This window comes from Xiphophorus couchianus, chromosome 8 (assembly GCF_001444195.1).
Source record: "Xiphophorus couchianus chromosome 8, X_couchianus-1.0, whole genome shotgun sequence".
Taxonomy (NCBI): domain Eukaryota; kingdom Metazoa; phylum Chordata; class Actinopteri; order Cyprinodontiformes; family Poeciliidae; genus Xiphophorus; species Xiphophorus couchianus.
This window is the reverse complement of record NC_040235.1, coordinates 12,532,663-13,095,567: the sequence shown is the minus strand read 5'-3', so window position 1 is coordinate 13,095,567 and position 562,905 is coordinate 12,532,663. Positions and strand designations below refer to the sequence as shown.

The following is a 562,905-nucleotide window of genomic DNA, read 5'->3' as shown; positions in this document are numbered from 1 at the left end:
AACTCTGATAATGTTGAGATGCCAAACTCCAAGAGCTGCTTTACCCAGCTGTGAGAAAGGTTAGAGCTTTATTTGAATAAACCTTTTGCTTGGAGGAGGAATGACTGACTCAGTGTGAATGAAGACCAATTAACCATATGTAGAGTCATATGTAGCCGTCCTTGTGACGCATTTTGACAAAAACATTTTGAAGACAGAGAAGTAATGAGGACACAAAATTATCTGAAGTTAGACCAAAAAGACTTATTTATGAGGGAAAAGCAAGGCAAAGCAATGAAAGGAAAGGCAAGGAAAAACCTGAAATAAGGTCCAGATGTTGAGGAGGTGAAAAGTGAGGCGGCATAGGAGGAAGTGGGAGAGGGAGAGACTGAGCTGCAGTTTATGTCGAAAAGAAGAGGGATGACCGGTCCAAGGCCAAACTCCTTGCTGCCTTGTCCAAACAGTTTACACTGGGCATCCCCAATCTGCATACACACATAGACGCATACACGCACGCACACAAGCCAGTACATGCGAACACACAGAGAGTGCACTGAATCCATGAAGCTTTCACAGGCACACCCATGCAGTGACAAAACATGTTGGCAAAGATGTAAAAAAACAGGACGTTATGCAAGACATCTCATTTATTTGTGCATAGTTATGCAAACAGAAATTAAATTTACAAAGACATTGAATTGCACAGTCTTTTATTACCAAAGGCCGCCCTTACAATCCCTCTTGTGGAGAAAAATATCACTGCACCAGGCGCATGTTAAAATGCTGGCCTTGTGTGTTTTCTGAAGGAATGCTTGTGGATTAATAAATAAGGACATCTGAAATAATTTCTTAATGACTAAAAGAGCTTTTTTCACAAAGTTGTATTTTTGAGATGTACCTGCATGCATTCAGTAAAATACTTCTACTTTAATAATTCTGTCTTTTCCACTTTTCCTTCTCTAATGTTCCCTACCACTTAGTTAATTAAGAAAACAGACAAATATATGGTAAACTGCTCTAATATTCCCTAGGTAAACATGCCATGATCTGCATACTGAAGAGCATATAAAGTTCTCAATTAACTACTATTCTATTGTCTTTCTCTGCAAAGAAAATATCATAAAGCATAACTTATTTTAAATGCTTTATGTGAATAGCTGCACATTTAATATGCATGTCTTAATAGTCTTAACTGTGACATTTGCTAAGCATTGCTTGAGGAAACAATGATAGGTTTCCCTCTGCTGCCACTAACCCCCAAGCAGCCTGGTGCCAGCAACCCCCAAGTTTCCCTCTCTTAAAATACGGGTTGAGTCTTTAATACCATGTAAACATTGGTTTTAATTTATCATTTGACATTAATACCAGGGGAGAGCAAGAAAGCCTAAATCTTATTGGTCAGTTTACTTTTGTTTATTTCACGGGTTGGCGTTTTTCTGCACGCTAAAAATGAATGAGTGGAGTTTGAACCTCCCGTGGTTCTAAGAGCTCACCTAAGCTTTTTACAGTGTGTGCGGTTCTGGTGGGCCGCCGGTTTATTAGCCTTTTTGTGGTTTCGCATTCTGAACAGCTGACTGGTCACCCCCTGGCTGACACCAGCAGATGCCGAAAAAAAATAAGGTCCGACAGATCGGAGGGTAGCGCAAAACTATTACTGCACCTGACCTGCAAGAGCACAACCACCTCCCCAATGCGCAAAATTCAACACAAACCTAAACCACAAGAGACTTTTTTTTTTCAGACAATGCTAAATAATAAAGACATGCAAGCGAAGCTCATGGAAAGAGGAGAGTGTTGATCGCAGGTCCAGGTGGTGTCAGACGTTCAGAGGACGAGAAGGTGAAGCAACAATATTTGCTTAATTTCTACTCTACTTTGGCTAGATTAAATTCGACTAGATTAAATTGTTTAACGCTCTTCTTAGCGCAACGCTCAGAAGAGCGGCAGATGTCAGCCGATAGGTGACCAATCAGCTCTCCAGTTCGGGAAACATCAAAGAAGCTCATAAACCGACGACCCGCCAGAACCGCAGAACCCTCCGCCGGGATCCAAACCACCGCTCTTAGAACTACGAGAGGTTCAAACTACTGTCATTCATTTTTACCAGAAAAAGCACCAAGCCGCCAAATAAACAAAAGTAAACTGACCAAAAAGATTTAGGCTTTGGGTGCTCACCCCCAGAGACTGTCAAATCCTGTGGACATTTGATTATTATTTTCCAAAGTTAAAGGAGGGGAACCAAATTCTTTAGCCACCTGATATAATCCGTTCCCACTCTATAACATGGGAATACATTTTTACCAGAAAGTCTTTAACTGTGCTTTGGAAACATTTGCTCTTCATTTCACAAAGGTAAGGGGCCTTGGGATTTAAACTATCTTTCCATAGCTACCTTATATTAAAGTCCTGTAAGGATAAATATCCAACATAGTTTTCAAAATGTAATTTATTAACCATTATACATAAACCAACACACCACAGCGAACACAGGAACCTAAGGCAAACACGCAAAGCACTGAAAGGTTTTTTAAAAAAAATAAAGATTTGCCTAATAGATGATATTGTTGTTTGTTTATTTGCCCCTGTTTTATTTATTTTTCTGCAGGCTGAGGTTGATGCTGCTGTCCAGCTGCTACTGAAGCTGAAAATGGACTACAAACAGATGACTGGCCAGGACTACAAAGCATCATGTCCACCGTCAGTGAACGACGCTGCGCCGAACAACGGCCCGGCAGCAGATTTCGCCAGTGAGGACGACACGGTGGATCCATGGACCATTTCAACCACCAACGCCAAGGGAGTCGATTATAACAAATTAATAGGTGAGAGTCCAGTTAGCTTTAAGTCTGAGGGGAGGGAAAATCCACCATGGCGGACTGATAAACAATGCTTTCTCTTATTTATTTATTTTTTTTATTTAGTGAGGTTTGGGAGCAGTAAAATCGACCAGTAGCTGGTGGATAGAATAGAGAAGGTTTATGGACAGAAGCCCCATCGCTTTCTACGAAGAGGAGTTATCTTTTCACACAGGTGTTTGTTCTTCCAACTGACAGATTAATCATCCATCCATCCATCCATCTTCTTCCGCTTATCCGAGGTCGGGTCGCGGGGGTAGCAGCTTCAGAAGGGAGGCCCAGACTTCCCTCTCCCCGGCCACTTCTTCCAGCTCTTCCGGGGGAATCCCGAGGCGTTCCCAGGCCAGCCGAGAGACATAGTCTCTCCAGCGTGTCCTGGGTCTTCCCCGGGGCCTCCTCCCGGTGGGACGTGCCCGGAACACCTCACCAGGGAGGCGTCCAGGAGGCATCCTGACCAGATGCCCAAGCCACCTCAACTGGCTCCTCTCGATGTGAAGGAGCAGCGGCTCTACTCTGAGTCCCTCCGGGATGACTGAGCTTCTCACCCTATCTCTAAGGGAGAGCCCAGCCACCCTACGGAGAAAACCCATTTCGGCCGCTTGTATCCGCGATCTCGTTCTTTCGGTCATGACCCAAAGCTCATGACCATAGATGAGGGTGGGAACGTAGATCGACCGGTAAATCGAGAGCTTCGCTTTTTGGCTCAGCTCTCTCTTCACCACGACGGACCGGTACAGCGCCCGCTTGACAGCAGACGCTGCGCCAATCCGCCTGTCGATCTCCCGCTCCCTTCTTCCCCCATTCGTGAACAAGATCCCGAGATACTTAAACTCCTCCACTTGGGGCAGGACACCCCCCCTGACCCGGAGAGGGCACTCTACCCTTTTCCGGCTCAAGACCATGGCCTCGGATTTGGAGGCACTGATCCCCATCCCGGCCGCTTCACACTCGGCTGCGAACCGCTCCAGCGAGAGCTGCAGATCACGATCTGATGAAGCCAAAAGGACCACATCGTCTGCGAAAAGCAGAGATGAGATCCTAAGGCCACCAAATCGGATCCCCTCAACACCTTGGCTGCGCCTAGAAATTCTGTCCATAAAAGTGATGAACAGAATCGGTGACAAAGGGCAGCCCTGGCGGAGTCCAACTCTCACCGGAAATGAGCCCGACTTACTGCCGGCAATGTGGACCAGACTCTGACACCGGTCATACAGGGACCTGACAGCCCGTATCAAAGGGCCCGGTACCCCATACTCCCGGAGAACCCCCCACAGGGCTCCCCGAGGGACACGGTCGAACGCCTTCTCCAAGTCCACAAAACACATGTAGACTGGTTGGGCGAACTCCCATGCACCCTCCAGGACCCTGCCGTGGGTGTAGAGCTGGTCCAGTGTTCCACGACCAGGACGAAAACCACACTGCTCTTCCAGAATCCGAGGTTCGACTATCCGACGGACCCTCCTCTCCAGGACCCCTGAATAGACCTTGCCAGGGAGGCTTAAGAGTGTGACCCCTCTATAATTGGAGCACACCCTCCGGTCCCCCTTTTTGAACAGGGGGACCACCACCCCAGTCTGCCAATCCAGGGGAACTGCCCCCGATGTCCATGCGATATTGCAGAGTCGCGTCAACCAACACAACCCTACATCATCCAGAGCCTTAAGGAACTCCGGGCGGATCTCATCCACCCCCGGGGCCCTGCCACCGAGGAGCTTTTTAACCACCTCGGCGACCTCGCCCCCAGAGATTGGAGAGCCCAACCCAGAGTCCCCAAGCTCCGCTTCCTCAGTGGAAGGCATGTTGGTGGGATTGAGGAGGTCTTCGAAGTACTCTGCCCACCGGCCCACAACGTCCCGAGTAGAGGTCAGCAGCACACCATCCCCACTATAAACAGTGTTTGTGCTGCACCGCTTCCCCCCCCTGAGACGCCGGATGGTGGACCAGAATCGCCTCGAAGCCGTGCGGAAGTCTTTCTCCATGGCCTCTCCAAACTCCTCCCACGCCCGAGTTTTTGCCTCAGCAACCGCCCGAGCCGCATGCCGCTTCGCCCGCTGCCCATCAGCTGCTTCCGGAGTCCCACAGGCCAAAAAGGCCCGATAGGACTCCTTCTTCAGCCTGACGGCATCCCTCACCGAAGGTGTCCACCAACGGGTTCGAGGGTTGCCGCCGCGACAGGCACCGACAACCTTGCGGCCACAGCTCCGATCGGCCGCCTCGACAATGGAGGCACGGAACACGGTCCACTCAGACTCCATGTCCCCCACCTCCCCCGGGACGTGTTCGAAGTTTTGCCGGAGATGGGAGTTAAAGCTCCGTCTCACAGGGGATTCCGCCAGACGTTCCCAGCAGACCCTCACAACACGTTTGGGCCTGCCAGGTCTGACCGGCTTTCGCCCCCACCACCGGAGCCAACTCACCACCAGGTAGTGGTCAGTGGACAGCTCCGCACCTCTCTTCACCCGAGTGTCCAAGACATACGGCCGCAGATCCGATGAAACGATGACAAAGTCGATCATCGAACTGCGGCCTAGGGTGTCCTGGTGCCAAGTGCACATATGGACACCCTTATGCTTGAACATGGTGTTTGTTATGGACAATCCATGGCGAGCACAGAAGTCCAGCAACAGAACACCGCTCGAGTTCAGGTCGGGCGGGCCGTTCCTCCCAACCACGCCCCTCCAGGTCTCACTGTCGTTGCCCACGTGAGCGTTGAAGTCCCCCAGCAGAACAAGGGAGTCCCCAGGAGGAGCACTCTCCAGTACCCCCTCTAAGGACTCCAAAAAGGGTGGGTAATCTGAACTGTCGTTCGGCCCGTAAGCACAAACGACAGTCAGAACCCGTCCCCCCACCCGTAGGCGGAGGGATGCTACCCTCTCGTTCACCGGGGTGAACCCCAACGTACAGGCGCCGAGATGGGGAGCAACAAGTATGCCCACTCCTGCCCGACGTCTCTCTCCCTGGGCAACTCCAGAGTGGAAGTATGTCCACTCTGGAGTGGACATACTCCTTAATCATATTAATGCAAAACTTTTCACATTGTAGCTATGAACTTCAGTAGGCTCTATTAGCATAATTTTTCACATCTTTTGGAAATAAAAATGATTTCCGATTGTTTTCAGCTCCCTCACTGCAAAAACACAAAATCTCACCAAGTAGTTTTAGTCCAGTTTATTGTGCAAACATCTTAGTACACTTAAGATAAGACACAACTAACTTATGAGTAACTTTTCAGGAAGATATAGGAGCTTGTTTTAAGTCAGTGATTCCTTAATATTGATGGAAAAAATACTAGTTTCATTGGCAGATTATCAATCAATCAATCAACCAATGTTTTTTTTTTTTTTTTTTTTTTTTCTAAGCAATTCTGAGGAATGGAGGTGAAACCAGAAACTGCTGCTGTGCAAGTGACTCAACAGGCTGTTGCTAGGTAACCAAAGAATGAGTGAGTTGCTAGGTAACCAAAGAGTGAGAACATTATTTGATTCCACCAACCTTGCTTTGCTAGAGAGAGGTTGAGTTGGCATCAGCTGGGTCAACAGGCCCGCCCGTTTCTCCCTTTTTCTGTTTTCGGACACAATGTTTCCTTTTGACCATTGGTCCTCGCACCCTGCCGTGCCAGTCCATTGTCCTCAAGAGCCGCTGACTCCCAAGTGCGGATTTCAGCCTTGGTGATATATTACCAGTCCTACCAGCAGGCCTTCTGACAAACAGATTAAAACTAAAAAATCAAAATAACATTTTTTTGAAAAAAAAAAAAAAAAACTCAAAAAGGGCACTAGGGGCATCAAGGATAAAAAGGGCAGGGGCTCAGGCCCCCTTCGCCCCCCGCCCCCCTCCTTGCACGTTCAATACATACAAGATGTTTTGGCACAAAAGATCTTTTCTTCTCCACAATTGTTTTAATAGTAAAGAGGGTTAAATAATAAAAATTCCAGAAATTATTTTCTTTTTTTTTTTTACTTAAAGGAAGATCTCAAGGTACACAGAGTATGTGCAGCTGTACAGCTGCAGCCGCTGCTGCCCTCCGATAATATCCTGCAGGCATCTGAGCATAGTTCTCAACTTCAATCGTAGGAAAGAGTTTTATACATAAAGCAATTTATTTTAAACGCTTTTTATCATTTCCTTTTTTTTAAACTCTAAATATAAATAAATGCTATTACTTCAATGTAAAAACACTAAATTAAATAATTTCTTTGGCAGTGCTCCCTAATGACAATGGCTATTTTTAGAACTTGCTCCGCAGGCGACTGACAAGGTCCCCTCGGGCGACCGGGGGCCCGCGGGGACCGTGTTGGTAACCCCTGTACTAAATGATACATGGAATATTTGTTTATTCATAGGCAATACAGACATACACATATGTACTGTATATTATTTCATAGAAATCAAAAAATACAAAAATAAATAATGAACTGAAAACAGTTTACAAAGTGCCACTAATAAAAATAGCACACCACAAATAAAAAGAAATTAAGCGTGTCTGTTTTACTGGATGCATTTGGAACTGAAAATTTTGAATAATTTCTTTTAAATTATGTGAATCTCTAATTTATTCAATCTTTCCACAATGTATGTAAGAAAAAAATTTTAAAATGTCGTATGCAAAGTCTTGTCAGTTCGATATGAACTAAACTTTTTCTTAAAAAACAGAAAAACATTCAACCTCCATAAAAGCAAATTCAGTTGCCCCCTTCAGACAAATGTTGGCTTATTCTTAGTCAACTCATTTTTAAGGAACCTAAATTAATGGATCTTGCCAAGTGGTTTTGCAGAACAACCATTAAACAAGTATTGAGACATTTTATGAACAAAACTCACTGAATTTTGTTTTTCCTGCAAACTTGAAAGACCATCAAAAACCAACAATGAAAACAAACAACCTCATAAAAATGCCTCAAACTGGAATAAAAATGTATATACTTTAACGATCAGTGTCAATTAAAAGTGATTGTGTGCCACTGTGGAATAAACTGTTTCTTTCATAGCAATGTTCTTTAAAAAGGTAGCATTATGTTCTCGAGCTACTGCCCTTTGTCCATTAAATGACATTATCTGTTTTATGCTTCAAAATTCAGAGCAGAGAAAAAAAAACAGTTAAAAACCAAACTAATAAAAAACAAGATTTAAACAACTCTTGTTGAAATTACTAAAAATGTCCATACTTTTATGATTCAAGTCTTTATAGTACATGACAAGGGAATACAACTAAGGACATGGTATTATATAAGAACTATTAAAAAACCACAAACATACATTTCCCAAACGCTGTAAAAAAAAAAAAACTAACAAAAAAGGTTAATTCAGCTGAATTCAGAGCTTGACTTTTTTTCATCCCATGCAGATAACCTCCTAGCCCTTTTAAAATAGTTATTGGAAATATACTAACTAAATTGGGAATAATTACTGTAGCTTAAATATAAATAAAGTAATAAAGTATTTGATTGTTGTTTCTATTAATGCTTTTTTTTAAAATGATCTGTGGAGTACTTGATGAAACGAGAGTAGACGGATGCTGCTTGTGTAATACATGGGGGTCGGTGAGTCACATCCCCAGTGTGGGATCCACAGTACTGACTGGTGTGAATCCCTCGATGTGACCTACTCTGCACAGTGCTCAGATATTCTCAGATAGCTCTTGGTGTAGAAGAGAGCAGCTGAAACATTAGTCATTCAAGTTTCTAATGATCAAGGCACCAAGTTTTAGAATCAAGAGAAAAACTTTTCTTAAAAAATAGATTTTGCGCATGTAGAAATAAGTTACAAGCTGAAAAATATCAGTCACATCAGAAAGGAAGGGTTGGCTAACATGCTAACTTTAGAAAGCCTTGTCAACAGGAGCAAATGTCAGTTTATTAAAGACTGTAGCAGTAGTATGTCCGGGGGAAAAAAACAAATGATAAAGCTAGACACAATTTGACAATGTTTGATCAGACCATTGGATGTAGTATTCAAGTTCATCATTTTCTTTTGAAAAGCAGTTCAGAAGACTTGTTTATTTTTATATCTATATATCTTCATGAAACCACTGTGGAGTAGCTCAGTTTATCCTGTAAATTGTCACTGGGAGGAATGATAGTTTTGTGTTTTGTCATCAGAAAAGTGCAAGCAGATGCTGCTGCATTGTCTTCCAATCAGATTGGTCTTTGATCTGCTTTGTAACACACAAATGTATATGGGTGTGGACATCCTGTGTGGACATCCTGTGATGTCATCCTGCAATATTTTCAACTCAGATAAGTATCTGTATCTGCTCTCCATCTCAGAAATAACTCCAGTCCTGGGGGTTTATATGTCCCACCACTACTTAAAAAAAAAAAAAAACATGATCCATCTCTTAAGCTTTACACCCAGTTGTGAAACTGTCTGCTAATATGCAATTAATTCAAATCAGGTGGATCAAGCAGAAAGAAATTTTCTTATTTTAATATTTATCCTATCTTTGAGATTTTCCTATATAAGGCTGGAACATTTATGATTTCAGGCTCCAAAAATTGCTTGACTTGAAGAAAAGTCAAGCAAAATAGAATGAATAAAACATAGTTTGTCATTAAAACAGGATAGGGGTTAAACATATGATACCCACAGAAGAAAAAATAGGGCTAGCAAAGTCAACATTATCAAGTGTTACATTTATCCTTGTTCTCAGTGACAAATTATAACTGCAATCCCAGTTTCCTTGATGCTTTCCCTCATGCAAGAATCACTTAAATAAAAATTACGAGTCAGCTTCAGGCTCTGCATTTGCACTCAGGCTGTTTAGATGCATTCGCTCCAGTATCCGATGTATGCTGCTAAAGCTCGGCCTGTCTGATGGGTGCGTGCTCCAGCAAAGACGCATCAGATTATACAGCTCCAGGGGACAGTCCTCAGGACAGGAAAGGATGTGACCATCCCTCACGTAGTAAATAACCTCCTCGTGACCCATTCCGTAATATGGCTGCATCCCGTGGGAGAAAATCTCCCATAACACCACACCGTAGGCCCATACATCTGATTCAGTTGTGTAGCGATTGTAGAAAATCGACTCCGGGGGCATCCAGCGGATGGGGATTGCATCATTCTCGTTGGCTTTGTAGTAATCAGCTGAATAGATATTTCTGGAGAGGCCAAAGTCTGCAATCTTCACAATCATTTCTTCTCCAACCAGGCAGTTGCGTGTTGCAAGGTCCCGGTGGACAAACTTGCGCTCTGACAGATAGGCCATTCCCGCGGCGATCTGCTTAGAAACAGAGAGCTGTTCCGGACAGGTGAGAGACGCTGCTTCCCCGTCGGAGGAGAAACTGCGAGCTGATAGGCTAGCTCGGCTGATGGTGCGCACGGACTGGGTTGGAGATCGACGACGTAGGAACTCATTGAGGTCCCCTTGGGCCATGTATTCAAACAACAGACACATCGGCTTACCCACAGCACAGACACCTGAGGAGAGAACAAACAACATCTTTATAATCAGAAAATAAGCATAGCGAAACCAAATATCAGCAAAATAAACTTTTAACATAAAAAACACTTCATGTTATATTTAGTATTTGGAATCTGGTATTTAAGAGGGCAACATGCAAATTGATATTTTATTTCTGTTGTGCTGTTGAACCAGATTTGTCCTAAAGAGGGTTGAAAATACCCAACAGGGCCTTGAACTGCAGTTCTTTTTTCGCTGGTCTGTACTCAGTTTAAGATGTTCCATAAACTAATAGTTTGTAGGTTGTTGCCTTAAAGTGAACTGTGTCAAGAGTATCTATGAATGATTATGTTTCTGTTTTTGCTTTTGAAATCAAAGGCTCAATGACCTGCTGGTAGCAAAGTTATTTGAAATGCTTTCAAATGTTGTTTTAACCCACAAAGGTTTACTTTAATTTCTTGTTGAGATTCCAAAGTCCTTCAGAATAAAATAATATCAGGCAGGAATCCACTGAGGTGACCGGGTTTAGATGAGCAAAATGGTGTGGACTGAATTTGTGAGTGTAAAAAAGTATTTCTGCTTTTATTTTAAGCTATGATTGCACATTTGATGTAGTATGTGAGTCATGGATAAAGATGGATGAAGTTCTTTGCATTATCTAGTTATCTAATCAACAGAACAAGTGAAAGAATCACATTTTATTGGCTCTTCAGATACCTACTTTCAGTTCAGAGCCACTATTGTAAACACGCTGTAAGAAAGCTTTGCATAAACCAAAGTCTTTAAAACTATAAATTAAAGGAGCCAACAGGAGTGTGAAAAACTCAGGACGAAAAAAAACCAGGGTCATATAGAGGCCCTCAAACTTAATTATTTCCTGTTCAGGATAGTTATACATACTAAATTATCTTTATCTGAAATTTTGTCTTTTGTATATAAACAAAATATTCCAAAAGTCACCTCTATTATATTTAACATGTGCCATTACATCTCAGCTTTGTTCTGATACATTATTTACTTGATTACATCTCATACCAAGGTTTACTGATTTTGTTGACAAAGCCACAATTTCCATGTGTTGTTGCAGCACATATGGAAAGGATCCACAGCACTTCACTTTTTCGTGTGGCAGCCTTATTTTAAATGTTATTAAGTCAATTCTTATCCTCAAAATTATACACAGAAGTACCCCTTTGCAAAACAATGTTTTTATGCTAGGGAGGGTGACAGTAGTAGACCGTATGGCTGAAATAATTCCTCAAATGATTTGCGTACCTCAATTATTAAAATTCCTCGATGAAAATGTACCTGCCTCGAAGGTTCATTAATTTAGGTTTTATATTTTCGCGCATCGTGTTCCGGCCGGAACATTATTTGCGTTGCACGGAGCTCTCACTTCCGCCTCTGAGTTGTTGCCGAAAGCTAAGTGTTAGCAGCATAGTCCAGTTTTCAAGTCCGGCACGTGGGGGTTTTATTGATTGATGATAATTCCCGGGTTTTTATCGTTTTTGGAGGACTAATAGAAATCCTTAAAAAGAATGGCGTGATGTCTGGAGTACGGCAGCGTTTCTCCTCCGGGCGCTGCTGGTTGAAAGCGAACCGCGGGAAGAGCAGCTGCAGGAGTATTTATTCAGGTGAGCGGATAGACTGAACACGGCGGGCGGCTGAGTTGTTGATGGTTACAGTGTAAGTGGATTCTTACGGACGAATCGCACAATACATTTCATATCTTCCCGGACTCAACAAACGGGTGGCGGAAATCATCGTGCGGTACATGGCAGGTAGATGAGTTTCTGAGTGTGACGAACGAAGGTACCGTAAATATCACGTGTGCACCCACCGGTCCTACGTTCCTGGTCTACGGGTCGTCTCCCCCACATTAGGTTTGTTCGTTCGTCTTTCCACCCCGGTCTTACTTTCGTCTGTCCTCTTGTCTATTTCATCCCCCCATCTTACTTCGTTACTCCCCAGTTCACGCGACATTTCCCGTGTTCTCAAACCCAAAGCTTGACAGGTATGGGGCAAGGTGAGAATTCAGCTATTAAACTCACCAAGATGAATGCATAAACTAAAAGCTGGAGCATAGACATTTTTTATAAGCGTATTTGTGAGCCTGCCTCTGTATTATTATGTTGATTATAATTTCAGATCTTTGTATAACTTTTCTTCAGGTTAACTTAGAAAGTGAGCTATTATTGTTACAGGTTAGTTTTCCAAACTACAAAAAAGTAACTGTCAGGGATGCTCAAAAATGGAAAAAATTGGACTGATATTGATATCCGATAGTAACACCGGTGTTATGCCAGATTTACCAATATTTCTATACATTTTTTAATCCGATTACTCGATTGATTAATCGTAAGAATAAGTGATAGATTACTTGATTATTAAAATATTTGTTTTCAACAGCCCTAGTAGACAGTAGTAATCTTAGTTGAATGTCAGCTTAAATGCTTCACTAAATATATGAAACTTAAACTGCACACCTTCATGCGTCAAAGCAAAGACATGCCATCATATGTCGTCTCTAAATTTGAGTCGTTCATCTTATGGAGACATATTTTTACACAACAGTTGCGGTGTATTATTAGCATTGAGGGTAGTTGGAGGTTAAGGAAATAATCTAGTCATCGGGATTCTAATTTCTTGCTTAATCTATGGGAGACCTAATGAACATAAATCAGTCAGTCAAAGCTGAAGACAAAGAACACATCAAACACTGTAGGTCTCTGACATGGGGGGTGAATGTGAATGTTGTTTTAAAAATATTTCACAACCAGAGGAACTGTGGAACCTACTTTGAGCAGTCAATGACCGATGGCTCTGTTTATCTTCTGCAAGTACCAAAATGAGCATGCTGTGCCTCTAAATGTCTTCCTGAAAGTATGTTTGGATTTGAGCTGTTTGTCTTAGATAAGATAGACTGAATTAGTGGAGATAATGTTTAATGGAGGCCATTTGTTTTACGCAGGTCAATAAAAGCACATTAGTTGTCTAGCTGCTTCATGGCAAACATGAAGCAGCTGTCTGAAGTGCATTTATGCCGAAGTGCTAACAATGTGGAAAAAGTTACTTAATTCAAAAGAATTACTGTATCTGAGAGGATGCTGGAAACTAAACCAGCTTGAAGTGTTTCTAATCTTTTAGACAGTATCAATTTTTTATTTTTTTTAAATAGGGCTTGGGTTGATATTATTGCCTGGTTAGTATTCGAATTTGAATTGGTATCAAATAATTTTTCCTGAATAGTTTAAAGTCTGTTCTTAAAACGGTTAAAAAGTACCTTGCTGTCTAGGTGTATTGGCACTTTTGTGCTGAAGTAAGTGGTATAACTAGCCATATTTCTCAGTTCTAATGAAATAACCATTTGAGAAGAGTACTAGTCCTCATAACAGAAACATTTTCTTTTTTCTGAGCACACAGTAGCCGTGTGTACAAAAATGTAAGTATTTTATTTAACCTGTCATGTTCTTGTACTTGTTCTTTTATTTGCTTCATTCTTACTGTCTCTTCTCTGTCCAACTGTTTCTGCTTCTCCGTTTCATTGTTTTTATATTTGTGCCGTGTTTTTACTTGAAGCATGCCCACTGCTTTAACAGATATCCAATGTAAACTCCAGCTGTGACTGCAGTATGTTTGGAACACACTCTTCCCATCTCACTATTTTCCACAGAGACTGACTCACCCAACAGTCGAACGATGTTTGAATGGTCGAATTCGGCCATGAGCGCCGCCTCCCTCTGGAAGTCGTTCTGCATGTCAGCTGAGGCTTCCTCTTTCAGCATCTTCACAGCCACCATTGTGAAAGGCTCTGTCGGCAGGAGGCCCGGTGCTCTGCAAGTATTGGAATGCATTCATTAATGATTCATAGAGAATGTTACAGAATTTAGTGTTTTCTGTTTCTGCAAAATAAATGACCTCATTTATGCCCATTTTGCCTAACACTATGTTCTGTTTTAACATTTTTACATTTGCAAAAACTGCTCTAGGCACAGACAGAACTACTCTACAAATTAGCTTGAAAAAACCTAATTCACTGTTTCATCAGTCCTTACCTGCATATGATTCCTTTGTTTAATAACCACACATTTTTACCTTCTCTTAATATACTTAAAATAAATATTTGAGTGCTAAAATCATACTTTTAATTTAATATATTGCAAGGATTCATGATACAACCTATTTGAATTAACTGTATTTCTCATACCCGTTTTCGGCAATTGACCGGTTCACCTTATGACCCCTGATTAAATCAACAGACTGACCTGCTCATTACTCACTTCTGACAGACTTGATCACCAGGTTTGCTCTTTCATCTGATTTATGAATCCAGATCAGAAAAGAAGAAAAATTGTTCCAAAAAATAAAGTTAATTGCACCACTTTGTGAAATCTTCCTATGGGTAAATTACAGAATTGGAAACACATTTGCTGTGATGCTTACAATCACTAACACTGAAAACTGCATTTTTAGGCTCTTGGCCCAGTGTATATACTGTACACACTCTATCTACTCTATTTAATTTCCAGTGTGGGTGTTGAGGTGGTTCTCCAATCCTCTGTATGTAAAAAAATATATATAATGAAACATTAGAGTTATCAAGTTTCAGAGAAAGGATGTGGTTTTCGATTAAAGACATTTTAGGCCATTTCCATTTCCTGGCAGGGGTTTTGGATTGCTATGACGCATGTTTGGTTTTGTTTTGTTTCAACACAGCCGAATCATATGATTGAATGACCTCTTTAGCAAGTCTGGCATAGGCATTGAGTTTGTAAAAGGAGTTTGCAATAAGCCATTCATTTGATTCAGGTATGTTGGAGCAGAATGCATCTAAAACCCGCAGGACAGTAGCTCACAAGCACTGAATTTAGAAACTCCAGTGCTTAAGGGGGCTTTATAGGTAGGAGGGGTTTTTTCAGTTATATTTTGCATTTAAATCTATGTTAAACAGGTTTAATTTCCAGCCACTCTGCTTCACTAATTTAGTTTTCAAAGATGAGTTTCTATAGAGTAATGAAGATGGCATCCACTGCTCTGCAAGGACAGAAACGCAGCTAAATATATTTCAGGTTTTAAATACACCCAGGTACAGCTTGAACATTGTTGACAAATCAGTTGTTGACAGATTTATGATACTGTAGGAATAAAACTGCCTTCTGACTCAGGTTTGCTTTTTGGTTTGATGAAGGAGATCAGTGTGAGACTATATGGTATCCTGCTGTGGGTTCAAGGTAAAGTGAAGGTGACTCCTATAACGGCTCCCCTTGTGACTTTGTGAATCACGCATTGGTTCTCAAAATGACCAGTAGCCTGGCTGAGCTAAGATAACCTCTCATCTGTTTTAATCTTCACTCTTTCCTCTGTGTGAAAAATGTAAACATTATCACGTAGAGCCCTTTTCTGCTGTCTGAATATTGCTTTATTACATTCTTGTCCACTTGAACAGACATTGTAGAAAGTACATGTTGCCCTCTTTATTGTTTTGATCATTCTGTCTTACCTGGCCTGAAAAACACGTCCAAACGCTCCCTCCCCAATGTCCCTGACATATTGGATATTGTTGCGGGGATACTCGAGGGCCAGCAGCTTTGAATTCAGGAGCAAAGGAACCCTCTGGTACATGGGATTAGGATGGAGTCGATCCAACAAGAGCTCAGATGGAAGAGCGCTCAGTGTTGGGGTCCCAATCTCTCTTCTGACAGCAAGGGCATATGGGGAAAAAAAATCAGACAACATAACAGCATATTTTAAGTTTCTTGTCTCTTCTTTTATTTTCTCTTACCTTTTTCTGTTCCTCCACTGCTTTCTCCTCCTATGACAGCCAAGGATGATAATTGTAAGGAAGACCGCAATTGCCATTGAGGTTAGGACAATAACGATGACAGTCATGGAGTAGGCTGGGGATGATGATGTCGAGGTGGGAGGGGGACGAGGAACCTGATCAGGTGCTGTCAGCTCTGGCTTCCTCACTATAGAAAACAGTAGAAGGAAAGTCACCAGTCTATTGATGCACACAGAAGAAGCTCATTCAAAACCCTTAGCAGGACTTAAAGAGGACATTATGTGCAAAGGCTTGTGAAGATTACCTATTCAATCATGGCATGCTAAGATTAACAAAAAGGGGATGACAGACAAATCCAGATGTATGAAACAATATCTACACATAAATCCATGCAGATTTTCTTTGCACTTGATAATTAGCATGGAAATGAGTCCAATTAGGTCCTATTAGGACTCAAGGTATTCAGAAATACCAGTCGCCTCTATTAACATGTCCACATTTAAGTGAATAAATATAAAAGATATTGTGAATAAGTAGTTTGCTTTTATAATAATCAAAAATGATGTCTATGTTACAAGAATGGGTACAATCAGCAGACAAATTGTCGCTGTGCCAAGTGCCGTATACCAAGACCAGCCACAGATGTTAGCATGGTTCTGAAATGATTGTTCTTTGGAACCGAAGGTGGCTGAACAGAGAGTCACAATGTTGGACCTTTCAATCGTTAAATTCACATTCTTTTTTCCCTCTGTGCAATTTGAAATACCTTCCAGGAGGGTCAGAGTCATCGTTGTTAAAGGTATTTTCTACATTTTCCCAGTGTTGACTCATATAAATAACATTTCTTCATCATGGGTTAATGGTGAATAAAAATTGCTTTCCCATCAGGAACAGTTTCTTAGCATAAGTTTTATATGCCAGCCAGTATTTCTGGAAATGTGTTTGCGCCAGTCAGTAAGATAGCATAGGAGTTCAGACATTTTAGGGTTAACTCGTTATTGCTAAATCCTAAGATTGGAGTGGAAAATAAAATATGCAATATTTATGTGCCAATTAATCCCCTAGTGTGATATAAAGGGAACGGTAAGAGAAGGTTAGAATATCAACTAATTAAGCAAATCACAATTAAAGACAAAAGAACCTGGCGCTGTGATTATTTCCCCACACTGAGGCACTGCGCAGTATTCCCAGCGTATATTAGGATCTGAGGTGTAACACCAAGGCTTGTCGCTGATTCCTCCAGGATTCCTACAGTGGTTATTTGAATTCATCAGCTCTGGAATGACATCCACCGATAGGCGGTGCTGGTGGGGAACCTACAGAAAAAAACAAACACATTTTATACGTAGAAAAAGATAGAACTAATGACATATTCGTAAACTTTCCAGTGTAATACAGATGATAAAATCTAGTCTTTTTCAGAAAATAGCACATTCTGGGGGAAATGCTTAATGTGCAATATAGTTATAGTTCAACAACCACATGGCATAATGTTTTTTGTTGAGGATTTTGGGAGCTTCTTAATTGAGCCTGCAGTTTGGTCTGCCAAAAACTCTCTGTGCAATAATCATCAGAAAGCAACAGTCAAATCAAAGTCTGACTTGTCCCATTAGATTGTGTAGAGCAAACCCCCGAGGCAAAGTATCAATATGGCAGTGACTCCTAGTAGAGAATTGAATTCGGTTTTCATCCTCTGAATACATCCACGTCTAACCATCTTTACACTCCAGATGTCTTGCAGCACTTTAGGAAACTTAAAACTTTCTTAAGGTGAACTATTTTTGATATGAAATGATTTCCACTGAGCACAGCAGGTGGCTTTTCAGAGAAATAAAAGTGATAGTACAGTGATTTATCAGATTTTTCTGCACAGGTTAGTTTAATCATGCACCATGATGTCATGAACAACTTTAGAAGGTGGCGTAATCTCACTACATTAGCCAGCTTGTATTACCTCATAATAGCTGTAACTTAATCTGCTGAATCATTTTGAACACTTAAACTGTTCATCTTGTGCAAAATGAGAAATGTGCAGCTGAATGCATCAGTCTCTTTGAAGATGCAATTAGTGACCGTCCACCGCATTTTATTGGCTTCTTGAGTGCAGCAAAGGTCTGGATGACTCATTAGATCTAACAGCAGAATGAGGAGAAATTTGTCAGATTTTCCACTTCTGCGCAGTGACATAGATTCGACCCCATGCCAGTTTTTAACTTTATTATTCAGGCCAAAAATATTGTATCCCACTGTACATGAAACACATGCCTCAATAGGAGCCAATTTTTACTTGCTTTTACTTTGGAGGGTAAGAACTGTCCCTTGGTACAATAGCATGTTGGATGGTGTTTATGTGTGGAATTTGCTTGGTGCAAGATAGATTAATGAAAAGGCTAACACACAATGTAAAACTAAATGAAAACAAAGGCTGACATGATTCAAATGTACAAGATTGGCATATGGGATACTGTAGCAATCGCACAAACTCAGCTGGATGGACAAACAGTTTTTTTAACCTCTCAAGGAAATTCTATATCACTGATATAAAATGAGGAGCGAGCATGAGGTTGGCATTTTCTGTTTCAAATTAGCAAGAACGGGAAATCGGAGCATACTCTATTCATGCTGTTTTACAACCTACATACACCCAGCAGAAAAAGCCAGTCTTTTCTTTTCAGCATGACAAAGTTCTAATCTTTGCTCAGTTAAAACAAATGAAATGAAAGAGAGAATTAACTATTAATTTAATTCAAATTCAGTTTTTTAATAAAGTACAAAATATTCAATCCTCTAACCCATTCATTCCTCCATCCATGCAGCCAGCTGCACTGTTGTTTTTATTATGCTTTTTTTTTTTTCACATCTCCCAGTTATATCCTGCAGGTGTTGTTTTGCACACTTGGATTACTCTGGCAGGTTGACATACAAGAAAATAAATAAGTGGTTTAGAGCTAAACAGTAATGAGATATTTCTTTTGTTTGTCTGTGTTGTTTGCAATTACATGTAGTACTTCATATATGGTAAAATTAAAGAGCACAAAATAGGGATTAAGGAATGATCGGATCAATCAATACCCTTTGGAAAACTATTCCAGTAAAAATCAGCCCTCTGATGAGATTACAATGCTTTTAAGGAGGAAATAAAAGGTTGGTGCTTGCCAAAAATGTAGGGTTTGTCATTAATATGCATCAGTCAAGTTTTAAAGTCTTTGTTTTCATTAATGCTTAGCTACAATATCACAACATATAAGTAAAAGTAGTTTTTCCTAAGCTGGAGAGCCTCAAACATTTACTCACAAAATGGGTCATTTCATTGAAAAAACTGTTATTGCATTAGGTTATTCCCAGATCATTTTAAGCAGAAAACAACTCATTGTAACTGGGCTGACTTCAGTTGTCTACAGGAGATTATTTATTTATTTTAAATTAAAAATAAATTATTGCCTATTTTAATCATGTCACATTTATGTGCTCAAAATGAGTTTTGCAATTTAGTGACGCATCAAAGCTATTTTTGCTTTCATTTTACGTCACACTTGGCATTTTGAAAACTTTTCCCAAAAGTAAAATTTTGGTTCTTTATGACCAGATCACTGTGTCCCACATGCTTGCTGTGCTTGACCTGTTGCAAACAGAAACTTTCAGCACTCTTTCATAAAAGCCAGAGTTTTATAGTATATTGCTAACAGAGATTAATTTTAATTCACTACATCCCTCTTGTGTTGAATCTATACATAAAAAAGTTTTAGGTGTGTGTAAAGGAAATAAATATTTAGTAATATGTGAACACTGGTTCAAAGCAACAAAAGGTTACAGAGAATACAACAACATCTGGGTCATATTAGACAGCAATTGTTTCCTCAATTGAGCAAACGTATATAAGCATAATGTTCTCTGCTGTGTGTGTGTGTGTGTGTGGGTGTGTGTGTAGGAGAGAGATGTTGTCCTGGAGTCTGTTTAACATATGCGTGTGAAAGCTAATTGCTTCCAGAGGCAGGATGTGACATGAGAAGCTCCTCCCTCTCTGCTGACCTGGCACCAACACACACTCCCTCACACACAATAGCGCACAGGAGAGTAGTAACAGCTCACCCAAAAAGACCCTGTAAGTGAGGAAAGCCATAAAAACATAAAGAGACTTTTGGGCAGCAGAGTGTGTGTTTGTGTTTAACCCGTCCATGCCTATTCATATGTTTGCACTTGTCAGCGTTTTGTGTCCTTGTCAGTTTTTGGGTAGATATCTTCGATGATTGATAAAAAAAACTGATCAAAGCATCTGGGAAAATCTTTTGGCTTTGGAATCTTGGAATCTCGGATATCATTGATCCCAAGAGTTTAGCCACGCTCTTGTGAAAGCACCCAGCAGGTTTGGAGATTTTGAGAGGTTTAACACTAGAATTCTAGTGTTAACACTAGAATTCTAGTGTTAAGAGTTACCCAAATAAGAAGGGAAGGGGACAAGCTAAAAGTTGTTTTTTATTCTTGTGCTTTTCTGAGGTAAAATATAATTTAGCTAACTTAGATGTCGCTGACCAGCTTCCTTTCCCACATATCAACTTATATCTGAGCAATACCAACTATATTTGTTGTATTTTCGAAATGTTAAGCTACAACTTTGTCATAGAATGACTTGAGTATTTTTCAACAACTGCATGTTTGCTCTATGGTCCAAAACGATTCAGTTTAAGAGATGCAGATGTCCTGAGGGGGTGATTGTCCAGTGACATATGTTTTGTGGATCTTGAGGAAGCTTGCAACCTTTTCTCCCAAGGTATTTTGTAACTGTGAGAGCAAGGAATGCTGGGAATGCTCCTAAAGTGTTGGTTCAGATTTTGTGGCGTTTGTGAAGTTAATATTTAATGAAAACATGTCATATCAGTAGGAGTTTGTTAAAAGTGAAAATAAACCATAAGAGTTGGAAGCTAGCAGATTTTCAAAAATAGACTGCTTTCACTGATTAGCATATTAAAACAATTTAAACAGAAACTGTACATATCAGTTATATATAAGACTTTGTTAGCAAATACTATACGTCCAACATTTCACAAGGAATAATTATTACATAATGCTGCTGTTTTGTTTATCTGAACAACCATGTTCCTGTATGGAGTTACCCTGGGTGTGTCCAAACTCTTTTGACCAATCCGACTGAAGCAGTAAATGTAGGCCGCGGCCGTCATGGACATCAAAGTGAGAAGCTAATAATTGACTGATCTAGCCTTCACATTTATTACCACCCATACCCCACATATATATCCTGTCACCTAACAACCATAACAGCACTAAACATAAGCTGCTGAAAATCAAGCTTGAAGTCTGACTGAGTGGTTTTATTACTTGTTAAGTCCTTTTAATTATTTGAATGATTAATTAAATTAATGTGTCCTTTGAAAGCATCCTTTGAATTTGGTCACAGCCCTTGATTAGGCCCTTCTGAGCACCCTTTCTGGCTTTTTGAAAACCTTAAACATGAGCACACATTGATAATAATACCAGAGCCGCCGATTGCTATGACAGCAGATTTGCTAAGTTGTTCATGTTTGCATACCTGTTTGTTCCACAGTTGACACTGTATTCCAGATCTTGTGATATTCACACTGCCTTGGTAGAAGCGACCCCTGCCATCATAACATGTTGCTGTTGACAACAAAGAAAACACTGGGATTAGGAAACTTGGTGTTTTATTGCTGAGCTTCTCTCTTCTGGTTTGTTTTTTCATACTTACTTGTTATCTGATCTTTTTGGAGATCTGAAATTAAATGGAAAAAAAAAAATTGAACGTCAAGAGGAAACGGCACTGGTAAACTCATTTTGACAACATAAACAATTATATTAAATTGTGATATGACACTAAGTGGAAGAAAACCAGAAATAGAATAGGATGTTGGAAATGATCTGCTTGAAATAGTTTTGGGTTTTTTTTTTAAAGCTATATGAAAAGGACATCTATGCTTAAGCTGTATTATCTATTACTATTATATGCAGATGAAACTAAAATGCATATGTAAAACTCACAGCCTATACCAAACTGGCCTTTTAGAAATTTAAATCTACCCACAATTACAACCATTACGAATATACTTACCGGTACATATAGAAAAACTATTAACTATCCTTTCAGCTGAAGTGTCACTAAGGAACACTCATCACAATTTTGAGATGTCATATCTTACCTACAAAGGGGATATATGTACAACCATATGGGTCAGTGTGAAGACTTGGTAAGGCCTGACAGTTGGGTAGCAGTGAAGTGAAAATTTGGGACCTGGTGACTGAGCTTAAGAGTCCAGCCTGAACTGAACCAGTCCCCTCCAGTGTCAACCACTCCTTATGGCAATAGAGCTCCTTCACTGCCAGGCAGTGCTCTCTGTTCCAAAAGTGAAAAAATGAATTTAGATGATTACATGGTCTAAATGTATTTACTGCTCTCCGCTTCTAATTTAGAAACAGCCCAAAGGGAAATGTAGACCACACAGTACCTGCAGACCGGTTTAGGGGCCGAGCCACCTGATGGGTTGCAGTCAGGGAAGGCAGAGTGGCAGAGCAGTGAGAGTGCAGCTGGGTTACAGAGTCCGCTGAGGCCTTCCAGCTCAGCCAACCAGCTCTGAACCAGGTATTCCTGCATCCCTTCAGGGTCCGAGAGGGAGGAGTTGAAGAAAACCAGAGAATCGTCTCGAAGATTCGTTCGACACGCATCTCCACGATATGCACTGCAGTAGCCTGTGATGCCTTTATGACTGCCTGGTGTCTGTTGTTGCTGATGATGTCTGTTGGAAAGAGACAAACAGTGTGTGAACACGTATTTGTTCTCTTGTGTCTCTTTTTCAGTTTTTTTCTTATTGTTTTTGGACAGTTTATGAGTTGTAAGATAATCATCAACATTTCATTGGTTTTAAGTTTGCACTTTAACTAGACCACTCCTAACAAATAGTGTTTGTTTTAACTTTATAGAGGTAGTCTTTTTGTTGTATCAGATTGTTGTTCAAGTACTAATGTCCCAATTTATAGTGTAGCATTCTTCTTAGGGTTTTCTATTGGCAACACATTTTTTACATTCTCCAGCTCACCTAATGATGAACAAAAAAACTTAAATAAAAAATAAAAAAACTGGCAGTCCCTCTTTTACTGCTTTGCTAGACAGTTAGTGAAAATATTAGATGTTTTTCACCTGAAATATCTCAACATGATCCAGATGTTAATGGTGAGAGTAGCTGTAGAAGGTTTACATGGATTGCATGCTGTCTGCTGGACTTCCTCGCTGCCTCGTGAATGAACATCTGTCACATTTTATGTAAAAACCCGCCTGTGTGCCAGACTCCCTCTATTCCTGTTTTTCTCCTGGTTTGATGTTTGCTTTTACTTCTCCATTGCCTGTCATACCTTTAGGCATGGAAATACGTTCATCCCTGTGTGTCATTTTGACTCCTCTAAATGCCTACATCTAGAGCAGGGGTCTCAAACTCCAGTCCTCGAGGGCCGCAGTCCTGCAACTTTTAGATGTGCCTCTGCTGCACCACACCTGAACAGAATAATTAGGTCATTAAGGCTCTGGAAAACTGATCTACACAAGGAAGAGGTCATTAAGTCATTTCATTCCAGTGCTTTGTACCTGTGGCACATCTAAAAACTGCAGGACTGCGGCCCTCGAGGCCTGGAGTTTGAGACCCCTGATCTAGAGCTAATGGCTTATTTTCAGACCCAGGATTTTTGTTGTCATTTTGTTTTACCGCATTTACAAATTCCAGATATCACCTCAGGGGAAGATTGATGCTTGTGCAAAGTTAAAATCAAAGTCCATTTATCCTTGTGTTTTTCCTTTTTGATCTTCAATTTCTATGTTCAGATGTGGTGATAAGATGTTAAATCACAGCGAAATGTTACCGTTTACCCTGTCTATGGCCTGCAGTCTAATGCCTCTTATGCCCTCCACTTTTGTCTTCAAGCACTCACTTTCTAATGCATTTTTTTCTTACCTACTAAGTCTGTGACTTTTTTTTATGTGTATTAGTACAGCTAGTACAGTTACGGTCTCCGCAGTAACGTATTTAAACTCCAAAAAGTTAAACGTTTTGCATGGGGGTTCATAAAATAAAGTAAAGACTGTTTGGCACAGTCAAAAAAAAAAGCAGTGAGGTGGAAATCCCAATTTAAGAATGAGCAAACTAAAACTAACCTAACAATAAAAATAATTTACTGTGCCCTCAACATTTACTGACCCCCTCCTGGAAAAATGTATAAAAGTGTATAAGATATATAAGTAATGAAATGGCTACCCACAGTTCAAAATGGGAAAGAAAAGAGAACACATGATCCAAGTGAGGATGATCTTGCTTGCATGGATTCTTGATCTTAATAAGTTAGAAAATAGCAACATGAACCAAATTACTTACTCAACCTTTCACATACTTTGTCAGAGGAATCATTAAAAGTTCAAAAACAACTGCAACAGTGAAAGGCAAGTCTAGACGAAGACTTTATATGAATTTGGTCAAATTTGATGAAACGTATCTGAACTATAACTGGAATGTCAACTGATCTTAAAATTGGCTGTAGCATAAGACAAGAACTAAATATGTAGAAAAGCACCTTACTCGCACACTTCGGCAGTTGGTGGATCTGTGGTGCTGTTGGCCCCAGTGCATGGCATCATGAACTATTTAAAACACCAGATGGTCTTAAAAATCAGTTGTACTGCACGAGTGAACTTAAAATGGGTTCTCATTGTTCCTCAGAACCAAAATCAACCTTTTTTCCCCTTTTTATGACTTGCATCTCAACCCTCAGAATTAAATTAGGACACATACTGGCCACTTTACTAGGTGCATCTGTTCAATTTGCATATTTACAAAAAAAAAAAGCAAATCAGCAAATCACCCAGGTGCAGCTCAATGCATTTAGTCATCTAAACGTGGGGTAGACATGCGTAAGTTCAACACAAAGTGAAAAGTTACTAAGTTCTAATGAGTTGTACCCAAAATTAAAGGTTTTTATTTATTTATTTTAATGTTCAGTCCAAAAATAGCTTATAAAGTCTTTTAAAAAGCTTATTAAACATCTCTAGTAGGGGTGTCGGACACATATACAAGGCTGTGTACATAAACATTCAACACATTATGAAAAGACCATAAAATCAAAGATAAAAAAGGCATCTTTCTTACCTCCAGTCTATAGGAAAGAGGCAACGTCCAGAAGACACCAGTTGAATGAACCCGAGTTGAACAGTGAGAACAAAGACACAAGACAAATGGAAAAGACAAAGTTGATTCGTATGTTTCAGTCTGGGAGAGCGAAAAGCAGCCATGGTGCTTTTCTCTTCAAGTCATAGTAATCTGTGAGGGGACTGAAGGACAACCAGGTGGGAGCGGAGTGTGTATGCAGGTGTGGTCACTGTCATTTGAGGATGACTGTGAGCAGGGTGTGTTTAAAGCAAGAAACAGCTGAAGCAACTTAAAGCACAACCATCTGGCAGCTAGAACAACACAAATAAGCAGCTGGTCACAACAACCACTCATCAATAAAACAGTTCAAACTTCTAACTAATAAAAAGACTTCAAGTCTTTCGATGGGAGTTTGATGGCAATGAAAACTATTTTCTCTACATTACCTGTAACAGTGACTCTGGCACTTTTTTTAACATTGTTCGCTCCGCCGCTGTGTCTGTTGGAGGCCACACATGTGTATAATGCTGACTTAGTCACCGTTACTTTAAGAACGGAGAGTATTACATTTCCCTCCAAAGTCTCCTCCACCGAGGCACCTGACACCTGGAAATAAAATCATAGATGAGAGAAAGGTGTATTGGATACAGATCAGATAAGAAGTTTACATCATGTCATAAATGTTCTTTTTCAGTTTTTAGTAATTCATGTGAATAACATTTTAAAGTGATTTATTACTTATTTTTTTTATCAAAACATGAGTATGTAAGTGGATTCTCATTTTCATATAAAAGATGACATGTAACGACCTGCAATGTGGGAATGTGTGAACGAATGAGGCTAGGCTAGCTGCTGACATGTGGCTGTGTCTATGTTTGAAGTTGCTTTTCACACTGTCTGTTTTGGGACCCGGCATCTCTGATATTAATGGCCTTAACAAGCTGCCAGAAAATCACCTCCCAAAGTCATTTTAATCAGGACGCACAGACACACAAACAGACTTAGTATTTACAGCTATCAAGGGCCTATAATCATGTTGTAACATCCTGGGCTATAAAAGACCCAGACGGTATGTGATGTAAGTCATACGCTTAATAGTTTGCATGAGGAAAGTATTGTGTCCTTGTTAAAAATATCACCTATTTAACATTCTGCTTTAATTATAGTCAAAAACTTAGAGATTTCTTAGGCTGTGATTCTAGCATTTACTTTGAAACACTTAGAGCCAATCATGAAACAAAATTCTCACATTGCTCTCTTTTAATAAGACCAACATTATTATCTAACCTGATAATAATGGGTATTATTAGACAACTGCGATGCAATCTCTTTAAACCTTTGTCGCCATGATGAGAACTCCCTGCTGTTTATATCCCTGATCCCATGGCCCGTCTGAAAGCTCACTAACTGCTGAATCTGTGTGAATGCAAGTGTAAAAAGCAGATATCAAAAGCAACAAATGAAAGTGTGATTTCTGTTAAGAGTTATTAAAGGTAAGGGATTCAACGTCTGTGTTTCTACAATCTCACAACTGCTCATTCTGTTTTAGTTCTGACACAAATACGTGAGCCCTTTTTTCTGCACCTTCAAAAGAAAAATATAAATGCCAGAACATATTACAGGTTGCATCAATCTCAATTTGTATTTTAATGAATGCTTACTGCAGATTTACCCGCTTCATGCCAATGATTGGCCCAATAAATACAATTAATGTCCCTCATAAAATGTGATACCTATGTAACATGAAAATGATTAGAAGGTATTCACCACCAGAGATCAACTTCAAACAGTAAATGTTTTAGGTACAAGTCATACAGGACTCCTCCTGTCAAGCATTGTGGAGCTTGAGAGAAACTGCCATTGCCTGTGTTAATAGCTCTTTCTTTTTGCAATTTAAAGAAACACTGCTGCTGTAGTTAGGGGACACGACTGTACTGTTAACGCTGTGGAAATGCTTTGCTGAAGTAGTTTGGCTCTAGGGTCACTGAAAATTGACTACCTTTTTTTGAATGAACATCTATATATCATAAGATTTTTATTTTTTCTTGAGATCATGAGCTATCAGGGGAAATGTGGCGTCCTAATTGTGGAGAACCAGAAGCTTACTGTGACCTAAAACCAACACTAGAAGAAAGGAAAACAAAATAAAATGTGCTTTTTAACCCCACTAAGGTTTTCAGTGATTGTGAGATTTTATAAAAGTTTTGCAACAGCAGCACCATGACAAGAGCATCATTCCCCTTCAAACAGTACAGAGGTCAACAAAGTTATTTACGCAATACCATTACTGAAATTACAATGCCATTACTGAAAATATACCTCTTGTTAATAATATTTTTAAAAATACAATTTAAATCATTCATTCAACCACATATGGAAGCTCCACATAGAAGCATTGAAGAGTCTATTATTTTTCAAAAATGATTTGTAGTTTTTTTGTTTGGTTAATTAAATGTCATTGAGTGGCAAAAATCACTTTACATTCAAAATTATTTAAATACAAAATAACAACTAATAGATAAAAATAAGAATTATCTACATACTTTACTAGATGTGTAAATATGTTTCGAGAACATTACTTAAAGTAATAACACAACTGTATACTCCACAATTTATTGTCTGCCGTTGTAAGAGGACAATTACATAATTGTGCAGACAATAAGAATGAATTTTATTAAGAAAATGAAAAACAGAACAATTCATTTTAAATGTCTTCATGTTTACATGCATATGCACGTAAATTAAGTCCAACCACTCACAGTATTCCCATTTTCCAGCCAGGTGATGGTGGGAGTAGGATTTCCAGTGGCATTGCACTCCAGGGTTATCTGGCTACCATAATCTGCTCTCTTCTCTTTTGGAACTCGCAGGAGTCGTGCTGGAGCTGAGCAGATACACAAACACAGTGTCATTTTTAACATACCAATAGAAAAAAATCATAAATTCAGCCTGCTTGAAGTACGTTTAACCATGCAAGCATAAAAAGTAAACATCATACTTTGTACTTCAATGGTGACGGGCTTTGAAAAGGCCAAACCAAAGCTGTTCCTGGCCACACAGCGGTACATCCCAGCATCCTCCGTCTGGATCCTATGAATTTTTAGTGCCCCATAATCAAGAATGGTGACGCGGTCGCTGATCTGGAAGAAATTTGTTTGAAGTGTTAAAAGTTTGTTTAAACTTTTCAGTATTCCAAGATCATATATGAGTCGGGAAAACCATTATAACCATTCAAAGGTTAAGTGAACACCAAAGCTTCCTTTATTATAAGCCCTGAGTGGGTGAGATGTATTAGGCTGCAAGGATTTTGCTGTCAAAGTTGATGTATTATTATGAGGAAATAAATGCGAAACAAAAATATTTTGAGTTTAACAAGCATATTGGCTGCATAGTAAAGCCGTCACGGTAAAAGCAGTCTTGGTTGTGGTCTTTTTTACGATTAAAATGCAAAACAGCGAGCATGATTGAGGATTTGAGAATAACAACAACTTGTGGTGTTTACTTGCTTACCCAAATTTTTCTAATTTAATTGAGTATCTTTGGGATGCACATCAACCAACAAGTCCGATCTGTGAACATCTCACACTTTACAGCATTTATAAGATCTGCTGCTAACATCTTGGTGCAAGACCCCAAAGCACGTCCTTAGATTTCTAGAGGAGTCCATGTTTCTTCAGTTTTGGGCTGTTTTAGCAGTAGAAGCAGGGCCCAACATCCTATCGATCAGGTGGTCATAATGTAACGTGTCATTGGCCAAGCAAAATATAACAAATTAATGGGTGAAAACTCTTGCTAGTCTTCACATAATTTCTCCCTTTTGAACAATTCTTCACTTCATTTCTAAAAGACACATTGGCCCACCATCCACTTTGACAGATATCGTGTTAAAGATATACTAAAGGTGCTTACCTTGATAAGCTCATCGTCTTTGAGCCAGGTGACATCTGGTTTGGGATGCCCAAGGGTAACACAGGGCAGCACTGCTTTAGATTCTATCAGTAAAGTTACGTTGGTAGGCTGACGCTTGATCTGGGGCTCTGGTTTAGGGAAAACGTACTATTTTAGGGTTCACAAAGTTTTTACTTATAGTCTTTATTCTAAAACTATAAACTTTTAGAATAAAGCTTACTCATCTTCAGCTGGAGAGCTCCACAACTCTTTGCAGCTTCTCCTATGCCGTTGCTAGCAATGCAGCAGTACTCTCCGTTGTCTGAATCTTTCACATGAGGGATGGTCAACATCTGGCCCTGCTCCTTGGTAAGATATCGGTTGTCATAGTACCTGAGAGAGCAAAAGGGAGTGTGGTGATGAAGTAACCAATTTAGATTCTGTTACAACTTCTGAATTTTCTATTTTTACATTTTACAGACCCAATGCATCACAGAAGAACAGGTTGCAACTGCATTATTTTGACAAAAAGAATCTCGCATAAAGAACATTTATGCGAGTCTTACTTTTAGTACGTAGTCACATTAAACTTTAAACCTAGCATCCGAGATTAAATTGCTATGATATAACTAAGCATCTGTGGCCTTTTACTAATTATTTAATTCTCCTAAATTAAAAGTAGTAGAGGCCTACGTTCATATTTCAGGTCTTAAATCTCTGTTGCAATGTTTTGCTAAAATCCCATTTTTCATATGATTGTTCACACTATAATTTTAATGTGATCAGCATCAGATTCCAATGTGAAAAGTCTGTGGCCCTTCAGTGACCTGCATCTGCAGGAGAACATGTGGAATCTCATGCAGTATTTTGTGTTTATAAAAGTTAATATGGATGTCAGCATGGTTGTCCAAGTGCAAGCTGACAAAATTATGACTAGCTCCATTAATGCTGTCTGCTGTAAGGTTCATAAATGCTGCTGTGGTACAATTTATTTTGGAGGAAACCAACTCTAGTAATAAGACACAGCATCTCGATTTGATTAGCTTGAAGCACAACTGTTCTGCACAGACTGTAAATAATGAGATGCAGCTGAAAACCTGCAAATCCAAAAGCAACAGCATGTAGTTATTAATGAAGTCAAAATATCCTGGAAAATGGACTTGTGCTGTTCATGTTGTCATGAAAAAATATGGGTCACATCTGTGTAAAACAGCTGGAACGTATTCACTGTTCACTCCAGCTTGCAGGACATCACCTGGGATAATGAGTTGTGATTTTGGATTTTTATATTGTAGCATTTTATTGCTTTCCTGTAAATTATCAATACTAACTAGTTCTGTCTCTTCTTTCTTTTTTTTATATATACATCATATAACATGTATATGATGTCGCCATCGAAATGTGGTTACTTTTAGAAGAGAATGCCTAAAATGATCAAGAAACTGTAAACTTACATGATTGGCTGATTGTTTTTGGTCCATGTAATAGAAGCACTGGGACTTGACTCCACCTCACAGATGAAGGTGGCATTGTGATCAAGAAGAACATCCACTGTTTCTAGTAAAGTGATGATACGAGGTGCTAGCCAATAAGGAAAAAACAAAAATAGAAAGCATTCTGTTACACAACGATCTAAATTCATTAGAACAGGAGATTCACACATTTGTTGAAGCAGCTGAAATAAGTTGCTTGTTTTCCACAGACTGGCAAAGTTTTATTTGGTACTTTTGCTTAGTCTGTTTTAATATGTCATTTTAACCTAATCACAGTCATATCTAACTTCAATGTAGGATTTGAAAAGTACAGATGATAATGCCACATGGCAGTAAAGTGCTTGTAATCACTGATATGTGTGGGATATGCATCAATCCTGCATTATGCCACCATGACTGAATCTCAAGTAGACATTAAGTATATTTTAACTACAAAATCAGAAGATGGAAAGCCATGCGTCGAGTCCATCCATTGTAAAAAGTATGTGCTCTACATTCTGTTGTCAGACTGCCAAAATGTGAAATTTTAGTTTGATTCAACAAAGAATAATCTCTGTACCTCAAACCATTTTTTTTTCTTCACTAAACCAAAACCAGAAACGTTTGATCTTATATTATTTTTTTTTTGGCTCTGTTACATGAAGTATGAAACAGCAGGAAACTTCTTAGAAAACGATCGCTTGAAGACAATGGTCTTCAAGAGGTAATAGTAACTGTTTACAGTTGGCCAAAGATCAGACACATTCGGATTTCCTTTCAACTTAGAAAAATCTAATACACCAACAGTTCAGAAAACAAGAGAGGAAGTGCACTGGGAGCAGCAGCAACAAGAAAACATGAGAGAAAAGAATAACAGTATAAGGACATTGTTTTGTCTCTTGAAATAAAAATTAATAAATGACTTAAATGAAAGAATTCAGCTCTCACTTTGAGGGTTTGGGTGATGCTTGACTACTTGGTGCTTAAAAAAAAGTTAGTGCCAAAGATTCTTCAATGAGCTGAAATGTTGGCTTTAAAGATTACTACCATCTCAGCTTCCCTAGCTGCATTTTCTTTTGAATATCCTAAATATGCCCTGCAGAAAAAAGGAGAGAAATCTGCAAAAAGGCAGGTTTTGCATGAATAATTTGGATGGAGTTACATTCCACAGAAAAAACCAGGAATAGGTCAACCTACAAATGGTAAGTCTTAAATAGGTGAATGTCCACTGTGTATTTTGTTTAGGTTTTTTTTTTAATATAACCTATGAAGGATATCACCATTTCAATCCTTTTGGACAATTTTACCAAAAGGTGTTGAAGAAATTATGGTGCAAGATATGATGCCATTTATTTAATGCCTTTTCTGACTAATGATTAATGTTGTTTGTATTCATGTGAATAGTAATTTAAAACAGAGGCTGTTTTTATTTCTAAGACAAATATGCAATCCATCTTTAGGTGAACTCTCATTTTTTATTTATTTATTTTTTATGTAGTGTCCGTGCTATCAGACAATCCCAAAACCTCCACCATATCACTTATTGCACAGAAGCTCCTGAGGCTCTCTGTGGACAGAAAGGCCACCTGTTGCTCTCTGCAGTTTGCGTAGGTGCTCCACACTTTCTAAGCATGTCTGCCTGCAGGCTCATGAACTGTTTGTGCTAGCATTTGATATGGTGTTCATATCACATGTCCGTAATCCAGCGCTTCACTCACTGCTTCAGCAAGAGGATCTAACCATGTTAGCTGTGATGCAGTTGCCTTGTATACAGCTGAAGTGCTGTATATTAGAATGTGTGACACACCTGAGGCTTTCAATTTCCTCTGTCACAAATTACAGACAGGGTATCCCAAGTTGTAGGGAGGAAACGAAGTTAATCAAATTTTGGCTAAGTTGGCCTTTAGACACCAGCTCGTTTTTCATGCTGTGTATGAAGGTTATCGCTGTAGTTCACTGTAATTATACTAATATTTTTGGACAGTTGCAGGAAACACTATTATCTTTAGGAAAAGACAAAAACACAGTCAAGCAACTGGGATCACTGAAGAGTTTCTGACTTACCTCTCTGTGTGCTGTAAGCTGAAGTGACCAGAATCATATGAAAGGCAAATATTTGCTCCAAAGTCTTCATTTTGGCTCCAAAACGATTAAACTGAGTAAAACATGTGGTCGAGGAAGCAAAATAACAAACTGACAGCTAATGTCCCACAGCAGATAAGGAGGTGATCTTGTTGCTTCACTCTGTGCCGGGGACGACCATGAGCTCTCTCTGGGACAGCTCTGTTACTCTGCGTGTGTTTTAACTGGGTGATGGACAGTGGCAGCTGCTTAAGTACAGTCACTGGGATTTTGCAGCTATGCTCTGAGCTCAGATGGCTCCTAACACAGCAGGCGCAGTGGTCAACAACACTGGCAGGACACTTTATATTTATTCAAAATAAATCACAGTGGGATGTTTTTGTTCCCTGTCAGGAATCTAGCAGAAGCACAACAAATTTATTGAAGGATATAAATTCAATCATATCACAATTGTGCCTAATCATCGCTATCAAACTATTTGACATCCATACCATTGATATTTTCTACAAACATGTATTCACAGAAGATTGTTATGCAGCTCACCACTTAACAATCTGATAAGCACACATCCAGGATACACAGAATCCAGGAGACAGCCTTTGTGTCCACCTGTTGCCTGTCTGCCTGAACTTTCTGTTTTATTTTAAGAAAGGAATGGCATTTCACTTCATTCACTGCTCATCCGTCCAGCATCGACGGCACTTAGCTATTGTACTCCCACAGGAAGTCTGTGTCTTTAAGTCATCATTAAGGTGTTTTGTTTTTTGGGGGGCGTGGGGGGGAATGTTAACTTATGATTTGTGATTTCAAGAATATGTCAAACAGTGGCAAAAATTACTTTTCTGATATTTCAGCATGCAATACTGTAATTGCATGCAGTATGTGCAGCAAGCAGATGTGAATAGAATAGAATAGAGTAGAAGTTTGTCTTGGCCAGTGGAAACCATAAAAATGATTTAAATAGAAGGGGTATGCATATAAATATTTTTCAGTTAAACAAGGATCTATTTACAATAAAAAGGAAAGTAAATGTGTTTACATATTTGGGCAATATTTATTTGCTTAGTAAATAACTCGTGCTAAGATCAGAGAAAAGTTATTAAAAATTGTTATTTGGTGCAATACCTCCCATTTGGTGAAAACAATTTAAAGTAAACCTGTTTGTTCTTTTTATTGTCCACTAGGTGATGCTGTCTGCTAAGCCATAGCATAGCTTCTTTTTCGGTTATTCTACAAGAAGCCAACAAAGGGAGGCGGGAGGGACACTAACATATCTCATATCATATTAAATATGACAGCACTGGAACTAAATAAACAGAATAGAAACATACACAGTGACAAAGTAACTGACCTCTCTAAACGCCCCGGCTTTAGAAATCATGAGAATGTCTAGAGATCCTCTGGCTCCCTCTGCTGACCGAACAGCGGTCACATATAAAACCAATACTTTTTTATGTATATTGTACAAAATTCTAACACAGTCTTTAGGGAGTCAAAAGTCCTTTTTTTATGGTACATGCTGTGCTGTTAAATAAAAGACTTTTCCAGGCCTTCTGAAGATCCTTTAAAGATTTTGTTTGGAACTTGGACTGTGATTGATTTTAGCACAATTGTTCTACTTAAAAGGTTTTAGAGGAATTGATTTTCTGTTAAAGCAACACAATACTGCAGAGAAATAAGGAGCACCCAAGCTGAGGAATGTAACCTTGAGAGGCCCAGGCCCTTTGTACAGACAACTTATCAAACAACACAAACTTTGTCATAATCTATGTCTGTCAGGTCTTCAGGTGTTTTTGCAGCAACTAGATGATTACCAAAAAGCTACTTGCCAAAACTTGCCTAACACTTGCAGATGGATCTGTTCAAGGGAGACTCAGCATTCAGTTCCAAGTCAGATCTGTCCTGGACGTTTTTTAAAAGTATAAAAAGACACTTATTTCAAATACTGTCCAAATAAAAAAGGAGATAATTGTATATCCACAAATGTTCATCCAATTTCATAAAGACTCAATGAGAAAGAAGGAAAAATGCCCAGAAGAGTTGTAAAACAAGTTAAAAAGCTAAGAAATACCAAGACAAAACAGCTTATCATATTCTCAAGCTTACTGGTTGCTCGAGAATATGATAAAACTTTGAGACTTCATAAAACTTCAAGACTTCTTTCTAAAACGTGGCACATGATGACTGCTCAGTTAAGGAAATGTACCTGGTACATTCTGGAAAACTTACCAATAAGTTTGCGAAGAGTACTTGATAAGTTCTGGCAGAGAGACTTTTTATGTTTTATGAAGGTTCCAAGAAAGTGTCTTGCAAGTTCTGGAAAGTCCCTTCTAGATTCTGGAAGCAGTCTGTAAGTTGTGGAAAAATACCTGGACCCACAAAGAAATCTTGGACTATTAGTAACACCTGGTGACTTCATTTTAAGAAAAGTCTTACATATTAAAAGCCCCTTAGACCTTAGGAGAGCTCCTATAGTGACACGTCGTCGGAGCAGTGAGAAGAACTTTTAGCAAACCTAACAGTGTCTTAAGAAGGGAAGACGAGAAAGATATTCTGTAAAATGGATATAGCTCTGCCAGCTGTTGCCTTTGTGCTGGTTTCACATCCTTTACTTCCCCATTTTATGTTACTTGCTTTGTCAGATCAAACAACTTTTTACAAGCAGGCAAACACAATAAATTACTGACAGCTGAATGTCCACATTAATATCAAGTAGATGGCTTAGTAAAATGGCGAGAAGTTCTGGAAAATCAAAAGTAAGGACAAGGATGAAAATAATCTGTGATCAAACATGTTGATGTTGCGTGGCAAATAATTAGATATTGCATAGCTTCATCATTGTGACACACTTTTCTTAATCCTGTCAATGTAGGATCAGTTAACTTCTATCAATTGCCTAGTGAGGGCGTGTTTTTTTATGTTATTTTTGAGCATCAACCAATCACAGTCCCTGGAGGATAGCATTATGCATAGCAACAGTCAATCACACATCCTCACTAAGACAGCAGTTTCTGTTGTCTCCTTGCTCAAAGTTTCTTTCTGCAGCTGGCCGAATAAATTATTCTTTGACTGAGAATTCAGACTCTGGTAAGTTGGGAGAAAGTGAACTGTACATTCTGCAAGGTTTGCAAAGACGTTTCAAAAGTGCACCTGGTAAGTTTCAGAAAGTACCTTAATCATTGCTGTACATTCTAAACTTTGCTGTATAGAAATACAAATTGCCAGTTTAAACTGAGTACTCGCTAAATTCTCTGCAGACATAATTGTTATACCGTAATGTTGTACACTACCTACTAACAAAGGAATGGCGAAAAAAGGGAAGTGTCTTTGAAATATAATAGAAAGGTTGTTTTAAAGCAACTATTCCAAAGAAGCCATGCCTCTAGCATGGCACAAGCCAGGGGTGTCAAACTCCAGTCCTCAAGGGCCGCTGTCCTACAGCTTTTAGATGTGCCGCAGGTACAAAACACTGGAATGAAATGGCTTAATTACCTCCTCCTTGTGTAGATCAGTTCTCCAGAGCCGTGCTAATGACCTAATTATTCTATTCAGGTGTGGTGCAGCAGAGGCTCATTTAAACGTTGCAGGACACCGGTCCTTGAGGTCTGGAGTTTGACACCTGTGGCATAAGCAGTTGATCGGACCTTCAGAGTTGTGATGTATTGATGAAGAATCTGCTTTGCATGTTTTAACATATGCTTGGTAAAGCAGTTTGAATTAAGCTGCTGAACTTAGCAGCAAGAAAGGCTTAGCTACTAGGAAGCTTAATCGGATTCAAAGATTTGAAAATCCTCGAGTCTCATTTCGTTTGTACACGCGGTTTCTCTCTCGCCATCTCTCTGCTTCCACCTCTCTCTCTCTCCCTCTCTCTCCTTCTCTTTCTATCAAGTTTTCTCTCTCATACATGCTCACATTCTAAAGTCAAGTCAGATCTAGTGTCAGTCAGCCACTCCCTCTGAGGATTGTCTCAACGTGTTCTGTAATAATTAACCAGCTGCTGTGGGGTTGCTACACAGCCTCACCTCCTGCAGCACCAACTGTACTTCAGACCTTTGAACGCAAACAAATGCACAAACATTCGACTTCTAAACATGTAGTGGAAATCTACATCATTGTTTAGAAGATCAGACGAAAGACTGGCCAGGTAGGGAGAACTTGTTTTTGATCTTTCATAGAGAACGGTTTTGATGTGGCTTTCCACAGAACCAAACACTGAAAAGATGTAGGATTGGTACTGTTTGTGTTATGTGAGTGAATTGGCAGTTTTGTTCCTTATTATCTTATTAAGGGATATAATTATTGAGGGTTTCAAACAGAATTATTGTGATTAACATTGTGTTAGCAAAACAAAGGCTTTGAATTACTATCTATTGGAAGCTAATTATAAGAGGGAATAGGCACATGCACGACTTACAGGAAGACAATAAGATGAGTAACTGGGTGTGCACTGTGGCTTTTCACCCACCGGCCATCACTTTTTCTGATCAAAAGTGAATAATATAAAAGGCATTTAAACTGGTTTTTAACCAGTTTAAATGAAATATGTGCATTGGGCTTTTGTGAATTGAGGGAAGTTGCCATGACATAATTGGAAAACTGAAAAAATACTATTTATGTGTTTATGTGTTAACAGAAAGCTTCTTTCTGTTTTAGGCACTAAAATTATTTTTATGTAACATAGAATTTTCTTGCTGGTGAACATAATCATGTAGTTCAAATAGGTTGCTTATTGATGTACAACATCTTGGGTTTTGACCTGTTTTCATGGGGAAATGATCTATAATCAATGTATCCACAAAATGCAATAAGATTTTTTTTTTACTAAATATACATTTGAGAATATGATTCTTTGGCAAAGTGAAATTGTACCGTTAAAGTGTTTTATTCTTTCAATCATTTTTAAGCTTTAATCATTTCTAAAAATAAAAAAAGATGTCATGTTGTGGTGAGACATGGGGGTGGTATGCAAGTGTCATGCTGGTGGCGATGCTTCTTTTTTTTTTTTTTTTCCAGAAACAAGCAAGCTGGTCTGGTTTGGAGAGAACCATTGAGCTAAATGGATCTGCTGAAATCCTGAAAAAAAAAAAAAAACTTGGAAGATTCAAAATTGTTGCAGGGACTCACCTTCTATACTTATACTTCAATGATACTTAAAATTGAAATAAATAAATCCCCTTGAAACTAGAATAAATGTGCATGTCTAACAACATTGGAGGCCATTTAAAAAGTGCCCCCATCTTCATTAAATTTAACACAAACAAATGACAACAAAGCAAGTTCTGGGAGCTGTGTAAAACTTTATTGGGTTGCGCCGGGCTCTGAGCACTTCTTTTGTTCAACTGTCAACCAGACATGAACGGCGCAGACATTTCCTTCACCACAACAAACAGGTTGGGGCAGATGAAAATTCTAAAAACAAAATGTCAATTAAATGAACCACTGCTGCTGTTACTTTTACACTGTCAAAGAAAAACGGAGGAAATAAAAGAAGAGTAGGAGCAAAGATACTCCAGGAGTCGCTGGTTCCAGTGGGAGGCTTCAGCGTCTGTGGTCAAAATATAAACAAATGGTTGGCCCTACGCTGTCATCACTGGTTACTGGGTGGAGCACTGTCATTAAAGCTCCTGGAAACATGCAGGAAAAAAAAGAAAGTGAAAGAGTAAAGGGACGGTTAGGGAGAACAGGATAAATATAACTTCAGACAGAGAAAGAAAGAGCTGGAAATCTTTTTTTAAAAGCACAGAAAGAAGAAATCGACTGGGACAAAGACAAAATCAAGAGGTTATCTCAGATTTTCAATGTCGGAGCGGGTAAGACTTTTATTTTCTAGTAGCATTTTGAAAGGATTGACACTACGATGGTTGTACGAGTGCAGGAAGACCAGTTTTAGCATTGTCGTTCCACAGGTTTTGTGTTGTATACTGCTTGACGCTTTAGGATTCAGCATGACTGCTCTGTATTTGTACTGACAAGTGATCACAGTTGATCCTGTTGTTTTTTTTCTCTGCAGTAGCTGAACAGAGATGAACAAAGCTCCTCTGCCTGCAGTGATCCAAGCAGGCAGCGGGAGGGCGCTGTCTAGGTGATTCAGGGCTTTCTCTTTTATTTTTTTGTTTTGTCTATGTTTCTGATATTTTTCTGGAAAACATCGTAATTCCACAAAAAAAAAAAACTCACTAAAAACATTTCCCGTTTACAGTCTCTTGTAAAAGTATTCAGATCCCTTGACCAAGATTTTCACATTTCGTCAGATGCATCTTGAAGTGTTGGAAGGGAAAAAAGTGTTTATAAACAAACAAATCTGAGAAGTGTGGCATGTATTTGATTGCAACATGTAGAAATGTGGGGGAAAAAAAGTCAATGGACATGAATACTTTCGCAAGGATGTTGCATTTCTCTGTTCTTTATTTTTCTGTGCAACATATTTCATTTATTTGTTCATTTCAGAGCAGGGTTTTTGTCACTTTTGAACACCTACAACTGTTACCTGAAGGACCAGACTCAGCTGCATCTCACCTATTCTCAGGTGCGAGGCACAGCGTTTTAAATTGCTTCTGGTTTGTGAGAATAGTTGAAGGATAACTAAATGAGCCCTACAGAAGGATGTGAGCAACATCACATGTGTCTGTAACAGGGGCATGGTGGGCAGGTGATAGTGGAGGGCTTTCTGAACATCTCCTGGGGAGTACGACGACCAATCAGACTGAAGATACAGGATGACAAACAGATTCTTCCCCTTCAGTCTCCAACTTCAGTTGATCCCACCAGTCAAAACAGCCCTCTTGGGAGCAAAAGGTTTTGGGTTTTTTTTAAACTTTGATCATTTTCACATGGAAAGGTAAAAACCTTTGTATGACTGTGGACTGATGTCATTTCCTGGATGTGTTTCTGTGTAGTACTATGTCACGATGGGGAGAATGCAGTGAGGTTCACCAGATAAAGGAGCCAGAGGCAGCACAGGAAACAATCTTCACAGATCTTCTACCAGGTTAATTCTTGATCTTTTACACACCAGCACCATGTTTTCCCACTTTCTTCTTTCTTTCTAAATAAAAGCACCCTTACAGATTTCTCCTGTTCTTTTCTTTTTTCTTTTCAAATGTTTTAGATCCCGTCAGCCCAATCAGCCCTCTGGGGAGCAAAAGGTTCAGAGCTTTTAATAATTTTTTTTTAACACAAATATTCATTTAAAACTGTGAAAGCCTGAGGTTTATAAGGCAAGTAATGTTTACATGAAAAGGCAAAAAACTTTTACAGGACTCTGTTATTAGTGATGTCATTTCCTGGGCCTGTCTCTTTGCAGCACTATGTCACGATGGGGAGAATACAGTGAGCTTCACCAAATAGATGAGATGGCAGAGACAGAGGCAGCACAGGAAACAGTCGTCAAAGATCCTTTGCCAGGTTGGGTTTTACGTTTCTATGGTAACACTTTATTTGAAGAGGTGTGCACTGTCATAAACGTGACATATCAAATGAAGTCTTCATGAACATTTATTTTGGTTATCATTGAGTGTCATTCGATAAATAATGACACTTTAAATGCAAAACGGACACTTTTAATGTAAATTTAGATTACAAGTGCCATTATTTACCAAATTACAATAATGGAAGTATTTGGTGCACCAAGTAGATTTTGGAGCCAACATCACAAATGTGTGTTGTCACCTGACATATCACCACCACCAAACCTACAGAGTCATAGAATACAAAAGAACTGGCTGCTGCACACAGGTCTTTTTGGGCCATGAGTGTGCAGATGTTTCTTATAAAACTGGCAAAATTATTATGCCTGGTTTGCAAAAGGCAACAGAATGGTCAAAACATTGCACCAGTAACGAATAAAACTAAAAGTAAAATAAGAGACCTTTGTTGTCAGCTGCCCGATTTGAGGATTTAATCGTTTATATGAGAAATTTTGGTTCACCGCTTATTAAACTGTGTTACCTATGTGGTCATTTCAAAGGATTAAATTTCCAAACAACATGCACCGTTAAAATGTGCCTTTCTTTTAGCATTTAGGGTTACCTTCGTGGACACATAGCAGACTGTGTTAAGCAATGGTTGCCAAAGTTTTCCAAAGTCCAATCTGGCTATTTTAGTCATTGTGGGTTCACAAGTTTTCATACAGCTTGGGGGCCTTCTTTGCTCTTTTACTGACTTTTTGCAACAGAAAAGAAAAAATAACTTTCTCTGCACTTAAATGGTGCTTGAAGAAAACCTTTTTTTTGTAGGATTGAAAAAGATGCTTTTACGTTCCACAGGGCCTCCTGTTTATGAGACTGTCACCCTGCGTCCTATGAGGCACAGGAGCCCTGAGCTGGAGCCAGAGTCCAACCTTGTTCGCTGCATGAGCGATGTCTCGTTGGTGAAGAGGAGGAAGGGCAGGGGCAAGTCAGCAGCACAAAGAGAGAAAGAAAAACAGCATCGCTTTTCTATCAACGGACATTTTTACAACTACAAAGTAAGTAACGGGGCTTGAATGAAGCCTTTTTTACTTTAACACTATGTCCACTGGTTTCTCACACCCCTTATTCATTGATGGGATTTTTCAATGTGTTTTAGTGATGTTATGTTAATTTGCCTGTTAATATTTTATGTTTAATATAAAACTCTGTTTGTGTCGTTATTTTGTAGATTTCCAAAATGTTGGTGGTTTTAGCAGAAATGTTGCCTAGGGATAGCCTTACTCCTCCCCTTCATCTTTAGTTAAACAGTGGACAGTTAAACATTACATACAGAGGCAGATGGATATATATATTGATCAAGGAAAATAAGTAAAATGAATGGAAACTAAGTGAAGTGAGATAATTCCTTTACTATCCTTGAAAAAAACTACAAAATCAAAATGTTACAACAGGACAAACTGAAAAAGTAATACACAGACAGCTAACTGAGCTTCCAATCTTATCCCGCATGAAATCCTGAGCTACCTCTTTTTTTTTTTCATTGACTTTTGTAGACCTCTATATTCACTCCATCATTTGACACTTCACCTAAAGTTCGCATCTCTAGCAGGATGACCACAGACCAAGTCATCGAACAGCTGCTAAACAAGTTCAAGGCAAGTGTAGAATACTTGCTCTTACAGCACATTTTTGTTTTTGCTCAGTTGGGAAAATAGCGAACAGACCACATGTTAAATTATCTAATGTTTATCTTTTGATTTGTTTGTAATGCAGATAGAAAATGATCCCCAGGAGTTTGCATTGTACTGTGTTCACCAGAGTGGAGGTAAGGCTGAGCTGTTCAACCTGAAACCAATGAATAAATGAAAAAGAGTAAAGATGATCCAATGTCCTTGTTGTTTTTCCTAGAAAAACGAAAGCTGAGTCACAGAGATCATCCACTGTGGGAACGAATCCTGCAGGGTCCCTCTGATGACATCATGAAGGTATTCCTGATGGACATGCATGAAGAAGAAGTCAGCAATGACGTGAGTTACAGCTATGGCCAATGAGATTTAATGTTGATCTTTCGTTAAATAAAAACTGCTTCATGACTGTGATCCATTATTTTCTTATTAGTGTTTTATGTTGATCACAGTTTGCTACCATCCATTTGCTTTATGAAAATTTAATACAGGTTGTCAATTAGTTCCAGATTTGGGAATCTAAAATTTAGTAACCCTATAAGACAGGATATTCTTGCATTCTCTTCTCTGTTCAATAAATTTCCTAGATGTCCCAAAAATCTGAATGGGAATTCTTTAGACAAAAGATAAATTTATTAACGTAAAAAAACAAACAAATTTGTCTGAACTTCCCTCTAGCACAAAGTAGTGGACGTTTTCTAGTCTGCTGACTGCAAATCTTGCAAAACAGTTCATCAAAGTCCACCTTTGGGTCACAGATTTACAGACTTGTCTTACCTTTTTTAACTCTTAGTGTATTAATTATTGTAAAATATTTTACATTTTATTCAATATTAAAGCTATATTTGAGTGAAAGTCAGTCATATTTTTCTTTAAACATCAAGTTTCCTCTTTCCTGTGTTCAGGTTGCTCAGTATCTGAACTTGGAGCTACCCATTTTGGATCAGTTTCTGCTCAAACTCAGAGAGGAGGAAAACAGAGAGATTCAAAGGGTCATCAACAAGTAAGAGGGCGATTTTATTCACAAAAAGGATTTTATGTTGCCACTGGGGTATTATCTTTAAAAATCCTGAACTTTACAAGTGCTGCATCGACACTGCATTAATATTTTCATCTGTCTGTCACAGATGTGCTTAAAAGTGCAGTTACATTGGTTGGCCTCTTGGTGGGGCCAGGCATCATTTTAACTTGCATGTTTTTTGATTCTCTTAATTTTTACTGATAACTTTCCTACATTTGTGTTTGTATCAGGTACCAACACCAGCACAGACTGCTGTCTCATATGCTGAGCTTTAAGACGTCCCCTCACATTGAGACCAGTGTCTGACCACTTCTGAACTCAGTGAAAGGAAGAAAAAGTATCTCTGAGGAACTCTAAACATCTGAAAAACCTTTTCTTATTCATAACATTTAGGCCATGAAAAGGAGTTTGGGAAAAAAAACATAAAAAAACACATATGATACTGTACAGAATTCTGTTTTGTCCTAAAGAACAATTAAAATTTACAGCTCTTTTTCATAAACTTGAGTTTTTTTTAAGAAAAACTGTGAAGTATTCAGTCATACATTATGTTGCAAATGTGTTTATTTCTGAGACTTACTGAATTAAAAAAGTGACAAATATAACCTTTGTGTTGTTACTTCTGTAAGTTTAAATACAGATTGCACACCACATCTCGTTGCTTGTACTTGTGACAGAACAATGACAATAAAGTTGAATTCTATTCTATTCTATATTAGAATCGGTCAGTATTTATCAGGTAGAACAGATGAAGATTAGGTGTCAAAAATTTCATTAAAAATTTGTGTGGAATTTAGAAGGTTTCACATCTCTGTCTGGTAAAATAAAATATATGATTCATTTCATGTATTATGTATTTGTGTTTCACAAGCTTAGAGGCCATTAAAAGTCAACGGTAAAACAAGTAGAGTAGATAAATGCTGAAATGAGGTAAACATTGTCAGTGTAAGACTGTAACGTACCAAACATCACAAATCTGTTTGTGTATTTTGTTGTAATGAAAACATTTGCTGATTTGTATTTGTTCAAAGTATTTTTACTTCCACAATGCCTTAACATTTTCATAGATACCGCAGCACTTCCTTCTGTCCACATCGTTAATCTTGCATTAACATCTGTGGAACATTTACAGGTTTAATCACATCACAGTAACAAACTACAGTGTGACGTTGGGAGTTTAAGCAATTTATTCACAAAGTAGCAAAAGTGGAAAGAAAACAGATATGGTCTTCCAGGACTTTTAAAATAGAAATCTGAAAAGTATCCATTGAGCAACAAAGAGAAACAATTTTAAAACTGCCTGCCCGACAACCTCATGTTATAAAACAGTGAGGATCATTTTCCCCCAACATTTTAACCAATATGAATTATATTTAGTCACCATAAAACCAGATAGATATTTAAACATGGAATCAGGAGCTCACTCTTCTGTGAGAAATGGAAAAATACAGTGTGGCTTTACGTTCTGGTAAAGATCCAGAGACGCTGATTTAGGTGATGAACATCTGAAAAGAATCTCCATGACTAAAATCATATTTTTCCTGTTTCTTGTGCTGTCCTTTTGTTTTTGATCTTAGAAACAACAGAAGACGTTCAATATGCATGAATTTCATTACAGACAATTGATAGACAATATTAATTTTATTGTGCCTAATTGAAGTTGGGGTAACTTAAAAAAGTTTAAAAAACTGCCTCCAACACAACATCAGTGATCTCTAAATGCAGTAACACGTTTTACATCATTTCAAGTTCATTATGAAAATCACATCTATAACCTCTCTAGCTTCTGATTTAGCAGTCATTTATATTATGATAAACGTGCTTTATTAAAAAACAGAATCATATATTATTCTTATTATTTGAAACTAAAGTTACAGTTGTTCATTTACTCAATTTGATAAAAGTGTATTATTTAAAACTTTCTTGCATTGAAATAAGGAATAGTCTCACACATATTTCTATAAATCTGCAGGCTAGAAACTTTCTTCGTCTTATCAGAAAGCCTGCTGTTCCTGTTTCATGGCTTGGCAACTATCTCCCTCTCTGCCTGACTATGATTTCTTATGATTAAATTAAAAAAGAAATAGAATTTAAAAGTAAAGTTTGCATGAGACAAAAGAAACACACAACCTCACTGATTTTATTGAAGTTTGATTTTACCCCTAGTTATAGATGCTACTTTGTGTAATTAATTATAAATGTAACTTCATGTATTGTGACTGTTAACCTAAAATCTTCAGCATGGAAGTAATGGGACGATCTCAGGTTATCTTGACACTGTAAAAAAGAATTAAGCCTTCTTTGTAACTTCGTGGCATTTCTTGGATTTCAGGTCATATTTGCTCTTGCGGGGGTTCAAAGACACAACAAACTGGCACTTTAGTTGCTGTGAAAGAGAAGACGACAATATGTGTTGAATGAAAATTGAAACTTTTCCTTAATGGTTACATGAAGAACAGAGGGTGAACAGATTTACCTGTTTTTCCAAAATGCAGCTTTTCACATCATGGTTTTTCCACTTAGGACATTTGGTTCTTTCGAAGACTGCGTCGATTTTATACTTGATCTTACTGCTTTCCTGCAGAAATAACCAGACAAAACAGTGATTGGAAGTATGTTTAGATACGGTACATTAATTTGTTTTAAGAAAGATCAGTCCAACCTGGGATTTAGCACTGTTAATTGAGACCAGCTTGAACAACATCTTGCCCTTTGCTTTTTTGTTGAACATTTCCACAGCAAATTCAACGGCCTTCTGAACATCTTCTGACTCAGTAGGTTTTTCAGACCAATGCTCTAAAAGATGCACTTTTATCAGTAAACATTTAAACAAAATTACAGAATAGTGACAAAAACTGTTCACCTAGAATCAGTTTGTATTGTCAAAGAAAAGGCAAGAAGGAGTCTTATCATTCTGCCCATTCTGATCAGCAGTACAGTGGCTTTATTTCACATCACAGAACCTCTTTTACACAATGAAACAGGAAATTTAAAACCGTCACCTTACAGCAGGACAACAACCATAAACAAACTATCGGAGCTACAGGAGAATTGTAAACTTTCTAATAGAGTGTTTTGATTGTTTCCGATGAGTATTTTTCCAGTTATTTTACCCCTTTTTTTTACTGTGGCCCAGAGGTGCAAACCACTTCAACAAATTAAAAAACACAACAACATTAAGAAAGCACAATTACAAATAAAAACATAACAACATTAACGGCGTACAATTACAAATTCAAAAACACCACATTAACAAAACGAACAGGGTATGTCCAAGTTGGAGACCTGAAATATCGTTGATTGGACGACAGTTGTCAGCCCGTTGTTGTAATACCCTATAGCGTCCGCCATATTGAAAGCTAATACAACTAAATGGGCCGAACTCTCTAAAGTGCTGTTCTGCAAAGTATTTTAAGTTAATGAATATCACTGACACAACCGATTGTGTCAGTGACACTATTATATTTAGGAATAAAAAAAACAAACAACCAAGAACAACATTTAAAACTTTTTGATGTGATTATTTAATTGTTTTGGGGTACAATAATTACATTTGATACAGCTGATTCTGATAAATTGTTTTAATTGATGAACACACACACACACCTTTACAGTGGTGTATTCATGAACATATTAACACAATTCCATAAATCAATGTGCATTTGCAAATTCAAGATATGAATAAAAAAACGCAACTTCATTAACATTTTTAAGCATTTTATTGAAAAGACAAACTTTGATAGTAGTTGTCAATCTTTAGCTACATATTTTTACTTTTAAAAAAATATATTTATTACAGTGTAATATGTCAACTGTGCTCTAGTCAGTAGTGTGAACAAAATCTAACAGACTAAATTATTTTTAATTTCTTAAACTGTCATAATACTGGCGACCTGTCCAGGGTGTACCCCGCCTCTCGCCCAGAACGTTAGCTGAAGTTAAGCACCAGCACTCCTCCTGATCCCGCTAGGGACAAGGGTGTTGGTTGGTTGGTTCAAATTGAGATATTTCACTTAAAATACACAAAAAATGAAAGAAAGAAGTCTACAGTGCATTACAAATTTATTTATATTGTACATGCAGGGGTTCAGTCTGCTGGTCAAGCTGGGAGCAGTTCGGTGACTGGGCCTTCTGAGACATCTGGCCAGCCACAGGTTAAGGCGAATGATAAAAATGATTTAACAGTGTAATAGAAAATACATCCCTGATTCATTCACATTCGGACAAAAAAAATATATCATCACCATATCGGGGCATTCATTGACTTAGCATCTAAACACAGACATTGTGGAGATGAACTGTGAGACAGAAGTCTGAAGAAAAACAGCTAAAGCTCTGATCTTTATGGACCTGTCCTGACGAAATCCCCGGGTCTCCGCACTGCTCTCTGGATTAATGAACTTTCAGGTTCGCTCTTATAGCAAACCAATTATTTTAATCTACATAAATTATAAGAAACATCTTACAGACAACTGACGTACTGTGGTGGATACAATGTAAATATTTCACACCCGAATGTATACTCTTATTATGAAGGGGAGGATGTGAGGTGAGAAGACACCAACGGTTGTCCTACATTCTATTTTTGGTTTTGATTGGAAGACATTGATAAGAAAACAAGACTCAAATTAGTTTTTCGTCTTTTTCTGCTGACTTTCACAGTACCTTAAAGTAACCATGTTTGACCACAGACAAACCGCAACTTGTCTTGCAAGCTTCTACTTAACCATGGCAACAATACACAAATGGCAAAAGCGCTCGTTGTAGATTTCTAATTGCCTCTCTCTTTAGAAAAACAACACAGTATAAAAAAAAGTTAGCTAAACTAAAAATAAAAAAATCAGAGTAGGTAACTGGGGCAACTTAGTTACAAAGGAAATATTTCTCTGTTGTTTAGAAGTTTGTTTCACCACGGAAATGCACAGTACGAGCCATAAAGTCAAGAAATTATGCTCGTAAATTTACGTTACTATTATCTTTAATTCTTACCGGCGAAGGATAAAGGCAGTGGGTACACTTTGTACTGTAAAATGGTTGAAACTAGTCCACACAGCACGTTCTCTCCACTGCCACTTTCAAGATGGCGGCGACGTAAGTAGGACTCAGCGTATACGTATTCCTACCTGTTGTCCAATCAGCGATTTCTCAAGTCTCACTGGGATATACCTCTTCCGTTTTGTTAATGTTGTAGCGTTTTTTGTAATTTGTAATTGTGCTTTGTTAATGTTCATGGCTGAACAGTTAAAACTCATCAAACTCTAAACTTAGTTTTGAAATGCTTACATTTCATCACTTTATTGTGTTACATAACTAAACAGGTCTATTCAGGACACATTGCATCTATATCTCTACTTACGTTTTGTAAGGAATCTCTTCTCAGGCTGAGCTCCCAAACACAGCTGGAAGACTGACAGACATATCAGCAAGGACAATGGCAGAGACATATTTGCTTTCCAACAACTTGTCAGCTACAGACGTTCCCAGGACATTTGCAAGATTCTGATGAGTCCAGGTCCATTTTAAAGGAATGAAACATAAATAAAATAAACTATTAAATACAACAGAACAGAAGAAAAACAGTTAGATATTGATTACTAACTGTAAAATGTCCAACACCAACCTTATCGATAGATGTTGCTTCAGCTGGGGGGAAATGCAAAGGAAGAGTGAAACAGCTTTTGTGTTCTCTGAGTGAATGTGTGTGTGTGTGTCAGCATTCAGACTTTATTATGTTCAACCAGTCAGTGAAGACCACACCCACCTACTGCCTAGGAGTGACACCATGCATACTTCTAAGCCATGAGCAGCCTTGGTGAGCATTGGAGGCAAACTGCAGAGTGGATGTCTGGTGATGTTTCCCTGCTGCAGTTATTCAGGAAACTTCATGTTGTATATGCGGGCATGTCTGGGCATGTCATGAGCAATGGGTATTGTCCAAAAGCACAAAGTTGTGGAGGCAAGTGGCAAAAACGCATTTCATGTGTGTAGAAAACCTATTGTTGCCATTGCCAAAAAGTCTGAATGGGAATTCTTTAGACAAAAGGTACATTTATAAACGCTAAAGAACAAACACATCTGTCTTAACTTCTCTCTAGGACAAAGTAGTGGGAATGTACTAGCGTACTGACAGTAGAAAGCCTGCAGATCAAAGTCCACCTTTGTAGCACAGTTATAACTTTTTTCAATAGTAGTTGAGATCACATTTGCTGGGTGTGGATTGTTTTGCTCAAAACCAAGAATTGACATGTCGGGTCATCTTGATTAAACATTCAAATGCCGGGAAACCATCTAAAATTAAGTAGAATGAAATTTAATGGGCGCTACGTTAAAAATCCTTAACTTTACAAGTGCTGCATCGACACTGCATTAATATTTTCATCTGTCTGTCACAGATGTGCTTAAAGGTGCAATTAGATTTGTTGGCCTCTTGGTGGGGCCAGACATCATTTTAACCTACATTTGAAAGGAAGAAAAAGTATCTCTGAGGAACTCTAAACATCTGAAAAACTTTTTCTTATTCATAACATTTAGGCCATGAAAAGGAGTTTGGGAAAAAAAACATAAAAAAACACATATGATACTGTACAGAATTCTGTTTTGTCCTAAAGAACAATTAAAATTTACAGCTCTTTTCCATAAACTTGAGTTTTATTTTAAGAAAAACTGTGAAGTATTCAGTCACACATTTTGTTGCAAATGTGTTTATTTCAGAGACTTGCTGAATTAAAAAAGTGACAAATATAACCTTTGTGTTGTTACTTCTGTAAGTTTAAATACAGATTGCACACCACATCTCGTTGCTTGTACTTGTGACAGAACAATGACAATAAAGTTGAATTCTATTCTATTCTATATTAGAATCGGTCAGTATTTATCAGGTAGAACAGATGAAGATTAGGTGTCAAAAATTTCATTAAAAATTTGTGTGGAATTTAGAAGGTTTCACATCTCTGTCTGGTAAAATAAAATATATGATTCATTTTATGTATTATGTATTTGTGTTTCACAAGCTTAGAGGCCATTAAAAGTCAACGGTAAAACAAGTAGAGTAGATAAATGCTGAAATGAGGTAAACATTGTCAGTGTAAGACTGTAACGTACCAAACATCACAAATCTGTTTGTGTATTTTGTTGTAATGAAAACATTTGCTGATTTGTATTTGTTCAAAGTATTTTTACTTCCACAATGCCTTAACATTTTCATAGATACCGCAGCACTTCCTTCTGTCCACATCGTTAATCTTGCATTAACATCTGTGGAACATTTACAGGTTTAATCACATCACAGTAACAAACTACAGTGTGACGTTGGGAGTTTAAGCAATTTATTCACAAAGTAGCAAAAGTGGAAAGAAAACAGATATGGTCTTCCAGGACTTTTAAAATAGAAATCTGAAAAGTATCCATTGAGCAACAAAGAGAAACAATTTTAAAACTGCCTGCCCGACAACCTCATGTTATAAAACAGTGAGGATCATTTTCCCCCAACATTTTAACCAATATGAATTATATTTAGTCACCATAAAACCAGATAGATATTTAAACATGGAATCAGGAGCTCACTCTTCTGTGAGAAATGGAAAAATACAGTGTGGCTTTACGTTCTGGTAAAGATCCAGAGACGCTGATTTAGGTGATGAACATCTGAAAAGAATCTCCATGACTAAAATCATATTTTTCCTGTTTCTTGTGCTGTCCTTTTGTTTTTGATCTTAGAAACAACAGAAGAAGTTCACTATGAATAAGATTTATTGCAGACCTTTGGACTGAAATATTAATTTTATTGCGCCTAATTGAAGTTGGGGTAATAATTCCAGAAATTTTGAAAATGTAAAAGCCCAAGACAAATCTGGGGCCCTTTATTGGTGGTTCAGATTGGCTTGAAGGATGAACACTGCCTTGGAGATGTTTAACTTTCTTTTCAAATATCCACTTTGTATCATTTCACAACCACAGTTGTACCAGTTCTGAGATTTCATCACACACAGCTGTTACTGTTTGATATGTTGAAATATTTCAGATCTTGATATTCTCAGAAGCTGCCAGTCTCGATCCCTTTTATCTAGGATTTTGTTGTTGTTGGTGTTATTTGGTTGGGGGAGTATTATTGCACCATCAATGGGTTAGGGTAGTGTTAAAATAAACACTACAATTGTACAAAAAAGTCACAAAAACCAGATAAAGGTTAGATCAACATTTATTTAATCCTTATTTACCAACAGTTATAAAAGCTAAATGTATGAGCTTTTGATTGTTCTCCCAAAAAAATTATCTGCACCCAGTTTTACTATTTCCATTTAATTAGGTGCAACATGTTAGGGTGTGTCTTAAAGGTTTCTTAAAACCAATCACAAATCAAAATCTGCTGGATACTTCCCTTTCCAGAACTGAGGTAAAATCTGTTTAAGCTGGCCTGTCGAGAAAGACTCACCTGGTTCCTGACGACCTCCATCCAGGTGCCTCACCTTTTGTCCCCCTGTGAGTTAGTCAGACTGAGCAGCCTGCAGACAGCTAGTTTCACAGACCACACATGTTAACTGTCATTCTTTCTCTTTGTTACAACCTGCACTTGTTACTGAATCAGGTTGGGTTTAGTGACTTCGGCGAGTCCCAAGGGTGCTGTTTTACATATAGTTTTGGACTAAAAGCAATCTATGAAATGTTTTCCACCTTTTTCTTTCAACAGTTTGAGTTGCAACAATCAAAATCCAAATCAGCTAACTCTGAGGTGTTGGTCATCTCTGCTCTTCTTTTATTTCCTATTTTCCCTAATACCTTCACCTACTATCTACCTCCAACACAACATCAGTGATCTCTAATTTCAGTTACACATTTTACATCATTTAAAGTTCATTATCAAAATCACATCTATAACCTCTCTAGCTTCTGATTTAGCAGTCATTTATAATATTATGTTAACCATGCTTTATTAGTTACTTTTATTATAATCATCATGTGAGTAATTATAGGTGTTCTTCTGACAAGAAAACAGGAATCATCCACTATTCTTATTGTTTGAAACTAAAGTTACAGTTGTTCATTCTTTCAAGAGAAAACATTATCAGTATAAGTAATTTTGCTTTGAGTTTTATTCAAATACTCAATTTGTTTAGACTTTTTTCTTTAAAACTTTCTTGCATTTGTGGCCTATGCGGTTCTGGTGGCTTCTCTTGGTGCAGAAATGAACGACAAGGAGCTCAATCTGGCATCAGTTGTTTAATTTAATTCTCCACCTGCATTTCACACATGGGCACCGAGGTAAAGTCAGTCTCTGGCATGAAAGACTCCTCGACAGTGATCCTCATGGCTCTCAGGATTACCCATCATACAGTAACCAAAATAAAATAATTGAAAATTACAGTGATTGTATAGTGGATTTGGTTTACATCAAAGGAACAACCAGTGAGTGTCCTTTTTAAAGAAAGTAACACAATTAATTAAAACGCTCTGAAAAATAAAATAAAATGCTGACATTTTATTTACTAGATGCCATTTTTATATTTTAGCTTATACAAACTTGCATCTTGGAACAATGCAAAAACATTAACCATATCTATATAAAACTATTAATATAAAACTGCCTTATATTAGCCATCTGCTACAGAGATTTAGTAAAACATACCTGCATTTCACACATGGGCACCGAGGTAAAGTCAGTCTCTGGCATGAAAGACTCCTGCAAGGAGGAGCCATAATGTTACCGTGTGGGAAAATCCCGCCACACTTTCTCACGAACTAAACATTTCCATAACGCAACAAAAACAATATAATAGCAAAGCTAGCATAACATGGATTAAGCATATTTCAATAATATGCAAAAACAGAAACCATACACATATTTTATAAATAATATTTCTTTATCACATCGCAGAGACACATTACCTCGACAGTGATCCTCATGGCTCTGAGGATTACCCATAATACCCCGCTCTTTCTAGGGTGAATGTAATACCCCGTTTTACCAGCAGATGGTGCATTTTAGCAGGATTTAACCTGAACCATTTTAACTATGTTACACATTGAAATAAGGAATAGTCTCACACATATTTCTATAAATCTTCAGGCTGGAAACTTTCTTCATCTTATCAGAAAGCCTGCTGTTCCTGTGTCATGGCTTGGCAACTATCTCTCTCTCTGCCTGACTATGATTTATTTTGATTAAATACAAACAGAAATATAATTTAAAAGTGAAGTTTGAATGACACAAAGGAAACACACAAACCTCACTGATTTTATTGAAGTTTGATTTTACCCCTAGTTATAGATGCTACTTTGTGTAATTAATTATAAATGTAACTTCATGTATTGTGACTGTTAACCTAAAATCTCCAGCATGGAAATAATGGGATGATCTCACGTTATCTTGACACTGTAAAAAAGAATTAAGCCTTCTTTGCAACTTTGTGGCATTTCTTGGTTTTCAGCTCATGTTCCTCGTTGCCGGGGTCTAAAGTCACAACAAACTGGCACTGTAGTTGCTGTGAAAGAGAAGACGACAATACGTGTTGAATGGAAATTGATACATTTTCTTAATGGTTCTATAAAGAACAGAGGGTGAACAGATTTACCTCTTCATCCAAAATGCAGCTTTTCAAGTCAAGGTTTTCCATCATAGGACATTTGGTACCTCCGAGGACTGCGTCGATTTTAAAGTTGATCCTATTGGTTACCTGCAGATAGAACCAGATAAAACAGTGATTATAAGTATGTTTTAATAGGGTACATTATATTGTTTTAAGGAAAATCAGTCCAACCTGGGATTTAGCACTGTTAATTGAGACCAGCTTGAACAACACCTCGTCCTCTGAATTTTTGTTGAACATTTCTACAGCATATTGAGCTGCCTTCTGAACATCTTTCGACTCAGGAAGTCTTTCTGTCCAAGCCCCTAAAAGATGCACTTTTTCTGAAAGACAAAGGTATGTCGACTGTAACATAAAGCATACGAGTAAAAATGCAAAAAAAAAAAAAAAAAAAAAAAATCACAGAAGAGAGACAAAAACTATCAAGTTTGAATCAGTTTGTAAGGTCAAAGAAAGGCCAAGAAGGATTCTCAGCATTCTGCCCATTTTGACCAGCAATGCAGTGGCTTTATTTCACATCATAGAATCTCTTTTACACAATGAAATAGGAAATTTAAAATGATCTCCTTACAGCAGGACAACAACCATAAACAAACCATCAGAGCTACAGGAGAATTGTAAACTTTCTAGTGGAGTGTTTTGATTTGATCCTGTGAGTCTTTTTTCCATTTACTTTACCACTTTTTTTATTCATGTTGTGAATTCTCTCACACATATAACTGGTGTTGTCATGATTATTTCAAATTCACACAATTCTTGTGACTTCCACCTTCTTAAAGGTGGAAGGACTTGTTTGTACTGACAGCTAGCAGCTCTTGTATGTTCCATCCCCACCCAGTCCAAAACAAATTCTCATGACTAATGGCAATCTGAAGAACTGGGTGTTGATCACATCCAACTTTGTACTTCTTTATTCAGCACTTTTGCTAATCAGAACTTTGGAACAAAGAAGCAAACAAGACATTTCATAAAGCTTTATTTTGGATTTGAATTTGATTAACCGCACAAATCATATGTGATTCCACTAAAGTAAAATCCCAAACCTATTAAGACATGGTAAGGTATTAGACTACCAAAAAGGAACCCTTTATACATACAATTTAAAGTCCTGCTAATTAGCTGCACCATCTTATTTCTTTTTTCCAAAACTAGCGTCCCATCTGCCAAAATACACAGCACTTTGACAATGATAAATTAATCTGATTTGTAGCTGAGGCAAAACGTCTGACTCACTGTACTCAACCGTACTGCAGTGAGGAGTCATCAGCTGTGGAATAAGTCCACAAACACACAATGTATTTGACCATTAAGTCAGCAAGCCACACAGTTTTAGAACAACAGGTACTTTCTTTTTGCAGAATCATATTATTGTCTTTAAATTTAAAGACAATTGTGTTACCATTAACTTAGATTCTCTGTGATCACGAAAGGGTTTCACAAACTGATGGAAACAAACTAGCTTCTTTGTTATCTAATACAGTTTGTTCTTCTAAAAAAAAGAAAGAGAAAACATGATTTAGTAAGTTAGCTCTTACATTTGACGATGTGTCAGAATGTTTACATGAAACCACAAAGTTACCTTTTGATGTTTGATTTGTTTCTCGACTGTTGGCAATGATTTTGTGTTCATGGCTGAACAGTTGAAACTCATCAAACTCTAAACTTTGTTTTGATATGTTTACATTTTTCACACTATATTATGTTTCAAAATTAAACATGTCTATTCAGGACACATTGCATCCATATCTCTTCTTACTTTCTGTAATGACTTCCTCCACAGGCGGAGCTCCCAAACACAGCTGGAAGACTGACAGACATATCAGCAAGGACAATGGCAGAGACATATTTGCTTTCCAACAACTTGTCAGCTACAGACGATCCCAAGAACTTCGCAAGATACTGAAAAGTCCACGTCCATTTTAAAGGAACAAAACATAAAAAAGAAACTATTAAATACAACAGAACAGAAGAAAAACAGTTAAATATTGATTACTAACTGTAAAATGTCCAACACCAACCTTATAGGTGTTTCTTCAGATGGGGGAAAATGGAGCAGAGGAAGAGTGAAACGGCTTCTGTGTTCTCTGAGTGAATGTGTGTGTCAGCATTCAGACTTTATTATGTTCAACCAGTCAGTGAAGACCACACCCACCTACTGCGTGGGAGTGACACGATTGGAGGCAAACTGCAGAGTGGGTGTCTGGTGATGTTTCCCTGCAGTTATTCAGGAAACTTCATGTTGTATATGTGGGCATGTCATCTGTTAGTGCCATATCTGTGGGGGTGTGCCTACAATTAGCTTTTTTATTGTTGTTGTACACAGTGAGTGAATGGAGAACGAAAGGCATTTGTTTTAGTGTATTTGGAGTGCAGTGCTTGTTGGGGCAGACAATATTCTTTGAGTTTTGATTTGCCTCCTGAAAAACTAAAATTCTTCAAAAATTCTCTTTTTCTTGGATTTCTATTGGCTCTCTGATCCCTTATATTTTTACTCATCAGGCCAGGAATTTACTCTTCTAACAGCTTTAAGTCTGTTTTTGCTGTTCAAGACTGATATAGGCTATATATTGAGACAGTTAAAGTATTATATACGAACTGTATTATATACAAACTGTAAACAAACCCTTTTTGTAAATAGATTTTCTGTTGCTTATCCAACTTCTAGGCTGGAAATAGTTTATTGAGTATAAAGACTGAACTTCAGTTTACTGCTGTTAGAGCCATTAGGAACTGTTAGCTCTTTCTGGCAGTTTGTTCGTCTTATTCTCCGTACAGCTAAAGGTAAAGCTTAAACTATAATATATTTTTACTTTATTAAGTTTATATTATTGAAGTTAAAACATAAAAATATGCCTTATTACACTATCTAGTGCCCCACGCATCCGGACTGAGAGCCACTATACTGTTGTCCCAAACGTGTTGCATTTAGATCGGTGAGCATATTCTGAGCCTTTCATTTGGGTTTTTGTTCTATTTATCACATTGTTGTTAAAAAATAGCCTTTATTTGATTTATTTAATTATTCAAATGTAAATCTTTGCTGGGTTTGGGTAAAATGTAATGTTTTATTATTGTGTTTGAAAAAGGATTAAAGCTAGAACAGCTTAATAAAAATCCTATATTTTTGCTGGTCCCGTCTGTTGACAGGTCAGGTTTTTTTTTTATTTTGCTGGATTGTTCCTGAGGTGGATTCCTCCGATGACCTTGATTTCGAGCCTTCCCACTTGGACTTAGAGAAAAACCGGATTTCTTCTTTCCTATTTGGAGTCCTGCTGCACCCTGCGGTGTGGTAGGCGTGTAACACTCACATCTTCACACAGTTTAATTCCCAGTTTAGTAAGTAACATTCTAAACAAAACATAATTTGCTGTCTTACTATAAATCTTGTTAAAGAAATAACTGAATTAGGCATTTCTAAGGCCCTTTTTCTTCTCTTTTATACAAGCAGACAACACATAAACTCAACAACACAAAAACTTTATATTTATTACAAAGTATTGATCTAAGAATCGATTTCTTCCTGTAATGGAAATTATTTCTGATTAAGTTTTCTGTTTTCATGCTTTCATGGATTGTTCTTCTTTTTTCCCTTTTCTACAGGTTTTCATGTTAAATTGCACTTTTTTGTTAAGTTTGTTAAACTATCATGAATCCATTATTCTAAATAAAAACTAACAGAAAGATCACACCGTAACTTTTATTTTTGATAAAACCTGTTTTATTCTTATAACAAACAAACCAGACATAACAAGTTTGGGCTTCTTTATGGTCCGGAGAATTAAATTATGATTACAATTATCATCTAATATTATGTACAGATTTAATTCTAATCTTAATTTAACATCCTGGAACCTGAAGAAATCCAAACTTGTTAAATCAGCTTTTTTATGTTTGGTATAAAAAGAAAAACAGTATTTATCAAAGAAAAAAAGGTGAATGGACTGAACTTGTGTAGAGCCTTGCTAGTCATGTTGAAAGCGCTTCACACTACAGTCACACACACACACACACACACACAGACCGACATACAGGTCGGAGGGCAACTTGCCTCTAAGTGCCCTGCCCATGGGAACCTCAACATGTGGCTGAGGAAGCTGGAATCGAACTTACAACCTTCTGGTCACAAGACAACCACTCTACCCACTGAGCCACAGTCGCACTAAAAAAGCCACTGCATTATCCTTTTGCTAATCTTCTTTAAAATACAGATTTAAACAGTTTAAAAGCTACAATTCAGTGCAATTTAATATAGAAAGTGAGTAGAAACGGTAAACTAAAGGACAAACCATAAAAGCACAAGTACAGTGAAAATAAACAGAAATCATTACAATTAAAAGAAGAAATTTTAACTCTTAAATCAATACGTTGCTAAAAAAATTGAGCCCAGTGTTCCTACGGCACTTACAGCGAAGGGAAAAGGGCTAACGTACGGCTAATTCAATTCATTTTACAAGTTTAACAATAAAGCTGCACATGTGTTTGGGGTTTCTTCAACTGTTTTGGGGACAATTTGCAGTGACCAACTGACCTGACCTACATGTTTTAGGAGATGTGGGGGGAACCGGAGCACCCGGAGAAAACCCACGCAAACACGGGGAGAACATGCAAACTCCACACAGATGGTCTCTGTGAAGACGCAGCGCTAACCGCTGCACCACCGTGCTGCCCACGATTTTTCCAATTGAGTTGGAAGGGATCTATTTTCTAGTTTGTCAATGGGGGATAAAACTTTAATGTTTTACATTTTAAATTTGACGGAGTGTGGCCTGGCGCCCCATACACAGAGGCTACAACCTCCATGCGTTTGATTCCTCTTTTCCTCTCTTGCTTGTCTTTCTCCTTCTCTAAATATCATAATCAAGAACATTATACATGTTCTTGATTATCTTCACTCTTTTCTTGTTTTTTTTTTGGTTTCTTCCATCGAAGAGTCTTTCGTACTCTTTTCCAAAATGAAATCTTACATTTTTTCTTATTGCCATCCTGCATGGTTTTAGTATCCAGACTGTCCAAATCCTCCAGGGTGGTTTCTCTAGCGATCTCGGTCTCTTCTGTGGATTCCGGATCCGTTGAACAACCTGATAAAGGTTCTCCTGATAGTTTCTCCTCTGAAGAAACCTCTTGACTTAATACTTCAACCAGGTCCACTTGGCTCTGTGAGTCTTCCTCCTTCTCTTGAGAAACTGGGATGTATTTTTGTTGTAAATCTTCTTTCTCAGCTCTCAGAGTGTTGAGCAGCAGTAGATCCTCTTTCGCTCTTTCCAAATCATTTTTCACACACTTGATCTCCTGCTGGTATTGCTCTGCTGCTTGCTCCAGATGCGCTTTTCTTTCCTGCTTTATCTGCTGCTGGTATGTTTCAAATCTACTTTTTAGCTCCTCGTGTGAAACATGAACCTCATCCAATTCCTTTAGCATCTCCTTCTCCCTCTTTTGCAGAATTGTGATTTCTGCCGCCATTTTATGGAACAGCTCCTCCTTCTCAGCTCTCAGCTTGTCCAGAAGCGCCTTGTCCTCCTCTGATGTCTCCAGGTGAGCTTTTCTATCCTGTTTAATCTGATGCTGAAGTTTTTCGACTTGTTGTTGCAGCGCAGATTGGTTTCTTTCACGGATAAGCTTCTCGTGTGAAAGAGCAATTTCCTCCTGCTTTATCTGCTGTTGGTAGGTTTGAACCTGCTGCTGTAAATCCATTATGTCTATGTCATATCTACTTTTTAGCTCCTCGTGTGAAAAGTGAATCTGATCCAGTTCATGGAGCATCTGCTTCTCCCTCTTTCGCAGAATAATGATTTCTCTTCCCATTTTTCGGAAGAGCTCCTCCTTTTCAGCTCTCAGAGTCTGCAGGAGCCGTTGTTCCTCGCCCAGTCTTGCTTCATAAAACTCTTGCGTCTTGGCCTCCTGCCTCACCAGAGCAACGTCTGCTTCATACTTGGAGCGCAGCTCCTCGTAGGAAGTCTGGAGTTGGTCCAGTTCTTCTTGTAGAGCCTCACTTTTATTTCTCTCAGCCTGTATTCCAGCTACAAATGCTTCCCGGCTGAGGAGGTGGGCCACCTTTAACTCCTCAAACTCTTGTTGCAAGGGCTTCTTCTTCATGTTTTTCACATTCTCGTGAAATTTGGAAGCAATGTCTGCAGTGTTACGGTCTGCTGGATCACTGAACGTCTCTTCTCTCTCTAGTTCCCTCTTTGCCTCTTTGACCTCGTTGACAAGCCTTTCTCTGAGCGCTTCTTGCTTTTTTAGCCGGAGTTCCATCTCTTCCAGCTCAGCCTCCAGGTCGGCCATGTTTAAGTTGTCTTCTAGCCTGGCGCTGTCCATTTCCAGACTGGAGTCCAGTCTTTGTGTTTCCTCGTCTAGGATATCCAGGTTTTGCTGGACTCCCGTTCTCGCATGGGGTCCCATCATTTTGTTGCAGTACTTCTGATATAGGTGAAACATTTCTCCTAAATACAATCACTAAAATCGTCGATTGGTAAACTACCTGAAAGAGCTTTGCGCACTTCTGAACTGGTCAGTGATATTGCAAGCAATGAAAAATATGCAGAATTGTGTCACATACAATTCTGCAGTTGATGACATCACAAACTGCATCGCCAGTGGCATCACAGAGTCTTCCTTTGCTGGCAGTGTGACATCATTCCACCACCAAATATCTCACTCTTTATTCTTGTTTACATTCAAAATAGTCCATGATTCACTCGTTCTTATCCAAACTCATTTCCGTTTTGGGCCAGAACAAAAATCTGAATGTTCATAAAAGGCCTGTTGTGCCAGAACATATCGATAAAAACCAATTAAATTGTTAAAATATCAATAAATAAGTGTTTCAGCATTCAATAAGTGTTTCTTAAAATAACATAATATTGAACATCTTTTCACACTAATCAGTCCATCCAGGATTTTCTTTGTAGTTTTCTGAAATCCACATCACAGATTTTGTGGTGCTAATTTAGAAATATTTGTAAGGAATTTTTTTTACAATATTTGTGCTAATATATGTTAAATGTGATCTTTTATTAATCACTCTGTCGGTCATGGACTACAACTTGACATCAGGTCAGGCTGAGACAGCAGTCACTTGAACCCAAATGTTTTTGGCCAATTTTGAGAAAAAATGTTGATAAACTCAGAAAACATGTGGGGATCTGTTGATGTTTGTGTGAATTTTGCAGTTATTTGTGAAAAACTGGAGGGGCCTATTGCTATGATTTGGAGTCTAGAGGGCCACATAAAAAGCTATACCGGGCCAGATTTGGCCCTCGGGCCTTGAGTTTGACACACGTGCCATATATGATAATCTCGAGAACTTTTTTCAATATCTACACATTGGGAAGTTAATTTTGCTTGTTTAGTCAAACATTTATTTTCTTTAGTATAGTGAAAAAAGAGAGTGGGAAAGAAAATTTAGAATAAATCGATGTAAACAACATGAAAAGTAAACGACAAAAACTAAAACTATTGATTTATAAATCTTGTTGAAAGTTGGTTAGGATTGATTAAGCCTCATTGTTAATATCAGGCTTAAGACTCAAAATTGTAAATGAGTAAAAGTTGTAATGTACTAGTATTGTTGTGGTTTGTTTATGTTGTCATAGCAACTGGCTAGCAACATGGCTGTCAGTTAAAACAATGAACGTTGCAATCTATATTTTCAGTATGTTTTTGTTAGCTTTTTAAAGGCACAATGTAGTTCTTATTATAAATAGTTTCTAGTAAGAAAATAAATGTGTGTATATTTCATCTGGCTTCTTCTGTAAATAACCTTTTCCAAATTTTAATCTTCTAATCAAAGTAAAATTACACGCTATCACAAAACTGTTCAGTTTAAATATCAATAACTAAAAGCAAAGTTTAGTGCTTTAATGATTAAACACAAATTTAAAGCACCACTTTCACATTTTTCTATTGTGAAAACCGCAAATTCTCATGACGACCAAGCAAGAATTCTACAGTATGAACTTACGTTTTGCGGAGGTGTTTAATTTAAAGTTAAAAAGAATTAAGCCTTCGTCGCAACTTTGTGGCATTTCTTGGTTTTCAGCTCATGCTCCTCGTTGCCGGGGTCTAAAGTCACAACAAACTGGCACTGTAGTTGCTGTGAAAGAGAAGACGACAATACGTGTTGAATGGAAATTGATACATTTTCTTAATGGTTCTATAAAGAACAGAGGGTGAACAGATTTACCTCTTCATCCAAAATGCAGCTTTTCAAGTCAAGGTTTTCCATCATAGGACATTTGGTACCTCCGAGGACTGCGTCGATTTTAAAGTTGATCCTATTGGTTACCTGCAGATAGAACCAGATAAAACAGTGATTATAAGTATGTTTTAATAGGGTACATTATATTGTTTTAAGGAAAATCAGTCCATCCTGGGATTTAGCACTGTTAATTGAGACCAGCTTGAACAACACCTCGTCCTCTGAATTTTTGTTGAACATTTCTACAGCATATTGAGCTGCCTTCTGAACATCTTTTGACTCAGGAAGTCTCTCTGTCCAAGCCCCTAAAAGATGCACTTTTTATGAAAGACAAAGGTATGTCGACTGTAACATAAAGCATACGAGTAAAAATGCAAAAAAAAAAAAAAAAACAGATCACAGAAGAGAGACAAAAACTATCAAGCTTGAATCAGTTTGTAGGGTCAAAGAAAGGGCAAGAAGGATTCTCAGCATTCTGCCCATTTTGACCAGCAGTGCAGTGGCTTTATTTCACATCATAGAATCTCTTTTACACAATGAAATAGGAAATTTAAAATGATCTCCTTACAGCAGGACAACAACCATAAACAAACCATCAGAGCTACAGGAGAATTGTAAACTTTCTAGTGGAGTGTTTTGATTTGATCCTGTGAGTCTTTTTTCCATTTACTTTACCACTTTTTTTATTCATGTTGTGAATTCTCTCATACATATAACTGGTGTTGTCATGATTATTTCAAATTCACACAATTCTTGTGACTTCCACCTTCTCAAAGTTGGAAGGACTTGTTTGTACTGACAGCTAGCAGCTCTTGTATGTTCCATCCCCACCCAGTCCAAAACAAATTCTCATGACTAATGGCAATCTGAAGAACTGGGTGTTGATCACATCCAATTTTGTACTTCTTTATTCAACACTTTTGCTAATCAGAACTTTGGAACAGAGAAGCAAACAAGACATTTCATAAAGCTTTATTTTGGATTTGAATTTGATTAACTGCACAAATCATATATTATTCCATATGGGAAACTGGGATGTGTTTTGGTTGGAAATCTTCTTCCTCATCTCTCAGCGTGTTGGGCAGCAGTAGATCCTCTCTTGCTCTTTTCAAGTCATTTTTCACACAACTGATCTCCTCTGCCTGGTATTTCTCTGCTTGCTGTTTCAAAGCAGTGACTTCAGTTTCAAACCGACAGTTTAGCTCCAGGTACAAACCGTTGACCTTCTCCAGCTCAGCCTGGGCACTGCTTTCCTTGTCTAGCAGGATTTGAATCTCTGTTGTGTTTTGTTGGAGGACGGCATATTCAGCTCTCAGCTTGTCCAGAAGCGCCTTGTCCTCCTGCGATGTCTCCAGGTGAGCTTTTCTCTCCTGCTTTATCTCCAGCTGAAGTTGTTCAACTTGTTGTTGCAGAGCAGATTGGTTTCTTTCACAGATAAGCTTCTCTTTCTTTTCTCTGTTAGAAAGAGCAATTTCCTCCTGCTTTATCTGCTGCTGGTAGGTTTCAACCTGCTGATGTAAATCCATAGTGTCTGTTTTATATCTACATTTTAGCTCCTCGTGTGAAAAGTAAACCTGATCCAGTTCATTTCGCATCTCCTTCTCCCTCTTTCGCAGAATTATGATTTCTCTTGCCATTTTTTGGAAGAGCTCCTCCTTCTCAGCTCTCAGGTTGTTGATGAGCTGCAGATTCTCTTTCTCTCTTTCTAAGTTGGCATCTTTCTCACGTGTCGCCTCCAGCCGATATCTCTCCATGTCTTGCTTTAGTCCAGAAACATCCCTTTCATATTTGCAGTTGAGGTCACTGTATGAACGTTTGAGCTGAGTCAATTCTTCCTGCAAAAGTTTCTCATTGTCTTGCAGGAATGCGATCTTTTGGGACATTTCTTGAAACATGCCGTCCTTTTCAGCTCTCAGGTTCTCCAGCCGTTGTTCCTCGCTCAGCCTCGCTTCATAAAACTCTTATGTCTTGGCCTCCTGCCTCACCAGAGCAATGTCTGCTTCATACTTGGAGCGCAGCTCCTCGTAGGAAGTCTGGAGTTGGTTCAGTTCTTCTTGGAGGGCCTGACTTTTCTTTCTCTCAGCCTGTATTCCAGCTATAAATGCTTCCCGGCTGAGGAGGTGGGCCACCTTTAACTCCTCAAACTCTTGCTGCAAGGGCTTCTTCTTCATGTTTTTCACATTGTATAATTTGGAAGCAGTGACTGCAGGGTTAAAGACACCTGGATCACTGAACGTCTGTACTCTCTCTAGTTCCCTCTTTGCCTCTTCAGTCTCGTTGATAAACCTTTCTCTCAGAGCTTCCTGCTTTTTTAGCCGGAGTTCCATCTCTTCCAGCTCTGCCTCCAGGTCGGCCAGGTTTTGGTTGTCTTCTAACCTTCCCTTGCAACAAGACTTCAACTCCTCAAAGTCTTGCTGCAAGGGCTTCTCCTTCATGTATTTCACTTCGCTGTGAACCTTTGAAGCAGTGACTGCAGGGTTAAGGACTCCTAGATCACTGAACTTCTCTACTCTCTCTACTCTCTCTAGTTCCCTCTTTACCTCGTTGACCTCGTTGATAATCCTTTCTCTGAGTGCTTCTTGCTTTTTTAGCCGGAGTTCCATCTCTTCCAGCTCGGCCTCCAGGTCGGCCATGTTTTGGTTGTCTTCTAACCTGGCGCTCTCCATTTCCAGACTGGAGTCATGTCTTTGGGTTTCCTCGTCTAAGATATCCAGATGTGCAGGAGGGAAGTTGCCTCGGGGCAATCAGTCCATCCAGGGGTTTTTTTTGTAGTTTTCTGAAATCCACATCACAGATTTTGTGGCGCTAATTTAGAAATATTTGTAAGGAATTTTTTTTACAATATTTGCGCTAATATATGATGTTAAATGTGATCTTTTATTAATCACTCTATCGGTCATGGACTACAACTTGACATCAGGTCAGGCTGAGACAGCAGTCACTTGAACCCAAATGTTTTTGGGTTCAAGCATAGCTAACATCTTGTATTCCACATATGTAAAGATTTTAATTTTTAGATAAGAAATATGTAGAAAATTATATCTTTGTCAGTTTTATTTTCTACAACATAGTATTAGGTCCACACTAAGAAAAACATATAAAAATGAAATTACAAAATAAGTGCATCTGTTGTCAGGTGTGTGACATAATCTTGGTGAGCCAGACTTAAATAAGAGATAATAAGAGATAAAATAAGCATTCTGAGACAACCTACCTAAAAACCAAACCTAAATATGAGAAGAAAGTCGACATGGAGTAAGTACTGGATGAGATCATTGGGGAACCCAGAGCTCATCAAAATGTCCCACTATCTAAAGTGCAATGAACCAGCAGGTCAAGGATTCAATGGACAGACCTGCATCCCATAACATAATGCATATACATTATTATTATTACATAATAATATATACACCACAAAATGAGTTATTATAGGCTTTGTACATTGTCAATGATCTTCTGATTCAACTAAATAATACAATTTTAAAGTAAGCACTGTAAGTACATAGTAAAATTTCCAGATTAAAATTTACTCAATTTGAAAACAATTTTACGCTAAAAAAAAGACATTTGGCCCCAGTCTAAATAGAGTAAAATTTACTCTCATGGAAGAGTTGAAATTACAGATTAAAATCAACTCCATTTAGTGCAAATATTTGAATCAATGCCAAGAGAATTTACTCCCAAGTTTTTTAAAAGAAAAAATACTCTACCGTATTTTAACTCCAAGTGAAATATAATTTACTCTAAAGAGAATTGCATTCTATTCTAAGTAGAGATAAATTTTAGTCTAACTAAAAAGGAATTTTACACGAAATAGAATAACATTTTATTCCATATAGTGTCAAACTGTATTCTTAACAGTATAAAATTTTACTCTTAATTTAATGTAATTTTATTCCGTATTGTGCAGTTTTAATTAAATTCTAAAATACTACCAGATTTAACTTTATTTCACAACTTTGTAAGAGTACAATGCATAGACTAGAAATCAGTATTTGAACAGCCATTTTTATTGTTCACAGGAAACAGTATGGAACAATATAAACATTTGCATCTTCATGACAGTATGACACCTGTAAATCAACAGCTCTGAAACAGTAAAGCTCTTCTACATAAATAACATGAGGTCCGTCTCTTGTACACAAAACTTGGAAAGCACTGAAATGCTCATTCAGACACACTGTTTGCAGAGCAAATGTAACAAACAGTAACCTCTCAACTTTAACAACATTGTAGATCTTGTGGAAAACTGGCATTTCACTTCAACTTTTCAACTGTTTTTTAAAGAAGATGACCATAAAAATCTCATCAAAACAGGCAAGAGAACCTTGTGATTTACAAGGAATGGCATGTTTGTCAATCACAATGAAGTACTTGTGAATCACGCTCCTCTGAGTCCCTACTGCAAGCAGGGATGGTTGACGGCTTTCTGCGATGCCATCAAGGTGCTCCTGGATGCTGGTTCCTGTCTGTGGCAAAAACAGAATAAAACATGATTAGTCTTGGGTTTCAAAGAAGATGGGGTTCTAATAGATAAGGCAAATTACTTTGCAGGACCTCTTAAATGTCACTTTAAATGAAATTCAAGACCAACTTCACAAGAAATACAAATAAATAATTAAATAAATATATATATAAAAAGGGAAGAATAGAGAATAAGAGAATTTTGATCAACATAAATGTTCCCTTTACTGTAACCTTACCTTGACAAACTTCACAAGATGTTCACTGGTTTGTCTGGCTGAGAGCTTTCCTGGTCTCTTGTGCCCATGAGATGACGGTAGCAGGAGGTGCACTAGGATCAAAATGGATGACATGTCACTGTCCCATCCTAAAAGAAAAAGTAAAATAAACATAAGCTACCAAAACTTCTTATTTGCAACCGTATTAATACTTCCAGAGTAAGCTTACCAAACACTGACGGCAGGAGGAGGTGCACTTATATTGAACCAATTAATATAAGATGTTAGGATGTTTCCACATGTGTGAAATGGTACAAAGGTGAATGCTTTGATGATCTCATCCTAGATTGGTGATATCGAATGGACATCAACATGTCTATACTGCTCTGGAAAGCAATTTCTATCCCTATTATCCAGTCAAACCCATAGGAATGACCAAAAATAGTTCACAAAAATAACCAAATGACACTTAAAAAAAACTTACCTTCTGGATTGAGATTTTGTGCTTCACAAATCTCTAGCACACCAAGGTTCAGACCTTTCAAAGGGAGCTCAAAAACATCCTCATCCACTTCAGTCTTTGAGTCATCAAAGACTTTTAAGTCTAAGGTGGGGATGCTGAACTTTTTCAGCTGTGAACAGAGCAAATTATTTATTTATTATATATTTGAACATATGTAGATAAAAATTAAAATAAGACATAAAAAGTAAAATTAATTAAAAACAAAATAATACATCTGAAAAGTTGGTATAAAGCACCCATTATGGCACCACACCCAAAACGTTTTTGAGGAACACAATACAGTGAACCCTCGTTTTTCGTGGGGGTTACGTTAAAAAAAAAACCGTGACAGGCGAAATCCGTGAAGTAGTAACCTTTATTTTTTTACAATGTAACACTCCATAATACATTGAAACCAAAGAACAAAACCTTTTTACAGGCCCAAATATTTGTTTAACAAATAAAAAGTAATGTATAAACTTTTTTTGTTGTTGTTTTTACAAATAACTACTGTACTGTAAAATAATCATTTTAAGATGAACTGAAGGCGGATTCCCGTGCCCAAATTGCGGAGATCAGCAACCCCCCCACCGCGACCTGAGTCATTGAATTAGAACGGGAGAAAATAAAAAATGATTATGAAAAAAAAAAAAAACAAAGTACAGTAGGGCAAATAGTGACTCACCTGTATTTCACTGCTCTTCTGACTGAGCCGCTGCATCCTGACTCCGCTCTGTAGCGGGTTTTTTTTCTTCTAAAATAAAATAAAAATTAAAATAAGACATAAAAAGTAAAATTAATTAAAAACAAAATAATACATCTGAAAAGTTGGTATAAAGCACCCATTATGGCACCACACCCAAAACGTTTTTGAGGAACACAATACCCTCGTTTTTCGTGGGGGTTACGTTAAAAAAAAAACCGTGACAGGCGAAATCCGTGAAGTAGTAACCTTTATTTTTTTACAATGTAACACTCCATAATACATTGAGGTGTGTTTTTTCGAGAGAAGAACATAGTTATCGGTAGTTGTTGTCGCTCTCTTCTCTTCTGGGCAAAAAAATAAACTTATAAACTGACATGCTACCATCAATTATGTTAAATTTGGGTAGAGAAGAAGCGGAGAGACTGTTTAGCCAATCAGAATGCAGAACACAATGCACGATGCAAATCCGTGAAAGGTGAACCGCGATATAGAAGGGGTTCATTCACTGTATATGAAAATGCTGGAAACTTGTTTTGTTAGCACTCACCACATTCCAAAAACGAACTGTAAGTCAGTTGGCCTTCAAAACAGATGTATTTCTGTCGATCTCTGTATTTGACACTCACAGCTTGCATCCTTCATGATATGAAAATAATATTTTTTTTCTATAATCATATAAACATACTTATCAAAGTGAATAAAAAATTAAGATAAAAGGTTGAAACCATCATGAGAAAGAAGCACTAGGTGGCTAACAGCTATCCATAATGGGCGAGGCTCTTTACTTGAATTTAGCCAATTACCGCAACTAAAACGAAAAAAAAAACAACATATCAGCTCCATACAACTCGATGTAAACGGGGTTTATGGACAAAATAGTAAATCAAAAATGTTTTACTGACAACTTACACAGTTTGCATACAAAGCACAACTTTAATTCTTTTTTTTTAACCGTTGCTCTAAGTTCAAGAGAAGTTACTAGCATAGTCCTCCCGCGCCATTTTCTGGGCGGAATACTGACTCCACATGCTAGCAGAGCTAGCTCCGATAGTACAGCTCGCTCCTCTTTTAAACTCCGTTTCTCAGCTTAAAAATAGCGACAGCCTTGACTTGTGAAAATAAAATAATGGACGCAGCATTGTACAACACTGATGTTTTCTTCTGCTTACATTGTTGTAAACTGTTAAATTAAGTTAGCTGAAGCACACATGCCAACTAGTGAGCCAACCATGTTAATTCCTCGCTGCACCCCTCTTTCCCCCACGACCATACAGCAGCACGTCATCATAATTAGTCTTAATAATAAAAAAAATCATAAAACCCCAGGTAAAATATATCTACAACCCATTTGAGAACTTGCCTGGCACACAGCTAACTGTCGCCTCCGTTTCCACTGCGGGATAACAAGATGGTGGAAGAAACGAAACTTAAGGAACTTCAGCGGCCGTGTGCTTGTTTTACTCCGATATGATTTCCTCTATTTATTTACTCCGATTCTATTGACCAATTGAAATGATTTCACTTTCTAATGTATAAACATGCCTCTTTTTAGATGAAAATCATGTTAACTTCAAAAAAATTACTCTCCTATTTTTCCTGTGTAGTATTTTACCCCTCCATGGGTTGCGGTCACTACAGTGGACAGCTATTTTCTTATATGTATATATGTTTTTTGTTATAAATGCACACAGTCCACTAAAGTGAACATTAGTGCATCATACATTAAACTGCATTAAATTGCCAACTACTGGCCATCCACCCAAAGTACAAGAAAATTGAGTTAAATCCAACTATGGCAGACAAAAGTGACAGTTTGAAGATGGTTGAATGTGAGCTGCTTTGTTGTCATGAATCAGATGAAAAACACACTTACACTTCCTCAGACCTGGTGTCAAGAATTGGACTCCAGCAGGCTCCACCCTGAAAGGAGGAGGGGGGTCAGACCATCGGTCTCTTTCAGCAGCAAACATGGAAATATTAGCTAATATTTAGCTTCAAACTAAATGTTTCCTAGCAGACTGACTAAAGACATTTCTCCCTCTTCCTCCTCTATCAGACCTTCTCTGCTCCTACCGCAGGTTCCTCCATACCCGAGAGCTTCCAGTCTCCAGTGTGGATCCTTCAGTCCAGCCGACAGCAGCTTCACTCCTGAGTCTCCTGGATGATTGTAGCTCAGGTCCAACTCTTTCAGATGGGAGGGGTTGGAGGTCAGAGCTGAGGCCAGAGAAGCAGAACATGCATTAATCAGCTAGCCGCTCTCAGGCAGTTTGGATTTAGTAATTTAGGATTATTTATTTTGATGTAATCTGCATTTGACTTTGAAGGAATGTTTCTTCTTTTACTAGACATTATTTGATATAATAAGTGCTGTGAGACTTATTTGACTCATGTATAATTTATGGTACAGAGAACGTTACTGTTAAATGTTTAACTGGTTGCAGGTTTTTCAGTTGTTCTTTCGACTGAGTAGCTGCTGTATTGTACCTGTAAGTATGTTGCATGTTTATGTTAATTAGGTGAATTTATTACCAGATAATCTTTTCATTTTGCCAGATCACATAATATCATTTATAACTAATGCAAAATTAAACAATCAATTCAGGTGATCGGCAGAGATCGACCTCATGGGTGATCGGTATCGGTATCGGAATCGGAATCGGCAGCAATAAACCTGATCGGAGCATCCGTAGAATTAATACATTTTATTATGTTTATGTTAGTGAAAATGTTGGTTTTATACTGAGCAACAATTGTTGCTGATGGAAAACTGCATAGTCTGAATTACACAAATAGCCTATCTTTGCAGAGTAAAGAAATAGTGGAAATTTCAAGGAGGTGAGAATTTTGGAGGTGAAGTGGTTAATTATTTTTATTTAAGAATCTTGTGAGCGATCATCTCAAAGTATTCAGATGTCAGATGTTTTTCCTCTTGCTGGCTCCATTTCAATCAAGTTTATTTGTGTAGCAAATTCCAGCAACAATGCAGTTTCAAAGTGCTTTACATAATAAAAACACACAAATATAAAATCATAAAATATACCATAATCAAAAATTGAGATAACCGGTAACAAACATTACATTTTGAAGAGTGCCATCATCAAAACTAATAATACACATGAACTATGTTGGTCAAGGTTCCTTTTATTTCGGCCACTGCTGAAAACAAATACTCCTCTGACGCGCGATCAAATACCACAACCCATGAAGTTGCACGGCTCATCATGCTTTTATTTTGAAAACCGACACTCAAACTGAAGCAGTCACGTGACCCATGCAATGCGAGGCATAGTTTGTTGTCAGTCACGCGGTTTTCAGCAAGACGAGACAAGCAGCTTCATCTGACACCATCTGACACGCCCCCTTTTTACTCGGTACACGCCTAGAAGTCTGACGTCAGATGGCCATCACTTCCTGGAACGTCACCTGGATTCTGTCACAGCTGATTGTGGTTAAGTACGGCCCACTCTCTTTGGAAAGGTAACTTGTTTGCTGATTTTGTGCGTGTTCTGGCACTTTAAAATGACGGTGAAATTGATCAGAACGGAATGTAGCTACACTTTTAAGTTTGATATTGCGCAGTATATTTATTTTTTTAATTTATTTTTGTTTTTTTCTCTCGCTCTACTTGAGTATTTGACAATTAATTTATTTTATTTTTCTTGATTGATATTTTGAAAGTGCACTTTAACTTTTGAATGATAACTTTAAATTGATAAGCTTGATATATGATTGATTGATACACTTTTTGTTTTACTTTATTTAAATTATGGTTAATTTGTAACCTGATTATTGAAATGTTTGATCTTGTCAAAATTATTATAAATTTAATAATTGAATTTGCATTTAACATGCATAAACCAAATGTCCAAATTTTATATTTATTTCCTTTTGTATGTTTGTACATAATTGTTTGTGTTTTAATAAAACACTTAATGGATTTTTCTGACCTTTTAGGTCGGGGTTTTTTTCTCCTGTTGGGCCAGATCCTCATCTGGATCTGAAGACGTCGAGCTAGCAAAAGGACAATGGACTTTATGATTTTGGAATTAATTCATTCTTGTCTCTCATTGTGCTACTTTAATTGTCTGTTTTTATTCAAATCACTAGTGTATATACCCCAAAATTAAAAGCACTGCCTCCTGTTTTTCATTCACAGCTCGGGCTCTTATTTTAAAGAACAATCTTCTGGTGCTGCTTTTGTAGCCACAGTTAGCTGCCTAGCCCCATAACTGTTATATTACCAAGTATTTTTGGTCTAGATTCTAGTGCAAATATCTTAGCACACTTGAAATAAAACAAAACTAACTTAAAAGTAACTTTTTAGCAAGATACAGAGGGTTGTTTGTTTTTCTTCTCAATAGTAATTATTCCTTAATATTGATGAAAAAGTACTTGTTCCATTGGCAAATGATTTTACTCATAACAAGATATGTTTCCCATGTTACGAGCAATGGGTACTATAGATTTCCTAGATGTCGCAAAAAAATCCAAATGGGAATTCTTTAGATAAAAAAAGATACATTTATTAACGCTAAAGAACAAACACATTTGTCTTAACTTCCCTGTAGGACAAAGTAGACATTTTCTAGTCTACTGACTGTTTTGCAGTTCATCAAAGTCCACGTTTGGTGCACAGATTTGCCTTTTGCAATAGTAGTTGAGATCACATTTGCAGGGTGTGGATTGTTTGGCTCAAAGACCAAGAATTGACATGTTGGGGGCAACTGCTCTACCAGCTGCACCACTGTGCAGCCCTTTTTGTAGAATATTTTGTATTTATTCAATATTAAAGCTATATTTGAGTGAAAGTCAGTCATATTTTTCTTAAAACACCACGTTTCCCTTTCCTGTGTTCAGGTTGCTCAGTATCTGAACTTGGAGCTACCCATCTTGGATCAGTTTCTGCTCAAACTCAGAGAGGAGGAAAACAGAGAGATTCAAAGGGTCATCAACAAGTAAGAGGGCGATTTTATTCACAAAAAGGATTTTATGTTGCCACTGGGGCAAAAATCTTTTTTAACTTTATAAGTGCTGCATCGACACTGTATTAATATTTTCAGTATATCTCTCACAGATGTGCTTAAAGGTGCAGTTACATTGGTTGGTCTCTTGGTGGAGCCAGACATCATTTTAACCTACATGTTTTTTGATTCTCTTAATTTTTACTGATAACTTCCTTGGATTTGTGTTTGTATCAGGTACCAACACTAGATGTTAATATTCTTGCAAAAGTATTAGCATCTGTGGAACATTTACAGGTTTAATTACATTACAGTAAACAAACTTCAGTGTGACGTTGGGAGATTAAGCAATTTATTCACAAAGTGGCAAAAGTGAAACGATAAAGTGGAAAGAAAACAGATATAGTCTTCCAGAACTTTTAAAATAGAAATTTAAAAAGTATCTATTTAGCAACAAAGAGAAACAATTTTAAAACTGCCTGCCCGACAACCTCATGTTATAAAACAGTGAGGATAAATTTCCCCTAATGTTGTAACCAATATGAATTACATTTAGTCACCATAAAAGCAGATAGATTTTCCAAATAGAATCTGGATGGAGTTTAGTCTTCTGTCAGAAAATTGGTTGGAGTGTATTATTGCACCATCACTGGGCTAGGGTAGTGTTAAAACAAACACTACAAATGTCCATAATGTCACAAAAAAACAGATAAAGCTTACATCAACGTTTATTGGTCTGAATTTAGATGATGAGAGAAGTCCATTTTGAGGCCACATGTTGCAAGGTAGGTTTTCGGCTCTCTGTGGCCCTGGATCTTCTTCAGCTGCAGAATTCTTTGTCCATCTCAATTGTGGCTCAAAGCCGCCTAGAGAATCCAACCAAAGGTTCCTCTTTTGCATTGACATTTTATAGTGTTTTTATAGCATTTCTCCACCCTATATATAAACTTGCATTGGTTGGCACTGTTGTCATGCTTGTTTTGCTGGCTGTCTGCTTGGATAGATGATCTCATATCCATCATTGTCTTAGAGACAATGATGTCTGTGTTCATGTCCTGGTGTTCAAAAGTCACCCTAAACCCTTTACCTGCACAATCTTTTTCTTTCAACAGTTTGAGTTACAATAATCTGTTTCCAAATCAGCTAACTCTGAGGTGTTGGTCATCTCTGCTCTCCTTTCAGTTCCTCTTTTCCCTAATCCTTCACCTACTATCTACCTCCAACACAACATCAATGATCTTTAATTGCAGTTACACATTTTACGTCATTTCAAGTTCATTATCAAAATCACATCTATAACCTCTCTAGCTTCTGATTTAGCAGTCATTTATAATATTATGTTAACCATGCTTTATTAGTTACTTTTATTATAATCATCATGTGAGTAATTATAGGTGTTCTTCTGACAAGAAAACAGGAATCATCCACTATTCTTATTTTTTGAAACCAAAGTTGTTCATTCTTTCAAGAGAAAACATTATCAATATAAGTATTTTGCTTTAAGTTTTATTAAATTACTCAATTTGTTTAGACTTCAGCCTTTAAAACTTTCTTGCATTGAAATAAGGAATAGTCTCACACATATTTCTATAAATCTGCAGGCTAGAAACTTTCTTCGTCTTATCAGAAAGCCTGCTGTTCCTGTTTCATGGCTTGGCAACTATCTCCCTCTCTGCCTGACTATGATTTCTTATGATTAAATTAAAAAAGAAATAGAATTTAAAGGTAAAGTTTGCATGAGACAAAAGAAACACACAACCTCAGAGATTTTATTGAAGTTTGATTATACCCTTGGTTATAGATGCTACTTTGTGTAATTAATTATAAATGTAACTTCATGTATTGTGACTGTTTACCTAAAAAATTCAGCATGGAAGTAATGGGACGATCTCAGGTTATCTTGACACTGTAAAAAAGAATTAACCCTTCTTTGCAACTTTGTGACATTTCTTGGATTTCAGGTAATATTTGCTGTTGCCGGGGTCTAAAGTCACAACAAACTGGCACTTTAGTTGCTGTGAAAGAGAAGACAACAATATGTGTTGAATGGAAATTGACACATTTTCTTAATGGTTCTATAAAGAACAGAGGGTGAACAGATTTACCTCTTTGCCCAAAATGCAGTTTCTCAAGTCAATGGTTTTCATCTTAGGACATATGGTACTTCTGAGGATTGCAATGATTTTAAAGTTGATCCTATTGGTTACCTGCAGATAGAACCAGATAAAACAGTGATTATAAGTATGTTTTAATAGGGTACATTATATTGTTTTAAGGAAAATCAGTCCAACCTTGGATTTAGCACTGGTAATTGAGATCAGCTTGAAGAACACCTTGTTCTTTGCTTTTTTGTTGAACATTTCTACAGCATATTGAGCTGCCTTCTGAACATCTTTTGACTCAGGACGTTTTTCAGTCCAACCCTCTAAAAGATGAAAAATTGACAAAGGTATGTTGACTGTAACATAAAGTATATCAGTAAAAATAAAAAAAAATTTTTAAAAAGATCACAGAATAGAAACAAAAATTATCAAGCTTGAATCAGTTTGTAGGGTCAAAGAAAGGCCAAGAAGGATTCCCAGCATTCTGCCCATTGTGACCAGCAGTGCAGTGGCTTTATTTCACATCATAGAATCTCTTTTACACAATAAAATAAAAAATTTAAAATGATCTCCTTACAGCAGGACAACAACCATAAACAAACCATCAGAGCTACAGGAGAATTGTAAACTTTCTAGTGGAGTGTTTTGATTTGATCCTGTGAGTATTTTTTCCATTGACTTTACCACTTTTTTTATTCATGTTGTGAATTCTCTCATATATATAACTGGTGTTGACATGATTATTTCAAATTCACACAATTCTTGTGACTTCCACCTTCTTAAAGGTGGAAGGACTTGTTTGTACTGACAGCTAGCAGCTCTTGTATGTTCCATCCCCACCCAGTCCAAAACAAATTCTCATGACTAATGGCAATCTGAAGAACTGGGTGTTGATCACATCCAACTTTGTACTTCTTTATTCAGCACTTTTGCTAATCAGAACTTTGGAACACAGAAGCAAACAAGACATTTCATAAAGCTTTATTTTGGATTTGAATTTGATTAACCGCACAAATCATATATTATTCCACTAAAGTAAAATCTCAAACCTATTAAGACATGGTAAGGTATTAGACTACCAAAAGGGCTTTTTCTTCAAGTTTTTCTTTGGATTTGAATTTGTTTAACTGCACAAATTAACATCACCACATGTATGATTTCATTAAAGTAAAACCTCAAAGGAATTGGTCCCATTTTATTGTATTAGTAATACCTTATTGTGTTACTAATAAAATAAGGTATTAGTAATCTAATACCTTATTGTGTCTACATAATAAGGTATTAGATTACTAAAAACTTTATCCTTTTTACACTCAATTTAAAGTCCTGCTAATTAGCTGCACCATCTTATTTCTTTTTTCCAAAACTAGCGTTCCATCTGCCAAAATACACAGCACTTTGACAATGATAAATTAATCTGATTTGTAGCTGAGGCAAAACGTCTGACTCACTGTACTCAATCGTACTGCAGTGAGGAGTCATCAGCTGTGGAATAAGTCCACAAACACACAATGTATTTGACCATTAAGTCAGCAAGCCACACAGTTTTAGAACAACAGGTACTTTCTTTTTGCAGAATCATATTATTGTCTTTAAATTTAAAGACAATTTTGCTACCTATCTTACATTAACTTAGATTCTCTGTGATCACTAAAGGGTTTCACAGACTGATGGAAACAAACTAGCTGCTTTGTTATCTAATACAGTTTGTTCTTTTACAAAAGAAAAAAAAACATAATTTAATATTTTATCTCTTACATTTGAAAATGTGTCAGAATGTTTACATGAAAACACAAAGCTATGTTTTGATGATGTTTGACTTGTTTCCCAACTGATAGTCATGATTTTGTGTTCATGGCGGAAGAGTTGAAACTCATCAAACTCTAAATTTAGCTTACATTTTAACCATTTTATTGTGTTACGAAACTAAACAGGTCTATTCAGGATACAATGAATCCATATTTCTACTTACGTTCTTTAATGTGTCTCTTCTCAGGCGGAGCTCCCAAACACAGCTGGAAGACTGACAGACATATCAGCAAGGACAATGGCAGAGACATATTTGCTTTCCAACAACTTGTCAGCTACAGACGATCCCAGGACGTTTGTAAGATTCTGATAAGTCCAGGTCCATTTTAACAGAACGAAACATAAAAAAGAAACTATTAAATACAACAGAACAGAAGAAAAACAGTTAAATATTGATTACTAACTGTAAAACGTCCAACACCAACCTTATCGATAGATGTTGCTTCAGCTGGGGGAAAATGGAGCAGAAGAAGCAGCTTCTGTGTTCTCTGAGTGAATGTGTTTGTGTCAGCATTCAGACTTTATTATGTTCAACCAGTCAGTGAAGACCACACCCACCTACTGCCTAGGAGTGACACCATGCATACTTCTAAGCCATCAGCAGCCTTGGTGAGCATTGGAGGGAAACTGCAGAGTGGATGTCTGGTGATGTTTCCCTGCAGTTATTCAGGAAACTTCATGTCGTATATGTGGGCATGTCATCTGTTAGTGCCATGACTGTAAGGGTGTGCCTACACGGCTCTGCAGAATACGGGTATCAGGATTCCTGGCCTCATATACATTTTAAAGATTATTTTTTCAACACTGTACATAATTTATTACCTAACTCTAAGAAGAAAGGAAAGGTTTATTACATTTACATAGTCATATGTCTTATTTTAGCTAATAAATGCAGAGGGATGCTTTTTCATTGTAGTTGAGCAAAAACCTGTTGCTGTACACACATTGAATCAATGGAGAAAGATTGATTCACATAGTAATTAAGAGAACTTAGATTTTACCTATCAATTGGTGGATTGGTGTGGCGTCTGCAGTGATGTGAAAGCTACCGGTCTGTTATGGTTCAGAGAGAGCTCACTGCAAAAACACAAAATCTTACCAAGAATTTTTGATCTAGTTTCTATTGCAAATATCTTAGCACACTTGAAATAAAACAAAACTAACTTAACACTTTTCAGGAAGATACAGAGGCTTGTTTTTCTTCTCAATAATAATTCCTTCATATTGATGAAAAAGTACTTGTTCCATTGGCAGATTATTTTACATATTTCACATGTTGTAAGCAATGGGTACTGTCCAAAAGCACAATGTCGTGGAGACAAGTGGCAAAAACAAATTTCCTACACACAGTGTTTGGAGTGAGACACCCCCAGATGACTCCCTCATCTGGGAGGGACTCAAGTTACAGCTGCTACTCCCCCACACTTAAAGTAACCAGTTGATGTGGCTCAGGCAGTCAGGAAACCTTGTGGATGCCACGGTGATGAAGTCTTCTCAGATTTTTGCTCTAGGAGCAAAACAAGAAGAAAGTCCAGGACATGCTGGAGGGACACAACGGAATTGTGTCCTTTATGGAAGAGTACTGTGAAGAAATGGCTTGTTGAAGCAGTCTTAAAAGTCCTGTAAATCTGCAAAGATTAAAAAATGTTCAGGTAACTGGTCATAAAGAATAATAAGCATTTTCCTTCCACTGCACAATTATAATCTACTTGTTTGGTATTCAACATTTCAATGAAATTCACAAGTTCTATAAGAGCATTTTTATTATAGATACATCTGGACCTTAAAGGTAAAAATATTTTTCCCTCATTGGGATTCCAATACCATGTTGTAATAGCAATGAAGGGCCACCATTGTGATAATGGTGACATTACCTGCATTTATATTGAAAAAAAACAAAAAAAAACACCATTACATTTAACAGCTTACCCGGATTGATTGTAAGCCTGTTGTCCAAGTTTCACTTGAATTGGAATTCAAAACATATTTAGGCCAAGCAGAGACAAATACAGAATGAGTCATTGTGGTTTGTGCAAAGTTGGCCTCAATGTTATTATTTCTGATAAGAATGTCTGGACATCTAACCCACGTGTTTATACCACAAATAGAACCAACCTCCCGACTGCTGGAAGAATTTCAGAAAAACCTGTTTTCTTACCAAAAGCTGCTTGCATACAATGGCATGACACAGAAAAGAAAATAGAACTCTACATTTTACAAAACCGGGGACAGAAAATTTATCTTGGAAACACTTTTTAATTGTTTTGAACTAAGCAATAACTATAGCACTTTTAGTATAGTGCTATACTAAAAGCACTATACTAACATTTAGTATCTTGTTCAACCCCATTTTGCAAATAGGACAACATCTACTAAAACACCATAAAGTTGGAGCATGGAGAGGAATATTTGTCCATTCTTGTTTTCATGATCCATGTTTTTATTTTATTTTTTAAGAATTTCTGTTGATGTGATCTAGTGATAGAATCAAAATCCTGCTGAAAACCCAGGGATAACCTAGTTTCACTTTTCTCACAGAGTCAACCTAATTTATTTATTTATTTTTTAAATTTTATGGTAAAAGTTGTAAAGAGCTGCACCCTTTGCAATGCATCAGGACCACAGATTCTTTTCCCTTTGGTGATTTTTCACGTTTGTCCTGCATGTCCAAAACTTGCCATCAGGTTTAGTATCATCTGACCTGCTGAATTTAGCAAACTCTCCATTTAAGTTTGTAACGGTCATGCAGAACGGGCATTTTTCTGGCATGCCTATCAGTTGGTATGTCAATAGCCAGTAATTAGTTGTTATGGAGATGAAGCACATCTGTTTTACAGCAACAGTAAAAGGAAAAAAACAACTCATTCACTGAACAGCTTGTTTGGATCGTTAGTAGCTTAGACAAGTTCTGGTCTGAGAATGTTCATAAACCAGTAAACAAAACACATATCATAGGCATCAGATGAATAAATTCAAAAGATACCTAATTGAAAAAGAATATTGCCACAAAAGTCTAGATGTCAACTTGACTCTTTGTCAAGGTTTCTTTGTTGCTGTTCCAGTTTTGGCTAAGTCACTTATGGCTAAGTTTATGAGAGTTGCTGCTCCTTTTTAGCCATTTTGTCACCAACAAAGACCACACATCACATATTTGTCTTATGTGAATGCCAAATTCTACTGTCTTTTTGAAAAAATAAAATTAACATTACAAAATATATGCATTTATACCAATAGTACCAATTTTTATGATTGTAACACCTTCAGTATAGTTTTTCTCCAACTTATTAAATCCAATTGCAGTAAAAAGGTTATTTTTTTTTTTTCAAGGTTTAGACAATGCAAGTGCATGAATTTAATCTACTAAATTTATGACTCTTTGCCAGAGGTGCCAAGAAGTGTGGTACATGCTATGAAAATGTAATTGAATCCGCAAACATAAAATCACGTCAAACCTGTGTGTAAACACTCAATATGTCCAGCAGAGGGCAGACAAAGACAGACGTTCACAGTCAAAACTCAATTTAAACTAGTGTCTGTATGAACAGAAACATTTTCTTTTATATAATCGCATATCCCACTGGCCCAAGGAATGTGGCTGAAGCAAGAAGAATCTTGAAATTGCATTTCTATTTTGTTATCTCTTGCATTCATATATTCTGCTATTTAAATGAGTCTTACTTAGCAACAATCATCGTCCCAATTTAAATTTTGTGTATATTTGGTACAAGTAAAATTGAGCGATTTAAAGTCTATGCTTAGCAGATTCCTCGGCATTTATTAGCTAAAATAAGACATATGATCATGCAAATGTAATAAACTTTTCCTTTCTTCTTTGAGTTAAGTAATAAATTATGTACAAAGATTTTGACTGGACAGGATAAAAAAAAAGAAGAGGCAGGAATGACTGCAGAGTCAGCCAGATGGGAACTGACTGACCGTTGCGATGTCTCATCTGTAGATGTACAAACAGAAAGATTCAGTGCTCAAACTCAAATTGAAAGACAAAGGTCCTTTAGATGGTCGAGTGGTGAGAAAACAAGAAGCACCTGCAGGGCATGCTGTCCAACAATAACACAAACTGATGCAGTGTACAGAACAAAGGCATTTTTTTATAATTGGTGCATAATTTGACACATGTAAAAATTAAATCTGAACTACATAAGAACCGCTTATTGTAAGCTAATGTACCAAAATAAGTTAAATAGACAGCAAGTCATTTCCCCTTTATGCATGGTTACTCATCGCTGAACTCATGCTCTTAACGAGATACTTTACTGAAACACTTCTGTGCCACTGCATGACGGTCAGGCTCAACCTCGGGGTCTTTGTGAATTGGCTGGACACTGGAAATCCCCTCTTCAGTGCAATAATTGATGTCAGTCTAGTTTGCCCCGTGAATTGACTGAAATCCATTCACCATGTTGAGTCTGTTAATCATAAAACTGGGTCAGTTAGGGGACCAGTCCCTCGCTATTGCTCCCAAAGAAATTTAGGTAAAAGGTTATTTAGGAAGAGGTGACAAAATCAAAGCACGGATTCTGCTGCTGCAGCATGCCTTAGTAGTTGCATTTTGTCACATTAATGATTCATAATCCTTAATGAATTGTATTAATAATGTGATAAGTCATCATTATAACTATTATAAAGTCAAAACCTTATAGAAGTAACTTTTGCTGAAATTGCTGCAAATCTCTCAGATGTGTCTATCAGATTTGTACTTGCCGAGTCTGAGTTTTTTTCCCCCCATTTTTCTTTGTGAAATAGGTCTAACTCTGTCAGCTCTGTGAACATTAATAAACACGGATTAATAATTGGATCATTTGAAAGCAAACCTCTGATCCAGGCTCAAGAATTCTGCATCCACTAACTGGTTTTCCTCCTGCACTCTCCTTGATTTGACTCCATTACCTTTTGAGTCAATTCATGACAAAATGTGAAAAAGTATGAGGCCATAAAAACTTTCGCAAAGCACTGTTGTTGCAGGATTTATTTATTTTTTTACATATTGCTATTGCCATCATGTTCAAATTAAGCGATGCTATTCCAAACAATCATATCATTTACATGAATCTGAAATTATATTAATGCCCGAAAGGAAATAGGACCTTTTGATGGAATCTTATATGACATCTTCACAATTAACAATAACTAACAGAAGATAGTGGGATTTTATTAGTTTACTTGCTGATGACAAATGTGTTTTTCCATCTCCACCTACATTTATCACGGAAGATAAAAGGTCACTGACTCAGATAATGAGATGCGACTGTCATTCTGTTTATTATCCACCAGAGCATAGAATGATGGAAGCGCTAATGGATTTTATTAGTGTGTGTACCCAGTGAGTAACAGGTGAGCCAGATAAATGAAGCATAACAAGGTGCCATCTCACAGAAGAGGGTCAACATTTTGACCGGATTCTAGGAAAACATGGAAAAGCTGTTTGTGTTTCCATTCATGAAAAGACGGAAACAGAGTGTTCTACATCAGTGGTTTTCAATCCAGAGCACCACCTGAGCTGTCACCGGCACTCGCAACTGGATTACCTCTTCTTTTGTCTGTCCTGTCTTGAGAAAAATTGTGCCACATTTCCTCACAGTTTAAGAAGACGATCCTACAAAGACTTCACTGGGGCTGCTCTTAGTTGATCGTTATTCACTTTAGTTTCCACAGATGACCTTAAAATAGTTTCCTCTGCACTTCTCCTTCCGGTAGTCTCTGCCTGGCGTCAAGAAACGGAAAAGGCTCAAACTGCTCATATTTTTTGGCGATGTCTCCTTTTAACTTTTCACCACCATTCAGAATGTGATATTGAATAAGGTCATTTAAATTGTAAGTAATCAACACAATTTGTACCACTGGAGAAAGTGCAAGCCTGTTAAAGGGTAGTAGTAGCACAAGAACCATGCACCTATACTAAATTTGCATTTGCTCAGTTATGTCTTCATTGTCTCCCTGATTCATGGAAATAAATCTTAAACTGTTGAAAAGCCTTTTTATTTCCTCTTATGTCGTACCACAATGTTAAGGAAAAGCCATCTGCAGGTTGAGCAGCAGTGCTGAGCACATAGGTTCTATACACAAAAAACCTTGGAAAATCCTGCCAAACAACTTTTTGGCTTTTGGTCATTGGAGGCTAACTCAATGCATGTAGTGATATCAAAATGAGTATCTGCACTCAGAGGGAACTGAGTACAACCCTCTTGAACAAGTGTGATCAGCTTCGGCATGCTGCTCACGCCAAACTGAATAATACAAACAATTTGGCAGACTTGCAACAAATATTGGTTGTAGAATGGTCCGCTCTGTGTGACACATGAGGAGGAGTTCCCTTACTACTGTACCTACGATTCTCACACACTACTTAGTCTCCTTGTATGTTGACCGAAAAAACTAGTAAATTGCCATCATGTCTTGTGTCTCCAAACTTCATCCATTCATTCCAGTAGCTGGTACAAACCAAGTAGCATAAGCTTTTGGCATTGGCAATGTATATTTTTAAGTCATTTCTTGAAAATTTTCCCAGCTACAAAATAAAAGTGTTTTGTAGAAAACAAGAACACTGCTAACAGTCTATCTGCCCAGGAGTACTAGTGTCTAATTATTAGCAATAAGTATTGTTACAATAAAGAAATAACCAACCCCAAAAAATTAAATTATCATTTGTGCAAAAAAAAAAAAATAAATAAATGTTCCAACTAGGTAGGATAACGGTTGGTATCTTTATATAGTCAGTTGGGATTTAACTGTGAGGTTTACCTGCAGGAAGACAGTATTTGTGCATTAGTGATTTAAGTACATTATTAGTCACTATTAGCTGATGTACAGTTCAATAAGGCAAAGGATGGGATTTTGGGAAGAAGCTTAGTCTTCCAATTCTGATGTTTGTTTGGATGTTTAAACAGAAACACCCAATTGTTTACAAGTTTCAACTGCTATCTATTGATTCTGCAAAAGTGAAGAATTTGAACATAGTACTCTACCTTCAATCTGCACCCACTTTATGTAATACTCCAAAACCGCGGGCAGTGAAATAACCTTACAGCATGTTGCTACAATCACCATGCCTGGCAGTATGTGCAGTATTCTAATATTTGAAATCAGAAGTTGTATTTATTGGTTTTCAAGAGATTCAACTAAACATTGAATCACTGCATAAATGGTTATAATTTTGGCACCTAAGGTGCAACAATAAAATTAGTTCAAATACACATCAAAACTTGTCTTAGAATGGGTACAGCACTAACATTAAGCTTCCTGAATGGCCCAAACCCCAACCCTATTGAAAATTTATGGACCATGTATAAAAGCCTGATCAGTTTCAAGAAATCCAGCAGTTTAAGCTCTACTATTTCTGATAAGAAATGCAAATGGTCAAACAAAAGTATACCAGATTTTGGATTATAGTCACAAAATGGGTGTAGTAGGGTCACAACGTGGCTAAGGGACATTTAAACAAATGGGGTTTACGTTCATGTTATTTACTCTTTTTAGTATTTGAACCCAGATCTTGCTTTCCGTTTTTAAATATTTTCTGAGGTTATATATTGCATGGTTATTCCACAAATTATAGTTTAATAAACCATCAACTTATTAACTAATTACAGTTATTGTATTTTTTTTTTTTATAAAGGTCATTGCCATTTTTAAAAAAATATATTTTTATACAAAATGAAGCTGACATTGTGTCACCAAGTTTAATTTCAAAACATGTATTTGCTAAAACTAAACAAAAATCTTGAAACTATTATGTTTTTTTTCTCTCTCTCTCCCAGCAGCCAGCTTGTTTTCCCATTCCACTGAACTTCTGAATTAGGATCAGTCTCGATAATCCCTTTACAGTTAGGACTCGCCCACTCTTTCGGGTGATTTACAACCAGCTCCTCCAATGAGACAGCAGGATCCCGCTGACCTCGTTTTTGCCCTCCTCCTCCAACTCTTTCTCATCCCGTCTCATCGCGTGTGTCGCTCTTGAACCAACTAGTCCGACTGTAATCTCTCTCTCTCTCTCTTCGGAGAACTGCCCGCCGAAGTCACAGCCATGGAAGAAGACAACATAATAATGCCCGTTTGACCCACGGAGCTTGTCCAAGGTGAGTTTGCCGGGGGTTGTGAATCAGGAGAGAACGGGATTAGCGGCTATGAAGCTGTGGCTGTGTGGAGGGGGGGAGGCGAAAAGTTTTATCCGCCTCTCTCCGCCGGACAGGAGGGAAATGTGTTGCTCTGTGGGGCGGTATGTCATGATGCTAGCTTGTGTTGGCTCGCTTTTTGTTTAGGGTTTTAGACAATGAATAATTCCCTTTATTTGAAAGTTTTTAGCTTCTACATTATAATGCACAACAAGCCAACTTCTAAAAATATATTTTTTATGTGTTTTATTCAAGTGTTTATTTAGAGTGTAAACTGTTTATTTCTTATTGGATTTTACTTTAAACGTAAAAAAACGCTTTTAGTTAATAAAACATTTATTAAAAATAAACAACTTCTGGTTGAAAAACGTAACTTTTTAATGTTTATTAGTACAAGTTATGAAAAAAACCCCCTAATTATTCAGTCTTTGATGACAATAAAATAATTCAATCAAACCCAGATAATGTTTAGGTTAAAAAAACAAAACAACAACAACAAAAAACAGATAAATGATAATAAGAGCTATATTCTTTGTAAAAGGTGAGTGATTTGTATTCTTAAATGCAATTTGAAAACTGAAAATTTGTAAAACAAAACCATTAAATATTAAATAATTAAATAATTTATTTCAAATGTATTTTTGTATACATTGCCAATAAACTTTGAGCAGTTGGTCTTTGAGTAAAGTTTTATCTTTTTACATGTCAGATTAACTTACAGCTTTCTTTTTATTCACCCATAACAATGATTGTTACAGTACAGTTATATTCAACAATAAAAAATAGATAATCTTTTAAAGTAAATATTATAATTATAATTATATGTTTCTAAACCGTCCACATTAATAATTCTTTAATTGAATTTGGACCTTGCATGGATTAATTAAGTATCTACTTATCTATCAAACTAGGTATTGTTATTTATCTAAATACTAAAAAAAAAAACTATTGGGCCATTTTAAAACTCTACTTGACTTTAGGTAAATAAAACGTAGTTTTATTGGACCAAAAGATAAACAACGAGCCGTGACTATGTCTGGAACAAGAATGAAACAAAATGATAATGGATAATATGATACAATGAATGGATGTTCTTGAAACTCCTAGCGTTAGACTTGCCAATAATTAAAAACGTCATTTTTCCTTAAGGTTGTCTTAATGTTGTATTGTCACGCTGACCTATGCACAACCACTGCTTTTTCTCATTTACTTTCTTGGTTTCCAGCTCTCAAGTGCAGATGCTCTCTTGTCAGAGTATAAATGAGACTCTTAAATCAACCAAATGCACTTGTTGATGCAACAAACAAGATTACTCTCCATTCAGCTCTTTTCTGGTTGTATATTTATTCTTTTGTGTGGCCAGAGCTCCTGCAGGGCTACTGCACGGGAGTTGCAAACTCTATATGCAACTAGACACAAATACTGTGAGAATGATAGACACAATGGCATGGGGGTCTTGCTGCAGATGTGCATTCCTTGTGCCAGTGCAGAGATCCAGTCTTTAAATAGAGTACGGCAGGAATGCAAGCACAAAAAAAGCAGACAGATGAACCCTGGGGGCGTCCTGGGAGTAAGAGCAGGAAGGTAAGTCATAAAAAGAATAGGACAAACTGCTGGAAGATATATTCTTTTGATTTAGATTGATTTATGGCACTTTCTTCAATGTTTTCTAATGAATATGAGCATATAGGTCAAAGTTCATGGTGTAGAATTACTCCTCTAAAGGGTAATGTTGTTAGGAAAGTTCTAGCTGCAATAAAGGCGTACGATTTCAATGTGGAACTGGACCCATCAGTGATAAAATTAGATTTTGACCAACAGATCTTGCTATGTGACGTCAGAACGCTTGTGTTTATACAGCAGGCGCGTCTGCATTGCCTCAAAGAAATGATACAGCTTGAAATTGAGTCAGAGGGTTCTTTATTTGCTAAGTGTGTATACACAAATACGGTAACCGGGTCCGGTTTCTGGTACTGTTCAATGTATGGTCGGGAACAATGTGCTTGCAATATACAGTGATGTGTTCTCAATAAATTAGCTTCAGATTTGAATTCCAAGTTCTTGAATTATGTCTTTCATTTTCTTTCTGTTGTGCACATACAATAAATTCAAGATTGGTGAATTTGAGTTTTCCCAGGGTTACCCAGCTGTTTTTATAATCCATATAAATAATTTTTCACTTGTCTCAGACTGCGGGCTTAATTTTTGAAAGATGAGAGAAAAGAGGCAACACCCTGGAAGTAATTTGTAGCTGACATTCGATCACTTGTAACTCATTTTGGTGATGAACGTCTTTGTCGTAGTAAAACACAAAAAGGCACAGTCAATAAAAAGCTATGAAGCTTAACAATGATCATTTCATTACAAACTATTTGTCAAAAAAAAGCTAGATATTTGGTCAGACCCTGAAATCTGTAGTTTAAGTTTTATGTCAGCTGTAGAAAAGTTAATCAGCCCATTTACACCTGTTGTCTTGAAGCTGCTTATACCGTTTGAGATGGGGTTGTGGCAGTGACCTAAACCCAGTGACACTATCCAGATATTTCTTGTGGACCCAAGGTGCTTACTGGCTAGAAGAGATACTCACCCCTGGAAGTTTGGGTTTTGGGTCTCCTCCCAACAAAACATGCCAGGAAATTATCCAAAGAGAGGTGCTCCACAATAATCCTGATCAAATTCCCTTACCACATCCACTGACTGAAAAGCAGCAGCTCCACTTCGGCGCGCCTCACCATTTGAGAAAGCTTATTTCATCCAAATGTGCCTGCTTTTTTTGCTGAAGTTCTTTCTTCTGCCTGGAAGGCTGAAGGAATCCCTGCATCCTGCAGACGAGGCTATATGTCATTGAATAAGACACTCAGAAACTTGAATTGCTTAACACGGGAGAGACTGATCTGGATGGAGGAATCTTGTGAGTCAGAGGAGATGAATCCATAGAGCATATCTAGGGAACTTTATCACATCCAAGAAAACTTTGGTCAGTCAATTGATACGTTTGTGTGTGTGCTGGCTACGGCTGGAAAAACAGTTATTCCATTGTTCCTTTCCTTAAGTCCTTCTTTATTCCGGTGCTCCGACTGAGATGGAAAGCTGTAGCAGAAAAATTCTGTGTTTCGTTACATTTTAGAATTTGGACGATGGAATTAAGATGATTTCTATGTGGAACGTCCTTCAACAGAATCTAATCTTAAACATGCTGGACTGTAAAAATAAATGTTTGCCTTTGGCTAAGAGGTTGGTTCTAAAGTAAGAAACATTTAGGGTATTTTTACATGCAAACACTGAGGCTAAAAGGAAAAACAAAACTTTGGAAGTAGTTAAAATAAGAATATTAGTTACAAGTACAGGCTTTATAAGAGTCCTCAAAAAAGAAAAGAATTTGAAAGGGTTTTCTAACCAGGCCTGCATCCAAATTCAGAGGCTGCATCCTTTGAAGGCCACATTTGAAGAGTCTGGTGTATCTTCAACAGCCCACCTTATTCTGAGTATCATTGGTAGATGTTTGTTTGTTGACAATGGCATTACAAGACATGGCTGTAGAAAAATGAAGAGCTTCAAGCAATTTTAATATCTTTTTTTTCATTTCTGTAAACATGTATTTTAACAAAAAAATTTTATATTGTATAAATAAAAAAATGTTTTATTCATTAAAATCTTTTTTATTATTATTATTTCAATTTTTGAGGTAAGGGTAGGAGTAAATCTGAAGGCTTGACCGTTCATTTTCTTACACCATTTTTAAAGATGATAGTTTAATTAGTTAAACCAAAACAAAACAAACCTACACCCTCCAACACCCAAACAAAGAAAAAAAAATATCAAGAGATCTTGAGACTAAAACTAAAACTAAAGTTTGATTTTGCAAAATCCAGTTTTGTATCAGGGAGGGATTCTGAACTTGTTCAGCTAAAATTACTGAGTCACCTTCTGAATTTACAGTAATTCATTGGAAGACTTTCATCAAAAGAATTCTCTCTGGTTACTTGTTACGGTACTTTTTAAGATAAACTCTCAAAATGGGCAAAATAAATGAAACAAATCAGTAAGAACACAGGAGGCACAGAAAAGGATTAAACGTAATATGCACTTCTCTGTAAAAACAATGAGTTTCCTCTCTTTCTCTGACATTGGTCTTAAACAAATAGTGTGATTTGGACAGCACAAGGACACTATCTGACTTATTTACCTTAGTTAAAGTTTGGAACAACTTGCTTCATTGAAACTTACCTCCAGATAATTTATTCTGGATTTAGCAACGTAATTATTCAGCTTTGCCTTTCGCTTTCCCTGCAGACTGCTCTGAGTCTTTGCACTAGCTCTGGCCAAAAACCACATATGCACAGGAAAAAAAACACTCTGGCTCCACATAGACCTTGATAGAAGCTCCACACAAGCACGTACAGTATACATGTAAAGACACAAACTCAGACTGGCCAGTGGCTTTGTGCCTGCACACTCGTATAATCAAATGCACACAGCCCTAAACGACGTCCAAGCCTCCATACTCGCTCCACACTCATATTTCACTAGTCACTCACAGAGGGCTCACAGCAATCAACTCCAAATTAGAGAGAAATCTGCTCCAAGAACTTGAGAGCAGCGTGCCAGGTCTGAGGCCATACTGCACTTGGTGTGTATGTGAGAGATGGAGAAACAAAAGAGCCAGCCCTTGATATTAAACCAACTTTAAGGGGCCTTGAATGGGGTCTGTATCCCTCTGTGCTGCTGCTCATGCAGTTTCTACTTCAGTCAAACCTTAAGGAATCTCTGTTAACTCATGAAACGATCTTAACAAAGAGTTCCTCGTTATTTTTGTTTGTTGACCTTATTATTTTGGAGAGCTTTTTATAAGCCACAGAGTCAAGTCGCTTCTGGGTTTTCTGAGCTGTTTTATAACAACTCTTGTTGTGTTCACCACACTACTTGTAGTAGTATATTACTCCTTCTAAGGATGATACTTTAATAAATTGGACTTTTCAGTCATTTTATGGCAATATTTTGGCTGTGGTTGGCCTTTCCATTACTTTTATACTTTTATATGATCAGTAAAGTCTTCATCGTAAGTGCTACCAACTTCCAACTTGTTACTGAGTAAAGTACAAAATTTTCAGTCTTCATAATTGTTCAGAAAGTCAGAGAAAGTACTGAGCTACTAAAGGCTGTTTAAAAGGAAATTATATTTTCTTCAATTCAGTGAGAAATGTTTGTAGTTTATGCAGGCTGCTAGAGAGCAAGGCACAGCAGATAACAGGAAGGATAACTAGAGTAGCAGAGTTGTTCTGCCATTTTCCTTTGGGCGTTAAAGCTCTCTGGATTTGGAAATTTTGACTGTTTTCTGAAAATCTAAGTAAAGGTAGGAATTTCCATTATCAAGGAAATGCATCTGTACTAATTGATAATTTTGTAACATTTGCTTCTAGAATAGATTGTCAAGTCTCGCAAGCTTGCTGCAGCCTCACTTTACATGTATATAAGTATTCAGGACTTGTTTCTCAAAGCTCGTTTTTTTTGCATTTTGATGAACTTAAATTAACTTAAAATATAAGATTTTAAAAGTATTAAAATTAAATAAAAACACTGGCGGCATGAGGGGGATGGGCTGGTGCTGTAAAAAAGCCAGTCCCTCTTTTACAGTCCAGATAAATGACATGAAATAAGGTTTTTTATTTTCTTTTTAAAACCTTGGGATACATTGGTTTTGCTAACAGGACCAAGGCTATTCTCAAATAGTGTATTTAGCTTTTTTCTTTCTATTCTAAAAATTCTACACTGGCTTGAATGATGTGGTGTTTATGCCGTTAGTGATCTGATTCTCAAAGCCCAAAGTAATGTCAACATCAAGACCCCAAATCTAGACAAGTTGAACAAGGACTGTCTGGGATATAGGACTGATTCAAAGTGGAGAGCATAGAGGAAGAATTGTAAATAATTTATCCCTAAAAATAGTCTTTGGTAATGTGTTGAAGATGTTTTAGTCAGTTAAAGTTAACAAAAGATACAATTTCAAGTACAAATGAAATTTTGGATAAATGCAAGAAATTTTAATAAAACATCTAATAGCAATAACTTTCAAGGGCTAGAAGAGACGAGTCTTCTCTTTATAGTGAGGTTTATGGTATTCAAAGCTATTCTGAAGACACCAAAGCACTTTATACTAAGATGTTTTTCCATTTTTCAATGTTGGCTTGGTTTAACCCTACTGATTCCACTTCTATCAGGAGGTATTTTCACACCTTTAGTTTCATTTTTCAAAGTTCAATTGTTGCCAGGGTACGAACAACACACATTTCCAAAATATTCACAGCGTTGTTCGAACTCTTACTTTTTATTGGCTTGCTTTCTGTATTTACGTTTAAATTAATATGTGACTGAAGCAGCTGGAAGATATGAAAATGTTGGAGTGTTACATTCTAGGTTTAGGTAAACACCTGTTTCTATAGTGGAAGAGTTCAGATTTTTTTTTTCAGGATTTGAATATACAGATCTCAATAGTTTGTGGGGGGAAACTCTTATAAATAACCATAATTGGCATCTTGTGTAAAATGCATTGCAACTCTGTAACATAAAAGCAAAATCAATTGCTTCCCATGACTTAGCCACACACACCAGGACACATTAGATACACAAAGGTTCATCTAACTAACTTCAGTTGATAAGTTAGCTACATAATAAGATATTGCATAAGGAAGAAATTAGGTTGACTTACATTTCATAATTCATGTAGTTCTTACAAAGCACACTGATCTGATAAAAGGTCTTAAATTGAACTAATGGAAAATTTCATAAACTATGTTTATATTATGTCTGTGTGGCTTTATGTTTTAAGTGAATGAAGGAAGGTTTTCTCTGTAAATAAATATGCATTTATTTCACGTCGACGGAAATAAGTTACTTAACGGCCTCCACTCAGGAAGCAGTTTTTTTTTTTTTTTTTAATATAGTCGAAAAACCCTGAAATCCAGACAGTCCCTGATTTATTTTATCACCTTTTAAAACAAAAAGGGCTTTTGTGAGATTTCCCTGTCTGTTGCCTTGAAACAGAATTACTAGAAAAGATAAGCACTTTCCAAAGTAAGACAGTTTCCCGGAGAGGTTTTACACACACACACACACATATATATATATATATATATATATATATATATATATATATATATATATATATATATTAGAACTAATGAAAATAGATCCAAGTTGATAGATTATTCAAGATATGTACAGTAGATAGCAGAGGTGTGACCAAGTCACTGTGTTGCAAGTCTCAAGTAAGTCTCAAGTCTTTGTCCTCAAGTCCGAGTCAAGTCTCAAGTAAAGACAGGCAAAAGTCGAGTCAAGTCTCAAGTCAGGAACCTTTAATTTCAAGTCATTTCGAGTCGTTTTTATTATTATTTTTTTTTATAATTTGCAATTATACATAAAATTCAAATAATAGACCATTTGTTCGTTTTAAAATATGTATTTATCTCAAATGATAGAACATGTGTAGCTGAACACAAAGTATAAAAACATTTTTAAATTGGACCACTTTATTGCGCAGTTCTGTTAAACTTGATATTCAATAAAAAAAGACGAAAATGCTGACATTTCCACAGCACAATACAAAGAACCATAACAGCAGTTTTTTCCTCTTTTCTCTGACCTGTCAAAACAATATATTGTCAATATAATTTCCCAACGTAGATGTCTTCAAATACACCAACCATCCTTAGATGATACTAGACCCGGCTCATCATCATGATGGGACAGAGAGACTCTGTTCCCTGTGTTCAGGTCCAGAATCTGCTTTCTGTTACGGAGCCCCGCTCACTATCCACCGGCTTCCTGAGCTAACACGGTGCACATTATTTGTGGAGGCATTTGAAGGACCGGATTTATGGTAAATAATCACCAATTTAACCCGGAGTACACATGCTAACACGAAGTTAGCTAAAGTCAGCTATCTTACAGCAAAAGAAAAGTGCCACCTACCGATCTTTGTGAAGCTTCAAATGCCGGACAAAGTTGGACGTCGTGGCATCTCCATCCGATATTCTCTTCTTGCATGTTTTACAAGTTGCAGTTCGTTTTTTAGTCGAAAGTTCATAACCTACGTAGCCAAAAGAAATTACTCGCGGAAGCATATTCGAGCGGTTATTTCGTATTTCGTTCCCTGAGCTCTGTAGCTTTGTCGCGTTTTTTTAAATGTCCAAATCCTGTTAATTTGATTGGTTGTGCTGCAGCTACGTACACATACATACATAAGGAGAGAGGAAAACCATAGTGACGGTCTGCGCATATTGATACGGAATGAGTGACATTAATTAATGACGCCACTTTATAAATAATGTGTTTTAAATTTTAAGACTGAGTAAAAAATATCAAGTCTTTTCAAGTAAACAGCTTCAAGTCGAGTCAAGTCCCAAGTCAATGGCATGAAAGTCAAAGTCAAGTCCGAGTCTTTGAGCATTTTTTCAAGTCAAGTCTCAAGTCGTGATTTTAACGACTCGAGTCCAAGTCATGTGACTCGAGTCCCCACCTCTGGTAGATAGTCTTTAATGTAAAAACTCTGTCGAGGGTGTTGGTTTCAAATTTTGTTCACTGTTATTTACCAGACCAGCTTAAAGCAAACACAGGATTGTTTTTCTAAACAGTCAGGCAAAAATGCAACAGATTTGTTCAGTTTGTTGGTATTGACTTTCATCCTGCAGGTGGTCTTGCTTACTATTACTGTCATTTCTGAAATTTTCTATTTTAAAAACTTTTTTTCAGGCTTGTCATTGAAGACTTCTTACTCTTGTATATTTTCAGACGGAGGCTGTGGACCTTTGAGCTAACAGGACAAGTCAAAGCTAGAGCTTTTTTTATTCATCTTTGTGTTGTGGTTTCAAGTCTCTCATTAGCATTTCCTGTAGTGACATTTGTACTTGTCCCACGCTAAAATTTTCATTTCATAGTTTTGGTTGTTATGTAACATAATAGCAACTGGAAACCCTATTCTCACGGGTGGAAAGTTCATTTTTATTTAGAAAGTATGATGTATGCTTTACTATTTCGATACACTACAAAATAAGGCTGTACTTTCAATTGCTATTTTAGTTCAAAGATAAATTTTCATCTCGTGGGAATTGTAGGCATGTTTCTACACACGTAAGCTTGTGTGTGTCTTTGCAACATTTGTCCCAACTGTGCAGAAGAGGAAGTGTGTTTTGCATATTCAAGTCTATAAAGACCATAACATATCTATCTATTTTTATTGCTTTTTCGGTGGGATTCCTGTTGTTTTTTTTGTTTGTTTTGTTTTTTCTGGAAACTATTTTTCATTTCAGAGCAACAGTAAAACTACATTTCATTGAAACTAAGACTCCAAAAATTGTAAAACATTTGATATTAGTATTTTTGCTAAGTAAGACAATGCTGAAATTGGTTGTCATAAATGCAAATTTTCTTCTCTCATCTCTTAAATTTTGTATCAGTATGCTACCATCTGCTCTGTGAGCTTTATTTTGACCACTGCCCTCATTGCCATGCTAATTTTATTTTTAAGACAGAAAATTGGCAATTATTCATACTATAAAAATCTAATAAAAATCTGCCAAATTAATTATTATGGTAACATGTTTATTTTGAATTTTTACTATTTTGATACAAAGACTGCACCAATTCTCTCTAAATATAGTAATTTCAAGTTCTTATGCTGAGCTGTACAACTTCTTTTTTTCCCATTCCTTAATGAATGACACATGAATCAGGCTGATATTAGCAGTATGATTAGTTGGGCTATCTGCTCAGGTAGCAGACGGCCTTAGCTATCTGCTATAGTTGGTTGCCTAAAACTTATGAGTGACGCTTCTTTAGTTTGGACACAGTCTTTTTTTAATAACAGGAATATTGTTAAGTTGTAAAGTTATTGTTGATGTTGTACTACAATACAAACTTAATTTGATTTATTGTAAAATATGCTGGCTTTTCTTTTCATTGATATAGTGCCAGACCCACAACATTTTGGGCCTTTTTCCTCTCAGTCTTTCTCCACCACACTTCATTTATTGAAACATTGTGTGAGCACAGTTACTGTGAAAAGAAACAAGTGACTGCATGAAAAACCATAACTTCTGAATAGTATATAGATTTATGAAAAACACCAAGCTTGTTTTCTTGAGCACCTTTCGAAAAATTGTTTCAATCCGACTTTAAATTGTGTAAAATACTTGGTGAGAAACTATTGTGCTTTTAAAACTGTAAATTTAAAACTGTATCTCAATGCTGACAGAAAGCAAGCCTTCATTCATATACTGATTCAGATGGGACTTTGAAAACTATTATGCCAACATTGTAAAACCTAAATTTTCCTGTGTTGAATTAATCTCATTTATTGTCGCTATAAAGATTGTACTATGTTACTGGAGTGATTAAAAAGAAAACAAATCAGATTCACAATAAAAGCAAAGCTGTAGTATGTGAATTGAGAACAGGCAAACTTCACACAATTTCTGAAAGAAAGAAAAACCCCATATAGATTCTCTGCTAATAATCTTGATTATATGTGCATGCTTCTTTTACAGAGAGTGTTATTTTAGTGCCTAATAGTGAATAGATAACAGATATAGTAGTTCCCTAAGAAGTAACCATATTTCCTTCATGTGTCCTTCTTGTGAGGAAGTGACTGTTTTCACTCTGGTGGTGATGTATATTTGATGGACTTGTCTGTTTAAGTTATGTGACAGTCAGTTGGATTTTGCTAGCATGTCTAAAGGTGGAAAATGTGTGCTGTGATTCAGCATACAGTACATTAGTATGTGCATGATACTCCAGTGGTACTTCCCCTTTTCCTAGTTATATTTTATTGTCTTTTTGTCTTATTCTGTTTTCTTACATTTGCTCTCTCTCTCCTCTGTCGTTCTCGCCCTCTTTCCCTCTTAGCACTGAGCATCTGTCTACTCCCTCTCTTTTAGCTCTGTCTGTGTTTGTTGTCTTTATGGAGCATTGACACACTTAAAGGATAAATGAATGCTATCGAGCATGATGATCATATCTGCTTTGGCAGACAGGTGACAAAAACAAATGAGTATAAAGTTACGGCTGCACCGGTGTTGCTTTGTTGTAGAATTACGGCTCTATTTGTTCAAATAATTTTTGCAAACAAATAAACCGGTTTTGTTTTTACAGGTTGGGGATGATGGATGTTTGCAAAATATGTATGCTTTTTAGGTTTTGTCAGCTATTTTAGGTGGTAGTCAATGGTTTATCTGGAAGAATTTCATTAAAATGCAGCTAGACATTATTTAAACATAACGCTGGTGTGATATTTTGGTGTTCAGATTGACGGGTGTTCGTTAACTTGCTGCACTCTGATGCTTTTCAGATGACTCATGTCAGGTGTTATTATGTACTTTAGGAGGTGTGGGTGCACTCTTTATTCTCTGACCTTCCAAGTTTAAGAAGATTCGAACTAAACTCTGTCAATAGTTATTTTTCTGCAGTATCACAATAGTGGATTCTCTGTCCTCACTGAGCTACATATGCGACACTTTTATTGCATTATATAACCGATGAGGTACATTATGTAAATTGACATGTCTACTGTATCCTCTCTCTTGCTGAACAGATAATTATTAGAAAGCTTTTGATCTGAACTTGGTGGTAGATTTCTGATTTTTAGTTTTTAGAAAGCTTTGACTTGACTAATGTTAATCAATTACAATTTGTTATATTACCTGTTGCCACAGTTAGCGTTGCAATAACAGATGTTTAACAGAAAACAGGTAAAATTAAATTTCCAAAACCATCATTATTCAAGGCAACAATTGAAAGCTCAAAAAACAATTGTGTTGTACTCTGTTCAGCTTTTCTGTCATCTTGATTTCCTCTGACGTCTCTGTGCCTCTTCTTGCTTCATGTTGGAACACCTCACCAATACTAAAAATAGCAAACTGTCAGTATTCTCATCATCACTCAGCCACAGGTTGCAATATGAAGAGTTTTGTTGATATGGTAGCACGGTAGAATTACTAATTGGAAACAGATCATCTTTGGTTTCTGACCCACCAGTCACAAGTCGACCAATTTGAATTTCATTCACCATCCAGTCTTTCTCTATAATAAACAACTAAGTTCATAATTTTTTTTTTCTCATTAAGAATTGATGTACGCGTTACAACTTTTTTTTTTTCCTTTTTACGCTTCATGGCAGGTTGTAATCTCTTGAGTCTCACTTTTGTTTGATTTTCCAAACTTGCAGTAAATCAGAAATGACTAACTGAGTGCTGTTTTACTCCAGATGTCAAAAACCAGCGACAGCTTTGTTGGCTTGATGTATGATGGCCTCTGCATTTTCAGCCGACAATATTTTGTTAGATGTATGTTTTTTCAGACAAAGAGAAGGCCCTGCTGATGACAGCTTTGCAGCAGATGTTAAGGTTGTTTGTCAAACAGAAATCAGATCATTTCAGCAACAGTGTTAGGAAAAACTGCATTTGGCAAGACAGCTTCAGTAGGATCTTTACTGTAGCCAGTAAAGCAATCAGATTAACATTTGTTTTAGATTGTGGTGAGGAATCATCTAGCCTGAAAAAATGCATTCTTTTCATACCACATCTACAGTACATTCATTCTTTTCATATCACATCTACACTCAGATGTTTTTAATGAATATTAAACATAATTTAAAAAGCCGTCCCCTAGAGTTTCTAAATGGCTACATAAGACTATACTTTAAGGGAACATGTTTAAAAAGGCTGCACAGTGGCGCAGTTGGTAGCACTGTTGCCTTGCAGCAAGAAGGTCCTGGGTTCGATTCCCGGCCGGGGTCTTTCTGCATGGAGTTTGCATGTTCTCCCTGTGCATGCGTGGGTTCTCTCCGGGTACTCCGGCTTCCTGTCCTGTATGTCTCTGTGTTGCCCTGCGACAGACTGGCGACCTGTCCAGGGTGTACCCCGCCTCTCGCCCGGAACGTAGCTGGAGATGGGCACCAGCAACCCTCCCGACCCCATTAGGGACAAGGGTGAACAGAAAATGGATGGATGTTTAAAATGTTGAAAAATTAATTGTAAATCACTTTAAACATCCACAAATTATCACAGAAGAGAAGCGTTCCTCTCTGGTTGATGATAAACGTATTTGATGACCATATGACCTCCTTTTTGTTTCTTGTTAAATAGTCTATTCCTTGTGTCAACATTTGCCTTAAGATTTAGATAAAGTTAAAGTGGGCGATGGTACTGAGCTCACCTGTGTTCAGTCTTGTGCTAAAAAATAAAATAAATTAGAATCAAGCCCAGCTTCTATCAATTTACATTCATGTAATTCTTCATTTTTAAAACTGTTGTAGTTTTAAAAGAGTTTTTAAAGAAATATATAAATTAGAACTTATCTTTGCAGGTGCAAACACGTTGCAGTGTATTCTTACTGAAGTAAAAATTCTGCAGATTTGCCTGGAACCTGACTTCTGAACTCGAAGTCAGATTAATACCTCAAACTAGTGTGGTCATGTAGAGGGTTCTCTGGTTAAACTCCACCCTCCATCTGCTTCTGCCTTTGATCATGAACAGTCCTTTTAATCTTTCTCTTGGATCCCATCAACACACAAGCACATACACGCGCTCACCCCCGCTTGTATGCACGTACACAAACAAACACCAAGCATCTTAAAGTCAACAAGCTTCAACCAAATCATGGAGGTGCTCTGTAAATCAGCCTTTCTATCTCCTGTGCCATCTCAGGCTTGGATAATCTGCTCCCTGTGAAGCCAGCGCTATTCTTGGAGCCATGCAGTCTGATGAGGGGTAATTGGACATTTGTTCATGCTGAAAGAAACATCATTGCAAATTGTGTTGCATCTGCTTTCTACGAGCCATCTAAGAACTCTGTGAGGTTGTTGATTTTGTTTCTGTAAAATGAATATATGCAGCAAGAATTTAAAGTTTCTTTGTATTAGTTCAAATGTGACATGTTTGCTCTGCTGACTTGGTTTCACTGAAAAGTCAGAAAGTCTCCTGAGATTTCACTTCAGCTTGACATTTTTAGGATCCGTTAGCCCCAAAGTCTGCCTTAATTGTAGTCTCACTTTAGATTCTACAGGGGTTCAACTATGTGATTTTGTCTGTAAGTGTGTTATTTAGATTTAGTGAGATGTTGAGTCTGTGACGGTTGTTCACTGTGTGATTCTTTAGCCTGATCTGTGCTTCAGAAAGCTTTCTGCCACTCAGACTTACACTTGTCTACAAAAAACTTTTTTTTTTCAGATTTATTTTGAATGTCACTTGAAACCATTAAAACAGGAAAAAGAAATATTTCAGGACACTGTTTTTCGTACAAAAGTTGAGTCACAGTAATTGTCTCCAATGTCCTCCATAAATGAACAAGATACAACATCGACACCTTGGCTGTGTTTAAATAATTTAAAAAGAGTTGCCAGTGCTCATTCGCCAGACATAAAATATACCACCTTGTGTTTACAGCCATGGGGAGAAAACAAAGATAGTGAGCAGGTGTTGAGACCATTCACAGCTGACTGGAGCTGAATGGGAAGGGTCAACCTGCATAAAGCCTGAGGGCCAAATGATATTTCAGCTAACATTTTGAAAGATTCTACTGCTGCTGACTTGGAGGTAGATTTTTACAGGGAAATCCTAGTTGTCTGTAGCACAACAAAGGTTACAAAAAGGGCAATAAAAACCTACTTTTTCTAGATAGAGGGAAAGCTTAAAGAGTGTCTGTAAAGAATATTCCTAAACAATATACAAAAACATATGGATATATTTAGATATCATAACAAGGAATAGAATATGCACAGTTTTGAGCTGATGTTATATCAAGCTGTCCATATTGCTATGAAAACCACAGTCAGCTATTTTAATGGAGTGCAGTGGATCCTTTTAATGAGATCGTTCCTCACACTACATCATGTTACTGGATGCCATGTGCAGTATTTTATCACTCCAGGAGAAAATGGACATTGGTGCCAAGATTTTGTTCCCAGTAGCTGAAAGTGAAACCTTGTCTGTTCAGACAGGATTTTGGATGTCTTTTTCAAAAAACTAAATGACTGTGTGTTTCAGAAAACTAAGCAGTGGAGTCCCACAGGGATATGTACTCAGCCACTGATTATTTTACAGATTCAGGAAAAGTAGGTCATTGAGTATTTATCATAGTTCAGCCAGAGTGATACTATTCATAAATGAGGATGAACTACAGAGAAGACGTGGAACAGTTCATGAGTTGGTCTGTGGACAATACTCAGTCCCACATTGTCGAAACGCTACTGAACTTATTTTGGATCTGTACATCAGTGTACATCCCTGTGGGGACGGTCAGCAAAACCAAATTTGTGGGAATTTCTCTAGATATCCCCTTGTGTCTTAATACAGTACATGCGGCCAAGAAATCTAAACTGAAAATACATTTCCAAGGGAAGATAAAGTGAAATGCATTCTTTTTACCGAGGCTTCTCGGCATCATTCTGAATGCCACTTGAGAACTTGAGGTGTGATATGGTTAGCTGAGAAAGCTATTGGTGTCTCATTACCCCGTTTGAAGACCGTCTTTTAGGAAAGATGCCAGCAGAACTCCTCAGTTATGCATAATTTCTTTCACCTCTTGGATGTTTAACCTACCACCATTTAATTCATTTTAAACCAATAAACATCTACTTATAGAATTGCTTAAATCTAGCGTCTGTTATGCAGAAGAACTGCTATTATTTAAACTAAATGTAGATTTCATTACAACCATTCTCTACCACCATCTGTGTATTTTTCTTCTTCCAATTGTATTTATGAGCGAGCAGTCATCTGCCAGTGAAGAAAGTGCAACTCTCTCATATTTATTTTCGCCTGGGATTTACATTTTTGTTCCACTTACTAGGTCTACATTCCTTTGCGAAGCATATTGAACCAATCTAAAGAGGGAGAAAAAAGCAACCTCTAGAAAACAATAGTATGATACAAAGAGAAGAGGCTGCATAGTCCTGCCGGAGGATGGCGCTATAGCTAATGCTGCTCTTACTTTTAATCCAAGAGAGGATTTATAAGTTTATAAGTTTTATAAGTTTAAATAAAAATAAAACTTCCATTCCCTCAAGGCTTTGTCAATCTTTAAATGCAACAATGGAAACCAAGATGTTTTTACCCCAGTTCACATCCGACTTCCTGAGATAAAATACAGTAAAACTCCGCCTTGTCTCTTCTCCTCTTATCTTTCTAAATACTTTATTTCATTTTTTCTCATTACTTCCTTTTGTCTTTTATTCCTCTTTTTGCCTATTTCCATCATTGTCTTTCTGTTAGCGGCTAAACTCTACCTGTCTTCCTCAACATGTCAGGACAGTCAGTCATCCAGTCTGTAGTAATGGGGAAAGCATGGAGTTCCCAGCAGAGTGACTCATGGTTCTAGCAAGCAGGGGTCGTGCAAGTGTGTGTGTATATGTGTGTGTGGGACAGCTGAAATATGTGTGGGTGTTGGGGGGGAGGGATAGCTATATCACGTGTGGGTCTGTGTGGGTGTGTGCCCAAACATGTTTATGTAATTTGGGTGTATGTTTGCCATGTTTTCCTTCCTGCTCGGCTCATGGTGAGAGATTTGTCGGTACTGTAAAGGTCATTTGGTAGTCAGGAGTGAAGCACACATATATCAGGACTCAAATTAAAATGAGCCCAAGGAGGAAAAATAAACTTGTTTTCTTTTCCCATACATATGGATATTTTTATCTCCCAATAAACATGTCAATCTTTGCATCTTGGACATATTTATCTATGACTTTCCAGTTTTGATTATTTCCTGTTTTGTGGGCACTGTATTGTGAATTGACCTGGTAGATAGAGAAAACCCAAAGTATGTGTCTGTCTTTAGGTATGCAAATATGTTCTTTATTTGAACATAGTGATGTTGCTAAAGCTGGTCATTAATATTTATGTAATAATTCTTATCAGTTATGTGAAAGGAATTTGTGATTGTGAAAGGATGAGCGGGAATGAATGGATGATAACTTTCATATCTATTTGTAAACAAACTGTTTCTCATTGCTTTACTTCAGCATCATAACTGCATAGTTTGACAATCTTAGGACTGTTATCTGCAGGTTCTATTTTTTGTAGCTGTAATGCCATGAGTGTAAAATGCCTGCCAAATTACAAATTTGCCCAATGATCTGATTCTTTGTCAGATGATTGTACAAGCAATTTTCCACCAGTTTCATGTGTGATTTAAGTGCCTCAAAGGCAAATATTTTAGATTAGAAATGGGATGCTGATAAGAAAAGGGAAAATATGCACAGCATCCAGTTTAATTCTTGGCTTTATTTTAGAAATGTTCACTTTTATAAATAAAATTCCTGTGAAATATAATCAAAGAAAAAATTTTAAAATAACAAATGTCGGGATTTTTTTTCAATCAGCAGAGGAGCACCATTAGTTGTGAAATTTGAATCAGTTACTATCGTACTTTACCACAAATTTGGAACAAACTTCCAGAAAACTGTAAAACAGCTGAAACACTAACTTCCTTTAAATCTCGACTAAAAACCCACCTGTTTAGGATTGTATTTGAAACGTAATCAATTACAAATTTATTGATGGAACCTGACTTAATGTCATGTTTTGATTGTTGATTCTACGTTGCATTGTGTTTCTGTGTTTGATATGATGTAGAGCACTTTGAAATGCCTTGCTGCTGAAATGTGCTATACAAATAAAATTTGATTTGATTTACTCAGTAACACTGTGCATATAGTGTTACATAATATATTGCATAAGTTTATGTTGTAGAGCTGTTGACTCAAAAATCTTAAGTAAAACTGTTATTACAATCTGAATTTTTTGCCCCCTACCAATCCAAGTATTTTCAGATAGCAGATCACAAATATTACAATAAAACATAATAAAATAAAAGCATTTAGAATGCTTGACACCCCTACAGCTCTACACTGTAGGGAATAACCTGTTTATCTTGTTCTCTGTTGTTTTCCCATAGTAACAAATGATCAAAATATCTATGGTGTCTCATGTTTGTATTTGAAATTACTTTTTTTTACATTGGTGATATGAAATGCAGTTCTATGCCACCTTCAGCACCACTTACATTTTAGAAATGACCATTGAAATGGTCAGATTTTCTAATTAAAACTGTATCTGTAGACATGTTGGCATGTGACAACTTTTAATGGATTCTGTAATACAGTGCAACTAATATAAAATTGAGGTTCAGGAGTTGGGTGTATTCAGAGATTTCCATACCAATTACTTGATTCACTCTGAAAACTGAGGTAGGATTGGGACATTCCTAATTGTTGAGAGTTATCTTTTGAATGTGTTCTCATGAGTGTACATGTACCCAAGGGTGACATTAGGTTTTTCACTCACTCGAGGCACACTTTAACCCAGAAATGTTTGGATTTGAAATGCACCATTGAAGGGACTCGCATCAGCAGCTAGTTTGACCTTCCAGATGTTGTGACGTCAGCTCTGACACCTATCCAACTTTGTAATTAAAATACAGTGTAAGCAAAACACTCTTGATTATGTGAAACAGTGTGTGACTTTCATTAGCTGACCAATGTAGAATATTGAATATTTTATGTAAGCTTTACTTTTGGTTAGAGATTAGTCATTGTAATCTTTTCCAATTGACTCTGCAGTGGCAGAAGCAGACAATGGAAGCCACCAAACTAAGGTTGCCTTGATGTAAATTTGAAAAATGGCTCATCTTACTCCATTCTCACCTATAAGAGTTGCTTAGCATCACATTAAATCCTCAAAAGGGTCATTTAAAATTATGCACAAAACCATCTTTGTGTCATGTTCTGTGTTTTCTGTGTATTTATTTAGAGTTTTCTGTGTCCCTGAGTCTTTGTGTTGTCCTGTCTTCCCCTTGATTGTTTCCCACGTGTGTCTCGTTTCTGTGATTACCCTCCCGTGTATTTAATGTCACCTGTGTCTCTGCATCTCTGTCGGGTCCTCGTCTAATGTGCGTTCTGTCTTTCGTGTTGTCCAGTCGTGTTAACGGTTGCTACCGGCGTCGAGCCCTGGCTTCCGCTCGGCCGTGCTGCCCGTTGCTGGACTGTGTTTTTTCATCATTAAAATTCATTATTCATCTTACCTGGGTCCGCTGCGTCTGCCTCACCACCCCTCACCGCACCGCTTCATGACACTTTGTTACTGTTGGGCAAAGGTCATAGTCCAGCATTAGGTACATTTTCATTTCTAAGGTAGTGGTTGACATAATATGGAAACCAGAGAGCACACAGTGTTGCAGTTTAGGCATTATGACAAAAACTTGGCATCTGACATGTCGGGGCTTAGACAGCTCAACATTTTTGTTTTGTTGGGTAAAACCTCAGAACAATTCTGTCATCACAGTTTTTACACTAATAATATAGTGTCAATGGAAGTAATACCTAATTTTTCCGAAGTGGAAACAATGCAGTTTATAATATTATGTGTACATGTTTATGCACATGAGAGCGTCTCAGTGTTGGATCAAACAGCAATCTTCAACTATCTGCTTTATGTCTTTATAATTACTTCCAGCAGTAGAGAGGCGCCAGTCTATGGTGCTAGTATGCACACCCGGGCACAGGCACACACATAGATTCAGACACTCACAGCTTACCCAGCAGATCATTGTTGGAGCATGGCAGAGCAGAACTGATCCAAGCTAACTAACCTTATTGCCTTTGAGTTTAACATCAGGCAAGATTAGCAAGCAATATGTGTGAGCTTTTCTGAGCATGTCTGTTCATGCATTTCATACATTTTCAGATATAGGCAAACAGATATTTTGTTTGCTTACTATTAAATACAAAGAAAAGGTTTTTTTTATTTAAATATTTTTAGATTTCATTGTCAAACCTGTAGCTGATGGTGATGATCACAAATCATATTGTGCTGTATATGTGCCTCTGTGTGCAACTTTTTTGGGGGGATAACAGAGAGCAGATGTGGAGGAGTAGTGTTTAAAGACCCTGTCATTGGCTCACGCAGAGCAGACGTGTGTTGGACCATCACCTTCCTTTTGGCCAGTAGCTGCTCTGAGTCAAACGGTTCTGCTGCGTTTCACACGCTGAACAAGCAGCATAAACAAACCTCACAATATAAGGAGACAGAAAGCCAATTTATGCTAATAGATGCTGTTGTGAGAGCTGGGATTTGTCAGAGCAGAGAGAGGTTGACTTTTGGGTCAATGTGCGTATGGCTGGAAGTCTCTTCACCCCCAGTACACCATTGCTATGGTATTTTCCTAAACACTAATAAAATGTGGTTTACGGTAAAATTCTAATACTCCCAGCTGATTTCCGTTGAATGAACTTCAGGCAATTAATCACGGGTAAAACGGATAAAGTTAAGCAAGAACGATAAAATCACATCTTCTGGCGATTTATGGTTTCAATTTCTCTTGTGGAAACTCCTCCTTTCTCGCTTTTTTCTATTGTATTTATTTGCTGATGTGTGATGGTTCCTTTTCAAAAGAGTATGAAGACATGTTCAGTTAAAGTTTACCTTTTGGTATTTGGTAAGTGAAACATTTTTTCACTTTTTTTTTTTTTTTAGGTGATCAAAGTGTGTAGGTAATATATGGATTAATGCGTATTTGAAAGCCTTACGACGATTAGTAATCCATGCCTTTCTGTTTGGCAAATTCTACCCTATATAAGATAGGGTAGAATTTGTTCAGCTAAGTACACCCAAAAAGTCTTAATGCATACCGATTGTATAAAAAATCTATATAATTTGTTTTTATTGTGACTAAATATTACTAAAGTCAGACTACATGCTGAAACAGTTGAAGAGATTTTCACTTTATGTGCTTTGTGAAATGATCCTAACATGATGGATTTATGTTTAGGAAAATTCATTGGTTATTTTCTATTTTTTATATATAAATACTGTGATTATCTTCTGGTAGATTTTATGTGTGATGGCTTACCATGGCATGTGAATGTAATACTTAGTTCCCGAGTATATGTGCCAACAGGCCTTTGAGATTCAACGCCCAGGGACACCTGAGGGTGTTAATCCTTCTTTGTTCCTCAAATTGGGAAAGATGAGAGAATTAGACATTGATGTAAAGCAGATGTGTGTTGATCTTAAGTCAGTAAAATGGCCTCAGAAAATGAACAATTACTCACCTAAATTTGCTCGAAAGCTTAAACAACTGGAAGTGTGACAAATAAGGCTGGGCAAAGACTCAACTTTATCTTTCCAAGACCAACAGTGAGGAGAACGGGAAACAGTTTTTATTGTAAAGCATTTTCTTTACTAGACATGCGTCTACATGTGAATAGTGTTGTGCACATACAGACTGCATTTACCATGACGATGGAGCAAAAAGTATAGAGCTGGAGCATAGATGCACCACAAAAACTGTGGGTTGTATGGAACAATAGATGCACTGTTAAAACCCAAGAAGAGGGCTTTCTTCTTTTTGGCAGTCAAGAAGCTTCCATTGGACAACATCTGCTTGGCAACTCAGTTTGTGGTCATTTGGTTTTCTGGGCATAAAGGCTTCAGCCTTGCTAAACTGGAGCAACGTGTGCTAACTTTCCTGAGTGAAAAAATGAAAACTAAAGCTAAAGACCCATTTACAGGAGTGCTTAGTCTAACTTTAACTTTTTGTGGATTATCATTAATCAGTAGACCTTGCTAAGTTTCTGTACTTCCGTGTTTTTTTTTTTTTTTTGGTTGTTTTTAGTAATATGTGGTCAGCCAGGCAGTGCTGCTGTTCTGTATGTATGAGACCTTCATAGATTGGTAATAAATACCACAGAAGTTAGAGATGAGCTGATAATTTTGGGTTTTTTTTCAAAGTCTGACTTGCTAATTCTGATTTTGACAGATATTTTTTGACCAGTCAGAGTGTATCAAAGGACAACTGGCTATTCCAAATCTGGTTCATCTTGACTAAAAATTAGACTAATTTGTACTGTGGAACAATTTAAACATGTTTAAGGAAATAAATGTCATTTAGAGTCCCCACAACATTTTCACCCTAATTTTATTTCAGTACTAAACTATAATATTATAAATACTACCCTACCCTATTCACATCTCAGTGAAATGCATGGCTTCACTGAGTTTCTTCCTTAATATCTAACTGAAATAGGTCAACAATTAATGGCATAGAGGCTTTCCCCCCCTTTGAGGATGAGCCAGTTGGTTTTATCCTTTTTAATGCTTCCTTGTTTTGGTTACTTGTCTGAATCAAATCCTGGATTTAACACCTTTCAGTTCAAACAAATTACCCAATCAACACGTAAAAAGAAAAGTAGGACATATGTTTTGGGAGTTCCAGGTTAAACTTGTATATTTTTTAGTTTGGATGTCTTGGGTTCATCATTAGATTGTAAAATCTTGCAGTAGATATTTATGCAACTAATTCATTGCATGGCAGGAAATTGTCACAGGAGGTTTATTCGCTGACAGTGTGAATATGTACGTCTTTAATTTGTTGTAGCTGAGTAGTTGTCTTGAGTCGTGTGTTTCTAATTCTTTAGACGTGTACTTCTTTGATGAGAAACACCAATGCAGAGTCTAAAGAGAAGCATTTGTATGCAGATGTACTTCTGCTAAATCCAAACTCCCAACCATCCATCCATCCATCCATTTTCTGTTCACCCTTTGTCCCTAATGGGGTCGGGAGGGTTGCTGGTGCCTATCTCCAGCTACGTTCCGGGTGGGAGGCGGGGTACACCCTGGACAGGTCGCCAGTCTGTCGCAGGGCAACACAGAGACATACAGGACAAACAACCATGCACACACACACACACTCACCTCTAGGGAGAATTTAGATAGACCAATTAACCTAACAGTCATGTTTTTGGACTGTGGGAGGAAGCCGGAGTACCCGGAGAGAACCCACGCATGCACAGGGAGAACATGCAAACTCCATGCAGAAAGACCCCGGCCGGGAATCGAACCCAGGACCTTCTTGCTGCAAGGCAACAGTGCTACCAACTGCGCCACTGTGCAGCCCCCAAACTCCCAACCCCCACTCCAAATGATGCTGTTCAGTACGTGTTTATTTATATGTTACATTGGCTTCGGTATTACAAACTTGAGTGCTCACAGGACTGCGGTCTTTGTGTGTGTGTGTGTGTTGGGGTGTGTGTGCAAATAGCTGGCATATGGTAGCCATCTTGCCCTGGCGACAGAGATGGAGGAAATTCCAGCGTTATAGTGCTGAAGCCAAGATATCCTTACTGCCACAGACACTCACTCGCTCTCTCTCACTCACATACACACACACACATGCACCGATTGTGCCAAACCCACACACACAAAGTAATATTTTTACGTCTAAAAGTATTGAAAAGTTAACGGAAAATTCTCAGATAGGAGCCAAAAGCTGTTTTGTATTTAAAGTTTCCACTCTTTCTGCCTAATGTCCCCCCCTCTCCCTTTTTGTTTCACATATACATGTGTCTGCATGCTCAAGGCCTAATCTGTAAATTGTCTTGGTGTTATCTCAGTGCACAGATGGAGCCTTTACTTTTTATGTTCTAAGGCTTGGGAAAAAGAATGAAACAAGTTGAGAAACCTGTTAGCTGAATGTTTCTGGCAAGGAATAGTTCTTTTACAGTTCTTTTTTTTCATTAACAGCATATTCCTAGATAGAGTTGTTTGTGCTCTTAACATTCTATGTTGATTGTTTTTATGGTTTTATCATTTGTATTATCATCATCATAGTCTTAAGCTTTTGTAAGCATGAGGTGCATTTAAAGAGTGAAAACATAATACATAATTATTATGTCAATAATAATTAACATAATTAGTATGACTTAATTATGTTAATTATTTCATTAACATAATGGTATTGATGCATAATACTTAATTACTATGTTAATAATAATTAAGTATTGGAAAAATAATAAAGGCATTGTATTTGCTAGGTGAAATAAATTTTCACTTTATCATCTACTCCTAAAGTAAATATGAACTTTACAAAAAATAAACACAAATAAGACTTTTAGTATTTTGAAATGGCACTGAAAAGACCTTACTTGCAATTTTGAACTGTGTTTTGCATCTTAAATTAGTAATTAGCAGTTAGTGCATGTAGCATTATAAAATTAGCAGTGTCTCCATTCTAGTGAATAGAAATCTTAGTTTTAATTAGAGATTCTCAAAAGCTTGTCCGTTTACAAATCCAGCATGTTCTATGATATGAAACAAATATGTTTAGCCTTTCTGGGCCTGTCCCAATCACCCGTAAATCAATTTATTGCATGATAAATTAAAACGAATTCAATAATTTCCATTTGTATGATTTGTCGTTTTTCTTTTTGAAAGACAATTTAGTTTACAGAGACTTCATAATTTATTTAATTTGATGTTTCTGTTTTGTGTATTTTTGGGGGGATATTTAAAATGCCTTGCAATTCCTGTATTAAACGTTCATTAGAAAGTAAAGTTTATTGATTTTAGAGAATATGTTCTTTTTTTTTTAATTATTATTTGAAACTGGTCTTCACAGAACTACAATTTTATTGTTTATCGCTATAACTTCTGGGACAATTTACCATCCAGAAAAAATTGCTATCATGGCAGGCCTAAGCCTTTCTATTATCTACTAAAGGCCCTGCACTCTCTGAGTCTACTACTGACTGACTGGGCCACAGAAATGTCATTCAAGACATTTTCCTTTTGACTAGTTGTTTACATTTTTGCACTTCCTCTAAAATCTCTTTGAAAATTTTACCTGAACTTTACTTTCCCTTAGCAACAGGGCCCACTAAGAAGAGCTAAAAAATCCTTTGCTTTGGTTCTGGTCACCTAATTTCTTGTTACAAAACTGAGCCATAGCTGTGATGTCTTAATTGACAGACAAAAAACAGAAAGTAAATTTTCTTTGATTCTAAAGTTTTGCAAATAACATGATTAAGAACTATCAGATTTCTTTGGTTCCCTAAGCTAGAAAATGCAAGCAAAAAGATCATTACTATTGGCACCAGAGAAGAATTATGAGGCTATTTGGAAACCTTTCTATATTTAATGGTTTTTCTGTGAGGATTATTCACTAGTGGAAATCATTACAGACATCTTCTATGTTCCCAAGAGTAGATGTGCTTGGAAGTTCATCCTAGAACGAGATTGTGCAATGGTCGGTGAAGCTGCGAACACCAAAGAGCTATGTCTTGAACAACACACATTTTGGTTAGTGTGTACAACATTCCCTCTGTTAACATCCACAATGTAGTTGGAACAAAGTTCAAACAATAACCTTTAGCTTGGAAGTTTGCCACAAATCAAAATATCTTCCTAAAAAAAAAAAAAACATGTGGAGGATGCAACTTGAACCACCAAACATCCTAAGCAAAGTCCTTTAGACGGACATAGCTGAGGTTGAGATGTTTAGTGAAAACCAACCACGGCGTATCAATACAAACATCTCATGCCAACTGGCAGCTGAAGCTTAGCAGAAACTGGGCCAAAGCACAAGACAATGATCTCAGGCACAGTAAAAGCTTGAACAAAATACCTTTAAAGGAAAAACAATAAAGGCATTGTATTTGCTAAGTGAAATTCTAGACCACCACCTGACTTGCTTGAAGTGCTGTAGCGGGACCTTCACCAAGCTAAGAATGCACAAATGTGACAGATATTAATGAACATAAATCATGTTATAAAGATGAGCGAGCCAAAATTCCTTCACAATGACGTAAAACTGATTAAGTCATACGGAAGACAATTACTTCAAATTGGAAGGTGCCAATTTAATAATGAAGCAGTTCACTTTGACCTACTTCACATTCCCGTCTGTCAGCCCCCTTTTTTGTTAACATATTTACAACGCTGCTTGCCCACTCCTGTTTCTGCCAAGACCTTGACCTCTCATTCCTCCCTACCACCTTGTTGTTTATCTCTCTCGGTGCTCGAGAGCTGTCAGCAGGTAATGTTGGCTTTGATGCCAAGCAGAAACTTATTTGTTTTCCTCTTTTATTTAAATTAGATTAAAGTGGTGTAAAAAAATAATTTGGGTAAATGTTAATTTTGAATGTAGATTTAGGGTGCATTCAGACCGGATAGTCCGGTAGACTTGGTTTGATAGGGGACTAAAATTGCAACATTTGTTACATTTTGTAGTTTGCATTCACACTGCACTGTGTCAAGCGACTAACTGTCAAACTAACTGAAAAACCTGTTCCCCCCGTCGCCTGTGGTGGCGCTGCACCAAGATTTACTGAAGAAATCGACACAAAATCTCTTAAGAAGACCAGCGCAATTTCCTCCTTCACAAAAAGTAAACAAAAACGGAGTGGTGTCAGATTTTAGCGGTTGTAGGATTTCTTCATTCATATACATTACTGATTTGGACATCACCTGTTAGCCGCTAACGCTAGTGACGCTCCTACAGACACCATTACTACGCGGTGAGTCTGTCCACTAAACCAGGCTGTTCCAATGCGGGAGGAGCAGGAGTCACAAAATGACCACAGCGCCTTCATTTCTTACCAGATTTCTATAAATATGGCTCAAATTAAAGCTGAGAAAATTGCTGATGTTTGTAAGCATTCTCCCTTGATATAAATCTATAAACAGTTTGGTTTCTATCAAGATGCAAGAGAGGACTAAGCAAATTGCTCTTTTGTATTGGTGAATAATTACATAATTGCTGCTGTTAATTTTATTAGTTTGTCAAAATGTAACAAACCATGTCTCATATACTTTATATATGGGACATATGAAATATGTCATTATTTTGATGATTAAATGTTCAACCGAGGCAATTAGTCTCTTTTTATTAAAGATTTAAAGATCTTTAATATTTATTAAAGATTTAAAAATTACAGCAGCTGCAGCAATGGGGATTTAATCTGATAAACAGTAAAACAACTTTATACCATTTATATTCTGGTTTTCCTCGCTTTATGTGTCAGCACGCAGACCCATTGCCATGATAACTGACACAACATCTTCGCCAACCCGCAGAGCAGAGACTAAAATATTGACCAGAATATCCTGCACTGTTGCTAACGTTTTGTTTTGGAACGGTCTCTAGTCAGGTTGCGTTCAGACAGGTTTTCTATCGTTTTAGAGTTCACTACAACCTGACCGAGACCAAGGTTTTTAGGCAGATTAGAGTTTGCTTTTTAACTCTGTTTTGGAATTCAATTTTGCATTCTGACCTCCCCCAAAAATTGGACTTTCTAGACAAATGGATTAGAGTTTGATTCAGGACTCTAATCCTGGGTTGGTCTGAATGCACCCTTACATTACATATACATATATGTGTCCTGTCTAGAGCAGAGATGTTGGTATTTGTGTTACTGCTAAGACAGTTTCCACTGTGTGTATTAATGCAAATTTATATATTTGGTGTGCAAACTATTAAAATGTGAGAGCCCCCTCTATTTTTAGTGGGGCTTCAAGTATTTGCGGATTTTAGCCTTTCACAGGTGGTTGTGGTCACAAACCTCCTTAAATACTGGTGATCCACTGAATGCTAATATTTAGGATTTTTGTTTACCTTTTGCAAGAGATACAAAGGGAAAATAAGGTTGACACTTTAAATTGATCTATGTACAGTACATGCACAACACATATTCCATTGATTTTTTGGCCAGTGTCTGGCCTGCAGTGAATACTTTTGTTTTTGCTTCAAACTTATCTTCTCCCTTTTCTTGTTCCATTAGCTCATTCACACCTAGACCCCAACCAGCAAAGCAAGAAATTCACTGGCACTCATTTAAAGACGGCTGTAGTCTGTGTGTCAAAAACGAAAGCCCTGCGCTTTGTCCACTGACGCTCTTTGAGCTGCTCCACATATGGAAATATACACCGACACACACGGATGTCAGTCAGCGGTGCTCTTATCGCCTGGAAAGGTCAGGAAGACAGGGTGTGCAGGGATTGCCATGGTGACCTGGGTAAACACCAGCTCCATTGTAGTTCTCCCCCACCATCTTGGCTTAGCATCGATGCGTTGTTGGTTTAGTGCACATACACGCACACACAGAGTGTAATTTTTCACTCCGTCTCATTCACATTCACACACAATGCACAGTTAAGTCATTTAAAACCCTACAGTTTGTCATCATTTTACTCTCGGGAAATAGATGTGAGACACAAACAAGTAAACACACTTTGACTATTGTTGTGGAGGCTGTAGGGTTATTGAAACATCAGTCTTTGTTAATTTCTAATTTATGACATGTACTCTAATGACCTGTCCTCCTGAACAGGACATCCTGCAATGATTTGTTATGTCACTGGCCAGCAAAGCAGAGTGTACCTGACTGAACAGTCATTTTTCTTTTTCAAAATGCAAATATTCCAGTACTGTATTGTTGGTGTATTTACGGTTTTTCCTTACAACACCTAAGATCTGCGATATGTCTATCAGCTAACTTTAAACAAGATTCACCAAATTCACTTCACCTCCTACTGAACCCCCCAGGCCTGGCTTTTTTCCCCCCTCCCTTACTTTTATTCTCTGTGTCTGTCCTTTCAGTGTCTTGTTTCTTTTCTTGTAAAGCTGCCTGAATGTGCAGTGGCATGCCAAAAACAGTGACTCACCACGTGGGATTGTGCTGCCATGGAGAACACTGGTTAATAAAAAGCCTTTTTAAATGCGATCTTTCTCTGTCTCTGTCTCATTTTGTCATCGCGACTTGAGAACCAATAAAGACATCTTCAACTAACCCCTCAGCACATAGGTGTTGCTTGAGTTTTGTCTTAATACATTGACTTTCACTTTTTACTATGTTTGAATTGGGCGGAACATTTTTCACCGAGAAAGTTTCTATGTCCCAGTTTAGCAATTACTTTTTATCACTTTGTAGTTAAAAGCTCTGAGAACACTTTCAGCTTTATTACTGGCTAACTTGTGCTTTGTGGTGGATTTACAACTTTTGTTGTTTTTCTGCTTTTACGAATTGTGAGTACTTTCTTTAAAGATGCATCCTAGTGACAATGACCACATTCCCATGTCTTTAGAGAGGTTTGGTTTAGTATTCACAGTAGAAGGGTGACTGGAGGGTGTGACTCAGGCTATTGGCTTGTGATTACACACTCTGACAGAGACACAAACATGAAACCTGAAAGGGAGCACGGCGAACACAGTCAATCTCTCTGTGACGCTTGATGTTGTCCATATGCTTTTCGTATTTAACATGTACAATTTCAGACTAGTTTTGCACAGATAATTAGATTTTGTTGTCTAGCAGAGAGTTAAAAAATGAAAAAAGAACTCTAGATGAATGCATTCACATAAAAAGTAAGTGGAGACTTGGAGACTAGTACTAAAGATCAGTACTGATTAGAAGCCTGGAAAGCAGTGTTAATCACCAGATCTTCATCTTCATCAGCCTACATTTAACTTTATGTAGAATCCCTGGACACAGGTAAAGACACAAATTTAAATGTTGGATTGGTAAAGCCAGTATTCAGTCAAGGCAGGCATTTATTTTTTGCCAAAGTCTAAATATAAATTTTCAAAACATTGTATAAGTAAGATTACTGTAGCTGTAGTAATCTGTTAAAAGCATCTCATCTTTAATCAGTGATGCAATTAAACAACATACTACAAACATAATATAACTATTTTCCAATTCTGCTCTTAATAGAGCTACTTTACTGAGTAATGGGTGTTTCTTTTGTTTCCATACACTGACTGGTCATATTTTTCACATTTGAAAATATTTTTACACAGCTGAATTGATTCTACTTTGTAGGCAAGGAAAAAGTATAATTTTTTTGTTTTGTTTTGTGTTTTTTTTACTCAGTGGACTTCTGCTCATAATCTGACACAATTTTTTTTTTTGTGAAATGTGAATTCAAATAAGTGAAGATCAAAAAGGCACTGCTTTTCCCTTTTTCTTTGCTTTAAAACTGTATGTATTCCTGCTGACCATTAGTATTGGCTGAACAATGTATGCCAGTGTTGCCACGTGTGGTTTAAGGAGAATCAAATGGTTTCAGAAAATGTATTTACTGAACTCTGTTCTGGCAGGGATTAGATTTTAGGAAAACTCAGTCAGACTGGGAGAAAGAGCAGGAGCTTTACAACTCATCAGGGTCAGATACAGATAAGAACCAGCCGTCTGGAACTGATAGAACAGAAGAATTATTTTTCATTGGGGTTATATACAAAAAATATATGAATAAATGTGAGCTGCATATTTCATTTTTTAAGATGATCGAACAGCCAAGCTATACAAATAGAGCAATAGAAATCTTGGTGCTTAACTTTGAACATTTTGACATATGAGTGATGAAAAGCCATCAAGTAGATGAGGTGGTGAAAGTGTCAAGGTCTAAAAAAAGAAAGCAACAGGCTGAAAGTGGAGGATAGCAGAAACCGTGTCTGTGAGGTTTAACATCAGACTAAGTGTTGCTGACAAGCTCCTACATTAATATTCCATTTGCACATTTTAACCCATTGGCACAAATGTTTCCTTTTAACTATCAGAATTTCCTTTTTATATCAAAATGTAAAAAATACATTAAGATAACACTTCCATTACACTGGAAACATTTAGTCATCTGAAAAAAAAGCTTTTTTTTATGCTACTGGAAAAAAAAATGATGTAGATCAGAATGTAGGTCTTTTGCTTCTGAGCACAATGAACAAAGTGAACTGTCAAAACCTTTCCTTAAAGATTAGTTGGTTTTGCTGGTCAAACTTTTTAAATAAATGAAAATAAAAATCATATTTAAAAAACATTGCCTGAGTGAATCATCCCAGTCAACCTGACCATCTTGTGAATAAGTAATTGTGCTTTGCTTAGCTATGCTTATGTCACTGTGGAGGTGTTTTGACCTGCTCTTTGCAGATATTTTTTTAGGCCACATTGGAAGGATTTTCCTTGAACAAACTGTTTAAAATTATGATGCCATCTCAATTAGATTTATATCAGGATTTTATTAGACCACTAAGGAGAAAAAAAAGCACTTTTTAACCATAAAGAGGTGGACCTTCTAGTGTGCTTTGGATCACTGTTTTGCAGCATAACCCATGTGTAATTGAGGTTAGGGTCACACACTAATGGCCAGACATTCAATTACCTTTTCTCATCACTGTGTAGCTTATGAATACCATCCAGAGTTCCCACTGGGTTTTGTTCATGGAATGTTTCTCAGCAGCTTAACAGTAAAAAGGGGGAATGTAAGCAAGTGAGTGAGAAAGCTGTGAGATTTAAATTTGCCCTATACTCTGAGGTGGTGGTGGTGAATGTAACACGGCTGTGCTACCTCCTAGCATGGTAGGCACAAGGGGGCTGACAGACATCAAGAATGTTTTTGAAACAGTTTATGTAGAAACCACTCAATTTTCCCATTTTGGTTAATTGCATGAATTATTTGGAGAAGGAGGTAGTCTGCTATTGTAAACTTTTATAACACAACGAACCTGTAATTAAATTGATGATTACAAAATGGATGTCTGGAAAGCAAGGCTGCAGAGATTTCCAACAGCTTATTGTGACTGAACCCATGATGCGCGAGACTCGTCACGGGTCGGTGTTTATTTAATGGCGGTCAAACTGCATAAATGTGAGCTGTAATATAGTCAAGTTGTGCCAATGTGTTTAGTTTATTTAACATTTAAAGCTGCTGGTCATATTAAAATGTGTTTTGAGGCAAGTTGTATGGAGAAAACAATGAAACACTGACAGTTTTATTTCTGTTCGTCCATATGTTTCTGTCACGTTATCTTAAGAGTCCTCTTTATAATATATTGTAAATAACCCTTTAAGAAACACTATTAATCAGTCACTAAGTTGTAACACATTGCTTAGACGCTGGCAGCCTCAAACATAACACCTCATTCTCCTATTTACTTTAAGGTTTATATAACAGATGATCTGTTTGGCTGAGATGCTGTGAACCACATGTTGGAGTGTTATTCTCACTAAACCACAATGATCGCAGTTCAAGCACCCATAAATAAACCTTCAGAATTCAGATTGTCTTTGCAGATGGCATGAGAGGAAAATCTGGTTTTGCAGTGGTCAGTAGTATTCATACAATAGACATTGGGTTACTACCTATTAGGGAAGAACTGTTACAAAATTCTCATGTGATAACGGGAAAGAATATCCAGTTGACAGCGTTAGCTCAAAGATTTCAAACATAAATGTTACTGTTGCAAAAATAATCCAGATTACTACAGCTACAGTAATCTTATTTATACAATGTTTTGAAAATGTATATTTAGACTTTGGCAAAAAATAAATGCCTGCCTTGACTGAATACTGGCTTTACCAATCCAATATTTAAATTTTTAAGAGCTCGTTGTGCAGAAAAAAATATATATATTTGGTGGGTTTTTTTTTTATATGCATAAGCACATGTTTAAATTGTTAGTAGCTAGTTAATTAGATGGCTCTCTGCACAGATAACAAGCCTGCAGTCTGCTGCCTAGCATACATGTGTTTTGTTGTTTTCCAACTGTTGTGTTACTTTGATAAGAGTTGTAAATGGTGCCCTAGTAGTTTCCACGCTCTCACTATCCTTCAATTTTGGGTTTGGAAACATTGTCAAACGAATGACAGAAAAGTTCAGCCGCCATTTTTCTGCCTCCTGACCAGCAGTGGGAAGCAACAGATGTGGGAGTAGGAGAGACATCTCACTCTGATGACTCTCAAGGTTTGTCTAGGGACAGAGCCTCTGGCAGTTTCTGCATCTTCTCATTAAAAAGGAGTTTAAACCTTAGGAGTGGTGTGATGGAATACGTTTGAGTTTTTAATAACCATAGCCTTTGTTGAAAGCCTTGCTATACCTTGACTCCGATAACTGACTGTTACCTATGTGGCTGAAATCTTGGCAGAAGGTGTTTAGCTTTGCAAAGTTCCTGTTGCATTTTTAAAGTCTTTCAAAGTATTGATCTTTATTTTAGATTTTTAGAAAGTTTTATGTACATCCACATCTCCCTTATTAGATCTTAAATAGTTTCTTTTGTCATATTAATTTTCTGTGTTAATTGATGAACACGAGTTTGGATTGTTTTCATACATCATTCACTTGTTCATGTGTGACAAAAACTGCAGAGGCAGAAGTTGAGTGTTAAATTTTTAACGTATAATGGTATATGGATGTATCATTTAGCAATACAGTAACATTGCTTAATCTTTGTGGCATAGTAAAGCAATCCATTTGTAGGTATAAGCAGTGAGGTTTTGACCAAACAGCGTTAGAATATTATGTTCATGATACTTTTTAAAAATCTTTTTAATGCCAATGCAAGTTTTACATATATCACCTCCTAATGTAAGACTAACCAGTGGTACTGACCTGATTGTAGATGCACGTCTGTTTTAGGGTGTGCTCTTAAGGCACTTTAATGCCTCATTCATAATAGACAGCAAATTAATTTGTCTGTTTTAATCAGCCTGTGGGACAATTTAACAGTGCTTATAAAAACTTTAAGAAGGTTTGCTTAATTTGACTTTATTAACAATATATAACTCTGGTTAGACAGTACAAATAGTGCTGAATAAAAAGTAATATGGATTAGCTGTGACGTATTACGAAGGTTCAGACTATGGTACTGCAGGTTAAGAAATGTTTCTGTTCCAAACATGTCTGGTACGATTAAACAGAGTGAAAATAATGGTAATGAATATGTATGTTTTGATACTTTTATTATTCGTTTCAAGGTGTAAATATGTTTTCTGAACTAAATGTCTGTCGCTCATTATTTGCTCATACTTTGTCTCCTCTTTTGCTCGTGGTGAATGTTTGACATTGAAAGAAATGGTGTTTGTGTTCAAATAAAACGAGTGGGTTTTTTATGCTTCGTGCGTCGTGCCAGTCAACCCACGGAAGATGTCTCATTAGGTTTCGGCATTGAGCAGCTTCATGAAAAGCAAGACTGCTGAATTGATGTATATAAGCATATGTTTTAAATACATTTACATGCTAAACTCTTTCCAGACCTTCAGGATTTATCTCTCCACTAATACAATGCAGTTTTCTGTACTTATCTTATAGTCATTTTGTATATAAATTGTTATGAAAAGTCTGCTATTTGACGTTGAAAAGTTCTTTCACTGAAGCTTCTGCTGCTCGATTACAGCCGTTTCCTGTTTGAGGCCTTAAACCCCGTGAAAGAGAACTACGAGCCATCAGTTGCCGTATTTATCTTTTTTTCGGAAGCATAACCAGGAAATGGTTACTTTTGATTAAATTTTAAATAACCGCCTCCTCCATCTGTGTCCCTCTGTCTTTCTAGATGCCAGGCCTTCTGTCCAGTACTGTTTGTCTCACAGTCATCTGGTTTTTGTCTTGGTCACTGCCTCCCAGCCGTGCTGAGATTTGGAGTGATGAAGGTAACACATGCGCACACCCCCACACGCCTTAACACACTTTTGTCGCAAACAAAACTGACAGTTACATTTTTATGAAAATATATGTGGCTGCACATTTGTCTGGGCACATACCTTCGCATCAACCCAACAACAACACACGCCGACGCACATCCTGTCAAGAGTCCGACGAGGAGTCCTCTGGATCCTTTACACTTGATGGCTTTATGTACATATAGAGCTTAGTGTAAGAATGAAAGAAAGTGTAAAATGTCATTTTTTTATTGACAACTTCAGTGCTTGTCTTTCATTTTTTGTGAAAGCAATTTCATAAGGTCAGAGCTCGTAATGTATGCTGTAACGGCTATAAACTCCCACACTAGGTAACAAATTTAGTTGCAAAGAAATCTGAGAGATGTGTCATGGTGACCTATAGGAAAGATTAATTAAATGAATAACAGTACTTCTCACCTTTCCTGCCATGATTTTCCACAGATGATTACCTGAAACTCCAGCTTTTGTTTTAAACTTGATTAAAGTTATTACAGCACAACACCTTCAGTAATAACTCTAGGTCATGAGACAAAAACCTGTGCAAACAGACTTTAATTAAACCCGATAAGCTGTTATGGTTTAAGGATGACGTAATTGCGTTGGATATGATTTTTTAAATTATTTACTTTTTGCCTTTGTAAAATTCCAACTATAGTGACAGAGAGTCATGGATAACAGAGCCATTGTTCAGGATTTCAGCAGGTGTTAGAGTGAAACGTGTAATTATTTAAATGTGTTTGCAGTTTAGGCAGAACGTCCTAACTCAAACAGGTGATTTTTCAGGTGTGCAGAAATGACTTGTGGTTGCCTCTTAGCCATCAAACGCAGGTGCACATAGCAACCTGACCAACAGAGCAAATGGAGCAACAGTTTGTTTTTCAAAGCGGGATAGCAAACTTATGCTTTTTTTTTTTTTTTGCCTCACTTCATTATGATCACTCCCTGCAGTCTGAAGCATAGCTCTCTACGGTGTGTGCCATGGCTGCATTAATAGTTAACTAAGATGTTATTTCACGAGCTGTTGTGATTAAGTGATTTAAGCTAATTGTCACCCATTTTATAACACAATCAGGTGCCTAACCTCATGCATATCTGCACATTCAAGTATGCGAATGTCAGCAAAGCAGTGCAAATATTTTATTTTCGTAACAACCCGATGTGTCATCCCTTTTTCAGGAATTACAAGTCAGATTATTCTTAGAAAATTTGTTTTACTGTGACAATAAACTGTCTAAATGAAAGTCAGCCTTTTTTTTTCTTAGTTCTGGGTGCAATGTTTTTTCTGATAGCCACCAGCAGGAAAATAAGACAAATTTCCTCATTCATATGTAATTTATCAAAGCATATTGCAAATCACAGCAGCAACCTGTGAGTATCGTTCTCTGCCTTTCACTCATTTGATTACAATGGCTATGTGAAATTTAACCCCACTGATCCACACATCCATTCATCCACTTGTCCTTCTGACAGTGTTAGTTTTTTTTTGTGTAGTTTTGTAATTAAAGCATAGCCTTGATAGACAGAGCTACAATAAATTATTATGGACTTCTGTATTTAAACTTTATGAAATAAGAAGGACTTAAAACCTTGCTAAATTATGTCTGAAGAAGTTTTATTTGCCTCTGAAAATCAAATCTTTCTTCCTTTCTTGCTTGCTTCCTTTCCTTTTTTCCATCTTTTTTCTTTCTTTCTTTTTCCCTTCTTACTTTCTCCTTTCCATTCTTTCTTTTTTTTCCCCATATTAATTGGTGAACAAACTGACCTTCATATGAGGCCGTCCGTTCCACCCTGAGGCTCCTTTCTATTGTTTTGAAAGTACTGAGTTTCATCCAGCTTGCAGTTTCTGTGTCTGCTTTGCCATCTGATTTTAATGTCAAGACAAACCTGAAGCCTTTCTGTGCACATCGTTATGTGGATGTGTGTGTGTGTGTGAGTGTGTGTACATAAACGCATGTTTGTGTATGAATGGATGTGCTGTTTTATGTCGGCGTGCGGGGGGGTGTGTAGGTGTGTGCGCACATGTCGGGGTGCTCCTGCCAGAGGCAGAATCAGATATGAGTGGAACGCTGCGGGTTTGGGGAATAATGTACTTCACTGCCAATAAAACATGAATACACACATTCAGACCAGCCAACTCTTTGTGCTACACCAGGGCCCCAGGTACACGCACTCACACACACACATATGCAGAAAAAAAGGGATGGAGTGTGGTGAAAGGAAAAAAGAAAATGTAGTTAAAATTGTTGAGAGAGGCTCTGTATAAAATGACTGATTAAATGGAAAGACTGATGAGGAAAGTGAGACAATAAGAAAGAACAATGGTCTATTATAGGACAAACAAAACCACTTGTAAACTTTAGTAATCGAGATGTTATAGACGGTGTAAGTCTAGATTTGTTCTGGACTCTTTCTTACCATGTGACATAACCTTGTTACATATTGTTCAAACCAAGAGACTATTACATTGTTGTATCGTCACAAGTTTCAGTTTCAGCCTCCAGTCTTCTTTAGTTGGAGTCTATCGGCAGGATTATGACGGGTCTCTTGTCCCCAGCCTCCTGGTGCGTCTAGTGAAACCACGCGTGCTCTCATGGAAAATTTTCTTTAGGGCGTTGAATATTTTTGAGATTGCATAAGTCATGAACAATAAAGTTTAATTGTGAATTTGGTTAAAATAGTTGCGGTGTTAGTCCTACTTAGCATTTTGGCCTCTTCTGGTTCAGGTTGTTTATTGCAAATCTGAACAGTTTTGCGTTTTCACAAAAAAATATAGCTTGCAGTAGAGGTTGGATAATTTTAGGTGCGACTGTATGCTTGCCGTAATGATTAGAAAACCACTGAATGCTATATTCCCTTTACTACGGAGTAAAACTGAGATTTTCCAGATAATTTTTTAGTTTCATGCAAGTGAAATAATATGTGTAAAATACTTTGCTTCCAGTTTGTGTCGTTATCTGTACATTCATGTGCATGATCCTTTTTTATCTTTCTTAATGTATTAATGTTTTCTTATCTGAACTTCAAACCTACTGACTGAAACTTGGCTAATGTTACTCATTTTGAGAATTTTTTATTCACTTAGAAATACAGGAATCCAATAATTGCTCAAGCTCAATTAGTCAATTTTCAGCTTGACTGGTTTGACCCGTGGATGGCAGTTGCAGGACTCATGGATCAACTCACAATATTAATAGCAGTTTTTTTCTGTCAAAATTCTTGTGTTCTTTCTTTGTTAAGGTAACTTTTGAGTTTTCAGGCAAAGAGACATTCCATTTATCGAAGTAGTAACCCTCCCACAACATCCGTCTTGAAATGAAAATTTATTGACCATGCCCTTTGTCATATGTGATTAGTTATGTCGTACATTCCACAGCATTATTAACAACTTTATTTCACTTTAGAAGGTCTCAATAGATTTCAGTGTTCTCCTCCCCTTTCACCATTCGTCTCTCACTCTTAGAAATCTAAATGCAAGCACAAAGTCCCTGAGAAACTCATTTCCAGCTGTTTCAGTCCATGCAGCCACCATCAGCAGAAAAAATTACAACCCCCCCCCCCAAAAAATGCTTAATACAAGCTGCCAGTGAAAACCAAGTTTGTTACAAATCCGCAGCAAACATTCATGAAATATTGGTTTATTTCAGACAGAGCAGATCCATAAACCGTCTTAGGTAGTACTATTAATTAAAAAAACCTTTTCTGCAGTTCAGCAGTTTTTCTTTAAAATAGATTAGATAAAAACATAAAACTAAGGGTAGATTGTTTGCTGCTATGGTAGGAGAGGCCAGCAGGGAGTATGCATGCCTCAGTGGCTGAGGTTGTGAATTAATGAAGCTGTTTGCGTGGCACACTGGCAGCCCAAACTATGCTGTTTTTTTTTTCTTTCCTTTTTTCACCCCAGATCTCTCGTAAATGCCAGCTTTCACGTTACGAAGCCAAGCTAAACATGTGCCCAAATGCTCTCACACACACTAGATAGAATATCTTCTTTGCAAATTACTACAGCCACCACAAATATTTGCTCGAGTAAACACTACACTTGCTATACTTTAAATCAACATCACCCTTCAGTTTTGTTTGAGTTGGCAAGTATTGACATTGAAGATTTCTCCACATGTTAGTGATAGAAATCATCAAACTTTTGCAGTAGAGCTACATCTGGCATTTTCTGTTTATTCAGCTTTGGTACCATTAACAGTTTGATATTAATCCTGAAGTGATATAAAGACGTTGGATTACTTACGAAGGTGTTATCTGGTCCACTCTAATCCAAAAGGTGCATTTAATCTATACAGCACTGACCATAATTAGTAGTGCTACTAGTAAAGATGTCTGAAGCTCATCACTGCAAGCCTGAGCTAAACTGCTTCCCATAGTCACGTTTATGTTGTATTGTGGGATACATGGAGTAAACAAACTAACTAATGGTTGTTTGTCTTATGATCAGGCCTTCTCCAAGTTCCAAAAAGTAAATTTTCTTTTGGCATACATTTCATATAAGTTTGAACAAGACAGTATCGAGAAACAAACTAATTAAAGGATTAAATTCTCATTGTTTTCTATGAGCTCAGAGCACATCTGCTTCTTGTCTCGATCCAATAATAATATCAGATATCGGTCCGCATATTCTCTTTGTTTTTCCGCATAGCTACATAAATATCTGTATCTAAATCATGCTTCTTTTAACATACATAACAAGTACACACAGTATATTGTAGTTGGGGTACTGCTTCTGATTTTTTATTTACTTACTTATTTTATAGCCTTTAAGTAATAATACTTAATCCAGACACAAGACAGAGTATATTGTAGTCTATTCCTTTTGACTATTTGAGTTCTAAAGTGTAGCTTACTTTATTGGTCCCAGCGGGGCTCTACTTTTAAAACAGTTTCAAAGTGGATTTATTTGAAAGTCAGTAATATTTCAAAAGTGACTACAACCAGCTTTAAAAGATAAAACACAAACACTCTGCAGCAGCTTTACGATGCGTGCCAAAGACTCCTCAGTTTGCCGGATCCCGAACCGTGTATGGTCATGTTATTGTAGCCCTGCTGACTGGACTGTTAGTGATGGTGCTTGAATCACATTAACGTAGACAGTACAGACACATTGTATGTCAGACTGCTCGGTGTGCACATTCTGGAAGCAAGCACGAAAAGCTCTTTAATGTTTTATACGATGTCTGTGTTTGCAGTGTCGGACGTGCAGTTTGGGCGTTTGGAGTCGAACGTGACACTGGCATGTAGGAAGTCACAAATCAGGTAGGAAGACCAGCATACTACAAGCACTAAGAAGAAGTTTCATCTTCATGAGTATTGTGGCAAAAATGACAAAGAACACAGTTAGTATGAAAGATTCCCCAACATCAGTTACTATCATAAAAATGAGTAAAGTACCTTCCTCTGTCTAGTTTCCCTGTGGTGTGGCGTCACAACCACAGCTCTGTGTTGTCGTGGCACCAAGTGACATCCAACGGAAGCTTAGTCCTGTTTCTCGTCGACCTATCAGCCCAGGGCAACTACAGCTGCTATGACGACAGCGGGCTCCTCCTCCACTCGGTCATACTCCGACTGGGCTGTAAGTGATGCTTTGACTTCTTCAGAAATGCGAAGGTTTAGGAGTTAAAAGGTAGTACTAGACATATACAATGTCTTCTTGCAAAAGTACTCATACCACTTAAACGTCAATGTGTTTGAGAACATTGGTGCACAAATCATGAAGACCAAATGCAGCACACCAGACAGGTCAGCAATAATGTTTATCATAAAACTGCAGTATGAAACTTTTATAAAAAATATTCTTTTATAAAAAAAAGATATATTTTTTTATACTGCTGTTGAAACTGTCATTGTTATGACAGCATAGTATGAGACTTGGTGATAGTTTGAACAAATATGTAAAAACATATATTTTTTTATAAAAGTTACATGCTGCAGCTTTATGTCATGCAGGGGACAGAACAAAATCATGGAAGGTGTTCTGCTTAGATGAAAGAGAAATTGGATGCATCCATCTCCCTGAACATTGCAGTCAGAATAAAACATGGTGGTGGTGTGACCAAACTGTAGGCATGTTTTTATTCAGAAGGGACAAGAAAAGATAATCAAAGTGGACGGGGAAGTGGCTGGAGATGCATACATGACAAAGTTAAGGTTAATTTTCTGGCATTTTCTGACCTGCTAGAACAGTATAGTTTAAAGCACATTCATAATTCATGTTAGAATGGCTCAGTTAGTGCATACCAATAGATAATTAATAAATGCGTTTGAACATTTTTAAATTAAATAAACAAAATGAGCAATGGGCAAAAATGTCCATGTCTGGGTGTGCAAAGCTAAAAGAGGTACAGTATAAACTGAAAAACTTGAAAGTGTAATTCCACTTCCAGTGAAAGGTTGTTGTAGTATTATGAATGTTTTTCTGTTTATAGTAAGATTACTTATAAAATCAGTGATAAATGGAACAGAGCTATTAGTCTTCAGAAGAAACTGGCCTTATCAGCCATCACAAAGCCATCCACATCCTGCCACTGTCTCAAACAGGAAGGGGCTTCCAACTGAGCTTCCTTCTAAGGAACTGGGAGTTTTGCCTTCTGCTGGTCAAAGCCCTCCTGATTGTTTTGGTTCATAATGGGGACACTCTTGTTTGTCAGATCCCCCTGGGCTGCTAAGCATTTCCTGTCGTGTACCCAATCACACACTTGTTCGCTGCTCCTGGAGGGACTCTGTGAAAACCTTCCTGCCATCCAAGTACAACACCTCCTTCAGGTACAACACAGTTACTGCATCGGAACGGTCATATTCAGAACGTTGTCTTTTTTTTAATAATAATAATAATAATTAAACACTTTTGATCTTGTTTTCAAGAGGGAAGGAAGAGAAGGAGCCAACCAAATTGTGCATCGTGGACTCCACCAACAGGCACTGTGTTGTACAAGATCCCGCATTCTGGCAGACTATCCACACATTTGGAGTCACAGAGACAAACGCTCTTGGATCCCAGACATCTTACCGCAAAATCAGACTAAATGAGCTTTGTAAGGCCACATAAGAAATCAGTGATTTTTGTAAATTTTTTGATTTTAAAGGGGAGCTATAACAGTGTCTCATAAACAAAAACAGAGTTGTCTTGATTTAATGCTAGGAAACACTGCCTGGTTCTAAATTACACTTTCTTTGTCCATTAAAGCTGAAACACTATTACATTTTTTAAAGAAAAGATTTTTCTTTCTTCTGTAAAAATGAAAAAAAAAACCCAAAAAACTATTTGTTCAGTTATTCACTTTCTAACTTTCTACTTGTTTATGCTTTTACAGTGAAACCAGACCCTCCACGGTCTGTGTTCATACAGGAAGTGGAAGGTTATCCATCAAAGTTATGGGTTTCATGGAAGAATCCATCGTCTTGGCCAGAGGACCGTTTCTTTCCCCTGAAATTTCATATTCGATACAGACCACAGGGATCCATGCATTGGTCAGAGGTAAGTCAATCAAACCCTCGCCCACATTATTGGCTCTTAATGCTGAACGGGTTCACCACCCCTGCTCTGTACAGTGTTCTGATTGTCCCATGAGTAGCATCTTTTTTGTCTCTCCAAAAACAGATGATGACAGAAAAGTATTCAATTGAAATACCCGATGCCACACCACACCACTCCAACCAGGTTCAGGTTCGAACCCGCGACGACGTCAACCCGGAGAGCCAGTGGAGTGAATGGAGCCCCCTGAGTTTCCATACGCCCTGGCAAGGTGGAACACTAAACCCACAAGGAAGATTTTTTGTTTTTCTTTTACATTAATGGATATTTCATGGATATTTTTGGTGTCAAATTAAAATATATGGGTTGACTGAAATGATTGAATTAGACATAAATAGGTCAAAATAATGAGTGAGACCTCCTATACATCTACAGTACGTTGATATTGTAATTTTTTGAGAAACTATGAGAAAAATGTTCATTAGATCAAATCTACTAGAGAGTTGGACTCAAGACGACATTGTTTGGATAGAAAACTGGGACGCAATAAAACTGGATGAATGGTGAAGGGCTAGAAATGAGCCGGTTCTAATTACTTGTGTCTAATGCACAGCCAGAAACACGTACAGATTTCATTAAGTATAATTAACTTTGACGGTAGTTTCTTTTGTGGTTTGAGTCACGAGATTTGGTACATTGACGGCAAAGTTTGCATCTGTTTGTTTGCACTGCAGCCGACACCACCACTCACCCTTCAGATGACCCAGACGATATCGATCTCTTCAGCACACCATCTGAAACTTTCACCTCCAAAATCGACGGTAAGACTCGCTTGTCTCTTTAAAATATCAGACCCCTGGCACTCTTGTTCCTCAGCAACAAACCAGGTGTAATAAAATGCCAGTTGTCGTCACGTTTATACAATTCCCTCATTACCGGTCCTACTTATCCTTAAAAGTATTTTAAATATAGAGCTAGCACACTGCCTTTACTCTTCCTGTGTTTTCCACATGCTTTTTTAATTAGGTGAATCACATTTCCTGCTATTTAAACTCTTTCTAAAATTATGTAGGCAGTGCAAGGAATTCCTACAAAAAAGCCTCTAGGATAATGGTGTCTTGGAAAAGTATTTACATAATTGTAAAGAGGACGGAAAATTGTACATAATTTTGTTAACTATTTTTAAAAATAGAAGTCTGAAAACTTTGCTGATTATTTGTATTTAGTGCCAATATGTATCTAGTTCTGTCTATGAATAAATGCAGCTATTCTGTAAAGGCCTTGGAGATTTGCTAAGGAATGTTAGTGAGCAAATAGCATCATGATTTGGCCCAGGATCACGTTGCATGCCTCTGGACTAACTTTTTGCACTGGCTGGTGTGCCTAGCTTTTTCTCACCAGCACAAAATTGAATTGCACCCAAATGTTCAACTGCATCACATTAAACATTGCAGTTTTACAAGTTTGCTTTTTCTGAATCACTGTTCAATACGGCAATATTTACTGATGAAAGATTAACAATTTAGCAAACATAAAGTGACTGAAAAAGGGTTCGAAGTGGTGCAGTGAGCTAAAATCTAAGCAAGGACTTCTCAAGATAAAATGAATGAAGCGGTGAGATGCAAGAACTTTTAAAATGTAAGTTCAAATGTTTTAAAGGCTGAAAGTCTTATGAATATTTACAATAAGTGCAGTGGGAAGGATTGGGAGGGTGATTGATCACACAGATACATGCGCTCAGAATAGTCTTGTGCTCTTAGGTTGGGGGAAAAATCTAACACTATTATTATCATCAGTGGGTTGATGATAATCAACCCACCCTTTGATGTTTTGGTTTTGCAATGCAGAGAGACCAGTGGGTTGATGATAATCAACCCACTGGTCTCTCTGCATTGCAAAACCAACAAACCTGTTTTTATTAAAACTCAGCTACACCCACTGGCTTTTCTTATCCTTTTGTTGTCCCAAATAATCAACCCACTGGTCTCTCTGCATTGCAAAACCAAAACATCAAGATTTTAAACACCTACAACCTCCACAGCTCCGACAGACAAATCCTGAGATGTTATGATGATGATTTTTAGATGACTCAGGCCTTACCTTTCCTACAACCTCTCTGTTTATCTGACTAGCCTAGCCTGCTCACCTCTGGTCCACTGCAATACACAACATTGACACGGTCTACCACAGCCAATCAGAGGGTGGGGGCTCACCCCATGTTATCTCTGATTGGTTTAGACAATGATGTGGGACTAATGCATGTCTGCTGTTGAACTACAGGGAGACTTTCAGTGTCAGGTACTTCTTTTTTTGAACGTCTGATAGTGTGAGATGTTCACAGATTGAATATAAATGTGTGCTTTTCAGATTATTTTGTGGAACATTTTCTAAACTAAATCCACTTTTCTTTCCACTTCACATTGGGCAATAACATTTTTCAATCTCCCTGCATAATCACCAGACAATATGCTACAGTATTTAATTGTAGAAATGTTCCAGGGTGGAAGGGCTCAAGGGTTGTGAATTACTTCAAAAGTTACTTTTGTACTTTGTAGCTTTGTTTTAGTTTTCTTATAATGTGTGTGTGTGTGTATCTCTCCAAGCTTTTTGATGTCACTACGTTTTCTTTTTGGTTGAACTGTTAATTATGTGTGACTGTATTTCATGAACTGTGTTTATCTAGGTAGAGGATGTGCACAACTTGTGCCATTTCTCCTCATTCTTGTTTTGGATCTTGCGCTCTTAACTATTTATTGGCCTGATATCAAATAAAACTGCAGGATAATCTGCTTCATAGCTCTCCTGTTTGTTTTGGCAGCATATAAATGTCTAATCAGTCATTAATGCAGCTGAAAGCTCAGAGGGCATTATTTACAGTCATTACAGTCTAGATAAGATCAAACATGTACCTTTTGTTTGGTCCTATCCTCCATTACATATAATTGTAGTACATTGCTCCTACAGCTTGCCTTGTTCTTCCATGTGATTTTTGGATTCTGGATGAAAATTTAAGTAGATAGTAGCACCCATATATCTGGGTAAAACAGAGTTGAAAGCAACCTGCAGTTGCAATTATCCCTTCTAAACTGTACACATGCAGGAAACCTGCAAGTGTACACAAACACCCACATGTAAGGGACCAGGGAGTATGAAAGTGAGTGGAACTAAAAGATGAGCTGAAAACTGCTTTTCTGCAGGGGTTTTTTTCAGTCTGCATATAAAATGTTGATGATGTATTTCAAACTGATTATTTTCAGTTCATTTGCGTCCATAAAAGAGTTTTGTTCCCCCATAAAAGTGTAATCAATGAATGTTTTTTGTTAAATCTGGAACAGCAATCCTCAGATTGACTTTTAACCCAGGAGTAATTACATCCAGCAACGCATCGTCAGTGTTTTGGCAGTCTGTTTAGTTCGTAAACAACAATCTCTGTGAAATCTCTTCTGTTTTTATTAAAACTCAGCTACACCCACTGGCTTTTCTTATCCTTTTGTTGTCCCAATTTTCCTTCTGCTACTTTCTGCTGCTTTGCATCTTCCACCCTGGTATACCCCAATACCCTGTGTTGCTTACATCTCCTGTTTCCTCCCCCCCGCTTTCTTCCCACATTAGGTGTCGTACAAGGGGATGATGGTAATTTGGGTCTGGTGATCCTCTTGGTTTTGTTCTCCATCTTCATACTTACCACCGTCCTTTCCCTTATTTTTGTCATATGGTAAGACACAAAGACACACACACATCGCAGAACAGATCACAGCTATATGTTTGACTGAGACCTTACGTATTAGTATTTTAAAAAAATTATTATTCTTATTTCTAGGATGAGACAGAAACGGCGGGAACATGCAACCAAACAAGAACTCGCCTCTATGGTCAAGATGAAATCTATGCCAATCTAATGAGACACTTACCTGGCCGCATTTAATGTGTCAAGGTAAGCTTTCTTTTCTTTTTTTCTTTAAGGAAATATTTAAACTTTTTACACCTGGGTACGCAGACAAAGACCAGACCTAAATCCAGTCAAATTCGATTTTTATAGTAGCATGGTGTGACAAAAAAGTGAAGAAGTTCAAGGCGTGTGAAAATCTTTGTGAACCGTTTTATATTGGAAAGACAGTGGAGGTCACAACCATTTGTTTTTATTTAGTTTGTTTACCAGATTCATCTCCAAGTTTTGAAAAAAAAAAAGCCTACATGTTTGAATCCAATTAAAATCCTATTTTGGATGCTTTTTACTGTGATTTAAATAGCTCCACTGATGATCATCAAAAGCATGCTTAGCCAATGAAAAGACTTTTGTGGGTTTTTTCTGCTTTACTACGATGCAATATGGTTCAAAGAGTTGCTATAAACATCTTTGAGACAACCCTTCAGATAGCCTGCCAACTTTTGATTATAAGGCTGGCACACAAACACACACACACCCGCACCCCAACACACACAAGCACACGCAAACGCAGATTATAACTACGTACTCCTGCATATCTTCCATTTATCTCTGCTTTTTAAATACATGCTTTCAAACAAATTATGCTATGATTTATATGTTTTCTGCAGCTGCATTTTTCTCCCTTCTTCACCCTGTTTTCTTTTTTTTATATGTGTGTTTTTCTTCTCAGGTTTGTTTGAAGTGTCCACAACCTGTCAGCTTCAGCAGTGAGTAAACGTCTACTCCACACCACTGTGACATGCTGACCATCCACATTTCAGCTGAAATTATGAACAGAGCATTACTCCATCCAACTTCCAGGACAACTGGGGACAAGAGTGGAACGGAGACGTTTTCGGTATTTACCACATGACTGCAGGGGAACGTTTTGGAAGCCTCGCTGGACTTATTCGGCGGCATCCAATTAACTGCACTACCCATAATGCATTAGAGAGTCATCAGGAGAAACCTGAGACCAAACTCTGCGTACTTAAGCCGCGATAACTCCTCGGAGGAACGAAAAATAACACAGCACCACAACAATTCTACTTTCACAACCAATGCTGCTTCAGGTGGACTGACTCTTTGTGCCTTTTGAACTTTTTTTTTTTTTTTTTTTTTTACCAACAAAATAGGACAAGAAATTCAGCCAAACACAAAGAGATAAGATTTTATTGTGGAACCGCTTGGCTCTTTCTCCCCAACCAGAACATTTCCATTTCATTCATTTATTTTATGAGTCTCTCTGTGTGAATAAACACAATCATTCTTACGTTGACTGACTCAATGCTGTGAAGGAAGCAGAAGCTCTGCCAGTCTGTGTGAGTGTGTCTGATGCCAAAGCAGCAACAATGGGCATTACAGCCTCTGCTGGAGGGGGGTGGGTGGGAGGTGAAGGGGAGATTAGAAAACAATCTTTAACCTGCTTTGGACCTGAGGGACATTATGGGTTTTGAAGAATGAGGGCCAAGGAGGAAATGTTGGGTAATAAGGACTTTATCTGGTTTATAATGGACGATTTTATGTTGCATGATACCATGATATGTTGCATGAATGGTTTTACATTGCATGACCCCATTATGTTGTCTGTCACTTAAAGTACATGTATTTTCTTGTTCATTTATGTCTTTTATCCATGGACAATTTGTATTTATGTGACTGAAAGACTGAGAAGGAAAAGAGGAGAGACTGGCCTTTCACAAATCACCAGCATTAAGACGTCACTTACTTAGTCATATATAAAAGATCTCAGAAAGTTTTCAATACACAATTAAATTCCATCACAAGTTGAACCCATTGAAATTGAATTGAAAAAAATCAATGGAAAACTACATTAAAACGTACAGAAATATTCGCTTTTTGCAGACAATTTGCAAATAAAGCAAGAAACGTATAGTGTAATAAATATCAAGTCTTTTTAGGGCCCTTTTAAACTGTACTAAAACCAGAACATGATGTTAAAATGGTCTTTGCAGTGTGAGAGTTTCTCAACTGTTTGGTTCATTGTCATGGTGGCAGCCTGTTTCAGTGTTGCATGAAAGAGTCCTGCATTGGTTACCTTGTTCATGATATGTGGGGATTATGCACCACAGTTTGGTCATCGGAATTTGAGACACTGGCCTACAACCTAATTCTACTCAAACTCAAGAATTCAAGTAATTTATTACTTTGCAGACCAGCTGCTATTCACACGAGGCTCTCCAGGCTGCAACCAATAGGATCTTACCGAGCAGCTTAAACAAACACTCCATGCTAATAAATACACTCCCTCCTTGAACATAGATATAGTTTTGTACTGGCCGTCAAACAAGGTTCCACAGATGTGGAGAAGTGCACACAACTCCAAATTGTGCATATACAACTTGTGCAAAAAGTTTTATTATTCTTCCTGCAGTTCAGAATTAAAAAAATAAAATAAATAAATACCCATCAGGCTACCAGAAGCCGCTTCATAGTTGCATAAAAGTAATTGCAAGCATGAACACTCAGTACCAATTACTTTAATTTCTCTCATTTCATACAAATTGATCTGTTGAGATCTCAAGGCATGCGTGCTTTCAGAGCATTAGCCAAAGGGGCGTGGTTTACAACACCAGGCATTTTTCTCATTATGAATCTGATGAATCTTAAGAGGAAATTCCTGCTAACCTTTGTGTCACGTTTCTTATTCAGACTGCAATTGTAATACAGGCAAAGTTGCTGCTCACTATCCTCAGTGTTATGAACTATGTCATATTCTGCTGACCAGCGTATTTTTCAGATTGTGCAAAGACTGAAAGAAGATTATATGATGGATCAGGAGGTGGATCGATTTACCACCTTTGAGAAAGCATATTGACCACCAAAGAAAAGTTTGATTCGAAAGAGGCTGGCGATGAGTAGGGGGAAGGAGGAAGACTAAGCAGAAGCCACTAAGGTTAATACAAAATTGTGGTGCCACTTTCTCTGCAGGCTGAAACTGAAGGTTGAGGTGCAGAAGCCTCACATATAGAGTGGTGAAAGAGACAGAGATTAAACAAATTGTCAGAAGAGTAATAAAATAACTGGCCTCACAATGAAATGTAAAATCTGGGTAGCATTTGGCAGGACCCAGTCTGAATGATCATGAGGGTTTTAGAGACCATGAGATGGTTTTAACCCAGTCTAAAGGGGCCTTACAAAATCCTGGGAGTTGGTATTAAAGACTTTATTAAAGAAAAAGATCATCTAAAGAAAAAGGTTACAGTTATCACCGTCATGTAGAAAGAGAAGAAAGTTTAAAGTCCTATGTGAAGTTACATTTTTTGGTTCTGTATGTTAAGGTAGTTGATTACAAAATGAAATTATTAGACATATAATGTCCAAGAGAAGAAGAGAAGATCAAAGCATTTCATTTTCCAGTAAAACTGAGATGAAAGCATCTTCCTTAGAAGTCTACTAAAGAGCTATGTCAAAGTCTGACACATATAGTCATAGTTTCTGCTGTTTAACCCCTTCTTTCAACACCAGAGGATGCAGAAAGTTTGCATATAGCAGATCATATTAGTAGGATCCAAATATTTGCATTGCAACTTATTTCTATTTTCAACATGGGGCTCCTTTTTCTTCAGGGAGGTGGCTTGTGGACAGTTGCGACGGATGTTAGCATGTGGTTTTGAACACCGTAAATGAATGGGTTTTGGTATGCTGAAGACATTGAGCACTTTTTGAGGAACACAGTAAAGGCTGGGATCGGGTGAGAAGATTCACTTCAACTGCATTAATGAAACCTATGGTTGTTTTTTGAGGATTGCACAGCTTTGTCACATTGATAAACTCTGATATTGTGTTAATTAACTGTCAACTTGTCAGTGAAAGTTTATATACTGTAACTGTATGTGCACAAGATAAACTGACAAGGGTCGCTTTCACTCTACACACCAACTCACAAAAATGTTAACGTTCTGAAATACCTCTTCTACAGCTTTTTCCTTTACTTCCTCCTTCAGTGCTTTTCTTTCTTTTATCCTTTGATTTTATTTTGCAAATGTAAAGGTTTTTTTTGTTTAATTCTAGTTTTAGAAACACAAGGGTGCATCTAAGTCAAATTGTTCCAGTTTGACGACTATATGTTTTCTAAAGCTAATTTCATATATATTTTTTGCATGGATTCCAGCAAAGCTTACCTGTATATTATCACTGTATATCACAGATAATGGATGTTAAAGTGTATGTGGTGTTTATAAACCTGTTCATAGGGGTAGGTTTGCAGACATGGTTTGCTCAGTCACAAATTAACAAATATTTTAGAGAATTAGTGAAAAGATTTTGATTGTGACGTTTGAACTCTCAAAAGGGAATCCTGTTGGTACAGTGCCTTGCAAGAGTATTTTCATATAATCATTCGAACACATGGATACGCTTTCAATTTACCTTCAATTAAATGTCGCCCTAACTCAAATCATCCAAGTATCTTCAAAGAGTCTTCAGTAGCAGCTATTATTGCAATGAATCTGAAAAGACCTCTGACTGAAGACTGTCTCTGTATGACAGTCATGACATGTGGATTAATATTTGGGCAGCAGAGGCAATATTCCACAGTACCATGTGAAATATCTGTTGTTGACAAGAGCTGCTAATCCACCTCATTCACTTTTACTGCTCCAGGATTGTCCAGTATATAGTTCCATCCATCTTGCTTCTGTATGCTTCGTTGTCCTTGCGGATAAAATAAACAAGCATCCCCACGTCATGCTTCTGCCATCACCATGTCTCTCCATGGGGCGTTTTGCATGCAGGCCAGGAAGCTTAATTTTGATCTCATCTGACCAGATAAACCTTTTGACATAAAATGTATTAATGTTTCATTGGTGAATACTTCTGCAAGGCACTCTAAATCAATACACATAACACATAGTTTAGGTTTAGACTGACTGAGTATAATTCATGTCTGCAGAACCTGTCCTGCTATATGTATTTGTCTTTGACCCCAGTTACATGAAGCTGTGTTGCTGTACACTTACTGTATGGATAGTGAATCAGTTTTATTCTGACAAGCTTAATTTTAGGACTCATTTTATTTCTGTCCTGTCAAGTGAACCATAGATTTTCTCTCTGACCTCTTCCCTTAAATTTTGTGTCAATATTCGGATTTATTTTTTTATTTTTTTACATATTATGGATCAAACTGGAGTTGGAAGGTGGCACAACTTGCTCAATGAAAAGCAGACAGACTATACCCCTAATTTTGACATCTTGCTGAAATTAATGAATTTGTGTTTGAGGTTCTGAAAAAAAGTCATATTTGCAGATTGGTGCTTAGTTCAGTATCATTGTCATTCATTTCCCTTGGTTTGAGGTTGACAGCTACCTGCTTTGTTTCTACATCGTGAGCATCTATGGATGTATTTCTGTTTCACTTTGGTGGTGTTTTCTCTGGTTCTGTGGACAGAATTCTTTCATTATCCCTCTGCAGTGTGATACTGCATGGAGCCTGTTGGTTTTTAATCTTACAAGCTCAATACACTCAGGCATCCTCGCTCAGATGTAAATAGTTTTTCTTTTTTTTTTTTTTCTTGCAATATGTGTACAACACATATCATCATAAGCTGTTTTTCTTCCTGTACTGGTATGTTTCTGTGAAATAAATACTATTTTACCACATTTTCAATAGAAGGAAATCCTTGTGTGTTGTGTTTACGTGTCCTATAGTTCAAACAGGCAGGGCTTGGTCTCCCCAGGGCCTAAGTAACATTTAGTTACATAAACATGCTTTCTGTGGTTCTCTTGGCCATGATCAATGAGAGGTTACTCTGGGTAAAAGAAGAAGGAAAAAAAAAAGTTGTCTTTTGTAAATTCTCTGCTCTGGCATGAAGTATCACTTTTGCCGTAAAAATGTGGCAAGTTAAGTACTATCTGCCATTTCCTGTAGTGTAGTGGTAGATATGGCTGTTCTTCCTCTTCCTTCCTGCTCTATTCAGGATATTCCCAATTAGCACTAACAGCTCAGCACAATGACTTGGACACAGACCCACTGCAAGTACTTGAGCCAGAGTGCACACTACAAAATGTGCTTTTATCTTCAAAAGTGAGTACTTGAATATTGGGAAGACATTTTATTTGCTTTTAATTATAAAATTATATTTGAATATTAATTCAAATATGAATCAATCAGTCAGTCTAAGGAATTGGGCATAGCTTTAGATTTTTTCATTTTTTTCTTATAAATGTCAATCTAATAGTTTAAGGGTACCATTGTTTAGGTGAAAACATCTGTTTCTAGTCCTGATACATTAATACTGAGGCACTAAGCAACCCTTTAATTACCAAAATGGAGAGTCTAAAGGGACTTCAACAGAATGCACATTTGCTTTTGTAGAAGAATAATCTTATTTTCACTATATATATTTCTTACTTATTTCAGAAAACAGATTTGCACAAAATGGCATTGATCAAAAAAAATAAAGTTACAATATTTAGAATTTGACTCAACAGAAACATCACTGCTTCACATTAATTTGTATTGGAAACTTTTTAAAAATAAATTGTTCTCTAAGGCAGTGGTCCCCAAACCCCGGGCCGGGGACCGGTACCGGTCCATGGACCAATTGGTACTGGGCCGTGCAAGAAATAATTAAATATTTCCATTTTATGTATTTAAGTCTGGAGGATCTTTTGTTTTGAAAATCCTTTAACAGGATTCTCTCGGTTACGTCTTGCGCGCCAACATTGAGGCCACAAGCAGCAAAATGAGTAAGAAACAGATCAGATGTCTTTGGAAAGTTTCTTTGCGTAGGGAAAAGGCCCACAGAAGAGACAGGAGAATGAATTTATCCCCGTAGGTGATTCCCATATTCCAAACCCACTCTGCATGATATGGTGACCGGCTCGCTAATGAGACAATGAAGCCTTCAAACTGATTCGCAAAGTAGAGACCAAGCGCCCTGTGCATAAGCAACACTTCAGGTGTCATTGTCTCTCAGCATTCCCAGTTGGGACCGTCTGGTTGCAGAGAAACGAGCTCAGGGCTCCCATTAGTCGTTATCGTGAGTTAAAATTTTCACGAAAGTAAAATGTTCGATTTTTGTGGCGCATCTGTATCTTATTTTGAAGGGATATGTAAACGTTACCATAGCGACCAGAGTCAGAGAGCGTTAGGGTAGTGGTCGAGGTTTTAGTCAAGAAATGCATTACATATATTTTTGTAAGTAACTTTTTAGGTATTTTTTTTAGAGTAAGAATTTAATCCATGTTAATATTTACCCTTATACCTTGCCATAGTGAATTACTCTGCTGTTTTAGAATGTGAAATGTATTTTTGAGATATAGGAATACACATCTTTTTTACATTGCCAAGTTTTCTCCACATTATGTGAGAGCAAACACAGTTGCTCTCCCAGAACAGTAATAAAATCACTCCAAATGTAAAATAACTAGTCTTAACCTGCCAATAATTACATAGGTGCCTTAAAGTGTCTAGTTAAGATACCCTCAGGCCACAAAAAGATGGGCCTTAAACTCACCAGGGAACTAAAAAAAATACAAAGATAATATTTAGGCAGGATATATTTTATTGAGATAAAAGAACACCACTAGAATTAGGTACTCTGCATATTTACTTAATACTAAAGACCCCTACCTTACAAAAGCACTTAAACCTTTCTAAGGTTTGAGTGCCTTAATTAATATTCTATATTTCACATTAAAAAAGCGCAAATATTCAACACATCAAAATCAGTCAAAGATAAAAAGAACATTTCTTATAAATAATGTATTTAATGGCATGGCAAATACATTCATACCACAAACACAACCTTTTCACATACACCGGTGCAGAGGTGTGTGGCAAAAACACTTGCAGTGACTCACATCTTTCCTAACATTCGATGTTTAGCAACTGTTGTTCTCCGCAGATGTTCAGAGTATCTCCACAAACATGAAGGATGTCTATTATTCAAATATTACTGAAGCCACCAACAAAACGAGACAGATACAAAGCAAATTATCTCATGGAATAAAAAGATTATTGTTTTATATTAATATAAAAAAACAAGCTGAGCACATTTAATCCAACTTTCCCTCAATAGTTTTAGTATTATTATTATTTTTTTAAATTTAACACTTGAAAAGAAACTTTTAGCAATAATATATAAACTCCGGGAGCCCTCTAGTGGAAAAGGGACATTAATACATCTACTTCTTCAATCCAAAAAAGGGAAAAGGCTCAGCTTGCTTAAAAAGTTTCCCGGTTACAATAGACACAGCTGGAGAGAAATACATTGTTCCCATGATACCTTACAATTGCACAACCCACCCCTACAGCCCATCACTATGCTGCATGTTATGGACAATTTTAGTGTTAACAATACTGCTTAGTTCACTTCACATCTATTTAACTAGACTACCTGTAAATGCTTTATTTTTATGCTCAATCTTCAGAAAAAAAACAAAAACATTTGCCCAATAATTGACGGTTTGGGACAACCCGTACCCTAATTGCAACCCGTACCCGTACCCTAATTGCAGCCCTACTTTCACCGCTCCTCCAAACTCTTCTTCTACCCCAAAATTTTAAACCTCCTGCCAAAAGTCCTTCCAACACCACATCCAACCCTAATTTTAGGCTTCCAATGCTCCTTCCAACCTGCTTTCAAACCCTAACTTGAACCCTCCTTCCAACCCTATTTCTATTTCTCATAACAACTTACTCCAAGTTTCCCTAATTCCAACCCTCCTTCCAACTCTAATTCAGATCCTTCTTTCAACCTAATTCTAACCCTAGCTTTAGAGTTCAAATGCCCCTTCCAACCCACTCTCAAACCCTAAATCAAACCTCCTTCCAACCCTAATTTCTATCCTGCTTTCAGCCGTTATTCCAACCCTCCATCCATCCATCCATTTTCTGTTCACCCTTTGTCCCTAATGGGGTCGGGAGGGTTGCTGGTGCCTATCTCCAGCTACGTTCCGGGTGGGAGGCGGGGTACACCCTGGACAGGTCGCCAGTCTGTCGCAGGGCAACACAGAGACATACAGGACAAACAACCATGCACACACACACACACTCACCTCTAGGGAGAATTTAGATAGACCAATTAACCTAACAGTCATGTTTTTGGACTGTGGGAGGAAGCCGGAGTACCCGGAGAGAACCCACGCATGCACAGGGAGAACATGCAAACTCCATGCAGAATCGAACCCAGGACCTTCTTGCTGCAAGGCAACAGTGCTACCAACTGCGCCACTGTGCAGCCCTCCAACCCTCCCTTCAAACCCTAATTCATCCAAATTTCAACCCTTATAGCAAACCCATTTCTAGCCCTAATCCCAATCTTCCTTCCAACCCTGATGTCTAATAGGGGAGGGGAGACTAAAGGGACTTCAACAGAATACCATTTGCTAATGTTATGAAAGAATAGTTTATCTACTTTTTCTGCATCTTACTCATATAATCCTCACTTACTTCAAAAATCCGATTTACAAGAAAAGACATCAATCTGTTCATCCATCCATTTACTTACACCCTTGTCCCTGGTTGGGTTGGAGGGGTGCTGGTGCCCAACTTCAGCAAGACATTTCAGGCGAGAGGCGGAGGACACCCTGGACAGATCGCTAGTCCATTGCAGACAAAAAGATATTAATCCTGAAAATATTTTGAATATTTAGAATAATTTAAATTCAATACTTAAACAGCTCTTCTAACTAAAACATTGCTGCTGCTTCCCAATTATAATACTGCTTAGTTCACTTTACATCTATTTTAGTCATTTTTACAGTTATCCTTTTGAGAATAAGAATTTAATCTGTATTAATATTTCTCTTATAACTTGTCATGGCGAATTACTCAGCCCTGTTTTAGAATATGAAATGTATTTCTGAGATCTAGGAATACACATCAAATTTTACTCTGCCATTTTCTTCCTGCACTTTATGCGAGAGCAAACATAGTTGCTCTCTTCGAACTGTAATAAAATTACTCAAACATGACAATAATTACATGGATGCCTTAAAGTGACCATTCAAAATACACTCAGGCCTCAGGAAAATTGGCCTTACAGTTAGCAGGGAACTAAAAAAATACAAAGTAACATTTATATAGGATATCTTTTATTGAGATAAAAGAACAACACTAGAATTAACTAAGTACTCTGCATTTGTTCTTCATACTAACGACCCCTTCTTTACAAAAGCACTCAAACAAAAATTAAGTATATTTCACATTTTAAATACTTAAAGTGCAAATATTCAACACATCAAAATCAGTCAAAGATAAAACAGAAAATAAGCAGCAGTAAAATATTTTTACTGGAAAAAAATGCATTTTAAATAGCATGGCAAATAAACTCATACCACAAACACAAACTTTTCACATACACCGGTGCAGAGGTGTGTGACAAAAACACTTGCAGTGCTCACATCTTTCTTTAGCTTTAAGGTAAAGTTCCAGTGTTAAGCAACTGTTATTCTCTACTAATGTTCAGAGTACCTCAACAAACATGAAGGATGTCTGTCAATCAAATATTAATGATGCCACCAACAAAACGAGACAGATACAAATCAGATACTCTCATGCAATAAAAAGATGATGTTTTAAATAAATATATAAAATAAGCTGTGAAAATTTAATCTAACTTTCCCTCAATCGTTTTTGTATTATTTTAGAAACTTAATGCTTGAAAAGAAACTTTTAGCAGTACAGTAATACGTAAACTCCAGGAGCCCTCTAGTGGACAAGAGGCATTAATACATCCGCTTTCTCAATCCTAAAAAAGGCAAAAAAAACCTCACCTTGCTTAAAATGTTTACATTTACAATACACACAGCAGGAGAGAAATACATCATACCCATGATACCTTACAATCAAACAATACACCCCTCAAGCCCATCACTATGTTATGCAAAATTCTAGTGTTAATAATACTGCTTAGGAATGTGTGTTTTCACTGTACACCTATTTCACTAGACTACCTGTAAATGTTTTTTTTTCCTTTTCATTTTTTAACTGTTTTTTTTGATAGTAATGTGAATGTTTCTTCATACCAACAAAACATGTGGCAATGTTATGAACACCCTACTCAAAAAGTAAAATAAAAATCCAGCATATTTCAGATTTGTGATTGGCAAAATAACCAAATGCTTAAACGATGGAAGCAAACAATCAGAAGAGTGAAACAGTCCGTGTCTGAAGAAGATGACACTGAAAGCCAAAAAGACAAAAGGCTCAGACAGTAGCAAGTTACTGCTGGTTAAATAAAATGGCTTCTCCAAGCATCACAATGAAGAGTCAGCTGAAGGTGAAGGGACAACTATACTGTAACAGTTACATAATATTATAGGCAATTTTGTGTCGTGGTGATTAAAATGGATGTCACTGGTTGAAGTCAGACAGAAAATCTTCAAAATCTATACATGTGCTTTGAAAGCTAAACTATCTCCATCGGAAAAATTATGACATATTGTATGTGAGTTTCATAACAGCCTGTGGTCGAGCTTTGGTTGGCTTTTCCTTGAGTTGTTGAGACTGAATTGTAAAATTCTTCACTGATTGGTCCAGATCAGGCATGGGTCGGTTACCAGTTTCAACATAAACTAAGGTTTTCACAAAGTCCCGCCTATACAACCACAAAAATTACTGATCATACAATCCATATGGCTAAACGCCCTGATCAGATGAAAGGGAATGTGCTGCAGTGACCAGTGACTCATGTAGAGGGCAGCAAAGAGTGACAAAGCACAGGTCCTAGTCACCAGACTGAAAAAAATATTATTTTCCAACTTCCCTTGAAAATTAAAACTTATTTTATACATTTTTCTCTGCCATACTGTGAGAATCTCAAAGCCCAGGTGTTGTGGAAATGTATTCTGGAAATTTCTAACACGTGTCGGAGCTGGTATATAACAGTCACTGGAAAGAGTCACTTCAGACAAAATTACTTTGCAGATAAAGATTTAAATACAAGTATCCACAAAGAGACATTTCATAATAATCCAAGATTGGCACCCATTTTGGAATGTTCCTTTACTCAAAATACAATACAGTTCTGGTCAGAGATGTACTTCAACTCATAAGCATAAATATTCAAAATTTAGTTTTGTATTTGAACTGTTTATTTCATAAGGTGAAATTACCATCCAACAGAACTGTAGCAACTTAAAAATTTTGCATTTCCTTGAATCCACAGGACTAAAGCTTTACTTACAAGCTCAAATGTATACATACTCTCCCCAAAATATTTGTCACGTCTATTAATATCAAAATCTAGAACGTTTTTGCAGGAATTTGTACCTTTATAAACTGGTTGCCTTTCAACAGGATTATGGTCTGCGCCATTCCAGAAGCCAAATGTTGGTCTTCCAAAAGTAGTTTTGATGTATGTTTGAGATACCATAGTCAAAGTTTCAACCATCTGACCCAAATTGTCATCTTGAGATAAAATATTAGAATGTTTAGGAACAATGCTCAATGTTTTACCAACTGAAAAGTGGTGGACCAGTGTCACTGTCCACAATGAAGCAAGGTTTACATCATCATAGAGAATGGAGACCAAGACGGCATCCTTCAAATTCCTGGCCTGGTAAAGACCAGCCCTTTGTTCTACATCTTGTTTCATAAAGATGGTCTGGACCCTCGGTTACTGAGAAATGATTGCTTTCTGCAGGTATGGACTCCGTTGAGATTTTAAATTGGACCCAATCGCTAACGTTTGGCCATGACATATGTAATGTGACTATTCGACGCAATGAAGCGTACAGGAAACGGCCTGCGCTGAAATCATCCATCCTCCACTGCAAAGAGAGAAGTGCCGAGTTGAGGAAGCGTTGGCAACATGGACTGAATGGCTTTGCTCACTGCCTCCGCTGCCAATGTAGTTATGTCTAAAACTACAGACATATTATAATTTCTAAATTGGCTTCATCATTCACAGCTTTTCCTTCTGTTTGCTGATTGGCACAGTTGAAGTCTACCAGAGAAATCCAAGTGAATGGGAGAAAACCCAGGCAGATCACTGAAGTGACATTAGAATCAAGCAGAATTGCACAGGAAGGCAATTTCTAAGTTAAACTCCAGCCATAAAACTTGGACAAATGTGGGGTGTTTATGAGGACGATAATCTCCAGCAGAAATTCAAACTGGTTTTGGCCCTGATCTAAACAATATTAAAACATTTTAGCCATACGTAAAAGGTGGGTCCGTGACATCAAGCAAAAGTATTTCAATTACAGCTCTTGAAAAGAAGAGAAGTCAAAATCCAGCCAGAACCTGGTTGATACCACAAAGAGGTGAACATATGTAGAGATTGTATTTGTATTTATGATCCTGTGTGGATTAAAGAAAATAATAATAATCTAGAACAAATTTAAACTTCTGCATCCAGTTCTGTTCTTTTTTATTATTATTATTAAAGGAGCAGACTGAATCATCAGGCTAACCCAATGCTTGTGTGTCTCTGTACAGGTCTGACTGGAACTATAGATATAGTTGTTTGCTTTTGCAAAACTGTTCTCAAATAAATAAAAAACAAAACAAACAAAAAAAAACATCTTAATCTTTCAAGTGTTGGAAATTTTTCTTCAGTCACTTCAAGTATTTGAATGTTTCAAACTGTTGACAATGTTTTCCTCCAGGGATAACTGACGCATCTACACGTCAATCGCAACGCCATGTTTGGTCGAGATCACGTCCCTGGTTCCCGTCAGGTACATGAGCACAGAGCACAGGTGCGGAAGTGTCGCCGTGGTGCTGACGTACAGCCAGTAGGGGACGGGTGCCGTGTTGCCGAACGGGCACACCCACAGGCCATGGCGCACGGCGTCCCGCACGTGGTGAGACGTCATGGAAATGAAGAGCATCCATGGCAAGGAGCACCAAGCGTCTTTGAGGCGGCCAAGCCACATCAGGAAGCGGAGGGTGAGGCAGATTACGGGGATAAGAGAGGAGCAGTGGAGAGGAGGCCGCTGGGGCAGCGACACGGCAGCCTGGAGGAGGAAATTAGATACTTTTAGATTATTGATATGATCTCACTTGGCCTAAACAAACGTGAGGAGTAGCACAGCTCTGACCTTGAGAGACAGAGATCCAGCCATGTAGAAATGGTCCAAGTCTATAATGGATGCCAGAAGGCCCGCCAGCAGCACTTCATATAAATCACTCTTTTTCCTCAGTCCAATCACAACAGCCCATGACCACAGCCCCACCAATCCGTGTGTGGCGTTGTCCAAGGCAGCACGCAGCCACAGGTGCTGCTGTATGGCAGACAGCTGGAGCGCGTGATCCGCCACCACACAGAACACCCCGAGTCCGGCTGAAGCCAACAGAGAGGCGGAGCTGAAAGTCTGCAGGAGCGCCTGGGCCTTCTCCGCCTCCACGGCCAAGCTCAGAGGCACCCGAGCGCCGTCCGCCCTGAGGCCCACCCCCAGCAGGGGAGACGAGGAGGGGGACGAGTTGAGCTTGGAGTAAAAGCCTTGCATGTCAAAAGGTGGCTAAGGGGAGCCTATCGTCAGAGAAGATCAGCAAGATTAAGGCAGACTGCAGAAGAGGGAGAGAGAAAGGAAGGATTTAATCTGTGGAATGAAACAGAAACTACAGAAGAACACCGTAGCAGGGTGTCTGCAGGTTTCACCAACTCAAATTTGAGACAATTGTGAATGTAATTTAAGACCTATCTTCACAGAAATGTACACTCCTAATTAGTGTGAGTGTTATCTTTTGGTTTTGGTATTAACATCAGCTACGGTTTATGAAAAATTCAGCTTTTTGTGATCATCTTGTGCACCACTGAAATGAATGAAACATCCCATAATTTCTGAAAAATTCTGCTACAAACTTTGCGCTCCTTCACAGCCAACTACTTCCAAGTACTTTCACCTAGAAACACCATTCGAACTTCATGTATGAAAACTACTTTTTCATATCTTTTACAGATTTAATACAATCACTCTTTCAAAAAAAAAAAGCACTCACCCACCAACTCAGAGTTCTTAATCACACCCTAAATCTAACCCTCCTTTCAAGCCTAATTTCAACTCTCATTCCAGCACCAAACAGGTGATTCTCAAAAACAGAACACGATTAACTGAAAGATGAGGTGTCTTTCATGGCTTGCTTTTAGTTCTTTTTTAAAATTATTTTACTGGATCTCTTCTACATTCCTTTAAGACAGTAGTGCCCAAAGTCAGTCTTCAAGGGTCGGCATCCCGCATGTTTTAGTTCTCTCCCTGGTTTAACGTACCTGGATCAAATGATGGCTCATTAGAAGGTCTAAGAAGAAAACTGACTTGCTGAAAAGGTTGTTACTACTAGCAGGGAGAGAACTAAAACATGCAGAATGCCAGCCTTTGAAGACTGACTTTGGGCACCACTGCTTTAAGTAATGTAGTACAGGCAGCTGCCGTTAGATTTAAGATGTCAACCAATTTTCTCATTTTTAAAAGAACACACTTTGCAAAAGTGCTGACACCCAATGACATATGTTTCTTATTTGGTCATGTAATAAATATAAACATATTTTATTGGGATCTGACGTGATATGCCAGTGTTTCCCCAACCCTTGTCCTCAAGGCACGCTGCCTGTTTCCCTTTTTTAAACACACCTGATTCAGATGGTTGTCAACCAGCCATAAATTAAAATTGAACACCTTTTGTCAGTTATCACATTCATTCCCCATAAAATACAATGACGTTCGTGGTTACGTATTATACAACTCAATCCATAGGTATGACTTTGCAAGGCACTGTAAGCAAACCATTAATGCTCAAACAATAGCTTAAGTCATGTCAGAGTAAACCCTGAGGGAATGTAAGAAAATGTCTCCGAGTCTGATGTAACTGGCTGAAATGTGGGACAGCCTCATTCATTCCCACAGTTAAGCACAGCCTGAGTGTAAGATCCAGTGTGTAAAAAATAATTAGCTGTTATTTATATCTCAGCCTCACCGTCGATCCTGCAACCACACCTCAATTTTAGAGAGAGCTGGACACAAATACTTGTCCTTAAAGCGCATTTCATCGAGCTACAGGGACATTAGTGACGCTGACTGAGAGCTAGCGGTGATGAACAAGATGTTGCTTTGTGTAGGCGGCGGACAGCAGCTGTCAGCGTTGGATGCAGTCAACAGTCTCCTTCACGAATGACGCGACAGGACGCGCTTCGGTTTCGCACCGCTTCACAATATTTAACATTTGCTTATTTTATCACTTGGAAGTGATTAAGAGCAACTAGTTGAAACATATCAAGTTACTCACCCCATAGCACAGCCTCAAATACCCTGCTGCTAGGGCTTCCGGGTCTTCTTCTGCTGTATTTTGCAAGAGTCTTCCACGCTACACGTTGCTGCCACCTACTGCGCATTGGTGGAATAATAAGCACAGCGTCTCGTACATATCGGATTTGGAAGGATTGTGAATATTGCTGTAAGAACCATTAAAATATACCAACATTTCTCAATTTACTATCAAAGCAAACTGTCATGTATAGTTTAATCCATGGGGATATTATTTTTAGTTGTTTAGGGCCAGCAAGCAGAGAAATAATAACATTTAAAATATATGCATATCAACAAAAACCATATTTAGATGGGAAAAAACACATTACCAACACCACATTCTAAACTAAAACATTCTTTGAAAATAAGAGGGACTTAACCCTCAGGGAGACAACCAGATTTCATGGAAGCATTGCACACTTAAGCACATCACATCTATGGTTTCCTTAATAAAAAGCTCATAACACAGTACTTTCTGCAGGTGATGTACAGGCCACACCTCCTACATAGAGGGTGTAATGATTTCGGGACCCTAATTTATTACATTTGCACGGTATTGTGTCATAAAACCTTACTTTTTGAATGAGTGGGATCCGGTGATAATAGTTTAGGCTTCATTCAGCCTTCAGCAAAATAATTGTTCATTAATGCATGAGAAAGTTTTACATGCAAAACAAGAAGGTAAAGTCTATTATTTTTATCAATATTGTTTTGCCTTTGATGATTGAAACAGGTTTTTATGTACAGGATGTTTTCAAGGTTTTTCCTTCTATGATGGTTTTTCTCATTCTGTCTCTTTCAGCTTCTTTTGTCTGGAATATTCACTGAGCTCTTCTTTCCTTGGGGCCATCTTCCTGATATATTCTTAGTGTATAGATGTTTCATCTTGGATAGTGGCTCTGATGCTTGCTATTCATCTGCCTCCTTCTTTGCACTTAGTGTACAATATATAGCCTGTGGATACTGGATTTCGGGTGGAATTCACTAAGCATTGTGAGTAGCTTTCATGTTTCATGAGCAGCTTTCATCTGTGGTCTGAATTTCCTTCTTTGGCTGACTTATTACCCCAACAGAATAACTGATTACTGGCAAGGCATAGCTGTGGACTGCCAGGACCTCGCGCTTGCCATTAAGCTTTTAGGAAAAATAAATAAATAAGAATGTGTCTTCAGGCAACTCATGAAATTAGTCAGGATTTAAGTATCAAATTCACATTGGATAAATTTAAAAATGACCTTCATATTTTCTCTGGTAACATCTTTCTTTCACTTGGGTCTTTGAGTGCTGCTTTCTACTAAAGACCATAACGTCTTTCAACACTAATATATGTTGTTGGGATTAGAGATCACTGCTTTGGGCTGGTTTGAGTCATATTTGTTTTACTTTGTGTAGTTGAGTCAATAAATGTTTGCCCTCATACAGATTTCTTGATTTTATTCACTAAGGAGGCTGGGGGCCTATATAAACTGACTGGACAGTATGGGAAAAAGCACTTAACCCCCATTGTTAATTAATTGTGATTGAATTAAAAATTTTTGAAAGCTGGGTTGAATTTCATCAGTCAAGCTCATTCCTGATTATTATGTGACCTGGAAATTTAACAATTAATTTAAACACAAGCCCTCTTGAAAGATTTCCAAAAGCAGAGCATCATTTCAAAAATATTCCAATTAAGTAGAAAAATGAAAACAAAGTGTAGCAAAGCTATTTCAAAGCTAACCAAAGTGGGTGTATTTATTTACAACACAAGAAATTATGCAGCACTGGTAAACCCGTCCAGGAGAGGCTGGTCAACCAAAAAAAACAGTCCAATAATATACATCAAAGACTGAACCAGGAAGTCCCAACCAACACTAAATAAAACAGGAAACTCTGCAGGTCGCACTGGCCTCAGGTAAAGTCAGTGTTCAAGATTGAACAGTTAGATAAAGACTGGACAAAAATAGCCTCCCTGTTAGAGGGCTCTCCACATCGATCATGGATAAAATGAATTATTTCTGCAAAGGAAAAATGACCAGAACACACTGCCGGTTATAAACATTTGATGTCAGTCGTTGCTATTCAGTAGCTCACCTAGATCTGAGTTTAGGGTGCGATTTCTTCTTCTTCTTCTTTTTAACACAGGGCCATGTCAGTTTGGATAGCTTTTGCTGCTAAGTCAATATTTACTGTGTTTCTTTATTGAATATAAAATTTTATTTGATGATCTGAAGCATTTAAGCAAAATCAAAAGAAATCTGTAGGGAGGCTAAGGGTAGCAGGTGAAAAATAAGAATGATTTTTGTGACAGTAGTTATGTATCTCTTGATAACAAAGTTTAATTTATCTAAAAGAGATGCAAATTAAAAATTGCATATAAAATGTAAAATATTTACCACAAGAGGGGGCAGGAGACCACATAACAATGACTTGGCACTGATTAACTCTAAAATGATCAGATAAAGAAGTAAACTGATGAAAGATCAGTGGACATTTAATGAGAATCTAATCTGATCATTAATCAAAAGAAGGAATTTTCCTTCAATCCAAATCCAAAATGATGCCTGTGGGAAATATTACACCATTAGTTCAGATAAAAATGGTATTTCCAGAGTCAAGCTTTCAGGCAGAGTGAGTCCAGCACTAAATTGTGACTGGCAGATGATATTAGCTCCTGCGGTTAATTTTAGGCAAACCTGCTGAGTGGAAGATTTCTAAAATAGATTCATCTGCTCGAATGCTGAAACTTGGTAGGCGATAAATTTAAATTTCACTTCTCATATGAAAAATCCAATTTTAATGATGTCTCTTATTAAATATCTGGGATTGTGTAAGGCAAGTTTAATCCCTTTTAATGAAATGTCTTTATTACAATCGTTTGCTTAATCGTATCTCTGTGGGCCGTCATTAAGGATTCCATATTTTACTCAGGAGCTTGTTTTTCTTTTGTTTCTAATTATGTTCTGTCTAATCTCTGATATTCGTTCTACTTATTGCTTCCCCCCACATCTGCATATGGAGCGGAGCCACGGCGCACATCTGCTTTGTCATTTGAAGGACCCGTCTCTGCCTTTGATGTGCTGGATTGTTGTTGCTCTGCTTCACAATGAGCCATCTTAATTTTGAGGACGTACAAAGAGGGAGATGAGATGACTCAGAAGTCATGTGACTTATCAAGCCTGCATATTTTATACTGCAATTTCAGCATCAAAGAAAATCACCAACTACTTTATTACACTGGCCTTTTTCAGAATTTAGGATAATCATGAGTTTGGCATGGGGGGAAAAAAAACCTCCCAAACAATCTTTGCGATAACTGCTGCAAAGTTATCGCAAAGATCATTTACATTGGTTTGATTCTAAGTCCCACTAATGAAGCTAGTTGTGAATGGGTTGCCTGTTTTCTTCCATTTAAGATATGTGGTTGGACAAGAAATTTTTCACCAGTTTTGATCTTGTCCTTATTCCGCCCTCTTGCAAATATGTAATAAATATGAAAGACCCGGTGTCCTAGCAACAGTGCTGAGTTTTGCTGCTAACATGAACACAAGAGACCCTCGATATGAACCTTAGTTTATAATATTCAAAAGCTTTGTATGATTCAGCACCTTGGAGAGAACCACGGAGATTTAAGTGCCTTTCAGCACCATAGACAGAGCATGGAATTGCTTAGTGTTTCTGCTTCCCTCTAGTGGACAAACAACAAATCACTTTAATTCCAGTCCATTAATTCCTATCGACCTGTGATGTTTCCTCATTAAAAAAAAAAAACCCACAGAAGCGACTTTTCACTTCGTTTATTCATTCACAGTAGGGTTCGCTATCATTTATAGTAATATTTACAGTTTGTTTAGATGTTGTAATTTTGGTCTGCTTTTCTGTTTGTATCTACTGAATGCTACTGTTTTTATTAAATACATTAAAAGTGTTTAAGAATTATCCTTTTTGATTGAGTTGGATATTTTTTACTTCATGGTGATTTAACGTATAATCTTAGTTGTATTTATTACCATCAGTTCCTTGCAAAATATTCAAATCCCTTGAACCTTTTAACGTAACAAACACAAAGTTCAATGTTTTATTGAGTCAATATAAAAGCATATTACAACCAACAATTATTTTTAAGCAAAATACATTAAAAAAAACTATCAAATTCTTTCCACTTAAGTGTTATGCACTGCTTAATTCTTTGCAAAAATTAACAAATGCCCCCCCCCCCAAAAAAAACTGGTAAAAAAAAATGAAAAACTGTAATAAACCATCACATGTGGAGGTTGGATAGCATTTGATTTCTGTTCAAGAAGTTTTCCTAGTGCATTCAATGTTCACAATTTTAACAAACTGTTTGACCACAGATGACAACAGTAAACAACATACTGCTGCTAGTGAGCAAAACAAAAGAAGTTTAAAAAGCTAAATTTCAGAAATCCAGCTTCCATAGAAGAACGATATAGAGGAATTGAAAACCATGCATTGAGATTCTTATATGAAAGAATTTTAAGAACATCAACTAAGCAGCTTTAGCGGAGGAAAAAGAGGCAGTAAGATGTAAGTATTTAAAAAAGGTGAGAGCCCAGAAGCGGGTGCAGAGGTGAGAGGGAAGCAGATATCACGGCATTCATCCCGTTGTCAGTGAAAGGTCAAAGCAGTCATTAGACCCGGCCAGTGCGGTTGGAACTGACAGGCTCTGGATAGCGCGCACGCACACACACCGATACACTCCTTCCCATTTACTTGAGGTTAATGTGGATCACTCCCTGGCTGCAGACACCGAAGGTAAGCCTGGACATTTCAGTTGTAATTTAATTAAAGTTTTAAAGATTTAAAATCAAGTTTCACAAATCCTGTTTTGCGACTACAGGAGCAAACCACAGTAGATTCTCTGCACTGACAATGACAAGGATAATAAAACCGGTGTCCTCTGCACCCTCCTTATTGAATTCATTGTCATTGTAAATATTAATTGAGTTCTCATTGACACCCTCATTAAATAAAAGAAAAAGGCCAGCCACTATATACGAGCGGGGACGGAAGAGAGGAAAGAGTAATGAATGCGGTACCACGCCAGCAGATCGCCGCTCTGCACACACCCCCACACGCAGAGGACCCCAGCTGACAGCTGTTAGATGGTGTATTGATTTGTCCTCGGCCTCCAAATCGGCCTGCCAGAGCTTGTCAGCATAATGACAGAAAGAGAGCTTGAGAGAAAGATGAGGCAGACAGTTGGACAGACTGAGGAGAGACAGACAAGGAGAGTGAGAGCAAAAGGTCAGAAAGGAAATTTTGACCCCCAAGGCATCTCCATTGTTTTTCTTTTTTCTTCGTCTTAAATGTACATGCATGAAAGTTGATCCAAAACAGTCTTGTATCAGTTTTACCCACAATTTTAAAGTTTTGCTACCTTTTTTCCCCACTTAAAGTTTAAATTAATAAATCCCTCTTAAAGAAACAACACACTTCCTTGCAATTGTGATAAAGTGTGTAAAAAACCTTAAAATAAATTCAGATTTTGTTGCAGAGGCAACATCACAGTAAATAAATAAATAAAATAAACTACTACATGGACCTCATTGTATGTGACACACCAAAGAGGAACATCACGCAGTTTCCTGAAATTTGTTTGGAAGTGGCCATGATTTTCTTCTCTCAGAATGACAACTCTGACTTTTCAGAGTGGGAAAAAGCATCCAATGAAGGTCGTGCCCCATGTCTCAGTTCTGAGGAGGGCTAATGCCCATCTGCCAGAGGTGGTAAACCTGAAGAGAGCAAACCTGAAGCGCTGCAGAGCAAATGGTAGCTCAGGGGAAGCTCGACTGCAGCGTTACATGCAAGGTATTTCTCTTCTTACTGGCAGATCGCAACTGTTACAAAGCCGTTCACTCCTAGCTTTAAACATGTTCCAACAGGGAAAAAATCCTTGAGGTAGATTTGGACTGAAAATGAAATGTTTCATGCTTCATGCCGTGCTCAGGAATTTAAATAAATAATATAAAACAGCAGGAATGGAAAATGTTTGGAGAGTTTTTCTAACTTTAAGCAACATACGTCTTCCAATAGATGTTAGCGTCACGTTAAATGAGCCATATTGATCATACAGGCACAATTATGGTTTAGCATTTTGTTTTGAAACAGGCACACAATTACGCAGGCACCAAGGAAAGAGTTGTGCACATCGTTACTCAATTGTGACACGATTGTGCTCTATTGACATTTAAAATGAATGCGCTCATACGAGGACATCGTTTTTCTCAGAAACTACATCAGCAACAAAGAGCAGATAATGTCCTAACAGTTTTTAGTGTTTTTTTATTGTACTGTCAGCCATTGAGAGGGCAGAAAAAATCCATTGCAAAACAACGTTCCTAAAACCATAAAATACATGGACATACAGTACAGTATACTTCTAAAACAGAGAATAGTAGTGGCTATTTCTATTTTCTCTTTTGAAACAATCTGCTATAATATTCAATAGTTATCAAAAGGTTGAAGATCTTTCCAGAATTGTGTATTCATCTCTTTTGTTTCACAACCCTAACCCTTGCCAGTGGGACATTTATAATACATGCTGAATAGCTGCGAGTCAAAATACCGTAAAAAATTTCCCTCTTTGTTATTTTTTCAGAGGCATGAACAGAGTTCATTTTGAAGCACCTGTAGGAGGTTTCCCAACCTGCTATGTTATTATCACTTTATTAAGTCAGAGGGTGTGAGAGAAATAATCTCCTTCAGCAGACCAATTAGTTTGGCTGCATCAAATACAAAATTGGCACTTTAGTCATAAAGCATTAAATTAACATAGAACCTAGAGTGGAATGGAGGAGGAATGTATTTTTAGGCATTTTACTCATCTATACAAGGGCTAACAGTATGTGTAGAGAGCTCTATGTTATAATGAAACTGATCAAGTATAGCTTCCTTTTTATCATGTTTAAATTTTTTAGACCATCCGACTATTTTTATGAACCCCTTTAACTTAGAGTAAGCTTATCTTTTTCGAAAGCTGAGTTTCATTTTTCTAGCTACATTTCTAGCTACAGGTCTAATTACTGCACCACTTTCAGACTTAAGAAATGGAAATTGTATGACAACATGAAATAAATTAAAAGATCCTTAAATGCAAAACCTTGCCCCAATCTAGAAACGTGAAAGAAATCAATCGGCATCCATCAGATTCAACCCAGAGCACAAAGAAGGAGTTGTGGAAGGAATCACAGTGGCAGTGTGGTGATTTGTGGTTGTTTGGCTGCTTCAAGATCCAGACAACTTGCATTAATTTAATCATAATTCTGCATAGTGATCATAATTGCACGGCTAGTTATTAGGTAGAACTTATTCAAATATTTTTTGTCTGATACTTGATAGTATTTTTTATGATCTCAAATTTTAAATGCGATATCAAAAGAATGTCTGGCTTGTAAACAATTCAAGGAAGATTTGGTCCAGTTATCTTTATGTGTGATGTAACAAAAAGATGATATAAATATACTAATGAAAACTGCATCTTGATTACAGAGATGAGGTGAAATAGACTTTATGACAATGTCTGGAAGATATGTAAGAATCTGAATGAGTTTATCAAAGTGCATTCTTATTTGAACGAAAAATAAAAACCCCTTCTTCTTCTCTTTCTCGCAAGGGAACAGAAGCTACTCATCTTTGCTGCGATGAATCACAAGATAAAGATTTTTATGACTCACCCGCTTTTACTCCTGCATAAGTCGAGCTTGATTTGCTGACAGTGTTTTCATGCTGATCCCTTTTACTTTACACGCGTTGACAACTTGATATTTATGACAAAAAAGTGTTTTTTAACATTTTTCACGAAGCCACTGTGAAAAAATTAACTGAATATAACAAACAAACATTAGTCAGATAACTGCTGTGTTTGAATTGATTCAATATTTCTTGCCATCATTTTCCCAGGCGTTTGAAACCATTTGAAATGTTGAACATATGGTTGTTACTTGCAGTATGTATTTTGTTCTCTTCCACTGTTCTTAATTTGTTTTAACTGCATAACCATTTTATATCCTTTTAATTTGATTTTGCATTTTATTCTTTTTATTTTTTTGTACAGCACTTTTGTCCACTGTAACTTTTAATGTGCTTCATAAAGAAAATGGATTGGATTGGATCAATGTTGAAAACAATTTTTTTTATTTTTTTTAGAATATACGGACTCCAGCGGCTAACCTGTTGCCAGTATGTGAATTATGACTTTTGCTTGCGTTTTTGCTGAATTGATTGTCTTTATACTGTTTCACAGAATTTCCTCAAGCTTTATGAAGATAAGCCAAAACTATTATTTTTGGTCTTAGAAATTCATGGATTGAGATCCATGCTCAATTGGGCTCAATATGTCTAAAAACTTGTTTGTTTTGGTGTTGGAACAAAAGTTTTCCCACCACTTGTCGAAAAATTGCCACAATATCAATATCATCTGTATAAAACCAGCAACTAGCTGTGCAGAAACTGTTGAATTATTTAAATCTTTATGCCTTTATCTAAACGTGCTTTTTATGCAACACTTTTATAGTCACGCTTTGCTATTTTCTGACTTTCCTTTGATGTTCAGTAAAGCTCTTTGGATTGCATTGTATATGAATTTTATTATAAACATGCCTTATACCATTGATTTTTGATATGTCACAACAATAATAACCATTGAGTATCCGACATGCACTTAATGAACATATTATTGTTGCATCGGTATGAAGCACCGTCCTACTTTTCTATTTGTGATCAAATCTCAGACACTACCTTTTTCTGACATAAAATATTAGTGTTCTAATATTTTATGTCAAAATTTTGAATTCTAGGTGATGAAACTTTCTTTGAACTTACGAGAAAACACTAGTCCTATATAGAATAGATTTCTAATTAGTCTAAAGATTTTCAGTGATTCTTAAACAAAAAAGTTTCCACCCAGTGTAAAGTGGAAATTAAGTAGTAGAATATAAAAGTAAGCTTAGATTTATATGGTTGGCTTATGTATTTTTAGTTGATCAAAAACTTAATAGTCATTAGCTTGATAAAAAATATTAATGTCTTATTCCATACAATTATTTCAAATTATAAATGCATAATATTTCTGAGCAATATGCAGAATCTGCTTTGTTTAATTTTGTGATTAAGGTCACTAATTGGGGAGGAAGGAATTAATCTGTATGATGACATTTTGATACAGTACACTTTGAAGGTGATTATTAAAAGAGATACACCAACTTGCTGCATTTCCATTGAATTCTGTTCTAAAAGGTGACATGAAAATGATGCCAGTTCATCAGAATTCATTGTGAAATGGTCACATTTAATGGTTGAAACCTGTCATTGTATATACATCTATAAAAAAGACCCCAGGTACAGGTTACGACATTCTAATGCTAATACATACATTATTATTATCATTATTAATAATATTAAATAATAAACTTTGTTCATTGTTAAAGTTACATATCATAGTTTACAAAATAGAATCAAGAAAGTAAGCCATTATGAATGTCTGAAAAAACCAAAGGGAACAAACAAAAAACTAAAGCCCTATATGCATCTTTTTTATTATTTGTCCATAAAATTCAAAAATTACAATAAACACATCAATATTCATTTGAATAACATAATAATACCTGCTGATATTGGCTATTAAAATGTAAACTGAAAAATAATAAAATGTTTGTAAAGGCGCCAGACTTTGGAAAGCAAACAGATTCATGTTACTGTTTTTTTACAGCATTGAGCAGAAACAGAAACCAACGTACCGTAGCTCATGTCAGATCCAAAATGCAATGTTGCTGTAAAAACAAAGTCAAACCAAACGCAACTTTGTGAGAAAACAAATGTTCCGTCTGAAAACCACTTTATTTTTGTTCTTTTTATTTTTATTTCATTTTTATTTACCTTATTTTTTTTAATTATTTTTTTTATCTTTGTTTTTTTTTTTTTTTTCTTACAATCCAGGTCCTTCTTATCAGTTGCTGTAAGCACAATGTAAAGTTAACGGTCTAAATAAGTGGAGCTACCATTACTGAATTCTTCAAAGTGTTAGTCCCCAGATCGAACAAAGGCTCCCTCCAACGGTTCGATTCAGGCGTCGGAGGCGTGCGGAGCACCGTCTGATGGAGGCTTACAGTGGCGTCTTTGTTTAAATGGTGTGTGCGTGCGTGCGTGTGTGTGTGTACACAAACAGGAGCTGCAAATATCCTAAGGTTTGATACGTATAGCACTTTTCAGCTTCACCACTCCACTTGCATATGCACACACGTTTTGAGCACAGGCACAAGCTTTGGGAAGCTCAGTGAAAGAATTTGGAGCCACTTGGTTGGGGTGCTTATGAGTCTTTGGCATGATGGTTGAGCTGTATGTGGGGGCGCTACAGTAGCCACACACACAAAGGCACGACTGCGATAAGCGTGCGTTTGTCTGTGAAGCGCTCTGCAGTTAAAAAGTAAGGGAGAAAGTCAATTAATGAATAAAAAATAACAATGTGTTGGTTTTCTTGCTCAGAGAAGGAGCTTCCTGAACCAAACAAACCAACAAATCAGTCTGCCGCGGCTCATCGAAGCCACAGGGGCGTAACATTAATCACTTTGATGCTGCTGCTGTCGTGGTTGTTCTGTTGCCTCTGTTGCTGCTCTTGTTGTCGTTTGCAAAAGTTCCTCTGAAGAATGTCTTTGTCCCCGTCAGCCAACAATGACTGTCTGATTTCCCCTCTTAAGAAATTTTGGTGAGTAACTGTGTGATGGACAGATATGATCAATGCACTGTATCCTCAAAAACATGTGCAAAATAGAAAAAACACCAGCCTCCGCCTCTTTATCTTGTTCTTCCTCCCACCTGTTGTCACTCCATGGGACTAAAACATCTGCAGATGCAGAAAGAAAAAAAACAAAGCAATTTAAGCTGTGAACCATCAAAAATGCTATCTCTTGTCCTTTTATAAACCCTCCAATCTGATTAGCAGTAACTTGACAAAGTATTCATACCACTTGAAATTGAAGCGGTTGAAAAAGCACAAACCAGTGTTTTCTTTTTCTTATTGGGATTTTATGTGGTAGACCAACACAACTTTATGGATATTTGCAAATTACAAAGGAAAATCATTCAACATTCAAAAAATCTTCCAAAAAGGAAGAGAGAAGAAGAGGAGACATACTGTAAAGTGAACTTTTAGGCCTAGATTTACGATGTAAAAGTGTGTAGGAAAACTAAAATTCCATATCAGCATGGGCCTGAGCATCCTGAAGTAAAACATAGTGGAGGCAGCATCATTAAATTGGGTTCTTTTGATTCAGTAGGAACAGAGACGTATCTCTGTGACCCAGTCAAAGTCAAAACGAAATCCAACTATTATTCTATGGCAGAATTTGAAAATGGATCATGGATATTATCCCTCTGCTTGATCTTAATTGTGTTGCATAGAAGAATGGACAAAGAAAAATCAATCTGGCAAAGCGCAAAACTAGCAAAACCTGAAACATGAAGCTGAAAGTCGGTTATTCAAAGAGCTAGTGCAGTTAGGTTGATTACACATGAAAGCTACACTTTGTTTTACAATTGTAAGAAAATGAAAAATCAATTTATCCTTTCGGATTTATTCTTCACAGGTATGCACTACTTTGTTTTGATCTATCAAATCAAATACCAATACAAACTGTGCTGTCAACAAAAAAGAAGAAAAAAAAATGAGGAAAAGTGCAAGTTGCATTTTTACATTTCCAAAGCTACGTGTCGGCTTCAAACAAAATCAGAGACACTCGTATTGCATTTCATTTCAACCTCAAATAGACTCTGCAGAAGAAACGGTAAAAAAAAAAGAAGAAAGAAAAACAATCTCCTGTGGTCATAAAATAAACTCCCCACACAGGAGTTACTCTTGGAGTATGAAACATTTTTGTGACAATAAAGTCATGCATTAACATGTTAATATATACTGTACCAGTGAAGTTCAAAATCAATTTGAACATGTGTGTGTTGGTGCTCACCACATGAACAACAGCATCATCCCTAACAGCAAAGGAGAGAAAAATGTGACGGCCCTGGCAGCTCTGCCCACCGGAGGCTCGGCCTTCTGCGGTGCTTTGGAGGACGGTATGGGAGAAGTCTTCGTCTCTGCAGAAAAACGAGTCAAAAACACACAAGATTTTTTTAGTCATTCTCTTAAACACCTGGTCAGTTGGTTTTGTTATTTAGCTGTTTGCTGAGTTTTTTTTTTTCTTCCCATTTGCACAGAGTACAATAGTACAGATCCTGAGGGTGAAAATCTTTCAGTCCGTCGTTGTGATGAATGGAGTGACAAAAATGCTCATCATAACGGGAAAGAGCAAACAGAAAGGAAAATACAGGGAAGAGCAAAATCAATTCTAATCTACAAGCACAATCAATGGGAGACTTGTCAAGGCAGTTATGAAGTGAACAAGACAAAAAAATAGCTCCATTCTGCATAGAGCGCAAACTGGGTGGAAGAGAAAAAAAAGGATGACAAGGAAAAACAAGATAAGAGTTAAAAAGGAAGGAAAAGTACATTATGGCCACATGAATTTAGCTATAAGAGGACAGTAGAATCCATTTATATATACTCTATATTTATATTTTCCAGTTGGTACTTAAATTTAATTATCTAACAGATGCTGTTCAGACTTTTAGTTCTATATTAAAAATATTATGCAATGCGCAGCGAAAGGATTACAAGATTCCTTCTGTTTTTGCAATCTTTAAATATATTTGTTTTCGCAGTAAATAAAAAAAAAATCACAGCACGATTTCATTGATTAAGATCCTAATCAATAATTCTGACTTTCTTAGTTCTAAGAAACCTGGCATTATGCCAAAAGAAAAAAAAAAAAAAGAAGCATTGAATCATGGACTGGATAAGGACAATAAATAACAATTAGCCTATTGGCTAATCCTGGTGCATTTCCATAAATGTTAAGTGATATGCATTATGCCTTCCAAATAAATTAATACAATTGCAGGCCAGATCAGTGCCAGACCTGTGGAACCAATGAACACCTTTAAAATTAAACGCTTCTGACAACATGTAGTAGGCTAAAACCTCTCAGAACGGTAAGAAATTCAAGAAAAGATGATAAATAAATGACATGTATCCATCTGACAACATAATTCCTAAGTCTTTGATACTCCTGCAAAGCTGTGAGAACCATTATACCGTTATATTCCAAGGAGTGGATGACCAAGAAAATATACTACTACAGGACATCGACTACTCATCCAGGTCACTTCTGAACAACTAAAGCTGCAGTTGCTTAGGTTCAGTTCAGTCAAACTAACACAATATAATGTTCAAAAAAAATTATCTGAAAAAGGAAGTCTGATATGGTGGTGATAGTGGTGTATATAATTAAGTCAGACCAGCAGTAATACAATTTATTTAATGATCTGAACCATTTAAGTGTGACAAAGAGTCTGAAACACAAGCAATCTTTAAGAGAGAAAATGCTTTTTCATGGCACCAGTTGATGGAATTCATGGAGGATGGTGGTGGGGGGAGGGAGTAATTAATGGCCTGTGGCAAACATAAATATATGCTAAAAGTCCCCACACACAGATGAATTTCTTAGTTCTACAGTTTGGTTTTACACCGCTAGACGAATTAAAATATCAAAGTTTAATGCTTTATAAAACTGTGCTATTGCTACAGCTGCAGGCAGCACACAGATGCATGATATTAACTCATGCGGGATGTTTGCCGCTCGATCTGTGAAGAGAGTATATGATTTCCTTTTCCTTCCAATTAATGACTGTTGTGGTGTACTGCGCTGGGAAGTCGGGAGATATATCAGACGCAAGCAGCCAGGTGTGAAATAGCCAGAGAAAGAGGGAACCGAGGTGCGTTTAACACGTTCAGCAGCACAGCGCAATGCCTCCGGCCTGCAGCAAAATATTATGCTTAGGACCGGAGACGAAAACAAAAAATTATGCAGAAATAATGTGCCGGTGACAAGGAGAGACATTTATGGGGTGTACGGCAATTGTAATGAGCGAGGTGAGGACAGGTAAACAGAGGAGATGAGACAACGGAGAGAGGGAGGGAAGATTGATAAACACAGGAGGAGAAAAAAAACAGGTGAAGAGGGAGAAAAACACTAGAAAGGAAGCATTTAAGAGAAGCTAATATGACAAAAGAAATGCTGAATGACTTGAACTCCAATAGCCTCCCATGTTTATGCAGATTATGTTGATCGCTGATGCTTTAGGTTATCTAAATTTAAATGACAGCTGTGAGAAAATCATGAATACAGCATCTGTGATAATCCAGGTGTTCTGTTTTAAAAGATAATAATATTTCCTTCTTATTGCCTTATTTATGAGTGCAGACATGTGAACGATGAACACATCTTTACAGGCCAGCAGCAGACCAATGTCATTTTGTGGGGGAAAAAATAACAAATTATATATATGATTTATGACATGCAAGATTTATTCATTCATATTCAGACACAAATTTAGACTCAGCTCTCTGCCAAAACACATTCAAGTTATAAAAGCAAAATGGTGAGGGTGATTGTTTTCACTCAACAATATTCAAATTTAAACTAAGTGTTATGAATCACAGGATATTGATGTTAAGAGTTGTATTGTTACAACAACATTGCACTGTTACATATTTGATTTGGGTTTCAACCACATTCTAAAATACAGCTTTAACTAAATAACTCAACATCGCTCTTTTAGGGATCTGATACCACAGTATATATAAATACCATCAAAGCAAGGTAAATAAAGAATAGATTGCCTGAAAGCAAAATAATAATAAAAATAAAAAACCTATTGCAAGATATAAACTAAAAATGCCCTTTAGACAGGTGACCGGAATCGGACGATTTTCAGCTTGACCTGCCTGGCTGGTGACCGGCAAACGAGACACCGAAAAATCAGATTTTCTTTTTCTTCGGTCAGTAAACACACCTTAAAACAGGAAAGCAGCATGCTGGTTCATCATGTGGAATGCGTGGTGTTTTTGTTTTCCTTTCACTTTTAACAGGTCAAAAAAATAAATAAATAAAGTTGGAGGTGAGTCCTAGGGCAAAAAGTTTGTATTGTGGCATTTGTGTGTTTTTATTATTATTATTTGGGAAATACTGAATGGTACCCTCAAAAAGTATTGAAACATAGATAGAACTGATTCGTGTTTTTTAGTTATATTTTTCACTAATATCTAGAAATTTATCTTGGAGCACATGCCATTCAATAATTCAGAGGTGTGTTGATTTCCATAAATCAGTAATAAAGATAAGTAAAATTCACCTGAGGTGAACCATATTTATTGTATAAGTTAAATGAAAAAAATAAAAGAAATAAAATGTACAATAACAATTGGTTTTTCAGCAACCATCCCATAAAAATAAATAAATAAACAAACAAATAAATAAACAAACAATTTTGTGTACGCAATAGTACTGAGACTACAAAGCAGATTTTATATAACAAAGGATGTTCATGTGAAAAGGCGACATCATGCATATTGTTGGGCACAGTGGAGGATCTGTGATGCTGCGGATCCGCTTCTCTTCCAAAGCACTCGGCTCCTTCGCATAGAAACCCTGACAGTCACATAATTTATATAAATGTCAAGATTATTTCATTTAGAATATACTATAAGTTAAATTCTGGATTATTCTAATGTTTTCAGAACATGAGCTCCTGTGCAGTAGTTTATCACAGCAAAGGAGTCCTTCACTGTATCTTGCTACAGCAAAGGATGAGTTTATTTTCGTCTTTTCCTTTTTCTTTCACCTTTGATTTTACAGCTCAGTATATTCTAACACATCTTAGTGTTTTCATAGCGGTGAGAGAATCAAGGTGCAACCGTGTCTGTCACCTTTATGGTTGACTTTGGGGAAATGTGAATTTCACTCAAGTACATGTTGATTTGCTGATGTGTGTCATCTAGTTTTACTAGATCTCTTCTTTTTCAGAGAACGTAATGGAAGACAGGACCTTAAGTTACCTCAAGACCAACCTCAGTGCTGCAGGTGCTCCCTTACCCACATCCCTTAGATCTAATGCTTGCCATGAAACACAAACTAATCATTTATAAATAACATCAGACATAAAATATATTAGCAAAAATCTAATGTTACCTGGCCTGCTTGGTGCTAGACAGTGTACAGTTTCTGTCTGAGGCAGTGAGACGGGCAGAGATTTACATCTAAGAAGGTTTTGACACAGAAGCTCTGCTGTGGATCTTCTTTTTACATCCTGGAATGTGGTGAGTAAGCACCAATATCTGAGGATGGGATTTCGAAATGCCATGTCTGTCACCATGCTATTCCTTTCATCAGAAGTCTGTTGATGCCAAGAAACACAGCCAGTTACTACTTTCTGTGCAGTTTGAAACTAAGAGACACGCACACAAAAATAGAACACCACAGAACAACAATAGAGACGAGAAGGAGAAAGGGAAGAGACCGAGAATACTTAAATATTTGCTTAGACTCACCAACACAATCAATAAGTCAAAGGAAGTGTTTTCAATTACTGTTTGGATGAGCAGCCAGGAAATATCGGTCAGGGTGGAGATGGTAATAAACTGAAAGGAAGTGAGCCTTGGCAGAACTTTTGTTTATTGGCCTTATTATGGACTGGAAATAAGACAGCTTCCTTTCTCCATACTAATGTGATTCTCCTTGAAGTGCAAGAGCAAACTAAAGAATTAGATGATACAAAGTTTGTAAAATGCTGTGCAAGTCTCAAATAAAATAACTGTAAAATGAATGATTTTATTGCTATATGTTGTTTTGATGTCTGAAGACATTTTCCTATTTAAATAAAGGACTATAATGTTTCTAAGTAAGGAAAACACATTCTGACTGCATTAAAAATAACCCGCCAACAATGATAATCACAAATAAAGTTTCTAGAGTGTTTTTAAAGAAACAAAATATAATTCCTTAAGCAATAATTCACGACCTTTGAAGTCTTAACATTTTTGATGAATTAAATCACAATTTCCAAGGTCTTCTTGCAATAAAGAAGTATTGAAAAATATTTTTCAAGTAATAAAAACTAAATATCATGAAAGTTTTTTCTTAAACTAGGCAATTCTTAATATGACACCCCTAAATAAAGTTGATTGAAAGTTACTGCCTTCAGAAGTCACATAGTTCATCTCACAAAGCTTAGCTGGGAAAATCTATTAACAGCAAAACTCGCAGTTGTGCATTCGACAAAACTAGTCGGAAAGACTGGCAATAAGAAAACCACTGCTAAAAGAAAGTCATAAGAATTTCCATTCGCAGTTCTCCACAAGTCACAGAGAGCTAATGAAAAAAAAATGTGGAAAAACATACTCAAGTAAGGTCAAGATCCAAAACTTTATGTGGCAGAAAACTAGCACAACATCACACCAAACACCTCATGCCCATGATGAAGCATGGAGGAGGCAGCATCAGACTGTGGCCATATTGTTCATCAGATGAGAGCATCTCATGACTGATAACATGGGTGACTGTCATTCAAGCACATGTTGATTTGCTGCTGCGTGTCTGTCCACAAATCTGATATTTATGCAACAACAGAAATAAAAAGCAATAGGAATTGTTTTAGCCACGGATTATGGCAGAACAAATATTTGGCAGAAGAAAATCAGACATTGTTGGCTGACATGCTAAACTTTTTTGGTGGAGCACATATCACTCCATTGTGAAAAATAATAGCGATAGCATACTTCTGTGCTTCTCTGCTTGTGTTTGGGATAGAATCAGTCAGATAATTGAACTCCAGGCCACACTTTTTAGTTCACAATCATGCTGTGTCTTTGTTGCATAAAGGCATAAATCCCTATAACCTTCTATTTAGTTGGCGTTCCTAAAATAATTGAATACCTTTTTAACTCGCCTCTGCAGGCCAGACTCATCCAATTCAACAATAGGCAAACATGAAGTCATTTTATGGATATCAGCGGAGCAACTGCAGCTGCCACACACAGTCCTCTGCACAGATGGAATCAGTCACCCACCAAGTGACATCTTTAGAGAAGGCAGCAAAGAGAAAAGAGAGATTTGTTCCAAGCGTGGGGTGACAAGAGGTAGGAGTGAGAGAAGTGTCTGATCAATAGAAAGAAGTTAGAGAGAAACAGAGACCTAAAGGCAAAAAAGAGAAACAGAAGGGAGAAGAGACAACAGGACAACAAGAGCAGGAAGGGAAACAGAGAGGCGGCAGCTGGAATGGGCAGACGCATGAGGAGAATCCCAATAACCTGCTGTTCTTTCCTTGAGAGCGAGGATAATGCACTGTGTACCGAGTGTTCAAGTGAGAGCGGACAAAGCGTGCCACATTTGATTGGAGGGCCGTGTTTGTGTGGTTTTCTGACTGTGTGTTTGTTTCCAACAAATGTGTCAGAAGATGGCACATATGTGGAGTTTTTTTCCAGCCAGTGTTTGTCCCTCTGCAGGCATGCTTGTGCTCATTAGGTGAGGACTGTGTGACAATACGTGTGCAGTGCTGCTCTTCACCAAAAGAAGTCAGCCTTGTGCTGTAAAACTACCGCCACATGTTATTGGACAGCCAGGCAGAGATGGACAACAACACAGCAAACAGACTGACCGTTCGGATTTTATGGTGTAGATTCAACTCTGACATCTTAGTGAAATTGCACAATTTATCTTCTCGGCTAATTAAGACAGATTATTAGCATCTCAACATGGAAGTGCTTAGGTATAATAAGTAACAAAAAAACCAAACAAAGAACAACAACAAAAAAACAAAACAATTGTCATTGGAGAAGAAAATGATAATCCTAGTTTAGTTTAAGTGTGAGGTGTAGTCATAATTAGATTGCTGCCTTATCTCAAGCTGAGCATGACCCATGAAATTCTGAATCCTGTATCAAAAAACAACCTTAATTGCTTGATCAAAATTTTTAATGGGTTTGGACTTGTAAAATAGTTACTGACCACTTTATTAGGCACACATAATTAACTCCTTTGTAACGCAAATGACGAATCAGCCACTGGCAGCAACTCGGTGCATTTAGGCATCTAGATGTGGTGAAGTAGTTTTGCTGAAGTTCAATAAAAAGCATGACAAAGAGGAAGAAAGGGCATTTAAGTGGCTGTAACCATGGCGTTGTTTTTGCCAAACAGGGTGCCTTGACTGTTTCCAAAACTGCTAATCTACTGAGCATCTTTAATGCACAACAATCTCTTGAGCTTAGAGAGTGATCTGAAAATGAGAAAATATCGAGCGAGCTGCAGCTGTGTAGACAAATATACCATAAAAATGGTATTTCCCGGTACTTTTTATTAATGTTACAAGTAAGTCTGCCGCAATAAGCAAAAATGTAATTAACTGCATGATAAATTACATTGAATTTGATCATTTCCATTCTGATCAGTAATATTTTCTGAAGGAGACTGCATAATCAATTTCTTTTATGGTTTCAGTTGTGTGTGATTTGTATTTCCAATTTATTTATGATTCTTAGTCATTTTTTAAAATTTCTTTTGGATTTATAAAATATCTTCCAGTTCCAGGATTTAGAGTTGTTTACAAAATTAAATTAAAATTTACTGATCTTTGAGAGGGTGGAATTATATTACTATGTCATTGTTATATCACTTGAAAATGATCTCAAAACAACAATATTATCATTTATCACAATCATTTCTGGGACAATTTATTGTCCAGCAAAATGTGTTAATGTTAATGGCCTAGTTAAAAGTTTTTTTTTAAATATAATTTACTCCAGACCTAATATGAAAATAAAGACTACTGAAATCCCTCATGAACAGTACAAATTTACACACAGTTAAATTACATCTTAATCTAATGCTGTGAAAAGGTGGTTGTCCCTTAAACATTTCTTCTGCTCTTGCCTTTTTGTCAGATTTTAATGTTTTAGTTTATCAAACAAACTTTAATATCAAAGATAAACCAAGGATAAAGTCAGCTAAAAAGTAATGATCTTATTTACTTAGAGAAGAGATTCATCCAAATCAAACTGGTTACTGTTTATGAAAATCTAATTGCCTCTGTTCATGAAATCATGAACTAACTGATATCAATCACAAAATATGAGTTTGTTAAAAGTCAGAAGAAATCACTTCAATCGAATCTTTCTGACAACAATAAGCGTGTTAAATTATCACAAAAGGCAACACATCCTGATCTAAAGAAATTAAAGAAAAATTCAAGACAACGAGAAATGAAGAATTTTTATCTACCAGTCTGGAAAGGTTTACGAAACCATTCCTACGGCTTTGGAAAGGCACTGACCCACAGAGAGAGCTGTTATCCAGACACATGGTGTCAAACCTTTCCAGGAGTGGAGAGCCGGCTAAAATTACCCCGACTCTTCACAGAGGTCAAAAAAGAACCTGGAACATCTTGTGCTCTGCAGACTTCACTTCCCTTTGCTAACTGCATTGTTTCAAGTTTCCACAAAACAAAAGAAAATGGGTAAAAATTACATCCAAGTGCCAATACCGCAGATCACTAAAAAGAATACAAAGTCCCGTCTCACATTTGTTGAAAATTATCTTGATGATCATAGGGTGTATCAACTCTCAGGGCAGTCAACCTCTCTCAGGAAGCCAATATTGGCCTAATAATGTTCAACAACATCATAAAATTCCTTTTCTTGTGTTTGCTTTGCATGAGACAACAACAGGTTTCTCTTCGATCATATGCCTCAGCAGCCCCAAAAGCATTTGTAATAGCCAGTTGCATACATTGTTCATCATACGGTAATTTACTGATTTGATTATGGAACAAGGATAATCCTGGGCTACCCTGAATCAAATTCAACAGAGGGATCTGCACCCAGCTAAATAACTTAATCATACAGAGTTATGCTTCTTCTTAACTACTGTGTTCCAGTAAGGAACACCATCTTCTCTGGCACTCATGCCTACAGTGCAGTCTTTGTTATCACTGCTTTTTATATGGAGATAATGTTAAAGTATAACGTCTTGCTCTACTGCTAACTCTCACAACCTCTCCTCACATCGCTATGGTCAGACACATTTTGCTCCTTTTAATTTATATTTCTAAAGTAAATCTAAAGTATACCATTGGTAAATTCTAAACATATATATTATATGTAATAATTAAAAACCAGCAAAATAAAGAGTTTTATCATTTTTTCCCCCTACTTTATAACAGAAGTATTTTTTGACATTTTTGACCCAGTTACTATCCGGGTGAATAGTAACTGAGGTTGTGATTGCAGTAAATATGGCTGTTGTCACTCAGTTATTTATTTTTTAAATACAAATCAATAGGGTTTTGTTATTGCAGTATTCCTAATGTATGTTCAACAGAGTGTTCATCCCTGAAGTACACTTCTTGGTGTTCAGGTACTTTCAGTGTGCTGCCAGTGTTTCACGTCCGGCACATGTCAATGTCTATTTACCAACCTGTCTGCAGGTTTGCAAAACTTATTTAGAGGTGTAAAATGAAGAAAAATTATATAAAAATAAACTGCAACAAACACATTTGGAAAAAATCTTGTTATACTGCAAAGTACGCTGTAGTATAAGAGGCAGTCTGGAGTTGGATGAAATACGTGAGTGTTCTTTTAAAAGGTAGCACTGTTTTCCCCCTGAGGCAGTTTTCAGCAGCTTGGGTTGATGCGTGACAGTTTGACTTGAGGCTGCTAGATTTTATTTCATTTTATTTTTTTTACCTTGAACTGTAATAGAAGAAGCTAAAGCCTTACTGTAATACCTAATGTGTACACAGTGTTATCTAAATAAAACTGGCAAGGTAATTATAAAGACAATATTATTTAAAAGCTGAAGGTAGAAGGCGAATTATGAAAAGCTTCAATGGATAAATGTCAAAAAAATTCACAGAAATGGTTACAAAAAATACAGCAATTTGTAAAACATAATGGTGAGTTATGGTAAAAAGTTTATTGTCTTAGTTTCCAGTAAAACACTGGAATTGATGAAGTCAAAATATGAATCTGAAAAAACGGCGGTTGCAGAATAGCTCCAAGTTCACAATCCAAAATGTCATGGAAAAAAAGCATAAAAACCATAGTTAGATTTAAGATTTTATTGTTTAGCATCACTTTATTTAAACTCACATAATACTTTCCAAGTACAATTTGTGAAAATATATTCCTAGGCTTTTAACTCATGAAATAGATACTGCAGCAATTGAGACACTCCTAACTAATTAACAAGAGAAAACTTTACTAGTTTTCTCATGATTCATAGTTTTGCAACAACTGTGTCAACAGGATGCAAGTAGTAAGATACTGTATGTTCTAGTACTTCATCATGCAGATTATGGAGCCTAGAGGAACCTCACAGTAAATGTTTCTTCATCCAAATGTATAGCTTAACTGGATGAATGCACTACAGTGTTCCTGTATTTGTTCCACTAAAGAGGAGACTTGATTTAGGCTTCAACCTACCATTAGGAAAGTCCACTTCAGTTGTGGTAGTGATTGGCAGAGGATCCTCAATCCAGGGTGTGGCATGTACAGCAACGCTCCAGTCACTCCATGTTCCAATCTCTGTGTCCTTTGCAGCTATCTGTTAATGTAAGGATAGTAGGAACAAAGATGTATTGGACAACTGGTGTTAATAAGTGCCAATGAAGTACTGCTTTAACACCTAGTTTCTTGAGTGTTTTTTTTTTAAATGAAAGAAATATGTAAAAAAAAAAAAAAAAGGTTACCTGTATGATATATTCCTTCCCAGCATAAGCATCGGTAATGGTATGTGAAGTGCTGTCAAGGAGTTCCACCTAAACAAAAAGCAACATAATTTCCCCAATTTAGAGCAAGAAACAGAATGGGAGTGAAACTGTATTGTAAAAAGGAATTAAAATCAAGTAGTATGCTTTCTGTTCTTGAATATATCCATTTTTTCCTGAGACATCAGCATTGTGAATAAGATTAACGCATTCTTGAAAGCACTCATACTTTTAAGCAGGCTATGTGACCCTGGGGACACAAAGTGGTCTGAATTGTGAAAACTTTGAGCTTAAAAAGGCAACTATGAGGTCTTGAGTCAACATTTGATCCGGATGTCTAACCCTTCCATTGCTGTGTCCATAAATTATGATCTCTGTATAGAAATACTAGCTTGAGCTTTTAGCTTTTCGATGATTTATGGCGGGAAGACCTATTCACTATTCTGTGAATAGGTCAAGTGTGTGGCTTTAACCTTCAGGTGTTTTACACTCTGTTGATGAATTGACTGTAACCTGATGCCCCTCCGCAGCCTCCGCTCTCCACACATACAAAAACTCCTACAGAGGCGAATACATAATTGATGATTACACCAGAGAGAACTGGCATCAGTGCCACATAATTTTCTGACAGAGAATAAACTAAATGTTTGAGTAACAGGGGAGTGAATGGGAAAATGATTTGCTGCTCCTCTGTAATTTACGGTTAGAGGCGTGCGCGCGCGTGTGTGTATGATTGTTTGCCGGTGGCTTGCTTCTGAAAGGGTGAAGGAAAAATAGTGAGAGGGAGGCAACTGCACTTTTCTGTTTGCCCCTTGAAGTCAACAGAAATCGTTATGTGAATGCCAGATGCATTCTACAACTAACAGTGTCAATGCTCCTAGACATAGAAAATTCTACTGCATATCTAACTATTTATATAAAGATGTTCAGCTTAATCTAGATCACATTACGAGAAAACCTTGACCAAAACTGAAATATTTCAACGAAGCAATTCTCTCACTGACAACTTCAAGTACTTGACAATGTTTTGAAATATTCCTTACATTTGTCTCAATATCAAGTTTATTTTTGCATTACTTAGTTTCAATTCAGTTGATCTATACCGTCACACTCAATAAAATAAATTATACAAAAAATAATTTGTTTTGGTCACTCAATTTCTTAAGCAAAACACATGAAATAGATTATTTACACACAGACAGATGTTTTCAAGTCTCTATTTCTGTTAATTATAATGAAAGCACAACATTTAAAATTAAATTATACATCAGCCCAATACAGAAGATGTAATCAATACAGAAATGTTGACTCAGTGAAAAAACATGTACTTAATTTCAAAAGGGACTTTATATATGATAAATGAACACTGTTGAGTTGCTTAGTTTTATTTATTAAGCAGGACTGCGAAGCACCAATCCATAACAAATGTCATCTTCAAGGTACTTTGCATATCCAGATTACAAAAAAAAAATCTAGTCAGTCTAATGAAATAAACAAGCAGTCATAGACTTTTACAACAAACTCTCATACTGAGTTAGCTAGTTGACAAATAAACCATATGTTCCTAATGGTCCCTGAGTAAAATTATATATTGCCATTACAATGTTCACAAAGCCATTCTAATAAACCAGTTAAAGTTCTTTGTGAGTGACCATTTTTTTTCTTTTTTTTTAAAGATTTACAATGTTTACATAAGAGGGATCACCATCAATAGAGTTTGAGTTATTTGCCGCTGTTAGCCTCGTAGTTGCAGAGAGCAAAGTGTTTCAGAGTAAAAACAAAGCAGTGGAGCAGAACGAATGGTTATTATTTCTGTAATACTGGATTTTGTCAGAAAACAGATATGGAAAAAAAAAACCCACGCATTTCGGCAGCACTTCAAGAGGCCAAAAGGATAAAAGTGTCCATCACTCTAAAATGGAATCTGTCAATGTGAATGAGATCGTGTTTCTTTTTCAGGATGGAAGGATTATAAAGAAAGGACAACCATCCAAGCAGCACTACACCAATCAGGTCTTTATAGTAAGAGGTGCCAGACACAAACCTAAAAGCCCCCTGACAGCCTCCTGGGAGTTTGCCAAATGGGTCCTGAATGACTCTCAGATCATGCAAAAGAACATCCTCTCCTTTTACAAAATGAAGACTGTACTATTCAGCCACAATTTCCAACTGTGACAGTGGAGTAAAGCCACACACTGAGCATCACCTTATGTACTGCTTCTTGGGTCAAACCTGGCAATCTGATTTCTGGAGACTACTTCAAATGGATGAAATAATTTCAAAGGTTGAATATATCATACTAAAAATAATCAAAATGAAAATAAGACAACTGTTAACTTACTTTTGTTGACAAATGTAGTTCAGTCAGGTACCGAGTTAACGTGGACCCCCAAGTCATTTGTTCATAATTTGCTGCTATTTAAAAAAAAGATTTTATGTGACAGACCATAACCAACTAGTGTAAGTATGAAGAATAAGGAGTATCCCTTCTGGTTTCGGAAACTATGCAGATGGGAATAATTGTGCAGTTGTTATGATATGTAGCTGCATCAACAACATATTGCTCTAACGTCTGGGAGCAGCTGATTAGCATCTGAAAAGATCAAGTTATTTTTGAAATATGACTCTGGAAGGGTTGAAAAGGAGGCTTCAGGGAATAACCTTCAGAAGGAAAGACCAGAGAGAGAAGGAAGTTCAAACCATTTCTTCCATCAGTCATAATGGGCAAGGATTATATTCTCAACTCCAACATCTCAGCTCAGCAGTAATTCCTAACTACAAGTTATTAGCATGCTAGGACAATCATAAGACCATATGGCAACTGTTGTCATTCAAAGGCCTCTTCAGATTCGTTGAAAGATTGATTGCTAGCGGAGCTCCTTCTTGCCTACAGCATCACCTTCAACAACGACTTCTGATAATATGAGTTACAAAAACAGTTGATTCCCCTTTGGGATTAAAAAAAAGCATTTTAATTGAACTGAACTGAGTTAAAGGGTCACAGCCTTACTTATACTCAGAGGAATGCATTTGCTTTATCATGTTAGCATATCTAGTTAACTATGAGATTGAAATGTTGGTGTTTTTGCAGAAAAATTAGAAAAATGGTTTATCGCTATACCAACACTTTCAAGATAATTTATTTTATTTTTGATCTCTCTTTCCAGAAAGGCTACTCTTATCATATTATATCATGCAGCGGTGTGATTCAGTACATTTAGCCTGAGTTAATGGAATATTTCGATTACGTAAATTTTGTGTTGTTTTAGGTGGAAATGTGTGTTTTCTGGCTTCTCTCTGCAATGTGAGCGTGCACAGAAGGGAGAGCTGCTGCAACGCATATCCACTATTTCACTTTTAATCAACACTAAACAGATAAGCCCCGCAGACATGTGAGAAATGTAAATACACACTCACGCACAGGCAGCAGGGAGAGACAAATACACTTTTATCACATTACCCTGTGCCACCGCCATGGTACAAAGGCCTTTTTGGCAGCAAGGGCTACAGTCTTCAATCCATCTCCCAACTGTATCGCCACCCACCCAAACATCATCCTGTACTGCACAAGATTAAGTGCTGTTTTCATTGCTCCCTGTTTAGCCACTTGGTGTCCCAGTAATGTATGCGCCTCTTTGGAAATGTTTATTCCAAGAAGTTTACAACATATTGTCCCACCTGTTTAGATCTAAGAACTGTCAGATACACAAACAGGATTGTGTCACAAAATGCTGTGAAAAAGTATGAAACCTCTTACAGATGTTTTCTTCATAATGTCTGAGATAAAAAAAACCTTTATATTATACAAAGGCACAATGAGAAAAAAGAAAATGCACTTATCAATTATCCATCCATATATATCTGGGTGTAGGAAGGTCGGTGTCTATGTCCACCCTATATAAGAATAAGAAGCATGATGCCCTTGACACCTCACCAGTCAATTACATCAATAATCTTTTCTTTTTTCAGGACAGAAAGCTCAAAGGTTCACCAGCTCTGATTATTTAGGAAATAACTTAAAAAGAGCAAGTTTGATCAAATGAAATAGGCTAGAAGATGTCAAATAGCAACACATCAGGTTACAATCTAAAGAATTTTAAGAATGGATCAGATGCGCAGTCAATGACATCTATTATTCTGGAAGGGGTTACAAAATCTTTTCTAAGGCTTTTAGATTGCAGCAAACCATAGTGAGAGACAATATCTATTAATGGGGGAAGCATAGAACCATAGTCAGAGTTGGACGGCCTACCATACTTACTCCAAGATCACAGCAATGACTCGTCCAGAAGGTCAGAGCAATTTCTAAGACAAAGTCTAAACTACTGCTGGTCTCAGTTGAGGTCAGTGTTCATGATTCAAAAATAAGAAAAAACACCAGACAAAAAGTAGCATCAAAAACAGAGCTCCAAGTTGAATATCTCCTCTGACCAAAAATAACAAAAAGGCCTGTCTCACAATCACCAAAATAACATCTTGATGGGCTCTTAAAATTTGTGGGAATATTCTATCAATGAAAGAGACAAAAGTGGAACTCATTGGAAGGTGTATGTCCCATAATATCTGATGTAAAAACACACAACTTTGGTAAGTAAAACCATACTGACAGTGAAATATGATGGGATACTATAGCAGCCTGTCAGGATTTTTTACTGCTTAAAGACATAAACTATTTGCTGCAATAATGGCATCATGAATTCTGTTCTCTAGCAGTAAATTCTGAAGGAGAATGCCAGCTGATCAGTTTGTGACCTCAAGCTCCATCACACTTTGGTTATGCAAGAGCAAGATGATTTGAAACAAACCAACAACTGCAGCTCTGAATGGCACCAGAAATACTTTTTCACATTACTAAACATGTATCACATTAGAGTGCATAAAATGATGGGAGCAGAAAATAAACTCTGACATAGGAGGGTGTTTTTTTTCTAAAAGTAGGCCCAATCACTCATGTACATACAGAAGAGAAAATTAAAGAAATATGAACAAATTTGCAAAAACCCCAAATTAAACAAATGTGAGTAAAAGGCCAAATGTTGATGAGGTTTCACACCATAGACATCAATACGGAAATACACATACAAACACACCCCGACACAAGGAATGTAGATAACAGCACTGGTTGGATATGCTGGTTAGACTACATCTAAACAACAGGAAAAATCTGCCTCAGAGGCAACCCACATTTCTGCTCACACACTCACATTCACACACAATATGCTCTATACTGACGAGTGATCGTACATGCAAACTGTGCTCAACAGACACGCATCCTGAAATGACGCGGTTGGAGCATACCGCTAATGGAATTAAGCCTAGAAATGTAGCGCTTGGTTAGGCAGATAAGACTAAAGACTCAGCTTCCTTCCAAACAGAGTGTGAGTTGGGGTTGGGGGATAGTGGGGAGAGAGGGGGGTGTCAGACAAAGAGAGCCTGTTAACATGAAGGCCAACATACAAGGCTTCAACTCGGCTGAGAAGGTGAGCGATGAGATAGAGATTACAGACAAACAAAGGATGTAGAAGTGCTTTGGGTCTGTGAGTGGGTTAATTTGTCAGAGTGAATATGGGTTTTCATATCCTGAAGAACAGAGGTGGGAAACTCACACCTGCAGTTTAGCAGATGTCGGTGGTGGACAAAAGTTATGTGGTGAAATGGCTTTTTCTGATCAAATAACAGGCTGCTTTAAACATATACTGGTGATGTCACATTTCAGCTGATTCTGCCCACAACTGTGACTAGTTTAATAGGATTTGAAGGAGAAAATTAAAACTGCCAACATTTTTGGGAATCACTGCTGTAAGTTTGTTGAGGTACGCATCTCAGCCCTGGGAGTGCAGTGTCCTGCAACATTTAAAAGCATCCCAACCACCTGAACCAAATGGCTTAATTACTTCTTCCAAATGAAATCCAGTTGCACAGCTGATAACCTAAGCATTTGATTCAGGTGTGTTGAAGCAAAAACATGCAGAACTGGAGTTTTGCACATCTACAGATGGAAATTTTTCAGGCCTAATCAGAATGGATGGCTAACATCAGTGATCAACTTTTAGATCTTGCAACAGATTCTCATTTGTAACTGGGTGTTGACTCTCTAACGGATGGAAATACTTTGAATTCAATCATTGTATTGTCCTGCTAAATTGTGAACTTTAAATTAAACATCTTAAGGACAGTCTCTTAACCTTGACTTTCTTCTAGCAACTCTTCCATAAAGGCCAGATACTTGCATCATACTGTTGACAGTTTCTCCCATCTGAGCTGTGAATCTCACGTTTTACAAAAATGAAGTAGGTGAAAATTTGGCCCTGGGGTGTTTCCACAGGTACAGCACTTATATTGCCGGTGCTGTTCTATTTTGGGATAAAACTTCATGTAAGTACACAATTCTATGAGATAATCTTTAGCACACAATGCACTAACTATGAAAAACTGTGATAAAGTATGGCTGCACACACATATACTCCGTCAAAATGAATGAGTTTGTGTGAAAGTGTGTGTCTGCAGAAAATAGTGAAGGAGAGATGCTGGGAAGTTCACTGTCAAGCATTCAACACATTGTTAAAAGACATGCACACGCACACACCCGCACGCACCAACACACACGCCTTCTCAAATGCAATCCTACACAAATCTTAGACAATGTGAGTGGTAGAGAGATGTCCTCTGGGATCGCATAAGGAGCAGGGAGAAAAATAAGTAGACTTTTTGCTCTTTTCTACTCATGCCACCTCCTCCCACCACCTTTTCTCCTTTCTATCCTGTTATTCCTGGACACATATACTCTTAGAGTTGCAAAACTTCTAATTATTTTTCGCTTGGGATCAATAAAGTTTAGTCTCGTCTCATCTCCTAAATACATATATATACGTATATACAGTATGTGTGTGTGTGTGTGTGTGTGTGCGTGTGGGCGTGTGTGTGTGTGTGATATGCTCATTGCAATGCCTCAGAGTAGCAAAGGGTGCAAGTCGCTCAAATAACCTCTATAATTACAAAAAGTGAGGAATCAAAGTTGCTCAAAAAATGTTGTGAAGTGGCACTCAATTGTGACTTATTGAACTGAAGCTATGTTTTTTTTTCTACAGCTACCATATATTATATGCACTGTGCAAAACGATGTATAGCATTCTTTTTCTTACTGTCTCACTAAATCAGACTAAACCCTTTGCTGTTTAAAATCAGGTAGGTTGCCAAAATTATTTTTGATTTACTAAATGTCATAAAATTGAGATGTCTTACATACAGTGACATTAGTATTTACATAGATAAAAACCACAGATGATGATGTCATGTAAGCTTCTGATATTAATATGTCCTCAACCTCAGAGCTAAAATGAGACATGCCTGTTATATTTTTCTTTTGAAAAGTCTAAAGAAATGAGCCAAAAAATCTGGAAAAACATCTTTGGCCTCCTCAAGTCTGGTTAATCATTAAGTACAATTCCCAGAAGTCTGAAGGAGCCACATTCATCTGATCAAACAATTACATGCGAGTGTAAACAGCATGGGAATGCCTTGGCATTGTAGTGTGTGCAACATATTTTGGTGTGAGAGGTTTGTATCACCCCAAATGAATAAAAAAGATGTCAGCCGAAGCTTATAAATACACAGTTTGCATAAACACTCAGCAACAAAGACTTTATCTGCTGGATTAAACCTGTAAAAAATGAGCCATAACATTTTTTTTCATTAAATCTGAACTTTTTATGTACAAGACTGGGCAGATTACCAAAATGTATTCTAAAAACTGATGCAATTATGTCTTTCATTATATTCTGATGAAGAAGACAAAAAACTTGGGAGACCTGAGAAGAAAACCCAAACTGTAGTGCAGGAGTGGCAGCATTATGTTATGAGAGCTTTTTGCTGCAGGAGAGACTGCTGCGCGTAACATTGAATGAACATATTAAATATAATTAGAAGTAGGGCAAGCCGTGGTAGCGTAAGGGATAGCGCGACCCATATTTGGAGGCCTTGAGTCCTCAACGCGGCCAGCGCGGGTTCGACTCCCGGACCCGGCGACATTTGCCGCATGTCTTGTTCACTCTCCTTCCCCCTTCCTGTCAGCCTACTTTCATACAAGGGACACTAGAGTCCACAAAAAGACCCCTTGGAGGGGTAAAAAAAAAAAAAAAAAAAAAAAAAAAAATTAGAAGTAAACAAATTCTTTTTGGTGAAAGAAGGCAACAGTTTAGTCTGATCTAACGTCAAATGTTGAGAAAAAAACAACAAAAAAACGTGCAATTAGGCGTTTCACCAAAGTGATAGTTCAGAGGTGGAAAGAGCTATCGAACAAAAAAAAAACAAGAACGAACTGACAGATCAAAAAAAAGTGCAAAACCAGAAAAAAAAGAGACAGTCTGAATGCAAAGAGAAGGAAAAGCACACAGAAGGAGACATGGAGGGAATTGGCGTCGGTGGTCAGATCTAATCCAGTGAGCATGTCTGTTGTCCTGGAAAGGAAACCCAATTATATGGCACTTCCACTGGCCCAATGGCGGGGTGTGTTTGTGTGTGTGCGCAGAGAAGGTTGGTCTCATTAGGCTGACTGACAGCTCCCATTTTTCCACAGCACTTTCCACCCATTTGAAAACAGGGGTAATAATCCATAAAGGGTCCAGGGGTAATTTCTCAAACAGTATTTCTCTCTTTGAAACCCCAATCGCCATAGCTGCAATTACTGTAAAAGGGATCCAACCTCCACATACACCCCTACACACAGACACACACGCACGTGCACGCCTGCACACACCCCAAAGGAAGGGAACTACACCTTCCACCTTTAAAAAGCAATGTGATAATTTCAATAACCCCCCAGGAGAGGTGGCTTTACGTTAATTGTGGTTTATGCTGTCATGTCAGCATGTCAAAAATGTGAAGAATGAACATATCATGAAATTTAAAATTGAGATCAGAATTTACCTCATTTTTCCCTCCTTTCCTCTGGTATAGTTCAATTTTTGTATGCATGTAGTTCATCCTCTCTCTGCAGATCTGGAGCAAATTAAACCTACAAAATTTTACAGGCAAATTGTCAGGTACCTCAATTTATTTGGATTATAATTCTGTGACAAATGTTGGGGGTTCTTACAGGATTTTTTAAATAGTTGTACAGACTTCTCATTGAACTGAAGAGGTTCATATTCTTTCAGAAAGATAGAACTTTCTTTTTTTTTCTTTGTTTTTACTGTCTTGACTTAAATGCTTAAATAATCAAATGTCTGCAGTAAATATTGTTCCTTTCATTAAGAAAAATAGGTAAAAAATATACATTTCTTACTAGATACGTGTTATAAAGGACCTCATTCTGCCAAACTAATCTGTATTGAAAAGATATAAATTACTTGATACAGTATCTGTAATAAATTAGAGTGTTGGAAGGCAAAAATATTGAACACATGAATAAGCAAAGTTGCAAATACAAAACACAGAAAGCCAAGAAACTGCCTGGAATCTGTTAAGAAATATTTAGAAATATGTCATAATGGGTACAAGCAAATAAGACTTTCAAGACCTTCACTCATTGTTGCAAACCATGGTAACGCATTTGATGTATTTTTAAACTTCTGAGTGTCTAAGTGGGGGACTATTGGGGCCATAACACGGAACAGAAAAAAATATAATTTTACAGCAATCCATCAATGACCAGGAGACTCTTGCAAGATTTTTGACAGATGAGTGAAAAAAAAAAACAATAGAGAGATTTGGAAAAACTTGGAATGAGGTCTTTCAAAAAGCAGCAAGGTTTCAAACAACATGGCCTCCAAAAACACCTACTATCCAAGAATCCACAGCTAAAGCTTGTTTACAGTGTGTTGTGGTAGATTTAGACAAGCCAATAAACAATATAGTCAGACCAGGTGAGAACACCATGGATGTCACTGCACATAATATTTTGTTGATGAATTGAAAAACCTATTCCCCCAGGAACACTGTGCCAACAGTAAACTTTACAGGCAAGAGTATCATGGTATGGAGCTTTTTGTGTCACTGGCAGAATTTGTATTACTGAAGAAAGGATGAAGGGACAGATTTATTATGGCATGCATTATTAGGAGTCTGTATAACAGCGGCTTCAAACTCCAGTTCTCAAGGTCCAGTGTACTACAACTTTTAGATGTCTCTCTACTATAGCACACCTAGGTATAGGTGTGAGAGGATTATAATTATAATCCAAATAAATTGAGGTACCTGACAATTTGCCTGTAAAATTTTGTAGGTTTAATTTGCTCCAGATCTGCAGAGAGAGGATGAACTACATGCATACAAAAATTGAACTATACCAGAGGAAAGGAGGGAAAAATGAGGTAAATTCTGATCTCAATTTTAAATTTCATGACACCTAGGTATAGGTGTGCTATAGTAGATCATTAGCAGATCATATTAGATCATTAGCAGAGCTCTCTTGAGCTTGACTGCATGTGTTTGAGGCAGTTTCACCATTTATTCAAATGTGTAGAAGGGATACATCTAAAAGTTGCAGGACTCTGGCACTTGTAGATCGCAGTTTGCAACCAACACTGTAGATGAAACAATGATGGATTATTTATAGCCACAATGATCTGAATTACACAACCAAGGAAGCTATCAATCGGTTTCAGATTAACAAAGTAAAAGTGGCAGAACAGCTGAGTCAATTAACTGACTTGAAGCCAATTCAATAATTATGAACATGATTTAGGACTATATTTCATGAAACAGGTCCAAGAAACTTGAGCATTTGAAGACAGTGTGTGTGTGGAACAAGGGGGCTGTTTTGAAGCTTCTCAGTAGAAAATTGTCTTTTCTAGTGAGTTCTTAGTACATTTCAGTGAGTGTGTTCAAAATGTACTTCCTGTGCCATCACACTTTACAGCATAACCTAATTTATGAACTTTTTAGAGCTGGCTCTTTGCATATGTTGATTACTTGGGTGGCAGCTGAAATCTAGTGGAAATTTTAGACCCAATAAGCAGATGTTCACTGGAAAAACCCCCCAGTAAATTCATAAGTTATTAGATACAAACTCTGAAAAAATGAGAATGAGTGTTTGACAGCCTGAGGATTGACATGGTGATGTCAAAGTCCATAGAATCAGAGGAGAGGGTAGTGTTCAACATAGACTACAAAGTATCCACAAGCTGTTTTTTGTGACTTTCCTTTCTTTCATCTGTCTCTCTGTGACAGCTTTTGTACTTGTATTAAAATATACCCAGTGAAAGCTTTGCACAGATGTAGACTTTATTTTGTACCTAACAGAAGCACACTTTTTTGACATTGTCTTTTTGACTCTCAGTACATCAGTGCAAATTGTACAAGATTCTCTCCATCTGTAATGTATTTTGACAGCAGAGCTTAATGATGATGACTTTCATGTGTGACAGCACTGGATTTAGCAGAGTGTGGGCCTCTTCAGCATGTTTGTGTGTTAAAACCATAGGATTTGATAAATGATCTGTCTGAAGCTGTGTCCTTTAGATGGGATGTTTTCCCCAAACAAGGTCTAAACATTTATCATGTGTACCCGTAAATGGATGGCTTGAGGGACGGATGGTTAGACAGGTGGCTTAACGCATGGGTGGGAGGATGCATGGATAGATGAAGGAGTGGGAGATAGCGAAACATTGGATTGTGAGGAGAGGCAGAGAGGGACTGGAAGGTGAAAAGCAAACTCAAATGAAGGATGTCGCAGGTTTATGAAAGGAAAATACTGAACAAAAACTTTTAAACAAGTTAGACGTTGACGAAATGAGAAAAACTATTTATCTTTCTCAAAGATTTTGTCATCTTGCGTTTAATAACATGTATTTAAACTGTGATGTTGGTTTTCCACGACAGTAATATTAACTTATCATGTTTTTGTTGGCTTAAGACCTGTAATTTCAACACATCTCATGTTATGGATAAATAAAAACCTGTCAAAGAAAAAATAAACCTAAGATGTCATGTTTTCCTATCCATCTCCTTTGCTTTGAGACACTAAATTATGGGTGCGTACCATTTCACCATGTGTCCCTACTACTTAGTCATGGCCATGCACACTGAGGGGTAGTGGACTACAATCACTCAATGAATGCAAGTTATTTGTTAGCTACAAAATATTTCAGCAATCATTATAATGCCTCATTTCATGTATTTTATTGAACTGAGATTGGCAGCACAAGCAAACGGTTTAGTCAGTTTAGTAATTAATACAGTGTCTAATTTGGCACCTACACATGTAGTATAATTTGGTATATATGCTTTGTAAAAACTCAACAAAAGCATATCAGTACTGGCATATTGGAACTCCAGCAAACATATTAAAGAAACTGGTAACAAGTGATGGTGATTAGGTCTTCTTAAAGGCCAGCAAAAGTGTCAACCACTAAGATTCACAACTTTAAATGATAGAACAAAGTGTCACTTCTTATCTAGACACACAGCAAGAGGCTGTACCAGGAAATAGGATTCAGCTTTGGATTTGTTGCTTGCAGTTATCTTTTTTACTCATCTGATTTATTCAGATCAGTCCAGCTGTGTGTAATGTAAACGTAATATCTGTGTAATACAGATATTAAGCTTAAGAAAAGCAGCACAGTGACTATAAGAGAAGCCTCAAAGTAAGGTAATAGAGGTATTAAAGGAAGATGAAATAGACAAAGGAGTTTAATTTAATGTCCTGGTGTAATGCAAAGAATAATACTCCAACCATGAACAACATGTTTATATAATGAAGATCACTCAATCTACATACTTTAGATAACAGTGGAATAATTAATTTTATGCTAATTCTACAACTTGTGATTTGGAATGTTACCTTTCAAAGTCTTGCTGTTACTTAAAGATAAATGGATTGGACTGAATTGTTCCTGGCAAGGTATAGACAAAAAAAAAGAAGTGAGACTGCAGTGAATAACAGGAAAGGTGCGCATATGATAAAGTTGTTCTGTTTCAATCTGTGGTAGTCTTTTAGAAAAGCTTCAGAAAATATAAACAGGGACTGAGGCTGACAATTAGTGATGGTAATTGATAATATACAATGCTAAAGACAGTTAAATATGTCAAATCTGTTATGATTTTGTCTTTATTTAAAATGATGCTGACAATCTTCACGGTCTTCTGTCAAACAGAAGACTATGGGAGAAAATAGGTGAAATAAATAATTATCTCCATCTACAGATAACTAATGGCTACTCATTGCAAAAAAAGAGAAAAAGAACTACATTATTGTCAGGTAAAAGCTATATAATAGGAAAATGTTGGCAGTAGGAAATCTCCAAGAAAATTCTGTTTGGTGTATTTGAGTTTTTTTATAGTTAGTAGTGATTCAAGTTCAGAAGTGTTTCTGTAGAAACACATTTTTGTCTCCGAAACATGATCGACGTGTTCCAGAATTATGAGGGGACTTTTGGCTAACACGTGTGAACCATTATTACATGGATCAGTTGGAGGACCGGGAAAGTCACTGTGGTGGTGAAAGATGAAAAGTCTGATATTATGATATTATAGTGAAACATTATATTAAAGAAATAGAAGCAAGAAGGAGAGAGGAAAATGAATAGGGACTGAAAAATACAAATTCATAGAGGCTGGTATAAGAGATCAGAAGAAACCATGGGGAGAGTAAGGGAGATGGATGGCCAACAGAAGGAAAAGGGAGAACATATGTGGAATAAATAAATGAAGGGAAGGTTAAGCTGTGGTGGTCAAGCGAACACGGATTAAAGGAAAAAAGAATTTTAAGACCGCCTCTTTTCTCTGCTCTGGCTGCTATACTTATTGTGCCCTCTTCTTTCTTTGAGTTTTAGTAAATTGTTACTTTTCTTCTCTATGTTATGGATGAAAAACATAGATAAAAATGTTTTTATAAAACAAGACAAAACTTGAATTAAATGAATACAAAAACATTTATTTCTTTTGATGTTTTGACAACTGTTTGTTGTTATTTGTTATGCAAAAGATAAATTATTAATGTTTTTATTTGTTTTTAAATATGATTGATAAATTATTTGATGTTTTTAGCTCTGCTCTTATGCATCCACGAGTCTATGCAAACCCAGGGCTTGATTGCATATTAGTAATTACAAAAACAAGAGTCTACATGCTAATATTCAGCTACTTGTATACATGCTTTCATGTGAGTAGGTGCATCTGACTGTAAATATGAGTTCTCATGCATGGATACATGCACTGAAACATGGTCGAGTGGAGTTTGGCAGAATCCATAAAGGGCAAGTCCACCGTAGCTGATGCAGTTACGTAGAACGAGTTGAAAACGGAGCAGTCTGAAATTGTTTTTATTGCAGTTATCGGACCATTGCTTTAATTGCTGCTCAAGTCTGAGTTCACATCTCTGTGAGGGAACAGTGCCACAAAGAGCCATGGGAAATAAACAAATTCACTGAACATTTACAGATGTACAGATATTTTTATTCTGATACAGTGAGTGAAAGATCTAGTCTAAGCTATGATTTACTGTTTCACATTTAAAACCACCTAACCAAAAAGGGGGAAAAAATATGGAAATAGAAAAAACAACAACAACAAAAAAAGGATCTTAAATTGTTGTTTTTGAGCAATTGTTGGTGTAAAATACACCAGAGCCAAAGAGTGAAGCTGGAATTTACACTGAAGAAAGAAGTAGCTTATACTGCACACACAATGTGTTCACCGAGGGAGAAGTGGTGGCTAAATAGTCACTTCTCTGGAGCACTGATGCATGCAGAAAAAAAAGAATAGTTAAACAATAAAGATGTGCTGATGTTTCCTTCACTGTGGAAGTTGTATAGTCATAGAACCCGGTCAATATGCTGCATATTAAAGTATGAAAAAGTCATGCATTAGATTGGCTCAGTAGAAGAACAATAATCCCAAACAGCAAATCAGAGCAGCAAAAGAATGGCTGAAAACCTTAAGATTCAGTCTGTTGTCATACGTCAATCATGACCTCTACCATTATGGAGACTTGATAACACTAAAAGGTTCTAAATACATTTATTTTAGAGCAGTTTTTAGAACTATAATAATTTTTGTAAGTCCATTTCCTCAATTTTACTTATTTTAAAAATTGTTTCAGTTAGAGGTTATTCTACTGTAGCAGAACATGAATTTACTTTAAGAATCTATTCACTTGTGTACAAGGAATGAGAATACGTATGGAGAAAGTGGTAGGTGCAATTCAGCATGATGTGTAAGCAATTTCAATTCGTCTTTCCTTTATTATTTCAGATGGTGTAACTTTTCATTTTTGCTCCCTCAAGCCGTTCATGTGCTTTCCTTGATCTTCAAACATCTACTAACCGACAGATTTTAGAAATTCACTTTCAAAGCCCACACTACAGCTTCCCCTTTCTTGATGTCTCTTGGATTGTCTGGCACCCACAATGCTCCTTACATCTGATCACACTGATCTCCATATGCCTCTGTCTCTTTTTGCTTTGTAGTTCTCTCACCAACCCTCCATTTGGCCGTCAACTTCAAGTATTATGATCTATGGCTCGTGTGTCTTTTCTTGCATCATATATTTTCCAAAGAGGATTCTGAAGTATATAATATGTCAGTGACCTTTGTCCTTCACTAACGTTAATATGCATCTTTGCACTACTGCCTGTATCATTTATATGTCCTGCTCGTTTCAGTTTTGGGTATCTACCAAAGTCTGCTATCCATTAACGCCTCTTCTGCTTCTCTGATGTGCTTCATTCATCTCTACTTCAAAACTTTTCCTCATTTTCCTGTATCCATCTGAATCTCCATCACTCTTGAGTATCTGGGTCCGTCATCTCTTCATTCCTCAAGACGATGGATGGTTTCCTCTAAAGATGACTCTGATCACAGCACAGCTTTCATTTCAGACTCCACACACATTTCATAATGTTCCATGTGAAAGCCATACACAAGCATCCCTGTTGTCTAACCACATCAAAGTCAAATTCCTGAGCAACAGTAACCACTTCAATTAACCTTTGAGGCTATAGTGATTGACGTAATGCTATAAGGCCAATGAGCAGTGCATCTTATTTTAGAGGCTTCATTAAACATTTTTAAATGAATTATGTCACAGCTCAATAACTTTTAACAATAATGTTTAGTGCAACAGTGTGTATCCAAAGACAAATATTGAACACATCCACTCTAAAAGCAGTAATCAGTCATATGCTGCAGTAATGAGGATAATATGCTTACAAAAATAGTGTGGCTTTGTCAGTATGATTGAACCAACATTTTAAAATAGCTAAACCCAAACATAAGGTTACCAGATCTCTAGAATCGTACGTAAATGACACATTAACATAATGAAAGTATGTTTGTTGTATTCAGCCTGGGAAGTATTATAAGGCAATTTCTAGACTTTTTAAACTATCATTCCATTGTGAAAGATAGTTGTGTACAATGGTTTCATTGTACACATGAGGGAATAATCTTATGTGTACAATGTTCAAGACAGTCCAGTGTTCATCAAAGTTGACAAATTCAAAACAAATTCGCCCCGATGTCAGAACAAGCAATCCTAGAAGTAATTCCAAAAAGCTAAAGAGGTACATCTCAGACTCTAATATTGGGGTTCATAATAATACGGTCAGAAGATCATCTCTCTCTAAAAAAAAAAAAAAAAATGCTATCCCAATTTAAGTTTACAATCATGCATTTGAATGAAACAAAAGACATCTGGAACAGTGTCCTTTTGACAGATAAGGCCAATGGAAAGATGTTTGAGTAACAAAGTATAGCACCAATGTTCCATAGTGACTGCAGAGCAGGGGTGGCAAACTCCAGTCCTGGAGGGCCACCATTCTGCAGTTTTTAGATGTGCCACAGGTACAAAACACTGGAATGAAATGGCTTAATTACCTCCTTCTTGTGTAGATAAATTCTCCAGAGCCTTGCTAATGACATAATTATTCTATTCAGGTGTGGTGCAGCAAAGTCACATCTAAAAGTTGCAGGACAGTGGCCCTTCAGGACTGGAGTTTGACACCTGTGCTGTAGAGCATGGTGATGGTTTCAACCAAAGGTCACCCTGTAGACATTAGGTTTACCATTTACTCATTTTTACACCAAATTATTCTAGTCTCCAATATTCATTGGAGTCATAAATACAATAAGAAGTCTAATACAAAATGGTGGAAAAGAAAATTACCAGACTGGTGGAAAGGGCCATTCAAAGTCTAAAGCTGAATATGACTTAAGTGATTTTCTAGAATCTGAAGATAGGTGTGTGGAAACAAATACCCAGTTTACCTCAAAATGATGTCCTCAAGTTATTGCAGCTAATGATGTTTCTATTGAAAGATAATGATTTTTTTTTTACTCAACTACATATCTTTAAAATAAGAACAATCAGCTACAGCAATGTTTTTGAGATGACAGCTGTAACTCTTGTGCTTTGGCACAAAAATAAATGCCTCTCTGGTCCAGTGTTAAAATATGCAGAATTACCTTCAGGAAGCCACACTAACCACAGCTGAAATCAAGAACCTCAACCACAAAGATATTCATCAAAGCATACCACAAGGAAACAGGGGCGTTTGGATGTCGTCAAACCTATTTATACAATTCCCAAATTACATGTCGTTGCCCATTCCAAATATTGACTTAAGGTTTCCCACCTATGTTTGGTTCATGTATCGATTAATTAGCAGTACAGAAAGAAAGAAAACTTGCACTGTTTGTCTTTTAATTTTCACTTTTCTTTCTACAAAGAATTGAGTCTGAATAACTGCATGGAGCATTTTTTAGCTGCAACTAAGAGTTTCTAGTGACTGTGGTGAAGAAAATAAAATTAATATAGCTGTATGAGGAAAACCAAAAGTCACATATAAAAAACAACCTTAAGCTTGATCAATTTCTTTAGAAACTAAATCAATCTTTGTCCCTGAGGTGAAAACCTTTTTTTGGTTCATGACTGCAGCGTCACCTCAAAGAAAACCTATTAACACCTTTCAAATACATTTACTTCTATTGTTGATCTTTGATAGGAGGGACAATAATGCTAAGTGAGGCCATATATCTGATGAACTTCATGGCAAATTTGAAACTGAAACAAATCAACTCCAGTCACAGGCAACCTCTAAATAATAAAATAAAATGACAACAACATCAATACTGAAAGAGTCACAAATTAAAGAAGGTGTTGAAGGACATATGTATGGATTATTAGGATGTATAAATGGTCTACAATTCCTGCATATATGATTTCATTTGAGAGTTTGTAACCTTAGATCTTGGAACTACACCTTAGCAAACCATTGACATGCACCATAATAACACTACAAGGTTCGACCTTGGTGGAAAGAGCTTTCATCCCTGGAATTCTATAGTGGACACATATGTTTTTGCTATAAGGAGCCCTTAGGGAAGTGAGCCCACAAAAATTACTCAAATAGAGTAACATACACCAAAGCAGCTGAGAAATGATCCCTGTGTTTCCAGGAATCAAACCAACGGCCACAATTGAAGTCATTTTACTAAAACTTTTCTCAGAGGCATTTCTACATCTCGTTGCTTGTACTTGTGACAGTGCAATGACAATAAAGTTGAATTCTATTCTATTCTATTCTTTGGAAAATTCTTTTCTTTCATAAAAAGTCTTGGTTTAATAAACTTTGAGCATGATTTCTGAACATATATAGAAATATAGAGCTGGTTGCCATGGAATTCTAAGGATACAATGCTTTTTACTTCCTGTCACATTAAATCCATACATTTTAATGCAATTTATTTTTACCCTGACTTGTCCCCTAAACCTAACTCTTAGCAACCATAAGAACAATTAACACCGTAGTCCCAAACCTAAATCCTAACTCAAAAACAACGCTGTAACAAAGTAATAAATGCTAAAGCACACATACAGTAGTACTCACATGCTGCCACCTGTCATGAATGAGTGGTCGATATCGAAGGAAGTACTTAAGAGGAAACGCGTCTATATCGGGCCATGTGGCGGGGCTGTGCCAGGACACCTCCAGCCTTCGAGGGTTTAAACGGATCGGGGATGCCGTCACGCGCTCTGGGGGGTCCGGTTTTACTGCGAAAGGTGGATAAAACCAGTCAGTTAAAAGGAAATAGCAGTCAGTCATTGATGAAGGTTCCATCTTTCAAAGTTTAACCCTATAGTTCTTAAATATCACTGTGTAGCTAATATATTAAATTTTTTCCTCACAACACTGATATATTTCAGACTGACATGGGGTTGGAAACAAAGTAAAGAAGAAAATTTTTTATTGAAAATCAGAAAGGATGGTTATGTGTAATGGCTGATCCCAAGTTAATGTTTTTAAATAATTTCCAACTTCTTATGCACTGGTTTTAGTAGTTTATTTCTGTTCTATGTTACAAGTATTACGTTTTAGACTTCTACAGAGGTGTTTATGCTATAGGAACTCAAGTCAGAATGATGAAACTAATTTGAATGTTTGGAGAAATGCTGCAAGGTAAATATAAAAGGCCATCAGACCTGATGAGAAGGTATGCAAAAAAAAAGTGCTTCTTAATAACTGTTCACTAAGAAAGCCCTGAATGAGATTGTGACAATTCAATTTGGAGCGTTTCAGACTATATTGAATGACCCGGTCGTTGTTCTATCGCTCTCATTAGGGAGCCCACTGGCCTGCATCTTCAGCTACATGAAACCCTTTGCTCAAGTAAACGCACAACTACACACACATCACAATGGGAAACGATAGCAACAATTATAATCTGAATGTCTGATAAAATACTCATGCATTAAAGCCAATTGTGTGAAATGCATACCATCATACACACAGAATGGCAAACAAACAAGAAGCACACCAACAAATTCAAAATAGCAGCAGACAGGAAGGCACAAACAGACAAAGTAGATAAGTAATTAAAATAAAATGTCAACAAAACAGACTGTTCTTAGCTGCACCCATCAAAAATAGGCATGATGACATGCAGTGTGGATTTGCTGTGTCTTGTGGAATATTGTTGAACAACTGACACAGAGATCTTTTAAATTTGAAATCATTGTATGAATGGGTGGCAGCTAATTAGCACTCAGCAACAGAGAAAAGGGAGATAGTAAACATTATTCAGTAATAATTATTAATTCAGGGAAACAATGATTGGGTGAGTGAGGACAGGAAGCTCAAGGAGGTTTCAAATATTTACTTTAACTGTTTGTGAGGATAAAGTGAGAAGAAACATTCTGGTATAGTGGGTTTTAGATTTAGTTTTCTCTGTATAAAACATGCATGTCTGAATAAAACATGCATGTCTAAAACATGCAAATTAAAATGTTTAATTTACATTTTCTCTGTGTCTGAGACAAAAGGAGAAGAGAGTATTTGACTGTACAATGGAAGTTAACATTTTAACTTCCATTCATTTTACAATATGTATAACATTAACTTAAACTTTTTAGTGCAAAACAACATCAATATGGGGTGAAAACTTACTGCAAACTGACTTACAGAGTTCATGTGCTGTGACAGATAACGTTCTCAGAACAGTGTTTTGACATATATATCACTGCTCTGTAGCTAAATCATCACGAGTAAAACATGGATGAAAACATGAGTGCATATGTATTTGTGCATATGTAGATTTGGCTTTATAGACTTTACTTTCATTGCTATTATCCTGTCATGCCAGCCCTCTGTTGTTCGTTAATGAGATGCCTTGAAATGTGTGCTGTGATAAAAATCTGAGAGCTATGTGTGACATACATTATCTGAGAATAGAAGAAAGGAAACAAAAGAAAAGCTGTCTTCATTATAGAAAAAGTTTCAATGTTCTGCTGAAGCTGAACAAAGATATTTCTCTAAAAGCTAATTCTTTATGCATTTACTTTTGCAAGAGTGAGGCATCTGAGAACAGTATTCATCCACTTTTTTTTTTACGCCACTATAGGCTCGTCCTAATAAAAAGGCTTTCAGGAAATCTGGACTCTGATGCATCAGATGATGGATTCTCATGCAGTACTTTGACAAACAAAAAAGACGAAGCAAATCAGTGTGCTTTGGTTTCCCATTAAATCTTTCAAAAATCACTTCATAAAAGGAAATGGAACAGAAAAAAAGCATATGCTGCTGACTCTATTGAAACCAGTCCTGTGAAAATGCAGCACACCCATTCACACACAGAGAAATGCAGCCAAGCTGTTTTCTAGTGTCAAAACTGTCCTACACGCAGTGAGCACTAAATTAAATTAACTAAATGATAGCATAGAAACTATTAAAATTGATTAAAGCGTAGCCTTCTATTTTAAGGAACAAAGGCACTTATCACACCAGAAAGTTTGTCAAACAGTAATTATTCTGCTTTACAGCAAATTAGACAGATTTATCTTTTCCAAATGTACAGCTCCAGTGAGAGGTTTACATAGTCTCAGAAAAGACATTAAAATTTAGTTGTTTTTTTTTAACTTTTCAACAAAAACTTTAGACGTTTTCATGTAATGCAGGTATTCGCTAATGTCAAAGGTACAAGCGAATGCTCAAATGTTTACAAACACTTTGGTTTGGTTGAGAAGTTGCATACTTGACCAAATTCATGCAAGATTCCATCATTGTTTTTGCCTGAATATTTACTGACACAACTCTTTGGAACTCTTTCTTTTTTTGGTATGTACATGACTTTTAAGTATTGTCCACAGTATTTTCAAAACCATGAAGCCAAAATGCTGGGAAGGCCATTCCTGAAGTTGAAAGTTAATCTGCTTTATATATTTATATATCGTCAGAACCAGTAAAAATGATCATTCTCTTGGGAATATCCAGTTGTGCACAACGTTCAATCACCTACCTGTTTAACGTAAAGTTGAAACACTGGTAAGTAGTATTTCATTTTGAATATTCTATCCTGTGTTAAATATGCACTTAGTCAGCCCCATGCTTGTTTGCACAGTGCTCATGAAATGCTCACCTTGAATCCTTCACACCAGCTTCCCCTAAATGTAATTTCGAGCAATTAACTCCAATCCTTTCCACTGCTCATTTTCCCTTTTTGTAAATATTTGTTGAGTAGGTTTAAAAGCTGAGTTTGTGCCAGGAAACCAATTAAAATGAGCTTGACCAATCCTGCCAAATATGGTGCATATCCAGCCAGAATTATGCAAGAATGTTTTGAATGGAGGTTGTCTTGTAAACTCTCCTCTGAATAACAGTTGGTTTACAAGAGCATTTGTAGCTTTTACACCTTTTCATTCATTTACATTAATAAGGTCACTTATTGATATATTATCTAGAACCTACAGACATAATATTAGCTAACTAGTCTGGGGATTCTTTAAGCATTAGAAGTTGTGACTGAATCAACACCAAGGACATGCATGGACACGCACATCTCCTCTCATCTAATTTTATCCAACTCTGGTTGGATGAACAGGGAAAGTTGAGGAACATTTTCCTTCCACTCAGAATTGAGAAGTGCACAGGGAAGCATAAAATTGCTTTATTTATTTACGATCTGCCTCGTTGTCCCTGAAAATGAATGCCAGAATTAAAGTTAGAATAGCAAAGAAAGACTCTTGGTAAAGCATGAATGAAGTGCAGATGAAGTAAAGAGAGACAGCATTTTAGTTTAGTGCAAGAGGAAAATGTCTGTTCAGAAAACACATATATATATGGAAATATTTAGCGCAGAAAGTGGAGTGAATGTTAAAAGATTGCTATTGATCTTTAACTTGTTTTTTGTCACCAAACATTTTTATTGTTAGGTGAAACAAAAGGAGAACAGTTATTATAGAAAGGAAATTAATTTTAAAATGGCAGTCTTTTGAGTCTTACAAAAAATAGTGGGTTATGTGGTTTTAGACTAAAAACAATTATACAAGAGTGATTTTTGGCAAGTTTGCAAAACGTCACAATATTTCTGCATAATATAAGTCGTTTATTCATTTAGCAAAAAGATGCAGTTCAAAATCTTTGAGTGACAGACCTTTTCAGTCATTAACTGCATGGAGCCCTTTTTAGTTGCAGTTGAGAGTTTCTAGTGACTGTTGGCCAGTCATGCTAGCTGGTTGGAAGGAATTCCAGTTCACACTTCTGCACATATAAGCTCTAATCCTCAGATGCTGTTGGCTCTGTGGTTGCCATCTGATTATTTTATTCCCTTTCTCTTGGGGATGTCATGACATTTACCTCTGTCTAATTCATTTATTACTTTAATAATGCTGAGTACCTGTCCTGGCTGGGACTGTTACCTATGCTTTAGCAATCACTTTCACAGATTGTGTCAGGTGCTAGTGCAAGAACGTACACGTGTCAATGTATGATGTATGATTTAATATATACCTGTATAACACTATTGTGTATCCTGCTTGCTTCTTCTGTGATCTTAGATCTACTGCTTTCAGTAAATAAAGTTACACCCTCACCTTTCTATCCATCTGCACCTGTACCATATTTATTGTGCATAGAAGGCATAACTTTCAGTCTCAGATGGTATGAAGAGTATTTAGTATGGAAAAAGAACGACATGGGCAACTTCACTGCCATAAGTCAAGAGCTTACATTTGCAATTTGAAAGCAGGATTTCATCTCTCTGCTCTCAAAACTTGTAATGCTTGCACAGAAAAATTCTGCTCTCTTTCAAATATTTTCTATTCATTGTTTTAGGGGAACCGGGTTTTTACAGCTTTTTCATTTCTGTTTTCATCCGACATCTTTTTTCTTCTAATTTTTCAGCATAAATTCAACTTATTTTTGTTTCACAAAAATCAAAAGTGTAAACTTATTTTCTTAATAATACAATGTATGCAACTGCACTGCATTTTCTGTTTTAACGAGATGAATGATAACCTGCTGATGTTTTAAGATCACATTTAACCAGAAAAAAAACATTCATTTCAAAAGGCTTGAGAAAAACAAAAAAAGAAAAGCACCACCTTGTTTTCCTTCTCATTGTAATGTACATGATTTGGCTCATGATGAAAGACAGAGAGCAAACAAAGGAGGAAGATGAAGGGGAGGAAAGAAGGGGGGGTAGAAAATGAATGTGATGTTCCAAAAAGTGCATACAACAGGGAAAGTAAAAGCAGATGGAATGAAAAGGAGTGGTGGGGTATTTTGATATCTCCAAAAGGGATATTTCCTTAGCCAAGACGCTAATCCAGCTACCATTAGCATTTTCATGAGTCCCGTGTCTGGGGGTTGGCAGAGCATGTCACTCCTTCATTCGGTTACTTGTATACACGCCCACCCACACAGAAAAAACACAAACTTTCTCTTTTTAAATACCAAATGTTTTAAACCAATACACGCTACTACACAATCTTAGGGCCCTGTTGCTGCCTTTGTGCGTGTTTATGTGTCATGCAAGCCGGTGCAACGCTGACAGTGCAACAAGGAGGAGGACTGCTCATAACACTTATCCTTATCTATCAAAGTTTCCCCCAAGTCCTCCCTTAAAACGAATTTCTCCCCTTCACTGCTTTTCCCTTTAGAGTTGCTGATGAATTCTATTACTGCTGTTATTATGAGATGTTAAGGACAAATTCCTCCCCATCAAACCTGCACTTCTTTAAAGAAGATGTGAAAAAATAATTCAACGAAAGAACTGACGCTTAGGTTTATAAAATATGCTGGCATAGCAGTGGAATATTGTTTTGCGATTCATTTGAATTAAATCAATTTAAGAGAGCACAAATGGCTGAAACTATGATGCTTTATTATCTGGTGTTGTCAGTAATCACATGGGAGAACATCAGGTGATTGGCTCCTCTGACGGAATAAAAAAAATAAATAATCCAACATTCTCCTGAAGTTGTTTGACATTTATTTGCAGAGTGCATTTTCAATTCCCTTTGCCTCTCTGGCACCAACAATTGCTGTATGTGCAACAAAACTCCAAAGGGAACTAGAAGTGTCAGAAAATCAGTTATCTGTGGTCAAACGACTGCATTATTATGTTTTGAGTGTTGGCATCCTCAAAGGGTCGCTTCGACACACTTTTTTTTCTTTTACTCATTTGCCAGAAACCTGTCAGCAATGGAACAAAGATGCTGGGTCTGTCCCTGAACTAAGCTGTTGTAGAACTTCAATAAAACAAAAAAAATCTACTGCAGACTGGGGGAGTGATTTAAAAATGTCAGTTTCCTCTAAACCCCTTAAGCGCAGAACCCAAATTAAAGCATTTAATTTTCAACGAAACTTCATCAGAAAATATAAGTGACACCCAAGCCCTGCAGTGCTAAAATGGTGTGATTAATTTCCTGCCAAGCTTGTGCTTTAGTCACCTTTAGACATAACTGGTTTAAAAGCAGAGGAAAACTCTAGCTGCATGGAACGTACACTAAATGTGAAACAGGAGAAAACATCCATCTTACCTATAGAGGACTCCTCAAAGGATAGGGTAGAGGAGGCTTTCCCTAAGGCGTTTACCGCTGTCACATTAACTTTGTATAGACTGCTGGAGAAGACCTCTGGGAACTGTACATGACAGCGATTCTTGTGGACTGGATCTTTCTGCACATAGAGTGAGTGCTGGTTGTGTCTGAGGAGGAAAATTAAATGATAAGGTAACGGGGAGGTGGATGAGGGAGGTGAAGGTTGCATGTGAAGAGAAGTTTTTGACTTATCCATCAAAGTTAGGATTTAATTGACACGAGACTGTTGATACCATAGTGCTTATTTCTTATTTATAGATATATGCTGAGAAATCAGCAGTCGACCAGAGTTAGTGGAATTTTAATTAGACCAAAAACCTAAATATCAAATATTTTTCCAATTCTTAAACTCTACCAACCTTTGACAACAAAATGATATAGAAATAATAACAATAAAAAACCCAAAACAAAAAAAAACATCACTTTTTGCTGTTAAAATTGCAGAGCCAATCCAAGGTTCCATGAGGCCAAAGAACACACCCACTTCCACCTCAATTGCAGTTTAATATTCAAGTAATTGAATATTTGATGTTCAATTAGTTGTGGGAATAACGCCACACCTGACACTTGCAAGTTGCTAACATTATGGTGCTAACCGTTATTATCACAACAAAGAACTAACAATTAATATTTTCTGCATTCAAACAACAAAGGGACATATTGACAAATAAATAAAGTACAGTTGGCTCTGACCAGAGGAGAAGAAGGTCTCAGAGGTCCTAATAAACTGCAAACAACTGCAACTTTTACTATGTGTTGTGTGTAGGGTAAATATTTGATACTAAACTTCAGTGTCCATACATGTTTTACACATTATTCATTGTTATCTTGATTCTGAATCACGTCTGGGCCCATTTACTCTTACAAATTATGATCCAAATAAAAAGAAAATAACAGATAGTTGTTGGAGTCATTTAACCACATTTCCTTACAGAATTATAGATTTGATGCTCGGTCTATGTGAAATGTCCTTCAGAACATAGAGATGTCATTATGGCATGACTAGAACTAGAAATATATGAAGAGAAAACAAAAGGACTGAATTGTTAATGGGTTGCTGTTACCCCGTTATTCAAGCTATGCAGTAAAATAAGATGCTACATAATCATTTAGTTTTTAGACAACCACTGATTTATAGCGACTGCTCCATCACACACACACACACAATGTGATGTCACTTCTGGGCCTCATTCAAAAAGCCAGGTAGCATGGAAAATAAACATGAATGCTGTCAATTATAGTTTTTAAAGAAAAATCTAAATCAGCTAAAATGAACATTATCAGCTCAAAGCCATATGACAAAGCAGGGTTAGAAATGTGCCACAAATCTCAATCCATTGCCTTTCTGCTTTGTACTTTTTTCTCTTAATGAACGTTCTTATTTACTGCTCTGCATATGCATCTTCACTTTGACATTTGCCTGCAGGCTGAAGCCTGTTAAACCTCCCACACATTTGAAGTAAGCAGATCTACATTCCTTCAAGATCACTGAGTCAACAGTGAATCATAATGGAACACTTCATTTACTGCAGATAAAAGCCAGATGCCAGCGCCTAGCATCAGAGTTACGAGTGACAGTTAAAGTCCTGCTTTGGATTACAAACAGCCAGCTTGGAAGAACGCAAAGCTGAAAAAGCATCACCTTAGTGGTTGCATGTCACGCTGTTGGATCCAAAACCACATAATTTTACTATCACATTTACAGCTAATGTTTATTTTATTATTATTATTATTATCAGGATTGGTTAGTATTACCAGTCTATCTTGTCCTATTTAAATTTTTAGCAGAATAATGTTGTGGTATTCATGACACAAGAATCCAGTTGGTGCTCTAGAATCTGAAATCATATAAACATCATTCCGCTGGATCCTATGTAAAATAACCAGAACAATATACAATTTCAGATATATTTTTGATGTTCTATGTATTACTTATGTATAAAAAGTGAATGGAAATTAATTAGACTTACTGAACATCCACTTCAAAGCTGGAGGGTATGTACGTAGGATGCGTCAGGTGCCAGCTGCAGTAGAAACCTTTAGGGTAGGTGTTGGACCGACAGGTGACTTTGGGCTCCTGAGGAGGAACTACACAAAGCAGAAACACAGAAGCACAGGGAAAGGTTAACAGAAAATACATTTTCTAAGCAATATGTACAGTTTGAGGCATGTGAAAAGGAAACAAAAACACAGCAGAAGAAGAGATTTAATCGAAAATACATTAATCAAATACAAAGCAGCTATGGCTAATTAAACATTACTTTATTGCATAATTCATTCTTTGATCTAATTTTTTTTTTATTGAAAATGCCACAGCTTCTTAGTTTGAATTAAGCTATGGCTTTGGTATGTGTTATTAGAGACACTTTCACTTTATTTAACTTCCAATGCTGGCACATTTTCTTGTACTATGCATTCATTTTTAATATCAAATCAATTAAATTTTTATGAGGATGTTGATGAAAGAAGGAAAAAGCTTAATCGTGTGCCTAATTAAAATTTATATGTGCAGTCTCAAATCCTTTTAAAGTTCCATATACTTTCTATAAACCTTAAGCTCACACATATACTGTAAATTGTTTTGAGAAAAAGCCTGCAACTGTTGTGTCATTATCTACGAGTGTGCAGAAAGTATTCTATTATGCTTTTCTATTTCAGTATTAAAGCAGCTTTATGACTTTATAAATACATTATATATCTTAAATTATTTTCCAATAACTATTTTCTTAAGATGCTGGATTGTTTTGTAAAGTGACATAATCAGCTGTGCAGCTGCTGCAGAAATCTTTATGTCAATATGTCATACTTAACTCTAATTTGACAACAACATAAATTTTAAGGGGGGATTTTGAAGAGACAGGGAGAATAACTCAAAGTTAAAAATATAAGGGTTTGGAGGAAAATGGAGGATAATCAATCTGATGAATCCATAATTGCCGCAATGTTTTGCCTAAATTTGTTTATCAAATGTCCCACAACCAATTATCTCTATTTTGTTCATTAGTAGTTTAATATATTTACTCAACAAAGGAGCAGAAACTGTTCTTGATCGAGCTATTTGTAGCACTTACTGAAAACAGACCCTTCCAGCTACACTTGGCCAAACACACACTTACACACACACACATAAAAGGTTTGCTTAATTGGCTGCTATGGGGTCATTTGACTGTCGCACACAATCAACTGTGTTTTAGCGGTCACCACAGCAACTAATTAGCCTGTCAATAATAGATAATAATGGATACTAGGGACGGTATCCAATCGCGCTCAATTAATCACAGAGACTAATTGGGGCCATCTCAATCAATTGGCTTTTCATCTGAGAGCTTCAGTCAAAGTCACACTAACGCACACTGTCACACACAAGAATATCACCGCAGACAATTACTGTCAGAGTGTGGCAACACACACACTGCTCCTTCAGGCTCTATAAAGTTAGTGGCAATCAGTCAAACCATCTTATTATCTATGGAGAAAAGAAAAGCAATGAATGACTGGTTAAGAAATTATTAACAGCAATGAGGTCAAGAAAACCAAAAGGAAAAAAAAAAGTGCATATGTGTGTTTAGAAAGTAACCATGTTTATTTTGATTTCCTAACACTTACATGTTATTGTATTGAATCTGTTAATTTTCCCCAGCAAAAGAGCTGCCTAAATACCCCTGGGGATTTTGAATTATTCTTCTCAAGATCAAGATAAAGCAAGCTGAATAAAGGATGAGGGAGAATGTGGTGAACACAATGTGACACCAAAATGTTTGCTGCCACTATTAGCGTCAAATGTTGGATGATAATGTTGGTTGTGGCAAGTACTGCAGTCCTGCTTAAAAAATAATGAAATATAAAGAAAACAACATATATATATGAAATGAAAAAAAAGATAAACAAAAATATTTCCAAACTAGCATCAGCACTGCAGCTATTTTCAAAACAAAGTTGGATCAAGTAGCAATTTAATACTTCTATGAAATATTCTGTTATTTGTATAGAGCTAATTCACAACAAATGTCATTTCAAGACACTTTACAAAAAGAAACAAAAAAATTTCAATTCAATCACACAGTTGGTCCTAGTTACCAAACAGTACAGTATGCTCAATACTGTACTGTTACTGCATATTCAAAGTAGTTTTAAAAAGTTTCTATCTAAGCAAATCTAACAAACTACATTATGTTTCTCTAAACAGAAAGAACACAAATATTTTTTAATAGTTGAGCACAAATAAAGATGACTTGTTGGAGCTCAAAGGGTTTATAAACAATGGGGGAAAAAAACAGGACATTTAAGTTATTTTAAGTAACGTCATGGTTTTTAGTGTCAAATGAGCTGGTTTGAGAAACTGCAGATTTAAATCTATTTCCACTCAACACCCTTAGACATACACAGAATGGTCTGGAAACATATGCAGTGGGCAGCAGCTTTTTGGATAAAAATGCCTTTTTTGATCTCAGTGGTCAGAGGAGAATAAACCTAGTGGTTCATGATGTTGAAAGATAACAGTAACCCATATAACCATTCTGTACAACCAAGAACGCAAACTCTAATGCTTACAACAAAAAAGCTAAGAACTCCTGTCCTGATGACACTCCTGTCGTCCAACGAACTGGACAATAGTAGATTAGGAAAAACATTGTCTGGCCAGGCAGATTTTGTTTTCAGCTTTGAGATTCAGATGACATCTTCAAAGTTTGGTTCAAGCAACATGAACAAATTGGCCATCTGGCTTTGTTTCAGCAGTTATGCTGTTGGTGGTTATGGATATTGGACACACCAGTCATTTAACTGGTTAATACCAAGGTACCTAATAAAGTGGCAATGTGTATAATGAAAAAGGTTAGTATTCTTTGACTTCTTGAGCTATTTTCCAAACATACGTAAATGAAATTGCCAAACCAGTGCAAGAAAAGTAGAATAAAGGAATTTTAAAAGAGAAAAAAAAAGAAGAATACTGAGAGCTGAAACATGAGAGCAAAATAAAAGTTGGGGGAAAAAACAGACACAAAGTAAAGTATATCTGAAAAGATGAAAGGAAAAGGGGACAGAGCCAAAAAAACATTTCCTTCAAATAAGACAAATGTACTTTTAAAAGTTTTTTTTTTTCTGTTTTTTGGACAAAAAACAACTGCATGGATATGCACAAAAAACCTGCCGCGCAAATGCTTCATTTACTTGAAAATATCAACAGCTGTCCACACACACAGGGAAAATAGATATTAAACAGAGAGCTGGAAACAACAAGGGATAACACACCAGTTGAAAAAAAACAAGAGAACAAAGACAACATGAATATTAAAGCCCATGAAACAATAATTCAAATTAAAATTACATAGTGCAGGTTTCGACCTCTTTTCTGAACCGCGCTGACATATTACCTGAATCAATGGCACACAGGACACCGCTCATGAATAAATGTTATTTGAATTAGCCTACTTTTATCATCTGGTTTGAATTGTGGTATCAAATGGGATTGTGAAGATGTTTTTTGTTAGCCTCATGAAACCTACACCTGCACGTGTGCACACGCGCACACGCACAAGAGGCTGTTCGGGTTACTTTTAAGTGGTAATAGGTTACAGACTGTGGCTCATAAATGATAATAAGGCTGAAAAAGATGGGGGAAGGTAGAACGGGAACATATGCATGCAAATCTGTTCACATCTTTCTTAAATTGGTAGCTATGTCAATTTTTTATTTATAAGTTTAATATAAAATAGAACTCTAACGTGAACACCTGAAGTTCTATTTCAGTTTCGCTTTAGTTTGAATATCGTCCATTTATTTTGAAACTTATCACAAAGGGAGGAGATTGAACCTAGCAAAGATGAGTGAAGCTGAATGATTTTTATTGACTGCACTTTACGGGATTGTTGCCTTTCCAATTTTCCTATTCCTGAGGCTCAAATTAGGGAAAGTTTTAGAAATGGGAGACTCAAACCATATGATATTGACAATGTGCCCCTAATAAACTTCTCATGATCTCTTCATTTGTAGCTTCTACGTTACCAGACTTTCTTCTAATCTTTGGCAAATGCCCTGACCAATAGTTCCCCTGGCTATCTAAAAGTAGTTTAACATTACTGTGTTGACACAACATTGTTTTTCTTTCTTTGAGTCTTGAGACTTTTCTTGTAGCAATGATTCATAGGTCATAGCTGGGGAAATGAAAATTAAACTCTTTCAGACGTTCATAGAGAATCTTTCCAAGGAAAATACAGTGGAAGGAAAGTATTAATAAATAATTTTTTTTCACTGAAAGTGGAGATATTATCTTGTCTCTCTAAATATGTTGTCTCTCCAGTGTGTGCATAGGAATTCATACCCTTTGAAACTGTTTAACTATGTTTTAATCCAATTTTTCACAAAGTTGTTCATACATTTAAAGTAAAAGGGAAGTGATATGTGATTTTTATTTTTGCAACTAAAATTCAAAAATGAATTTACATGTATCCAAAAAGAAGGGGTTGAGTACATTAATTCCATTGTATACATTGCAGTTTAAGGCTAGGACTTGACAAAATAGCAAAGAGATCAAGGAATATCTTTGCAAGGCATGTCTATTTTGTTTTAAATAAGAGAAGGGCTTTTAGATAAATCCTTTCCTCCCTAAATGAACATACATTTTAAATAAGCAGACATGCTGAACACATAATAAGAACAAGGAACAACATTTACTGAAGCCGGAGAATAACACAGACGTTCTTTGTATACATGGATTACATTGCATGATCAAAGTCAGGCTGTAATTAACCTCAGGGGAATGTACTTTTTCTCCCCCCCTTTACATAATAACATCAGCCAACAGCTTCTTATCATCCTCTCTTTCTTTCCAAACTTTCTCTTCCTCTCTGCCATTAATCCAAACCTGTCACACAAAAATCCCAGATCTTGTTGTAAAGGATTTTTTTTTGGCACAGAGGGGTGTATACAAACATACACACTCACAAGTCAAGAAATGTGATGAAAGACAATGACATCCAGTAACCTGGTTGCTAGGATGCAGACAGTGTAGTGATTGCTATTTAGTTGTGTTGGTAGCCTCCCTGTTGCTTTGTTTCTTGAGAGTGTGTGTGCATATTAATTTATCTCTAGCATTGAGAGTGTTTGTTAGCAGTGAATTCTCTTGACATTGTAGAAAAGACTAATGCATTCTTCTTCCTCATTGAAACTTCTCTTAATTGATCAACTTTGTAATGAAAATAAGATTTATCACATCAACAAAAGCGGAACATTACTACTTTCCCAAACCTATCATGGATAATACTTCTCACTTATGTTTCCCTGGACTGAATTTTTGCATGTGGAATCAATTTAACATTGACTAACATGGTTAAGTGCGCAATAAACAAGCGGTGGATGTTTCTAACAACTAACATATTCACCTATCAGTCCATTTATCTATTGTGTGCATCCTTTAATGTTTGATTTGATGCTTCGTTCTTCTTAAAGATTACTGGATCCTCTTGAGCCTGTACTGCGTAACTCATTCAGACACACAGCTCCACTCTCTGCGTGGCTTTGCCTGCCAACACCACGCATTCTGCATTTTAGATCAGCTTAGCTGTTTGTGTCAAGAGAGGAAAAGGAATGTAAATAAATTTGTAAGTCAAAGTCATAAAGACACTGTGGTGCCTTTTGGTCCAGACCAGCTGCCGTAGTGAAAGGTAATGTAATTGTAGTATAATATTTTTTTATCTGGCACCCCAAAGCTATACAGATCTACTGTGAGATCATCTATCTTATTTAAACTCTGCAAGTCATTACTGTGTAAGTGCAACATGAAGACCAATATCTCAAATTGAAATCAGACCAGTTTCTGCTTTTAAAAGTATTTTCGCAGTTGTGATGCATTTTAAAAGCATCTGGACTTTGTCCTCTCACACAAGGACAGCTTTAACACACTTTTTTTTGGTAGTTTTTGCATTGCTCATCCACATAAAAACATTACTTCAATGAAAAAAGTACATTTGTTCTACATCTATTGTCTATTATAACTATTTCTACAGAGCACTATTAATTAAAAATGTGAAACTTACTTTCTAAATATGGAAGTGCTAAACCTTATTAGCCACGTTTGTACACGCCAGCAAATAATTTGACATTGGTACCATGTTTTTTTGTTTTTACTTTTATTTTCTTCTCGTAAAAATGTATAGATCTAGCATTTTTACAGGTAATAAGGAAGCATCCTGTTCAAATGCCCAACAATTTCCATCAATTCTTTCAATGCAGATGAGAAGCGGCTCGACCTCATGCTCCGTTCTGATGACCCAGCTCCTCATCTTATCTTAAGTGCTGAGTCTGGCCGCCCTAAGGTGGAGGCTCATTTTAGCTGATTTTTATCTCTGATCTTTGCTCTTTTGGTCATGATCCATGTCCTTTGACCATAGGTGAAGGCTGGAATTTAGACAGGCAGGTAAATCAAGAAGCTTCTTGGGTCGGCTACGACTCCTTGAAACATAATGGATTCACCTCTGCCCCAGTCCGTTTGTCTCCATATGACGCAGAAACCGAGGGTCACATTTAATTTAGTATGTTAGAGATGCTTACTTGTCCTGTTAACTTTATGTACACTGCTGATTTTTTTTCGTTCTTATATACTCTTGGCTCAGAACTAGTATTTAGCTGTATCTCCTTTCTGGACAGAGAAATTTACAGACTATAGCTGCCATTAATGTCTTGTACTCTGTTTCCTGGATGAAACCTTGCACTGCAACTGACTATTTCTCCTTTCTTTGTTTATCTATTACATAGACAGCAAGCCTGGTTCAGTGCAAATGTAGATCAGAGAACTTGTTGTGAACCTTCTTGGAAAGCTTCCCCATATTCCAGTTATATTCTATAACTTTGAATTCATGGCCAGTGGATATCGCTAAGCATCAGCATATAGGCAAAGAGATAGCCAAAGTGATAACTCTAAAAATGGGATTTGGCCAAAGAAGCCTACGTTCTTCATTTTTATTACCTCTTCTTTGTCTCCTTCTTTATTGGTATCTTTTCCCCAGCTTCACATCTAATCTAACAGCCACTGTCCTTTAAAATCAGGGAGTGAATGATGGATAATGTGTGGGTGGGATGCAGTGACACGTACACACACACACACACACTGCACAAAACAGTGATGCCCTGGCATTCCAAGAATGCCTCTAAGCCAATTGGAAACAGCCGAGTGTGAGATGAATGATTGAAAGGAGGGCGGAATACTTTATGAGAGCTTCAGAAGCTGATAAGTGAGAGGTAAGAAGAGACAGATAAAACAAAAGGCTTATGCGAGCATGTCAGAGAAGGTCAACTATCTGTTAGCTTTGCTCTGTCTTCAAAGTTCACCTGTTTAATGATTTGGTCCTGTTCCCTTATGTCTAATTATCTGTGCAAGCACAGAAGTAATTATAAAAACCAAGATCCAAGCAGTAACAGACCTGAATTATCATTTAAAAGCATTTAAAGAAACATGACGGTACAGGGGATGTTGAAAAGTTTGCACTGATCTCTGCTGCTCTGAAGGAAGGTGAACATTAATGCTTAGATTACTCTGTGTCATGCGTCTCTGTCCCTCTTTCATAAAGATGCACAGCGTCAATCAGCAAACACTGGAACTATAGCTCAAAGCTCGAGACTAGCCGAACATTACAGAAAATACAAGAACATTTTAAAGCAGCTTCACACTTAATAACAAACACTCACCCCGAGCATGCTTCACTTGAAATTGTATTGACTTTTCAGCTATTTCCTGCAGCAGGAAAGATGTCTGATAAGAAAGGTTAAGAGATGATCGGATAGTTTCCATGACTTCAGAATTGCACAAATACTCAAAGAAGACTAAATCAAATAAATCAAATAATCCGACTTGTTAGAAATGAATACAATGACACAAAAGAAGTATTCAGAACACAAGGTGAACAGAAACAATTTAGCAATTGTCACTGAAGAATTTAAATAGCTTACTTTAAATGTTTGCTACTGCCAATTTAAGCTCCATCACGCTTTCCACCTATTAGCTTTCCATTTTACAAATTGTGTAACTCTAAGAATCACAAACTAGTGGTATCCTCATGCAGAGAGTTTGAGCATGGAAAAAAACCCCAAACAACAAAAACACTTACTCCAGGCAGAATGTCTATAGAAATTATGCACAGTAAGAGTCTTTAAATATTTTCTCAAATTTATATCTTCTGTCTGTGTGCACTTAATTTGACTCTGCAGAAACTAACCACATTCAATCCAGAGGCTTTAAAGAGGCCCAGAATTCCTATTCTTGTGCTTCCTTTTTAGCAATGTTCTTTTTTTATTTATTTATCTTGTCAGAGCTGCATAAGCTGCCAGAAAGAAAAGTAAGGAAATGGAACAGTGGTTATTCTGGGATGGTTTATCCAACCATCGTCTCTACTTGCTTCTCCTTGCAGGGCTGCAGGCAGACTAGTGCCTATCCATGACCACTGCGCAAGAGGCAGGGTACAGGTCACCCAGGCAACACAGGGACACATAGGACAAACGAGGACAATTTGGAGAAACCAATCAATATATTAGTCATGTTTGTGGACTGTGGGAGGAAGCCGGAGAACCCAGAAAGAACCCATGCATGCACAGAAAAAAACAAGCAAAAATGCCAAATGAAGTACAACACAAGCAAGTTCTATAAAGTCAGGCTGAAATCACAGAAAGCTTTACTTTCGGCTGTTCAATTAGTTCATGCTTTTATGTCAGAAAAAGCTGCAAATAATACGTATTGTGCATTACAAAACCCGTAATCACCTTCAGAGTAGTTCCTAAAATGTTGGACAGTTCCTGAATCCATAAATGTTCTGTAGTGAACGTAACAAATCTTGAGTAGATTTGTTTTGGTGAATTATTTTACATTGAATGAATAAGATAGCAAGAATTTGAAAATATTTTTTTCTGTTTATTCTGCCTCTTCTAGGTATTTTTTGTCCCGTTGTCTCATATGTTTGGTTCCTTCTAGTGCTGTAACTCTTTTCTTTTAAGTTGTTCATAGTTGCTGCAGCAAATATTCATCTTTCAATTTGCAAAAAAACATTAAAAAATTCTAACTCCATCTATCCCAATTTGAGAATTAATTCATCTATGCCTAAAGCTTTTCTGTATTAAAAAAAGAAATAATACATTGAGGGACAACATGAGACCACCAGACTCATGGTGAATACATTAGAGAAAATTGCAGATAAAGAGAATGGATTATAAAGGCACCATTTGAGCTGGAGACAATGGAAGGGTCCCACGGAAGTCAGAATTTACAGAGAATGCTACATCAGTGCAACTAAGCTGTGTGTAGCCTTTTCCAGCACAAAACTGAAATTTGAAAATGTAAAAGCTGTCGAGAGGAGATCCATCTTGTCTCGGTAAGAGTTACAGCTGTGTGTCACCGTGGCAATGATCGCCTCGGGGGACTGTGTCACTGCTCTGCAACAGTTGCCTCTAAGCTGAACTGTCCAAGGTGGTGTGATGGGCGACAGGCAGGGATTGACCAGTCAGACATGTCAATCTGCCACACGCACAAACAGCTAACTGCCTCTCACAGAAAGTGAGAGATGATGGAAGGCAGGTATCGCACGAATTTCTGGCAAGTGAGACGGAGCAGCTGACTTCTTTAAATTCAGCTGTCAGAGTCAAAGCTTTAGACAGACAAAGAGACGAGCGGAATAAAATAAAAACTGTCATTTCTGTAAAACTCAGATATGCTGCTTCTAAATTAACAAAAATCTGTGTGTAGTAGTGCTTTTCAGATACTTCATATTCTGCTTATAGGGATTATTAAATGTGTCACTTGACCACAGAGGCTCACAAACATGAAATGTTTGCAATGGAACTGAGAAAATAGCATAAAACACTGCGAGAGCCTCTGAGGAAAGAAAAGAGTGGTTACAGCACCACATATATCATGTGGGCACGCCTGATGTGGGCGGTTTAAGGCTGGGAACAGCCTTAAAATATTATCTTGCATGATCAAGTATCACAGTTGGACAAAATGACATTGTTGTGTTCAATGTGTATTTTACTTGCTGTAAATTTAAAAAAGAATTATTTGTACCCTTCTCAATAGTCAATGGAAAAATTCTTATAACTACCCCCCTTATCCCCCGCCTATCCCCAGCACTATCGTTCCACTGGTATTTTGATAATCATCTTTGGTGATTTGATGATTGAAAATTTATCCATGTCTGTATGTAACAAATGACAGAAGCAGCAGTTTATATTGTCCCACTACGGGGTCAATGCAGTTTGAGTATAATCCCCCAGTATTCACAAAGGAAAGGGACCACAACCAGGAAAATGACAGGCAGGGGGGGAAAAAAGTGTTTAGAACTTCCTATTTGAATACTTCAAATACCATCTATACTTTAATATGCATTAATTTGCACAGTGGGAACCATCTTAGCATTACCACAGAAGCCAACATCCTCAGTCTTCCTTATCTCCACTCTTGGGGGTACAGCCAATCAGTGGTAAGGAAAATTAGTAGTGCTCCTGGATTGGTTGCTTTGCAAATGCTAGCCAGTAGCATGTCAAGTAGCATGCATTGTGCCTAGGTATTTTGGTTTCTAAAGCTGACAAAGAAGACTTGGCGAGTTGGTCAAAACAATCTTTAAGGAGGATAGCAGTCCATGCAAGTCTTCAAAAAAACTGGAATGGAATATCAATTCTGCTAAAAAAAACAACTTTCCAAACAACAAACAAGCCAATTTTATGACTGTTCTGGTTTGATTTCTTCAACACATGTCTGTTTCCATTTATTATTCATTATTTTAGAACTGATCATTTCTGATGCAAACAGAATGAAAACTTGAAGGGCATCATGCTCAAGCTTTGAAAGAAAAGAAGCCAAGCAGACAGATGCTGAACCACTTCCAGTGACAAGTACAGATTGGTGTGACTTTTCCAAAGTCAAATGGGAAACTTGATCAAGGATATGGCATTACAACCCTGACAAATCATAGTGAAAAGTTAGATACAGTTAAAAAAACAGAGAAGGTATTTGAAGCCATTATGTTCCAGAAAGATTTCATACAGATAAAATGTATTCTGACCTTCCAAGGACAGTCAAGTAAAAAAGAATAAAGCTTTACAGCAGAGAAACAAAAGTGTGAACAAAAAATATACATTGCTTAAAATGCTGTGGTTTTCTGTTTTTATTGCCCTGGCACTAAAACAACAAAAAAAGATAGAATAGAAGGAAAGCTAAAATAAGGTGCTAAAACTGAAAGTAGGCAGTCTATAAGGTTCAGTTGTTGAACAAACAGTGATTTCATTCCTTCAGCACTTTGGCAGAAGCCCTTTTAAAAGATGATGCTCTTATCTCACCTTTCTTCATTCCTCCTGAAAGCTGTTGAACTGAGCAGTCATAGAAACATATAAACACATAAACACAGACCTTGAGCTTAAGGTATGAAGGTAACACAAAATTCTACTTTTGCATGGTTTTGACCAGATTTCCTCCAAAAGCTGCCCAAAGTGGAGACAAATAACTGCAGGCCTGAACCCAAACAGTAGGTGTATGTTGCTGAGACATCAAACAATAATGATCAATGAAATAATACACAGTATTTGGTTATTTGAAATGAGATGATAATAGGTTTGAATTTAAATCATTTCAAGGTGCCAATTTCAGTGTTTTCACACATCTAAATCTGAAACTAAGTTGTTTTTCTTTTGGTTGTCTTAAAATGGATGGAAAAGGTTAAACTTTTCCATACACAGGTGAAAAAGAAAAAATGCACTATACTGAAGAGATCAACAATGAAAAACAAGACAAAAAAAGTACAGAAATAAACAAATCATAATTAAATGCCTAACAATGAAAAAAATGTAGGTACAAGCACGAGCTTGTTCTATCTTGACCTTGTTATACTTCAAAAACAAAAACCAAGCAGCAAAATCTTTTCTTTATATGTTTTAAACATATCATGGAATTACAGCTAAGTCAGTAGACAAACTCATAAAAGAAAACAACCAGACCTTAAAGGTTCTAATTGCTTATTTAGTGATCTAGTTCAGACTCGTTCACTCTAATCAAGTCTGATCCAAATCAGAGTTTGAATTAGAAATGAACAATGTAATGCAACTCAAAGTTTGTGTTTTCGCACAAACAGGTCGCTGCCAAACAGATAAGCCACTAACAACTAAAGACTTAAACAAATCTTATAGAGCTTTTAAATCATTCATTCACATTTCTACCTGGGAGCTAAATTGATACAACATGAGCAATTAAAACATGTCGTTGTCCTTTCAGTGTGGCAGCTCCTGCCATGGGTTTGCCACAGAACAGCAGTCACTTCAATTCCACAGCTGCATGCACACTGACTTGGCAGATGTTTGACACCGGATGCCGTTCCTGACAACTTCCGCTGTGTTCAACATTCACACACTAACATAGAAAAGATTATAAATTGGCTAGAAAGCTGTACTTGTTTCAGCATAAGATTTTCTTGCAACTGGGTCTATCACTGTCTATATTACCCGTATTAAATACTTATTTAATTTAATTTTGGAGTTTTAACTAGAGAACCTCAATGAGAGGGCAAAAATATCAATGAATGCATTAAATATTAATTTTGTTTTAGCATGTATTCTGTCTATAGGTACGTTTTGAATACATAGTAACACAGTAAATATCCGATGAGGTCCAAATTGTCATCCGCTCCTCTTAGATTGTTTCAGTTATGAACTATTATATAGGTTTCATGGCAGTTGAATTAAATGGTTGGTTTATGTCATTTTTGTGCATTTACATTCTCTTGTGTGGTTATCAGAGCTGTGGAATTTTACCAGTTTATGGTAGGACTCGGCCGTTTTGTAGCTATTTTTCAAAGCACCACATGTTGAGTATTTGACAGGAAGATCAACACGTTCTCTCTGTCAGAGTCAAAGAAAAAGGCTCAGGGCAGAACACAGTGTTTCTTTCATGGTGTCCTTTTGTGTCCCTTTTCTGTCCAGAAAATATGTCATGAAATATTTCTCCTTCTTTTTCTGCTTTCCACTCATTTTGTCATAGCTTTCCCTTTCAATCTCCTACTTCCTTTGTGTTTTCTCATCTGTCCCGAGTTCGAATCGTGAAAGTCAACCAACATCAAACCTTTGATCTGCTGATTACAAACATCTCAGCAGTCTGGGCCTGCACTACGTTACAGCTGTTGAAGATGGCAACCTGTTATTAGACTCTGTCCAAGCTGTTTTTAATAGAGAAGCAGCTGAGGAAGGAGAAAAGCAACTTTTATTTTTCCTGTGAGACATGATTTGTATGTGTATTGTTTCAATTCTAAAAAGAAAAAAAAAAGTTCTACTCTATTGGAATTAACCACAAAAGACAAGTCGGTGTCAGAAATTAAAAGTAAAATGACATAAAAAAAAAGAAAGTGAGTGGGGAAAGACTGAAAAAGAGGATAAATGACACTTATTGTTCATTCCTTTTGCTGTCAGTTCTCAGTAATGCTAATCATTAGGATAATCTGACAGGATGACACACACACACACACACAGACGCACACACACTCTATTCCCCCCCTCTCTCCCTCATGCTGCATTCCAGTGCCCACTGTCAATGAGAGGGAACCGCCACATTACATGGTTGTTTGTTCCTTTTGTACGCTCGCCCGCAATGCTATTAGACCTCGAGAGTATGTATATGCATGTGTGTGAGCGTGCTTGAACAGCTATTTGTTTTGAGAAACAGTTTTGAGTTTCAGAGTGCTGATTTTCATGAAAGTCCCCAGTTTTCTCACACAGCTTCAAAGGCCTGTTTGAGGTTTAAGACTTGGGTTTGGGATTATGGTGAGCATTAAACTAATGCTAAGGTTAGAGGAAGGTTTGTGGTTAGGCACTTAGTCATGACACTTATGGTTAGGTTTAGGGGGTTAGTGGATGCATCATGTCAGAAAACGCCAAGAAGAAAAAAGACTGCAATGAAAACATGTGTGTGTTTGACTTAAAGCACTTTCAAGATGAAACCAGAGATGAAAAATGATGCGTAGATTCTAAGTTTGTGGAAGTTATGGTTTTTACTAAGACCACATTTTCCTTTGCAGGGGACAACAGCTGCAGTTTCTCAACCGAATGAGAAATTGTTTAATAACGTAATAACTGGCTTTGATTTAAACTAAACACATTATATAAAAAAACACAACAGTTTTACATAGACTTGAAAATTGGAGTCAGATTTGTCAGTAACTCAAGTCAACAAACAAAACTCATTTGTCATATACAATACAGTCATAATTTATGAACAAACGTTTGAAGCGTTAAAGTTGAAAAAAATACACACTTTAAACATAACACTGAGTGATACTTTCTAACTTAAATTAAGGGAATTCTCTTTGACCTTATAGGGGCGCCATTGCTGCAAATTTCAGCCTAAAATATTATTTGCAATCACGTTTTTAGAAGCATTGGTTCAATGTAAACCGGACAATTGCTCTGAAATATGAACGGTCAGTGTACCACCACTTCCTGCTATACTTGTCTAACTTTCTGGAGATGAACCCCCAGACTCCACTTTCTTACCTTTTCTTTTCATCTCTTGTTCTTCTTAGCTATCAGGTACAAGGGGTGCTTGCAACAAAGGCTTAGCTCCACTTGTCCCACTAAAAGTTCAGCATTTCAAAAAGCCAAGGTTCACCTGCAAGCCTGCTTCCATCTCTCAGTTTTGTTTTCTCCGGCCGTACAAGTTTGGGTTACATCCCCTGAAAAAGCTGACACCTCTAACTAAAGTGGACTTTAGAAAGAAAATGTACAAGACCAAGTGTTAAAGGTCAAGAAACATCTAAATCCCTTTTTGGAAAAATAAAAAGATAGCCAAGTAACTGGATTCGAAATGGGCAAGAGAGAGTCTGCTGTGAACAAAATAAGTTTGCACAAGAAGATAAATTCTCTTCTAAAATGTAGCAATGAAATTAAATGGGCACAGCATTAGTGCCAAACATATGACTACAAATGTCTTACTCTTATGTTCCACCATGTTGTTAGTCATTCTTTCCTTTGGCCACAGCATCAATCTTGTTACAAGACTAATCTTGTAACATGTTTAGTCTTGTCACCCTGGGTGTGACACTGGGAATCCCTTAGTATTTTGTTAAACTTGTCTCACACCTACTCTGACACACAAACATAAACCCACCCACACACACTTAAAATGATTTGAATCTTGAAAGTAGAATGGTACGGCGTAGTCAATGGTATTTAAGTTTGTTACAACACAATTAAATTTTGTTCTGCTCCACTATATAAAAAAATATTTTGAACTGTTTGAAAAGAAGTGGCTAGTAAAACAGGTCAATAGAAATTTGAGAATGATGTAATTGCTGTTCATTTTTAGTTTATGGTTTCTGGGTGATGAAGTAAAAATGATTTATCATATTAGTAATTGAATTTATATTTTTTATTGTTAAGTAAAGACTGTCATTAGACATGTATTAATATTCCCCATTGCCAGAACTTGTTCACATAGCGCAGTGTACAGTCTCAAAAGTACTTCATAAGACTCTTATCCCTGACAAATGAAAGTCTGTAGAAGCCCTTTGGTGGATTTGTGACAAGGACAAAAATGCTGGAATGACTGCATTCACTTTTTAATAGACTTATCATCCAAAGACTATCCTCACAATATCTTCTACAATGTTGAAGTGAAAGACATAGATTCAGCGTTAAATCTCAGGATCCTCTTTTCAACCGAGTAAACAGGAAAAAAAAGTTTTCAAGTCTCCACAGGGTGAAATCATTCTCATTCTCAGTGCAAGTTGAAGAGGCCACACAGTCTTGGGCTTAAGTGGGATGCAGTACTGTTAAATAAGGGTTGTGTGTGTGTAGGGGTGTGTAGTTGTGTGTCCTAAGGGGAAAGAGGGATCTTAGTTTAGAATAGGTAACAGTGGAATGTAATTGAGCTGAAAATTAAAAAGCGGAGCCATGGCAAAGCCGAGCCAGCGTGTAGGGGTGTGTGCGTGTATGTGTGTGTGTTTACGTATCGCCATGTGTTGTGCGGGTACAAGCTTAGGAATGTGTGTTTCTGTGTGTAGCACCTGTGCTTGTTTGTGTTCTAAAAACCAGAGTGGGATGCCAGTGTAATCCTTGCACAGCCGGACCCCCAAGGATAGCAGAATTTACTGCGGAGTGGGTGAGCTGTGCACCCTGCATATGTGAGTAAAAACCTAATACACAAAAACACACCCCTACGTGTAGTCACAGGCCCATGCCAACTACCTGAGAGACTGAAGAGGAGAAGATGAGTGCATGTTGAGCTCTTCCTCAAAACACTCACTTGGAAAATTGCAAACATCTTTGCCAGCTCCACTGAGCAACACTTCTGATGAATCACTCTGAATACTACATACAAAAACAAGTAGCCATAGAAACTGATATGTAGCATCAACAACTATGTTTAGTTGTCTTTTGGCACATTTGAATAACGTGGTTACATTATATTACAGGTAAATCATAAAATCAATAAATAAGTACAAAAACAAAGAACAAGAACACCAACTAACTGAGATAAAGTGTAAAAAAGAATTGTGACTTTGCAATGTAATCATTTGAGATCTTGTACGGTATTTACACTGCTCATGTTTATTTAAAACAACTATGCATAATTTTCTTTCTTAGAACAGTCCTTAAATTGCCATTTCACTTCTTGGCCTACCATTTACTGCTGCTTCTATGTTCCATGCAGGACTTTGCAAGATATTTTTTCCAGGTTGTCAAGTGTTTCCCCTTAGGTCTCAAGAATTTTACTTGAAGCCAAGTCTTACGTTTTTCTCCCCAAGTCCAGGTAAAGTCTTTAAGATTTTTTCCCCAAGTCACATCTCAATTCATTTACCTCAAGTCCTTGCCCAATCTGAAATCTTACAGGTCAAATCCAAGCAAAATGACCAACACACAACAAATTTAGCCTAATAATGTTAAGGGATCTCAATAGGTGTCACATGCAGTAAAGCAGCCATAGATAAATAAAAATCTGGACAGACTGAATGTAAACAGGCAGCTTTGCTATGACTAAACAAGCTATAAGTGAAGCCCAATGTAAAAACACACACTTAACTTCAAGCATGTTGGGTTATTTTAGTTCCACTCCACTAGGCTTCACTTTTTTGCTGTGCTAAATGAGTTTGTTTGACAACCCTGTCAGGTGGTCCATACAACAAAAAGTAAGAGAAAAAGACAAAAGGAAAGAGCTTTTCCCTTCAGTTTTTACCACTTCTCCTCCCAGTTCTTTACTGATTTAACCACTCAGCTTCGATCAGGTCTGCAAGTCTCCCTGTTTTGGAAGTGTGATTGTATCCATGCAGGTTCTTGCCCTTTAGGTGTGGATGAGTGTGTGTGTGGTCTGCAGACAGTGGTTATTCGACCGCTTGATAAGCAAGACACAGAGGCAGTGACAGCTTCATCCATCAACATGTCTGTCTGACAGACAGGTCTCTGTAGAGAGGTCACCATTCACATGCTGGTCTGCGTGAGTGTGTGTGTGTGGTCACTCATAAACAATCCTTGATTTTAGTTGAGATTTGACTAAAAAGTCTGGGAAAGTCTATTCCTTCTTCTCTAAATGCAAGATGATCTATTTGGCCAGATTTTTCGGTTTCTCTTTTCCTTATTTGGTTATCATTGTATTCCTTCTGCAGAGTGGGCTTTGTACACCTTAACCTTGACAAGGATTGAAATGAAAATAAGGAGAAAACAGGCCAAAGTCTTTATATGTTTTATTCTGTCAGTTGGTAACTCTAAAACCTTGGAAGAGATGTTCCATATTCATTCATTTTGCCCTGACAACGCTGTTATGATAGAACATTCCAGCAACAAAAATAAAGACCACTGTCACTCACTTCCTGGCAGCACTGAAATAGTTCCCAAACACACAATAGGGTTCTTCTCCTTGGCAACACAAAAAGGGAAACAAACTAAAGAGAAAAATGACCCTCAAGGAATTGACCCCTAAAGTTGTTGAGACCTATTTATGCATTTTTCTTCTCCTAAAAACACCTTGCTGGTGGGAACACAAACAAATTCAGGACACTTGTCAGATAATTCCTTCAAAGCCAAGGGAATGCATCACTAGCTGGCGCCATAGTAACCAAACAAAGATCTTATCTAATAAATAATTACTAATACTTTTTTGACATTAGGTCTCTGTCATTTTTTGTAGGATGGGAATATGAAATTTGATTGTTAAACCACTATAACCTCCACCATAACACAATTACACCCTATATAATGCAGTCTGTGCATCCTCTCACCCAATGTCTGCTAGAGATAGCACCGGCCACCCCTCCCCATGACCCTGCAAGGATAAGCGGGTTTAGATAATGGATGGATGGATGGCATTCTGTGGCGTCATGGAAACAAAGACAACACATATTACATACAAAAGTTAACACTGAATATCTTATGCAGTTTAAACACTGGAGTTGTAACAAGACATTAAGCTTACAAAGCAAGATGCTACAGCATACTGGATTCAAAGAAATGAGATGAGGCAAGCTTTTAGCAATGTATCTCTTATATTAGTCTACTTTTAGGGTGGTATTTATACCAAAGAACATAGGAGATGTCTTTCTTGTATTTTCCCAAACTAAATAGAGGCTTCATGAGTCTCATACTACATATTAAACAATCTCTGTTAGATGCCGAAATACACAGTTATCAAGATTTATATTTAACATAATCAAATGCTGCCCCGGCTGACTAAAGACTAAAATACCCCTTTAGTTACTACCAGTCCTAAGGTATAAGGTATATGCTAACTGCAGGCCATTAGCTGGACATTGTATTCTCACTGCACTTTCTAATTGTTTTCATGTTGTTTGTCACTTTGCCAAAAAAACATGAAAAGAGTTTGACTCTTTCAATAGGCTTCTCAAAGACTGATACAACTGACTGTCAATGACACACGTTCATATCTGAAGCTAATAATATTAAAATAAACTACTTTTACCAAAGAAAGCAATGCTAACAGAAACAAAATAGTTTTGTGAGATTTGTGAGACTATGAAAAATAATATATATTGTATCTTATTCCCACTAAACAGCCATTAAACAAAATAATCAAACAAAAGAAGAAATTTAAAAGTACTTCAGAACTTCAACTTAATTGGCTGTTTGGTTTTACATAAGATCTAAAAGTACTTTTCTCTGCTTCAGTCAGATATGTGTGTTTAAAACAGTATTACAACTATATGTCTGATGGTTTTCTACAAGACAGAAAATCAAAAGTCCTTTGGCATCAATCTGAGATTTTTTTCAACCTCTAACTATGACCCAAAGTACCCAATGTTTATGTGTGAGGTGACAAGAACAGGCTATATATTCCCAGATATAATATTTACAGAGGTACAACTATCCTGCTGTGTTGAGCAAATAAATCAATTCAGGTTTTCTAAAGGTTGAGCCTCACTGACATTCAGATACGAAAACACATAAAAGAGGAAGAAATATGCCGTTATTGACTTGTATTGCTCAAAGTGCATAGCCTGTTCCATAACGAGAGGTGAATCATACTCAAATTCCACACTGCAACTGCAATGTGTTTTATGCAGGTGTGATGCCATTACCAGATAAGAGCTTTGACCTTTAAGACAATTCAAATGCACTATGTAGAAGAGCTAGTTGAAATATTTTCCCAAAACAACAGTAGGTTGTTTTTCTTTCAAGCACAGTTTGTAATATTGTTTGAGTATCTAGAAAGTTATTTTTATTAATCCATGACTTCCACTTCCCCTTGGATGTAAATATGGCGCAGAGGTCAATTTCTCAAATGCTTTTCAGAAAAGGGGAAAAAAAATATGTCATTCAGCAAAGGCACAATACTCAATACTAACTACGGAATAAACTTGCCCATGTATACAGATACTCACTACTTATTGGAAATTTTCATTTTAGCAGTTTTTGTTAGGGAAAAGGAATAAGTTATATGATATGTATCATAAATATGTGCAAGCACTATTTAGCGTCGCATGGACAGGACAGAAAAATCCTTTAGATATTAAATTACACTTTGGGAGATTCAAAAACATTGGAAATTTTAACACATTTATTTACAATTGACAGCGGACACAGATGAAAGTTGTAGCAGTTGTGCTAAATGGATTTAAACTAGCTTAATTACCTGCATGAACTCTGTGTCACAACAGCTCTCAATGTCTCAGCTGGCGACTATGGTACTAATGGAGCGTAACAACTGGTAAAATCCTAACAATTGACTTTGCTGTGTTTTTACAACACCAGCATGCACCTGTCCCTTTCACCTCTCCATTTAAACTCTTGTCTAAACCTCTTCAGTGCCTGTACAACTCTCCCACGCCCTGAGTTTTAATATACCTCACATTTCAGCTTAGATAAATGTTCCACAACATCATGAATATATATATTTTTTCCTGAAACTGGAGATGAAACTGCTGCAAACTGTTCTATGTCATTTGGGCATATCTAAAATATTTCAGTGATCTGATCTTTTGTCTGTTTGGTTCCATTCATTGAGCTATTTTCATGCCTTTTAACATTTTACCACTCATTTTCCCCATGTATTTAATTCTTTCCCACCCATTTTCTCTCAGAGTCAGCCCTTTCAGTCCAAACTACATTCCAGGGAAGCTTGGCTTTATTGTTCTGAATGACATCACAGACGTGAAGCCATGACAGGCCGGACAGGAGGAATGTGGCGCAAGAGGGGGATACAAACCATTAAAGATTGCAGAAAAAAAAAAACGACAGAATAACTAGTTGATGGAGAGACTTGGCCAGAGAGGGAATGAGAATATTTGAAAAAAAAAAAGAAAGAAAAAAACACAAGGGGGGAAAGAATTCCATTCAGCAGGTCATGAATGGACTTCGTACAAGTCTCTCCAAGCAACACACACACATTCTCACCTACCATCACTTCAGCCCTCCTCCCCATCAGCTCTCTCCCCTGTGGCCTCTCTCTCATCCCTCCGTCTCTGCCCTCCTTCCCTGTTTGTAGTCCTTTCATTAATCTCCTTTAGAGGCATCAGACAACGGCACCTCCTCACTAACACACAGATCCCAGGGGAGACCATTTTCTTTTTGCACGAGCAGCGGTTAGCACAAGGTCCAAGCAGTTGCACACTTTTTGGAGACCAACTTTTTACAACAAAGGCCTTGCTAAGCCCTTGCATCAATTATTACGCTTACTCGACAGTCATGTATTTACAAATCAACCTAAAGCAAGACAAGCATGAAAAAGATGAAAGTAAAACTAAACAAATTGATCAGTTGATTAAATGTAGAAAAGTATTAACCTGGTGGTATCAGGAAATACCTCTTGTAATTTGTACAAGGCTTTATTTTTCAAAATTAAGAAATTGCTGTTTTTACAACAATCATCAGATTAAGTTCTACTAAAAACAAATTTCGACTGAAGCAGTTTTATAATTAACCTGATACATTTGTAAGTTTATGAAACTGTTAAAAGGTTTTCTTTGACAATTCTTAACATGGCTTCATATTTAACTTGGATAAAAAAATTAAATGACACTAAGGCCAATTTCTCTTAGTCATTTTTTTGAAATGGGAAAGACGATAATATTTCAGACAAGTAAAGCAGATATGTCTTGATGGAGCCAGAAACATTTTGGTAAGTTTCTGGTTGAAACAAAAGTTAAAGATGTGAAGAGGCCCCTATTGCCCACTGCTGGGTATGGCAAACATTTTGAGACCATTTGGAACAGTTAAGTTCAGTTCATGATGATGATATCATCATTTATATCTCTTCATGAATAAATATGTAAAGGTGCCTTAGTATAATATAATTTTAATAGTTTTGGTTTACATCTTTTTTCTGAACAGAGACTGATAGTCTAGGAATAAAAAAAGAATCATTTTGTAATCATTTTAAAAATTACTTTTTGTTTCAGGTTTGAAACAATTTTTTGCTTCAATAAGAGGAGTTTAAGTTTCAGATCTATTTATGTGAGATGGCAGGGTGATGTGAGAAGCTTACAGATGAATCCTGTCTTCGCCTGTAGTAATGAGACTGTTGCTCAGTGCTGAAACGAGTGGATCTCCACACTGTGCTTGAGTTTTTCTGGGAACGACCCAAAGGAATACCCAGGCTTCACTAGAGGGATTATATGTTCCTTCTTTCCTAAGAACACCTTGGTATTATCAAGAATAAAACTACAGTTGCTGTGCTGAATGCTTCATTTACCTCTTGCCTTCTTGGCTCATTGTTGGATTAGATGAATGTATGGACAAATGTACCGTTGGTCTAGCATGCAACCATTAAACCATTCCTTTTTGTCATGATCACACAATTATTTTCTTTTGCAATATATTAAAATAAAATGAAAGTTTGAAAGAAAAGCATAAAACCAAATAAATAAATTATATATATATATATATATATATATATATATATATATATATATATATATATATATATATATATAGCTGTATATATATATAGCTGTATATATACAGTATATATATATATATATAGCTGAATGTTTCCACTCCCTATTCTATGCCTAAAAGTTAAAGCTTCTAAACATTTTGATTGTTCAAAGTGCAAATCACTTATTCAGCTTCACTTACAAAATTAGGTTTGCTTGTTTTTTTATAGACAGTTACAGAGGACCAGACGCTTTTACAAGAGATATGGGCTGTATGAGGACATGAGCGTGAATCATAGAAAATCTAATAAATATGTCATCAAGAAAAAGTGCAACGTGGATACTTGGCATCAGCGAGTCACTCTATTTATTTATATGCTGTCTTCATTACAGACAACTTTGTTAGAAAGCACTTCATGTTATTAAAAAAAGTAGGATAGAATTACAGGGGTGAATTATTCGCATATTAATAAAATAATGTAAACATTGAAAGCCGACAAAATAAGACAGCATAAGCAGTTTTCAAAGATAAATAGTATCTTAATTTCTTAAAAAGCATATTTTTGAGAATCAGCGACTTACTTGCATCACTTCATGAGGAGTTATTTAGAAACAGCTACAGTAATCGGTGGGGAGAGCTGCAGGACATGATGGCCTTCCACACAGATCACAAGCTAGAGACCAGAAAAATAGGATATATGCAGGATATGGGGACGTCTAAAATGGCTAACTCTATGAAATTTATTCTTGTGACCACAGAATCACACATGGCAGATTGATTTCTCTCGGATTTCTCAGCAGAGCCACATCAAGGAAAAGTCCAACAATGTGACGGAAATAAAAGGAGCAAAAGTTACCAAAAAAAGAAAGGGAGACTGTCAGGCGAGTGAAACTGGAGCCTGGGAGAGCGAATTGAATTATAGGAAGAAAGACGTCATATATTGAACAAAAGACAGGCACTCAAATTGGAAAAATATTAGAATTTGTCAACATTCAAATTCTTAGAAAACATTAACTAAGAAAACAAATTCAGTCAAACTCACAGGCACAGGCAGTATAATCCCCTTAACTCAGAATTAAGGGTTTTATGATAGAGTGTGTGGATGAATGTCTAGAAGCCTGTTTGCTAATTCAGTGAAATTATTGCACTCCATTAAAAACAGCAGAGGAGCCTTAGCCAAACTAATTATAGGGATTTCTGTCAAATGCAAGAAGAGCGAAGAGACAGTTGCAAAGGTAAACAATTTTCAGCCTGTGTGCCTCTTTGTTTATATGTGTTTGCATAACTATACACAATGAAGGCATCCAGTCATAATTATCCTGCCTGCAGACTGAACTAAGGGTTAATCCGGTACATGGAACCCAGAATCAGCTGCAAAAGTCTGAATCTTCCCTATCAAAAAATTAACCTGCTGATCCAGATAATTGGCAGCAGAATCATAGACAGGAATAATTACAGTGCCAGACATATTGGCACTCTTGATAAAGATATGTAAAAAGCCCAAAAATAGTAGCATAATCCCTCACTGAAGAAGTTTGAAAATTGCTATCTTTAAATTGACTGAGTGCTCGCCTGTTAAAACACATCATAATTGAATATTTACACATCTGTATCAACTCTTACAAAACTAGCCTACAAATAAATGTTACTGATCCATTTTAAAACTGCCATTAAATACAAAACAAAACAAAAAAACTTGGCTTATATGAAAATGCCAAATGATACTTTGAAATGTTCTAGAAAAAATTTTAACTTTATAACTCTTAAGCTATCACGATATTTTAATCATTTTAGACTGAAATTTATAATTAGTTCAATCCAGTTATGCAGACAAAATATGTAGCATGTAATAAATATGAGTGTAATGGCACATAAATAATCAACAGTGCCCATGCAATGTAATGACTACCAGACTGAAAATAGAAAAACATTGAATACATTGTCTGCAGACACCAAAACAGTGAGTCAGTTATTACCAGGTGAGTGATGGAGTGTTGTGTTTGAGCTGACTCAAAGCAACAGCCTACCTCTGCTTCCATGAATCCCCAATTTTAGCTCTTCTTTTCCCACTGTGCCAACTGTCTATTTTGTATAATATCAACCTTAGAGTGGAAAAGGTTTAAATATTTGTTTTAAAGTTTAAACATTTTTGTGGATTAGAGAACATGAGAGTTCAGCAGGTAAATTTGTGGTTTTCATTTAATTCACAATACACTATGGGCCAATTAAGCAGCATTCTATATGAAGGTAAAAACATTTGAAGTCTAAAGTTAAAAGTTCAAGTAATTTGGTTTTACATTTTTAATGACATGCAATATTTTTTCCCCCCAGCTGTTTGGAGTATAGGTATAGGATTACACAGCTCAGCCCCTTCTCCACCTGTTGCTGCACACTGTCAGTCTGCTGACTGAAGAAAGGCTCCCACACCTTTTCCTTGATTTTAAAAAGGACAAATAAAAAAACGGTTTTGTATCACAACATACATTTGCAGTCATGGATATAACACAAACAGAGAGCCACCTATCAATATAACTGTTCAAAACAATTAGCCAGTTATAACTTGCACATAAATTAAGTAGGGAACTGCTGGAAGGTAGCCTGATTAGTTTTTCGGCTAATAAAAGCCTGTTATACTTGTCTTTATCTACAGAGAAACTGCTACCGCATTTAGTTTGTGTTTATGCTACATTGTTGCTACAAATACACATTAAAGGTATAAATATTAGGAGGATAATAATATAAATTTTATAGAGCAATGATTTTTTTTTTTTATAACATAACCACACAACCTTATCCGGATATAGTATACAGTACTGATAACATAAAACTCAGCAAATCATGAGATGAACAGACAGCACTCTCACAGGATGAAGAGCTCATCTTTTTTTTTTCTTTTACTTTATGGCTTGAAATATTAAATATTTGGTTTACAATAACGTTAAGTGGCCTAAGCCTGAGTTATGGTGCCATGGAGGCTTCTCTGTTTGTTTTCTTGTTTATGGTTTTGAAATATCAATCCCATGTTGTAGACTAATAAGACTAAGTGGTCTGGGTGAATGAATTATGGTCTGAGCACAAAGCGTTTTTTTATTTTTTTTCTTTAAATGGAACACACTCACGTACGCTCACACTGATGTTCTATCAGAGGTCGTTTCTGAATTGGACTGTCTGAATGTGTCTTCTTATGCCAGGCCTTGTAGCAAAGCACAAAATGATCCAGTTAAAAATAAAATAAAATAAAACACATTGGATGCAATTTTATGTACTGAGCAGAGCTGGAGTAACAGTAAATCAAATGCTGTAGTGGACAGCTGGGATAAAACACTAGAATTACCTCACCGACTATTATGAAATCCAAAATAATACTGGATAGTCATAACTACTATCCAGTATTATATATACTGTATATTTATGTATTTATTTAAAATTAGAACCAGTTATCGAAATTAATTACACTGTGCCCTTTTCTGCACAGAGAGTCTAAAGACCCTCTTTGAATTCTTGTTGGAGTTTAACTGATAAGTTCTGTCAAGAAAATCCGAGCTCATCCCACTTCCCCATGCTGGAGATTTTAGTTTAACAGTAATAATAAATAAAGTTATCTTTAAAATGAATCACTCAAGTGACATCAAGGCCCAGCAGTAGACTTAAGTGTCAATAAAGTTAGTTTAACAGTAATAATAAATAAAGCTATCTTTAAAATGAATCACTCAAGTGACATCAAGGCCCAACAGTAGACTTAAGTGTCAATAAAATAAATCTGGTTGTGTGTGTTGTTTTTGTCTCATGCAAACTTTGCTTTAATTCTACTTTTTTCTATCTAATCATAAGAAATCATAGTCAGTCAGAGAGAGTCATTAAACAGGAAAAGCAGGTTTCCTGGAAAAAGAGGAAGTTTCCAGCCTGCAGATTTATAAAAATAGCTGAGACTATTTTAAAGCATGAACGTTTTAAAAAATTAAATCTAAACATTTTGAGTAATTTGATAAGATTCAAAGTAAAATACTTATATTAATATTGATTTACTTGTAATAATACTTACACTTATATTTGTGAGAACACTTATAAGAAAAACAAGCAAATGTAACTTTGGTATCAAATAATTAGAATCATGTATTATTCTTGGTTTCTTTTCAGAAAAACATCTGTAATAACTCACATTAAGATCATAATAAGAGTAACTAATAAGTAATGGTTATAAAATTATAAATGAATGCTAAATCAGAGAAGCTAAAGAAAATAAATGTGAGATAAATGTGATTTTGACATTGAACTTGAAATGGTGTAAAAGGTTGTAAAACTGCAATTAAACATCACTGATATGTTGGAGGTAGATGGTAGGTGAAAGGTGACAGGAAGGGAAAAAGGGGAACTAACAGGAGAGCAGAGATGATCAGCACCTTATATGGAAACAGGAGGTTGAGCAGCCCTGAGACATTGGCACAGACATCATGACATGATGTCTCTTAAGACAGTGATGGATATGAGATCATCTGTCTAAGCAGACAGCCAATGAAAACGCACCAAAAGGGTGGATAAACCCTATATAAGGTGGGTGCAAAAGAGGAACCTTTCGTTGGATCCTCCGGGCAGCTTTGAGCCAAGATCGAGATGGACAAAGAACTCTGCAGCTGAAGAAGAGCCGGGGCCACAGAGCCGAAGACTGTCCTGCTCATGGAGACCAACCCGTCAGCCCCACAACCTGTGGCTTCAAATCGCACTTCTCTCATCAGCTGGGTTCAGACCCCAAAGACAAAGATGAAGACAAAGACAAAGGCAAAGACAAAGAAGAAGAACTGGTGCCTTTTTTCCTGCCAGCACCAAGTCCTGTGTGACCTCAGCATCCATGCGGAGAGGAGGCTCATCAGACCTGCGGAGATCCTGGCCTTCATCGATCGGCGTCTTCCTCCTGCTGCAACACCTTCTTCATCATCAAGCCAGGTCTGGGGTTCAAAACACCAAACTCCGTCCGTCTCTCTCAAAGGTTCCCTTTTTTAGTTCTCAGTGTCAGCAGTAGGGAAAGATAGACTAGATGATTGATTTTACTTATTTGATTATTTCTGCTACTGAATTAAGCTGTACTGACCCTTGCAAAAATGCCTTACTAATAAAATATTTAGCATAAAGAAAATCTAAAAGATGTTGTGGACATTCAGTTAATGAGTCACCTTAAAGTTCTTTGATGGTTGTAAAATAGCTATGATGTTTGATTCTGGAGAGGAAGAGGTGGAAAATGTTTTTAGGTTGCTGGTAGCCCATATTTAAAACATCATCCTTGGGACTCGCAAGAGTTACTAAAACCTACCTGGTTCAATAACAAATGCAAGTTGTAAAATAGAGAACGAGCGACCGTTAACAGGTGTGCTCTGTGAAACTAGTTGGCTGTAGGCTGCTCAGTCTGGCTAATTCACAGGGGGAAGAAGGGTGGGACACCTGGATGTAGGCCGTCAGATAACCAGGCGAATCGTTTCTCGAAACCAGCTTAAACAGAGTTTACTTCAGTTCTGGACAGGGTAAATCCCAGCAGATTTAGGAAACTCAACGTACCCGTTAGACGGAGAGCTGGTAGCACATCTCCCCTCTCAGAAGAGGAAGTACGAGAGTGAGAGAGTAGAGACAGAAAGGAGGGGGGGGGTGTTGCGCAACAACAGTTCAGAATGTTCTTTATAGATGAGACCCATTCTTCTCAAATGCCATCTCTGTAAAAGTTTGTGGGGCCCTTTTGTGTGAGCCCTTTTGGTTTCACTTCAAGGCATTTTCCACACAAATTCACTGCAGGAAGTCCCAGAAGCTGTCCAAGAAGGCATAACCGAGGCTTGCACATCCCAGAACTTATATAACATAACAGTTTATAAGCATGTTACCACTGAAACAATCATAACATTAAGTGTTTTAATTAGCAATCAGCTTGCTATTCATAGTGACAAGATGGCAGCGCGTGTAGACGCTGCGGCTCGGAGCTCCCGTGTTTTCGTTTTTTTTAGCTTGTTTTTATTGATGTCTTCGCTCAACACACTACTGGAAGCCGTTACAACTTACAGCAGATTAGAACTGTGGGACATAGGAACACAGTTTGGACTTCACACACCCACCAAGCTGGACTTTATTCCTCCAGAGCTGCTACGAACACCTGGGACTATGATCATTCCCCCATGCTGCCAAGGCGACGGAGGAGGCAGCGCAAACAAAAGAGGGGTAAGAGAGCCGGCGTGCGGGCTAGGCTACAAGCTAGCCCTCATAAACCGGCCCTCCCCAGCCTCTTCCTCGCCAATGCCAGGTCCCTCGTCAACAAAATCGACGAGATGCGACTCCGGATTACTTCTCGCCGGATGGACAGCTGTGTGACTGTTGTCACAGAGACCTGGCTGGAGGATAACATCCCGGACGCAGCGGTGGAGATAACGGGGCGCGCTCTGTTCCGGGCGGATCGGACTGCAGCTTCAGGTAAGGGCAGAGGCGGAGGTTTGGCATTGTATGTACACAATGCCTGGTGTACAGCCACACACTCTGTCGGAACCTTCTGCTCTCCTGACTTGGAATATCTGGCGGTGAAATGCAGACCCTTCAAGTTGGTGAGAGAACTCTCGTCCATTGTGATCGTGGCCGTCTACATACCACCGAGGGCTAATGCTAAGCTAGCATTAGAGGAGCTGTACTGCCTGATCAGCGTGCAGATGAACTCCAACCCGGAGGCGGCCGTGATTGTGGCGGGGGACTTCAATCACGTGGAACTGAAGGCTGTGTTTCCCAAATTCCACAAATCCATAAACTTTCCCACCAGAGACAATAACATTTTGGACCAGGTCTACTGCAATATCCCCGGAGCCTACAAGGCTGTAGCAGCTCCACATCTGGGCATGTCTGACCACATCTCAGTGGAGCTGATTCCTGTCTACAAGCCTCTGGCCTGCAGAACTAAGCCGACCACCAGAATAGTTCAGGTCTGGACTGAGGAGGCCTCCTCTGCACTTCAGGACTGCTTTGAGCATACAGACTGGAGTGTGTTCAGGGACGGCGCAGACTTGGAGGAATACTCATCGTCCGTTCTGTCCTATGTTCAGTTCTGCACCGACGCTGTCCTCCCTGTTAAGACCATAAAAGTGTTTCCAAACCAGAAACCATGGCTGGACAGCACAGTACGGGCCCTGCTGAAAGCCCGGGATGCTGCCTACAGGTCTGGAGACAGGTTGGCTTATAGCAGGGCCCGGTCAGAACTGAAAAAAGGTATTAAGCAGGCCAAGCTCCAGTACAAACAGCAGATTGAGGAACATTTCATCAACAACAACCCCCGAAGCATGTGGAGAGGCATTAGAACCATGACGGACTACAAACACAGCACTCAGCTGACCAGCCGCGACCCCACCCTGCCTGACACCTTAAACAGTTTCTTTGCCCGCTTTGACACGGCGGGCAGCAGAGAAGCCGTACATCTACCCCAACTGGAAGAGCAGCACCAGCCCCTCGTCTTACAGAAGCATCAGGTGACGTCCACCCTGAGGAGGATCAACACCCACAAAGCTCCAGGACCGGACAAGGTGTCAGGCCAGACGCTGAAAACCTGCGCCGACCAGCTGGCAGGAGTGTTTCTGGACATTTTCAATCTGTCCCTGCAGCTCGCCATGGTTCCTGAGTGTCTCAAGTCTTCCACCATCATCCCTGTACCGAAGAAGAGGTCCATCACCAGCCTGAACGATTACCGGCCCGTCGCTCTGACCCCGGTGATCATGAAGTGCTTTGAGAGGATTCTTCTGAGGTACATCAGAGACTTCATCCCCGCAAACCTGGACAGCCTTCAGTTCACCTACAGAGCGAACCGGTCAACAGAGGATGCTGTCTCCATCACTCTGCACACAGCCCTGACCCATCTGCAGCATCCCAACACCTACGTCAGGATGCTATTTGTAGACTTCAGCTCAGCATTTAATACCGTCATCCCAGACAAGCTGGTGCTGAAGCTACTCGAGGTGGGGCTGCCCGCTTCACTGTGCCACTGGATCAGAGACTTCCTCACCAACAGGCCTCAGGTGGTGAGAATAAGTGGCTCAACATCGTCCCCACTGGTCCTCAACACAGGCACGCCGCAGGGCTGTGTGCTCAGCCCAGCTCTCTTCACCCTGTTTACACACGACTGCGTGGCCATCCACCCCACCAACACAGTCGTGAAGTACGCGGACGACACAACAGTAGTGGGTCTCATTTCAGACAACAACGAGACCCACTACAGAGAGGAGATTCTGCAGCTCACTCAGTGGTGTTCAGCCAACAACTTGGTGCTGAACACAGGGAAGACCAAGGAGGTCATTGTGGATTACAGAAGGTCCAGGAGGACGGCTCACACTCCCCTTCTCATAGATGGAGAAGTGGTGGAACGTGTAGATAACATCAAGTTCCTGGGCCTCCACATCACTTCTGACCTCTCCTGGAACACAAACACCTCCCACCTGGTGAAGAAAGCACAACAAAGGCTCTTCTTCCTCAGGAAACTGAGACGGGCTGGACTTTCCTCACGGCTGCTCGTGAACTTTTACAGGGCGATGATCGAGAGCATCCTCTGCCTCAACATGACTGTGTGGTATGGTAGCTGCACAGCATTGGAGAGGAAACAACTGACACGGGTGGTGAGAACAGCACAAGGCATTGTGGGATGCCCCCTCCCAGACCTGGACTCCATTTACACAGACCGGGTCAAGAAGAGAGCTGGATCCATAGCGATGGATTCCAGCCACCCGGGCCACAGACTGTTTGTGCCGCTGCCATCAGGCAAGCGGTACAGGAATATACGGACTACAACAAATAGACTGAGAAACAGTTTCTTCCCCACAGCCGTCAGAGCCATTACTCCCTGCCCCCCCCCCCCCCTCCCACACATATCATAACCTCGCAGTCACACATACATATCCCCCACCCCCACACAGCCATATTGTTCTGCACTTTGCACTGTCACATTATCTGTACTTTGCCATAATTGGACCTGCTGCTACTTCTTTGGTGTGGTTGAGTGCCTTTAGTTAATTTAGTTGTATATATTGTTATTATTAATATTGTGTGTTTGCTTATTTATACTGTATATATTTGACCTTTTGCACGGGAGCTGCAATGGAAATTTCGTTGAATTCTGTTCAATGACAATAAATGCTATCTATCTATCTATCTATCTATAGTATGCAGGGGGTTTGGGGTGGGCAGTACTTTAAAATGTGGCCTACAAGGGGAATAAAAAGAAGAAAAAAAAGAATGCAACAATTGGCATATTTCCTGGTGAACTTCAGCCATTCAGGATAAAATGTCAATTGAGGACAGGGCTACTTTGCATCTTCAGAAGAGGCTGAAGTACCCAGAAAGAATCAGTCCTCAGAGAAGAGGAGAGCACACAATTCTGCAGAGAACAGCATGCACAGATTAAATACAGACCCTCAGGCAATGAGGTCATTATGAATTATAGCCACAACACCATGAAACATGCAAACCCAGTGCTAACCCCTACACCACTTTGCAAATGTAAACTACAGCATGCATTTCTCCATAAACACACTGTCTATGGAGAGTTTTTAGAAGAAATTAAAATGATGGAAAGCTTCTAGTCTAAAATTTGTTTAAAAAAATGACACTTATATAAGTTAAAAAAAGAGTACATGTCAACAAATGTTCAAAATATCTTTTAAACTGCTATTTAAGTGCATAACATACAGATACCACTGGCATATGAGCTATGACTTACAATATTGTATTAGGACTAAAAGTCAAAACTATTTCAGTATTTTTTACAAACATGCATTTCTCAATGTGTGGTTCAAGTCTTAAGGGGGAATTATAATAGGGAAAATAATGTCTGTGTGAAAATTAATGGGATTAAGAGATTAGACTGCAGATTTTGCTTTAGCTGTCTACATCCCTGCAGTAAGCAAGACTGATACAAGGAAGATGGGAAGAAGAAATAAGATCCGGTAACTTGGCCAGGAAAACTCCTGCTGGTTGTGGGCATCACAACCAGCAGGACTGTCAGAACTGAAAGAGTTTGGACTGTTCACTCATGCCAAATTTGTGTTTTCCTTGATCAGAAAGGACGTACCTTAAGGCAACATTTTCTACTTTAAGACTTTCGACTGAAAGAGAAGAAAATGTTGTGAGGGATGGTATGTTTAACATCTGAAAACTATTTCTCCTAGAAGAAATAAAAGGGGGTTGTAGAAAAAATTAAAACTATTATATTTCTCAAAGGATATTTTGTATATTTGATCAGTTCAATAAGACATGCTAGTTTATTTAAACATGGATAATAAAGACTTTTGTTTTGTTTTCTTTGACCTTCCATCACACTGTTATGTACAATGATGGACAGCCTTGAGGTAACAGTCTCACTGACTCACTATTTAACTTTAAATAAAATAATAATAATAAAGACAGGGTTTGGGTTTCACATCTGGTGGGAACCCCGGGGGATCACACTCCAGTTTGACTGAAGTGAAGCCCAGATCATTCTTTTGAGGTAGACCTGAGACAGTTCCTCCGCAGAGGACCTGGATTTGACACTGGTCACACTTCACCAAACGTAACGAACGAGCAGGGGAAGCAGCGAGGGTTCCGGGGAAAAAAATATGTTTTAAGACCAAGGAGTCGAAAAGGCCAAGAGAGAGCTAACAAGAGACAGACAGCCTCAGTTTTTCAGTGAGTACCATCCGACCACTTTCAGTGGTTTCATGTACAAACACACTATCATTAAATTAAACTAATCTCTGTTTCCTCCTTTGCTGCACGCTCCGAGCCACATCCTGCAGGATGTGTCCTCTGGTATTTTAATCATGCAAACTATTCCGCATTTCTGTTTTTGTGTGTTTACTGCTGAAGTGCTCTACTCCACCACTTTGGAAGCAATAACACAACAGCGTCTAAAGTCTGTCCTGGATGTGGAACACATTTAGGTTTATGGCTTCATTTCCCATGCAGCTAAACACTACCTGCTACTATTAACAACTGTTGAGGCTGACTATGCATCAATCATGTAGCCGCACAGTGACAGACTGGACAAGGCCAAGGACAGACCTGCCCAAGACCACAGGTCAGCAAATCACTTGTCATAACAAGGCAGGCTCCTGTCTCGCTTCATCCTGGATATTTGTGGCCAGTTTGTGCTTGCTGTTTTAGTCTAAAGGAATTATGGGTTAGGCCTGTCAGAGAAAGTACATATCAGAGGTTGATACACTTTTTTACAATTCAAACAACAAGCCTAAATTCTTAACAGGTTAACAAAATGACACTAAATTTTTAGCAATGGTACTAGGAACACCTACAAGTAGAATCACTGTTTTCTCTTTTCTCAAATCATTTTAATTACAAATTACAAATTGTGTTTTAACTGATCTCTATTCAATCTACAATAATGCAGTCCAGATTTTGAAAACTATGCATATTATACTTTGATTACTTGCCTTATTCTAAGATGCTTTTATAGACTGTACCACTGGGCTGGTTTGATCTTCCTTTTGAAATCACATTTGTTATGAATCAGCATTACAAAAATAAACTTAACTCAAGGAAATAGCTATAACAAAACCCATCAAAAATTATCTTTGGGCTTTCACAGGAGTCATCAACTTCCAGATTTCTTTCAGATGTGACCTGCTGAATTTCCAAATTCACATGAAACCTGATTTTGTTTTATTTCAACAACTAAATGTAAATAAAAAAAAATGAAAAAAGCATGTTGAGATTAAAGTAAACAATTACAGATTCCTAATAAATAAATTAAATAAACATTGACCAGCCTGTACATTTAGTACCAATAGGAGGTTGTGAAGCACATGCCAGTAAAAATGTTAAATCATTTTAGATGAGATATTGGCTAAGGCTCCTTTGATGGTCAATGGGTAGTTTCACAGTGTACCTGAATGAATACTAACTTACTTTTATTGGCTTAAATCAGGGATATGTATAGACTGAATGCTGTCACATTTTAAGATGTTGTCTCAATCATCAAATCACTTTTATTGGTTATATTTACTGTCTACTTCCCAATACAAATTCAGATTTTCTATGTAGCCCAACCTGCTGATTCACATTCTTTAAATGTGGTTGGTTCTATTTAAATAATGATTTCATTTTTGAAAGAAACATTTTCATAGAGTTGAATAAAGAAACCGCCTAATTTTCACAACAGTCTGTTTTTTTTAATGCCTTTATTTCAGAAAAGGGAAACAAAAATGTCAAAGAAGTGCTCTCAGTCAAAACATAAGAAAATGTTTAGCCCAAACATAACAAAGACTCCTTTGCAAAGCATTGTGCAAGGCAGCTAAAACGGAAGGAGTGCATTAAGAGAGCAGACATCAGTAATGATTCACTTTGAAATTCATTCATTGTGGCATTAGTAATAATACACTTGTTCCTCATTATAAACACATTAGTGTTCTTCTGGCAGGTTGAGCGGCTGGTCTGGGTCTGCTTTCCATTATGTTGAAATGGTACTAAAAAGGCTAGAGCCTCTTGTTCTCAGGCCCATTTAAATATTGCATATTCAAGTAGAGTTGAGATGCATTTGTTGGATAGATTAAAGGAGATTTAAACCGACAGTGGAAAAAAATCAAACAAAAAAAAAAAACTCAAGCCTCTTGGATCACATTAGGTTAGTCTCTTGTGAGTAATGGCAGGGATCTCTGGAGGAAGTACAGTGTTACATAATTTGGATATTCTTTGTTGTTTCTCTTATTACGCTCTTGATCATCTTGCCCTGTGGCTGTCGTTCGTAAACAAGCAGTTCTAATTACACACAGTCCCTCTTGGAGAAAGAGCTGAAGCAAAAGTCCTTGAAATTTTGCCAAGTTAAATGCAGCTTTTTTTTCTTATAAAGTATTCAAACTTTTTCTTATCTTCCCATTTTGCTAACATTAATGCTAAGATTGGATTTTTTGTCTTAAAAGAATTAGGTAATTAAAAGAACTTTGTCAGATCATAAACTAATTAAAAATATAAAGAGACAATACTTGTGTTTGAGGTTGATGTATCAATTAAATCAGAATTGGCGAAAGTGCATTTTAAATTTGTTTGATTTTCTTTTAATGTTAAAAATAATTTAAAACTAACCCAATGGCAAATAAAAATATAAATTCGCCCACGTATACTTTGGGAGAACAAACTGAGGTTTGGCAGAATATGAGAATTATTTTGTTTCTCTTTACCAGTGAATTTCCTTTCCATTACTTCAAATCTGATATACAAATGAAAAGAGCTGTTTATCCTCTTTCATTTTGTGTTTATCCCACAAAACCATGTTATTGTCATTATCATCATTGCTGTTATTATTTTAATTATATCATTTTAGTACTTGTGGGTGAGAATAGTGTATGTGATGAAGTGAAGAAAAAACTTCAAATTTATTTGTAAACATTTTGTGGCTAGAGAAGTTTAGTGTATTAGTAGATTTTAATGAAATGCAAAAAGATACATTTTGTAACCCGTTAAAGAGAAAATTATGTTTTATTTAAAAGTAAAAATTTTGTTATGAATCTGGATTAAATTATAGAGGCACTTGGAGGGTAAAAGTAGTTTTTGGTTGGTGATCAGAACTTGGCCACGAAGGTTTGGCCAGCGCATCTCTAATTGGTGATATTCCTACAATGTGAAATATGTCTCTGTTTGTTCTTTTTCTGCCACAACAAACTTGAAAAACAGCAAAAGAGAGCTTGTATATCTGATTGTGTGTATTTGTGTATAAAAAGGGCAGGCTGTGGTGTTAGCTCGATGTGGATGGAATGTGACACAGCTAACCATCTTGTGGTGGAGCACAAAAACATAGCCAATGTCACCTAAGAAAGACATTTTCTATTCAATCTCCCAATATAAAAATCCCACTGACATGCACATAAATAAATTCAGACAATATAACAGACTACAACGAGCAGGTAAAAGAGAGAAAAAAAAAAGAATATTTGAAGGCTGCAACGGGGTTTTTGCTCAGAACTGAGCTGCTGTTGATTGTGCGATCACTTTGAAGGGCAATTTCATCTGGCTGACGGAAATGTGTGTGAGGGAAGTGTGTATTTTTTCAGCATCAGGGGGTCAGTCACCTGGAGTGTTAGGGAATTTTCTATCCAAATATTCCTGTGTAATTGAAGAACTCTGGGTAGAGAGCTGATTGTGTGCATGTCAGTGCACTCACCCATGTGGGCATTCATCTCGTCAAATTATTTTGCAAGTTATAGTCTTTAAATGGACTGTGTGTGTGCGTGCACCCCTGCATGCGAGTGTCGGGTTGGCACTGGGCCAAAATGAATAGAAGCCTTGTTAGTGTTTTAAATGCCTTCTTGGATCTGACAGGACATGTGGAGGCATATAGGCATGCCAGTGAGCTGTATATGTATGGCAGTGTGTTTGCATTTACTGTGCAGAGTCTGAAGGAGCCACTCTGTCAAAGTCCCATAACTCTGATAGCATACGTGTGTGTCAAGAATACTTTCTTAAAAGGACAGTCATACGTTTCACTTCTGGACCGTGCACTTTTTATATTAAAATATTGATATTCTGAAAACCTATATTACACTTACAGCCAATATTTGGTATTGACCAAAGGACACAAGTTGCTTTTAGGTTTTCTAGGGAAGTTGAAGCATAATATGTTATGAAAAACATTTTCCTTGTTGGTTTTCTTTCTTTTTTACAGTTTTCCCATTGTTTTTTAAATGCCTATGCTCAAACATGAGAAACAAATCAAAGAAGCCTATCAAAACAAATCAAATGTCAAAAACAAGGCATGGGCAGGGGGCTATTTTTTTAATTCACATATTCATAACATTCAGAGTAAACGGAAATGTTGTTCAGAGTAAACGGAAATGTCGAAAAGAAATACGAAGCAAAGTCGATCCACGACAGAGGAGGAGTTTGAGGAGATAAAGAAATCCTTGGATTTCATGTCTGGTGAGATAGCAACAATCTCACAACAACAAAAACTAATAATGAACTTAATGGGGGAGGTTAAAGAATTGAAGAGACAGAATGTAGAGAAAGACAAGCAAATAGCCTTCCTGGAACATCGTGTGGCTGATTTGGAACAGTACAGTCGAATTAATGATGTTATAATTAGTGGGTTGGAAATGAAGCCACGATCATATGCCCGGGCTGTTACAGAAGCAAACAATACCGAAGAAAGGGATGAAGAGCAAGGAACTTTTGAAAAACAGATAATATCATTCTTCAGCAATAAGGGAATCAGCATTGATAATAATGGCATTGAAGCTTGCCATCCAATTCCACAAAAAAACAAAGGACTTAAACCAGCTATTGTAATGAGATTTACAAACAGGAAACACAAAAATGAACTCTTAAAGGGAACCAATGTTTATATAAATGAGCATCTAACCAAACTAAACGCAGATATAGCAAGACAAGCACGTTTTCTCAGGAAACAAAAGAAAATACAATCAACATGGACCTCAAACTGCAGAGTCTATATCAAATTGAACGGTTCACCGGAAGAAGCTAAGATACTGTTCATCAGAAAAATTGAAGAGTTGGACAAATATCAGTGAAACATGATAACCGGGTAACCATGATCAACTTTCTGAAAACCAGTGATGATAAGAAAATATATATATGAACATAGACACAGATATTGACCCCGACAACAATTTTCTTGATTATTTGAATGACAACTGCCATTACTATACTGATGAGAACTATAGCCAATGCTATAATTCGGATCAAGAAATGTCAATTATTCACTTCAATAGCCGTAGCCTTTATGCAAATTATGACAAAATAAAAGAATATTTACATCAACTAAAAAGGTCATTTAGCGTTATAGCAATAACAGAAACCTGGCTCACCTCTGAGAAGGGAGTAGATTTCCCACTGGAGGGGTATGAGTTCAATTACGTTAACAGAAAGAATAAAAAAGGTGGAGGTGTTGCTTTGTACATTAAGAATGATCTAAAATATAAGATGCTAGAAAAAATGTCAATGCCAATTGATGAAGTTATGGAATGTATTACTATTGAAATCCAATTTGAAAAGCAGAAAAATATAATGGTCAGCTGTGTGTACAGAGCACCGGCATCTGATACTGACATCTTTACAAATTACATGGAAACATTGTTTGCTAAGATGCATCAAAAGGTAATTTTCATCTGTGGAGACTTTAATATTGATATGCTGAATCCACATATGGTTAAAAGTACATCTAACTTTATTGATTCTATACATAGTTTAGGTTTATATCCACTAATTACTAAACCAAGCAGAATAACAACACAGAGTTCAACCCTGATTGACAATATATTTACTAATTATATGGAAAGTGAATTGAGAAGTGGACTTCTTATAAATGATATCAGTGACCATCTACCAGTGTTTGTTATACTTGAAGATGTTTGCAGAAAAATAAACAAGGTCACAAACATCACTTACAAAAGAATAATATCAGAGGACTCAATAAGAGCATTAAGAAAAGATCTTCAATCACAGAACTGGAAAGTGTTGTATGAAGAAAGAAATATTGATAAGGCTTTTGACATATTCACCGAAATATTTAAAGCATTTTATGATAAAAACTGTCCAATCGTAACTTGTAATTACAGGCAAAAAAACAAACATAAGCCTTGGATTACAAAAGGCATACATAAGGCATGTAAGAAAAAGAATAATCTATATAAACAATTCATAAAATATAAAACGGTTGAAGCAGAACAAAAATATAAATCTTATAAAAATAAATTAACTATTATTATGAGAAAATGCAAAACAGATTATTATTCTAAAATATTAGAAAATAATAAACTAAACATTAAAGGAATTTGGAAAACTTTACAAAGCTTGATAAGAAAAAATTCTTCTAATACTACTCACCCTAAATATATTATTTATAATGATAAAACCCTGAATGAAAAAGTTGGGATAGTAAATGGATTTAATGAATATTTTGTAAATGTAGGGTCTATGTTAGCAGAACAAATAAATAAATCAAACCCACTGGATGGGGATTCGTCGGAAATATGTATTAAGCAAAATACATTATCTATGTACCTGAAACCAGTAGACAAAATTGAAATTAAGGAAACAGTTAATCAATGTAACAATAAAAAATCAATGGACTGGAAGGACATTAACATGTCACTTATAAAACAGATAATTGATGATGTGGCAGATCCTCTAACTTACATCTGCAACTTGTCATTCATTTCTGGAACATTTCCAAATGCAATGAAAATAGCGAAGGTTATTCCTCTATTTAAATCTGGAGATAAGAATATAATTAGCAACTATAGACCAGTGTCATTTTCAAAAATACTAGAAAAAGTTTTTAGTAAAAGGTTGGATAATTTGGGGGACATGGAGTCTGAGTGGACCATGTTCCGTGCCTCCATTGTCGAGGCGGCCGATCGGAGTTGTGGCCGCAAGGTTGTCGGTGCCTGTCGCGGCGGCAACCCTCGAACCCGTTGGTGGACACCTTTGGTGAGGGATGCCGTCAGGCTGAAGAAGGAGTCCTATCGAGCCTTTTTGGCCTGTGGGACTCCGGAAGCAGCTGATGGGTACCGGCGGGCGAAGCGGCATGCGGCTCGGGCGGTTGCTGAGGCAAAAACTCGGGCGTGGGAGGAGTTTGGAGAGGCCATGGAGAAAGACTTCCGCACGGCTTCGAGGCGATTCTGGTCCACCATCCGGCGTCTCAGGGGGGGGAAGCGGTGCAGCACCAACACTGTTTATAGTGGGGATGGTGTGCTGCTGACCTCTACTCGGGACGTTGTGGGCCGGTGGGCAGAGTACTTCGAAGACCTCCTCAATCCCACCAACATGCCTTCCACTGAGGAAGCGGAGCCTGGGGACTCTGGGTTGGGCTCTCCAATCTCTGGGGGCGAGGTCGCCGAGGTGGTTAAAAAGCTCCTCGGTGGCAAGGCCCCGGGGGTGGATGAGATCCGCCCGGAGTTCCTTAAGGCTCTGGATGTTGTAGGGTTGTGTTGGTTGACGCGACTCTGCAATATCGCATGGACATCGGGGGCAGTTCCCCTGGATTGGCAGACTGGGGTGGTGGTCCCCCTGTTCAAAAAGGGGGACCGGAGGGTGTGCTCCAATTATAGAGGGGTCACACTCTTAAGCCTCCCTGGCAAGGTCTATTCAGGGGTCCTGGAGAGGAGGGTCCGTCGGATAGTCGAACCTCGGATTCAGGAAGAGCAGTGTGGTTTTCGTCCTGGTCGTGGAACACTGGACCAGCTCTACACCCTCAGCAGGGTCCTGGAGGGTGCATGGGAGTTCGCCCAACCAGTCTACATGTGTTTTGTGGACTTGGAGAAGGCGTTCGACCGTGTCCCTCGGGGAGCCCTGTGGGGGGTTCTCCGGGAGTATGGGGTACCGGGCCCTTTGATACGGGCTGTCAGGTCCCTGTATGACCAGTGTCAGAGTCTGGTCCGCATTGCCGGCAGTAAGTCGGGCTCGTTTCCGGTGAGAGTTGGACTCCGCCAGGGCTGCCCTTTGTCACCGATTCTGTTCATCACTTTCATGGACAGAATTTCTAGGCGCAGCCAAGGTGTTGAGGGGATCCGATTTGGTGGCCTTAGGATCTCATCTCTGCTTTTCGCAGACGATGTGGTCCTTTTGGCTTCATCAGATCGTGATCTGCAGCTCTCGCTGGATCGGTTCGCAGCCGAGTGTGAAGCGGCCGGGATGGGGATCAGTGCCTCCAAATCCGAGGCCATGGTCTTGAGCCGGAAAAGGGTAGAGTGCCTTCTCCGGGTCAGGGGGGGTGTCCTGCCCCAAGTGGAGGAGTTTAAGTATCTCGGGATCTTGTTCACGAATGGGGGAAGAAGGGAGCGGGAGATCGACAGGCGGATTGGCGCAGCGTCTGCTGTCAAGCGGGCGCTGTACCGGTCCGTCGTGGTGAAGAGAGAGCTGAGCCAAAAAGCGAAGCTCTCGATTTACCGGTCGATCTACGTTCCCACCCTCATCTATGGTCATGAGCTTTGGGTCATGACCGAAAGAACGAGATCGCGGATACAAGCGGCCGAAATGGGTTTTCTCCGTAGGGTGGCTGGGCTCTCCCTTAGAGATAGGGTGAGAAGCTCAGTCATCCGGGAGGGACTCAGAGTAGAGCCGCTGCTCCTTCACATCGAGAGGAGCCAGTTGAGGTGGCTTGGGCATCTGGTCAGGATGCCTCCTGGACGCCTCCCTGGTGAGGTGTTCCGGGCACGTCCCACCGGGAGGAGGCCCCGGGGAAGACCCAGGACACGCTGGAGGGACTATGTCTCTCGGCTGGCCTGGGAACGCCTCGGGATTCCCCCGGAGGAGCTGGAAGAAGTGGCTGGGGAGAGGGAAGTCTGGGCCTCCCTTCTGAAGCTGCTACCCCCGCGACCCGACCTCGGATAAGCGGAAGAAGATGGATGGATGGATGGATGGATAGTTATACATGATGGAAAAATGGAAAAAATTTTCTTTTTGATGTTATGACAGTTCATTGTAAATACATTGACAAGTAGGAAAGGGGCAGGACATTATAAGATGTATCTTCTACCTGCTCCTTTTCGAACAGAAAAATTTTGCATGTCACATGGGCATAATAATTTGTTTCATATTTTATTTCTTAAGTTGTTTCATTCCATTTTATTTTATTTTCTTTTTGATTGTTTTAAAGTCTGTTCGAAATAAATAAATAACTATGCCAAAGTAACGTTAGAATGTTTGTGTCCTTTACAAATACTGTGGGCTCCATGGTCATTTTACCATTCATTTCATCATGCTATGTCTAAGTATATAGAAATGTTTTGCATGTTACTGGAACAAGGCAGTTTCATTTGAAAATGGATTATGTTTTGGGTATGACAGTCTGCACTGGGGGATGTTAACAGATTATTTGGAATCCAAAAGCCTTTGCTGATAGGACTGTTGATTATCTGACTGAAATGGAAAGGGTGCAAATTTTTTGGTGGGCAAAGAACCATGTGTGTAAACTTTGAATAATATTTCTTTTCTGTGAGTGAGCAACACAAAGTGACAAATTTAACTTACAGTTTCTAACTAACAGGAAACCTCTGAAACTTTTGTGATAATTATATACCTTTCATTTCAACAGCACTGGAAGACATGATCCTATCAGAAAACAACCCCGTTGCATCACCTTCCTGGACATTTAACATTGCAGCATGATGGTCAAATCTAATAAGCTACTGGGGAGTTTTTGTCAAAAAATTCTGCCACATGTTTTACAGCTCTCACACGTCATATCGGATGTGTACCACTGGTAATGACAAAATAGAAATATGAGTGACTACTAATAAAACAATATTGATAACCTAATCCCATAATAGGCCATGCAAGTTTTAGACTCACCTGGGTCAGTTAATCCTTTAATGTGAGGAAAAACAACAACAAAAAAACAACAAGATGGTGACACACCAGCCAGGTGTTTGCTGATTGCTGCTGCCTCTAGTCTAGGGGAGCTGTGGAGCTATGGGGAATTAAGCAACCCATTGTACGAAGAATCATATTGAATTACTGCCCAGGGAGATCCAAGGATTTCTCAAACATGCACGGATGAGTCAATGCAACTTTCCATGTATGTTTTAAACTTCTAACAACAGAGTCTCAGTGGCAGTGATAAAACAAATATGCCAATAAGCAGTGGGTGGTTGTCTATATTTTAGAAACACAGCATGCACATTCTCCTGTGTCTGACTGGTCTTAGGAAAGCACATCTATATTCATATATAAATAAGTCAGTGGTTTTTAGGACTGCTATTCCAAGGTTGAATTTGTGATCTTGCTGCACCACTTCAGAGAGAAAAAGGCTAAGCATTAAATGTTAGATATGGCAATGATACACAAAAAAAGTTAAGCTATAAAGATGAAAAGAAAAAGTAGGAAGTACAGAAAGTAATGAGCAGGGGAAATTTGAAGACATAACAGGACAGTATAGGAAATACTGGACAGTAGGTGTAAAACGTAAAAAAATCCCAGTAGAAAGTGGAAGGAAACTTGTGGAAATCCACTGAAAAAAAGACAGAAATAGCCTTGAAAATGTGAGAAAAGTGATTTAGAGGAATGGGCAGTGAAAGCACAGTGTGAATAAAGCAGTAGGACAGATATGAAAAAGAAAAGGGAGCATGGGAAAGAAGCAAAGAGAGGCTGAGAAAAAAAAAACGCAGTGTGTTTGGGAGAGCTTTGGTGATGAAATCTTGAATGACCCCCCACCGTGGATCCTTCTTTGAGGAAAGCGTCCCTGCTCACATACACACATAAAAACAGATTTGAAGACAAACAAACACAAAGAAACAAATGCTTGCTGGTCATACTGACACACACTCACACACACACACACCAAAACCTTAACACTAAATCCCATCTCAGCTGCCATCCAAAGCTCCCACACTGTTCTCATGGCTTTCTCCTCATTCCCTTTCACATTTTTCTCCTCTCCATTGCTTGTTACGCTAAACGTAAGGTGACAGTCCGTAGCCAGAGAGGGATAGACTGACATAGAGGGAGAGGCGAGAAAAATCCAGAGGGCAGGCAACCTCTTGACAAGAGGAGACAACAAGGGATAAGGAACAAAAAGGGTTTAAATGGACAAATACCACAGCAGCCAACATACCAGATTATTCTAATTTTCAGTCGTACCTTTGTCTAGAGTATTTCACTCAACTTCCTAGTATGGCCACCCCATCATTGGTAAAATAAAATCATTCCTATCACAATTTACTTCTCACAGTGCCCGCATGGATATATGGGTTTAATGTAGCTTTTTAAAGATGCCACTGTTCAAAACCAGGAAAACAGTTTGTCATTTGGTACTACAGATTTCAAAGAAAGAGGTTTTAATCAGTTGAATGGATCACAAAATAAAACTCCCTCCAACCACCTGTTGCTGTGAGGTGTATAAGTTGGTCAAAGGAGGAACAATCTCCAAGAAAACTACTTCTCTCTGGAAAAGATAAAGTCCAACATTGAGATTAGTTTTTTTTTCTTTTTTTTCTTGCCAAGTTAAAAACAACATAATATAACATAACATAACATAAATGTGGCTAAGTTACATGAAGAACATCATCCATTCCTAAAATGTTGCTGTTTTGCAAGAAATGTTGTCAAGAAGACAAAGATATTAACATGCCTGTTGGTTAAGTCAAACTAACAGTCTTGGCAATTCCCACCAAGTCAAACAATTGTTAGGCTCTCCTCTGCTCAGTTTACAAAAGAACCACTAATTGTAGCTGGAATCATGGAGACACTTTGTGGAATTAAAAATGAACTAGAAATGAATGCAATTGTAGAGTTTGCTGATAATATGTAAATAATATTATAAGAAATGTACAAGAATCATAACTTGCATTTGATTTTTGACAAAATGCTTTAAGAAGAATAAAGTAATAAATTGTGGTGGGACATCATAAGGTCAGCTCACCCCTTGAATATGTATAAAACTTGAGATATGTGTATGTGTATCTATGTTATAAAATAACCGAAAGCCATGAGGGCAGCTGAATGTGAGGTAAATTAGAGGAAAATGTCCCTTTGATGCAGCAAATGAAATGCTGATAAATAAGCTTCCCATCAGACAGCTGCATCTAAATTTGTAGCCTGTGTTGTTAGACTATGTGATAAAAATGTGTGACGTGCAATCACAGTTTCTTTTGATGCAATTGACAAGTTTTCGAGAATTCAAAAGGAGACTTGACATTAATCAACACTATTGGATGAGCCTGTCCAATCCTGTGAGATGGTTTGCAGCTCAAAATGCACATGTGTAGAAGACACATTCAGTTTCTAATTTAAGATTGTGGCTAACAGTAATATTTTTCTCAAAACACAATAAATTACAGTCTTTAATCTCGCTCCATTCCTCAATCCATCCTAAACCAAAGTGTGAATGCAACCATGCTGCATTAAGGATGGTTTTCTTCAGATCACCTGCAATGGTGACCTGGGACAATTTTATCTGGTTTAGGCAGTTTCCATTTTGGGAAACATCAAAGGACCACCCACTGACATTACTCCCCTAAAGTGCCCCACACTTCAGCACAAAAGATCCACTGTGTCTTACAGGCACCAACCAATGCATTACTTTTGATGTGATGCTCTCCAGATGTGCTCTCCCATTATAGTGAAGTCTATCCACCCTTTAGAGAAAGCTCATTTTAGCTGCTTGTAACTATGAACAATGGAAGAGATCTCCAAATCTTTACCCTTGCAGAAACAATGGAGATCTTGTTAGATTGGTTCCCGGTCCACATGTGCTTTGTGGAGCAGGATGGTGGCCGTGTCTTGAAAGGTACTCTGTAGGTGCTGCTTTCGAAGAATAGAATACAAAGAATACCTCTGAAAGGCTCTCTGGGCTCTTTTATGCCAAAGCAATAGCCATGTCCATAATTTCAACACTAAGAATATTCACAGTGCTAGCTGGAATCTGCTAGAGAGTCCAGTCTGCGCCATATTTATCTGAAAGGCCCATTGAGAAAACCTCAAGATGTAGTTTGAGAGAGGAGGGTCCCTGGTTTTGCAGCTGACGGGGATGTTGCTGGATATCAGATCAGCCCCATTTTCTTTGGGACCAGTAAATAGGTAGACTGCAACCCTCTAGCTGTATATCAGTTGCTGAGGTATTTTCTGGTGGGAGCTTCAAGTTTGGAGTGTTTAGCTAGTGGAGTGACAGGGATGCTTCTTAGGACTATCTGGTTCTTGTAAAATCAAAGCATGAGGTAAGGTTTTTGGCACGGTATGTCTATATTCTCAACAAAAAGCAACAGCATGTTCCTAATGAAGTTTGGCCTTCGCCAGGGCCAGCCCTCTTCAATAACACCATTTGTAGTGTTTATGAACAAGATTTTAAGCGACAGGCATGGAGAGTGTTTGTTTTGGAATCTCAACATATAACATCTTTTAGCTTCTTGGCTATTTTAAAATGAAGTTGTTATGTGGTGGAATTGGCCCTCAATGTGGACTGTAGGTGTTCACATACAAGTGTGAAGTAGATAGGATGATCTTTAGTTCTTCCAAGTCTGAAATCATTGTTCCAAACAATAAAAAAGTGGACTGCTCCTTTCACTTTCTGTCTCAAGCATAGGAGTTCAACTATCTAAAAAAAAGAACATAATTTTTAATTAGTAAATATGATTTGAACCCTGCCCTGTGATTGATGATGTGTACCCAACCTCCCATCACTTGAATGCTGGAGATAGGCAACAACCCTCGACAAACCAACAAGGATTAAGTGGGTTTAGATGATGGATGGGTGCCCTTGATCCCCCCTTGCCTGTCTTTTATTTAGTAGAAAACTGAAACGTATGTTGTTGTTTTTTTAATTGCAAATGTGTATGAGATAAAAATAAAGTAGTTTGTAATACACTGTATGAGTATTTTAAACAACATCTGTCTCCTGGAAATGCTTGGCCTTCTTATTTCTTTTTTCCTTCAACTCTTTAAGTAGCTGGCATTAGATCGAGGGTGAGGTGGCAAAAAACTGAACAGCAAATATGACTCTTACACTATGTTCAAAATATGGTTGCCCTAAACCTCTCAAATCCTCTTATCAGAAACACGCAGAGAATCAAGCTACACGTTATGCTGTGCAAACAACTGCATGCCAAGTTATTTATAACTGTGACGGTGCACTGTCATCTGTGTGAAGTTTAATTTGCCTTTTTATGGTGTACTTGGGTTTATTGAAGCTATTTCAGAATATTGTTATTTTAGCCAAATGTCTCTTTAAGAATCTGCACACTAATTTGTTATCTTCAAAATGCCAATCCCGCTACAATGATAATAGATAATATTTTGGATGTCTGTAGAGAAGCACATAGTCCTTACTCCCCTTTATTAGAAACAAAAGCATAAGACAAAAGTCAAAAGTCTAACAGCAAAAAAATAAATTACAAAAACAATCTCACCTTGTCTGAAAAATGCATTTCCCTCTCAAGTAAAAAATTCATTCAGACAAAGGAACAAAACAGAGTTAAAGAAAAATCATTCTGCTGTCAAGTTAAATAAACAATTTTTACCCGGCATTAAACACACTTAAAACAACTGCCGTTTTTTTTCTTTCTTGTGCTTGTGCTATTACAAAGAAATAAATCTCCTGTAAACATATCTAAGGCATTGGTATTTAAGGAATTCAGAGGCTTTGTGTTCAGCTTTGCTCATTATTTGGAAATGATGACAGCAAACAAAGTACTGTGGCACCATTTCAAGGTGTCTGAACCTTAATTGCATTTTTAATAAACTCCTTGGCATGTGTAAATGTACGTGCATTTTTATGGGTGCAAATTACAGTATACACACAGTTCATGTGTGTTTGCGTGCTTCTTTGCTTTTGCTAAAGGGTAATTTGCAGCCTCACAGTTGCATCAATTCAGATGCAGATGCATAGTGCACACTCGCACACAGAGACACACGCACAAACTCATGGATGGCCAGATGCTACATGAGCCGTATCTGGTGAACTCTAAGATACGATGATATTGAGGCTTCTAATGGCCATCATTTATCACGCGATACTAAATCACTTTAGAGATACAGAAAGATGGGGTAGGGATAGTGAAGGAAATAAAATGGGAAATGGGATGTAGGGGAGCAAGGGAAGTGAAAATGAACCTAAGCAGGCAAACAGAAAGTAAATGGAAAGAAGGGGATGGAAAATAAAGAATTGCCAATAAACAACTGATGAACACTAATGTTAAAGATTTCACACACAAAACCTTTGCCTTAGCTTATCTGTTGTTGCAGCTTTGTAAACATATATGGTACCCGGTTATTTTGTGATAACCCAGATTGAGGTTAAAGAAAAAAATAACTGGGTGGGCATGATATTGCTTTTGTGATAGCAGTTTTCACAAGGATATGATTCAACTTAAACATCAACACAAACTCAATGCAGGGCGTATTTGCCCATAGGAGATTAAACAGTTGTGATCTTATTTCACAACTTTTGTATTGAACTATGGATGGTGATGTATGTAAAGATAACAAAAACATTCTTTAGAAGGTTACATATTTTTATTATACTTTCACATCATTCATTTTTAGCAGCTTGGTATCTTACCTTGAGAAAAATACTTTTATGTTGCACTTGATAAAAAATTGTTTGATGTCTGGCTAAGACATCAAAATACCAAAACAAAATGTCTTATCGCTTGTCTTGAGAAAAAAAAGGTGATTCTAATTGTGACCACTTGATTTACGTGTTTTATTTACTGTCATATATCACAGAATCATGTTCAGAATTAGAACTAATCACTGTGTTGAGTGTTTTTTAAATCACTCAAATCACTGTGTTTTTCCTGTCTTTTAACACTGTTTTTAGTTGAAAGATAAACACTGGACTTTTGCTGCCATTTTCATTATTTGAAATCTTTAGATATGTGTAAAGTAAGGTAAATAAGCATTTTCCTGAAACCATTTGCTAACTTATTATTACAACATCTAGATAATTTACTAAGATGTTCTCTTTTGTTTCCCATTTTGAAAAGTGGATGGAATACACATTAAATTTATGTTGCAGCAAAAATGAGAGATTACTGATTAGCTTTCTAATCTCTCAACAAGAAAAGTAAATAAAAAATGCCTTGATCAATTCAATTTTTCTTAACATAGCAATAATAGGAACCCAGGAAGACAATAAATGTGAAGCAAGCATTTGTGGAATAAATAAATAAATATTGTAAGATATTGTTTTTGCAAAACTATTTGTAGTGCTACCAATGGTCTATGGTTCATCTTTTCAATCAAAAGTGTAACATTACCAACCATAGATAAATATTAGAAGGAATTTTTTTTTATTTTTTGTGATGGCTGGATGCTTACAAAATAATGTGAGCAAGGTTTGGTTGTTAAGTCCATGTAATGTACTGTAGTTGCAAAGCTGCATTTGATGGAGTAGGCTTAATCAAACAACAGGTAAAGCTCTCAGGTTTCAATTTTGCAGTTTTTCACAAATGATAAAACATTGATATGCTTTTTTCTTATATTTGCTAAACATTCTTTTAGAGCCCTGTGTGTTGCGACCTTGCAAGACTGAGGCCTCAGAGCTACTGATAAAATAAGCCCGCTGATAACAGGCTCGTTATCTCATCTGATCCCTGGGTCAGGCCTGAGGTTCCAGAAGCCCCTTTTTGCGCTTGATAATGTATTTTTTTCTCTTCTGCATTAAAACCACAGACAACAACCTTGCTTCGTTTTGTCACATTAACACCGTAAACTCTTGTATTTCATAATTGTATTTCTTTGGAATGTTATGTGATGGTTCAACACAAAATTTGATGAAGTCATGATGTGTAAGGACAATGAAACAGTTTTCAATGTTTTATTGTTGTTGTTTTTTTTAACAAATAAAACTATAACATCCATGGCATGCCTTTGTATATTGCAGAGTTACAGTTTTTGCTGAAATAAGATCCCTTGCTTTATATTAAAACTAATCTTCGCAAATCTACAGAAATTGTCTATTTTTATTTTACATGTTTTTTTTCTCAGGTCTGGGCTTTGATTGGAACACAATAACATATGATTATGCCTCATACATATCATTTAATATTTTCTCTGGCTGTATGTCTAGGATTGGTGCCCTACTGTTAGATGATCATCTGCCTGGTCTCCAGCATTTTGTGTGTGTGGCAGGCATTTTTTCAGGATTGTCCTGTATTTACCTCCATATATCATGATATGCATCAACTCTTATCAGCTTCTTTGTCCCTCCTGAAAATAAGCATTCCTTGGCATGATACTGCTATTACAATATTTCACATTGGGAATGATGTGTTCATTGTGATTAGTAGTGTTAGTTTTTCACCAAACAGCATGTTGCATGCAAGCCTACAAATCACTTCGGTCTCATCTCACCAGGGAACTTTCTTTGAAATGTTTGCTGTTCATCTACATCACTTTTTGGATATTGGAAATAGAACTTCATTTGAATTTCTTTCAATAGATTCTTTCTTCCTGCAACTGATCCTACAAGGCCAGATTTGTGGTAGCTGTTGATTATATTTGGCTCCTCAGGGCTATCATTTTGCTGGACAGCCATGTTTTAGTAGAATTTATGTGCTATAATTTATTTATTTTTTTATTTTTGGAAGGGTTTTAAGTCTTCAATTTTGCTTTCAAGCACAGTCATAAATGAAATAAATCACTCCAGCCCACTTTTTAACAGTATAAATGAAAATACATTACAATACGATTTTTTAATGGACACTGGCTGACGCTGTAGTTTTTTTTTTAACAGCACAGAAGAAAGGTTTTTGAGTATGTGGAAAAACCAAATGTTGCACCCATGTCATTAGTTGTTTAGATAGTCGGACACACCCTGTATCTAACCCTTCAAAAACATTGAGCCAAAACACACCAGCCTTGAATGCGATCCAACAACCAAAAAGCACACATCTGGATGGGTTCCTTCAGAGTGACTAACTTCAGTGTGTGTGAGTGAGCACATCACATAACCGCTGTGTGAAGGCTAAATGACAGGTTTTGATCCCGCTGAGGAACATTCCCAGGTCAGATTATGTACAGATCAAATTTTGAGAGGGGTTTATGGATGACCAGAAGTTTCTTTATGTTTTGGCATTAACCCTTTATGAGAGAGAAATGTCATCACCAGTGCACAAATGTTCTTTTTAAAATAAAAGCATTACTTAACTGTGACATTTACTTTCTAAACATTTTGTGCTTTACATTGATTGTTGTCTGTGGAGCCAATATGCACTCAATGCATTTAGTAAAAGAAAAGTACTAAAGAAAGGGACCTTTAGAGCAAGAAATTAAAATTAAAATTAATCTGGGAACACAAATTTATCCTTTGAATTGGAAGTCAATCTCTATCTCTTTTCAACACAAATTTAACGACTTATCTCCTTGTGAAGTAGTTTCGCCTTTCTAACAAAACTAAGGTCATGTGGAATGAGGAATGGGTGGTAATGGGAACAAACATAAAGTGATTCCTCAAGGGCTGCACTTTCAGTTAATGAGTAAAGACACAGACTGAATGTCAACCTGAAAGGACTAAGAGGGCCCTTAACCCACTGGAGAGAAGACGCTGATAAGAGCAGGAGCAGAGCAACAATCACTACAAGCGAGTGAGACAGAGCCTGCAGAGCACAGCATCTAACTCAGTACTCTAGTAGGACTCATTACTACCTTGTAGTTGGATTTTTGTTTTCACTTCATTCGTTGCTATAAAGTCAGATACTTTAACAGAGGGTGTCCAAATTTAGTCTTTGAGGGCTGGTATCCTGCATGTTTTAGTTATTTCCCTGGTTCCCTGGAATCCCGTATTAGTAGATAAGATGCTCTACACCTTTGCAAGAGACTGTTGTTAAGTTTGATGATGTTCTTCTCAGATGGCCATTTCAATCCAAGTCTGCAAAGAGTAAAGTAAACTTTTGGTTCTCATGATCGTTGAGCAAATGTATCATTTGTGCAATAATCCCAAAGAAAATTGCTTGAAAATAAATTTAGTTGATATTTTAGGCAATATAATTTAACATCCTAACACAAATGTTATTTTTGTTTTTATTTCATTGACAAACAGCAACAAGGTATTGGTTTCCTGTGAGTACATAGATGTTTAATATCTGCTAATATAGTCATACATCTAATAGATACAGGTACAGAACATTTTAATTAATAACAAGTGCACAGCATTTCACCATCACTTTAAAGCAGATAAGATCTGCCTTTGAGGAGTAGGTTTAGCCTAAACAACTTTGAAAGAGAGTTACAGCCAGGCTGAACAGTTACCGTGTTCAAACAGAGTTTTAGTAGCCATTAAACCAACGATCAGATGAATAATGACATCCTGCATCATATTACCCCTGCAGCCTTCAGCCTGTGACACCAGTATGTATTCAAATAAATCATGTTCCATTTACACATGGGGCCATTAATCCCAGTTTAATGGATTGGCTTTTGCATCTGATTTCAGTTTCAATAGCCTGTAAAACCCTTTACCTTTAAGTAGAGAAGAGAAACAAATGTTCTTTGAAAGGCTAAATCTCATGTGTTTTGAAAGGCACATATTGCCCTTGACATTGCTAGATTGTGAATTGGATAACCCGCCACTCCCCAGCTTCCTGTATCCAAAGGATTATTTAAAGATATGGAAAATTGTTATGTAGAAGTCTCAGATGAATAATTCAGTTATGTTCAAACTGCAATGGACAGCAAGTCTCTCCTGAAATGTGTCCCGAACCTGGAAACGAGTCTGACCACTGAGATTGAATTCTGTAATGACACAAGCGGGGAGATCTAATAAGCTTTCTAATACCTTTTCTAAAAGGGTATTTGATGCTGGAGGTGTTTGATGTTGGGCCATCATTAACCCGGAGGTCAGAGGTTTATGACAGGAAGGAGAAAGAAAGAATTTGCTGCACTTGGTTGCATAATTTAAAATGGTCAAAGTAACAAAAGAGACTTTAAGAAATCCCAATTATCTTACAAAGGACATCAAGGAGAGGCTAAAACTAAATCACTGCCTATTAAACATTTTTCATTATAGTTATTTTTGGTAGCCCAGATTATAGCGAGCAACCTTTTTGTTTGTCAGAAGTAAGCCACCATCAAGCTCACAAAGAGACACAGCATCCACACTGCAAACACTTTCTTGAAACAGCTTTGAGCAATTTGTAATGTCGGAGCTGTAATCATCTTCAATGAAAGATTATATTTCAAAGACAGATATTGGGTCTCTTCTTGTCATTGAGTCTCAAGTAAACAACAGACCCACCTATAATTAACTTTGATATCAAAAACTGCTGGAGACAGTTGCAATAACTTGCTGGTGGATGCTTTAATGTGTGTAGTCAAATATGACAAAAGACCTTCATGCCTGGAAGGCACTGTAGTTATTCCAGGAAGTATATCCACCCTTTTCCAACTAGGAAATATCCATCCACCCTGTGTAGCTTGTTATAGTTTTGATGAGGAAAGGTGATGGGGGTAGCAGTAGACATTGAAGGCGGTGGAGGGTATGTAGGAGAGTATGTAGCACCTACACACCTCTGGTCAGCAGTCAGGTAGAGAGAAAATTCACCCTGGACAGGCCTCCAGTCGAACAAAGAGCAAAATGAATACACTTGCAACAAAGAATTTGCCTAACATAACATTGGAGTCTCAAGTTAACCTTATAGCAATATTGATTTGGACTATGAAGTATGGGGATTACCAGTGCGTGCATAAGAAGAACATGTAAGCTCTATGGACTTCCAGTTCTGATTCAAACCTATTACAGGAAACAAGGCTGGATATACTCATGTACATCTGATGTTACAACTAAAATATACTTTAATTAGGATTTGACAGACCAATACAAAGTAGCACATAATTGTAAAGTGGAATGAAAAGTACATATGCTTTACAAAATGTTTAAAAGTGAGATGTGTATTATGCATTCACCCCCCAAAACACCAACTTTGGCTACAAGTACATCTGCAAGTCAATTGATATTTGTCTCTATCAGCTTTGTACATCTAGACATCTGGATACTGGTTCACTTTTTAGGGGGCAAAATAGCTCAAGACCACTCAAATGTATTGTATTAGAAAAAAAAAAAAATTGGAAAAGTCAAGAGGTGTGAACACTTTTGCAAGGATGTGTATTTATATTTACTCTATGTCGACGTACCGTCAGGGTATTCTTTTGTTTTCTGTAAGAGAGTTTTCTGTAACACTCCCAGGGAGATGGATATATATATCCATCTCCCTGGGAGTGTTACATGTCTAATTGCTGTACACTTTAATAATTTACACTTACGGGTCTCTTATGCCCATCATTAAGAAATGGAGCAATCATTCCCAGTCGCATGTCTGGCTGCGTGGAGAGGCGTGTGTATGCGTGTGTGCACATGCCATTATGTCTGTGTCTGTGTGTGCGCTGGGTCGAGTGAGCTCATACATTCTTGATAAAGTGTGTGTATACAATTAGGGAAGTTTGCTAATGTATGTTGTAGGGTTTGTGCAAGAATGAGCTAATCAGCGCATATGTCTGTGTTTATACATGTTTGTGTACATGCATGGCTCTGGTGTATGTATGTTCTGCACCTTCTCTAGCCATTAAGGTGAGTGTGCATTATTCATTGTGGCCTGACAAGATCATTATCAACAGGATGAGCAGGAGGAAATGAAGGGCTGAAGGAGGAACTGAAGAGTGTTTGTTCCTTCAGATAAAAGTCACAGCATTTCACCTTTCATCACCAATTACAGCCTAATCAAACTTTTTTTTTTTTCGCCTAGCTCTTTTTTATCTAACTACCTGAACACAAACAGTATTTGAACTCATCTTAGATCTACCTGTGGAAACTTTATAAAAGAAAATATTTTCTTTTGTGTCATCAGATCAGTTGAAATTGGCATAGCATCACAAATTCCTGAAGTAAAATCTTTTTTAACATTTTACAGTGTGTTTTTAGTTTTTGGGAGGTCAAATTGTTTTATTTGTTTGTTTTCCCAGCTTTATCGAGATTGTAGATTACCCTCTCATCTACAAATGAAATAAAAAAGATCACATATTCTTTAGAATTAATGGTGGGAAACAATAATTATAGGTGTTGGGTTTTTTATTTTGATTTAAAGGAATTAAAGAATGATAGAAGACTGTCCAAGCTCCACTGCCTGGGCAAGTTTTATTGGCCATGTGTGACTTATTGACATTTCTGTGGTGCCTGCAAATGATTGAAAAACAGTATCTAAAACGTCATGGTGATTTAGTATTAAAAGTACATAGCTCTGTGAGTTTAGTTTAAACTACTCCTAATATCATAAATATGTGACAAAGTACAAACCTCTTTGAAAAGACAGAAATAATTGCACAAAATATATTGGATGTTGAACATTGAGCATGTTCTATAAAACTACATAGTCATTTGTGCCCATTATTCATTTTTCATTTGCTGTGGTATTTCAAAACATTACCTTCAAGACTTGACTCATATTGTGGTAATGAATTGCACACCCAGAACAACAGTGCAATGTTATCATTAATTTCTGTATTCATTTCCCAAAAGTGTTTTCACACTGTCCACTATCTCTCCCTTCTTTGTATGTCAGTAATATGAAATACCATTTGGGAAATCTGCCTGAAGCAAAAGTGAAAGAGGTTAATTATTTCTTAATGAGCTTTAGAATGATAATACAACAGAGCTGCATGGGAGAGGCAGTGTTTCTTCAAATCAATGTTTTCAGATTAAAAACTACTTGATAGATGACATGGACTCAGGAGAAAAGAGATCAAATTTAGATTTCTTGCAGAAAATGGAAAAGATGAACAGGAAATAGAGACAGACATGTATTGTTATTATTAAGCCTAAAGACAACAAATACAATTAGTGTTTCATTCCGAATGCCAAACGTCCATGTTGCAATTTGCAAAAAAAGATCTCAGTGAATTCGTAGGATTACACTGGGTAAACATCTGTTGTCATCACAATGCTGGCTGTCAAAGAAACAACTCGGGCATAAACATGCTGAGTGATGGCTGCTTTTCTATCAACAAAATCCTTTTAGAGAGGACACTAAATCCAGTTCCTGGATGTGGAAAAAGAAGAGCTTTATTCCAGTGTTTCTTTCTATGCACATTCATTGTGTACCACCTGACAAAAGGAAAATCAGTATACACACAGGCATAATTTTAGTGACTTTTGTTTTTGAAGAGGCATGGGCAATTCTTGTAATTTGATCAACTGGAGTGCATATATCACAGTTTTACAGAATTGACCAAAAAATAGAAAAAATATCCAAAATTATCTAGAAAGGAGAAGTCACACTTACTGATATATTTATTATTTAAGTTATAGTCATGTTATCTGTTACATTAATTTCTGCTTATGTAGATTCTGATACAAAAACTTTCATCAAAACAGAATAATCACCTGCTAAATAAACAGCAATGCCTTTTTTCAAGTTCTATGCTCAGAATACCTTCTGGGTGTTTTGCACAACAAGCTGATAGAATGTGATTAGTTGGGCTTGTCCTGCTCTTTAACGACAAAATATTTCCCAGCATTCAGTATGTCTTTTTTATTACTAAGTAAACACTGCAGTTGCCATTTTTCGGCCAGCAAATGTCCCTCAATGTCCCCCAACTGCTGTTATACGATGCTTTCTAGAACCAGAGGAAACTCTGAACACTCTGGAACTTTCCATGCCACCTCATTAAAGAAGGGATGTCCTGTTCCAGGCCTCAAGGGTCTGGAACAGGACATTTAAAGTGTCCTGCCAACTTTCAATGTGTCTCTGCTCCAACACAACTGATTTAAATGGTCTGACTACATCAGCAGCATGTCAAAGTTCGGCAATGGCCTGCTAATGAACCATCATTTGATTCAGATGTGTTGAACCAGGGGAAGACCTATAACATGAAGGGTATTAGCCCTTGCGGACTGACTTTGGACACTACTGCATTAGAGATTTTCTAGTGAAGAAATTGGATAATGAAACTTTTTGTGGTTTTAAAATGGTAACTTTTTTTTTCTTTTAAACCTTGTAATAACTTAAGACTGGTACCTTCCCATGCCAGTTTATAAGTTAAGTGAGAAAATAACATTTTAAAGCTTATGCAAATTTCCCTTATTAAAAAAGTTTCCCTCTCCTGAGATTTTTTTTATATGCAACTTTCTGATGAGGGTAATTTGGATTGTACACAGTCTTTCTTTTCTCTCCAATTTTATTGTTAACACAAGTTTGATTTATACAGTTAATTTCAAGGTTAGCTGTTTTTAATTGAGTTTCACAGTAACAAGGTTTATTAACTTTAAAATAATTATTTTAAAAACTGCAAAATTTAAGAAGTAAATTTGAACTGCAAAGGCTCCAGGATTTTATTTCATGAATATTGTAAAAAAGTTGAGCTTCATATGGCAGGATTTAAATAAAATGTTTTATAAGCTTCAAACGTTTACTGGAAAATTACAACTATAACATCTATAAAACACACATTTTAAGGCAGAAACGTTGGCATATTTAAACGTATGTTAATGGACTACACCTAGTACTTGTTTTAGCCCCATTAACTCCTACACCAGTACTGGGTGGTGTGGAGGCAGTCAGCCTGTGTAAATTCTGAGGTTCTGCAGATGCCCAAGTTGCCTTATTGGTGACATTCAGCTTGTCTGCATTGTTGAGTCTGGTGTTTCTAATATTCCTTATGACAATACCCAGCAGATATTCAACATAGCTATCATTCAGCTTGAGAAAATGTCCTCTAAAATATCCTGGTAGACGACCATGATGACTCAGACTTTATAAAATACAGTAGATAATTCAGCTCTCCAAATCATCACTGGTTATGGGAACTTCACTCAAATTCTGGGTCAATTTATGCCCAATGAACTTTGATTTACAAGGAGAATTTTTGGCTATTGAGCAGCAGTACCATAACTTTTTTATTTGTATAATTCAAATGGCTGCTGAATAACCCTCCCAAGGCTATAAATGTATGACTGTTGCTTTACCCTTATGTTCTACTATACTTTTCAACTATATATATATATTTGGATATATGTACTCCTAAACCTTTGTGATAAACTGCAGGTTCAGTTTTAAATAACTGTAAACCAACAAAAACAACAACAGAAACAATTCTGGATATACCTGTAATCATTTGCTTAAAGCATTATCCATGTGAAACAAAAAGTACAAATATTCTTAAACTGATTATTGTCACATACGTCTATGTTGAGGTTACAATGATATTTAAGAGAACAGGAGGGAGAAACAAAATCACGGGCTAAAAAGAGAATAATGCAATGTAAATACACAGCTCCAACATGGAGTAAACATAAGATATGAAATGCCAAAATAAAATGCGTCCCACAACCTTTTTTTTTTTTTTTTTTTACAACTAGTACTACGTCAAAACTGTTATAATAACTCGAACTCTCCAACAGATAATTAGATTTGCTCTGAGTGTGTTTACTCTGTGTCCATATGTACATAGGTGCGAGCTAACTGTTTGAAGCAAATCTTTTACAAATAACTGAGATTATATCGGTTACACACATACATCATGCACACACACTTCAGAGCACCAAGCCGGCCCACATTCCTGTCCGGCCAAGACCAACATCCCTGTGTTTTTCCACAATACGAGTGGCTCATTCGACACAGGAGCTTGTGTTTGTGCGAAACTCCTTTCATCCACCCACCGCAACATATGTGCATGAGTCCGTCTGAGAACGCTTCTTTCTGGTGGTGGTGTTTGAGTGTCTGCAAGTCCAGGAGGCAGTGTTTGTTTATCCGAAACACAAGATGTCCCAGTCCCTATATGCAGTTCTGTGAAACTCTGAGATCTGTCTGATTTTTTCAGATATTTTCTGTTCAGTATATTCTGAGTCTCACAGTTGAAAGAAATTATCTCATATATCCACAGTCACAGTCCAGTCTCATAGCTGCCTTCGCTCCAGACCAACATCCTCGAAATCTCTATTAGAGCAGCAATTGTGAAGATATCAGCTGATTTTTTTTTTACTTAATGAGGGAAAACTGAGTTTAGTAAATCTACAACTTTGAGCAATTTTTTGTATTGCTGCATACAACAGTCAGGACAAGAAAAGAGATGCAACAATGCATCTAGGTAGAAAAGGAAACAGTGACAGACAAGACATAAAACAACTTTAAAAATTGAAGGAATTCAATTAGCTAACCATAAGCTGGCACCAAGAGTAAAGTTGGAATTTGCTTATTGACTTCTTATTGTTACTAAACTAAAAGTTAACAATTTTTGCACCTCTTCTGGTTAATCCTAAATGAGATAATTACTGTTTTCACGTACTACATTTTACGTCTTTGCCGCTCAATATCAAAAGTAAATTTAACTGGGATAGAAAACAAAGAATATAAAAGATGATGTCCTCAAATTCTTCTCCTGTCAAGAAGTATATGCAAAACATAATACTTAATAAAACATTGTGAAAAATGAATCCTTACAATTTTAAGTAAGACTTTTTCCATCTACTGTTAACTAAAATCTGAATGTTTTTATGACTTTATGTTTTTCTTTTGTGTTTCACAGCAGTTCCCATGTTCCTATAGGAATTTAGTCAGGATAATATATGCCTTGCCCAAGAGTGAAAACGCCAGAATATTTTCCTCTCTCTTATTTGTCATAGAGGCACAAGCAGAGTTCATTTTTGAAGCACATGTCGGAGGCATATCAGGCTGCCTGTATGTTATTATCGGTTTAATAAGTCGGGGAGTGAGTGAGGACCAATCTCCTTCAGCAGACCAGCTGCATCAAATACAAATTGCCCCAGTAGACTAAATAGAGAAGGCATTTTTATCATGAAGCATGAAATTATCTTAGAGCCTAGTCCATTACACACATGCATAGGGACATATGCAAGAAAATATGATTTATGAATATGCAAGTTGAACATACTAGGCTCCAAAGCATATCTGTTTTTTGTTTGCGAATACATTTATTTAAAGTTAGTGCATTTTTGTGTAGATACCAAATAAAAAAGTGTTTTTTTTCTAACTTCAACAAAATATGCAGTAAGTGAAATGAGGGACATTGTTAATATCTTCAAAAAATGGAAATATTTCCATGTGACACATGCCATTTGTCATGATTAATTGCCTAGGGCTGTGGCAGAATATGAAAGTAATAACGATAAATGGCATTCTGTTTTTGATTATTTTTGCTTGCCATGAAAATGTCTAAAAGTAATGAGGAAAATGTCAGACATGCATCAGAGGTTTATATTATATTTTTAGATTCATTTTTGTGGCTTTTATATCTTATTTCTGTGTGTGAAAGGTAGTTTGTGTCTAAACAGTGGAATAACCACTGAACTATAAAGTCAATAAACAGAGAGGCTTTCAGGTAGAAAACACAAATGCATTCCACATTCTACACTTATTGACTGGTGGGTGAAAGGTAAAAAAAAATCTACTATTAGCATAACAAAATCTGACACTGAAAAATTTAGAAAAAATACAACCTTTAATTGGACTATCAATATTAAGAAATAATAGTAATTTACCAAAGTCACTGGTTCAACTATTATTGTCAACCAGAACAATCCCTGTAATATAAATATAAATGATTACCTAGACATAAGATCAACCTTCTTCTGTTTTCAACATTCTCTGGAGACCGAAATGACAACGTAAACTTGTTGGGAGACCTAAAGAGTCTACCAACAGACTGTGCACAGTCTCTAGACAGTAAAAAATCTGGAGAGATTGTTCAAAAAGGAATCGTCAAAAACTCCTCTCCCTGCTTTAAACCTATGAAATGTTATCGGAGATAATAAATGCTATCCTATTGGTCAACATGGCATTGTACAAATTACGCATGGCAAGAGTGCAAATGAGCTTGGCTCACATGAGTCATTCAATCCAGTCCCCTTTGCTGCTTTCTTCAGCATTATCCCACAAGGGGGGATTTAAATGTTCATAAGATGAATATAATAGCTTTTTGTGAACTGCTTCTGGAGGGACTTGTGTAGTGTAGTATATATACAGTATATATATATGATTCATGTGAGCCAAGGTCATTAAGAAACAACCGATCACAGCCAAGAGGATGGTCTTAGCACTGTCAGTCAAGCTTATGTACACGCTGCTTAATGTGGCAATGGTGGATAGATGACTTACTTGTTAAGGGACACTGTTTATCCTCCAACATTGATGGCCATGCTAACTAGCCTGAGCAGTCTCCCATGTGGAGAATATGCTACCTGCCTTTTGCTTAGTAAAACGTAAAAGGCAGGTATTGCTCGGATTGGTTGCTTCTGACCAAGCTGTGTATTTCAGTAGATGGCTTCAGGACCACAAGGGAGAGGAGGGAAAGAAGCTTTTTTTTCTCATACATTTTTTAAATTAGATTTTGTTGTGCACTTGTTTTTCACTACCAAGGTGCAAATAAGGTTTGAGGGCAATTAAATAGCGGTATGAAGTGTGAACAGCCAGTTAAAAAATGCTCGAGTTGAAAGCATTTTGTTTCACTCAAAAGTTCCTGAGTTCTTGTTGAATATTTCTCTTCCAAAACAAATTTTATTTCTAAATGAATCAGACTAGTGAAAATGTGACATGTACGTGGCTAAAAGGGACAACAGAAGTGGACAGTTGCACGTCTAAAAGATATGTGACATTTGGATCTTTTCTGCAGACATATCCACATACACATTCACAGAGTGACCATGTTTTCATATTTGACCATTCGCAGTCGTTTGATGTCAGAGAACAAACCTGCTCAACCTCACTGCTGGACACTGAGCCAAGGGAGTAGTTTCTGGTCAAAGTCTTTTTCCCCCCTCTATCCCTCTGTCTTTCTCTCTCCAGTACACACAAATACACATGGGGATTGTAAAGGGCAGAGGCAAAGCAGAAATTTCTTTCTCACTGGGCACTAATCAAGAGGGCATAGACCTTCACCTTCTTGGCAGATGTACAAAACAAAATGGCAACCATGAGAAACCCTACTGGGAAAAGCACTACAGCACCATGTATGCCATGCAGTTATATGTGCTAGTTAATTGGTGAAAGAGAGAGATAGAGAGAGGTCAATTATGACAGAGCAAAGAAAGAAACACGTAAAAACATCAAAGAGTGACTGTAAGGAGTTTGCAGACAAAACGGTGATGTTAGCAAAATGGAGCAGAATACCAAAATGTTTGAGCAGTGCCAATTACCAGATATACTTCATGTCATTTTTTCCCCTCTGCAGAACATTTGAGTGAACTGAAGCTGGAGAAGTAAAAATTTAATTGGATTGGGAGAAAGTATTTTGGAAGCGATGCTCAAGCTGCAAAAGTTTGCTCCAATTAGTTATAATTCCCTCAAAAAAAAAAAAAAGGTTTCATTTTTGTCACAGAAATGTGTCGATTTTAGGTTGACCAACTCTCAACTTCCGTTTTATCACTCAATAATGCCACACAGCAGATGCTATATCTTTCCATTATTTGTGAAAGCATTCAAGCCTTTCGAGCTTCCCCACATTTTATCTAAAACTATAAGTTTCAGTGTATTCTGTTTATGATATTAGCTGATAGATCAACAAAAAGTACTGCATCGTTAAGAACCAAAAGGACATGGAAACAAAGATTTAAAATCTCTTAAAGGTGGTCAATACACTTGCAATTCCTTTTGTCTATCACCCCAAAATAAAATTAAAAACATTTATGTGTAAGGATTTAGTTTATACCTAAATACAACTAAGAACTTGTAGAATGACAGACACTGTACATTCAATCTTACTGAGCTATGTTGAATGTAAATTCTAATAAAAACAATATTTGGTTGACAAAGGGGGAAATACCTCTAGGGGTGTGAGTATTTCAGCAAAACACTATGATCCATATTGTTTTGGCTGACAACATGCACCACCTGTGCAGTGCATTTTCTCATCACTCTCACTTTTAGAAAAGAAAAAAGAAAAATCCTCATAAAGATCCTGGAGCCTTCTTTCTGCCTGCACCATTTCCTGTGTTAGGCTGCAGTTCTTCAAACTAAGCCCCTCTGTCTGTTGCAAAGCTTAACTCAACTTCACTTTTACCTCCACTTCGACTTCTTCCCAGCTAGACTTTTTCTTGACTCAGCTGACTTGATCATATCTCTGTTTGCAACTTCTCCTTCATACATTTTAAAGCTTACAGTGTTCTATCCTGTCGAACCTGTCTAAGTTTCTGAAAGTGAGAGAGAAAAAAAAAACTGAAGCTTGACAACCTATGTGACTATCTGACAATCTCCCTCCCTTCAACTTATCACAATGTATTCCATTTTCACAGTCTTCATTCCTAAGGTGGGCTTATTAGCAATGTAGATAATATTTAAGTTCGCATAGAATCTAATATAAATATTTTACACCTAAAAAAAAGGTATATTTGAGAGTGCCAGAAGCAGTCTTTTTAGTGCAAGGTAGGCCAACAAAACTACTTTGACAAAGATGACAAGAAAAGAAGAGAGTAATCGGTTGGATGTGACAAACTGGGGGGTGCTGTAAGAGGATTAGCAGATGAAAACGAGAGAATTGAATGAGATACACTCCGAATCGTACAGGCGGAAATTTAAGATATGAGACCTGTGCTGATGGATGTGCAGCAGGAAATGACATGAGATGAATAAGTGTGATAAATAAGAAGAGAAGATTTGGACTGATGTAAAATAATGTAATGTGTAGATTTGAATATCCGACTTCAGTCTTCTTGAGAAACATTAGCAAAACTGCAAAATTTCAAATGGTATTTTTCCCCTTCAGTTCGACTTTGCAGAAGATAAAGCCTAATCTGACTACGAATCAAGATGCATACACAACTTGAACTTGGGGCATTCCTGATGCTGGTAATGATTTTTTGCCTCAATTTCTCCTTTGGACAAAATAGCATTGAGAAAAATGAAGGAATAAACAGTCTGCCTCTCCAGATTGCTTATGATATCCAGCATATATACAGAGAAAAATACACAAACACATTCTTCTGTTCATATATATTCCAGTTTATTTTCTGGCTTCACACTGACTTTCTAAACCAGGCCCATTTCCCCAATTGTTATGGTTGTCTGTTACAATAAAATGATGAGCATTGCTGCTGTCTTGCAAGTAAAGCAGGGCATGGAGAAGAGGAAATTTAGAATATAGAGCAGAACAAGAAAAGGATGAACTGGAATAAAAGAGAGAACTGGGAAACAATGTGGGCAGGAATAAGTAGATTTTTTATTTTTTTGTGGAGTATGAGCCTAAGGACAAACATGACAAGATGTTATTGTCCCTGCCTATATGTAGTGTAACCCACATCCCATGTTGCCTCATATGCAGCCACAACATATAGTCGGCTTAAATATCCAGACAAATCTGAATTTAGATGCAGTTCTTAAGTAAAACACACAAAAAAAATCTGTTTTGCCATTTTGCTCTTTGTGAAGTATTTTTGGAGCCTGACAAGTTGATGTTCAAAAGTCGACTAAAATCTCTGAGTCAGTAACATCATAAATTCTAGCTTTCATGACTTGTTGCTAACATTTGTTTCAAAACCCTGCTCCCCTAAAATAAGATTGGAAATACATCAAGTTTCAAATTACACTTTTCTTTTCTGCTATTAGAAATGTTTACAAACATTTGGCTTCATGAAATTTGCAGTGGGAAACTGTTGGTTAAAAGTAGAAAACTTTAATGGGATTCTTGTCTACAGAATGTACACTGCTAATTGATGGCTCAGCTTAATGGGATTCTCTGGTTTTGGTTTTTAACCGCAGCTGACTTTATTCAGTGGGTCTTCATACAATAGGTACCTATCCATCTAATTCTCTGTGTTTTACAAGGGCTGCACCATTCAAGGAAAAACATAATATTGTTGATTACTTCAAAGCCAATAAGAACTGCAGTTCACCCATATTTTCATCACTTTTTCTTTTTCATGATCATGGTCACTAATATCTATATCTGCAAAAACAAAACAAAAAGAAGCATTATCTACTCATCTTTGAAAAACAATAATAACCCGTCTAAATGGCTAATAATGTTTTTGGCAAACAAAGTTTGAACACATTGGCTCTGAAAGGTTGAAACCAACCAGCTATTATATCCCAGACATCCTTCACGATTGTAGTATTGCACATGTTGAAACAAAGATGATGATTGTGATGAAAAGTATTGTGCAGCTCTAAATTGCTCTAAATCTCTTAATTTCATGCCTTTATATACTGTACATCTATAATGGATTTGACATTGTAAGACAATATTTATCCATCTGTATTTTTTTTTATCTACAGCTGCTTCTGTTGACCGAAACACAAATCAATTAGCAAATTTTGATAGATATAATTGTAGTTCTAAGGGTTTGCAAGTTCTCTATATGTTCTATTTACCAGTAATGATTTGACACTAGCTAAAGAGAGAGGAGTAATTAACCAAAAAGCTCAATAGTTCCACCAGTGACCTTACACGCGAGGCCAAATACTTCCAAGTTTAAAGAGGAAGTCCCAACAGAGCTGCATTAGTTCCTCCTCCTCCATCCCGATCTGTCTGCGAAGAGACAATTCCATTACCCTGCAATGTAGCACAGGTCCCCAGAGTGAATGGGTATGTGTGCAGGGATTACGCCAAAACAAGCCGCCCAGGAAAAGGAAACAGACACCAATTTGTGTGCATGTGCATGTATGAGTGCACATCAATTTAACAAGATAACTCACTCCTCCTTTCACTCACCCTCAAAACACAGGAATGACCACTCAGGGCTGAGCATATTTTAGCTTTGCCAATATTAAAAAAAAGAGGCATTTATTTTGACCAGTACATAATTTACTGCCATTTTACGTTTGTCCAGATGTTCCTACATGCTGGTTAACATACAACCTAAAAGCCTGACTTGGTTACACTAATTCTGTCAGAATTTCAGCAAGACGTTGTGAGAAACCTGTGGAAGAAAACCCAAAATGTTTAACCCCAGTTATATGATTTAAATCCATTCCTACTAAATGCAGAAGAAATCTATGCACACTTCTGATTTTGAAGAATATTAATAATTAAATCTATAACTTATTATTTCTGTCATTACTGAGGAGTTTAGGAAATAGAAATCATTTTTGATAACCCTCGAACAGAGGATTGGTCTGATCTAACTTCAGACAGTGAGAAAAAAGGTATACGTTTCTTTTTGTTAGATGTAAGCACATTTCTGGTTTCAACTGTATCTTTAGAATTAGAAACACTTTAGAGCCTCATGTGGTATTAAAATAGATAGCAGAAACCTCCAATAAATAAATCTGTTGCTTTCTGTCAGTTGCCTCTCTCTAAGCACCTTTGTAAGTTGAAACAAAGATCATGTTAGTTATTGCAATGCTTTGGATAAGCCTATTTTATCACATTCCTTACTTTAAGATTAAAAAAAATACATCACTGTTACAGTGGTCACTAAAAGGAAAAGAAATTCCTCATCTTCCATCAGCTGGCATGCTGAGTGACTGAGTAGCAGAATAACAATCAACGAGGTGTTAGACTTTGCAAGATTTGTCCTGCCTGGAGGGGTATAGAGGGCTATAACAATTTCACCGCTAAATGCCAGATCAGAGCATTTGTGAAAGGATGGCTTCCAGGACAGAGGAAATGGCTCCTTTAAACCCATGTATTTGTCCCCATTTTTCTTTCTCTTTTCTGCAGTTCAATTTACTGTGCAAGGCTGTTGGATTCTCAGAGATTTATAAAGTCAAATTCAGAAGAAAATAACATTTTCTCAAACTTGTATCTAAAACCCAAAGATCAATCATCTGGATAGTTTTAGGCTGAAATGTCACTGGTCCTAAGTAACAGCTCAAGATCCCTGTCAAACCATGTTTGTATGATGTAGAGTGAATTATGTGTCATTCACACCTTTATGAGCTATACAACATCATTTTGCAACATAACATTTTTACAAATCTGCCTCTTCTGAGGTTCCCTGCTTGTATTTTAGGCCTTGACCATCATTTGTTGATTCTAAGAATGTAGGTTTTACATTTTTTACAAACAACATTTTTTACTTGTTTTACAAACAAGCTCACAGTGGAAGAAATCGTATCGGCTACAGCAATTTTCTAATTATTCTACGCCAGCAGTGCGGCTATCCATGACATGTAGTCATTTTGCCCTCCAGCGTTGTCCGCATGCGCAAAATTTCTTTATGTAAACAACATCATGCAGAGGGTATATATTTGTCAATTTGATTATGATTAAGTCAGTGTCTCACCAGCTGTGAACCTAACCACACGTCACTGGTCTACAGTCACCTTTGCCCATCTTTTAGTAGAATATCTTATATTTTGAACTAGATTATGTTAAAATGCAGTCCAGATTTTTTATAAAACATCCAAATAGCCTTTCATTTTAGCACCATACTGTAAGCTAAGTTAGTCCAGTACTAACTTCAGCTTCATTAGCTCCTCATGGTAAACACTCATATTTTAATTCACTGCTCACAGTACAGGGGGCAATTATTCCCACTTGACACACTAAACAACATGAGACAGACAACTTATTTAGGACTCAACTGCCTGACCAATTTTTTACTTACATTAATTCTGCCTCCTTTGAAAGTGCTCAATATGTTTAACCAAATGTGTCATCAAAAATCACCACTGTCTACAGTAAAGGCCCCACTGATTACCACACACCTTGTGGCCCATGAATGGTAGTGTATCTATTCACATCCACACTACTACATCATCTGACATGCATGCTTACTGCCGTGTACTTTTTTGAAGCCACTCAAGCTTTGTGTGTATCTAAAGTGTCAGAGAAAATGTAAGCATCCCACAGTTTTACAAAGTGTTGAAATAATGCAAAGAGGAAGGGAAAGAGACGTTGCATCGGCATGGGAATTTTCCACAACACACAACTGCTGTCTCCTTGTGCTGACATTTTGTTGACACGGTTCATAAATTCAGCAGGCATACACAGAGAGTTAGCGGATGACGTCGCCTGTTGTTAATGTGAACCAGTGTAAACAAAAAACTAACAAATGTGGTCGCAAACTGAAGTCAGAGAACAGGAAAAGTGAAGGCAGACAGCCTGTACTTTTGCGGTATCGATCCTTTGTCTGAAATAAGATTTTATCTCAGAATTTCAAAGGAATGAAGAAAAAATATTGTAGAGATAAATAATAATAATAAAATTTAAAAAAACCTAGACAGATGGCTTTGTGGAATTCTCCAGATCACACTGCTATCTTTCAGAAACATAACAAGCCCCTGGTGTGAGTTATAAACACTGCATAAAATCAAACTATCATCATGATGGTAATCACAAGAACTGTAGCCTGCCATGACTGCGTGTCACATTCAACCTCTGGAGGTGACAGTCAATGTAATGGAAATGCAGACACCCTGCAGAGATGAATTTGGAGAACAGATAAAGAACAAACAGATTGATAAGAGTTTCTCCAGTATACAGTAACAGGATTAATGTTACTCCAGTGTGTGTCTTGAACATGTCATAAAATCAGCAACTCTTAACAAGGCAATTAAACTCAATGCCAGGCTAGACCACAAAGGTATTGTTCTCACAGAGTCATAATTGACCCCTGATGAATGGTTACACAATGAAAGTCTGTTTTTCTCTTGCATGCATAGTTTGAGACCACCAAAGTGTCATTATGATGCAGAAACACAACGCCTGGTGAAGGGAAACGCACTCATGCACAGGGCTGCACAGAGACATGTAGTACACATCTGCATTTCAGTCTTTTTCTCCATCTCTATCCACAAATTTTCTGGACTATTTATGTATTGCATCATTCACCCTGCTGACACAATCTACCATAACATAAAAATCTCATTAATTCAGTATTATTTTAGCATTTGGTAATTCATCATTGCCAATATGATTAACCAAACTGTCACGCTCCCATATAGTCTCATTCATCAAACATTTGCATGGAAATGTTACATTTAATAGCAATACTGCAGTGCAATTTTGATGGAGTTGGCTTACTATCGACTGCTGACAAACAGATGCAATCATACAGGCAGGATTTACTAATGAACTGAAGCAAGATTAACTGACCCCGTTTTTCAAAATAATTTCATACTTGTGTTGCTGTAGCTTAATTTACTTCTGTTTGTTTATACTTTAATTACTTCAGCACAAATAGGTTTAGGTCATTCATTTCCAAAGCCCCTTTGCAGTGGCTAGTAAAACATCAAAACTAAACTGGCTTTTCAAAAAAAAAAAAAAAAATCTGTCTTCACCATCAGATACTGTCAAATGTGATTTGTAGAACTGTTCAAGATAACAGAAATAAAATCAACATGGCAATAACTGCCTTTTCAGTTAGTGTTCTTATTTTAAAGTCAGCAACAGTAGCACAGCTAACCAGTATAGGAAGTTAGAAAAGATGTGATTTGTAATCAACACTAGCTTTTGCTTTTCAAGTGATGGGATTAATCATGGTCTGTATTTTTTTAATATATATTTTTAAGAGTGGGATCTATTCAGCCAGAAAACTGTTCGAAATACTTTAATTAGTACATATTTAAGTTACTATTGCTAATTCGGTTATTTAGTGATGAATAACTAACAAGATGGAAGGTTCTCTATCACAGTATAAAGCTAAAGAAAAATCACTCAACTATTGGTTTATTTACAACATGTAGTACACTCACTAATCCCTTATTAGGTACACCTTCCTATTGAACCTCCTTTTGGCTTCAGAAATGGTCCACATTGAAATCATTGCATCATGCAGTTGGTGCAGTTTTTTTCGGATCAAAGACACAAAAGTCCTGTTTTGTTAAATCTTAAAAATGTTCTTTTGGATTCAGTCGTAGTGACTGAGGAGACCACTTATGTACATTATTTTATTTACATGTTCAAGAAACCGTTTCAGATGTTATGAACTATGTGACATGGTGTATTTCCTTGGTGGAACTAGCAATCAGACACTGTGGTGAAGGGGTGGCTCTATCCTGTATCAAAGCTAATGTACCTAGGACATGGAAACAATGCACTAAGGAAACCAAAGGGTGCCAAATAAAAGTTCATTACCACCTGGCTGAACTATTGATCATGAATCAATCATGGACCACTGATCCATGATTTCATGTTGTTTATGCCATATTACATTTGGACTATTTCTAGACAATGTTCTTGTCAGTCTGTTATTGTCCTATTTTTTTATTGTATTATATGTAATCCTATCAGTTAGGAAGATCCTACCAGATGTTCCAAACTGATAGGATTACACATGGATTGCATACACTGTAATCCATGTGCTTAACATAATGACAGTATTCAGTTTCCATTATGTAATGTACACAATGGAATTCAACCATTGCAAGAATTAAAATATGCTATTCACGCAATGCAGAAGACATGTTTTCAGGGTTTTATTTCTTAGTTTTATTTTTTTTCCAAAGGAAGCTTCCACATATGACAAAGACATTTTCAATCCAACCATCCTCAACGGGGTCCTATCATTCACGAGTCAATCCCACCTCAACAGTATTACTATGCACAGACTGAGCGTATAAAACCATCCCCATCAAAATAATGGATCTCAAAGGAGGCTGCTTCCATCACACAGGCCATTCAGAAATGCTGTAAAATTGACACTTAAAGATCTTTTGTATGACTATTAAAATGGCCAGTCATAATGGCAAAAAGAATGTCATTTTAACAACTAATCATTAGAACTTGTCATCTAGTATTAGGCCCAACACTAAGGAATGCCATGGAAATTCCTGTTTAATACTAACGTACCAAATATGAAAGATTATTCAAATGTTAAAACATATAAAATTATCACTTAGCTAAAGACTGTTACGGAGCAAACAACAAAAATGTTAAAACAAAATGTCACTTGTAACAGATATTGTTCTTAAATAAAAACATAAATAAAGACTAAGTGTATTACATTAATTATTTTTCTTGTAGAAGAACTGTAGAAATGTCAAATCTCATTTTGGAGAATAATACTCAGTTACTTACTGCCAATGTGGAGGAAGATGGTATCACGTCTTTCTCCATGCGGGTTCTGAAAGCAGCTGTAGAGTCCATTGTGATCAAGGTCAACCTGGGTCAGAATCAGTTTGGGTCCATTCAGTTGGTGCTGGGCCTCGATATCTGTCCCATTCACCTTCCATGACACTGATGCGTCACTTTCCAGGGAGCCGCACTGCATGGTGACATCGCTGCCCCTCCGCTCGTACTGGTTTCTTGCAACTGAAAACCAAAAGGTGACAACAAAAAAAGTTTGAACAATGACAGAAGTAATAAGAAATGGGCGATGGCAATTTTGTCCCTTTATAATTTTGATTATTTTGTACCTGACATTTACCATTTACCTTGTATGAACTCGTCCCCACTAGGCAATGTTTCAAAATGCTCACATTTCATGAGATTATAGGGATTAAGTCACCAAAGCAAATAAGGTGTAATATGAAGTCGTTGGGAAATAACATACATACAAATTACAGCATACTTCTGATTGATGATTTAAGATGACTGACAATCTATGTTATGACCTTCACAAACGCTCCAAAAATATGAATTGTGACTGAAAGAAAGAGATACTAGGTCCAAGTAACTAAACTGAGCATCCTCTGTCAGGTGGCCAGAGTAGAGCTGTTGTTTCTCCACTTTGAAATGAGTCAATTGATGTGCTTCTGGCATCTAATGAGAAAGCTTCATGGATGCCTTCCTTTGGAGGTTGTTCAAGTACATTACACTGTGAAGAGACTCAGGGGCAAACCCGGAATACACTGGAAAGACTATATATTATTTCTAGCCAGGGTACACCTCATAGTCTCCCAGAAGGAGCAGGGTAATCTTGCTAGCAAAGTAATTTCTGGGTTTTCACTGTAGAATTGTCTCTCCAAGTGTATCCTGGATAGGTGGAAAACAATGAATACATGGATGAAGAAAGAAATAAATATTTGTTAGTGGGTACAATGTGGAGGTAGACTAAAATGAAAAGATTAGGAGTGTACAAAAGAAGGGTATAAGTTGGTGAAAGGTCATATTGACCCATAACTTTAAAAACCAGTATGCCAGTATAGAGCCAGTAATGCCACTCTGTACATGCTGGCTGTAGGCTAAAGAATAGATACAGCCATAAGGAAAACATCTATATTTCTCAATGAGCAACTGTTCCTTTTACCAATACTTTGAGAAACTGAGAAAATAAAAATTCCTTTCTTGGCAAAAGTTTTTAACTAATCTAAAAATGGTGAAGGAAAAATATTGTTACAAGAAATATATCTGTATTCAATCATTGTTTGGCTTCGCTGTCCCGCTGTAAGCCTTACTTAGCATCAGATTTATTGTAGCACAGAAAGAGAATGTGGAAAAACTGGAGTTTTTAAGGAATTTTTAAGTCTATTAATAGCACTGGGCTTTTCCCCCTCTCTGTTTGAAGTGAGGTAAAGAGTTCACATTCTATTCTATACAGAGAGCCTTACCAGAATAAAAGAATTACTGAAAATCGCTATTATACTTTTATCCTCGTGTCAACTATCTTGCTATTGATGTCAACAGTAGTTTGTCAGAAAACTTGTATGTACCATGACCTCTAGGGTTAAGGGATTTATGTGAGCCTAATAGGCGCTTCAGCTGGGATATCAGGGGTTAGCAGCCGTGCTCTGTTGACAAGTCTCAAGAGACTTGTCGTGACCACGAGGAGTGAAGACCTCAGATTAAGACTCAAGCGCAGCCGATCAGTAGCACAACAAGAAACAACAATAAAATATTGATCCCCATCTCAGGAAAGAAAACTGTGGATGAAGAAAAGAGGGGAAAAAAAGATGCCCCAACTGGCGTCAGATCAAATACTGTCATGTTCCTTGTCTTGTTTAGATATCTTTTTCCCCACAGTCTTTCTTTGTGTTCCTGTACTTCCTTCCTTTGTTTCCCTCCACAATACCTCCTTTTTTTCAACTGAAGCACTCTTCCTCTTGTTGGTCTACTCAGACATGGCTCTTAACACAGACAATATAGATGTCAACGCAGTGTTTCATGTATATTTCATGTCCCATAACAGAGTCATCTATATTTAATAGGACAAGATCCTTGGCCCTATTAACATTAACCTGACACTGTTTGTTCTCTCTGCCTTCTGCTGTCTTTCACTTTCTCTCAGCCACCCCAACTCTCCCTATCTATTCTTGCATTATGTCATCCTATACCATCTCTCCATTTCTTGCTCTGCTCATCTCAGTTACCTTCCATGGTTACCCTTCACATTTTCTGAAATAATGTGAGCACATGTACGCACATTAGTGCCAAGAAATGCCAATTTCCTTTGATCTCCCTCTCTGTCAAGTTACTCTGAGTGAGCCTGTGTGACTTTATTTACATAAAAAGCTATTTGCATCTGAGCAAAAACCATACGGTTTTACTTTGATGTCAGCTTTGATGATGATGCCGGTGCCCCATGGCTCTATGTGACAAGTATGAGAAGTGAAACTTGAGAAAAGTATTATTAAATCAAGTGCTCCATCTAAGTAAGTGAAGATGTTCTTCAGAACTTTTATAATAAAGGAAAGATCGGCATTCAAAATACCTCAGTCCACTTTCACACACCATTAAAATGGTGTCATTGGCTAGAATCACTCTTGCACTGATTCTAGCACAAGAGTAGAATCAGAAATCTCTTTAGGTGTATCAAGTTTTCAATAATAATAATAATAAAAAAAAAAACATGTTAAATAAAATCTTAATTTCCATACCTAAACAATATCCAGTCACTCTTTCAGTTGTGTCGTCTTTTAAAGTTTGTATTGTCTTTCTTTTATTATATCAAAATTCACACCCTATTCTTCCTCTTTTCACTCTGAGTTAGTGGCTGTCTTATCCCTTATCCTCTGTCCCATTTCCTTGCTTTCCTCCCACCCATATGGTTCTATGGATGTCCTAGTTTTCACTCACTTTTCTAGCTTTCTCTTTTGTCAACCTTCTTTATATAATAAAGTCTGAGACACCAGACAAAACTTTTCAAGTATTAATTATTAACTAGTTAGGGGGCGCTGGCTCAGTTGGTAGTGTGTATACACCACATGTAAAGGCTGCAGTCATCAATGCGCTGTGATCCTCAACAACCCGTTCTCAGGCCATTGACTGCATATCTTCTCCTTCTGTCTTCTCCATTTTTCCTGTCCATTTACTGTACAGTAAAGGCCAACAAAGACTGAACAATTCTTCACCAAAATTACATAACCAGCTAGCTTAGAGTAGCTCAGTCTAACTCTTAATTTCTCTAACTCATTTGACGCAATTGGATATATCTGTCACAAAATTTATAAAGTACCCCACATTACACATATTGTAACAATAAATCGAAAATACATAATCTCATGCTATGCTTTGCAGACACTCTCTCTGCACTGATGAAGATGCACTTATCTCAGAGGGACAAATTGTTGGGAATGTCAACAATGCAGAATTTTATTCATTTTGGATAAATTCATTAGGTAAGGTAATATTATTTATATAGCACATTATAATATTCTCCATTCAATACATCTTGAAAAAGATGTATTGAACAGTATGTTTTCAGACAAGCACTATGAATATAAAAGAGGTGGTAACGTGCCTTACTTATTTTAGATATAAACATGGTCAAGAAAAGAAATAGTAGGTGCCTAGTTTAAATTTTATTTATTTATTTTTAGTCAGGTAATACAGTTTTACCCAGTCTGCAGATATTATAAACCATGTTGATTAGATATAGAGCATAGACTATTTCTCAAAAGCAGTTTTAACTTTCTTATATAATTACTGATATTCATGCTAGAAAACAGCATGGGTCCCTGTCATTCCAATAACGTTTCCCTTCTTTTTACATTAAATGCTCACAACTTACTAAAGGTGAATTTTTCCCTGTTACTGAATTTTCTTGACATACCTAGAACACAGTCACATCGCCATGATGGATAATTGGATTGGCTGACACAGCAGGGTAGTTATAGGGTAGAGTAGTCCTGATATCTCTAAATCATTCCTATAGAATGGTTTAACTTCCATTCTATAGGATTTAACCATATCTATATTTAAACTTGTCTTTCTTCCCTTACCATCAGTCCTTCTCACATTACAGCTATACTGACTCCATAATGACTGTGTTAAAACTTTACCATTCACCAGCAGTATATCCCTGATCATCAGCAGTCTGCACATACACCACTCATGCATAATAAACATGAGAGCAACAGTGGAAACACAGGCAGATACTTATGATTACACTCATGTACTCACTCACACATGAGAACGCTCCCCTGCATAATGCCCTCATTTCTCATGACCATGCAGACAAGCAGGCCTAATAACCATAATGACATTCAACTCAAGTGCTATTGATCTCTTGGTAATGGACCAAGCACTATGAGAAGCATCAGAGGACTTTTATTTCCCACCAAAATGCAAATAAAAAATGAGCAAAACCATTTTTTACACATCATTCTTCTTATTTATGTTGATGTCACACAGCCGTAATAGATAAACAGTTTATGTCCTTTCGAGAGGAAAAGCAGACGAGCTAACTCATGCTGTCTTTATATTTAGATACATTTTGTCCTGATGAAAGATTCAAGTGAGATAAACCTTAGAGAGAGAAAAGCAATTGAAAACTGAACAAATGATGGCAGCCAAAGAGAGCTGCATACACTTTACTGCGGCATTTGAGAGTCATATACAATATGATCAAGTTAAAATGGGATTACACTGCAATATTTTATCATGTCAGCCAAGATATTTTTCTACTGGTTGGAATTTGGTCCAACATACAAAAGTTAAACTTTACATCCAACATGAGCATTGGTTTCTGTGATTCTATTGCAGTTTTTGGCAGCCATGTTGTTTCCCCAAAGACGTGTATAACCACAAAGAGTCAACATAATCATAATTATCTTGTTTTAAGGTCACTGATGCTACCTGCTGTGCAGAGCACTATCCCTGCTCAAAGGCAAATCAATTGATTTCAAACACACATTCCTGCTGACTCACACATACACATAGACACCCCCCCCCCCACACACACACAGCTCTGCATAATAAAATGCATATTAAAGTCAATGCACTGCCAAATTGTCTGTCAGAAGGAGCCAATCATGCACAACACTTTAGTCCACTAAACTTTACATATAAACACAGTCTCTAAAGTGAGCATTCAAGTGAACTTTGATATAAAATTGTTTGATTAAAAATATAATAAATTTTAAGCATTTGTTTGCGCATGCATCTACAACAGAGAGGTTACCAAATCATTTTCCCAAATCCACGTGAAGTTTGAGAGTTTTTATGTGAGGAAAATCAAATTCAACTCAAGTTTTCAGGGGGCAAGTCCTTTGACCCCAAGAACAAGTCAAGTCATTGCCCAGAATACATCGAGTTTTTTTTTTTTTCCATTAAATGCACAACGTCTAGTCTAACAGTTGTTAGGAGTCCTGACAAGATTTTGTCAGGACTACTGACAAAATCCTGACAGTAGTCCTGACTTACTGTCATAAGTTAGTTTCATTAGTTTCAGGATGAAAAATCTTTTACTGTTTGCCCTTAGGCCAAATTCAATAAATGAACATTTAACCAATACTGCTTATTCTTTGAGCACTTATCAACAGATAACTTTTAATATTTACTTAAGCATTTGAAAAGAAAAAACTCTTATGAGAACTGTAAATCTAAAAATTATAAAGGTTTAATATGCACTAACAATAGAAAAAGAATTGCTTTAATCCTTAAATGTAACTAGAAATAAATAATTATCTTTCAATTGTGAATATCTGAATAAATTAAATGACTTTTTCTAATACCCAAGTTAGACTTGAGATGACACAGGCGCAACGTCTCTTACATTCACACCAAAAGTTTCATATCATTGTTCAAGGAGTTCAAGTTTAACAATCTGACTCACTTTTCAAACACTGTCAAAATTTTTACATCAACAGGTAGGATTAAAAAATCATCCTGCAAATGCTCCAGGTGACAAACACTGTTTGCTGTTTAAATTACATAAAAAAATGATGATATTAGGGAACATGTTTTGCAGAGATACTTAGACAAATAATGAAAACGGTGTTACTGCAGAGCAATAATTCACAAAAAGGAAAAATAATTACTGGACATTGCAGTTATGGAACATGTTGCAGTTATGGACTGACACAAGATTGGGTGTATGGTTGCAGAAATGGAAACCACAGAACCAGTTAGATAGTGGCACCACCATGATCAAAAAACAAAAAAAAGACATATTACCTTTCTACCTGTGGTGGAAAATTGTAAGTAAACCAGCAACAACAACAACAACAAAACATAAGAATACAATAAAAGCTACAAAAAATTAAAAAGGACACTGGATAGTAAGTCAGTCAAGCTTGAAGAGGAAAGTGATTCAGTGTTCTACATGCTGTATGCAAATTGACATACAGGAATACATCTCTTAATTCATTCTATGTTGATCAGGCATTACAACCGTACATAAATTAGTTAGGGGTGAGGATGTTTCTAAGTGACGACTTGATTAGCTGATTTAACACTGGTAAAATTACTTGTTAAATAAAACAAGTACCATTTGGCATGACAATGTTCTAGCCTCACCTGTATTATCAGATGCGAGGAGGAGTTCAGATACTGAACCCATTTAATTTTCTTTTTTATATATACATATGAAAATAAGACCATGCTTAAGGATAACAGAATAAACTTGACTTGCTGTTCTTATAAATATACTGTATGACTAATGTATACCCATTCTGTGATATACACTACTATTGTAAAACAGCTAACAATAGAGTCAATATCTTTTTAAATTACATATTTACACATCAGAACTAGTGCTACAACAATGCCTGCATGCACACACACACACAGCTGACCAGAGCGACACCCACGCAAACTCACGCAGAGATGCATCCAGAGAGCGCACAACTCATTAAACAAGCATGCACGCCTCTTGAGTTGATTAGATTACTGATGAAGTTTGATTATGGAGAACCAGCTGTGAAGGGCTGTGCCTGGATGTTTTTGCATTTCAATCTGAACAATATATACACTTGCAAGGATAAAATTGTGGCTCTATCATTCTGCATCTACGGCTTCTGTCATGCATGCTTGGGTATTTTTTAAAGTACGACTCTGTGGGAGCAACCACCTATAAGTTATGATCTGGCTGCACAGCGGTGACATGAAATGAAATTGAAATTCAGTCTGATTTACCATCTCAAAGTGTCATGTTCTTGTGACAGTGCACGCCTGTGTAAGTGCTCCATGCGCATCCAACCCTCCTCGTCGATTCATTGGCAAGACCCCATCAGGCCAAGTTAGAGGGTGTTGTGTTTCACCATTCTCAAATAAACTTGAACGTTTATCGGTAAATCCAATTTTCATGCTCAAGGGGAGCCGTGCCTTTTCAAAGTTCAACAGTGAAACGGTTGATTTGCTGACATATGCAGACAGAGCCCCGGAAAATGATCAGTTTAGTTTAAGCAGATCAATTTTTCTCACTTGCTGGTAACAAACAATGAACACTTTTTTAATACGTCTTGATCATAATTGATTTTTCTCTTAAAATATGTGAAAGATACATTTTAGAAGCTCTATTTACCTTTTAACAAAATCAATAACAAATCTTTCAACAAAAGATTTCTAACTTTTGAGAACAAGTGCTCTGTGTAAAGGCACTATTGTAGGAGGCTGTGATTAAAAAGACAGGCCAGAAACGGATTTAAGATGAGAGGGTTTGTGTTATGGATTTGACCCAGCATACTGGGTTAGGTTTTCAGTGTTAAAAGTGAAAGGGTACCAATGTCTCACACTATGGCTACCCATGTGTGAGTTGCAGCGTTGCAACAGTGCTACAACTGTGCCTCTGTGTAACCATGAATAATTTAACTACATGGGACCTTTCTCTTAATATATCAAGTCTGACGCTTGGAAATTTCAACTCTAAGTATAAATGGCACATGTAATTTAACTGCCTCCTTTCAGATATTTTTACATTTCCAGTTGTAACATACCTCATTGAATAAGTTCTGAAACATTAGAAATGTTTTATGTGCAATGATATACAAGGACTGCGACAGACTGGCGACCTATCCAGGGTGTACCCCGCCTCTCGCCCGAAACGTTTGCTGGAGATAGGCACCAGCACCCTTCCCGACCCCACTAGGGACAAGGGTGTATAGAAAATGAATGAATGAATAAATAGATGGATGGATGATGGAAATCTTTGGTTCTCCAGTTAAATTATTGTTAACGAATCAAAGGTAAAAAAAAAAAAAAGAACACTGCCACCATTCAAAGCATTCCAGCAATATGATAAAGAACTAAAACACTGATCAGGTCCCCAAATTCAGCTTGTTACAAATCTGAACAGGCTTCTGTGTAAAGACAACATAAAAATTGCTTAGGGTTTGTTGAACTTTGAGTCATCTTAGATGGATTCTATGAAAAAAAAAAGAAAAAACCCATTGATTTAAACTCAAACATGGTACTGCATCAGGGTTAGCTCTTCTCTGTTTATTTACAGTCACCCTAAAGCCTTCTATCATATGCTGCAGTTGTTATTTGCAGCATAAACAACCTCAAAACAAAGAGGATTTTGCACACCGTTTCAAACAGATAACAGATATGTTATCTTCATCTTTGTATGCACTCTTTGCGCGTGTTTTCATTCAGACAGAAATGAAAACACATGCAAACTAGTTTTTAGCTAATCTGGCACATCAGAGTTCCACGAGTATTAAGCAATGCTCTGAAATGATGCTTTCATGTGAAAACGCAAGCCTCCAAGTTTTAGAAAGAGAAACTCAGAATAAATTAGTTTGGACATCTTTGCTTTTATATAAGTGTACTGTCTCACTTAAACACCAAACTTCTGAATATTGACAGTGGGTTAGATTTCAAAAATGTAAAGAACATAACTTCTCTATCATGACCAGATGCTCTTTGCAACATTTTTGACAGATAAGAGAGGAATAAACTAAATTGTTACCCAAGAGATAGGGACTATTCACACAAAGCTTTAGAAAGAGCTGAAATTCACAAGTTTTTCTTTTCTTTTGTTTGATTTTTTTCACAAAAACAAAATCCAGTGCAATCACCCACCATATCCACTATGCACATTCACTATACAAGATTCATCTGCTGAAAAATAAACAAGTTGAAGCTTATCATCTAAAGAACCTTCTGCCCAAAATTGAAGCCTGTGGATGTGACTGCACACGTCGTGTTTGGAGAAAGAAAAACACCGTACTTCACTCCAAAAAAACATTACACCAGGAGTACAATATGAAAGGGAGGAATAAACATAAATGCACCAGATTTTGTTAAATATCTGTGGGTTCAATAAAAGTTGCTTTTAATGCAAGACAATGATCCCAAACACACAACCACAAAAATAAAGTTATATTCTAAAGTGACCAATTCAATCATTTAACTTAAATCCAATTGACAATTTACTGAAAGAAATGGAGAGTAGTCATTATTTGTGTCACTCCATCTGGTAGTGTTTTATGTCTATAGCCCAACTATCACCATATTTACTGAGAAAAGTGTTCAGTACTTTTTTCCCTCTGCTGCAGCTGTCATTTTATGTTTTTTTTTAATTATTTCAACAAGGAGATCACCCGTGCTTTCATATTTACCGGATAGCTCAGCTAGTCAGGTTTGTCCGATGCTCAAGAGGTATGACACAGCAAAACAGTAAATCCCTCTGCCGATTTAAAAGCCAAGGATCCGATTAACTGCAGCATGACATAAGTATCTGCAATAAACTCCTGTTGACACTTTCACAGTCTGGCGCTGATAAAGATGCACTCAGCCCACGTGCGCTTTAATGTACTCTCACACACTCATCCGGGACATGTTATTGTGGAAGAAGCAGGAAAAAAACCCACTTGGTTAGAACTATGCGCACACATGCTCTCACATATTCACTTCCTTTCCAAACATATTGGAATGAAGTTATCACTTTATCCTCTTCTGTCTCTTTCCCACAGAGAGATTAACATTCACCCCCCCCACCCCCCAACTCTTTCTGCATTTGCCTCTCCTTTCATGTGAACACTGAGGCAGCTGCAGCTGTGCGAGTATTTGTGTGGGGGTGCATTTGTGCGTTTTCTCTACATGTCTGTGTCTGAGTCGGGGCAGCAAAGCTCAAATAAATCCACTTCCTGTTTCCTGCCCGTCTCTCCTGCCCGTGTTTGTGCGATTTGGTCTGATCATTGCCTTCCATCATCTAGCTGCCGTTGAATATTTGCAGGCAGGCGGGGGCTAATTGATACTTCATTTAGGATGTCTGTGTTCTGAGATGAGCCACAGAAGCAAGTGAGATAAGAGGAGTGAGGGGAGAGGGAAAAAAAGAGAGGAGGAAGTGAGATGGAGTGAAAAGATGAAGAGCAGAGGGAGGTTTGAAATGAAAATGGGTACACCAGAGGAAGGAGGATGAATGGTGAACAGCGAGCGAAGGGCAGTTAATATTTTACAAGGCTGGATTAGAGAGGTCGTGAAATAAGGAATGGGAGAAAGATTCCTGAGAGTCAGATACAGCAGAATGAGAGAACAGGAGTGGGACAGCTGGATAGCTTTGATCAGAAACATCTGTACTTTTCAAGACAAAAAAAAAAACCTGCCTGAAGTGGAAGAGAGTTTACTGCATTCTGCTTCATCTGTTTGTCTTGACAACTTTCAGTTAATCCATTCCTTTTTTCTTTATCTGGTGGCCCAACCTGTTAATTCTAGCATGCAAATCACATTTATGTAAGCTACGTAGCTTTTTGTAAAGTTACAGAATTCCTTAAGATGTCCTGCTGACAATAAATACCATGTAAAACACACCACCTCTAACATTCAGCATGATATAATGCAGTACTTAAGCAGTGCCGTTAACCTTTTCCCAAATAGCACCATTAGTTTTTGAATTGATTTCCCATCCATGCAGCCTTTGCTTTGGAGCTTGAGTCAACTTACAGAGAAGAGATGAGTCTTTCAGGAAACAGGTGATCCATCATATTGAGTTTTCAACGTTTTTTATTGCACCAGAAAGGAGCAAATATAAATTGTCTACACCTTTTGTAAAGTGAAAGGCAGCAGTTATTTTTGGTGGAATATTTCATCCTGTGACACTCTTGACTATTGTTTTACAAACAGAATTGATAATAAATAGTAATAGTAAATTTTGTTTAAAAGCTCCCTTCAAGACAAAATTAATATTCAAGTAATCGCAAACTATGTCCTTTCAACAATTCATGCTATAATGTAATACCCATACATTGTCAATTCATTTCAACCATTTTATCCCCTCAATCAATCAATCAAATTTGATTTCTGTAGCACATTTTAGCAGCAAGGCATCTCAACAAAGTCATGCAACATAAACTCAACAATCAAAACATTACATTAAGTCAAGTGCCATCATTAAATTCATAATTGATTAAACAAACCATTTTGTGCCTCATAATTATAAGATAACTTTCCCAGTTGTCTAACCATTTACTTACTTATTTTTTGTCTAGAAGGTGGCAGACACTTATATGTCTGGAAAAGTCAGAGAGGAACTAAGCAAAACTGCAAATGTATGACAGGGGCAAAGGGCCAAAATAACCATCACTGATCTAAATGCAGTGCAAAACATCCCTCTCCAAGTTTGGATATTATCAATACTGGAGTAGAAGTGATTAAATTCAGTCCTGATTCATTATAAAACATATAGGTACCCGTTGCTGATGTTGCTAATCAAATCCAAACTTTAACACCATTGGTCACCCATGATTTACACTTATTGTTCAACTGTGATCAAGCCGTTCACCATTCTATGGGGGCGTTCAGTCACTTCCTATTAATTTAACATGCAATAGATAAGCCTTGAATGCAGTGTCTAACAGATAACCATTTTTATTTAGATTACTCATGCCACCCCCAAAACTGCACTACTGTAGGTGGTGAACCACAGTTCTTGTATCAAAAACAGCCTTCCATTAGATACGCAGTTCAGCTCATGGCAGACTGAATCTTTGAGCTCTTCACTGTTTCAATTAGAAACAGTTTCATTGCCAAGGATCTTATTATTGTCTTTTAAAGTTGAATAACAATGGAAAAACAGCATTAGTGGGAGCATGATAACCACATAAAACGTGGATGTGATAAATCTGCTTTCAGAACAGAGTGTGTATTTATTTATTTTTCTTAGCTGGGCTTCAATAATGATCAGATCCAGGCCTGCAGAAGCCTCCCTTGCAGTTCTAATCTTGTTGGTTAAACACATGGCTATCTCCCTAAGTCGTCCTCAGGAGCCCAACAGAGAAGGTCAGTGCTAATATCAATCCTCTCATTTATTGAACAACATGAGCGTAGGGAGACAGAAAAGAAGGAGAGAGACAGGGAGACAGAAAAGAAGGAGAGAGACAGCTCTCCAAATTAAAACAAATTAAAGAGACAAATTAAAAAAGAGGGATATGGAGAAAGATAAAAACTAGTCATTCAGGGAGATCAAGATAAAAGGAGAACAACGAAGGTCAGATTAATGAGCAAATGGGGTAAGAAAGAAGACATATAAGAAGTTAAGGTGAAAAAAAGAAAAAAAAATTAAGTGATGAGAGATGAAGGGGAAATGGGGGAGGAAAGGGTTTCAAAGGAGATGAGAAGAGGGGGATGAGAGAATGATCGCCTTAATTAATGGACTATAATATATGACAATATTTCTGGGTTCCAAGATAATATCAGCAAAAATTATTGCCTTCATCATGGGAACATTCTGCAAATATACTGCCTGACCTTGTCAAGGGAGCTTAAGCTGCGGAAAAATTCAAAAACTTTTGACAAGGACTAAAAGTGACTTTTCCACAAAAATATTTGTTACTGATTTAAGGAAAAAAGATACATAAAAAGAATGGAAAGTTAGGCAGAAAAGTTCTTTGCTTGTATAATTTGGTTTTATTTTATCAAATAGAGCCCATCATTCCACTTCTAAAGTCATTATACTGTCTCCTTGCATCTCTGATGATATTTATTACATTTATTTTGTTAGAAAATACATTACAGACCTGTTGTTGCTGTATTACCCTGTCAGACCACTCACATGTTCTGGTCCAAGTCTACTCGGCTTCTCCAGAGTCAGAACCAAACACAGAGTTCCTGTAAATTAAAGCTAAAATTCCAGCTTTTGATTAATGTTAACTGAAACACATTTAATTTCAGTCTTTAGTCCAATCTGTATTTGTTTTCACTTATTATACCACTAAAATGTACTCATTTTCATGCCTTCATCATGTAGCGCCCTTTGAATTGTCCTGTTGCTGAAATGTGCAGATAGACTCATCTTGTCTTGTCTTATAGGTGGCAATCCATATTTCAAGAATATGTGAGCCACATTCGATCATAACTCTCATCTAGGACATACACGTGCACTTTCATTGTGTCATCTTACTAGCCATGAGTAGATAGATACTTTCTAAAACTGCCCACAGAAGCAATTCAATAATGTCTGACAATGATGGCGGTAAGGGCCTTGAAGATTCACCTGCTTATTGTAATTCAGCAGTTTGCAAAAATTTCAAGCTTATGATAATACAGGCCTAGTGGTGGGGAGTGAGTGCCTTTATTGCAAGGCAATGCATCATTTATTTGTACAGTTTGTAGCAATCGCTGGAATCTAATAAACTTAAATATATCACCAGGAATTCCATAACCCAGCTAAATAAGTATCAGCAGGCATGTGATTTTTATTTAGTTTGTTGAAAGCTCTTTATTTCTGCTCTGCTTCATATTGTGCAAAGTTACGGTCAAATTTCACATGGAGAATCCTTGGAAGCTGATCAAATGTTTTACACTGTTTATGTCAAAGTGTATGAACATTATTCGAATGTTTTCATTTTTTACTGTAACCACTCACCATATCCTAGCTTGATTTACATAACTTACTCTGTGAAAGAACCATTTTTGTCGTGATGAATCCGTACTGAACTACGACCTCAATACAAAGCTTGTAATCCAAGATAGAGATGGCAAAACTAACTAAACAAAAATGCTTCAAATACAAAAATGAAAGTAAACAGCAATACAATACATTGAATCTCATTTACAGAATTACTAATAAAATGCAAAAATCTCCTGATTCCTCCATAAATGTGTGATAAGGATTTCACAATGCAAAGGTCAACAGTTCATCCCACAGATTTATTTCTGAAACGTTACACTGATCATTTTGTGAGCAATCATTTAAACGTGCAGATGTTAGTAGACATTATAATGGACGTGCATCATTCTGCTGCTAACTCACAATCACAAGTAGCTGCCGCAGAGCTATCAGTCACCTAGTCTTACAACAGCAATCAGCCTGCTTCAAGGGTTTGTACCTGCAGCAGCTAAATGGAAATCCGTATTTCATCCGTATTTTTTTTTTTTTTTTTTGCTACGAGTCAGCAATCACAGAAACACCATTGCAAGCTCGTTTCCCGTCACGACAGAGGTTCAATGAAACTCAACACTGATTTTTATTTTATTTTTTTTATGACATTGTGACTGCAGTGTTGGCTTAGCACCAATAGCAACAGCACCTAGTGATCTGAATGTAAGCAGTTCTGGAAAAGTAGAATGACTGAGTGCATCTGCATAAATATACACCAAATGTTAAAAACTGAAATAAACAAATTGCATACTCAAATATGTGCACATCTACCTTCTTTTGTTGAATTTCCACTAAGGTATACCCACACACAAAACAACCTGGGTTTGGCGACTACAAAACACATTGTCATATCTGTAATACGAGGAGCTGAGGAGACACAGATGAGTACTCATTCTTCTCAGTTTCAGCTGGCAAGTAATAAAGGAACTGCAAAAGAAGGTGTGAAACAAATAACTTCAGAGAAGCCCAGCAGAGCACAAACACATATACCGACACATAAACTGTTCCAGACACATGGATTTATTTATACTGGAAGAGAGCCTGCAGTGTTGTAGCTCTGTGCCTGGCCCTAAAGTTTACTTACAGTTTCACACTCATCATTTGTCAGAGAAAGACTGAGGATGCTGAACAGAACATCAGCTACAATGAAAATCATTATCATTGAAAAATTTTCTTTGACTGCACTGACTCTTTTTCTAGTAGTCCTCATGAATACAGTTGACTTCAAAGAGAAACTTGACAAATAAATAACTGCGGTGTACTGTTTCCACTGTTTTCTGTTGTCGGGGGTTCAAAGGAATTTGGGTAAATGAATACAGCAGGTTATAATGATGATTAGGAATAATGTCCATGCTAATGATAAGATCAAAGCTCAGCTCTTAGACAACACAAATGAACATTTAATTAGACTAATCACATCATTAATTAAAATCATCGTCAGACACACTTGATGCAATCCACTGCATTACTCAAGTACTCAAGCCCCTTAAGGTTTTTTTCACATTTTGTGATTTAACAACTACAAACTTCAATGGTTTTTATAGGGACTTCATGTGATAAAACAAGAGCAGAGTTATGAAGTGGAAAGAGAATAACAGGTTGTTTTTTTTATATCTATTACCAAAGAAAACCTGTGATGCGTGACAGGAATTTCACTGCAATTACATTTGTAAGTCTGTTGGGTTGTCTCTCTCCCAGCTTTGTTTGACTGCAGACTGATATTTTTGCCTATTCTTCTTTTCATACTATATTAAATTCAGACTAAATGGGGAATGTCTGCTGATATTTATTTTCAAGTCTTGCTTGATCTGAACTTTAATTTGGCTATTACAACATAACCCGATGCTTGAACTGAATGGTTTCTTTGTAACTCTGGTTGTATGTTGGAAGTGGTTGTCCTACTGGAGAGTAAACATTTTCCCAAACCTCAAGTCTTTACTTTTAACCCAAGAGTTACGCATCTTTTAGAAGCATCTGTGCTTCAACATACCTAAAGCAATTACATAGGAAATAAGCTAGGCTTTTTAGAATGTAATTGCATGTTCAGAAGAAATCAGAGCCATCTGAATAAAATGCAATGGACCAGGGATACATCTAAAGGTTGCAGGGCACCAATCCTTGAGTAGCAGAGTTACTACTGCTATATGTTTTCTTCAGGAATTGCTTTGAGTTTTGATTATTCCATCTTTTTATCAACTTGGAACCGCTTTCTTCTCCCTGTTGAAGAAAAACCTCCCTCATGCTTCTGTGACTACTATTTTCACCATCAGGATGGTGTTAAGGGTTATGTGTGTTATTGTTTTTCTGCCACAGAAATTGTTATGCATGTTGGCCAAAAGCATTAACTTTTGATCTTGTTTTTTCCTAAAAACCTCCTTCTGTGTTTGCTGTGTCCCTACATGGCTTGTGCTAAATTGTAAACAGGATTTCTTTTGACTTTAATTTCAGAAATGCTTTCTTCTTGCAAATCTTCCATAAAGGAAACTTTTGTGGCATGCACTACTAATAGTCCTGAAGTCAACCTACTCTGGGGACCTCTGCATCTCCTCTGGGTTTGCAACCTGTAGATGATATCCATACCATTGCATGGCAGATTGAACAGAACTCTCCAAGATATGTAAATCTTTGGATCTTTGTTTAATAAACCAACTCTACTTTAAACTTCTCTACAGCCCTAACCAGTCTGGTGAATTCACTGGTCATCATGCTGTTAGATAATGTGCTAATGAGGTCACTCTTTAGCTAATTAGACAATTGGTTTCACTAGATCATTTAGGGGTATCAGAGTAAATAGAGATGAATACAAATCCATGCACTTTTCAGATTTATCTTTCAAATGCTTTTTAAAACATGCATAGTTTTATATTTGCTTAGCAAATAACTTTGCATTAAATGTACAAAAATCTGACAAAAATTCATTCACGTTGATCCCTGTAAGGTGACATAATATGAAAAAATTCAAGGGGCATGAATATTTTTGCAAGCATAAATTACCAAACAAACTTCTGTGAGTACTGGAACATCTTTTGTGAGAAGGTGTTGAAGGGTTGACTGGATTGGCTTCTCTCTAACGCAAACAGACACATCAGCAGAACAGTAAGCACCTCTAATCCCTAAGCATACATGGTCCACACGCTCAACTTGGAAAAAGACATGTGACGACAAAAAAAACAAGGCAAAGGAAAGTCTTGAAGATGTTTATGCACTCCTGTGTAATGCGGAATGTATGCAGCTTGCCTGTGTTTGGATGGAATAACGGAGTAAGTTTGAAGAAAAAGTTTGCATATCTGTCTGCAATCTGTGCAACTCAGTAGTGCACACAAATGGGTCAACACGTTTTAAATAAGCATTTGTTCTGACTACATGCACAGGTAAATGACAGCATATAAACTGATGTACTGCTACTTCAGTTCAGCAGCAGTTTGTATTAGTAAATGTACATTCCCCCTTCTTATTCAAATAACTAAAATAATTGTTTTTTTTTCTGAGAGCGTCATGCAATAAGAATTTGCATATCCTACTGTGTCATTAAAAAAAAAAATTCACATATCCACTAAAAATAAACTCTGCAGTGTACATCAAAAGCAGTTCTAAAATGGTCAATAACAAGTGGAAAGCAGCGGGCATAGCAGACAGAGCCAAAATCGATGGAGTTCTGTAATGGCTGAAATGTCAGTTATTTACAACTTCCTACTTTCTTAAAAAAACAAAAAAAAAGAAAATCTTTATCATTTCCTTTATTGCTTTCTCTTTGAAGCAGGTGCTTTCGCTTCTGAATTTGTCACAGCAAATGTGGTTCTGCTCTTTATTTGTGGGTGTGCATTTTGGCAGTTACACACCAAAGAGCAGCGGTGCAGCAGCATCAATATCATCATAACAGACTATCAAGCGAAACTTAGAAACACAAATAAACAAGTTTTATTACTCAAATTAACCTTCATTTGCCTCCCCACTCTCTCAGTCGGCAGATATGCACACAAACACACACCCACATATGAGCACACACACGCCCTCATGCTCCTCTGGCCACAGACAGGTCAGGCTTTTTGTTTCAGACTGTGAAACCACAGAAATGAAGAAATGTCAGAGCTGCTACGGCGGGCCAAGCAAAAGAAGGAAATTAAGGGGCTTTGTTTGTGTTTAAAGGTAATGTCAAAACACATGTTTTATAGATGAATGCATGTGGTGAGCATTCTTTGAAGGAATAGAGGAAATTCGAACAGAAAAATGAGGGGAACAAAAACGGTAACCGACAAGATTTAGCGTCGTAAAGGAAAGCATTTTATTATGTATTTATTTCTGTGTCACATTTGTCGCCCCGTTTATCCACAATGGCCAAAATGAAAAATTGCCACTGTCTTCATGTGCCTTGAGAAACACTATTGCGCTCATCCAGTGGCATGCAAAGAAGGAAAACTTTATGTGTGAGCACTTGTATAAATAAAAGGCATATGCTTACATGCACGCACTTTCACCAAGCGCTGTTACAGGCCTCCGTGTTCCGGCGAAAGGCCAGTCTGCGGCCCGAGCTATAATGACATCCAGGTATGTTTGCTCTTCATTTTACACGGCTCATCGCAGGTCCACACAGAGTACCAGCGCAGGGGTGGGATGCTGGAGGGGGAGTCTGTGTTTCTGCATGTGGATGTCAATACTGAGCATTTCCCTGCACATAACAGGCCCACTGTGAACATCTGCGCTATAGTCCACACTTTGTCTGTGTCTGAATGAGCTTTGCAGGACATTTATGTGTTTTTACCCTGCTATGAGCAAATTTCATTGAATTCACACAGACACACACGGGCACACAACAAGGCTTCTCCCTGGCTTGTTGACATTCCAGTAGCTTGGCCTCTTTGTCTGCTCCAAATTCTCCTCATTCAAAACAGACCTCCGTACTTTCTTTTCTCTCACTCACTCATTTGCTCTCTCTTGCTCACTTGCACACACAAACACCCACACATTTTCAACCCCTATTCCATTTAGAACCATATGAAGGAAAACAAACAGATCTTTCCAGCAATCACAACTGAATACCTTTTTAAATTTTGGCAGCAAAGGATGCACACTGCTACAGGGGGGCGGCAAGATCTTTAATGATTTTTGCTAATGATGCACAAATAAAGTGGTATTTTTCCTCAGGACTATAACATACAGATTCATATGTGTAAACTTGTTTTAAATTAGTACTTAAATATAGCAATCATTGAAAGCAAAATGCTGTCCAGCAGTTTTCTTGATAGAGGCAGTAGAGACACAAAATGAAGGACTTGCAAAATCATTAAAGGATACTATGCAAACTTTAATTTTTAGAAAATCTAAATAAACTGCAAACAACATGATGCTATACACTGAAAAACAAGGAAGTTGATTCAGTTAGGGAGTAACCACACCCCCCTAAAATAAATAAGGATTTTTTTTTTCTTCAACTCAAAATGCCAGCGCTGACTTGATTAAGGGAAGGAAGACAGACTAGTAGATTAAAGTACCCGGGTAGACCAGCTTGCACATGCCTACTCTTTTTTGGCTCATGCAACCTTTTTACCTACAAGAATAATAAGTGGGTAAAAAAAAAACAGTTTAGAGACGCATCATTCTTGAAATGTTATTGTAATAAAGAGAAAATATACACCCTTCCTTATGTGGTTCAAAAATAAAACATGCAAATAAACGTGCATAGAGTGATTACACGTGCAGATATATTTAAATAAGCAGATTCAGCATCCTGGGTGAATCGTCATCTACACGCTGGAGTGGGAGTGTGAGGTTAGAAAAAAAAAGTCACATTGAGAGCTACAAGGCAGATCTGGGGATTTCATGCACAGATTTGTCACATGTTTTAGAGGAATGGAAATCTTGTTTTGCTGACATTTACACTGAGCTTGTCAAAGAAATGTCTAATGTTGAGGCCAGAGGACAAAAAAAATCTCAGGTGTGATGATCTCGTGTTTTCAGGCACATTCAGACTGAGTAAAAACACAAGATGGATGATGACAAAAAAGAAAGTGTTGATTTGTCAAACAAGCATCTGTGCTCAGACTGAACAGTTTTATATTTTTATCTCATTTGACAGCTACTGTGTGTGAGATGGACCATCCAACTCCTTTTCCCAATGACCAGCTGCCATAGTTTAACTGGCTGCTTTATGAGTAAGGTGAACTGGACAATTTTATTTCTATCACTACCTGTAAATATGACGCACCAGCGACATCCACAAACATCAGGATGTGTTGTTTGTGGATGTCAACCCCAACCACTTTAATATTAATGTTATCCTCCTCACAGTTGGGAACATAAGTACTAAACATATTGTTTGTGTTCATCAGTAAATATTTCTGATGAACTCACTGATATGAGGTGCACACTAAGCCACATGAATCTATCAAATGTCTGAGAATGTATACCAGAGTCTAGAAAATAACCCCTGTGAAGAATTCAGTTCAGTTATTCAGCAGAATATACAAAATGAACACATTGGATTGTTAATTTTGCACATGACATATTCTCTCTTATTTTTTTTCTTTTACATGCCTTCTGGTGGAGCTAAGAAGCCTGAACCTGTAAATTTTCCTGTTGAGAGATACAGACACTTTGTATCTCAGTACTGAAGACATGAGTGTGCGTGTGTTAACCCCTTAGCTGAAGAAAGAAGCATTCATGTTTTAGGTACTTGTCAAAGAAAAGAGGGATTCAATGTGTCAATTTCTATGAGCAGACTTGCGCCCACATGTTTCACTATTCTACTGGAGGCAAGCATGTATCTGACTGAGAAGTAATGAGGCCTGACTGTGAGTAATGAGGTCTCTACTGAACATTTAAAAAAATCAACCAAATAAAAAGTCCATGAAAATTACAAGCAACAATTTAGAATAGTCAAATGTGGAATTAAAATGTTCGTTTTTGTATTAGAATGCTGACATGATCCAAAAGGAAGCACACAGACAAAAGAACTAGAGTTTGTTCAAGATTAGATTTTGATTGAAATTTGATTTAGAGGTTGCAGGCTTTGCTTTTAAGTCTTTCTGTCCTTCAGTTTTACAGTCTCAGTTGGAAAAAGTCTGTTTATGCAAAGTTTATTGAGTTGTCATTATTTCTGCAGCCCTGAAAAACTAGTGTGTGCCCACAGGTATTTTGCTTTTGTCACTGCTGATAAAAACAGCAGTTGAGCCAGGACAGGTCCTCATTTGCACCAAAAGTTTGGTTTTAGCATCCAGATGCTGCTGCAGTAAAGTACTGTCAAAGCACCTATCTCCACATGTTGCTGTGACTCTTCTACATGCTATGTAGATGAGATAGCATGTTAAGTACCATGAATATTTCTGTAAAGAACTGCATCTGAAATCTTGATGAATGTAATTGTCTTTATTTTGTCATGTTTTTTGAGGAATACCTGGAATATGAAGTAATGAACCTTTTCACTGTACTTGTTTCCTGATATTGTACAAACACAATCCTTACCTAGTTCACATCTGTTGTATTTGTACTTCATGGCAGTAAAAATAAAGTACATTAAAAGTCAGGTAATAAAACCAGGTGTATATTCCAGGTGGACATTATGACCTTTTCCAATAGATGAATATAATGCAGAAAAGAGGAGAAAAGAATGAGGGAAGTGGCAAATGTGGAGGCAGATGTTTTGCATGTTGATATATGTGAGAGAGGGGAAAAGCTTTCCTTCAGAAATTTGCATATGAAAAAAGGAAGGAAACATTACCATCTCATGCCACATCAGCCTGTCATCTCCTATCTAAATCAAGAGAGGCTCAAGAGAAACATGACGGGAAGATCACATTGGACATGCTCAAATTAAAGAACATAATAAATGAAAAAACTAATGCAGCCTGGGTTTTTAAAGCAGCTTAATGCAAATTATGACCCATTTCAATCTGTTACTGGAAAATAACAATAAAAAAGTGCTGAAAAAAAGGGCTATAAAGTTTTTTTTTTTTTTTTTTTTTTTTAAGATGGCGTGAAGAGGATAAGCTTGGTTTACTGGTTTGCTTGATAACTTTTAACAACAGAAAATTTTAGAATTATACAAAAGCATTACTTGAGAATTAAAGGTGTGAAGTCTGATTAATTGCCTTCCATGACATGCTTCTTAACATTTATTGTAATTAATTAATTGGGGCCTGCCATGCAAAGCAATGGCAGGCTCATACCGCTGCGTGCACACCCATCAAATGAGGTATCAAAACGTGCAGAAAATTCACGCCATTGGAGCTATTACTTTTGGTGGGATTCGGGGTTAACGTGGCGACATAATTCGCAAAAAACTACGAAAAAACCCCCATTATAAGTCAATGGGAAAAATCCTAAAAATACCCTATTTTTGAGGATTTTCTGTGTCGTCACAAATTCACGTAGAAATGCCATTCAAATTTCATTTTGTAGATACGTCTGTGATGTCTTCGAAAGTGAAGACTGCTCGTCGATACCAATTACAGTTTGTCCACAATTTGTCTCTAAGCGACCCAAAGTTTTTCATTTTTCCTAAAATTAGAGTGACAGTCAGGGCCATTAGATCTCCGCTAGAGTGAGAAACGAAGAGAATTTTTCACCCCAAAATAATTTTGAAATCGCCCTCACGCCCACAAATATCGCACGATTGGTATCAAAATCGGTCCTGACATTGATACGCATGTCTGCTCCGGTAAAATGTTTTCGAAATTTATCTAGACCGTACGGTTTTCTGTCACGGTGCTTCAGAGCAAAGTCATGCGACAGGATTTTCTGAGGCTGTCTCAGGCTCTCTCCCATGTATTTGACTGCAATTCCAGATCTGGGCACATACTTTCTTTCTCTCATCGCTGTTATTGCTGTGAGTGAGGTACAGATATGAATCTCGGGACTATCGCAGAAGACACATAGCCCTCTCATACGCTTCAAACGGTTTTCGAATATGTATTACGGTTCCCGAACGGGAAGGATATGTTCCCAATGCTTTTTTTCAGTAAAACTGGCTGGCTCAAACAGAGTCTGCCCCAGCATGTATGACTCACAGCTCACACTTTGCTGAGACAATTATTTACCATAGCAACGGAACTCAAGAGGCTATTGGCTGCTGATTAGGACTACAAATAAGCATCACTGTAGTTCTATCTATGGTGGAAGAATCAGTTGAAACAGAGGTTGACTGAACTGGCCTTTAGAACTACTTGCTGCTATGGGCTGTATTTAACTGATTTAACTCAGTAACTGTTACACATGGGATTAGTTCGGAACTTTAAAATGAAGCATACTGAAAATTTCAAAATAAAAGCCTTGAATATTTTTACATCATGTAATTGCTCTTTTTGGCTTTATTTGAGTTTTTCATCCAAAGCACTGTTACACATGGTATTAGTTTGGCCCTTTGAAAGGAAGCATACTGAAAATTTCAAATTAAAAGCCTTGACAATTTTTACATGAGATTATTGCTCTTTTGAGCATTATATAACTGATTTTATCCAATGACTGTTATACGTGGGATTAGGTTGGCCCTTTGAAATGAAGCTTAACAAAAATTTCAAAATAAAAGCTTTGAATATTTTTACATAATGTAATTGCTCTTTTTGGCTTTATTTGACTTTTTCATCCAAAGCACTGTTACACATGGTATTAGTTTGGCCCTTTGAAATGAAGCATACTGAAAATTTCAAATTAAAAGCCTTGGCAATTTTTACATCAGGTATTTGCTCTTTTGGGCATTATGTGACTTTTTTATCCAAAGCACTGATACACATAGGATTAGATTGGCGCTTTGAAATGAAGCTTGACAAAACTTTCAAAATAAAAGCCTTTCATATTTTTACATCAACTACTTGTGTTTTGAGCATTATATAACTAATTTAGCCCAATGACTATTACACATGGGATTAGTTTGGCACTTTGAAATTAAGTTTAACAAAAATTCCAAAATAAAAGCCTTGACAACATTTTAAATCATACTGAATGGTGCACGTCCACCTTACTTAACGTTCTTGTGATTCTCCACATGCTATTGATTACGTTGCAGCGTCCTTTAGCATTGATGCTAATTTCTAGCGTGACAACGCCGGGAACAAACCGACGGGCAAGCTTTGGCAGGCCCCGGTTAAATTTCTTCAGGAATTTTCTAGTTTATACATTAAAATTAACCAGCTTGTCATAATTTATCACTGTTTCTTTGCATGTCTTATTTTACATCAATGCACAAAGGTGTTTCTGATGTGAAATGCTCACTGTGTTGAAAAAGGTACAGAATCCAAGTTCAAGCAGAAGGTTAATACTACCTCTGCCAGATTTCCTTCAACAGTGCGTGCGTGTGTGTGTGTGTAAGGTGCTGTGCTGAATGCAGTGTGTTATCAATCTGACAGATCAGACTGCTTGTTATTGTGTTGAAGAAATATGACACATGTACACTCCATATACAGGCAAGATGGTGACTGGGTATAGTGGCACGCTTTGCTGTGATTTCCCTCAGTTTGGTGTATTTTCAAAACAATGTTTTGTTATGTTAGCGAGTCTTAAGGACGTTTACATCTAATCTCTTTGCTACAATAAACTGCCTCTGTATTATTTTATCATTACTCAATTAAATGATAAGAACATTATCTTTCCAGTAACAAAATCTTTAGTACGCTTTTACAAGCTTACATTACTTTACGTTATCGTAGTGTTGAATGACTTAATAATTGTTCTATTTATTGAAACAATTAGAAGCTATCTTTCAGAAAGTATTTAAAGCCCTTGAACTTCATATTTTGTTTCCTATATCCATATTCTGTAATAAATTGTATGGGGATTGTAAAGTAAAAATCAAGTTACAGAAGTTTATATTTGGAAAGTGTAAAAAATATATTTTTTTTGTTTTGTTTTTATAGAGATCACTTTGAAAGTCTCAGTCTTAATACATAGATGTTTTTTTTTAAGCAGTGACAAGGATGTTGGTCAGAGTTGACTGAGCAATTTTTGGAACTGAATACAAGGTAATATTGATCAATACTGTTAGAGACAGCACAAGACAAAAAAAGACAAAAAAAAACTAGAGATAAGGTTTACATCCCAGTAAGACAATAACCCTCATTATTGACCTTTTTTTCAAACAAATAGTTTACAACAAAGCAAAATTACCTTATTGTTAGAATGGCACAACCACAGTTCAGACAAATATCTATCTCAGAGTCTAACTTCCCATCTATAAAATGCAGGATGTAAATACTTTCTCAATTTATTTTATGCTGCAAACAAGACAGTGCTTGACACCGGGCTTTAGAGATTGACAATATGGTGTTCACCATGTTTTAGCTGTTAGGTCACACGCTGCCTTATGATGTTATGCAAGGAGGACAAATATTGACAGCCTATTTTTGTTTTTATGCTAATACTTGTTTTGTCTTTCCTATTTGAATAACATCTTACCTACTTTACCTATTTAATTGTCACGATGATACCAGTGTCCACATGAATCCTTTGACTGAAATTTAAGAATTTTGAGGATGGCAGTTGAGGGGTTAATTTCATTTGCTTAATTTTGATGTCCATATTTTTAGGAACATTGACTGGTAGTGAGTGGTCAGAGGAATAACTCTACTTTTGAGTCGCAATGAAACATTTTGTTCTGGGTTGGAATTCCTGGCTCTTTATCAGAGACTGACATTACCCTTTTTAAGGTCTCTGAATGATATACCTCATTTCAATTCTGCGGTTGGTCACCTGGGCTATGACAGGACATTAAGCTTCACAATGACCCGTTAGTCCTAGTGGATTATGCAATCCAAAGTCCCAAGGAAATGGCGATGCCGCATGCCTGACAATGACGGAACAAGCTGCACTACTGTCTCTTGCTTAAGGGCAAATGCATTTTGTTCAGAACCAGGCTGCTATCTATTAATAATGAGACAATCTCCCTGACCATTATACCATGCTGCCACTTGTAAAACGTGTAAAAATAAATACAAAAAACTTGGTTGAGAATAACCCCACTCCCATTGTGCCCCATCAAACTACACAAATAAGGCAAGAAATCTAATTGTCTTTTTTGTTGGCTTTTGTTTTCCAGTAAAACAAAAATATGTTTTCTAAGTTTTAGCACTTTGAGATATGTCATTGCTATATGCATGGATAGTTTTTCTTTTGTAAAACTATGTGCTGTATAATTTAGTTTGAAAGAAAAAAACAATGATTTTTTAAAAATTCATTTTCAGTTATTCATTTGTGACTGGACAGCTACTGAGCCATGTGTAGTCCCAAGCATGATCTTTTAATGGATCATGCTTTATTTTTTGCTTGGATGCTAAATATGAAATTTGATTAATTCCTTTTGACTGTAAATACAGGGGCCCAATTTGCTATGTGGCAAAAGCAGTCAATGCCACATTATTTTAAGCCTCCACACACATCTCACATTAAGGTGTGTGCAATGTTTTCACAATTTCCAGTATTCTTGGTGGTAGAGCTTTGAGAGATAGAATTCAAACAGACAGAGAAGAAAAGCTATCGTCCCCTGACAATAAAGTTTCAGGGATTGGGGAGCAAATGGTTTGTGTATGAATCCATTCCACAGCAACAAATCATTCTTCAACAAAGACAGATAGGAGTGTCCTTGCACAAAGTCATGGGCAATAAATACAAACGGCCAAAACAGTCAAGCACATGCACACCAGCGAGCTATGCTTCATCTTTGCCTTTGTCGCCACTCGTCTACAAGGACGCAGGGTTTTTTTTAGAAAAGGTGTAGTGTTTTGTTGCTCCTGTTTTATTCCACATTTTTAAGGTAGCTCACTCAGCATTGCTTCACAGCTACTGGCTCAGAGCCAAATATCCAGAAATGGGCTTTTCAAACAAAAGGTTTTCAACAGAAATGCAAAACGACAAAAACACGAGCTCAAAGTGACAGGACACAACAACCCTCTTTCATGTCAGACAGCATTAAAGAAAAAGATTCTTCAGCTTGCAAAGCAATCAAAGGTAGAATGTACTCTAGGAGCTATTTCTATGACACCATCATTCTCATATCCCAAGATACAACCCTCTAAAAGTTTTACTGTCTTTGTCAAAGTGATGAGTTCTAGTCTGAAAAGACATATAACAATGAAATATAACAATGGGTAAGATGTCTCTGAAAGACAAAGACAAATCAAATTTTTACTGTACATGGAACACTATCTTGGGGGGTTGGGATTGTGCAAGTAAAATACTTAAAGTATCATTATCAGTTTGTATTTAAAGATTAGCTTTGATTTTTTGGGCCTTCTAAATCTCCAATGAATATTTCAGACACTGTTAGATCTATGCTACACACATGCCTATTGACCACATACCACTGTTGTCCATGTAAAAACAAAACAAACAAACAAAAAACTAACATATAAAACAACAACAAAAACACTAATTTGTCAGCCATGTCAATATATCAATAACCATTACTGACCTTGTTTTTTTTTCTTTTCCAAATATCTCTTATGTTGGAGGTCGGTTTGTTCACGACATATCAGATAAAATGTGTATATACAGAAGTCTCACAGAGTTCAGAACCCACTTTGAAAGCCTGGAGAGTCACTTCCAATGTCTTGGCACAAAGTTTTACTGCAAAACAACATTAGCCAAAATTCTACTTTAACTGTCTGGAAAAAAACATTAGATTCCTGGCAGCATTACCTTATTGAACAGTTTATCAGGAAGAATTGGGGACAATCAGAAGGGGCTCTCCGATTTTTAAACGGCACAAGAATACATAAGTTTGGATTTAATGGTTTGGGATCAGCAAAATGGCTTTGGAAACAGAAAATTTATTTCACAAATGGTCTCTAAATTCAATATTAGGGGGCTTTTTGGCAATCTATGAATGAAAAGCCCCTTTTTAATGACTAGATAAATTGATTTGTTAAGTGTATTTCTTTTAAATTACAGCACACTCTTTCATTTCCAGTATTGATTCTGCCAAAGTGTCTTCATTGAAACACAGAATATATGAAGCTTTTTTCAAACCCCATTTAAAGAAATGTGACCTTATCTGTAGCCACTGTACATGAACCTCATTTTTATACATTTTTCACACTTAGCTGGGTACCCACTACAAGATATATATAACACTTGGTACTTTGAGACTATAAAAAACAGTTAAGTGCTCCACAAATAAAATATAGTATTATTATTACCAATAAAAACGTCCCAATGCTCTGTTTTAATACGTACAGCCATATATTTTGTTACTTTTACAAAGAAAAAAAAACTGCCTTATTGCATTTGGAAAATCTATCTCAAAAGTTCCACTCAAGCTTTAGTGCAGCATTAAAATGAAACACCATGATAATACAATACTTATGAACTATCAAAGATTATATTACTAGGTATTTTCAGTTGCTGTTTAACAAAGCATGATAAATGAAGAAAATATTTCAAAAGTGCATAACTTTCTTTTCTGAAATAGTGCTTGAGAATATATTTAATTGGCTTGTAAACTATTACATAGCATTGATTATTAAAACTACCACTTTGTTTAAAGTTATAATTTCAAATTTAAGATACTAATGTATCCACTACACACATCAATAGTTACTCACCATTCATTTCTAGGTTTTAAAGAAGTCTTTATGAAATCTAAAATGCTTATACACTTCTAGATCAATGCCAGTAATTTTTTATTTTTATTTTTTGCAGATCTCCAAAGCCAAATTAAATAGATATGAATCAACAACTAGATTTAGCTGGGAGTGGTAAGGATAAGTGCATGCATTTGTACATGCACACAAAGCAAATGGGAAGCTGAAGATACCATTTTAAAAGTTCTATTCTCTTCATAGTGGAGAATCATAGTTGAGAATAGCTGATGAGAATAGAAGTCCTAATCTCATCAGCGCCAGACGAGCCACAGTTCCGCTGGCAACTGTGGCTCAATGGGAAGAGCAGTTGCTTTGCAATAGGAAAGTGGGTTTGACTCCAGCTTCCTCCTGCCACATGTCAATGTGCCCCTGGGCAAGGCACTTACCCCAAGTTGCTCACCAATCTCCTTATCGGTGTATGAATGTGTCCATGTTTGTGAGTGCAATTCGGTGCATGTGATTAGTGTAAAATGCTTTGAGGGGTCAAGATGACTAGAAAAGCTCTGTATAACTTGAGTACATTTATGTGCTCAGACTGTGATCATAAAAATGTTTTAGCCAAAGAGAAACATACTCTTCATAACAAATGATTACCATTTCTTACTTTAGAAAACGTACATTTAATGCAATATTCTATGACATCTTGGAGGCATTGGGCAGCTTGTATGACTCAACATAACTTATGTATTCTTCTATACAGCAGGTTAAATAAGTATTGAACACATTACAATTTTTCCATTGTAAACATATTTCTAAATGTGATGACATTTTTGAGGGGGAGGGAGGATTTAGAAAGCATATCAAAAAAATCAATAGAATTCAAAAAGGGCCAAAAATTAGCCACATTAAAATCTCGCTACAGAATCACTGAACAGATTATGAGGAGTTGGTAATTTATTCATTATTGTAACACCTCAAGAAACATGTATGTCCATCTGAACCTTATCCTCTGTGTTTCCATGGCATGAAAAAAATATGTTTTGAAGCAAAATTCACTTTGTCAACTTCAAAATGCTAAACTCTCTCTGACCCTTCAATCGTCACGTCACATTATTCAGTAGCTGTTTTATTTTATTTTTTGTCATCAAAGGCTGACTGGTTGTGACCCACTGTAAGCCTCATTAGACTTCACTTCAACAAATGACTCACTTGTGACTACACACACCCATCAGACTACTTGTATTAGTTTGTTCTTTGAAAATTGTGCAAGCCAAGGTGAGTGTGTGTAGCCTGACTGGTGAGGTATAATATTCATGGACAGTTTTGCTTGGACCCTGTTCTCTGCTTTTATCTTGAGTGTATTTGAAGAGATGGACGAGCAAAAGGATAATAAAGAGTAGCATGGCAATTTATACTTTGATAGGGTCAATGTAAGAAATAAAGGAATATTTCTTACACTCAATTTGCTGCTGAATGGGCAGAATGAAAGCGATACCAGCACGGGGGATTCATTATATATATATATATATATATATATATATATATATTTATATATATATATATATATATATATATATCTGTCACATGAGTACTTTAGCTCATAAACCCTATGGATAGTCTGCTACATATGTGCACCACTGCTACATATTCATAGCAAATTGAACTTAGTTAATACAACGATAACGAAATAATAAACTAAATATTTAAATTAGTTGCTTTACCTGCTGTCTCATTTACAGGGCTAATTAATTCCTGACCACTCCGGGTCATTCCAAAAGCATTCAAATTTTCTTTCCACATGATTAGCTGAGTCTTTAATAGGTCAGGGAAAAGCAAAATGTTAGTTAAGCACAACATCCAGTTCTGCACAACTGGTGCAAGTATACATGTACTGTCCAATATTACAGTGCTTCAAGAGTGACATGTGTACTTCAAAGACATAACAGGGCTTTATGTACCAGAAATCTTTCTGCTTTTGCTCTTGCTCATACCCACATGATGTGTGTTTCAAAAAACTCTGAAATTCATTGCAATGCAGGAAACGTTGTAGGAGAAGGTAAACAAAAACAGACCTTAAGAAAAGCATGTGAAGCATGTTGTTCATAAAAATCAAATATGTCTATCTATGGACATATGAATACTGCTCGCATTGTTGAAGAAATGGGGAATCAGCCAGTCAGTGCTCGGGTCATAGTCGCATACCTCATCAAATTGGTCAGTACAGCTGTCATCCCAGATGGAAATCTCCTCTAAAGGTGCCTCCTCTATAAAAATAAGTGTGTGGAAGGAGTGTCATGGTTTGGAGCTGCATGATTGTGGCTGGCTGTGAGGAGCCAAGGTTCTTTGAGAGAAAAATGAATGCTAATATATTCTATGACATACAGAAGCATCATATCATCCAAAAACACACCTCCAATATGCTTAACTAAAGAAACTGAGGGTAAAGGTGCTGGAGTGGCCAAGCATGTCTCCAGACATTAATCCTATTGAGCATTAGTGGGGCATCTTCAAATGGAGGATGGAGGAGTGTGAGGTTTCTAAGGTTTCTGACATCCACCAGCTCTGTGAATGCATCACAAAGAAGCAGAATAGAATTCCAGTAGCAAACTGGGAAGCTCTAGAGAACTCTGCTCCCAATAGAGTTCAAGAAGGGCTGTAAAATATTAATGGCCACACAAAATATTGACATGTTGGGGATAATTTGGTCATTTCAACTTATTTGTTTAGTCATTTGTGTTGCCAACAGTTTAAAAACATCTGACTGTGTGTTGAGTTAAAGAAGCTATACAATACTTTTATACAAGCTCTACACTAACTGTGTTACAGTATGGTATCAAAGTGACATACCTTCATTCTTTTACTTATATATACATATATATGTATATAAATTTTCACATATCTAAAGAAAATATACTGCGTAAATCAATTATTTTTAATTTTCGGGAAGGTGCCAGCTGAAAAACACAAATAGGGAAGAGTGATGCTTGATGTAAGCCTTAATGGGAATTCCTTCTTAATGATTGATGAGATAAGAGTTTCACAACAACAAAAACACAAATACACCCCAGACCGGACATAACACAAATAGACAGAAACACTCAGACAGCGAGATTTGGAGATTCTGTATCTTCGTGAAAAACACTGCAATTGGTTGGAAATGGTCCATTACATGAAAGATTTTATCAGACAGTCGGGAATTCTGAATCTGTAGTGGTCAAATTACAGAACTCTCACAAAAAATATTGGATTCTACAGACATTTGTCATTTGTTTCTCCTATCTGACTTTTTTCTGTCACAGTGAATTCTAATGTCTGACACTTAAGGGAAGACAATTGAAACTAATTGACAGAGTGGATAAGTTTTTGTTTTTTTGCTGGCTAGTAATCAAATGTTATTAGGAATCCATTTCCAGGAAGTTTGTTTTATCCTCATTTTTCTTTTGCAACTCTGTATTACAATCAAATCAAAATAGCTTTATGGTGAGAAAATATTATTTTGCTTACCAATCTTCATCTTAAAATAAACACATTAATTTTAGACAAATTTAGAAAGCCCAACAAGTTTTTTTTTTTCTCTGGCCAGGTAGATTATGGCTCACTGAGCTTTGAATGTTGCTGATTCCTGTGTTCCATAGCACCCATATCAAAACCACTACCTCAGAAAGAAAGTCAGGTACGAGTCTGATTTCTTTAAAATAAATATGTCTACACTTATAGTTTACCTGCCAGTGACACCCCCAGATGGTACCTTATAGAATAGAATAGAATAGAATGACTTTATTAATCCCAGCAGGGAAATTATTTCACAGTTACAGCAGCATAGAGACAAGACACACAACAACCACCACTGAGTAGCAATTATCGTGCTCCTTCTGGTGTCTGAAATTTTTGAATTCCTAATGACGTTTCTACTTGCTTTAATTTGACTGCATCAGACATTGCAATGCCCCAAAATTATATGATGTATTGGCTTACCATACTCCTACCCCTAGCTCCCTGCTGTATTCAGAGAGCCAGAAACTTCAAATATTTGCTTTCAACTTGCTAATTCGACTTGAAGACAAACATAATGTATACATATTCTCAAAGCATTACTTTTTGGTAGTTGGAAGCCTAATTCATCAAGAGTTTTAAAGAAAATATATATAAATATATATATTTTTTACAATTTCTTAAAATTTAGAAATATTTGGAGTACATTTCTACATGTATTATGAAGGGTTCATGCTTGTGCTTTTTCATCCCTAAACCAGAAGTAAATAGGATCAGTATCACTTCACTAAGCCTGTCTGCCAGTCTTCGAGTCAGTCAGACTGTAATTCATCTGCCAATGCTGTCAGTCAATCAACCGGATGAGCTCCATGTTGAATTTATTGCACGCTGCCTGCCAAACAGAGAGCACTGATTACATTGAGTGCTACTCTGGATAATGAGACCGATAGAGGTTCCCCCACTGCAAACGTTATATGGCTTAAACAAAAACACATGATTTTTGTGCTTCTTTACTTGTTTCCTCCTGCTGTCTGTTTTCTCTGATGACACATCAGAGAGTAGTTATCCTTCATGAATAATTGATTACATTTAGCTGTCTGGAACTGTCTTTTGCTGTGATTTGTGCAGAGACGAACAAATTATGGCATGTTTTGGGGGGAGATTCACACTTTAACAACAATGTCCTCTATGCCCATGATTTTGTAGTTTGCTTTTTTTTGTTTTGTTTTTGTTTTTAGATACACCATGTTCCTGCAACCAATGTTCCTGAAATAGATGACAGTGTTTGTTTTCTGTCTGACATCTTGCTTTCAAAGAGTTTGTATCAATGCTAATTTCATCTGTCTATATGAGCCTCTACGCACGAATTAAATTAGACTCGGCTGTCATGCATGATAGAGGTTGGTTACAAGACTGCAATAATTAATTTGGTTTAAACAATTTACACAATTCATTCACAGGAATGGATAAATAGGTCTGTGTAGGAAAGCATACGCCCAGGCATGTTGAGGAGTCACCAACGTGTTTTGAATGCTCGGGAAATAAATACAGCTATGACAGCAGTAATACCATGGAATTAGTTGGGGAGTTAAACTCTTATTTCCTGCTGTCTCTCATTTGCTCTCAGTCCCTCGGGCTGAAAATTGCCTAAGCTTTTCGTTTCTTAAAACCTTCACTCTTTTGTTGGTAAAAATTAGACAGAATGTGAGGTTAGAAGTTCGAACAAAGGTAAAAAATGTAGTACACCAGCTCTTTTAGTCACATGGAGAAAAAGTAAATGGTACCATGAGTGGCAGACCTTCTTTAGATCACTGTGTTTTATTAAGGGGAAAAACAATGAGAAGGAGAGTCCAGAGCAAGGATTTCCAGGGGACAAAAGTGTAGACAATGTGCAAGAAAGGGAAAGAGAATGGAGTATTGCATAACTGAGTGTTGAAGGAAGGGATAAGATGGAGAGAGTCATTATTGGTGGAAATTTTCGTCTCTTTCCACCCCCCACAAGATGCCGTCCTGGGCGGCTGGTGGCCATGTCAAATTCAAACAGCCTTATGGTAACAACTCAAACTGGAATAAAATCATTATCAACCAAGCTTCCTGAAGTGGGGCTAGTTATGAAAAGTTAGACAACCACTGCCCTACGCTATTTGTATTTTTGTTGTGCTTTGTCACAGTATTTCAAAATTTACTGGTAAGGAACCTACTTCTTGAAATACTAATGCCTTTGAAAAACATTCTGGGGATTTCTCAGGTTTAAAAACAAACCAAAAAAGCATACAGAAAGAGAAATATAGCAAATAAATAGCTACATTAAGGAGGCAGAAGATCCCATACTGAAGTAAAAGGAAGAAACAGTTTTTCCTCTTGGTGTCAATATTCTGGTCCTCAGTGCAGGTGAAGATTGACTTTTAAATAGAATATGATTGACTCTATCGCTATTAGAGAAACGTAATCTGGAAGAAACAGAGACATCCAGGCATCAGCTGTCTAATGAGCCCTTCAATCATCCAACCCTTCTTCTCATAGCTGACCAATTTTAAAGTAAAGCTGCTTATCAGTGCTTTAGCAGTTGTCAAAGTATATTCAGTTTATAAATACAAATACTTATAAGAATATCAACAAATTACTTTAATAATTTAGAAGTATGAACAAAAAATCTCAATAAGAGGTCGTATGTTTATTCAATAAAAAATAGTATCATATTACTAAAGAATGTAACAAGGCTAAATAGAACAGTGCTGTTCACAATACATTCGCTATGGTAAAGTCACTATGTAAAAATATACAATATGTGTGTCAGTCTACAAGTGCATGGCAATAGCTGTAGAATATACTGTTTTTCTTTTTTTTTTAAAAAAAAAAAAGCAGTGTGACAGCACTATGTGGACATGAGTTATAAAAAAGAGTTGCATAAAAAAACAGTATACTCAAACAATCATTTTATTATATACATCCGTTTCATTAGGCTCAGGGCCTTATCAGGGTTTGCTGCTTCTCTTTAACAAATGACATTATAAAAAAGAAAAACAAAAGATAATACTATTTCAGTTGACATTAAAACATTACTGCAGCATTTTAAATCCAGAATATTTAAGTTGTCCAACAAAAGTTCTAGTTGGAACAAAATACACTTTTGACCATAACATTGTAATTTCATTTTCAGACACATTGTGGTTTAATTTTTACTGTCATATGTTTGGAGACATTGTTCAACATGAGTACGAATAAATGTAGTATGTTTGTCACCGTCATGAACAAACATGATACACTAGTGACATGAATCAAGTGTGAGTTCAGTAGGACACACTCAAGCTAACAGACCATGTAATACTGGTGAAATGTAGTGTGTGTTAATGCATAATTATGTATTTAACTGTGTATTGCATGCACACTGGAAACTCAAACTCACAATTTATGTCAATTAATTGATTTAAACAATAAAATTGAAATTCATTCAATTTAATAAAGCCTTGAGATGTACAAAGCTGAGTTATTTCTCACACTATCCTGCCTACAGAAGGCTTCCATTTTTAAGAATCACTGCTACGCCTGCAAAACATCCTGCTTTTACATTAATAAGAATGACTAAAAATAATGTTCTTCTTCTTTGAAGGTAAGGTTATTTATCCCTTTCTTTCAGTCATAAATGGGATGGTAAAAGTTCAAGTTCAGCTTAGTGGTGCAGCATGTGTGGATTTAAGACTTCTCTGACCTTATTTATAATGATTGCTTTATGTTGGCATTATGTTTGTTTTGTGCTGAACAGAGAGAATATTATTCATTTGCTTTTTCCCATTTTGTTTTGCTAAATCATAGTTTGCCATTTTCAAAGAAGGATTAAGTATCATGAATAATTTACTCTTTCTAGATGAGTGTATCTTTTTCTTCACGTTTTCAGCTCTTAAGTATTTTACCTTAGAAGTATCCATCTTAAGTCTTTTCCGCCAACTTAGTATTTAACTCTCCTTTTCAAACCATCTGAATGTCTGTTTTTGTACTAGGAATATTCAACACAGCTTAATTGGCCTTACCTTGGAGCCTACCTCCCTTTCTCTCAGTGGGCTTTTGCCTTTCAATTATTTTCATTTTTCTCTGTTGTTTCAAGTGATGTTTTATTGAGGGACTGCCTTTTGTGGGGCTCAGATTTCCATCCAATGTTCTTTTGCCAAATTTTTTGTCAGCATGAATCTTTAACTGAGCTCAGTAGATATTCAGTATGCAGACCTAAACACCAGAGTTCTTGGCTTTATGCTTAAAGGGTCTTGCTGGTGAGGAAATAATTCCTACATCCTGTTGTAACTAATGTTTCTGACATGTGGCGTTAGACACTGGAAATGGTCATTTTGTTGCAGTTTAAATGCCAGCTAAAATATTAGGTTTCCTGAACTTTTTAAAAATTGCTTTAACATCAGGTCCAGTAAAAAAGTGCACATGTAAACTTGCCAATTTTGCTAAATGTATTCTTTCTACAGATATGTTGTTTCACAGAATCTCATTCTTTCTTCTGTGATTTATGGCTGTCAATAATCCAGAAGTCTCAAATGGACCTATTACCCTCTGGATAGCACAGGCATACACAACTTCATTTGCAAACAGTGTGTTCCTTTATCAGTCTGTAAATTTCTAACAGATGGATCCCAGCCCAATAGAGGGTTTTTCCCATTTACTTAAAATGTAAATGAATAGCTGTTTGCACACATGAATTGCGTTAAGTGAGCACTCCTGTGTGGCTTCAGAGAGACAAACCCTGGAGGTGTATGCCATTCTAACATGCTGAGAAATCAGTGTTTGGAAATCAGTGTTGGTGCAAATCCCAAAAAGTGTATTTATAACTCTAATCCAAATGCTATGGCTATATCAACATAAGGAATGATTTTACTTTGGGTTAGGTAGTATCCTAACAAGAAAAGGAAGAGAACATAGACATCAAGCATAAATGACACCAAAAAATGGTTTTAGTCCAGCATTGACATTTTTTATGCATATATATCTTAGTTTATGCAACAGAGTTAAGAATTGCCAAAACAACACAAATATGTATTTTCCAAAGTTGAAACTATTTATGACTCACCCCACTGTTTATATACTTTATTTCCTCAAATGTGCCCCTTTTCAATTGTCTGCTTTGATTGAATTTCTTTTTTTTTCTTTTTCAGAAGAGCACAAAAGAAAACACACTTTGAATTTGTGTTTAAAAATATTTCTATAATTTTGATTATGAATGAAAGTGACTACTAAAAAAGAACACAAGTGGAGAATATCTGTCTTTCTGACAAAGCCAAATGTTTGATATTGCTCTCAGTTTCTTTCAGATCATGACCCAGCAACCTTTCCCTTCTGGCATTAATTACTGCTGTGGCTGACTTTCTGTCTGACACTGCCTGTTTCTGCTTTTACTTCACTTCTCTTACATTTAACTTGTCTGTGCTTTCCAGTAATACTCAAATTCATCATTCCTCTTACAAAATATACTGTGTGTCTGGGTGTTTGTGTGAGAGTCTTGTGACACAGTGACGTGCGTCACTGTGGACTTATTGACATCCTTGGAGTCTTTTTTGGGTCAGCTGACCTAAATAGTCCATTCTCATGGGCTGTTAAGTCAAGGCCAATCTTCACTAAGAGTCAAGTGACATACTGACTTGTGTGTTAAGCTCACACCCTTTAATGGCTTGGCCAGATTTAATCTTGTGCATTTTGTGCTAGCTCTCAGAGGAGCAGCTGCCATATCTTATTTCAGCTTTGATTTTGAAACATTCTGGTAATGACCAAAACAATGTATGGATGCCAACTTATCTAAAGCAGAAAAAAAATATTGCACCTTACTGTTGCAAAATGTCACAAAGTACAAGTACAGTTATCATTCAAAGAGATAAATCGCAAATCTAAATTCAAGAAAAAGTGAGAAAGTAAATGCATGCAAAAAAAGATGTCATGCATATGGGCTGGTAAGAGATTCTCACAGTAAAATGATAATAATATTGTAACATGATTTGTTTTCATTTTTATTTTGATACATACAGGCACAACGTAATAAATTACATTTAAAGTTAGTGATAATTTTGTAGTGCTTACTAAGAAAAATATATTTCTTCATTTTTGGTCTTTATAGAGGTACACCAATTAGTAACTGATATTAGTTGGGATAACTACCCACATAGAGCCATAGCTTTCTATATTGTAGATGGGTGATGGCCCTTTCGATTTTCACACCACCATGTGTTTGTGACCAGAAATATTTCCAAACAAACACTCATCTTTATTTGATAAAAGCCTTTTTTTCAGTTAGGTGATTGGTGTGTAAAAAAAACAACAAAAAAAAAAAACATGGAGGACGGGGAATGACGCTTTACACAACTTGGAAAAAGTCGGATGAGTACTGCATTTTTCTTCTAGGTCATTAAGAGGACTTTTGATTAAATATTTAAAATGATATAATGAGCAGAATGTGATTTACAAATCCTAACCCCTTAAAGCCTTGGTATAGACTGATACCATTATTACAGCTTATGATACATGTTTTTTTTAAGACCATGTTAAAAAAAATTGGAATCTTCAGCTTCTGACAAAGAGAAAAATCTGGAAACCATAAAGAAATCTGAGGTACCAGTGAGACAAAACAGCCAAAATGATAAAGACAAGAGTCCAAAAAAAGTATACCAAGTTCAGAGGAAGTAGAAAACAAAGTCTAATAATTCTGGTTTGAAATCATATTTACTTTTAGGGGGGGAAAAAAAAGAGAGACAGAGGTTAAGGCTTGATAGGAAGGCGGAATTCTTTTGTAAAAAAGATAAAATGCAAACTCACCAAGCTGACTGCGCCTCTGAGCGTAGGCTACCACCACTGCCGCCAGAACTACACAGCACAACGATGTCACAAGGTTTGCCATCTGTAGACACACACACAGCAAAGTCAGGAGTGCGTGTGAAAGCAGGAGAGCGTGTGTGTGCACCCGTCTTCCTGACTGACTGACGGACGGACCCATAGACATCACCATGTAAGAGATGGAGAGATAACCATTTCCTGCCTTCTCTGAATCTTGCACTGTCTATCTTTTTTCACTTCATTACATTCCCTAATGTGTCCTTTTCTTGTGTACTTCAGATTTTTAGATCAAGTTATCTCATTTCCCTGCTGTTCTTGTCTCACTAAAGTTGTTCATATTAGTGGTTGTTTCTATTTGCTGTGTTGTACATTCCCCCTCTGTTTCTGTCGCTTTCCCTCCATTCATCAGCCTAATGGGCCCATCCTTACTGGGATGGGCCATGGCCAGCAGCCCTTAAAGGTATAGCACAAAACAAGCAAAAACAGCTTCCATAAAAAAAACATGCATGGATAATCATTTGCTTCACAAAATAAATATAAGTGCCCACATTTTACTATGTGACTCAAATTTAGTTATACGACAAGCTCCAAAACAGGCATTTTGAGAGTTGCAACCTGACACTTAGGAAATTGTAGAATTGAGTAAGTTTAAGGGTTTTTTTATTTTTATTTATTTATTTATTTAATGTATTTTTTTTATCTCATCTTCTACAGTAAGCAAAATGTGCTTATGTGTCACCAGTAAATCATAAATGTAATCATTTGGAAATAAATCTTAACATTGAGATGTTGACTTTTTCCATGCTTATTGTACATTGCAGGCCGTTAAAAACAATAGCTGGAGCTCCGTGGAATTCCCAACTATGTCCAAGTGCAGCTGAGCTGTGTGAAGTTATGCCAGCAAAGGGACTTGAACCCAAATCTTCCCTTCAAATTTTGTCTTTTCCTTCGACTCTCCATCTTCTCTAACGTCTCTTGGCTGTTACTGTGTCTCCTTCCTCTGTTCGTCAAAAACAAATAGTTGGCACTCATACACACAAAGGTTGTCTACGGGTCTGCCTACTGCTGAGATTTGCACTGAGTAAGGTGTGTGTGTGAAGAACAGAGTGAACACTTTAAATAGAGCCAAAGAAAGGAAGTGAATTTCCTTGTACTTTTGAGGCAAAGCTCCAGCTGATACTAACGTCTGTCATATCCCATTTGCTCTTGCTCTATGTTTAGCTTCAGCTATGAACTTACTTTTTTAAAATTCTGTTTCTTGCTTTTTTCTACTTTCTGACTATTGCTTGCAGAGTCTCTCTCTTTCTCTCTCTCGCTCTCTCTGTCTGTGTCTTCATCTCCCAATTTCCAACCTACATATCGAATCCTTCACTCATTATATGTTAGGCGGAACGTGAAACCCACAACAACATGTTAAAGCATTGCACAAAGGGGAAAAAAAGAATACATAACTGCAAGCACTGGACTGAAGTTTAGGAACATGAAAAAGCTTTCATGGAGGGAATAAAATGTCAGAAGGATAAAGAACATTCTAAGACATTGCACACTCAAGGGATTTTTCATGAATTACCAATTATAAGGGGTTTAAGAAAAACATTCAAAAGGTCTAAGGAAAAAAGCTAAGATGTTTGTTTAAGAATCATTTGGGAAGACTAATTAGGGCAGTGCTAAAGTTCTCAAAAAACCTTAAAATTCACTCTTGAGGTATTTACTAAAATGTATGCTGTTTACAGAAAAAAATTAAATGCTGTTAATGACAGGTAGAAATGGTAAAATAAAGTGTATTCTATGAACAGTTCTATGAATACTGTCATCAATATTAAGTGTTTACTTTAGAAAACCATTAAGTCCTCATTAGCAAAGACGGTTGATGGGTAATGCTTGTGAGTGCAATGCTTTCAACCTCGGCGCTTCATTTCACCATTGCAATTTAGCGTTTCCTCCTCCCATTAATTATGTTTTCAAGTGATTGTTGTTTATATGTTTTAACTTCTTGGACAAGGTCAAGCTGCAAAATATTCCGGCTCGGTTTGGGCTATAAACTCTTTGGTAGGAATTCAAAAACTTTAACTTAGCCTAAAATACAGTGTTTCAAAATGTATTTATGTTACAGCACATCAAATCATCAAGTATTTTAGTGAGGCATCTTCCTATTTTACTGATCACCAAATGGTGGATGATGCCTGTGGTAGAGAAAGTTTTAGTCCATATCCTATTGGGCCAAAAGCTCAAGCTGGTAGGAGAAATGGGAGATCTTGCAGTGTCAAATCCAGATGCAGAGTGAGTACCTGTCACTAAGCTCAACCAACTTGTTGAGTGTTTAAAGATTCAAGATTTATGAGTATTCCTTGTCTATTAAGGAGTTGAAAACAATGTTTTCATCATACGTTCTGGTTTATGTGACTATTTGCTGACAATCATGCTGTTTCAGAAGCCGCTAAGGGATGGCCAACACACCAAGGTGGATAGGTAGTTCTGAATCAATTTACTTGTATAAATTCTTACCATAAAATTTTAAAAGTAATTCTGCAATCTCAAAGTCATTCCTTGAATTTTCCACAATTACTGCTCTTTGCTTTGTGTGTATGCATCTGTGAAAGACGGAAATAGCTACTGAAAGTTTGCATGCACTTCAGTGCCTGTTTGTATTTGTGAGTGATTGGCAGCTCATATGTATTTCATCTGAAGAGATATTGGGAAGAGTGACAGGGGATGAAATTAAAATTGCATCCCTTGTCAGAGCATCACAATCATCTTCGTTGGTCATCATTTTCTAAGTGCTGGTTAGCCCATCACCATCATAGCTAAAATATTTGTGTGTTTCTAAATGTATGTGCATTTAGAAACTTTTTGCACCCATCGAGTGCAACTATGTGAGCATAGTAATGTGTGTATGTGAGTGCTGGGAACTCCAGGGGTATTTAGCCTGTCTATCAGAAAACAATACATTTTCAAAATCTGACAGCTTCAGATCGCTCACATAATGATAGACAACAGGCGCTTAGAGCTGCAATTTCACAAACTCAGTCCAACCCCCCTCATCCTCGTCCTTCCAACCATCTCTTTCTCCTAACCCTTCCATTTAGCCCCCTTCCACTACTTCCTTATTCCATATTTATTTATTCATTTCTCACTGGTGAGGAAAGGGCTGAATAGGCATGATTCTTTTGGCTGCTTAATTAAAATATATAATTCATCTGCATTAAATGATTTTGCCTGTGCATTTTTTTTTAGTCTGATTTGGGAACATTTGCATTTAAATTGAAAAGCCAGGAGGGAAATACACTAGGCAGACTGGGTTGTGTGTAAAAATAGAAGACATTCTTTATTTAATTTTTTTATTTTTTTTAGTACATACTTTGTTTATCCTGTACTTTGCCATTTTTTTTGCCAAAAAAAGAGATTGATGTGCAGTAACTTTCGAAAAAAATCAGTTTGTTTGTATGTTACTGAAACATCTCAAACAAATCAAAACTTGTTGCAGATAAAAGCTAAGCAGCAGTGGAAGGATAGAAAGGAAGAAACGGTTTTCAAAAGTAAAAAGAAAGAAAAATCTGAAAACATGTCACATGAATTATTTACCAGACTACAAATCTGAGCAATATGGAAGACTGGGTATAAGAACACCACTGTTGAAAATACACCAGTATTGTTGGAGATTCAAAACCTCATGTAGGTTTTGATAAAAAAAAAATGGATGATGCAAGGACATGGAAAACAGCACTCTGGTTAGATGTGTCCAAAATGTTACTGTTGGCCTACATTCAAAATAGCATGTATGGTGGAAACTTAAAACTGCCCATTAACCTGAGCGGACCATCCACGGTCCGGTGGAGCATTATGCTATGGGGATGCTTTACTTTCAGCATAGACAGAAAAACTGATCAAAGCTAAATGAGGATTATTCCTAGAAGATACCAATTTTGTCCCCTATGGACAGATCTCACAGTAACAAAGGAGCAATCTGGCAAAATAGAATAAGCAAAGTGTCTTTGCTTGAAAACAAATATAATTTGGGTAATAAACATATTTTGGTTTCTAGCAAAAACAGTGAGTTGTAGCCCTCAGGAACATCAACCATTGCTTTCAAATGTGCAAGGAGAGATAACTATAGATGACTCTGATTCCTAACAGAAGGAAACTGCATGTGAGGAGTTTTTGTCGCTAAGTAAAACATTCATCATGTGGGAGAATGTTCCCTGTTCTCCCAACAACATAAAATCAAAACAAATGATTTGGCTCTTAAGGTACCTTTTTTATTAAGTAATGCGCTGGATTGAGATTTATGGATTGTACAGGCAATTACTGAGAATGTGATGCTGAGAGACCGAGGTGCATTATCCAGCTGGGTCCTAGCTGGAGGTGGTTGGTTATTTAGCCAAAACCATCTCGTCTGGTACCACAAAGAATGATGAAAGTCTATAAAATCACACCTTACCCTCCGCCTGTTTTATGTAATAAATCACAGTAACACTATTCTCCATCTGTCGGCACGGGTTGTGAAGAGAGAAAAGAAACTGCCTTGTGTGTGTTTGTGATGGGGGTGTGCAAAAAAGAAGCTAAAACATTGGTTTGTTCGGGAACTTTGAGAGGACAAGTCTCTTGAAAAACAAAACTTCTTATGCAAAGTCAGGGAGTTACAGATATTGAAATGATGTTATTTATCCAAGAAACCTAGTCTGAGACAAAGAGAAAGGGTGAAGATCTTCACACTCTTTGAGGGGGACACCTGTAATTTTAACATTGAGAAAAAGGGAGAGCTCAAATCTCCTATCTACGAGTTGAAAAAATACATCTGATCTTGAGAGAGCTCCGTGTAGTAACAAAACGACTTACTTTTAAACACATTTGTCCTTCCTTAAGGCAAGGACAGGAAAGTCTACTGAGCTATAAAAGGTCTTCTTGGATTTTATTCTATGTCAAGTTTTTGAGTTCACATTGAGAACATAAAGAATGCCAAAAATTGAATGACAGAGTATTCATACAAAACATATATAACTAATATCGGCATTTCTGTTACAGCTTTCAAGCTTTTCAGTACCCTTAATGATAAGTAAAATGCCACAAAATAAAATCCTTCATTGTAGCTATATAATCTCATTATTTTAGAAGAAAACAACAAACTATTAATTTGAGGTCATTTACTTAGATGGGGCAAAAAAAAAAAAAACATAAATCCATTGACCCATTCTTTGTTGCTTATTGTAGATCGGTTCACAATGGTGCCAAGTCCAGAGGGAAAACCCAGACAATATTATCTCCTCAGCAACACACAGCTCTATGTCTAACTCTCACTTTAATTTTCCTGCTCACCCCAAGGTCTTCCCAAAGCAGACGTACATTAAATTCTAGGTCTATCCTGGGGTTTCCTCCCAGGGGGCATTTACAGTAAACTTATAAAAAGAGAGAGCCCCAGGAGACATCCGGCTAAGATCCAAGAACTACCTCAACTGACTACTTTGGAGTTTATAAACAAGTATTCTTCTTAAAGCATCTGTTTAAACAGCTATTAGCACCTTGCTGTAAATACATGGTAGAATGCCTTTTAGCCGTTACAACGGCATATAAACTTCTCATGTAACATCTCATCACACTGGCACAAACTGAGAGAGTGATTGTTTTTTTTGTTCAGACTCCTGGGTTCTCACTTATGGAATATTCTGTACAACTTTACTCACAGCTGTTCAAAAGGATATATTGGGACTAGGAAGGAAGAGGTCAATGGGCAAGGTTGCGTTTGTGTCTGGTAAATAATGTCTCTGTTGATTTGTTTGTATTATCCTGGTGGAAGACCCAATGATGACCAAAAGATGATCTGGCAAAGATTTTTACCAGATTTTTATTTAAAATCTCATGGTATTTTACAAATTCAAGATGAAATGAACTAACATTGTTCCACTGACTCTAGCTGAAGGCATGTTTAGCTATTGTCTTGTGGCTATTTGAAAAACAAACAAAAAATCTTGTTTGTAATCAAAACTGCACAATGACCAACTTTTAATTTAATTCAATTTAGGTAGGTAGTGCCTATTCACAATATATATATATATATATTTTTTTTTTTTTTATGCGTACAATGTCTACTTTAAAATGGAGCCTTGGCGAAAATTCAAACTGGGAGACTCGACCAGCTTCACCACATCATCTAATCACTACGCCCGACCGCAGCCAATCCGGACCGGAGCTTCACGCTTCTCCAGCCAATCGTCGTCCAAAGACACCTTCAAAAGTCCAAGCTACCCTGGGGTCTTCCTGCTTGTCAGCCGTGCTTCGACCCACCTCCTCCCCATCTCCACCTTCACCATGAGGGTCGTCCTCCAGGATCCCCTGTGCTCTCCCTCTCCAAGCTCCGCTCCACCACCAGTTTCGGTCCCGGGGGGGGGGGAAGACTATCCCGAGCTCGCCGAGCAGACCGCCTGCTCACGGCGATCCTCGGCTCATGGTCTTCTGCCGGGTCCGAGCGCCAAAGAAATTGTACCATTAAATCTTTTTAACTGCTATTTTCTTCTCTGTGTGAGTCTCTCCAGACTGAAATGTCAGTACATATATGTATTGTAAGGCGCGCCTCCAGACCTTTTGTTGAAAAGAATTATATCACATAATTTTTACCCAGATTGAATAAATGTACTCACATATAGGGTTTGACCTTTTTTAGTGCAAGATAGTCATTAACTTTAAGGATTTTTATATGTTATCAGAGTTGCAAATAATTGTGAGTAGTGTTCTAATTATAAATTGTAATATGAGATTCACACTGAATATGTCAGCATCAACCTTGGTGTTTAATGTTCCACATTAAAGCCTGATTCACAAGTTTGTTAGTTTTGTAAATGTGAAAAAAGTAATGTGTAAAAAAAATGGAACAGTGTTGTTTTTTCCACTCTTCCAGCTGCAATAACATTTATCCAATATTTAAGAGTGATGTTACTAACTGACAGGTGTTTATCCACACAGGTCTCCAACGTTAATTAGCTTAAATGTTAATGAGTTTATCCTGCCTGTGACCCAGATGGCAATAACACCAGAAAAATAAGCATTCATGGCACACTCATCCATCAATAACTGTCCCGAGCCAACTCACATTTACACAAAAACACGTAACTAATCACACATAAGTAGCACCAACTGTAACCTTTAATGTCAAGCTCCACATCCAGTATTGCAGCTTCCTCATTCCCATAATGCTTTGCTTTGCTCGGTAACACTAATTCTCTCATCAATCACACCACGTTGCGGCAGATTAACTACAAGCGCTGAGGAAGAAGTGGTGGGGTAGGAGGTCCAGGGCTGATAGTGTGTCTTCTGGCATTTTGGGAACAGCGCACACAACTGGCATTTAGTGCCGAGTGTTGATAGCTGGACGGCTGTGACCTTTTTCACAGTCGTGCTGACTATAATTGCTCACTAAAGACAACGTCAGGCGCATCTCAAGAGGTAGCACAGGTTGAGAACTTCAATATACACCCCTACATGCAAGTACACAAGGATTTAAATGCTTGGAGCTCTTTTGAATGACAGTTTTTTTTTGTTTTGGGTGATAAATTTAGCGACTGATCACATGTGACTGCTTTCAGCTGGTTGATATTTAGAGCACCTGAGCATGTTGGCAACTGTGTATCATGTCAAAGAACAGTACGTGCTCATCCTAAATTGTCTCTTTAAAGGCGTTATGAACACTACAGTTTTAGACCTTCAAAATTAGCTTAATCCTCAACAGAATGGACCACTTTGCTTCAAATGTTCTGCTTTGGCCTGTACACAAATCTCAAACTTTTGCATGATGACTCGTTTTGAGGAGTATTTTCAGGTTTTAAAAGTGACTATAAATGTATATGTGTGTGACGTGTGTTTTTGTCTCCACCCAGCCATCTGGACCTCCTTGTGTGTGTGGAAGCAGATTTAGGTGGTTAGAGAGCTCTGGAAAAACACACTGTTACCTCCAGCCCTCTCACCTCTGAACTCTATAAGTGTATCAAAGCTAAGAAAACAGAGCACTTTGTGTGTCGGGGTGCGTGCACACACACACACACACACATTTGCACATACATATGTATGTGTAAATGAGTGTGTGTGTGTCAGCATTCTTAAGTCCTACAAGGCTTTGAATGATGGGTGTAGGCTCCCCCCTTTGTGAACAGCGAGCCTCCAGGAGCTGCACAGCATGTGTATGTTGGTGTGTGTGACGGGGAAGAGTGTGTGATGTACAGGCTGTGATGTTCTGAACAGAGGTGTTTTTACTGGGAGTTAATCAGAACCAGAGCTCAGGACTTGCCCACTGTGGGTCAAACACTCACAGTCGCTGTCCCATCTTTGTTCACCCAAATTCAAGAGCACAGGTATGCATCCAACTCACAATGGTTGCTGCTTGTACTCTATATTAAAAGACAAAATAAACATGAAGCCATTACATGATTTTTGATTTCATACATATTTTTTTGTCATTAGACAACAATTAAATGTGGTCGAGAGTATTGGTAGATTTATTAGTAATTTCAATAGTTTCATTGTTTCTGAAAAAGAAATATCAAAGTCAAGTGTGCAAATTACAAGTTTGTACCAGCCACTGAGAAATTGTACAAGTCAGTGTTTGTTTTTTTTTATATGATAATGAATGAGATTTTTGTAATTATTATTATTTTTCCATCACTTCCTTATTCCGTAAAAATAACTTGTAACACAGATGTCTCAATACAGCATAGATTCCATCCATCCATAACCTTTGCTTATCTTTGCAAGGTACATTCTGGACAGGTCACCAGACCATCAGAGAGCAAAACATAATCCATCCATCCATTGTCTGTTCACCCTTGTCCCCAATGGGGTCGGGAGGGTTGCTGGTGCCCATCTCCAGCTACATTCCAGGCGGGAGGCGGGGTACACCCTGGACAGGTCGCCAGTCTGTCGCAGGGCAACACAAAGACATACAGGACAAACAACCATTCACACACACACTCACACCTAGGGAGAATTTAGATAGACCAATTAACCTAACAGTCATGTTTTTGGACTGTGGGAGGAAGCCGGAGTACCCGGAGAGAACCCACGCATGCACAGGGAGAACATGCAAACTCCATGCAGAAAGACCCCGGCCGGGAATCGAACCCAGGACCTTCTTGCTGCAAGGCAACAGTGCTACCAACTGCGCCACTGTGCAGCCCCGCAAAACATAATGTAAACCTCAATTTAAAACTTGATAATTAAATAAAGTTGATTTCTTAAACTTTAACAGACAACGCAGCTTCAAAGCACTGTGCAAAAAATAAATAAAATAAATTAAATTAAATCCTGTAAGACTGAAGAAACATTGGAATTTTTAAATGAAAAAAAAAAAAATAGACAGTTTTTACATGCAAGCTGAAGCTTTTAAAAGAATCACAAATAAAAGGAAGTTTTTGATTAGCAGATTAGGAGATGGGCTAAACTGTCAAATTGCGTCTATTTCAGGAAGAGCTGAAAGGAGTTACATTACTTTTCAAGTTTTGTCCAACAGTTTCCAACAAATTTCAACAAATATTCAGCATTTATAATGAGAACGCAGAAAATGAGTTGAGTCTCAACTATTTATTTGCAACTGTCATGTCCCTAAACACTTTACTGCAATCATTACAATAAAGTAATGATTACAAGTAATTAATTCATTAATTGCTATTCAGCTTATCAAGCAAAAACACATTCTGTTGTACAGATGAACAATTTGCATTAAATTAACAATGCATTAAGATAAGCATGGACAATCTAAAAGATAAGATGTTACTTCAGTGGCTGGATGATGAGCTTAAAGGAAATTGGGCCCTAACTCAAATTTTCCATAAGGACCCATAAAAACCGACTCTTGCACTAGTCTGTGGAACCATATTTTGCAATAAGACTGCTCTTAACAGTGGTTCACAACTTTTGGTAGCTTGACAATGGTATGCATTTACTGTACATTACTGTACTGTTTGCTAAATTTACATCTATACTTATCAAGTAAACTCTGTAGTAATGACTTCTGTTGGAGAGTTATGTGCAAGCTATCCTTAAAAACAGAAAAATAAATTATTTTATCCAGGACTGGAAAGTTTTGTCACTATTACAGCTCAGTTCATTCATTTAAGCCAATCCCTCCCCCCAAAAAAACAGAAGACTCTTTTAAAGACCAAAGCAATCACTCATTCACAAGCCAAGATCAAGCATTCCTTATGGCCAGTATGATTAAGGGTTCTTCTCTTCCAAAACCTAGTCGACGTTATTTAGGGAATAATTGCTTATTCCACTGTCCCAAAAGTGGACAGTGGAATAAGCACTGTCCACCCGAACTGTCCCTCGGGTGAACAGTTATCCCTTCAATATCAAAATAACTAAATGCTACATATCTATTTAATAAGGTACTGCACGTATTAAAAAGAACCAGTTGCAACATTGGCACTTTATGTGCACCTCTGTAGTATAAAGACTGGAGTTTAAACACAGGCCTTAAGGGCAAAATCACATGAGGTGGGATGTAAGTAAGAACTATGTTTAGTCTACATTTTCAAATAGATATTTTATAAAGACTAAACAGTAAAAATTAGAGAAAAAAAAATAGAAAGCTGACATTCTCTTGTTGACTGACTCCAGTATTGTGCATGCTAAAAGTGTGTGTGTGTTTACTCGCCATGTTTGCCAAGTCGACTCAGTAAACATAGCAGATACAGTTCCAGCACAGATCAGGCTTGAACACACTCCAACACCCATTACACGTTCACACAACCATCCACACATCCACTGCACAAATGCTATCTGTTAAACTGTCCACTGAATTTTTACCACCAGAGGCTATTTGTGGAGTTCACTCCTACAGTTTGGCCTGGATGGAGGTCCAATTATCAGTTGGGTGGCCTTCTACAGTTGGGTGGCACACACACACATACAGCCCACACATGTGATATGTAAAAAAAAAAGTGCAGTCTAAAGACAGCCACTTAAGATAATTATTCTTGTTAGGTAAACATGTCCTAAAATATCCACAAAACATATATAATTGTTTTTATTTATCTATGCCACAAATTAAATGCAAATATCCATGGCCCACCTAATATGAAGGCGAATGACAGTGCAAGGCTGACTTGGTGAAATTGATCAATGCACTTTAAAATTAAAGACATTATGAAAACACAAGTGAACAAAAAACTAATATTTTCCATTATTTTGCTCATATATTTATGCAATATCAGAGGCATCACAGAACTAAAAAAAGCACTGTTTGATTCAATTTTGATTTACTTATTTTCAAAGGTAGGAAATAAATAGACAACTTATTCACCTCGTTTGACACTGTTTAAATGCTAGGTGGTGCTTTTTAAGTATAGTTTTATATAGTGGCACATTTATGGGCATTTGTTAAACTCTAAACAGCATATGGCAATTTAAGTGGAAGGTCTTCAGTTCCCAGCACTGTCTTTATTCTCAGCCGTTCCTGCATTGGTTTGGCGTGGATTGCTTTGCAAAATAGCTTGATGTACCCTTTCTTTTTTCGGATGTAAATTAAAAAGAACTCAGCTTATGAGAACTCCTAAAAGCATTTTCACATTGTGGTAAAACAGGAAAATGCCTTAATCTTTGTAAATATGGTAAACTATGAACTATCTAGAAATTGTTTACTACTTTCCATTATTTTTGACCAAGAATACAAGCTATAAGTTCTCAGAAATATGCATAGAAAAAACACCACATTGTTCACACAGATTATGCCCCTGTCAGGAGTTTAACTTGCAACCGTCTTTCTGTAACAATCCGGCACTCGCATTGTGCAGGATTGTTCATGTTACCAAAAGTTAAGTAAGTTTATATACAGGTATAGTCAACCTGTAATTGGTAGATAGTTGTTACTGTCTACCAATTATTTTTAATGAGGATTCTGTACTACCAAATTAAACAAAGTCCCATAGTAATTACCTGAAGGACCATCTATGTATCCAACAACGTAGCTTCCTGAGAGATGTAGATTTAGGCACCAAAATGAAACCTTAATTTCAGAGTGGGTGAAGTAAATTTGATGGCCAAGAACCTCAGCAACCAGATAAACATGTTAACTATACTGGAGCATTCACTAAAGTACAGTTGCTCTCTGTTGCTTTTCTGTGAATAAATACAGTTTAAAATAGCGGCGTTAGGGCTCATGGGCTTGCCTTATGCCATCGTTCCCTTACTTGCTCGCTTGATTTACTTATGAAAATGCATGAGTGCATAATGTATTTGTATAGCCTTTTTTATTAGAAATGTTATAACGATGTTGCACCTAGCTCTCTGTGTAAAGCACTGAAATGTAAGAGCAAGGTAATGGAACGGAAATGATGGCATTATCAAACTAAAAAGAACTTAGGGGTGCTCTATACTATGAAAATGATATATAAGAGGAAAAACTGGATGTGATTTCATAGTCGTGCACACCCAGTGATAATGATGACTCAGGCGTGCTAAATGTAAACCTGCTGAACAATGAGAACATTGCATTACATCACAACTGCATGCTTAGTCACCCCAGAACGGGTCACCTACTGCTGAACACCACTATTCCGGAGATCCACACTTAGTCATCGCTGACTTAACACAGATGTCATCGTCTGAGCTCACCTTGCATCTGAATCTGTATGTACACCTGTGTATGTTTTCACTGAGCGCTGCCAAGAGAGGAAAGCTTATTCATTATCTCGGTCAGCTCCCTCTGTTCCCCACGAGCCCTTAAGGCACACATCCTGACAGCCGCTCTCTCTTACTTTCTGTCTCTCTCCGTGAAGCTATAATTCAACATTTAAACTGGGGCTTTCTGTCTCACTTAATACACATCTCATTCCACATTTTCCCTTTTCACCTTTTGTCCCTCCTGTCTGTCATCTTCTCCAGGTTTTCAGTGAGTTTCACTGTTCCTTTCTTATTAGGTCTCCCCTTTGCCTCACACAATTCTGTTAACTATTCAAATCTTTTCCTTCCTAATGATTCATTCTGTTCTCTCTCTCTACCTACGGTAAATGCTGATGACAGCATACAGCCCCCGCCACAGTTATTGGCACCCAAGGTAAAAATGTATAAAAAGCTTGAAACTGAATTGGTCTTTTATGGCAGTATCATAACCTCACATTAAAAATTTAGAACAAATCAATATGAGTACATTTATTTGTTGGAGAAAAATATCCCACCCCTTTTTTTTTTACATCACTGCGGCCACAATTCTTATGTATAAATGTAACATTTTGTGACTTGTTTAGAAAATTTACTGTAGCTACAATTATAAATTAATAATCCAACACCTTTTCTCTTTTCTCAGGATATAAGTATGAAGTGTTATAGAAACACATTTTTCTTAGCCCTTGTATATTAAGCTAGACAAAACTTATGTTTGACATATAAAAAAGGTCGTTAAAGAAGATAAAGAAAAGCAAAAGAAACAAAAGCAATACAATGCTCACTGCTCGATAACTTTACCAAGAAGGAGTTTTCAAAAACTCTACTGCGGCTTTAAATAGAACTGTGTGCTTTGGTTAGATGAGGTTTGCCATCAACAAAGACTCCAGGTGGGTTTGATCTAAACAAATATTGATATGTGGAAAAGCACCCAATGCCCACAGATCTGTGGGGTCTCTTTTCTTCCAAATGGACCTCCGACTCTTGTCAGAGTGCATGACTTCATTAATTTAAAATAAATTACTGTGGTGGCTTTTGTCAGAAAATTGAAAATGTGACATCATGGGTTGTTTCAGCAGATTAAATGTTATGGTCCATTCAACCCAGAAACATTCATCAGGCATGCACAGAATCAGCTTTCTGTAATCGCCTTCTCAGTTCCCAAAGCTATATACTGCAAAATGTGTGGGATGAGCCAAAAGGAATAGAGCATAAGAGAGGACTCAGGACAATGTAGAGACATTTTACAAAGAGGAATGTTTTACTGTCAAAAAATGAGATTGTAAAAAGGATTAAGAACAGGTTTGAAAATAACTGTACCCATGCATATTTAGATTTTAAAAAAATCAACAGCAAAATAAATGCTGAATTTACCCCCCAACAAAAAAAAAATACAAAAATGTAGGCTGGTATGTTTGTCAGATTTTAAGAGGAGGGGCATATATTTACACTTATCTTTATCAGTGGATACTGGTGAGGGTGCTGTTTCATTTAATACAGGATGTTAAAAACTTGCATAGATGGAAATATCTATTCATGCATATAAGAATAATGCAAATTGGGCTATACAGTGGTGCTTTTATTTATAGATGCCTTGTTGCGAGAATAGTCTGAGTTTGAATTCTGGCCAGTAGATTTGTGAATGGAATTGGCAAGTTGTTCCTGTACATGCACAGGCTTCCTTTGGGTACTCCTACTGGGCCTCACAGTCCAAAAACAATAAAACAATAATGCTAAGTTAATTGGACATTGTAAACTTCCCTCAAGTCTGAGTGCATATCCACTTTCAGCTTTTCTTTTATTGTGTGTGTAAGTCTGTGATGGGGGATTAACTGAGTGTATATAAAACAGTGGTATATATATATATATATATATATATATATATATATATATATATACACACAAATAAATCATCAACAGCCCCTCATCATATATGACTAAATTAAGGCACTTACTCAAGGAGCCCAAGTGTGCTCCTATAGAGCTGCCCTGTGGCAAATAACTGTATTCCTAATGTGGCTCCTAGTTATTAACATGCGTAGCAACACAAGTGTGACTTAAAGCAGTGGAGAGTGAAGCGTTGAAGCTAAATCAAAATTACCTGAATAAGTAAAGGTTAAAATATATACTTTAATTTCCCTCAGCCTGGGGTGGTTTCAGGGTAATCACCTGCATTTTTATTACATTGTTCAAATTGTTGGTTACCCACACAGGCTATGATTATGAGAAGTTTGAAATTGTATTTATTCATTGTGTCTGCTTTGAAAGTCGCTGGGTTATTCAGAATAAGTGGCTGTTTTCACCCAGGTCATTATTTATACAAAAACAGAAGAGCTGGAAGAAATACAAAGCAGTAAGCATCAACAATAGTGAGATGTTGCATCCCAACAATGATGCCGAGAGCAATCTCTTAACAGAGTATGTTACAGTAGGTAACTGTGTGAGTTCAGGTATCCCCTGAGACTGTAGTGCTTTAAATGCTTGACTCATGAAGGTCTTGACAGAACTATTAACATTCTCGTCTCGCTCGCCTTCCTTCCAAAGCATTCGCACATAGACACAGCGACACGCCTCTACCACTTTGCCTCCTGCTCTTTCATAGTTTATTAGCGAGGCAATCTGTTACCCAGGTTTGGCCGAGCGTCGGCAGGGCTCGGTCCGTTTGTGCACATCCTGTGTCCACCCTCGCTGCATTTAAATGATCTGCTGTGGGGAAATATCCCATCAGAGTTGCTGCCACACTCCTCACTGCATTATCAATCTTTAAGCGTTGAGAGAGGTAAGGGAGAAGTGGCAAAGAAAAAGGTAGCAAATGTTGAAGAAAAATAAGGACGAGGATAGAACTGGACAACTAGAAGATGAAGAAACCAAAACACGATGACCACCTGAAAAGAGTGTGAAAAATTGTTAAGACAGCTTGAGCAAGAACTGAGGTAAGCAGTCCCAAAATACCTAAACATAAGAAGATGACCTATTAACTTTAAAAAATCTGTCTCAATACCGTTTCATTGATAAGTCATAATAAAACTGTCTATACTATATTTATTGTTGTATGGGAGTATATAGACTTTGTAGATATGATAGTCACTAATGCCTGTTGAAGAACATTCCACTCTTACTTCATATTAAAAGCATTTTAGTATTCATACTGTTGCAAATTTACAAACTAAATACCTTCATTAATATTTTCATATTATCTTGATTCTAACTTAAAAAAAATTACTTAATTTATTGGAAGCTAAAAAACAGAAGGGATATGTTTACATATAATGAAAACAAAGTCAGTAGTAGTTTGTAGGTATTTATTTGTTTTGATTTTTTTCAAAATATTTTAGAAAAAAAAATCTCCCATTTAAATTCAAATCCTCTTTTTTTTAAGGGAGGTCTGGCCAAGAGGCAGCAGGATTCACTGCATAATAGATTTATATTTTTAAACAGACAATCTGCTTCCACACTTTCTAAGCAAGAGAAGACTTTTTTCAGACATCTGACAGGCAATGTGCAGCAAAAGGGGGGAGAGCAGCTCTGCATTACTTTACATCAAGAGCTTAAGCCAAACTGACATGATCAGAAAGATTTGCAGGACCTTACTATGAACACCTTGATTTACCCAATATACATCAGTAAACACCTTGTTCTGTTTAACAATTATGCCAAATCAAATTTTTTCAGAACATTTGTGGTCCTTCCCTGCTGTCTTCCCACAAATCTATTATGAGACATGCTTAAAAGCACTTAGTCTGATTTTACTGAAAGGGGTTAAAGGGGACTTCTCTGATAATTTTCCCATAAACAGGCAGCGTGGCCAGAATATTCTCTGTAATGTCCTTTAGCTAAAAAGGCAGTGAAAAACACTAGTATAACCTGTACTGAAAAAAACATTCAGCTCTTCCTCTTGGACGCGGCACATGATGAGGTGGGAAGCCTCACACAAGACAAAACATATTCTCTGTAGCACACACAAACACTCAGAAAACCAAACAGATGGTCTCATTTAAGAGGCTTATGTAATAGCACTTAAGATATTTAGCCTAACATTCAAAGTCATTTGTCTCACATGGAATATGTAAATTCCACCCCTAAATCTCCATTTCTACAGTAAGACAAGTACATTACACTAAGACACAAAAATAGATAAGTTAGGTAAAGTCTACAAATGAGAATAAAACAGTACAGCTGAATTTTTAACAGTGACTTTAAAACTGTTTTGTTGCAATGAGGTAATAATAATTTCAGGATATTCTAAAATAAAAATAAAACAATCATACTCTAGTTATCTCTAAGACTTCTACATTTCAATTTAAAATACAGATATATAAGTAGGAAGTACCACAGCAGAAGCTAACTTCTGCGTTTCTTCCTTATTTCTGCTTTTAAGGGTACAGCCAGTCAATGTCAAAATGAATGGCACTCATGGATTGGCTGCTTTGCAAATACCAGCCAGTTGCACAAACAGCATTGCACCTAGATATTTTAGCTTCCTCAGCTTCATTTTCTTTCAAATATTTTAGAAAAAATCCATGAAGAGGCACATTTTCTGCAAATACTAGGTGACTAGGTGAATCCGAGAATACTGAATCACAAAAAGGCAGAATCCACTGTTTTGATCTTATTTAAAATGAATAAACAAAACAAATTTTTTAAATGGAATAGAAAAAATATAATTGGCATACAAACCAAAGCTTTACGTAAATTACAAGGAAGAAGAATTGTCATTTTTAGATTTTATGTTGCACTTGACATATTCCATACTGAAATTGCTAATAAGTTGTTGGACTACAAACTACAGCTTAAAATACAAGCTGTAGTTGTGAGAGCTGATTAAAACTGTTGAGAACTCTGAAGTTATTTTTTGTTCACTAACTGAAGTAATTTAAATTGGACAAAGGAGCTCTTTCAAAGCTTCTAAAAGCAAAAATCTAAGGTTGCATACCACATTTGTATGAGATACATACAGGTTGGCTTCCACTAAAATTGCTGCATTAGTTTAAGAGCTGTTTCAGAGAGATAGTGCTTTTTTTTTCTCCAAATAAGCCATTTGGTGTTCTAGCTCTGAAATATTTGCCTTTTTCTTGTTATCAAATTTACTAGCATGAGGCAAGTAAATTAGAGCCAAATAGAAGGATATGTTGTGTAAATATCTCACTGTTGCACTCGGGGATTCTTGCTTCTGATTAGCTGAGTAAAGCCCAAGGACTTAGATTGTAATGAACATGTGATGCAGAATGAGAAGCCCTAGAAGTATTTTCTGTCAGTCTGCTTGGTCTCAAGAAAATCCTTCTGCAGCCAATAATCCTTAGATCAGCAACAATAACTGAAATGATGATGAAGAATATAATTATCAAAAATGGACTTGGGCGACTAAATGAGAAACCATCGATCTGAGCTGGACTGGACAGTAAATCACATTCACTAATTAACTTTTGGGCCACAAATAACTCAACCCAGCCCAGAAATGGGTCAAGTCCTCAATATTGAGGGACTTAGGTTCCCAATGTTGAAGCTGCTGAAAAGTGGTTAGAAAAGAATAAAAATAACTAAATAAGTGCAGTTAGTGACTAAATATAAGCTTTTAATTTTCAGTTTAATTCTGCATCAAAAGAATTAAACTGATTTATAGGTTTTCAGAATGAAATAAAAGCAAAACTCTCATTTTTGTTTAATAAAATGTATAGTGACAAACAAAATTAGATCATGTTAAAAGCTGACGTGGTCAATAATATATATATATATATATATATATATATATATATATAAACTTAGTGTTTGAGCAACTAATCTCTTTCTATTATTTCCCCTTTTTTATTTGTATTTTTGACATAAAAACAATTGTCTACAAACACTGAAATAGGAAATATAGTATTGCTGTAATACAAACCACTAAAAGAGATACAACAGCCATCAGCATCCACCACAACTCTTTGAAGAACCTCAAATTAATATGGTTACAACAACATTTATTTTTTACTGTTTTCAACACAGTATTTTTTATTTGAATTGATCGTGTCCTAAACACTGAGGGGACAACAGTTTGCAAATAGCTTTAAGTTAATAAAGACAAATGAAAATGTTTGGACATTGTGAGCTTCATTGCATCAACATGAATACACAGCTCAATTCTTAAGTGTCTGCTTATAGTAGCCTTTTCCTAAGCTGCTGAATGCACTTCATGAAGTTAGACACACTGCATATCAGCAAGATTTTCCTTAGGATAAACGTCTGAGAAAACATTTGGAATCAGGGCCAACAACTGATTAAAAAAATACAGAGTGCAGTGTTACACTACTGAATATTTTTATTTTATAAACAGCTTAAAAGAAATAATCTTGCTCCTTGGAACTGTTTCTGCTTTTTTTTTGTTTATTTCTAGTTCAGTTTTATTATAGCTCTGGATTTTCAACATACTGTTTTTCTGTTTATTGTTATTATTGATAAGTAAAAAGGGCTTAATTAGATTTATGTATGTGATGGTGAAGTTGATATATTATACTCAACAGCTCTTTCCTATCTTAGCTTATTCTTGTTGAGACATTTTTATGTGCCTTGAATTAAGTGAAAAAAAAGTTAAAACAAAGAAAACCACTTTCTGCTGATGTATAGAAGATGATAAATTACATTACTTGATTAATCAAAAACATGTACAAAAGACAAAACCACTTCTTTGAGTGTCTCTTCAAACTCAAACTGAAAAACTCTTTGGACCAGAGGTTTGGTGAAAATTAAATGACTTCTGTCCCAAAAGCATAAAACTAACATTTGAGTTTTTTGAGTGGAGGATAATAATCTGAAAACTGGACTGTAACATAAATTTGATTAAAGAAAGAAAAACAGGATTCCAGTTCATGAAATATGTTGTGAAGTCATTCTTCGTACTAAGAATAGAGACATAAAAGAATGAAAAATGACTGAGCGCACGTAATCTTGCAATGTTAAGTGGTACAACGGTATGACAAAAGCTTGAGAGAGTAAAGCAGAGGGACTGGGATGATTTTTAATGTTGGGAAGTCACTGAGAGAGAGGCGATGCAAAGATGGATGTTAATCAAAGGCTTTCTAGCTGCTTTATCCATACATATAAATGAGCATAGGCACACACACACTGCTTTTTGCTGCTCTACTTTATATTATATTTCGTTGCCCATGTGTGATGACTGACAATTGCTGTCAGATTCCACTCTATTACTCGAGTGCACTTTCTCTCATACACACAAGCATATATATATTGATTTCTAAAGTCTGCAGCCTGTGGAGTGGAGCCAGCGTTGAGTGAACAAGTGAGAGAGACGATGCATACACAAGAACAAGGGAAGCTAAACAAGGACAGATTTTATGCATCTGTCACCAAAACTCAAAAGCTTGCATATGTAATCACAAAAATCCTAAAAGTGGTGTCTCAATTAATACACCACTGAAGAAGAAAAAAAAATGAAGTACTCGATCAAATTCAGCCTACAGACATTCTCACAATATACCAGTCTTGTCAGATTGTTAGTTAATTTCCCCTTGTCTTCACCACAAAACATTTTTATTGTTTTGCACAAGTACATTTACAGTGGTAACCCAACATACACACTGGAAAAAGTGTTCAAGAAATAGTTTGAGGAATTGTTTTGCAGTTTTGTATTTCTCTCTTTCTGTCTCCATATATTTATATATATATATATATATATGGGTGTGGAAGGAAAAAAGAGAATACAGAAAAAGCTCAGATTTTCACAACCGGTGGCACACAAACATTTGACAAGAGGCCACAATACTTCTGCCACTTCACATTTACCTTTTCACCTCAGACTTCCATTTGTACCATTTTACTAACACCCACCTCGCCCCAATCTGTCTGCCTCTGATTGTCAAACTTTCCGTATTTGGTGTCCCCTTGTGTTTTTGCTGCCTCCACGATGGAGAAGTTTGGCTGCACAAGGTGTGAAATGACACTATATTGATCTGTCTGCCTGTGTGGAAGTGTGTTTATATGTGAGTTTGTGGCTGTGGGTGTTTCAGAGGGAAAAAGTAGAAGAGTTATCCTCAATGTCATGTTAGATAAGTAAATTTTTCACAGCAGTGTACACACAGACAATGACATCGTTAGGCAGGAAATGAAAACATGTATTTTTAAACTGTTTCCTTTGTCACTATATCGTTGTCACACTGCGAGGCATACTTTTTCTAACCATGCCTATTTTGTTTAATCATATTCTTTCTAAAAGTGAATGATTGCGCTCTGTATTCTTGAAATAAATTAGTGCAATGGCCCTGCAGGAAGACAACGATTCAGTAAAAGATGTATCAGATAAAGACAAATTGTGCTGAAATGGCATCAAAGAGTGAGCCAAGAAGGATTCTATCTTATCTGTGAGGGTGTGATACTCATCAGTTCACAGACCACACATTTTCCTACTCACTGACCAAAAGAACCACAATTCCTGTCTCAACATGAGCCAAACAGATGGCAATAAATCACAAATGAAGTAAATATTAGCCATGTTTCTGAACAGCTGTGCTTAGTTTAGTCGCTTGGACTGTTTGTTCCACAAGTCTTTGTTGCTGCCTCTTTTGTATTCAAGTCACTCTGCTCCTCTGTTTGGCTCCAAACTCTGGACCACCTGAATTTTTCTTCCTCTAACGTAGACTCTTCTATTGTTTTTCTCCATTTAAATAAAGAGATTAGTAAAAGATGTTTAGTAGTTAAATATGGCAATATAACTTAGATTATACATCGTTAATCTGATGAATAAAATCCAGTGTGCCTTGACTTTAGAGGTCACCCATTAACAAATCAAGAGTGGAAAAAGGATCCATACTTCCATTTTTTTAATTTTTGAATATGCCTTGGCCTATTGATTCTTGTTGTGCTTCATACAGAGCAGGCACATTTTTTATATTGGTTACATAATTTTTATATTGGTTACATAATTAACCAAACAAGTCATTTTTGTTAGTTTTTTTTACTAGCATCATTTTTATGAGTTATTAGCCTTTCAGAAGTGAATAGATACTGAAATGACTCAATAATGAAACTTCAAGCTTCAAAACTCTTCCTAAAGTTTAAAATGTTTTTGTTGAGATGTTTGAGAATGTGCCAGAGTGACTGAATAATGCTGCAGTTCTTCCCCTCCCACACATGTTTCTGTGCATAGTTGGATAGCTGACAAAGAGAAGGCTATTACACTATTCACTAAAAAATAAAGCAAATTCATATATTGGGTTATGTTTTAAATTATTATTGTTTTTTCTCTTTTTTGCACTCGTAATTGCTGTCTGAGTGCCAAGGTGAAGTCCTACAGATTTATGGCTTTTGGAATGATGTTCAGATAGATTAGGTTGATGTTTTAAATGATTTACTCTGCCTACTATTCACCATGTAAAACATCTCCATGATGCCAGTCAAACAGAAATTCAGGTTAAAAGATAATACCTGGCTGCCTCAACCTGCACCATTTCCGACCAATAATCGGATCAATTACACCATACTGTGGGTGTCTTCTGCTCCCTTTTGACTTCTTTTTTATTACTGCTTTGCTGGATGCATCTCACATCCACCACTCTCACCCCATTTACCCCTTATCCCTCACTTCCTCTGCATTCTATCCTCTGCCTTCATCTCCCCTTTCACTCCATCCCTCCCCTGCACTCCCACCTCCTCACCTCATCTCCCTCCCGCTTCACTTGTAAGATAATACATTTGCAGCCTGAGTGATCTATTGATTTTGTTGAGCCCCCAGCACCTTTCAGAAAGTTTTTTTTTTTTGAGAAGTGAAGAAAATTAGACAAAAAAGCAGCACATTTTCAAGGTTATCCTTACTCCGCTTGCTTTACTCCTCAATGTACAAAAGCACTGCTTTTTAATGATGGTGAAGGGAAATGAGTGAATGCGCAGTTTCTCTGTGCACATTCACATGCTGCACGGAGTTACTTTGCTGATTTGACTTGTGAACTTCAGAGGAAAGCAAAATTTGTACACCATGGATTTGTTTCTGGCAGTGAAAGCGATGGGGATTTGTAAAAAAAAAAAGAAAAGAAGAAGAAGGAAAAAAAAAGATACCAGTACCAGAGGAATTATGTTTAGTTGTTGAAACACCTAAAGCGATTCATTGACAAGTTTTATTTCTCGGTAGCTAAACAGTCCAAGTATCTGAATTGTTGAAATATATATTTTTGTACATCTAGACCATTATATAAATTTGCAAGACAATACAAATTAAAAGTAAAAAAAGATCAAAGTTGGGCATCCATCACTAAACCTATTGATAAAAAGGAACTGGTGAATAATGTGAGAAATCATCAAATGAGATGACAGAAATTCTTATTATAAACCAATTCTCCTAAAAGATTTTCAAATGTTCATAAAAGCAGTAAATATTTCAAATAGAGTGAGAAATTGGTATTGGGCAGGAAAAGTCAGAGTTCATATAGGTTCAATGTGTCATGTTATGTGTACATTTTGATTTAATTTAATCCTCAACCATTTGAATCCAAGGATGTAAAAGCTTTCGATGATAGAATTTCAAAAAATTCAACAATAGCAGTTAACCTTTTTTGCTTTTATTTATTTATTTTAGTTTTCTATGATGATAAATTCATGCATTAATGTTATGTAAAAAAATAAAATAAAAAATACATGTTTATTGTTTAGGTCCAAACCCATGAACATGAAGTTTAATTTATGATCTACAGAAATTCAGTGTTAACGGCTAAATAGATTACATTAAATTGTCAGAGAACATTTATTTGTTGTCATTTAGAAATACTTTTGAAATTCTTTGTAATGTATCCATATTGGTTTGAGCAAAATGGCGCCCACATAAACATGTTAATTAGCAATATTGGTTGATACTTGTCCTTGCAAAACTAATCACAGAATAACATTTTATCATTCTGTATTAGTTGCATGGGTTTGGAGGCCACTGTTCTCCTTCTGACAAGAATAAGATTAGGATGTGAAAGGTAGGAAAGGGAGAATGAAGATAAAAGTGAAAAAGGGGAGATATAGGTAGCTAGGAGGGACAATGGAAAGAAATGAAGGACAAACTAGAAATAGCTTAGAGTGAGGGCAAAATGAATGAAAATGAAAAATAAAAAGCCGAGATAAAATGTCTCCAAAGAAGTTGGGAGACAGATAAATAGCCACAGATGATGGAGAATAATTTAGTATTCACGTGAGCAGATCTAATACCAATGAGAACCCTCTTTCATCCACTTCTTTATTTATCTGACTATTTTCCTTCTCACTCAGCCTTTTTTCACCCCTCTCCTGGAAAAGAGGACAAGTCGTTATCAAAAGAAATGGGTCCTAGTGAAAATACTGCACTTATCTATAATGGCAGGCAATCAAATAAATTCTACTGTTTTCTGTCGAGGATCTGATAGTGCTCACTGTCTTTTAGCTCTCAGGCGAGTGCAGCTTCAGAGAAACATATCTTATTGTCCTTACTTTGGTCTTATTTTCTCTGCCTATTATTCGAAAGTTTGACTTTTTTAGTTGATGACCTTATTTAATTCTCTCCACAATTCTGCATTATTTTCCATCCATCCATTGTCTATATCTGCTTATCTCCTTACAGGGTCGGGATGTGGGTGGCCAGTACCTATTTCCAGCAATCATTGGTTAAACCCTGGACAGTCCATCACTTTACATCCCATTAAGAACAAATTAAGTGGAATATTACAGGCCCCTATATGTTAATTCCTCTCCTCTTCTTTACTATGATTTAGTTTTATCTCCTTCTTTGCTACCTGCACCTCTTTACAGAACCTCTTTGTGATGGATGAAGCGCCTTCGTTGCTCTGTAAAGGCGTTATATTAAAAGACATAGTTCTCTGACATAAAGACTGCATGTCATGTCAACTAAATTTTTTAATCAGTCCAGTAAAATGGAAAATGTAGACATGAATGTTTAGGTTTGCAAAGGAGATTTAGGAAAATGAGAAACCAGCTAAGATAAAAACAGCCAGTTGACACAGTGATAAAGCTAAAATCCCTGCCATGTGCTCTTTTACTTAGCCCAGACAGCATGGGGAAGACTGCATGTTTGTGTTTTGTTTTTGACAACATTGCAGTTTCTTTAACAACGTACACACTTTATTCAATTATAACAAAATCAGAACCAAAGCAAAGTAACACAATGAAGAAAGAATATCAGGAAGATAGACCTCACAAAGCAGATAATCTGTAGGTACAGTTTTCAGATTACTGAAAGGGTCAGGTTAATCTGTTTCATCAATTCTATAGAAGTTTAAACAGCATGTAAATGTCCAGCCATCTTAAGAAGAGACAGCCTCATTACATTTGGAGAGAGAGAGAAAGTTTGAACACCATCCCAGTGGTGTAATTCAGAGGTGGCAACATCATGTTGCATGGCTGTATCCGTCCTGCAGAAGGATAAGTACACTCAGCAAAGTAGATGGAATGAAGCGACAAATCAGCCAGGAAGTTAAATATTTGGTGCAATAGTTCTTACAAGTGCACAATGATTCTGATCATACAGACAAATGACTTACAACGTAGCTGACGGATAACACAGTGTACACTTTGGGCATCATACAACCCCCATTGTAGTCACATAGACATATATGCAAAGCTGAAAAGGGCAGCAGCCTGCAAACATGACCAAGTTCCACCTATGCAGTCTGGAGGAATGGGTCAAAATTTCAGCAAGCTATTCTAAGAACCGTGCTGACAAATACTCAAAACATCTGAGCCTCTCCATATACCTTAAAAAACAATTCTATATACTAAGTATATATACATTTCAGATTGTTTTTTTTATTTAGAAAAACTGCTCATTATTCTGCCATTTAGCAATTTTGAAAATATTTTTGTTGACATGTCTGACAATGTGATGAACTGAGCTATAACAGGAAAACTTTAGCTTTATTTAACATCCAAAAGTGAGAAAAGAACTGTGCCTTTATAATAGCATGTTATATGATTTCAACTGCATGGAAAGAAAAACTGAGAAAACCAAGAGAAACTGACAGCATTTACAAAACATTTCTAAAGCCTGACAAACAGCTTATGGCAAAGTGTTGTAGCAGATGGCCAATAATAATTAGTGACAAGATGGGATCCAGTATGCACCACTGGGTTTAGCTAATTCACAATAAGTCAGATGCATTGCACCTGTTTACTTCTGCAAGGACAATTAGATTTGAAAGTATTTCCTAGTCAAATGTCCAAAATCCAGTAAAAGAATAAAGAAAAAAATCTGATTGAATAACAAAATGTCATGTTATCTATGCTTATAAACAGAGAAACAAGCTTTGTAAGGTTAAATAGCATTTCGATGTAAAAGTGATTGGAACATTCAAAGAGAAGTTATTCCTTCATATTCTACCCAATGCTCCAATAATAAAAGTGTCTGTTATTTTTGCATGTCATCTTGACAACTTTAAACTAATACCCTGCAAGTATAGGATACTTAGTGGATAAACAGCAATTTAATTTATTAAAGTTATTTAATGAATTAATCTGATCAAATGAACTATTAACTGTCAAAAAGTAGCACATGGAGAAAAATGTTCTATCTTGGTTGGCTCTAAAAATTGACACAATCTTTTCCAAATGTTATTTGAGAAGGTGTGGTGATTATTGCACAATCTTGCAGATTGGGAGCCAAGCAAATGGCAATCACCGCAAACTAACTTATTACTTTGCCGTGGGAAGAAGTGCCATAAATTTGTCCATATCTTTGTAAAAGACGGCTGAACTATGTTGAAAACTTCTGCGTCTGGATTGGATCTTCCACATTCACATAACTCAAACGTTATCCATGTCTTTCTGTGAACTGGCAGCTGTAATAAAGCTGAAAAGCCATACTCTAGGGAGATCATTGGCTAACAGTGCTGAGGCAAAGCAGTATTAACAAAGTTTCCTAAAAGAGTCAGAAGGGAAAAGATGAGCAGTCATATTTAACGCTATATACGTAAGCATGAGAGGCGTGTGCAGAGAAGAAGCTTTTTACTTGAACCACAGCAAATGAAAGGTGAACAGAGATGGAGTGAAATAAGTGAATTGCTGTATTATTATAATGGGAAGCCAGCAGAGTAGGTGAAAATGAACTCTTGACTGTCATGAAATAGGCAAGTATGTGGTGCACAGCAAGATGATACCCTCTTCTTTGGCTCTTATTCATATTCCACCTAATTCTCCTCTTCCTCTTTCACAGTAACTCATCAGAGTCTGGCATAAAACCCAGCGCTTGCAGACCGGCGGGTGGATTACCGCCCCTGCTTTTCCGCTGCTCTCTGCTTGATGCCTCTGTGGTTTTTACACTGAAGGCAGGGGACAAGGAGCAGGGGAGCTGATTGCATGGCGGCTTCTGTCAGATTCGATGGGAAGTTGGAGAGGATGCCAAAAGAGCTAGGAACACCTTTCACCCGTTCTCTCATGCAGTGCTATCTGTTTATGCTCTCTATGACTGTGAGGTTGTGAGTCTATTTTATTAATATCTATTTCTGTCTGTTCCAATGTCTTTTGACCTCAGTTCAACTTTATGAACTCTTGTCTTATTCATTTCCCTGTGTTTGGGTGTTTTGACTTCATATTCTTTCAAATACGGAAAGTCAACCTTTTGAGAGGATCTGTTTTTTTTTTAAAATATATGTTCAAAATGACTTTTTCAATTTGTTTTAGCCCAGCACCATGTAATTTACTTTTTCAGCTTGACATACTGGATAAATTTTAACAACACTCTCTACAGACTTTGTGGTAAAATGTAATGAAAGTCTTGTATTTTCTTTTGATCACAGGAGTACTTCTTATATATTCACTCCTTCTACACACCCTTTATAAAGGAATGCCTGAGTCCCTGTAAGCTGAAAATCTCCCTTGGCAGGCTTGAATTTCACCTTTGGCTGGCTTGTACATGTTTAACTTCCCACATGAGAGAATCTATTTGAAATATGGTCTTCTCCATTTATGTGCTGTACTTAGAAGACTAGGGATAGAAAAGAGAAGCAAAGTAACGGCTGTGAAATTCTGACATTTAAGATCTCTGTTGCATTGATAGCACAGGCTATATAAGACCATATGTACTGCATAGACGCAGACTATGTTAATCATTAATTGTTCAATGGAAACCGTTGGAGAAAGAGTGTAGCATGTGCCAAGCTAGTGCACACAGCTGATAAAAGTACTTAACTGAAAACTACCATTTAAACAAAACAAGCAAAGCAAGTTTTATTGGTAAAAAAATAAAAATATAGATGCTTAAACACCCCACTAACATCATGTTAGCTAGCTGTAATGCCATCAGCGGCATACACTATTAATAGCTAAAATATAAATGTTACCTAATGTGATAACATTAGCATTTTAGTTAACATTAACTAAAATTAAGCAGCAACATATTTACAAGAATTGGCTAGCATGCTAACATTAGTTAACATTTTAGCTACAAGCCCTGTGCATATTCCACAAGAACATATTTGCTCTAAAAATGTAATATTAATGGCATGTCAACAATAGTGCTTTGAGAATTGGATGCCTTTACTTCTTACAAATAAACATCAATTTGCATAAATAGCCTACACTGCAACAACTCAGCTTTATTTGCCAAAAGTGTATGAATTTCCTTCAGTTAAGGCTTTGTGAAAAATTGTAGTGTCCATTTTTTGCATGACAAAAGCAACAAGCAATTATTTGAGCAGGAATCGGATGGAAAAAGTTATCTGACGCTACAAATGTATGAATAGTTATACATTATTTAGAAAAAAATAAAGAATCCAAAAAGAATCCTATGACCAAGCAAGAGAATAAATGCTTAGACCAAATGCAAATTGTGTTATCACTGTCGTTTCCAGAAAGGTCCAAGGGACAAAAGTTGTGTAAATACAAAATATTTTCACAGCATAAAGTCTTCCGGCCACTGGATGTGTTAAAACTCAAATTGGGCATAATTGCCAAGAGAAGGCAATCAGTTTAACCTTGATGCAACATTCACAGCTAAAATGTGCAAGGTCTGAAACAGCTTTCCATTGCTGATAAACACATCCTTGTGTTTGGTTAGATTTCGTCATGACTTATTGCTTCTCCATAAACAGGCCATCTAATGACTGAAAACATCACAAACACTGTCAGAGTTGCATACGGACTAACTGTAAAATGCAATGGGAGGGAAACACACACACACACACACACACACACACACACACACACATACGCGCACTTAAATCTAAATGCTGACTTCAGCAAACATTAGCATCTTCACAAGCATAAATCCAGCACATTTTCCAACCTCTCTGAAAATGCACATAACCTGAATACACATGAGCATACGGTTATCTGTAATCCCCGACATTAGGCTGCTGCAAATAAATAATTACATAAATTCACAGAATAGGCACATGCACATCAATGTGAGACATGGAAATAAAAAAAAAACATAACTGATGTTAAATAAGGTCAGTGTTCTCCCTTATGATGGATCATTCACTTGAGGGCAACCTGCACACTGCCTGACTGAAACTATGGTTAAGAATGAGGACCTGTGCGTAGGTGTCAGGGTTAGTTGGCTGCCTGGTGGCTATGCCTGTACAACTTAGGTGAACTGAAGTCAGATCAAGCTCAGCTCATGGATGCAGTTATTTCCTGCAGAGCCTTTTGGATAAGATGATCACTCTGATTCAAAAGAAAATTGAAATTTTCACGAGGCAAACTGTATGACATATTCTACTGAGTGTTATTAGGAGGATTCTGTGATCCATTCTTAAGATATACATGTGTCTTTTGTGTAATTTAAAGAAAGGTAAAGTAGCATTACTAAACTGAAGAAGAATTTCTCTCTATGACATCTAGAGAAAGAATTTCAGCTTGCTGGGCTCCAAGAAGAATTATGGGCACAAGCCATGCCAATAAAGCAACACTGTACTGGAATTGTAATGTAGAATACCAGATTTAAAATATTACAGTGATAGTTTCCAGGCTTCCTGTAAGGAGAATGTGAAGTGACTTATTCCTAGTCAGTGATTTGTGAGCCTGGCAGTCATGTGCTGCTATAAACCAAAAGAAAACCAACAAGGTTTGCAGACATTAAAAACAAACATAGTCAGTGTTTCAATAATGGCAGCACGGCAGAGGTTAAACAGTGAACTAAAGTGTTGTCAAGATGGTCAGAGAAGAATTACAGGGCAAAGAGATGGGTAAGAGCAAAAGATGTTTGAAGCAAGGCAGTAATAAGCTCCCAAAAAAGGAAGTCAGGGAAATATTTCAGTAGATTGAATATCACTTCACTCAGAAAAAAGTTGAACAGTGTTATATATTTGAATACAATTTTAAAAATATGCAATATTTATATGTAACCTGTACATATAAAACTCAAGTATTAGTTAATTATGCAAAGATAGTTAACAACAAACATATCAATAAATAACTGAAACAGAGCATTAAGGGTTTAAACGGTTGGTATTAAAAGATAATATTCTGGAACACTGGTTTTGGTTTCCTCAGGCAAATACACCACCAAAATTAAATGAAACCCTAAATCAAAGAGCAACTTCAGTAACTATTGTCTTCACTGTTGTGCTTCTCAGGAATACTCATCAGAAAAAATATTCCATATGCGATAATTACCGCCAAAGTATATGGATCATAACCACAAACTTCAGATCTGTCTGGAGATTTTATGTGATAGACTTAACACTTGATTCTGAAGAAAAAGGAAAAAGAGTTAGAGGTATTCAACACAAACTTCAACGTCTCAACATAGTTTAAATATTTGTTTTACAAAAATAAAAAGCACAAGGGAGTGGTGTGCATATGCATTCAGCCCATTATATTCTGAGTAAAATCCAATCCAATTGATTACCTTCAGCATTCACCTAAGTACTAGAGTCAATCTATGTGTGATTTAATCTCAGTACAAATCCAGTTGTTCCTTAAAGGTCTCTGAGGCTTTTTAGAGAACATTAATGAGCAAACAGCATCATAAGGAGCAAGTTTAGGTTATGATACAATACTAGAAAATTTCAGAGTGAACTTTATAGTACCTCACTGAACACTATGATTTTACCAATGCAAGGTCACCCACTTAAATACATGTATTATGATATATTGGTTTACAGTCAAAACAGTTCTGAAATATGTTTTTCATCTCAAAACTACTGAGACCAAGTAAAAATTACACATGGCAGTGAAAAGACTATCCACCATGTGGTATTGCAGTATTGCTTAAAATACTCATTGCATGCTGACAGAAGCAGACAAGAGTCTTATAATGACTTTGGAAAAGGCTGTAGAGATCAACAGTTCAGAATCTAATAACAGGACACCTGTTATCCCTGCACTCTAGAAATCTGGAAAAGCTGCTAGAAAAAAAATACTGACAGTATCACTTACAATTTGTAGCAATCGATATAGAAAACCCTTCAAACACTTGGAAGAAGTGTGGAAGAAGTACCCATCAGAGGAGACCAATATTTAACTCATGGCATACATGCAAATCTCTAGACGTCACCCTGAACCCATACCCATGGTGGCACATGTTGTTGGCAGCAGCATCCTGTAGGAATGCAATTATTTAGAAGAGGCAAAAATACTGGTCAAAGAGGTTAGGATGATGAATACAGGGCAATTCTAGTTTGAAACCTCTTGGATGGTGCATAAGACTCAACACTGAGGCCAATATACATACAAGCACAATCACAAAAGAATACTTTGGGTCAGAGCATAGTAATGTATCAGAATGATCCAGTCAAAGTTAGGATTTAAGTCTAACTGAGAAACTGTGGAATGGCTTGAAAATTGCTGTTCACAGACAGTCTCCATCCAGCTTGACTGAGTTTAGCATCAAAAAAGGTCTTTAGATGTGCAAAGCTGATATACATTCCCCAAAAGTCTGACAGTTTCAACTGCTACAAATGGGCTTTTACAAGATATTGACTCAGGGGTACTGAATACAAAAGTATCTCTCACTTTTGAGATTTTTATTTGTAAGATATTTTTGAAAACCATTATTTTCCCTCCTCCTCACAATTATGCGCTACTTTGTCTTGTTCTTAGAGTAAATCCCAAATGACAGAAATTAAAGTTTGAGGTTTCAATGTAGCTAAATATGGAAAAGTTATTAGATATGATTAGCTTTGCACAAGTATATATTCAGTGCCGTCTGTTTTTTATGTTGTCTCTGATGTCTGAAACTATGTGTGTGTGTGTCTCATTGAGGGCTGAGGTCAGAGGTTCCTGTGCTACGGAGTGAGACGGAGGGCATTAGTCAGATTTGACCAACAAAGAGGCGGTGAGCACACAGCCAGGGGATTAGACCAACACCACAGACTTTCATTAGTCTGCAGAGAGAAAGAGGAAAAGAAAGAGCAACAGAAAGGTGGAGGGAGAGAGACACTGGATTACAGAGATAGTGGGGGGCTTTCATTAGAACAGGGTAAGGGAGAAATGTTGAGATGGAGGATGAGCAGTGAGATACAGAGAAATGAAGCGAGGGAGACATCGAACACGCCGCTACTGGATTAGTCCAATACCAAGGGCTTTCATTAAATGGGAGGCAGGCAGATAGATTGATAGAGCCTGAAAATAAGTGAGGCAGAGAAAGAGAAGGATATGGAGAGCAAGATGGAAACAAAATTAGATGAATATGCACGCATGGGAAGGGAGAAAAAAAAGAGTAATAAAGAGATGCAGTACAAAAAGGACCAAATGGTAAAGCAGAGTCGCAAAATTTGACAAAGAGAGAGGAATCACTGGAGAAATAAAAAAAAGAAAGACATAAAACAGGAGATTAGAAAACAGTGTCTAAGAAAGGAAGTGAAAGTCTGGGCCATTGGTGTAGAACAAGTTAGGATTAACCACTCTGCTACACCCTCCTCCAATCTCCCCAACACCACCACACCACAAACCTAGTGTCAGATCCTTTGCTACTAACTAAGCCACTGTGCACATGAACTGTAACATATTCTCTGGAGAACATGGACTCAGATCTGAGAATGTGCTTTAAATCTGTATCTTGTGTTGGTGAGTGTGTGTAGGGGGAGGTGTGTGTGCCTGGCTTCTCTAAAATAAGACCATGAGAACTCAAACATCTACACTCTGCAAAACTATTAACAAAATGATGTGACAGCAGCATCATGGCAGAAGTTATTCATATGATCTTGGTACTGTTAAAAAATGATACCCGTTGGTGGTGGGTGGGTTGCTCTGAAATGGCTGTAGTTTTTTGGTCATTATTTTTATTCTTTAGAACTAATTTGTTCTTGGTTTATACCACAGTTAACCAGATGAAAATTTGATATAAAACCATGGAATCTTTACTGATGATGGAAGTTAGGGTAAGATCCAAATATGAACAGTAGCTAATTGAAATAAGGCCTAATAACGATCAAATTATAATGTTGGGTTTAAAAAATGTCTTTAATGTGAGATTCTGTTGCTGCAGAAATATATTTTAAGACTGTTTAAAAAACTCTACAAGAGTTAGTTACCTATGTTGGGTAACTAACACTTAAGTACATTGTATAAATAATGAACAAAATAACTGCATATTGAATGTATAATATGATAATATGCTTTTAATAATCTACATCCCTGTTTTTGTTTCCCAGAAAGAGTTACTTATTTTGCTCTCAAAAATCCCAAACATACTGACTTACTTAAAAATATTTTAAAACAGCAATTAAATCAGAAGCGACTAGTTCTGTTGGTGCAAAAATTTCAGCTTGCAAAAAAAAGAAAAAAGAAATGTCTCATAAATGTCAAATGGCTGCAGAACTGCACTTAAATTGGTGGTTGTGTCCCACATGACAAAGAAGAAATCAGATTTCTTACTCTCTTGGAGCTTTGTTAGACTTTATTGACCTTTCTGATCCATTTTCAGGAGTAACCTGTTCATTCATTCATTCTGGCAGGGAGATGGCTTAAATGGACTGGATTGATGTATGGTAGCCCTTTTCCCTGCCCCTTTGGGCTCTCAAAGTGCTTTATTCTGCAGGTCTCTACTTTTAGATTTTTATAAAAATGCTCATAAAGATGGTATCAAGCAACAGTTAAATAAACATAAACAAGCAATCCATTTCAGAAAATACCTACAGTAGATATCTGTTTGACTTCTGATGCACTAAAAAAATTCAAATGCAGCATAATATAGATTTACTCGTTTTCTGTGAGCGCACATATTTGCTTGAACTGTTTGTGAATCTTGCATCACCGTCACACTAACATATGTGATTTCAATCTGGAGAGACTCACACGGAGAAGAAAATAGCAGTTAAAAAGATTTAATGGTACAATTTCTTTGGCGCTCGGACCCGGCAGAAGACCATGAACCGAGGATCGCCGTGAGCAGGCGGTCTGCTCGGCGAGCTCGGGATAGTCTTCCCCCCCGGGACCGAAACTGGTGGTGGAGCGGAGCTTGGAGAGGAAGAGCACAGGGGATCCTGGAGGACGACCCTCATGGTGAAGGTGGAGATGGGGAGGAGGTGGGTCGAAGCACGGCTGACGAGCAGGAAGACCCCAGGGTAGCTTGGACTTTTGAAGGTGTCTTTGGACGACGATTGGCTGGAGAAGCGTGAAGCTCCGGTCCGGATTGGCTGCGGTCGGGCGTAGTGATTAGATGATGTGGTGAAGCTGGTCGAGTCTCCCAGTTTGAATTTTCGCCAAGGCTCCATTACAAAAAGCAACATTATGGATTTACTGTTGCACCATCACAGCTTTAGCCAGAGGTTCACTGAAGTCAGAACATCATAAGGAAGTTTGTCTTCTGAGGTTTTCTCTCGGGGGCTTTGTGTTGCATTAGGAGAAAGGATTATAAGATTTCAAATAAGCCTGTTTTAATTTAACTCAGCAGGAAGGTAAGTTAACCCTACCCGCTACATCTCTGGAAAAAGATTTAGACATTAATGTTTTTGGGACAAAAATATTGATTTTACTTTTGTGTACTCTCATATTTGCTGTCAAAAGCAGTGTTTGTTCCCAAAATATGAAAAGGCTGTAAATAAATTGTTAATGTTTTTTACTCTTTCTGATTCCAGCTGTTAATCTTCTCAGACTAATCATAGAAAATAAAAAAAAATAAAAAATAGTTATTGAAACCTGTTGGCTAATTTGCACTCTCATCTTTCTCTATTTGTAGCCCCTTGCTTCTGCCTTAGCAATTGTAGGTCATAGCCTGGCAGAGCATTCACTTTCTTTTTCTACTGTTCCACTCTTATAACTGCCTTAAATGTAAAATTTAACTGCAAAGGCAAAATACACAGCTTACATAAAGTGCATTAATTGGACCCAGAATACAAGTGTTTAAAACACCATGTAATTAGGCCTGTCACGATAGCAAATTTTGCTGAGCGATTAATTGTCTCAAAAAATTATTGCGATAAATGATAATATTGTGTGAAGACCTTTTTACACTAATTTAATAGAAATGACGTAATAATGCATGTGATTTCCTGCCAAAGATAGATACACTTTATTTTCAAAAGAATATTTAACACTGGAGCTGATAAACTAAATAAACAAAACAACCAAAAACAAAATGGATTCTCAGTCTCCATTAACAAAAAATGTACTTGATAAAAACTAAACAACATAAAGCCAAAGTGGAAATAAATACTGCATTCAACCAAAAGAGTGCAGATTATGAAGTCTGTATATTATGTTGCCCTTCGGTAATACTTAGATTTAAATAGAGAAGATGGGCACATCGACTACCTGATGCAATAGTTCACACTACATGATTTTTTGCTCCTATTTTTCCCCATACAACAATCTTAGACCTTTGGTCTTCCTAAGGTTGTGTGGTGTGTTACGGTAGATAGTCGTTGCCGCTCCGATCCAAATCAGGGGTTTTTCCCGACTGGGATCTTAACGCAGCCTGTTGAATGTGACAGGCAGCCAATCAGAAAGCGAGGATTCTCCTCTGTGTTTTCTGAGGGGAAATTATGTCGGGGAATCCCAAACAGCTGACACGGTGCAACCCGAAGTCCATCGGACGTGGAAACAACATTAATGTTTATTCAACATGTAAAGAATATAGAAATGACAAGGGGAGGAGTTGGAGCGAAATTGCTACCGCAGTTGATAAACCCGGTAACTTTTCAGCTGTTCTTCGTTAACGTGACGTAAATAGGTTCTAATGATTTTCATTCAGTCAGGACTTTACGCTGACACTAGCCACATGCATTGCAGGTAGATTGTAGTAATGCATTGATTAATACCTGGTTTTAAAATTAGTTCACTGGACTTGTAGCCATTATTTTGTGCCCATTGTTGGACACCACACGGCAGGAACAAACCCGATCACACCGTTATACCAAGGATTTCTGTCGGCTAATGTTTGGTCTGTCAGGTTTTGAAAATGGGCCGACAATCGGCTGATAGCTCTAAGATCGTGCCGTGTGCGCTGGGCTTTACACTGAGGAAATGAGGAAGGGAGGGTCAGTGGAGAGCACCGGAGTTGAGCCTTTTTTCATTCGGTGTCATCAACAGAAAGAGAAAAAGGTCGGAAGAGACGATAATGCCGATAATTGAAATGACGTCGATAGTTTTAATTTATCGTACGATTAATCGATTTATCGTTTATCGCGACAGGCCTACATGTAATAAATCAATCTTGTATGGCTGCAGCATAAACTTGGGATTTTTTACATCTTATGTTCAGTTTGAGTGCTTTAGTTTTACCACCTCTAGAAATGGCTTCACAACAATGCCCCTAAAGATCACTTCGTAAACAAATGCAACTATAGCAGTGGTTTCACAAGACAAAAAGTTCTCCTGAAGAAGATTCATACATCTATAGTGAAGAAATATTCATTAAAATTAAATCAAGTGCAATATAATGTAGACAACTGCAGAACATGCTGCAATCCTCCAAAAGTGTCTCACATAATGCTCGTTTACTATAATTTTTCATTCATGCACAACATTCAGAAACTGTACGTTGGTAATTTACTTAAAAGGAAATGCATCTTAAATTATAATTAGCAGCAGTTCAAAGGAGAAAATGTCCTTTCTGCAATTTAAACTCATGTTCAGCAGGCTACAATACACTATAAAACTGACACAAAGTTAATGAATGACCTCAAAGCATTACAAGCAATAGGATGCTGACACTGTCCTCTTTGGTTATTGTTTAGAACAGAGTTCGGAGTTTGTTCTGACAGGGTAATGCAGCAGCCACACAGACTTTCGGGTTGACGCATCAAATGCACCACCAGATGCTTTTGTCATAATGTGTTTTTAATCACCATTCCTGAAGTCAGATACCAGCAGGCAGCTTCTCATCCGATCTACATCACTTGCTCTCCCTCATCCCTCCTTAACAACAGAGAGGGACTGTGGGCATCAATCACCGCTAACTAGCAATCCCGTCAGACAGTTCAAAATCTAGGGCTCAGCGCATATGCGTGATAAATAAAAGTGTACTATATAGTTCAAAGATTTCATGGGAATTTGTATGGTTACATCTATCAACCATTTACTTATAATCCAGATACATAGTTTGTAATCTATGCACCATTTTTCTGCTTCTTATATTAGTTGTTTTCCAATGTTCACAAAATATATTAAACTCATCACACTTAACCTGAAGGTTAATACATTACAATTAACTACATGTTGCTTTCATCTCATGTAGAGCTATGAATGCAAGAACAGAGTTTATCTATATGACCCTCTAAATTTGAGGCCATACATAGTCTAAATTAAACTATGGAGCTTCACAACATTATTCAACATAACTAATTTTGGTGATTTATTTATTTATTATTATTTTTTTGTGGTAGAACAACAAAATGTTGCACTTCTGAAAAGTGTTGCATGGATAATGTGGCCTATGTCTCTCCAATATTTGCACGTCTTGCGCCTGAAATATTTGCTCATTCTTCATTGTGAAACAACTCAATCAACATATATCTTCCGTCACATAACATTTGCCCTTGGAGAAACTCTCAAAAAATAGGAAAAATACGCTTCTAAAAGTCAGAAAAACATTTCACATCATCAGCTTAACAATGACAGAGATTAATGCTTCCAATTTCAAACATTCTTTACTGCATGAATAAAAATGACTAATAAAAAGTTAAAGTACACAGATTTTCTTTCTTCTTTAGCTCTACACACCAAGCAGGCTGCCCTTTATCTGTGTTGGGAGTGTTTTTACTCACTACTATTTTTCTTTCCTGTCTGTTACAGTAAATCACTGCTTTCTTGTTTTCTTTCCTTTCATCATACAAACATTGCTATACAACATCAAAGGCATTCTGTGTACTGTAGAGACTACTTCTAGACCACCGCAGAGTGCTGCGTTCCTAGAAATATACAACTGCACAAGGGAGAAATACATATTAGATATTCTTGATATGATTCAGTGTTACAGTGCAATGTTGTGGAGGCCACAACCTATATGAAAAAAAAGAATCATTAGGAATTACACCACAGAGAATGTAGTGCAGATATCAGCAAGCTCATTGAAAATTAACATGCACATGTTTAACATAAATTAACACCTGACGCAAAACAAGACCTCCATGACCTCATGCTTAAATGCTTGACATGCTTTTCTTCTTCTAATTACTCTTGGGCTCGTTATTAATCCTATAATACATATCACAAAAATATTTTAATGCCTTCACTAAAAGGTCTATGCTAGTCATTTCCAAGACATTTTAAATGTTTTATGCCTCTTTATGAAAAGTGTAATTTTTGTATGACCGCTTTTTTCCAGATGCTCTTGCTGCATAGCAGTAGTAGTTTCTCTCTACTGATACCTACAGTTCAGAAGTGGGATTGTAGAGAGTGTAACAATTTTTACCACTTGTGTCACTGGAACAACTCATCTGCTTAATTCTGAATAAGCAGCAGCATTCTGAATATAGTAAAACTAATGCCCTTGCTGAAATAACTTTTTTTGTAAACTATGTAAATCAAACCTACTTAAGCAACTTCCGAAAACATCTTTTGGAATTTTGTAGCAGATTTATCTTATTTTGATACAGCTTTAAGCTGCAGATGTCTATTTTGGAGCACATCATTATCTGTTAAAGAAATAGAGAATTAAAAAGAAGATAAGAGCCTTCCGCAAGCAAAACAAATATTATTTGTACTTGCAGCGTACTCACACCTTAGATATGAGACTATAGTTGCAATAAAACAGTGTTTTAGTAACATTTTACAACAATGATGACTAAATTCATAATGTCAACAGTTTTTGTCTTTTCATATAAAACAAACAACAATATTTAAAAAGCTGTTTTAGTGCTTTCCTACAGAATGTAGATAATTACCTTGACTGAGTTTACCCGAATGCAATCAAGATTTTAAATTCTGGAACATCCTAAACATACTGGGCTTGAAAGCTCAAAATGATAAAGCAGAGAAACGTTTAAGCACCCTGTTCTGTTGTCTGCTGCAGACGTGCTCTTTTGAATAGCATGAATGAACTGCAGACACGTCTCAACATGTAGAAACTATATTTTCCTTATAGCTTCTAACATCTCTATTTGAAAATCTTGAGTCTTCTTCTGATAGAAACAACCTCTAAATGGAGGAGTGTTGTTAACAGTAAGTAACGAGTAAAGACATTGTGTTCACTGATCATAAAATGATTGGATATTTCAGTTTCTAACCAGCCAGTCACTTGTCAAATGACAAAAGCTGAAAATGGGCCAATTTCAGTCAGTAGACAATTTCTTTGTGTATTTCTGGATGAAATGATTATTTTTGTGATTTTCATACTCTTTCTATGGAGCAGCAGGGTTGAAAGGCTGAGGAAATACAGGATGCTGCATGAGCTAGAACCTGAAAAGGACAGTTTGTTTGAAAACAAACTGCATATCCAATTTAAAAAGTAAATGAACAAATCCAATCATTCTGCAAATAATGATCAATGGAAGGTAACACCTTTAGTTGCAAAGAAAAGCCCATATTTCGTCATTGTTGCGATTTTCTGCTATTTTAACTTTGTAAGTTTTTCTTACATACATAAGTGTTATTTTTGCTGCACTTGGTCCTATTGAATAAATGACAATATGAAACAAAAATTTGAATACATTGCGAATACCATGTGCCATTGCAGTCGTTGCTAATTAGAACTAAAGAATCAGAACTTTATTTTAAACACTATTCTTTCCAGTCAAGAAGGACTCAACAATACCAAATCAGAACATTTTAGAAAACTACTTCATCATGCTATAGATTTTATACCACTGAAAACAAGAACATTTGTCTGATCATAGTGTTAGCTTTAGAAGATCAACACAATTAATACCAACAACAAGGACCTTTCAGGAAATTACTCTGTGACTTTTTAAGTTTGAAGAAATTGTTTTACGAAAACATAACCAACATAATTAAAATCTAGGCCCTTCAGGCATTCAGCCATTGAAGCATATTCTAAATAAATGAAAATTCTACAAAAATGTTAATCATTTTTTGTGTCTAAATTTCAAATAGGCTATACTTTTTTTTTTTGCCTTGCATTGCTTATTTAACTTGAGTGGTCCACCCTTTTCTATGGTTAATATGACAGAAAAAAAAATCTGCATGAGCAGGGGAAAACCGCCCAGTAACCTCTGTGCATGTAGTGTGCCCCTTCTCAGTCAAGGAGGGTCCTTAGGCAATACTTAAAGCCCCAATCGGTGCTCTTTAAAACTTGTCATCTCCCAGGAAGGCTCGTTTTGCTGTGACATACCCCCCACACCTCTTCTTTCTCTGTCTCTCACTTCCCTCTCATCTCTGCACTGCCTTGAGAGGCTGAAACATGATATTTCAAGCACCTTGTTTATGCCAAGGGGTCTTTCCCTTTCTCTTCCTTGTCTTTCATTTCCTCCTCTTTCTCATCATCTCTGCTTCTTCCCATTCTCTCCTTTAGAATACTGCAACCATTCTCCAGATTGCTTCTTACAGTTCATGCATTTAGAAGGAGCACTGTGCGTTAATACCTCTCTAACTGAAAGCCATGTAGATAACAAGCGGTAAACCATGGTAAGTTCCCTTCGCTTTTTAAGAAGATTTTATACCACTGAACAACTGTCTTCCCTTATTTTTTTCCAAACCTACTTTTGGTCTCCTTTTCCTCCTCCCTTTCCACACCCAACCCAAGTACTTGTCTCTTCACTGGCCTCTTCAAAGGTAAAACAGTCTGTCGGCACAACTTCAGGGGAAGAGGACTGCACCTTCGATCAGACACGTCAGCACCTCCATTGCATGCGGATGCGTCAGCACTTCAAATATACGCACCAAGGCGCACAAAACACACATGCACATGTCAGCACCTTCAACAAAACACACACACACGCAGGTCCACATGTCATTAGGGAGGTCCACATGGCTCACATAAAAACGCCGTCCAGCAGGAACAGAGCAGGAGCACCGAGGGAGGAAACTAAAGGTCGAGGGGTGAGTTACAGCAGAGACAGAAGAAAGGAGGACAAAGGTGATCTCTCACAGAGAGAGAGAAATGTAGAAAATAGGAAAGATGTGTGGTTTAATATTCACTTGAGAGTCTATTATGTGAGGTGAATACATATGAGCATGTTGTGGCTTCTTCATCAGCTTTGTATTTATTTTCAGCTCATCTATAGCATATTTTGACACACAGCACAAACAAAACATCAAACCTTTCTGTCACAATGCTCTGTTGTAAGAATCGCTTCTTTCCAACTCTTCTGGCACAGTCTTTAGTTAACATACTTAAGCACATTTCTTCAGATATCTACCTTAAACACCCTTTTCACTGTCCAAGTCTCCTCTTTAATTTCTATTTTAGTGGGGTGTTAGGATACATTCAGACAGTGGGAATAAAACACACAAAAAAATTTAATATTTAAAAAATATGTAAGGTGGAATACTTCGGTTCAGATTTGAGAAAATTTTTTAAGTATCAATTTTATTATATTTTTTCAGATGTTTAAAATGTAAATAAATTAACTCAAAGTAACTAATAATTTATATGCTATAACTAATAAAAATGTATGTAAAGTAAATCAGAGTAAAAAAATTATACTTGAGTTATTCTTTTTGTTAATTGATCAGAGTATCTGGGAACTTGTACTTTGTAATGTGTGACATCATGTCATGTTAGGTATAAATGTAGCGTGAGACAGAAACTTAGTACTTGCACCCACAATGTTAAATGGGAAAGACATGAAAACATGTCATTCACATCAGAACATGCCAAACACAAAATAGCTGCTCACCTGAACTTGTTAATATCTACCACTGAAAAACAAAAGAAGCCGAATCCACATATTTTGTAAAGAATCTGGTCAATAATCAATTTCAAAATGGCTTTTCCATTTATTGTATTTTATGTTCATTATAGTCATTGTTGCTAATGTGAAAAACATTAAGAATACTGTCTCTTTTTTTACATGTAATATAAAAGTGATCAAAATACTTGTCATTAAATTCATGTTAAGTAAAGAATTGTCCAGTTTACCTTTGAAAGCTACAATAACTGAATCAAATTAAAAAGCCGTAATGGGAAGCTATAAAGCAGATGCTAAATTTAACATTGTTAACAGCTAATGGCATTCAGACAGTGATCACAAATGATCACATATTTGATCACGTAACAGAGATCCTAAAGCTCATGGTCAGAAGAGGGAACATGATGGTGGAAATGACAGAAAGTAGGGAAGGAAATGTGGGTTAATAGCAATCAATACCTTTATCACAAAACTCAATAATAATACTGCAATGTCATGTTTCCCTGTTAGTGTACAGCTCCAGAATTCAACTCTACATCACTTTATCAAAAGGTTGATCTTGCTTCCCTCCAGTAATTCTCATCTTACCTTTTTAATATGTTTTTTTTTCATCTAAGTCACAATTTATTTATTTTTTCATTATCATGCATAATTGCGGAAAGGATGGAAAAGTAGAAAAGACAGAGAGGTTATCCAAGAGGACAGTCTGAAGAGAAGTGAAGGAAATAACAAAGAGGCAGAGGAAGAATGGGTTATTTTTGGCAGACAAGGATAATAAACAGAGATGTGGCACCAGAAAACGCAGCCACAAGAGGAGAGAGAGAGAGAGCTCTGTTGCCAGATACAAACAGCCAGAGGAGAAGAGGTAACAGAACTGGCCAACAGACAGAAAATGTATGATATAATAAAAGAGGGGGTGGCAGAAAACTTCATGTAGGAGGTTAGGTTGGAGATGGCATAAAGATTAGAAAAAAGCGAGAGGTTGAGATCGGGGGGGAGGGAATTGGTGGGACAGAGACAGTGTGAGAGAGCACTAAAAGAGAACGGAGAGGAGAGCCTGAGAAGGAGAGAGCCTATACCCGGATCAATGGATAGCCTGTCCTCTGCTGTGTCTGCATTTCCTCTGGGCTCTCACACTAAGGCCCTCTAACTACACTTGGGAATAAGAGTGAGGGTGTGTGCGTGAGAGAGTGGGTTTTATTTTTGTGTCCATGCTCAGGTGTGTGAGGAGTGAGAGGAGCTCTTTCTCCACTGGTCATTTCTGTAAATCAGAAGTCAATACTTGGTCTTTCAATGGAAATTTATAGTTTCTTACAGAAACCCACGAATTTGAATCCTATTCTACATTTAGACTAAACGCTCTGTCGGAATGATTAGAAAATTCTTGGCATGTACAAAAAAATCCAGCTCATGAAACAAACTGTATACCCAAAATTGGATTCACAAATTGGATTCACAAGAATTAAAGAATGATTCACAAGTTATAAAGGCATCTAAATAATTGGCAATCAGTGTAGAAAAAGCAATTTCATGTCTGATCCACCCTTACATTACTTGTCCAATAGAAATATGGTTCTAAAACCAAAAATATAATTAAAAATGTCCCAGTTTTATGTCTTCACAAATAGAATAGTGGTTCATAAATCTCAAATTGAGTTGTAAAAAGAATCTCTCTTAACATATGGTCAATTCAAATTTGTCCAAATGTGTATGAAGAAATGAAGAACTACTGTATTTCTTACTTAAAAACGAAAGTCTCAAATATAGATGCAACTCTCTGTACAACTTAAAGCATCCACCTTTTGGGTTTCATAATAACAGCTTGGACTTTTTTCATCAGATAAGTTCACATACTTACAGTGAATAGATAAATATACTGGAGGCAGGCTTTATTTTGGCAATAAAAGTCATGGCAACTCAACATTTCGAGAACCTCAATAACATTTCCATGTTTTGTGCGATCATTCAGTATTCAATGCAGCTGATATGTCTGTTTGTAGTTGTAAGATCAAAGTTAGTAAGCAGAAGGGTTATTACATCAAATGATGTTTTTATGTCCGAAAAGCTTCACTTTGGTTGTTAAGCCAAGCCAAACAATGCATAAAAAGAAAGGGATGATGAATGTGGAATATAAATAGGGTTTATGTCTTTCAGGGAGTGAATGTGAGTATCGTGACATGGGCAGGCTTGAGGCAGTTTGGCTGACCCTTCTGAATCCTCTGCTCACTATGACTTACAAGAAAAAAAATTATGATGAACGCATCATCCGCTGATCTGATTTCAAAGCCATATCTGAGACTTTTCTGCTGGCTCGCTGAAATAATGCCTACTGAACTTTTCATCTCTTGCTTTGTTAAAATGGAAATTTTACTTGAGCGAATGAACACATTTAATGGGCTTCAGAAGGAAAAACAGCAACCTAAAAGAACAGTAGTTGCCTACTTGCAAAATCACAGAACCATCTGTAATGTGTAATCTCCAAAATCACCGGACTACCAATCAATTTAGTCGCAGCCGACCGCGGGGCGTCCTATTTGCCTAAAATGAAGAGCTGTTCCATTGATTAACCTCAGAGAGGATTTCTGTGATTGAGCACACATGGCATTTGGTCAGAGACAGACTTGCAGGTAATACATGAGAAGAAGGCCGCGGCTACACATTTGACCTGCACAAGGGTATCAGCTCACAGGAGTGTGTGCAGGGGGAAAAAGAGAGATGGGGTGAGACAGTCTGTGACGAGGTGTGTGCATGTGTGTCCTCCAGCAGCCATGATGCATTAGTGTAACCGGATGCCTCTCCTCCCTTGTGAGCCCTAACCTTGAGACAGACAGGGAGGGAGGCTGGCTGCAAAGGCGTATTCTGTTATAAATGAAGCTGTCTTCAGTGTCAAATTTGTTGAATAATAGGCAGCTAAGACACTTCAAGTAATAAAAAGACATTTTAGCAAAAAGACCATTTAGTGAACTACAAAAAATGGCAATGATGAACTTGTTAAGCTAAATATGTAAGTCTGAAAGCAATTTTTTTGCATTATTATACAAGTTTTTGATATTTTTGTGTAAAATCTTATATTTTACAGTTTGTGGTTTCAAATTCAAACTCTATAACACTATACAGCCTCTGTTATTAGTCAGTATGTGAAAGAGGATCAAAACATTTCTTGTTCAGATATATTTCAGTCATCATTTTCTGGTACTAGCACATTGGCTCACCACCCAGAGCAGCACAGTCATGAGGGTGGCACAAGCCTCAATAAAATATAAAGTTCTAAGTAGTAGTGGTTGTTGTTGCAGTATCCCTATAATCAATCACCCATGATTTTTGTCTATAAAACTCCAAATTAAATGGCATTAAACTAAATTAAGCACTAAATTAATAGATGTTTTAGTCTTTCTTTAAGGGATATAAAATTATTATACATTGCACAGAGGATCATTAAGACATGTTTAAAGATTCATTAATTTTATTCCTCAATACACAAAAAATCTTGGGGTGGCGTTGAGAGCTTCAGAAGAAGGAGTTTTGTCAGGCTTCCATTCAATCAAAAAGCCACTGATGCATTCGTCAGGAAATAAAAAAATAAAATAAAAAAGCAACAAAACAAACATACTTTGACTTATTTAACTCTAAATAATATCCTACTGACTTCTGAAGTTGCAATACAGACGCGTCCTTCTGCCTTTAAATAACTGTAGCTATAATAATCTGACTAACGTTGTATGTTTAAAATGGTTTGTGCTAATTACAATTAATCTTGCTCCCTTTTGCAGCTAGCTGATTAGCACCTAAGAATAATTACACAGAATTCTGTCTTAAAACATAAAATATTAATTTTACTTTCCTGCTGGACTCCGAATAAAGCATTAGCGAAGGGAAGACATTGTATTAAACCCTTTTTTCAAACTAAATATCATTGTGAAAAGCCATGTTATGCCTTGGAGCTTTTTCCTTCATTAAGAAACCTGGGTCATATTTGGCCAAAGTATAAAGAAAATTACAGTTCAAATTCCTCAACTTGAGGAATTCCTCATTTCATAATAATAGGGTTTCATTCCCCATTTTATTCTCCTGCATTAAATAATACTATTCCCAGAGCCCATTAAGATACTTAATCATCACCAGATGAAATACACTCTGCCAAGATAATTATGGTCGACGACATTCAGAGATAATTCACAGATAAGATCATTTTTTTGTCTTTTTTTTTTTCCTTCACCTTTACGGTTTCACTTGCAGCTGCCAGACTCACAATTCTCTCGTAAGTTGTCGTAAGAAACAAAAGAGGACAACAAAACAAAAGAAAAAAAAGAGGACAAAAGGAGATGAAACCACAAAAAGAGACAAAGGGTATAAAAATAGACAGGAAGCCGGAAGAACAATAAATCATTTACAAAGATATGGAGGGTAGGGTCACTGGAGGTTAAATTTTCATTATAGGTGTCGAGTCAAAGCTTTTAAGTCTTAGTAGGAAACATTTTTATTTCCCCCCTCATTCCATGTTTCTGTTTGCTGAATCACGCATCAAAACCCATGTTATAATTCTTTTTCTTTTTTTTCACCGTTTCTGTAAGGACCTGTTCTTGAGTGCCTGTGGCACTGTCTGAGGTTGCAGTAAATCCTGCTGGAGCCACCATCGGTATCCAGGGCATTGTGAGACACATGGGGGAGAAGCATTCACACTCGCTTTAATCCTAAGGAAATGAAATGAAGCACTGGTTGTCATTTTATCCACGCAATTAAGCTGCCAAACTGGACATTAGTTGTGACATTTGTAAAGATAAATTGTGTAATTCAAGTGTTAAAAGTCTCATCTTTTCATTTTACGATAGAGGAACAGAGAATTTGTGTGAATATTTTGGAACAAAAACAGAAAGATAGATGCTGTTAAAGACGATAGCTTTGAGAAAAATGTCCCTCAGTTCTTGTCTAATTTTCACCTGTTGCCACCGGAATCACAACAATTCCCACTTCTCTGACAGTTTTTCACCTGCATTATTCGTTTCCTTCTGTGTTCTTCCACTCCCCTGTGTCACCTAATTTATCACTCCCCACATCTACTCTCCTTTCCCATTTCCAACCCTCATGTGCTCCTACTTTTTAGCCCCCCCATCCATCTCTCCCCAATCTTTTTCCCTATTCCTTCCTCCTTTTCTCACTTTGTCTCCCTCTCTACTCTCCGCTGGGTGTCCTGTTCCCTCTCTCTCTGGGACTGCCAGACCTCCTGACGGCTTAGTATTGATCCTTCTATCTCCTCACTAGCTATCTCTCTCTCCTTTGCTCTCTGTCTTTCTGACTCACTCTCTCTCTCTCAGACACACACACACACACACACACATTAGGGTGACAAGATAAAAGGGTCTGTTATGCCCCAAGGCAAAGCCAGCTAAACAAGAGACCAGAGGCTCTCAGTGTCTAGTGTGCGTATCAAGAACAGAAACACTTAACAAACCCAAGGCAACAGACCATATCTCTGACAAGAGCGGTCCAAATTACCAATTGGTATATTTACAAGCTCACTTTTATCCAAGAGTCAAGCTCTGCATGAAAAAATACAAATCAAGAATCCTGGCGGTCTGAACATTCTTATTCTGTTGCCTCAGAAAGCTGAAGGCAACAAGCACATTTTTATTTTTTTTGGTTTCTTTGAAAGAAATTTTCTGGCTAATAGTGCTATTTTTAAATGTTTCCTTCAGGCAGAAATACTTCGGTAACAGCAAGATCCTTGTTGTTTTGGTTATAAAAAGAAACTGTTCGACCAAAGCAGTCTTAGAGAATGTAGATACCATTACATAAGAAAAAAGAGAAAACTGAGATTTGAGTACAAATTTGCTGTTACTGTTGCCATTGTCGACTTGTACACACTTCATAAGTTTGTCTCAATTTCTAATGCGCCTGAGATCAGGGTTTTATGATGGCTGCTCCAAACAATTGATTTTATTGCCTTTATACCTCCTTGTACCTAATTTGGCATAATGCTGAGAGTCATTGTCCATTTAGACCTGAAAGTTTGTAAGCTTTAGCTTTGTAGATGATGTCTTAGGTGGATATTCTAAGACATTATGTTTTGGCATGATGTTATTTTCTCACAATACCATCTATTTTGTTAAGTTCACCACTCCCTCCTGCAATAAGCCCTCAAATAAGCATACTGTAGTTAAGCACATACTTTACAGTTGAGTTTGCGTTCTCCTTGCCAAATTTTCTTCTTTTTCTCCAATGTAACAATGGTCCTTTCACCCAGACAGCTTAATTTTTGTTTTGGTGGGCCCCAGGACATGTCTCCAAAGATTATGATATTTGAGAGTGTATTTGCAATTTTCTGCTGATTTTGAAGTTATGGCTTCTTCGTGGCTGAATGGTCTTTCAGTTTATGTTTATACAGGACTTGTTTCATTGGAGGATGACACATTCTTACCAGGTTCAGCCAGCATATCCATGCAATTTTTGTTTTTGTGTTGACTTTATACACACATTTCGCACAAAATTCTGCTTTTCCCTGTGACACAGGACTCTCCTTCCAGAATTTAATAATGGCTGGACATTGCATGCTCATTATATTTTCATATAGTTATACAGATGAGTGTGCATTCTCTAGGTCTTACAGACATGTTATGATGAAACTGCTATCTAATGTTGAGTCACATCTAATTTAGGCCACTGTGTAGGTATTACTCAGTGGGATAACGTTCTGCTCATTATATTTGAGTTTTACTGCCATTCTGCTTCTCGCGTCCTAACAGAACTAGTAAGTTCTGAAGCTAAATGGTGGATTTTCCAAGCAGTTCTTTGATGAAAAATAGGAAGGACAGATGTTTTAAAATGCATTTTTTGGTAAAACTGTGATCTGTTCTAAAAACAATTTGTGAAATAAAAAGATATTCTAGTTTTATTATGTCAGACATTGATTTTTGCGGATTTGGTTGGAGCAATCATGAACTTGAGAGTTTGGAATGCTACTTTGTAACATAAGAAAAGCAAGGATAAAGACAAGATACATAAAAGCTCTATCTTACGTCAAGCAACAAGAAAAGATTTAATATTTGGAGAAAAAGGAAAAAAAAAGTATCTCTAAATAATTAGGCAGGGTGAAAAATACAATTGAAAGATCTGATTGTTTACATTGGATGTCTTTTCCCCATGAATTAGAAGAGTTAGGAGAGTTAGAAGAGAACGTTTCATATTTGTAATTGTAAGATTATAATAATATTCAATAAATTAAGGGATGTGATCCAATTAGGTTTGCTTGCCAGATTAAAAGTATGTTTTGAAAAGCAGTTTTTAAGCAGGCACTAGACATATGTTTCATAAGCTCATCGCCCTGTATTTAAAATGTTTTTCTGATATGATGTATTATTTAAAATATTAGCAACAAGCGGAACATCATCATAATAAAATAAATAAAGGGTCAGAGTTTGGGTTAATCTATTTAAAGTGTTTCACTTAGTGAAATGAGTCACTGAAAAAAATAACTTTTTAATAGTATTCTAATTGACTGAATATGACAAAGCATATTGTGAATTCATTCTGCTGTTTTGTGTAGCTGTGTTCTAAAATTAGTGTCCTGTTTTCCAGCCGTCATACTGAAGATTTAAACTGTAGTGCTTTGTTCAGAGCATCTTTTTTAGAAATTAAACAGCATATATTTCAGATGGGGATACAAGCCTAACTTTTCACCGTGCCAGCCCTTATGCCACACAGTACACTGTGCGCTCGAAGCTAACAAGAGTCTGTCAGGAATCGATATCTGGCATGAAAAACGATGTGACTTTCAGTTGCCGTGGCCGCATCAATCACACCATTAGCATCAGCTCATCTCTCGACACCAACTTGGGAGTCATCCTTCCCGCCCTCCCCTATACGCTCTATCCCGTTTTTCCTCTCCTTCTCCTCTTCATCCAACCTCTCTTTCTCGCTCACTCTCTCCTCTTTTTTCCTCCCTCTCTCCCTCCCTGCCAACTCAGCGGATGCCCCTTGTCACAGCTCCTATTTCAGCCTTCTGAAGTTTCCTAATTGATCGCAATTAGAGCTGCTGCAGAGCAAAGCGATGAGGAGGAGGAGGTGGAGGAGGGAGGGGAATGGGTGGGCACAGAAACTGAGATGTGGACAGAAAGAGAGCGTGCATGTGTTTTAAATGACACACGGAAAGTGATAAAAATGGATCATCTTCTTTTAAGGTCATATACACTATATATTGTACAGTTATTGTTGCTGCTGCACTAAGTTTGACCACACATTGTTTTTATTATGGGTTTCAGGAAAGGTCAGACAATATTATAGAAAGAGCCAGATGGGAGGAGAGGACAAAGAAGAAAGACATAAAAAAGTGATAGTAGGTATAAGACAAAACAACGGTTAAGTAAACAGAATATTGGATTGGTCCTGTTTTATCATGTTCAAAAACATTTTTTTATGAATTTGAGTGTGTGTCAAAGTACAAGAACTTCTCAATTGAAGCAGTATTTAGATTTTAGTAATGCATACAAACTAGGGTGCCAATGTGACATTAATTTTTGAATATGTTTAGAAAATGTTTTCAGCAACAATCAGAATCTCTTTTTAAATCAATGAGATAATAGCTTGATAAATCACAAGCTTGTTTAAAAAATCTGCAATTAGTTTAAAATGTTCCAATAGGAGTCTCAGTAAAATCAGAATAAGTAAATCTTTAATTTGATTACATTTATTCATTAATTTAAAAAAAGTACTCTAAGAAGTGACTTTATACAGCAAAAAAAAAAAAAAAATCAGTGCCACAGTTAAAGACCTGACCAAACATTTAGATAAAATAAATGGAATTGATCTATATTTTTTATTTATTGATTCTAGTCTCTAGAAGCATTTTTATAATTCATGACTTGACCTGTATCCCTACATGACAGACCTCTATTCATCTTAGCCATTCTACAACCCAAACTAAGGAGTGCTAAAGATATGAAAACTCAAACGTAAACAAAGAAAAAGATAAAAGTGCATGAAAAACAACTTTTGCATGAACACGTTTGGAAAATTTCTTCAGAGGCGGACTGGAACGTTTTTGTTTTTGTTTTTTTTTTTTTAAGAAATGTGACAGCCGAAGGTGACAGACAGAGCGAGCAGAAGATTTGTAATAGGCAGATAAAGAGATAAGAGAGGCAGAATGACAAAGAGGAAGAATAACAATGGTGCCAAAGCTCCTTCCATCCTTCTTGCAAACATCACTGATCCCCCTTTTTCTCTCATTTAAATTCCTTTCTATTGTCATTTCAATCCAGGCCTAACCCCCACTGCCTGGCAAATACACACGCACACAATCACTCGCAAACACTCACGAACATTAGAGCGCACATGTATTGACCTCCGGCAGCAAGCGGGACAATCCCAAGGCGCAGAGCTCACACATCTCTGATAATCCTTATCAGTGAGCACACGCTGACAGTGTCTGCTGGAAAGAGAGGCTCAAGTTTCACCAGACTGCAGATGTCTGTGAGACCCTATCCATGCTAACATGGGTGGGGGAATGGGGAGCAGCTTGTCACCAAACATCCCCACTCTTGTCAGCCACACAAGGGCAAGCAGAGTAGCACGGCGCTCAGCTGTGCCTTGTCAACATGTATTGTTGACATGGCTAACTTTATTCTCTTCCTCGCCTAACACGGTGCAAAGACTTGTCAGCAGGCATGCTGCTATCAGTAGTGGCCGCTTGAAACATACTCAAGGCATCTAATAGCACAAACAAGCCTCGAGTGGAATGTCTAGTCAGCGTGGTTAGGACATGGTTCATTATTACAAATTCGGGGCGCATCATTACCTTGTCAGCACCTCCTTGTCAGAAATGGAAGCTGATCCTGACCTAAATATTGCGGAGGCAAGCAGCAAAGGAATTTTCTAAAAGTAGAGCATTAATGCGTTTGTATAATTTATTTCATTACTGCTCCAGTAACGAAATATGTCTAGTCAAATATTGGAAATAAGGACAAATTATCTAGCATGTGTTGTAGATAAGATATATTCCATTTATCAACAAAATCGGAGTCAGAGTTCCAGAATTAAACGGTTTTCCAAAACAGGTCATTTAAATGTAATAGACTGTCTGAGGCAAGGGCCAAAGAGACCCATGGCAGTAATACATTTACTGCAGATTGACTGGAAATAAATAGTAGAAAGAGCTATGACACAATAGACAAACAAACAACAACAGCAAGCAATGTATTTGAAGTTTGACAAAACTTCACTGACAAATACAGTGTCAAGAAAGAGACACATTTATTCAATCATAATTATATAAAATATACAAATTATTCCTATATTGCTGTTACTAAATGAAAATTATTACTGCCTATTCTTTCTGAAATGTCTCCCATCTACATCTCTTTGTTTAGAACATTAACTAGTAAACTCTATTAAGAGGTGTTATAGGGAAAAATGAAAGAAAACTAGAAAATTCCTGAAGAAATTTAACCGGGGCCTGCCAAAGTGTGCCCGTCGGTTTGGACCCAGCGTTATGATGCTAGAAATTAGCATCAATGCTAAAGAAAGCTGCAATCATATGAGGACAATGACAAGAATGTTGACTAACATGTACTTGCACCGTTCAGTATGATAAAGTAAGTGTATCAGCTAAAATTAGCAAAAATGCTAATGTTAGCATCATTGCTGTCACTGGCATGTGGGACATCACTAGGATGTTTTCTATAATGGACTTACTCCATTCAGTATACTAAACATGGCTAAAAAGTAAAATAAATAGCTAATAGCTTATTAAAGCTAAAATGCTAATGCTAATGAACTGCCTTGCTGCGCAAGGCAGTTCCCTAACCTCAGAGAAACAGATAATGCAGAATAATATTATTGCACCGCCTGCGGCGGTGCACTAACCTCAGGGGCATGTTGAGGCTTTTATTTTGAAATTTTTGTTAAGCTTAATTTCAAAGGTCCACACTAATCCCATGTGTAATAGTCATTGGGTTAAATCAGTTATATAATGCTCAAAACACAAGTAGTTGATGTAAAAATATTCAAGGCTTTTATTTTGAAATTTTCTTTATGCTTCATTTCAAAAGGCCAAACTAATCCCATGTGTATCAGTGCTTTGGATAAAAAAGTCACATAAAGCCAAAAAGAGCAATAACATGATGTAAAAATATTCAAGGCTTTTATTTTGAAATTTTCAGTATGCTTCATTTTAATATTCCAAACTAATCCCATGTGTAACGGTGACTGAGTTAAATCAGTTAAATACAGCCCATAGCAGCAAGTAGTTGTAAAGGCCAGTTCAGTCCTCCTGGTCTTCCACTATAGTTAGAACTACAGTGATGCGTATTTGTAGTCCTAACCAGCAGCCAATAGCCTCCTGAGTTCCGTTGCTATGGTAAATAATTCTCTCTGCCAACTGTCAGCTGTGAGTGAGACATGCAGGTGGAAACAATTCTCTGTTTGAGCCAGCCAGTTTGAACTAAAAAAAGCATTGGAAACAACTCCTTCCCGTTCGGGAACCGTAATACATATTCGAAAAGCGTTTGAAGCGTATGAGAGGGCTGTTTGTCGTCTCCGATAGTCCCGCAATTCATATCTCTACGTCACTCACAGTATTAACAGTGATAAGAGAAAGAAATGGTGTGCCCAGATCTGAAATTTTTGAGAAATATATGAAAATACATGGGAGAGAGCCTGAGAGAGCGACAGAAAATCCTGTCGCATGACTTTGCTCTGAAGCACCGTGACAGAAAACCGTAAGCCCTAGAGAAATTTCGAAAACATTTTACCGGAGCAGACAGGCGTATCAATGTCAGGACCGAGTTTGATACCAATCGTGCGATATTTGTGGGCGTGACGGCGATTTCAAAATTATTTTGGGCTCAAAAATTCTCTTCATTTCTCACTCTAAAAAAGCGGCAGTTGGTGTCAGTTATGCTCTGCGTTTCGGCAGTTGGAAATTTGGCTCGTTTTTCGCTTTTTACGTCGCCATCGTAAGTCCAATTCCTTATAAAAATAATAGCTCCAATGCCGGGAATAAGCCGCACGTTTTGATACCACTTTTGTGGGTGGGCTCGCAGCGGTACGAGCCGCATTAACGGTAGCGGAATAAGTAACTATAATAATAAAGAGACATTCTATTGGGTGTAGAATAATAGGTGCCTGCCATGCAATGCATGGAGGCAGTACTGACTTGCTTCACAAGTCAGTACTGCTCTCCTTATGCATTGCTATGGGCAGGCCCCAATTACCCATACTGAATAGGAGGAAAATTTATCCTGACACCTGACATAATGAGTGAACTTGGAAGACGTCTCAGGTCATTTTAAATCTATTAGGACAGCACAGGCTTTTAGGTAACATACAGACACATACGCCCGCGCGCACACACACAGATCTGCACACTTGTTGGTGAAACAGCAGCTTACGCAAGCACAGGCAAAGAAAATCATTTTTAAAAATGTACTTGTCATAATTGTAGAACCCAAAAGTCAATTTCAAAGTCAATTTAATGGCAGGGCTGCACAGTGGCGCAGTTGGTAGCACTGTTGCCTTGCAGTAAGAAGGTCCTGGGTTCGATTCCCGGCCGGGGTCTTTCTGCATGGAGTTTGCATGTTCTCCCTGTGCATGCGTGGGTTCTCTCCGGGTACTCCGGCTTCCTCCCACAGTCCAAGAACATGACTGTCAGGTCAATTGGTTTCTCTAAATTCTCCCTAGGTGTGAGTGTGTGTGTGCATGGTTGTTTGTCCTGTATGTCTCTGTGTTGCCCTGCGACAGACTGGCGACCTGTCCGGGGTGTACCCCGCCTCTCGCCCGGAACGTAGCTGGAGATGGGCACCAGCAACCCTCCCGACCCCATTAGGGACAAGGGTGAACAGTAAATGGATGGATGGATGGAATTTAATGGCAAAACTCACTTGCAAAGGAGGAAATCAGGAAGTGAAACAGACAAATCAATGCCAATATGATTTGAAAGGAAAAGATGAATCTGTGTGTATGAGGGACAGCATGCATGTGTAAAGGTGATTCTGCCGCCCATGTAACCCAGGGAAATCAAAACACAAACTCTCACATTACTGGTGACCCGGCCAGGCCCCCTGCCATTGACAACCATCAAAAACACCACCACACACAGACACACTCATCAGCAGGCGATCCATGCACTTTGCAGAGATGCATGTCAGTGGGAACTGTTGCGGTGGTCAAAAACAGAAAGGAAGAGTTGCATCCCCATGGGCTGTCTTACATCTACAACTGATGGAGGCTTCTTTAAATGCTAAGTGAATAGTTATGAGGCAGAATACTGTACATCACTCTTTAAGCTATTCCATCTGATCTCCACTCCCTAAGACCAGGATTGTATTGCAGAACCTTTTAGAAATGATAAATCAAATTACACATTTAATGCTTTTTTGCAGTTTATTATTTAGTCCTCTACTTACAACACTGGAACCCTTTAAATGAAAACTACAGTAATGTTAGCTCATTCCCCTTGTAAAGTTGCCAATTTATACAAACTTTGAAGTAAATACTTCATACTTCTTGATTCCATCTCCCGAGTCCAATAAAGATAAAAAAAAAAAATACAAATATAAAATTCCACATCTCATTTTATCTGTAAAAACACATATATGCTGATCTGATTTTTATTTCCTCTAAAGGTTATCTATTTATAACTATTGTCTGTACACTATGAGCATGTGAAAAAGTCTAGTTCCTTGTTTGTGCAAACAATCTTAGCCAATGTAGTTGATTCGAATCAACTTCATTGGGCAATATTTTTTACAACAGAATTTTGATTGGTTGATTAGCTATTTGCTATTTTACAGGTTATTAATTAAACTTGAGAATTTCTTTTGGACTGATAAAGAGAATAGTTCTTCTCGAAATGTTAACAAATCTGAGCTAGGTTTTTGGCTCTTTATGCCTGTTTACATCCCGTCCTTCACATTTTCAATACTTATCCATAGTGTCTTTCCATTTAATTGCATAAAAACTAATTTCTTTTGTTTTTTACACCTGTGGATTGTATGTATCGTTACCATATCCTATATGTGCTTAATATTTTTGGTCTATATATATAATATATTATTATAATACATATTAATTTGTCCAATAAAAATGTCCCTGCTGTATCAACAATGGACTCTGTTAAATCTCAAATTCTGTAAATAACCTTTAACTTCTGAGAGATTTTTTCAGTGACAGAGTATTTGTTTCCTCATCATTTCACATATCCAACATTTCTGCATTTTGCTTGTTTCTTGTAAACGTGCATCACTGCAACCACCAGGCCACAAGACAGACGATCCCGACCGGGAGAATAAATTCTTGAACTTGGACTCAATTATGGCAATGGCTGAAAAGAAATTCTCAGAGTAATTATGCTGCATTACACCTGTTTTTCAGCATAAGCCTAGAGCTTCAGCAGTCTACTGGTTAAATCCACTGGCACAGGGGAAATATGAGTGGGGGGGAAGCACATATGCAATGCCTACCACCCCCCCCGTCCACCACAATTGCAGTAAAGCTGCCCGAAAGCAAGGCTCATAAACTCCTGTTTGTTGTCTGCAGCAGTCAAGTGGAAAACAATTTGCATTTGGTAACTCTTTATGCAAATATCATTCTTCATTTATGTATAAATCTATTATGAATGACTTCAGGCAATTTTTTTTATAATTTATTTTAGTGATATTTAATTTTAGCTTCAGCTCTGGATGAGTGAATAAAAGTGTGTATGCACACTATCCTTGTTCAAAGTGGTGTGGCAGGCTTGGACTTCCCTGTATGTAACCCAATAGTCCTGAGGTGTCTGAATGCGTTGCAGTGGCCTGCATGGAATCTGGATATCTGTCTACATGTGTGTCCATGCCGTCTGCATATTTCGTGTGGGCGTGCGTGTGCATGCGTGTACAGGCATGCCAGAAAGTTCCTCCTGGGTGGAGGGTAATACCTGCATTCCAACTTTTTCTGTATCTGACCGTCAACATATGTATGTCGCTGGCATTTCTGGTCAGAGGAACTTTATACGGCTCCCCAGAGTTCTTTCAACACCGACAGCTCCACACACACATTCATAGACTCACATATCCTTCTGCTGACACATGCATGTCACCACGGCAACCAGATACAACCTAAGATGTGATATTGGCAGACTAGCAACAGTACCGGTGGTCTCAGAGGCTCCAAACATGCAGATTTCTCCTAATCATTTTAGAGAAAAACACTTGAGAATCTTGAAAATTCTACAAATCTTAGAATGTAGAGTTATTATTATTATTATGTACCAGCTATTGTACACACTGTGGTTTTTTTCTCACACGTGGCTCACATTGTTAACTTGAACTTGAGTGTTCGTTGTGAATGTAAGCTGCTTAAAAAGAATAAAAGGTTTCGAAATTGATGGAACAAAATCATAAAATGTTACAGCAATAGCTTATTGATAAGATTTTATTTTTAATCATTCACGGTTTTCACTCTCAAAAACTGTGAAAAGTTCAGAAATACGGAAAGGGAAAATCAGGAAAGGGGAAAAAAAGAGAAAAACTTTCATCTATGCAAAAATCCAAAGACAAGAATTACACTTACCATAGACTGGGGTAAATGTTGGCTCTGTCTTCCTCTTCACCCTGTCAGATAAAACATAGTCAGTCATTACGTTCAGGATTTGGGTTGAGTCTAAATGTATCTCCTCTGAAAAATGATTCAGCATTTTACATTTTATCATATTACAACTACTGACTTTAATGCATTTACTGAGATGTTAAGACAGAGTTAGATAAATTGGTGGATAACTGTATATCTGAAGGAAAAGAAAAACAAATTCTCCCTTTCTGTGAATTATCTCTGTGTACTCCAGCTTCCTTCCACAGTCCAAAAACATGGCTGTTAGATTAATTAATCTCTCTATATTGTTCTTATGAATCAGTTTCTGTTGTTCTTTGACCGATTGTCAGCATGTATAGGCTGTATCCTGCATCTCTACAATCCCTGTCTTCCCAATCCCACTCCCACTGGCAACCCTGAAAGGATAAATGTGTCTAGATAATGAATGGATAAATAAAATTAGGGCAAAATCACATCACACTTTTCAGATTGTGTGAACTCTTCCAAATTGGAACTCAAACACATAAATTTCTGAATAGAACTTTCTGAAATGAAAGTTTAGCCTTTCATCCATCTAATAAAAACATTAAAACGACAAAAAGTGGACTAAGGTGGCATAAGTTTTTGAATTAGAAAAAAAACAAAAACAATTCAAAATAATGTACTACAATGTTTCTGTTTATCACATATAGTACAAATAAACACATAATATTAAAAAGTTGTAAAGTGACAACAGGAACATAATGTGTTAACACTCTTGCAAGGCCTTGTAGCATTTATTGTTTTCCACATCTTTGTTATTGCAGATGGAAAATAATATTCAGCTATGGACCTCATATGATGCTGGAGGGAGATGCATTGCCCCTCGGAAAACCACACCCCCAAGGATAAACATATTTTTATATAGATATGAAATTTATAGTTTTTCCGGTTTGTATTTAGGTGATAATGGGGAAAAAAGTTAACTAATGCTTTCAATACTGAACATTTTGCAGCAGTCTTATCTCCACAGTGCATTTGCCATTTCTATCCATCTGGTTTCAATTCTTTCCACCTGCCCATCAGTCTGCAGCCATGGATAGGTGAGCCTATTACACGCTTCTCACACTAGTAGACACACTTCTACATGCATGCGCACCCCTCCACTCCCACAATATACACACTACCTTTTACTTTATGGTAATTTAACTTGTCATGCACATCAGCCAAATCTGCTCCTCTGTAAAACGGCTGTTAGTGAACCCACATCAGGGCCCTGATGAAGTGGTTCAAAGTCCAGAACGAGGAGCTCAAACAACCTCTTAGACCTCCAGCAAATACAAGACACAAACTAGCACAAAGTCAGCATAAATTGTGCTTTAGAATACCATTCCAACCTCAGGAATTCTCAGAAGAACTTGGAGGAGAGTGCCAAATAAATAAAGTGAAATTAAATGCAGGTAAGCAATGCAAGTCTGACTTGCTTACTTGTTTAACTCAAGTAACATGCATACCTTCTGTGAATGGATTAAATAGATTAGATCAAAATCACTCCACACTTTTCAGATTGAGGGTCTTGTTTAACTCAAGTAACATTAAATGTACAGACATTGTATGTCTATGTTTTTACCTCTCATTCTATGAATGAAAGGTGAAAATAATAACTATATGCTGGAAAATTACACACTTGATCCTAAATTTCAAGATTTATTTGAGGATACCGTATCAGCTAAAAGCCAATTATAATGCGATTTTTCAATGAAACAGCACATTCCTCATAATTAATCCTAAACATGAAAGAATTAACTCCCTAGAGGATGAGAATAGACGTATATTTGACTTTTTCCTGTTTTTTTTTTTTTTTACATAATCTTTAATTGATTTCTTTTCATAATTTATCATCCTTAAAGTGTTGTTTAAATATTTTTTATTCTAACATATATTTTATATTAAATTTGATTTAATTTAACTCAGTTTGATAAGTAACTAGTTAACAAATTAGTTGCCTATCAAATTATGTGTTGACCTACCACATAAAATCACAAGAACATAAATTAAAGTTGTTATACAATGAAAAAATATCTGGGGATTTTATGAAGTATATTGTTTGTTTTTATTCATTTATCTATTGCAGCACAGAGTTAAGGGTCACCATCATATATATAACTGAGGGCATCAGTGTCTTCATGGCTATTTATTTCTTTCCAGAAAACCTGTCCCAGGCCAAGTTTCGCTTGCAGACAAAATAGAAAATAAATAAATAAAGACAAAGTGTATTTGCTGATACTGCTGGGCTCCAATGTTGCAGGATGTGCTATCATGTGAAACATCACTTTTTGGTCAACTACACACTTTCTCTGCACATACACTTATGTTTATTGCACCTCAATCCACCTCTCAGCTTGTCTTGACCTCCTTTGCTCTCTCTGTCACTTTGCCCTACTATGAGTTTTTCAACCTCCAAAAGCACTTTTTGTCTATTTATGTTGTGTCAGTGTTCCCCCAGACCTTGACACCAGCTGTACTACTTCAGTTCAGCAGCTCCCGAACTCTCTGGGTGACACATTAAGCTCCATGCAAGCAGAAAATAAACAAATATTGTCAGAGCTGAATAATAATACAGCAAATAACACAAAAATAAAACCAAGTACATCAGCAAAAAAAATAAAATAAAAAAATCCCACAGGCCTTTTTGCAGTTCCAATGAGGGTGCATTAGCAGGCAAGTCTAAAATTGCTGGGATGGGAGAAGACTGAATTGTGATCATGCAAATAAAATAAATAAATAAATACAAAATACAAGAGAATAAGTGAAAGGTCTAAATATGCTGTAGCTACGAGAGAAAGGATTCAAATAGATTGGAGAGAGTGTGAATAGTGAGAGACGACTCTCAGAGATAATTACACACTCAGCACGTGTCTTTTCACCACCCCAATAACAAATCACATGGTTTCACAACCAGACACACCAAAAGTCATTCCAGAACTTTTTGTTCTGCAACAACACTTTGTCAGAAATGAAACTAATTTAAAGCAGAAAAAAAGTTTTTGATTATTTATTTTTTTGATTATTTATTATACTTTTTTCCTTTTCTTTTAATAATACACAGTCAAAAAACTATGGCACATCATCATGGGAGAATTTTTATTTCAAACAGCAAAACTTGATAAAAATCTTTGAATGATGCTGCACCATTTTGATTTATGGAATACTAAAAGTCTAATGGTAAGCTTGGTCTCTAACAATGGCATGGCTGCTTGCCTAGTGCCCTGGTCTTATAATACACTTTGCAAATATTTAAGCCGCCAGCTAAAAGATGGGATTATGTGCATGAATTTTTCTGTGTCTTTTAGTCGATAATCAGATGAAAAAAATACTTTTGGGAAGAGTACATGATTCATTCACTGACATACAGGATGGCAGACGCTGCTGCTGCAGCACTCATTCAGTCCAAACAGAAAAGTGTGAATTCATAATCACAGATTGTTTCAACTTTATTCAATATCTTCATATTGTACAGATTTTCACCTGTTACTGTAAAACAAACCTGACCAATCAGTACTCCATATTCCTGCCTTATTTCACTTCCTGAATACATCTTTACAGCCGAGCCTGACAAATTATGTGTGCAGTGCAATAATGCTCATAATCGCCATCAAATATTAAGACTAAAAGTGGCCTAATACAAATTGCTTAAGTATACATGTAATGGAAGGTTTATCTACATTATATACAACAATGTGATGGCACACAGAAAAAAAATTATATTTATTGTAAAAAAGTTAGCAAATTTGTTCTTACGGGAACTAGAAACTTTGATTGTATGTTTATGAAAAGTTGGTAAAAATGTGATGTCTTAGGGTGGGGAATCTAAACGTAAAGAAATAAATCACAGCTTGTGAATTTATTTAAGTACATGTTAGGTATATTTTTGAAGTATGTGCATTATTCATGCACCACCATTTTATATAGCACGAGTATATTGGAATGATGTGTGAAATATATAATCTGCTACCTTTGCTATATTATGACATATCAGTGTCTTTTTTGTTTGTTTGTTTTTTTTTTACTTTTTGTACTGATTGCTCAGCCATCTGGAGGCCGTAGGTAAATGTTTTATGTACAATCTGAGTTTATTAAAGCAACTTAATTGATAGCTGTAGGAAACAGGTCCAGTTCCCCTTCTATGTCAGTCACTTCAAGAGATAAGCATGCAGAGGTGAGTGAATCTCCAATGCAGACAGAACCTCTGCATACTAATCATGAGATTAAGAAGCATCATTGTACTGAAATTTGCCCAAAAATTCTACATTTCGAAAAGTTCAGTATCTGTACATCACAATGCTAATGAAATAAGGCTTTGCTGGAGATTAAATTTCAGTGATTTATTTCAGCAAAGCTACTACTATCATAGGCATAGAAATTCAGACTGATGTTGCATACTAAAGTTGTGTACCTTTGTTCTCCAATAAAAAAGGCAGGTATGCAAAAGTCTGAAAGGTGATAAGATATTAACAGATGTTCTCGTCTTACAAGGAAGCTTACTGGAAAAATTATAACTATAGCTTGTACCCATTCATTCATCGATGTCCTATACCCGCTTTTCCTAATCGGGTGAAGAGGTTTGTTGGAGACACAGAGAACAGACAACCATACATACTTAATGACCATTAAGAAATCTGCAAGGAGGTGAATACATTTTCACAAAAATACATTGCAGAGTTTTTAAATCATAGGTTAAAAACAGTAAACTGGACATGGAGGGTTCACTGTGTAAGAACCATAATCGGCTTCATAACTGTCATCTGACAGAGCACATCACCGAGCAGATGTGTTTTACTAACGTAAAAGGACGATCGAGGTCCTTGTTATGGTGTGGTGTGGAGCAAACAGAAAGGACAGAGAGAGGAAGGCAAATGAGGACTTTTACCAGCCCAGTAAAGATTAAAGGGAGTAAATGTGAGTTTCACAGCCATAAGGCCATGCAAAGCAAATGTGGCCATTAATGCAAACCCAACAAGGACTGTATGTGTAATGCATTTGAAATATAAACTAAGTAGTCATCTTTAAAAGCTGCATACAAGCTGCTCTTTTCTTTGTATAAAAAATTTATAATCATAATTACTGTATATCCATATACAGTACTAAAAGACATTACTCCTCTATATGTATGTTCATCATTTCTATAATGATGGAAATATGAAACCTGCATGGAGTCTGAGCCTTTTAACAAACAGTAGGAGACATGGTAAAAATGGAACATTTGGAAAGGAAAGGTAAATTTAAACTACTTCAATTTCTCAGTCCAGTGACTAAAACTTTACTTTAATTGTATCAATGTACATTTACAGAGACCTGCATGACACTGTCATGGCTGTTAAAGTGTGTCATTATAAGATAAAGTGCTTTGTTTCTTGCAGAGACCAAGGTGTGAAAATGAAGCCCTTTATTTACAGTGTGTCTTCCTGCCTGACTTGCTTTTCCTTCACGCATTGATAAACACCAGAGGGGCTTTATAGATCCTGCTGGAGATCATGGTCAGAATAGAGGTCAGCGAGCTTCAACTGCCGGTGAGGGTTGTGCTTACAGTGAACTTACAGGTAACTTACAGTTGCAGTTACCTGTAAGTTACACATAGCTCTTTTTTTCAGAGTGAAGTGAATAATACATATAATTAGAAACAATTAAGACATGTTTCTGATGTACAAATCAACTGTGACACCTTTTATAATTATATTCAACAAATTAGAATATGCATTCCGATGAGGTTTGTCAGATAAAATGTACCTTTTTAAAAATAATAACCTCTGAGTAGGTTTTAAACATGCTTCTTATTAATTTAAAATTTCTGAACTGTTTTCTCTTATTTTGTTTTTCTTGATGCATTTTTTTTTTATTTTAAACATTCTTTCATTAGCTGTATAAGCAGACAATCCTCATCATCATTGACAGAAATAAAGAATAATGAGTTTCACTCACAGAATTGAGTTACTAAAATAAGTTAGGTTTTTAATTATATTCTTATTTACTGAATGGGTCTTTATATCCAATTATTCCAGAACTTGGAACTTAAACAGGTCAAAGCTTAGGTTTTTGTACCCATCAATAAACAATTAGAATGTCTGTCATACATATGCATTCCTAACATTCATAGACATTCAGTGGAGTTTGGCGAGTGAGGGGAAATTAGAAGGTCATTGTTGCATCCCCATGTCCAGGTTTTGGTTTAATTAACACCATGTTGACTATAAAATAAATAAGCCTGGCATAAAAATATTTACAGTACAAAAAAAGTACATTTGGTGCATGGTAGATCTTCTTCTTTCAGTTTTACAGCTTAATAAGCATTGGGTCCATTTGACTTAGGCAACAAGGGGTTAACAAGATAAAAAAGAAAATTGATCCAATAATTGCATCCATTACAACAGATGTAGAGATTGGTTTGGAGTGAAATGGGGCTCACTTTTCTACTTTATAATGTTCTACACCAGTCTAATTGTTGGGTTTATACCTGAAATTTCAGCATGGAAGGTGAGGGCACTCTTCCCTACAATTATCATCTTTAATACTGGTTGCTGTTTACAGATTGATCTATATTTGGCCAGCCCTGCAGATGAAACATTCTGAGACTCTTCCACCAAAACGTAGCCTAATACAAGTAAAGGTAATTTTAGCCAAATAAAGAAATGGGCATTGAAATATTAGGTGACTCAAGAGCAACAAAACCCCCAGATAATGAAAAAAGAAAGCATTTATTGCCATGTTGTTCAAAAAGATACTTTAACGAATCAGTAAGGTTAACATACGAAGATGTACAGTTTCTCAATTTTTGTTACATAACAATCACAAACTTCAGTGCATTTTTTTTTTTTTTTTTGCTATTGCGTGTATGTAATGTGAGGGAGGAGCTGTCACTAGCTAAAACGTAGTCTAACAGTAAAGTCCGTGACAACATGCAACATGCACACATGCATACACACGCTCACCCGAAATAACTTACTTTTTGGTGTCCGCAAAAACTGCCACGGTTCGTTGTGACTGCGGTGCACACATGGTATTACTGCCTCAGTTGTCATGTTCATGCTAACTTGTAGTTTTCAGCATCAAACATTTTCCAAATATTCAAGCCAAGCTGTTTCCAGGCTGAACCAGGGATCACGTGATAACGTGTCTGTGATGTCATCGGGACGTTGCGTTAATTGAGAGTTCTATTTTGGAAACAGGTTGCCTTTTTTTTCTCAGTGTTATTATTATGTTATTTACTTTGTATACTCTAGAAGTAATTGTTTAGGTTTTTTTTTTGTTCATTTGTTTGTTTTGTTTTTGTCTTCCTGTGGGCGGAGCCTGGGGCTATAAAAGACTCCCCACAGGGAGTCAAACTGAGTTTTAACTATCAACAGGTCACACTGAAGGTGATGGACTTTTGAACTGCTCTATGGGTACTGCAGTTTTTTTTTTGTTGTTTTGTTTTTTTGTGTGTGTGTGTGTGTCTGTTTTTAACCTGCCTGGACAGCCATTGTAAATATGCTGCACAGCTTCTTGAACTTTCTTTCACCTGAAGATGAGCACAATAGTGAACTACGGCATCAGCCTATCATTTTTGTCCAAATCCCAACAGAACCCTGCCACACATAAGACAAATTGTCAAGTTAAAAGAAAACTAATGGTTCATAAATTGTCTTTTCCTTGGAGCAAATAAAAATCTCAAAATTAAACAGCTCATAAAATACGACATTTTGAAATAAAAAGTACTGTGTGAAATGTAGCAAACAAGTTCCAGTGCAAAAAGAGAGGCAGGGGGTACGTTGGTAAAATAAGGGGAAGATTTTGTTATTCCTATTAATTTTCTAAAATGTGTGTTTTGTTGGCAAAATGTGAGGGAGCAAGATAACAAATTCCGCCAAGGTTGTTCAAACAACACAGTGACTGATCGTACAGCCAACTGGGTACCAAGCAAGATCAAAATAGCTTGTGGATTTGAAAACGCAAGCATGCAGGGGAACTGAAAAAGAAGAACCGGGCCAAAATGAGCTTACACTGTCTATCAAAAAGAGTGGTGGGGCAGTGGGAAGGGTATTGGGGGAGACAGGGCAGGGACCAAGAGAGAGCAGCAAACTGACATGAAAATGAGGCAGTGCTTGGGGAAACGCAAGCAGGTTGTGACACCTGAGGTTTGTGAGGGGTTTCGGGTAGGTTGGCTCAGGACGATAAGATGACTGCCACTTTATCTGTAGTCGTCAGGCTGTTAGCACACACACATCCACCCCGACATATGAGCACAAATGTGGGCTCACACAAAATCTGGCCAGGAAATGGTAGACGAAACACAGTTGGAAGATTGGCAGACAGGTGTTTGGGACTGTGACTGGAACTGACTCAGATGTCCATTTGTGTATTGCTGCTTGTGTGGTCTTGTGTATGTGTATAGCTGTGCATGTGTGCGGGTGTGTGTGCATACTTTACAAAAGACATAAAAGGTTAAACCAATTAAAAAATGGCAGGAGAGGGATTCCAGGAAATCCAAGAGTAAATTAACATCTCATTTCATTTTTGAGCTTTTATATCAACTTCATTAGATGCAGAGCAAAATGAATCTGGATGTAATCAAAGCACAAAAAAACAGACACCATGCCAGATGTTGGATATTAGACAGGATGATATGAACATATGATCCTCATACGAAGCAGTCACACTAGTTCAGCCTATTTAAATACACGTAACCACAATTAGTAGCAGAAAAAAGTCACTAAATTTTGGTTTTGACAACAATCCTCTTTACATTGCAGCTCCAATAAACCTGCCACACAAAAAGCCCAGTATTTTGAAACTTTTTCATTGAAGTTGCTTCTTATTTTATTTTTATTCTCATTTTCAGCTTCCCTCCAGTGTTTTGTTTGTTTATGCTCAGTAGTAGAGAATTACAAATGTTTCGGCACTCGGCAGTGCAGGTTGAGTGTGAAAGGCCTCGTAAAAACAGAGGAGAATTCTTCAGATGTACAGAGCAGGAGCCATGTTTGCACACCCAATGACAAATGTAAGTATTTTCTAAGTTAACAAATTTTGATTGTGCGCTACCACTGTATTATCTCTAGCTTAGAGTGTTATTTCTTCTGATTAACATTTGCCAACATGAAAGCCAGGCTGATATTCTGATGTGCTTAGCTTGATATCATTGTCAATTCTTCTCTACAATAAATAAATATATTTCAAATGAATAAAAGAAAATATTAAATTTGGTGATTGTATTTGTTTAAATAATGCTAATTACATGTAAAGTGTGGGATGCATTTCTATTAACCTCACTCCCCCTTTACTCTAATATCCCAAAGTAAAATTTAATGCCACCAGTTTTCTTCAGAAGTTCTGGAATCAAGTTATGTGTGAGTAAAGGGCACGTTGAATACAGCTATTATGTGAAAGGGGGAGGGTTGTTTTTTAAAAGCAGTGAACAACCTGCATAAAGACAAATGGACACACCAGGCAGGTCTGGGAGAATGTTGTGAAGAAGTTTAAAATGGGATTTTCATATAATATGTCATAAGCATTGAATGTCTCAGAACACTGTTGAATCCATAGTGTGAAAACAGAAAAAATATGAGATAAGTGCAAACCAGAACAGAGCAAGCGAAAGAAAAGCACTGATGAGAAAAGAAGCTAAGAGCCCCACAGTGACCCTCTAAGAACTGCAGAGATCATCTGCTTAGGTGGGAGAATCTGTTGTCAGGAAAACTTTTTATTGTACATTTTAGAAAGCTGGCCCTGGTAGATTTCTGGCAAGAATAAGAGGATTGTTAAAATAACGTTTGAGAGGTTTTGCTTAAGATTTGCTATATGTAATGTATATAAAGCAGAAAACATGGGAAAGGAAAACTTTGGTAAGATGAAACCATAATTAACTCACCTAAGTTTACATGCAAATCACTGTTGTGCCAGAAAATGAACATTGCATATTATCCTGAGCACAAGATCCACATGGTATATTATAGTTATCACAGTGCGGTGCTATGGGGATACAGGAATACAGGGCAACCTTGGAAGAAATGTGTTATATTAGTACTTTAGAATGAAATCCAGAGGTCCAACTTCCTAAAATAGTAAAGAGTGTGGTCAAGAAAGGAAGATGATATATAAATCAAAAGTAAGTAGGAAAAAACTGGAGACAAATTACAAATGATCAAATGTATTCACATCACCTGCTGAATTCTAATGACACTTTTAGACACTGACTGACAATCTCCATGTTTTCTTCAAACAATATGACAAATAAACAATCCACACTTGAGTGAGGACGGTTGCACAGTAAATGATTTTAGATGTTTAAGTAACTTGTACCTATTAACATGTAGAGAACATTTGGACTGAGACAATGAATGGAAGCTGCTGTAAAACCATTTCAATTGCAAAGGCATGGGGAAACAACACAAATAAACCCCTTTTGGTATTACCCTGTGGGATCCCACACATTCACTTCTCATTTTTTCCAAACACCCATGGATCACACACCAACTCTGAGACAAACTCCAAATGGGAATGCAAGGGTGTATTTTCATATTATGAAACAAATCAACTTCATGATCCATTATTATTACTTTGGCAGACAGTGAGAGATGGAGATTTCATTTTTTTAAGCTCTGGCTGCTTTAATGTGAAGGCTTTGGGATGCAGTCTAGTGATTCTGTGGTCATCTGCCACCATAAATATTAATTACCAGCTATAGCTTAGCTATTTTACATTCATGTTATGCACTAGCCAAAAAGAAAGCTTTATAAAAAAAATTGAGGCATATACATGTGGATGTCATAAGTGGTCATATTGAGTGCTTGGCTGTGCTTCATTGGTGTGTGTGAAGGTTTATGTGAGATAATGTGCAAATGTCTGAGTGTTCCAAGGACAGGCGATGATGGGAATTGTCCCAAAGGCTCTGCGGTCCTTCTCTAATATACAGTAATAAGCCATCAGCACAGTGTATAACTAGTTAGACACATCATGACGTTATTAAAAAAAGCTTGAACAAAGTCAAGTAAAAGTTAAAGCCTCGCCACATGGAAGATTGCACTCACATTAGGTCAGTTATAACAACAAGTACACTAAAGGGCAAACAATAACTGCATGATATGATAAAAGGTGTTATTAGCTAAAATACTTTTTAGTCTTCTGATTTAAAGTCTTAGTCTTGCATGGCTAATTAAAGTACAAATAATAATTTAGCCTTACCCTTGTTTTTAGAAAACACTGCTCATGGAGACAAATCATAATTCTTCTATCTGCTACTTCATCCCTTCATTCTGTCTTTATGCTTATCTATCAGTCCATTTATCCATTCTGCCTCCTGCATCCACTGGTCTCACTCTCCCTTTATCCTCTTATCTACTTAAATGTATTGTACAGCGCCATTCCAGGCCTGGTGTAGTATATACTGGCCATGAAGATATTGAACAGCACTCTGAATCACTGTCTCTGTTTACCCGTTTACCAAACAGATACATGAAAAGCCCCTGTGTTGAAGCCACGGTTCAGCAGTTTCTAATTATGTGTTGAAGCCTAGACAGCATATTTCATATAGGTCCATAAAGAAGGGATAAGAGAAAAAAGAATGAAATGACATACACTGAAGCAGGAGAGTGGTAAACCAAAACTGTGACAGAAATAGGTTGAAGGGAAACTACAGACCTTATCATTCAGTCAAGTCAGTTGTTTTTTTGTTTTTTTTGCAACAGCTCAATGTTTTGTTTGGTCTGCAACATTCTACTTAACAGCCATTATGTTAGTAATAGCTCAAGCCAAAAATACAATGCACATTCATTGGAAGATACATCAGTTTCCATGAGCACACATTTTAGTTTATAAGAGACTATACATGAAAATAATATGCTAACTACTGAATAAATTTGTTATTGGTTTGGCTATTAAGATTTTCAAACTGATAATTTGCAGTTACGTCATTAAACGTGATTATTTTCTTGGAAGATGTCGATTTGTCCTAACACTAATACTTATGGAGGTAAATTAAAAACTATTTAGTCTCAATAATATTGCAAACTATTCATTAGAGAGAATGGAAAAACTGGCTGATGACTAGAATCAGACAATTTTATATTTGACTAGTCCTGATTGGCGATAGACTAGTCAGAAATTCAAATAGGATATTCTTTTAATCAGTGAATGTACCACACACTTCAGCACTTCCACTTTACAACAACAACACTCTTCAGTGTGGAAACTGTTATTGAGTAAGGAAGACCTAAGGTTTGTCATTTTCAGTATCTGTCATGTATTCACATTTGAATTTTGAGCAATCAAAATATGAGAAGTACTTCATAGGGAACATATGTTTTCCACAAAGGCTAATTGGGCATTTGTTCAGGAGAAATATATACCAGAGACATATACACCATATGCTATTGATTTAGCTCATTTTCTTTTCCATAGAGTTTTGTGTTTTTGTACAACAGGTGAAAAAAATAAGCCATCTGCCACATGTCAATTTGGAAGCATGCTTAGGGCATTTTGTGGTATTCTTAAACAAGCAAATTGACAGATAACAGAAAGGTTGAAGATAGTACAGTAAAATTTCCGTGTTATTCTCTAGTCAGCTTTCATTCTAATCTGTCAAAGTTGTCAGATTTTGAAACTCTGGCATCCTTTTCAACATCTCCAAGTAACAGTAAGAACATATTATTTAGAGAACATGCACTAAGAATTCTGTTAAAAGTTAGTTATGCTAAAATGTTTTATTAGAATCAATATCTACTGTAAGATATTAAAAGGTGTTTAAAATATTAACTTCAAATCATTTGGGGGTTTTTAAACAGTGAAAGTGTTCTCAATCACCCATTGTTTATCTTCTAATATTGTTTTGGAAAAATTACGGTCAGAATTTAAGATTTGAATAAGTGCCTTCAAATAACTATTGAATAAACAAATGCCAATTATGGTATTTGGAATAAGTGTTGATGGTTTGCTTATTTTGGTATATTGGTCTCTGGTTTCCTTAAAAACCAAGAACATTGCCCTGACACAGCTATCCCCTGACTTAAATGTGTATATCCAAGCTCAGAATCAATCTTTAGGCCATTTAGAAATGACCATTGACAGTCCAACTTCACATTATGAAGCAGTGCTGATGTACATTTACATATAACCCTCAGACCTACCCAGGCTACCACTTTGCATTTATTCCCTTGTCTAAACCTTAACCCAGAGGCAAGGTTTGAAGATCACAAAGTGAAGGTTAAAATGTGTCCCGACTTTGCCTTTTGGCAATTTCACATTAATTAGCAAACCTCTATGACTTTGATAGTACAGCTAAATGTGAAACACTCACTCGCGGACACACCAAACCACACACACACACACACCCCATCAGGAGGACATGCATACGTACACACAGCAGCTCTTCTCAGGGCTCGTTAATGAGTGATGTCATTAATGTTGGTGTACGGTTGCCAGCTGTAATATTTCCTGTGGTCATTAGACCATCTGGTGGCCTGACTCCTTGCATATCTCTCTCTGTCTCCACTTCTGCTGTTCAGTATTTCTGGTGGTTCAAAGCTCATGTGTCTTTCTTTCTTTATATATTTGAGCAACTTTCAGTTAAAAGATTCAATGGATTTTTTTAGAAATATATATATATATATACGACAGACTGGCGACCTGTCCAGGGTGTACCCCGCCTCTCGCCCGGAACGTAGCTGGAGATGGGCACCAGCAACCCTCCCGACCCCATTAGGGACAAGGGTGAACAGAAAATGGATGGATGGATGGATATATATATATATATATATATATATATATATATGTATATATATATATATATATATATATATATATATATATACTGTATGTACAGTATATACAGTACAGACCAAATGTTTGGACACACCTTCTCATTGAATTCAATGAGAAAGTGTGTCCAAACTTTTGGTCTGTATTGTGCATATATATATATATATATATATATATATATATATATATATATATATATATATATATATATATATATATATATATATATGGCGGTGGCAGTGATATATATATCACTTTTCTAACCTGAAGGGGTTCTCAAAGACACTTCACATTATTTAGATATATCTTGATGCTGATCTTACTGTCCTTCTTTTGAAAGAAGTTATTGCACCATCAAATTCCCTGGAGTGCAGCAGTATCTCTAATCCAATGGTACTATTTTTTCTTTTTTGCATATTTTAAGCTTATTGGTTTATTTTTACAAATTGAACTGGAAGGGAACACCCTTCTGAGACTAGGTTGTGGGAAAACATGGTCCAGGAGGAAAACCCAGACATCCCTATTTATAAAAGGGATAGTCTGCTCTGGGCTTTGCTACCAGTGGGATATTCCCAAACATTTCCATAGCAAGGTGCCTAGGAGGGCTCGTTACGAAATGTCTGAACCACCTCAACTTATTCCCTTTGGTATAAAAGAGTAGTGGTTCTACTCTGAGCTTCCCCTGAATGACAGAGTTACAACTTTATTTCTTGACCTCAAGCAAGTCACCCTATGCAGGAAGCTAATTTCACCCACTTGTGTCCCAGGTTTGATACTTCATGCCATGATCCTTAACATCTTATGAGCACAGGTGAGAATAAGAACGTGGACTGGTTAATCAAAACCCAACCTGTCTTGTTCAGACCTTTTTACATCAATATCAGACAGAATAGGGGCATCAATCTGTTTATTTCCTCCTTCATCTTCTAGATATATTACAGACAAACCTCTGACTCACAGGAGGAAATGTATTTTGTTTCTGATTGATATCTAATCAGTATTCAGACCCCTCAAAGATACTTTTTGTAATGATAAACTTAGCAACAGTTTTTAATGTTGCTGGAGACTTCTGAAAACTTGCACATAAAAGAATGTACATTTTTCATTCTTTTCAGTGAGGAGCTGCGGCTGGTGCCACAGGCCCCTCCTCTGTCCCAAAGCATTAACAATCAGCCCAGTCCAGCAGTCCCTCCCAGCTGGAATCAGAGCAGGAGATGTACACCCCTCCAAGTCCTGACTGTAAATGAAATCATCCATGCGAAAATATCCACCACTGGGTGGGTTGTTGCATGTTCTGTTGTGCCAAGTTTAAAACCAAACCAGACATAACTAACTTGAAAACCGAAAAAACAAAAAAAACAATTACAATTGCCTCCAGAAATGTGTAAATAAAACACCCATCCTCTTTGTCTTAGCAAGTCCCAAGCCCAGATAAAAAGGAATGCTGGATTTGTGATAGTAAATAAAGACTCAACAGAAATACATTCATATTTAGTTCTAAACATACTTATGGGCAGTATAGACATGCAACATTCATGTGAATATAAACTAAATATCACATCCCTTGAAACTTTCTTTGCACATTTCAGTCCCTTTGTTGATCAATACCTTATCAAACAACCTCACTCTGTGCATATAACTTAAAAGCTAAATATTGTATACAATACATATTAGCCCATGTAATATAGTTATCACCTTCATTGCTCTATCTTTGCTTCAACACAATAGTTTTTTTCTTTTCTTCCAGATCCAAAGACACAATCAAAACAGTATTGATTAAAAACAACCACCAAGAGGGCTCAAATCTCAAAAATGTGACTTTTGTTCTGTATTTCATATTCAAAAGATGGAATTGCAATTTACTGCAGAAAAGGCCAAAACTCTCAAAACTAATTAATTTTCTGTTTTCTACTCTCAAGTCTACCTGTATCTAACTTTGTTTGAAGCAAAAGAAAAGGAAAAAAAATCAGATCACTTTAGTTTCATACAGCATCAGATTGCTTGTCTCCCCGATTCTTACATTTTTAATGAGAAGGGTTCTTTGAAGTTCATGTGAAGCATGGCTATAATTTACAACCAATTTCTGTATCAAATGTTTTCTTTTCCTCAAAATATAACTGTGTTAAATTCACCTGCTCTCTTTCTTTAGTCTTTTTCATAACATTTTATACCACAGAGCATCACAGTCTGTTTTGATAACTCGAACAACTGCTCAAACATTTCTTGCTGACAATTTTTATAGCAATGTTGCTATAGTTGTTCTGTCATTTTAAATCCATACCACTGATCTGTAATAAAACACAATGCTTTATTTTTTTGTAGAAATCAAAGTCACACATATTCAAAGTCACAAATATTTCTCAAATACTTTCCTGGTCAAACAACATGAAAATATTGCTTAAAAACCGCTATGTGTAAAATGTTTGAAACAACTTCAAGTTTGTTTTGCATCCATAACTCACTTGTGTCTAGCACCATCCAGCTTTCCCTTGACTCTGCTTTGCAATGCTAAAATAGCATTCCAAAAGCATAATTCTGCCACCGCCATATTCCTCACTACTAGGATGATGGATTTACATCTCATACATTTAAAATTTTTGATTTTTTGTATCAACAGAACCAACAAGTTAAATACAACTTGGATCAACTTCTGGAAAACCTGCCTCGCCCTCTGCACAACTGTGGTTGTAATTTTCATCAATTCTCTATCTGCATCTAGACAGCAGTTAGAAATATATCTGTCTGCTTCTGCCTTGGGCAAAAAATGACTTTTTTTGTTTTTATGAGAAAGTCCAAAGTTCACAATAGGTTTATTATGGTTTAATGAAGTAATTGCATTTTTTGATTTGACTGAACACACCACACAATCTTCCTCCTTTGTAATTTCCTGTGAGCTCTTGTATGTCCAAGCCACTGAAACATACATTTGCTGAGGAAAAAGATTTTCTTACAGCCAAGTATCCTAGAAGGTCCATGTGTGTACGAAAACCAAGAGATATTCAAAGTGTGTACAGATTAGAATATAATGTTACAGAAACAGTTCCTTAAAGCCAAAAGCTCACATTCTCACTAAAACCAGGACCAGAAGATAGAGCACATAACACCAGTTTTAAAGTCCCTACACTGGCTCTCTATAGCTCACATAATAGACTTTAAAATGCTGTTGTTGGTTTACAAATCACTGAACGGCTTAGCACCACAATACATTAAAGATCGGCTGTTATTGTATCAACCTTCCAGACCTCTCAGGTCTTCCGGTTCTGGTCTGCTCTGCGTCCCCAGAACCAGAACCAAACGAGGAGAAGCAGCTTTCAGCATCTATGCACCACAAATTTGGAACAAACTTCCAGAAAACTGTAAAACAGCTGAAACACTGACTTCCTTTAAATCTCGACTAAAAACCCACCTGTTTAGGATTGTATTTGAAACGTAATCAATTACAAATTTATTGATGTAACCTGACTTAATATCATGTTTTGTTGATTCTATGTTGCATTGTATTTCTGTGTTTGCTATGATGTAAAGCACTTTGAAATGCCTTGCTGCTGAAATGTGCTATACAAATAAAATTTGATTGATTGATTGATTGATTGAAAAGCTTGTGGAAAATATGCACAGTCCATTCATGTTCTAGCAAAAATCTCATTGTTCTTATCTTCACATATTTTATGTGTTACAGTTTGATTCGTCGATTATTTGAACAGCAGGTATAGTAAATCATGCATGTCTTTAATTTATGCAGTTTGATTGTGCATTGTAGATGTTTCCACTTTTCAAATGCACATCATTTAAATAGTCCAGCCAACTATTTACGATGTTACATATCAGTCCAGCCAACTATTTACAATGTTACATATCTCTGTCTTTCAATTCTACAGCTACAGGACAATGGAATCCAGGTCAAGCTGTATCCCTTTAAGCCGCAGTAGCATGGTCTCACTGCAATAAATCTGTCAGTGTCTCCTGCAGGGAGTGCATTGCTTTTAAAGCAAATTAGACGAGTTGATTTGATTGGCAATGATTGATGCTAGTCTCCAGCACCCCCACTGATAATGCAGTTCTTCCTCAGACATTGTTTCCAAATCTGCTACAGGTGTACTCAGCTTTCTAAATATTGCATACAGTTGTCTCAACATCACAATTATACTTGCAAATGAATCTGTTTTACAAATACAACCGTAGATTTTATTTGACTTTTATGTGACCAGCCAAGTCAGTGTGCATAGATGTGGACATCAATTTTAATGTCTTGTTTTAGGTTTGAATTTAGACCGAGTCATTTTCACACACAAATGATTTGGAACATAGCAGCTATGTTTAGAGTTATTTTTCTGTGGGAAAGTGAACATTCCCTGAATCTATCTAATGTTTGTAGCACCTAAACAATGTTTAAAGATTTCTTAGATTTACCTTTACCCATCATTCCATGAATTCTGACCATCTTTCCTGTCTTTGCTGAAGAAAAACATCTTCAGAGGGTATGATGTTGCCACAAAAATGTTTCACAGTTGTGCTGGTGAGTTAAGGTTGATGTACATAGTTGTTTTTTTCCCCCATTATTTTGGATGTAAGTCATAGTACTTTCTTACACTTGGATCTACAGCCTCCACATGGTTTGGGGTACATGCCACACTTTTCAGACCTATATATTAGTAAAATATAAAATGAAATACACATGTCCTTTTATTTGCAATTTATTATATTCTGCCTGACCTGATAAAACCTGATAAAATATATCCAAATTTGAAACAGAGCCCTGCCCACACCAACATGGATTGCTTGAAAAAACAAAAGAAACTATTTTGCACTTCTATATGCTAACATAATTTTTAGTGACCATAATATTTATAGACACTTGGGTTTGTAGCTCATATATGCATATTGAATGTGTTTTTTTGTTTGTTTTTTTTTTACAAAACAACTAAGTACCATTATCTGCACTAAAACCTAAAAAACGATGTATTATGATTATGTATTATTTGAGCAAAATATTTGCTTTGTTTTTATCTAAGCACAGTACCATCTTCCACATGTTGCTGCCCATAGCAAATCTGATGTCTTGTGACATTCATTTAACAGTGACTCTCCTTTTGTCAGTTTTGTGAAATGTTGGAATAAAGGTTGTCCTGTCAACAAATTCTCCCACCTAAGCTATAGCTCTGTGCATCTCTTGAAGTTTTAACATCTCAGAATAATGCTGATGTTGTTGCCGTGCATTTTTCATGGTAGTGTTTCTTTAGTCATTTTTCCTGTTAAGTGCAGCTTGCTATTTACGTGACTTCTCAAGGCAATCGGTATAACAGGCATCAGTACAATTACATAAACGTTTTAATTGAACTAATAAAACTTGATAAAATTTGTGGTTGTAAAATGACATTAAAAAAACTTTAAAGAGTATGAATACATTTGCAAAGCACTATTTATTTGTGCGACTTAATTAGGGTTGAATCATAGAATTAATACACAGTCAAAATACATACATTTTTATTATGCCTTAAAGATCTGTTTCAACAAATGCTACATTGCTGAGGCACAAACTAGAATTGAACAGCCCAGGCTGTCCCACTCCGTGTTAATTTGGCTAGTTTAAAGCAGAATGCAGCTTTTTGAATTTAAAATAGGATTTACTTGGCTACTAAATGAACACAAGTTGGGTTGTCGGCTTGAGAAACCATGAAAAAAAAAAAGAAGAAAAATCTGGTTTAATTTCACAGTACAATCTTCAGGCAGAGCTCCAAAACCTCACTGGGGGCTACAATTTAAGTACAATCTGTCTAAGCCGCTGCAGGCAGGGACAACAGGGCTAATGCCTGTTTCTGACTTCATGTGTGTGCTGTGGGAATAGTATTCCTAATGGGAATGTCACAGCCTCATGAGAATCCCGTATGCCTGTCTATTGAAAATAAAAGCCATTTAAAAGCCTCTTCCACATGAAAAACGACTTGAAAAGCTAAGTCAAGTACAGCCTAAAGCATAATGTGAGAATTATTGTTAAGAAAAAAAAGAAAGGTGGTGTTATTACAGTGAAATTTATAATCCCACCCCAGAGGTTATGTGTATGTGCTGAGTGTGTACATACACAAGTTAAATAACTTGATGGTAAGCGTGTCTAATGTGAACAAGGTCAACCAAGCACAAAGTTAAATGCTTCAAATTTCATTTTTATGTCTTAATGGTTTTACATATTTTATTCAGTGCAGTGTAGGCTCATTCTCCCCATATGCATAGGCACATCTAGAAAAAATTTAATTGAATATTCTGAAAAAGTTCACTGTTGTAACTTGTCTCAAAATGTCAAACTCAGATTATATAAAGTTACTACAAAAAGAGTGAAACATTTCAAGCGTTTCTGTTTTCGAATTTTGCCAGATATTTTTTTACAAATGATGAAAAAACTGGACAGTTTCTCAGTGGTTCAGATTTTTAGATGAATGTAGAGTTTATATTTAGTTTGGGAATCAAGATTCCAGATTCCGGAGGAACAGCTGAGCACCTCAAAATTCTTACTGAGGTCGAGTGTGAATTTTCTCAGTCGCTGATGATTTGAGTTGCTTTGTCGTCTGCTGGTGTTTTATTTAGTCTGGAATTAATGGAATTTTAGGGCATTTCATGCTGCTCACAAGTTTTATGAGGATGCTGATTTTATTTTCCAGGAACCAAAAGCTGCTTCATTGGCCATGGTGTTCCCATTCTGATTGGCCATTAATCTTGATCGACTTTAACCTTGTAGAGAATTGGTGGGACATTGTCAAGAGGAAGACGAGAGACACCAGACCCTATAATGCAAGTGACCTGAAGCCCAGCATTATCGTTACCTGGGCTTCCGTCACACCTCAGCAGTGCAACAGGCTGATTGTCTCCATGCCACGCCACACTGATATACTAATTTATGCAAAAGGAGATCCAGGCAAGTATTGAGTGTACAGAACTTTACAGACTTTTCAGAAACCAAATATTTCTGTCTAAAATATACTTTTTCATTGATCTTCTGTAATATTCTACTCTTCGAAGACACTGAATTTTATGTTTCTGCAACCCATTATTATCATAATTACAAGAAAGAAAGGCTTAAACTCAATTTAATTTTTAGTAATTTTTGCTTTCTGAAATAAGGAACAAAAAGTATTGTTTTTTTTTTCTTTTACAATATTCCTATTCTTTTATATGTGCCCATAATTTAATTCTTTTTGCTTTTGTCACACAAATTATTCAAGAACTGCATTGCAGATCAAAGGCTGGCTAGTCTCACTGTAAAGCCCATTTAGTATTGCGTTGTGACCCGTGTTTCTGAATCAGAGGGTTTTCTTAATGACAGAGAGATAGACACCATTGTCAGAGCCATTGTGATGTGCTGATCTTCTAGAGATTTTAAACTCATGCTTATTCAAATCCAATTGTTTCACAAGAAGCCTCACTCAGAGCCATTTATCAGCAAAATTAGGTTGGAGCTGAGGCTGTTCATGAACACTGACACAGCAGAATATGGTTCCTGTTCACATACTTTGGTCCTGAATCCTAGGTGATGAAAAAAATGAATTTTTAAAAAATAATTAATGGCACTCCAGCAGAAAAAAAGGGCGAGCAGAGGCCACCATGCTATTTTGGAAACTTTTCAGGGCAACTGTGATGCAAAGTGGTGTAGCCAAAGGTCAAGTTGAGCATGCCATAGTTTCCTAATCTTGTCTGGACTTTTTTCAGTTCATTTTCTCCAATAAATGAATACCTCACAAACCAATTTTTCAATTCACAACTGCTTGTTAGCGGCCGATTTTTAAGTATGTATGTTACATTTCCATATGGTCTGAGGTCCAGGGAACCCAAGTTACACCCAGTACATACCACCATCTCAAAGAAACTTTCCAGTCTGCACTACTCAATTTTCTGATTATTATAATGTAATTGTGGCAGTTAATGGGCGATCTCATATTTCATGTAGATTTTTTGTGGAAAAAATATCCAAGTTTGAGGCCATATTACTTCTAAGTAGGCAATTAAAACAAATTGCTTCTAGTAATGGGAAAATATGGTTTCTTGTGATAAGTTCCATATGGACTTTTTCTTTTCTTTTTTTACATTCTGTCAGACTGAGCTATACCTCCAAGACGTTTTTTTTTTTTGTGGTGGGGAAAAAGCAGTGATATCCACTCCTAACACACAAAGCACACTTTATTTGGCATTAGGAAAGTAAAAACATAAATAAATAAATTTTTCAGTCAGGAGGTGTAAGGACTTGCAGATGAGTTGATGCAGGATAATAAATTTATTGGGTTCAACAAAACACAATAAGATATGCTTTTATCAATATTTTGGGGGAAAACTAAGAATCAACATTTTTACTTTGTTTTTCATAAATAGAGTAACAGCTTCACAATTCAGAAAATAAGCTTTGAAGAATCTGAAATCAGCATAAAATAATACAGTCTAGATTAGGCAACACTGTCGATGGCAGATTTTTTAGATTTTTTAGTTTTTTGTTATTTCCTTAGTGCCAAAAAAACCCATTGATGCCTTATTGTTGTATTTTCACAAGCAGAACAAAGGTTTAATCAATTTTATTAAATTGTTTGTTAAAGAATCTCTGTTTATAGTAGACATCGATTTTCAGCTGAACTTGTTCCACCGCGGCTGAAAAAAATAAAAACTTGCTAAAGCTTAACAAGTCATGGTCCTGTTAGATTATATGATTTTTTTAATCTATTTTTTTCTTTTCTATTGCTTTATGCTTTAGTTTAGGGAGGAGAAGAAGCTGAAAAGTGAATGTAAACGTTTTTTTAAGCTTGGGTTCTGAAATGATCTCAGCAATCATAGTTGGCTTTCCAAAATGTGACAAATAGACTCACCAGGCAATCTGGCAAACTACCAGATTGCCTGGTCATTTCCCCCGCCATTCTAAAATACCATTGGTACAAACATTTTATTGAGTTATGGAATTTCTGATTTACAAACCTTGACATTGACAAGATTATAGCATAGCCAGTTATTTACATGGCTGTAGTTATGGCCAGCCACCACAGCTCGACTCTCTGGTCTGATCAAACATCAGTTTTTACTAAATTAAATGATACCATGGAATAACCACTAGTAAGGCAGGTAAGACACCAAGTGTTCATAAACTCCTCATGGAACCCCATATTAAGATATTTTAACTATCTAGAATATACTGTAGTATGCTAACCTTTGACAACCAATACATTACAAATATAGACTGGCTGTTGAACTGCACATTCTGACATTAGTTATTATTATTATTATTATTATTATTATTATTATTATTATTATTATTATTATTAAAACTAAATATAAATCCTCATAAAACAAAGAGATTGTTTTTTTTATTATTTATTCAAAACAGTACATTTGTCTTTATTTTTACATATTGAATCCTACTTTCTTTTGCCTATTTTTTTTCCCTTTTCCTCACTTAAGCACAGGAGCAATTTGATACTTCCCAGACTTTGTCGCTCAAACTATGTGGGACCATGTAATGTCCATGACCAATAATGCAACAGGAATGTGTTGTGAGGAAATCGAGGAATTTGTCATGGGGAGGGAAAGCTGAACGTGTGGCAGGAAATTGATGGACCGTTCAACATGCCTTTGCAATGAAATCAAATTCAGTCTTCTCTCTCAAATAAACATTGTAAGATATATTCATTTTGTCAAACATATATCTGCATATATTGTAGTTATGGATTACATGCTTCTGTGTTTAGTTTGTAAAAGTTAAATATGTGTCTTTAACTTAGCATGAAACATAATGGAGACCATTTCAATGATTGGGAAGAGATTGCTGCAGGTTTCCTGAACGAGTACTTGAAAAAAGTGTCTGTATTACATATACATGCAAAACCGAACAGAGACATAAAATAATATGTTACTAAAATTGAGGTTCTGGTTTTGGCCTTTCACTAACTCAGCCATAGCAGGTGGCTACAGAGAACAATCAGTCACAGATGGAGGAACTGAAAGCTGCATCTGGAGGAAAAGATGATAAACCAATAGCATGACAACAGGCCTTAGGCTTTGTGTTTATATGTTTTCATGGTTTGTAAAACCAACCCTAAAAACAGAATCAGCTTTCTGCTGGAATGATGTGAAGGAAGTAGCACATATTTTTTTTGTTTGCAAGTCGTGATGCATATAAATATTGATATGTTGCACTGTGTGCAATTACATTAAATAATGTTTTGCTTTGATATTATCATGGACTTGGTTATCCTTAGTACAGGCTGCTAAAAACAAAATGTGTACACAAAAAGACAAAACTTTCATCAATACAATGTCAGATAGTTAGACAAACAAATCAACACAAAAAAAGCTAAAAAGGAAAACAAAAGTCATGCTTTTGAAAAGCTGCGCTGAAACACCAAAAGCAGCAATGTGGTGGGGCAGAAAATAGAATGGTGCCCCTGCAATGACAAGGGAAATAAAGTAAATGAAAACGTGCACCCCTCTAAAGTGCAGAATAGCAGGGAAACAGATGGTGTGTTCAGCTGGTGCCTGGACCCGGGTTTTTATCCACTACACATTAATTTGTTGGCTGGAAAACTGTGAAGCTTTGGGTAGTCAGTTTACGTCTGCTGTCCAGCTTTAGATTTGCCAGAGTTGCTTCAGTAACAGCAATCTTTAGTTTCCTGCCGACATCACTGTGAGATACACGCATCTTTGTCTTGTTTTTGTTAGGAAACCTTCCAGTCTAACATCTCAGCTTTCTGAAATGTTTGTTGAATGATTCCATTCCAGAAAATAAATCATGCTAGAGGCTAAAGATATGCTTTCATACAAAGCAGATATCCATGTACACATCCACGGATTGTCTTTGTAGTCGGTTAAAGATGAATCTTAGAAATAATGTCATATTTTATTATAGTGGCATAATCTTAAACTCAAAACTTTAGAAGACTCCAACCTTTAATTTAAGCACAGCCATTAGTGTTGAAAAACTCCAAATTAGAAAATAATTGCTTTCAACGAGTTCAGCAGTGGCACAATTATTTGTACACCCAACAATCCTGTAACAGAAGACTTTTTATCTTTTATACTTTACTATTTTTGACTTGATATGAGTTTCCAGGACTTCATTTTATGTGATTAATGACTGGATGTTTCTTTGGGCATTAATATGGAACAATTCTTGGTCCCACTGCTCTTAATACTTTGAACAGTGCACCTTCTACAACATTTACAAGGTTATAGCATTCAGACAGAGGGACGTTTGACATCTGCGGCCTTGCATCTTCTCATATACACCACCTGGGGTTTCTTGTCAAAAAGCTTCATGATATTAGGGATGGCTATTTCTCACTAGGAGAAGTAGCTAACTGACCATGAAATGGTGGATGCCAGCCTCCAATTTGTTACATATCTATGCACAAATGTGAAGTAAAATGTATGTTTATACAGGAAATTAAAAAGAACGATATGCGTGTGCCATATTTTTTAAAAATCATTCATCCTGATTAGAAAGCACTTCTTTCTTACCTCTGCTACTTATAAAAAGGAATGTACACTGCTCAAAAAAATAAAGGGAACACTTAAACAACACAATATAACTCCAAGTAAATCAAACTTCTGTGAAATCAAACTGTCCACTTAGGAAGCAACACTGATCAATGTCACCTGCTGTTGTGCAAATGGAACTTTGTACAGAACAAAGTATTCAATGAGAATATTTCTTTCATTCAGATCTAGGATGTGTTATTTGAGTGTTCCCTTTATTTTTTTGAGCAGTATATTTTCAAAAGACAAATCTTAAATTCAGCTTATCAATGTGTTTGCATACAGTGGTTTAATTTCCACGCACTTGAGTTGTTTGTATGCCAGTCGATGTTCATGTGTCAGTGCAGCTCCACTGAATGCAAGCATTTATTTTTTAGTAATGACTGTTTGGATGTGTGGTTGCATGAAGATGAGCCTGGAGTTGTTTAGCATATTTACCTGCATGTTTTCCAGCATGTCACGAATCTATGACAGGGTGACTGTTGGCTGCAAGTTATCTGTCTTTACAGTTACAGGTGCTAAGAGATGCTGACACTGCTCACACTGACTCACGTATTCGAGAGGGATTTTATTTCGTCTCTCTAGTCCTGACACAGACATGATGCACACGCACTCGGCAACTCAACAAGACAGTTAAAAAAAACAACAAAAACTCACAGCTGCATACTTGCAGGAGGAGACAAACATGCCCACAAACATACAAATAAACATGCCGCCTTGAATTTGTGCTCACACATCTGGGTTGCGTATGAAATCTCAGGCACCTCGCCAAGGTAAACTGCCAGGTTTGACATTTTTTGGCATTAGAAGCTTTTCAAGGTGACAGCCATCACTTGCTGTAGGATGGGGTTGTGTATTTGAGCTGTTTAACAGTCCCCACATTGTTTGGTATCTGGTATATATGGTTGAGTGTGGGTGAAAGCATTCGTACTTGCATGAGTCGGATGTGTTTAGTATGAGCAGATAGGTTTCACCATTTAGATAACTTCTACAACAAAAACATCAAAATTAAGAATCCAATTTAACTTTCTTGTTTTTGAATGTAATGTAGATTTTGCTTGGAATTTGATTTGTAAAGCACATTCTAAGGTTAGAACTTTGCCTCAGACAAAGCAACACTGTGGTAAACTGTCTGCCACTAGTCCAGCCTTTGAATACAGTGATAACGGTGTCACAGGTGTAAGTAGATTAGTTTCAATCCCTTTGGCAGCTACCTTCAAAGTACTGATTTTTCTTTCATTGTAAAAATGCCCATGTCAAGTAGAACTAATAGGTCAACCTCTCCTCACGTTCTGAAGAGATTAGTGTTTTATGAGCAAAAAATAGCATACAACTACCACTACAACTTGAATTCTTCTTTCTTTTCTATAATCATGGTTTGTAAACCTTTCCCACGACCTGGACAAGGCCTTCAATGTACAATATACCTATCAGCATCTTGGACCTAGTTATTGTAAGGTGGATAGTTTCAGCTGCATCTTTGCAAATGCATTACGTTTTCAGTCATGTCTGTCCTCTATTGCTAAATTTCTCTTGTATTGATCAGATTCAGTTGTCAAATGAAATAATGAAGCCTATTAAGTTTTTATTTACTTTGGCTCTCTTCCCCCTTGATAGTTAGAAGCTAAGAAAATTGGCAATTTGTTTTAGCTGATCAGTCATTCTCCCAAGGATTCATTCAAAATGAGTAGATAATTCCAATCAATGTATAAAACCTCTTTGCAGCACAAAACCTATGCCATAATGTTTTTTTTTTTTTATCTTGGCATGTATGCTGGTGCATCTAAAATGCATTTTATGTGGGTCTAAATGTCAAGAAATAAAGTCCATTATGTGAAACATTACACATCCTATCACATTTATCAAACATGCATGTCATTCGTGATGCACTCCCTGCTAAATGCATTGCATTCATGTTGAAATGAAAGGTAAAACAGCTTCTATTGCTAAGAACTCTCTCTCTCTTTTTCTATAATGGAGATATATTAATCTAAGTGGCCAGCAGCTGATTTAACTAGAAAATACTCCCTTTAAGGCTCCAGTGAAATGGAATCTTCATCCATGCAGACAAAGTGTCTGCATCACAAAGCACATGATTAAGTAACACCATTATACGATCATTGTTGTGCCATTTGTAAATTTAATTTCACACTTGGTGACATTTTAACATGTCAAAATTATCTGTGGGAGTATGTCTTAACTTGCAATCAGCTGCAGTATTAAAAATACTGGCAATGCTACAGCTTTATTTTCTTATAATCATGTAAGCTATTGAAACATAGCAGATTCATAATAGTGTGACAGACATATTAGGTGGTTGATGACAACATTGGCAAAAATGGTGGAAGTTTGTTCTTAGATAACACTGTGGAAACGTGTATATATATATATATATATACACTGTATATATACAGTACAGACCAAAAGTTTGGACACACCTTCTCATTGAATTCAATGAGAAAGTGTGTCCAAACTTTTGGTCTGTACTGTATATAGCTTGTTTTATTAAATAAATGCCTAGCTGTTGCACACAGTTTATTATAATGTGGACCCCCATAAATAAAAAAGCAAATCCAGCAACAATAAGTACATATATTGAGTTTTTTAGATGACAAGAATATGGGGTGTGAGGAAAAACTCAGCTGGGCAGAGACTATTCGTAACCAATTCATAACCAAATTTTGGTTTATTTTTCTCTCAGAAAATTTCAAAGACACAACGATAAAACCCTCTTTTACAAAGTACCTCCATGATATACAATATTTTCCATTTTTTAAATTTTCCATCTCCCCACCTTTTCTGTTCCTCTGTTCAAGCTTCTGTCCCAGTTCCTTTACTACTTTCCTTTCCTCCGGCTGCAGTGACTGCCCAATAAAGGATGTTGTTAATATCATTAGGCAGACTTCCTCTCCGGCCAAGCGTCCGGCCCACTCCCTTTCAGCCATAATCAAGCGTGCACACTAACTATCAAAGTAGACATTGCTAATAAACTACCACAGTGGCGTTGAAAAACACACACGTATGGTCCTTCAGAGAAAATACTGTCGGGTGAGTGCAGTTAAATAAAAGCGCGTGTGCTAGGTGGGTGTGGGCCGCCTGTAAGGGGGTTTGTCCAGACACCACTAATAAAAGAAACTCCAAAAGCAGGCCCAGTCTAATGCAAATCTCCTACTTACGTATACCAAATTAATTAAGACTGAGACATGTTCATAAGAAGACATGACTAAAAAAGTGGGCTTTAAGAAGTGGCAAATACTTCCAGCTCAGAAGGTTAATATTAGGAAAAGAAACATAAGAGCAACCATAGATTTTAGTTGTGCAGCAGTCATTTGCTGTAAATCGTCCTTAAAAAGGAAAGCAAAGTGACAGCTGCATAGTAGAAGGACTTATCTCCCTACAACTTAAGGCTAAAGTCAATATATCAGGAGTTAAACATAGTGTAAAGGGTAATGCGAAATACAATACAGCAAGCATGGAGCAGAACATTTAAAGAGGTGGAAGAGGGGAGAGAGGCAAATGACATGAGGCTGTTAAAATAGAAATATATATTAACAGGCATTCAGATTCACACATTATTGTCAAGCACAAACAATATTATTTGTGAAGACATGTCAGGCAGATCATGCATTGTTTTTTTAGTTAAACTTCATTCTTTTAATAATCTGATTAGCACAAAGACGCCACTATTTATCCAGATAAGCGACAAAGCAGTTTTGTATGTGTGGATCATTTTAGTTTTGCTTCGATATAAAAGAAAAACCACTGAAAGATGAGTGGAATATATTTCTAGGATGCTAACTAATATCCATCACAGTTCTTGGATAAGTTTGATGCATCTTTGAAGTTAGAGCTTTTAAGTTAATATTCAACAGATTATTTGGCTTGTGGATGCACTGACAACCCATCCCAAACATATTAATTGTTGTATGGTTCAGCTGTTGTTTAAGCAACAAAAAGCATTGCAGAGAATGGTAAAGCTGGACTACTATTTATTTTAGGCTACATTTTATCTTGCACTCTTGAAAAAGACTGCAGATAAATTATTACTGAGGTCGAATGGAGTGTTGGTATGCCATTCTAGGTGACTATGGTTACCAGACAATAAACCCCCAGAAGAATAAAACAATATTTATGACTTCCTGTAGGTGCTTACTAATAACGCTTTTTTTGTTCCTGATTCCTACTTAGAGTATAAAGATATTTGGTTTCACAGAAAAAAATAAAATAAGTAAACGTTTTTCAACATGGACAATTTAAACCAAATATATCAATGCACAGTTTTCTTCTTCCTTGCAGGGTAATTAAGAGAAGCTGCAGGATTCTTGGATAATATGTGGTGACTATTGAGCTCCATCTGTCATGCTTTATTTACCGCTTTCCATGTGTACATTAATGGAAATAGAAAGGGTGACATTGATTAGGGTTTAGACATCAGGCTTTTATAGATTAAAAGCTCCCAGCTCAGAGAGACGCACTCACCCTTCCACTTGCACAGTCATGAAAAAAAGCAATCCAGAAAATGGAAATCATATACTTGGACAGGTGTGGACAAAAAAGGGCATAAACAATAACATGTTTTACAGAATGCAGCTTCATTAGAGTGGACAAAGACACTCAACATAAAAATGCATGGACAGACACATCACACGTGCAGACAGCACTGCCAGAGGCAGAACCCCAAGTCTTTCAACAAGCCATACATATTTCATAAGTAAGATAAATAAATATATCAAGAAAAATATTCTTAAACCAGGAATGAATTATTTGGTCTCTATTATAAACTAGGGACTCCATGCTGAGATTGATAAATATATCAGGAACTTTCCAGTTGATGGAAAATGGTACATTATTAATAATGTGCCTCACTAAAAAACTGGTGAACACTTTCTGTGCACAGGGGTGGTGAGAAGCAAACATTAAAACAAATGAGAACTAATGTTTCAGCTGAGAAAAATACGGTAACTCTGTCTCTCTGAAGCACCAGATTTGTTTAAGTTGCTTTGTTTTAGAACGATCAAGGACACAGGTTAACTGCCTCTCCTCACCTGTTCACTAAGATTATTTTCCAACTACACTTTTATTTGTCCCATGTGCAATGACCTTTGTCTTGCCTGCAAAAAATACCTAAAGTGTGAATCCATTCAATATGTCCCCTTTTGTTTCCTCTAATCTTTGCACTATTTTTTTCTACCATGACCTCAATCACACAAGTGGCCTCAAAGGTGTTAGACTCAAGAGTGTTACCTCATTCTCATTTCTACCCACCCTTACCCCTGGTCGACAAACATTTATAATTGTCACAGTCTCATCTATGGTATTTTTGAACCTCTCAGTTTCTAAGTCAATTTCCTAATGTTTCTTTTTTCATTACCAGGGGCTGGAAGGTACTCTTTCAAATTAAAGTCTTATTTGAAACAAACAACAACAACAACAACAACAAAAAACAACATTAAAAAAAGAAAAAAAGCATTGGGCAAGCGTACATGTTTGAGGACACCACCCGAGCTGTGACATACAGGAATATCAACACCATGTTATGGTGGTTGCTATAGAAGGGACTGATACAATTCACATAACCAGAACGTTGCACATTAGTCATTCTGCAACATCTTAAGACATCAACAAGGAAGTTACAACTTGATTACAAAAGATATTACAGTGGACAATGATCCCAAACGTGGTGCCTGAAGGACAGCAAAGTCAGTGTTTTGACTGGGCAGCAGAAAACTCTGATCTCAGTCCCATGACAAATTTGTGAGCAGAGCTGAACAAGTTTGTATGAGCCAGGAAGCCAACAAACCCAACTTAGTTACACCAGATTTGGAGATAGGCATAATCCTAAGTTCAAGCAAAGAATTGTGAGAAACGTGTGGAAGGCTACCCCAAATATTTGGTCATAATCTTACAGTTTAAAACTAATGTTACTCAAATTTGAAGGAAATATGTGTACACTTCTGAGCCTGAGGACTCTGCTAATTATCTATTAAATGTTTTTTTTTTTTAATCCTAGCTGATATAAAACAAAACAAACAAAAAAAAGATTTAATCTGTTTTATTGTCAGACTGAGAAAATACAGGTTGTGTGTATCTGTACAGAGTTTAAATCTCTGCTGAAGTGCTCTTAGTCATCAAACCTGGGTCCTCTAAATGCTGTTGCCCTTTTAGCCCCGCCCATTTGGCCCCACCCCTTGTTGGTGCCATGTTAAAATACATGGATAATACCCCTACATCTTGTTTTCATTCTTCTCGCAATGTTTTTCTCTGAGCACAGCCCTTTGTTTCTTTTTCTTCATCTCAAGTTACCATTGTAAGTCCTTAAATCCACCTCTTAAAAAAAAAACAACTTATGTTGTTACCCACCATCCCTTAGCTGCCTGAGTTAACTTCTTTGGTATTCATTGTTTCTGGTATTCTTCAAGTCTGTCAGAGTGTGAGCCTTCTTGCCTGGTATAAATCTTATTTTCTCTCCTTTGCCTGACCTCCTATTATCCTAAAGAAGTGACCATAGTCTGATGTTATCCACAGCTGACCTCTCCTTGTCACACTTCTTAAATTATCAGCCTCTCTCTCAATTCCAAGGCGAAAGTGGCACTCTAACTCACTTTCCTCATTTGCCACATTGTGCTTGGAAACAGGACACTAGCATTCTGAAAACAAGTGCCAACTTCCTTTCTTTTTTGTTCCATTTTCATGCTTTGACATCATTTTAAGGCATGTTTTTTTTAAAAAAAACTTTTCAAACCTAATGCTGAAAGGTCAAAAATTTTCTATCTGGAAAATTGATTTCTAGATAGGTTTAAAGGGCCAGAACAACTTGTGTTAAGCAAGTCTGTTTTATCAAATTTTCTGCCTACATTGATATGTCTTTGATTACATCCCACTTTAAGTGTTGACAATAATAAATAATGAGCACTGTAATATCAAAAGAAATTTTAACTTAAGCTTGATTACATGAATGCCTTGACAAGTAAATGATGGTCATCATATATATAGCTGACATTGACATTAACTATATATATATATATATATATATATGGTTAATGTTTTCTCTCTGCCTCTTCTGATCTACCACAGATTACTGGAGATTGAGAAACCATCTATAATATTCTTATTATACACTTCACCTAAAATACACCACACTTTATTTTATTTCTAAGGGACACTTACTACAAAAACACACTTGCCACTACATTGAGGATTTTCATACCCAGAAGTGTTTGCTGTGTAATATTAGCTAATTTCGACTCCACTTTTAATAAGACTTATTGATAAGTCAGCTCATAACGTTTGCCTGCAGTTCCAATTAAATGTGTGTGAACAAACACCAGACAAAGTTGGTCTAATTCATAAACTAAAATAGTTGTTTTGAACACTCATATTAATTATTAGTTTATTAACAGCCTTGTGCTGTGTTACCTCACACGGCCATCAGCTGAGGCTTAGCTAGGTGTATATTGTTGTTGCGCAACACCCCCGCAAGGGGGGGCCCTTCTTTCTCTACTCTCTCTCTCTCGTACTTCCTCTTCTGAGAGGGGAGATGTGCTACCAGCTCTCCTTCTAACTGGTTAATTGAGTTTCCTAAATCTGCTGGGATTTACCCTGTCCAGAACTGAAGTAAACTCTGTTTAAGCTGGTTTCTAGAAACGATTCGCCTGGTTTCTGACGGCCTACATCCAGGTGTCCCACCCTTCTTCCCCCTGTGAATTAGCCAGACTGAGCAGCCTACAGCCAACTAGTTTCACAGAGCACACCTGTTAATGGTCGCTCGTTCTCTAAATTACAACTTGCATTTGTTATTGAACCAGGTTGGTTTTAGTGACTTAAGTCTACTGTTGGGCCTTGATGTCACTTGAGTGATTCGTTTTAAAGATAACTTTATTTATTATTACTGTTAAACTTAAATCTCCAGCATGGGGAAGTGGGATGAGCTCGGATTTTCTTGACAATATTAAAAATACAGTGTTGCTGGATCCAGATTAACTTCAAACTTTTGATAATTATTTCTGAGAAGTTGCCCAATTCTGTTAAACCTAATATTATCAACATTTTATAATACAATTATATTTGATATTAGAAATAAAACTAATAAAAACAAGATTTATTGACAAGATCCACACTATAACATCCAGTATTACAACTAATAATCTTGAAAGTTCACCATCTTCCTAAGTCTAGAACAGTAATTTCACCCCTAGATTAAATCAAATGCAAGTAATTTTACAAGGGTGTTGCTTTGATGATGCTCATGAGCAAATAAGAAGAAAGACATTGGCAATGATTGCTTCTCATGTCTTGTGTGAAAATCTCTTCACTCCATAGTTAGCCAACTTACAATGCAGTCACAGTGGCGGACAGTTACAAGAAGCACAACAATTCATGCATCCACTCTTCCCAGAATGCTAATAACTTTCTCCTATAACATTTCTATACTGCATGCATACAGCTCTGGATTTTCACCATTGCCTGGAGGCAGTTTTCACAAATATGTTTTTCTCACAATACATTCATACTCCATATTTTCATGTGGCTGAAGAAGGTATTTTATATACTTAATGGAGCTCAATTTCATGACAGAATGCAAATATACCTGAGCGCAGGTCTCTCACATGTGCAAGTAAAGTGTTGAGTAGTTCTCTAGTTTTGTCTGGCATTTGTGTATATACCAGGTCAAGCGCTTGTTTTAGGAGGGGCTTAGAGTTGCATATTTTTTTTCTCTATTTGTTTCTCCATCCATTCCTTCTTTGCTTTATTCTGAAACTGAGAACAGTCAAACCAATGGATCTCCTGCAGCAGCAAGAACTCCAAAGAGGTGAATGAAGTTCTGTGTAAAGAGAGAAATATTCAATGGGATGCGCACACAAGTGGGAATGTAAGTTTCCCAACAAAACACGTAAAAATGCTGCTTCTAAAAGGTGAAGGGAAGATACATACACAATGCTGGACAGATAAGTGAAAGAAAAATACCAAAAAAATAAAAGTTCAGAAAATAATAGACCTAAACCACTCACAACCACAAATACCCATTATTAGAAACTTTTCACTGCTTTGACTATATTAGCAGTTATATACTAAACAATAAGTAATGACACAAGGGGGATGCTGGATATCTATTTGCCCTCCCCATATTAAAGGGGACAAAGAATCCATGTAGGGTTGCCACAGATAACTAAAATAATTACAACATTTCCCTCTAAGCCACATTTCACAGCCTATTGAGTAGAGAGAAAATGGTTGTAAAATCCATATCTTGGAAATGTATGTAAGGCGGCTTAATTGGGGCCAAATTTCAACAAATCGTGTCATGTTTTTACACCTTCAGGTACAGTTAGATAAAAGCACACAGCAAGTGGCATTTTCTATCGAAAGACACAAAGAATAAGACAGAGAAAGCGTGGGAGCTGCATCTCACCAGATAGGAACGTTGGCTTTTTAATGTCTCACTGTTTGGAGGCTTTCTGCATCTAAAGCCCTCACCTGCATTTGTTTCCACAGAGGCATGCAACATTTCTCTGTTCTGTGTGCATGTTCACACAAATGCGCTCAACGAAAATATTTTTTCATATTTTCACACCTTAGATGCAGTTGGAAGGCAATGTGCAACAAAGACTGAAAAGAAAAGAAAACCAATGTGCCAAGATGGTGTTTTCAGCATAAATCTAACTGAACATTGACTGAACTTTAAAGAAAAGAGATGATAAATGTAAAGTGAATTTGAAAATGCATAAAACTGAAAAAAAAAGTTGAATTAAACACAAGAAGAATTTGGTTTTAAATTTCTGATAAAGAGCTTGACTGACGCTAATCTCTCAAAAAACTGCTTTGTTCAAATTTAAAACAAAGATAAGATGTGGGGTTTCACAAGACTATATTTTAAGCCCACGTTTGTTCAGTATCTGCATGCTCCACATAAATCAGATTGTGAAGTTTTATAACTGTAATAACTTTGAAACATATTCCAAAAAACTTAATTGCACTAAAATGGTTCTTCAAAGCATAGACTAAAGACGATTTGTATGCAAATGACCATAACATTTTCAGTAACCATGTATGATTTCTTTCCACTGCACAAATATGCACCTATTTGTTTTGGATTATCACATGAAAGTTAAATAAAAAAATAAAATTTGAGGTAAATGTTTGAAAAAATTCAGAACAGGAAAGAGAGAACTATAGTATAAAGAGGGAAAGAATATTGTTAAAAGAACTGAGTTTATACAGTTCTTTTATCATTTTACCTATATTAACCAAGTCACATATGCATTCATACATCAATACATAGATTGTTAGGGAACATGGGGTTAAGCCCCTTAACCATTGGCACATTGAGATATGCTAAACCCACACCTTTTCCAATGCAAGACATGTATTGTGCCCACTCTGACACAGATGTACTCAAACAACGAGGAGAAAACCTGACAGGCAAAATAGAGAAGTTTAGAAGTATTACACATTTTTAATCAAGCCCACCCCTCATTAAATGTTCATGAGAATTAGTTTCCAATCATTTGCTAAGCTACAATAACTACCATTATCTTTGCTCCGACATTTTCCCCTTCCTCCTTTGCTAATAAGAACTACCATTACTTTGAGTAACTGAAACTGTTTCAATAAAAAGAAATAAAACATCCAATTTCAGGATCAATGCCCAAACGTCTAGACTGCTTTTAGCAGCCTGAAAAATCAATATGCAGTTTACAGGCATCTCTGTGTGCTGCTTGGTATACAGGCATATGGGCACACAGATGCTCAACATACACTCACAAGCGCTGCTCTCCTTTTCTGTAGTCTGTGTTTCTCACACATGCACACCCCCACACACACCTGCCTCTTCCCTTTCAGTGTTTCTTCCAAACCAACGCTGTACAGGAGCTGGTCTGAACTGCATGCCCAGGACTATGGGCATACTAGAAACATACATTGCTTGTCTTTCTGGTCACAGTCGAGCTGTCAGCCTAAGCGCTTGTCTTCTTGTATCTACTTTTCTGTGCATTTGACTTTTTTTATTCAAACTTTTTACCTTCTGCCTATTCATCATGACCATCAATCTGCCTATCCTCTATAATCTTCTTGCCTGTGTCACTCTGAGATGTCCCCCTTTTCTCAGCCTGTCTGGACACCCCTCCCATCCACAGACTCTTTCTGTCAGTCTTTCTACTTGCACACCCTCCTCCTCTTCTTTCCCCTGTCCCCTCATCCCTCCTATCAATCCCTCCCACTCCACCACCAACTAGGCATGAAAACGGTGCTCCATTAGGAGCACCGGGGCTAAGCCCAGTCTGACACATACTGCTTTGATCAGCCGTGAGCTGGGCTAAACACCCCACCAAACCCCCAGTCTGAGGAAGCATAGTCGGGAAGGAGGAGCGGAGGGGGGTTGCATGTTTAGAGGAAGCAAAAGTAGCTGGAATTAGAGGGAAATTTGACCAAGGAGATAAAAACTTGTGCACAAGAAAAGAGAAGCACAACTCTGTAAATTAAGGACATGTCCCACAATTCCAACACCATTCTACTTTCATCAATTTCTAGTTGACTTTTTTTCTTTTTAACATCACTTGATTCCCACAATGTTGCCTCGAGCCTTTGTCTTTTTCTCCCTCCCTTCCATCACCTCCAGGTATCCTCTGAATGCACCACCAACAAATCACTGCAGGTGCACAACTCGAAACTCTGAGGCCAACGAAAGCATCCAATGTGAAAACAACCTCAGATGAGATTGCTGAATATCAGAAATTGTCATGACAGCTTATCTGACATGACAAATAAAAAAAAAAAATACAACAGTTAATGAAAATTTAGAAAACATGACATTGTGGTATATTGTTTGAATTTCGTAAAGACTTTTGGAGCTTTTTTCCTCACATTCTTTGTTTTCTTTTCCAGGATTAGAAGGTCACCACAACCCTCAGTGAGCCTTAGTATCTTAGTCATTAAGATCTATATCACATGTATAAAAGTCAGTGTAAGTTCATATAAATTTTGCATCTAGGTTGTGCTTTGAGATTGTAATTTTTCATACATTTAAGTTATGATTCAAATTGCTGTGCAGCTCTGCTTTCAGGATTGTATAAAGAGTAGATCAACAGGTAACAAAGAAAAAAAATATTTTTGAGAGGTTTCAGAATTGAAACAGACAGATACTAAACCTGCAGCAGTAAAAGGACAAAAACTTTGTCTTTTTCTCCCAAGGACTGAGGAGAAAAGGGATTTCCGCTCACTGCTAATCAATCAGGCTGTGATAATGGCTCCCATGCCTAGCTGTCGACTGGAAGGGTCAAGGCATCCCGTGACCCAACGCCCAGGGCCCAGGGGCCAAAGCTCCTCTCAGAATAGCACCCCAGGACAGACTCCCTGGGCTAATTGTCCAAGCCAGTGTCAGCCTTTTCAATGCCCCCCTCCTCAGCCTTCCCCCCTCTTTCCACTTTCTCTGTCATTCCTCTCTTTCTTCTCCCCCTCTCTCCCTACCCATTCTGCCCTCCTCGCAACTCTGCGATCCTCTCCGTTTCAGCATAACTGAAGAATCTATACCAGCTATATCAGCATACAGGAGCGGGTTGGGCGACAAAAATACAACTCACAGCTTGGGCAACACAGATAAACAGAAGGTGGCTGGAGAAAAGCAGAGAAAGTTAATGCAATGCCGGAGATAGGGGAGGAGAGTGAGAAACTGGACAGCATGTCAGAAAAACATAAGTGACAGGAGCAAAAACAACACAAAGACAAAGAATACTGATGGAGGGAAGAAAGAAAAGAAGAATGTGAAGGACATAGTGGGACATATGAATAGAGTCACAAAGATGCTCATCGCTCTTATCACTGAAGTGCATTGGCCAGTCTATCCACTTCCAAATGGATATCAATGGGTTTCAGGAAATCTGCCCAATATCATTCTGACAGAATACGAGTCTGAATGCAAAAGACAAAACACACACACACAGAGCAAGAGTCCAAAGCCGACTCCACTCCAGCTCTGTGCAAAGACATTCCTGTCATTCCAAGCGCACACTGCTAATTAACATCATTAGATCCCACAGACAGAAGTGATGAAGAGGTAGTCCATGGTTGCACTAGCTCCACATCTCTTCTCACTTCTGTCACCCTTCTTTCATCTTCCTTGTATGCCTCTGCACACTTCCATCAATCAAACTCACTTTCTCCCCTCAGAGTCTCTGTCAGGATCTCGCCCAAAGAGCGCTGAAGTGGAGCAAAGTCGCCCGCCCCCCGAAAAATGCAAACATAAGAGATGACAATTGAAATCAGCTACTCACTGGGAATCTTTAGCTTTTTTCTGTATTTTCTTTTTTCCTGATCTGTCACTCCTTATCCTCTTCTTCAGTGGGGAATGGGAGTGTGCTATCCTGGCGAGTGTGTAGTGTCAGTCCGATAGAGGGAAGTTGCCTTCTGCGTGCATGAGCATGTGTCAGTGTGTGCGTGGAGGAAGGCAGAGAGAGCGTGAGTGTCTGTCTCTGTGCCTTGCACTGCTCTGACTGAGAGAGCTGAGGCTGTTTTAAACAGGCTGCTCTCCCCATGTGACCAGCCCAGCCACAGGCAGGAATACATTACGGAGACACACACACACTCGCTCTGTCTCCCCCTTCTCTCTCTCTCTGTCAAACGTACACACATCATGTCCACATTGCACCCCCTAGCCACGGCTCGGGGTATTGGAGAGAGAGAAGCTCTCACAAACAGACACACAAACAAATTTACCATGCATACTATCGGGAATCAGAAATTTGTTTTAAAAGTTGGAATAATCTTACCAGATATGCAACAACTTCTTCACAAACAAAAACAAACATAGCAGAAGACGTCGTGATATTGGTTTGATTTAGAAAATTCCCTTTAGATACAATCAAGAACTGCTTCATTCAAAATTAAATCAATACTGTTATTAATAAATAAATGTCACTAATAAATATGTATTCATAATGGGGAGCTTATTTTGTCAGAAATAGCTGTACTTATTTTTTTATCCTGAAATTTGTTGCAAGATTTATTTTTGTAGACTCAAATTTCAAAATAAAAGTGCATGAACATAGCTTAACATTTGTGCTTATAAAATAAAACAATGCTTATCATGTCTCCACAAAGGAAACAAATTATGTTGGGGAAAACTACCTTGGTATGACACCGGACTAAGTAGAATCAGATGCTTAGCTTCAATAGTAAACTACAGTATCATCTCAGAGTTCTCCAGTGCCTTCCATATGTTCTGATTTGTCATCCCGACTTCATGAACCCCAGATGATTCATGACATGATGCTAGATTGACCAAACAGGACTTGGAACAAGAAACACTTTGGTATGGCTGGTCTTTAAGGTTGGAGGACTAGTTTGTACAAAACAGATGTGAACTTACTTGGACAAGGACTGCACACTGACCAGACCTGCACCACAGAGAAACCTCCGCTTTGTCCTTTGAAAAGAGAACATGAATTAAAAAGAACCTGCAATTAAAACGGAGTTAAAGAAAGAATTCTCATAAATACCTAAAGTAGCTTTACAAAATAAGTGTCACAAAATAAACCACATTTAGGAAACAAATAAATGATAAAAAAAATGCATAAATTCTGAAATAAATTAGTAAGAATAAAAAAGCAAAACTGTGATTGACAAAATAAACTCCTTTAATTACAAAGTCATATTTATCTTAAGTCATATTTGGTATATGCAGCATTTTTCATTTAACAGTGCTATAAAATGACACTATGTGGCTGGAAAACATATAAAATTGCACCTTTAATACATCTAGCTGATTTAAAATTATTCAAATAAACCACCACGTTGGGTTTTTGATTGAAATGAGACAGATATCTCCCAAAATATAATAAAATACTGTTGTTGTTTTTTTCTCCGAAGAGTTTTTGCGGCGCTAGTGGCTCGTATTTTTTCTACAGTAGGCAGACAGGAAGGAGGGTGAGGAGAAGACATGCAGCAAAGGTCGTCGGGACCGGGAGTCGAACCCGCAACGTCGAGGACTAAGGCCTCCAAACGTGCGGCGTGCTAACCCCCTGTGCCACCACAGAACTAATAAAATACTGTTAATGAAATATCCAAAATGGAAAAAAAATTATGCTATGTTTCATAACAAAGGGAACTCTGCTCTTCCTATTCTGGACCTTGGTCATACCAAAATCTCCAGTTTCCTTCGGTGTTTGCCTAACAGAGAGTTCATGGCTCTTTCAAAGACCTCAATAGCTAATCAGGGCAATTGCCATTTCTCTGCTGGACCTTTTATCTATATCATACTGACTCATTGGTTTTCTTTTGATCATGTATTTTAATGTCATTGTCAGACTTATCTAGTAATTTATAATTGGTAATAGTGTGCCCTCTTGTTCAGGTTATTCTCTTGAAAAGGATGTTAATCACAAGGGACTTCCTGCTAATACAAGATAAATAAAAACACAAAATACCATACCCCCAATTAGGGACAGTTCATCCAAGCACATTAATATGCATACTGTATCTGTAAGCTGTTTCCTTCCCATGATTTAGACTCTTCAGTGTTGGCTGTGGTAATCTATCACACCTGGAAGCACTGACCTTTTCAGTAATGAAAACCTTTTAAAGCTGCCCTACTACTTCAAGACATATGGCTGCATAAGAGCTCCTATACCGTACAAGAAAAGTGAAAAACATACATTACACAGAACTTTTAAAAGCCACAACTGATGTAATCTCAACACCATAAACTTCTCACATGAAACTGTGACCTGAAAAATATACAGATGGTCTATTTTTGTTTCTTCCCAGGTACAGAATGGACAAGGAATGAAACAATAAGTACGCCTCATTATTCTTTTTGAAAATTGCAGCACATACAATATTTGGACTGCGTGCCAAGAAATGGATGGATGACCACCTCCTAACACATTTTTCCTGTAGTGTTCAGGAAAAATTCCTGGACTACTTGGCACCAGCATATTGGACTGAAATAAATATCTTCCAAAAGGTACAAACTAATTATTATAAATATTACCAGGGTATTCTGTTATTATCACAACCACTTCCAGTACCAAATAAAGGCCAAATCTTATTGATAGATCTAAATAACAAAGGAACTTTCAAAACAAATGCACATTTCAATATTATCAACAAATTATTAGTAATGGTGATTGTGTTTTTTTTTTTTTCTTTTTGCTGTTGATGATCATTTGCAACTAGTCGCCATCTTCTTATGTATGCTTCCAGCGGGGTAACGCACCATGTCCAAAAGCTAATGCCATGTCAAACTGGTTTATTGACCATGACAATGATTTGTAGCAATAGTGGCGTTTATTGACATTAATGAGACAGGAAATGGGCAGAGAAAGAAGTTGGTAATACAAGACTCAAGGCTGGGAAGCACATTTCAAAGGGCTTCGTCAAGGATTACTGGCCACAAAATATGGGGTGCGGTGTACTGGTACACCACAAACTGCCCCATTGTTTGTTACTTTTGCTGTCACATCACTGTCTTCTTTTATTTGTCATTTTCATATTTAATCATCATCTCATTATCTTGGTAATAAATTTCTGTGTTCTACAAATGGTCAGATAATTAGTGGAATTATAGAATAATTAAATTTTGTGAAAGAGACCATGCTTACAGACTCCCACTCTAATCTCACAATTCATTATAAAAGCTTCTCTTTCAGTAGCTTCTACACAAGGAATCTTCACACACACTCATCTTTCACCTCTGATTATTATCCTTGTTGTTTTTTCAATACCTATGAGGATTAAGCCTTGTACTGCTTACTTGTCCAGCAAAATAGTCGAATTATTCAGATTTGTAAGGTCAAGTCATCAGTTTTTTTCTTTGAGTTTGCAGCACCTGGCACGCCATGGTCGGTGAATGTTCATTAGTGCAGAAACCGCAGTAATGTCTGATATTAAACAATGTTGTTATTTTTGGTCGTTGCTTTGAAATATGATCTGAAATTGCACAAATCCTGTAACAGCGATCTTCATGTGCAGATTACATGGCCTTTTAGAGCTGCAGCGGTATTATATAAACATTTTTTCTAGAGTTCTAAAGAAATCTATGGCAGCCCAGCTCATCTGGCGATCACATTGTGCAGACTAAATTGCCAAATGTGTAATTTAAGGTATGCTGCAGCATAATATATAGTATCATGTCTTCCTACGCCATTAAAGCAAAAGTCAGACTTGCAATAATGTGACAGAGGCATAAACCTGTTATTATGGTTCTATGAATCTAAAAGAAGACATCATTTAAACATGTTCACTGTCAAATTTCTCTGCAGATTTTCAGCCTTTCGTAAAGGTCAGCTAAAAGTAACTCGCTCTGGGATGTGAAGGGTAGCTTATCAGCATTATGGATAAATAGTAGTTGTCCAGTACTATTTGGCTTCAGGGAGTCTGCACCATCTTTAATCCAGGTACCTCAGAGACTTCTGCAGGGCAGTTTTGTAAATGTGTACTGTTGAGCACAGTGCAGAACCAAAATTAGTATACGAGCTAGAGGGGCTTGACCTGACAGATGTGATTAATACATTGGACAGGAAGGCAGATACATTGCAACTAAAGATGGATGACCTTGATTATTAGGTTATTTAACTTATTGCCAAAATTCAGCCACTGATGTAGGCTATCCATATTATATCCACCACATATATTACAAGAATTGTTTTGGTCAATTTTCTGTTTAGGTTCTTTCCTAGTAAATGTTTGTACTAGTGCCTATTGAACAACTAACTACCAAGTCTATACACACTAATGTGCACTCAAAGGCATACATTTTTTTAACCCCTCTTTGCAGAATTTGTCTCCCTACACAAATCTGTTGACCTCCTCCAGTTGCCAACTTAGTTCAGGAGTGAGAAAGCAAGTGTGACATTTGTGACAGCCAGTTACAGACTTTATTTGGATGCTGTCTCTGCTGCAATTTTGGCGGGTTAGGGTGCAATGGTGTGTTCCATAAAGGTGGCACAGGCTTTATTTAAAGAGAAATCATACCTATAGATAAATTTATAACATATAAACTTAATGCTTTGACTTTAACTAACCTTTCCTGGTGTGTCCAATCTTGCATTCTGACATACAGTATATTATGTTGTAATGTTATTCTCTTACCAAAAACATACCCGACATGTTGCTTTTATTCTTTCATGTATGTTTGAGAAATCATAGAATCTCCTGTGGCTGCCTAAATGCTTACTACCACAAAGCACCTCCTATTTCCACAAAGCTCCTCCTTGCATTATTCTCCAGCCGAACACCTGGCTCTCAAAGCACCCTTTCCTCTGCACTCCTGCACGAGGGGTTCAACTGCACTGGTCTGTGACCTGTAGTGTTCACAGTTGCATTTGAAAGCTTCCATAACTCTTTAACACACTGTCAGCTCCCAGGAAGTGAGATGCATTGAGTACGGTGTCCAGGTTTGAGATGATGCTCAGATGATCTCATGGGAATCATTTCTTATCAATTAAATGACCAGCATTTTGTGTATAAAGTAGAAAATGCCTGCTGTGATGTTTCATAACCTGCTCTAGATTAACAGTTTAACAGGTGTCCATTTTGGTCATAAATGGGCTGAAAAATGGAAATTCAATCACTGGTGTATTTCCAAAACAGTTTTTTTGTATGAAACATTTTTAATAAAATGTAGATGCATACTTGGAATTATTTAATCCATATCTATTTTAAATTAATAATAATAATAAAAAAAACATTTTTACAACTCACACATTCATATGCCTCATGGCCATGTTCTGTAAAATATTATGAATTTATTTTATCTCTCATTACTGGAAACTCAGTCACTCGGGAGGGCAAAAAAATACTACAGAAACGTTGAGCAATCAAATTTGCTGGGTTTTTCTTTAGTAATGCACTGGAACAGTTAAAGTGATCTCATTTAATCCTTCAGCACATAAAACAAAACATAGTTTTAAGAAAAATGATATGCATGTATGATTCAAATTTCAAGATTCTATGTGAAAAATGTAAAAACCAAAGTATGGAACAGATAAGATGTTGCATGTTAATCATTTTGCTACTCGGCTCCATTTTTGGCTCACAACACCTTGTTCAGGTTGGGATATTTTCTGAGAATTCAAGACAGATTGAGGGTCCCAAAAATCCGTCAACACCAGCTGATGTATTTTCTTAATCTGATTAAATAGGGATCATATGACATGCATGTGAATCCACAGACTCAAGTTTCTTGGTTATAATGTTGCGTTAAAACAAGGTAATCAATGTGATTCACTTCACAATCAAGACTTAAATATGGATTTGTTGAGATGAGGGCTCTGGTTTAAAAAGCTGAAAAATAATTTAATGATAATTATATTTGTATTAATGTGGAAAGAAACAGTGCTTTAATTTATGTACAGAAGGGAAATCCTTCAAAAATAGCCAGTAGAAGTTTTAAGATAGAGAATTTTCTCCCTTCTAGAAAAGTTTTACTTTGATCAGGGACGTTTTTGGTACTACAATTGGGTGATAAAACAAGATTCAAAAAGGTAGTGGAGGGTTATGATAACTGGTTGTGATATTTTACTGAACTTTATTAAGTTTTGTACTGCAGGTACAAATTTCAATGCTGTTTATATAAGACACTACCATTTATATATATATTTTTTCTTAAGCACTGGCAGCTTAGGCAAACCTGACTGTGGGTCTTGTTGACTTGCAGGCAAATTTCACCCAACAAATGGAGAGGGGAAAATTCCATTGATTAGAAATTGAACTAAAGCATGATAGATCATCATTGCTACAGGTCATAAATTGGATAGGGTGCAACACAGTCCCACCATTAAGAGTGCTAGCAACCCCCCAAACTTATAGTATATACATGATGCACAGGTATCATGCCACAGTATGGCAGCCAACAACCCATCTACATCCAAGACCTCCCAGTAAGGCCAAAGAAACAACATCCCACCTGAAGGCATCAAACCCCATCCATAAACAACAATGTGGGCCACAGCTCATTTAGTGAATAGGTGGTCCCCATGCAACACATGCCCCACAAAAGTGCTACAAGTAACCGGCCTCTCATTCAAGTTACCACCTACCCAGAGTGACCACCCTGGTCACAATAAAACTGACAAAGGTCACAGGTCCTGAAAGTATAAGGTAACAGCTATAAGTAAATGTAAAAAAAATATTTTCCAAAGATGACATGAGGGTAAACACTTAGGCTGATATGATTATGATGGTATTTGGAATTCATGTCTTTCAGAAATATGCTTAAATATTCTAGCTAAAATCCTGGGTATATAAAAAAAAGTTCAGAACAAATAAATCTGAGCTCTTGCTCAAGTCAAAAAAAATATTAGATGGCAAAATCAATTAACTAAAAACCTCCTAAGGGCACTTTAAAGCTGCCAAGATTCCTTTGAAAATAGAAGTGATTGCTGTAAAATTTAAAGATGCTATCTGTGAAGTTTTCTGAAAACACAGCTCAAAGAGACATTCCCCAAAGAAAGTTAAAAGTGAGCTGTAAATTACTGCATGTGTCAAAAAGTTTGGAATAAAATATCTTTTAATTTCATAAAATCAGCATAGGCTCTGAATTTTGTGGCTGTCAAAAATTTCACAAAATGTGGCTTTCATGGATCATTGACTTCATCCTCTAGACACAGCTGAGTAAGTGGCCTAATCACAGCTGCAACAAAAAGGCTCAAAACTTTTATTGGAGTTGGAGGCAGGATCAATTTTTTCATGACCATTTTTTTTTCCAAGACTCCAATTTGCGGTTGAAATATTGTCCTTGATGTCTGCAGGAAAACCTCCTGATAGTTATCATTGATTATTCTAAGCATACTTCCATCTCATTTGAGAGTGTAAGGCTATATGAATCTGAATGAGTTAGTTGCCTTACTAATTGAGCCTGTGACAGCCATTGGGGAGTATACTGAAGATTGAACTCTTGTGAGTGTGTGGCATTTTATGTTGGTATTTAAATCAATATGCTCACTATAACGTTAAGATTTAGAATACAGGTGTCTTATTCTTATCTGTTCCTAGAACTGTGATTCTGAAGAGCTTCCCTGTTTCCCAGCTTCACTGTTTTGGAACCAGTTAGACTGATGTATATATTATTTAGCAACATAGTTAGCGTAAGGCATACTGGTAAATTACTAAAATATATGTAAAAACAATACAATGACTATTCTAGAAAACAAGGAATAAACATTAGTTTGAAAACCTTAAAATGTCATAGAAATCCAGTAAGAGCTCTACTTAGCTATTCATATCTTATATAATGGTATGATCTTAAGCAGGTACAAGACAGCCATTAAAACAAAATAACTACATCTTGACAGCCACAGTGGACAGGTTCTGATGCAGAAAACCAAATATTTAAGATATAAAATATTTATAGAAAATATTTGGTGAAGAAGGCTAGACCAAGAAGGCATGAGCCAGATCATTCCCAAAGTGGTCAGGTGACAAGTAGATAAGACACTACCATTCCAGGTAGACCTGTCATGATTTGTGTGAAGTCTCACACTTGCGGCAACTTCCCCCCACAGTCAGAAAAACAGAGTAGACACTCACGTAAACACAAGGAATGGGAGGAAAGCAACCATCTAGAAAATACTGTGACATGGACTATATTTTGTCTTTCCAGAGCAGAAAAGTATCTTGACAGCCAACAATGTAATTGATTAATTATTTACTGGATTTTGCTTCATGCTTGTGTATGTGATGCCATGATAGCAGCAGCAGATAAGAATAGTATTATTCCCTGGACAAAACCCCACTATAATGGCTAAAAATGACAGGGAAGCTGCCAAAACTGGTGGGGGCAAGAGATTTAAAGAGGATCACTTCCTCTTTGATAAACATTGGTGACAGGTTATTTAAAATGCAAGTCACCTTCCCAACAGTTCCAGGTCTCTTGTGTTGCATGCAAATCTGTTTTGTGGATGGCATCTAAAAACTAATTTATCTTATATTTTGTTTTTAACTGGTGAGCTATTTTGTTGGATTAGTATTTCACATTTTCATTGCATTTCATTTATTTATATATATTCAAACTGGTTTTTAAAAACAGGAAAGCAAGTAATCAGTAGCACAAGAGAAAACATATCTATACATAACCAAGAACAAAATAATTAGCTTACCACTACTTTTCTGTTTGAAAAAGAGTAGGAAGACGTGAACACTCATTTAATCTTACCACTTATCTCAATTTAGTGACATGTGTATACTTACCAACTCGATAATTATATAAAAAAAATCTCATTAAAATAATGTTATGGTATTCATATGCCTGTTCAATATAATATGCTAAAGAACCAACAAATAAATTGGATTACATAAACAAATTTATTATAAACTGAGTCTCATAAGACAAGAAAATCTACAGACCAAAAATAATAATAATAGTAGGGATAATGACAATTATAAATAACAACTGGACAATACATCGTAGGTAGTTAATTTCAAATCATCGTAAAGTACTAAATTGTTTGTTGCTTAAAATGCACAAAAATAATTAACTGTGCTTTTTTTTTTCACCATACCTGCCCACCTCATCATGTCATGATTTAGTCTTCTTTCTGACCAGCTGGGGTTTATGTGAGCAATAATGAGCCGCTGCCACTGTTATTGTGAGTGTGAGAGGCTAACTTACAGGCAATTTGGTTTTAAATTACATTTTTTGCTGACCTCTGACTCCCGAGTTGTGTGTTACATGCCCCATGAGTGGCTGTAAATGGATTTGATTTATCAACATCCACAGACTGCAACTATTACACTAAACAAGCAAGACACTGTAGGCTTTGTAAAACTTCAGTTCAATGAGGCATGCAACAGCACTTCACAGAGTTTCTTAAGCACTCCAGGAAAAGCTGAATGTGCTATACAATAACCCCAACAATGAATGTCAAGAAATTCTTAGTGCAATATGAAAGACTGGCAGTTTTAGTGTGTGTGTGTTACATAACTAGAATGTATAGTTTCGCCAGAGAAAAGCATGCATCCCAAAAAAAAAATGAACCCCATTGTCCATCTTCCATTGCAGCTCTTGATGATTTCAGTAGACTTGCATCATCTCTTGCTGTATAGTAAATCTCCCATGTTTATGTGTCTGTGTGAGTGGTGGGGGGCATCTTAAGGAGCTAGAGAAGTTTTGTTTACTCATAACAAGTGCCATGTGTCCCTGCCAATGTGAATGAAACCAAAAGCATTCATATGGGGTGTGCTGAGTGCACATGTGAAATCTTTGGCATCACAGAGTGGCGCGTGTTCTACAGTAGTTCTGTGAGCAACAGCAAGTTTGTCTATGATAAATATTCAGTGTTTATCAGCGTGTCTGCGGGTGTTAGCTAAGGTCAGGAAATAGATCCTTCCTCTCTCGAGGAACGTGCATGGAAAGCAACTTTATGTCTTTGGGTCCTGCTGTCCTCACTTCTTGGATTCACGAATCTACTGATCAATGTTCAGACAATATTTATTTGTTCTGATAAGATAAACTAGATAAAAGATAAAATTTTAATAGTTTGCCATGTGGAAGATGTCTACATTTGTAACTCTTTTGCAAGGATAGTTTGCACATGTTATTATGCCACTTGACCATTTGACATGTTTCCATTTTCTCAACAGCAGTAGCTTCCTTATGACATACAAATATACAGTGACTTTGGTCGCATAGCAGGTGGTCTCAGCAAGTGAGAAGTATCATATACTAACATGGTTATCGTAATCTAGTTTAGCAGCACTTTTAAATAACAATAAAATGTGTTGCCAAACAATGACGAGATCAAGAAAATGTATGTTTTAAAGCAATATTATACACCTGAGATATTACTAATATAAGATAAACTCTTTATGTAACATACTCTTATTTTTAAAGTACAACTAGACACTGAAATATAAAGCTTATTACATATCTGCTATATGTATATTTTTCTCACCATGATTAAACAGAAAAATTGAACAATGCAAAAATCTCGTCTTGACAATTTAACATACAATGGCCATTTTGCTAAATGTGCCTGCTGACAAAAATAGGGAATTCGTCAACATCTAGATGTGGTGAAGAAAGCTTCCTTGATATCAAGCTGAGCATCAGTAAGGGAAGAGAAGGGGATTTAAGTAACTCGGAATGTGGCATGTTAGCGCCAGACAGGGTGCTCAGAGAATTTTAGAAACTGTTGTATATTGGTATATTTTCTTGGCTGTACAGAACCCCCGCCCCCAAAAAAACAACAGTGAAAGGCAGTTGTGCAGGAGGAAATGCCCTGTTGATGCACACAGTTGCTCAAATAAACAATCATTAGTGCCAAGGTACACTGCAAACATCTCATATCACTTTGAAGCAGATGGACTACGGTAGCACAGCACCACATCGAATCCCTCCTGTTGGTTAAAAAATACAAACTGAGGCTATGGTCCACTGGCTCTGTTATTGGAGACTTTGGTGACAACACATGAAAACACTAATCGTATTGCAGTTACAGGAAGTGGCGAGTGCTGCTGTGAGTCCCTCCCACCTCTGAAGCACCTACAGGTTGTTCGTCTGACAGCAGCCTGACTTATAGCAAACCCAAACTGCAGAGACCCACTCCACTCCATTTCCTCATTGCAATTACTGCTGATTTTGCTCTGGACTACAAAGAGGGATGCAAAAATAATGTAAATCTAATTTTTTGATGTAGTCTGAGGTTTTTGTTTGTTTGTTTTCTCTGAAACTCACATGAAAATAAAACCCTGTATTTGATTCACACAGTCAGTGTGACATTTATCAGTTCTGGTGAAGCTCACGCCACCCTAGACGTGAAGCCGCCTTGAGCAACTGCCAATGTCACCCATATCAGAAACTGCTACTGTTCCTGCCATGAGTGGTGCCAAGAGTGATCTAATCTGCTCAGAATGAGGTGATGGGTAACAGATCTTACAAAGTTCAGATACTCTGATTTCTTGAAAATGACACTGACTTTGCTGTTCACCAATGCATTTTCAAAAACTATGAAATTTGTTTATTGTGTGTATCCTCCTATTTCCCACTAAGGGGTTACCTGGTTTCTATGGTTATAGATTTTCTAATGCTGTAAGAGCCAAATGTAGTTATGGTCTTACTTTGACTTGGATCCAATCATTGGTCTGCTAAACTGCATCAAACTAAAAATGGTTATTTATAGCCTCATGGTTTTAGCTGAAATAACTAGATTTACACTCTGTCACAGTGAAGAGTTTAAAATCTGTTGTCAATACAGCAATGTAGTAGACTTACCAGAAACGTACAATCCTCATGTAAGACTTGAAAAATTAACTCTGTTTGACACTGCTAAGCACTTGTGGCAGCAAATCAGACACCTACTGTGTCTTTTGAAAACGGACGGAACAAACAGAGTTGATAGCTCTGACTTGAGCACGGATTTTGTTTGATTTGCGAAGCAGGAATGCTGTAGTTAATTGTGCGTCAAACATTTCTGAAAGAACATTTTTGCCAGTAGCAATCATCTTAATGAGTGAGATGATAACTGCTAATTAGTGAGCAGACAGACTCAGGTAGGCTCTTCTTAAATCTTTAGCTATAAATCCCGAGGAAGGTTTTATTGCCGTGGGGGAAGAAATGCTGTCATTATCTAAAGAAATTCTGTCAGGTGATTCATCTAACTGATGCTATTTGTTGAAATAACAATTTGATGCATTCCAGTGCAGGCTTAGTGACCGTTTTGTAATTAAATCACTCAAACATGTTCGTTCCTTGTTACTTTTTGCTATCTTTTCCCTTATATTGAAAGTCTCTAAGTTGTATAACATGAATTTGTATTGCAGCATTGACAAGCTAAAGCACATCAAATGTGAAATAATAATTTGACTACACTGCATGACAATCAAGAATCATTTCTATTTCTGTTTCTTCACACACAAAAGAGACGTTACTCCCGTTTTAAACTCCTTACATTTGCTTCCGGCACATTTTAGAATTCATATTAAAATGTTAGTCTTTACTGTTAGGGCTCTACGTGGTCAAGAGCCTGGCTGTTTCTCTGACCTTCCAGCTCTACACCCTTTCTCACAGTCTGAGATTTTCCAGTCAAAGGCTAGCAATGCTTCCACAAACACAATTTAAGGCTTTAAGTCATGAATATTCTGACACCCAGTAAGATTTGACCGATTCCCTTCGTTTTTCAAAACATCTTTTGTGTTCACAACAAGAATTTGTGGTTCCCCTGTTTTGTAATGTAGTAGAATGCCAAAGTAGTAGGTCTTCTTGCTCAGGGGAACGAATCAATCAAAAACTCTGAGCCGTGCTAGCAAACAGACAACACATGTATTTTCTCCTCATGAAATATTTAATTATACAACACTTGTAATGCTCTGCTGGATGTATTTGAATATATTACATTTGTTACTACTGTTGATTGGAAGTGTAACAATAACATCCAGCTCACTAGACAAAACAATTTGCTGTACTCGTTTCACAGGTAAGAGCTTTCAAACATTTCAGGGAGCATTTTTTGTATTTCATAATTCAAAAAAAATATAAATTTTAAATAATTTGTAAATCAGATAAAATTAAAGGATATTACAAATAGTTATTTTATTTTTCTTCTGCTTATTGTTTGAAAATGAAAAGGGATTTAGAACAGAAATCTCCTAGTCCACTCTTAAAGTATACAATTTGATCTCATTAGTAAAAAAACAGAAATGGAAATTGATTGGTTTTATAAATTGAGACTAAGTTTGCTGATACACATCACAATTCTGATGTTCCATACTGCTATGCCCAAAATTATTAATTTAATACATTTTAACAGCATGTCAACAAGGCATATTTTATTTAAACTGCTTAGTTCAGATCTAAATCTCGAAGAGTTATAAATATTATTTTTTGATTGTTTTACTGGATACATTCATTCATCCATTCTCTATATCAGCTTATTCTTGTAAATTTTGCAAGGGGAGAAGTTTGGTGCATTCACGACAGGTCCTTAATTGTGTATTATATAAATAAGTGTTTTACTTATGATGCACAAAGGAGGTGTGAATGCATGCAAGTAGGTTAAATGTCACTTTAAAATAAATGCAGATCTGAAAACATGTTGATTTCACCAACATGGAGACAGACTATGTTTTGTCACTGTTGACAAAAGGGATGTTAGCTGGGTACCAACCCAAAAAATCTACATCAGTATCAGTCCTGTATTAATTTGTTTATCTTAAGCTAGCAATTCAATTACTATTGGTGCCAACTTCTGTCTTAAAGCTTAATAAATGGTTATGGATTTTACTCATTTATTAGCCAAGTCACGACTGTCTTTTTTTCCTGTTTTTCTGCACAAAACCACCCAAAAACGAACAAAAAACCCAATATCTGCATACGCTTCCTGCTCTTATACAGGGGATAATAACTAATCTATTTCCTTCTGTTATCTGTATTGCAGCAAATACATAGTCAGTGTATTTGACAACTTGTCAATCTGACAAAATTCTTGATTGAATGAAAACTATTTTACATCAAAATCCATTAAGGGAATGAAAGAAATTTGGACTTAGGCATATGTTAGTTGTAGTAAGTACAAATACACGTTTTTACACACTGAGTTTAACTTACATGCTCATTTTTTCAGGTTGGTAGTCTTAAAATCATTCTGGACATTACTTGTTAACTGGCTATTAGTATTAGGTATCATGCTTACAACTATTTAGTTCAAGGCATATTCTGTAAAACTAAACTTATTCATTCTTTGTGTAAAACAAAGTGAAAACATTACTCTAGTATTTACATTTTGACTCAGTGTTGTCAACTTTCGTATTCTGAACCCCTCTCATGGGTGCAGGTTACTTGCATGTTTCATGAACGAATCCAAGGCACTGCCCTGTCTCAAATAGGCAATTTAAAGAAGAGTCTCCACACAATTTCCATTCCTGCCAACACTGAAGCACTTATTAGCCCTAAGTGCTGAATATGTCTCCAAGATGAAGACCCACCAAAGTTGGAGCAAAACAGGGAACAAGATTAGTTCACTTCATGCTGCTTGCCTCATGCTCTGTTTGTCAGTTTCAATTATCCATAACAGCCTTAATCCTCGTTGCAATTAAAATTCCAATTAGAATCTGAAAAACATATCCAGACGCACAGAGCAGGAGGAGGGCTTGGTAAATATTGGCCTACCACTGTGTCAACACTCTGGTCTGCAGTCAGAGTACGTACACTAAAATAGCTCGAACAATAGTCTGCTTTGAATTTAAATGGTCAATACATATGCAATATCCATTAGTAACATATTGCTTGATAAATAGGGGGACATTAATTGTACAAATGGAGTAATTGGATAGGGAAGATTGCATTTGCATGCTTTGGACGGTGAAACAACCGCTTTGAAATTCATTTTCTTCCCATTATCATGCATTGGTTGGGAATCTAATACAGAAACAAAATCTTCTTGTAGTATTCTGTTAGTGTAAAGGGATACATACAGCATTGTCTTGGAAATGTATTTATCCCCCTAAGTTTATTTATTTATTTATCTGATAGACCAACCAGAAGTAGGACATTACGATAATGTAGAAGAAAGATCAAACAGTTTTTAATCAATTTTCTTTTACAATAGAATTATGAAAATGTGATGTATACTTGTATTCCAGCACTCTGAGTTGATACTCTGTATAGCCCTATTTTGCTGCAGTGAGTAGCATGACTTTAGGGTTACGTCGCTATCAGTTTTGCACATTTAGAAAGCCAAACTTTGGCAGATTGTTTGCGCAAAATAACTTCAGCTCACATTCGATGGAAAGTGTTTGTAAATGGCAACGTCACGTTTTGACCCAGATTCTCAAATGGATTCACGTCTGTGCCTTTCAAACATGCTTTAAACAATCCCACTGTAGCTGCCTGTATGTTGTGGTTCGCCGATTTGCTGGAAGGTGAAACTCTTCTCCAGTCTTAAATCTACTACACTCTGTGACAGGTTTTGTTCTAGTACAACCCTTCCCATCAGCTCCAACTAGCGTTCCTGAGTTTGCTCAACTTTCCTTTTATCAATTAAAGCTGCAGTATGTAACTTTTATAAGCAAAATGTTTTTACGTATTTGTTAAACCTGCAACAATGTCATGACGGTATAACATCAGAGCTTTTTTGCTCTGCTGGCCAGAAAACCAGGTTAGTATACAGCCGTCTGCACAGACAAGTCAGAAGAGTAGAGTAAAGAAGAAAAGTGGAAAATATAAGATATAGATTATATAGCTGGCATTAAAAAAAAGTCAAAATATTGCAGCAACACAAAAGCAGTTGTTTATGAAAACCCACAAAGAAAACATAAAGAAAAGTTTCTAAATTTGAGAAAATGGGTTAAAAACTGAGAAACTGCAAAGCAAAAAAGAAGAAAAAGAAAAAGCCATGCCTCAACCACAGCTTCAGAGCTTCACACATGGCAGAGTGAGAGCTTGGCTGCTGGAGGAACGTGTCAAAGAGAGGGCCCTGTCTGGGGAAATTTAGGCCTCAACCATAGATAAAACACATCCCAACCTCAACACAGAGCTCAGTGGTCTTCTGTGTGCACGTCCTTGCACTTATTGAAACCTTTGTATGAGAATGCATGAAGAAGTCTTTAAGCATGCTCATTGCTGTCTATAGCTTCTTTCATATGTGGGTAAGTGGTGTGTGTGCATCTACACCACACTTTCCACCCTCAGATCCCCCAGCCTGAGTTCTGCGGTCCAGATTTCATTAGCTGCCCTCTGGGTTCCCCTCCAACATCTGAATCTAATCCTTTGGCTTCCTTTGACATGCATCTGACTAATGAACGTCAATATTATGGTTAGAATGGTTATAACGACCAGGATGTAAAGACAGGCGGCTATGGTTAGGGTAAGAAGAGCAAAAGGGTGTTGAAAGGAGTGTGTGAGTGCGTGCCCATGTGTGTGTTTGTGTATATGATAAAAAAAAAAAAAGGGCTTCCTAATTAAACTAAAAATTGGAATGGCCTGTGATGCCTTTCCTGGTTCAAACTCACATAGTTGGCTCTAATTATTAAAAGTTCTTGCTTCCTTTAACTTCCCAAACAGTCCCTCCAGGTGAGTTTTCAATTTCACTGTTTTTCTTCTGCCGTACTTCAGATTTCTAGTCTCGGCTTCCACCACCAGTGTTTGTGTGCAGTTTTTTATCCAGAAGGTTTCTCATCTGATTATTCATTTGAAGGAGAAATATACTGCTGGACTAATTCTTTAAATGTGGAAGGACTGTTGATCATGACTGTCAAATGCAAGGCCTCTGAAAATGTACAATAGTTGTAGAGAATGGATGTTCATTTACAATTTCTTAAAATATCACAGGGATTACGGAACCAAAAATTCACATCAGGGAAGGAAAATTTCAACTTTGTGGAGCTAGACGATCTTAATGGGTGTCTGTGAAAAAAAACAGGCAAAATCTTGACCTCTGTAAATGTCATTACTCATGCTGGCTGCAACCCAAGAAATTTAAAACTGTATATTAAAAGAATGGCTTAAAAACCAAAAACTATCAAAGGCCACTTTTCTTCCCATGCCACATCCTTGACTATTTCACGTTTGATAGAAAGCACCTAAGGCATTGATAGGTGGAAAAAAAAGTTTTATTTTCAAGTGAGCAAAATTTCATCTTGAAGACTTTGTAGAATTACAGCATCACTGGTATGGCACTGGTACCACAAATGTTTTCCCAGTGGCACATTGTTCTCCAGTGCACAACAGGCCCTTGTTTATGCACTGATGGAAGGGACGCGATCTTTTAACAGGACATCGTGGCAAAGATTCTCAAATACTTTCAAAAGATGTCTTCCAGTAGATTAGCACATTGTTGTTGAATAATAGCTTAACAGAACAAAAGTCAAAGTGAAAGGCTTAGAATAAGCTCAACAATCTCAATGTGACACAATGGGGACAACAGCCAGTATGGTGGCTCTCAGTCAAAGACGTGGGGCACTAGATAATGTAACAAGGGATGTTTTTTATGCTTTAACCACATTAATATGACATTTCACCCTGAATAAAGTAAACATATACTATATTTTAGGCATTACCTTCATCTAAAAGCAGAGCGAGAGGAACTTTCAGGCAATCAATAGCAAATAAGAGCTAACGAGGCTAACGAGATAGCTCCAAAGGTGCTCTTTAAAGTCGGCAGAAATCCTTAAAGTCCGGTCTGTTTACTCATTTCAAATACATTCAGCTCAGAAATCAACTGATGAGCAGCAAAATTATTAGCAAAATGATTTGTTGAACATTTATATCCAGTGCTTTTTTCAACTTAAACTACGCAAATTCTCAAAGAACTTCTTCTTTGTGTCTGCAGCATTGTTGTGTGTAGTTGACCAGACATGAGGAGGAGGCTGCTGAGCTGTGCAGAGGGCGGGGCCCACATTCTGCATTCTCATTGGTTGAAACACACTGGAATCCAAATGTTCTGATTGGTTAGGCAGGCTCCCCAGATTTCCTAACTTCTGTTTTCTTAAAGAGGCGCCTTCATTTTATGTGGGTTACACTTGCATCAATCATTCTCCAACATTTTTTTTTCTTACTTTGTCCCTTCTTTAACTTGTTTAGCTACCTTTTTGAATATTGTTATATTTTGAGACATTTATACTGTGTGCGTCTTGCCCTTCATTATGTTATGTAATACATGTGAAATCTGTTTATTTATCAAACAGCAAGAGTCCAACTTATTCTCCATTGCAAGACTTACAAAAATACTGTTCATGGGAATGTTCCATCATAACTGAGGTTGAGCAATTTTGCAAAGAATGGGGGGTAAAAATTGTCTATAAATGCAAAGCGGCTATACCCCCAGACAAGCTGCAGTTGTAACTATTGTAAAATGTTACAAAGCTGCAGGATGAATTCACATGTCATACTTTTAGGATTTTTATTTCCAAGTCTTTCAAAAAGACTTTCACAATTAGACACAAAATGTGGAAAACTTAAAAGGGAATAATTATATACAATGTTGCTGTACAAAAAAACCTAACTTTTGCATCAGAAATAATTCACAATCGACTGCATGAAGCTGTGGCTGCAGGCTCAGTCCCCCATCTCTAAAAGCCGGGGGGGCAACAGGACAGATGACGCCTCATTAAGCTAGTGTGCTTTGGTAACTTTTTGATCTAAACTGATAGGTTTTTTTTTTTTTGTTGTAGGCTCTTTTTCGAACAAACTAGCATATAACTAATTAGGCAGAGCAAATCGGCTCAGGCCTATTACCCTTGTAACAGAAAGGAAGGAAGGCTGATGGTGCAACCTAGGCTGTTTGCCAAAATTTGCAGTTCTTTTCACCTGCAAATGTAATCCCTTAAGCATCTTAAATCCTTTTTTTTTTTTTTTTTTGCATAATGCATAAACTTTAACTATTTTTGGGGTGAGTTGTTGTTATCTTATTTTCATATGTAATTGATTATAATTCTTATCAAAGAATATTGTTTGGTGTCTTCGGCCTAAATTCATGCTGGCTGTGCATTAACACTACCATGTTTCTTATTCACTCTACTGCTCTTTCTAAACTCTTAAGCCCATGGCTTAGTTAAAAATATCAATTTAAAACGTGTCTAATATTATTAATCTTATTAATTGTTCTTAATGAGCAGAAGAACTTAACCAGGAAAAGGTTAATCATTCTTCACTCCAAAACCAACTTTCTTCCTTAGCTTTCTGAATATACAATAAAAGTAAAAAACAAGAAATAATAAATGAATAAATAAAGAAAAACTTTTTTTGGTGCAAAATCTGTGTGAGAAATGCTTATGTTGAAAGAAGTCTCAAGATAAATAGGTATTGAACCATTCTTTTTCCATTACCCAGTGAACTTTACCCGGTAAATAAACTGCAGGCAGTTACAATGGAGTCTGATGAAATCATAGCATATGTTATGAACCTCAAGGTTTTGATTTTTTATTTTTGTTTCGATAATTTTCTGGCTGTTTATGTTTGCTAGTTCTCACTATATTCAGTTAATTTCTCTGTGTTCATTATTGTTAGAAGGGTGCTGCAATATTTGTATATTCCCTTGTGTTTAGTATCTTAGCTTATTATTGTGTTCTGTTGGTTACACAGTTAGCTTTAGTTCTTTTATATGAATGTTTGTCCTGTTCCCTTGGATTGAAGCTTCTCTGCGTCTAGTTCAGCTGCTATTGTGTTAATCATTCATCTCCCTGTAGCCTGCCTGTTTGCTCCTTTCCACAGCTGTTCCCAATCCCCTGATTTCATCACCTGCATTCAATGTCATTCTCCTGTCTTTCCTTAGCACGTAAGCTCACTGGTTTGCATTGTTCTTTACTGGCTCCTCCCATTACTCTAATCAGTCCCAACAATCTGTTTTCCTCAAGCATAATTTGTAAATTTCTATTATAATTAAACCTGTACTTGGTTTCTGTCTACATGTTGGTCCAACATTAAAGTGAAGACCCCATGTCAGGATAGACATTGTTTACTACATTGTACGTGGAGGGAAAAATGTGAAAAAGAGTAAAGAACAGAAGTTGGATAGAGGTAAGAATACTTAAGGAGTAATACTAAAACATAAAAAAAAAATAAAACATAAGCGCAAGAAATCTGAATAAATGTGAAAAAACTATATGAATAGAACAAATCTGGAGGTCTATAAAATCAAATAAGACATGATTTAAATTATTTTAGTACATTGTTTTCGTGATACATTGAAAAACAGTTGATGAAACATGTAGAGCTGTGAATATGACAAATTATTGCAAATAAACAGAGACAGGATAAATGGGTGGATATATGGACTCACAGCCAGATGGATCAAACTTTTATACAACAGTACAATTTCAACCAGAAGGAGGTGTATTCATTGTTTATTTTTACTTGTCAATGGCTTATCCAGACCTGGAATATACTTAAATGAGAAGAAATAAATGAAAACATTTATGAGAAAAGAAATGCAATAGAATGGAAGCTGGGGATAAGTTGAACTATGGGGAAAGTGGTCCAGAGAAGGTAATGCGAATGGAGAATCTTATTAAATGTATCCATGTATAAATGTAATAATTATGATGAATATCAATAACTTAGCTGCTTTAATTGTTGGCTTCCGGTTTGTGTTTGCTCTCTGCACTGGTTGCATTTCCTCTTTCTTTTTAATCTATCTCACGTTACTATTTTCCAATCATAAGTGAGCCAACCGCCTCCCCCATGTGCCGTCAGGGTAACAGATGAGCTTCTTGAGAGAAGATAATCTGCCTCCATCTGCTTTGGTTATATTCAAATCTAATAAACTATCATCTCCATGGGACATCCGACTCTTTTCCTTCCCGACTATAAACCACCTGCAAGACAAAATGAGCTGGGAACAGGGGCAACAACTCAATGTTTGTCTAAAAAATAAACCAAATTCATGACAAAACATTATTTTTGCTTAATTTTATTTAATTGTTCCTATCAAATAAAGAATTGTATTTATTTCAAATCTAAGACTTTTCTTGTATTTATTATCTTGAAGACATTTGTCTATTTTTCCTGGGGCAAATACTTCAAGTATCTACGTTTACAGTTCGTTGGAGTATACATATGTGGCCTTTTATGTTCTCCTTTAAAATCAACCTGCAGTTTGTCACAGAAAGAGGAAACAAAAACTATCCAATCAGTTTGACTGCTGCTGTGTAAATTGAAACTTCATTCATTTTTTTTTATATTTGTGATTTTCTCCAAGTACCTATCACTCAAATGGCCTTAACTACGTTCTATCTTGTTTGGGAAGACTGGTTATTAATCTTAAGACCACAGCTCAGCATTAGAACTTGGTTCAGCTCAGCTTGAATCTTCTCATCTTTTGTCTTGTCCTTGGACTCCTGCTGAGCACCAACTGGCTGGGTAAACTATTAGAGCCTATTTGGCAGCAAGTATAAAAGTTTGAAAATAAAGGGAAACTAAACAGTAAATGAAATACTATTAACAGGAATGTGGATATGTGAAGTTTGGAGCTTTGCCCTTTTTTTCCTAACCCGATTTATTTTACAAGGACAAATGTGAACATTGACTTTATGCAGTAAATTGTTGATTTCTGATGTGTGAGATTCATACAAAATTTAGCTTAATCCAAACAGGATTTCTGCAATGATTAGGAAAAGCCCTTACAACCACTTTGCTCACATTTAGCCACTCACACCAACCTTCTCCTTGAGCGAATTTATAGAAAACTCACATTCATATCTGCTTTTGATAGGCAGCATTGATTGTTATGACCAAGGTAGGTCTGTTACAGCACAATGTGATGATAAAGTTTTCAAAAGAATTACACAAGTTTGGTATAAATAAGAAGAACCTCATCCCCATTTAAAGTCCATAATATGAACATAATGCAATTTTATAGCAGAGTAAAAATAACCATGCTACATTAAACTGTTGTAAAAATATAAAATATGACTTACAGGAATTTGATTCCCTAATTTAACTCCATGAAATTGGGCCTGCATCTGCTCTTTTTGACACTCCACCTTCAGCATGTCATAAAGTTTCTTCATTAAGCATTTAACAACATTCCAGAAGAATCACAGTGAGAAGTAGTTCCTATGATAAGCTCAGTATATGTGCTGTTCTGCTAGGTGTTTGCTCATTGCTGCTGCGGTTACCTGGTTGGGCCAAGTGGGGGAGTTTCGGTGGAGGGGCGTTCCCTGGGCCAGAAGCTCGGCTTGGACACTGTAGGAGCTGTGTGGAAAATGCTGCACTTGGTGCGAACAAGCACATAGTCACCACTGAATGGCTGCCATTCAAGAATTTCTTAAGCTTGCATGAAAGAGTCAAAGCAACACTCCAGGTGTTTCTGATGACAAAATAACATTGTAACATGATGTGAAGATCAAAAATGTTGATTTTACGTAGCACCCTTCTCCCCTTGTACATAAAATCTAAGTTTATACAAAAAATTTTCAATATAAAAATATGTTGGAGGTATAACCTAGAAGACTCCATGGCTACCCTGTTGACTATTAAAAAGCCCTATGCCATGTATCGGAAAAATTATGACAAATGCTGAGTACAACTGATAAAATAGATTATATAAAGAAGACCATTTAAATCCTCTACAAACTCAAAATAGGACAGTAAAATGCTGACACTTTTCTCAGCAAGACGAATAAACAAATAGTTGTTCAGAGGAGGAGTGTACGGAGGTGGACTGACTATCTGAAAAGAGGCTGTTTTGTTAGTAATAAGGAACAAGAAGAGGAACATGGAGAGAGACAAGAAAAAAGATTGTTTGCTTCCCACCTACACAGCACAGAGCATCTAAAATTACTGGATCAGTCATAGGTGTTTATATAATATGGCAAATAAAATAGTCAAACTCACAGAGCTGAAGTACAGAAATCTGAAGAAATATGGCTCATGGCAAATAATTTAAAGACGTGGCATTGTATAAGACAACTTTTTTGAGCTTTATATCATGTAACAAAGTTATTCTCCCATCAAAATATATCTGGAGTGACGCTTTTGATTTTTCTTTATTGCATGTTTGAGAAATCCTTGAATCTCCCCTGGTGGCCATTCATAGGTGCCCAAACACAAGACAGAAACAAAGCACACAGCTAAAATTTATAGGGAATGGAAGCAACTGATAGCGTCCTTCTACTTTTTTTATTTTTCAATGTTTTACTTGTGTGTTTTACTGCTCTACACTAATGTAGCTGTAAAAATAGTATTTTGAGGTGAATGTCAGTTAAGGCATTAAAATTTTATAAGTCTATTTACAGTTCATTGTCACATATCTCATATGTTGTTTTACTACGGTTTAAGGTGAGGATAGATCTACCTTGAGACAATGACATTTACCTAATAATCTCAGTTGAATAGAGTTAACTTGCGGCTAGGAGGGATTTCCTGTTTGAAGTTTGGTCTCTCTTAGCAAGAATACCTGCAGTGATTAAATGGATTTCCTAAATCGTATCAAACTCTGTCATTATTCTCTATAGCTTAAGCTTTGTCCATGTGTTAGTTTTTTCTTTAGTGTTCTGTCATTGTTACCTCAGTGATTTAGTTCAGTTTGAATTGATTGACTCTTTTGATTTCCTGTCCAGTGTGCTTTTATTTTCTCATGATAACAGGCACTGATCACCCACATCCACCACATTTTGTTAGCACACAGTTCAGGACAATGAAAACAAATCTTAACAGCAATGAAACACGACAAAATGGACATTTTGTTTCAATAGCAAGAAGTTGCTTACTGCTAATATTGCACATTGAAATTGTAACACTTTAGGTTTTCTAAAGCAGCATTTAATGCCAATAGATTATGTTGTTTTTTTCTTTTTTTAAAATAAAGTCATAATTGTTCAGTATATCTGAAAGAGATGTGGGGAAATAAAACAAAAATGTTTAGTAACAAAATTCCAACAGAATGCATCTTTATTAAGTAAACATATTTGATGCCTTTTACAATACCCAGAGCAGCTTTTATTATGAATAAAGCTAAATGCTTTACAAAGAACAGGTGACTATATATTGTTATAGGGTGCAGTAACATGACTTCCTGGAATGCGTCCCTAGAGTTGTCTAGTCTGATGTGGAACAATCTTTATCTCTGCTTTCAAGGCCATGTTGTCAAAGCAGTCTAGCACTTCTTGTTTCAAGGTGTTTTTTTTCATTTAGCATACATTAGGAATGTATATTAAAGTGTCTCTCAGTGGAATACTTGGTGGAATTTTGCATTCAGTATTTTTTAGGTAGCAAGCTGGAGAAAAAGAATATGTAAATTAAAATCATGGGGCACTGCAAGAAAACAATACATTTCCTGTTTACGAGAGGTTCAGGGTACAGCATTCTGAGTTGAGAAATTAAAGCTATCAGTACTTGGAAGACACAAAATATATTAAACAATAAGGAAAAAAATGACTTTGGGGTAATTTATGCAAGGTGCAGAGGTGGAAGAAAATATCATTTTTACTGTAGCAAAAATACTCTGCATGTTCGGTTACTATATTTCTATTTACACCATTTTCTCATTTTACTGTGTTACTTTCAATGTACCGTAATAGACCATGGAAGATTCAAAACAAGAGACATGCTGTGGCTCACCTTGGTGAATACGTGTTACCTGCTGTTCTAATTGCACTCGGTAGTCTGATTTGATTTGAACCCTTAATTTTTACATTAAACAAAATCTTGCTAAGACTTGTGTCCTTGTTGCTTTCATTTCAGCATTTAACAAACATACACACAGATTTTTTATTTTTTATTTTTATCTCAGGCTTTTTCAAGAACAGGTATATATTGTTGATATGAAAGCACATGCTTGTGTAATCAAAACAAGATAGATTAACTTTCATGGAGTGTTTGCAAGGTGGACAACATTGCTCTCTTATGCCTAGTTCACACGGCAATATCAACTAAAATAATAAGTCAATAAAATTGTCGGTCTATTTTCAAAACCTGAGAGACCACACACATTACAATAAAAAATCTTAAGTGGAACAGGTTTTATTTTAAGTGTTTGGTATTCAGCCACACAAAGGTGCTAAACTCTTCTCACAAAGCAGCAGTTGTTACTCACCAACATGCAGGTATTAGACAGAAAATCTTGAAAAATATCTCAAGATCAAACATGAGTTCAGAGTAAGCAAACATGGCGGATTGGGAAGAAGCAATGGTGACAGCAGAATTGTCAGATGGATAAAATCCAGACAAAAATCACCATTAAACTCGTCATATGTAAATGAGGCATTAGAAAACAAGACAAAACAAAACAAAAACATGAGAAGTAGACCAAAAAATTGTACAGAGATACCAAACATTCTGTACAAATGTTTTTTTTGGACAAATGAGTCTAAAATACGGGTCATAATTGAGTAAACCAAACCCTCTGAAAAAAACTCAGGAATAGAGGTCTCATGATTTGGTGAATCTTTGCTCTAGGACCAGGTCAGCTTGCCATATTATTATCCACTATTAATATTAAAAGATATTGAATGCTACTTGCAAAATTGTGAAATGCTCTACAAAATGACGGTGGTTCAACCTGTGTAGGGACTGGCTAAAAATAAGAAATCGCAAATATCTGACAAAGCCCATGTCTTTGTCTTATTGAGATGCTACGAGATGACTTGAACCGAGTTGAAAATTCAAGAAATCCATCAGACATGTCAAAGTTGACAGAGAACATCGGGGTAACATTTTCCTGATTCTGTTGTCAAAGACTCCTAGATGGCTGCAAGATGGTTCTCGCTGAAGTTATTTCAAAGGATTTCAATGCTATCGCATGACATGTCCTAAATTTTGCCTCAGCTTGAAAACATTTTTTCATTTTTATGTTTTTTCTTTTTACTCCAGAAATACAACTGATTAAAGACTGAAAGAACATTTCTTATGAAAGCTTTAATATTTAATGATGTCTCCTATTTTTTCACATGAATTTTAACCCATGTGAATTAGAATTACTGTAAATTCGAGCAACATTTTGTTCCTCTTAGAGGATACTGTATCAACATTAAGATACAGCCAAGGATAAAGACAGCAATGTCAGTCAATTTAAACTGTTTTCCTTTCTCCCTCCTCTTCATACAACAGAGTTTACAGTGTAATCCATCATCTCATCTGCTTCTGTGCTTTCTGACCCAGCAAGGGCAGTAAAAAAAACCTGACACCACTCAGTGCCAACATGCCAGCAGTGTGATTAGATGTGTGTGACTACTAGTTTTGAGGACATAAATCTGTTTGCACAGCCACATTGAATTGATTCATTTCCTTTAGGAGGACAAAAAGCAAGTCACCTAAAAGTAAATTATCACAGCAGAAAAGTTTAGGTCAGATGTGAGTTTTAGGGAGTTGTATGTTGCAGATCCCATTTAAATTCATGCAATGTTTTGTGTATCTGACTATGTTTAATATTCTTTGTAGGAATATTTTTACCACCACCACTTGATGCCATAGGGACTTGTTTCAACTTTGATTAAACACAATTTTCTCAAGAGTAGGGTTTGGTCTGTTAAGTTTAATACTTGTATTAAATGTTTTCATGTTGGAATTACAATCTGATCAGATTAGTTTAGAGTTAGGGTAAATCTGTAGTTTCCAAATTGCTTTCATGAAACATTATAAGTAAATGATGTAAACACAGACTTAACTCCAACACAAATAGGATCAACAATCATAAGAGGATCTTAAGGCTCCACACTGTTTGATCCAGGATCGAATATGAACTTTGAGAATAACTTGTTTTAGAGTTGCTGCTTTGCAGCAACAGTGAAAGGAACAGTAACCAATTTTGACATGTAATGTGAACATTATAGAACTATGCTAGCTAAATACTTATTGTCTGACTTTGCCCTTCCTTAAACAAAACTTCTGAAGAAGCATAACTAAAATTGATCTTTCTGTGTAGCTGTGGACCATTGGAAGTTTCTGAACCATGACACAAGACTATATTTCCTCTTTTTTCTTTTTATTTTAAAGGATAATCGAAGGGTAGAGGAGACATTTTTTACACTTAGAAATGCTATGCCTATTAAACATGCATACATATGTATTTGGCTGCTGCCTGGGGACACTATTACAGAACATAATAGTGGTTATCATTTTGCTGCTGAGAAAAGGATTTTAGCACTTAGAGTTACAGGTTTGCTGTTCCCACTGTCTGGGCTGTTATCTAGGAATCTGCACAGTAAAAAAAAACAGAAACATATCTATCATAAAACAGCAAAAATAAGGAGAAGAGTGATCAAAATGCCTCAACTCAGACATTAGGGGCTCTGTTCACACACATTGACGTGCAATAAAATACATGAACTCGCCAGGATGTTGACAGTTGTTTTACTAATTGGCTGTTCTTTAACAGTATTTATATGACTCCAGCAGATGTAATTACCAGCAGTGCCAGAAGTGATTGCTCTTAAATAAAGACCCCAAAGATATGCCAGCTGGAATAAAATGTCACCCTAAATCAGGGTTGATCTGTCAAAGTGACCTAAATTCATTATGCCATTGTCAACAATGACAAAAATGTGCAGGTGAGAAGTATGCTTCTCAAGAGATTACTTGCTGAATAATCACAACCTGGGAAAACAGATTCAGTGTGATCATTCATTATTTTAGGATTTTATTTTTGCATTGATACAATTCTTTTGTGGATAGCAGTTAAGTGTTTCAATCTGATACTCTCTTCTGAATCTTAAGTCATCTGAGATAGAATAAAAACTTGCCTCACCAGCTTATACGCTGTGCAGGGGTTTATATTTTGAGTAGTAGTTGATTTTGCAATAGTCAACTTTATTACCTGAATAGTATAATTGAATATTGTATGCAGGATTTGCATTAAAATGCTATATTTATCTTTTCAGTGTCTCTTCTTCAACCAGAGCAAGCCATGCTTTCAGTGCCCCTTTCCACACACTTAACCACACACAACTAGATAATAAGTCAATCTTCAAGGAGATTCAATATCCAACCCAATATATTTTACAATTATTGATGAAAATCTGTGTATTGTTTCATTAGATTAGATCTAATACAATAAAGCTATTGACAAATTCCAAGCTGTGTTGGAAAACAGATTTGGTCAGCGTAGATTCCTTTGAATTGACAGAGCAAACAGGGAAACAGTCATAAATTCAGGGCTAAATGGGAGCCTGCAAATCACCCATTTGACAAACCACCACTACATCATCATTAGAAAATTTGTGAAATTTGTGGCCACATGGTGTGACAAGAAAAATAAAAAAATCAACAAATTATATTTGTGGCACTTATGTGGAAACAATTTCCATGATAAAGACAAATGATTATTTTCATTTTTTTCTATGGGAACTGATAATTTCCCAGGCTGTCTGCATTTAAACCACTTTTCACACCAGGCACCAAAATGCTCCTGGTGCACCCTTCTATTCATGCGCTAAAATGAATTTCAACTTTCAACTTCCGTTGGATTTCAATGCTGTTGTATCACATATTGAGTATTATTTCAAAATGACTGTCTCCAACTTTAGAGTTCCTCATTTCCATCTGTGTTAGCATAGTTGCTTTTATAGCCAAAAGAAAAAGACTGAGCAGCTTCCAAGTGTCACTTTGAGTGCTAAGGAAAGCTTTGCTAAAAAACAGAGCATATGTGCTTTGTCAGCTTCCTGTGATTAAATGAAAGTCTAAAACGAGTTTTTCATTTTAAGAGTGATTTCTGTAAATGACAGGCAGTACAGTAGTTTCCACTCTGAAGCCCTTCATTAGAGGCTGCTCCATCACACCAGTCTTTGGTTTGGTTCAAAGGTCAAGCCACCTAAAGCTTGCTTGTTTAGCTCCCCATGGTTAGATTTGGCCTTTCACACATGTGCGTCATTACTCATAGCTTGGCCCCAAAAACACATTCCTGGCCACATGTTAGTTGGATTAGATTTAGTGCTCTGAAGTGGGATTTTTTTTTTTCTTTTCAAAGGGAAAAAAAAGTTTTAAAATGTTGGTTTGTGTCGCACTTGGAAACCAATGCCATATGTTTATGGCTCCACTTTTAGCTTTTAATATTCAGTTGTGTTGCTAGGAGGAGATGGGAGGAACCAAAATAAAATTAACAAACAAGAAGGCTAACACATGCATATTTAAGTGATTTAGTGTGAGAATTATAGAAAGTAAAGAGATGTCTAGGAAATGCTGCCAGGATCAAAACTTCTGACTATTATCAGCTCATTATTTAGAGATGCACAGTAAAATATTGCTATAAAGATGCATTCTGAATTTCATGTGGGACAAACTCCTGTTTTTATTCATCACAAACTCTTATGTCTTGGGAAGCACTTGCAAATATATGGCATGAAGCTTCTTTGTGGTTGATGAAGCATTTGCAATAAGTTTGCTAAATTGCCCTGAGTTATATTGCTTCTCAGCAAGGAGTACAGGAGTGCCAAATTCTAAAAAAAAAAACGTTGGTTACAAATTAGAAAGCTTATCAAACTGCTGGTTGATGCGTTTCATGTCTGCTCAAGGGTCATGGCTCGAGGCTACTTTAGCTTTTTTTAAACATCCTGCATCCCAATCTCTGACCCAACGATCAATGGGGAAGCTTATTATGCTAAATCTATGCAACAAACTTTAATCTTAAAAGCTTTCACGCCTTTTTTTGATCAAAGAAACATTTAAAATGCAAAATATCCTTTAATATGTAATTCAGAAGGAGAAAAAAACTCCTATTAAAGTCTAACTTTGAGAAGGTATTTAATACAATAATATCAGTTTGGGAGTAAGTGTGTCTGCATGTTGTTTTAATTATAAGAGTCATCCTATTAGCCTGTGATTATTGTTACAAGGTGTTTTCTGAACTGCTGAGAGGCAGTAAGGTCAACTGCTCCAAGCGGGATGTAAATTGATTTCTTTAAAGTTCCAGGCACCGCAGGTGTTGGGGTCCTGTTGTTGCAGTTAAGATTTATTTTATTTTGCCTCTCTAATAAGTGTTGTGTAATTGACCAAGTGTTAGCCATGTTGGTCTAAATGTAAAACCAATGAAGCAATAGTTTCCAACTAATTTAAACTATAAAATACATATATTCAATATATTCACTTTTTCCATTTCTGTTTTCTTTTTCCTTGTTTTTTTCCACTAACACTGACACATTTGAGTCATAGTGTCCTCAAAACAAGATGCAACCTGCCTTGAAAACTAAACACAACATTAGACAAGGTGCCAAGAGGGAGTAAGCAAGGGAACACAGGAGATTTCATCCAATTTTGCTTTGCTAGCCACTGCAGCCAAAATACTCATTTACTGTACTGTAAAAACGCCGGGCTGCCAAGCGCTCGAGTCCAAATCAAATAGCCTAGTGCAGCAGACACTAAAAATGCATCAAATAGTTGGCTCTTTGGCCAATTCATGTTTGGTCTATAATGAGCACAGATGGCGAAAGATTTTTCTTCTTCTTTTTTTAAACTTCTTTGCATGGTGTGTGCTCAGACTTATTCTCATGAAAATGCTTTCAGTGATCAAAGTAAAAAAACAAACAAACAAAAAAAAAAAAAGAAACTTGCATAAATAAATGCACGTGGTGATGTAAGGTTCCTACAATTGCTCTCGTCCGATTATTAAAAAGTGTGGAGTCTTTTGAAAAATTATGAAGACACTGAAAAAAAAGAGGTTGGTGTATGCTATGGAGTTTTGAGTAAAAATACTGAAAAGCTTTGTTGTGGAAAAAAACATTAAGCTCTTTTTAACAGACACATAAAGTTGTACTTAACATATGTGCAGTAATTTGTCCTTTAACTACATTTCTGTGGGATAAACTCCTCCCATTTCTTTTAAAACATGAAACAGTTTTCTTGGGGTATTTGGCAAAGGACCACAGCCAGTAGGAAAACAAGCACTGTTTCACTGTCATGCAATGGTGAAAACATGACTTGTATAACCTTGTAAAGATTTTTGTTTGCAAACATTTGGCTACTTTTGGCTATAATGCTTATAATGTAAGTTCAATATGAATGTCACGAAAACAATAACAAGCTCAAGAAATCTCAATACAGTTTGAGATAGGGCAGTGGTTCTCAAACTTTTTTCAGTGATGTACCCCCTTAAAAATATAATTTTAGTCAAGTACCCCCTGACACGGGCAAAACATTTTTGGAATAAAAAAGAGGTACAGTGCTGTAAATACCCTGTAAATACTGAATATAAAATTCAGTGTATGAACACACATTTATATTTTATCGAACTTTTTACAAAATAATTTTTCCCAAGACTTATTATGAGGAGCCTACTGATTTTTTAAAGATATTTTGAAAAGCTTCACGTACCCCCTGCAGTACCTCCACGTACCCCCAGGGGTACGCGTACCCCCATTTGAGAACCACTGAGATAGGGGATTCATCCCACAGATCTCTTATGAGCGCGAATGTCTCAACATAATATTCTTACAAGATATGACTGAAAAGATATTCCCATTACAGGATGGACATTAAAATTTATTTTAGCTCAACCCCTGTTGAGACAGAGCAATGCCATAAGATAAACTGCCTTTTTTCATTGGAGATTGTTTGCAACCCACCATTACCTTTGAAAGAGTACATATTCAGAGAGCAATAGGATTGTGGAACAAAGCTTTTAAATTATTATTAACACCACCTAAGCAGTGTGCTAAATTGTATTCATATTTTTCCTGAATCCCTGGTATGAAAGCAATATTTTTAAAGGATTTAACACTAGGAGAGTGATGCATGGACCACAGTTAGTATAATAGGAGGATTAGAAAAAAATGATAACAGATAAAATAACACCATAAAGAAAGGAATGAACTTAATCACTGTGTTTTGGGCAAATGAAGAGGGATTGCAGAGAACTACAATCGAAGTATCAATACCACGTTACTGACGCATCTCTGCGAGAATGTTGCACAATTCTGCTAGAGGCAAAAAAATAATTGAATAAAAAAATAATTGTCCACAAGCCAGAAGCAGGAAAACAAGACAAAATGTCACATTCACCAATAAGAGAGTAGAGGAACTGCTGAAGTGACTGCATGTGTTCTTCAACAATGTGGAGCACAGAGTAACAAAGCCCTACATTTACACAGCTGTAAGTGCACACTGCTGGTCAGCAAGCTGAATGAGGGTAATTATTTTTTAATAATTACCCTCATTTGGCTTAGATAAGTAGTAATGTATCCATTCAACATATTCTTTTTAAAAAGATATTTATTTTGTCAGAACGAACAAAAAAAAAAAAAAATCCAACCTCTTATTACCAAGAGAGATTTTAAGACAGTGTGACTTCAGTCATACGTTAATGTCCTACGGTCTTGGTGAATTTGAGTTTTAAAATGACTTACCTAATGAATTTGAAAAAAATATACATAGATATTCAAGATTTTTAGCTTTTCTTCCTCTGGAATAAGAGGAAATATGGCCTTTAAGTTATAAACTTACTCCTCAAAAGCCTATTAGATCAAACTCTTTATGTTGTTCAGGTTTAACAAGGCAGGGAGTAGCATTACTTCAATGAAGGTGATTTTAATTAGCATATACTGATGCCCACCTGCATCCACATCAAACCCATTGGCACAATAACACCCTCCCTTTTCTCACTGTCACACTACTTCTCCCTCCTCTCTTCTCTCCATCCAGCTAACCCAGCAAATGTTTAAATTTCACGACCAAGTAAGCAAGATTAATTAAAATGATAATCTACAGGCTGAATATATTTCACAGTTAGCTAGGCGGCTGTTAAAAATTGCTTTGCAGAGTTTTAAAGTCAAAAGTAAGGCATTGACCTATTCGTCTGCATCACTTCAACAGTCATTAGCCCAATTAAGAACATGCAGACAATAAAATCCTCATTGCATGCAAAACACTAAACCCTATAATATACTTCATTAATGTAATGTATGGTAATTAGACAAAAAACAGGGTTAGATTTATGTTAGCTGCAGATGTTTAATGTGAATAGCTTTTAATGTAGACATTTGGCTCATCAGCGAGTAATTAAATAAGGCTGTTCAATTTAAATTATTTTCCTCAGTGGATTCAGATGACAATAAATGTATTTCTTTTAATTAACAGCTTATTGACATCCACAATTCCAATCAGATCATAGAGAGAAACAGTGGATGTAATGCTATTTAGCCTATCATTCTCTTTAAATGAAATGCTTAACTGTGTCAGAAAAAGGCTAAATAAAAACCTAAAAAGAAATGAGGAGAGAAAAGCTTGGACAACCAAATGCATAACTGGATTTTTAAAGTTCATACTAGATATTTGCACATGATATATTTATTGAACTGCAAGTTTATATTGAGTGGATAATGCAACCATAACGTTTCATAAGTCAGTGATTCCCTGTGTTGGTCTCAAGTCCAGATAAATGTAGAGGGTTATGTCAGGAAGGGCATCTGATGTAAAATCTAAGCCAAATCAAAGTTGCAAAGATTTCTTGAAAGAATGGAAAAAATCTCTAAAAATTAAAATTGACAAATGTATAGGAAGTCAAGAATAGTTTTAAGTTGTTAATTGCATCATATTCTGAGACAGACAGTTGTGTTGTGCTGAAATAACAGGGGTACTCTATGGAAAGTCAGATTTCTTTTATGGTAATTATGACACAAAAGTTCAGGGTTAAGTTGTGTTTTTTTGGGGCGAGGGAATAGAACAACTCATGATTTTGAAGGTTTTATTATGTTATTGAAAAGAAACAAACACGTATACATGTACATTATTTTTTACCGTATATTCAGGCATGGACAACATATTCTTTTTAAAAAAGAAAATATGACATTTCCAAAACTTATACATCTTTTCAACATTCAAAAATGAATGTTTGAAAATATCCTTCAACTTAAACTGTAAATAAACTTTGGACAAAGGTTGAATGTGACACAAAGTTTTGAAAATGATGCAACATTAAAGGCCCATATTACTTTTATTTTTAATTACTTTTTTTTTTAATTAGGACCACCTTGGATTGAAACAACAGAGTAAATCACAACATACTCTGATCAAATACAGACTCTTCATTAGATGATTTGGCTTTCAAAAACTTTACCTTCAAGAATTGGAGCAGTTTTATTAGTCTCATATGTATAAGGGTTTAATAAGAGTCCTGATATGAAACACTTAAGTTTTCTGAGTGGAGTTGACAGAAATTATTTTGATTTACCACTACTGTTGCAAGCCCCAGTTTAACTTTCTGAACTTCTTGTGTAACTTATTCCCAGAATGAAGATACAATAAAATTACACCGAATATATTTTATATTCCATTTAAGACAAATGCATTCTGTATTTTTTCTATGATGTAAAAATATTGTTTTTTTTAGATTTTCTTGAACTTCTTTCAAAAATTGCAGCAGAATCTTCATGTTTGCTGCAACACAACAAAGCTCGTTATTTTACTGAGGCTGTCTCTCCTCTACCAAGCCTGATCAAAACATTGGTTGTCTTCACTGTTCCCTGGATGTCAGATAATCCTCTTAAGAAGTAACTGCAAGCCCAAAGTTGGGACTTTCTCTCATCAGTCACTCTCCAACGACATACACAGCAGCACATACTGGTTGCACATAAGCCTCACACTCTAAAAGGGGGGAGATGAATAAGATTTTCAAAAATGGTCCTCAATCACTGTCAATTAGTGGCTAAAACATTGTGATCTCTCTGTGGGTTTGTACTTGAGACTATATTCTGTGTGTGCAAATCTTAGTGGGCTGCATGTGCAAAGCTCTGCCCTAGCCTTCATAATGCTATGCTTCATTTATCTGCCATTAGTAGAATTAATGACTGTGGGTTTCTGCCAGGGAGAGAATATGGCTCCTTTCCAAAATAATGGTACAGTAAACAGCTCTGTGAGCGACTCGAAAGTTGCTGAGAGCTGAAGGTGCAGTAACAGTGGTGAGAGAAGGGGACGTAAATGAGGATCGGAATTAGTGACGTGCTGAGAAGGGGAGAAAAAAGAGAAAGAGCGAAGTGACGCAGATAGAACAAGCCAATATTAGAAAACAAAACTCGCAAGAGAGAAGTAATTGGTAAATGGGACCAAAGAGATGGAGAGGCAGAGAAACAGATGCTGTAGCTCTAAAGATCTGGATTAAAATAAATTGATTGACTGAAAGTGTTATCCATTTTTAAATCTGTTATTTTATACTAATTGAAATATATACATTGCTTTACAGTTTTCTTTTTTTTTTTTAGTTTTTAAAAGTTACCTTTTTGACCAACACTGAAATCACTGGCTTCATGAATACTTACAAATATGAGACAAAAAAAACAAACGACTAACAAAGAAAACTGACTTCTTGTTTCTTTGCTAAATGAATATCTTTTCTTTTTAGTTTACATACACTATCTAACACCCCTTTTACACCAGTTTAAAACATTTTATTAAAAATCTGTGATAATGTGGATGATCTCTGCAGCTGTCTGGGTTACATCAAGAACTTTTCATCACATGTAGTAGAAGGCAAGAGTTCCTTTGGCTGTTTAAATATATATATATATATATATATATATTCACAGTGAGATTTTAATGTCAAATCTGGATCACAGGTGCTGCATAAAAAAAACATAACTAAGTTATGAAGCACCCATACCTCCAAATTGTACATATTGTCTGGATGCTGAGAGATTAGAGGGTGTTTTGAGCATTTCAGTCTAAAGTTTCAATTCAAATTATATTCATGATATTTTCAAAGACAAGTTCTTGCAATGAAAATAGTAAATAGTTAGCCTTGTATGATTCTGATAAGATAACCAAAATGCTAACATTATGTCCTCCAATGTAAGGTGAAAACATGTGGTGCGGGCAGGGAAACCTCCAATGATTTTAAAGAATTGCATTACAGTTAGAGGAAACCTTGTAGTACAAATGTGCTACTCAAAGCAATAACATTTCGATAGAAGGACAAACAAACCAGAAGAGAAAACTCTATTTGGCAAGTAATTACAGTACGTGTTTTTTTAGTCCACTGAAGTTCAAATCCACAGATCTTGGGGGCTGCGGAAAGGTCCCAAAGTCTGGTATAAACAGGCAATAACAAATAGGTCTATTTACTCACTTATGTCTACAAAAATATAAACAGAATTGATAGCCTTTCCTTAAGTGTTGTGAGCATCTAAACTCACTCTAAAGGGGGGTATTACTTAAGGGGTCACTCAAACTTCAAGATCCGCAATTTTAGAACAACAAGAAAGAGCTTCTGTATTTCAATTAAAGGTGTAAAGTTATGGAACAAGTTACATGAAGATTTAAAACAAAGCAATAGCTTAACACAATTCAAAAGAAAGTACAAGGAGGTAATTTTCAATAGATACACATATGGGTGACAGAAAGCAATAAGGTGTGTATTGCAGATAACAACTTGGTGTAAGGGTTTAGAAAGACAAACCAGCATAAAATGGGAAATGTATAGGTAAATATTAGTAACTGCTACTTCTGACTGCCACTTTGATTTTGATTTTTTTAATGACAGTAGGACTCTAAAGTTTCAAGTGTTTAGGGGGTAGGAGTTTATAAGTTCTCACTTCTTCCTACCCCATTTTGAGCATGATATGTTAACTGAAACAAAAAATCTGTTTTTTCTCTTCTTTTTTATGCACTTCTTGTTACTGTGCACTATTTTATTTTTATATTTGTATCATGTTCGAATAAATTTCATTTCATTTCATTTCATTTCAAATTTCATTTCATAAAATGAATTCCGTTCATAAATATTAGATATGAACAGAAATCTTGTTTTTTTATTTTGTTTTTTTTTTCCTGTTTAGAGAGTAAGAGGGAGAGCAAGAGGAGGATGAAAAGTGCCACAAGAGATTGTGATTGACAGCACTACAAACTGCCTCCAGGCTCTGATTGGTTGTTTCCAGTTGGCACTGGGAATATTGAGAGAAGGCAGAGGAGCTTGATTTTTTTCACAGATTATCTGTGTCACATCATATTATCACAAGATAATCTCAGTTTCAACAAATATGTAAAAATAATAATAAAAGTTACACACTGCAGCTTTAATGAGCCAGTTTGCATTCTCAAAGTTCCATGCTTTGTGTCAAATATTGCGCATTTTGAGCAGAGCTATGTGTAAATCAGATACAAAAACATCAAACTGAAGTGCTTACCACAGAAATACTGAAACGCATAGAGGCACAGCTACAGTTTTATGTCCTCAGGGAATTCCTCATGAAATACCATGAAAACTCATTGAAATACTTGCATGCAACTTCTTTTTCTATAACTTACGGTAGAATTGGATTATGGTTAACAGTGCACAGATAGGACAGATTTTCAGAAATATTTTTCTGAAAAGATTTCATGTATATTTCATTGTATTTTCCAACTTATATACATACACCACAGTAATAAAGAGGAAGAAAGTTATAGTGTCTCAACTTTATTCATTGGTTTCAATGCACATAAGTAATGTATTTTGTTTCCTTCTTTATTTACTACATGCTTATGTGAACTTGTCAAAGTGTAAATTATTGGAATATACAAAAAGCCCTGTGACTGTGACTATGAAGTTTGTAGAATTCCACAATATGTGTTTTCTTAAAATGTAGCGATAAAGACAATTAAGTTCATGTCTGGCACACTGTAAAAGAATAGAAATAGAAAAATAGAAATGACATTTCATTAAGTTAATCAAATAAACAAGTAAATAAATAAATAAATAAATAAATAAATAAATAAATAAATAACACCCTGGCTTTAGAGGAAGAACATTTCAAATAGAGCCTGTCACATGATACAAAGTAAGCTGAACCTCCACAAAAAGCAAAACATTTTACCAAGACTATAACAAAGCTACACTGATTAAGTATCCAGGATGTAAAAAAATAAACTCAGAACTGCATGTAAGTAATTTTTTCAACATCAAGATTTGGGAAAATGACACACTCCTATGAAATAAGTTTGAGAGCAGAAATTCAATCAGAAGCTTCTTCAACAACGTATTAGTTTAAGAATGTGAACACTTTTGCAGCCAGTTGCTCATTTTTGTTTTACTTTCTTTCCTCTAACACAAATGCTTGGTTTTCATCTGAATTAGCACACTTAAATTATAGCTGCACATACATTTTCAGAAACCCAGTTTTAGAAAAGTTTTGAAGTATTTATCATGCTGTGTTCTACATCACAAACCCCCACCACTGGCATTTTAACAACAATGCAAAGATGTTTGACAGCCACTGTACAAAAAGCAACAAGATACTTTTTTTCTTTATAGTGTCTTTTTCAATAATATTTAGTAGGAGAGATATTCTTTACATTGCTTTCTTTGCTTTTATGGCAAATTACGAGGTTGTTTCTTTAGAGATAAATCTTAAGCCAAAAACAAAATGCCACTTAAATGTGCCATTACACCATTACATTTCACTTGTTTTTTTTTTGGCATATTTGCCCAGTTATTGCATTGTGGGATGTGCAACTGTATGTTTCTGTAAGGTTGTGCTTGAGTTAGAAGAGGTCAGGTTGGAAAAGCTACATAAGCCAGACTACTTAAAGTACCACAGCTATTTTAATTGCTTTAATTAAATAAAATAACATATTCGAATCAAGCTGCTGACTCACTGAGAACATGCATAGAATCACAGAGGACAGAAGTGGGTTCTGACAGGTAAAATCATTGTAACTGTTAAAACTTTATTTAGCACCAGGTGATACTAAAAGTTTTGCAATTTCTCTAAGAATTTTGTGGACTCAGAATATCATAATTAGTCTGCAATTCACTCCTAAGTGAGTTACAAAAACAAAAACAAAATAAAGCTGTTCATTTTTAGCCATACAAATGCTTAAAGTTCTTCTACAGCATTTGAATCAAATTCCAATCTGGACTTTGACTAGGCTACTCTAGATTTTCAGTAGATATAATGGAATGTACACCTTCAAAGGAAACTCACAATTAGAATCAGACTATGATTTTTTTTATAAACCAAGTTGTAATCTTTGGTAAAATTTAAAAGTAGTTTTTTTTTTTTATCTCTTCTCCCTGCTTGAGAATTCTACTGTAGTTTTGAAGTAGCTTTGCTCTGTGACTACAGGTCGGAACAAATAGTTTCCAGTTGCCACTGAGGCAGGACAAAACACTGAAAATGCTTTGGTGGAAAAAATATTGTAGTCTAGGCAGTTTTCTAAAATTCATTGCTCACTGACCCATGTGTGGAACCCAGTAGTCTTCCATCACCCCCTTTGTCAGTGGTTAAATAGCAGTTTTTAGCTTAGGTGCCTTACTGTAGTATCTCCCTTAAAATTTATGTTTGAAATGGATTTGCTACGTTTAAAATAGAATATCTTGCATTAAAGATCGTTGGTCATTGCTGAAGTGTTGTTTATAAGTAGTACAGTGAAAATACAGACCAAAACTGAACTGAGTTACCTGCATTGTTTGTGAATATTGGACAATATTTACAACAGCAATGGCTCTGTGATACACAAAGCTTAGAAAATAGCATGAAACATATTTTTAACTTTATGCACATACTTATATATAACTCAACATCTGGATTGTTTTTCAAACATTTAAGTGATTCTTTTACATGCATTCACACTTTGTACAGGTATATCTAAGTAAAATTGAAATTTCATTGAAAAGAAAATTTAGGTTAGGTATTTTAAAAAAGTTAAATGCATGTCTTGGCATTTGAGTTACTTGAAAGCACACTTGACAGTTGTGGAGCTGCACAAGGCTGGTCCATCTTTGTGGATAATTTTCAGACGCTTAAAGGAAATATGTCCATCTGTTCAGACAATTATAGAATAGGCTATGTGGGAATGTCCAATCATCATAATGCTGAGAAAGGAGACTGGTTCTGCGGTCCAGAAATGGAAGTGGTCCAAAATGTGCAAATCAAGCCTCGAACAAAAGCTACAAACCTCTTGAAGGTGCTGGCTGAAGCTGGTAAGGCATTATCATTATTCACAGTGAAACGTGTCCTGTAGGCTAAAACACCACTCAGCTGTGAGGAAGCGTTTACTCCAACGGAAATTAAAAAAAATAAAGAATCTACATTGTAGTTTGCAAATGCACAGAGACAAATAGCACCCCAACTTTGAGGTATGGGGTATAATTACCATAAAGCCACTTTTGGCTTTATGCCACAATGGCTTAAGAAAAACAAAGTCAATGTTTTAAAGTGGCAACCACAAAGTCCTGATCAGCTTTTGGAAAGATCTCAAAATTATTTGCTCCAAGAAAAAAGTTCAACAGCAATGCCACAAAGTACTGAGGAAATACAATATATGTGAACTTCTGTTTTTAAAGACATTGTTAAATAAATCTGACATTTTTCTCTCTTTTTGTGTATTTAGCAAATAGAAATTATCTTGGTAATTCTGACTGATTTAAAATAAAGAAAGTTTGGTCTATTTTAACTTAAGACAGTGAGAAAAAAGGCGTGCCTTTTTATTGAGTGAATATAAACTTCTGGTTCAAATTGTATTTCTATTAAATTGCGAGATGATTTTAATGAAAGGCAAAATACAGAAATTCCCAGGTAATTTGAATATTGTTAAATAGAAGACAATTTGTTTTCTATACAGTATATTATGCTCTCAGTACATGCAATTTTTTGCATAAATAGTTGTGGCATGACATTGTGGAAATGATCCTGTGGCTCCACTGAGGTGATAGGGAACCCAGGTTACTTTACAATTGACCTTCAGCTTCACTGCACTGTTGGCTCTGGTGTCCCTTTTTTTGTCTTGACAATGCTCCATAGATTCTCTGTGGAGATTATGTCAGGCTATTTTGCTGGCACAGTCAAGTGTAGTGATACAAAGGTCATTAAAGAAGGTAGCGGCACTTTTGGCAGATTGGAAAGGTGCAATGTCCAGCTGGAAAATGGAATCAGCATGACCCAGGGATTGCTATAAATCTTCCTGGAACACGGCTGCACTGACTTGGGACTTGAACAAAGTGAAACAACAGAAGCAGATGGCAAAGAGCGAGCAGTCCCTTTCTTATAGTGTATGTACTATTCTTCTGACATTGCCTGATTCAAGAGATGCATATTACAAGAAATGTAGAAGCAGTAGCCTGTTTTTGAAGCCTCTCCTTTAAGCTGCACTTTAAGCCCTGACCTCAGGTACCGTTCACTCCTTTTGAATCTCCAGACTTTTGAATGGACTTCAGAATTCTTTCAAGGCTGTTTTTCTTATTGCTCATGCAAGCCTTTGTCCTTCCATACATTGGCTCCATCACTTTGTTTGAATACAGTGTTCTTTACCAATGTCCTTTGAATTGTCAAACCAACAGTCTTTGAATGTCCATGAATGTGAAGGAAAATAATTTTCTGAAAAGGCAAATTGTAAATTTTCATTAGCTGCTAGTCATTATTGCTAAAATCAACAGAAATAAATCTGCATACCACTTCATTTGTAATAAATATGGGCAAAGTTTCACTTTTACCTAAGTTACTAACAAATAAATACATAAAAGAAAATCTGTAATGATAAAATTAATTTATAGAGATTCACCGTTTGAGCATATTAGGGTACCTAACCCCTAATAGGTTTCCACTTGTTCTTTCAAAGAGAGGAAAAAACAGAAATCCATTAATTATTGCACATACACATATATTGTTATCCATATAATTTTTGCTTTATTTGATATCTACAAGCAAAGATAAAGTGAATAATCTAGATATTCAGTATTTTTATTATTTTTTAGTGTGTTATTATTCAACCCATGTCAGTGACCTAGCTCTATAATATCCATTGCTCCTCCACTTTTCACTCAACAGGGTTGACATTCTCTTTCCAATATGCCATTCCATATTCATTGATTCTTTGTGAAGGCCAAGGCGAAGTTATGTTTTCAATAATTATACACTGTGAGATCCTAAGCTGTAAATAATATCCTTATTAGTATGTATTTGTGCAATTAGGAAAGCATCTGTCTTTTATCACAGCTTGAGAAAGCAAGGAATACATTCATGCAGCCCAGAATGAACATATGACAATTTTAGTTTTCATTCTGCTCTGAGAATGATTTAGCTGCATTTGTCTCCTTGACAGTTTTGTAGTTGCCTGTTTAAGTCTAAAATTAGTCAAATTATTAGGAACAATTTTATGGCAAGATCATGTCATTTAAATTAACTATTTTACTCTTCTAACATTTACAAGGCCTCAGTTACCCGTTAGGCTTTGTGGTAATTCACCCAAATTATAATAAATCACTGCAATATAACACCTGGCCAGTCAGGGTCAGAATCTGATATCTTAGCTTTGGCCCAAAACAGATTCAGCTCATGAATGAGACATACCCGCCAAAAGTAAAAAACAGTGATTTTTCTCCTAAATCTCCTTAGTCAGACATCAATCTTATTTTCTTCCAGTTGTAGTTTTACAAATAATATGTCCTCTTAAAAAACATGCAACGTTTTGACTTGGGCACCTTAGTATTCCTTAAAACAGTGGTCACTTTCATTGGCAGAGACACACAGAGATGTCTGTTTATGAAGGAACATTCAGTTGGACAGAATTAGCCAATCAAGGTAGACTTTTCAGAGCTTTCAAGATTTGGGTCAATTGCTAAACTGGCCAACTGGGTAAGATTGGTAGAATCACAGAAATAGTTACATTTATGTGAAACATTTTTGAGCCAATCTTAATTCAAGTCACGGGCTAAAAAGAACTTCACTATAATTCAGTCCAGACACGAAATGCTTTAAAGAATGAAGAGCCTCCTCAGAAGCAGAAGAAGGCCTTTAGCAACAAGAGACTGTTACACAAATGTTTTTTTTGCAAAATTCACCAATGTTGGATTAAGTTCGGCAATCTATTTTTCTCCTGCCTTGGTGGAGGGATAGTTATCTGGATAAGTGCACATTGACTTGACAGCTCTCTTCACTTTGAAGATGTCAAAAATCAAGAAATCCTCAGGTCACCTCTACACGCTTTTACCTCAGTTAGACTTGAGGAGTTGTATTTCTCAACATCTGAAAATGCAGGAGGATTTTGTCTCCAAACCCACAACCAGTTGAACACCACAGTTTCAGGATCAAAAACCTTGAAAACATTGTTTTGATATAAATCCTAGTGATTGCCAGTGATAATTCATTTTATCAGCGTGTACAATATTGATAGCACAAAAGACTGGTTGAAGTGTAAAAAAATGTTGGGGTAATATATTGTAACAGTTATCAACTTGCATTTTATATTCTAATGTAATGTGTAACCAGGTGGACAGAGACTCATGGCAGCAGATGCTTGCATTGCCCAAAGTGGTAAAGGTGATGGAAACAAGTATAATAAAGAGAGGAAAGAAAAAATAGGCATATATCACACTTGACAAGTCACTGCAATATTTGCCAGGATTATCGCCAGTGTTGTTAGCACTGCTGAAGATTTTATAATAATGTGCAGTCATGTTAATAATTTCATGTGGCATTCATTTTGACAGATGGCGGTAAAATGTGTTTCTTTCTGATTTTGCTGTTGTGATAGTCTAATAATAGTTACCATAATAAAAGTTTCCACAAATCTACTTGTTGTTATAGGATGGCAAGTAAGTTGATTAAAGCCTAAAATAACAGCATGAAGAGAACAAGCATGCTGAATTTATTTGCAGTAAAGTGTGTGGTGTGTTTTCTAAATATGCACACAGACCTTCTGGGAAACTTCCCAAATTGAGAACATGTTGAATATATCAGCAAATCAGAGTAAATATCAGAATGTTTAATTAGTGATTGACTGATCTGCCTCTGATTTTGCAGCCCAAGAAGCACATCAAGATAGAACTCAAAGGAAGACATCTTAAAAACACTGACAAATAAACAGTGTTTATTGTCAGTTTCTGGCCCGATTCTGGCCTGAAACTGACAAGAATTAAAATCTTGCTTTAAAATCACCAACTACCATAAAAGTTCTGATGGATCATGCAAAGTCAAAGACTAACCACCTAAATTTTGACATTCAAAACAAGGCTGAATTGTGGCAGAATCCAATTCTGCAAAGTTTATTTGGAGTGAATGCATGAGGTTAAGCATTACTATATATACCCAGTGACCACCCAGTATGTGGGTGACAATGACCACCCACACACCTGCTAGGACAGCTTAACTTGATGTTTATTCTAAGATGAAGAGTGTTAAAACTTCTCTAGAGCCTTGCTGTACTACTCTGGTCTATTTAAATTCTCTGCCTGAACTCAGGATGTGTCACCAACTGTGCTATGTGTAAACCCGTGGCTCTGCTGGTAAAATTCAATAGGATGTTGCGAGTGCAAAATAAATCTTAGGAGGTAAATTAATCTACTCTCCATTCTCAATTAATTACTCAATCTTGGATTTGTTTATAGACTATGGCACACCCTTCTGACATTGCAAAATTAGGTATGTAAAAATCAACTATCCACTACTTATCCCTGCTACGAAAAGCAGATTTATACAGTGTCAGAAATGCTGAACAGATTTGTTGAGCTCTGGCTCCATTTCTGTTTTGATTTTCAGCCAGCCTCACCTTAATAAGACTGGATGAGCTCTAAACCTCTGGCAGTGCTTGCTTTGGGAAAGTGTGCAGTTTCAGGGACTTTGTATCCAGGCCTTCAGTTTGGAGAGCATTGGCTGGCTGGTTATGAATGCACATGGCGATAAGCTTGCCAAAAACCACAGATGCTGCAGGGACATTAATTTTCCCAAAGTAAGAATGATGTGGTGAATTATCACATTTTATAGAGGGGAGAGACACTAAAACAGGAACAAAGGAAAAGAATAATTATTATATGAGTAGCGAGCTAATTACCAACTCCTGAGATTTTCTGCTGTCATTGTAGAATAATGAATAAATCAGTTAAAACACTATTAGAAAAATATAAAATTTTCATTACACAACCCCAGAGCCACCATGCTCCACTCTGTTATCACTTTTTACAACTCAAGACCGGGTTTAATTCTGTTAATATTTAATGAGTGATGGAATTATTAGTTGAACTGCTGACTATTCAGCTCTAGAGACGCAAATGAATTCAAACAAAAGAGGAGGATAAAGTGGGTTTGCGTAATGAAAGGCAGAATTAAGTTGAGTTCACTGCAAAGGAGTTAAAATGAGTAAAAAAAAAATTATTGAAGAAGCAGGTAATGTGTTCTTAGGATTTAAGCTCTGCACAAAAAAGATACATACATCTGGGATCACAAATTACTAAGGGATGGGGAAACACTCGACAAAGACAAATTAGGAATGTGAGATGTGGTTCACACAACACCTGTTCGAAAGTATGAGCCTTATGCTAATGCATTTTGTTCCCCCATCATGTCTTATGGTTTCTCTGTGAGCCTAAACGAGCATCCTAATCAATGTGGTTTCAGGCTCACATGTTGCACTTGTTATTTTGCTCAAAAACAGAAAGGCCATGTGAAAATTTACCTTTTGGAATACATGTTCCCACATGTAAAATGAAAATATGTCACGTGAAATATTTTCCACTTGGGCTTCACGTGAGCAAATTGATTTCCACAAATATTACACTCTTAAGGAAAACTTTTTACATTTATAACTTTTCACAATTGTGTTCCACTTGTTCTATGTCGTACCATTTTCAAGTGTGAAACATTTGAAGGTGCTCCACATGTCACACAATGCAAAAGATGTAAAACGCATGAGAAACATAAATTTATCATATTATTACAAAATGTTTATTTCCACATGTAAAAGATCTTTTTGTCCCAGGCAGGATAGGTGTGGCTGAGAGGAAAAATAATTGTCTCATGCTTTGCAGGTTGTGAGTCTCATTCAAACTTTCCTCATCACATATCAACCTGTCCTGATCAAGGTGCTAAGTTTTCTACCACTCTATCTATCACACATCCATCAGTTTATACAAGTTAGAGTGTAGCTGGATGAATTCAAGCATTATTGATGAAGCACTTGGACTGTCAGGATGGCTTCTTGCTACGATAGTCTGCGGATGTAAAATATCTGCTGTGTATCACCTGCCTTGAAAAGCTGGCACTGGTTAAGATGTAACACTTAAACATCTGTCAATAAGGGGAGTTGTTACCACTGCTGAAGACACTCTCCATATTGCACTACTGAGAATTGCTAATTAGCTACTCAGGTCACACCTGCCATGCTTGTAGTGCCAATAAATTATATCCAAGAAAAGTGACGGCTTTTAATCGTCCTTCATTTCCATGAGTTTATTAATATCTAGCAGGGCTTTCAAGTTTAGCAGTGTTCTTACAGAACAGTGTGCCAAATACTCTTTTATATAGAAAAACAGTTGGAAGTCAGACCACTAATTTTAATTTTAAAGAGTAATTTTAAAGATTTAAGGGTCAAAAATGTCTAATTCTGGTCATTCTAAATTACTGGTAATTTCTGTAACATTGACATGGGAATAAGTATTCCATTGTTGCAAAATGAAAACTAAATACCTCGATAGAAGACTCGGGCAGGAGTCCTTGAAGAAATTTCTGCTTGTGTTAGACATCCCCTCATACATGGCAAGGCAAGAAGCTGTGTTGGGAGTTAAAATAGAATAGACCTCACTCTAAACATTATATTTTATCCTACAGCTGCACTCAGCAGTACAAGAGATATCATTAAGAAGAATACTGAAGCAATTTAGAGAAAGAGTGTTGGAAAGAGAAAGCTTTTAGCAGACATGTATTATTACCTCAAACACCACCGTTTCACATTAACAAGCATAAGATGGTAAACTAAGTTCAATCTTTTTATATATATATATATATGCTTTTCACTTTGATAAGCAGACAGTACAATTAGAGCGGCATATTTTATGAGAAATTCAAAGTTATCATTATTCCTCACACGCAACTCCAGTAACATATATGTTTCTCGATTAGTATAAACCAGAGTTAGAATATTTACTGCCAAGAAAGAAAATTTGCAAAAATAAAACAAAACAAAAAAAAAAAAAACAGCTGCTCCTAATGGACATAGGATTGTGTCCAAATAATTTCTCTACTATCTTGCAGTCAAAATTTATTCACAAAATATGATCCCTCTAGGATCTCACCCTGAGGCTACTTTGTGAGGTGATTGCAAAAACACCAAAGAGTTATATCGCTGACGGTTACAAGTCATGTCAGTTCAATTTGGAAAGAAACACTGTGCAAGTATGTAGATGCGAGTCTGGAGGAATTGCAAGAAAAATAATCTTTGCTCTCTCTTAAATGTGCTTTCTATTTGACTTTTTTAGCCAATATTTGTCTCTGCAAAATTACATAGTAAAACAGAAAATGTTTGAGGCCTTCATTTTCTTTTATCATGTCAGGGAATTATAACAAAAATCAAGTTAATTAAAACAAAAAGACTTATTTCTAATTAACAAACTAATTTAATAATTAAATTCAAGTTTTACGTATGGTAAAGTGAGGTTACCATGTAACTCTTACTTTTAATAATTTATTTATTTCAGCAGCTTACAAGCATTATTTGTACGTCGCACCAAATCGTGTTAGGGTTTTGTTTGTTATTTTGTTCTAACAAATTCTTAAAATCCGTTATGCCCCAACTCAAAACACACAGCAAGACCTAGAAAATTAACTTTTCATTAAACGTCAAACTAATTGGCTGGTGGCTGTGACAACAGAAATCTCCTGGGTCTTAGGCTGCAAGGATTGTTTTTTCTTTTCTCTGCTTTTTGTTTCTGTGTCTGACTTAAATTCACAGTCATACAAACTCACACCTACCTCGTCCCTGTGACAGCTAAATTGGGATTAACGAGCTTTTAGGCGAAAGCTCCAAGAGCGGCTCCTTTTCTCTTTGTCTCTCCTTCCACTGACACCCACATGTGTGCCTAGCAGGCTGTCTAACTTGTGCTTGATCTAGCATCAAACAGTTAGGGTTCCTTGGGAGTAAAAATAAATAAATAAATGGTATACACCTGCTTACCATACTGCAATATGCCATGAAAACTTGATATATGTTGCAGACTGGCCAGCATGCTGAGTTTACAATGTTAAATGAAAACAAACTTGACAAAAGTCATTATAGGAACAAAGTGTGTGACCTCAGTATTTACACCTCTTATGCTTTTAATTCACATGTTGTAATGTTAAAATAAACTTCAAAACCAACAGAAAGTACTGCAGAATTGTGCAGTGAAGATATAATATTCTTCTTTCCAAAAAAGGGAAAATTATGGCATGATCATCTAATAAATCCCTTTTCATTGTATACTCCAAAAAAAAATTATTACAACCAGATGCCTTTCTAAATCAGATACAGCTATGCTTATAATTATCTATACCATTGGCTAATTTAGATGGAAAATAACATTCATTCAACAAAAAAAAGTTTTTTTTCTGATAGGAAACCAGACAAACATTTCTCTAAAAGTAAAACAACATGAGGGTGATAAATTTTGAAATTGTCTTTATACAAATTTTATTGAAAGTGGTTTGTCAAAAATGTATTTAACATTTACTACAGCTTCTTAAATCTCTGTCTCTTCTCTGATTGTATTTGAAAGACCTTCCATAACAAAAATAGCTCTTCTTCACTCAAACAGCATCCACACTGAATGTTCTTACAATAAATTAATGTTCATGCCCCTGAAAGATGTAAAGCCTTTTTGTTTAAAAATATTATTTTGGGGTTTTTCAGTTATAATTAGTGACTTGTTTATTGGTATCACAGCAATTAAACCCCTTTTTATTGCTGACCTTTTTCAGTTTGTGTGTTTCCTTCCATATATTTTGAAGATTCATCTCATGTACTGAGGTCTTTGAGGTATGAAAGCTGGTCACAGATAAGATCGATGCTAATTGCCGGAATATCCTGGAATAAAACCAGCATAAAGCACTGAAAAGGAAGTTTATCTTACTTATTGACAATGACCTTTAACCTCGAGATAGAGCTATCAAGCAGTGGTCAAAATCATAACATGTTCCAGAGTCAAAGTTCAGACAAAACTTTTGTTGAAAGCCTGTGGCAGTCAATATAATTCAAAAGAAAATTTTGCAAAAATATAAGTCTTTTGACTCCATGTCCCCCACCTCCCCCGGGACGTGTTCGAAGTTTTGCCGGAGATGGGAGTTAAAGCTCCGTCTCACAGGGGATTCCGCCAGACGTTCCCAGCAGACCCTCACAACACGTTTGGGCCTGCCAGGTCTGACCGGCTTTCGCCCCCACCACCGGAGCCAACTCACCACCAGGTAGTGGTCAGTGGACAGCTCCGCACCTCTCTTCACCCGAGTGTCCAAGACATACGGCCGCAGATCCGATGAAACGATGACAAAGTCGATCATCGAACTGCGGCCTAGGGTGTCCTGGTGCCAAGTGCACATATGGACACCCTTATGCTTGAACATGGAGTTCGTTATGGACAATCCATGGCGAGCACAGAAGTCCAGCAACAGAACACCGCTCGAGTTCAGGTCGGGTGGGCCGTTCCTCCCAACCACGCCCCTCCAGGTCTCACTGTCGTTGCCCACGTGAGCGTTGAAGTCCCCCAGCAGAACAAGGGAGTCCCCAGGAGGAGCACTCTCCAGTACCCCCTCTAAGGACTCCAAAAAGGGTGGGTAATCTGAACTGTCGTTCGGCCCGTAAGCACAAACGACAGTCAGAACCCGTCCCCCCACCCGTAGGCGGAGGGATGCTACCCTCTCGTTCACCGGGGTAAACCCCAACGTACAGGCGCCGAGATGGGGAGCAACAAGTATGCCCACTCCTGCCCGACGTCTCTCTCCCTGGGCAACTCCAGAGTGGAAGTATGTCCAGCCCCTCTCAAGGAGACTGGTTCCAGAACCAGAGCCATGCGTCGAGGTGAGACCGACTATTTCTAGCCGGAACCTCTCGACCTCACGCACTAGCTCCGGCTCCTTCCCCACCAGAGAGGTAACATTCCACGTCCCAAGAGCCAGTTTCTGCAACCGAGGATCGGACCGCCAGGGTCCCCTCCCTTGGCCGCCACCCATCACACAGTGCACCCGACCCCTTTGGCCCCTCCCACGGGTGGTGGGCCCATGGGAGGGGGGGCCCATGTTTCCTCTTCGGGCTGAGCCCGGCCGGGCTCCATGGGTAAAAGCCCGGCCACCAGACGCTCGCCATCGTGCCCCCCCTCCAGGCCTGGCTCCAGAGTGGGGCCCCGGTGACCCGCGTCCGGGCGAGGGAACACCAAGTCCAAGGTTTTCCTTCATCATTGGGGTCTTCGGGCTGCACTTTGTCTGGTCCCTCACCTAGGACCTGTCTGCCTTGGGTGACCCTACCAGGGGCATGAAGCCCCAGACAGCATAGCTCCTAGGATCATTGGGGCACTCAAACCCCTCCACCACAATAAGGTGGCAGCCCATGGGGACATGGAGTCTGAGTGGACCGTGTTCCGTGCCTCCATTGTCGAGGCGGCCGATCGGAGCTGTGGCCGCAAGGTTGTCGGTGCCTGTCGCGGCGGCAACCCTCGAACCCGTTGGTGGACACCTTCGGTGAGGGATGCCGTCAGGCTGAAGAAGGAGTCCTATCGAGCCTTTTTGGCCTGTGGGACTCCGGAAGCAGCTGATGGGTACCGGCGGGCGAAGCGGCATGCGGCTCGGGCGGTTGCTGAGGCAAAAACTCGGGTGTGGGAGGAGTTTGGAGAGGCCATGGAGAAAGACTTCCGCACGGCTTCGAGGCGATTCTGGTCCACCATCCGGCGTCTCAGGGGGGGGAAGCGGTGCAGCACCAACACTGTTTATAGTGGGGATGGTGTGCTGCTGACCTCTACTCGGGACGTTGTGGGCCGGTGGGCAGAGTACTTCGAAGACCTCCTCAATCCCACCAACATGCCTTCCACTGAGGAAGCGGAGCCTGGGGACTCTGGGTTGGGCTCTCCAATCTCTGGGGGCGAGGTCGCCGAGGTGGTTAAAAAGCTCCTCGGTGGCAAGGCCCCGGGGGTGGATGAGATCCGCCCGGAGTTCCTTAAGGCTCTGGATGTTGTAGGGTTGTGTTGGTTGACGCGACTCTGCAATATCGCATGGACATCGGGGGCAGTTCCCCTGGATTGGCAGACTGGGGTGGTGGTCCCCCTGTTCAAAAAGGGGGACCGGAGGGTGTGCTCCAATTATAGAGGGGTCACACTCTTAAGCCTCCCTGGCAAGGTCTATTCAGGGGTCCTGGAGAGGAGGGTCCGTCGGATAGTCGAACCTCGGATTCAGGAAGAGCAGTGTGGTTTTCGTCCTGGTCGTGGAACACTGGACCAGCTCTACACCCTCAGCAGGGTCCTGGAGGGTGCATGGGAGTTCGCCCAACCAGTCTACATGTGTTTTGTGGACTTGGAGAAGGCGTTCGACCGTGTCCCTCGGGGAGCCCTGTGGGGGGTTCTCCGGGAGTATGGGGTACCGGGCCCTTTGATACGGGCTGTCAGGTCCCTGTATGACCAGTGTCAGAGTCTGGTCCGCATTGCCGGCAGTAAGTCGGGCTCGTTTCCGGTGAGAGTTGGACTCCGCCAGGGCTGCCCTTTGTCACCGATTCTGTTCATCACTTTCATGGACAGAATTTCTAGGCGCAGCCAAGGTGTTGAGGGGATCCGATTTGGTGGCCTCAGGATCTCATCTCTGCTTTTCGCAGACGATGTGGTCCTTTTGGCTTCATCAGATCGTGATCTGCAGCTCTCGCTGGATCGGTTCGCAGCCGAGTGTGAAGCGGCCGGGATGGGGATCAGTGCCTCCAAATCCGAGGCCATGGTCTTGAGCCGGAAAAGGGTAGAGTGCCTTCTCCGGGTCAGGGGGGGTGTCCTGCCCCAAGTGGAGGAGTTTAAGTATCTCGGGATCTTGTTCACGAATGGGGGAAGAAGGGAGCGGGAGATCGACAGGCGGATTGGCGCAGCGTCTGCTGTCAAGCGGGCGCTGTACCGGTCCGTCGTGGTGAAGAGAGAGCTGAGCCAAAAAGCGAAGCTCTCGATTTACCGGTCGATCTACGTTCCCACCCTCATCTATGGTCATGAGCTTTGGGTCATGACCGAAAGAACGAGATCGCGGATACAAGCGGCCGAAATGGGTTTTCTCCGTAGGGTGGCTGGGCTCTCCCTTAGAGATAGGGTGAGAAGCTCAGTCATCCGGGAGGGACTCAGAGTAGAGCCGCTGCTCCTTCACATCGAGAGGAGCCAGTTGAGGTGGCTTGGGCATCTGGTCAGGATGCCTCCTGGACGCCTCCCTGGTGAGGTGTTCCGGGCACGTCCCACCGGGAGGAGGCCCCGGGGAAGACCCAGGACACGCTGGAGGGACTATGTCTCTCGGCTGGCCTGGGAACGCCTCGGGATTCCCCCGGAGGAGCTGGAAGAAGTGGCTGGGGAGAGGGAAGTCTGGGCCTCCCTTCTGAAGCTGCTACCCCCGCGACCCGACCTCGGATAAGCGGAAGAAGATGGATGGATGGATGGATAAGTCTTTTGATACAGAAGTTTGAGAAGTTTAAATTTCAGCAATGTTGACTCAGGGCTGAAAACATACACATTACATAAAATGTTTGAAAACCATGTATTATTTTCTTTGTAGCAAATTTGTGCCGGTTGATTGAACAGAGTCCTAACAAAAAAAGAGTGAAGTTTGTGGTGGTAACTTGACAAAAGGTGGGAACCCTTCCGGCCCTCCCTGCCAAAAACAAAACAAACAAAGGATATAAGTCTTTTGGAGAACAACTTCAACTATGAGCCACATCTGTCATTAAAATTGAAAAAAGGCTTATATGAACAGGTCAGTACTAAAGGAACACAAGGTAATGGGCCTCTCCATTAGAGTGACAGAATATAGCAGATGGTGGGGCTCAGAGTTGGCTAAGTAAAGTAGGCTGAACTCAGCATGATCCGGTCTTGCCAGTTTCACACCGTGCCATATATTACACTGAACTGGAGCAGTGCAGTGGGCACAAATATTGTTAAAAGTAGTGGACTCTAATATTAATGACCACTGCCCACCCATGTAGTTTGACTGTATACTTTTGCTGCTTGTGTCTTAACTTGTACTGAAGAAACAAAAAAATATGTCATAATGAATTATGTTTTAATTACATTGCAATCTGTGACAATATATATATATATATATATATATATATATATATATATATATATAATTTCTGCATTATGTATTAATATCAATATGTTTTATAATATATATTAATATATTTTAGTAAACTGTTGCTTGCATAACAGATTGGATCCAAACAGTTTTCAACCCTTTCTGACCAGTTTGTGTTTCTGAACAGTTTCATTTAGATTAAATTCCCCAGAGTGGGCATTGCTTAATGAGTTTTGTCCAGATGTTTCATATTCTTTTAGTTTTCCAGCAATGGCTAAGAAGTAATCATATACACATTTATAAACTGTTTGATCATAATTACAGATTAGTAAATCATATGACAGAGTTTTTGTGACCAGTTGTCCCCTGGTATGGAAACAGAATAGCATAAGAGTATTCTACTGGGAATTTATATGATACACCAACACAAAATAGCTCTTTATTATTAAGTGTAAGGAAAAATACAACATTCTAAATGACTACAAATAAAAGTTTTAGAGTTTATCATGTATAATAAGCACAACTGAGTAAATACTGTGTTGAGTCACGTTTTGCTTAAGTTGCAGTTCTTTGGGGTATGTCCAGTAATGCCAGTAATGCTTAACTCTAATATGACCACATTTTCCAATCAGGAGTTATTACTACCAACCCTTCCCCACCTGAACCAGATGACAAATGGCTACAAATAAAGATTGCTTGTTAATTTCAACCCAATATATTAAAAAATGACCAACATCGGCAGATAACAATGCTGATACAAACATATCATGGATCCAGAGTAATTATGTCTATTATTTATTAAAGTGCTTCTTGTACTTATTTACTTGTGAAAGCTTAACTGAAGTTTGTTAAATTGAAGTTTGAAAGCTATAGATAATTAGTAAAGTTTTTAAACTTGACAATGAAGAAATATCTATCAAAGGAAAAATAAAAAGTAATTACATTAAAATAAATTAATAAAGAAATACATTTTAGCCATTCTACATTTTTCTCTGTATACCATCCTCTCTTTGTTAAACACTGAGCTCCACCCCGGAAAAGTAATAAATAAACATACAAAAGGTCAGAATTCATTAGCGAGGCAAATAGTATGCGAAAACAAAATTGCCTCCTTCCCTGTCCCTCTTTCTGGAATTCTCTTCAACTCTTCAACGCTCAGAAGAAATAATGAGGTGATTGCTGTACCTGCTTGACACTTTTCCACTTTTATAGATTTCTTTCAAAGGTTCTCCATAAAAAAAAGAAAGAAAAAAAAACATTTATATGGTATTTTTCAAAATGTCAATGGTCAATAGCAGCGGGTGAGCATAGTGGAAGTAGTTGTACAGAATTTTATTTCTAAATTTAAGCTGCAATATACTTCAAATTCATCAGTGTGCTCTGAGAAGATGAACACGGCATAATGATGACATGAAAAACACATATTTCCTATTTTTCTGGCTTCATTTTAGCAATCTCTTACATTGGATCTACAAAGTGGGGCAGGCACACACAGCCACATCCACACGACCACCAAGAACCACCGCGGTAATTATGGAGAAACATCCTCAGGGAAATAATAAGCCACATCCTCTGTATTACTCTTTCGCTGTGTGCCTTGTGAAACATTTTCTGCCCTGTCAATAAACAACATAATCAAAGTGAACTGCCTTAAAAACTTTGGGAGAAACAATATTAGCACTGAAAATAAAACCCAAAACCATAAAAGAATGAGACCGGAAGCTGTTGTTAATGTGGCTCTCTACCTGCGGTGCCATTATGTTAGGGAACAAGAATTTCCACCCTAATTAAAAAAATTGTGTCTGAAAGATGACTTTTTATACTGTTGTGTTAGTTAGTGAGATTGCTGTTTAGAAATAAATGTTCAAGTAATGCATGTTTTGGCTGTCTTAATGTTGTAAGTGTCATTAAAACTCAGGCCAGAGACTCAAAGACAATAAAATAGGGGTCACAGTCGAACAAAAAAAAAGACAAAAGAACCACATTGCAAAAGATAAGTCAAGTAGAACACAATCAATATACAAATTTTAGCTTCCCTTCTGCAAATCTAGTTACAATTTCTTTACCCATGTGAAAGATGTGTGCAATTTTTGCATGGCAAAAACACTAACAGGTAGATCTTTTTACCAAACCAATAAATTACTCAAATTCAATTTGCTTAATTTTTCTTTTAAGGTTATACAATTTGGAAGTATGTTATTATTATTTTGGTTTTCATAATTGGCCGTTTCATTTAAATTAAATTCCCTAGAGTGAGTGCAATTTTGCAAGAGGGATTTGCTCATTACTATGTTTTTAAAAACTTTGAGCTGGTATAGAAATCTTAATTGGACCTTTATATAAGAGGCTTGGGGCAATGGATTTAACATTCATGCCTCAGATTCTGTAGATTAATTGAATTCTTTCAAATTACTTTTCTACTTTTTGAAGTTGTAGTCAGAAAATGATGTATTTTTATGGGAAATTCTCAACATTAGAATGAGCGAGTATTCCCAAAAGGCTGATTAGAACATATTTCATTTTGAAAACACCAAGTCAATGGCGCAGTTCCTCTTGAGTTTAAAAACCTAACCTAAGCAGACTCATCTAAGGACTATTGTTAGTGCTAGATATGTATCAAAACAATGTTAATTTAGCCAGTGGAAGAAACAATTCAATAACATTTACAGAGCTCAGATATACAGTAATTCCTCAGTAACATTATGGATTTGCTGTCATCATGAGTAAATTCACTGTGATTACTCATGTCACTGTGAAGGTAATCTCTCATTTGGCAGCTTTTCATTACATGCTGTTGGCCATATGGCCAAGTGATGGTTTCGTCCAAGTCCTTCTGTCTAGGTGATAGACTGAGTCCAATTAACACTAACAAGATTCAAAGCAGAGAAAACGAAATGGCTACTCATCAACAGACTGTCATTTACTACTACACTGCTAATCTGCCCTGAAGCTGTCTTCATCTTCTTTATCCTCTGCACTTGACTCCTTCCTGTCATTTCCCTTCTTGTGTCGTATAATTGTCCACTTTTAGTGGCCTTAAAAAGATGAATTTAAATTTCTTATTCCACATATTTGTTAATCTTATATCTGCAACCCTTCTGTTCTAAACTGTTCCAATTTCTTGACTCCATTTAATCCTGTTTCTCCTCATTTCATCTTCTAAATGGTCTAAAAGGTAAATTTTTCTACTTTGAAATTGATGGAAAATGTGACAAGAAATATATGAATACATGAATGCAATTATCAAATTTAATATACCCCGGATCAGCCATTTATGGGCGAATTTCTGGACTCTGCCATGTTAACATTCTGGTAAATGCAGCATGAATACATAATTTGGGTTCTTATTCACTTGTACTCTTTGTTTGAATTACTAATTTAATTTAATTAATTACATGATTAATATTAATCATGTATTTATTCTGCTCCATATTTTTTCCTATGCTTAGAATTTTACTAAACGTGCCATTTAGCTTCAAACTATGGATATACACATCTCAACAACATTTAGTTTGATTCGTGTATTTCACTCAACCTTTTTTTGGTGCATCTTTTTCCGGTTCTACCCAAGCAGATGAATTCAGGCCCAGCAGTGGATTTTTGTATGGAAAGCCTTAAGCCTTAATTAGAAGGCAGTCCAAGGCCATCAAAGCTCCTGCATGCTTTGAATGGCAAAGTTTGAAGTTTGAAAAGTTAAGTATGAAAATATTCAGTAAATGCACCTTACACAACTTTTGGTCTGACAAAGATGGGAATAGTCAGTGGACACAGAAGGGGCAACTTCAGAGAAAACGCTTGAAGTATCCTCGCATAAAAGTTTATTTATTCAGTCTAAAACTAAACCGCAGGGTAGTAGTGTAACTTTCAACAGCTCAATATCTTTTGTTTAAATGATCTGTCTAGTTGCCGTTTCAGTTGATGCTATGATTGTATGCCTTTGATATTTAGCTGAATATTTTGAGCTTGGCACTCAGCGTTTTTGAGGAATCTGAATTGAATGACTTTATTGTCTTTGGATGTCACAGGCACAAGAAAACTGCTCTGGTCCACCCCTGCAGAACCTCACTGTACTCAATCACTAGTATTCCCCTTAGTAGAAAAAAACTGTTAGAGAATCTGACAGTGGGGATTTTAAGTGACTTATATGGTTAGACATAGGGAAGCAGAGTAAACATGTGGTTGAATGGATGTGAAATGTCTGAGATGAGCAGAGGGAGGCCAGTTATCTTCTAGGCTGTTTTTCTCACCTCTGGAAAAGCAGCTCCTTCAGTTGCAGAACAGTTATCAAACCAAATGGTGATACAGTGAGTTAGAACACTTTCTGTTTAGCTACGGTAGAAAGACTGTAGCAGGTTTGGAGGCAGATGTGTTTCCCCCAGTGTTGAGGAAATGAAGCATATGAGCCTGTTTTAGAACAGCAGCAGCGTTCACACACCATTTAAGATACTTGCTGGTGTTCAACCCCCCAAAAATTTAACTTGAACATCCTTTTTTCCCCCTCAACACATCTGCTTCTTTTCCTCCTGAAACCATTAAGATATTTTTTAGTGGTCAGGAAGAAGTTGCTATGGAAACTTCATTTTGATAGTTTTTCACCTCAGTTCTTTTTGAGATGAGGCCTACAACAGTTGCCTGCAAATTTTATAGTAAAATTTGAGGAGTGCTGTAGTAAGCAGTCATGATTGTACAGAATGTGGAGAACTGGACCAAAGACGCAGCCCTGAGGTGCCCCAATACTGAGTATTTGAGTCATTGAGGTGTAGGAACTAAGTCTCAGGGTCTATAAACACAGAAAGTCCAGGATCAGTCCTACAAAGATACCTGCTGTGGGGTAAGATGATTTTAAAGGATGTAATATAATCCACAAAAGGCATCATAACATATGACTCATTCTTCTGGTGTGACCCAGTGACATGCAGGGCAGGGTTAATGCTATGATGCTGTTAATGCCTATATTAATATTAACATAGTTTCTTCACACACAGTCACCATCCTCAACTCTTTGCTCCTGAAGAGTAGCTGTACAGCATTACGCTAAACATTTAGATAATAAGAGTGAATAATCTTCAACTTCATATGCATGAACTAAACATAGATTTTTTTTAGCTCTAAATCTACAAAAATAATATTCTATTTAGAAAATATTGAGAATTGCCCCACTGTAGTCACCTTAGAGTGAGACAAGACCACAACTTGGAATATGTAATCTAGCCAAAACAGGATTGAATTATTGTACGACCCATTTTGTAATATTGACCTTGTCAACTCAACATATTGTATTGTATAATTTCAAGAGGTGCGTGTATAAGAACAGCCATTTTTGCTTAAAATAAATCACACTAGAAAGATCAATAACTTAAAAGGGTATTAAAATGAGACTAAATGTAAAACAGAAAGATTTTAAAACTTTAACAGCATGGGGAGAGCACATATGGAAGGTTTTTCCATTTCCTTGGTCCTGGTGTGGAAAAAGCCCGGTCACCTTTCTGCTTCAAAAGTCCTGTTGGAACAAAGAGAAGCAGCTGGTCAGCTGACCTCAGAGGTCCTGGTGGAGCGGGAGGATGAATGAGGTCAGTGATATCATCTGGTGCACCTTCATGTAGCGTCTGAAAAGCGAAACAAAACATTTCTCAACTCAGAAGTTCATATCCGACCAATCTAGTGATGTTAAAATTCAACAAATGAGACTCTTTATATTTTGTTTTGTCATCAGGCCTGCAGTGGCATTCTGCAGACAAAACAAAGCAAACTGGCCTACCACAAAATAAAGGATACTGCAACTAAATAAATATGAATTTAAGTCAATGACATTATATCTTTAGCATTGTTAACAAGTTTACTATAAGGCAGGGGTGTCCAAACTTTTTGCAAAGAGGGCCAGATTTGATAAAGTGAAGATGCCCGGGGGCCAATAGTTTGTTCGGACATTTTTTAACTACAAAAGTGTCATGCAAATACACACTGTTATAAAACAATTTTCATTGTCACAATTATCTTTATTTTTCAAATGACAAAATAACCAAATATAAGCCACTCAGGCAACTCTAAAAGCAGAAATTCTGCCTTTCTTTCATATCTGGAGAGTCAGATAACATTGAACAAACTGTATAAAATACAGTTTGTATTTTATACAAACTGTATTTTGTATAAATACAGTTTATACAGTTTATACAAAACTGTATTTTTGTATAAACTCATGTAAATTTACATTTACTCATGTAAATGTAAATTTACATGAGTTTAAAAATATCTTTGCCTCAAGAACATTTTAAACAGGAGTTATAAGTAATACAAAATTGTCTGTTATTATTAAATTTTAAAACAAGTGAATTTTGCTCGTCATTTACAATATCTTTCAGAAAGTAATAGTTTGTATCACATCTACAGGTTCATAACCAAATCTTACTCAAGAGTTTAATAAAAATAAGTGCCATAAATCCAGGTGCATAAATGTTCTTTTGGCTTTTCACTGCTGATAGTGACAGACGTTGCCGTTCAAAACACTCAGTTTTATGTCCTCAACTCTCAGTGCCACACTGTTACTGCCAGGCAAACATTCGCAAATTCTTGCTTCTTCTCAGGGCAAAATGTTCTCCACCATTTTCATAACACAGTTTTGATAAATGTACCTTCAGTAAAAGGTTTGCCATGTTTAGCTATTAACATTAACATCGTAGCTTGCTTTGGTGGTATTTTCTTTTGACTCAGGCCCAAAGAAATCGCTGTTGTGATGCCAGTGCAGCTTGGCGTTGCTTCACTTTTTCAGCACGGTCACTTCCTGTTAACTTGTTGTATGTGTTAGCATGTTTAGTCTGGTAGTGTCTCTTTACGTCAAAATCCTTAAACAAGGCAACCATCTCATTACAAATTAGACAAGCACAATTGCCTTGATTTTCAGTGAAGAAGTATTGTAATTCCCATCTCTCTTGAAAGCGGCGGCCCTCACTGTAAACTTTCCTCGTTTTCTTTGCGGTGGCCATGGCAGAAATGAGTGGAGAGCGGTTCGCTGCACGGAGGCAGACTGATAGTATTAAAGTGGTGCTGCCACCATTTGGTGAAAGGAGGAATTACAGTTTCAAGTTTTATGATTTATTTATTCTGTTTCACAGTGCAGGCGCGCCATAAATAATACATTATAAAACCGAAGCTGCGGGCCGTATGAAATCTGGCCGCGGGCCGTGATTGGCCCCCGGGCCGGACTTTGGACATGCCTGCTATAAGGGATGAAAACATGTTTGCTGCCCTCTAGCAGAAAATTCTAAATTTGGGATTCTCATTTGCATTTTGTAGCAGGATGTTGATGTGAATCAAACCAGCACGTTTGCATCTATGTGGCTTGAAACAAACTAATATTAAGATTTTATCATGGCCTAGTCACAGGTGGACACATGAGCTAATGGGGGTATATATATATAGTTTTTTTTTTTCCTTTTTCACAATTCTATTGCTTAAAAAGAATCTAGCAACTTTTTAGCACTGGATTTCTGGGAAGTTCCATGGTTAAAAACTACTTATGTTCACCACCAGTACATTAGGAGACACATGGTTTTCATTGGACAGTAGGGGGCTTATTGCTTGATGGTTAAATGTCTCAAAGACTGAGTTTAATTATAGTGACAAATTAATGACTTTATTCTGACTTTTTTTTTCCAAGTAAATACTACATTTGCTGAATATATTCAATTTAATTACATTCCACAGAAAACAGCTTTCTTGTGCTGAACATATACAGTATGCATCTATTGGCAGCTAACAATCCTGCTGATGTGCATTGAACTCAAATTGTGGTTTATAATCCTTATTTTTCAAAAAATATATTAAGGATTCATGGATAGAGATCAATTTAGAGGTAGATTGCATAAATAAGTCCCGCACTATCTGTGCAATGCTTTTTTTTTCATTACTCATGTTTAAAAGCAGCTGAAGCTTTCACGTTGCTTTGGCGGCTCATTAATGTTGAAAGGATGCAGAGTTCAAACCAGTGACCATAAAGTGACCAACTGACGCTAGTGAGAATTCTCTGTGGGAGGTCTGGCAAGATCGCAGCTCTAACTCCTATGTGTGCTTAAACAAGTTTGGTTTCTTTCATCTGTTTTTTTACAGATAGGCGCACTAAACCAGATCCTGTCATTTGTTCCCATGTGAACCAGGGCTCTTTTCAGCCTGTGGCCACACCACACACAGACACACTCCGACACATGCAGAAGCAAAAGAGAGCTGCTTTCAAGAGTAGCCCCAAAAACACATTAGTACAGTAAGTGACTGTAATTGTTTGAAGGTGCAACATGTTCATTCAGTATGAATATAAAGAACCACAAGCAACACACACACCAACACCCAGATACACATTAATAAGAAGGCTGTACCCTGCAAAGTACAAATAAAATCTGTAAATTATGTGTTTTGTGTTAATATCAGAAGCACTGGGCAATACACCTATAAGCTTAGACAGAAATGCACGAGCTTCTTAAGAAATGTAAAAGCAAAAGAAAGGACACACAACTGAAATGAAGTGAACTAACTGGTTTTGGAAATGAGCTGAAATTGAATTAAGGATCAATATAAGCAAAATTTGGTTGGGACATTGGGATAAATAGAAAGTTTTAGGACATTGTTTAGATATTTACTGCAGTTTTCAATTACATTATAGGATGCTGCAGCATAATCAATAGTTCATTTACATTTTCTCCTTCCTATCTGTTACTGGAACCCTTCCCTGAGTCAAAAGAACCCCATTTACTGTACCAGCGTTTTATTAATTTCATCCTGCAGAAAGAAAACCCTTAAGCACAGGAAAGTTTATTACATATATTAGCGTCAGTGAAGTTGCTAAATATATTAAACCTAATTTTTGGTGGACTACACATTAGAAATACATTCTTGTTTTGGTACAACACAGAACTAATAACACCCTAATGCTTAAGGCCCAATGTAATTAGAATTTGTTAGTAGCTCAATTGTAACCAAAGCCATAAATTTGTGTTTTCATCTGGGCAGCAGTGTCTGATTTTGTGCTGCAGTCATATTCTATTAATTAAAAAATGCATTGTGATGAAGCTCATTTGTCAGATTAAAGAAAACCTTTGAACATAAGCTTTAAGCAGGTATTAAACATATTAAGCCCATATTTATCAATTTTGTTATTGGTCTGATGTAATATTTTAATATTTGTAGGAAATCATCATAATTAACACAGACATTTGAAAACACCAGCCTGTGTATGGCAGACAGACAGACAGACAGACAGAAAGATAGATAGGTGTGTGTGGGCATGCATGTGTATTTTATTTTTCACATCTCAAATAATTGAGATCTTCAGTAATATTCTAATTTGCTTAATGAGTCCTTATTCTGTCTTACAAAGTGACCAACATGAAGTTAGCAAAGGCATTATGGAAACCCCTCAATATTACTTGGGCCTAATGCTAAAAACAGGCAGAAACTATTTTTAATATATTTATTTAGCTTTAATTTAGTTCACAGGAGTCTACATTTCTGGAGCACTCTTTAAAATATATACTTTATTATCTTAAATTGTCTCTTAAGGCACTAATGTCTGGTGAAAGGAGAACTGACAGGATTAGCAAAGAGAATTGTAGAAACAAAGAGACTTTGAGATTAACATGAAAATATAACCTGCAATAAATGTATTCATTGTGGTGTTGCTCATTCTTTGTTATAAAACTCACATATGAATTACAATTTATTATAAAACAAATGTTTGGTTTAGAAGATCTCACTTTTTAAATCAAAGGTATTTTAATATTTACTTTGTAGTTTTTGTTTCATCTGAAACAATTCTTAAAACCTATCAGAAATTACTTTGAATATTTATCTTCTGTCATAAAATAGTTTTGTGATGGTGATGAAAAATAAATCTTGAAAAATTACAGCCATATCCATGTTGCTTTATTAGCACTGTGGATGTTTTAAGTCTGTTGACCACAAAAGGTCATTGTTGGTTGTGGAGAAAGATCTGAGGATGTAACACATTTAGTGAAACAATACCTGGGTAATTTTAAAATCCATATGTCTCCCTGTATAGTTATATTAGTAGCACAGTACATCAGTGACTTCATAAAGACACAAATGTAAATGGATCATAACAAAAGAAGTTGTAAATTACAAAAGCCCAAAGGGGAAACAGCACAATCTATTATTCTGGAAGCAGCTTTCCAAGCACACACACACACACACACACACACACGCACACACGCCAGCAACCACAAATTTAGGTAAGAGTCTTGTCATGCCTTTTCTTAAACTTGAATAAATTACTTGTTTGTTTTGTCTTTTTTTCCCTCCTTTGTTCAAATTGTACCCTTAAGCGTATATTTTACATTTAGGAAACACTCTTTTTAAATGCACCATAGTTGGCAGACATGGGTTTGCATTTGCTGTCTTGTTTGGTCTTGTTTGGTCACACATAAAATCCACATGTTAAAATGATTGCGGAGTGATGTAAGAAATGTCTATAACATAACTTACACTGGATGCACTTCACATTTCTAACTGCTTTTCAGAGGTTGGAAATATTTTGCTTCTGTTATTTTTTTTTAGTATCTTTCCCTGCTTTTGTTCTCATCTCTGTGAAACATCAAAAAAACAAAACAAAAAATAAAAAAAGCTACTCAGCCAAACTCACACTGAGACACAAGTGCTGCGAGAACTAGTCAAGAGTTTGAAGAGAGTTTGGAGGAGACAGCAGGCAGTTGACCTTCGCTGATAAGAAAAGAAGAATCCCAGTTTTTCAATCTTACTTTGCCAGACTTTTAGCATCTGCTTCCGCACTCTTGCTCTTCTGTTGTTCATTTCATCTTCTCCTCTGACTTGGCTCCTTTTTATTCTGTTCAGTCTTTATCGAAGTCTTGTGTGGATGTTGGATGTGCGACACTGCAATGGCTTAACAAGCGCTAATAGGGGAAATATATGACCTGAAAACCAAGAAGCTCTTTTAAGCCCAATTAAAGGACAGATTGTTTTTTGCTGTTTGTGTTAGAAAGTTTTCTGGTCACTAAGGCCACAACTAATGGCCACTGTTAAAGCTGACTCTTTTTTTTTTCTTCTTCATATTTTTAGTCAAATAAAGATAGAATGTCTAAAAATATTCTGTAGCATGAATGCAGCAACCCCAAAGCATCACCAATGCTGCAAGCATAAATCTCTGTTACTTAACTCTCATTCTGGAATATAAATATGGCATTTTCCTCTCAGGGTTTGATTACCATTGCTGTAAAAGCAATGGTAATCAATGAATGGTCAATGAATGGTACTTCATTACTGTGGAAGTCTTGAGTAAAATAGATTCTAAACTGAGTAAAAATATATTATACATAAATTAAGTTTGACAGGAATCTATGTAATTAGACTTGAATGCAAGGATCTGTAAATTAGTGTGCTTTAGCTTAGTTGTATAAAAAGGAAAAAAAAAGGAACTAAAAACAAGGAAAGTTACATCTGTACACTGGACTAAAGAAAGTATTTTTATATATTCATATGCATTTACCCTCTGTTATAAGCTCTTTATTTAGATGCTACAAAAAGAAAACAAGTAAAATAATTGTAATGAAATCTCAAGCCAGAAAACTACACTAGTATTTTTCTGATTTGTTTATTTTATTTCAGAACTTTTTCATGCATAGTATTTCATGATAATTCTCACTGAAAAATAAGGAAATTTAACACGAATTAGATTCAATACCACAATTTAGAGCTTGACATAGTTAACTGAAGAAACAGTTGCGTGAGTTATTTTAAGTCTTGTCAATAACTGTAGATTAAGTATAATTTGTCATTGACTGACAAAGCTTAGTTAACTTCATGTAAAAGATGACTTAAAACTTTCTTGATTTTCCAACTTTATACTCAGCAGATAAACACAGTGGTTCCAAGGCTTTCCGCAGGTATTTGCGGAATGAATCACTGGGTTAGTCAAAGTCAGATGAACTGCACAAGGTCATTTTATTAGAAATATAGTACATTTTTCAAAATGTCACATTTCTTTTGAAAATTAGAACTAATACAATGTGGAATGTTTTGGTGACTAGTTCCATTTAAGAACCATCAAACAATAAATCCTAATGTTATTGACTTCACTCATTTATATGAAATCATTTCCTTTTTTCCATTCCATTAGTTACTAGAGAACTCTGATGTAAGAAATATGATGCATTTTTGTCAAAAAGTATCACAGTATAATGTTGGATGATATACTTGCAGCCTTTTAATTTATCTCCTGGATGAAAACTTGGAGAGGTCATAAATTATGTCTTTTACAATTATTATTATTTGTAGTTAACAAATGCGTGACGTAAACCCTGTTGTCCGAAATAAAATAATCTGCAGTATATTTGGAGAAAGTAAATACATAAACCGTTTTAAAAAAGTGTTTACGCTTATTTCATAATCAGTAACTTTTTATGATATAAACCACTTTAATTTCTTCTCATTTTATTTTTAGCAAGTTTTCACCTGGACACTAAAGTTTTTTTTTTTAACATTTTCTAAATGCTGTTGATCATGAGTGATGCGAGTACTTTTTATAGACATTGTATTTGTATTCATTGAGTTCTGAATAACTCAATATTCATAACTTGGGTTACACTGTGGGTTATTAATCAATAACCCACAGTGAAGATACTGTATGTTATGTAATGAAAATAGATTAAGCACTAACTCCATAACAAAATACTGTTTTAACAGGCTGTTATTTAGGAAACTGGATTTGTATAAACATGAACATTTTAAAAATGTATTAAAGAAATTATGCAGATCTAATTTTGACTATCAGTATCAACATGGTTGAGTTCCAATAGTCATCATAAATCACAGCACAACTTAAAGTATGCCTTCTTATGGGCAAAAACAGTTATATGAAACTCGTCTTGATTCATTGTCTTTCAGAAAAATGAGCATATATCGCACAGAGCAGTTGCACACTCAGTTGCCTCTTTCATTTCATTTAGAACAAGAGCAATGAGCGGTGACAGAAAGCTCCTTCCATCACAGACAAAAGCAGAAAAAAATAAAAAATAAAAAATCAATGCTTAAATGAGAATGAAATGTTTTGCTCCCAGTCTTATCCTGGCATGTGACTGCTTCTAAAACAGACAGCAGCCAGAGCTTGGTTCCTCCCAGGCTCAATGTCAGACCCCAAAGCAAGAACTTCAGAAGACTGGAACTTGTTTCTAATGCCTTAAAGGGAAATATGTAGCAGCTTTTCTTAAGCCAACTAACTACCAGTGCACAGCAACAGTTAGAGGAGGGACAATGCTACCGACATCTTATCTCAATACTGCCAGTGAAAACTCTGGTACCTGGTACCTCATGCCACAGAAAGAGCATGCTCTTTCCGTGGCATGCTCATTAAAACATTCAACCTTAAGAACAGTGACAAATTTGCAATTAAAATAGATGTCAAGCTGTATTTTACATATATTCTGTAATGTACATTTATGACTTTTCTATCCAGTATTTTTAACTTGGAGCTATAGATGAGCATAGGCAGTCCAAAACCAATTAAGCAACACTTTAGTTTGGCAGTGATGGTAATGTTTAACGCAGGTGGCAGCTGTTATTAGCACCAAATGGTCAGCTGCGATTTTGAAAAAAGTCATTAGGAGCCTGTAATAATAGCTTGCACTTTTTCCACCAGATGAATCACATGCTGACAGCAACTAGATAACCCTTCGCAGTACAGTCTTCACTTTGATGAGAAAAACCACAACCTTTTAATATAACAAGATCTTGTGATAGTGCCATGAGAATTGAATGAACAGAAATTTTAAGTTTATGAAAATGAACAAAAATTAAAAAGTAAGACAAAAATTACAACATTACCAAGGGGAGCCAGAACCCCGAGGGAAAAGTTTAGTTGAGTAATTGCTGAGAACTTCTTAATATCCTCTTTAACTTAACAGAAATCTGTAAATGTTCATGTAACATCAAAGAGTCAATCATAAAAAAAAAAAGAGATTTAAGTTTATGGATCGATTAAGTTAAAACTTTGTTTTAATTTTAGCAATAAGTTAAAATTAGATGAGTCATTATATTTCCACAAAAAAAAAGAACCTTTGCTAATACAAGTTTTTGTTCATGCAAACCTATTCCAGTAGCAACTCTTCTACAGCCCCCATTGCCTTTCTGAAATATTTAATCACTACAGAAAACTTATTTGTCTTTTTTTTCAGACAAAGTATTTCTGAATGATGGAAAGAATACACAATGTTGTCCATATTCATAGGAAATACTGGTATATTGCTGTATTCAACTTATGGAATAAAGTATAAAAATGATTCAAGGTGAGAAATCCACATGAAAAGTAAATATGCTTGTAAAGTAGCAAAAACATGCTCAGATATTGCATATGGCGTCCAGCTGTCACAATGAAAGATGGCTGTTGAGAGGTGGATACACTCAGTAAAATGTCTAATCTGTCAGTGACAACTCCATTCAAGCAATCCTTTACTTCCTAAAAGTACTTCATATTAAATGTGTGTACACACACATGCACATATACAGAAGGTCAACTGCAGGAATGTCTCAAAATATTAGAATACCATAAAAAAAGGACAGTATTTTTTGTCACTTGTTTCACAAAATGAAACTCGTATATAATATAAACTCAGCCCACATGGAGTGAAAAAATTCTTATAATTTTGACAATTATGGCTTGCAAATAATGAAACATTTAGTGTCTCAAAATTTGAATATTGCATGATTACAATTGGAACAAAAATATTTCTATTGGACACATGACATCGAATGGCAATATATTGTCTGACAAAAGACATTTATTTACACCGTCCTCAAGGAGGGTAACCCACAAAAGGTCATTGCTAAAGAACACAGTGATGTTTCCAAGTATTTTCAGAAGAATTTGAGTGGACAAGTTTAATATACGAAGGCTGATGGTAAAAATTATAAGGAAAACAGAGGTTATAATGTTCTGTGTGGTTGTAAAGCTATCCTGATCCAGTTGTGTTGTCATGGAATGACTGTTTAGACATCATATAAACATATTTACTTTTTTTTCTCCTTTTTGTCAGTTTGATATCTTGATGCTCTGCAGAAATAAAAGCTAATATTGAGTCTGATGGTATGTGTCTGGATACTTCTAGTACCTTCCTATTGGCATTAGTGTGAGCAGAAAGTGTCCAGATTGACAAGGTTTCAGAAATAATCTTATTTCTGTTCCTTCCACAGTGCTATTTGTTCTTGTCTTGTAGATATGTTGTTCTGGACTTGCTAATATGTTATTTCAATCTAATTACTCTCTGTAGAATGTGTTGCATTATAATTATTATATTAACCTTATAAAAAAGTGAGGCACTGCACCAGATTTAGCCACCAGGCTTAATCCCTGATGAATCATCAGAACTATAAACATAACCCAAGGTTTTTTTTTAGTCTTGTAACAAACTTTCACAGGTAGGGTTCACCACTGAATGGATTCATTCGTCCTCCTGTCTCTCAGTGGAACGTAATTTGTTGAAAAGACCACAGTGATGTACGCTGTCATTCTTTTCCCTGGAGTTTTCCCACATGTGAGCAATGCCAGATGCTTTAATAACAGCAATGGATCATATAAAGTGATAGCTTCACATTATTGTTAGCTGACAGAAACATCATAAAGTCTTGTGGGTGCAAAGTTAATGTGACAGCAACTGTAGGCATTGAACCACTTTATAAAATGAATATTATTTTTTATTTACAGAGATAGACAGAGATAACTTGACAGTCCTATTAATCACAGAATTTTTATTTTTGGAAATGCAGTTTTTACCATATTTTAAATGTAATACAGTACCAGAAGTTCTACATCCTTAGGGAATAATGAACATGCATCCATGCTGATGAAAATAAGTATAATTCTGCGTATCTTTAAGTCTATATTAGTGGTGATAATCAAAGACATAACGGGAGGCTCTACTTCTGAGGAGGGTCAGATGCAGTTTATGTCATAATTTCATCTGCACTTATTGGGACCTATAATAAAGTGACAACGACCTTAGAACAAATTACATAATTTATGCGTCTTTTAAAGCAGTAGCCCACTTTAACACTGAAATCTAACCTTCAATTTGAATTAACTCTACATTCAGTGAATGAAAAAATATAAATGAACCAAGAGGAGTATTTCTTTAAGTCACTATTAAAAGTGAGAAAGAAAATAAAGTATGTGTATTCATCTCTATGTATGACAAAAAATAATATTACAATGCAGGAATGGAGACTAAGGTTGACCAAATGAGACAAAGAACAAGTCATTTATGCATCAAAATGCTTGGAAAAAAGCAAAGAATGAATATTTGGAAAAGCATATCCTCTATTAGGCGTGGTGGCTATGAGGAAGCAGATGATAATGTGATTTTTCACAACATAAAAATCTGAGGGTTTCTGTCAAAAAACTGTGAAAATGGTTTATTTCCAGATTCTCAAATAATGATTTAAACAGTGGATAAATCAAAAGAGTGATGCTTCAGATTAAAAGGTTGTATGTTTTTTATTATTATTTTTTTTAATTATTATTATTGTAAAGCTGTTTCCTCACATTCTAACCTCAGTCATCTCAGACTATGCTGAACAGGTGGAGTTGCCTATTCTCAACAAAGTCCATCAGTAAACAAATTTGAAGTATTTTATTGAGAGCTAGAACAAGTATTAAAGCCCATTTAAAATTTTCGGTTTTTATCAGGTGTCCTTGATCAGAATAGCCTTTTTTTCCGCCTTTACCAGCAGTGCTCCAGGGAGGACAAGGTTTTCTTGTCAACACTGATTATTCTGAACAGCTTTATAGATAATGAAAAGGGTCCTTTATCTGTTTGACAGCTCACAATGTTGCTCATGTTTAGATTTACCTTTCATAAATTTCACATGTTGACACTCTCACAGTAGAGTATATACACAAGCTAAAGATAAGGTTGACTAGCCATTTTCATAAAACAGCAACCTTTTCTCAGCAACTGAAATCTAAACAGAAGCAGAGAATCAAAGGGCATTTTATTTCATTTTCAACTAAGCCTGTGGCATTTTGCCAAGTCGATTTTTTTCAAAATGTCATTGCTTATTTTATTGTAGAACTGCACATACCTCTGGTTCACAGGCAATGCTCTTCTCCAATAAACACGAGAAACCTAGCACAACATTCAACAATTGAATCCAGAAATCAATTGCTTGTATGCTTCACAAAACAACGCCCACATATTACATTGAGCCCTGCCTACACCAGACTTAAAGATCTCCACTACATGCACTGTGTGACTGAAATATCTTAAAATAGATCCAAGCAAACAGTTAATCACTGTTTCTATTGCACATATAAGGACTTGCAAAAGTACAGGCATTATGCTTACATTTTATCGCCTTTAATGTGAAATCTCATAGCATTTTAATGAGATGCTATGTGATAAAGCAATCCTCTGCTCTATGGACCTCCCACAGTGGCTCTTAATAATTCGAGCTTAGAATGATAAAGTAAACAATTTAAATTAAGACATAACTACAAATGTAGATTTGATCAGTTTTTTTGTTAAAATTTTTCATGAAATAATTGAATTAAATTACCAAAAGAAAATGACACCATAAGAAGTAATGTTTTTTGTTTTGTTTTTTTCTTACATATTATTTAAAACTGTCTATATTCTGATGCTATGAGATATATGTGAGAAAAGAAAATGCTCTTCTTCTCTGTGGTCCTACTGCCATCAGCAAAAATACAACACTCCGGGTCAGAAACAGCCAATCAGAGCCCATAGGATATAGAAATTGTGCTTTTGTGACAAGCAAAATTAAATGTTAAGGAGAATCTCTGGGATTTCAATTGCTTTTTTTTTTTTTTGTATTTACCTAAAGAAAATTTATTTTTTATCGGAATTTGCTATGGTGTTGAATTATTTGTCCACATTGACATTCACCAAGTGATGATTCCTATCCAACTTTTTAATAATTCTCTTGACGTCTTTGGTAAAAAAAATTAAGACACCAATCCCAGGTAAAAATCTCATTAGTTCTAAGTTATTTCAGTTCATTTTGAACTTATTTTTCTGTTAAATGCAGGATTATCATTTCTTTTTGCATATCAGACTTTTTATTTCACTTCTGAAAATTAAAAAAAAAAAAACTCTGTCTTTACCTGCATACTACTGATGGAATGCTCCTTTTCTCCCAACTTTCTGCTAGCTCATCAGTTCTGAGTATGCAGTGCTCAGGATCCTGTCAACACTATTTTGGTGTTAGAACTGATGGAAGCGCCATGTTCTCCACTGTTCTGAGCATCAGTCATCTTGAACAGTTTGCCTCAGGAATGAAATCGATCTTCTGCCAGATTTGGGCAAGAGCGAGAGGAGAAGGAGAGGTGGAGAGTAAAAATGGGAAATGCATCTCCACACCTGCAGCTCCTCCCAGGTAGAAAACAGGGATTGATTTTATGACAAAACTGAGAATATCAGTTAAACATTTAACAGATGGAGGGCCTTAACAGCTGAGAACAGCCAATGCTTTCCATAACGCATAATAAAGCAAGAAACTACTGAGGAACAATTATGTTTTTTTTTCCAATAAACCATTACTCCAAGAAAACAGGAAAAGGCTGGTTACCAAGATTGCCTTGAGGTTGCTGTTATTAATTTCTAATGCACTTTAGTAAAAACAAAAAAACCACACTTTGAATATTTAAAACTATTATTAGGGATGCAAAGCTTATTATTTTGGAATAATCCTTTCCCATCTATTCGCATTTATTTTGTGAGTCCTTATCTATGCTGAGTCCTTAACTACTTTAAATGTATTTAATGGAAAATTAATGTAATGCATCAAATCAGAGCAACTCATGATTGTCAAATGGAACACAATACATTATTTTCAACATTTGCATTAATTTCTATGTGTTATGAAAGCCAGTGCAACCAAGTAACTTAAGAAGTAACCATACTCTACCTGCATATAATTCACATGCTCAGAGGTTTTTAGAGAATAAACTGCATCATGAACACCATATTTTCCATAGGTGTAGTTCTGAAACATTTTAAAGCAGGTTATGTTATAAAACATCATCACTAACCTTAAGCATCTTAAAATGTTACCCAAGATGGAGAACTGACTCTCATATCACCATGAACACATCATTGCCTCTGTGAAACATGGTGGCATCGTCTGACTGTAGAGAAGCTATTCTCCAGCGGGAACAGGGATCATGGTCAGAGTAGATGAGAAGATGAATGGAGCTTAATGCAGGGTAATAAATGATGGCTATCAGTGTGAGGACATAAAAGTCTTCAGAATTGAGTGAAGCTTCATCTGCCAGCAAGACAACATTATTAAATACACAAATGTGGGTACAGACATGTATTAGATTAAACATTTTCGTGTGTTAGTATGGCTCATCCCAGGCTCAAACCTAAATCTAAGTAGGAATATGTGGCGAAAGTTGAACTTTGCTGTTCATTTACATTCTTCATGCAGTCTGAATTTGAACTTTGTTAAAAATAGGAATGGGCAAAAATGTCTGCCTCTAGCAGTGCAAAAGTGTAATAGCCAAACCCCGAAAGATTTTCTGCAGCAGTTTGTTCTACAAAGTACTGACTCGGAAGGAGAGGAATAAAAAATATTACAGTTCTATAACTCGGTCTGTCACATGAAATCTTGATAAAATATTTTGAAGCTTGTGATTGTAACATGATGAAATATGAAAAAGTATAAGTAAATTTAGAATTTTTTTTTTTTTAACTTTACTAAGAACGGGTCTTAGCTGTAGCCATTATTTTGTCATCCTCAAACCAAAGAAGTCCTGTAGACGTTGGTCCCGGCTGAGCCAGTGTTTTGTTTGCCTCCTATTTGTCATTTGCATTTCTTCTGTTTTCTTGTCAAATCCTGTCCCTGACACTTAATGAAAAGCCTTTCTGCTGTAGGACTACACTTCATGGCTTGGCATGTGTGTCAAATTCAAAGCAGTTTGTGTATGTGTGCATTTGTCAGAGAGAGAAAGAGAGCAGGTTTGTGGGAGGCTAAAATGAAATAATAAATATGTAAATGTTTGCCATCAGTTGCAGGGTTTCCACAGCGATATGCAGGCAGCCATCCAGCTGAGCTTCCATTCCAAATTCCAAGTGACACAGTGTGTGTTTACTCACAAACACATGCATGTAGTGTGGCATTTTACAACTTTAGATGATTCAGTATAAATGTAAGCACACATATATTTGTGGTGAGTGAAGTAGCTAATGAGAGCACAGAATATTTATTCTTTGTTTGAATGTAAGCGTTAGATGAACATTGGGTGCCATTACATCTACTGTCAATTTGTGCAACCCAAGATCTGCATGTGAAGTGAGCTGAAAGACATTTCTGCATTTGACAGTAATGGTTAATTTTAGTCTTTGTCTTTTATTGCTCAACTAGAAATGCAAAGAAAGACACAAACAGTTTGACTGGCTACCACGCTAGTCAATTAAAGAGAATCAATAAAATAAATATATTTTAAAATATCTTCCAAATCAAAATTCCATATCAAAATGCCATACTTTGTACAAGTATGAACAGTGATGATCTTTTCCTCACAACTAGGAATCAATTAAAAGTAATAGAACATTTTCATTAACTGAAATGTATGTATGAACTATGTAAACAATTAATAGTTACAAGAAATTATATAAAATCATTATTGGTCTCCATTTTCCATCTGCCATGCATGCGTAACATTTATTCAACTATTTGATGATTTCAAACTTGCGCTGTGCTTTGGCAGTGATTTGGAGACCTAAAACCTGATATTCCAACTAAGCAGCTCTCCAATTCCAGTGATTATTCATCATAATAGATGAACAAAGAGGCCAGACGTAAAAGCACAAACAATTGAGGCAGAACTGAATTCAAACCAATGTGGAAATTATTTTTTATTTTATTTCAGTCAGTCAAATTACAGCACAAGTGAATGAACACTGAACTTGGGGTTTCTGATCATTTGATGTGATAGGATACATTAAACTCCCTGAGTAAACATTCGTATTAAATGCAGATATACTTCAGCAGCAGCAGCAGCATGTAACTCATAGGGAAGCAAACCGTGCTCGACCTGCTTTAGATCAGAGTAGAGGTAAATGGGTTTTGTGTCAGAGGTTAAATAGGCATGGTCACTGCTCCTTATCTCTAAAACTAGCCCAAATTTGCCCTTCACTTCTGTCTTTGATCCACTGTAATTCTCTGGGATTAGCCAAACAGCTCTAACTGTTCATAAACTATCCTAATTTTCTCTGTCACTTCCTATCGGTGAATACCTCACATGCCATTTCAGAGGTCTTTTGTTCAAGGAAATACAACAGTTCATGCTTTAAAATGCAGAAATCAGCTGTCATGATTAAATGTTCTGTTCCCATTGGCTTACTAAATGTCAGACAGATATACAATGTGTTCCTGTTTTGTCTGTCACTCCTTCAATGTTTGTTTTTCAGATACGTTTCCAGAATGTTGTCTTACAGACATCCTAAAATAGTTGAAGCTTCCCAAGTTCTTATCTAATTTATGTAATACATTTTTTAAATATCCATTTCCCTTTGGGATCAATAAAGAATTATTGTTTTTAAATTTTAATATAGCCAACTGTTGTAAACAAGCCTGAAAAGCAGCCTTCATTAGTTAATTCTGTCATTACAACTGAACAACATGAACAACATCTTTTCCTACTTCAAAATGAATGTGTGAGACACAGATGCAACGATCTTGAAGGACTCGCCTTCATATTTGTGTTTATTGTACCACCGAAAAGGAGATGTGGGCAAATAATTTTGCCATGAGTCCACATGACAAATATAATGTTTGAGTTGGATAATTTACCATTTTAACCAGCTGTTGGTAATAGTAATTATAAAAACTAAATTTTACAGTAAAAATTTAATTTTTAGAAAAACAGTTTTAAAAAATGTGTACAAAATATTGCTTCTTTACTGCTCGTTTTTTTTTATGATAAAGGAATATTAGTTTGACTTCTGTTAAATTCTCCAGAATGAAATTAAACTTTTGGTTACAAGCTATTTTTTGGGTCTAAGATTCCTGGTACTGTGCCCTTTTATAAGCAGCATATGAGCCAACAAAATGAGTGTTGCTCTAAAAAAATTATATTATTCCTGAAAAAAAAAACAAGGGTTGGTGGACAAGATGATAGAGGTTTCATTGAGACATGGATATAGCATATGTTTACAAAGTTTAGAGTGGTGTGTTCAGTGTGTGAATAAAAGAGATTGCTAAAAATTTATCCTTGGTTTAAATGAGCTGACTAAACTTACAGGTAAGAACGAAACTCTCCTTCTGTGGACAATTGTCTTTCTAAAGAACACCCCAGATTCGAAGATGTGTGCATGTATTTAGCTTACATTTAACAAAACTGTAGCTCTCTGTATTCTTTGGGATTTACTGTAAAATCCCTTTCCACTAGAGGAAGATATTTTATCATGTACTCTTAATCTATATACAACTTTTTTATATAGTAGGGGGGAATATATACTTCTTTCAAATTTGCTTGAAACAACAATATAAAATCGTAGTCAATGTTTCTACCAACTCTCATGCCTTTACAGTATAATGCCCAACTAAACCAAATTCTAATCTGTATATCATGTGTTTGTCAAAAGGGCCCAGGTGGAGCAAAGAAACCAAAGGATGTCTACTGGTGTTAAAACACCTAATTACCGATTTTAAAAAATATGGACATGAAAAACTGCATCTAGCCAAAGGTTCAACCCTCAACAATAGTCACACAGTTCCTCAACTGGTCCTTAGCAATAAAAAAAATAAATATTTTTTAGGGCAAATAGATTTTTACTTCTGTTCTGGAATATAGAGAGTTGGGGGAATATCGGAGGGTCTATGCCTTATTGTTTCACTCACTCTCAAAGCAATTTAGAATCACCAAACAAGCATGTTTCTGCACTGTTGGAGTGAGATGGATTAACCCAGACATGCAAGGAGAATGCATGCAAATTTCACCCAGAAACTGCTGCAGAGTGACTGCTCTAACCACTGCACCATCATGCATTCATCCACTATGACAACATGACTGGAAGCCCACAATGTGAAATCCAACCTAAAATAGTTGCAGCATATTGCAACATGAATTTTTTTTGTTTGTTTCAAGCTCTTTTGAAATAATGATTAGCTAAATGAATGACTCAAAGGAATTGAATTTAATGTTTTATGTAATGAAGATGGTCACAAGTTCTATTTTTTCTGGTTGACCACTTTAAGCTAAACACGTCTAGCTTTGTTTTTGTGGCAGTCTATAAAAATGACAAAAGCTGTCCAGAAAAAGCTGTTTGTTCTCCACAGCCATGTGCTTCCTTCTTTTAATTTTATGCGTCCTCCTTTTTTTAGTAGTCAGACATTGGCTTAAGCTAATGTTTAGCGACTCAACCTACAAGTAACATGTCCAAAGATGAGGTGCATTTAGCTTTCCATCTAAGAAGATGCAATATGTTCTCTCTCTAAGGGTGAAGAGTGATGATACATGTCTGCTGTTATAGATATGACACTTTATGACTGTATTCCAGTACGAATATTTAGCATTGTTGTCTATGATGTATTTAAAAATTAAATACTATTATTGCCCAGTCTTTGGTTGATCATTTGAATTTCTTTCACTGGCTGAAAAAAAAGTGTGTTTGGATGACAAACTATATTTACTCTGTGGTCAGCTTGGAGATTTCTAAACACCAGATATTTTACAGATGATTAAATTGACTTTGAATGAGTACAGTATATAAGCCTGGAAAATAATTTATGCATAATACAACGGAGTCAGTGCTCCGTTGTATTAAGCGAAAAGAGGTGCAGTGGACCATGCTCGCCAGCATTTTGTTTCTGGACAGCCGTTTTAATCCCATGCCATTTGGCTGTGAATGGGAACTTGGCACTGAGCTTCAGCAGAGATCGAGAACAGCAGACAAGGAATTTGTTGACAAGAAATTCTGAAGAACGTCAGTTTTTCCTTTAAAAAAAGCTGGGTATCAAACTTTAGGTTCTATTCAACAGTTAAAATTCAACATAGAATATACTAGAAAAATTTAAATGGTTTACAATAAGCATTTTTTTCCTATGGGAAGCAAAAGTAAAAGAAAAACACTGAAAATAATCTATTTTGTGGAATATTTAGTGAATATCTCTATAAGTCATAACATATATTGACTTTAGAATGACTAGCAATAGTTTTTACTTATAACTGTAAAAAAATGTTTTTTTTGCGTACATTGATATTTAAAAATAAATTAATTTAAATTGATATTAAAATTACTATTATTTTTATCTTTATTTTTTGTGATACAGTAATGTTCTCATTTGCTACAAAGTGTTCTTCTCTGTGTCATCGATGAAATTATGCGTGCACTAAGGCCTCTGTGATGTGTGATTTTATTGAGAAAACTGTCCTTGTCTTCATAATACGTGATTCTCTGACTAAAAGGTTAGCAAATGCCTCCAAAGTACTAAAGATTCCTTTCCAGGACGAGTTTATAAGCCCCCTGCTGGGAATTCTGTGGAGAATAATACATCACACACAGTGGGAACCAAAATCATATCAGTAAACTGTGCTCTTTACATTTGCGTGGAAGAGTTTATTTATATTTAATTAGAAACAAGGCTGTCTTTTTGTTTGTTTTTTAAGGAAGAATAATTTTAATGTTCTGATAAACAAGACGTGGAGACATTTAAACATTCATGAGATGTTTCCCAACAGATTTTAATTACAACCGAATCCAGGGACAAATGTACATAGTGCCAAATAAGTCCAGATTAAAAAACTCCACTTTTTCTTTGAGTAAAAGTAGAGTGATTATTATTATTATTATAAAAAATATTCTATTTTTATAATAATAAAAATATTTTTTATTATATATTTCTTTTAATTTGTAAAACCGGTTTTTACTTGTTAAGATATTGAAAAAAGGTGATCTCCTTCAGATTCCAGTCAATTTTTAAATTATCTCCATTCTTTTTTCTTTGAGTTGCCATGAAGCTACATTTTGTATTTTAACCTACAATCTCAAAGTTGTTTTCCTCAATCGGAGGAATAGGTCTTTTTTAATTCCCCCCCTTTAATAACCTGTCAGAATATAAATCTTGCTTTGTAATGTTTTCAAATGTCCCTCCTTGGATAATTGTAAATTCTCAATTATTATAAATTATAATCTGGGGACCAATTGCAATATTTCAATTCTTCTCTCTCTTCCCCTTCTATAATTATGTTCAATCATTTTGTCCTTGTACGTGTTTCTCTCTAAAATACACACGTACACTATTTGTTGTTTGTAGCATTTCCTTTGTGTTGTTGTCAGAGTTAGTTATGCATTTTTAATAAACACCTTAGGAGCTCAATGGCTCTCCAGGGCTTGACAGATTTATCCACCAAGAGACGTTACAGTGATTTGCATTTTAAACATCAGCGACATATTGGCAAGAATGTGCTCAGAGCAAATTTAGCTCAATTGCAGTAATTATTAGAACTGACAAAAAAGGAAGGATTACAGCTTGACTTGCATTCTCTCTTTAATGAAATAGTCTCCCTAAAGTAATTTAGCCAACAATAGGATTTGTTTTATTATTGATAAATGCACTTGACGGATTATGTTAACTAGTCTGAATTTTGAATTTTATTTAAATCACATTGGGTTCCAAAATAAGGTAGAGCAGTCTTGTATTGCCGAAGGTTTCAATGTTTGATAAATTTTAATCTTAAATGTGTTTTGATATCTGTAGGTGGAACAACATCAAAATGAAAGAGAATAAAGGCTTGAAAACAGCAGTCTGAGTGTAACTGATCTATTTAATTTGTTTCATTTATTAAACTGAGTTCCTGAAATAAATAAACTTTTCAAGCATTTTAATCTATTGAATATGACTGTACTCACACTTATATTAATTGTCCCCCATTTCATGACCACAACCAGAAAAAAAGCAGTTTTACCCACATGAACTGAAACCATTTTGAATTGTTTAAGTTTTTGTTGTGATTATTTTCACTAACTGCAGAGATTTATAATCACAAAAATAAGCAAATATCATGTTATTTCATGATTTTAGTCGAACAACACGTAACCTTGTATTAAATCTATCTTAATACATTCTGGTTCTGATTTCTGTTTAGAACAGCTGGCCGTAAGAAAAATGAAATATTTTGAGAATTGATCAGAGCCAAAATAACTCTACATGACATCAGAGAGGTGGATATTATTTGCTGGGGTCAAGCAACCACATTGTGTTACAGCAGGTTATAGAGTATTTATTGCTGCTCAAATTAGGTTTGAGTAAATACATGGCATGTGTTAAGTATCTGATGGCAGACAGTTGCATTCTGTTTGGAAAACGTGGATAAAAAGTACAAAGATACAAAATGCCGAAGGGGTGAAGCGATTTTATTGCTGCATGCTTGGTAAACAAAAAAAGAAAGTGCAAAGTAGGCCAAATTTTACTTTGTGTTTATTGTAAAACTTTTCAAAAGCTTTTCAATGTTCTCACAAGGTGAAAAGGACTGAAACTAAACCAGCAGAATGAAACATAGTATGAAAAAAATACCTAACTTTTTCCTCTATATTAGACTACTCTTACAATTTGTATCCCTATTTCTTATCTAAAAGCAAACTATTTACAGAAAATGGATGGATGGGTGGAGACTTCAACCCTAACCACTGTTCTACAATTCTCTTTGAAAAAAAATTTTTTTTCAAAGAGAATTGTTGGCACAAAAAACTGTTGTGGGAAAACAAAAGCTGCGGTAACAAAAGAAGGGAAGAAATCACCAGCACAAACAACACATTATGATAGACAAAGCATTTCAAATCTATAATAAATATTTTCACACTGTGTTTATAAATACATAAGTTATGTTTTCATCAGCAAAACATGCTGGTGTATCATAGATGTAAGCCAGTGTATGATACTCTGATTGAAATTAAATTATTTCTGGAATTTCTCAGTCAAGGTCCAAATCAAAATGTATTTATGAATGTTTTGCAAGACTTGAAAAATGCTTTTACGAATACTCCCCATCCAATTTGATTTGGCAAAAGAGAATTGGCCAGAGTTTCCGCCTCAAGATGTTCACAATTGAAAAAGACTGACCCCAGAAAAGCATTCAGCAGTACTCTAAAACAGTTGTATTAGAAATTTGCTGCTGTTTTGCATCATATTTAGAAAGAAATATCCTGGATCAGGTGGATATGGTGTTATTAATACCTAAAGTTCATCTTTTACTTGTTGCGAAGATGTGCTAAGAACTTAAATGAGTACAAACTCAAATATTTGGAGACTTTGTCCCCTAGCAATGCCAAACCACCATCTTAATGTCACAAAATTTATCATGCAGTGACAAATGATCAGAGGAGCATTTTAAAAGCTAGCTGACTCATTAGTCTTACTTTACGATCCACTTTGTCACAGTGGATTATATTACACAGATGTGTTCACTCACACGGTTGTAAAGTTATATCGTTTCTAGGCCACTTTTTACTTACTTCACCAATTTTATGTGAAAGACTTTAGATTCCAGGTCCACATCTCAAGACAGAGTCCAGCAACAACAATGAGAACATTAGAGTCTAACAATATAATCTCCTCTTATGATAAACCTTAGCCTAAATCACATCAGCAAATGGTGGGGTTGGAGGACACAAGATCTTTCTGCATGAAGTATTGTGGATGCTTTGGATGCTTTGCAACAAAGCACATAACTGATGAAAACAAACAAACACTTAAAAAAAAAGAAAAAAAAAGACAGCACTGAATTTCTTTCCCATGTGGTGTCCATATGGTTCTCACAAATCTTTAAGGTCCTATCTCATCGTCTGACTTGAACACACGGGGACGCAGCAGTTCCAAAGCAGATGACAATCGAAGATCAACCCCACTGGCAGGACGCCAAGATAATCAGTGAATACTGGAAAGGAAGCTAATTAACAGCCACTGCAAGCTGATAGTTTGAACAGATTAGCAGCTTTCTGGAGAGTTGAGTAGACAAAGATATGCCTGTCAGGATCTATCTGTTTGAGTAATAAGGTTTGCATGTGTGTTTGTGCGTCTCTGTGTATCGCCACATAGAGATATCAACTGGAAGGTCATCACAAACAAATTCACTGTTTTCTTTTTTTGTTTTGTTTTTTTGTCTTCAAAACATTGTTAGTGATACGAACCGTTATATTTATTGTTTTGGGGATTTATGGAGTTCACACCAAAATATTATTGTTATGGTTCAGGAGTAGCAATGAAAATTAAATGTCTAGAAAGATTAATTCACTGCCTACAGTCTGGGCATAAACTAAGCCTCTAGTGTTACTGCCAGCTAACTTTGATTGTTTGCATATAGGGTATTTCAGAGAACAATACTGTTCAGGCAACAAGAAATACAGAGTTGATGAAATCCCAAAAACCACCACCTGGCTTTCCTGTACGATAATTTTGGGTACTTCTGGTGGTAGAATACAGATTTGACTCTTCTAAAAAAGCAGGGTTTCTTTCACCAGTTTATTTACATTGAAATTACCCTTTTGGCTTTGTCATTACCAGCTTTGCACATTTTAAAAGCAAATTTATTTTTCGTTTTACTTTGGAAACTAGCTCAGTGTCTGTGAGATAGAGAGCTGTCAAAAGCAATTTTCAATTTGTGCCACATATTCTTAATTGGACTTAAGTTTGGACTTTGAGCCATTTTAAGAGCAAAATGCTTTAACACAAACCATTACATTGCAGCTTTGACTGAGCTTAATTCAGTTTTCCATTGTAACTTCTCCCACCTAAACTGTAGATCTAAAAGAATCCATTGAAGTTGGTGGCTTTATCACACAACCAAATGTGATAAAGTTTTGTTTAAATACTTCTTAGACATTGCATCTCCATGGAAATACTTGAAGTGATTCAAAGAGGGTTAGGCAGTTGCTTATGAAAAACAATCTTTGCAGTGTGATTGGGAGAAGGAGGCTGGGCAACAAAATAATTCAGGTGGACTTTATTTTACAAAAATAAATACATCACTGCTGGCATTTTTCACGTTTATATCCCCTCCTTGTGTAACCATGGACATTATTTATACACAACATGTAGACACAATTAATGCTAATCTTTGCTCTTGTTTATGCCTGGTGCAGTATGACCTTCTCTAATTCAACATTTTGTGCCAGTAGGGCTGGTTGTTAACATCAGGAATGAAAATAAATGTCAAATTGATTCAATGAAAGAAAAGACATACCCATGAAATGTGAGAGAAACAAACAAGATGACTAAAGCTGACAAGGCTGAAGAGAAGAGGCTGTAACATAGTAAGACACTGCCAGACAAGTACAGAGCCCAAGACAGAAACAGAGCTGACTCTGGGCAAATTGGACTTGACACAGAAAATGTACTTTGGGACTACAAGGACACTAAAATATATAGTATTATTGTGATTAAAAGAAGTTATGGATATGTTTTATGCACACACAAAGTTATTAAAGATTCTCAACAAAGAAACTAAGAAACGGCTAGTGAGGAAAATACTGACATAATTCCCAAATGATCCCTGTTTTGAGCACGTTTAATAGAAAACGGACAAAAAGGGAGATACTGCTAAGCACCTTATTCAAGATTTTGGCTCAAACCTGCTATTTAGATTCAAGTTGCACTCAAGTGGTTAAAGATGAGATTTCACACTTGACTTTGACTCAAGCAACATAGTTTACTCTGTACAGATAACTGGCTGTCGAAGTAAAGTTAAGCAAAGTAGGTTTTCTATTGCATTTTTCAGTCGTTCAGTTCTGACAGAGCTGTGCATATTCTTCTGTTAAAGGATGTATTTTACTTGTTTAGTTATTTTAGTCATAATCAGTTGTGGACTATGAACGGTTCATGGGAAAACAGTTATATTTGTTATAATTTTGTAACAAAAACTCAGATCCCACTGATGTTGAACTCTGTATTTAATGAATTTTTTGTATTAACTGAAAATAATCAATTTAAAAGTTACAAAAGGGCTATTTAAAATAAAAGAACTTCCCCTTATGGTTATTTTGAAATTCTCTTTATTTCTCAGCCATTCATGGTAGTGTAACTTTCTTTTTATTTTGTAATTTATTGTATATTGTGGAACATGACCTAGCAACAATCTTTTAAATGCAGAATTGGTGCATATTTTTCCAAAGTTGTACTTATTCAGAAAAAAAAAAAAGAAATTATATAAATCATATAAAGTGTTGCATGTTTATACTGGACAATTAATGTAGCTGGATTAGAGATATTAAGTAAATGCAAAAACAATATTCAAAACAACACATTCATTCTGAAATTTAACAGGAAGAGGTTTTAACTTTTTACAATAACTTATTGTTAAAAATAAACAATCATGTGTTAAATTAGGCTTGAAGACATTTCATGGAAAAACTGTGTTTTAGGCAAACTATGTGGGATTCATCCTAGGAAGCATAATTCCAGTCATTTAAAACTTCAGACTTGAGTTAGACTTGGCAATAAAAAAAACATATTCAGACTGCTGGAAATTACCTTTTTAAAATGTGTAAAACTTGGATCTTCTTAGGTTTGTCATGAAACCTATCTGACTTAATTGACTGATTTTATTGTTCAATAGGTAATGCCATCAACAGAACAAATGTAAACAAATGGAATAAGTTTAAAAGCAATTACGTAAGATAGGAACTGAAAAGTGTAGCCAGAACTGTTTATTACCCTTACTCTTTTTCACAATAATTTAATCATAGACTGTAGTTATTTATTTTTTTATTGGTAGTAAAATGGTAAATGGGCTGGACTTGTATAGCACTTTACAAGTGCTTTGGACTCTGCAGACTCCAAAGCACTTTACACTACAATCAAAGAACCATCCATTCACACAATGATAGTAGTAAGCTGCCCTGGGGCAGACTGACAGAAGTGAAGTTGAAATTCACTCAGCATCACGGGGCCCTCTAGTCACCACCAGCACACTTACTGCACAACCACACAACTGCAAAGATGAATGGAGCAGGGGTTTGAACTGGCAACTCACCGGTCACAGGATGAACCCCTACCTCAAAAGATAGAATCAAGATTTAGACTCTGCACTCTAATGGCTCCTACACCTGACAGTTGAGGCAAAGTCACATGGTTGCAGACAGTTCGTTTTCACATAAACCTCCTCCCATATGCTTCAGTATGTCACATGTACATAATTACTCACCACGTCAGACAAATATTTCTCAAAAGTATTTGTTTCCTACAGATACAAAACATGGATAGTGGAAGCAGACGAGTTGAAGCAGAATATCGACATTGGTGTCCGAGTGCATTTCTGCATGGAAACAAACATATGACCAAACACACAACACTCCAGACAGTTCTGTTGAAATAGTTCAACCTGGGTCTGGTGTCAAGAAGTGGAGGCAGATGCCTCTATGCAAACAAAATGACGCAATTTTGTCACACATCTACATCAATGAGACCTGATTTTTGCACTTTAGATTAAGTATGTCGGAGCCTTAATAAACAACCATGCAAACATTCTGAATGTTGGAATTGCTTTGAAACATGGCAATAACTCATTGATCAAGTTTGACTGATGATATAGGCTATTGTCAATAAAACTTCTTTTGTAATACTGCGATTCTATACTGATAAACAGGTGCTCCATACACACCTTTGAAAACAATGTATACTTCTAATCTTGGAGCATGTAGATTATTAAGTCTGCTGTAATCAAAATGTTTTCAAAGTCCAAGTCCTGAAGTAATTATGCACTTGAGATAATGATGAAACTCCAATTCACAATCCCTAATGGTATTACAGAGCACTTTAAAAACAGATTCAAGTGTTTTCAGCTGTGTTGCTATGCAACACTACGTGCCTTCTACAAACCAGACTCATAGCTGTCTTCACTTTGATAGATTAATGACCTGAAGGAAGTTAGTCTCTGTAGAAATGCCCTAATATTGCACTGAAATGACCTAAAGCCAGAAGCTGCCTTGAAGGTTGAAAAACAGCTTCATCAAGCACTAAAACGGCACAGAATGCTTTGGAAAATCGTACGTCATTTTTATTATAAAGAATGGGTGGCTTGTAGTAAATGGGCTAAAACATGAAAAACATCATTCCTTTTGAAGTCTAACCTCAAGTGCTGGTATGAGCGTGTATTGGTGAAGGCATACGCTGGAGTGTGAGCGCTCACAGGAGAGATAACACCACTCTTTTGTACTTTTTTATGTCCTGGTGCTGGATGCCAGATGCCAACTCCCCGCACACACTCACCGTCAACACCCATAGCCTGTAAGAGTGTTTATTACCTCCTGTCTTTGGACAGTAAAGAACAGGAAATGTTGCCCACCTCCTCTCACCTTCACACACATACAAACCCATACAGATTCTAACCGCATATGTCACTCGCTTCCTCTTTTTGGTTCCCTCTTACTAATTTTTCACTCCCCTCCTGTGGCTTCCCACATCCTCTGTAGTTACCAAAAAACAGCTCGAGGAATTTATGAGTTCATTTTATTTTGTTTATAGTGTGTTTTCTGGACGTTCCAGTAGAGCTTTAGGTCACGAAAGAGGTTGTGCATTTTTACCCAAAGTGGAATTTAATCTTTGATTAATTTTGTTTTGCTATGCTCTGTGATCATATATAAAGACACTTTATGTGCTTTCGTCTATGGAAGAAACTGCCAAACAAATGGACAATACTGTTGATTTTTTTTCTTAACATTACTTTTGCCTGGGAGAAGATTGTGACTCTAATTTGGGTCTTCAACGCATTCAGTAGCTCAAGCCTTACTACCCCATTAGTTGTGCTTTTATATTGTTCCATTTTTCAAATAAGTGTCTTAAGAAACTAATGAATACACAATTATTTTTATTTGGTTACATCTGGTCAACTTACAGCCTGCATTGCATAGCTTGTGTTGTACTCAACTGTAAACATAATTCTCATGGCTTATTATTACACAAGCCATCAGAATTAAATTTGAACTACGGCAGTGGCATTTCATTTTTGGCCAAGTCATAACAGAGTCCCATCACATTCTGCATCTGGTTTGTGCAGCTTGAGCCTCAAATGGTAAACGGCTTGCAATTTTATAGAGCTGTATCAAGTCCAAGGACTGCAAGACACTTTGCAGTACACACACCCACCCCTACACACATTAACACACTGTTGGTGGCAAGCTACAGTCTAACCAGAGGTGTATGTGCGTGTGTCTGGGGAGGGAGAGAATTAAATCAAGTACCTACACATGCCATGTGTATTCAGTACTCTGTCCAATCAGCTTCATTCGCAAATAGTTAAAGGCTGAGATGCAGGAAAGGTCTGATGTTCCATTTGTTAATACCAAATAGAAAATACTCTAAAACTTTAGTCTTATCAAATTAGCTTAAAGTAACATGAAACATCAATCTGGTTTTCATTATTATTTTTTTCAAAGTTTTTTTTTTTTTGGCTCAGGATTACCTGCTAGACAGGAAAGTAGATAAAAAAAGAGGTGGGAGACAGGCAGCAAAGGTCATGAGGCCGGGACTTGAACTTGTGATGCCCATGTCTGGGGCTAAAACCTTCCCTGTGTCCCCGCAGCACCCAACATTCATTTTTAAAGAATAATTTCAGATTCTAGCTTTTTGTAGGTTTCACATTTTGTTCCTGTCTCTCAAGCAACCATACATCAATTAATTGATGTCTGGGAAACAACCACCACTGGCTTCACCTGTAATATGATTTTTGGGAATGTAATCTGACTTTTTTTATGTAAACTGACCCCAGGATCAATCGCTGTTGCAACATGCTGTTGAAGCACATGGGGATCTCAATAAACATGAACTAGCTCTTTGTTACTTAACCGAGAAATACATGAAAGTACAAGAGACAGCCTGTGTTAAGATAAAAAAAAAAATCATGCTTTTCTTCAGCTATCAGAAGATTTAATGTCGACACTGTCTAGCTTTAGTGGACAAGGTGCATATTCACATGGTATATTTATAAAAGGACTTCCTTAACACTACCTGGTCATCAAATCAGTTGAATGGAAACAACTCTTTTTTTTCAAATTTTATAAAGCCACCTTAACCTCAGCAGCTTTCTATATAAAAAAATAAACAATAAAAAAACACTTCAGTGTATTTATACATATCATATAAACAGAGGTCACACACCCAGAGACCAACAATATTCAAGGATAACAAAGATACCTGGTTACATCAAAACTCTGGGTACTAAACCACTGACACCCTCATAAAGTAGGGAGTCCAATTTGTATACACCAATTCTAACAACCTAACCATCTTTTTAAAAAAAAATCAATATACAAAAATAATTTCAAAAATCAATCAAAAAAATCTAAAATGCAGTATATCCTGAAAAAGCAGGATATACATCAAGACCAAAATCACTAATAATTTCTATGTTTGGAATAAACATGAGCAGTCTAGTGATATGTCCATTTGAGAAAGGAATATTTCTCTCTGGAAAGAATTAAGTTATTTCCCATCAGAATATCGGTGCCACTTTTTAATATTTGTGATCCACAAGATAATCTAACCTGAGTAATAGGAACAATTGTCATATTGTTTTTCTTCTTCTCATTATATGATTTGTCACATTTAGTGCCACTGTTTGATTGGAGTAATAAAGTCAATTACTGCACAGTCACAAAAATCTGGACTGCACACATGCAATATATCCACCAACAGTCCTGTTAGAAGTTAGCAGGCATAGGTGCCAGAATTTGTAACCAGAAAGATATGATATGGCTTTAACCTGAAAGCTTGAAAGTAGTAAAAGCCAACACAAGCAAGAGATGCAGTTCCTTCATTCATTGAGGTCAAACATATGTCTGCATCAGATAAAGATATCACAACAGAAACTATGTTTATACTACTTTTCCTACATAAAGTATTAAAACAACCTGTTGCCAGGCCAAGTGACATTTCTCTTGTAAATGAAGTGAAAGACTATAGTTGAGTGCTAGTCCTTGAGAAGCAATGTGCTTTTTTTTCTTAAAGACATCAAAATGCAGCATATGACATATGGTTTTCAGTCCCACTCCAACCCAAGACTATGAAAGGTGGCTTTGAGGTAATTGACAGGCTAACGAGTGAATTGCCACTTTTTATTGGATAGTTGCAGTTCCCCAAAGTTGTGTTGGAAAGTCTGAGATAAGTAATTGTCAGTCTTTCACTGAAATGTCAAAAAGCTTGTATCTGACTATCGTTGCAGTGCTCATATTTGAAATGAGAACAGTGTTACAAAACAAAAGTAGAGAGCTAGAAGTGTCAAGACTCAACTTGCCTGCTCTGATGTTGAGCAGAGTTTTTGAAAGTTGCTGAAATTCAGGTTTTTGCCCTAAGACACTTGAGTTTGGATGAAGGCATTAGATTTCAACAGTGCCATCTTTGCGCTCCTCTCTATATATGCCACTGTGATGCTTCATTTCTCATAAAGTCCCCAATGCGTACTAAAGCAAAAATGTCAAAAATAATTATTCAACACGTTGCTTTGTTCAAAGACAAAGTGCAAAACATTCTGCCAAAATGACAAATGTTCAGCACACATTGAAACGAGAAATGTTGATGTTGACAGTCTCTCACAAATCAGCAATCTAAGTAATAATTTCTAACAAACAGAAACCAGATCAGCCTTTTATTCCACTGATGCAGTGACAGCACTCTCCAAACATCCCAGATAAAAATGGATAATAAGCCTCAAAATCATTCGATCTTTAATTACAAAATGTGGACATTTTTTGAAAACTTGGAACTTTAATTTATTCAGTGAAAAAAAAAATCCAAATTGAGAAATATAATTTTACTCAAAACCACATTTATCAGCACTGCTGCTTCTAGTACTTTATGCAATCCACTTGTGCCTATTGAACAGTAATAGCTGCTGCTCTACAACAATTTAAGGCATGAACATCACCTTTGACAGTTCCTAGTTGCAATTTCTTTTCTTTTTTTACATCCTTGTGAGACCTGGTTTCTCCCTGATGCTCCATTTTCTTCAGCTCAACACCAGAGGTTTATCAAGGAATTATGATTGTGGATTCATATTTCCACATAAAACAATTAAGTCGCATTACTGCATGCATACTCGCATAAAGATAAAAAATATAAAAACAGAAGAATGCACTGTATGGGAATATTTACAATATAAAAAATGCTGCACAGTTATTAAAAAGTCAAAGAAATGTACATGGGATCAATTTAAAAATGAACAAAATTTGCAGTCATAGAGGATTTGTACATATAAAAGCAACATGTTGGCTTGGCAACACGCAGTCATATGAATCAGCTCCCATATCTGCGACTCATTTGTTTCTATTTTAGTAAAAGTGGCCTGACGAGGAACAAAGAAATGAAATAGAAGTCCAACAATATGAGCAAAATGTTCGACATCTTTCTCCTTTCTCTGCAACAAATAACAAAAAAAACTAATCAAAGGACAAATGATGAACAAACCATTATTGATTACAATGAAACTTTGTAACACATTCATAACCAAAAAAGAAAGTTGTTTTTCTTTTATGCAGCCCTCTTCTTTGCCTTCCTTTAGTCATAATCCCTAAAACCTGTGTTGTCCCTGTTTATTCACCCAGAGACAATCACAGGATGTACATGTTTTTTCTTCAGTTATTCGACCTCTTTTTATTACCCACTCTGTGCATATTTTAATATTTCTTTCTCCATATGTATTTATTCTGTCACTCCATCCCTTCCTCCAGTCCATTCATTTCCACTCCAGCCAACCACTATGGCTGTCATGCTTTGCAGCCATCTTTGAAATGCAATACTGATTTCTTCAAGCCCCCCCTTGCTCTGAAAATGTGCCCTGAGTGAATGCAGCCCAATCAGCGTCTACCATCCGAACCACTTGTGCACACTTCAAAAGCTCTGCCATTTCCATCATCAGCCTGAATCATAGTCCGGAAATGTCGTCTGGTTGCCTCCTCAATCACACCCTTTTTGTCTTTTAATTTTTCTTTTTTGCCTTTGGTTCAGATTTTTTTTTAAGTATACATGCATCTGTGGTTGACAGAAAGAGTGAATAAGATGCATTAAGCAAGAGGACAAAAGCGAAGTCTCTCTGCACCGACTCCTGTTCTGTAGTGTCAGTAGTGGATAGCACACCCCTTCACGTCTACAGACACACACAGAGAAGACAGACTGAAAGCACATTTTTCACAGGTGCAAGATCTTTCTTACAGAAAGAAGCATTTGCAAATTAGTCATGATTGATATTTATAAACCTGATGCTTATCTTGTTTTAGAAGTTATTCTTTGGAAGCACCTGAAATTATATATATATATATATATCCCAACAGACCTTAGAAGACAAGGATAGGTCAGAGAGGCATGGAGTCATAGAATCTGTAAATCCTTTTAAATCCTTTTGTTAACTCAGAGATTTTCATGATTGTCCATGCACCTGGGCCAGCAAAAATGATGGGACTCTTTTCACTTCACACACAGAAAAGCTAATCCAAGTCATTTTGGGTGGAGTTCCCCATCCATGAGAAGTTACAGACATACATACCTTGAGTTTTTACAAATCTCTTTAATTTTAGAGATATAATTTTTGCTTTTTATGGTTACTAGCTGGTGCTAAGCGCACTTGTTAAATAAAAATAGTATGTAAAGAAATTGTTACATATTCTATAAGCATCCTGGAGAAGAACATTTTATCCACACTTAAATGCTGCTTAAGCAAAATAAACAAGGACATGCTGTTCACTTTAAGCTTCATTTAAATGTTTTTGCAAAAGTATGCACCTTTAAATTTCACACATTTTGTTATGTTGCAAAGAGAAACCTTAATGTATTTTATTAGGATGTGACAGACATGCAAAGTAGTTCATTTTGTGAAAAAGAAGGAAACTGACACTGAGAAAATATTGTACATATGTTTTCAGTCCTCTTTAGTCGACACCTAAAGTCCAGCTGGTCAGGAAAGCAACTCAGAACACACAGACAGCAACAAAGCAACGTGAAGATAAAAAAAGTTTCAAATCCAGACCTAAATCAAATTGAGAGTCTGTGTTAAGACTTAAAATAAATGACCAGAGGTTATTTTCTTTTTTCAACAGCTATATAATTGCTTTTATAATACAGATACAAAAATTCAGAATTTGTCATGCTAAAAACAAACAGTTAAATATTCATGCATGGTAGACATGCATAAAAATCTCACATCCATGTCATTAGATCACAATAGATAGGGATGGTACTTGTAAATGACTAACAAAAAAAAAGAGGGTAGTGCTTGAAAGATTATCTACACCAACATCTGAAAATAATTTCCTTTAGAAGAGGGAAGGAATTCCAATATGTCATGACACAAGACCTAAGAGAAGCATCTGGCCTTTGAGTGATCCATCTACTATTCAGTAAAATCTCATAAGAATAGTTTCAAAAGGAGATGTCAATCATACGGACAATACTTTACATTATGTATGAAATGTTGAATATGCACCAATACAAGCTTCCCACATGATCTTTACAAATTGATGGAAGACTTTTATAACTAATTGTCACAGTTTAAGGTGTTGTAATATCGACATTGATGTTCTTTCTATAGGGAATTTTTTGCATCAAGATTACTTCTGATTCGTTACATGAGCTAATTCAGTATGGAGAAGTACTATCATAAGTTTTATCTGAAAATTTTCATTATGAGTTTAGTTGGAAATAAACATGCTGCTTTCCTCAAACATCTACAAATAGAACATGGAGTTCCACTAATCTCAGAAGTAGTTTAATCTTCATTCCTTTTTACTTTCCTGCATGACAATGGAAGACATATTTTATGGGAAGACATTGGAGTGTTTTTATGACTGTGCTTTTAGGATAAAGACATTGGACTCTCATTGGATGAGGGAGTAATGTGCTGGTGAAAAAAGTCCATAGTTCAATGTTGAAACATAGAAACATCCAACAGGCAAAGCATGTGTTTGTGTGTTTGTTTTTTATCCTTTTTCTCTCTAAGGTCATCGTTGGATTTGGTTTTAGATAGCACATGTGGATATATGCACATTTCTTCTTGCAAAAATGTAGGTATGCACATGACAAGTGCATAAGTCTGCATATTTGTCCATAAATCAATAGAGTACATAACAGGAGACATGAACTGCTGCCCTGCATTATAAAGTGGTATGCTCCATTAGCAGAGCAACACGATTTCATTATATTAATAACAGCATATTACTTGCACATTTCAGATGAAACCTTTTGTGCAGACAGACAAGAATAACCTAAGTAAATATATACAATGGAAGACAACAGACAACAAATGTGTATTCAAGTCCCATTCCAGTCTTTTATAATAGGTCCGTACCGGGGAGATGTTGTTGTAATAAAGAATATGCCACTCTGGAATGTATCCAGATGTGCATCTCGAGAATTTACTGCTTAAGTTTTAGAGGATGTCTGGCATTTTAGCGGAAAATGTTTGACTTTAAAATCTCAGTAAATGTTCGAGTTTTTAAAAACTTCTGGCTTTACATTTATTTATTTATTTAACAGACTCCTGGCACACAGACAAAAAACAAAGATACATGACACAACAATAAATAATAGATAAAAAAAAAAAATGATAAGAGACTTGCACACCAGTGTTTACACAAAGACGACTGTAGAAACATTGGTATGTTGTGGAAGGATGTGACAACATTACAATAAAACTGTTCTGGCAGATGAACAGACACATAAAATTATATATCAAATCATTCTCAGAGACATTGCCAGATGATAGTTTAGTTTTAATATTTTAAATATATGCATGTAATCAGGGGAAATTACCATTTTTCCCCCGCAAATTTATGATCGACAACAGGAAACATCTATATTTTTTCTTGTGAATAAATTAATTTAAGATAGAAAGTTTTTGAAAGTACTCCTTTGTGAACACATTTATGTAACCCCAATACTCTTTAGCAGATATAAATCGCAGTTCTTAAAATATTTTTTTATTAGATTAAAAAAGGTATCCTACCCAACATATTAGAAGATTTGAAGATTTATTGTGGACCCCCAAATTCAGGGAGTCCACAGTAATACTAGTATTACAATTGCAATGTGTAAAGAACAGACACATAAACAAACTCACATACACAAAGAGAAAAACACAGCCAAAACAATTTAAAGCAGCTTAGACTTCTTGTCATGTACACAAGCATGTTGTTCTGTTATTTTCCTTAGTCTGAAGCATATTAATGTTCAGTATACAGAATATCTTATCATTGGAAATACTTTGTACTGTTTAAAGCAAATAATAGTATATTACCAAATGTAGGCACTGGAATAAAAACCTTTAAATCCAAATTCAAAGCATTTATGAAGCACATAAAAAAACACCAAGTTTGCCCAAAGAGCTGCATAAAAAAGGTAAATAAAAGCGATAAAACCAAGACATCAAACATTCAAGCCCTCATAAAAGAGAACAGTCACTGAAAAGAGCATGTCAAGTCACTGTGGGTCAAACACTATCGAACAAAGGATGTTTATAAAACAGACTTAAGAAAAGGAGCCAAAATGCCCGTCTAATCTTTAAAGGCAATGTGCTTGAAGGTTTGGGAGCCAAAATTGAACGCCTGATTTCCATTAACTGTTTCTGCTGAAAGACAATGACTTTATTATGCAATTCAAAAATAATAAATAATTTAGCTTGATTTCTGAAACATTATGATCACGTAGTACGTATTCCACAGTTTTGCTTTCTTTGCTCTTATTTCAGTCATTGTTCAGTGACTTTTTTTAACTTATACTTCATAAAACAATATTTCATGAAGACAACTCACCTTTTTCTACTGTATGTAAAACCTGAATATAAAAGATAATATGAATATCTTTTTTTTTCCAAAGCTGGTGATGATTATTCAAATCTGTAATGAGAAGTCATCTTCATTTTCAGGAAACATAATCTCTTTACTTTTGGCAATCTTCTTGGCAAATAATCCATGCGACCCTGGATTGCAAAAAGTACTGCTGCCTTTTGCTCTCACATGAGAAACCAAGCTTCAAAAAAGAACTTAAGGAATAATGTGGGACTCAACTGAGAATCTAAAAGTTGGAGGGAAGTAAACCTTGACTCTTCCAGACAGCTAAAGGGCGTTGTTCCTAAAGGCAAAAAGCAGTCAGTGTTTGTATTCCATTCTTTTTCTATAAAGTTCTGAACAAAATAAATAAATCAATGTTAGCTGCCACAAATGACCCATAACCGACTTAACAGTCAAAGAATGTTGATTTGTTTTGTTTTTTATGCCAAAGCTTGGATCAGAAATTCATTCAGTCAGTCAGTTTGTGTGTATTTTATTACAGTTTTTAAGTTGTAAAGTAAAGGAAACACAACTCTGGCCATCTGCTTAAAAACTATTAGCAGATATTCATGGTGCTGCGTCTTTATTTCGCTCATCTCCCCCTTGACCTACATACCTCTATTGCATCCTCCATCTCACCTCCCTCCCCCCCAACTTCTGACTGATTCCTTTCCCTTTCTCTTTTGTCAGCTTTTGTGATCTGTTGCTCCTCAGGGTGATGTTTTAGAGCAGATTGATGTTTTTAAGCCTAACCTTGGTCAGCAAGGACCTGCTTTTCCCCACCTTTTTTCCATCTGACCCTCCTCAGAGTACAGTACTTCCTAGTCAACACTACTTTCCGCTCTGTTACCCCACCTTTCCCTTCTCATCCTTCCTACCCAGCGCAACATCTGTTCCTCACTTCTCTTTGGAGAGACCATCCATCTCCTGCTCCCTTTTGTCCCTGCATTCTTTTTTGCAATGTTCCTCTGTCCATCCAAATTTTTTCACCCACCTCTTCCCCTGCAAAGACAGATTGATGGTTTGCCTGTCTTAAAGAGAAGCCTACAAAGACTTGTTCCTTCCCTTGACATCACTAAACAAAGACTCCTCTCTCACTTTTCCTGTTTTCCTTTCTTTTCTCTCTTCCTCACACCCATTGAACTTTGCTTCCTCTGGGCACACTATCCAAGAACTCTCATTTCCTTCTGTTAAGCCACTCAATTTCCCTTCTTTTTATCCACTTTACTCTCGCCATAGATTTGTGGTCATGTTGAACAACATAATTAACAGAGGAATGGTAAACCATCTTTGCAAAAGTTGATGCGTTAAAAGAAATAAAAAAATCACTTCAACAGAAAATTCAAATACTGTGCCAAAGATCCTCTACAATAGGTTGCTGGTGGATTACCAACTACTGTGAACAATTGATGAAATTTCTTACCTCTATTGTCTCAGACTAGATTTCTGGCTGATATATATATATATATATATATATATATATATATATATATATATATGATGGTTTGAAACATTTAACTTCACTCTTTGCAGCACTGTGTGCCATTTAAAATCTTTACCAGAACAACTGGAGAGGCTGTTGACTTTCTACATAATTCTGCTTGATTATCATCTGTTTTCCTGCTCCACTGTCTGGGATTTTTCCCATTCAGCTTGATTTCTCCTGTTGAATTTCAACAAGGCCAATCAGCAAACAGTAGAGAAAGTTGGGAATGACTGACATTGAGTTTTAGGATTCTAGTCTGCCTGTATTGGATTGTAGTTTGGCACTGGCTTCAGAGGAAGTAAATGAAGCCATTCAATCCGACTTGGCCACACTTGCAAATACTGAGCAGTTAAAGTCGGAGCAAAAAGTATGTAGAATACTTTTTTGTTTGTTTGCTTGTTTTGCTAGAAAAAATAAATAAATATGGCCCTGCTCTTCATGGTTTTGTTTACAGTGTATGCAATTTTCAGTAAGCTTCTTTCAGCTTGTGCATTCCATACATCATGGCCAATTGTTAGCTTTTGGGTAAAATCCAATCCAATCATTTAAAACTTCAGTAGAATCCATTCCTAGACTTTGGACAATGTATTAAAATTTATTCAGGTTAAAAATAAATTCAAAGCTTTATCAAAACAACATATATGTTATTTAAAATTTTATGTATTTGACTTTGATATAGGCCATATCAGTTTTGTTGAGAGGCTCCTCTACTAAATGGCATATTGACTTTTTTTTAATGCAACTTTTTTTTATATACGAGTTCCTGTAATCAGATTCAAAAAGGAGGAATAAACTTAGATGAACCAAGTGAGTAAAGTGAGTGTTTTAGTGTCTGGCCTCAGAGTGTTATATAAATCTGTCCCACTAACTTGTCTTTTAAAAACAGCAGCTCATAAACTCCACTGAAAGACTGTTTACAGTAAAGTAGTTACTTCCATGTCAGAGCTTTTCAGTTGCTAACAAATTAGGTTTTATTGGGCTCACAAGCAAGGTGAGTAAATAGACTACGGAAAAGGGGAAAAGCAGATCAATGTGGCAGATTGTTAAGATATTGAAGTGAAACAGCAACGAACACTGGATTAGGAAAATGACTAAGTAGTATTTCTGATTGCTTTAAATGCTTTAGTCTCAGCTCTTACGAATGCAGCCACTCTTTTTGTACCTATCCTATGTTTCAGCACACAAGACGGTATTTATGCTATTGAAATCAATTTTGAGCAAAATGTAGCCTGTGGAAGAAGAGAGAGAAATGACAGCTGACAGAGTAAAAGGCAAAAAAATAGGGATGCAACTGATTCCACATGTTGAGAGGAGACAAAGTGATAAAGAGAAAAGGGAGGAACACATGGAATAAGTGAGCAAGAGAAGACTATGAGGGTTGTGGCTGGGTCACAGCAGCCCTCTGTCCCTGTAGGCTTATATGACTCACCAGCAGAGAAAGTTCAAGGTTAGTTTGATTTGGTTGCAGAGAATTTTATACCTTTACCTAAAGATTCAACAACTACAATGGGAGTTGGAGATAAAAATACAAGTTTTCTGAAAATTGTTATGTTTTTTAATTTTGGAGCTCTTTGGTTGAGCTGTCTGCTGCACAGACATGTTTTATTGCTCCTATTGTATTTTCCTTAACATTCCAAAAACCAAATTGTGAATGACATCACATTTTGCTCAGTATCAAGTTCCATTCAGCATTAAAAATGTTCACTTCATTTCTATTTATGTTATGACACAAACTTACCACCTAACTGTTTTACTGTATGCACATCCTGCTGTAAACTTAACTTACGTCATTCCTCAGATGATTTAACAAAAACATTTTAATCAGTCTAATTGCAGACTGATAACAGAAGGTAATATGTGCCTGAATTTAATTTAATATAACATGTCTTCACTATGATTATATCCGAAGAAATTAGACAAACATTGTCACTTTTCAAAACGAGTCCAGAAAGCGCCAAGATGGTAACCTCATGAAGACTACGTTACACATTTATGTTCTAGCTGCCATTTGCTATTACAATCAAATTAAATTCCATGTTGGTATGAGCAGGCTTACTGATTTCAAGTGTTGGTGTAAAGTCAACACAGTCCTCCTGAGGGTAACTCATGTATCATCCACTTACTAATACTGACAGGTTTTGAAATCTGTTAACTTAATTAGCAAATTGTCCATCATATACATGTAAACCTCATCACTTGCAACCTGTTGCAATGTGGACAAATTTATTGCCAGAGTAAAGGGTTAAAACAAGTCACAGGGAAAAAAAAGGTGTATGCCTTTGGCTTCAGTAGACTGATTACTGAAAGAATGTCTTCATTGTCTGTAAAAAAAAAAAAGAAAATCAATGATTCAGCTGCAGCTCATCCAAAATGCTGCTTTGAAAGTTCAATCCTACATCAGAAAAAGGGATCTACGCCAGTTCTTAAATCAATTCTCTCAAAAATCAATCAATTCTCTCTCTCTGTTTGTCAAAGAATAAATTGTAAAATTCTGCCATTGGTAATACAGCACTAAATTTTCTTGGGCTGAAATAAATTTCTGAGCTGCTTTTCAAGTAAGAACCGTGTAGCCCTCTTACGTCTCCAAAAATATGACATGTTCAGAAACTGTTGATTCCTTTAAATCAGGACTAAAAAGATTTTTGTCTGCTGGAGCTTCGGAGCAAAAAATCTGACATATTATCTTTGAAACATTTGTTTCTTGTATGAATTCAATATTTTTATTTGAACATCTAGTTTCTTTTATCCACTGCTCTTCTCTTTAGGCTTTGATTCATTTTTAATTTTTTTTTTTCCTGTAAAGTCCTGGAAAGTGCTTTGGATTACCTTGTGTATAAAATATGCTTTATAAATAAATTTGCCTTGGCTGATGCGCTCTTCCCGTTCCACTTCTTGTCTTTGCACACAATAAAATTAAAAGGGCAATATATTGTTCTTCTCTAAACAATAAATCGCCATCTGAATATTCAGATATTAGGAGAAAATTAAATGACTAGTTTTAAAATATGAAAGTGAAAAGAAATACACATCAATACACTTCAGATATGTTCCTAACATTAAGTGCTCTTCAGTTTCTAGATGAATGGAAAGATTGTTCCTGTTGCGATACAGAATCAGGACATGGCTGATGGACACTGAATGCCTCTAAGTTGTTTTCTATCGTAAAATAATACCTAGAAGTGTGTCAGGGCTTCTGTTGAACAGTTTGAAGGTGTTCAGTTTTGCATTTACTAGGAATTTATTGTTGGGTATCGAGTCATGAAATAGCCTTGGCAGTGCAGCTGCTGTACCCATCTGCTTTGCTGAGGCTCCTTGACACAGAAACACACACAAAGGAAGCAAAAGGCTGGAATTAAATTTGTGTATATTACGTAAATTCGAATTGTTGCTGTCAGTGATATCAGCACTTAGGATGTTTACTGAGAACACATTTATTTCATGGTTTCCATATCGCTGGTGCTGCAAAACTAAACAAATAGCAGGAGAAAAAAGAAAGCAAAAGAAGAGAGGTGTGTTTGAGCTTGAAAACAGAGAGAAAAACTGAGACATGAGTGTTCAATCAATGCTTTCTCCATTTTTAATTTCATTTAAATTGATTTCCAAGGATTTCATGGTTTTTCCCTTTTTTATGCACACTCCAACTCTCAGCCAAGTGGCATTAAATTTGGTCCCTGTCACGGTTAAAAAATTCCATGTCATTGTTTATTGGTTTTGGATATTTTATTAGTCACCATTCGAGTTCTGCTTTCTACTTTTTTTTTATTTTATTTTTCCAATTTCTCTGTTGCTATATTGCTTTTATTTACATCGTTTGTTCTTGTGCATTCTTTTCTTTCTATGTTCTTCACATGACCGGTCAGGCCTGGCAACATGGGTGGGCATTGAGGGACATTGCCCGCCAATGAGTCAGAGTCAGGATGCCCCTCCTGTTAAACTCGACTAGAGCCGGGGCTGTGACTGGTCGTGGTTATTCATTGAAACATGGCTCTTTGTCACTTCTAGCCTTCTTTAATATAATCCCAGCTGTCTTGTGTTTAGGGCTCTTCATGCCTAGCATTACACTAAGTGTTATCTGTATCTTATGTGTTGGACAGGCTGCCTTATTCTATTATTTGGGGAAAAAAACATAGCTTTTAATTCATTCTGAAAGGTTGTCTGCATCTTGTAGCTACATGGTTTACAAGCATCAAAAGCTTAATGGAATGTACAATAATGCTGTGCATAAACAGTTTTTTTCAGAAAAAAATAATAAATTTCTTGGGATTCATGAGATAAACACAAATTAGAGCAAAATTCTGAAGAGGAGAAAATCATATGGCATTCAAATATTTTAACACACTTAAAAAAAAATGTGTGGCATGCATCTATATTCGGCCTGGGTTCTTGGGAAGGTGGAAGGAAGAAAGGAAGCAAAGAAGGAAAGAAAAGAAAGAAGAACGTCTTACACAATGCAAGCTTGATCATGATGATTTTTTATTTTATTTTACTACTCTCTCTGCCCTCTGTCATTGTAATTCTTGTAATTCTCTTTTTTTTTTTTGCTTCTATGTTTCTTACATCATATATATTGATCCACTAAGCGACCTCTTTCCCTTGAACTCCCTCTGTCCTGATCCAGTCTCAGTAATGCCTTGATGATAGCTCTGTTTCTAACATGATTGGAGGGCAGTCCAGGGGGACAGAGCCAGTGAATGGCTGAGTGGGTGTGCGAGAAGGGACGTGACATGTATTCTGCTGTAATTAAACATGCCCTACATTCTCTGCATTTTAAAAATGACAAGTGCTCTGCTTATGAACGCCTCTTGTTATCCCTGTCTGCATACATATTTCAGCTTTCTAGAATTCTCTACTTCTATCCTTCTTCTTTCAAACAGTGTCTCACTGAAATACTTTTTCTTTTTTTATTTCTTTTTTTGCTTTTTTACCCCTGGATTTCCCTACTACTATGAGCAAACGCCATTTTAATTATTGGATGAATACAATAGGTCCAAACTATCTTCAATTAAGTAGAATCATTTCTCTCTAAACTCAGTTTAGATCAATCCAGTTAATTCCAGTGTTCAATTCAATTTGAGCTTCAATCAATCAGATTGAGATCCAGTCCAGTAAAGCCAAATTCAATACAATAAAAATAATGCAGACTAATTCAATCCATAAAAATGTTTTTTTTTTTCATTTAATGTCAATTGGTGAAATGTTGTTTATCTTAAGAGGTCCGAATTGTTGCTTTCACTCGTTGACTTTGCAGCAACCTCCCATTAGGAGAAAGCATTCATCAGAATGATCCTTGCCAGGATGAAGCACTTGTGAATTTATTTAAACTGCTTTTTCCAACTTGAAAGGGGTAGACATCTACTACAGACATGCAATACTACCATTTCTTTGTGATGTCATAAATAAACATCTAGCTATTACACCTCATGTTTTAAATAAACCAGAATACAAAAAAAGCAAAAGAAAATCCTGTACTTTAAACATTTTGCAACAAGTAACAAGCGAAGCATGGCAGTAGTCCCTGATCAGAATTATTTGCTCCTAAACAATTAGCTATGTCACAGTTTCAGCTGTTGCACTACTGCAGAACCAACAATTTCCACAAAAACATTGTTTTAAAAGTTTGCTTACTTACCAGTTGCCTTTCATTTGGTTGGCACATGTAAGATTTCCTCAACACTCAAGTTTGGTACATCATCTTTGCAGACCCTAGCTAGCAGGTTATCACAGATTACAGTCATACCTAGATCCTATACAATCCTACTTTCACCAATCCTACCTTTTTGCTTCGGGGTAGGGTTCTGCAAATTCATTAAAAAACTTCAAAAAATTCATTTAAACATTTATAGACCAACTTACTGGTCTATAAATACTGGGTCAGCTGACTGTGGCACATTGGTGAATAGGTTCAGCTTTACTTTTCTGTGAATTTGATTGACAGTAATGGCCCATCAGAATAAGGAACAATATGATGTAGGGGTTGCGTTGTTCTTTATATTTTTCTTTGCAGCCACAAAGCAAGAGAAACCAATTAGTTTTCAAATCTAACATTTTGCATGCCTTGCCAGTCATTTACACAGAGCAGCCAGAAAGACACTGAATTATATTAAAAGTTACATTTTGTATCTTAAATGTAAATTATCAACCCAAAATTGGGTATTTGTTCTGTAAACACACATAATGCTCTAGTAAAAGAAAAGATGATGAACACGCCATGTTCTTCTGTATCATGTGAATGGCTGGCAACTGTTAAGTAAGCTGTTCTTGTATCCCGTAATGTCTAACAAACACTAACAGCAGTCTACATTAGGGGATTGTTGGTGTAACAAAGATCTACTAGTCTGTGACCTTACCAAATGCAAATCATAGATTTGGCAATTAATTTTAATCTTATGTATTTATGCACATTTTTAGTTGTTAAGAAAAGCTCTGTCCTTGTAAATTGGGGACACAGACTGGGTCAGGGATTTTCACTATTGGGCAAACTGTCCCATCGTGCCTTCTTGCTGTCTTAATCTAGGATTCCCAAGTGTCATATTCAATGTCTGTGTCTGTCTTCCCTTTTTAATGCCTCAGAGACATTGGTGCCAGTGGGTGTTACAGTCAACACTTGGACTTCTGATTCTGCATGTTCTATCCTTCAGCTAGTCTTTGAAATGTTTTCTCTGCACTCACATTGACCGCTGATATTATGCAAATAGACTGATGTGATCCAAAAAGGCAGGGACCCATGAGGCATGCTGATAGCAGACCCCAGTCTGGCACCCTTGAAGTTACTGTACTTCGACTCGTGCAACAAGAAACCCTGCCACCATCTATTCAGAGCATGAGGGGAGATGACTCCAAGGTCACAATGAAGGCGAAGAATATCTTCATATTATGGCTATTACTGCAGCAAAGTTAAAAATTCATTTAAGACTTTGAAATAACTGCCCTGAATAAAAACGGTGTTATGTATTATACTTTCACCTGACAATGTCAACAAATTGTAATCTATTTTAATAAATAACACTCTCATACTCAAACACTGATTAGAATGAAATGAAAAGTAACCACAGGGGTTCACAGCAAAACATTATTATTTGATCAATTGGGAATGAGAAAGTGACGTAGTAATGCACACAGTAGAAAGAAAGCTGTATCAACTGGCCAGGCTCAAATAATTATAACAGTTCATGTAGAGACTCAAATTAAGCTGATGTGTTTTCCTAAACCAAAAAGTTTCTTTGATGGCAAATGACAATTGAGGCATTTTTGGTTTGAGAGTGATGTTGCAGTTCTTAGGGCCTTTGGCAAATGTGTTGCATGCTTTTGTTTATCCTGACCCAGATGTTTCCGCTCTTGATTTGTCATTGTGACCTATTCCCAGCCTCTGCAATTGTGCCTTATAAGCCAATTTCTATTGGGAGAGTGTGTTTTCTTTGTCATTGTTTCTTCTGTCCCAATGCCATGTGAGTACTTACCCTATTAACTTGATTGTATTTTTTCATGTTTTGTTTTCTTGTTTATTTTGTCTTGCATACTGCTGCAGGCTGAACTATGTGTCTGCAATGTAAGTTCAATCGATGTATTTCTCATCTAACCATCACTTTTGTCTTGCGTCATGGGAACAGATAAACTACTTATTGCTATTTGTTAGGGCCGGTACTTTAATCCATTAATTTTGATGAAATGATTACATTAATTTTAACAGGACTGATAACATTGTTTTTTTTGTTTGTTTTTTTCACACTCGTTTTCTGGTATGCCTGTAAATCTAACACACAAGCAACTTATGCAAACAGCAGAGTACGACAAAGCTGCTTCTCTAGGCCCAGTAGGGTTAATTTTTGCTTCAAAAAACAATCTGATGGGATGCTGCAAAAGACTATTTTTGTTTGCACGCTGTCAGCAACAACATACTTGCAGTAGGTAATGAGTACAATATAAATTAGCACATGGTAAAGTACGTCAGTGACAATACGTTGTGTTTACTGCATTGTCTTAGTCTCCCAATGGCTCTGCTAATGTAACATTTGTACACAAGCATGTGTACAAACAAGAAGTTTCACTTTAACATGAGCTAAAGGAGTGTATGTATTTGTTGGTAAAACATGCTTGTTTTCTTTTCAGTGAAGTTACTCACATTAGGTAGAGTATCCAGAAAGCTTACTCAAGTAATAATGGCTATGCTTCATAGTAATATTACGCAAGTAAAAGCAAATATTATGGTGCCGTAAAACTACTCCTACAAATTGTTGCTTCCTCTCCCACAAAGATACTCAAGTAACCGCAACTGAGAAATTGTAACTAGTCACTACCCAGCTCTGGATAAAAGGAAAAAAAAAAGCTCTGTTAAGATATTCCACATGGCAAACAGGACAATGAAAGGATGTTGACGAATAATAAGGTAGCTGGTGTATAATCCTTTTTTCATAGGAATTCATTTTTGTACACAGACCTCTTTTCCTTAGCTGGGAAAAGCTTGCAATCAGGTAAAAAGACACTGACCCATTTATATATGTCTTTCATTGTTTTTTTCGTAGGTGTCCATCTGGATTCATTCCTTTCTTCCCTCTCCCGCCTCTTCTCTCTTTCACTTGACCACAAGTGTTTCATTCTCACTGCCTTGCTGTTTTCGTTTTTAGTTTATAGCTGTCTTTGTTGTTGGGCCATTTTTGTTTTATTTCTAATTATCTGAGTATTGGGTAAAGTGTGATAACACAAGAAGCCATATGTTTTCCTCTGCTTTTTTTTAGATCACTTTAACAGGTGGTTTCCAGGCTTTCTTGAAACAGGGAGATTTTAATATGGAGTGTATCCTCATACTGAAAAGAGACATACTATTAATGAGATATTCATATGGATATAATGTGTGTTATACAATAACCCCTTATTTGTGTTTGAATTAGTCCTTCATCTTCTTAAATCTTTTCAATTATTCCTTTCTTAGTGTAATAAAACATGTTTTTTAAAGCTTTTTCACTTATGAGCTCAGACTTTTTGCACATCCTATTTTGGCCAATTTGACGGTTTTGATTTTGCCTTTTCATATGAGATAATATAGTTCGAATACATGTTTGGTATTGTTTTTGGTCATACTGACGCCGTGTGGACTTTAATAAGGATTTTTTGTGTGTGTGGGAACTGATGGTCTGACAGGACAAATCCCTGACCCCATTTCACGTTGACCGACCATGACATCTGACTCGCTTCTCCTGAGCATCATGCTAAGACTGCAGGAGGGTTAAATCAGTTTTTCACACTGGATTGTATTTGGGAATAGAGTAATAGGTGTCTACAAACTTTTAGACAATTTTTTTATTTGAAACAAAATTAAAAAACCATATCCTTTTGTATCTACTCAACAGTTATGTACTACGTTTCTGTTGTTGTATTTTACATACAATTCAAACAATATTCATTAACATTTGTAGCCATAATGAGATACAATCTAAAAAGATTTAAGGTGTGCAATATATAAGACACTCCAAGGGTTGTGCTAAAACAAAAACAGCAGCCTCATGCTTTCTGGTGGGTCCCATTGTTCTCTGCGAGATTTATCTTTTCTGTACTTGTTAGTGTTCTGGTTTATCTGTTGCAGCGGATTTCTTCAGCTCTGATGTTGTGCTTCACGCGGAAGAATAATCTCAAACTGCTTATTGTGCTGCTTCTGTGGCTCAGCATGAATATGTTTTGGCATGTCCAGATTGCAGAGAGATTGCGGTGTCAGTCGAAACATATCGTCAAGATCAAAGTTTAGAAGTGTGACCTCCCTCCTCGCATTTTGAAATACAAATTTACACTGGGAAGCAAAGCCAGATTGAGATGCGTAGCCACAGACAACACTGTCCCGCTCCATTTTATTCTCTTTTTTTCTTCCCTCCATCATGCAAGTAATCTTTTTCATGTTCAGCTCTTAATTTCAACATCCCATCTGTTTGTAGTTATTTCCAGCCATCTTCATCAAGATTCATCTCTTTTTTTCCCTACAGGTGTGTCTATTTCTGCATTCTGTGAGTTGGTGTGATTATATTTTACCAAACTATTATCATTATTAGCTAAATCTAAAATAAATAAAAAATGTCAGGCTTTTTTTTTTTAACACTTCTTCTTTTCCTTCAAATCTAACCACCCACAATAGCTGTTTCTTCAGACAATACATACAGTACAGACCAAAAGTTTGGACACACCTTTCTAATTCAATGGGTTTTCTTCATTTTCATGACTATTTATAAGGCAAGAAATCCCACTTATTAACCTGACAGGGCCCACCTATGAAGTGAAAACCATTTCAGGTGACTACCTCTTGAAGCTCAAGAAAATTCAGAGTGTGTGCAAAGCAGTAATCACAGCAAAAGGTTGCTACTTTGAAGAAACTAGAATATAAGGGGTATTTTCAGTTGTTTTACACTTTTTTGTTTAGTGCATATTTCCACATGTGTTATTCATAGTTTTGATGCCTTCAGTGTGAATCTACAATGTCAACAGTCATGAAAATAAAGGAAACTCATTGAATTAAAAGGTGTGTCCAAACTTTTGGTCTGTACTGTATATCAATTTCACAATGTTAAAAATGGCATGTACCCTTTGACATTTCTCTTCACACTCTTGCACTTTACTTTTAAATTTCTTTTTTTTAAAATTTTTCCCAAGTTGAAACCTTCCATGAATCACCTTCAACTTTTCCTGCTACGATACTTTTTAACCCGTCAACTGTCAAGATTGATATATTTACATCTGTTACAGAACCTTTAATTCTTACTCTCAAAGTTTTTTGTTGTTTTTCTTGCAGAAGGCAGAAAATAATATCTTACATAATTGGTAGTCACAGTACTATTGTTTTGTTTTTTTAGCTTAAGATTCTGAAATAGATAAATTTTACCAAAATTTTATGTACAAGTTTTAACTTCTAAAAAATAAAAAGTTTAAAAGTTCTTTACCTTACTTTTAACATGATCCTACGCAGAAAAGGTTTATGTGAGGTTATATGTATTGCCTGAAGAAGTGGCTAGTGTGGGTGGTTGGATTTCAAGAAGTCAGTATAGCAGCCATGTCATACAGTGCAATCTGCTCATTTTAGACCTTTTTAATGCACATTCTTTGTTAAACTAACAAGATGTTTTGTGCCCAATGAACCATTAACTGGTCAAAATACAATGAATAAAATTTGGTTCTTGCCTTCCTTATTTGTATGGATGAATAACAGCAGTGTTACTGAAATAATTTAGAGAATTTTTATTACACTAACAAAATGAGTTGCATGATGAGAAAATAACATTACATGGAAATATATTATTGAAATCTTAACAGTGGCTACAAAGTTCAAAATTGCTGAACTGACAAGTGTTTTTAAATGTTCCTATATTTACTACAATATGCGTCACAAATGTATTGAACTCAAAACAGAAAAAAGTCAAAGCATTTCCAAAAAATGGAATAGCTCAATCGTTTTAAATGTTCCCATAACAGTTTTTAACAGCTATAGTTTTCAAATAGACCTGTTTTAGAACTTTATAGTAACAGCTTGTGTCTTATTTTTTGCAGTTAAAATGTGTGTTATGCAAATCAACTCAGTCCTTGAAGATCAGCGAGTTATTTACCAAACAGAGGACATAAAGGCTGCTCTTCCTGCTGCAGCTGAATTAAAGTGGGCATATAAAATTCGTATAAGGGGGGAAATATACGGTGACGCAATGATTGCATTTTCAAACATGATTGTTTATCAGAGGAGGGGATGCCAAATGATAAGAGGTGAAATGGTGTGTTATTCCACTAAAAATTATGAACACGGTGATATGGGGAGTGGAAAAAGACAAACTTGTAAAAAACAAGGTGAGAAAGAAAAGATAAAAGACATGTCCAAAGACTTGGCGTTTCTTTTTCCCCTTAGTAGACTACTCCCCAAGTCATCTCTGACATAAATCAAGCTGGGTTATTTTGCCAACAATGCACTTACTGCTCAGTTCATAAACAATGCTTTTATGGCTTTTCACCAGCTCAGTTTACTTAGCTGGAGAACCTGATTGAATGAAGTGCATAGCAGGAGGGACCTTAGGCAGGAGTGAAGAGACTAAGTTCAAAAGAAAAGACCTGAAAGCAAAGAAAAGTAAAAGAGTAGTGAATGATTCACAGTTGTTAAGCAATATGAAGATTATCTGTAATTAGGGTGATAGTAGATGGGAAATGGTGACTGTACCTACACAATTATATATTATGAGTAAAATTCTCTACTTTTGCAAACAGTCGGTCAAGACAAAAAAAAATATACAAAAATGTTCTGCTTGGTTAAGTGAAAGCATCCTATGAAATCAAACCTTGTACCTCAACATATATGATGGTTATTAGTTTCGATAGTCTGTAGGTGCATTCACACCACCTCTGTTTGGTCTGCTTTAAATCACATTCTAGTTTGTTTGCCTAGAAAGTCTGGTTTGTTTGGGGAAGTTTGAATGTGCAATCGACCTCTGATGCGGCCCAAAAAAACAATTGGTAGAAGTGAACTTTGGCAGAGTTTAGTGAATACCAAGTGGACCGGACATCGCTTTAGAAAAAGGAAGCAAACTATAGTGCAGGGGGTAGTAATTAAACACAAACAAAGCAAACATGTGTCTAGCACAAGTGGGAGACAAATCTTTTGGTCATTTACTAATGCCAAAAGAGAAATCATGCAACTTCTAAAATCTCACACCACTCCATTTTTGTTTAAATTTTCTGAAGAATGTTTTTGTCTTAAAAATGTACAATTCCCCCCTCTCAGCTCCATCCGACATCACAATGCAAGATTCTTGAACCGTATCCAACATGCACTGAGCACCTAAACTAAATCTTCATTCCCCTCAGGCATGGAGACTCACCCTTCAAAATTCCCTTCATGACTGACTTGGCAAATCTTAAAGAGTGTCAATAAGTGCTGATTACAGAGGACAGATGCTAGTATCAAGCCTAACCGGGCCTTATCTCAGTTGCACCTTGAAGAGAAAGTCTAGAATTTTGATGTGAGGTTCTATCAAGAATAATAAGTACTAGCATCTTACCTGCAGTATTCATCATCTTTTGGTTCAAATCCAGATTAGCGGGTCCCAGAAGCCTAAGCTTTTAGCCTAGAAAAATAGATTTTCCAGACTGTGCCTAGAAAATCTATTTTTCTAGGCTAAAAGCCTTTTCTAGGCTAAAAGTTTCACTCTCAGCAAAGGCTGAGAGTGAAACAAGCATTTGCAACTTTTAGTATCTATTACCTTGTTGAGGACATTTGCTTTGTTTTCCCATTTTCTTTGATCAAATAGAAAAATAGGTATTGCTGTTTACAACCTTTGGAGTGTGGTATGCTGCAGGCTTGTTAGTAACACTTTACAACTTCAGGAACTGCTAAATCAAAACATTTAAAGAGCTCTGGTTTTATTGAGAACTGCAGTTTCAAGAATTCTATCAAAACCATAATCTTGAATACAAACTGCTCAACTATGAATGAAGAGAATTAGTAGTCGTACATTCAAACGTACAAAAATATTTTTTAAAAATTCCTGGCATAGGAAACAAGAAATATGAAGCTGAAACAATTTTTGCATATGCTTTTGAAAGCCCCCAGTCCAGAGGGATGTTGAGATCTCATTTCAGTTTCACAAGATGAATGATTCATCTGGTATGTTGTTTTTCTTTTGGAAGAATGACATGATTCTATTCAGTCAGATGTAATAGAGGGCAAATGTTACAAACTACCTTTGGAATGTGACCCAAGTGAACAGACCTAAATGCATCCTCAATGAAACAAGTTCCAACAACAAAAGCATTTTGAATAAAACGTGAAGTGTTCTCAGTTTGTTAGAGGGGCTAACACTGTTAAACGAGTACATGCTCTTATGATCAATGAGTTCATTCTGCAGATGTTGAGCCACTGCACTGTGTGACATGTTGTGCACATTGCTTACATAAATAATTTTTTTTTTTTTGGACTAGCATAAGTGGGCAACAATTCAAAGCCATATTTTTAAACACTTATTGGGATCTTAACAGCCAGCAAACATTCACTAATAGGATCCATAAGGATGTGAAATGGGCTTAAGCATTGACTTTGTATGGGAGTCAATGCATAATGGCACCTTTATGAATTATGAAGTTTTCTGTAATGGAGGAAAACTTAGGATAAAAAAGTAGGAACTATGTGGGTCCTAGATGTGATGCACATCTTGAGCTGGTTTTTTTGATTTCCATTTAAGACCTAAGACCTACTGCACATACCGTGTCTTGTTGTTTATGCAAAATTGATCTCATATAAGCTAGATCTGAGCACAAGCTTTCTTAGTACTCAGACTGAAACAAATCCATATAATACAGATATTGACTGAGCATAGATAAACAGCTTAAAGCTGAAAATAAACATGACAGAAAATATGTAGCACTTTGCAGAAGAGATTGGAAATATTTCAGCATTTAAATATCAATGTCTGAATTCACTACAAATTAAATTGTCACATTTTGTTCAGTTTAAATTAAAATCTGTTTTCACCATTTATTGGTTTACTTGTTTTTTAAGTAAACCAATTGATTTTTTACTCAAGACTAAATAGCAGATAAATCAAAATATTAAAAACAATAGCAATAGCATGAGATATCAGCCTTAAATCTAACTTTGGAGAAAACTTACATCACGTTAAACTTAGCACTCAAAAGAAGAATGCAGACACGGCTGGCTGGAAACAGATTAGCATCTAATGCAGTATCCTGGAAAGGACAGACACCAGAAGAGGAAAGGGGGGAAAAGAAGTGATCAGGGGATTTTTGGGTGGAAAACGAAGTTAAAAGAGCTTTCTGGCATGACCCCAAAGTCTCATAAAAATATCACAAATACCAGCCATACAATGACATGGCATATTTATTTGTTTCCAGAGGTGCTTCCTGTGTAAGTTCACAGATTTAAGCAGCTCCATACATAACAACTTCATTGCCTGTCAGAAAAAAGCAAGAGGTGAATAACTGCTTCAGAAGAGAAAATGTCTTAACCAGAAACAGATTTTCCATAAAATCTTGTTTTCACCTTGGCCCTACAGCCCCGGTCGTATCCCCGACTTCTACTGGGAAATTGCTTCTCTCTTTATTCCACACGCACACTCTCACTGTAAAACCTGAAGAGTGCACGGTTGCAGTGCTCAGAAATGGTGGGAAACATGTGGCTTTTAACCCTTAGGTTGGGGTCACGGCTAGGCCATCAGAGACCTGAGAAAGAATGAACGTTGTGAAGATGATCAGAGCTGACAGGCCTCTTCCTCCTGAGACAGGAAATCAGAGTGCCTCAAACTTCCACTCGTTGTCAAATGAGTGTTATAAACTGGATTTAAAAACGCAGAAAGATAAAAGGGCTTCACTGGAGCTATTAAGGTATCAGATTCCACATTAGCCTAGTTTTTATTTAGAGCTAAATAGCTTTTCTTTTTAGAGATAATACATTACAAAAAACCGTTTGCCTTGCTCTAGGTTTCTTTAGTTTTTGTTTTTTGTCACAAATGTTTAACTTAGCAAAACACTACAAAAAATGTCAGACATGAAACTAGCTGTGATTGTTCCTAGTCAGGTCCTTAGTGGTCAAATGCTGATATCACCTAAGCTCTGCCCCATCACAAAATGGAGAATAATATTTTACTTTCAAAGGTCTTTATTTGATCCTGTAGAACTAAATATGAATTTGTGCCCAGTGACAGAAGACATGCTGGTGTAGCGTGGTGGCTAGGGTTGCCACCTTTCAGAAATTAAAATAAGGGACGCCCACCATGGGGTGGGATAGACAGTGAAAAAGTGATAGACAATATTTTATGGCAGTAGTTTTTGTTTTTAAAAGTGATAAATAGAGCAATCCAAAATTGTACTCCAATCAGAGTAGCATACCTTAAACACGTTTAATTAAGCAAGTGTAAAATATATTTGGTAAACTGCTCAACTATTGAGTAAACGATCAGAACACCTGATTTCATAATCAAAATGTGTCCTCACACAGCCAAAAGTATAAACATTATGTGAAAATTCTGGCATTGTAAAGAGTATTACCAAAATATTTATAGAAATAAGGAGTTAGGTTTGGAGGCTGGTTCTAGAGTAAATTTATCACGAGGGCAGGGTACTCAGTTAAAAAAGAATGAAACAAACAAAAAAATTCATAATTTGTGTGTGTAATTTGCAAAACGCTCAACGTTTCTGTATTGTTTTAATGGGTATTTGTGTGTAAGATGAAGAGATATATTTCATCTAATTTGGAATAAGGCTGTAACACATGGATGTCGAACTGATTTTCATTTTGAGGAATATCAAAGTCATGATATAACCAGTTGTTCCAAAATGCATTGATAAAACCCAATAAACCACAAAAATATCAATAAATAGCTGCTTTGCATTCAATATGTCAAATGTTGTTAATGCATTCAGAATGCAACCGTACCTTTTAACATAAATTCATTTCCAGGCCCCTACTTAGTATCACCTTCTCAAGCAAGTAACTGACTCATACAGCTTTTGAGGGTGACAAACTTCCAAAATTGTGTTCTTCTGTGCATACTTTATTTGCTCTAAAATATATGTTTGCTTTTACTTTTATCCTGTTACTGTCTTTGACCTCTAAGTCCATTAAGCTCCACTGTTGGAATGGCATTGATAAAGGATGGGTATTTGGCCAGAGGCTAAATCGACTCCAGTAATATACTTCCATCTGCTGTAGCAGACTGTAGATAGTCTGAAGTACATATTAGTGATTTACTAGGCTATTTACAATGTTCTCACAGCCACCAGTCACACTGTAACTCAACACTGTAAACGGGCTCAGACTCTTGCATATCTGACGCCTTAATGAAAATTTGGGTTGCCTCCATCTAATCGCATTATCATTAGTCTTCTGTAAAAAATAACAGTTACTTTAAGGGATGTTTTTATCTAAAAAGTGCCAGACATGCACTAAACTCCATTAGGCCTACTCTATTTTCACAGACACACCCAAATTAAATCCTTGCCTTTGATGTATCAGTAGTTTTTATGAGTGTCAAGAAACTAGAGTAAATGTTTATCAGACTGGAACCTAAAAGGGACCATCTGTAATTTAAACATGTGTCTTTCCATGGCAACAAAAAGGATGGCCTTTTTTCTTGTATAGCTAAAGTGCTTTGCAAAGCTTCCATCACCTTTCAACATCTTTACATTTTATTACATTAGAACAACAGACTTTGTTTTAGGTTGGTCATTTAAAGACTAAATCCATTTTTTAGCATAAGCTAAGCCAGATTTTGTAGAGGGCATTTATAAACAGCAATGCACAAGTCTTGGCACAAATAAGTTTTACATGTGGACTTTTTCAGTCATTTCAACACATTATTATGCTTTGACATGTGTCTGGTCACCTGATATCAGTTGTCTATGTATTTAGTCTTTGATCTGATGGTGCTCTTGTCTCACCAAGTCTTTTGTAGCTTACAAAAATATTTATTCTATGATATATATGTATTTAGCTCCATTCATTTAGTTTTTCTGTTCTTGCTGAACTGCAGAATACACACAGCATGTTACTTTTAAGAAAAACACAGGACTTTGTATAAAAGCCAAAAAGTGTACATTTCATTTCACCAGAGCCCACTCTTTTACATGTTTATTTTTAGCACCTTAATTCTGACAAATTTAAAATAAGTTATTATATGGCTTTCTTTATCCAAAAGTTCTTGTCTTGCCATTTTACCAAAAAGGCCAGATTTGGGAAGTGCAATATGGCCGTGTCAGATTCTTTGACCTACCAGTGATCTCTGCAGGTACGCCACCTTAGTTATCACAGATACTTTTGTTGTTTCTTTAATAAATGCTTTCTTTGCATATACCTTCGATTTAAGTGAATCTCCCTGTTTTGGTAGGTTTGGTTACCACCCAGCTGTGGTTGTCCAGCTGGGTGGTATTTTCTATTTTTTGGTTTTCAAAAGAATGGTGTTCTCTGGAATGTTAAGGGTTTGGTAAAATAACCTTGTCTTAAACTTTATCTTACCTATTTGCTGTGTTATGCATTTTTCCATTGATGTTATCTAACTAAACTCTGAGGCCTCCCAGAACAGCTGCAAGTCCCCAAATGTACTAATTTTGGGATTTATAGGCCACTGGCCAACTGTTTTACAACAAGGTGTTAGATTATATGAGGTTTAATACATACTGAATGTTTGCCACGTTTCTCAGATAATGATAAAAAACATTTGAAAATCATATAACATTTTATTTCCACTTGCCAACTATGCAGCACTTCATGGTCCATCACCAAATAGCAAAGGTTTCAAGAGACAGAGATACTAATGCAGTCAGAATTGGTTAAGCTAAATGAAAAATAGGTACGTTATAGTACAAACCACAGGGCGAAAATAGCAATATAAATGATTTTATCATTATATATTATTTTTCCATGATAGGTGAGGCTCATATATATATATACACTGCTCAAAAAAATAAAGGGAACACTTAAACAGGTGTTTAACACTTAAAGTGTTCCCTTTATTTTTTGAGCAGTATATATATATATATATCGAGATATATATATCGAGCAATTGCTTGATTCAACTTGATTATTATTGGACCATAACAAAGAACATTTAATCCAGATTTCTATTCTGTGTTATATTTATTACCTTGCTGACACGTTTCATGCTGCATCAGCTCCAGAAGACTCGATCACAGAGGCAGAACATTTTATCATGCACAGGTTGTTGTTTTTTTTTATCTACGCCCACATGTGTTAACATGTCCACAACTGGAACACACACCTCTCAGATTACTGCATAAAGGTGCACTGGCACAAAACAAGTGAAATAAACATGATAATACAAAAAGTACAGCAAACACTTTTGATGGATAGAAACACCAAGTGGGGATGCTAATGCATGCTGAGTCTTACTGCCAGGCACACACAAACAGTCAAAATAGCCTGAAGAGAAAAACCTCTCAATCTAGCTTCCAGGTGGATGGATATGCAGCATGCCGTGCAAAATGGCTTCTTTGATATGATTTGACAGAGTGGAACAAAGTGTGATATGCACACAATTTAACTTCTCCAAACTTGAAAAAGTACTAAAACAACCAATTCATGCATCTCCATGGAAGGTCAGACAAGCTTGATTGTGTTTTTCATAAGCACCATCTACATGTATCATGACAATCATCAACCTATTTACAATTGAAATGCAATGTGTTTTCAGACATCAATTTCTTTTTCAGGTCAACATATCCAAAACTTTAAATACAAAAATATAAATGCAACTTTTCTTTTTGCCCCCATTTTGTCATAAAATGAATTCAAAGATCCCAAACTTTTTCTATTTCCACAATAGACTTATTTCTTTCAAAAGGTGCTCACAAATCCTACTATATCTGTCACTGAGTACTTGACGTTTACCAAGATAACTGTTCCCATCATCTCATCACAGTATGTTATGCACTCAAAATGCCTTCTATCAAGTCAGCTTCCCAATGCACCTGAGTAGCTTCACTTTGCTGCATAAGAAAAAAATCCTGAAAAGCTGTGTCTGCATTCTCAGCATAATGTTGAGGCTGTTCATACTGGGTATTGCACTTTGACCCTTGTCACTCATTCTGTTTGTGTTCATTCACAGGAGCTCAAGTAATAGTTGTGGAGAGGAGGATGTGTGGTTTGGGAACCTGAGGAGCTCATGTTTACGTTTTGCAGATGGTGTGGTTCTCTTAGCCTCTTTTGGGCTGTGACCTCCAGTAAGTAGTGGAGTGGTTTGCAGCCAAGTGTGAAATGACCAGGATGAGAGTCTGCTCCTCTAAGTCTGAAGGCATCGTTCTTGACCAGAAAAAAGGCGGACCACCCCCTCTGGTTTGGGGGTCAATATATTCAGCATTACAGATAGAGAGAGTAGCTCCCTCACCCGGGGGGAGCTTGAAGCACAAGCACTACTTTTTCACATTAAGGTTGAGGTATTTCTGGGATTTTTTATTTCTATTTTTATTGCTACGAAAGTTGGAAAGAAACCTATATCACTTCTCTTTCACTTTGCAATTATATACCAACTTTAAGCTGATTAATCACAAAACCCCCAATAAATGTTTTGAGGTCTATGGCTATTACATGAGAGAAAACAAGTTTGGGGTTTTTCGTAGTTTTTAAAGGCACTTCATGATGACAATGAACAGTTCATCATGATTAAAAGAAAGAAATATGCCGATTACCGCTAATGATGGAAAACATTTAACAATGTTTTTAACTAAGTCACCAAAGCTGGTACATCAAAACCCACTCTACCTCATCCGCAAGCACATATGTATCTGTTTATCGCAGCATGCCACCAGAAGCGCTCCCACAGAGATACACAAACATAAACAGGTGCACAGTCAAACATCCAGGTTGCACAGTCAAACATCCAGGTTGGACATACCAAGACAAATCCATTGGGGTTGAACACTCAAGCATGTAAACACACGGTATTTTCACTGCAGGCATTCATGCCAAACAGACATGTCATTCCCTGGTGCTGCTAAGAGCTGTGAAAACAACTGAGATCTGTATCAGGGCATTTTAATCAGAAACAGGTGCAGGCATGCTGCCCCTCTTGCCTTTTCTCTAAAGGAAACACATGCATGCAAACACACACCCCTACATGGACACACTTACTCAAGTACATTTCTATGTACAAATTTTTTGTGCACTTTTATCTGGAAAATCTGTTGGGAGTATTTAGGTAAAATTAGATTATGTCTGAACCCTGACCCCGAATGTAAATGTGCTTGGTTTCCATACGGGAAATTGTACAATAACCATTACATGGTCTTCAAGTCAAAGCAAGACTAAGTGAGATGCAGTGTTGCAAATTAGTTTCACTCGGTTTTTGTCAGCTTTGAGAGGGGCTCTACTCAAAATGTCACAGGGCATTTTCTTAACAGTAGAAATTCATAAACAATTGCTGGATTCCAGGCTTCTTACAAAAAATTTTGGCTGTAAAAAGCACAACCAGAGACAAAACAAAAGATCAAAGAATACTTATATATTTACATAAAACATCAAAAAACAAAACATATGAATAAAATGAATTGTATATGTAAAGGGAAACCCTTGGTCATAAAGTCAGATTCAGGGCTAAACTGAGTAGAGAAGAAACAAAAGAGTTACAGCAACTGGCCATCCCAGAGGAGTCACATCTGAAACAAACATATCCTTGGACCTGAGAGAGCCATGAAGTTAGCTGGAGGAAAGTAATTATAGCCTCAATTTCCATTTACCTTCACACTCTCCTTTTCCAGCTCTTCCTTTATATTTTTGCCAAAGGGAACACTTTATCTTTAAAGTAACTGTACAGTTTATAGCCTTGTGTAAAGCTGCTCTGCCTTGCAAACACAAATAATAACCGAGTCATTTCTTTAACTTAAATCCTGGGTTTATGGTGCTGGGACAGAGGTTGGGTGGTTTAATCAAACAGTGGATTAAAATTTGAGAGCTAGCCTGTCGGGTTAATTCAGTACAATTTAGTTTATTACTTGAGGCACTTTACAAAGAGGTGCATTTCATATGTAGCTGCTTAGAATGAAATTCAGCTCTGAGTATTTCAATTTCAAACAATCTAATCCAACATGGTCATCTTCAGATCCAAATAAATACAGTAAAGTTTCTAAACATGTGTCAACATGGCACAATCAAAGTAAGTGGATTAATCAATAAAATATGTAAAGGTAATGCAGTTGGTTGTATCAATGAAGACAATATTGGCTCATAGTGTGCTCAGCCATGCAAAGATATTGAGAGAGCTCTTTAGGGAATGAGGATGGTAAAGTGTACTTCTCTCCACCATCTGTTGACATTACAATCAATTTTTCTTATTCCACTTCCTTGGTCACTCTTATTCTTTACATCACTAATTTGTTCCTTACATACTGACCGTTATGATTTTGTCGTAATGTTATTTCCCCCCCACAGTTTAAGCTCTCTTCCTTTCAGATTGCTGCTCATTTCTCTTTGCATTCATATTGCTGCTCCTATTTCTGCAACCATCCACCACCCTCCATGTCTTCAACACTCTAAAATCCTTCAGCTTCATACCCAAAATCTCATACCAGTTCAAATCTAAATGCTAATGACTGCTAAAGTCCTTGACCCCCCCATTCATGATTCTACCTCGCTGCTGAATTTTGTATGCTGAAGAAAGAGGAAGTAAAGGAGAGCAGAGTTTATTGAAGAGAGGTGAAAGGCTACAGACTGTCAATATGAGCATCTGGGGGAGTAGAAAATTAAGAATAAAATTGCACTGGAGAAAGGTAAAAACAAAACTTCAGATTAAAAAAAATGGCATATAAATATATATATATATATACAGTATATATGCTGTTAATAAAAAAAACATCATCAGATTAATCACACTACTGCTGTGATTAATCAAAATTAATCACTGTCTAAATTTATAAGCTTGAAAAGTAAATATGCACGCAGTTGTGCGTGGTAGGAATGGTGCTGGGCAAGGCCGTCCTCCTGCCACACTCCAACAGATTAAGATGCAACCAATAATCTCTTACTGTGACAAAGCAGGTAATGCAGTAACTCCTTACTCAACAGCCAAAAAGGAAAACTTACTCCACTACACATGCGTACAAGTAGCCTACTTTTCAGGGGACAACTGATCAATAAGATATTTTATTTTCTAGTTCTTGGGTGCCCCACCCTCTACTGTTGCCGCCCTGTGCAGAATTGCCACTGTATTCAACTTTTCAAAAAAGGTTTAAGAAGTAATTTATTGTCTCAAACCAAACATGTCTGAAGATTCTCGGTTTTCCAGTTTCTTTATTCAGGAAGGTTTAAAAGATGTTAATTTTAAACGGTAATTTTTCAATTTTGCTCTCCATTCATTTCCTATTGAAATTGTGCAATGAGGTGACAGTCAGTTGGCCCCATCTAGCCAATTGACCAGCGTAATTGGTGCATAAGAAATTTCAAGCTCAGACACATAGCTATTAATTTATATATAAATATAAATTGAATGCTTGGTTTGTTTTCCTCCATCGCTTCCTATCCGTTTCTGAACCTTGTTTTATATTAGATGTCAAGTCCAAACTCCATAGGTTATTTGAGTGCAGGTTGGATGGGTCCTCATCATATTTCAGCCTGCAGATATAAGAATCATATTAAGTGCTAATAGAAGACAGTTATGGAAGCAGGAAGGTGAGTGACTAAAGACATTTAAAGTTATTGAAGTGTGTTTGTGTCTGCATGCTCCGGCATCAGATACCCATACTTATTTAAGTGGGTGTTTGCGTGAATGAATGTGTGTGTCTACATTTGTATCAGCTATTGACTGGAATGTGCTTTAAGCTGCTGACCTTCAAAAGCTGCTAAATGACAGGTAGGTACGCAGCCTTTTGGTTTAATAATGAACCAGTTGACATTTGAAGATCAGATCCGTTTCTACATTACCATCAAGGCTGTAGAGTAAAAGATCACATTCACATTTACAGTTTGGATTGCAGACACTCACTCAGGTGCTTTAGAAGCTGACTGTAATTGTTAGAGCTGGACAGGATCTTGTCAGTGTACTGCAGCTACAAATGGTCTAAATAGTAGCTGCTGAATTTATTTGGTTTTGATATATAGATTTAACCTTTTTAAATATAAAATGTTCCTCTATAGCTGTAACCATACCTGAAGAATACAGAGTAAGAAAGTACATGCACCAAGTCTCAAGGTCAGAGCTTTATTGAAGGTAACTTAGTTTTAAGAAATTGTGTTTGCAAGTATAAAATTTCAGTCTTTGATGTTAAAGCCAATGATAAACAAATAATACCTTCTTCGGTGATCTGTATGGTATCTTTAAATCATCTACAATAGTAAATGTAGATATGCACTGATCAAATAAATTTCACATCCAATTCCTGATCTCATGTTTCTGTAAAGACATTAAATTTCCCAATGCATATTTGTCAGTTAAATGTTTTATTTACAAACTATAAAGCTACAAAACAGCAATATTGTTGTGCAATATTTTGAAATGAGAGAAATTGCACTGTGGTGTGAAAAACAAGTTATTGTAAAGATTGTATTGAAAATTGCCACGATAAAACAGAGCAACCTTGCTGTATGTTGTTTGTTTAGCCTTTCTGCAATCCAATTAGGGTCTCCTCACACTCCTGCAGGTGTTAATATACTGTAGAAAACATAATTTATTTATGAGTAGATTGTGATAACCCTTTATCATTTTGGACTTAACTCATTCATGATTCACCCCCATTTTGTATATTGTCTGTATTGGGTAGGGACAATGTGCACATGTGAGCGCCTTCAAGTATCTGGTTGGCATAGTATATATATATATATATATATATATATATATAAATAAAAAAAATAATAAAAATTCCCTTCTCACCCACTGCGGGTGGTTCTTATCCTCTGAGCTCGGTTCCTCTACCAGAGGTCTGGGAGCTTGAGGGTTCTGCGCAGCATCTTGGCTGTGCCAAGGACTGCACATTGTTGGACTGAGATGTCTGATGTTGTTCCTGGGATCTGTTGTAGCCATTGGTCCAGTTTGGGGGTGACTGCCCCGAGGGCCCCGATGACCACAGGCACCACTGTGGTCTTTACCTTCCAGGCCCTCTCCAGTTCCTCCCTGAGGCCCTGGTATTTCTCTAGTTTCTCGTGCTCCTTTTTCCTGATGTTGCAGTTGCTTGGTATTGCTATCTACCACAACGGCTTTCCTCTGTTGTTTATCCACTACGACAATGTCTGGTTGGTTCGCCATTACCATTTTGTCTGTCTGGATCTGGAAGTCCCACAGGATCTTAGCTCTGGCGTTCTCCGCCACCTTTGGGGGTTTTTCCGACTTTGATCTCGGGGTTTCCAGTCCATATTCTGCACAGATGTTTCTGCGCAGATATATATATATATATATATATACCCTCAATAACTCACCTTACATCTGCTACAATAGCAGATGTGTAGAAGGCCAATGTTAGAATGCTGTTTACGTAAAACTGAATATCTCTGTACACTGCAGGAATGCAAGACTGAAATACAACACCAGAGTGATGAAGGTAAAAGGTATATTATGTACAACGGTCAAGAGATTTGTCATGTTTTTGCTCATTCTCAAAGCTAAGCTTTAATCAAGAGACACACTTCCCTTTCAGGGATTGTGAGTATGTCCACCACGCCAGTGTGCAGCTATTTTAAATGGAAATCTTTTGCTTAATTAACGGAAGTGGCTTATAAAACTGACTTACCCCTCAACAGTCCTTTACAAATACTATACTGGCCCTTCATGCAGTGCAATCAAACTATGCCAAAGCACATTCTCAAAAAGTGTATCTTTTACGATGGAATTAAGGACAAACAAAAACCTTACTAAGTTGTTCACACTGTTTAAAAAGTGTTAGACTCATGGAAGGGAGTGCTGTAAGATTTAATCAGTGTTGCATTTTTCTTTTCAATGTGTTATATGTTCAATGTTTCAAACTATTGCATTTCCTACTGGATCTGCCAGAGTAGTTTTACATTCCCTCCCACTGCAGTTCTTGGTTGTTCAGTAAATTAATGTTTAAATTTAATTTAGTACGTCTAATGTATTTCATGATAATTTTACTATTGTTACATAATATTTATTAACATTTTAATTTAGTTAACTGTAGCATCTTCTTCAAAAACAATAAACCTGATCTCTAATTTTTGACTGCTTTTGAAAAAATGTAAATAACCAAACTGATTAACAACATAATCAGACTACCCTGAGTTTCTGTCAGCAACAATTAAGAACAATTACTGTTTGCAGTCCAAGAAATTGGTTTCATAATAACATTTGAATTACGAAGTCTGCACTGCAGTACTTTAATGAAGTTAAAGATATGTAACTGAAAGCAGTACCCTTCAATTAAAACAAGCACACCTTTTTGGAACATAATTCATCACTGGTGCTATATAAACATCACCTTTTTAATAAGAAACCCTTGTTACTCTATGATGTTTCATGAATGGCATTGATTAATATTGTAATCAATTCAACTATTACCTTCTTGGTGAATTACAGCTCGTCTCTGACATCAACTTTATCTCCATGTTATGTAATCAAGGAAGAGATTATGCAAATTGTTATGGAAATCAGAGCGCCAGAGGCCTCTGGTAACTAAAGTCTTGAAGACACAAAACCTAATTATGTGGCTGTTGTTCTATCAGCTAAGTGTTTTCTAATGGATGGGACAATATCGCAAGACAATAAATAAACAGCTGAGCAGCATTTAGTACATTGATGTCGACTCACTTTGCAGCACGTGAGGTGTTGAACTCTGTACTCAGGAATTTCTCTCACCTGCTTGTTTCAGACTCGCAAGATTCATTATTTTGTGTTTAACAGCAGAGAAAATAAGCTTTCCTGGTGAATTTTCTTGAAATGCATCTGCATGTGTATTAAATGTGCTGTTCTAGGAGTTGCTTTGCCAAAGAGATAGTCTAACATTGTAATATAGTGTGGAAATGCAGCACACTAATTGCTGAGAAATGCTGTGAGTTATTATAACTACTAGAGGAGGGAAAGAAGTGATTAGATTTAAATTTCTTTGTGGGCGTAACTTAACCATATTGTAAATGATTTAATGCTGAACTGGCCTTTACATCAAAACAGCTCATGTCAGCACCTAAAGACATATTACGATACAATTCTCATACAATTTTAATACAATGCAGTGATGTTCTTTTTATCATATAATGCTAATTGGAGAAAATGTGATTATTCTAAAGCTGATGACACCATTTTTTTTTTCTTCTTATAAGATTTTACCAGTGAATCCTAATTAAAAAGACAGAGTGAGAGAAGTACAAGTCAGAGTGTGGATTAGAGACATTTTGTCTTACTGATTTTTTTTGTTTGTTTTTCTGAGCTGAGAACTGCTCATGCAATAGCATCAACACATATAGGTTCAAGATCAATCCACCTTTTTGACAATTTGTATATCTATAAACTGCAATTTCATCCCTGTAAAAAACACTGTTTTGCACCCACATGCAATGCAAATTATTTTTCTTTGTAGTTAAAATGTTTTATGAATGTTGGACAAGTTTCTATGAAACATTCTCATGCCATCTTTGAATTTTAATTGTGTTGTATATTATGGTATGATCAAATCATTTTGTTTTTGTATTCTCCAAGGATTTTCAAAATCCATAAAGAATGTGAATGTTGCATAGTGTGTCCCCTCGATAAGGAAGCACATCCAGTGGTAATGAGTATTTAACGTTGCAACTATCACTCATTCCGAGAAAGCATGTGGCAAAAGAAGAAAGAAAGAAAACAAACTTCCTTTTTAGAGTAAGAAGCTTCCAGCAGAACCGGTCTCATTATAAGAAACCATCTTTTGAGGCCAACTGGACTTTATAAGGCAGGAAAAAAAATCCAAAGCACTTTTCCAGGAGTAAAACTCAGCGAACAAAGTATATAGCAGCAGCAGCTCTGTTGATGACCTCATATAGAAGAAACAAAAAACATCTACATAAATTAGTATGGGACTAATACTCCTAATAATGGCTAGAAAAGGAAAGACTTACAGCACTGGCAGTTATTGCTTCTTCAATGTTAAATATTTGATTGAATAATATTTCTACAGTTTACAGTGACTCATTATACTTAATCACACATAACTGATATGAATTATGCTATCAACATGTTCAATTAACTGAGTCAATTAAAATTTTACCTTCATTTGACACTTTGATACTTACATTTTGTTTGGGATTTAAGATGACTGCAAACAAGTTTAGCAAGCAAGTTAGATTTATTCCAAAAAATTGGGAATTTATTTGTATTTTGTATCCTAATCGATCATGTTGTTAAATAATAAACTACTTTTGCTCCCATGAACAAACCCTTCCACCAAGTGCAATCATAGACCGAACTAAACCCTTGAACTTCCATATGTTCTCTATACTCTAAAACATTCAGATGTCATAAATTCCCCCTGAGCATCGGTTTTAATGCTCCATTAATTTATAGAGAGAGCCGCAGTGGCTGCAGATGGTTTTTATAGTTTTGATAGACGATAAACCTTTTGCGGAGAAGAGAGGAAAATACAAACAAAAAGAACAAGCAAGAGCCAAACCCGTAAGTTGCTTTAGTTTCTTATTTTTGAATTTATTCTCACCATATTTGCTCACAGGAGTAGTAAATTACATGAATAATTATCTGCTTTAAGGAAACTCCCTCATCATGTTGAGCCACAGTATTACCAGACTGCATTTGAGGTTAAATAGTGTCTGTAATGCTCTGTAAGGGGGAACTCCCTAGCTTAATCCGCACTTCCAGATTAAAGATGGACTGAGGTACACCAAAAAAATTCTGGTGTTACACCACCATGACATCATAGGTTTTTACTTAAATGCTATAAGAGGGAAAAGAGACAGACGGAAGAGGAATGATAAAAACATAGCCAAATATGATGTATTGCCTCCTTTCATACTTCAATTCTGCTTAAATAGAGAAACGAATTGAATTTTAAAATGTGCGTTTAAGAACCAGTCGTTGACTTTAGAACTTGTAGAAACACATTTCATGAAGTGGTATGTCTTTTATTTAAATAGGTTTTGGTTTGCTTGATTTACAGTTACTCACTTGAAATAATTGTGTGTAAAAACTGTTGTGTATGAGATATTCTGCAGAGCCACCTAACTTAGTGTTTTGCTGTTACCATTTTATTAAGTGATTTATGGGTCAGAACCTTGGAATCATGTCAAGCCATAATTTTATTGGTTTTCAAATTTGACAGTTTTTCTTAAAGAGGTGGTTTGACAGAAAAATGTTTGAACTAACGGTGGACACTCAGTTAAAATGCGTTTTATGTGACCTTTCAACACAGATGTACACAATAAGGCATATTTACGATGGACAATGTGTTTACAAATTTGATCTAGATATAGAATGATTTAATGAAGCACATTTATAGTAAAACAGACTTTAAAAAAAGTAAGGTAAGCCCTTACTATTGTCAAACTTACATTCTTGCATAACAAAAAGAGACTTGTGTGAAATGTTTCCATCTGCGCCCCACCCATAGTAAAGGTGTTTTATCGTAACAAATGACTCCATGAGTCATTTCAAGTGATGAATATTGCCTCTACACCTGCAGCTTGCTGCTCACACATGCTCAGCTGCACCATGTTAGCTCATTAGATTCGTTTCCTCCTATTGTTATTTGCTCATGTGTTTATGTGGCACCTGCTTACCCGTTTGTCCTCTGCTAATCACTCATCCAGCTTTTGGATTTGCTTTTTGTTTTTTTAAATGTTTTTTGTTTTTTTTTTTTTTGCATACACCATGCCAAATGTCATGTAATTTAATGGAAATTTGACCGAGCTGGAGTTTCTTTTTTGTCAGCTGATATTACACAAATTACAGTCAGAACTAATTGGCATAATAATGGAGGTTGTCATAATTCTGGTGACCCAGATTTGAATTGGTGTTTGATCAAGCTCAAAGCCATGTAGTTTGACCTTTCTAGTAAATAAAATACATCAAAGAGGTAACACCTCTTTCAGTCACAAATAATGGGCTTTATTAATCCTCTTTCCTATAAATTCAAATAAATTAGGTACGGAATACATGCTTGCATGAAACAGCAAAGCCTCAGGTTAAATACAACCATTACAAGTGTAGTTATTTCTGCTTCTTGGTTCCACTTGGCTGCCTGACGTTTTGTCACAACCACTGAAGAGCATCAAGGTCAGAGCCAATCAAAGCGAGAAAGGAGGGGGAATTCACCTCTTGCAGAAATTAATCCAAATATGAAGGTACGTGGTACAACTATCTAGCTACTGTATATATCTATGTACAGTATATACTGTAAAAGATTTGACATCCAGACTTATTTTTCCACTTGAACATCAGTCACTTCACATGGTTAGCAATCTTACTACTAAGCATATCTATTCCCCACAGTAGAACACCGAACACAGACTTGTGGTCATTAGGTTTTCCCTGGGTAAGAGTGAAATAGAGTACCCATTATCAGACATACATTCGCACTTATCCAGGTATTAACATTCTCTGAGCAATCAGGGTATAGGAGGACACAAAAGAAAGGCTGGGATTAAATTGACTAGCTGAATGTTACTGTGCCTCTGGATGGACTAAGCACTGAACATGACTACTGTCGATCATCAGATGGACATTTTGTGTTTAAATCAAGATAGTTGCACTGAAATCCCTGTCTCTAAATTGGGTAAATTACAAAACTGCTCTGGGAATGCAACCGAGACTGGTTTCTGGGAGAAGGCAGACGATTGTTCTCCTCAGACACATTTTCTGAGCTTTCTGCAATAAAACTGCCCAATATCGATGACAAGAGGAGAAAAACACAGCTTTTTGTCAGGAGGTTTCCGAACACAATAAAACATATTGTTTATGAACAGACTTGCCAGAAAATTTGGTAAAGTGAAATAGGTCATGATTTTAGTGGTTTCAGAATCATGTAAAAAGAAAAAAGTTGCTTGTGTGCTCCAAACTGAAATGTACAAATGTAGCTTGACATTTTCTAAGCAAAAGCTACGTTTTTCAGAATTTTAGGTTTTTAAAGACGGAGTATCAAATTTGAGTGACCACAACCTAGAAATTGTGCTCTTCCATGGCAAAGCAAATTTATAATTATAAAAACACTTTTCTCCATTGTATATGGATCTTCATACAGGTTGTGTGCTATTTACTGACACCAGAAAAATTATTAAGTAAGCACTCTGTTTCCCAATGATCCTCTGTGCTGGACATGGGTGAACTTTGGAAAAATACCCCAGGGCAGAAGCGAGATTTCCTCATCCAGTAGAAAACTCTCTGAAATACTATTTACCTCTGGGTTATGAAACATTTTTTTTTATTTCAAGTAAGGGAACAGCCTAAAGCTGGATGAGTTTAAATAGTTATTGCCACTACTGTCACAGTATTCCACCAGGATTCTTTTTTGGGAGGGACCATCTCAAATAACCAAGAAAACAGGTAAAATTATCAGTCTAATTTATAAAAGCCAAATAAGTGATAATGAATAGAAACAACAGATAAGTAGTTTGCTGTTACAGCGCTGGCACATTACCATGAGTCCTTAACGGACAACACAGAGGAGCCCCAGATAATATCATTCTACTCCTTTTACTCATTTAAGCTATGCCTTAACCTTAACATGTACATGTTTGTGTGCATGCAAGCATCTAAAAGAGATAAAGACAGATTTGTATATCCACAACCGTTTCTGGTAACATGGTTATTGCCCATGTGTATTTGAGCCATAGTGCTTGTCCAAACCACAAATGAAGTTATGTCTATCTGAAAATTGCCAGATTTTTATTTCAGTTTTATCACAAAAAGTCAATGATCTAGTCGGGTGTTTTTTGTTTTTTTTTATGTAACACAGCTAATGCTTTCATGTAACATTTGTCTGGACTCCTGCCTCCTCTTTGCTTCTTACTAGTTAAATCACTGCCTTTCCCTATTAAGTCCAAATTGTAGCTGGAGACTTTTTTTTTTTTGCTGTCCATTGTGTCATGGAATAATTGAGGCTGATGTTCTTGTACGCAATTATACAACTCTTGTGAAACTTTCAGGTGGATTTGCAGCAGTCTCTCACTTTTTCCTTCCACGCTCTCTTTGCAATTATAAACATGAAAAAACAACAAAATTATTGCGTGCTACACACTGGAAAGCAAGCTAAAAGCAAATGTGGAAATGATGACATGTCAGAAAATAAAATTATTTTGTTTTATTTCTTGCTGCTGTTTAAGAACAAAAAAATGATATCTAAAATACTAGAAAATAAAGTATTGGAAAGAAAAATGGAAAGAATGATGTTAAGGAAACAGGAGAAATACAGTATATATATATATATGCAGGCAAGAGAACTGCCTGCCTCACCTCGAATCTGTTCTCTGCCGTTTCTGATCGCTCCTCGGCACACGAAACACGTCACACACACAGTTGGGGACAAAAAACACTGTACATAATGTACAAAAATACATAAGCTTATACATACATAAGCTAAATTATGGAAAATCAGTTCATACATTAAGTGTTTCTTAGCCATTTTATTGGCAAAGTGCAGACAGGGGAAGCATGCTCCCATAGAATGGCAGCCAGTGCAGTCAGTGAGAGGTTGCGCAATCGAAGGTGAGGCTCAGCTCGCTGCTGCCTCACCGGCTTCGCTTTCGAGCGTTTGAATGGGAAAATGCAAAAATTCTGCGATTTTGAAGGAAAAAATCCTAAGAATTGGTTAAGTTAAATGAAAAATAGGTACTTTATAGTACAAACCACAGGGCGAAAATAGCAATATAAATGATTTTACCATTATATATTATTTTTCCATGATGACAGGTGAGGCTCTGCCCCTGACCGCACGTCACTGGTATATAAATCAAGGTTCTCTTAATAAAAGAAAATTGAGGATAAAAGTCTTGTTTGTAACATAACAGGAAGTCATTGTGGTAACCCTAGCTGAGAATGACTTAGGGGCAACAATGGCAGACTCAGGAAGAGAAGGTGAGCTCCAGATCAGATCAAGGTTCCTGCCCCAGTGTGCAGCAACTTGTAAAATTGTGTGCAGACCTTATGATCTCAGAGTTACAAGAGGCTAAATAGGGTGAGAATAAGGGGAGGTAAAGGTTCCTTTGGGAGGTTTAGAGGAAATGAAGGGGAGTATCCTGATGATGCACACAGGATGTAATGTCAGTTATGTGGGGAAAAGGACTGGACAACATACTGAACATTAGTCGATAAAATATTGCTGCTCCTCTTACTAAAATAAATTCTATCTGCACCAAAAAGATAGTCATGATTTCAAAACAAATTGAAATTGTCATTGAAACCCATATTGTGCATTCTGCAAGCTGATTGCAACCATGTGTTGAGGATACAAAGCCGACTGAAATGTTCACCTACCTTGAGAAAACTGACAATGGGAAAAGAAGATAATCCAAGTGCTTAAAATAACAGAAACTATGTTACAATTGATGTAGCATAAGTAATTTATTCTAAATGTGAGCATCATGGTTAACCTGTCCAGAATTAATGTCAGTTTCTGACAAAATGATGAATGGCAATGGAGGGACAGCTAATGGACTTTTTGAACTTCTACTTTACAACTTCTGGCCAAAAACAGTTGTGCATGGCTGCATCTGATCACCAAATCAGATTTCACAGTGTTGTCTTTCCCAACCGAAGTGACTGTTTCACGAAGCAAAAAGAATGAAATACAATGACAAGCAATCACTGACACTCAAAAAGCCTTCTCATTTCGGGTTAAAAGTGATTTAATGAGTTCTAAGGAGCTTCAGTACAGAGAATCTTTTCTTTTTAGGAATTCTGTCAGAACATTTGTGATTAAGCTTCTGAGGCTTCTTATTTGAGATCATCAGCAGAATGAACTCTAACTGCTTTGGAAAAATTCTGACAAGTTTTCAAAGCTACTCTAGACAATGTAGACTTCCTCCTCTCTGTTGGTACACCTTCTTGGTGTTTCAGAGACATCATCTTCGAAATTCTGAAGCAACACCTTTTCAGATTCCCAGTTTCAACACCTGTTGTGATGGTAGGATGAATGTGATTCATGATATTTGAATGTTTTATGTTTTTCTGTTTTATGAACTGAAAAGAGGTTCCTTATATTTGTTTTCCTTTTTTCTATTAGTGCTTGTGTTTACTAAACTCTCAGTTTCCCTGCAGACAGCCACACTTCTGAATTGCGTTTCTCTACCCTGGCATCCAACTCCCATCCTGTCTCGTCCACCTCACTGGGTTGTCACCTTTCGTCTTGCTGCCTGAAATGTTGTTAAGGCTGCAGGATTGCAGGTTTGTTGAGGGAGGGTGCTTTGACAGATAACCTCCTTCGCTTTCAATCTCCCTTGTCGTTCTCAGCAACCACCTCCACCTCACAGTTGACTCCACAATGGAAGTTACATCTGCAATCAACATTCTCCCTCTACCATCTTCTCTAAATCCAATCTTTTACCTCTAAACCATACCATTCCCCTTCTGCCTCACTTTTTACCCAACAACTTGGCACTAACTCTGACAACAGAAAAAAAAAGAAAGAAAGCCAGACATCAAACATTGCATCACTTAACCACTCTTTTACCACCTCAAACTTATTTTTTGTCTAATATATCCACTTGCACCAGTCTATTGTGCTGAGCTCAGTTTATCACCAGGCGTGTGGATCAGCAAGAGACAGATTTACTGTTGTTCATGAAGGCATTTGAAATCTCTTTCTGATTTTGAAAAATGTGTGAATAAAAGTCAACAAAGTCATGACATCTCATAAAACCAATTAAACTGTGAATGAAAAAAGCTTGATGGACATTACCAGTTCTCCAAATCAAAGGCAAAGACATACTCTCCCATCTTTGAGCCAAATATAAACTGTACTAGAGCTCTTTTTTGTGTGTTAATGGTATTTGCTTTTGACATTTTTCTAATAATACTTAATCTATGGATATTCCAATCAAGATTATAAGACTTATACACTGTCTACAACAAGTACAATAATCTCATTTTAGGTATGCGTTCAGGGTCCTCATTATAGCATTTCTATTTTAAGTGATGAGCATCTGGAGTTTATGACAAAAATAGGCTTTTGACAAGCATTTTGGTTCACTGTCAGTGTACCTAGCAAGTTGCATCATCTGTTTGCAATAAACACAGCCACAGCCTTTTGTTGGCTGCATGGCTGGCAAGACTGCATGATTTTGTTCAGTAAATCAGTTTTTGTTTTGCTTAGAATGTAATCAGTTTCATCCTTTGCAATGTCCTTCAGACAGAATTGTTTTCATGGCTTCCTTTTTTCATATTGGTATTGCCATCAGGTCCAGATATTGAAAGGAACAGTCAGCAAAGGCTAATAACACATTACTGTTTTTACCTGGAAAAAAGTCTGATTTTGCTATTTCCATGTCTTGAATTCAAGATTGTCCCCAGCAGGCAGAATTCAAACTGAGAAAGTTAGAGGTCTCTAAGCAACCCCAAGTTGAATATCCACTATGACTGATTTAGTAAAAGTTGCAGGTATTAACTAATTCTCATCACAACAGTTTATATCTCATTACATACTATACAACCTCTGATTCTGAATATATTCCATAAATGTTTCAGCATATAAGATGGGGAGAAATACATAGTTATTGTTTTATGGTGCAAATAGTCATCACTGTGAAAATCCCACAAGCTTTCTAACTTGGAAACAGAATTTCCCCATCTGGTTTGTGAGTTCATTCCAAGCTCCACGTTCTAAGAGAATTCAAACACAGTTGTTTCTCACCAGTAATGAATGAGTCAGGGCTCCATACTTTGTCTCAATCCTCATTATAAAATCTCTTGAAACCACTATGCAGAGGTAATGTTGTGGAAAAATGCTGCATTAAAATTGAGTGTGCAAACCTTTTGAATACAGAATCAAAGTTCTGAAACTGTTATTGAATGTGTTGGACTTTATGCATTGCAGAAGGATAAGGTTTAACTATTTATGTGATCAATAGATCAGAGCAACTCATCTGTGGGCTTAGCCTCACTCCCTTTGGGATTTAAAAAAAATCCCAAAACTTCACTTTGAGTGGTGTTAAATTCAACTTCTGAGGTTTTGCTAATTAAACAACACTTACTTAAGAGTATGGTATTGCTCTGAAGCTTCCAAGTACCAGATTAATATAGCTCTTCAGTCCTGATTTAAACAAAGTTTTTGTAGATCAAAGACTACATGTGTCATATAGTAAAATATTCACATATGTGGATTTAAGTTGTGTTTCTTCATTAATGTGGGAAAAATGACTGTACCTAAATATTAAGTCTATATATATGTTGATTTCCCAAAGAATAATCCCAAAGTAGTCAAAGCAGATTTTGGAATCTGTCCAATGTTAAAACTACAGTAAATTCATAAAATCAATACTGTATAGAATGCTGAATTTCTCTGAAGATGGGTCAACCAGCAGCAGTGGAGATACTTGCATATTTATATTTGCCAAGAAAAAATAACATTACAACAGCCGTCAGGACTAGAGCCCAGGAAATTAAAAAGAAGCAAAGCAGACATGTGTTATGAAGTCAGAGAAGTCTATGGTGAGTTTCCACATTGCCAAAGGTGAGAAATTTCATCCAAGTTGTTATTATCAAAAGGTGGAAAAGCCATTTATCATAGTGCATCTGTTATCATGGCCTAGAAAACTTACATATGTATGAGGGCACATTTAACGAAGGGCATACATGAATTTGAAAAGAGATATGCTTACATGAAGGTGATGTGTACCATCAAAAGGTCTGTAATTATTTTAGCAAAACAAAGCTAGACCTCTTTAGCAGAGCTTACAACAGCGTAGCTTCACAGACACAACTGGAGTCGACTTCGCCACCTGGAGTAAAACTGACTCATATTACAAAAAGGCTATTTACAACTACTCATCCTGGAACTCACAAAAGAACTGAGAACATCTAAAGCACTGCAGGACCCACCTGCTGCGGTTAGTTAGTATTCATTATCCAATAATAAGAAACTGTGGAAAAACAGGCAATCATGGAAGAGTCCCAAGACTTCTTAAAACAGTTTTATAAAGATGTTATTTGTGAAGTGCACAATGAATACTTCTCTCTCAACTTCAGTCACCTAAGATATGGATCTAAAGAGCTCTTACAGAACTGCCACTTCTATCTTGGCAGCATCTCTATTTAAAATCCCAATTTAGCTGGCTTTGTAAATGGACTTCCAGGTCTTGGCCGTTTTCCAGTTGTGGCTTTACTCTTTCCGTTTTGGAATCGTTGCTTAAAAAGTAGTCTGCAAGATGCTTAAAGTTCGAAATATTGTTTTGAAACCCAGCCTTGCTATAAACGTCTCCACAGCTGCATCCTTGACCTGCTGTGTCCTTTGGTCTTTATGAGTTTGCTTTTTCATTAATGTTCTTTGACAAAACTTTGAAACATTCACAGATCATCTTTAGAGATTCTGTTGAAGCAAGGTGAGTCCTGAATGTTTTTCATTTAGGTGCATCATATGCAAAGAAGGCTATGATTGACTAATTTATTCATAAGATTCATGGTCCACATAGACATAAAAAACCTGATGCATAATTAAAAAAAACTTATAAAAGACTTGCATACCAGTGTTTCCACAAAGATGCGAACACTGGTATGCAATTGGTATGGATTGTAAATGTTTTTTTGGTTATTTTTTACATTTGTAAAAAAAAATTTAAAAAAAGTTGATAAACATGTTTTTCCTCCAATTTTTATTTAGGATTTACTCTGTTATGGCATTGAATCACAATGAAATACTTGGAATTAGTGACATGAGTACTTTTACAATGCACTGCAAATCTTTTTAAATTAAAGCAAAGAGTTCCAAATAAGTTTGGCCATCATTCCTACTATTTTTTTTTTAATTACCTCAAGGAGATGAAAAAAAATCTCTTCATCCTCCCCTCCCACACCAGACCATAGCAATAACCTTTAAACCTGCTTTAATCTCACTGCTTTGATCTCTGTGCTGAACCTTTTTACTGCCATGGTTCACTGAGGTCATCAGAGCTATATGAGAACTCAGGATTATGAATGATTTTAATACTACACATGGTTGTGCAAATGCTGACTACCAGGAATGGACTACTCCAACGTACTTTTTTTTATTTTTTTACATGAAACAATTTTTGACGCTAGTGACTGTCCCATTTTTTCCATCTCTGACACAGACACTTCTCATCTCCTACTTTCCCATAAACAAAGTACCAAAGTATTAAACCACAAGCTATACTGATTAGGACCAGATGACAAGCTGGGTTCCTAAATATCTCCTTCTAAAAACCTATGAAATAAAATGCAGGGTACTAAATCACGTCGATGTGACAACCAGTCATCAGTCATAATGTGGAAGGAAGCTAAAGATCAGAACTGATGTTGAACTGAAATAATCACGGGAGTAAATCACATTCCCAGACTGGATGCAACTGGAGTCAATTGCGTGACTGGTGGTTTGGCCTTGAAAAACAGGGAGGTCATATCATCAACTGATCTTTGTTTCATGCAATATGTAATCTGTGCTGATAAATCACACAACATTAATCTTTCCAGGGAGTCTTAACAACCCACTCCCACAAATACTGGCGGGATGTCCCAGCAGTTGCTCTACTGCATGAATTTAGACTTGACTTTTGAATTGATATGTTGTTGACATTTCTAATGTCTTGTTATTTCTTTCATTCCCAAAACAGATTAGGTTAGGTGATTGCAATATGCATCATGGTGGATTTAGAAGCAATTTGTCCACAAGGCAAAGGGCAAAAGAAAAAGAAATCAAAACATAAAAAAACTAAAGTATTGCATTAATAATGTTAATGAACATTTAATCTTCAACCTCATATTTTAATCATTCATCAGTAACATTTTGTTTGATAGGGAAATTTGTAGTAATTGATAATATTTCACTTCTAATGTCAAGAAACCAAAAGTTTGTCCAGATTTCAGATTTTCAATCAATCAAATTTTATTTGTATAGTACATTTCAGCAGCAAGGCATTTCAAAGTGCTTTACATCATAATAAACACAGAAACACAATGCAACATAGAATCAACAATCAAAACACGACATTAAGTCAGGTTCCATCAATAAATTTGTAAGTGATTACTTTCAGAGAATCATTAAGAACCTGAGGATTATGAAAAAGGATTATGAAAACTAAAAGTTCTGATTGAAAATATATACAGACACCCTGGGACTGTAATTGGCAGTGGTCAAGCGAACTTTGACCCCTTTGGCACTGAGAGCGCTAAAATGCACTGAATGAGAACATTGTGGGTAGTGTTGTTAATATACATGTGGTGAAAGATGTTCTAGTACTCCGTTGTATAATTATGTCACACCAGATTTTAGAGAGTTTAGAGATAAAAGGTTTAAGTCCAACTGTCTGTCACATTTTAATACTTCATGTTCATCCACTGTGTCTATTACATAACATCCTATTAAAATGCATTGAAATTTGAGAGTGTAATATGGCAAAAGTTGAACAGCGTAATGGTATCAGTAAGTTCGGAAGGCACTGTACACAGTCATAATTAAAAATACTCCACATTTATTCAGCATTTGGGCTTCAAAGATTATATGACAAATAGTACATCCTGTTCTGACACTTTAGGGTGCAATACCTTCTGAAAACTTGGACAGATCTCACACCAGCTTGACTAACTCAACAAATAAAACATTGTTTGCCTCAGCCAAAAAAATATCTCAGACATGAAGCTACAACCAGACACAGACATTTTCCAGTCATCTTTAGCTGTCTGCGACATAAGAATTTATCTAATGTATGTGTGCAACCTGTTCTATCAAAAATGCAGCAACAGCTGTTTGCCTAATCCTATGAAACAAAGACAGAGGGTTGGTATGGAGGTAGTCGATCAAGCATTAGCAGAAGTTTGTAAAAGTACTTAGTGAAAATGAGAGCTCTATTTCATGCGTTTGCACGAAATCAATCCACTTGCTGTACCGTAGAGTGCCCTCCACTCTTATTGACACACCTAATAAACATATGCAAGTCTAAATGTTTTCTCTGAGATGACTAAATGATGACCTACTAAGAGAAAATGTTTCAAAGTTTTAGCAGGGGTGCTAATAAGTGTGGAACGGGTGATTTTTGTATAAACAAATAATGAATACCTTATTCTCCCTTAAATTTACTTGTACACCTCCGCCAAGAGGAGAGGTGAGGGGGAGTTGAGAAACCCAAGTCTGGCTTTGGTACCTCTCTTTCATGGAGGCTGCTGCTCATGTGACTCACTACTGATCTCTCTCCTTGAAAAGCTTGTGGCTACTCTTATGTCTGGGGCTGCAGTGGTCTCTGTGAGCCAAGAGTCTTGGAGTCCAAGTGTTGCAAAGTCGCCAATTATTATAGAATCTTCACAATTCCAGGTGACAAACTAGCACACACATACCTAAGTTGATGTAAGTATCACATGTTAATGAGGTTTAGGTGATTGTTTTTTTAGTTAACATGTTATTTGTGGTCAGTAAGGTAACTGTGTTGTGTGTTCCCAACACTTAATATAATTGTGTACTCAGTTAATTTTTCATTGTTATTTTAAAATTCATAAATTAAATTAGTTGTCTCCAAACTTTCAAAGACTTAACTTTGGTAAGACATTTTAATTTTCTTTTTCATTAGCAGGGCTAGTAATGAATTGAAGTGGGGCTGCACCATGGATTACTGCATTAATCACTCAAGCCATGATCAACTACAATGAATGATAACAGAATCCTAAAATAGCTTTGCTCTTAACTACAAATCACCTCCAAACATAACTTACGTTTATTTGGTAATGGTCTGAAAACATTTATCTCAAAATAATGTGCATTGCATATCTATACAGAAAGGTATGTCCATATTGTTTTGTTACTGTCAGACAATCATTAGCATGCCAGCAGTCGAAATATAATTTCCCTACAAATGGTGGATAAACACATTTTTATCAATTCTCACAGATTTTAGGAATGTTCTTAGGAGTGTGGCATTAAGAAAACTGGGTTTTACTGCTTGCAAAATGGGACATCTGAGTAATCAAAACTAAACCGTCCAATCCAGCAGAGCGTACTCTGTTAAACTGAAAAACTTATTTGGCTTTGTAGGTGCCTAAAGAACCTATCTTTAGAGCAGTTTTTACAATATGCATGCTTCTTTTGGGAAATTTTCCATAAGTACAACACTTCATTTAGGTGAGATTTGAACTAGCTACAGGACAAACTCCTACCTCCTACCACCATGACATCTTCAAATAACTTTGACAGTATTTTTTAAAGTAAATTTTTGACAGTACTTTTTTCTTTAGATATACCGTATATGTAGTTCAACTTAAGTGTGACTTATTTGTTTACATAGTTCCTTGTGATTCTCTTTCTTTTTGAGAGAGTTGTGTTTATCCTGGGCCTATAATCCAATATGGGGGGAAAAAAACTCTAAAATGGAAGAGAATAAAGGAAAAACGTCCTACCAGTTCGCCATCAGTTCAGTTCAATCCTGTTCAGTTTTCATTTGAAGGTAGAAAAAAACTGACCTGAAAAGGGCCAAAACAGCAATCAATAACAACTCAAATTCAATCATTAATTCAAATCAGTTTACCGGTTAACTTTAACACAATACATACTCAAAAAAGCTAAACAAGCGGTTGAGAAATTATACAGGGCTTTAAATGCAATATTCCTTAGGAAAACTCATTAATTTAACTGCTCAATTATATTCAAAAATGCTACTTCCGGTTAGAATTCAAATCACAAAATGAGTCAAAAGTACAAAACTAAAGTCCAAAATCCAAAATGAATTTGACATCATAGCTGAATGAAATAACGCATTTTCAAATTAATCTCTGTGCAAAAGATTTTTTCATTTGAGTTCCTTGGTTGTGATAGCAACGTCAAAACAAAAAACTTTAAACAACTAAACTAAATCAAATACTAGTTTAAGCGAGAAAAATAAAATACAAAGCATACCTCTGATTCAAATGTATAATTAATGTATTCTGAAGATCAATAGACAATCAATTCTCCTTGGAACGCCAAGTTTTCATCCATCAGGCACAGCAGGAGCCAAACGGACAACAGCACCCTCTTGTCAGCTGACTAAATCATTCTTCCACCAAGGAGTGACGGTCAATCCGGGAAGGGTTTATTGATCATGTCACATTTCTTAGTTTGTTTTAATGTACTTTAGTACTGGTTTATAATTGACTTACTGAGCATTATTTTGACAGATGCTATTTTTTCTTCTTTTTTTTGTTTGTTTTTCCTTGGGGTGATAAGAGAAGCAACAGGGTTAAATATTCTCCCCATGTTTGTCTAAAATGTTTATTGGACTTTCAAAAATATTCCAAAGTAACATGTGTGTATTGATCCAACATTGTAAGATTTCTTAGTTTAGATGGATCTAATAAAAATGTTTTCAGTATTTGAACAGCCAATCCTTCATTAGAGCCAGTCAAAAATAGTAGATTTAATCCTCTACCTTATTGATTGTGCATCTCATGTTGAGGTATATCTTGCTGTGACAATTTACAGAAGTCAAAGCCAGTGATTCAGTGTATCTTAATACACTAATGGGTAGGTGGCACTTGTCAAAGTCACAATTGCATCAGTGTCAGGTACCTCAACCACTGTATTCTACTTGAGATCATCAATTTTATTCACTGCACCTGTCAGTGCTTTTCATTTTGCAGCTGATCAGTTTAGATGTGCAGTGATGAGAAGAAAAGTGTAACATCTGTAATGTCAGTTTCCCATCACAAACTTTTGAGCAGAACACATCAACATGTCAGTTTCAAGCACGGGGTTTCATCAAATAGGCAGTCTGTCAAGGGATTTGCAGAAAAATATTGACGCATAAACTTAAGAGACACATACTGACAACATCCCAGTCTATCATCTGGTGCCACCTTTACACAATTCTTATGCACAGATGCTGTTCTGTTGAATGTGAATGTATAAAAAACCTCTTGCCAAACCTTGTTTTTTGTGTGGAAAATGGAGGGTGGAACAGCAAACATAACTCTAGAGCTCTGACCGGAGTATGGGTTTTCACTTTGTGTGTTTGAGTGGATGCCAAGTCTTTTGCAAAAATGTCAAAGGCTGAAAGAATTTCTTCAGGAACTAAAAGTACCTGCCTACATGTTATTGACAAGATAATGACAGAAGCCTGAAATATACCAGTAAATTTACAAAGGACTGACTGATTTAAGTACTTGGAGTCAAATCCAAGCTCTCGATCTTATTCAGCAACATTGGGGTGACTTAAAATGGACTCGACTTGCAGGAAACCAACAAACATGTCAGAGCTATTGGTTGGATGTACTAGTCTAATTTAAAGAACTTTGTTTATACAAGTAGAAAAATCCAGAAAATATCAGTCTGTGTGTAATTAATCTAAACATAAGTTTTCACTTAGTTACTGAAATAAGGGAACTTTTCAATAATATTCCAATTCATTGAAAATGTACAACATTTGAAGTGTGACTTTATGCGTTTGTCAATCTTTTTAAACTGTGAATTGTAGCTCACATGTTATGTTTAGACATGATTTCCTGACCCACATGCAGAATCGTTTACAAGACTCAGGTTTAGAAAATATTTAAAGAAGTATTTACTTACAATAGGTGCAAAGGAAATATGCCCAAAGAAGGAACTCTTAGTGTTCGAGGTTCTCCTTTGTCTGAAGAGAAGAGGATTAAACTAGGCGAGGGGTATTGTAGCAAGGATGACTGAATTTATTAAAGAGAGCAGCTTACGGGTCTGAAGGCGAAAGGGAGTTATGAACGGAGGAATGTAGATCCTGATAGTGGTGTGCAGATGGAGGTTTGATGGAGGTCCTTATCCAGAGGTGATTTCAACCCTCTTTGAAAGACAGATAACTGTCTTTCAAAGAGGGTTTAGTGCTCAGATGTTGGTCAAGAGAATCCATTATCTGAACGGTTTATTCATTTTTTTTCCCACAATAACACCTTAATTAGATGTGTTACAATATTTAATTTTCCTTTGGGATCAATAGCATTTTTGAATTGAATTATTCAACCAAGAGCACTGGAGGAATCTTTAAGTATTGTTAAATTGTACAGATAAATGTCTGATATTTTTTGACCACTACAACTGTTTTGTACTTTAAAATGCAGTTTGTACTTGTCATTGTGACAAACCCTAAAAAAGAAAAAAATCTTGCCAATTATGGTGCAAAAAAGAAACATTCTGCACTTGACACTACCAACAAAACATAATCATGAGGTACTGAGCTGGTTGTCCTGCAGCTCCTTGTGATAAGGGAAATTGCAGACAGGTGTGAGATCTGTAGCAGGCTGCACACCCTATAACAAAGATCCTCTGTTCAGGGCGAAGACTCACTAAGACGAACAAAAAAAAAACAAAAAAACATCCACACCTCTGGATCAGGACATCACATTTTCCTTTCCTGGAGATTGTTGAGAATGAATAATTATTTTTTTTACCCTTTGTCTCTTTTAGCTAGTTGCTAAGCTAAAGCTAAGCTATACCTAAAGGAAACCACATGTTAGGAAATGCAAATGGGAAATGCAACCGCTAAGCTAAGGGATGACACACTAGATAACGCCCTCTTTGGGGCATAGCTCAGAGAGACAAAGGGAATGCGAAACCCATTCCCATGGCTGGAGTTAACAACTATTTTGACTGTTAACTCTTAAAGGTAGCATGTCAGAATGGACCAGCTGTATTTTGGTATTAATAAATGGAATTCATGAATTCATCTCACTGACTCTTCTTCAACCTTATACATCATGAATTTAGCATGGAGAACGGATGATACTCCACAGGTTATCAGGCTTTTTCTTTATTGTTTTTTCTTCTTTCTATGAAGTAAGCAACAAATGTGGGCCTATGTATCAAGGCTTACAGCACCATTTTACAATTAATTTTCTTTTCATTATAACTTACTAAATCATGAGGAAACCTCACTTCAAATTCGAACCAAGTCAGTCCCATTCATTTAACTCACAAGTCCTGTTCAATTCAGTAATAATGCAAAAAAACAGACTTTGAAACAGTTCTCATTTTCAACTAAACATGGAACAGTGGGCTACAGTGAAAATGATTGTGCCCCTTTTAACAGGAAGAAACCTTCGACTGATAGAAGCTCAGAAAAAGTGTTCTTCTGTCTCATCCTGCTGGGAGTTGAGAGGACAGCAAGCAGAGAGGAAAACACTGATGCAGTTACCTATAAATTCCTGCTAGAGAAAAGATAAAATAAAACTGTGTTGCTTTTAGGCACTGGCATGTTTCCAGGATTAAGATAGTCCAAGCTGCTGAAATATAGTATCAAAACCCATAAAATCTTCTGCCATACTGCTCCCATAGTTTAAGACCTTTCTCGTTAAAAACAGGAGCTTCCTCTGCCCGTACTAAGTCCTCCCTCTTTTATTGTGGCACACTTGAGGTCAGCTGGCCTTAAATAAGGTGACTATGCTTTTCCTTGCTTAAAGGAAAAACACATACACAATGGAAGTGTTTTTGTCACTAAATTAGGACAATTATGGTGTGAAATCACTTATACTCTTCAGTAATGAACAAAGGCAGTTATATCATTCATCTATTTTATCTTTGTGTAAATACATTCATACTATAAAAGCACACTATTAATGATTTTGAAAAGTGTTTCTTCTGCCTGAATTATTGTCTTTTAAATATAAGAACATGTACATAACCTTTTCTTGTCCAATGACTTTATTTAATATTTAATAAGATGACGTGACCAATTAGTAGTTGAGTATTGACTGGTCAGAGTACTTTTTTACTCTTCCTTGAGTAATTTCTTCTTATTTTACTTTTTCTTGAGCAAAATATTCAGAAATAGTGCTAATTCTACTTGAGAAAAATGTCTGGGTACTCTATCCACCAGTGAGATCTTGTGAAGAAAAAGTTGTATTTGCAGCTTAAAAGAACACAATATAAACACATCATAGGTCACTACAAATGACTTAGATGCTTCATACATAATTGAATGTGTAAAATATGTCAAATCAGCAAATGACTGTAATATGCAACTCTTCATCCTCTCTCCACACTTTTCTCCGGTTGGCCGTTGAGCTTAGACGTACACATCAGTAATTATTTTCATTACTTTATTACTATTTATATACTTACACCACATAATCAATATCTTCCTGAATGCATCAAATGTAAAGCAGTAAAAAGATGGGTTGGATAGTAAAAAGGAAATTTCTCAGACACTGGATAATTCTGAAAAAATCTGCATGAGCAAAGTGTAATTTATTTAAAAATTTGAATAGTTATCAGACAATTTCTAAAAACTGAAAAAAAGCATGAAGAGGCACATAAAGAAGGTAGAACATCCATTTACCCCTATTCAGCTTGAATTACAATTGTGTCTTTTCAACACACAAAATCCTGCTAAACCATGACTCCATATCCAGGACATGCATAATGTGAAAAACTGGCCGATTCCAACTTCCACTTTGTGCGCACATTAATGCACTTAGGAAAATTACATTTACACCCAGTGCACCACTGTTGCTCTGTCTGCCACTCAAGCTGTACATTTGCTTTATTTTATAAGTTCAGCACAGGGGGTTCATTCACATAAGAAACACTGACAGCTTCATGCTGGCAGGAGTACCAGGGTGGCACTCTACCAGTGATAAGACAAAGACAGAAAATAGAAAAAAAAAGCTGAGATAAAAGTAAAAGGCTGAGTATAGCTGGACAGGTGAACTGAGAGATAAAAGACAGACTTCATATTTTTATGTTAGTTATACATGAGTCACTTTCTCCAGAGTAAGGACTTTAAATATCAAGGACTTTTTGTAAGAATGGATTTATCGGCATCACAGAGATGAGCTGAGCAGAGCAGAGCAGTCTTGGCATCTCTCTGCTTTTTAATGAAGTAGAAAGTCTCATTCCTCTGCCTCATAAGCCAGCCAATTAGGACACAGGCCATTGGGTATTGACCAATCAAAGTGCAGGCTTTAACATAAATGGGCTTGACTTTGATAGTGCTAATAAGTTAACGCAGTGTTACACTGCCTGTTTACATTATTTACATTAAATTGGGTGTTATGCGGAGGTGTGTTAACCTATTACTTCCCAGTCAATAATTTTAACAGATTATAGTTTAGCAAATCACAAATGTTGTGTAATAAAAACAAAAATTTAATTTAGAAAACTTGAAAATGAAGGTAGACAATATGGCAACAATATCACATTAACCCTTTTTAGCTATTAATCTTATTCTTTTCTTTTTTGTACTTAAAAATAGAGTTGTTAAAGAAAAGGTGTACCAAAGTATTCCCAAGCAAATTTTGATCACAATTTTGACAGTTTGTGTCGAGTTCAATTAACGTTTCTTAAGTGAAAATCTTGGCACATCCTACTGGGAGGAGAGCCCTGGAGAGACCTAGAATATGTTGGAGGGAATGAAATTGTAATTTGGCCTTTAAACACCCTGGAATGGGCTAGATAGTCTCCCTGGGGTTAACAATGTTTGATTTCCCTCCTAGACAGTTTTCCCTGTGACCCAATCTAAGACAAGTGGAGGATAGTGAGAGTTTTTTAAATACATATTTGAAACAGAATTTTCACTCACACCTAAACCTTTATGGTTAACTCAAAGAATATAATTTAATTTAAAAGGCTAACAACAAATAGTGGTTGGGGATGAAGCACTCTTGATGCACAAACAGGATGTAAATGTACAAAATTATTATATTACTAGAACATATAGGATGCAAATTGTATTACATTATATTTATCAGGAAGGAATAAATATCTGCAAACCGAACACCAATTGGACCACACGTTCAGACTGCTGTGTTTTTACAATAGAAGATACTGTAAGATGTTTAACTACAATTTTAAAGATTTGGAGTTTCAAGCTTTTACTCTGAAGGCTTAAAGGAAGTTTAAAAACTATAGAGTAGACGTTTGTCCTAATGCTTGAGACAAAAAGCTTGGCATTATTCATTTGAATTTCTTGCTGAGCACAAACAGACCCTTGGTTACAATCCTCATAGTCCAAGCTGGCAAGGACTAAGACAAATCAGACCTTCTTGAAGAGAGCACTCATCCAAATACAAGTTAACTTGATTAGCTTTAGCCACTAGGCAGATGGAGAGTGCTTGGGGAAGTAGATCAGTCATGTAGCTCATTTCTATTGGGAGGTGGGACTAAAACATCTTCAAAAAAACTTTCCTTCTCTGGCCCAAGATGTAGAATACAGCTACATTCAGTAGTGCTGTCTGGTGGTTTGAATATCCCTTCTCTACTTAAGTTTGGTCAACAATAAAAAGACCCATTGTGTTCAATAGACGGGTTGATCTAATGAATTTAAATAGTGATTGCTGTAGTATTAAAATAATAATGCTTTCTGAATATTAATATATTGATAAGGAAGTTAATCTGTGAATCACCCAGGCTTCTAATGCTGAACCCTGTCCACCACTGAAAGAAGCTAAGGATCAGAACTGAACTGCATTTTTTTTATGTTAAATGGATGAAACAATTCATGTGCATTACTTACCTGGGAAAACAAGAAGGCAAGCCAGTGTAGGCGGTGGTTTAGATAATGTTCTGTGAGAACTCCCATCCATGTGGATGTTGCTTTGACAATAGTATTCCCTGATGGCTGTTGCCTCTTTCAACAAGATGCAATAAAATAACGCAATATAGTCTCTACAGTGTGTGCTTGAAATCCAAGTTGCTTGCCCAGAAACTTGAAGTTCTGTGCAGTTGAGAATAGTGCTGGAGCACCTTTGGGTTGCTGTTTGTCTGATTTCAAGCTAATTAGTATTGGACAATTTCTTTTTCAAAGAAGAAAAATTAGGGCTAATAATTTAACTATTAATATTGTAAAGTATTAATCTAAAATATTTTCCTAAAATGGCAATATCTAAGAGAGCAGTAAAGGAAACCAGAAGTTTCAAGGTGGGATACGTCATTGCCATTAGAGTCAGATGGTTTAGTCGTTAACTTATTCATTCAAATACCACAGTTTGTAGGTATAAAAGAAAAACTCTCGCTATTTTAATGCCACACACAGTCAGTCAGTCATTTGATAATAAATGTGATAAATGCCAGAGTGGAATTGCATCGTGTTGCCAGTTTTGAGTTAATTCATTTGTGCAAGCACCAAACGGTGTGCGGTTTAGTTTTAGAAGAAGAAAGAAAGTCTCCTGTTATGGTAAAAGTGTTTTTATGGTTTGTACCACCTGTGTGATGTTTGTGTCCAAGCATCTATCCAGAAAATGATGGATTACACAGAGGAGTGAATTCAACTGTGGTCTGGGCGTAAATGTGGTGCCATGCGCGCATATGATAGTGGTTTAGAAAAATAGAGCAGATCATTAGTGAAACACTTGTTTGATCACAGTTTCCCCGAGTTAATGATAGGAGTGAGCATGACCTGGTAATGGCGCTGTGGTATTTCAACATGTGTGAGCTCTCATGTAAGTCAGTCTGTGAGGGCAACATTGAATTATAGAGGCCGCAATAATAAATTATTTTAGAAAGTTAGGATATTTTTGCAGGTTATTTTCAATCCTGACTTGGTCAATTTGAGCATTGAATTTTAAGTTACTGCACCGGTCACATTTATAAGCACCTTTGGTAAAGATCTGAAGAACAAAAAAAAAATCATGTTGTGCTGCACTAGTGTAAACTTATACTTTGAATTTCAGAAATATCCAATCAGGGCATATTTTAACAATTTAACATTTTAAAACATTGGTGCATACAGAGAAAGGTCTATTCTCTTTTGCACAATCTCTGTGTATCATTTGAAACTGGAAGCCTTGGGACATTATGACTATTTACGATGAGCTCTTGAATTAGCCAGAAGTAATGTTGGAAATTCGTCATTTTCTAGTGCATTGGTCTCATCTACATAGCTTTACTCTAAACAAAACATCAAAATTCAAACATTAGTGCACATATTTATGTGAAAATATTTTTACCTTTTACTTCATAACCTCTATTTTCCATTGTTACAGAGTAGTAATATCTCATCCATGATGATTCCATGAAAACTTGCTTTGGGTTGATTTTCTCTCATCCTCTCTTTCTTTAGCTCATCCAGCTGGTTTGCTAAGGTTAGGGGTAGGTGAGTTTCAATATTGATTGTTTCCCGTGAAGTTCAGAAGAGTTTGGCAAAGGGCACAGTTTCATATTTGTGAACAATTAGTTCTAGGCATGTGGTTTTTCATGTTTTTGGATTTGCTCCTTTTATTGTCACCTGGTGAAAACCTCTACACAGAACCCACAGTAACCTGCATTTGATAAGGGGAAATCAAAGAAGATGGTCATCATTTATAGAAATGGAGCAAAACTCACTGATTATGAGATTATATATATGTTCATGAGTATTGAGTCTGAGAGACTGAGTCCAAGGTGAGTCTCAAGTATTTAGAACCCAATTGCATGTCAAGTCGGAAGTCTTTCTTTTTGGGACATAACACGACTTCAGTCTGGATTGCAAAGTCCAGTTATCTTCTTTGTGGCAGGATAAACTCTGTATCAGAGTGTACAATTAATTTTAAGTTGAGATTTGAATTAAGTTAATATGAAATAACCAGATATGTTTGGCTAGATCCTCGGTAAAAATCAATCCATCAAAGAAGGCTGACAAGCTGCATTACGAGAAAAAGACACAGCGGTGCGTGGGAACATCGATTGTGAAGGCAACGAGCAAGTTAGCAAATTAAAGCGCAGCACTTCATGGCCTAGCTAGTTATCAGGAGAAGGTGCCAGTTATTGACTGATTCTATGCAGCAGATGAGAGGCTCGTTATAGACTTGGCTCAGAAACTAAACCACAGAAATACACGGACAGTTTCACGTGAAATCATTTCAGCACACTCATGTGCGCACGCAGGCAAAAACCGCACTGACATGCCCACACGCATACTCAGCCCTTCCATAGCACATGTTACACACCCGCACCCCTTAAACAGACACACACACACACACACACACATCCCCCCCTGTAATTATGCAGCCGTTTTATCCCTTCTCCTTGCCCTCACAGATAGAGCAATTCTGCCAGCTCTGTCTTCACAGAACTGTTTTATTAGCATACCTCTATAATCACAGCTCAGCGCTTTATAGTGTATATAAATGGCATTGCTGCGTCGTTGTGTTGGCATATGGTTACACCACAGTCTTATTTGCTCATTGAATGTCAGCAGAAGAGAAGAGCATCCCGTTTTCTGCAGGAATGAATTAGGGCAAAACGGTGTCAAGATGAAAATAGCAAGAAAATGTGGGAGAATGGAGAGGTAAATGTTACACACAGAGGGTGATATCTTAAAGAGATGGGTGAAGAGACAGAGATTAGGAATGGCATATGAGCAGAGGAATTGAGGTATGAGGGGAGGATGAGAGGAGAAGCAGCGATTACTCAGTCATGATGGTAAGGGAAGTGCAGAAGGCTTTCATTCTCAAATGAGAAAACATCTACACTAAATAACACAACAGGTTGGCTGGCAATGATTCAAACAGGTGAAGTTTTGCATAAAAAAAACTTTTCCTGTTTTTTATGGTCACAGATGGAGCGTTTGATGACAAAAGAACTAGAACACTTTTGATTTTCTGTACCACAAAGGAAACTTAAGGTAAAACACATTGTTCTCTTTCATAAACTCTGATTAGGGATTACATGTGGCTTGTTTTTCTTTATTGATATACTCATACAAGTGTTTGAAAGATATTACATATTCTTAGCTGGGTCACATTTATTTCTAATCCTTTATGAGACAACCAGGTTTTTCAAAACCGGTTTCCACAGTACATCCTTAACTTTAAGAAATTATGTTGGGAACTGACTTGATAAACTCTAACAAAGTAGTGCATAATTGTGTATCTGAATAAAATTTGATACGTGGTTTTCATAATTCTTTATAAACAAATTCCTGAAAAGTCCATTGAGCATTTATATTAATGCACATTTACTCTGTGGTGTATCCCTAAAAAAATCAATTGGCTTCAGAAGTTACTTAATTAGTTTAATTAAGTCCATCCGTGATGGATCTCAACATAAATACAACTTTTCTGGGAGAATTTGTATATATAGCAACTATTAGTTTGGGACTCCACTAATTGGACCTTTATGGAAGACCGGCAAAAAGAAACTTATCATTGAATGAAAGTCGAAGGAGTTTGGTTACAGCTCGCCACAAGTTCATGTAAGCAACACAGCTCACTTTTAAAAGAAAGTATACTGAACAGATTAAACCAAAACTGAACTATTTAATCTACATGCAAATGTCACATGTAAAGGAGAACCCATGTTGCTCATCACCCTAAACACACCACACTCAGAGTGAAACAAGGTGGTGGCAGAATTATCTTGTGTGGATAATATCAGCATTGCATAAAGTGAATGTTGAGGAACCATAAATAATGGGCACAAAAATACATCCCTGTGGCACTCCACAAATAGCTTGAGAGAAAAGAATGCATCCTAATGTGAGTAAGGTTATTTTTACTCCTGGATTCAAAGACCGTTTGAAATAACATCAGATTCCAACTTGACATTCATCCAGAAAATAGAATAACTTTTTTTTTGCAAGAATGTTGTTATTTTCTAATAGGAAAAGATGCTGCTAAATAATCTTCAAGAAACATTTCCCCTCAAAATGGGATGCAAACAAGAACTTGAAAACAATTAGTTCTTATAGAAAGATTTAATGAAACATGTTAATTTGAGTAACACAATCACTTTTCAAGAAACAAAGCCTCTACAACTAAATAATGTAATCTCTAATTCTTCTCTTTACTGCTTTAGATAAATGTGTGTTCTTCATAGCCTTCTTTCTGCCTCTCTGGCATCCATCTATTTCAGATTTTGGTGGAATTTGTTTGATTTTCTCATGTAGTAAAAGAGAATGCATGTGTGTATATTCCTCTAGTGAGCACAATGCATATAAAGATAATGACATTTCCAGTATAGTTTACTCTATGTGTAATTTAGTCCTAAGTGACTTGACTCCCACTTAGGGAGTGTTATTTGTGTAATTCTTTGTGTTGTGTGTGGGTGTGAAGAATACAGGTGGCCAAAGATTTTATTGATGTAATAAATTTTTCTCAGGGCTTCTTTTAAATCTTAATATTGTCCACACTGGACTTTAAGAATCCCAGGAATGATTAACTTCTAATCTCTTTGTTGTTGTTTTTTTTTTTTTTTTTTTTTTTTACATTTTTTTACTTCAACTTTCTTGTTTGCTCCTTGCAATAACATTTATTGTATTTTCAGTCCACCATGTTCTTTCAATCATAGTATCTGTTATATATTACAATATTATAGCTATTTATTTTGTAAAAAAAAAGATGGATTCATGACTTCACTTAAATATTTATCACAAAATGTACACAGAAACTAGGTGATATGTCATAAATAGATTTATCTGTCTCAGCTAAGATAAAAAGAAATTCTTCAAACGCAGCAGATTGCATCAACCCTTTGAGCTTGTTTTAGTTGCCGAGGTGAGCAACTCAGCAGATCAGCAGCTGCTGATAGGAATTTTACAAGCACAAAACTATGCTTGAGCATTAATGCACAATACTAAGACAGCTGTACCTTCACAGATAAGCAGCTGGAGGAAACAGAGTCTAGGGTGTTGATATTTAGATTGACAACAGGAATGATAGAGATGTCCAGGATTCTACAGATTTTTTTGACTGGTTATTCATTGGTCTTGTTTTCAGCTTCCTTCAAAAAGGAGACAAATTTGTTTGAAGCTGAAGCTTTGGAATGAGTTTTGATTTGTTTGCCAGTTGTTTCATTTCAGATAGCTCAGTGTGATTAAACTTTCACCATTTGTAAATCAAATATTGATAGATCAATTCAAATGCCTGTATTCTATAACAACTAACTTTAAGGCTTGATTCTTCTCAGCCTGAGAAAAGGAATTATTGTTTCTTTTCTTTTCTTAAGCAGGGGTTAGCAAAGCTGGCCAGAGTTGATGAGACGACAAAAAGAACTTAACACATAACAAAACTGAAAGAAGCTGCAAAATTCTTTACACTATCAATGGTTCTAGAATGCCCCAGTTGCTGATTTTGCAGTGGCACAGTGGGTTATAATTTTTATCTTATAACTGAATCACAATTACTACTCTGAGCAAGCATTTTCTATTTTGATACTAAAGGCGTTTGATCTTTCTGTGCTCAGTGGGCACACTGGTGTGCTGTATAGTGCAACGAGGAAAGCCATTTAATTTGAAGTTTGCGTGTTCTGGTCTGAGATCTCTGACGAATCTATAAAAAGGGAAGCATTCAAGAGTCATTTGGGAGTTCAAACCTCTAAATTGTGTGCAGACTCAAGTCAAAAGCAAAAAATCCATTAAGTTGCCTGAAATTGAAAGACTGGATGCTCTTAAGACTTCAGTGCCTTCTTCCTATTTCTACATTCCTGAAACTACAAAGACTGTCTATAAATATATCTGATAGCTGAGAGAAATAAATGACTTTATTGGATGACAGGAATCAAAAAAATAAAAGAACAGAACCTTACAAACCCAGTGGATAGCAGTAAATATGAAACGTTTACACATCTTTACTAAAATACCAGAGTTTGTATTGGAAAGACTTGACTAAGACAAAGACTTTAAAATCTTTTTCCATATGTAATGTGACATATAACTTATTTTTAATCCCACAGCTTGAATTGGTAGTATTTTTACAGTCTGCCATGTAAAAGTTCTCAAACTCCATGAGACTGCTTGAAGAATTTCTCCCTCTCTTTGGTAGACAAGCCTGAGAGGACTGTGTACCAGGAAGAGCCTCAAATTTTCAATCAGATTTTGTTCTACTCTATTTTTCTAAAACTTCACTTTTTTTCCTCCCAAGTGACTCCTCACAGTGAGGCCGAAGAAAGAAATCTCTCCTCATCTTCAGCTTCCTAGTAGGAACCTCAAAGTTTCTGATCAAAACACGCAGGATTAAATGTTTCAGATTCCATCCTTGTGGTCAAAAGTCAGATCCATCTGAAGAAAAGTAAACATTCAAGTTTTTTTTTAGTATTATTATTCTGAGTTATTCTACTAGGTTTGAGAAAAGAGTAACCAGATTTTTCTTCAGGAAAATAGGCTTCTGTCTTTCAATTCTATTCCTTTGTCCAGACATGTGGAGAATGCACAAGATTGTTGTCACATATAGAACACAAATATACTAACCAGAAATTTCTGCAGCGGTCTTTTGATCCCCATCATTGTAGTCAGTCACTTGACCTAATTTGTCCCTGTTTTTCCCAGTCCATCTCTTGCTCTTTCTTATCACCTTGTGTGCTTGGTATCCTTTGCTCCTAAAATTCAATACTCAAATATATTTTTCACCAATCTTGGTTTATTTTTCCAAATGCCTAAAAACATTTTTAATTTAGCACATATATTTAATGACAATCCCATTTTTAAACAAATTATTTGATTTCAAACCATTTTAACTTTATGTCTGCCTAAAATCTCAACAACTTAGATGTAAGGAAATCTAAAGAGCTCATTAAGACAATGAGATTTAATGCTTGCTGTAAGAAACACATTGGCAACAACTCAGAATGGGCAGTGACAGATTGGTTTAGAATACACATAAAGCTTTGGTTTCCTCTGCTGCAAACAGAAAATTCTTGATACATAAAGGAAAGAAATCTGAAGTTAAACTGGATTTTTTTTTTTCTTTGACTGTTGCAGCAACAGTGTTTGCACAACTTTGGCATTCTTTGTCTGAAGTTCACTCTGTCTTTCAGTCTGTTTATCTATATAAGGCTGGCCACAAATAGAGGGAAGTTTTGGAAAACTGGAGCTCATGGGCTACCTTTGGCAGCTATAGCAGTTAGCTTTTAAGAAAATTAAAATTTGTCATGATTTACGAATCACTTCATCTGTTTTAAATTTATGGGAGGAAAGAAAATATCCAGTAAGACAGAGAAAGCTCACCTTATATTCTAAAAGGAAGAAAACTTTATTTTTAATGTTTGCATGTTGGCAGCAATATGTCAGACCACAAAACACAGTACAAAATTGCTCTGTGTTTAAAAGTATAAAAGTTTATAGTTAACTAAGTGGACACAGTTAAAAATAAATGCATCATATAAAATAATGTCTATATCCAGTAATTATTGCAGTCTTTACCTGTCTTTAGCAGACAGCGCAATGGAAGATTCTTTATCAGTCAACAACCTTATAACCTGAACCCAAGCAGTTTCAATGATTAAATCAAACAAAACACAACAGAACACAGTGAAATAAACAAACAAAAAAAACAATATTCAAATTGTTTATTCTAAGCTAATTTGTTACTTCCCACACATACCGAGTCATCCTTAAAAACCATAAGATCTCTGAAAAAGGGAAACCAAGCGGCATAATCACAGGGGTTTTGGTAAACAGCAGTAAACAGCTGCAGTTAGCCACTCTGCTAGCTGCAGGCCAAGGACGGCCAGGGTGTGGTTATTAGGGTAGCAGCTGCACAGTGTGTTTGTGGCTGACTGGCAAGCGGCTTCGGAAAAACCAATGCGGTTGGTGATCGTTTTCGCTTCTATATTTTTGGTGATCACCAAAACCGATCACCAAGGCTGCTAAATGAGCACATGCAGGCTCATTTAGCAGCCTGCATGTGCAGCTGGTCTCTTCTTTCCTTCACACTGCACAAGTGCGCAGCAACAAATTCTAAGTGATGTGGCTTCGGGGGTGAAGTACGTCAAAATGCATCAACACAACGAATCTAATATGATGTTTAAAAAAAAACAACATTTGACGGAGTTTGGCTACATCCAGGCTCACTGCAAGGGACATCCGGGGCGGCCAGTAAAGCAGCGCACAGCTACCAATACTCACCCGGAAGAGCATCACGGTGTTACAGGCCCAGCCTCTCCCTAGGGGGGGCGGTAGAGAGCAATGAGTAGGAGCACGGAGAAGAAGAAGAGTGGAGTGTGTTAGCTGTTAGAGACATAACAGATATTCACAAATTAAGGAAAGCATTGTTTATTTATCTTAAGAATACAAAATTAAAAAATAGAATTTAATAGATGTGAAGTAATACTGCTACACACTCATGTACAGTAGGTGGCGGTATGCACCTTAAAGTTGCTTGTGATCCGCCATAATAGAAAAGAAGAAGAAGAAGCTGTTAGAGACTCCAGCGGTGGAGTGGTTGTAGTGGTCCTGTTTTGCCAAGAAGAGAAATAAAGTTCAACAAGTTCTTCATCTGCCTCCTCCTTGTTTTGCCGCCAGCAGAGCAGAGCCTATGAGCTTGTTACTAGCAAACCAGCCGAAATGGACACCAGCCTGTTCTGGACTTACCAAGGTAACAACAGTCAGAAAGCTAAACAAATTACCCGCTATTGGACCGCCGCTACGCGCTACAGGTAGTAATATTTTGCTGTTTCTGCTCCACCTGCAGTGAACTCTCACACCAAACGTCTGCTTAGAGCTGCAGCAAGTAACTTAAGCAAACAAAAACAGATTTTACATATGTATTAAAACTTTCACTATGTAATAACATGAGATAGATAATCTCTAAAAAACAATCGATGCCTGTGTTCTGTGTTTGGTTGCTTGATTATTTTGTTGTGATTGTTTTGCCTGTGTTCGCAGTCCATATTTAGTTGAGCTTTGTGGTTTCCGTTCCTGAATTTGTAGTGTGCTCTCTATGTGTATATCTCATTTGGGTTTGAGACCATGGTTAGTCTTTGAGGTTTCCTCTAGTTTATTTTTCCGCAGATTTCAGTGTGTTCATTTATGTGTTCATGAGACATTTTCCCTCAGTTCAGGTCCCCACTCAGCTGCAACAAATTCTGCTGATTGGACTCATCTGGTTTCTTTGTCACTGACTTTATTAATTGTAAGCCAGTTCATTGCCTTCATTTTTTGAAAATACTTCAGTTTTTGAAAAACGGAGGTATTTTGAGTCCGTATTTTGTCATTGCTTCTCTGTCATTACCCATTGCTCCTGCCAGGTGTTCTTTGCTTCATGTTGTGCTTCCATTTGTTTTTCTGAGTTTATGGACTTCTCTGATTAAAGATCACTTTCACAATCTGCAGATTTTCTATCTGCATTTTGATTCAACATCTATATATCCAAATATCCTTCAAATGGAGGACATCAGTTATTGTCAGTGAATGTCAGCTGGACAACGTAAGTCACCAGTAATATCTGTTTGTTTAAGTCACATAACATTCCTGTAATGAAAAGCCTTTGCAGTTGGTTTCATGTAATATTATAATTTTATGAGAAACTGATATTTACTTTGAGATGTCTTTCTTGCTGTTTCGTCATGAAGCTCATTTTGTTTAGAACATGTTCATTAATTGCTTTCCCTGTTTTTTCCTGTTCTTTTTTTTCTATTTCCTGTGACTTTTATGAGTGAAAAGACTTTTATGAGTTAAGTGACTTATTTGCTGTTTCTGCGCTTGTGTTTTGGTGCTCAGTCTTTTACAAAATTGCTGAAGTCTCCTTTAATAAACTAGACTTGGTAATGAATCTACCTCAAACACACAAATATAGCATAGAACCATATAATCCCTGATGTAAATATATAATTTCTATATCAATCCTAGGTTAACATGTCTAAAAGTGCTGCTTCCTTCTGGTGATAAGTGGCTCAGTCAGAGTTGCTGGGTGTGTTTGAGAGAAAGAAGCAGAAGGGAAAAGGAAAGCCTGGTGAGCCTGATGCTGGTGGCAAGATGGAAGCCAAGGGCCAGAGGGAGGGAGATAGTAAGCCCTGAGTGACAGCAGCTTAAATGTGTGGATTAGGACAGTAATAGCAAACTAGAACCACCCAGTAGAAACACTGCAAGCTGCAATATGAACCATACGAAAGTGCCTAATCAGAACACGTTTAAGAAAATTTGGCTGTAAAGCCAGCAAGTGATGATTGTGTAACGTGTAAGGTACAATTTTTTGTTCCTACGTTTTGATTGGAATATTGACAAGGTCCTTGGGGTTGATAGGACAACACAAAAACTTTTCAGAAACATGTAAAACCAATTAAGATTTTTAAGCAAAGAAAGAAGCTTACATGCTGCTCTGAAAGAGACAAGTACGGTACACAGATTTTAGACCGTCCATTCTGAGGTACAGCAAATTCAATCCATACTCTGTTCTGCTCTCAATTTTTTCTTGATTTTGTCCTTAATATCGATGGTATGAAGAACAATTCCTTGCAATTTACTAGAACAAATGAATATGACAAGTAGTGGTGGGAGAATCATGGTTTTCACAAGGGAAAGGTAAGCTTCTCAGAAATAATTTGAAGATGGATGAAGCAAAATACGGGGCAATCATGGAGGAGAACTTGTAGGCAGCAAAACATCTCACACTGGTGCTAGATTCATTTGGAAGCAATGCAACAACATGAAACTCAAACCCACCAGCTGCGATGGAACAGCTTATTTAGATGGTTCTGAAGCTTTCTATTAAAAATGCCATCTTAAATGCAACATTTTCAAGGTGGGCCTTATTCTTTGCTGTTATTTAATAATGGATCAAATATATCCATGTGTTAAAATGTCCCGGTCAAAGTTCAAATCTAAGTCAAGCTGGGAATATGGGGCAAGATCTGAAAATGCTGCTCATAGATGTTCTCTATCCAAATCAAATCATCTACATACTGGGCTGGTTAGTCTGTCTTATTATTATTATTATTATTTAAACACCTATTGTCACATCTAGAATATATATCAATTTAACTTAATACCTTTCTGATAAGTCTTTACATGTGTATATGTGTTGATTTCCTTCATCCTTGGTCAAATTCTTAACTTCCTTCTTCATTTTTCTTCTGCATTGTATGCCTGTATCTTGTATCACTCCCATGGCTTATTATATATGGCTGTAATAACCAACAAAGAAGAAATGCAATGAAAAATAATATTTGAAAAAAAAAAAATGGTCATGGAAGAGTAGGTGGAGAGAACCAGAAAATGAATACAACCGGGAAAACAAAGTCGTCTTTTATCTCTGCTCTTGGGAGTTACTGACACACTGAGCTGCTCTCTCTCACACACATATTCTCTATGTAGATCACAACAAAAGTATTTCTCATCACGGAAAATTAAAATTTTTTTCTCAGTCCTCCCTTCATTCTCTCTCTGGTGGATTTTTCAATGTCTCTTCCCATTCAGAAATTGACTATAGGGCTGTTTTCTAACATTAATTCCCCAAAAAGAAAGAAAAAACAACAGAATACTTTGTGAAATCAATTGGACCATATACTGTACAAAGAGAGAGTGACATGCTGCTTGAAAGTTTTTTCCTATCATTTTTATAAAAATGTTGATAATCAGATTTCAAAATGAACAATGATCTCATTGTAAAATAAAACTAAAGGCATTTATCTTGAAAAGATATCACAAATGTGACATTGTTGCCCTCGATGTTTCTGGCCTCATTTGATAGATTTGTGAGGAAAAGTGAAAATGAAGCAGGGAGATACTAGACTTTGTTTTTCTTTTTTTTTTCTATTGAAAATTGAAAATGGCTAAATTTAATGTCATATGTCATGATTCAATGGCCTTTGTGATTTCCATTTTTCTGAATTCTGTATTTTGGGTCTTCTTTTTTGAGTTGTTTTTGTATTTTTTATATTTTGATCTGTTCACTTAGTATTCATTGTTCTTCTAGTCATTCCATGCTTCTGTGCTGCCATAATCTCAGTTTCTAACTTTTGTTCCCCACTCAGTGCCGCTCACTCTTTTGATTGTACTCACCTGGTTTCCGTAATATAATCATATCTCCAGCATAAAAACTCCTGGGTTTCTTTCTCTAACTGCTGGATCCTATTTTGTCCTCGTGGTTCATGTGTGTTTCCCTCATGTTTTTATGAGTTTTGAGTTCCATCATTAAATATGATTTCCATCATTCTCCTGCGTCTTCCCTCTTGCCATTTGGGACAAACTCAACACACACCAAACATGACACATTGAGGTTAACAGAAGACATACACATGTAACACATCATTTTATAGTAAAATCTCACAGCCATATTTATAAGAATGCCACCACTATTATGAAAAATGTTGCATGAGGTTGAGGTTGCATTGATTATTTGACGTGTGGATTTGAGCTGTCTGAACAATTATGTTGCTAAAACTGATCCTGTTACTCTTTCTGCTATAATTGCATAATGTTTGTGTTCCCAATATGCATTTTATTTTAATAAAATCTGACCCAGAATGTGTGTGTTTACTTGTTTCTCTTTTCTGGACAGAATTTCTGATGAAGCCAATAATTGTAGAGGGTTCGTCCCCAGTCTCCCTGGTCAGATTCATCTCCTTTTTGCAGATTCAGTTACATTGGAATCACCTCATGGCTGGTAGTCTGCAGTAGCCAGTTACGTTGACCGACCTAGTCAGATGTTGTGTGCACGTGATTTGGCTGGCAGCAGACTGCATTTGTTGATTAGCCCGTGGATTTATGTTAATAGCATCTCAACTTCCATTTTCAAAAACCGTAGTTGTTGCTGAGATGGTGAGCTGCAAATCAACAATTCCATGGTCAACCTTGAGGTCTAAACCACTTTATCAATAGTGGTGGAAGAATGCATACAGCAACAAACAAACAAACCTAAAGGTTTCAGAGAAACTGACCCACCGCATTCAACTAGTAAACAGGAGAGTTGAAGAACTAAATTACATTTTCAAGGAGTAATCAGAAATCAACTTATTTTTTCAAGGTGCCATTACAGGATATATATATATATATATATATATATATCCTCCATGGGCTGCCACCTTATCGTGGTGGAGGGGTTTGAGTGCCCCAATGATCCTAGGAGCTATGCTGTCTGGGGCTTCATGCCCCTGGTAGGGTCACCCAAGGCAGACAGGTCCTAGGTGAGGGACCAGACAAAGTGCAGCCCGAAGACCCCAATGATGAAGGAAAACCTTGGACTTGGTGTTCCCTCGCCCGGACGCGGGTCACCGGGGCCCCACTCTGGAGCCAGGCCTGGAGGGGGGGCACGATGGCGAGCGTCTGGTGGCCGGGCTTTTACCCATGGAGCCCGGCCGGGCTCAGCCCGAAGAGGAAACATGGGCCCCCCCTCCCATGGGCCCACCACCCGTGGGAGGGGCCAAAGGGGTCGGGTGCACTGTGTGATGGGTGGCGGCCAAGGGAGGGGACCCTGGCGGTCCGATCCTCGGTTGCAGAAACTGGCTCTTGGGACGTGGAATGTCACCTCTCTGGTGGGGAAGGAGCCGGAGCTAGTGCGTGAGGTCGAGAGGTTCCGGCTAGAAATAGTCGGTCTCACCTCGACGCATGGCTCTGGTTCTGGAACCAGTCTCCTTGAGAGGGGCTGGACATACTTCCACTCTGGAGTTGCCCAGGGAGAGAGACGTCGGGCAGGAGTGGGCATACTTGTTGCTCCCCATCTCGGCGCCTGTACGTTGGGGTTTACCCCGGTGAACGAGAGGGTAGGATCCCTCCGCCTACGGGTGGGGGGACGGGTTCTGACTGTCGTTTGTGCTTACGGGCCGAACGACAGTTCAGATTACCCACCCTTTTTGGAGTCCTTAGAGGGGGTACTGGAGAGTGCTCCTCCTGGGGACTCCCTTGTTCTGCTGGGGGACTTCAACGCTCACGTGGGCAACGACAGTGAGACCTGGAGGGGCGTGGTTGGGAGGAACGGCCCACCCGACCTGAACTCGAGCGGTGTTCTGTTGCTGGACTTCTGTGCTCGCCATGGATTGTCCATAACGAACACCATGTTCAAGCATAAGGGTGTCCATATGTGCACTTGGCACCAGGACACCCTAGGCCGCAGTTCGATGATCGACTTTGTCATCGTTTCATCGGATCTGCGGCCGTATGTCTTGGACACTCGGGTGAAGAGAGGTGCGGAGCTGTCCACTGACCACTACCTGGTGGTGAGTTGGCTCCGGTGGCGGGGGCGAAAGCCGGTCAGACCTGGCAGGCCCAAACGTGTTGTGAGGGTCTGCTGGGAACGTCTGGCGGAATCCCCTGTGAGACGGAGCTTTAACTCCCATCTCCGGCAAAACTTCGAACACGTCCCGGGGGAGGTGGGGGACATGGAGTCTGAGTGGACCGTGTTCCGTGCCTCCATTGTCGAGGCGGCCGATCGGAGCTGTGGCCGCAAGGTTGTCGGTGCCTGTCGCGGCGGCAACCCTCGAACCCGTTGGTGGACACCTTCGGTGAGGGATGCCGTCAGGCTGAAGAAGGAGTCCTATCGAGCCTTTTTGGCCTGTGGGACTCCGGAAGCAGCTGATGGGTACCGGCGGGCGAAGCGGCATGCGGCTCGGGCGGTTGCTGAGGCAAAAACTCGGGTGTGGGAGGAGTTTGGAGAGGCCATGGAGAAAGACTTCCGCACGGCTTCGAGGCGATTCTGGTCCACCATCCGGCGTCTCGGGGGGGGGAAGCGGTGCAGCACCAACACTGTTTATAGTGGGGATGGTGTGCTGCTGACCTCTACTCGGGACGTTGTGGGCCGGTGGGCAGAGTACTTCGAAGACCTCCTCAATCCCACCAACATGCCTTCCACTGAGGAAGCGGAGCCTGGGGACTCTGGGTTGGGCTCTCCAATCTCTGGGGGCGAGGTCGCCGAGGTGGTTAAAAAGCTCCTCGGTGGCAAGGCCCCGGGGGTGGATGAGATCCGCCCGGAGTTCCTTAAGGCTCTGGATGTTGTAGGGTTGTGTTGGTTGACGCGACTCTGCAATATCGCATGGACATCGGGGGCAGTTCCCCTGGATTGGCAGACTAGGGTGGTGGTCCCCCTGTTCAAAAAGGGGGACCGGAGGGTGTGCTCCAATTATAGAGGGGTCACACTCTTAAGCCTCCCTGGCAAGGTCTATTCAGGGGTCCTGGAGAGGAGGGTCCGTCGGATAGTCGAACCTCGGATTCAGGAAGAGCAGTGTGGTTTTCGTCCTGGTCGTGGAACACTGGACCAGCTCTACACCCTCAGCAGGGTCCTGGAGGGTGCATGGGAGTTCGCCCAACCAGTCTACATGTGTTTTGTGGACTTGGAGAAGGCGTTCGACCGTGTCCCTCGGGGAGCCCTGTGGGGGGTTCTCCGGGAGTATGGGGTACCGGGCCCTTTGATACGGGCTGTCAGGTCCCTGTATGACCGGTGTCAGAGTCTGGTCCGCATTGCCGGCAGTAAGTCGGGCTCGTTTCCGGTGAGAGTTGGACTCCGCCAGGGCTGCCCTTTGTCACCGATTCTGTTCATCACTTTCATGGACAGAATTTCTAGGCGCAGCCAAGGTGTTGAGGGGATCCGATTTGGTGGCCTCAGGATCTCATCTCTGCTTTTCGCGGACGATGTGGTCCTTTTGGCTTCATCAGATCGTGATCTGCAGCTCTCGCTGGATCGGTTCGCAGCCGAGTGTGAAGCGGCCGGGATGGGGATCAGTGCCTCCAAATCCGAGGCCATGGTCTTGAGCCGGAAAAGGGTAGAGTGCCTTCTCCGGGTCAGGGGGGGTGTCCTGCCCCAAGTGGAGGAGTTTAAGTATCTCGGGATCTTGTTCACGAATGGGGGAAGAAGGGAGCGGGAGATCGACAGGCGGATTGGCGCAGCGTCTGCTGTCAAGCGGGCGCTGTACCGGTCCGTCGTGGTGAAGAGAGAGCTGAGCCAAAAAGCGAAGCTCTCGATTTACCGGTCGATCTACGTTCCCACCCTCATCTATGGTCATGAGCTGTGGGTCATGACCGAAAGAACGAGATCGCGGATACAAGCGGCCGAAATGGGTTTTCTCCGTAGGGTGGCTGGGCTCTCCCTTAGAGATAGGGTGAGAAGCTCAGTCATCCGGGAGGGACTCAGAGTAGAGCCGCTGCTCCTTCACATCGAGAGGAGCCAGTTGAGGTGGCTTGGGCATCTGGTCAGGATGCCTCCTGGACGCCTCCCTGGTGAGGTGTTCCGGGCACGTCCCACCGGGAGGAGGCCCCGGGGAAGACCCAGGACACGCTGGAGGGACTATGTCTCTCGGCTGGCCTGGGAACGCCTCGGGATTCCCCCGGAGGAGCTGGAAGAAGTGGCTGGGGAGAGGGAAGTCTGGGCCTCCATTCTGAAGCTGCTACCCCCGCGACCCGACCTCGGATAAGCGGAAGAAGATGGATGGATAGATGGATGGATGCTTCATTATCACTATAAATTTTTCTAGTGGTTTCAAAATACTTTAGCCCATTGTCAGAACATCTTTCAACGGAGAACAACTCAAATCCATTTAAAATAAGCACATATATTACCAGACCATATTTTCCTTTCACTTTTATGTATAGCACAGATCAGACATGTTCTTCAAAAGTTTTGTTTAAGTAATATAAATTTCAGTAATCTCTAATTAAGTAAAATAAACCCATAAAAATAAAAACATAACATATTCTCCCCCTTGTGATGATGCATTAACTATTAAATGCAACATCATTTCCAGTACCTGAAATAAAAATGTTGATGAAACAGGGTTAACATTTTAGCCGAGAACCCCACCGATATGCAATGCTGCCTTTTTCTAAAAAGTAAAGTTTGCAAAACAAACAGAATATGTCATTTAAGCATGTGTTAAACCTTCAAGAATACGATGTTCCCAAAATACTTCACATTACAGTTTTAAAGCTCATTATTTCATCGTACTCTTATGACTCACAAATAGCATGTTTACTAATTAAAACACTGTGATGGTCTTGCCTACACCAGCCAGAGAGACGTTGAAGAAAAAATCAAAACACAGTAAACAAAGAAAAATCCAAAAAATAATAAATTGGGCCCAAACTGAGATCAACATAATCAAAACACAATTCAGGTAGTAATAGAACGACTCAAGGCACAAACGGACTTACCAAGACACGAGGGAAACTTAGATACTGGCTGATCAGACCATTAACACACACCAAAGGGTAATTAAACACACAAACTTAACAAATACAGGTCAGTATATCACTAAATTTACAAATGAAAGAAATTAAACTAAAGACCAAAGTTCCCTGTCCCCTGATGAACGGGTCCAGGGGAAACTAGTAACTCCAAAGAAAAAAATTAATTTGTAATACTTAACAAAATAGACAGAGAACTGACTCGAATAGCTAAATAAAAAGTCAGACTAAGGAAAACAAATTTAAAAACAAAAATCTAAACTATTCCCCAAACAATATATAAAATAATATGAAAAGAAAACAGAAAATCATTACCAAGAGTATCTGTGTGTGACAGACTCAGTGTTTTGATGCTAAAACTCAAATTCAACCTTTTCCACATTAGTCCTTGCTCACAATTTATGTGCTTTGTCAAACTATTTACTTAAAAGAGAAAAGGTTCCACTAAAGCTAGGAAATCAAACAGCATCAAAATCCGGCGTCATGTGATGATAGTGACTCTCTACAACTTTCCATAATCTACAATGTCAAACAAAACCCCAGAATTTAAACAGCCAACCTCCATGCACCTAAAAAATGAAATCCTTTGTACTTTTATATTGCACAATTTATATTTTAAAACCGCTACACTAGTCCGAGCAATCTCTATTGTCAGACCATAAAACAAAGACTTAAGCCCACCATAAAACCCCCTTTCACTTCTCGGAGGGGCCGACTGCATGGCAGGAAAGAGAGCCAATTTGTATTTCAGGAGGAACTCCCAATTCTGTTGCTACTTTTGTTTGCACTGAAATC

The 562,905-nt window shown here is 36.9% G+C and overlaps 8 protein-coding genes and 2 long non-coding RNA genes across 15 annotated transcripts; 2 read left to right on the top strand and 8 right to left on the bottom strand.

The window, feature by feature from the left end:
* Positions 1-6,185: 6,185 nt before the first annotated feature.
* On the bottom strand, positions 6,186-34,605 carry musk (muscle, skeletal, receptor tyrosine kinase). The gene is made up of 17 exons (XM_028026332.1): positions 32,598-34,605; positions 30,516-30,642; positions 29,303-29,454; positions 29,083-29,210; positions 28,172-28,313; positions 27,933-28,057; positions 25,620-25,779; positions 25,174-25,180; positions 22,495-22,782; positions 22,189-22,382; positions 21,741-21,764; positions 21,564-21,652; positions 17,160-17,334; positions 16,019-16,205; positions 15,737-15,931; positions 13,922-14,070; positions 6,186-10,253 (listed from the first exon to the last, which is right to left on the bottom strand). The coding sequence occupies exons 1-17, from the start codon at positions 32,665-32,667 to the stop codon at positions 9,553-9,555; spliced, it is 2,913 nt and encodes a 970-aa protein (XP_027882133.1). The 5' UTR covers positions 32,668-34,605; the 3' UTR covers positions 6,186-9,552.
* Positions 34,606-36,598: 1,993 nt separating this feature from the next.
* Positions 36,599-43,335, top strand: rassf6 (Ras association domain family member 6). 3 transcript variants are annotated; one of them, XM_028026124.1, is made up of 14 exons: positions 36,599-36,759; positions 37,629-38,425; positions 38,626-38,697; positions 39,063-39,141; positions 39,250-39,410; positions 39,512-39,603; positions 39,724-39,760; positions 39,919-40,019; positions 40,880-41,079; positions 41,578-41,679; positions 41,798-41,849; positions 41,933-42,051; positions 42,615-42,712; positions 42,961-43,335. In XM_028026124.1, exons 3-14 carry the CDS (start codon positions 38,639-38,641, stop codon positions 43,034-43,036), a joined length of 1,176 nt encoding a protein of 391 aa, XP_027881925.1. In that variant the 5' UTR covers positions 36,599-36,759; positions 37,629-38,425; positions 38,626-38,638; the 3' UTR covers positions 43,037-43,335. The 3 variants fall into 3 exon arrangements, with proteins under 3 accessions (XP_027881925.1, XP_027881924.1, XP_027881922.1); XM_028026123.1 differs by lacking the exon at positions 37,629-38,425; XM_028026121.1 differs by having other exon boundaries at positions 37,629-38,697.
* Positions 43,336-44,850: 1,515 nt separating this feature from the next.
* LOC114149985 (cystatin-like) lies at positions 44,851-48,502 on the bottom strand. Its single transcript, XM_028026129.1, has 5 exons — positions 48,351-48,502; positions 48,087-48,229; positions 45,393-45,526; positions 45,207-45,308; positions 44,851-45,116 (listed from the first exon to the last, which is right to left on the bottom strand). The coding sequence occupies exons 2-5, from the start codon at positions 48,172-48,174 to the stop codon at positions 45,021-45,023; spliced, it is 420 nt and encodes a 139-aa protein (XP_027881930.1). The 5' UTR covers positions 48,175-48,229; positions 48,351-48,502; the 3' UTR covers positions 44,851-45,020.
* A 2,280-nt stretch (positions 48,503-50,782) lies between these two features.
* LOC114149986 (uncharacterized) lies at positions 50,783-51,867 on the bottom strand. Its single transcript, XR_003596643.1, has 2 exons — positions 51,177-51,867; positions 50,783-51,117 (listed from the first exon to the last, which is right to left on the bottom strand). It is a non-coding gene; the product is annotated as an uncharacterized LOC114149986 (long non-coding RNA).
* A 66-nt stretch (positions 51,868-51,933) lies between these two features.
* LOC114149983 (cystatin-like) lies at positions 51,934-55,480 on the bottom strand. 2 transcript variants are annotated; one of them, XM_028026126.1, is made up of 6 exons: positions 55,332-55,480; positions 55,070-55,212; positions 54,220-54,221; positions 53,485-53,636; positions 53,299-53,400; positions 51,934-53,208 (listed from the first exon to the last, which is right to left on the bottom strand). In XM_028026126.1, exons 2-6 carry the CDS (start codon positions 55,129-55,131, stop codon positions 53,113-53,115), a joined length of 414 nt encoding a protein of 137 aa, XP_027881927.1. In that variant the 5' UTR covers positions 55,132-55,212; positions 55,332-55,480; the 3' UTR covers positions 51,934-53,112. The 2 variants fall into 2 exon arrangements, with proteins under 2 accessions (XP_027881927.1, XP_027881926.1); XM_028026125.1 differs by lacking the exon at positions 54,220-54,221 and having other exon boundaries at positions 55,332-55,479.
* A 5,775-nt stretch (positions 55,481-61,255) lies between these two features.
* LOC114149984 (cystatin-like) lies at positions 61,256-76,574 on the bottom strand. 2 transcript variants are annotated; one of them, XM_028026127.1, is made up of 4 exons: positions 76,436-76,574; positions 74,653-74,786; positions 61,496-61,597; positions 61,256-61,405 (listed from the first exon to the last, which is right to left on the bottom strand). In XM_028026127.1, exons 1-4 carry the CDS (start codon positions 76,521-76,523, stop codon positions 61,310-61,312), a joined length of 420 nt encoding a protein of 139 aa, XP_027881928.1. In that variant the 5' UTR covers positions 76,524-76,574; the 3' UTR covers positions 61,256-61,309. The 2 variants fall into 2 exon arrangements, with proteins under 2 accessions (XP_027881928.1, XP_027881929.1); XM_028026128.1 differs by lacking the exons at positions 61,256-61,405; positions 61,496-61,597 and adding exons at positions 72,700-74,376; positions 74,467-74,568.
* LOC114149987 (uncharacterized) lies at positions 65,499-66,769 on the bottom strand. Its single transcript, XR_003596644.1, has 2 exons — positions 66,214-66,769; positions 65,499-65,979 (listed from the first exon to the last, which is right to left on the bottom strand). It is a non-coding gene; the product is annotated as an uncharacterized LOC114149987 (long non-coding RNA).
* A 7,624-nt stretch (positions 76,575-84,198) lies between the features above and the next one.
* Positions 84,199-135,702, top strand: il11ra (interleukin 11 receptor subunit alpha). Its single transcript, XM_028026120.1, has 12 exons — positions 84,199-84,365; positions 118,542-118,638; positions 123,864-123,930; positions 124,080-124,246; positions 125,322-125,436; positions 125,536-125,705; positions 125,985-126,148; positions 126,272-126,416; positions 126,880-126,966; positions 129,758-129,860; positions 129,966-130,079; positions 130,765-135,702. Exons 2-11 carry the CDS (start codon positions 118,542-118,544, stop codon positions 130,042-130,044), a joined length of 1,194 nt encoding a protein of 397 aa, XP_027881921.1. The 5' UTR covers positions 84,199-84,365; the 3' UTR covers positions 130,045-130,079; positions 130,765-135,702.
* A 4,411-nt stretch (positions 135,703-140,113) lies between these two features.
* Positions 140,114-146,366, bottom strand: tmem267 (transmembrane protein 267). The gene is made up of 3 exons (XM_028026334.1): positions 146,272-146,366; positions 144,090-144,555; positions 140,114-144,005 (listed from the first exon to the last, which is right to left on the bottom strand). Exons 2-3 carry the CDS (start codon positions 144,495-144,497, stop codon positions 143,670-143,672), a joined length of 744 nt encoding a protein of 247 aa, XP_027882135.1. The 5' UTR covers positions 144,498-144,555; positions 146,272-146,366; the 3' UTR covers positions 140,114-143,669.
* A 9,193-nt stretch (positions 146,367-155,559) lies between these two features.
* Positions 155,560-401,762, bottom strand: cntfr (ciliary neurotrophic factor receptor). Of its 2 annotated transcripts, XM_028025725.1 has the most exons (11): positions 401,531-401,762; positions 362,985-363,025; positions 305,638-305,719; positions 266,935-267,168; positions 196,224-196,341; positions 194,194-194,360; positions 187,766-187,929; positions 168,921-168,989; positions 168,655-168,775; positions 158,252-158,378; positions 155,560-157,131 (listed from the first exon to the last, which is right to left on the bottom strand). In XM_028025725.1, coding segments are annotated over exons 2-11 (1,086 nt in total). In that variant the 5' UTR covers positions 362,988-363,025; positions 401,531-401,762; the 3' UTR covers positions 155,560-157,130. The 2 variants fall into 2 exon arrangements, with proteins under 2 accessions (XP_027881526.1, XP_027881525.1); XM_028025724.1 differs by lacking the exons at positions 305,638-305,719; positions 401,531-401,762 and adding an exon at positions 369,982-370,101.
* Positions 401,763-562,905: the final 161,143 nt, after the last annotated feature.

Excerpts from the sequence above, each read along its gene's own strand:
- musk (XM_028026332.1), bottom strand. The coding sequence starts at position 32,667 with ATGAAGACTTTGGAGCAAATATTTGCCTTTCATATGATTCTGGTCACT. Across the intron at positions 21,765-22,188 it reads TACATATATCCCCTTTGTAG|ATCTCCAAAAAGATCAGATA; the intron begins GTAAGATATGAC and ends ATTTAATTTCAG. Across the intron at positions 10,254-13,921 it reads AAACATCGTTCGACTGTTGG|GTGTCTGTGCTGTGGGTAAG; the intron begins GTGAGTCAGTCT and ends TTCTCTCCTCAG.
- rassf6 (XM_028026123.1), top strand. The coding sequence starts at position 38,639 with ATGAACAAAGCTCCTCTGCCTGCAGTGATCCAAGCAGGCAGCGGGAGG. Across the intron at positions 39,142-39,249 it reads TGCATCTCACCTATTCTCAG|GGGCATGGTGGGCAGGTGAT; the intron begins GTGCGAGGCACA and ends TGTCTGTAACAG. Across the intron at positions 40,020-40,879 it reads CGTCAAAGATCCTTTGCCAG|GGCCTCCTGTTTATGAGACT; the intron begins GTTGGGTTTTAC and ends TACGTTCCACAG.
- LOC114149985 (XM_028026129.1), bottom strand. The coding sequence starts at position 48,174 with ATGTCTCTGCCATTGTCCTTGCTGATATGTCTGTCAGTCTTCCAGCTG. Across the intron at positions 45,527-48,086 it reads GAAGAGATTCCTTACAAAAC|AGCATTGGTCTGAAAAACCT; the intron begins GTAAGTAGAGAT and ends TGCATCTTTTAG. Across the intron at positions 45,309-45,392 it reads TTAACAGTGCTAAATCCCAG|GAAAGCAGTAAGATCAAGTA; the intron begins GTTGGACTGATC and ends TTATTTCTGCAG.
- LOC114149983 (XM_028026125.1), bottom strand. The coding sequence starts at position 55,157 with ATGTCTCTGCCATTGTCCTTGCTGATATGTCTGTCAGTCTTCCAGCTG. Across the intron at positions 53,637-55,069 it reads GGAGGAAGTCATTACAGAAA|AAAAAGTGCATCTTTTAGGG; the intron begins GTAAGAAGAGAT and ends TTTGTCTTTCAG. Across the intron at positions 53,209-53,298 it reads GCTGCATTTTGGATGAAGAG|CAACTACAGTGCCAGTTTGT; the intron begins GTAAATCTGTTC and ends TCTCTTTCACAG.
- LOC114149984 (XM_028026127.1), bottom strand. The coding sequence starts at position 76,523 with ATGTCTCTGCCATTGTCCTTGCTGATATGTCTGTCAGTCTTCCAGCTG. Across the intron at positions 74,787-76,435 it reads GAAGAGACACATTAAAGAAC|AGGGTTGGACTGAAAAACGT; the intron begins GTAAGTAGAAAT and ends TTCATCTTTTAG. Across the intron at positions 61,598-74,652 it reads TTACCAGTGCTAAATCCAAG|GTAACCAATAGGATCAACTT; the intron begins GTTGGACTGATT and ends TTCTATCTGCAG.
- il11ra (XM_028026120.1), top strand. The coding sequence starts at position 118,542 with ATGCCAGGCCTTCTGTCCAGTACTGTTTGTCTCACAGTCATCTGGTTT. Across the intron at positions 123,931-124,079 it reads TGTAGGAAGTCACAAATCAG|TTTCCCTGTGGTGTGGCGTC; the intron begins GTAGGAAGACCA and ends TCCTCTGTCTAG. Across the intron at positions 129,861-129,965 it reads TCCCTTATTTTTGTCATATG|GATGAGACAGAAACGGCGGG; the intron begins GTAAGACACAAA and ends TCTTATTTCTAG.
- tmem267 (XM_028026334.1), bottom strand. The coding sequence starts at position 144,497 with ATGCAAGGCTTTTACTCCAAGCTCAACTCGTCCCCCTCCTCGTCTCCC. Across the intron at positions 144,006-144,089 it reads CTGGATCTCTGTCTCTCAAG|GCTGCCGTGTCGCTGCCCCA; the intron begins GTCAGAGCTGTG and ends TTCCTCCTCCAG.
- cntfr (XM_028025724.1), bottom strand. The coding sequence starts at position 370,034 with ATGTGTGCACCGCAGTCACAACGAACCGTGGCAGTTTTTGCGGACACC. Across the intron at positions 194,361-196,223 it reads AGCTTTGAAGTGGATGTTCA|ACACAACCAGCACTCACTCT; the intron begins GTAAGTCTAATT and ends TTTCCTCCTCAG. Across the intron at positions 187,930-194,193 it reads CTTTGAGGAGTCCTCTATAG|TAAAACCGGACCCCCCAGAG; the intron begins GTAAGATGGATG and ends CACCTTTCGCAG.